Source organism: Canis lupus, chromosome 7 (assembly GCF_011100685.1).
Source record: "Canis lupus familiaris isolate Mischka breed German Shepherd chromosome 7, alternate assembly UU_Cfam_GSD_1.0, whole genome shotgun sequence".
Taxonomy (NCBI): Eukaryota; Metazoa; Chordata; class Mammalia; order Carnivora; family Canidae; genus Canis; species Canis lupus.
The window spans coordinates 67,057,446-67,542,813 of record NC_049228.1 but is presented as its reverse complement, the minus strand read 5'-3'; the positions used below and the strand labels follow the sequence as shown (position 1 = coordinate 67,542,813).

General features: G+C 39.7%; 5 protein-coding genes, 4 long non-coding RNA genes and 3 pseudogenes across 11 annotated transcripts; 6 read left to right on the top strand and 6 right to left on the bottom strand.

Moving 5' to 3' along the window:
- Positions 1-3,415: 3,415 nt before the first annotated feature.
- On the bottom strand, positions 3,416-29,168 carry CLUL1 (clusterin like 1). Its single transcript, NM_001003135.2, is given in 9 exon segments — positions 3,416-3,708; positions 4,882-5,066; positions 8,117-8,331; positions 13,917-14,054; positions 19,024-19,456; positions 21,467-21,634; positions 26,613-26,761; positions 28,149-28,267; positions 29,102-29,168. Coding segments are annotated over 8 exon segments (1,398 nt in total). The 5' UTR covers positions 28,255-28,267; positions 29,102-29,168; the 3' UTR covers positions 3,416-3,704.
- On the top strand, positions 10,818-21,901 carry LOC119872606. The gene is made up of 3 exons (XR_005362586.1): positions 10,818-10,924; positions 13,927-14,060; positions 21,767-21,901. It is a non-coding gene; the product is annotated as an uncharacterized LOC119872606 (long non-coding RNA).
- A 25,741-nt stretch (positions 29,169-54,909) lies between the features above and the next one.
- On the bottom strand, positions 54,910-55,659 carry CETN1 (centrin 1). The gene has a single exon (XM_038543700.1). It carries the CDS (start codon positions 55,601-55,603, stop codon positions 55,085-55,087), a length of 519 nt encoding a protein of 172 aa, XP_038399628.1. The 5' UTR covers positions 55,604-55,659; the 3' UTR covers positions 54,910-55,084.
- Positions 55,660-101,927: 46,268 nt separating this feature from the next.
- LOC119872761 lies at positions 101,928-102,059 on the bottom strand (annotated as a pseudogene).
- Positions 102,060-104,412: 2,353 nt separating this feature from the next.
- Positions 104,413-108,116, top strand: LOC111096914. The gene is made up of 4 exons (XR_005361720.1): positions 104,413-104,495; positions 105,111-105,239; positions 107,399-107,437; positions 107,786-108,116. It is a non-coding gene; the product is annotated as an uncharacterized LOC111096914 (long non-coding RNA).
- A 5,489-nt stretch (positions 108,117-113,605) lies between these two features.
- COLEC12 (collectin subfamily member 12) lies at positions 113,606-294,388 on the top strand. Its single transcript, XM_038543696.1, has 10 exons — positions 113,606-113,741; positions 132,117-132,167; positions 253,049-253,171; positions 260,485-260,583; positions 261,303-262,349; positions 272,516-273,013; positions 274,018-274,154; positions 275,387-275,496; positions 283,308-283,453; positions 292,931-294,388. Exons 1-10 carry the CDS (start codon positions 113,735-113,737, stop codon positions 292,948-292,950), a joined length of 2,238 nt encoding a protein of 745 aa, XP_038399624.1. The 5' UTR covers positions 113,606-113,734; the 3' UTR covers positions 292,951-294,388.
- Positions 148,363-157,379, bottom strand: LOC111096802. Of its 2 annotated transcripts, XR_005362584.1 has the most exons (4): positions 157,176-157,379; positions 156,486-156,606; positions 156,329-156,387; positions 148,363-148,969 (listed from the first exon to the last, which is right to left on the bottom strand). It is a non-coding gene; the product is annotated as an uncharacterized LOC111096802 (long non-coding RNA). The 2 variants fall into 2 exon arrangements; XR_005362585.1 differs by lacking the exon at positions 156,329-156,387.
- On the top strand, positions 176,365-182,238 carry LOC106559073 (annotated as a pseudogene).
- Positions 272,397-350,170, bottom strand: LOC119872605. Its single transcript, XR_005362583.1, has 3 exons — positions 349,850-350,170; positions 277,459-277,633; positions 272,397-274,461 (listed from the first exon to the last, which is right to left on the bottom strand). It is a non-coding gene; the product is annotated as an uncharacterized LOC119872605 (long non-coding RNA).
- On the top strand, positions 350,148-404,788 carry THOC1 (THO complex 1). The gene is made up of 21 exons (XM_038543697.1): positions 350,148-350,295; positions 352,940-353,013; positions 353,107-353,167; positions 354,602-354,668; positions 358,244-358,362; positions 358,882-358,930; positions 359,329-359,424; positions 366,719-366,801; positions 368,880-368,953; positions 374,828-374,936; positions 376,342-376,473; positions 390,538-390,638; positions 392,067-392,133; positions 392,332-392,382; positions 392,474-392,544; positions 392,919-393,014; positions 393,589-393,654; positions 399,789-399,872; positions 402,679-402,826; positions 403,578-403,653; positions 404,367-404,788. Exons 1-21 carry the CDS (start codon positions 350,242-350,244, stop codon positions 404,660-404,662), a joined length of 1,974 nt encoding a protein of 657 aa, XP_038399625.1. The 5' UTR covers positions 350,148-350,241; the 3' UTR covers positions 404,663-404,788.
- A 2,183-nt stretch (positions 404,789-406,971) lies between these two features.
- USP14 (ubiquitin specific peptidase 14) lies at positions 406,972-451,696 on the bottom strand. Of its 2 annotated transcripts, XM_038543698.1 has the most exons (16): positions 451,350-451,696; positions 447,303-447,448; positions 445,170-445,202; positions 430,514-430,618; positions 429,326-429,429; positions 424,324-424,382; positions 420,199-420,329; positions 419,216-419,296; positions 418,766-418,851; positions 416,714-416,828; positions 414,178-414,243; positions 413,932-414,024; positions 412,792-412,920; positions 408,854-408,914; positions 408,378-408,485; positions 406,972-407,738 (listed from the first exon to the last, which is right to left on the bottom strand). In XM_038543698.1, exons 1-16 carry the CDS (start codon positions 451,519-451,521, stop codon positions 407,587-407,589), a joined length of 1,641 nt encoding a protein of 546 aa, XP_038399626.1. In that variant the 5' UTR covers positions 451,522-451,696; the 3' UTR covers positions 406,972-407,586. The 2 variants fall into 2 exon arrangements, with proteins under 2 accessions (XP_038399626.1, XP_038399627.1); XM_038543699.1 differs by lacking the exon at positions 430,514-430,618.
- A 20,417-nt stretch (positions 451,697-472,113) lies between these two features.
- On the top strand, positions 472,114-472,979 carry LOC490527 (annotated as a pseudogene).
- Positions 472,980-485,368: the final 12,389 nt, after the last annotated feature.

Genomic DNA, 485,368 nt, shown 5'->3' with positions numbered 1-485,368 from the left:
TCCTGGAGACCCAGGATGGAGTCAATCCTGCATCAGGCTCCCTGTGAGGAGCCTGCTTCTCCCTCTGCCTGTATCTCTGCCTCCCTCTCTCTCTGTGTCTCTCATGAATAAATAAATAAAATCTTTTTTTTAAGTATATATATATATATATAAATAAAATCTTTAAAAAAAATAGGGGTGCATGAGTAGCTCAGTTGGTTAAGCATCAGCCTTTGGCTCATTCCCAGGGTCCCAGGATGGAACCCCGTGTAAGGCTCCCTGCTCAGCAGGGAGTCTGCTTCTCTTTCTGCCCCTCCACCCACTTGTGCTTGCTCACTCTCTCTCTCTCATATAAATAAATAAAAATCTTTAAAAAATGTACTAATACATGTACATACAACAAGCAGTCTTTTGAATCAACAACTGTTTATTAAACACACAGTAGATGTTCAATGTATTTCTTGTTACTGGGCCTAGGATTGTGAAAAATACGATGTTGGCTCTGAATGAAACATATCGAACACTATTTCTTGCTGTTCAATAAATTCAACATGTGTTTGTGTTTTCTGGTTATCTCAAGTGAATTTGTGCAAGATTCTTTCTGCTAAGATGCACCTTTCAACATCAAGGTTAAAATTTTTGTAACTGTAACACAAATTCTAGGAAGAGGTAAATATCTTTCATCTGCAGCTCTACTTAATCTCAGCGAGAACAATCTTGCACGCCTTTATGTGGCATATAGCCTATAAAAAATAAATCAATTCTCAAAGAAAATTTATAAAATACCTGGCCTTTTGGGTTAATTGAGGGAGAAAATACTATGAATAGACTCAGGGAGTGCTTCAGGGAACATTTCACAAGCCTCATAGTTGGAAAGTGCGTTCTTGCCGTCCTCACAAAGGCCACAGTAAAAATTGCATTGGGTTGCAGAATAGCAGATATTTTAAATCTATTTAATCCATCACAGTACTAGGCTGGTCTTTCATAGGCCAGCATTAAGTTCATTTCCCTCTCTTGCAGCATGGTTCCCACCCTAGCCCACCCCAGTGTATTAATAGTTTTAAAGAGTCCCCTGCCTCTGTTAGGAATGATGGCTCTCCTGTGTTGTGTTGTTCTGTTTGGACAGGGTGGGTAGCACCAGATGCAGTGGGCATTCTTTTGGGGGGCGGCATTCTTTTTGATGGGCATTTGGGAAGAGATGTGCTTGGTCAGAAAACCTGAACTCAGAAAACAGACTTTAGACAGGAACAGGGACTCATGTTGTCTGCTCCATCTTGAGGGTGCCCCTGGGTATAAGAAGCTAAAATGCTATGTGGAAGCACGGTTCTGGGTGGGCCAGAAAATGCAGAGTTCTTTGCTGGGCAGGACTGTCCTGCATATTGCAGGGCTTTGGCATGCCTGTGGAAAGCCAGCTACCTGCAGGTATTCCTTCAACCCAACCTCTACTGAGAAGTGTCTCCACACATCTCCAGCCATGGGGAGGATCCCAGGGCTGAAAATATCCCAGATTTTCCCGTTGTATGTTACCCTCGGTATTTAGTCTTCTTTTGTTATTTTGAGCTGAGTTTCATTGTTCCAGCCAAATACCAGTTGTACCACAAGGAGAATCCCAAGACATAAGAGTAGGTTCACCTGCCCATGTGGAGATGCCTCTTCTACTGTAGTACTTGGAGGGTATTGGTTTGATGATAATAGAGAGAGAATGGTTCCTTTCCCAGGGGCTGCTCCATAAGTGAATGATCCTCTCAGATGAGCATATCATTTATTCATTCATCCAAGAAGAATTTATATCCCAGTGCCTACCGCATGTCAACACAGAGCAAAATAGACAAGGTCTTCTCACAGAAACTGATGTTCTAGCAGAGACAAACAATGCATATGTGCCCAAACAAGACACCTGCAGATAGTGACAAGTGTTATGATGATTGCATAACTCGGTAAAGGGTTACTGAAGGTACAGAGGAACTACTTTAATTTTTTTTTGTTTTAATTTTGATTCCAGTATAGTTAACATACCGTGTTATATTAGTTTCAGGTTTACAATACAGTGCTTCAACAGTTCTATACATTATTCAGGGCTTAGCATGATAACTGTACAGAGGAACTATTTTAGGTCCACGAGGGAAAAAACATTCCAATCCCCAGTGCATTCATGCTAGCCTGTTTCCTAGCACTTGCATTTTTGAAAATAAAAAATAGGGATCCCTGGGTGGCCCAGCGGTTTAGTGCCTGCCTTCGGCCCAGGGTGTAATCCTGGAGACCTGGGATTGAGTCCAACATTGGGCTCCCTGCATGAAGCCTGCTTCTCCCTCTGTCTGTGTCTCTGCTTCTCTCTCTCTCTATGTGTCTCTCATGAATAAATAAATAAAATCTTTGGAAAAATTAAAAAAATAAAAAATAAGGCTAGTATGGATGCTAAATCCTATGTTATTCTAGGAAAGAATTGTATCAATGGATACATTAACTTATTAGGGGGAAAAGCTCTTCTTTCTCATTAACAGATGTATTTCTGTTAAAAATTATATTTTATATGTTTAATGGTCATAGAAATGTATGATATATTTGTGATTTTGATCAATATGTATTCCTTTCCATAACTTGAAAGACTGACTATAAATATATTTCCAATGTAACCTTAAGTGACATAAACTGGCAAATGACTCTCCAATTATTATATTGCACCAAGGTTCAAATTATGAGGTTAAGTGTCACCCAAAGACATCTTGTATTTTCCATAAAATATGTATGGCCTTGCTCTAAGGAAACCCTGTTGTGCCAATTTTATTTTATTTGTATTTATTTATTTTTTTAAAGATTTTATTTATTTATTCATGAAAGACATGAGACAGAGAGAGAGAGAGAGAGGCACAGACACAGGCAGAGGGAGAAGCAGGCTCCATGCAGGGAGCCCAGTGTGGGACTCGATTCTGGGACCCGATCCGGGGTCTCCAGGATCACGCCCTGGGCTGAAGGCAGCGCTAAACTGCTGAGCCACCCAGGCTGCCCTGTTGTGCCAATTTTAAAAAACAATGCCTAGAGGAGGCAAATTCATAGACACAGAAAGGATAATAGTGCTCAAAGGGACAGGGAGAAGAGATAAATGGGAAGTAGTGTTTAATGGGTATAGAGTTTAGTTTGGGGAAGATGTAATCAGCTCTAGAGATGGATGGGAGTGATAGCTGCACAATAATGTGAATTTACTTAATGCTACTGAAGTGTACACTTAAAAATGGTTAAAATAATACAGTTTGTTCTATATATTTTACCACAGTAAAAAAAAAAAATAGATGCAGAAGTTACAGGTTTTTACTAAACAAAGGAGTGAATTATAGATTTTTTTTTCAAAATGTCAATTGTAAATTCAAAAGCAAATTGAAAGAAGTGTCCTTTGTTAATTAGAAGGTGGCATATTTGTAGTAGAAATGATAGAAAACAGTCACGTTGGTAATTTTATATTTATTTAATATACATAGAACTACTAACCTACCATAGAATTTAGTAATGTGTACATGTGATTTTCTTAAAAAGGGATTTTACTTTAACTCAATTCCAATAGCTATGAAACTGCCATTCAACATAAGAAAATTAACAGTAATTCATAATATGTAACTGACATACTTTCCTGCTATTTCATTTATTACATTATCTTATACATTTGGGATTTTCAGATCTCAGAGGTACCCGAAGAGGTAATTCTACTTGGCAGGTATAGGATGCCTCAGGTCTTACCTTTAAAAAAAAAGCAGCAAAAACCAAAATATTAATAAATTCTTTATAGACAGTATTTTTTTCTTGTAAAAGTTCAGAATGGGTAATAGAGTAAATGTTCTTGGCTTTTGAAAAAAAACTACCAAAATGATGGAAACCCATTTTTTTTTAGAAGAAAAAAATGATTTATTCCTTAGGACTAATTCCAGAAATTGAGTTATTGAGTTGTTGTAACAAAAAGAAGTTTTATGGCTCTTGACATGCATAATCAAATAGTTTTTCAAAAAGCTATTTTCAGGGGCAGCCGGGGTGGCTCAGCGGTTTAGCGCCACCTTCGGCCCAGGGCGTGATCCTGGAGCCCCAGGATCAAGTCCCACGTCAGGCTCCCTGCATGGAGGCTGCTTCTCCCTCTGCCTGTGTCTCTCGTGAATAAATAAATAAAATCTTAAAAAAAAAAAAGCTATTTTCAGGGGCACCTGAGTAGCTCAGTGGTTGAGCATCTGCCTTTGGCTGAGGTCGTGATTCCGGGGTCCTGGGATGGAGTTCTGCATTAGACTCCCTAGGAGGAACCTGCTTCTCCCTCTGCCCATGTCTCTGCCTTCTCTGTCTCTCATGAATAAATAAATTATATTTTTAAAAAGCTATTTTCAAAAATGGCAAAAACAGTTTGTGTTCCTGCCAATAACATATAAGAATTCCCCTTTCATCACATTCCTATCATAGTTTTTTATATTATTTTTAGATTTTATTGTTTATTCATGATAGACACTGAGAGAGGCAGAGGGAGAAGCAGGCTTCCTGAGGGGAGCCCAATGTGGGACTTGATCCCAGGACCCGGGGATCATGACTTGAGCCAAAGGTAGACACTTAACCACTGAGCCACCCAGGCATCCCTGTATTTTTTAAAATTTACACATTTGAGAGGCACACACTGCTATCTTGTCTTCATTTTTATGTCTTTGATTATTAATGAGGTTGAACATATTTTCAGGTATTTTATTTTTTTTAAGTTGGCTCCATCCCCAACAAGGGGCCTAAACTCATGACCCTGAAATCAAGAGTCAGATGCTCTTCCCATTGAGCCAGCCAGGCATCCCTATTTGCTAGGTATTTAAAACTGGTTTTGCTGTCTTTTTCTTTTATGAATTGACTATTCCTATCTACAAGGCATATCTAAACAGTGACTCTGCTTACCAAGTTTTAAAATGTTTCTTAAAATGCTGCACAGCTTTCTCCAGCATGTAGCTAATGAAGTTAGAAGTCTCAGCACTTTCTTCAAGAGGGATCTTGAGTGTGAAGTTAGGGGAAGACAGAATGCTTAAGTCTATCATCGTTTCGTCTTGTTTGGAAAAATTCCCTTCATGTATGTTTGGAACCATCTAAGAAAAAGGATTACACAGTAAATGATTACTAAACCCCAGTGCACATTCAGGATTAATTTAATAGCACATTAGTCAGGCTAGGCTAGGCTGTGCTGAGGTAACACAGTAGCCCCAACAACCCAATGGCTTCACACAGCAAACATTTCTTTCTCCCATATATTTCATGTCCATTTCAGGGACTCTGTCCAGCCTCCACCCCTCAGGACCCTGGTTGACAATGGCATGTCATCTCATGCCTGTAGCATGAGGAACACCTGGCTTTCTTTGTGCCCATGGCAGAGACAGAGAGTAGATAAGCACACACAGGCCCTTCATCTAAGTCTAGAAATAACCTTTGTCAGTTTGGTTCACGCGGCCAGAACTTGCCACATGGCATCACTTAACAGCAAGAGGAGCTAGAAAATATGAATGAACAGATGGAATGTTTGGTGAGCACAACTGACACTGTCACAAATATTAATGTGACACACCAAGTTTTACACTGAGTGTTCCTAGGAAATTTACAATTTATGGTTGCATGTGTGGTTTCTGTGAGAACCAACTATCTGAAAGTCACGGCGGTTACTCTTCATGAATTCTCAAGTACATATACTTCGATTTCAATAACTTAAATGAAACTGTACTGACATGCAAGTTGATGTAACCTTAAGAGAACTATTTTGAAAATGTTTTCGAATAACCCCCTAATCCTAAAAAAAACTAAAACAAAACATTAAGAAGCCAAATAAAAACCGAGAACTTCTTAATTCCAGTTTGTAAAGGAATAGCTAACATGATTTCCCCCCTTTTCCTTCCGGTGACTATAACCCACATGGAAACTGCATAAATCATTTTTGTCTAGTTTAATAAATAATGATAAAACTAACACCGTGTAACTACAACCTGAGGGGCATCACTTTTTTCACCTGCTGGGATTTGTGCATTCCTCTTCGGAACTTGCTGTTTTATGGCTTTGCACTTTCTGTTACATGATAAAGTAAGAGCTGTTTTGAGAAAAATAACATTTACAGGTAGTTTGGCAAAGTGGTTAAGTCCAGCAATTCTGGAGAAGTTCTACTTGGTTTTGAATTACGGTTCTACTGCTTCCTAGCTGTGTGACCTCAGACAAGTTATTTAACTTCTGTGTGCCTCATCTGAAATATGTGCAAAAACAATACCGGTAGGATCATTGAGAGCATTAAAGGATCTGATGTATGGAAAAAAGTCTTAAAACATTGCCTGACACATAGTAAGTGCTCTTTAGTGACAATGATTATTAGAACCATGTATCCTTGAAAACCATAATCTTATTTTATATGGAGATTCTTAGGTAGAACTGCCTTTGTTATCAATATAAAGAGTTTCAGGTAAGTCTGTTAGCATTACCCAGAGATACTGGAATAGAAGCCAACTGAAGCATAGAATGGAAGATGCTGCTGCTGAAAGCAATGAACTCTTGGCTGTAACTTTTTAAAGATTGAAAGCACTGCTCAAACTTTTCTTCAAATTTTATTCTTCAAGACAAGACCTTTTCCTCATTAGCTGAAAGTCTGTATTTGTGAGGATGATCAATTATACTGAATTATTTTACTCTCCTTGGGTATGATCTATCTAATGAAGTAAATGAATCAGAATCAGCTGAGATGGGAGAGTGGTTGTCAGAACCGTTTGTGATGTTTTGCATCACTACTCAAAAACACACATCTTACATATATGTATACACACGTATTTACACACACACACACACAATGGAAATGGAAGTTCCATGATATATGCATATGATTTGTTAAACACAATGCAGTCTAATATTTTCTCTTCTAGTCTGCCCTATTCTGTTTTTGTTTGTTCAATGTGCTGGTTGTGACTCTCTAACCTGTCTTGAGCCACACAACCACAACTTTGCAGTCTGAAAGAGACAGAAATAGTAGGACACAGAATGTTTTAGGTCAGATTCCCTGGAAGCAGAGCCTGAGACTGATGCAAGTGATAGATTAAGGGTGGTTTCAGGTGAAATTTTTTGGGGGAATGAGGCAAGCAACAGACAAGAGGAAAAAGCTAATCTAGAATATGGCTTCAGGTGATCTCTGGCTTGCAGCTGCAGGAAGCTCTTAAGTGGCCCCTTGGGCAATCCTTTGAAGAAGGTTTAGGGGCCGGATGAGCAGTTAGCAGCAGCACCAGTGAAAGCTGGCGAAAGGATCCCTGGGTTAAGGCTCTGACTTTACATGCTGCATAAAATATTGCTTCTTCAGTTTTCTGCCCAGTGATTTTTGTATCCAGCTCTTTTTAGGAACCGGTCAGTAACTAACCTCATCAGGAGTCACTAGCCTGGTGTATTTGTATATTAATGGTATGCGTGTTGTGGGAGTGGGGGTTGGAGCAGTTGGTCAGAAGAGAAATTCAGTCACTGTTTTATTCTATGCCACAGGAGTTAATTGCCTGAATGTAGGAGACACGGTACAAGTGCAATTTAAGATGGCAATATGTTTTGATGTGAATATTAGTATACAAATATGTTTAATTCTCAATGTTGAAAAGCTATTGAGAGCTGTAATTTACAAAGTTCTTGCTCTGGATAAAGAATCTATACTAATTGCTTTACAGTCCTCTGTGTTAAGGTATCTTATTCTTATCTCCATTTTTCAAGTAGAAAAACTGAGACCTAGAAAGGTTCCAGAACATTCCCAAACTTGCTGCGCTGCTAAGTACCAGTGTCAGCATTTGAACAGTTGCTTCACCTGGAAGTCTTCTCACTTAAAAAGTACATTGTCAGATTTCTTCAAGATTACTGGAATCAGTTAAGTGCATCCCTGTAGCTCTAAGCAGAATTGGCCATGTCTGGATTAGAAAATATTTTGCATTTTAAATTGGTTTTCTGTATAGAGTTTCTTGTTTCTAAGGACATGCACTACATTATATCAAGTCAGCCTCAATACAATCATGATGGAAATATGAATATCCTCCCACAGCTTGTTTTCAAATGCAGAGTGCTTAAGAAGTGAATTAACAGAAAAAAAAAATCATAGTATGCACATGTAATCTCCATATCGGTTCTTGGGTCTCTCCCTTACCTTTGTGGAATCAAAGATGTTCTCAGCTCCTGAGGCCTGGTTTGCCAGGTCAGCCACCCAGCCAAATTCCTCTCTCATCTTCTCCATCAGATATGTGGTGTCCTCCAGGTGGTGCTGGGTCATCTGGAGAACCTGGGCATATTGCTGATGGGATATGTTGACCAATTCGAGGGCCTCATCTACTTTTGTGTGTAGTTCAGGTACATCGGGACAGTCTAGCAAAGAAGAAGACAACATGGTAAAGGAAAATGCCCCTGAAATTTGGGGTTGGGTGGTGTGGGTGTAAATCCCACCCTTAAACTTTCCATTTCCAGCTTTTGGACCTTGAGTGAATTTTCAATTAGGTAAAACAGGGGTAAATGAAATTACACGGTGAAGTGCCTGCTTCAGGTCAGGCACACCCTGGAGATTTAGCAAATGTTCCTTTTTCTTTTCCTCCTTTCTGTAGTGTTTCTGAAGGGTCATTAGGGCTACTCACTGACATTCTGACCGGGACACATGGGAGATTGTGCTTCTCCGCCACCTTGAAGTTGACTGTGGCAATCTTCAAGGTGATGTGTCTCACTTCTGGAGGAAGCCTATGGAACAGTTCAGGATTTATCCTGTGTCCTTTCCCCTGACGGCAGAATTGGGTTTGCTCCATAGCGTGGAGGCTGCATCACCCTGAGAGGTGCAGGAGGGCCACCAGGCAAGCTGCAGTTGACACAGCACAGAGAAATAGACCCCTGTGCTTACCAGGCACTATGATTCTGCAGCTCTGTGCTATGTTGCACAACAGCCATCTGAACTGAACCAGGATTATAGGAATTTACATAGCTGTGCTGATGAGCAGCGTGATCCTGTGGAAAGATTATCTGAAAGCTATGGAAGTGTCTGTGTGGTAGGGCATTTAGGATCGTAAGGATCACCACAGACTTTAAACTGTGTCTTTTACCGTTTATCAAAAAGCCTTGCCTTTAGGAAAATAGGGGCAGGAGAGGATCCACTAGCCAGAGCTGGGTGACTGCCTCATCTGAGGTCTTACCTTCAGTTTATTGGTTTCTTTTTGATGCTTAAGATTATAACACAGGATTCCCTGGAACCGCATACATTTTCAGAAATCGTTTTGGGATCTTCAGGAGAGGGAGACCCTGGTACTTAGAAGTAGACAAATTTGGGACGCCTGGGTGGCTCAGTCGCTTGAACATTCAACTCTTGGTTTTAGCTCAGGTCAGGATCTCATGGTTTGTGGGATCGAGCCCCACGTCAGGCTTCTTGATTGGTGAGGAGTCTGCTTCAAAGGTTCTCTACCGCTGTCCCTCCCCCTACTCACTTGCTGGCACCTGCTCTCTCTCTTAAAATGAATACATCTTTTAAAAAAGTAAACAAATCTGCAGTAACATACGTTGGAAAGTGATTCAAGATAACATTTTGAGGGGCGCTTTGGTGGCTCAGTCAGTTAAACGTCTCCTTCCGCTCAGATCATGATCCCAAGATCCTAGGATCGGGTCCCACATTGGGTTCCATGCTCAGCAGGGAACCTGCTTCTCTCTCTCCCTCTCTCTCTCTGCCTGCTGTTTTCCTGCTTGTGCTCTCAACCTCTCTCTGCCTGCCTCTTTCTCAAATAAATAAAGTCTTTAGGATCTTAGGATTTAGTAGATCTTTAGGATTTTATTTATTTGAGAGAGAGAAAGATTGAATCGTGGGGCGGGGGGGGGGAGGGGCAGAAGCAGACTCCCCACTGAGCAGGGAGCCCACCACGGGGCTCAATCCCAGAACCCTGGGATCACGACCTGAACCAAAGGCGGATGCTTAAGGGACTGAGCCACCCAGGTGCCCCCAAACAAGCTTTAATTTACAAGCACATGTCAAGCCTGCAGTTTGGTCACATTTGCCACTATCTCATTTACTAAGGACAGACCCATGGCCAAGCCCAAATTCATGACTAGAAAAATAAAAAAAATATATAAAATATACAATAAAATATCTCTTGATGGAAGAAACCGTAAATTATTGTGGTTATTTTGTTCTAATCTATATATATGTCCCCTTCTGCCTATGAGATTTCCCAGTTTATGCCTATTGTTTTTAAGTAATTATTCATATACCCATATCACTTTCAAAAGAGATCTAGTTTGGGCCGCCTGGGTGGCTCAGCGGTTTGGAGCCTGCCTTCGGCCCAGGGCGTGATCCTGGGGACCTGGGATTTGGTCCCACGTCGGGTTCCCTGCGACGAGCCTGCTTCTCCCTCTGCCTGTGTCTCTGCCTCTCTCTCTGTGTCTCTCATGAATAAATAAATAAATAAATAATCTTAAAAAAAGAGATCTAGTTTAATTAATAATTATATGGTCTCATATAACAAAATGGACAGGAGACAGAAGTTCCTTGGTAAAATCCCATATGCCTTCCCCTTATATTAAGAAATGAAATATGACCTAAACAGATGAAGCCCCCAGTGTGGCCCCTCCACATCAAAACCTCTCTCTGTCCTCTCATAAGGAAAACTACTATTTTAAATTTGGGAGTATATATCCATTGCCAGTAATTGATATGAGAAAAGAGGAAAAGAGTCACAGTAGATCTGTTTAAAATCAGGGCCAAAAATGTATGGTAACTAGTGGAAAAACAAAAAGATTTATGACGTCTTGGAAAATAGTTATCAAACGTAAAATTAAGATATAGAAGATCTTATATCTATAATTGTAACAATGTGCTTCATTTTAGAACGAAGAATGAATCAAATGTTGATTGAAGAGGCAAAGCAAAATGTAGAAGAATTAAGTATAAGAGCAAAACATGGAAGCAACTTAAATACACTTAAGGAGAATGGTAAGTTGTGATATGCCTACACAAATAGCAGTGAATTAATGAATTAGAACATGTAGTCAAATGGCTAAATCTCACAAGCTCGACTGTGACAAGCCAAGTTGCCAAAGAATACATAAGCAATAATATTTCTATTGTTAAGAAAAATTATCCAAAATTTGGAAATAAGGCAGAAGAATGACTACATTCTTTTCAAGGTTACAAGACTAAAGACTCTTTGATTCTCTAGGGAGATCATCTTTTGTTGGATTTACTGTTTACTGTTGCTCAGGGCCAGATTCTATGTACTTCTATGTACTTAAATGAACATCTTAAATTGAAAAGCTACAAATGTTTTTTGTCCAGTAGAGATATAAATTATTTTGGTCTAATAGAAAACATCACTGTAAAACTTAGTTTTATTGCTCATTAGAACAGTAACTAGTTTTATATTTAATTTTGCAATCTGACTTCAATGTTCTATCTTTGACTATAAATACCTCAGTCTCTCCTGTATTCCTTTGTGTGTGTGTTTTTTTTAAGATTTTATTTATTTATTCATGAGAGACACAGAGAGAGAGAGGCAGAGACACAGGCAGAGGTAGAAGCAGGCTCCATGCAGGGAGCCTGACATGGGACTCAATCCCGGGACTCCGGGATCATGCCCTGGGCCAAAGGCAGGTGCTCAACTGCTGAGCCATCCAGGTGTCCCTCCTGTACTCCTTTGAAACAGCTTTAACACTTTGCTGATTCCCTCATTAATAGGATAAATTAATCTTGACATGTGCTCATTTTATATTTGTATGAGTCATAGTTTTAAACTTAAAAATTATACTTTGACAATATAAAATTAAAAACATGTAAAACGTTGCTATGTATGCTGTGTGTGTGTGTTATATACATACATGTGACAATAGGATAAAGAAAAGCAAAAAAATAATAAACACTAATATCAGAATAGCAGTTTCCTTTTTGAGGGCATCAAGAGGATGTGCTCTGGAAGGGACACAAAGGGCTTCTTAATCCAGGTTGTAGGCATGTGGGGTTTTTTTCTTTTATCCTTTATACCATTATACAAAACACATTTTATAATCAGTTTTTAAGGTGTATGGGAGTGCAATAGAGCATTCTTTACTTGATGTTTCATCTATGCAGCAGCCAATTCACATTGCATGTATTCTGTTATCCGCTCTGCGTATCTGATGCATTGTCTGAAGTATATTGATTATCTGAGGCAATTGTACTATATTATCTGATTTCTTCCATATTTTTTCCAGTTTTATTGAGCAATAATTGCATATATCACTGTATAAGATTAAAGTATACAGTATGATTTGATTTACATATATTATAAAATAACTATTGGAATAGATTTAGTTAACGTCCATCATGTCATATACATAAAACAAAAAGGAAACAAAATTTCTCCTTGTGATGAGACCTCTCAAGATCTTCTTATCAACTTTCCTATAAATCACACAGCAGTATTAACTACAATCATGTTGTATATTGTTACCTGCCTTTCACCTATTTATCTTATAACTGAAAGCTTGTACCTCTTGACCACTTTCTTCCAATTCCCTCTCCACATCTTCTGTATGATTTTATGACAGGGAGAGATTATTCATCAAAGCTTTCAAATGGATGAAAGGAAGTAAATGATACACAGATGGGATGTTTGAGTGGGACTATTTTTGGAAGTGATTAGTGTATTTGTGCATATTTTTCTGTTATAAAAACTTCTAGGGACATGTGGGTGGCTCAGTCAGTCAAGTGTCTGCCTTCGGCTCAGGTTGTGATCTCAGGGTCCTGGGATCAAGTCTTGCTCCCCACTCCATGAGGAGCCTGCTTCTTCCTCTGTCTCTGCTTCCCTTTCTCCTTCTGTGTCTCATGAATAAATAAAATCTTAAAAAAAAAAAAACAACCCAAACAACTTCTGTTTCTGTGTGTAACCTTGTAACTATGACTTAAAAAGCAAAAACTTGAATAATGAAAATCATTAGTATGATAGATTTATTTATTTTTTAAAGATTTTATTTATTTTTTCATGAGAGACACAGAGAGAAAGAGGTAGAGACACAGGCAGAGGCTCTCTGCAGGAGCCCTATGTGGGACTTGATCCCAGACCTGGATCACGCCCTGAGTCAAAGGCAGATGCTCAATAGCTGAGCCATCCAGGTGTCCCCATAGATACTTTAATCTGCAAAACACCTGTATACATAGATATATTATTCCCATTCTCCATGTGATGAAACAGAGGTGCAGAGTCACTTAATTAGCAATGCAAGAGAAATAAGGTCCAGTTTATATTCAACCTTCTTGGTTTTTAGCTTCTCCTTCCTTCAGGGCTTTACTGAGTTAAGAAGCAGAAGCATAGGAATCAAAATTATCGTTTGGCTTTTTAAGAAAATATGTGAGGGGGCAGCCCTGGCAGGTGGGAGGAGTGACTTTAGTTAGGGGTAGGGAGAAGAGATGAGGAGAGGGAGGGAGGACAGAGAAGGGCCAGAGGAGAGAAGGATTTCTCACCACTCTTGGTCAGGTCTGGTGGGGAAAGGCTATGTGGTTTCTGAGGAGGAGCCACTTTACATATTTAATTACTAATTAACTCACCAACTGGAAAGAGTTAATGCCACTTAAAGGAAAAAAAGCTCACTTGGCTAACAATTTGCTTATACAATAGGAAGACTGCTTCCATGGTGGGCTTTCTTTCTCCTTGCAGTGAGAAGGAAGGAGTACCCTAATTTGCTCCTACTTCTTTTTTGCACACGTAAGTGTTTCTTGGTCTTTAACCATAAAAAATTTCACAGGAACAATGAGGGAATTTTAAATTAGAGAAAAGGCAAGTTGACCTTTGGAATAATAAAAGTTTACATACCTACACTGAGCACCCCAGATGGGAATAAGCTGGCAAAAAAGTGCTCTAAGGAAAGTAAATGAACCCATGATGCTTGTAAAAGTGCAATTTTGACCTCTGACCAGAATGCTATTGAGACACTGGAAAATAATAATTATTTACCTTCCCACAGGTAATCCTGACATTTTTGGCATCTGGCATGAAACTGGAAACATTCTGACAAATTCTGGCCAAATTCTCCATACGGTCCTCTGTGCTGCACAGGCAATGTCTTTGAACTCAGGCTTCCATGGTTAGAATCTGCAGGTAACATAGTGTTTACACATTAATCTCATTAGAGTTCTGCATTTTAAAGGTGCGGACGTGATGTCATTTATTTTTCTTTTGAAAGTTCTTTCAAAATCTTTCTGTATTCAGCCATAGGCGGGCATATTGTTGCAGCCATTTGCTAGGACAATTTGACAACTATTAAACATTGCATATATTCTTTGATCCAACAATCACATTTTGGATCACATATATATATATTATATATTAAATTATATATTATATATAAATATATTTAAATATATATAAAGATTTTATTTATTTATTCATGAGAGACACAGAAAGAGAGAGAGGCAGAGACACAGGCAGAGGGAGAAGCAGGCCCCATGCAGGGAGCCCCATGTGGGACTCGGATGCCGGAACCCGCTATTGTTATTTCTGATGTCAGTGGATTAACCTGTAGATAATAGGGAACTTTTCTCTTTCAATTTCTATTTAAAACATTTTCTTATAATTGTTTTAATTTTTTAAAGCTATAATTGGGAAGTATATTGGAGTTTCAAAGTACTGGGAACGTCTGTTTCTAAGCTGTTCCTTTTGCATTACATATATATGATGTTATGAATGATGGGTCAAAGATTTAGGAAAATATCTAAAGTTGATCAACTTTTGAGAAAACTTTTTCCTTTTTCTGGAGGAATTAATAATTTATATGAAAATGATGATGTGAAAAAAAATCTAACATAAAATTGACCGTTCTCAACTGTTTCACATTAGGAAACATTTACTATTAATTTACAACCTGATGATTTTCTCTTATATTAAATCATCAACATTTTAAAATGAAACGTGTCATTTTGAGATGAATTGTGAAGTCTGTTAGTTAAAAACCTGAAGCATTGGCTAGATCATGTGGTGTGTAAGGCAACCATCTCTTTTTGTTGAATAGAAAGTCTTTTCCTCCCACCTGGCTTTCTGAACTGTCCCCTGTAGAATTGGTAGCGTCCCTTGTCACCCCCACAGAACCTCTGTGAGGAGTTCTGCTGTAGAGCTTGCCTCTGCTTTATGTACTGTTTGCTTTCTTGTCTTCTCTGTTAGATTCCCCTCACTGAGGGAAGGGATTTGCTCTTGTCACTTGAATCATGCCATTCTTTCGTAACTTCTTTTGTCATTTCACTTATAATATGGTGATATAATTGTCCAATAATCTGTTTTCCTTTTTCTGGACTGAGCTCCTAAAAGTCAGGGGCTGTGTGATATTCATTATCTTATTCCCAGCATCTACATTAATATCTGGTATATAGATAAGGGATGGCAAATTACAGATCAATATGACACCAATTCTTTCTCCTGTGCCATGGCATCATGGTAGTAACCCATCACAGAGCCTCCAGCCCTTCTAGGCAGCTCCTTCTGGTGCCATCCCTCCTATCAATCATCTACTCTCCTCCGTCTCCCCACTCCACTTAAAGGGGAAATTAAAGTCAGCAAATGTTCTCTAAAGTAGGATTAGAACTCATATCTCCCAGCATCTGGCACTGCATTAAGCTACTACACCACACAGTTTTATTGAACACAATCTTATCTATCCTATCCAGTCGTTTATAAGGCACGTGAGGCAGCTGCAAGAGCTATTTTATTGTTTTTCAACAGATTCAGGAACTGAGGTTTAGGAAGATCAAAGTAGGAAAGAAATTCTCCCATATGAAGTCTAAAATGAAACCACACTCAAATAAAAATATTAAAAAACAAAATATTTCAGACTTTTTTTTTCTAAGTAGACTCCACACCCTTTGTGGGGCTCAACATGGGACTTGAACTCACACCTCTGAGATCAAGACCTGAGCTGAGATCAAGAGTTGGGCACTTAAGCAATGAACTACCCAGACACCCTAATGTTTCAGATTTTTTAATGGTGCCTCTTTTCTTTTAATGATACTCATTATTCAATTTTAGGTGTTTTTCTAATTTTAGTTCTTAGCACAATCATGACAACTAAAGCCCATCCACGAATGTTGTCAGATACACAGCGCTCGCTTGGTCAGTGTTGGCCATTGTAGCTGACAAGAAGCTTGTATTAGTTTCTTGTTGCCATTGCAACAGATTACCACAAATTTTAATGGCTTGAAACAATGCAAATGATCTGGTTCTGGAAGTCAGAAGTCTGAAATGGGTCTCACTGGCCTAAAATCAAGGTCAGCAGGGATTTTTTTTTTCTTTTTCTTTTTCTGGGGGCTCTAAGGGAGAATCCATTTCCTTGCCTTTCCAATTTCAACTATAGTCCTTGGCTCCTGACCCCCTTCCTCTACCCAGAAAGGGCGAGTACTTTTCATGTTACCATCTCCATAGATTCTGTTCTGCCTCCCTCTTCTACTTTTGAGATCCCTTGTGGCCACATGGATAATTCAGAATAATCTCCCCATATTAAGGTCAACTGACAAGCAACCTCAACGCCATCTACAATCTTACTTTCGCCTCCCTGTGTAACACAACAGAGTCACAGGTCCTGAGGATTAGGGTGTAGATGCTTTTGGGCAGCTATTATTCTGTCTACCCAGGGGCAAAGCTCAAAATATCTTCTCATTAGGCAGATTTTCCAGGAGGATTAGGTTTATTGCTCACCTACCACCTGTCCAGAAAAGTGATGGAAATCACTTGCAAATGCCCTGTAACCCCTGCCTGACTATTCTTGATAAATAAGCCACATGTGCTCATCTGAGAAGAAAATGTCTCACCTGTTGAGCTAGCTGTGCACTGTCTGGTTAGGGGAGGGACAGCAGAGGAAGGAGGGTATAAGAGTATAACACACAAGGTGGAAGTTGTGCAGAGGGCCAGCTGGGGCTGGTGCTGGGGTGTGAGAATGGGGAGGGAGCTTGGGCAGAGGTTGTGGAAACCTACATTCTTAGTCGGTGGGGTGGGAGGGAGTTGCAGTGATTAGGAAGTTATTTAGATTTCAAAGTCAATGAATCACTATATACTCCTGTGCACATTTGAATGTAACAACCCACGTGTGAGGTTGTATACAGTGTGAAAGACGGGGGGAGGGCACTATTTTGTTCCAATGAACACATTCTGAATATTATCCCCAAACACTTGACATCTATTTAAAAATTCAGGCAAAAATTATTTAATATCACCCCAGCATTGATATATTTAGTCTACTGCATTGATGCTTTTCCTGAAGATTGATGAATTTGGAACCTCAGAATAGAATACCAGAAAAAACACTTGACTTACAAGAAAAGTCCTCCAGACCCTGAAATAGAACCCAAAAATGATTCCAGGAATGATGGCTGTTCCCTGCTCATGGAACAATGGGACGGGAAGGATGTCAGCCGTTGTTTTTTGGCTTCAGCTTCTGGTACCGTGAGGTAGGCCCCTTCTACATAGAGACCAGTGATGCAATGTCATGGTAATTTTGAGAATTTGATTCAGATGTTGCCAATTATACTGCTGATATAATTGGAAAATATCTAGAAGGAGCCCATTTCTTTCTACATACAAAAAGCTGTGCATAAATAATATATACAACTTAGAGAATGTGGAGAGAAGGATAAGCCTATGAAACCATCACCACAATCTATGCCATAAACCTATCCATCACTTCCAAAAATGTTCTCCTGCCTTCTTATTTATCATTATTATCATTGTCATTTTTTTTCTCTTTTTTTTTTTTAATTTTTATTTATTTTATGATAGTCACAGAGAGAGAGAGAGGGGCAGAGACACAGGCAGAGGGAGAAGCAGGCTCCATGCACCGGGAGCCCGATGTGGGATTCGATCCCGGGTCTCCAGGATCGCGCCCTGAGCCAAAGGCAGGCGCCAAACCGCTGCGCCACCCAGGGATCCCTATCATTGTCATTATTAAGAATGTTTAATATAAGATCTACCCTCTTGGGAAATTTTTAAGTATACAGTACAGTATTTTTAACAATAGGCACTAGTCCAGCAAAGTCCAGCAAAGTTGGACTTCAAAGTTTTGGACTTATTCATCTTGAATAACAGAAGCGTACGTATCTCTGACCAACATCTCCCCATTTACCCCTCTACTCAGCTCCCAGCAACCCCATTCTGCACTCTGCTTCCATGACTTGGACTAGTTTAGATTCCTCATATAAGTAGTACCATAGAGTCTTTGTCCTTCTGTGTGTAGATTTCTTTAGTAGAATGCCCTCCAGGCTCATCCATGTTGTTACAAACTGCAGGATTTCTAGGAGCCCACATCATTTTTCATGTCAGAGAGGAGTGTTCTTTCACATGGGCTTGTGGTCTGTAAGATTAAGTCTCAGGAAATGTAGATCCTACCTTAGCCCACGCAGCAACTCTCATTTCTGAGATGCTGTGTTCCAGCCACTCTACAGAAGGCCAAGGAAGGTATCTCCATTGTTTGCAACATGGAATATCTTGGGGCATGTTTGGTATTGGTAGAAGGGAATTCTTATCCTTTACAAACATTCTGATTTCTGTAGTTGAGTTTGTCTGTGAACATCTTCTGTGGTTTTGTGCATAAATGTTACAATTTTAGGGATTATGGCAGTGATGCGGTGGGGGGTGGGTGGGTGGGTTGGCTGTGGAGGACACTAAACGTGACCTGGTTAATACATGATACTCGGCTCCTACCCACACTGGGAGTTGAGGAGTCAAGACTGATTTTAAGGAAACCCTGTGGTGTTCAAGCAGAATAGAGCTGAGCATACCTACAAGAGTTTTAATAAAGGAGGCAACCAGTTTTTTCAACTTCTCACGCATTTTGTTTCTCAGCTTTGAAAATTTGCTTTAAACAGAGAGAACTGCCCCACAGGGCTCTTGACAGTGATGGAGGAGGGATGGTGTTTGGGTGACTTCAAAGTTTTCTCTAAGAGGCTCTGCAACTTTGATTATCCATAAGTTGTCACTCTTAGAAACATTGTACAATGACTTAGAAATGTCTACTATTTCTAAAGGTAAACAAAGCTTGACCTTAGTATTCACATCTAAGTAAAGATCATCTTTTAATACTTGCCATTGTCTTGTTTTGGTAAATCCTCTATTGCATTCAGCGTCTTGGTGATTGTTGTGCTGATACTGTGATAAATAGAGAGACTGAAGTTATAAAACAGCTGGAAGAAGCTGGGAATATCCCAACTTTGCACAGGATCTGCTTTTTTCCTTGGCTCTTTAGATAAAGCTGGAAGAAAGTTAGGCTGCATTAAGTCTGTATCTGACATGAAATATGATTGAAAAGTCTGGTCAAATTCTTGCTGCATCTGTTTGAAGACATTAAGACTTCTGTTAAAGAGAAATCTCACATCCACAGTCAGCTGGTTGAACACATTCTCTATTTGAGCTACTTGTGCATCCTCCTCAATGAACTTTTCACCGACAGGGAGATCTTTTTCATTATCCTCATCAAAAGGAAACAGGTATTGATATATATTCCTGAAAAACTGTTCGACCTGTAGGGTAGAGGATAAAAATGGAATAAGAAATTCATTTTCTTTCTGGACCATTTCTTTTTTTAAAAAAAAAAATCAATTTTATTATATTATTTTTAAATGGAAGGGTAATTGACATGGATAATTTCTTATTGTAAATTTTAAAGTCAACTTGACAGTGGTCGTTGTAAATCAAAAACAATTCTGGGCAAGCTAGGAAAAGGTGACTCATTTTAAGATAATTTATTAACATTTTTGTACCTTTAACTTTGATCTGAAATTCTTCCTTGTTTTTACATGCCTACCAAATACCTAAAAAGGCCATATTTTTAATATTGTTGACAAGCCACAGCCTGATGTACAGGCAGTAGTTGACATGCCATGGTCTAAAGGTATGGTACTGTGTAGGTTGCCCCAAAACGGTGAAGAAAGCTCTTGTCTTTCACCTCTGTCTTAGGGCTTAGGTTCTTTGTGTTTTGTTTTGTTTTGTTTTGTTTGTTTGTTTGTTTTTGGTTTGTTTCATTCAGTGGAACATCGTTAGTGCCTTTATGGTCTCCTCTTTCTTGTCTCATAAATTAGTCCATGGAAAGGAAAAGGTAAACACATTCACATTGAATTATAGATGCCTGATAGAGTTAAATAGGTTACTTAGGGATGATTACATATTAGTAGTGATCAATACCGTCCTTGGCTATAGTCAAAGAAATGAAGCTGTGACTGCAGAATTTTACACTCCATGGGAGAGTATTTTTCAGCAATCATACCGTGCTGTACATCTATATGGTACCTAAGTTTGTGCAAGAACACAGCTGCCCTTCTATGGTAATGATGTGGCCACGTTGAATGTTATGGAGCATACCAACTATCAAACATCACAGATGTAGCATCCCAGTGCTATTCAAAGAATTCTCCAAGAATTCTTAGATTACTCGTGCCTTCCTCAAAAAGTAATCTGGGTAGTTTGTCTGCCCTTCTCTCTGCCAGCTTTTATTTACCAGAATCGATGCATAAAAACAAACTTTAAAGTCCCAAGAAATTTTTATAAAGTCACACAACTGGCAGAGACAGGAATGGTTTCCAAATCTCCTGACTTCTAGTCAGTGCTCATTCACTGGATTCTGGTATTTTGGAGAGTGACAGTGGCTATAAAAATAGAACAGATGCAATTAACAGTGGAGGCAAATTAACTTGGCAAGTGAATTGTCCTAGGGGTTGCTCCCTCTTTAATTGGGTATGGCACTGCCAAGCCAGGAACATACTCTAATTAGATCATGCTCTGATATGGAGAGGGAAATTTCACTGGATTTCATATTCAGCTCATGTCTTGAAGGGACGAGAAATTCAGGCCAATACAATAGGAGCCTTTTATGGGGCAGAGCTCATCCTATTCAGGTCACCACCCTCTGCGATTCCCTCTGCCCAGATGGTAGCCAAAGGGAACAAAAAAGAAAACATGCCAGTCCTATTAGACATGCACAGATATGGCTAAAGAGGACATGAATGTGTACACATGTGTGTGTTGCCGTAAGAGGGCAAACCTATCAAAGGAGAGATTCAGGAATCATAGAATTTCTTCAAATCTTTGGCCTCCAGGGAAAAAATTAAAGCAGGTTAAAATCAGAGACTATAATACTATTATTCAGAATGCAACTCAGCATTTATTAGATACCTACAATGCTTCATTGAAGACAGATAACTTATGGTTCCTGCCCTCAAAGAGCTTACAATCTAGTGGGAACATATTCATAAATAACAAATAAGAGGCAGAAAGATTCAGAGTCTTTCTAAGAGAGATACATATACTATCATTAAAGGGAGAGACAAACACCAAATGGCTGTTTTATCTTATAAATTGAATGCACAGAGGTGGTTCATACATAAGCAAGCATGAATGTTAGATTCTAGATTCCAAAAGGCCAATATCCGGTCAGGCATCTCTATTCTAAATAATGAAATAAATTAATTTTTAAAAATTAAGTTGGCCTAAGTACCTTAAGAATTCTGAAACCTTGAGCTCTGTTTTTCCCTTACCGTATTTTTCATAGAGGACCAAATAGGTTGGCAGGTTGTGTGAAATCTCATGCAGTTACTCTCCAGGCAGGACTTGCATTCATCCCAGGAATCTGTCAAAGACACCTGGCATAGACTTTCTTCTTCTTCCAGATGTTCCTGAACTTCATTCATGAGTTTCAGGGCTTCCTAATTAAAAAATAGACACAAACACTCTATTCTGTTGCTTAATTCTGTGTATAGAATCACCGTAGCTGATTTCACCCTTTAGAAAATATGCATATTCTGATGTACTCCTTCATTCTTTCTTCTGGCCCCTAGCTGCTGACAGATCTACTTGAATCAACCTTTCTGTTTAAGAAAACGGCACTGATCGATCCCTACTCAAAACTGCAGGGGATCCCTGGGTGGCTCAGTGGTTTGGCACCTGCCTTCGGCCCAGGCTGTGATCCTGGAGTCCCAGGATTGAGTCCCACGTCGGGCTCCCTGAATGGAGCCTGCTTCTCCCTCTGCCTGTGTCTCTGCTTTTCTCTATATGTATCTCTCATGAATAAATAAATAAAATCTTAAAAAAAAAACCTGCAAATCTTACCCATCTATTCATTTGTCCATTCAACAAATTTATTTATTTATTGGGTACTTGTTATGGGATGGACATTACACTAGATGTGGGTGAACCATGACATGGTCCCCACTCTGGAGGACAACAATAATTTACTTGTTTACTTGCCTTTCACATCTAGTTCTTGGAAGATGTGGAAAGTAGGCTTTAAGGCTTATAAAGCTTAGAAATTTATTTCCTTTATTTATGCTGCCTTTAATTTTTGTATGTGCTTAAACATTGCAAGGAAGTGCAATTCTTGTTTCGAATCATATCTGCCTAGCAAATTACACTCTAATTGCAGAAATGCTGTGTTGGCAGTGAGGTCGAAGATGGGGGCGGGGGTGGAGGGTGGGGGGGGAGGTTCTTCTCATCTGTATTCCAAGTACTCCCTCTCCTGGTGATTTGCTGTAATGTCCAGGTTCCACTCCGGGTGATGATGAGACAGCTGGCCCTGAGAACCTCAACTCTACTCCAGGACCTTCCCTCAAGACCAGCACCCCTGCCTAAACCCCTGGCCTCCTTGCAAGTGTGGACTTTTAAAGACTGGTTCCCTCTAAGCTGGAGACCTAGTGCAGGGGAATGATGGTGTATAACAGATTCCTCCATAAAATAGTCTCAAGCTAACAGTGACTCCCTTAGGTGAAAAATCACATGAGGGAGCAAAATTTCTGTACTTAAAACTGATTTAGTGTGCATTTTTACCTAATGGAAGAGAAAAAGAAATCACCCTTCCCTGGCATATTAAGCCCAAAGAACCACTTGGCCACTGAGAATCTTTTGAGGATTTTCTTACCTCCTTGGTCATTGCAGAACGATTTTGGGTTCCTACATCTTCTCAAGAAAGTTACCCTACCACAGCAGGAAACAATACTTCCCACACTTCCTCAGTCAGTCCTCGTTTTAAATATCCTGTTCATTGTGACCATAAACCGAAACCCCAATATTTCCAATTCCAAACTACACTAGCTGTGTACCTTTGGGCAAATTACTTAACATTTCTGAGCCTCAGTATCTTCCTTAGCAAATAGGAATAGCAATAGGCTTTACTACTTAAGGATTTGTATTGAGATAAGCAAGCAAGGCACCTAGTGTTTGATTATCTGATTTCTTTCCAATCACCTCCAAAAGCACAGCAAAAACCAATTACTAAATCACATGTTAGAAGCTTCGGTAATGAAATGTCATGGAGGAAGATCTCTGGTTTAGGAAAGCCCTGCCCATTCCTTCCGTTTCTCCTAAATGTCCCGCCCACTGATTATTCCTGTAGTTTACAGTTTATCAAAGTCCCATATAAACTTGGTGTGAGGGTCAAATCACTTTAAGCCACCCTGGAGTTTCCTACTTCTGATTCGTTTCAGAGACTCTCACTAAATATTACTAGGGAGGGGCTGCAGAGGAGTCCCTAATGACACTGGCTCACCTGAGGCCATAGGTGGTGCTCTGTAGTAGGGAGACGGGGGCACCAGTCTCATATTTGCTAAGTCATAATTTGTCCTCAGTTTAATTTTAGGGAGGCTCAGAGTTAAACAAGTTTTTCCTTTTTTTTTTTTTTTAAGTTTTTCCATTTTTAAATGGACTTTTTGAGTGTCCAGACCTTAAGAGTATGTCAATGAATTTTTATATATTAAGAAGGTTTTTTAAAAAAGATTTTATTTATTTATTCATGAGACACACAGAGAGAGGCAGAGACATTGGCAGAGGGAGAAGCAGGCTCCCTCTGGAGAGCCCGATGTGGGACCCGCTCCCAGGACCCTGGGACCTGAGCTGAAGGCAGATGGATGCTCTACCACTGAGCCACCTGGGAGTCCCAATAAGAAAGTTTTTAAGAAAAAAAATTCTAACTAGTTCTTGGGATTCCTGGGGCCAGAACTGAAATCGGCATTTGCTTGCTTGACCCACCCCTAACTAGAGCATTCTTTTCATAGTTTTACACCCTTGGCTTGTAGGGAGGCTGGGGAAGGAGAGAAAAACAGTCATTAGGTCCAGAGACAGCACTGCCAGCCGACTTAGTCCCCAGTCATTCATTACAGTGCCGGGTTAGCACGGTCACCAACATCATGAGCCTCAGTTTCCTTAGCTGTAAAGTGACATTAATGGTTTACACAGATGTTGGAAGGATTTTGTGTAATATTGGGTTTTATAAAGGGCCCGTAAATGATATCTAGCATCATTATTCCTAGGGGCCAGCTCACAAGCCTACCAGGGAGGAATCCAGCTGGGGGGAGGGCTTCCACATTTTCCTCAGAAGGAGCTATTTTTGGTTTCCTTAAATCTTTTGCTTGCCCTGCCCAAAGGGAGGAGGGCTTGCAGCTGTTAGTCAGGTGGTCTTTCCTTGCTAGGAACCCCATGTGACAAGGCTGGTAGGTGTGGACACAATATTAACCAGTTTGGTGACAGGCTCATGGATAGCTTTGGGGGGGTCAGCCTGTCACAGCCCTGCTCCAGAGCCTTGAGGGATGGCCAGAGGCCACTGTGCTCAGAAATAAAGAATTCCAGCAGCTGTCTGTGCTGTGGGGGCCCTCAATGTATACATATCTATAGGTATAGGTGTAGGAGGAAATATTAAAACTTCTATTTTTATGTTTTAATTTAAAATTTGGGGACGCCTGGGTGGCTCAGCGGTTGGGCATCTGCCTTTGGTTCTGGGTGTGATCCTGGGGTTCTGGGGTCGGGTCCCGCATCAGGCTCCCTGCATGGAGCCTGCTTCTCCCTCTGCCTGTGTCCTTGCCTCTCTGTCTCTCTGTGTCTTCATGAATAAATAAAATCTTAAAAAAAAAATTGATGGTAGGGGGAGGAAAAGCGGGGAGTTGTTCAATGGGTATAGAGTTTCAGTTTTGCCAGATGGAAGGAATTCTGGAGTGGTTGCACAGCGTTGTGTGTGTGTCTTAGCAACTATTGAATTATAATACATAAAAATGGTTACGATTATATGTTATGTGTGATTTAGCACATTTACACCTTCCTAAAAATAGAATTTAAAAGTAATTTTCTCTCAATGTTAAAATCTAAAGTGTTTTCCAAATTATTTTTGCTCAGTTTTGATTTCTTCTTTGATTTAAGGGTAAAGCTGGAAAATAATTTTTTAAAAATAATTGAATTGTTTTGAATGTTATGTTCATTGTTAATGGTATTAAACTAGGAGCCATGTAATGTTCATAATTTAGAAACATATTAAACTTCATACTGTAACATATGAACACTTTTTAACGTCCTCTTATGGACATTTGGATGTGTAATCGACCCTTGAAAACATGGGTTTGAATGCATGAGTCCATTTACATGTGGATTTTTAAAATAAATACAGGGCAGTACTGTAAGTGTATTTTCTCTTCTTTATGATATTCTTAATATTTTTTCTTTATTGTGGGAATATAGTATATATTACATATAACATACAAAATATGTATTATTTGACTATATTATTGATAAGGCTTCTGTCAATAAGACTCATAGTAATTCCGTCTTGGGTGAGTCAAAAGTTATATGCAGATTTTTGACTGGAGGTCAGCATGCCTTACCCCTGCATTGTTGAGAGTCAACCTGTATTATACTTCCCATTGGTATGGTAGACAGTTTGAACTGCAGCTATCAAAGGCATTTGAATAAAGAAATTGATTAGGCTGATGTACTATTTTCTACACACTGGTGCTGTCTTGTGGTACTTATGTCAGACCACTGCATGTTGCCAACTGGTCAGGAGGACACTGGGAAAGTGGGGTACTCCACGATCCAGGAGCATGGTTCCCTCTCTCTTTACTCCCTTGAAGCTGATTGCTAGTTAAGAGGAAGCAGGTAAATGATCATTTTATTATCTAGTTTTTAACTAAACTAACACTCAGATTTAAAAATATGAATAATTTAGGGTCACGTGAACAAGAAGCAAAAGGCAGAGCTTATACTTCTTCATGATAAGCTCTTTCTTTATTGGTCACATGACAGTCCAACCATGATCTAATCAGATCTGGTAATTGGCTAAAAAATTTCAAAATACTATCCAGAAGATTATTTGAAATATGGACTTAATATCCACCCTGGCTAGTGCTGAATCTCACCCCAAATGTATTTTATGCCTTGAGATATTAATGGTAACAATTCATGTGTCTAATTTATAAATAAATTAATGTGCCTAGATTTAGGAGAGAACGCTAATAATAATTTTAATAATAGGGATGGGAGATCAAAAACCTTAGAGACTACAGATCTAGCCAAAAACTGCTGGAACAGTTTTGAGTTAATATCTGAAGTCAGAAGGGACTAAGGATAAAGTCTTTTTAAGAAAGTAGCACTTTCCCAATAGAGACAAATCCTCCAAATTCCTGGATTTGGAGTTCTTTGCAAAGGTCTACTCTGCTAGGACTGTGTTCTTGGAAGAAATTTGAAATTTCCTTCAAACTTTTCTTCCACTAAGAGTTGCTATCCCCCCCCCCCCCACCAAAAAAAAAAGAGTTGCTGTCCAGAAAATCCATTATTAGGGGAAAGAAGTAATTTATCAATTGCACTAAGAAATACAGTATTTATGACCTAGCTGTATTTAAGAACAGGTGTTATTCTCAATTACTGTACCTGCTTTTCTTCTTTGCATTTCTTCAGGGTTTTCATCAGATTGGTATGTTCCTCCTCTCTTCTTTCCATCATGATTTTCATCTGCTTCATACCAATCAAAGCTTTCTTCACCTCTTCATCTACATCTATGTCTCCAGCCTCAGAAAAACCTGAAAGATATGTTGCAGTTTTTTCCTTTGAGATTTGATCAGATTATAATGTATCAGAATTACAGTGAGTTCACCAATTTTTCATGTCTCCTAAATACTTTACTGTTCTTTTTCAGCATCAAACCCTGAAACCAGATCACAATGAATTGGCTGTTGGCTGCCACATGGACACAGCTGCCACATAGATAATACCTTCTATTCCTCGCTTCTGAGCTCCTAGACAAGTCAGAGTTCATTTAACCTCATTCTTGTCCCTTTCCTCAGGGCCTGTTTCCATTTATCCATTTTTTCTCTCTCACTTAAAACTCAAGTGTTTATATTAGAAAAAATTCAAATTTTCTTCACAGACAATTTATATTAAATGCCCAACTGGGAACCTCAAACACAGTGAACAATTTCCCTTTCTTTCAGCTTCAATTGCCTTCCCAGGAGGCATCAAACCTAGAAAGTAAAAAAAAAAAAAAAAAAAAACCTAGAAAGTATCTCACATAATGCAAGATTCTTTAATAACCTACCAGAAATCTCTTATGCACCTTTTTTTTAAAATAAATTTTTAAAAAATATTTTATTTATTTATTTGACAGAGCGAGCGAGAGCGAGCTCAAGCAGCAGAAGCAGCAAGCAGAGGGAGAGGAAGAAGCAGGGGCTCCCTGTAGAGCAGAGAGCATGATGCAGGGCTAGATCTCAGGACCATGGGATCTTGACCTGAGCCAAAGGCAGGTCTGAGCTGCCCAGGCGCCCCTTTTATATACCTCTAATAAACTGGTAGTGAATGTGAAATTCATTGTCATTCTCTCTTTGCAATAGTCAATGTGGCTTCCAAAGGACCTTATTCTTGCTACCGAATTTAATTATAGACAACCATAAAGCAACATTTTAACAAATTTATTTTTCTAAGCCTTCAGTCCCAAAAGCATTTATTATCAAGCAGAGGTCACAAGTTAATGAGCATAGACTGACCAGATTTGATGTCATTATAACCCGTTCTTTCACTATCGCAAGAATAACTGCACAGATTACTTTAATTGTTTAAATTTTTCAAATGCTAGAAAAGAATTTCACTGTTAATTAAAACTGTGCTGAGAGGACACCAAACATCTGGATGATACCAAGAAACGCAGTGCAAAAGTTGGCAAGTTTTATCTATGCGATAGCAAACATCTGGATATGTGAACGTTCTCAGATACTCGACTGGAATTTTCTGTTTTTATTCCAGATGTTTGGCGTCATGTCTATTTGGTTTAAGTGCCTAGAGAACATCTTACCGTGAAACTAGAAGGCCGTAATGAATATGGTTATCTCTCTGCTGTAAATCACTGTAAATGCCAGCAGGACATGCAAACATACAAGCAGGACACCGTGCAGAAGATAAAGAAACCAAACGTACCCTTCAGGTTTCCATGCATATCAGTTTTGTCCTTCCAAGTAGGTGCACAGTGACAATCTTTCAGCCATAGCAGATACACAGTAAACACCAAGAGTGATGGCTTCATGTTCCTGCTGTTACTGCAAAAGAAAAATAAACCTGTACCAAATGCCTTCCATTAGGTTAGTTTTTGCCAGCATCAATTGAAAACACATGGTGATCCAAAGCATTTTTCTGTCAATTTTTCTTTATGACTTTAGACAGTTATGCTAATATGCCTGAGACATAAGGAGATTTGGAATATAAATTTTAAAAAAGAGAATCCAAGTCCCTATTTTGTTTACATTCTTTATGACAGTTAAATGAGGTCATCATCTGAAGTATTTGAACTTTAAGACAACGAATAGTATAGATCACAGCCCCAAAGAATCCGTACTTCATTTTATGTTCTGGTCAGCAGTAAACATCCTGAAGCACGAATTAGTTAAAATATGTCAGAGGGATTCTTTTTCTCCAAAATTCTGAATGTTCAAGTAAGTTTTTACCTAGGTAGTTCATTACTTATTTTTTTATGAAAGCAAAAACACCCTCACAGATTTTTCCCATATGTCTTTATAAAACCCGTCAAGATATATGAATAGTGAACAATTGAATTTTTTCTTCTCAGAAAATGAATTTACTTTTAAATTTGATTTGATATACTTTTGTTATAAACATTCCAAATATAAATATGTGCTTTAATAAAGTTAAATACATAAAATAAGTTAGATTATCTTAACTCCTCCCAAAGGGATCTGCTTTATGTATGTTATTTTGGAAAAAAAATTCATTATTTAATCAAAATTTGGGTCTTTTTAATATAATAAAATAACACCAGTACTAGTAGTTACATAATCTACATCTATCATTTGAACTAACTCTTCTCTGTTAAGATCTTATCTATAAAATGAAACTTTTTAACGAAATATATTTACCACTAATTTTGCAGTATCTCCCCAGTGATGTTACCACCAGCTTCTGAAAGGACCTTCACTTTTCTCTGATTTAATTTTCATCTGTGTCAGGGATTTAGCCTTCTTTTAATTTGATGACACAGTTCTTAATCCTATTAACCTAACATTTTGAGATTAAGAATATGGTTTAAAATTTGGTAGTGTTTAGAAAGAAACACTAGAGGGCGGGTTGTGCACATGATCAGGAATTAAGACCTCCAGTTCCTTTATTTTACACAAATATTTTTTGATTGAAGTATAATTGACATACAATATTACATTAGTTTTCAGGTATGCAACATAGTGATTTGACATTTACATAATTTATGAAATGATCACCATGATAAGTCTAGTTACCATGTGTTACCATAGAAAGTAATTGTAATATTGACTGTTACTTAGGCTGTAACAAATGTAAATGTAAATAATGCTGCAATAAACATAGGGATGCATATATCTTTTTGAATTAATGTTTTAATTTTCTTCAGGTAAATTCCCAGAAGTGGAATTGCTGGGTCATATGGCAGTTCTATTTTTAATTTTTTGAGGAACTTCCATACTGTTTTCCAGTGGCTGCACCAATTTACATTCCTACCAACAGTGCATGAGGCTTCCTTTTTCTTCACATCCTTGCCAACACTTTTGATTTCTTGTCTTTTTGATAATAGTCTTTCTGATGGGTGTGAGGTAATAGCTCATTGTGGTTTTGATTTGCATTTCCCTGATGATTAGAGGATGTTGAGCATCTTTTCATGTGTCTGTTGACCATCTGCATGTCTTTTTTGGAAAAATGTTTATTTAGGTCCTCTGCCCATTTTAAAAATCGGATGGGGGGTGTTGATGTTGAGTTGTAGGAGTTTTTTGCATATTTTGGATATTAGCCCTAACTGGATATATCATTTGCAAATATCTTCTCCTTCAGTAGGTTTCCTTTAAGTTTTGTTGGTAGTTCCTTCACTGTGTAAAAACTTTTTAGTTTGATGTAGTCATATTTGTTTGTTTTTGCTTGTTGCCCTTTGTGTGAGGGGATAGATCCAAAAAAATATTGTTATGACCAATGTCTAAGAGTTTACTGCCTATATTTTCTTTTAGGAGTTTTATGGTTTCAGGTCCTACACTTAGGTCTTTAATCCATTTTAAGTTTGTTTTTGTGTATGGTATAAGAAAGTGGTCCACTTTCATTCTTTTGCATATAGCTGTCTAGTTTTTATAACACCATTGTTGAAGAGACTGTTGTTTCCCCATTGCATTTTCTTACCTCTTTTGTTGTAGATTAATTGATCACATATATGTAAATTTATTTCTGGACTTTGTATTCATTTCCATTAACCTATGTGTCTATTTTTAGGCCAAAACCATACTGTTTTGATTACTTTAGCTTTGTAGTGTAGTTTGAAATCAGGGAGTGTGATACCTCCAACTTTGTTCTTCTTTCTCAAGATTGCTTTGGCTATTCAGGGTCTTTGTGGTTCCAATCAGGAACATTTGTGGGACTATTTGTTCTAGTTCTGTAAAAAATGCTTTTTTTTTTTTTTTTTTTTTTTTGGTAGGAATTGCGTTGAAACTGTAGATTGCTTTGGATAATTTGGACATTTTAACAATATTAATTTTTCCAATCCATTAGTAGGGTATATATTTCCATTTGTGTCATCTTCAATTTCTTTCATCAACATCTTATAGTTTTCATAATATAGGTCTTTCATTTCCTTGGTTAAATTCCTATGTATTTGACTTTTTGAAGCAGTTGTAAATGAGATTTTCTTAATTTCTTTTTTTGCTAATTCATTATTAATGTATAGGAATGCAACAGATTGTTGTATATTGGTTTTATATCCTATAACTACTGAATTCATTCATTTATTAGTTCTGGTAGTTTTTGGTGGAGTCTTTAGGGTTTTCTACATATAGTATCATGTCATCTTTAAATAGTGATAGTTTTATGTCTTCCTTACTAATTTGAGTGACTTTAATTTCTTTTTCCTGTCTGATTTCTGTGGCCAGGGCTTCCAATGCAGTGTTGAATAAAAGTGGCAAAAATGAGCATCTTTGTCTTGTTCTTGATCTCAGAGGGGAAGCTTTCAGTCTTTCACCGTTGAGAATGATGTTAGCAATGGATTTGTCATCTATGGCCTTCATTATGTTAAGATATGTAAAGAAATTCCCTTTATACCACTTTGTTGAGAGTTTTTGTCATAAATGGATGTTAAATTTTGTTCAGTGCTTTTTCTGCATCTATTGAGATGATTATATGATTTTTATCCTTAATTTTATTAATGTGGTATAATATGTTGATTGATTTGCAGATATTGAGCCATTCTTGTATCACTGGAATAAATTCCACTTGATTGTGATGTGTAATTCTTTTAATTTTTAAAAAAATTTATTAATGAAGCTTAGTTGACATATAATGTTATATTAGTTTCATGTGTACAACATAGTGATTTGACAAATTTATACAATACTCACTGCTCACCATGACAAGTGTAGCAGTGTCACCATACATTATTATAATAGTATGGACTATAATTCCCTATGCTGGACTTCTCATCTCCATGACTTACTTATTTTTTAACTGGAAGTTTGTACCTCTTAGTCTTGTTCATCTATTTCTCCCATCTCCCCAGCCACCTCCCCCCTGTCAACCACCAATTTGTTCTTTGTATTTAAGAGTTTGGTTTTTGTTTGTTCATTTGTTGTTGTTTTTTGTTTTTAGATTCCACATATATGTGAAATCATACGCATTTGTCTTACTTTGTCTGACATTTCATTTAGCATAATGCCTTCTAGGTCCATTCATGTTGTCACAAATTGCAGGATTTAATTCCTTTTTTATGGCTGAGTAATACCTTTAATGTGTTGTCAAATTTGGTTTGCTAATATTGTGTTGATAAATTTTATACTTATGTCCATGAGGGATATTGGCCTGTAATTTTCTTTTCTTCTCTTTCTTTTTTCTTTTCTTTCTTTATTTTTTTGGTAGTGTCTTTTTTTTAAGTTTTTAAAAATGTATTTATCACAAGAGACAGACACAGAGAGAGAGGCAGAGACACAGGCAGAGAGAGAAGCAGGCTCCATGCAGGGAGCCCGACGTGGGACTCGATCCCAGGACTCCAGGATCATGCCCTGGGCCGAAGGCAAGTGCTCAACCACTGAGCCACCCAGGGATCCGTTTTGTGGTGTCTTTATCTGGTTTTGGTATCAGAGTAATGCTGGCTTCCTAGAATGAATTTGGTAGCATTCCTTCTTAAGATTGTTTGGAATAGTTTCAGAAGGATAGGTATTAACTCTTCTTTAAATGTTTAATTGAATTCCCCTGTGCAACCATCTGGTCCTGGACTTGTTTTTGTTAGGGTTTTTTTGATGACCAATATAATTTCATAACTAGTAGTCATTCTGTTTAAGTTTTCTATTTTCTTCCTGATTCAGTCTTGGAAAATTGTATATTTCTAGGAATTTAATCATTTCTTCTAGTTTGTCCAATTTGTTGGCATGTAATTGTACTAGTTTTTTTTATAATCCTTTTTGTTTTGTTTTTTAAAGATTTATTTATTTATTTGTGATAGACATAGAGAGAGAGAGAGAGAGAGAGAGAGAGGCAGAGACACAGGCAGAGGGAGAAGCAGGCTCCACTCCTGGAGCCTGACGCGGGACTCGATCCCGGGACTCCAGGATCGCGCCCTGGGCCAAAGGCAGGTGCTAAACCGCTGAGCCACCCAAGGATCCCTTATAATCCTTTGTATTTCCAGGGTGTTGATTGTAACTTCTCCTCTTTCATTTCTGATTTTATTTATTTGGGCCCTCTCTTTTTCTGGATGAGTCTAGTTGAACTTTTATCAGTTTTGTCTTTTCAAAGAACTAGCTCTTAGTTTCATTGTTATTTTCTATTTTTTCTGTTCTCTGTTTCATTTATTGATGCTGAGAGGGCACTGATGGGTGGGGCTGGTCCTTGGTGTGGCTAGCTGCAAAGCCCAGCTCAGACTATTGTAGGTGCACTGGTGGGCGTGGCTACCCCTGTCCAGGAGTGAGTTGCTTTGGTAGGGTAGATGTCCACCGGGTGTGACAAGGTGGAAATGTCTTGGGAGGGGAGCACTGGTCCTGGCTGAGGCTATCCATTAGGTGTGGTAGGGTGGGAGTCACTTTGGAGTTGGTGAATTGGGCAGGACACGTCCACAGGGGGACACTTGGGGAGAGTGAATGGTGGTAGCAAAGGTAGATGGGGAATATGAAAAATGTCACCCATCAGTACCAGGCCAGTTAGGTAGAAGAAGAATAAGGATTGGTGCCTGGGAGCACTTCCATCCCAAGAGGAAGTTCTTACAACTTTCTGCTCTGTTGGCGAATGCCGTAAAACTAGTCAGTAAATCTTCACACATGGCCCAGGAGCTTTTCAAACTCCTGCCTCTGTGCTGGGTCTCAGAGTGAGTGCGTTTGTGCATGGTCCCTTTGAGAGTGGAGTCTCAGCTCTCTTGGAATTAAGCCCTGCTGATTTTCAAAGCCATATGTTATGGAGGCTCATCTCTGTGCAGGGGCCCAGAGCTGGGGTGCTTAATGTGAGGCTTGAACTCCTTGCTCCTCAGGGAGGACCTCCACATTTGTGACATTTCTCCCATCTGTGGCTCATTGCATCAGGGGTGTATGTCCTGGCTAGACGACACCTTTATCCCTCCTACCTGTCTCAATGTGTCCTTTTCTTTTTCTTTATATCTTTAGGTGTGGAAGAGCTGTTATGCTAGTCTGTAGGTTGTTCTCAGAGAGAGTTGTCCTATATGTAGTTGAAGTTTTGGTGGGAGGTGCTAAGTTCAGAATCTTCCTGCTCTGCCATCTTGATCTCTCCTCTACACAGATATGTTTTTATAGGACTCATTCAAACTTTGAACATTTTTTTAAACTTGAAGTTTTTGATATGTGTATTCCTATATAGGCCAAACAAATTTCTTTGGAAATATAAGCCGTAATATGAAACAGAGTAAGTAAACTCTTAGATAAAACATTTTGAAGATTATTTATATAGTTGTCTAGCATTTTTTGACTATCCGCAAACACATTTTAAGTAGATAAATGATAAAATCTAGCATATAAATAATGCAATAGATAGTATTTCAAGCCCACTACAATTTGCTAATTGATGAGCTGAACTGAAAATTCAGCTAATGATTTGTTTAAAAACAATTTAGAGAACTCTTAATCACCATAGCCAGTTGTAGTCTGGGTCTCTCTGGGTACTGAAATCTCAAGATCATCATGGGTCCCTTTAAAGTTTTGAGGGATTAGCATATTATGTGCTTAGTGCTTTCTGAGTGGGTCACACTGACTGTCCTGAACTGGCCCACCTACCTTTCAAAGGCCCTTCGATGTTGGTCCTGGTGTTTGAACAAACTGCTGTTTGGAGTTTATCTATGCTCCACTTAGGCACCAAGACAGGCAATTACAGGACATATTCAAAGTCCAGCCCACACCCAATTTCAGCTGTCTTAATTATCCACTAATTCTCTGTTTTAGTTGGAAACTTCTTAGCTCTGTTGGAAAACAGATTAACTCAAAGCAAAACTTGAACTATTATTACGTTAAGTAGCCTAATGTCACTTTTGAGCAACTACAGTCCACACCTGTAAACAGATGTGTCCTATCCTGAGAGGTGACTAGTTGGCTAATGGAAGAAAGGGCTTTGGGTATTTTTCTCAGGAAGAGAAGAGCACAGTTCTGGAAGAGTTAGTCATAGGAAATTATCCAGTGCTACTCTGACCCTGAGAACCCTTGCTCATTAGTTGCTGTTGTCCAAGTTTGGGACTGTTTGAAATCATGGCTGACATCTGCAAACCCAAATTTTTTGAAAAAGGAAACTGTTACTTAGGAAGTCCAGTGGTTCATCCCATAGTGGCAGATTTTTTTCTGTAATCCATGTTCCCCCTTTAAGTGTAATTTCTGAGAACGCAAGTTTATTGCTAACTAGTACTAATTACTTTTAAAAAATCCTGAAGGTTCCAAAAAGTTTCTTCCTCTAATTATTTCATCTGTTTTCACAGCTGCCATTTTACTCTTAAGATTAAGCAATATTTCATACAAACCCCACTTACTTTTATACTTATGATGTCATTATGTTTAAGATTTAAGTGGATTATAAAATACCACAAATAGCTACTCGGTAACTAAGGAGCAAGGTCATCTTAGTTAAGAAAGATGGCAAGAAGATGTGTGCAGTGTAGTATCAACCAAGAAATAGGCTGAGGAGTCAGACAGATGGATTTCAAAGTATCAGCTACACTGCTAAGGTCAGGCTTGGACAGAGTGTCTTAGACATGTGGTCCTAATGGACTTGTTGCTAAGTCACTCCGGATTAGATTTGTCCATACTGCCACTGGCATAGCCAGACAACCTCTGGACTTCTACTGGGACACTTACTTCGCAGAGAGCAGATGAGGAAGCCTGTGCCATTTGTGCTGTTTCCTATGTGCAGCCCAACTCCAAGATACAATGTCAATGGTCCCCTGCACTTGTGCAACCTGGGAGCCCTCCTGTAATAAGCTGGGATTTGCTGATTTGCACCAGTAAGTTCAGAAAGAGAAGGAAAGAGAGTGAACCCCTAATGCATTCTCACAACTAATGAGATCCATGGACTAGTGGATTCTTCAAGAGTCAAGTAACCTACTCTTGCTTGGGATGGTGGGAGGCCCTGGAGTGTTACCCTGGTAGAAGTCCCTCCAAAGTAACATGAAGATGTTCTCCTACACACATACACATACACACACACATCAGGGAGGCAATGTATGAAAGAAAGAAAATAAAAGACAAAAGATAAAAAATTCAGGATCCAAATTATTTAGGTAGATTATATGGATTATAATAATAATACATTTTGCTAGATTTATTTTTCGTCCTTCCTTCCTTCTTCCTTCTATCTTCATTTATTTAGCCATTTATTTAACAAATTTGAAGGACATAATTCCTATTACAAAGCTAAATTTTAGAAGTAGAGTATAAGTTCTCTTAAAAATTGCTCCCTTTGTAGGCAAAGGTTGGCTAACTCACTGACAGAAAGGACCAGTGGTATAGTATAAAGATCACTGATTTAAAAGGTCAGTTCTCATCAAAATCTCTGCCACTCTGTGCACTCCAGTCCTCCGTGTCTTCATCTAAAAATGAGAAATAATCGGGGCACCTGCATGGCTTAGTCGTTTAAGTGTCTGTCTTTGGCTCAGGTCATGATCCTAGGGTCCCTGGGATTGAGACCCGTGTTGGGCTGCTCAGTAGGGAGCCTGCTTCTCCCTCTCCTCTTTGCTCATGCTCTCTTGTTATCTGTCTCTCTCAAATAAATAAATAAAATCTTAAAATTTTTTTAAAATAAAATTGAGAAATAATTGGAAGAAAGAATCTCAATTGTTACCCCAGTTCTATAATTCTGTGATTATTATTCACTTATTCTCACCAAGCTTCATCATAGTTTAAGTAAAATAAATGAATTGAATCAATCTGTATAATAAAACCTTACAGCTACCTTATCTCTCTTACAGAGTTGCTGAATGTGTCCCTTAATTAATACAGATAAAAATGTTGTGTTGAGCCATAGCTCAAGTACATGTAACTGGAAGGTAGACCAACAACTTCTTAAAAAAATTTGGACAAAACAAAAATTATTTTGGCCATATATCATAGGCAGCAGAAGTAGGCACAGAAACCAGACTTCAAAATCTTTCATGAAAAAGATCATGGTTGAAAACAGTATGAAGAAATAATATCCCACTTAACCTTATTATAAAGTCAGAATTTAGGGCAGCCTGCGTGGCTCAGCAGTTTAACACTGCCTTCAGCCCAGGGCGTGATCCTGGAGACCGGGGATCGAGTCCCACGTCAGGCTCCCTGCATGGAGCCTGCTTCTCCCTCTGCCTGTGTCTCTGTCTCTGTCTCTCTCTCTGTCTGTCTCTCTCATGAATGAATAAATAAAAAATCTTAAAAAAAAATAAAGTCAGAATTTATCTGTACCAATAAGTACTACATAAATTTATTAATCAGGATGCATACAAATACCAAATACATTCTAAAATTTCCATTACACCCAGCATAGTACTTCCCTTGTTTGCAGTGAGCTCAGCTTTTGGGATAGCATATTCAGCAAATGTGTATTGGGCACCTATGATGTCCCACACATGGAGGAGATGACAGGAAGAGAACAGAGACTTTCTGCTGTCTGGGAGTTCATGCTGCATTCCAGTGGGATTGAAGAGAACAACACTCAAATAAGTATATAAGCAAGAGCATATCAGAGAATGAAAGCAGTTACAAAGAAAATAAAATGGGGTTATGTGATTTTAAGTAATTTGAAAGGGGAGGGGCTACTTTAGGTAGATAGTCAAGGAAATTTTTAAACCAGTGCTTCTTAAACTCTACCATGCAAATGAACCACACGGGATCTTGTTAAAACGCAGATTCTGATGCAGTATGTGTAGGCGGGGCATGGGATTCTGCATTTCCAACAAGACCCCATGTGACACCCGTGGGTCCTGGACCACACTTTGAAAGGCAGGGATCTTACATATTTTTCCCCCATGGCATTCCCGTACTTAAATCCTTTCAGGAAATTCTCATTGTGTACAGAGTAAAGTTCAGTCAGAGCATGTAAGTCCTTGCTCAAAAGTCTCCAGGGGCTCCCCATCTTCCTCAGAGCAAATTCCAAAGGATGTAAGTGGTTTACAAGCCTCCTCAAGACCTTCTCCACTCTGAAACTATCTGATCTCATCTCCCATTACTTCCCTTTCCCACTGCAGCTCTAGCTGCCCTGGTTTTACTGATGTTCCTGGAGTATGCCAAGCATGATCTTGCCATGAGGCCTTTGCAAGGCTAATCCCTGTGCTTTGAACACTCTTCCTCCAGAGAGCCACTCTTTAACTCAACTCTGTGCACAAATTACCTTCTCAAGGTGGCCTATCCGATGATGTGAGGCCTATTCTCCTCTTTAAAGTTGCAACCTACTCCCTATACCTCATTCCTGGTCTTCCTTATGCCCTCTTCTTTTGCTTTTGCCATAACACTTAGCACCTTCTAACAGATGACAAAATTAATGTGTATATTATATGTATTGCTTATTTGTATTCTCCTGTGAGAGCTTTATTTTATAGTCAAATGAATCTCAAGTGCCTAACACATTGTGTGCCTGTGTGTGTGTGTGTAAAACGAACAGAATTGCGTGCTTACATGGCTTGACTCTGGCCTTTCTCTCCAGACTATCTTTAACTGCTTCCTTCCCCATACTTAGTGGTCCAGCAGCCCTAAACTTCTAACAGTTGCATGAATACATCTTGGTTTGTTTTCTCTTCATGCTACACATTGCCCCTTCCAGGTCTCTCTTTTACTTGTCATTTAACCCTTCAATGTTCAGATCAAGATGCATTTACTTGTTTCCATTCTCAGGGCATTCTTGATAGTGTCTTGCTTTGTTACACCATTCTACTTGTATATATCTCTATTGTTGCACATTCCCTCCTTCATTTCAAGAGTTTATATATTGAACCAGCCAAGGTCTGCACAGGAAACAGAAGGTACACTCAGAAGAAATCATAAAAATAATTTTATGAAGGGGCCATTTGCAGAAGTGGGCAGAGGTAAGGAAATGGATCATTGGGTATAGGAGCTCAGTGAGTGTCAGGACCTGAGAGGAGGGAGTTGGAATAGTAGAGGAACAGCCAGAGTGGCCATGTCAAAACAATGCCTCCCATTTGCTGAACTCAACCAGAAGCCACAGAGCTCCAGGGTGCCTGAAAGATGTAGTTCATAGAGATTGAATTCTAAGGGGCACAGAGAAACATAGAGAATGGATTTGGGGGAGAGGGTGGCAAGCAAAGGCCAAACAGCACACGTGTTCATCTCCCCATTAGGTGAATGATTTCTGAGGGCAGGACCATTTCTCGTTCATTGTTGTATGACAATGAACCTAGCACAGGGCCTGCTTCAGAGTGATCATTCAATAAGTTTTTGTGGAAGGAAGCTATAACATTAGGGCATATACTACATTTAGTTGAATATTTGTAGGAAGGTAGGCAGGAAGATGGTCAAATCTTCTTGACCATCTAGATTCAGGCAAACCAAGTAAATTTTTGAGACAAGGAGTAATCCAGATACTCTGATGATACACAGGAGGTCATTGGGTAGGGTGACCAACTGTCCTGGTTTGCTTGGGATTGTCCTGGTTTGAGCACTGAAAGCCTTCAGCTTGAGGAACCCTCAATACCATGTCAACTGGGATACTTGGTCACCCTACAATTAGGGTCAGTTGAAAAATACAGATTCTGATTCCTCATGATAGGGCTTCATTAAGAAGTATTATTCAAAGGTGACTCAAGCTATTATGGCTTTTTGACAGTTATTTTGAGTTTTGTAAAACTTAGAATCTTCTCTGGCATGTGATAACTTCACTAATGAACCAGTCAAGAGGTCCTAAGAAAAACCCTACACTGCCTGTATTCTCCTAACCTCAAACCTTGCAAAACTGATCTAATCAGTATCTCAGGTGTAAAATTATGTACTCTAGCATATTTGTAGAAATAACAAGACTTTATTTCCACAGGTTTCTGGGTGTATTTCCAAACACTTTGCCAGCCTTCTCCTCTGTAAACTGCAAGCGCCTTGTTCTAGCAGTCAACAGAAAGAATATGCACACACAACTATTGTACCAGTGGCCATTTCTGATCTTTGTATCTGCTAAATGAGGAAATGGTTGAGAACAGTTTAAGACTTTTTGCAGCAAGTCTAACTTGCTCAACTTTTGGCCGAACTATAGAAACTCGATATGCTGTAAAACTGCCTGGTTCTTGAACCAGATAAACTCCTTTTATTAGTGAGAAACATCATATAGGTACTGATTTATGTATCCTTTATGTAAGTACAGGAAATATTTAGCCAAAATATAGTATTTTTAATTTATGAGAGATTTTAGAAATAAACTGGCAAGTGGATTGCTTTGAATTTTGGTGGGAAAGGCGAATGCTTCTGAAGCAAATTAAAAAAAAAAAAAAGACCCAAGTGCTGAGTACAGTAACAGCATGCAGGTGATAATAATAAGCCAAACAACAGTATGCTAAGAGGAATAAATAAACCAGTCACCAAAATTAAGATTTGCTTATGTGGTGTGATATTAAGGGAAATAGTTTGATTAATACTTAGATTTAAATCGTTATTAATTTTTATGATTATGGCAGTCACTGACATTTTTGGTGATAAAAATAAATAATTTAAATAATTGAAAAGCCAACTTTTTTCAAAGTTTTAAAAAATTTACTTAAGCATCTTAATGTCACCATCACCTGAGAAAACAAATGAGAGTTACCTTTACTGGGTACACTGTGCCAGCCACCCTGTTAGACATTTTACATAAAATCTCATCTAATCTTTTCAACCCTATGATATGAGTATTACCAACCCCATTTTATAAATAATACAAGGATCACAGAAGGTAAGTAATTTTTGCCCAGTGTCACAAAAATCTCTTTGTTCTTTCCACTGCATCATGTAATTACCTTAGAAACAAAACCAAAATCACTTAAAGACATGTAAAAATACCGTTCTGGTAACGACATTATTTTGCTTCTCTCTGTGTAATTTCATTGCATTTTGCTAATTAAAAGTGAAGTTAAATAAGAAACTTGATATAGCACTATAAGATCTATAATGATGCTTTTTGTGTACTGTAGAGGTATTTGGACCTTTAGTGCTTGTTGAATGGTAGGTACTTGGTAATTCTACTCATTTTGTTAATTTGCTCATATATTTCAATTTCTGAAATAGTTGCCAAAAGTTGTTAAAAGGGAACAATGGGCATATTTTTAAAGTTTAATAAATCAAAACAACATGGGCACATGCTAAAGATTAATTTGGGATCATTTACATAAATGGCATTCTGGTGGGGGAGGGAGGTGTTTTTTTTTTAAGTGCAGAAAAAGGAATGCAACCTATTTCTTGAAAGGGCATATGAGTGGATCTCATATTCTCACACATGGCTTTGTTTTCAAATTCTTGAAAGTGCAGAAATTCTTTTAATTTAAAGGTGAGCCCATGGAAAATCTGGAACAGCTGTAGAAAACCATAGAGGAACGCAGTGCCATGGCCACTTTCTTAGCTCGCGACACCACCCCAGGGAGATCTGACCCTCCACTCACCACTGTTCTAAATTATCAAAGAGAGGCACCTCTGTCCCCATTGCTACGAAGGAGATGCTTCCATGGAATTCATTGTCTCATTAACTGATCCTGCTAAAGGTTAGTGAGCACAGAGATATACTTGACAACCCCTTGGACACAAGAGGGACGCCAGGCTGTCCAAGGAAGAAGGCTCAGGAAGAGTCTACATTCAGCTGATTAGACAGTAAGATTTGGAAAACAGCCATATCTCAAAATGCTATCTGAGGGACCTGGCCAAACATACCACCATGACTTTCTTCAAGGTCACGCAAAGTTTAAGTGATTTTTACAATCCCACATTCCAATGTGTCCTTCTCCATCGATGTATTTCCCATGGTAGTTCATCATTCTATATTTATGGCGTTTTTATTAGGTAACAGCATCTCATCTCTCTGAGTAATTGTGCTGCTGCATATTTTTGGAAACTTCCACCAGTCATAGTCTGGGACTGAGGGGTTTCATAAGTGTTGGGGGTGGTTTGAAAATCTTATTCTCGAATGAGACAGGTAAAAAATGGTCTTATTAGGATTTCTGTTTTCAATGTCCAAAGAAAAGTCCCTGGGAGAGAAAAACAATACAGAGCACTGGTAAGATCTGTACATTGGAAGTAGGGTAAGCTAGAGTAATCAGCTTAATCTAGCCATAAATAGTGTATGCAGCTCTTTGTTTCATTATCATCAGTTAACCGAGGCCCATCAGGAACATGGATTGGAATCAGGGGGCTCTTCTAGAGTTTCCACCAATGCTGATTTCCACAAGCTGCCCTGAGAATGCCATGAACTGCCCAAGCATTCATACACATACATCCTGTCACAGTGATTCATTTCCTGCCTGTTTCCCCCACCACCACCCAACAATGGTTTTGTAGGGATAGGCTATCTCCCTGCACTGACCCTCCTGGCGGTTTTGATAAAGACAAGAAATAGATTGGTATAGCCCAGGAGGTCACCTGAGCTTTGCTGACAGCCTCTGAAAAGGCCACCAGCATTTCCACATTCCTTGGTAAGGACAGGGAGTGGCTTTGTTCTGCCTTCCAAGAGGCTGGACATCCACTGAGTTTGTCCTGCCTCATCTGAGAGGGGCTTCTCTGGTTCTCCAGGGAAGTGGGCAGAAGCAGCCAGAAGGGGACCATCTCATGTCCTAAAGGATATCATCCCTCACCTGTCACTCATATGTGCTCAAGTGCTGCCCTCTGGAGGCATCCATACCACTGGCTCAGAGTCAGATCTGTTAGTCCAGAGGTCATCTCCACCTGGAGCGGGGAAACCCAATAGGCTTGTAGGTCTTCGGAGAAGCAGGTGTTGCCAGGTCTGAAAGGAGCAGAGGTCATTTAGCTCCAGCTAAATTGTCATGAAGGAATGTGGACCTACTGTAGAGAGAACACTCAGGTTTCCGAAAGAAGCTAGAAATACAAATTTTTGCCTGAAATTCCTGACTTTTCAAAGTTGGCAACCTCACTCAGTTAAAAAACAAAAAAAACAAAACAGAAAAACAGTGTAACGGCAGGACCATGAGTAGTATATACAATGTCTTGTGCAAATTAGAAAAAAAAGAAAAAGTACCCCTCTGGGCAGATAAAGCAGGAAAAAAAAAAAAAAAAGTGTCAACGTGCCAAGTAAAAGGGTCCCTCTGAGCAGTTGCTCCCTGTGCTGCTGGGCTTAATGAGTGAGTCCTGGCTGGGTTTCAGCCTCCACTTGCCTGCTGGCTGGGCGCTTCATGGAGGTACACCCTACACAGCTGCAGGCAGCTCTCATACAGCTGCCAAGTGGGTCTGTATTAGCCAGATTCTGCCCCTGGGCCTCAGGTTCACAAACTCTGGATGATGGAAGAGGTAGCTAGAGAGAAGGGAAGCCAACAGAAATTGCAAGCCTACCCTTGCTAAGGGGCCATAAAACTTAAAAATATTTCTCCCTTCACTGAGTCCCCCAAACCTCCCCTCAGTCATCCTGGATGGTGAACATTGGATCACTAGATATTGTTATTTAACGTGACATTTCTTCTAAGGTCAATGCACTCTGTGAGAAGAATGTACTTCTTTATCAACTTTATCTTTTTTTGGTATATTTCATCTATTTATTTTTAATATCTTCCCTTTATTGGTCTACTATGTGTCATGGCACTTTACATAAATTATTTCTGACAATATCCTGACAAGGCAATATAATCCCCCCTATTTTACAGATGAAGATCCTAAGGGTCAGAGAAGTACTTTTTCCCAAAACTACCTAGGAAATGACTATGTGCCAGGCTTCAATCCTAGGTCTGTCTCAGGAAGCTGTTGCTGCCCTAAGATGATATGATGACTTTGTTCCTTCTACTTGGGATGGCAGAGGCTCTCTTCTCTCCTGAAAATCTCTCAAGGAAGGTCTGTGTTATTCAGGCACTTAATGCATGGAGATCTACTATTTGGCCTTATCCCTCCCTCTTTCTGTTTTTTTTTTTAATTTTTATTTATTTATTCGTGAGAGACATACAGAGAGGGAGAGTCATAGGCAGAAGGAGAAGCAGGCTCCCTGTGGGGAGCCCGATGCAGGACTTGATCCCAGGACCCCAGGATCACACAACCTGAGCCAAAGGCAGATGTTCAACCACTGAGCCATCCAGGTGCCCCTCTCTTTCTGTTTCTTAGTAAAATGCAAGAACAATTCTTTTACAAAGTGAAGGATGTATTTGTGTAATGTATAACTCTGAAAATAACAATATCACCAGATGTACATTTCCTAATGAGTGTTGTTCCTTCAAAATACTGGGTTGCCTTGGTGATCGGAGACTTATTCCAATAATGCGTTCATCAGTCATCACCTTTCCAATACTTCTCTTTTGGAAGTACCTTCAAAGCCAGTTTACATACCATTCAAAGAAATAAGGCTCATCATTTCAGTGGCATCTACTGCTTTAATCCTTAAATGATAATATCCAGCCTTTTCAGCCACTCTGTTATCAGAGAGGAATACAAATAACTTAAAGCTATTTCCAAAAATTAATTAAGCCCAGTCTCAATGGAATTAGATTTGCCTCTTGAGAATTTTCACAAGAATATGCTGGATGTTTTAATATTATCTCCAAAATAGGGGTTTCAAAACTATTCTGAGCCCACCAGCACCATTGGTTAGGTGTATGACCTTTAAAGAGACATCATGCGTTGGACTGGAAAGGTCCTGACAAGTCATTCAAGCTAAATAAAGAATCAGGGTAGGGACGCCTGGGTGGCTTAGCAGTTGAGCATCTGACTTTGGCTCAGGTCATGATCTTGGGGTTCCAAGATTGAGTCCCACATCAGGCTACCTGCAGGGAGCCTGCTTCTCCCTCTGCCTGTCTCTGCCTCTCTCTGTCTCTCATGAATAAATAAATAAAATCTTAAAAAAAAAAAAAAGAATCAAGGTGGTAGACTAAGTTTTGAGTCTGAACTCAGGAGCCAGACAGACTAGGCTCAAATATTCCCTTTGCCACTTACTAAGTATGTAAAGTTGCACAAATTACTTAATCTCTTCATGTCTCAGTTTCCTGTTTTGTAAAATGAAGATCGTAATGGAATATGTAGGGGCTCCTAAAACAGTGAGTGATATGGAGCAAGTCCTATTTAAGTGCTGGCTACTCTTGAAATAACATATATCACACTTTACAGCATTACCCTGAATGATCAACATGTTAGGCAAGATCAATAGCAAGGCAGATGTGTTTTCTCTAAGTACTCATCCACAACTGTGGTAATAAAATGGTCTAATATAGGAAAAGTTATTTTGTTTCATTGTTAAATCTGCGAGTCAAAAGATTATGTACAGTCCAATTCATTTTATATTCAAGGAATCCATATGTAAATGGAGATGCCTAATACAGCATTACATCAATAGCCTGAAACAGCATCAATAGCTGAAACATCTTGGGAACATATTCATTCAGCTCATGCCTCTGTACCTTTATGATAAGAACATATTTCTTATTCAGTGCAGGCCATCTTTGGGCAGGACTGGTGGTTAAGTCTTCCTGATATTAAGCTGAAATCTCTTTCCCTTATTATTTCTTCTCACTGAAATCCCTGGAGCTCTATGGAACAAGTCCCATTACTTTGGAGGTCATATGCCTTAGAGCATTTTCTTTTCAGGAGAAACAGTCTTAGTTCTTTTAGATCATTTCCCTTAAGATGTGGTTTCGTATCCTCTCACCCTACTTATCTCACTGTTCTCAAAGGCCTTGATTTCTCCAATTATTTTTAAGATGCCATACCCAGAAGTCAGCATAGTCCTTTATGTCATAGAAATGGGGTCTCCCTTCTTGTTTGGTGAGTTACATTTTTATGAATGCAGTCTGGGAGTACATTCATTTTTATTTTCATTGAGTTCTTATTTTGACAGCATATTGCACATTTACTGAAGTGCCAACAGGAAAGAACTGTTAACCCAGATTCCTATATCCAGTGAAGATATTCTTTGGGATTGAAGGGAGAAAGGAAGTCATTCTTAGTGGCAAAAAAGTAAGAGAATTTACACCAGCAGATGTACACAAAAGAATGGCTAGGGAGGTTCTCAAACAAAGAAGGAACCATGGAACATCCAGAAGAAAGAATATAGTAAGCAAAAATATAGTGAATATAATAAAGATTTATTTCTCTTCTTTAGTTTTCTAAGTTATTTGATGACTAAAGCAAAAATTATAACACTGATCTGATTCTACATGTATGTAGAAAAATTTAAGACAATCATTTTAGGTGCTTCTGGGTGGCTCAGTCAGTTAAGTATCTAACTCGTGATTTTGGCTCAGGTTATGATCTCAGGGTCATGAGATTGAGTCCCATTTTGGGCTCCATGCTGGGCATAGAGCCTGCTTAAGTTTCTCTCTGGCCCTCTCCCTCTGCCCCCTCACCTGCCCTGCTTGTGCACTTGTGCTCTCTCTCTCAAGAGAAGGACAATTATTTTATACATGGTATAAAGTAAAGAGAGAAAATGTTTTCATACTTCACTTGAACTGGGAAAACAATGACACCAGTGTACTGTGATCAGCTATATATGTATAATGTCACACCTACAGCAACCACTAAAAAAGCCCAGCAAAGAAATATAGTTTAAAACACTATAGATAAATCAAAATGAAACAATAAAAAATGTTTATGTGGCCAATATGAAGGCAGGAAAAAGAAAACAAAAACAAAAAATCCCAAAAAGAATCAAAAAATAAAATAGTAGCCCTCATATATCAATATTTACATTAAAAACAAATTGCCTAAATATATCAATTAAAAGATACTGACAGAGAAGATTAAAAACATGATCTAAGGGACGCCTGGGTGGCTTAGTGGTTGGGTGCCTGCCTTGGGCTTGGGGTGTGATCCTGGGGTCCAGGATCGAGTCCTACATCGGGCTCCCTGCATGGAGTCTGCTTCTCTCTCTGCCTTGTGTCTCTGCCTCTCTGTCTGTGTCTCTCATGAATAAATGAAAAATCTTTTTTTAAAAAAATGACCTAATATATGCTGTCCATAAGAAATTCAATCCAAATGCAATTATATAGGTAAGTTAAAAAATAAAAGGATGGAAAGGGATGCATCATGCAAACACCAATGAAAGGAGGCACAATAATCTAATCATATTAGATGATTTTGACTTTACAGCAAATAAAATTACCAAGGACTGAGAGAAATATTCTATAGTAATGAAAGGGCCATTCCACCAAGAAGTCATAGCAATCCCACATGTCTGCGTACTCAAACAACAGAGCTGCAAAACATGTGAAGCAAAAACTAACAGAACTCAAAGAAATAAACAAATACACAATTAAAATTGGACAACATCCCTCTCTCAACAATTGATAGATGAACGAGATAGAAAACCATCATTGTTATAGAAAGACTCATCATCACCAACAAGCAAGAGGATCTAATCATCCTTCAAGTAATAAGCATGCTAAGGATCCTAGTGGAAAAAGTGGACAACATAAAGGAATGATGTGTATGTAAGCAGAGAAATAGGAACTCTAGGAAAGAATTGAAAATAAATGCTAGAAATCAAAAACACTGGAAGAGAAATGAAGAATGCCTTTCCTGGGTTCATTAACAGACTGAATGTAGACATGGAAAGAACGAATATGCTTGAAGATATGTCAATAGAAACTTCCAAAACTGAAAAAATAAAGAGAAAAAATAATGAAAAAGAACAGAATGTGTAAGAACTGTGGGACAATTACAAAAGGTATAACATACATTTAAGGGGACTGCCAGAAGGAAAAAGAGAGAAAGGAGGGGTGCCTGGGTGGTTCAGTCAGTTAAACGTCTGCCTTCAGCTCAGGTCATGACGCTAGGATCCTGGGATGGAGCCCCATGTTGGGCTCCCTGCTCAGCAAGGGAGTCTGCTTCTCTCTCTCTCAAATAAATAAATAAATAAATAAATAAATAAATAAATAAATAATAAAATATTTTTAGAAGAGAGAGAGAAAGGAAAAGAGGAAATATTGGAAATAATAATGGTTGAGAACTTTCCAAAATTAATGACAGGTACACACCACAGATTCAGGAAACCCAGACAACACCAAAAATCTATATTTAATAATCACATTCAAGCTGCAGAAAATCAAAGACAAAGAGAAATTCCTGAAAGAAGCCAGAGGGGTGGAAAACATCTTACATCTTAGAGAAATAAGGATAAGAATTACACTGACTTCTCTTCAGGAAGTATGCAAGCAAGAAAGTGGAGTGAAATATTTGAAGTGTTGAAACGCTAACCTAGATTTCTGGATTCAGCGAAATCATCCTTCAAAAGCGGAGAAGAAATAAGGAATCTCTCAGACATGCAGAATTTGAAGGAATTTGCAGACCTGTCACCAATATGCTTGTCTCATAAGAAAGAAATTCTTCAAGAGAAGGGAAGTGATTTAGTTCAGAAACTCAGATCTATGTAAAGAAGAGCATTAGAGAAAGAATAAATGCTGATAAAGAAAATATTTTATTTTTCTTATGTTAATCTGCTAGATAATATTCAAAATAACAACAATAACAATGTATAGAGTGATTGTAGTGTATACATAAGTGAAATGTGAAGGATGACAGAAATGTTATAAGGGAAGAGAAGGATGAGTTGGGAATAAAGTATCTGTACTATCTGCGAAGCAGGATAGTGTTATCTGAAGATGGTCTTGAATTTGTCTTCAACATATATTATAAAGTCTAGGTTAATCACTGAATTTTAAAAAATGAGTATAATTGATACACTGAGGAGATAAAATGGAATCATAAAATTCTCAATTAAAGCCAGAGAAGGCAGAAAAAGAAGGGAAGAAAAAGAATGAGTGAATGGACAGGGGCAACAAATAGAAAACAGTAACAAATGTAGGAAATACTAACCCAACTATACCAATAATCACTTTAAAAGTGAGCGTTCTAAATATACCAATTAACAGAGACTGGCAAGAGTGGATAGAAAAACAATACCTAACAATATGCTATCTATTAAAAAACCCACTTTAAAAATAAAGACACATATAGATTACAAGTAAAGGGATGTAGAAATATAAGAAAGCAGGAGAAGCTATATTAATTTCAGAGAAGACAAGAAAAATGATCATGGATAAAGAGAGACATTACATAATGATAAAAGATCAATCTCCAAGAAGGCATAAAAATTCTTATTATACAGGGCACCTGGTGGCTCAGTGGTTGAGCATCTACCTTTGGCTCAGGTCATGATCCTGGGATCCTCGGATGGAGTTCCACATCAGGTTCCCTCCGGGGAGCCTGCTTCTCTCTCTGCTTGTGTCTCTGCCTCTGTCTCTGTGTCTCTCATGAATAAATAAATAAAATCTTACAAAAAAATTTATTATGTATATGCCCAAAAATACAGAATCAAAATAATGTGAGGCAAAAACTGATGGAACTGCAAGGGGAAACAGATGAATCCACTATTAGACTTGGAGACCAACACCCCTCTATTAGAAATGAACAGATCCAGCAGGCAGAAAATCAATAAGGACATAGCTGAACCCAATAGCACCATCAATCTACTGGGTGCTAATTGACATCTATAGAATACTGCATCTGACAGTAGGAAATTACATTTTTTCTCAAACTCAAACAGAACATACACTAAGATAGTTTACATTATGGGTCATAAAAACATACCTTAGCACATTAAAAAATAGGTTTCATATATTTCATATATATTTCATATATAAAGTATGCTCTCATACTACAGGGGATTAAATTAGAAAAGAGAACAGAAGCATAGCTGGAAAATCACAAAATATTTGAGATTAAATAATATTCTTCTAAATAGATGGATCAAAGAATTCTCAAGAAAAATTAAAACATATCTGGAACTAGATAAAAACATAAATGCAACTTATCAAAATGAGGGGGATAAGTCCAGAGCAATGCATATAGAGAAATCTATAGCACCAAATACATATATTAGAAAAGAAGGAAGATTAAAGTTTCAAGTTGCCGTAGGAAACTTGAAAAAGAAGTGGTATGTCTGGGATCAGGCACAAGCAGGGCTCAAGAGCCCAAGCAAGCTGCATGAGAAGCAAGTCCCCCGTGTCATAAGTTGCACCAGAGCCTCTCCCTCAGCTCCTTGGGGTCCTTATGACCAGCTGTTAGAAGAGTAAAAAGGCTGAATTTGGTTCAAGGATAGGTCAGCTTGGTATGGTGAACTATGACACAAATGCAGCACTGCTCAAAGGTAGACTAGAAAGATAACCAAGAAAGAGGAAGTCCTTCCGAAGGGCAGAATTTCTGGTAGTGCACTTGGTTTTCCACTTTGTGTAGAAGGAGAAGTGGTCTGGGATTAGAAAACATGTGGACTCAGAGAGTGGTGACCAATTAGTTCACTGATTTTTTTTGATGCCCTGGAAAAGGAAACATCAGACTAAATATCACTCCCCTATCTGAGAATACCTATTATAGAAAAGAAAAAACACCAAACCACCAAGAAAACAGGATGACTTGGTCAGTTGACATCAGTTTGTCTCTGTCTTGTCTACCTAAGTGCTGGCACAATAGGCACATGAATGGAGTAGTCATTGTGGCAGAGATAGAAACTGTACACAAGCCCAACAGCATAGCTGTTGACAACTGCAGAGCAGCACTGCTCTCAAGGAGATCAATTGGCTTCTTAATGTCAAGTAGTCTAATTGGATCCCTTCTACTCTGGAAAGACTAGTGACTCATCTTGATTGGACCAGACACATATTTTGGTCATGAGTTTGCCTTTGCTTGCAGAGCTCCAGCCAACACCATATCTGGGTATTTATTCTACTGACAGGGAATCCCACATAATATTACATTGGACTAGGGGTTCCTGGGTGGCTCAGTTAGGTGTCTGCCTTCAGCTCAGGTCATGAGCTAAAGGTCCTGGATTGAGCCTCACATTGGGCTCCCTGCTCAGTGGGGAGTTTGTTTCTCTCTCTGCCTCCTCCTCCCTGCTTGTGCTGTCTCTTTCTCACACACAAATAAAAATTAAAAAAAAAAAATTACATTGGGCCAAGGGACCCACTCTACAGGGAAGGAGGTGCAGTGACCAGTGATGATCAGCAGTACAAGAGTAGGCATATAGCCACAGAATCTAGTGGTCCAGGACCTAGTGATCAAAAGATTCCACAAGCTTTCTTGCTGATAGAGCAATGGAAAAGCCTGTTGAAGATGCCTTTGAGGGGCCAGCTGGGACATCATAACCAGTGAAGATAGGGTACCATCCTCCAGGATGCAGCATATGCTGCAAACAAAGGACCCATTATATGCTGTGAGATCTCTTAAGCAGAGCCCATGGGTCTAATAAACTAAGGGTGATAGTTCTCACCTTAATTCCCAGTCATTTGCTCTTTAATTTGTGCTTCATATCCCCACCTTGGACAATGTACATTTAGAGAACTTGGCTTCGAGAGGAGGACTGCTCCCACCAGTGGGCACAGCAAGAAAGCTATTAAATTTCTATGTATGCCACCCAATTGTGGTGCATTCCTTATGCTAAGAGAGCAATAGTCAAGTAAAGGAATCACCACCCATAATAAGTAAGGAATCCTGGTCACCAGAGGAGAAGCTGCAGGAAGAATATGGAAAGACTATGTTTGGCATCCAGGTAATATGCTGTAATATGCTTGGTGCTCTTTCACTCATTTTTTTGAGAGTAAAGGGTTAAGTGCAGGAGCCACAGCCTGACAAGGCCCTGGTGACTGGGGGCTCAGACTTCTCAAAAATAAGGATCTGGGTCATTCTGCCCAGTAAGTTACCTCCATCAACAGAGGTGTCGAAGATGAGGGGAATCTAGATTGGATAGTGGAGGGAGCTAAGTTAACTATTTGTGGCCTCAAGATCAGCTTCTGGAGCGGGGGCTGTAGTTTGTCCCTTGAATATTCCTTTTGTAAGATTGTCTCAGGAAGAGAGATCCATCTGACTCTTCAGTTTGCTTCTCTCAGAACTTACACAAAGCCAGTAGAAGGGTAGACTGCAGTGGAAGCTGTGAAGCACTGCCTACATCTCCCCTCTGGCCTTACACTTCAGAACCAAGGTCCTCATCCCTCCCCTCCCCCCACGCGCTGGGAGTGTTGACAGCTAATAGTCTGCAACGGAGTTCCCCCTCCCAGGGTTGCTGTTGGCCAAGGACAGCCACCTTGTTCAAAGTCATACCACTTTTCTGGGGAAAGTGACTACCAATCAGTGAAAAGTTTTAAAGGTCCAAATTCTTTGTCCCAATTTGAGACATCTCTGCAGGGTCATCCTCACTCCAGAATACTTGTGGGATCAGCTGAGTTCTTTGTTTGACTGCCATCACAGCCCAACTTCTCCCTCCGCCTAATCCTGATTTCTTCCTTCCTCCATGCATGTGATCTGGAGAACACACTTGAATAAACTTCCTGCACATACACCTCAGACTCGGAGTCTATTTCCCATGAAAACCAATCTGAAACAATCTAAAGAGTTGGAACTATCCCTTCCACTATCTTCTTAAACACAAATAAGGTGTTTTTAAGGAAAAAAAAAACACTTTTACTGTTCTCTTTTTATTTGGGGCATTCACCTTCTTGATATATTTTTTTAAAGATTTATTTGCGGGGGAGGGGCAGAGGGCAAGACAATCTCCAACAGACTCCCCATTGAGCAGGGAGACCAGTGTGGGACTTGATTCCCACGACCCAAAGATCATGACCTGAGTCAAAATCAAGTCAACTGCTTAACCACTGAGCCACCCAGATGCCCCACTTTCTTGATATTGTTACCACCTTAACACAGTCATATTTTCATCCTTGGCTCTAAGCTCTGCTTTTCATGCTATAGTTGTCATTAGAAAGCAAGGACTTACTGGTGGCTCAGTCAGTTAAACGTCTGCCTTTGGCTCCGGTCACAATCCCACGTCCTGGGATGGGTCCTGTGTCTCCGCAAAGCAAAGAGCCTGCTTCTCCCTTTCCCTCTGTCCGCCACTCCCCCTGCTTATTATGTGTGCTCTCTGTTAAATAAAAAATAAAATCTTAAAAAAAAAAAAAAGCAAGGGCTTATACATGAGGTCTCTATACAGTTCACATGGGTTTCTTTGGTATGCTTCCTGCTTCATTATTGGGGCCATTTGTAATAGTCCAGTGGAAGTTACTTCTTTAGTTCTTCCCAATCTCTACAGCTATGTTTCCTCATCTGCAAAAAGTTATCTATAAGCTTTTTTTGAGTTTCTTGTCTTCTACTTTTGTAAAGACTAGGCCATATGTAAAGACTAAGACCCAGCCAGACATATATGATTAATGTCTCTTAAAATTCAATTTTGAATGTCAGTCTGGTTCTGCTCTTGTCATTCCCCGGTCCCCTCCATCCTCTAAAGTATAAGTCCATTGAGAAGCAAGACTAATAGTTCATTGTGAAGTTCTTCTTAGCAGTAAATGGGATTCAGAAATATTCTGGAACTCCCTTCCCTTGTGTGGGATGGATTGTGCCCTCAGGGCAACCTTTCAAGTACTGGGCTATAGCCTCCACAGTTGACCCCATGGCATTTGGGCAGCCTGACTGCTGGGCTTCAGCCCGAGTTCCTGGTTTTTACTCCTATCCTCTGCTGGGATAGGAGCCAAGACTGAACCTAGTCCAGTTGGCTGAGGCTCTGACCCTTTTTCTTAGTTTCTGCCAACTTTCTTTGTTTCTGGTTATTTCTACCTTGATCCATGTGTAGATTCTTGGGCCAAGATTCTGGTGAAGAGAATGCCAGGAAATCTTGCTTCCCAGAATGCCATACTCCTTCCCTTGCCCTCAGGTCAGGCCCTTCAGACTGATGCTGGCCCAAATTGCACCTGTATCCCCTACAACCGCACCTGAATCTACACCAGGACCCTGAACCTGAACCGTTAGCATCTGCAGCCTGGGTGAGTTCCCCTGCTCTGTGCCAGCCACCTCAGCAAAATTCTTTCTCACAGCAAATGCCCACATACCCATCACTTCAGCTAGTACTACTGCTTTGACAAATTAGTCCCTGTTAATGAGAATTAAGCTCAGAGTAGTAGTTCCCTGATTAGATCTACCACCCTCTGAAGGGTAAAATTGCTGGCAAAGCAAGTGAAAAATTTTCCAGAATTTCAGCATTTATCTGAATGGGACTTTGTATGAAGATTTAATTTAGGTTTAGTTGTGACCAAAATACCTTGCCTGTTTCATAGTTTTGTTGCCTATTATCAAAACATTAGTCTAGGCCTCCATCATAGCAAATAGATGATCTGCCCACAATTATTTTACATTTTCTCTAATTTCAGATTTATAGATATTCAAATGGGTAGCTTTCTTATTTCAAAACAAGAAAAGCTTAATTTAGAACGGGGAACAATTAGTATTAACACATACACAAGCCATAGTGAAATAGTTTCCTGGGACTATAAAATAGAGAACCACTTACATGCCGAATGCTCTGGCATCAAGTACAGGGGAACTATGGAGGGGGAAAATCAAGTATCTCAAGAATTGAGATGTTCTAAGAATTAGCACATAGATACTGGCTTGTAATAAAACAAAGGTTATAATACAGTGTAACTAAAATGCTAGCTGATCTTTCCAAAGACAGATGAGTGGCTTAAAATGTATTATTTTACAATTTACTAAACTAAGATCTTATATTTGTAAATATTTACTCAAAATCATTAGTTAGCTTAATCTCTTAAGGAAACTATGCCTTGCTTGGGCCATTATTAAATTTTATTCTGTAGCCCAGGTATACATCTGGCTCTGGATAATACATAGCACATAATTTATGCACAATTGAAGAATCATCTGCTAGTGATGAAGTCAGAGAATAGTCAAAACTACATAATTTACCACCACCCAACTGCAAGCTTATGCTTTACAACACTACCTTTCCTGAGCCCGATAACTGGCTGCACAGTTCTCCTTCAAACCAACATTCGGTTAAATGAAAAGTAATGGCTAGGATGACCCACTGGCCAATTCGACCTCATCATGCTGAATTTAGGGCATACTAAGTGAAGCAAAATAATATAAGGCCACCAAAGAAGTGACAAGGGAATCGCATGGCTGTTTGTCCCAAGAAGCCAGGCTACCTTCCTTCAGTTCAACGGTTGTCCACCAAAGCGGGGCACAAGGTGAGCCAGGAACTGAAGCGACAGGACTCTTTATTCAACCTAAAGCACTCCAGGTCTGCTTTCGAGAATCAAAAACCAAAACTCACATTAAAAGCATCTTTAAAATTCTATAATTGAGCCAGAAATTTGGAAATAGAAGTATCTAGACAAACTGGGGGGTAAGAGGATAGCAAGTCCTCTAACTCAAGAGCTCACAAAACGGAAGCAGGGAACTCGGCAAGCCAGACGACTTCTCCCCACGGGCTTGCGGAGGAAAGCGACTTTAATACAAGTTGGTTTTTTTCATGATCCGAAGAAACTCTTCCTCGTTCACCTCGCCATCTCCATCCCGATCGGCTTCATCTATCATTTCCTGTAGCTCCTCGTCAGTGAGATTTTCCCCTAACTCAACGGCCACGCGCTTTAGGTTTTTGAAAGAGATCTTGCCAGTTTCATCGTCATCAAAGAGCCTGAAAGCCTTCAGGATCTCTTCTTTGGTGTCCTTCTCGGCCATCTTCTGGGTCATCACGCCCAAAAAGTCATTGAAGCTGATTTTCCCCGTGCCCTCCTTGTCTACTTCGGAGATCATCTTCTTCATCTCTTCCTTCCTGGGCTCGAAGCCCAGCGCTCTCATGGCCACCTTCAGCTCCTTCACGTCAATGGTCCCACTTCCGTCGGCATCGAAGAGGTCAAATGCTTCGCGAACTTCTTGCTTCTGATCTTCAGTGAGCTCGGGCTTAGGGCCCACCTTTCTCTTCTGACTGGTAGAGGCCACGTTTGACTTCTTGAAGCCGGAAGCCATCCTCCTCGGGCAGTTGTTCCCTTCAACGGCACCACCGCAGTCACTGCGCTTGCGCAGACGGGACCCCACTTAGAGCGCAGGCGCGACCCCACTTAGAGCGCAGGCGCGGGACCTCCTCGCGCGTCCCAGAGCTTCCCCTTGCGCTCTGCAGGGAGGCCTGGCTCGCTGCCGCCCACCCGCCCACCCGCGCTGTCTGCGAGATCTTATCCATGTTGCACCCCACGGTTCCCTCTATTATCACCCAGTTTCCACGAGCTGAGACGTGGGCTGGCAAGAAGTGCCGGTAGCCACAGTTGCCTTCCACGGTGCATTGCCACTTGCTGTTCTGGCTAGCGCATTTGCAAGCATCCAGAGGGCCAGGTTTATAGTGTTATTTGGAAGTCCTTCTCTTCCTTTTCCATACAAATTAAAATTAACAAACGGACAAGCAAAACAAAAAACCCTCTTGGAGTTAAACAACAACAACAACAGGTCCTCTCTTAGTCTGAGGTTACCTAAAGCTAAATTTAGGATAAGATGGAGCTTGATCCCTTGGCATTAAATGTGGGGAAGAAGGAGAGACGATATTAAGTCACAGCATGTGTTCAACTTGTCATAAATGGAAAACATAAAATGGAAAAGGTTACGTATAAAATTTGTAGAAGTTTGTCTCCTGACATTATGCTCAAAATAGTGAAATTTCATTGGCTGATTCAGCATAGGTTGAAATAAATATGAAATGTATTATTCAAATGTATGATTAACTTTCAGTGTTTCAATCTTACATACTCGATCATAATTACGATCAAATAACAGTCTTCATTTCATTCACTAGGCTTTTCTTTTGGAGGGGGGTTCAAGTACTATTTTCTGGTATTTTTTAAAGACTAGCAGTGTATTACTCTCACTTTGTTATCTTGTGCGTGCTGTGCTGAAACCCCCACTCTGATTGCCCTACTTTGGCAGTGGAACTGGAAGCTTACCTTGCAGTACATGTTGGAACTAGAAATTGCTTCCTGAGAACAAAGGGGCAAGAGAAAATTGGGAGCTTTTTAAGTGAAAAGAAAGGAAAAAGTTATCAAGTAAGCCCATAAAGAAATTGCCTTTAGAATTGTTGTATATTTCTTTAAATGGTTTTCTTTTAAAATCTGACATTTTTAGCATTCTTTCCCCCCTATCAACTTATTATTACTTGATCAGTTACAAAGAAGGCCCTTTCAAAGTTTTTACTGAAGAGTTTTTATATCTCCAGCATCTAGAACAGTGCTTGACACATAGTAGGTAGATTAATAACTGTTTCTTGAGTAAGTGAATGAGAATTACTGTTGATTTTAAAATACTTCTGAATTGTCCAAATAAAAGACACCCCCCCCCCAAAGATTAAATTGTTCTGGGAAAAAAAAATTGTTCTGGGAGTGTTTTTACAAGTTCAGTTTTATTTTAAATTAGTGATCACATGTTGTTTACATCATGTGCCTAACAGCTAGATCTTACTACCTGCCCCAGTTGATATGTGACATAATGGACAGAGGGCCTGAGCATAGGATTTCTAAAAGTCAAGGAAACTTATCTGTGTCTCCTCCCATGTCCTGCTTCCCAGCATTTGTCACATGTCAACTCAGAGTAGACTTTGGCAAGTTGACACTGCCATTGCCCATCTTCCAACACTGCAAATCCTCTGCTTTCTTAACTAGGTCAAAAAGTCTGGGATCTTATTCCAACTCCATGCCTTATTATCTCTCTGACTTGAGAAAGTCACTTAACCTCCCAGACTTAGCTGAGACATCTGCAAAGTAGATGTAATAATATAGCTTCCTAATAGGGCTCCTGTGCATGTTCAGTGAACTACTCCAGGAATGGTTCCCCAGTGGGGCCAAACGGGGCTGGGTAAATGTTAGTTGAATCTGAATTTTTCCTAGACATTGTGCATTTCTCTTGACACCCACTCCTCTGCCCAAATTCAAGCCAAGCTATGATGTGTTGGGAAAAACTGAAGGATAGAAGCTGCCTTATATAGAGCTACATTTGGGCCAAGCTGAGCTCAAAGCAAAGTAGTTGTCATAGTTTCCAGATGTGTGCAATCAGCAGTCACAACCAGAGGCCACCAAGAGCATCCTTTATAGAAAATAGTGCCTTCAGCCAGAGCCCACTGTGAGTGGGGAGTTACTTTATGTCCGTAATCTGTAATCTGATTTAAAAAGGGAAGGGAAACTTACATGGATTGTGTGCCTAGCATTGCGCTTGCTCCTTGCATTTGGTCTCATCAAATCCTTGCCAACATTTCCCCATTTTGCAGATGAAGAAAAATGAGGCTCAGGAGAGATCAGTGACATATTCAATGGTACACAGCCAATAAATGGTGGCTCTGGGATTTTAAACCTTGGCCTGAGTCCAATGCTGAGGCTTTGTTCAGCACAGCATGCTGCCTTCTCTAAAAACAGAGATAATTACCAAGCTGTAGTATCACTGGGAAGGTATGATCCCGCTTTTCTTCCCTAAATGTGACAATAATTAAAGCATCTTGCCTAGAAAGATTTAACAGGATTTTGTGGGATCTCAAATGAGGTCCCATTCTGGGGTGAGGCGAGGAGAAAAGGAGCAATACGCTTGGTATTTACATTTGTTCTTCAATTCTGCCTCCTTCCATTCCCTGCTTTTAGCTCCTGGTGTGAGGTAGTGAGAAGCAGTCTGGGCAAAGTGCTTTCAGTTGGCATCAGTGACAATCTATATAGTGCTTATGAAAATCAGCTTCATTGCTTTAAAGTCAAGTTTTGAGCTCTAGTAAGACCAACATAAAGTAAATGAGATGTCCTGGAAAAATCAATGAATATGAGTGGTTTTGTTTTGGTTTGGTTTTGCACTTAAAACTTTTGTACTGTAATGTTCTGGGTAATATGTGAAATCAGTTGTTGATTTTCTGAGAGGGGAAGAAGAGATGCTTGTTTAATGGAATGGTCATGGGAGCTTAGCGCCTGGAAGGGGGGAAAAAAGAGGTGCTGGAATTTCACAACAGGGTCTGGAGTCAGTCAAGACCAAGAGAAAGGACCCATGCAGCTTGCTTATTCTAATTATTTGGTTTTCCATTTGACCTGCATGGCATGAAAAAGGTGAGGCTCAGGAGTCTTTTAAAATTTAAGTTGCACTCAGCAAATTCAGCAAATTCCAGGTGCCACCCAAGGCAGAAAACATGCATAATAAAGTTTCTTTATTGCTGCCTATTTATTTTCCAACAAATGCAGAACAGTGAAAATGCAAATGTTTGACACTTGTGCAAAAGCAGGACAATTGTGCCAGCGTGGTAGATGGGTGATTCCCAAACCAACAATAACAGAACTACACTATTTATTCTTGAATTCATGGAGCCATTTACAAGAAATGGCCTCAGCAGCAAGAGTTTTACAATCCCGGTGGTCTCTGAATGAGACTATGAAGTCCAGTCCAGTGACTCAACCCAAGCCTTTTTTGGCAAGCCCAGACTTAAGTGTCCAGCCAAAGGCTACATAATTTCTCATTTCATGAACCCCAGAAATAAAGAAATATTCCTCTCAGATACAAAAATTAGACTGTGTTTTAGAAAATAATTTACCAAAATCTCACACTGCTACTCAAACTTTTACCCAAATAGTCCTAATAGCAAATGAGATATAAAGCACTTCTTTGAAATCCAGGGAAACATTTGGAAGAAGCCTACATCAAGCATGAAAAGTCTTTCTAATTCTATATTTTATCTTTTAGAAAAATGAATTTTGCTTTCTGCACATTTGCCAGTTCTACTACCATTTTAAATGATGGACCATTAAGCAAATTTGATTCCCTTGCAGAAAATGCACTGTGCTTATTTTGTGACTTTAAGTGTACCCCTAAGGATGTGAGCAGGAGCAAGGAGAACCTTATGTGTTTTAGCAAACTTGAATGTAGACTTGAAGTGGAAACAGTAAAGATTGACAATGTTTCCCTTCTGTTCCCAACCAAGATCCACTCCACTTATACATCATTTGGATTTGGGAGTAAAAGTTGAAGGAAGGAAAAGAATGGGGAGGAAAGGAGGGAAGATAAATGAATGTCCAGAGCATTTTGAACTTGAGAGGTAGAGTGAAATTAAAAGCATCCGATGAAAAAATGACTGCCCTCTCTTCCCAGAGCCCAGATCAGTCCAAATTAAGCATTGCTTTGATGGAAACAAGTCGAGAAAAAAAACATGTTGATCTAAACTCAAAGTAGAACCTCCAGCAGTTGTACTATTGTCGTCTACAGAGGACCCACAAGCATGGGCCATGCAACAGAAAATGCAGAACCAAGAGTCATGGAAGTGGTTTGCTTGGATTTTTAAAATATCTCCTAGGCTAAGCTATTGATTTACTCTTTGATCCACCTTCTTTTATTCTTCAAGGCCCCTGAGACGTCAGCATCGAAACTGGCTCCACGGCTGTTAACTGAGGAGAATTTTCTGCTTACCAGGAATAGAAAGGTCAAAAGCCCACAGGGGTGTTAGTAACACAAGATGAATCAAGTGGGCTGCATTTTCAAGGGGTATTTAGGGATTAGCAGTGACCTGGAGAGTTTGCACCCTTTTAAAAGACATTGAAATTCAAATTTAAAAACAAAACAAACAAAATAACTGCACAGGCCCAAGAAAACAGGTCTTGTAGAAAATAGGTCAAGCAGAACTTGGCTGATGAGCTGCATGTTGTTCATCCAGTCCTTGTATTGGCCACTTCTGCTGGGATTCACGTACTAAGGATGCTTCAGGACACACCTGTTCTGTGCCAGGTTCTGTGCCAGACACTTCTGTATATCAGTTCATTTAACCATTGTAACAACCTGGTGACCAGATATTATTATGTCTGTGTTATAGGTGAGGAAACTGAGCTTCAGAAAGACTTAGTGCTTTGCCCCTGGTCACTCAGTTTGTAAGTAGCTAAGCCAGGAGTGTAAACTGAGGTCTTTGCATTGCAAGTCAGTCCTGTTCTGTCATGCTGTCTATCTCCAAGTAGGAAACAAACAAAAACTGGCTCATTTTTTTGTTCTGACAAGTTTGCTGAAGGATTCACTCAGCAAGGCGGGGAAATAAAGTTCTTTAAAAAAAAAAAAAAAAAACTGGGATCCCTGGGTGGCGCAGCAGTTTAGCGCTTGCCTTTGGCCCAGGGCGCGGTCCTGGAGACCTGGGATCGAATCCCATGTCGGGCTCCCGGTGCATGGAGCCTGCTTCTGCCTCTGCCTGTGTCTCTGCCTCTCTCTCTCTCTCTCTCTGTGTGTGACTATCATAAATAAATAAAGAAAAAAATTTAAAAACTACTAATTGTTTAAATAAATAAATAAATAAAAACACACACAGAGAGAGAGGGAAAATTGAATTCTAGCTCAAAGCCCATCCATGACTAGTTCCTCTAGTAGAGCATAAAGATCTTTACTGCAGGGGCACTTCCGTGACTCAGTGGTTGAGTGTCCACCTTTGGCTCAGGGTGTGATCCCAGGGTACCGGGATGGAATCCCGCATTGGGCTCCCCGCAGGGAACCTGTTTCTCCCTCTGCCTATGTCTCTGCCTCTCTCTATGTGTCTCTCACAAATAAATACATAAAATCTTAAAAAAATAAAAGATCTTTATTGCAGGGCAGACCATGCTATGAGCCAGCCCCATAGGGGAAAGTAAACTACTATAGATATAGCACTCATCTGTTTGATTTTCCTCCCCTGAACCAACTTGGAAGCAGAGGAGCCCTCTCTGCCTGCCATGTCCCTGTGTCCTTATCCACCAGCACCCCTTCGGCCTAGAGGCCCCTGTGATTGGCAGTGAGACCACCCCTGAAGTCCTGTGCAAGGCACAGAGAGGGAGCAGAATAGTTGGGACTAGGGCCCTTTCCCACATATGCCACAACAGCCATGTTTTCAGAAGTCTGCTCCCCAGCTCATTGGAAATTGGGGAAACTAAATGAAAGTGACAGTAGAAGGAAACTTAATGCCTTTTGTGAAGAAGGATTTGCATTAGCCAAAAATTTTGAGAAGTAGATGATAAAAATCAGTTCTATGACTGCAATACACATTTTAAAATAAGCTTCTGAACTAAATTACAGTCCCACTGCATTTCAAAGTTTAGCAATGTGTCAGCAAACAAAACATCAAAGGAAACCAGTAGGTCATGTTAGGAATCCCTTCATCAACAAGTAATCATATTACAGCTCCCTCCTGCTAAGACTCTAAATGGAAAAGAGGGTATGAATTAGGGCAGGAGGGGATGATGTCTTCTCATCCATTCCATTTGGCAACTGACCATTCCCATGGAGGTTTTTCATTTAGTTGTTGGTCAGGCATCTTTTGAAACTCAGTGGCTTCACCACCGGGAATCGGGAATCGCTGTCCTTCTACTTTCCTTGATGTTCTACATTTGCTACTTTGCATTTGCAAAGTCCTTTCCAAATTCCTTTGGTTTCTGGATCATTCTTATCTGAAATCCATGTTCTTTTTTTTTTTTTTTCTCCTTGGCACCAGCCAGGGTTCCTTTTGCTCAGAATGCTGTGCATGGGATAAAGCTTAGAATGGAAACTGGGTCACTTACTTGTGGTATTGTTCTCAATTGCACCTCATACAAAGTGTTTGCCTGCCAGAGTGATTTCGGGCCCCATCACAATAGTGTGAGTCCATCTTTGGTTAATTGTAAAGCTCCCCACATCCTTTAAGAACAGTTTCATACAGGCACTTTGGAATATAATTTAAGGATAAGAAAAAAAACAACAAAAAACAACAACTGAAGGATAACGGAGGAGAACGATAAGTCAAAGGGAGAAAAAGGAAGCACATTAGCTTTCAGATATATACTCACACTTTAGACTCATCTATCAAGTTGGGTTGAAAAAGATGAGGAAGGGCAGCCTGGGTGGCTCAGCGGTTTAGCGCTGCCTTCGGCCCAGATTGTGATCCTGGAGACCCAGGATTGAGTCCCACTTCGAGTTCCCTGCATGGAGCCTGCTTTTCTCTCTGCCTGTGTCTCTGCCTCTCTCTCTCTCTCTCTCTCTCGCTCTGTGTCTCTCATGAATAAATAAATAAAATATTTTTAAAAAAAGAAAAAAGAAAAAGATGAGGAGAATTCACATCTTACCACAGATCTGCCTGTATGAACTTATCAAAATCATGAGTATTTAGTGAAACCTAAGAAAATGATAATCATTTAGCCTTTCTTTCTGCTTAAAAAGTGTGAACATCCTGATTTTCCAGCTTTCGACACAAAGGCATAAACTCTACATTTTATCTCACGTATTCTTCTTTTTTTTTTTAAGATTTATTTATTTATTTATTTATTTATTTATTTATTTATTTATTTATTTATGATAGAGAGAGAGAAAGAGAGAGAGAGAGAGGCAGAGACACAGGAGGAGGCAGAAGCAGGCTCCATGCCTGGAGCCCGACGTGGGACTCAATCCTGGGTCTCCAGAATCACGCCCTGGGCCAAAGGCAACCGCTGAGCCACCCAGGGATCCCCTATTTCACGTATTTTTCAAACAAAGGAAAAGGCATCTTAGAATTCCTGGTTTTTAGGGATTAATTTAGAATACACAGAAAGAGACACATTGGGATTTAGCATGGGGGAAACTCCAGAAATTTACAAGGCTGGGATCCAGATGAATGGAAGAAGATTAACAACATGTTCAGAAATTGTATTCTTTAGCTTGGTGAAAAGCAACTCATGAGCACAGAGCTGCTTTTCACCAAATCTCTCCTCCAAATGACTGGTTATTCCACCTCTGCTGGACCCTCTGGCAGCCCCAACGAGGAGGAGCCAGACACACTGTATCTATAGATTACGTTCTAGTCCTAGACAAGTTGTCTAAATTAGGTCAGTGGTACGTAAATACATAGGTGGTGCCCGTATGGCCCATGTGCCCAGGGCAGCAGTGTTGTGAGCTCAGATCCCTGGATGCCTGCCCTTGAATACCAGCCCACTCACTCCTAGTACATGATCTCAGGCACCTGAAGCTCCAAATTCCTGTAAAATGGGGTGGAAAAGCAGTTAGCTCACAGGATTGCAATGATGGCCAACTGAGATAATCCATGTGAAGTGTTTAATACTGTGCCTGCCTATTGTAAGTGCTCAGTAATTGCAGTGCTATCTGATTTACAAAGCACTTCAGTATCCATGTACTATCTCATTTAACACCTCAAAAAGCCTACAACATACGTTCTTTATTGCCATGTTATCAGGGAAGAAACCGAGGTCAGAAATTCAGCCATTTTCATATTCGCAGAACAAGCAGCAGCATTGTGGTTCAGCCCACCCACCCTACCTCAACTCTGGTGCTCCTTCCCTACAGTGATCCCTTTTAAGCACAACACAAGTGGACCAGTTATTTTAGATCTTCTGAAGTCTAAGAGAGTATCAAAGCTTGAAGCTTTATTCAATCATATTTAGCATAATGGGTAAAGCATAGGCTTTTGAGCCAAACATACAAGGGTTCGAATCTGGCTCTGGCAGTTTCCGGTTGTGCCACTTTGGTCAAGTTGCCCCACCTCTCAGTACCTAGCTCCTCCTTCATGATGTGCCACAACTTCCCTCTCTGTCACCTAATGCAGTTTAAAGGAACATCCTATTCAAAGCTTTGTCAAGCTTAGTCATTCATTAGCTATTAGATACATAGATTAATTATTGAGCAGGGATGTATTATTCAGTATTCTATGAGCTATTTCTATTCTTAAGAATTGATGTGTGAGACAATGATATAAAATAATCATATTTGTGAAAAAGAATTACCAAATTACCATCTTTGCATTTCTTCACCTTAAAATATTTCTTGCCAAGGCCAGAACGTGTATATTTAATAACATATTTAAATAACATATTTAATAACATATTTGAATGACACCACTCAGTGAATTAAATAATTCAGTACCAAATTGTTGAACCTGTTTTTTGGTGTCATGGACTAAGACACATGATGGTTAGATTTTTTTTAAGGTGATCATCATGTAGCCCCTGGTTCTGTCACCTGTTTACTAACACCCAAATATTATATTTACTGTCTAAACAGATCTTTCTGGTTTCACATTTATAACTTAATATCAGGTTTACCTTTTATTAGTTTCTAAAATAACAGTTGCTTAAATAAAAGAGATTTACTTCTCTCTTTTGTATGGTCCCAGCTCACCTGGCTACTCAGATATTCCCCACACACCAAGCTCCTTCAGTATTATTACTAGAGCCCTACTGGGTAGTTTGCCCTTGTTACACACTCTAAGATGCCTCCTCAACACCAGCATCTTAGCAAGCAGGAAGGGAGATGTGTCAGGCTCCTTTTGAGAAACAAATCCTCTCCACCCTACCTAAACCACTCCTCTGATGTCCATAGCTGTGCAGGCTTTTCCACTTTGCATAGTTGCAACCTGGCAGTGCCTCACCTCAGCCCAAGCCTCTCACTTTCTGTTCTGGAGCTTCTCGGACTTCATAGAAGTACAAGCCAGTGGTTGGGAGAGTTAACACCTTGACCAGTGATGGACGAGGACCAGTGAGTATCTCTCCCCTTTGTGGCTCCCCATCAGATGGTACTGTGGGATTGAATGCTAATCACCTGTAATAGTGGCCAACTCTGTAACGCATTCTTGCATTGGCTCTCTCTCTTTCCTTGTCACCTTCACTTCTGCTCCCTGGAATTACTTCCCAAGTAAACCTGTAGTCAAGCATTGGCTTCAGATTCTCCCCTCAGGGGAGCCCACGCCGAGAGACAGGAGAGCACAAGCCTTCCATGAACCAGAAGCTGCCCACATCCCCTCTGTTCACACTCCATTGGCCACATTGAGCTGCCAGGGAGAGTGAGAAGTATAATATATTTTTTAAAAATTTATTTATTTATTTTTGAAAAAGAGAGAGGGAGGGGGAGAGAGAGAGAGAGAGAGAGAGTGAGCACAAGGGAGAGAGGCAAAGAGAGAGGGCGAATGAGTCTCAAGCAGACTCTATGCTGTGTGCAGAGCCCCATGTGGGCTTGCCCCACCGTCCTGAAATCAGACCTGAGCTGAAACCAAGAGCTGGATGCCCAACCAACTGTACCACCCAGGCACCCCGAAATGAATTCTTTATTGTGGGCTGCCATGCTCCCAGCAAAAAGGTCCATTACTAGGGACAAAGTCTCTGCACGGGATTCATATGCATGTTTCTTTTAGTTAGACAGATATGATTTTACACAATTAAATACATCCTGGATAGACCAGGAGTTATGGTCCCTGAACTAAGAGACCTGAGATTTTGTCAGCATTCTTTGACTCATCTTCTTGGTGAACTTTAGCAGGTTTCTTGAGTTTTCTTGGCCTACATTCCTTCATTTGTAAAATGGTGATAGTAATAACTCCTTTCATTCTGTGACTACATGACCAGACAGGTACACCTACAGGGTGCAATCCAGTTCAGCCCATTGGTGGGCGAGCTCACCCAGCCCACCATCCTGGGAAATAGTGACCAGCACTGGGTAAACATTTACTGCTTAAAAAGTTGCACTGAAGTAGGCTCTTGCAGAACATCACTTTTCATTTCATCATTATTTCCTTCTCTTCCGAAAGATTATCTACCTTTGGAATTTACTCTTTTAAAAAATAATCACCAGGAGAAGAGAGGGGAACCAAAAGTTACTCATGACACTTGTTATGTGAGCCTATGGGACCAAACTGCATTCTCTCTCCATCCATAACCTAAACTTTCAAACATGTAGGAATAGTTAAGGATTCCTTCTGGACTATTTTAAGGAGCAAATTTATTAGTTCTATAGCATCTCGTAATCCTGAGGTATTTAGGAAAACTGCATTCTTTGGATTCTGAAACCCTGGCTGTTTCCCTTAGCTACTTCAAACAATGCAGCTTTTGCTGACAGCGCACTCCTCAGGCCAGCGGTGTTGTTGGATTGTAAGTAAATAATCTTGAAACAAATCCGTAGTTGACACACTGTCATATTATGTTTACTGCTCCAGAGGAGGGATTTATTCCAAGGATATTGAAAAATTCCATTGCTGCTTGGGGGAAGTGACAATTGGGATCACCCATAAATTACAGTGACTGCCCTCTGTGCCTAGACATGATCTAAAACATTGTACATGCGCTAAAATGTCATATGTGAAATAGAACAGTGCTGGATAAAAATATATAATGTTACTAAATAAAAACAGATACCATGGATATGACGTTTAAACTGCCAAATTAGGCTACGGCTAGCAGCTGTACTTCTCCCAGGATTAATATGGGAGTTCTGAAGGTGGAACAGAAAAACTAACTTCAGTTCAATGGTATCCTGCTTAGATTTCATGATGTAATTTAGGTTGCCTTTAAAAAAAAACAAACAGACTTTATTTATTTATTCATGAGAGACACAGAGAGAGAGGCAGAGACATAGGCAGAGGGAGAGGCACACTCCCTGCTGGGAGCCTGAAGCGGGACTCAATCCCAGGCCTTGAGGATCACGACCTGAGCCAAAGGCAGACACTCAACCATGGAGCTACCTAGGCGTCCTGCCTTTCTTTCTTTCTTTCTTTCTTTCTTTCTTTCTTTCTTTCTTTCTTTCTTTCTTTCTTTCTTTCTTTTTAAAGATTTATTTATTTATTTGAGAGAAAGGAAATGCATGTGTGTCAGTTGGGGGAGGGGCAGAGGGAGAGAAACTCAAGCCAACTCTGTACTGAGCATGGAGCCCATCATGGGGTGGGATCTCTCAATCCCTGAGATCATGACCTCAGCTGCCATCAAGAGTCCGCCACTCAACATAGTGAGCCACCCAGACACCCCTAGGTTGCCCTTTTGAAAAATAGTTTAATATTTAATGAACCAGGTATGTCTTTCCTTGCAAGAAGGGTATTCGTTTTGTGAGTTTCTAAAAACCAGTACCTTCTCTGCCATCTCTGTCTCCCCATGCCTGGCTTCTCTGGGGGCTGGTCCGGCTTTGGGGACAACAGTCATGTAACTGGAGTAGGGACAAATACTCAGGTGAGGAAGGCATCAGCCACAGTCCTGATTTCAGCAGGAACTTTTCTCCACTAACTCCATCTAAATCACAGCAACATGTAATTACAGAGAATCAAGAACAAAGCTAGGATTAAACTACAACATCCCCCTGTGCACATAATAACCTTCCTTTGATACCTTCTACAATCTTTTAAATAACAAACATGTGCTTTTTTTGAGGTGATTTCCCTTTGTAGAATGATGGTCATAGAGACAGGAGAAAAGCGTTCTTCCACAATTGTGGAGTATTCAACAGAGGGCAGTCCAGCAGGGTGGAAAGAGCTAGAAGTGTTGCAAATAATTGTAGCATTGAGGATGATGCTTTGAAACAGTGTGAGAAGGGCCCCCCTCCCTGCAGGTTAGGGAGAGCCTCCCAGACGAGGTCCCACTCCAGCATTCTGGCAGCGTGCTTATGATTTGTCCAGGAGGGCAGATGAGCAGAAGACTTCTAGGTTAAGGGAATCACACCTACGGTACAGAGAAGTAGAAGCGAGAAAGTGAGCAGCAGTTTCACTATCAGTTGAGTATCAGATGTGTATGTGTGTGTGTGTGTGTGTGTGTGCGAACATGAGCAGGGGTATACTTGGGAAAGTATAGGCCCTATGGATATCTGCTGGCTACTCATCCATGAAAGGCAGTAAAGTAGTGGGCACAAGCCACAGAAGTCCTAGGAATGAGAATTAGAGTCATGGAATGGAATAGTTGGGTGGAGCTAGGGGTCTCTGTATTGTAGACCCCCCAGGTCAGCAGCTGTGGCTGGTATAGCATGTCAGGATGACTGCAGGGTTTCATCTGTTGGTGCACTTCCTCTGGCCAGGCCAAACACTCAGATCGGCTGCAAGACCCTGAAGGTCCCTCAACAGCAGCAGTGAGAGAAGTGGCCTCTTGCACAGTGTGTAGGGTTGTCCATGGCTAGCTTTCGCGATCGCACCTCTGCTCGTACCTGCCTGGCCAGCCTGGCTAGACTTTTTATGCCTTCATGCCTGCACATTTTATGTATTCTAGCCAACGAGACTCTTCTCCATGTGTAAAGAACTAGTCGGTGGCTGCTAGTAGCTGGCTACTAGCATGCAACTCTTGATTTTGGGGTTGTGAGTTTGAGCCCCACATTGGGTGTAGAGATTACTTAAGAAAAATCTTTTTAAAAGAGAAAGAACTAGCAGGTCCCCTTTATTTATTTAAATCTACTGTTTTATTCTTTATAGCAGGGAATGCTGAACAGAATATCAGTAAATATCCTCACTTGTTTCAATTCCCTTCTGTGAGATTTCTCCACCCTTTCTTCACTCCTTTTCTCCCTTCTCCTCTTCCTCATGAATGCACAGTTGTACAGTCTTAGGGAGAATAGTACAAATGAATCCCCATATGCTCATCACCCAGCTTCAACAATTACTGACTCATGGTCGATATTTTCATCATTATCCCCATCCTCTGGTTATTTTGAAGCTATCCTCAGGCATTTCATCTATAGATAGTTAAATATGAAATAAGAAAAATTTGATTCCTATGTCAACTCAATGTCCCCCACTTTGGCCATATTTATTTATTATTTTTTCCAAAGATGTTTATTTATTTATTAATGAGAGACACTGAGAGAGGCAGAGACATAGGCAGAGGGAGAAGCAGGCTCCTGCGGGGAGCCCGATGCAAGACTTGACCCCAGGACCTCAGGATCACGCCCTGAGCTGAAGGCAGACGCTCAACCACTGAGTCACCCAGGTACCCCTGGCCATATTTAAAAGTAGTATTTGTCTGTTGACTGTCATCAGAGGGCTTGTTCCCAATTAGCAATTCATTGAAAATCCATTTGCCACTTAAAAAAATACATTATATATAAAATGTTCATATAATGTATAATCTTAGAACTAAAAATAGTAGAATAATATTAGGGCAAACACACATGTAACCACAATTGAGCTAGAGAGAGAGAGGAGCATTACCAGTATCTTTGAGCTCCTTTGTTTGCTTCCTCTCTCTTCCACTAGTTACTTTGAAATTGAGACTAATTGTTCCCCCCAAATGTAGCTGTGTGCGTCCTTACCATATGTAAGTTTGGACCTCTAAGCAATATACTGGTTAGCTTTGCCTCATTGTGAACTTTTCATAGAAATAGAATCACTGACTCATACAAATATAGTCATATAAAAATAAAATCACATAAAAGTAAAAATCCCTTAAATAGAATCTCTGAAATATTCTGTGACTTTTTCTACTTTAACATCTTTTTCTTCTATTCATCCATGGATATACCTTAAATAGATTAAAAATGTTCTCTTCAATTGCTGGTTGTTTCTGTATTTGTTTTATAATTCTGAAAGGTAACTGGATTTTTTACCCCTTAAACAAGTAACATGTTTATTTTTTTAGTTTAGTTTAGATTCTAGAGTAGAATTTAGTGATTCATCACTTACATACAACACCCAGTGCTCATCCCAACAAGTGCCCTCCTTAGTGCCTGTCACCCATCTAGCCCATTCCCCCACTCACCTCCCCTTCTGCAACCCTCAGTTTGTTCTCTATAGTTAAGAGTCTGCTACTTGGTTTGCCTCTCTTTTTTTTCTCCCTATATTCATTTGTTTTGTTTCTTTAATTCCACATATGAGTGAAATCCTATGGTATTTGTCTTTCTCTGATTTACTTATATTGCTTAGCATAATAGTCTCTAGCTCTACCCTTGTCTTTACAAATGACAAGGCTTTATTCTTTTTTTTGTGGCTGAATAATAATATCCCACATCTTCTTTATTGATGGATATTTGGGCTCTTTCCTTAATTTGGGTACTATGATAGCTGGATTTTATTGAATTCTTTTTTTACATATTCTTTTTTTCCTTTTAAATTTAAATTCAGTTAGCCAACATATAGAACATACTTACTTTCTGATGTAGTGTTCAATAATTCATCAGTTGCATTGGGGTGCTTGGGTGGCTCAGGTAGTTAAGTGTCTGGGGTGCTTGGGTGGCTCAGGTAGTTAAGTGTCTGGGGTGCTTGGGTGGCTCAGGTTATGATACCAGGGAGCCTGGGATCTAGCCCTGCATCAGGCTCCCCGCTCAAGCATGGAGTCTGCTTCTCCCTCTGGCCTCCCTCCCCACTTGTGTGCTCTCTCTTGCTCTGCTCTTTCTCTCAAAGAAGTGAATAAAATATTTTTAAAAATTTCATCAGTTGTATATAACACTGGGTCTTATCACATCACATGCCTTTCCTGCATATTCTAAGAAAACATGGTTTTCCACTTTTAAACTGATATTACTTGACTTTTTAACATTAAGGCCACCTTATCTTCTGAATAGATCTAACTTGGTTATAATATATTATATTTTTCATACATTACTGGCTACAAGTTTGCTAATATTTTGTTTATGGTTTTTGCATCTATGTCTGTCCATAACTAAGATTAGCCAATATTCTTCCTTTCTCCTATTGTCCTGGTCAAGTTTATGCATTAAGGTTAAACTAGCTAGCATCGTAATATGAGTTGAAATTAGTCTCTCTCTATATAGACTGAAAATATTGTAAAACTTGGAATTGTTGAACCCTTGAATGTTTGTTAGAACCCAACAGTAAAATAATGGGCCTAGTATCTTTTTCTGAGAAAATATTTTGAGTTAATTCAATTCCTTTTGTGAATTCAATTTTTTTCATGTATATAAAACCATTAACATTTTCTATTTCTTTTTGCATCAATTTTGATCATGCAAATTTTTCTAGTAATTTGTGTATTTTACTTTTGACTTTGGCATGAAGTTGTCTATAGTATTATTACACAGTATCTTAAATCTCTTCTGCAACTATAGTTATGTCTCTTTTTCTATTCCTAATATTATTTATGAATGCCTTATTTCTTGCTCAGGCTTGTTAGAGGTTTGGCAATTTTATTTGTCTTTCCAAATAACCAATTTTTGGATTTGTTGGTCCTCATTTAGTGTAGGATTTCCCCCATTAATATTGCTGTCTTTTTCTTTTTTTTAAAAAAAGAGGAAAACCATGTTTTCCTAGAATATGCAGAAAAGGCATGTGATGTGATGTGATAAGACTGGGTGTTATACACAATTGATGAATTTTTTCCATCTTCACTGGCCTGAGAATGTTGCTTCTCCCTATATTTGGCAGATGGTTAAAAGCCACTAATATTCTTCATTTAGAAGTTAAAAAAAATAATCTTTTTCTATGTCTAAGTAGGTAGATAAAAGAGTTCAAAGTTACATAATAATGGAAAGATTTCTAAACATATTTTGCAAAAACTATCTTTTCTCTATCTTGCTCTTCTTTTTTTTATCTTTCATGTAAAACATTTTACAAGTTTCATTTCAGCTGAAGCCTCACCCTACTTTATGGGTATTTCATTACATTTTATCCTAATCATAACTTTTAATGTCAAAGCCCTAGATAGTGGATCATTTAAAAACACTTTTTTTGTGGGTGTTCTTATATATTTCAAACAAGCAGGTAGAAAAATTGAGAACATGCATGTCCGACATCCCTTTATTTTTGATCTTAGCATTCACTTACATCCCTAGATAACTGAAATTTTGTTTCATTGCAATCCAGGGTACACACAGTAGACACTCAAGGTAATGGCTGGGTGAATGTGTGAATGAATGAATGAATGAATGAATGACCTAATTGGCTTCCTCCATAGACTGGAGGAGGGACCACTTCTTATTTGCCTTTGTATCCTGAGTTATCTAGCATAATGTTTGCACATAGTAGGTGCTAAATATTTTTAGAAAGAAAGGAAGAGAGAAACAGGAAGAAAAGAAAGGAGAAAAGGGGAGAGAGAATTGTTTATATTCTTATCTGGATGTCTCAGTTATAAAAAGAGTGCTTAGTAAGTTTGGCCAGTTCAATTTTAACCTTATTTACAGCCTTTTCAGTGCTTATTTTTATTTTTTTAATTTATTATTATTATTATTATTATTATTATTATTATTATTATTATTTTCAGTGCTTATTTTTAATGAGAGCAGTCAAAAAAGATTCTTAGGACAGCAGTTACCTCTCTCTAAGTGAGAATGTTCTTCCAAGGAATAGAGGAACTAGTGAATTCTATTTTCTTAAAGTCTCAAGGCTACTCTTAATTGCCTATGAATTAGAAAGTAATCCTTTGTCTTTGACGTTATTCTTTCACTATCTTTTGAAAGATAAAAAGCTATCAGAGGCTTGTGTTTGGATTATGCCACTCCCACCTCAGCCTTGAAGTCTTGGAGGGATAGAATATAGTAATACCTCGAGTTACTCAGAAGGGTAAGTGAATAAAGCATGGTGAACAAATGGCTGCTAATATTCAGTGCTGCATGTTTACATGTGGGATGCACCCTCTCACAGGGATACTTTACCTCAAGCCAGGATGTTTAATCAATGCCTCTGACAAAGTTACATGGTTACCTGCAGTGAGACTCTAGTAATACTTTTGGAAACCAACCCACCGTGAGCTCTTGCTGTGAAAGTATTTAAATAATTAAAAACATTCCTCTATCAAAGGAGTCTCCTTCTGACAGTGGAATCCATACTTCTGCAGCCTTTCTTTTTTCAAAACACTTAGATGAAAGAGATGGTTGTGTTTTGTGCAGCACTCACGATTTTTTTTTTTTTTTTTTTTAATGAGGCCAAACTTTGTTCAAAACGTTTAGTCATGAAAATCTTAACAACTGTAGGTTGGGGCACCCAGCTTCTTACTATCTTCCTCCAAGAGGCACAAGTAGTATAAGGGCACCACATAAGGAGATGTTTATATTTCCTTGTTTGGATCTTGAAGAGCTGTTTTTGTTTACACAGGAAGTCACTGGGCAGGAAATCTCAGCAGTAGGTTTCAGGCTCAAATCTCTGAAGATCAGTGAGAAGAGAAACAGAAGTGTCTGAATGCTGAATGTACATAGGCACGCGTGCGCGCACGCGCGCACACACACACATTCATCATGTCTTACTCATTGTGGAAGAAATACAAACAGCTTCAAGAAAGGCCCTGAGATTTAAGACGGGATGCATCTGGAAGGGAAGGTCAAGAGGAGGATATGAGGACACCCAAGGGAGGGAAATAACACCCTCTGAGCATTTAAAAAAATTTTTTAAATTTAATGACAACCATTAGAACAGCAATAGCTTCCAAGACTGAAGGTATTGAAATTCACCCAGATGGGTCCAGATGGTCTGAAGCCCTCTCAGAATGAAAGAGCCCTGTGTGAGGCTTTGAGACGTAACTGATGGGATTAATAAGCCCCTGAGATATCAGATGGAGCAGACACCAGTTCTGTAATGTTTTGTCCCTGGACTGTCACCTACGGTGAAAATTGGATAATCTGGAGAAGAAGGCATTGTCATGGCATCAGAAAGATGGTCATCGGGGAAACTAGGAAGCTTCTGTCTGCACACCACAGGGTTGAGATTTGTGTGGCAGGTTATTCCAGCTAGAGATCTCACTCTTTGCATTGTAATTCTCCATCCTCCAAGCAAATTTACAAGGAAAGACAGGCCCTGACCTGTGGGCCAAGTCTGACACTCTCTGTGGCAAACATATTGGCTATGGTAACTGAAAGATGTGTTACTGGTTCATAAATCCATTTTCTCAAGTTTGACTAGCATAAACATTCATTCCCATGGGTCCCCACCCCTAAATGAACTGATTAGAGGAATATTTTGAACCAACAGATAAAATCTGAGATCTTAGCCTCGAGGACTTTGACCTCATGACCTCAGCTACCCCAAGAGGCCCCAACTGACCTGAAGGGGTGTCAGTTCAAGGCATGATTCCAGCCATCTCCAGCACCCAGGGAAAAACTAAGGGAATGTACTTTAAAGTTGGCTAGATAACTTCAGTGGGCAATTAATTCTCTACTTTGTGCCTTTCCTGACTACAATTTTTTTAAAAAGATTTTATTTATTTATTCATGAGAGACACACACACACAGAGGTAGAGACATAGGCAAAGGGAGAAGCACGCTCCCTGTGGGGAGTCTGATGCAGAACTCATATCCAGAACCCTGGGATCACTACCAAAGCCAAAGGCAGATGCTTAACCACTGAGCCACTCAGGTGCCCCTCTAACTACAATTTTTAATAATGTTATTTTTAGGGAGATGTGATGGTCCAAGCTTCAGTATTTTTTTAAAAAAATATTTTATTTATTTATGAGAGACACAGAGAGAGAGGCAGAGACACAGGCAGAGGGAGAAGCAGGCTCCCTGTGGGAGCCCTATGTGGGACTCGATCCCGGAACTCCAGGACCACACTCTGAGCTGAAGGCAGGTGTTCAACTGCTGAGCCACCTGGGTGTCCCTAAGCTTCAGTATTTATGAAAATCTTGGTTTAATATTTTGTGACGTAGTGATTTTCAGGTTTGGTCCTCAATTCAATATATTTTGACACTTTTTATTTTGGAATAATTTTAGATTTATCAAAAGTTGCAAAGATAGTACAGTATTGTGTATACCACTTACCTGGTTCCCCCCACTGTAAATATCCTGAGTCTTGAAATCTTACTGTGGCATATTGGACTTAGGAATGGGCACTGATTCATTCTTGTTGACTAAACTCCAGATATGTTTGGATTTCACTAGCTTTTCCATGTATGTCCTCCTTCTGCTCCAGGATCCAGTATAGGGTCCCACCTTGCTTGTTGTCATCATGTCTTGCAGTCTTCTCTGATCTGTGTTGGCTTCTCAGTCTTCCTTGTTTTTTATGGTCTTGGCAGTCTCGAGAAATATCAGACAAGTAGCCTGTAGAAAGGGCCCTCAATCTGTGTTTGATGTTTTTCTCATGATTCAACTGGGGGGAATGGTTTTTGGGATTGAATATCAGAGAGGTAAAGGGCCCTTCTCATGATATCATGATGTGTGTACAGGATAGCCATCTGACATCACGGGGGATGTTAGCCATCCATTGGTTAAGGCAGTGTTTGCCAAGGTTCTCCACTGTAGAGGTACTACTTAGCCCCTTCTCTACTCTGTTTTTTGGAAGCAAGTCGCTAGATGTAGTCCAAGTTCATAGCAGGGAGAAATGGAGTTGGGAAGTAAGCCCTACCTCCTGGAGGGGTAATATCTACATACATTGTTTGGAATTTTTCTGTGAGGAAGATATGTCTCTTCTCCTTTCATTTATTTGTGCATTCAATCATTTATTTTTATAAGCATTGACACATGGCTATTTATTTTATAGTTTGGGTTATAATCCAATACTGTGTCGCCTATTTTGTTGCTCAAATTTTTCCAGCTTTGACCATTGGGACTTTTTTTCAGATTGGATCCTATGTCCTGGTTCATGCTCCAGGTTCATCTTGTATTTTCCCTGCCTCTGCCCTGGAAATAGTCATTTCTCCTAGGAGTCTTGGCTTTTTAATTGGAAAATGGTATTTAGAAAGTATTGTGTGCTTACTGCTATTGGTGTGTCATTAATTCTAGGCCCATTCAATAGACAGAACTTGAGCGGACGCACTCACACAGAGGTGTACTAACTCATGTTCATATACCTAATACTTGGTTTTTTAACAGACAACATGGGAAAAGATTTCTTACAGAGATAAATAGACCTAAACAGATTACATCATTGACTAAATTTTCTAAAACATGATACCTAATTTTCATCTGTATCTGCCACGTATAAAACGATTTTTGTTCAAGTTCATCTAGTAAGCCTAAATATTCCCTGTTAATCAGTTAGTTCTTACAAACTAATAAGTGTTCTTTTTCTTTTTCTAAGATTTTATTTGTGCATGACAGACACACAGAGAGAGGCAGAGACATAGGCAGAGGGAGAAACAGGCTCGCCACAGGGAGTCTGATGTGGGACCCGATCGCAGAACCCTGGGGTCATGACCTGAGTCGGAGGCAAACACACGACCGCTGAGCCACCCAGGCATCCCAAATGTTGCTTTTCTGTATTGTGCATTCACAACTAGATTCAAAATCTACAAATTCTCTATTTATGTAATGAAAAAAAATTTATTTATTTTTAAATTTTTATTTAAATTCAATTAATTAACATGTAATATATTATTGGTCTCAGAGGTAGAGGTCAGTGATTCATCAGCTTACATAATACCCAGTGCTCATTACATCACAAGCCCTCCTTAACATTCATCACCCAGTTATCCTGTCCTCCCACTGTCCCCCTCCAGCAATCCTGTTTGTTTTCTATGATTAAGTCTCTTATGGTTTGTCTCCCTCTCTGATTTTGTCTTGTTTTATTTTTTCTTCTCTTCTCTTATGATCCTCTGTTTTGTTTCTTAGATTCCACATATGAGTGAGATCATATGGTCATTGTCTTTCTCTAATTGACTTATTTCGCTTAGCATAATATTTTCTAGTTCCATCCACATCATTGCAAATGGCAAGATTTCTTTTTTTTTTTTTGATGGCTGAGTAGTAGTTCTATATATATATGTATATATATATATATATATTTTTTTTTTTTTTTACATCTTCTTTATCCATTCATCTACTGATGGACATCTGGGCTCTCTCCATAGTTTGCTATTGTGGACATTGCTGCTATAAACATTGGGGTGCATGTGCCCCTTTAGATCACTACATTTGTATCTTTGGATACAATTTTTGGAGTAAATACCCAGTAGTGCAATGAGTGGGTCATAGGGTAGCTCTATTTTCAACTTTTTGAGGGCCCTCCATACTGTTTTCCAGAGTGGCTATATCAGCTTGCATTCCCACCAACAATATAAGAGGGTTCCCCTTTCTCTGCATCCTTGCCAATATCTGTCATTTCCTGACTTATTAATTCTAGTCATTATGACCAGTGTGAGGTGATATTTAATTGTGGTTTTGATTTATATTTCCCTGATGTCAAGTGATGTTGAGCATTTTTTCACGTGTATGTTGGCCATTTGTATGTCTTCTTTGGAGAAATGTCTGTTCCTGTCTTCTGCCCATTCCTTGATTGGATTATTTGTTCTTTGGGTGTTGAGTTTGATAAATTCTTTATAGATTTGGGATAGTAGCCTCTTAATCTGATGTGTCATTTGCAAATAGTTTCTCCCATTCTGTAGGTTGCCCTTTGGTTCTGTTGACTGTTTCCTTTGCTGAGCAGAAGCTTCTTATCTTGATGAAACCCCAATAGTTCATTTTTGCCTTGTTCCCCTTGCCTTTGGAGACTTGTCTACCAAGAAGTTGCTGTGGCTGAAGGCAAAGAGGTTGCTACCTATGTTCTTTTCTAGGATTCTGATGGATTCCTGTCTCACATTTAGATCTTTCATCCATTTTGAGTCTATTTTTGTGTATGGTGTGAGGAAATGGTCTAGTTTCATTCTTCTGTATGTCGCTGTCCAATTTTCCAAACACCATTTGTTGGAGATGCTATCTTTTTTCCATTGGATATTCTTTCCTACTTTGTTAAAGATTAGATGACAATAGAATTGAGGCTCAATTTTTGGGTTCTCTGTTCTCTTCCATTGATCTATGTATGTGTCTGTTTTTGTGCCAGTTCTATACTGTCGTGATGATTATATCTTTATGATAGAGCTTGAAGTCTGGAATTGTGATGCCACCAGTTTTGGTTTTCTTTTTCAACAATCATTTGGTTTTTCAGGTTCTCTTATGGTTCTATACAAATTTTAGGATTATTTGTTTCAACTCAGTGAAATATGTTGGTGGTATTTTGATAGGAATTGCATTGAATGTATAGATTGCTCTAGGTAGTGTAAACATTTTAACAATATTTGTTCTTCCAATCCATGGGCATGGAACATTTTTCCATTTCTTTGTGCCTTCTTCTCTTTCTTTCTTTCTTCTTTCTTTCTTTCTTTCTTTCTTTCTTTCTGTCTTAAGGATTTTATTTATTTATTCGAGAGAGAGAGAGAGAGAGAGAGAGAGGAGGCAGAGACATAGGAAGAGGGAGAAGCAGGCTTCACATGGGAAGCCTGATGCGGAACTTGATTCCAGGACCGTGGGATCACAACCTGAGCCAAAGGCAGATGCTCAACCACTGAGTCACCCAGGTGCCCCCCCTTAAAGATTTTATTTATTTATTCATGAGAGATCAACTTCTTACTTGAGTGTTCTGTAGTTTTCTGAGTACAGATCTTTTGCATTTTTGTTTAGTTTTATTCCTAGGTATCTTATGGTTTTGGATGCTCTACAAATTCTTGTTCCAAGTTTTTAAAAAGTGCAGATATCAGACTCACTCTATTTTAGGCAACAGAATTCCATAATCATGGAGATAGTTCCAGACATCCAGTTTCTCAATGTTTTTTCCATAGCACAAATTTTATTCAGACAATATTTACTTTCTTGTTCATTATGAATATGTCAGCTTTATTGTGAAATGACAGAGTGTTCATTATTTATTTATATCTATATTTTTTATTGTGGTCTAGCATAAAAGTTATTATTTTAACCATTTTAAGTGTACCATTCAGTGACAATATTCTATTGCTGTGCAACCATATAACCATCGTCTATCTCCAGAAAATTTCACCTTGTAAACCTAAAAATCTATATTCATTAAATAATAACTCCATTTCTTTCTCTGTCCAGCCCCTGGCAACCACCACTCTAGACTTTCTCTCTGAATTTGACTATTCTAGTACCTCATATAAATAGAATCATACAATATTTTTCCTTTTGTAACTGGTTTGTTTCACCTAGCATAATGTTCTCAAGGTTTATCCATGTTGTAGCATGTGCCAAAATTTCCCTCCTTTTCAAGACTGAATAATAGGCCATTGTACATATGTATTACATTTTGTTTATCCACTCAAATGTCAGTGGACACGTAGTTATTTCCACAGGTTTGGCTATTGTAAATGATGCTGCTGTGAACACGAGGCTACAAGTATCTGTTCAAGTTCCTGCTTTCACTTCTTTTGGGTATATACCCAGAGGTGGAATTGCTGGGTGATATGGTAATTTTATGTTTAATTTTTTTTAAGATTTTATTTATTTATTCATGAGAGACACACAGAGAGAGAGAGAGAGAGAGAGAGAGAGAGAGGCAGAGACACAGGCAGAGGGAGAAGCAGGCTCCATGCAGGGAGTCTGACGTGGAACTCCATCCTGGGTCTCCAGGATCACATCCTGGGCTGAAGGCAGCACTAAACCACTGAGCCACCTGGGCTGCCCTATGTTTAATTTTTTGATATTTCCTTGGTCATTTTCCATCTCACTACAATCTCCTTTTTATAAAAGATATTTTGAAAACCTTGAAACATCCCAAAAATGAAGACAAAGATGAGGGCATTACTTTTCTTTTCTGAGTAAGCATAGTATTGTGAACCTAACAAACTTTTGAAATATGGCTTCTAATGATGGTATATGTTAAACACTAGGCAATCTTAATTTTCCTTATTTTCAAAACAGAATCTTAATATAGTCCAAAATACTTTTTTTTTCTCCTCACACACTAGTGGATCACTATTCTAGATGGTACAGGAGAGAGTGGGGTTCTGGGTGATGGTCTGAATCAGATTTTTGGTTTGTCTATCCAGCCTTCTCCACCTTCAAGGTTGTCACTAACTGCAGTAGAAAACGAGGGTTCCGGTCCCAGGCCTCCCTCCCCTGTATGCTCTGCTGCTCTCCCAGCTGGTACCACCTCCTACTCCCATTAACTCAGGTCTTGGTGTCTCAGATCCTCAGCCCAAAACAGCTTGTTGAGGGTTCATCCAGTTTCTTAGTTTTCTCATAAACAGATATAGCAGAAGGCTCTAAGTTTCTGTGGTACCTGTGTCAGGGCTTACAGGAGGAATTTGCTCAATAAAGCTGTCCCTGGATTTGGTACTTCAGGCCAAGGTTGATAAAAACATTCAAAAGTTGCTAGAAGGGGCACCTGGGTGGCTCAGTGGCTGAGCATCCGCCTTTGGCTCAGGTCATGATCCCCGGGTCCTGGGATCGAGTCCCATATCAGGCTCCCAATAGGGAGCCTGCCTCTCCCTCTGCCTATGTTTCTGCCTCTCTCTCATGTCTCTCATGAATAAATAAATAAAATCTTTTAAAAAAAAGTTGCTAGAAGGTTTTGAGATTAATCGATGCCAGCAGAAAAGCTCCTGCTGGGACCTAAATATAGGACTTTGGCTGTATACACGTAGGACAGAAGAGTTACAAGCCATCCTGGCTGCTTTCTTATGGAGCCCATGCAGAAGATGGCACAAGTCAGAATGATGATTACTTCTGTATACACTACTATGTGTATGTGTTCAGCTAGAACTTAGAATTGGAACAGACTTGGAATTCTGTTGTGCATCTAGACCTGATATGTGAAAAGACAGCCATTTTTAGATAGTTTAGTGTGAGCCAGCTTATGGAAACTGTCAGACAGTCCGTTTATTCATGCTGGATTTTCCTCGGGCACTCTTAGCGCTTTTTTGGTGATAGGGTCTGCCCGGACACAGATCAGCACCTTCCTCCTCACCCCCAGATCAATGCTGACACTCTTCTGGCTAAAAAAGAAAAAAAAAAAAAAGAATTTTCTCACTTCAGCTTACTCATTTGGCAGAACCACCATACGTACATGCCAATTCAAATAGAAAAGAGGTGGGCAGCCGGGGTGGCTCAGCGGTTTAGCGCCGCCTTCAGCCCAGGGCCTGATCCTGGAGACCTGGGATTGAGTTCCACGTCAGGCTCCCTGCATGGAGCCTGCTTCTCCCTCTGCCTGTGTCTCTGCCTCTCTCTCTCTATCTCTGTGTCTTTCGTGAATAAATAAATAAAAATCTTAAAAAAAAAAAAACAAATAGAAAAGAGGGAAAGGAGGCATATGAAAAGAGGAGGGGAGAACTGTTTTCTAATTAATCAAGATGTATATATCAGCACTTTGTTTTTTTTACCTCTAAATAGCACTGTGCCCCCACAAACTGACACTTTGGGGTGTGACTGAGAAGGTAAGCCTTTATCAGGAAATAAAAATAAATTGATGTAAAAGAATAGATTAGATGCAAAATAGATTGAGGCCTTAATTATTGCTCTCTACTATGAATGTGTTCTTATGGATTAAATACTATACTGAGTCATGAAACATTTTTGGTTTTGTGTTTTGTTTGTTTTGCGTTTTTTTAATTGAAGCATAGTTGACACACAATGTCACATTAGTTTCAGGTGCACAGTATAGTGACTCAGCAACTCCATACCTTGTGCTGTGCTAACCACAAATGGCTACCGCCTGGTACCGTATAATGCTACGAAAATATCATTGACTCTATTCCCTATGTTGTATCACTCATCTCCGTGGTTATTCATTCCGTAACTAGAAGCCTGTACTTCCCACTCCCCTTCCCCCATTTTGCCCATCCTCTTTCCCTTCTGGGAGTCATCAGTTGCAAATACCTTTCTTGTCAAGAACTTTTCTTGAATAATAAGGCAGAGTTTCCAAAACTGTTATTACCTATGTATGAATAATTTCCCCATTTTTTTTCTGATAAAACTAACCCTAATGCAAGGATGATTATCACAAGCACAGACCTACTGCCTTCCATTCATACTCTTAGCATTGAACACAAAATACATCTAAGTAAAGAGCTAGAGGACAGATCGTTTTAGGCTGAGGGAGAAGGAATGGTTTTGGGGAGAAGGGAACATGTAAGGTGGGATTTGAAAGAAAAGATGGTGGAAGGAGGGCATTGGGAATGAAGAAATGGTGTGGGCAGGCATGGGGAAAAATAGGCATGTGAAACACACTGATAAGGATTGTTGGAACCAGAATGCAGTGCCCTGGAGTGTGGAGGGAGGGAGTTGGGGGGGAGGTCCATTATAGGTTTCTTGGTAGTGGAGTGAAAACGTACTTTTACTTCTAGGACAACGGTCCTAGTATTATGGTTCCTTTGAGGTTGAAGAGGGAAAGCCAGAGGGATGTGAAAAACGTCAGGAAACTTTATATTACTTTCATGGAGTCAGCCAGAGGCAAGAGAACATTCCAAGTTTAACTCTAAGAAGTGCATTTTGACAAAGCATCATATATAATGTCATCCTGTTTTCTTAAATGTACATTTTAAAATCTGTTCTTAGTTCACCTGCCCTTCACCATGGAAACTCACAGGAACACTGTCAAGAGAGGTAAGAGGAGCAAGACTATCAGCATGATCTTTACCTCAGTGAGGAGATGTTCATCTTTGTAGGTAGTATTCAGTAATGTGTAATTCTTGGAGGTGCGTGGCTTCATACTCTCACTACATGAATACTGCCCAACCCAATTGGGTATCAAGTGCCTCTAACATCTTGGCACCAAAGCCATTACTTGGGTCCATACATGTTTTCCTCCAATTTCAGCTTCAGAGTCCAACTAAAATCACATCAATAATCAATTTCAAATAGAGAAATATGAAAACAACATAAAAAAAAGATTTTATTTATCCATGAGACACACACACACAGAGAGAGAGAGAGAGAGAGAGGCAGAAACACAGGCAGAAGGAGAAGCAGGCTCCACACTGGGAGCCGGATGTGGGACTCAATCCCGGGACTCCAGGATCAGGCCTTGGGCCGAAGGCAGGCGCCAAACTGCTGAGCCACCCAGGGAGTCCCTGAAAACATTTTTTTAAAAAGATTTTATTTATTTATTCATAGACACAGAGAGAGAGGCAGAGACACAGGCAGAGGCAGAAGCAGGCTCCATGAAGGGAGCCCGACGTGGGACTCGATCCGGGATCTACAGGATCACACCCCAGGCTGCAGGCGGCGCCAAACCGCTGTGCCACCAGGGCTGCCCCCCTGAAAATATTTTAAGACAACATTGAACATGCATCAGTTAGCTCTACCATTGATATGCTGGATATTGTGATGTCTTCTCAACATCCATTCTCCCTTTCCTTGGTAACTCTTCCAATTTAATTTAAATATCCACCCACCCAAAAATAGGTATGGGCAGTAACATCTTAAATATACTTGAACACCTATATTAGCCTACAAATAGCCTGCAAAATCATCTAACACAAAGTCTGTTTTATAATAAAGCATTGAATATCTCATGTAATTTATTGACTACTAGATTGAAAGTATAAAACAAAATGGCCATATGGGTGCAGAATGGCTGTCAGCGTATTGGCTGTTTGCTCTGGTGATGGTGTGGCTGACTGGAAGCTATGGCTGGCATTGCCCAGCATCATAAAAGAGTATCATACTGCACATCGCGAGCCCAGGAAAAAGTCAGAATTCAAAATTCGAAGTATGAATGCATATTGCTTTTGCATGATTGCAAGGTCAAAAAATTATAGTTGAAACATAAGTTGGGGGAAATCCACATTGTGAGAGGGCCCAAACTGAAGGAACAGGGAGGGTTTCTGCATGAGTTGCCTTCTGGGATGAGCCTGGAAGTGGAGTTGGATGGGGAGGAAGAATGGGCATGGCAATTATGAAGTATTCATATTATTCAAGTAACAAGCTAAGATTTTTTAGAAGTATTCTTAAGCCAGAGGCCTTCCTCTGCAGGCACAAGTGGAACAGGGTAAATGGTCATCCTTGGTAATATGACCAATATAAGCATCTGGATGAATCACTCAGACCTCCAAAATCACATGCTTCTCCTGTTGGGGAGACAGAATTGTAGATGGGGAATGAGAAATAGTTCCTGTTGACTGCATTCCTACTGTGTGTCAAGAACTGTGTCAGATGTTTTACATATTTTGTCTACTACATTTAATAATCCTAACAATACTCATTACAAAAAAGATACATTTGAAATTCTGATAGGATAAATTGTTTTACTAAGGTCACAAAGCTAGCAAGTGGTGGAGCAGGGATCAGAATTTAGGTCATTTTGGCACTGAAGCTTGACTCTACATTTAGTTTTGCTTATGTAGACTCAGCTTGAAACTTCAGTTTGAATGAAACCACTTGGTATTAATTAGAAGAAGGAGAAATTGGCAAAAGCTATTTTAAATGCTTTGAAAAATTCTCTGGAGAGCACATTAAATACCCAAAAGCAAAGCAAAAATGTATATTAATAAGAACACAGCCATTCAAAAGGCAATTGTTCACCATCCGTTCCAAGAAGAATAAAAAGAGGGGAGTTCAATTTCCCCAATTTTTCATGCCAAGCGCTCAGGCTCCAAGTTTCCCTCACTGCTCTTTCTTCACCTCTTCTCCTTACACATTACACGTTACATGTTACAGCTTCATTCCATAAGATGTAAGTGGTATTTATAGGAAATGCTGATCACTGCCAACAAGTGAATACTCACATTAAACACGATTTAAAACAACCTTCTCTGCAGTTGTTTATAATAACCTCTTGGAAGTTTGAAATTAAAATCTGTATCCCATCCAGCCCTTTTCCCGCCTCTTACATTACACAAAGCCAAGAACTTGCCCTTGAACATACTTCAACTCCCTGGCCCACCACTCTGACATGCTCTGTAGCTAATTATCTCAATCCCTAAATATTAGTCCTTTCTCTTGTCTTCTCTGGTTTCCTGGACATGATTCACCCTCCTTGGGTATTTCATTGTTTATGTCAATGAACAAACTCTTTGTCCCTTAAATAGACTCTTTCTTCTTTCTTTGCCCTATCTTCCCTCCACACCTTTTCAACAAAATGTGCATAGAACTTCTCCTCTTTCACAGGAAGAGATCCAAAATTTGAGATAGTCCAATCCTCTTATTAAAGAGACAAGGTCACTGAGACCCAGAGAGACGATGAGATAAACTTAAACTCACACAGCTAGAAAGAGGCTGAGTCAAATCAGGAGGGTAGGACTCTTCCTTGGGTTCTAGTTCAATGTCCTTTTCACCATCTTGTACCCCTGGCTACTGAATCACACCCAACCCAACTGCTTGTCGATTTGATGTCAGATTATGTCTGCCCAAAGCAAAGGGTATGTTCCATTTTCATTTTTCAAGTGATACAGGACATAGGGGAGGTCCAGGTGCAATTGTCTTGGGTGGTTTGTCTCATGGCCCAAATGCTGCCTGTATGCTCCTTATTCTGCAACAAGTGTTCCTAAACCATGGCATCTTCCCAAAGCCCTCCCTTCAAAGCTGTTCACTGTTGTGTGGCATCCCTCCTCCAAGGGGATTTTAAGGGGACAAGATCGTAGCCTAAAAATTTCAAAGAGAGAATTATAGAGGCAAAATTGTGAGGGTGGGTGGGCTGGGTGGGGCTTGTAAGGCAGGGCCCAGAATTACTAAGCTATGCAAACATTTTGCTATGGAAGATCTGGGAAGGACGTGGCAAAAAGAGTTTTAGTTGATTCCCATTGCTGTAAGGTCCTCCGAGACTATTGCTATTCAAACAAACACAGCAAACCACTCAGGGAAAGGAACTATTAAAGGCAGACTTCTCTTCAACATGGCATGTGGAACTACATAAAGCTTCCCTCGTGCTGCTTGGGATCACCCATGTCCTGACACCTGCCTAGTGTGGATATAGTCTTTTATGGGTATTTGAAGCCTGAAATACTTGTAAATACTGGGAAACAGAGGGTGAGCTTTTTGACATCCCGGGGACGTGGTGTTGGTATGGAAGGAAGAGTCTTAACACCTGTATTTGGCAGGGCAGGGCTATGGTTAACCCACTGTCCCAGGCTGCCTTCATGAGCATGAAGATTGTGCCTGACTTAATGCTCTGCTGTTACTGTCTTGAGGTTTTTAATAATTTTTTAAATGAATCTCACATTTCATTTTGCACTGGGCCCCATAAATCAGATAGCTAGCCCTGTCATTTTCCTCCCTCACCCCATTAACTTCCATATATAGTTCCTTCTCTAAGGTAGACTGAAGGGACTATGTTTTGTTCATTCTTGTTTCCCATCTGTGCCTACCAAATTGTGTATTGATTACCATTAGACCACAACTTTATTTTCTCCCTTATCAATGCCCAGCTTTATTAGGACTCAGAACCTTATTGCAAACAGAAGTCTATACGGTGACCTTAAATCTTATTTCTAAGCATTTCCTAGGTCTAAGATTCTATGATTCTAATTTTCTTCTTGCTTGAGTGCTGATTAATATTGTAACCAGGTTAATTACAGCAATTCCTCAGAATTACTTTCAGAAAGCTGGGAGACAGGTTTCTTTCTCCAGAAATGAAAATAAAAATGTCTTATGAAATTGTTTCAGAATATAAGATTATTTAAAACCTTTTTCTAGGGATCCCTGGGTGGCTTGGCGGTTTGGTTGGGCCTGCTTCAGCCCAGAGCATGATCCTCGGGTCCGGATCTAGTCCACCTCAGCCTCCCTGCATGGAGCCTGCTTCTCCCTCTGCCTGTGTCTCTGCCTCTCTCTCTGTTGCTCATGAATAAACAAATAAAATCTTTAAAATAAATAAAAAATAAATAAAAACCTTTTTCTAAAAGATCAACAAAAAAACCCCCAAAACCTTTATTTTTTTAAGATTTTATTTATTTATTCATAAGACACACACACACACAGAGAGAGAGAGAGAGAGAGAGAGAGACAGAGGGAGGCAGGCAGAGGGAGAAGCAGACTCCATGTAGGAAGCCTGATGTGGGACTCGATCTCCAGACCCCGGGATCACGCCCTGAGCCAAAGGCAGATGCTCAACCGCTGAGCCACCCTGGCATCTGAACCAGGTAGCTCTTTAATGAACAAGGGGTGGTGGAAGAGGAAGATAGCAGGGGGATGGGGTGACTGGGTGACAGGCACTGAGGGGGACACTTGATAGGATGTGCACTGGGTGTTATATGTTGGCAAATCAAACTCCAATAAAAAAATTAAAAGTCACATAACAATAAAAAAATAAAGTAAATTTCAGTTGGCCAATGATAAAAATTTTCTTCTAAGAATTAGTATTTGGGCAAACTTCATGGATAAAGAAAGCTATTGGATATGTCGAAGCTATTGGGAACAAGAACAAATAGATAATTTTATTATTAACCTTATCTGGTTAATATCTTAATAGTTGTTTACTATTTATTAGGATTTTTATTAATTAATTAGGTTTAATTTTAACAGTATTTAGTAAGAAGGAACTGAGTAACAAGTAACTAATGTGTTGAGTGGACAAGACCTAAAACAAGTAATAACAGGTAAAAAAACAAACATGCCACCATGAAAGATAAGATGCTCTTACACAATTCCCCATAAATCTCAAATTCAGCCTCTTCAAATGCAGGAAAGAAACTGAGTTCCTGGATGCCTTGATGGCTCAGTGGTTGAGTGTCTGCCTTTGGCTCAGGTCATGATCCAGGGGTTCTGGGATCGAGTTTCACATCGGGCTCCCCGCAGGGAGCCTGCTTCTCCCTCTGCCTATGTCTCTGCCTCTCTCTTTGTGTTTCTTATGAATCAATAAATAAAAATTTTTTTTTAAAGAGAGAAATTGAATTCTTGCCCTTTCACATGACCCTGAGTTCTTTTCTCATTTTTGGAAAGTACAGTGGCTTTAGTCATTCACTTTAGGTCAAAGTGCTCGTTTCCACAGTAAATATTGATCGTGAAAAAAAAAATATTGATCGTGGACCTCTTGGCACAAGTCACTGAAGCAGGTGCCATGTGGACAGAGAAGGGATGGGCTTCATTCTTGCCTTCAAGGAGTTCATTCTCTAGGTGGGAATGCTGAGACTTATGCTGATGCTCCCTGTGCCACCAGACTGGGAGTTTGGGCCATGATGGGAGTCTGCCTTAAGTTATCTTTGCCTTGTGTATGTCTAGGTGCCTGGAACACCTAGAAGTGCAAGAAATATTTCACAACCGACTGACGACTGGCTGGCTGGCTGAATGAATGAATGAGTACTCATCAGTGAAGTACTAATGAACTTCTCTTTTTCTCATAAATGTCAGTTCCTCTTAGATGGCACTCACTCAACTATTCAACACTTTCCAGGGAGAAAATGTGTAGATCTGTATGTAAGGTTATGTCTACTGGACCTTCTATACTCTAATTTTTTCACATTATCTTTGAATAGGAAAGGAGTGATAAAAAATGGTTAAGATGTCACTGATGTTTTCAGTCAGAAACATGAAAAGCCAGAGGTACAGCCTTAATTCAACAATCCTGGATTGTCTAGATGAGATACATTGCACAAATAAAATAGAATTCTATGTAGCTATCATAAATCCTCTTATAGGAATGTATTTGTGGGCATGGAAAACATTTGTGATCTAGCACTAAGTGAAAAAAAAAAAGAGACCAAAACGTAGGCCCCCAAACAACATTAGTGTTACTTGATGTCACCATAATTGTAGATCTCCAGGGAGGGGCCTGCAGGTGGGCCTTCACTGGGCCTGATGCCAAGAACTGCTGGCTCTGACTTGTATTTTTTCATGTAATTACCATTGTTCCTACTTTAGACTGTACCTGCGCTCCTTCTATCCTGAGTTTCAGGATGTGATTGATGATAGAATAGAGAAGGCCTTAAATCCAGTATAACAGTGAAGAGAAGTTATACTTCTCTTGAGTAAATGTGTCTGGATTGACCACAGTGTTTACACGTTGAGCCAGAAAGCGACATCAGAGCCAATAGACTTTTCTGGAATCATTTCAGAGTGTTGATCTCACACCTAAGAGCTCAAATCAAAGCATCACTCAAGTGAGATCATTTCTGTTAATCCACATATAGATTTGTAGACAAAATTGCCCTTAAAATACAAGTGTGAGAGGGCATAGGAAGACAATATGGCAAGCACTTGGCCTAAGGCTCCAGAGTTCAAGCCCTGCCCCTGCCATGTAATAGCCAGTGACCCAGTGGAGGATAGTTGCTCTTTCTGCCTTGTTGTTTGTGTAAATAACAGGGGTTATAGAGAGCTACCTGGTCTAATTCCTAGGTGAAGACTCATATGGGAAAGTGCTTTGTAAAGTGCAGAACTTTATAAATGTCAGAGGTTTACTGTAATCAGATGATGGTGAAAGTGTCTGGGTGTTGGGAGACTTAGATTTTAATCCTTGCTCTGTGTAGACAACAACTATGAGAGATTGTATGGAGACAACCCCGGAAGCTCCTCTGGCCTGTGGACTCATGGTCAAATGCAGAGTTTGCCTAGGTACTTTCTGATGATACTTGCGACATGAAAGTATCATGTACTGCTTGGGCTCTTTGGATCTCGCTTTCTCTCTCTCTCTCTCTCCCTCTCTCTCTCTCATATAAATAAATAAATAAATAAAATCTAAAAATAAAAAAGAAAAAGAAATAACCTTTGTGTTTCACTCTTGCTTTTAGTTTCTCTCATATAATGAAAGAATGAGTCTTGAGTTTGATTTTATGGGCTGTGTGTAAGAGAGAGTGTGTGTATGGGAGAGGGGTGTTGGAGAGTGTTAGAGAGAAGGAAGGGAAGGTTGGGAGGAACTGGAGAGGAAACTGGAAGGGGAAGGATGATAAGATAATACAAACAGGCATCACAAATTAGAAAAACAGACCACCCAGAATTGAAGGCTCCTGATTACCTGTTCTGAGGAAACAGGAACCCCACTTAAGGGGCGGATGTTGATGCTTTGACAAGCCCTGCTCTGGCTGTGGGTGAATCCATCACACTTCCTTCCTTCTACCCTCAGTTCGACCCAGGGCTGTCTCTGCCACACCAAGTGTTCTCTAGACCTGGTTTTGGTGTGGTCTTTTGCTTTCTCAATTTGTTTCTCTGAGAAAAACTTTTATCTATTTTAGATATAGTGGCTTTGATGAGTGAAGAGACCCTTGGGAATAATTCTAGACAAATCCACATTGAACTGTGGACGATTTTCTACTGAAATAGATTTCTTTCTACTGTTCCCAATTAGGATTCTGTCTTCTGGGATTCAGCTTCAAAAGTTGCATTTTCTCCTTGTGGTTGCCAGAAAACTTGTGTTGTAATTAGTATCTGGATAGCAAAAGACCCAATTACATCTAGCTGGATCCTCTCAGGTGAAGGACAACAGGAAATCAGAAATTGTGCAATTTGGTTAGGGATGTCAGACGAACCGGTGTTTCCAGGCAAATGCAAAAAAAAGGTCTTATGAGCACTTATTTTTGGCCTGAATTACTTGGAAAGGTTAATGCAAAATGTGACTTTATTTCATCCTGCCCTTCTAGGCACACACTCTGAGAAAGAATTCACAAAACATGTCACTGTATAAGGGTCCTTTCAAGATTTAAGATGAAGATAGCTGGAGATCCTGGATTCAGCCACCAGGATCACAGAATATAAGGGCTGGAGATGACTCTCACTTTACAAACATGGATTCAGAGGTCTAGAGGGGTTAAGTGACTTGCCTAAAGCCCTCAACTTGCTCAGGATAAACCCATTGTGACGCAGGCCATTTTTTTTCTCTATCACATCACAGGGCCTGTTGAGTTAAAAAGAATTTTAAGTCTGAAATATTACATGTCAAAAGTGGTATTATAGAATGATATCATCAGTCAACTTGACTAACATCTAAATAAAACTTTGTTGTAAAGTTTGAAGAAATAAGTGCAAAAAGAAATCATCTAAAAGATACCTGTTTCAAGACAATCAAATGGGCTTGTTATAAGAAGCCCTCTGTAAGGACATCTGTTGAAGAGTGGAAAATTGTGGGGCTAAGAGCATGAACTCTAGAGTCAGATCAGACTTAGAGTCAGTTCTGACCCTTTCTCATCCTACTTGTGGGTGAGTTACCTAAGCCCTCAAGCCTCAGTGTTTACATCTGTACAATGAGGAGACTCATATTCTCTACCTCTTAGGACTGTTGTGAAGATTGGGTGAAATTAAATACGCATAAAGTGCTTAGCACAGTGCCTGATATATCGCACAAACCTAATAGATATTCACTATCATTATAACTCCAGTTATTGATTGATATGGTAACCAAATTCTTTCATTAGCTTCTCAAATATTTTTTGAGCTTCTCTACCCTAGGCACAGAGGGTAAAGGAGTGCACATGATGCAATGTTTGTCTTTAAAAATAAAAACAGATTATCACAAGGCAGTGAAAGGGCTAAGTTGGAGCTCCAGTGAAGGGTTCTTGGCTGTTCTGGGACAGTTGAAGAGTATCTTTCTTGGAGAAGACAAGGTCTGAATAAGTAGCATTAGCTAGTTAAAGGTGGTGGGAAGTGAGTAGGGTAGAAAATAGTGGGAAGGAGGTCAGGGCTGGAAGGTGACGGATAAATGTGAAAGACGGGAGGCTGGGGTAAGTACCAAGTCCCACCTGCCTTGTTGATGGTTCTTTTAATATGCATTTTGAAAAATTAGTTTCAATGAACTGTGTTTCATTTCAGCAAGTGTGTAGATTAAAGGCCATTGCTAGGTTAAAATGTATCCTGTAAGTGATGTGTTCCTATTTTTGGATTGACCGTGTGATTTAAGAGTGAACCACACAGAACTGTAATTTGGTTTATTTTAGCATCAAAGTTACAGCAAGAAAAAGAAGTATTCACCAAAGAGAGAAAGAAAGGGAGGGAGGGAAGGAGGGAGGGAGGGAGAGAGAAGGGAGGGGGAAGGGGCAGAGAAAGGAGAAAGGAAAGGAAGGGAAAGCTGTTCATTTGAAGTGAGAATTTGTCATTAGAAATTGTTTTTCTTGTCTACATTATGTGTTTTGAGCAGTTTTCAATATTTAAGATTCACATTTTAGTTTTGTAATACACTTTGCACTCACATTCCTATTAATGCTATTGTTAGTGGAAATGTGACTGCTTTATAGGTTTCTGATTCTCAGGAAGACTTCTGGACTCTTTCACCTTCCTTCCTCCATTCCTCAGTCCTGCTTACAAATCTCTCTGTGGCACGGACTGCATTAAGACTATTTGTTACCTTCTGTCTTCACACTGGACAATCAAATCCCCCAGATGCTTTGTAGCTACTTTCAGCATCTGGAACATTGTCAGTCACAAAATGGGTAGTCAAGAAAAACGTTTTGGTGTGTTGAACAAATGACTGACTCCTGACAATGAGTGGCTATTACCTCAGGAAACATACTCCACTATGAATTTTGTCTACCAGTCTGGCTTATCTCTAGCTTGATCTAAGACTGATGAATAAAATAATGACATCATTTGAAGTTATGCTTAGACATACCTTTTATCTGATAATCAAGATTTCATCTTGTTGAACCAAAGCCAAATATTTAATAAACATGATCACTCATCATCTCTCTCCTTTATCCAATTACAATTCATGCATAGAAATTTATTTTTTTCTTTTTTAATCTATTTACCTATTGTAGAGAGACAGAGAGAGAGCACATATGGCAGGAGGGGCAGATGGAGAGAAACTCAAGCAGACTGTGCTGAGTGCAGAACCCAACATGAGGCTCGATCTCATAACCTTGAGATCATGACTTGAGCTGAAATCAAGAGTCAGACACTTAACTGACTGAGCCACCTGGGTGCCCCTGAAATTTCTAGAATCCAAAAAGTCAGTATCAGCATTTCTAGTCTTGCATTTGGGTACTTTTCACACTATGATGCATGTTTTTGTTTCTTTGGCACGTGGTGGCTCCAGCTGTGAAGATTTGTATCGCCAAGGCCCCTCCAAATTTGACGTTTGAGCAACAAGGCAGGATATGTGTCAGGACCAAGGACATGAGGTGGAAGGGAACTCACCTGAGAATGCCTTGGGTTTGATGAAAGTTGGTTTGCATTTCTAAGTGTTTTGGTGCAGAATCACCTATGAACTTACTATCAGGGGGAAGGGGTGGGTTATAAAACCAGACAGCTCTGAGCTTTAAGCACTTAAAGGTATCACAAAGTCCATCCAAGCATGGATCCTTTTTATAATGTCTCTAGCCAGGGCTTGTGATGAGTGGGTTGACAGTCAGCAAGAGGAGCTCAGAGGCTAAGGGGTAAGGAATGAAGAGCTGATCAGAAATCAGAGCCTCCAGATAGAGACTTGGATTTTGGAGGAAAGAAGAAGCTTTGTTCCAAGAGGAAGCTTCTCAAAGTTTCCACGTAGAGTAGAAACTTAACTTAGGGCTTGGTTTGCCCTGAGTTTTCAAGGATCAGGAAACTGGTAGCTTTTGAGTAAAACATAGTGTGGGTGGCAAAGAACAGACTTGGTCAGTCTGGACAATTGTGAAGCTCACATCATCTGAGTTTGAGGTGTGAGGACTTTAAAGGAGAGATGAATACCATTGATAATTGTAAATAATCAGGAACTACAAATTATTAGGGAGCACATGATGTTAGACAAGATAGAGGCATTCAGTGGAGAGAAGATAATTGAATAATTGAATTAGCCAACATTCTTTTTTTTTAATTTAAATTCCAGTATAGTTAATGAACAGTGTCAATTAGTTTCAATATATATATATTAGTATACAATATAGTGAGTCAACAGTTCCATATGATAAATGTACTCTTTTTTTTAAAAAAGATTTATTTAGTTGAGAGAGAGAAAAAGAGAGAGAGTAGGGGGATGATCAGAGGGAGAGGGACAAGAAGACTGTAGGCTGAGCCTCTGACGTGGGGCTCGATCCCAGGACCTTACTAAGATTATGACTTGAACTGAAACCAAGAGTCAGTCGCTTTAATTGATTGTGCCACCCGGGTGCATTCTTAATCCCCTTCACCTATTTCACCTGTTGCTACCCCTCCACCTCCTATCTGGTAACTCTCAGTTTGTTATTTACAGTTAAAAGTCTGCTTTTTGAAAAAAAAAAAAAAGTCTGCTTTTTGGCTTGTCTCTTTTTTGTTGTTGTTGTTCATTTGTTTTGTTACTTAAATTCCACGTGAGTAAAATCATATGGTATTTGTCTTTCTCAGTCTGACTTATTTCACCTAGCATTATACTCTCTAGCTCCATCCATGTCATTGCAAATGGCAAGATTTCTTTTTTTTAAACATTTTTAAAATTTTTATTTATTTATGATAGTCACAGAGAGAGAGAGAGGCAGAGACATAGGCAGAGGGAGAAGCAGGCTCCATGCACCGAGAGCCCGATGTGGGATTCGATCCCTGGTCTCCAGGATCGCACCCTGGGCCAAAGGCAGGCACTAAACCGCTGCGCCACCCAGGGATCCCGCAAATGGCAAGATTTCATTCTTTTTTTTATAGCTGAGTAATATCTCATTGTATATACATATATATATCACATCTTCTTTATTCATTCTTCTATTGGTGGACATTTGGGTTGCTTCCATAATTTGGCTATTGTAAATAATGCTGCAATAAACATAGAGGTGCATATATCTTTTCTTAATTAGTGTTTTTGTATTCTTCATGTAAATACCCAGCAATGGAATTGCTGGATCATAGAGTAGTTCAATTTTTAACTTTTCGAGGAACCTCCATACTGTTTTCCATAGTGGTGGCATTCCCACCAACAGTGCACAAGCGTTCATTTTCTCCACATCCTCACTAACACCTGTTGTTTCTTGTGTTATTGATACTAGCCATTCTGACAGATGTGAGGTGACATCTCATTGTAGTTTTGATTTGCATTTCCCTGATGGTCAGTGATGTTTAGCATCTTTTCATTGTGTCTATAGGCCATCAGGATATCTTCTTTGGAGAAATGTCTGTTCATGTCTTCTGCTCATTTTTAAATTGGATTATTTGGTGTTTGGTGTTTTTTTTGTGTGTGTGTGTATTGAGTTGTATAAGTTTTTTTCTATATTTTAGATACTAACCCTTTTTATCAGGTAGGTCATTCGCAAGTATCTTATCGCATGCACTAAGTTGCCTTTTAGCTTTGTTGATTGTTTCCTTTGCTGTGCAGGCCTTTTTATTTTGATGTAGTCCCAATAGTTTGTTTTTGCTTTTGTTTCTCTTGCCTCAGGAGACATATCTAGAAAAATATTGTTATGGCTGATGTCAGAGAAATTACTGCCTGTGCTCTCATCCAGGATTTTTATGGTTTCAGGTCTCACATTTTGGTCCTTAATCCATTTTGAGTTTATTTTTGTGTATGGTGTAAGAATGGTCCAGTTTCATTCTTTTGCATGTAGCTGTCCAGTTTCCTAACACCATTTGTTGAAAAGAATTAGCCAACGTTGTAGATACAGGCAGTTCAATTAATCACAAAAATGAGGGACTTTGAAAAGTATCTAAAAAACTGATAATTGATAGTAACTGGTAGTTAGTGAGAAATTGCTATGTTTTAAATACTTTACATGTATTATCTCATTTAACCCTCATGATACTTCTATAAGGACATATTATCACCCTGGTTTTACATCGGAGGAATGTGAGATTCTTTTTTTTTTTTTTATTTTTTTATTTATTTATGATAGTCACACAGAGAGAGAGAGGCAGAGACACAGGCAGAGGGAGAAGCAGGCCCCATGCACCGGGAGCCGGACATGGGATTGGGTCTCCAGGATCGCGCCCCGGGCCAAAGGCAGGCGCCAAACCGCTGCGCCACCCAGGGATCCCGGAATGTGAGATTCTTAGAGAGGTTAAACAACTTGGTCAATGTCACTTAGCTGATCACTGTGTCATAACTGAAATTTAAATTCAGGCATTTGTGAGTCCAAAGCTCATGCTGTGACCCTTCAGCTAGTGATACCAAGCAGCTATTCTGTGACACAGTTGTGCTACAAGCCCTTCCTAGATGGGCCACCAACTTTTTTTTTTAAAGATTTTATTTATTTATTCATGATAGACACAGAGAGAGAGAGAGAGAGAGAGAGAGAGAGAGAGAGAGAGAGAGAGGTAGAGACACAGGCAGAGGGAGAAGCAGGCTCCATGCCAGGAGCCTGACCCGGGACTTGATCCCAGGACTCCAGGATCACACCCTGGGCCAAAGGCAGGCGCTAATCCACTGAGCCACCCAGGGATCCCTGGGCCACCAACTTTCGATCCATGTTTACTGTATATTGTTTTCTTCAGCCAAGGGTCCATAATGTATACCTTGTTATAGTAAGGCACATATTTTACTGTTAGTCCAATACCAAAGAAAGATATGTTTATATGTGAAGGATTTGCTTCCTGACCATATTGGAAGGCAAGACCTGGTCAATAAGTAATTTTTTATTCAAATAGCAAATTTGTGGAGAGATAGCCAATAGAATAGTGAGATACTAGTTGTTATACTTTTTTTTAAAGACTTATTTTAAAAAATTTTTGGGGGGGTAGGGGCAGAGGGAGAAGGAGAGAGAATCACAAGCAGACTCCCTGCTGAGCTCAGAGACTGATGAGGGGCTTGATCTCACAACCCTGAGATCATGACCTGAGCCAAAGTCAAGAGTCATTCAACCAACTAAACCCACCCATGTGCCCCACTAGTCATTGGACTTTAATTGTTTTGACAGCACCACCCTGTAATCTCTATAAGTGCTCAGAACACTCACAAAATTGTGATCCACCTCCATGTGCTATGAACAACCAAAGAGATCAATTTGCTGTAATGGAAGATCTAGAAACTGAATAAACAGTTGCCAGAGGGGATTTCAACTAAATGAATCTTTATTTTTTAAAGGAGGTGAAGACGTTCAATGCAATCCCTATCAAAATACCATGGACTTTCTTCAGAGAGTTGGAACAAATAATCTTAAGATTTGTGTGGAATCAGAAAAGACCCCAAATAGCCAGGGGAATATTGAAAAAGAAAGCCAGACCTGGGGGGCATCACAATACCGGATTTCAAGTTGTAATACAAAGCTTTGATCATCAAGATAGTGTGGTACTGGCACAAAAACAGACACGTAGATCAATGGAACAGAATAGAGAACCCAGAAATGGGTCCTCAACTCTATGGTCAACTAATTTTCAACAAAGCAGGAAAGACTATCCACTGGAAAAAGGACAGTCTCTTCAATAAATGGTGCTGGGAAAATTGGATAGCCACATGCAGAAGAATGAAATTAGATCATTCTCTTACACCAGACACAAAGATAAACTCAAAATGGATGAAAGATCTAAATGTGAGACAAGAATCCAACAAAATCCTAGAACACAGGCAACACCCTTTTTGAACTTGGCCACAGCAACTTCTTGCAAGATACATCTATGAAGGCAAGGGAAACAAAAGCAAAAATGAACTATTGGGACTTTATCAAGATAAAAAGCTTCTGCACAGCAAAAGATACAGTCAACAAAACTCAAAGACAACCTATAGAATGGGAGAAGATATTTGCAAATGACCTATCAGATAAAGGGCTAGTATCTAAGATCTATAAAGAACTTATTAAACTCAATGGCCAAGAAACAAACAATCCAATCATGAAATGGGCAAAAGACATGAACAGAAATCTCACAGAGGAAGACATAGACATGGCCAACAAGCACATGAGAAAATGCTCCGCATCACTTGCCATCAGGGAAATACAAATGAAAACCACAATGAGCTACCAGTGAGAATGGTGAATCACACCAGTGAGAATGATGAAAATTAACAAGGCAGGAAACAACAAATGTTGGAGAGGATGTGGAGAAAGGGGAACCCACTTGCACTGTTGGTGGGAATGTGAACTTGTACAGTCACTCTGGAAAACTGTGTGGAGCTTCCTCAAAGAGTTAAAAATAGATCTGCCCTATGACCCAGCAATTGCACTACTGGGGATTTACCCCAAAGATACAGATGCAGTGAAAAACCAAGACACCTGCACCCCAACGTTCACAGCAGCAATGTCCATAATAGCCAAACTGTGGAAGGAGCCTCGGTGTCCATTGAGAGACGAATGGATAAAGAAGATATGGTCTATATATACAAAGGAATATTACTCAGCCATTAGAAACGACGAATACCCACCATTTGCTTCAACGTGGATGGAATTGGAGGGTATTATGCTCAGTGAAGTAAGTCAGTCAGAGAAGGTCAAACATTATATGATTTCATTCATTCGGGGAATATAAAAAATAGTGAAAGGGATTATAGGGGAAAGGAGAGAAAATGAGTGGGAAAAATCAGAGAGGGAGACAGAACATGAAAGACTCCTAACTCTGGGAAACGAACAAGGGGTAGTGGAAGGGGATGTGGGCGGGGGATGGGGTGACTGGGTGACGGGCACTGAGGGGGCACTTGATGGGATGAGCACTGGGTGTTATACTATGTGTTGGCAAATCGAACTCCAATAAAAATATGCAAAAAAATAAAGGAGGTGAAGAAATCAGATTATTTACACATTCTTGAGATAGTTCTTGGTTGGCATGCTTCCCTAAGAATCAGTGTAATTTTGCCTTATCAAGAAGATTATAAAATACTGTTGAAGTGGTTGAAAATGTATCAAATGGTTTTTAGCAACAACAAATTTTACTAATTCATAAAAATATGAATAAGGAAATTAAGAGAGAGAAAGGACTGTTTTGTGCTCAAGATAATCAGAAAATTTTTCAGGCTTAAAAACATTCTAGTGAGAAAGTCTGTCTCTCCCTCCCTCACTCCCTCTCTCTCATACACACAGGTTCTTTTATGTTTTTTTTAAGGATTTTATTTTTAAGTAATCCCTACACCCAATGCAGGGCTCGAACTCACAACCCAGAGATCAAGAGTCACATGCTCTACTAAGTCAGTCAGGGTCCCAATACACATGGGCTCATTTAAACATTCTCTTTTGGGATATAAGTTAAAATTGGAAATAATGCATATTACTTAATGAAACTTAGAGTATAATTCTCTATATTAAGCTTATAGTTTTATAGCTAGTATATAACTACAATTTCATTCAGGGCTAACGATAAAAGCAATTAGAATTTAGATTTTATTGTCAGAAAAAAATCAGTGCATCTATAAAAACCCATAAAGCACTCCTATTGAGCAGCACAATTTTCAATACTATTATTTGGAAAGAGAAAATCAGGGTATTCACCACAAAGAATTAAACAGATCTCAATCACCTTTGAGAACAGAGGGAAAGTGTTCAAAATAACCCATTTGGCAACCCACACCAGCCACCTGGTATTCATCCGTCTCCATCATTTCCCCAACCTGGCCATTTCCCCTAGAGAACCTCTGTCTATGGACATGTTGCACCTGCTTCTTGTAAACTCCAAAGTGAGTCCTGTGTCTCAGATAACACAAACAGGGTTAAGAGCAAACTTCCAAAGTCAGACAGCCATGAGTTTGAGTCCTGGTTCTGGCCCTGATCACATGTGGGACCCTGAGCATGCTACTTACCTTTCCAGGGAATCAGTTTCCTTATCTGTAGTCACAGAACAGCAGATGGCTGAGTTATGTGATCAATAAATGTTAGCTAGCTATCCTTATTCCCAGAAGGCAAGTGCCTAGAAGGGTATCTGTTTGATATATCTTTGAATTTCCCATATTTAACAGAGTGCCTTGTCTAAAGAAGTGACTAAGTGAGGGTTTATGAATTCTGGCTGCCTTCTGTAGCTTGCTGCTGGTAACTGTAGACACAATTTAGGAAGGGTCTGAATATGGGAAAGAATGGAGTTGATGAAGGCCAGGCTGTTCTCCCTGACCTGCATGATCAATGGTTTGTGGTTTCTTTTTCCCTGGAAGATGTCTTATTTCCTTTCTGTAAATTTGCTTTGTAGTTACTTTGTGCTTCTCTGACTCTTGATTAATAAATCACAGATTCTCCAAGCTGGGTCTTGTGTGTCTTAGATCCAACCTCTCACTAGCTTTGGAGGTCTAGGAAGAGTTGACTGTGAAACTCCTTCCTTCCCTTTCTTTTCTAATCCCCTATTGCTATAAACATACCAAACAGTTGGATGTTTGGTAAATCAAATCCTCAAGAGCTTTTTCATATACGCTTACCATTTTAAAAAGCCAAATTCCAAAGTAATTTGCACAAACTATTTCCAAATTTCTTATCATTAAGCTAGATTTCCACATTGCTCCCCTTCTCAAAAGCTAGTCCTCTCTGTTCATTATAGAAATTAGACGTCTGGTAAAATCATTATACATTTCATGTAGAAAATGAGACATGAGAAACTCTTTTTTCTGAGTTTGTACAAGTTCCATTTATGGCCAAAAATTGATGGGCCAGTATACTCTCTCTTAAAAACCGATCCTCCTTTTTCCTTAGATGACTTTTCCTTTTCCTTTAGGAGTTATTATCAACGCTGCTTCCTCCTGGAAGCCTTCCCTAACTCCTACAGACTGATGCAGGTGTCTTTCATACAAAAATAGTAGCTGCTTAGAGTGCCATGGACTGTCTTCGGCTCTTTACATTCAGTGTCTGATTCATTCCTCAAACTATCCTGAGTCATAAGTTACTATTGTCATCTCTATTGCGTACTTGAGAAAGCTGAGTATAGGGCAGGAAAGTAAGTTGCCAGAACTGGCATTCAAACAAAGGCAACATCAGAGCCCTTGTTTGTAACTACTATGCTATCTTGCCTCCCAAAGCACTCTATACTTTTTCTATCACAGCACTTGTAGTGCCTGCCCGGCACCTATCTCCTCTTCCCTTGTAACCTTCTGTCTCAATCGAACAACACAGTCTACATCCCTGGCCCCGGGGTGAAGCATGTGATAAGGCTCACCCAGAAAACACATCCCCTTCAGTTGCTCATAGTGATTGGTTCAGTGTAGGCCCAGGTGCCAGGCTGATCCAATCTGGAGAAATCTTGAGACTTTTGTTCAAATGTAGAGAATGCTGGGACACATCCTTCTTCCCCACAGTAGTTAATGATGTAGCCTGTAGCTTCCAGAGTTACTTGCAGCCATCTTGGAATCATAAGAGAGTTCTCATGACAAAGGAGCTCATATCATGGATGCAGTGCAGAGGAATGAAGAGAAAGAAGTGCTGGGTCTGATCATATGCTTTGAGCGGCCTGGATCAAGCTTTGCTGAAGCCAGCCTATCTCTGAGGGCACAGGTATATATAAATTTATTCTGTTGTTCAGGCCTCCATGGCTCACTTGGTTAAATGTCCAACTCTTGATTTCAGCTCAGGTCATGATTTCAGGGGCCAGAGATCAAGCCCCAAGTCAGGCTCCATGCCCAGCCGGAGTCTCCTTGAGATTCCCTGTTTCTCTGCCCTTCCCTCTCCTTGTACTCATGTGCACACTCTCTTTGTCTCAAATAAATCAATAAATCTTTAAAAATAAGTTTCCTTTGTTGTTAATCCAGTTGGGGTTAGGTTTTGTTACATGCACTGGAAAGCTTCTTCTTCTTCTTTTTTTAAGATTTATTTATTTATGATAGACAGAGAGAGGCAGAGACATAGGAGGAGGGAGAAACAGGCCCCATGCTGGGAGCCCCACGCGGGACCCGATCCCAGGACTCCAGGATCGCGCTCTGGGCCAAAGGCAGGCACCAAACCGCTGAGCCACCCAGAGATCCCCACTGGAAAGCTTCTTAATTCATCAGTACTACACATCATATTTTTTGTGCTTATATAATTGCTCCTTTCCCCCAATAAATGCTAAGATCCTTGAGGATAGAAACCACCCTATTGTGTCACCGTTATGTTTCCAGTGCTTGATTCCTAATAGACACTGCATGAATATTTGCTGAATTGATAAAATAATGAATGGCAAATTTTTTGGTCATGTGTGACTTAAACCAAACTTTTAGTTCACTTAGTGAATTTCATGCCATGTACAGGTGCTTGAAATTTTCAACAGGGACCTGAAAAGTTTGGGGTAGCCAAGCCAGGCAGAGATTAAAATGAAATTTCTGATTTCCAAATTGTTTCAGTTATATCACATTAGCTAAGCTGTCCTTTGAATAGATTTTTAAATCCTTAAAACAATAACATAAAATCCAAACAATTGCAAATAAGAGATTCCCATCGAAACAAAATGATGATCAAATACTTTAGGAAAAGTTTTCAATTAGCAATTATCACACCTCGAATAAACCTCATTGGCTACAATACTGCCACTGCACAAAGCGTGATCAAATACTTTAAATAAAAATATAAATACTATATTAACGAATCAAAAGTAATTGTGTACAATATACACTTGGAGTAGAGTACCTTTTATCTGACAGCCTTCCTTTACATTTTGCTTTTAGTCTAAAACAATAACATCAAAAAAAAAATCCTCCCAAACCCAGGATAAACTAGAAGCATTTATTAAAGCAACCATCAATTTCACTGCCATCATCTTTTGAGGCCTGAAACATCAAAGATTTACTGATGCTACCTATAAATAGTAATTTTCATGTGAATTATATTTAAAATGTACATTCAAGGCATCCCAATGGCAGTATGATGAGCCTCAAAGAACTCTTAGAGGTCATGCAGTCTATTTCCTCAACTGCTAATGAGAAAACAGAAGACCTGGTGGAAAAAAGGCTCACCTGTGTTTAATCCTAAGGCTTCAAAAAGCGTTTGTTGGGTGCATGCTCTATGTCAGATTTGGTGTTAGATATTGAAAAATAAAATAGCTGCTTTCGAGAAGGTTATAACCTCCTTGGGAAAACAAATGTATGCAAACACATGCCGATTAGTGTGGTAGGTTCTGTAATAGAGGTGTAACATCAGATTCCTGGAAGGTACAAAGGATAAGTCAACTCTGGGGGTGAGGGGTTTGTGGAAGTTATTTTCAGAACAGGAAGTTCTTGAGTCTTGAAGATTCACCAGATGAGCAGAGCAGGGGGAAGGAAGAGGGAAAGAAGGATGCATGACTTGGGCTGGTAGTCCAGGAAAAGGAATTTCTGTCATTGCAAAGGACATGAAAAGAAACGTGGAGCCAGAAAGAGTTGCCAGAGTCGAGGAACTGGGACTAGATAAGTAGCTGGAGCTGAGGCTCAGAGGGAATCAGGCCTGTGCTTTCCACTGTGCTGTGCTACAAGTCTGGACTTTATCCTCAAGCTATGGAGTAATAGAGCTTAGTGAGCTGACTTCACCAATGGGATTGAGGGTTGGCATGCAGAGGAGTTGGTAGTCAGATTGGAAGCAGATACAGAAAGTGGGAGGAAAAGAATGACTAAGAGTTCTGACTTGAGCAAACGAGTGGACGGTGTAATATTAATTTTAAGTGGGAGTACAGAAAATGGTAGTTTTATGAGAAAGTGGTGAATGGAATCTGTTTTGAATATATGAGGTATAAGTGCTTGGTGAACATGCAAGTAGAAATGTCCAGGAAAATTCTGGTCAAGATAACATTGTGAGTTCAGGTTTCCAAGCACCTTCTCCCCACGCCAAACAGAGCTGTGATGGGAAAAATACATAGAGAAACTTGAAAGTCACTGCTATCTCAAAAGTAAGATAAATACAACATTGGACCAGATTTAGAAGAGAAATATAAAATGATAAGCAGGATGAAGCTGTGGTCTACTAGGCTCAGGGTCTGGAAACAGGTGGACGTGGAGTTTATGTCTTATGGGGTAATAAGGACTAAAAAAATGGAGGCAAGATAGAAAATGTGAGCCTGGCTCACTCTTAGAAACCAGGGGCTGGTTTTAATTCCTACATGAATGGAAACTGAGAATAGGTCCAACTACTTTGCCACTCGAGACTCATGCAGGTAGGTAGTATTTGGTCCAGAGGGATGAGACACATGGACCAGACCTGAAACTAACATGGAACCTGGAACCCAGAAGCTGATTCCTAGAGCCTAGAGTTTAGCCAAACCCAGCCAAGTAGTAGCCTGCCAGCAACTCCACATACTTGAGAATAAATGGCTATGGCTTTAAGTTACTGAGTTTTGTTGCACAACATTGTTGTTGTAGCAATAGTCGCTAACACCTTATACTTTATTACATTTGTTTTTTCACTTGTTTTGAAAGTATTGGTTTACAGACTTATCTTGAATGGGAGAGTTTGGGTTTATTTTTATTGTTCTCCTCTGTACTAATTGCTACCTGTGTAATAAATGTAATAAATTTCAGAAGCCTTCATGCAGACCCCCTGGGCCCTATATCCAGAATCAAGTCTTGTTGAATCTTCAGGCCCTGTGCTGGGGCATGTGGTTGGCTTCACATTTCCCATTTGGGGGTCCAGGCTGAGGGACAGCAGATATCTGGGTCATGTTCCTCTCATAACAGATAATCAGAGAGCAGGAGGGTACATTTTAAGTTACCTCAAATATGGCCAAAATGGACAAGCCCAAGATCAAGCGACAGGAAAATATATTCCACCCACTATAAGGCCGGAGTAGAGGTGTGAACATATAATTATATTCCAGGAATGCTTTTAGAAAATTCTACAAGTGATTATGATGAATTTCATTACAGTAAATTTGGAATTCTACATGAAAGGGAAAGGTTTTGAAATACCTGGTAAGCAATCAGACCTTCATGTCTGGAATGCAGAAAAGTCCAGGCAGGAAAAGCGGTCATCTGAAACAAACAGTTATTGAGTCCTTGAGGGCAGAACAGATGGTAGGATCCTTAGGAGTATCCTTGTTTTGAAGTAAGGTAGATAAGGAGGAGACACACAGAGTAGAGTGGTAGACTTAGTAGGAGAATCAGGGACATGTTGACAACTATCAGAGGGAAAAGGAAGGTTCAAGGATCATCAACAGAAGGGAAGTTAAATGAATTAAGGATGGAGTGCAAAGTGCCCACTGCAGTTGGCCATTTGAATGGGTTGAAAGACCTCTGTTATAGCAGGGCCAGCGCCACCGTGTGGCAGCCGACATGTGGCCAATGTTTGAAGAGGGAACAGGTCCTAGAAGCTGACGCTGCAAGTGTAAATGCCTTCAGGGGCTTGGCTGTCAGGGAAAGAAGAGTTTAGGAAGTAAGGGAAGAATCTACAGGGGGAGAGAAAGAACGAGAAGTAATAGATGAGGATGGGGAATGACAGCAGGGAGAGGTGTGGTTTGAGAACGCAGCTGGGAGGGGAGCCCTGCATGCCAGATAAGATGCCTCTTCCTATGATAATTAGGGGAAGTGTGAGGCCAGGTGCCAGGAAAGATAAGTTGTAAAGGGGTAGGAGTAGGGGAGAGCATAGGAACTTGAGGGGATTCCTGCCAGATAACCTCTGATTTTCCATAGAGAAGGAGATGAGGTCACCTACTAAGGATGAGGAGGTGGGCGTCAAGCAGGGTCCTTGAGAAGATCATGAGAAGCCGCTTACAAAATGTGGAAGTGGGCTGCCCAGAGCAGGCGCAAGGACACTGAGAGGTAGGGAGGCCCCAGCAGCATTAGCTATAATCTGTGCTGGGACCAGGACCCTGGGGTCTGACCTGTGGGTATTTTCCTGACAGCACATTAAAATCTAGGATTCTAGGATTTTATAAAAATTTATAAAGATTTCATGAGCTGTCCTTTCTCCATAGAAGATATTAAGTAAAAGGAAAGAATTATCTTTAAGCTGTCCACATTCCCATGTTCTTGCAGCATTGTAGGTTTGGTTATACAATTCCTATTCTTTCTTTTCTGTCTTCAGTTTTTCTTTCAGTGAAACTACAGTTTTTGGGAAATCATATTCAACTTGAGATGTGCTCATTTTGAACACATTCAATAGGAACCTGAATGGAACCTTATTCTCCATTGTCTTGGACTCAGAAAAGTTGTGGAACCCTTCTGGACTTGAGCTTCTACTATATGGATACTAAATATTTCAATCGTGTGTGATTGGAAATCCACAACTCTTACTGTCTATAGAGCAGATCAACTTAATGGGCTATCCAAGAATTCACTACCCCATAGGAGCAATGAACAAAGAACACTTTCCCAATTCAGCAAAAAGTCTTTGCAAATAAAAGATCTTTTAAGTTATTTGCACCTCTGGTCCTCTTTAAGTAAATCTTTTAGAATATTGATATGTACTATTCTTATGTGCTAAGAAAATACATTCAGGATAAAGAAAAATGTACATTCAATGTATAATGGATTGCTTCAATGAAAGATATACGTAACCAAAATGAAAAGAATGATTGGATTTTAATCTTGAATAAAAAAATGTAGTGTAAAATGTAGTACAGTTAAAAATTCCAATGAAAATGGCTAGTTATTTTAAGAAGGAATAAAATAAAATTTTGCCAACCTTGAAAGACTATAATATCAACAGATGATACCACATAGGAATAAGACCATACTGTGAAACTTCACCAATCTTGATATACTTATTTGGAATTTGTAACAATTTTGACAAAAGCTTAGCACAAGTTTACCTTTTCACTATTATTAATCAAATTATAGTATAAACAATATTCACAAAGTTAATGTTTAAATTACTTTAGAGAACAAATTATGTTCAAATATCTTGAGCAGACCATACTTAGTAACAATGTACGTATGAATTATAAACAATTTAATCTATCCCTTAAGGTATTTCTCTTTAGGATTTCTACTATTTTTGTACTTGTTTGCTCTTAAAAATAAAACTGTCTCTTTAAAGATATTCCATCATTCAGATTTAAAATTAATTTTACTAGGCTCTTCTCTACCCAGCCAAATTGTTATTATTTTGCCTTTGTTCAAATGGTCTTATGTTTTACGTTAAAAAGCAAAATAGGAGATAATAAATAAGTTAATTACAAGGAAAATTACCACAATTCGATAACTTTCTCCTAAGTGACGGGAAATATGTGAAGTATTTTATTTTATTTATTTTTGGGGGGAGTGGGAAGAGGAAGATGGAGAGAGAGAGATAGAGTATCCCAAGCAGGATCCATGCCCAGTGCAGAATTGGATTCAGGGCTCCATCTCAGGACCCTGAAATCATGACCTGAGTCAAGCAAGAGTCAGATGCTTACCTGAACCACCCAGGCACCCCATATGAAGTATTTTAAAACATTATCTCTAATTCCTCACAATATATTGCAAGGAAGATTCTGTCCTCACTTCTTATAGGAGGAAATTGATATTCAAATTAAGTGATTTCCCTAAAGTGTCAAGTATTTTCTGAATCTGATAAATAAGATATAATAATATGTATGAAGGGCTAAGCATAAGCCCAGAATACAGAAAGCACTGCATAATGTCAGCTATGGCTCTTGCTATCACTCTAAAGAAGGGGCTCACTTTATTTTTATTTTTAAAAGATATTTTATTTATTTAAGTGAGAGAGAAAGCACACAAGTAGGGCAGTGCTCAGAGGGAGAGGGAGAAGCAGGCTCCCCGCTGAGTAGGGACCCTGATGTGGGGCTTGATTCTGGGACCCTGAGATCATGACCTGAGCTAAAGGCAGATGCCCAACCGACTGAGACACCCAGAAATTGCCCCAGAAGGGGCTCACTTTAAAGTTAGGTGAAAATTGATGAACAGATAAATTAGCTCCTCTAGCTTTTGAATGTTTCAGTTGCCTTTGGATACTCATTCATTTATTCATTCAACAGACATTTACTGAATGCTGACTATGCACTGGGAACATCAGGGTGAGTATATGGGCAAAGATGTACCTCTGAGGTAATCCTACATATTTTCAAAAGTGATCAGCTACAAATGTGTGTGTATTTGTGTGTGTGTATATATGATCACTGATATATATATATATATTTATAGCTGATCAATATGAAAGTTGGAAATTCAGACATATTTTGAAGATATATATATATGTATATATATCTCAAATAAATGTATCCAAAAATGCATCTAAATTTCCAATTTTCACATTTTCTGTGTGTTTATTCTGTATTCAATAGTGTTTATATGAATTTAATATTAGAGTTTTTGAGCCAAAAAGGACCATGAAATGACTTAGTCTAAAATCTGTCATTTTACAGTGAGAATTCTTCGACCTAGAAAAATCAAAGGCCTGCCCTCAATCAGATACCTCTCACAGAACCTGCCTTGGAATCCAATTCCACTGGTTACCAGATGGTGGCTTTGTTCACGTCGACACATTTCATCTTCAGAGGAAATGAATGACAAAGCCAAATGACAGATGAAACCAAAGTAAATCCCTCCCATGTATGTCACTGCAAAGACATGCATTAAAAGCAAAAAGAGGGATCCCTGGGTGGCGCAGCGGTTTAGCACCTGCCTTTGGCCCAGGGCATGATCCTGGAGACCCGGGATCGAATCCCATGTCGGGCTCCCGGTGCATGGAGCCTGCTTTTCCCTCTGCCTATGTCTCTGCCTCTCTCTCTCTCTCTCTCTCTGTGTGTGACTATCATAAATAAATAAAAAATTAAAAAAAAAAGCAAAAAGAAACACTTATTTTATTTTTTTACATAGATTTACTGAAATATCCAGGTGTAGTATGTCTGAAACATGGTAGGAGAGCCATCATCGAAATTTTGGAGTTGGAACAGAGCTACTGGTCATCCACCTGCTATCTCTCAGATCATGATGGGGGATTGCTGTTTACCTCAAGATGCACCCTGGTCTCCAAACTGAAACTCAAGAGCCACATTTCTGTTTTCTTGGGCCCTTGCCTCCTCACTGAACTTATAAAGAAGCTCCAGTACCATCCTGAGAATCACAGTGGTTTGTAGTGAGCTAGAGGAACAATTTCAGACTGATCCTTTGAGCTGTGAAACATCAAATGGAATAAAATAGTTGTTTTTTGGACAAATAGGATAAGCAGCTCTCAGAATCCTCTTTCAAAATGCTGTTTAAAAACCAAAGAAACAGAAACACTAACTGACAGAAATCTAGGCTTCTAAAGACCTATTAGCTATTTTTTTATCCAAAAATTTTCATGGAGAGCTCAAGGATAATCACATTTCAGAGGATGGAGACAGAGCACCTGGTGTCCATATACCACTACTAGTTTCTTTATGGGATCCCAGTGTTTTAGTGGACTTGCTCAACAGCACACTGGCTGGTCTAGAAGTATGGTAGAGTATATGAAGTGACTCAGAAGACCAAACTATAGAAGTCAATTTTCTTCTCAAAAAAGAAGCTTATTCTCCTGTCATACTCAAAGGCTTGGTTTTCAGAGCAAGTATTCTTCACAGAGGCTATCCTAACAGATGTTCCATACATTTTGCTTTCCCTGCTCTGGATTTTTGGGGCGCCTTCTTCCATTACTAATCCCCTTTTCATTTATTCACTCTTTCACTTGATTGTTAATTGCTAGAAGCTGTTGTTAACAAAGATGAAGAAGACATGGTCTTTCTCTGAAGAAGCTCAGTCTACTGTGATGAATCCTCCAAGTTCAGGGAGCACAAAAATCAGCTGGGGAGTGCTAGAAAATGGAATTACCCCAAGACTCTTCATGAAATATTCCGATTCAGGAGTCTGAGGTGAAGTCCAACCATCTCTACTTTATAAAAACACCACTGAGTGATTCTGATATAGGTGGCTCCCAGATGCCATTGTTGTCTCCAGACCAGTAGGAGCATTTTTCATGCTCATTTGAATCTCAGCTAAAATCTTTAATACCCAGTTTTCCATGCTGTCTTAGTCAGGAATCATCACTTTTTTCCCTTCTGTGGCCTTTTATTTATATCTCTCATGACATTGGCCATCTCCCACTTTCTGTCTCTACTGTGGATCCTTTCTGGAATGCCCTGTCTCACTTAACAGACTCCTGGTTGGGGGACTGTCTGGCCCTAATTTGGATTCTCTGCAGTGTGTAGCACCATGACCATTATTAGTAATCATGTAAACTTCCTTGCTGGATGAAGGGACCCATTTCTAAATGGAGAGTTGTGTTTTTAAAGCAGACATAAAGAAATGTACTGATACAACGGAGAAAAGGAGGATATTTTCAGAGGTGGAATGCGAGGCTCAGAGCCTCATAGGTGAAATAAGCATACGAGTGTGGGGACACACTGAATAGCTTGGCTGAAATGGAACAAAAGGAGCTGCATAAGGAGAGAAGAGGAATGAGTGGGCAAATGAGAGGTGGTGGTAGCCTTGATGGTTGCCAGAAGCTACTGGCTGCCCAGAGAGGAAAGTAGAGATGGTCAGAGATCAAGGTATTGCAGCACAAACTGACTGCAACTCTCTCCCCTCCAGGGCTCTGGTCTGCCTTGGTCTCCCAACCCTCTCAGCTTCTCCTTCACTCAAGGAGCCCATCGGGCTCAGCCTGGTTTTTCCGCTCGCATATAAAGGCCTGAAAACTTTCTAAAGGTACTAAACTGGGGGAACCTAGAGTTTCCCCCTCTCTCTTCTTCCTTGCCTCTCTGGCTGCTGCATGTTGGGGGTGGGGTGGGGAGGCCACGTGGAGGGTTCTGGATGAATTTCAGATCGGTATCGTGGTTTTTACCGGGGAGATGTAAAGAAGGGGAGAAGTGTGAGATATGTTCTGAAGGTAGAAGCAGAGCTTGGTGAGAACATAGGGCTAAGGGAAGGGGAGAAGGCAAGTGTGATAGGGCTTTGTCATTAGTAAAAAGGAGATACTTAGCACAAGTTAAATGTTAACTTGAGTTGGGCTGAGAGTTAAATGCTATGATGCTTTCCCCAGGTTTATAATGTGAATGCAGGACACCAGATGCTGCTGCTGCTGGAGGTGAGGAGGCCTGAGACTGACCTGGAGGCCGTGCAGCCCATTCTGCTAAGGAGTTCAAAGCATCTTCACTGGTATGATTGAGTCCCTCCCAACCACACCATCCTCCCTCCTCTCCTTTACCCTTCCTTTCTCCTCTCTGATCCCCAGTTCGGTCCTCAACGTCTCTCACAGATCTTCACCAAAGAAATCCTGGTCAGCTGACAATCTCCATGTGTCTACAACCTTCATCCCTTGAATCTTCCAGAGTGGGACTCAGGGGAGGTGGCAGGCAGGGGACCTGTGGGACATACCCAAGGGGCTCCATCCACTCTGTGCTGAAGGAGGTGATCATCTAGGAGCCCCCCTGAAAACTGTCTTCTAAAGAACTGCCAAGCCTGCTTTCTCATCAGCAGGTCTGTGAGTCTGACTCATTATAATTAACATCATAGGGTTTGGGTTTTGGGATTTTTTTGTTTGTTTGTTTTTACCTCACTGTTTTTGTCTGTTAGAAATTATTCCAACAAAATAGAAAAGGTATAGTAAAATGTACATAAAACTTACTATCCTAACCATTTTTAAGTGTGCAGTTCAGTGGCATTAAGTGCATTCACATTATCACCCAACCATTACGACCATCCATCTCCAGAACTCTTCACCTCCCAAACCTAAAGCTGTAACAATTAAACACTAACTCCCCATTCTCTCTTCCTCCCCAGCCCCTGGCAACCACCATTCTACTTCCTGTCTTTATGAATTTGACTACTCTAGGCAACTCATATAAGTCGAATCATATGGTATTTGTCTTTTTGTGATGGCTTTTTTTTCACTTAGCATAATGCCTTCAGGTTTATTCATACTATAGCACGTGTCAGAATTTCCTTCCTTTTTTAGAGCTGAATAATACTCCTTTGGATAAACCAAAAAAATGTGGTATATACTAACGTTCATTTGTTGATGGACACCTTGATGGCTTCTACCTTTTGGCCGTTGTGAATAATGCTGCTGTGGACATGGGCATGCAAATATGTATTTGGAGTCCCTCCTTCCCATTCTTTTGGGCATATATCCAGAAGTAGTATTGTTAGAGCATATGATAATTCTGTTTCACTTTTTTTTTTTTTTGAGAAAGCCCCATGTTGTTTGCCACAGTGGTTGCATAATTTTACATTCCTACTAGCAATGCACAAGGTTCTGATTTCTTCACATCCTTGCCAACACTTGTTTTCTGCTTTTTTTTTTTAACTTTTACTTTTTATAATAATGGGTATGAAGTGGTACTCACTGTGGTTTTGATTTGCATGGTCCCTAATGATTATATGTTGAACATCTTTCCATATGTTTATTGACCATTTGTAAATCTTTGGAGAATTTCTATTTGAGTCCTTTGTCCATTTTTGAACTGGGTTTTTGGTTGTTGTTGAGTTGCAGCATTCTTTATATAGTCTGAATATTAATCCCTTACAAGATATATGATTTACAAATATTTTCTGTGGGTGGTCTTTCCACACTGTTGATAGTGTCCTTTGATGCACAAGTTTTAAGTTTTAGTGAAATCCAATTTATCTATATTCACTTTTACTGACTGTGTTTTTGGTGTCATAGCTATAATTTATATTTTTAAAATAATTTTTAATTCAAATATTGGAGTCAAAATCCTCTCCATTTCTTAGTTGGGTAAATTATTACACAAAGAAACTATGGATTTACTCTATGGCTGAGAATCCATAATCTGGGTTTCCTTTAGCAACCCTCACTTGCCCTGCAAGATAAGGCAGGTACCTTGGTGAGAGCTGGAACAAGTCCCCAGGGATCCTGTAGTTTAATCAGCCCCTAAAATGAAATAAAAAGTGCTGGGTTTTTTTTTTTTTTTTTTTTTTTTTTTGTCTTTTTCTTTGCTAGCCGTACAGGTTTCTTCCTGATGTTCAAAAGAAGAAGGCTCCTGAAACGGAAAGTCTAAGATACTTCTAGAATGTATTACCTTTTTATTTTTCTCTCTTTTTTTGTATTACCTTTTTCTAGAGCAGAATTCCCTCTTTCGAAAGAATCAATGGGTTGTTTACACCATGTTACCAAATTCTCGGGGGAGGAAATCCGAAAAGCTGCAACCACCGCCCAGGCCGAATTGTTTTGGTGTGCTAGAAAGCACATGGTAATCTTTCATTTCATCGTTGAGGAAGAAGTCTCTCTGCACCTCCCTCTCCACAGCTCCACCACTTAGTTTATGTTTTAAAGCAACAGGGCAGTGAATGGGGTCTGCTTGGTGGGGTGTGTGTGTGTGTGTGTGTAGGGTTCTAAAAGGAAAACAAACAAACAAACAAACAAACACACCCCCACTGGGACAACATGATGGGCCACTAGGAAAGGAACTTAATGAGAAGCCACTCCATTGTCCAGCCTCCTTCAACATGATCAATGTCAGGCGCGGTGGCTGGAAGGGTGACTTTTCCAACCAAGGGGAGGAGCGTGTAGCGGATTTTTTTGAGCGCCGTCTTTTTGTCTTTTTGAAGGTTCGAGAGTTGTCAATCGTGCCCCGAGTCCTGTAGGGAGAGACTCTCACGGTGACTCCGGGTTATGGACAGCTCGCCCTGGGTGCCAGTGGGCGCGCTGCCTCTGGCGCGTTTTTCCTCCGGGGGGTCAGCAAGCGCACCTGGAAACTTGGAATCCCGAGGTGGTTCGCGCTTCGGTGTAATCTCCTACCCCTCCGGGCCCCCAGAGGCGTCTGGGGCAGGCAAACTCTCCGCCACCCCCGGGACCCTGCTGCTCCCCAGCTCCCTCACCCCACGCGCCAGGGAGTTAGGGGTCTGGTCTGGGAACGAGCTCAGCAACACCGCCTCTCGCGCACACCGCCGGGGAGACACTTTCTTCCCACCTCGTTCCGCCGTGGGTCGGCGGAGGAAAGGGGGTCCCCCTGGGCGGACCACGGCGCGCGGAGGAGAGGCCGCGCGAGGGAGCCGCCGGGCAGGGGCGAGCGCGGGCCCGAGGGCGGGGCGGGCGCGGGAGGGCGCGAGGGGGCGTGGGCGCGGCGGCCCGCGCACCCCGGCGGGCCAGGGGGAGGGGCGCGGGCGGGAGCGGCGCCTCCCGCCCGGGGTGAGCGGCGCGCGCGGCAGCCCCGCGGCACAGAGCGCGGAGCGGGGAGCGCGGGCGGGCGGCGGCGGCGGCGGCGGCGGAGGCTCGGGGCGCGGACGGGTGGCGCGCGGCGCGGCTGCCATGGGCGCGCACTGACCGGCGGTTCAGCGCGAACTTCCTCGGCGGCGCGGAGCTCCCTGGCTGGCGGTGCGTCTCCTCGGTCACCATGAAAGGTAGGGCGGCGGCGGGCTGCGCGGGGCTGCGGGCTGCGGGGCTGCGGGGCTGCGGGGCTGCGGGGCGCGCGGGGGGGCTGCGGGGCGCGCCTGCGCGAACTTCCCCCGGGAGCTGGGCCGGGGCGGCCGCGGCGGGGTTGGTGCGTGCACGCGGGGGGCGCCCCCGGCCGCGGAGCTGGGCTGGCGGGAGACCGAGGTGGTCGGGGTTCGCGAGCGTGCGAGCAGTCCCCTCCCCATCGTGCCTCCGCAAAGTAGTTTGGAGTCCCCAGTCGTTGTTTACGGATTCCAGTTCCCAACTTTCTAATTGGAAAAACATGCCGAGGAGAGCGGAGGCATCCTCATTGCCTCCGGCCGGTTTTCGGCTCCGCGGCGCTCGCCGCTGCGCCCCGGGTCCTCCTCTCCCGGCGGGTGCGGTTTGCACGTCCGAGAAGTCGACGCGCCGCCGGCCGGGCGTTTGCTCCGGGGCTCGGGATGTTCTCCGGGCGCCCTCCCCACATCTGGCAGTGGTTAGGTGCCCGCGGAGTTCAGCTGGCCCGGAAAGGGCGCTTGGCATCTTTGTCCATCAGACCCACCGAGTGGAGAGAACCGCCCTCAGTTCCGCGTCCCTTGCACGTGCCCGCCCGTGGAGCTGGTGTGCCCACGTGTGTTCAGAGGTGACACAGGTCACGGCGTTGGCTGTCTGCTGGGCCGGTTTAGGGAAGTGGCCGATGTTACCGCACCTTTAAGCGGAATCACCGGGAGAAGGGCTTTGCAGGGCAGACATGGAGATGGGTCAGCAGAATTCTGATTTACATGTGCGATAAATAATTACAACAGAGGCATCAAAGGGAAGCGTCTAGGGATGGGCTGCAGTGGTGTTTACACAAGGTTCCAGTTTCTAGTCTTGTGCTAGGATAACCCGTTTCAGACCCCGCGCGGGCCGGGCTCGAGGGAGGGGGCTGGGTGCGAAATGCCATCTGACCGCGGCGACCAGATGTCCACCCGCCAGGGACCATGCCATGCGATCGCTTTGACTTGCTAGGACTGCTGTCCGAGGGAGGGGCCCCGGGAGCCCCACGCGTTTGGAAAGTCACTTTTGCCTCTGGGTTTCTGTGAAAGGAAGTTGTCGCTAAATTATCCGGAGTGGTAATGTCCTACCAGTTAGCTGCCCTTCCAGTAGTTTCCTCATCAGGAGACCCTAGGAAAGGCAGGGCCAGGTGAAGAGTGGCCGTCCCCAGAAGAGTAACAAAAGATGTGATACACTTTCCTGGCTAGGGAATTGCAAAAACCCAGTGGTGTGTGTTCCTTCTTTTTCCACTCAGTGTCTCTTCTCTCATTTACATTTTGGGAAGCACTCACTTTCCTTGGCTAGCACTGATGAAAGGATCCTCCCAGAAAGGAAAGAGTTCACATGCCTCACGTTACTTTGGGGCTCAGGTACCATCATTTTAGCCAGAGGTTAGTCTTCTCATTGCTGATCATTGCTGAGGCCAGTAGTTTGTTTGTTTTAAGGTTTTATTTATTTATTTATTCATGAGAGACCTGAGAGAGAGAGAGAGAGAGAGAGAGAGAGGCAGAGACACCAGCAGAGGGAGAAGCAGACTCCCTGCAGGGAGCCCGTTGTGGGACTCCTTCCCGGGTCCCCAGGATCACGCCCTGAGCTGAAGGCCAAGCTAAACCAACCACTGAGCCCCCCGGGCTGCCCTGAGGCCAGTAGTTTTTGAATTGTTGGAGAGCTAAGCTAACTGCTCACTCCATCAGCTCCTGTGTAGATTCCTGAACCCTGAAAACCTTGTATTTTTTGACTGAGTAAATGACCATTATTGCAATTTGGGTATTTTTCAGTATTAATTCAAATCTGCCATGGAAGACATGCCTGAAAGTCCTAAATGTGTATTTGTGACATTTAGTCTGCATTCTGGACCAGCTTGCAGACCCCCTGGAGAAGCCTCATTGCTTACCTTCTGTGATCCAGGCGCTGCCTACTGGCCCCACATACCTTCTGTCCCAGTGGGGGAGGAGCAGTAAGGGACTGGTGAATTCCAGAGTAGACTACTCACTTTGAAGGTCACTTAAAAGGTAATATTCTGTAGGAATTTTGCTTACCAACTATTGCCATAAAGTTACATGCATTTATCTGGTTAGTGAAATGGGGAAGGAAGGGGACAGCAAGGGGCATTTTATAGTGCCTACTAAGTGCCAGCGACTGTGCTATACCCTGTATAAGCACTCTAACAGTTAATTTTCTCAACAACACTATGAGGTAGGTATTTTCACTCTACATTATAGGTGTGGAAACTGAGTCTAGAACAAATACGAACTGGCAATCAGGAGTGTGGTAGGCACTAAACACAAGCTTTGCCAGTTTCCCTGTGTTGCTTGGAAAGACCTAGGACACCAGTTATGATAACTTCCGGTGTAGACCAAAAGAAAAGTAAATAAATCTTAGACAACTGAGTGGCCAAGTAACCCACAGTTGGTGCAGCAGCCAGGAAGGGGGTGGATCTGAGAAATTGGACACAAGCCCTCTAAAGCCAAGCACAGAGTATATTTCTAGCCAAAGAGGAAAGCCGCCTTTACCAAGTAGAATTATTTTGACAATTTGCCATTAGGTAACCAACCCAAAGTTTTCTTTAACTAAATTAACTAATTTATCTTAAGAAAGCCAACATTTCATTAGAACTTAATTTCCTTAAATAATAGAGGCCAATGACAAGCCTTGCAAATGCTTAAAGTATTAGCTTAAAACATTCTTTTTTTTCCCCAAGATTTTATTTATCTATTCATGAGAGAGAGAGAGAGGGAGAGAGAGAGAGAGAGATTGATTGAGGCAGAAACACAGGCAGAGGGAGAAGCACGCTCTTTGCAGGGAGCCTTATGTGGGACTCGAACCCAGGTCTCCAGGATCACGCCATGGGGCTGAAGGCAGCGCTAAACTGCACCACCCAGGCTGCCCTTAACTTAAAACATTCTTTAGACAAACAGAAAATTAGTGGACATCCTAGAAGTTGCAGAAGATTTTTTTGCCAAAGCAAAAATTTAACTTCTTCACGAGTCAGACACCTTTATAAGGTACCCATTTGACTTTGTAATTCTGATGTTTCAACCTGGATCATGGCCTGTGTAATAAACCTGGCTTTTGGAGTGTAATTCCGTATCTGCCATAAGCTACACAGCGCCACCTATCTGTTGCATTCAGCAAATATTTGTCTCTGATTTCCTCCCTCTCTGGAATCACAAGTACAAAAATAATGACATCATTATATATTTTCCAGAAAAGAATTACTTGCCTTGTTGCTGCAATACTTGCAGCCTTCCAAACTGATTAAAACATGAAGTTGGTTTTAATTTCCAATTAGCTGTGCCTCTCCACAAATCTCATGGTTTTGGATGAATATTCACATTTTTTCCTGAAGGAATCTAACTCCTCCAGAGTTAGGTGTGCCATTATTAAATCACATTTCTAGTTCTGAAAGTTGGGGATATTGGTAAGGTTTAAAGCAGCAGCACTTGTTGCCTGAGAGATGGCCAAAAACAACCATCAGCACACAGGACCACAGAGGTCCAAACCACTGTTCTAATTTAACACAGAGAAGAGATTGGTGCCATCAAAACATAGTATTCAGCTGCTTATTTTCATGTGCTTGTATATAAACATTTCTGAAATACTGTTGGCAATAATACTTTAAAAATGCACTGGTAAGCAGTCTACATCTATTGCTGGTTGTTTTTCTGGACTCGTGGACTCCTTGCTTTACCACTGTCTCTAAGATTTCTTGTCCTTAATTGTGACACATAAACAAGTGTGTGAGGGTGACTGCATTGAAAGCATCATGTTTTATGAAAGGGACTGGAAACAAAATGAGGCCTTTTTCCCTTCACTGATTGGAATTGGGGCTGGCCTTCCTTTGGAAGGTAAATTTACAATCTAATTATGCTTTTGACTTCTTCATTAGTTTGGGGAATCTTAACATTCTTAATCTGAGGTTTAATTATTGCTAAGTATAGATCTTTCCTGTGGTCTCCACAATTTCCCAAGATTGTTCCCATGTCCCCTCCTCTCTGCCTTTAACATTGCAGCTCATCCACTGATAATGGAGTGACTGGGAAAAGCTGGCAGATGATAACTTTTTTTTTAAAAGATTTTACTTATTTATTCATGAGACACACACACAGAGGCAGAGACACAGGCAGAGGGAGAAGCAGGCTCCTCATGGGGAGCCCAATGTGGAACTCAATCCCTGGACACCAGGATCACGCCCTGGGCCAAAGGCAGGCACTAAACTGCTGAGCCACTCAGGGGTCCCCCAGATGATAACTCTTAAGCAATAGCATAACTAGGTGCCTGATTTTCTGAGTTAACACTTAAAATAGTATTTTATTTATTTTTTGAATATTTTATTTATTTATTTGGGGGAGAGAGAGAGTGCCAGTGAGCAGAGGGAGAAGCAGATTCCTGGCTGAGCAGGGAGCCAGATGCCAGACTTAATCCTAGGACTCTGGGATCATGACCTAAGCAAAGGCAGATGCTTAACCGACTGAGCCACCCAGTTGCCCCATGCCAAAGTAAATCAAATGGCCCTCGAACTATGCATTTTCAGATGGGAAAATAGGTATTTAAATTTTATGATAGAAGAAAAGCATATTTCAGCTGGAGTAACGCAACATATGAGTAATCTCTCGGGGCAAATCTGACACGTGTCTCCCCGGAGGGGGGCAGGAGGGATGAGGTCTTGGGAGAGGAAGCCCAGAGCACAGCCTTCCTGTGGCAGCATGTATCTGTGGTGCTTTGGAACTTCAGCTGGTGAATCAGGGTGGGAATAATCAGGTGGGGGTGGGGGACAGGATTCTAGGTCTGGCAGGTAATCATCTGTGAAGAGAGTCTACCCCCCACCATGGGCCAGATTTGCCAGGCTGGTTCTGGCCTCTCCATCTTCTGCCATTCCAGAGTTCCTGTCTATGGTCTGGAGGCAGGGAACAGGGTCATGTGTTGGAAGATAAATGCCAGGGCTGAAGTTGATCTGTAAACCATGCTTTATGCTCACAAACAACTACTCAGGTGTGACTCATGCCCGCTTAATATGACCACTTATTATTTTTCTCTCTAATAATAGCTAACATTTATTGAGCACCTGCCAAGCCAACTGTTCTTATTTTCTCCATTTAACAAATAGGAAAACTTAGGCTCAGAGAAGTGCAGTTACTTATAAAGACACCAAGCTAGTCACTGGCAAAACTGGTATTCACACTCAGTCTGACTCTGGAATTCACATGTTACACCTCTAGCTTAGACTCCTTCCTAGTCAAGTCTTTGTATTTCCATTCAATCAACCCATCTTTGTTATGTACCTACTGTGTGCTGAGTTCCACTAGATGCTAACTGAGCAACACAGAGAAGGTTCTGTCGTCTGGACTCAGACCTATAATAACCTGGCATCAGAGATCTGAAGAAATTAATGTGCTCTTTCAGCCAGCCACTAGAGGAGCCTCTCTAGACAGAAACTTTTGCAAAGATGAAGAAAATTCCAGGCTCATTGCAGTATGTAGAGTTGATCTTTGGGAGGTTTTGCTTATGACTGATTAAATGATGTGAATGGCCTACTGAAGCTGGCAACTCTGAAAACAGCCTCTGCACTACAGTCTTGCTGACAGGTTTGCCATGAGGTTTGTCATGAGGTAATGAACATTGTCAGAAGTGCCATTTTCAAGAATAGACTATAACCAACAGTATATGATCAGTTAGAAAAATAAAAATAAAACAGTAGTAGTGGGGGTAGGAATAAACATTTTGAGGAACGGATAGGGAAAGATAGACATTCTTCATAGAATATATTTCACTCTTTACTGCTGACAACAGTTTCTAACCACACCAATGAAGCTCAAGGGAAGTAACTTTTCAATCAGGCAGTGATTTGATTTCTGTTTAATTGAATGATATTTGAAGAGCCCAGACCAATACAGGACCTTGCAGCGATCTTGCTGATTGCTTAAGGGACCTTTGTAATTAATATGGCGGTGAAAGGTAATGCAAACAGAAGTTAGTAGTCCCAAATTAAGCTGCCAAAGACCTAGCCCCTGAATTTATCATGCATATTCAATCAGTACTCTTTAGAACATAAAGGAAATGTGTTTTTCCACGTGGGAGAAATTTTTAAAATTGAGTAACTTTATTGGATTTGGATTTATTAAATATGACTCCTTTATGCTTCCTAAATGGTTTGGGAACCAGTATCAGTATCACATGAGGTCATATTCACTAGCTTGAGAGATTGGACATTTGACATTCTGCCTAACTTGTCTTTGGGTTTTGTGGAAGTACTTGCACTTCTTTGGACCTAAGTCACTTCCTTACAATATAAAATGTTAGGGCAGCCTGGGTGGCTCAGCGGTTTAGCACCGCCTTCGGCCTGAGGCCTGATCCTGGAGACCCGGGATCGAGTCCCGCGTCAGGCTTCCTGCATGGAGCCTGCTTCTCCCTCTGCTTGTGTCTCTGCCTCTCTGTCTCTTTCTCTCTGTGTCTCTCATGAATAAATAAATAAAAAACTTTAAAAAATAATAAAATGTTAGAAAAACTAGATGATATTTATGTAACTTATTCACAGGCAAAATAGTCCACTTTTATAATTGATAATACATACTTTAATTTTACATTTCATAAAATGTAATTATACATAGTGATCCCCCGAGCTGAACCTGATAATTTTAGTGTGGTGGCCAGGAGTATGGGCTGTGAAACCAGAGGGCCTGGTAACCACATGCAAATTACCTAACCTCCCCTGGGGGGCCTGGCTTCCTCATTTGTCAACTGGGGAATAGTAATGGCATCTACCCAATTCCAGTTTTGCTTGCTTGTTTGTTGTTTAGAGGATTAAATAGGTTAGTATAGATCAGTTGTTTAGAATGCTGTCTAGTATGTAATAAAAACTCAAGAATTAGTTTTCGTTATTTTAATACTGTGTTCATTTCATTAGTTTTCATTTCATTTTAGTTATTTTAATACTGTGTAATTGTAACCTGCTGCTTCCTCCAGGCAGTAATATAATTGCCAGTTATGAACCATTTAAATTAATTGAGTGATACAATATATACCATGAAGAATAGAGTTCAGCTTTGAAAAGAAAGTAATTTTCAAATTACAAATGTGTTAAAACTGACCTCAGGGATAGGAGGAGCTGTGCTCCTCTGTATAAACAGTGCTCACATTGGTCTACCTCTAGCTGTTCTCTTTGTGTTCTTGTCATCATTGTAATGTAGTAAAAGAAAACAAAAGAAAACAAAACAAAACAAAAAAACCCAGCCCTACTAAAAATACGGGGCCCATGTTTATAGTGAGTTTATAATTCTAGCAAAATCATACAATTTTCTTATTTACGACAGTGGTAGAAAATGGATTTAATATTTGTAAATACATTTGATTTGCTAAGAGCACTACTTTTCCTGGAACACCGTTATTCAGGTGCCTACTGAAAATGATCTAATATTTTGGAGGATTTGTATCTCAAATCCAGTGTCCAGTTTTATCCAGTAAAAACATGATTTCAAAGAATGAAAACATAAAACAGATTTGTCTCTAAAGAAGAATTAGGGCAGAGGTATGTGTATATATATATATATATATATATATATATATATATATATATTTTAAACTGTATGAGATTATGTCTTTCACTACTAGTGTTGGTTACCCATTAAAATGTCATATTTTCATTTTATTTGTTTAGGCCACCAAATCCTAACTAAGCTTTCATTTGTTCTTTATTTAATATGTTATTTAAGTATATTTAAATATTCTTAATATTAAATATATTCAAATATTAGTTTAGTATATTATTGAGATATATTTAAATGTTTAGTATGTATATAGCCTGTTCTCAAGGAGCTTGCAGTCTGGTGGGCACGGTAAGGCTTATGCATAAACTAATCTAAGGTAAAATGTGAAGTGTCCTATTTGAGATTCAGATAAATGTTGCCAGAAGACACAGGAGGAAAGGGCAACCTGGCTGAAGATAGGGATGTTTTTGTTTTGAGGGACAATGCAACCTGATTCATTATCTTGAATCAGAGTTCATATTTCAGATTGCATTAATCTAATTGTAACTGAAGAGGCAGATGGTGCATCTGGGCACCCCAAAACCTTGAAGTATGACATTGTAGTGTGGGAAGTACGAGAAAATTGAAGTTTTCTCAAACTTTGTCTTCTGAGCTCAATGTTGATCTATCATTTATAATTCATTATAATGTATTACTTTGGCATAATTGTTTGGATAACCTAAAGTTAAATGATTTCAAAACAAAACAGATTATTCAGTTATTTATTTGGGGAAGGGTAACAAAGAGTAGTTATTTTTTTGTCAGCCTCCAGAGAAATGGATAGCATTCTTTTTTCTTGACAAATGACCCATGTATGTGAGGCCCTTCCAGAGCCCTTATAAAATTTGAGGCAGTGATTCATTTTTCTCTGGACTTTCTTATTCTTAACCTGACCAATGTGATTGGATGAGGGGGTCCTTCATAAAACAAAGGGAAGTATGCCCTCTCCCCTGTAGTTACCCATGAATGGTTGATGTGGCGATCAAGGTTTTAAGTGTCTTATTTATTTCTTTTTAAGTTGTTGAAGTTGGCTCCTGGGGGAAATCTGATTTAGCCCCCACTACCAATTTAGTGGTAAAAGTAACAAAAAAAATCACTTCGATTTTGTTGGACTATAAAGGAAGGAAAAAGGAATTATTATCTCTCTTTACCCTTCAGGTAAGTATCTGCTGTTTTTACAAGCTTCAGAATTATAAGTTGTGCCAGAAATTGGGATCATTTTATGTGTACAATATTGACTTTAAAAAACAAAACAAAACAACTTATGCCATTGAACCAAAAAGTGATCCCATTGTTGCAAAACATAAGATGTGAAAAGCAGCTGAGTAATCAAAATAAATCTTTGTAATATTTGGAATAATTTACAAGTACTTAAATTCATACAAATTCCTTTATCCATTTGGGATGGGGTAGGAGGAGGCCTAGAAGGCAGATCTAATACCCCATCAAAATTATCCTGAACCTCGGTGTTTTACTACTCTGCACTGAGCTCATTCACTTGCAGAATACCTAGCAACTATGGCCCAGAAATGCCAACAGGGCAAAGCAAACTATGCAAGGGGCCACATAAGGTTTTATATTTATGAAGCTAAGAAGTCAGGGCAGATAGCACCAGTTCGGCTCGTAGGGCTAAATCAAGGTTAGAGAATGTCTGTCTTCAGTTTTTATAGCTCAAATTCATTAGATAAATCTTTTTCAGTATCAAATAGATACTTTAGTGCCAGTCAGCTACAGCCCAAAGTGAACCCACCCCAAGTATTACTCTTGCTAATCAAACTTCCCTGCTGTTGTTCTCTCCAGAGGCTCACTTCAGACTGGAGCTTTTTTTGTTGTTGTGTTTTTGTTTTTGTTTTGAAACTCAATCATTGGGGCACCTGGGTGGCTAGGTCAGTTGTGTGTCTGACTCTTGATTTTGGTTCAGGTCATGGTCTCTGGATCGTGGGATTGAGCCCGCACTGGGCTCCGCACTCAGCATGGAGTCGTCTTAGGATTCTCTCCCTCTCCCCCAGCTCGCTCTCTCTCATTCTCAAAAAATAAAAACATAAAAAAGAAACTCAATCATTAAAATAGCTCCTACCCCAACCTGAAGCTATGCTGTATTTCATGAACATTCAAGTTCTGTGGTACATATTTTGTTCCTTAAAGCAGAGTAGCTGCTGTTGCCACCTCTACCCCCCATACTTAAAAAGAACCCTCATATATCTATTAAGCACCCAGTATGTGCTGAGTGTTTCCCACGTATTGGTTCACTTTTGCCTCCCAGCAATGTGTGAGATAGGAAATAGTGGTCCCATCTTACGGAGGAATGAGAGGCAGCCCTGAGTTTATGTTGCCAGAATGAGGTGTAGGCAGTGTTCAAACTCAAGTCTTAACAATTTGAAAGCCCAAGCTTTACCAGTGCATCAATCTAGCTTTAAGAGAAGAGTCCTCCAGCACAGTAGTACAGCAGTGTCTAAGGGGTTGTCCAAAGTCCTCTGCACCCCAGGTGACACTCTGTGGAGACCATGTTTCCCACAGATTAGTAACTCCATAAAAGCACCTCCATGTAGCCCTGGCCAGTGGAGGGTGACTGTAGTTCTCAGGGGTCCAGATGGCACTGGGTATTTGGCTCCAGGGGTGCAGGGGCACTTTCTCCTTTCCTCACCACTCAGACTTACTATAATTGGTGGTGGTGGTGGTGATGGTGGTGGGAACTCAGGGGGACAGCTTGCAGGAATGCTCCCAGCAGAGCATGTCTACCAGCTGGTTTGGAAGCAGTTAAACATTTTAACAACCAATGGGACAGTACTATTTTGTTCTAACAATGATGGATGACTTTGCAAGACCTGGGACCGCATTGAGGTGGAAACAGCACAGAGCGCCGATGGACACACATGTGGACAGCATCACCAAACCCAGCTTGAAAAAGAAGTCTGAGTTCAGCCTAGCCTCTGTCCACGGTCCTTCAGCCTGGCTCCTAAAAAAGTCTGAACTTGTTCTGTTCAATTTGGCATTTGCCAGAACCTACTCTGTGCCAGGGATTTAAAGCTGCAAGCCCAAACTTCGTATTCTCTTGCTTCGGGCTGAACTCTTCATGCTGGCTCTTTGAGGCAGGGTGCACCTTGGACCTTTAGACCTTTTCCTGGTCATCAGCATCTGTAAGACATGCACATTTTCATTTTTGTCTACCTGACTTTTATCTTCCACCCACATTCCCTTGTTTTGTTTGTTTTATTATTTTTTTTTTATCAAAGACAGAGATGTACATAGTTTAAGGAGTCAAATAATATTTATTATGAATGAGATTTATTATGAAAAACAGCAGTTTCCTGCCCGGCCCACTTTCGTTTCATCATTTTCCAGTACCCGGAGGCAACCTCTTAGGAACATTTTTAGCATTTTCTTTTGGCATTTACTTTCTTGCAGTTATCTACTGATGCCTAACAAACCATCCCCAAACCCTGCAGCTTAAAACAACAGTTGTTTATTTATTCAAGATTCTGTGATTCGGGCTGGCCTCTGCTTCCCGAGGTGTTGGCCAGGCCAGCCAGCCTCAGCCCTACGGCTGGGCATCAGCGGGGCTGCTGGAATGGCTTCCTTCCCATCATTGTCTCTCGTCCTCCAGAGATCTCTCTTCTGGGGGCCTCCAGTCTGGCATGGTAGTCAGACATTTGACATGGTACTGGCTGTGAGGAGGGTGAAAACAGAAGCTGAAAGGCATCTCATGCCTGGTTCCTGAGGTCACCCACTGCCACTTCTGGCAAATTCCATCAGCCAAAGCAAGTCATAGGGTCTTCCCAGAGTCAAGAGAGTGGAAATGGACTTGCACATGGAGAGATTTGGAAAGAATTGTTGGTAGCCCTTTATGTAGACAGTCTTCCTCAGCTCCTCATCTTTAGTGACATGCTTAAGGTACTTCCTCCTCTTCTTATTCCTGTTATTACTACCATTATTTTGAGTTTAGGCATCATATACTGACTTCCCTTTATAGCAGATAAGGATTTAGTTCTTTACCCTTCATTTCCGCCTTCTGTTGCAGATCGTCCCAATATAGTCACATCACAATCTTGATTAAATCTGTTCAGTGTTGGTATGACTATAATGGTATAAATGCTCTTCACAGCTGACTCTTATTTCTTTCTTGCATAACTTCTCTTCCTCTGGAGTTAATAATCCTCTTGCTATTTTGTTTGGTTAGCTTCCCATGCATGTATACATCATCATTCATCCCAGAGTCTCTTCCACTCTCCTAAATCTCTACACATATGTTCACCTGTAGGAGATATTCTCTCATCTCCATCTTTTTGAAGAAATCCTCCGTGGAACCTTCTGACCTCCTCAGGGTTAGGGTTAGATTAGGGTGTATACACGTGTGCATGTATACAGATAACACATACACATCTTTATGGGTTCGTTCCTAATTTTAGTGGAATGCATTCTTTAATAATGTCTTGAGGAAAGTGTGCATGAGGGGTTTTGGGGGGATCTGTAGGTCTGAAGAGATCTTTATGTTACCTACTCATTCATTTGAGAGATTTCTGTGTAGGAAATAATTTAGCCTTAGAATTTTGAAGGCACTGATCTATTTTCTTTTAGTTTTGCTGTTGAGATGTGAGGTCATTCTTTTTTGTTTTTTCCTTGTAAGTAACATCTCTCTCCCTTTTTTTTCTTTTCCCCTGTCTGGAAGCTGTAGGATTTTCTTTTTGTCCTCAGTGTTCTGAAATTTTGTAGTGGTGTGCCTTGGAGCAGATCTCTTTCCCTTGTGCTGGGAAGTAATGGGCCCTTTTGCTCTAGAGACTGCTATCCTTCAGTACTGAAAAACGTTCATTTTTCCTCCAGTGGTTCTCTGCCTCTGTTCTTTTACCAGAAACACCTGTTCATTGAACATTGGACCCACTGAATTGATTCTCTGAATATTTTTTGTCTTTACTTTTTTCTATTTATTTTCTTTTTTCTCCCTACTCTGGGAATATTTCAATTCTATTTCCCAACCCTTCTATTAAGTTTTTATTTTTGTGAGCATACATTTCATTTCTGAGAGCTTTTCCTTCTTTTTCTTTATGGTTCTATAATTATATCATCCTGTTCTTATTTTATGGGTGCATTGTCTTATCTCTCTAAGGATATTAGTGGTAGATTTAAAAGAAAAATTATCATGTCACATGATACGTATTTCCTCCAAATTTCTTTATCTGGTTTCTTTATTTTCATTTTTGTCTTTTCATATCAGAGGTTGTGTCAGATATCTGGTGTCTTCTTGTCTGTAGGAGCAGGATATTAAAGGTTAATTAGAACCCCTCTGTTTGAGTGGGATTTTGGAACTGTGGCTGTCACTCGAGACTGAACTGGCTGGGCTATTCCACTGGGGACCTCCCAAAATCAGAATCATTCTTTGTTTTTCTCTTAACTGGCCAGATTTCCCAGGAAGAGCTGTCCAGGCTTTGGCCTAAAGGGTATAGGCCAGCTGACTGATTGGGGGAGAGGACATTCAGTAGATACACTTTCTGTTTTCCCCTGATTCCACTGCAGTCCCCTCATCTCGGCCATTCCCAGTGTCCCCTAGACAAGAGATCTTTTGGTTTTTTACTTTTCTGAATAGTAAATCTTAGACCTTCTGCCATAGTTGGGAAGGGCCAGTGACCTAGATTGGTGGGGGGACTTGGGAGGTCCAGCTGCTTCCCCCCCACCACATATCACACAAACTATTCAAAGTGTATAAGTCAGTGGGTTTTTTGGTTTTATTTTGGTATATTCACAGGTTTGACAACCATCATTACAGTCAATTTTAGAACATTTTTGTCACCCCCAAAAGAAATCCTATGCCCGTTAGCAGTCACTCCCATTTCCTCCCCCCAAAAAACCTCCAGCCTCATAACCTTTCACCTGCTTTCCAACTCCATGAGTTTGTCTAGCGTAGACATTCAATTTCATAGATAGAGTCATGCAATATGCAGTCTTTCACGACTGGCTTCTGTTACTTAAATGTTCTCAAGATCATCCCTGTTATAGTGTGTGTCAGTGCCTCATTCCTTTTTATCATTGAATAATCCCCCATTGTATGGATCTGCGCTAATTTATCCACTCATCGTTTTGTGGACATTCAGGTTGTTTCTACATTTCTCTGTTATGACTAATGCTGTGACAAACGTTTGCGTGCAAGTTTTTGCGTGGACCTGTGTTGCCATTTCTCTTGGGTGTGTGCCTAGAGTGGAATGGCTGGATCATACAGTGTCTCTCTGCTTAATATTTTGAAGAACTGCCAGACCATTTTCTAAAGTGGCTGTACCATGTCGCTTTCTCACCACTAGCATATAAGGGTTATGGTTTCTGCACATCCTCACCAACATTTATTATCTTTTTGGTTATAGTCAGCTGCTTCTTTAATGTATGTTCATTCTGTCCTCCTATTTGAGCCTTACCTTGATTCTCCTTCAGGAGTGACCTGTGCCCCAAATTCCTTAGCCCTTCCAGGATTCTGTGGTGTAAAGCATTGCATCTTAGCTTTTCTGCTGCTAGCCCAGGGTTCGGTTTCTTGGGTCTGGAGGGTCAGTGACCACCATAGTGTGGAAGTCAATGGCCTGCCCGTATTTGGGTCTTTGTCTATTCATAAGCTGCAAGACCTGGGGTCAAGTTACGACCTGAACTTTAATTTTCTCATCTGTAAAACAGAAACATAATGAATGGAAAGTACCTGACATATAGGAAGTATTAACTAAATATTAGTTCTCTTATCTTCCTCAAACATCTTTTTTCAAAAAGAAAAAGATTTGATCTCTTTCCATCAGGAATTCATCATCTGGCAGTAGAGATAGACACATGTATAAGTCTAATCAACTTAATTTTCAACGACTACTGAGCATCTATAATATGCCATCAATGTACTAGTTGCTGAGGATGCAACATGGCAAGTTTCCTGTTTTCTATCTGGTGGCGTTAAGAACTAGGAACTGGAATATGGGGCAGACAGAGGCAAGTGCTGTCACATGGACACAAAGGGAGTATAGGGGAAGAAGGGGTGAATTCTAACCACAGGGCATCACACACTTGATCCTCAAATTGATTGGAGCATCTTCCCTTGAACTCATGGTACTCTGAAATAGCGAGGCTCAAAGAATCAATCAGCAACAGAAATCTCTTCAGCGTTCTCAATCATGAAACCTCTGGCCAGGGTGGTTCTGTGCCAGATACCAAGGAAGGTAAGAATAAATAAATAAATAGAAATCACATTTCAAAACAGGCAAGCATTGAACACCAATAAAAAATTAATTTATTATTTTAAAAAAACCAGGCAAGCAAAAGACAATATAGCCCATAGATATTGAAACAAAAATGCTGAAGTACAGCTGTGGAAGCCTAGAACGTATATGCCTATAGATATAAATCTCAAATTATTTTAAACTTGTTTTATTATTTTGTATGTTAAAGTTGTGTCTCCCCTGCTGGCAAACTGCTGCCATAAGCAGGAATCAAGTTAGGACCTCTGTAGGTAAGAACTTAGAGGCCTTACATCTGAGCCACATTCTTGCTTGTGTAGGGGTGTATGTAGCAGCTGTGTGGCTTAGATGGTATGAGAGACAGGTTTTGAAAAGTGGCAAGTTGCTAGGGTGACTGGATATCCTCTAGGGAGAATATTGTTGAGATTATCGAGTCTACAGGCCCTCAGTTCTATGAAGATGGTCTGGGATGCACTTAGCTTGGGTCTGTGAGGGCGTGAGGGAAAGGTTTTGAGAACAGAATACAACACCACATATCATGTCAGGCTTATTTGTCCTCAAACCCATCTGTCTGCCATGGTGGGCCAAACTGTAGTCTTTTGCCTTCTAAAATGTTCTAAATTAGGAGCACCTCTCCTCTTCGGTCCTGGGGCTCGTGTAGCCTAATATGGGTTGTCCCCACAGAACCATCGGCCCTGGCCTCTTTCTCTTCCTCTGGCTCCATTACCAGCTTGAATGGTCTGTTTGTTGGCTGCGCAGCTGGGAGAACGTGGCAGTGGGGTCTGGGGGCCAGCTGCACAAGTGAATGGTAGGCAAGTGTTACCTGACCAACTTCCCCCTGCTTTCAAGGATAGGAGAAGAGAATTATAAGGTCAACTGGTGAAAACATGGAGTAAAACAAAGTTAAGCAAGTTTTTTTTTTCTCTTTCTTTTTTTAAGATATTATTTATTTATTCATGAGACACACACACAGAGGCAGTGACATAGGCAGAGGGAGAAGCAGGCTCCCTGCGGAGAACCTGATGTGGGACTCGATCCCAGGATCCAGGGATCATGCCCTGAGCCAAAGGCAGATGCTCAACCACTGAGCCACCCAAGCACCCGTTTTTTTTCCTCTTTCTATGAGTCCTTCTCAGATCTCTGAGAGTTCAGAAACCATTTTAAATTGCCAAGAAAGGGCTATAGTATGCCATGTTTCCCAAATTCTCTTTTGTCCTCCAGAGGAAAAACATTAAGATTCATTTAAGATACTTCTCTGTTGACACCTTCCCTGATCATCCGAGGGAGATGTTACTTATACCCCTCAGGGCTCATGATTTTCTAGTTGTAGAGTTGGAGGAGACAAAAGTTCATATTCTTTCAGCAGCCGCTGTAAGAATCCTGATCCTTTTGGGATGAGGCTTAAAACAAGAAGCAGGAGATCCTCAAGTCTTACTAGGGTCACCTGGAAGGCCTTTGTTCTCTGATGGGTTTGAGTATGTTAATTTAGAGACAGAGCTGAATTGCTTTAATAACAAAAATATGAGACATTTGAAGTTCCCAGGGAAATTTCAGGAAGGAGACAGGAGTCAGTTAGACTAAATGCTGCATGGGAAAAAGATCAGAAAGGAAAAAGAAAACAAACAAACAAACTAATGGTAGGCCTGCTGAAAAGGAGCTTTTGGGGGGAGAACAGAAATGTCTAAGGGGGAAATTGTAAGCTGTTTGCCATCAGCTTAACACAAACCACTCTTATTTCCACTGTGGGATCCTTGGTGATGCCTCCTTGGTTCACGGCGTGCGTGTGTGTGTGTGTGTGTGTGTGTGTGTGTGTGTGAATAGTTCCTTCTGCAGATGTGGGTGGTGGTGGAGAGGCTGGAGCTGGCAGGGAAGCTGGTGTCTGGGTGGCACCATTACCCCTGTCCATGTTGCATCCACTCCACTAGCCTTTAAATGTGTATTTATTGAATGAATGGATAATAAGTAAGTGCATGGATTTCTAAGCTGAAGCAGCAGATAAGGGTTTCTCATTAACTGAGACTAGACCAAGCTTCTCAGCCCCTAATGTGATAGGATTACTTAGGAAAGCTGGCACAGAGGAGCTTAATATGTGTTTGTGGAACGAACCAGTCACCGAGGGACTGAGAAAGGTACTGTTGTCTGGGTCGTAAGCATGTTGTTCCATGTAGAAAGGACCAAAGCCTTAATCTTTGACATAAGAGACTGCTCTAATTGTGAAGGCCTGGCCTCCTACACTCCCAGAAAGATCCCTGCCCTGTTTTTCGAATGAGGAAACAATGGAGAAATACAGAGCTATCACACTTCCCCATTCTCTGCTGAAAGTAATTGCTCACTCACTAGTGTACTCCTAGCACTTCATAACGATCTAGTCCTCCAAGGTCTACCTTTGTTATAGATATCATGCCTGTTGAGTTTTTCCATGGTTCAGATATATCCAGGTCCTGCATCCCATTTGGGGTCTGAAAAAGATGATCACGGAGGCTTTATTTTCCTCTCCTTGCCTCCCTTCCTTCTTTGAAAGCCTGTCAACTCTTTGAACGAAGGGACCATGTCTCACTCATTTCTGAAGCCCACTGCCTGGCAATCTCTGGTCCAGAGTGAGTGCCAAACAAGTGCTTTTGTACTGAACTGCACATGGGGAGAGAGCTGAGTGCTGATGCGGTAATGGTGACCAGCTCGAGGTTAACTGATTAGGGCTCCCTGGAAAGGCCTAGTTTCGACACTTTTACTTGTGATCAGAAGTTGCACAAGAAATCACCAGCCCCACACCTGGCAGACTGTAAAATAGGTTCTTTATCAATGTGGTAAAGAATCACATCGCATTTATCTTGCGGGGAGGGGGTTGGTGGATTTAGACCTCTTGGTAGAAGGCTTTGCTGACCTATTTCTTTTGTGTCTAGGAGGGCCTACATTTAGGAATTCCCACAAGGCTGTTTTTCAAAAATGTATTTACTGGGAAACCATCTGTGGGTCCCAGTTATCCAATGGAAAGGGAGTGGGGAAGGATTATGGTTGTCAACTGCAGAAGCCATGCTGGGCTCCTGAGATGCCACATTTAGTGGAATACATGAGCCCAAACCTGGGACCTGAGAGAGAGGGATTTAGGCTCAGGTATGTGAAGGTAATATAACCCTGTGGACAGCTGGTTATCCAGTTATCATTCAACAGGATTTATTTCACCCCTGCTTTGTGGCAGGCACCATTCCAGGCACAGGGGATTCTCTCAGGAAACAAAACAGAAAAAGTGTGTGCTCAGACAATGCATGACCACACATCACACACACACACACAAGGATGGTATTGGAGAGTAATATTAAAATACGATGGGGTAACAGGGAATGTCCAGGTTGTGGTCCAGAAAGGCATCTGCAACTGAGACCTGAATTAGCAGGAGTCTCCTCAAGAACAGGAGGAAGAGCATTCCAGTCAGAGGGAACAGCCAGTGCAGGGACTATGGTCTTTCTCAGGAAGCATGACATGTTCCAGGAGCAGAAGGACCAGTGTGGGCAAAGGGGAGGGTAGAGCAGGTGGAGATCACAGCTGTCGAATCCCTCACTGACCCTGAGCTTCTGGGCCTCACAGGGTTAACACTGTGTCTTTTCTTCTCCCACAGACGACTTTGCAGAGGAGGAGGAGGTGCAGTCCTTCGGTTACAAGAGGTTTGGTGAGTTCTAGAAAAGCTCTTTTCCTTCTCTCTGCTTGATTGAGATGTGATAACAGGCCATTACTGGACCTTCAGCACACACAGATATGTGTGGTTCTGAGGCCCAGTTATGGTTGGAAATTGAGTTTCTGTGTAACAGGTGATGATTTCTTAAAACACTAAGGGTAATGGAACAGGAGCTGTGCCCGGGCACAAGAAGTAGTGGGATGCTCATTGGGTTCACTGGATGCAAACAGAATGGTTTAATAGGCAAGGCAAATCTGTGACAAGACAGGAGCAAAAATACACAAGACTTCTCTATTTTGATATTTGGAAAACATCTTTGCCCTTTTATCTCAAGCCTCTTGTTCATAACTTAATGGATAAATGAGAGGAAGACTTTCTCCAGGAACCCAGCTAGACACAGGTGCCCTGTGGTAGGCTAGATAGTGGCCCACAGAGAGATTCGTGTCCTAATCACTGGAACTTGAATGTTACCTTATATGGCAAAAGGTGCTTTGCATATGTGATTAAATTGAAGATCTTGAGATGAGGAGAGTATCCTGGGTTATCTGGGTGGACTCTAAGCCCTGTCAGCGTGTTCTCATGGGAGGCAGGGAGAGGGTTATTTGACAACTGAGAGGAGAAGGTGGTGTGCTGGTTGAAGCCGACTGGAATGATGTGCTCTGAAGATGGAGGAAGGGGCCGCAAGCCAAGGAATACAGGTGGTCACTAGAAGCTGAAAAAGGCAAGGAAGTGGATTTTCTGGTCAGAGCCTCCAGAGTGAGCACAGCCCTGCCAACATCTTGATTTCAGCCAACTGGAGTTGATTTCAGACTTCTGGCCCCTCAAACTGTGAGAGAACAGATTTGTGTTGTTTTAAGCCACCACATTTGTGGAAATCTGTTGCAGCAGCCATAAGGGAACTAAAACACAGTCTTCTGTCTCCTAGGCTTGTCGCTCTTTGATCATGCTTCTCATGCCCTGCAGTTCGGTTTTGAACTGACAGTGAACACTGCAAAGTTCCAAAGATAGTTCAAGGGAACTGGGGTTTTCTGTCCAGCTTGTTTCTGTGTCTTGGCAAGTGGAAATGAAGGATAGAGAAGAAAGAATGAGTGAATGCGTGCGTGTGTGTGTGTGTGTGTGTGTGTGTGTGAGAGAGAGAGAGAGAGAGGGAATAAAAGTGAATGAATCTACTTCCTGTTACTTAAAAAAAAAAAAAAAATAACACAACTCCTGGCTGGACTTTGATTAAAGTTAACAGTCCCCAGCTGCTCTGGTTCCCTCGTTGCTTTAACATTTTTCCTTCTGGGTATACACTTCTACATTTCTTTCTGTGAAAAAATAGGGCTTTACAAGGGGAATGCAGTGGCACCAAGCCGATAGCTCCTCCATTCATATGCTGGCTACCTTCTCAGTACCTTCTCTCCCCCTCCACACTACTGTTCTTTATCTGCACATTACGTGTTTTGGAATTGGTGCCCTGTGTTGTTCTGCTTTGCTGTGGTGGGCTCACTGAAGGTGGTAGTAAGAGTGAACCCAGGAATTATAAAGGAAAGGAAAACAAAAATGAAAAGGTAGAAATAAGAGGAAGATCAAACTTGTAAAAATAAGGCAAAAATCAATGTTGACATACCTGTCTATTTTGGAAATCAGCGGATTTCAAACATTTGTTTTTTAAAAGATTCTATTTATTTGAGAGAGAGAGAATGAGTTGGATGAGGGCAAAGGGAGAAGCAGTCTTCACACTGAGCAGGGAGCTCTACTTGGGGCTGGATCCTAGGACCCCAGGATCATGACCTGAGCAGAAGGCAGATGCTTAACCTACTGAGCCACTCAGGCACCCCTCAAATATTTACTTGGACATTAGTAGAAATAAGAACCATGAGGAAAGATTTCTTTAAAAAGAGTGACCTTGAGAAAAATTTTATTTAAAATTTCATGACCATGTAACTAGCTAGATGGGTGGGGATTTGGTGAAAAATACACAAAAATAATAAGTTGCTGAAAGATTTAATTTGTGATGGCTAAATTGTGTATGGAAATCACAAACCAATGACTTAGAGGACACATGATAACAGCTTACTAATACTGCAGAGGGGCAGGGTGAGAGTGAGAGCAAGTGGTGAGTAGACAGTGGGGATGAAATTAACATGGAACATCTTGGAAAAGGCTATGAAAAAAGAGGTGTCCCAGTGTTGAGAATTCTTGGATTTGGCTTTTAGGCAAAGTGATGGATGTCTAGCATAGGAGTAGAGTAGAATTTTGGAGATTCAAGAGCCTTTGAGGTGATTTAAATAAGCCTTTAATTTTATAGTTAGGTAAGGCGAGGCACAAATAAAGGCCTTGTTCAACCAAGTTAGGTGGAGCTGTGGTTGGATGCTGGGTCCTTTACCCCTTAGGCAAACCTAATCTTGAGGAAGGTGCCCACAATGAGGTTGAGGTGATTTCTCAACTTCTGAATCCTAGAAGAGTCTAGAACTCTAGAGTGCAGTTCTAACACCCTAAAGTGGGCTGCCCCCCCCCCCCAAAAAAAATTCATTTTTGCAGGCCCTAGGACTCTGGATCTAATATTATTGAAGGTAAATGAGTTTTCAGTTCCTAAGGAGTAGCCAAAGCTAGTCACTGAATGCAGCAGAACCCAAGAACCCATTCCTTCAGGTATGGTTAAACCTTAACCATTAAAGGAAGACAAAGTCAGTGTATGGTGGTGTGAGTGAGAGGCATCCAGCCTGGTAGGACTTGCCCCTACTTACTCTATTGAGTTGAAAACAGTCACTTAAGCTCCATGGGCCTCAGATGCTGCATTTGCCTAGTAAGCAGAGTGACACCCGCCAAGGGGGATAAGTCTACCTTACAGGCCTGTGGTTGATACTAAGAGAGATACCAGGTAGACAAGTGGTTTGAAAGTGCAACACCCTACAAGCAAAGGTGCTATTATCCTGCTCCCGAGATTAGAGGCTGTTATCACTCTTCAGACATTTTGGTATGGCCCCTGCCAAATATCAAAGTGTGACAGTCTGAAACCTCATTCCTGAAGAGATGTCAGGGTGTGATTTACTTCTCAACGTGGTAATATTGTCGGCTTTTATTTTTGCAGAAGTAGACTGGGTAACATAAAGGGTTTAGTTTTTGTCTAATTTTAGGTATATCTTGTTTATGATTTGCATAACTGAATTTAGACTACAGATGGACCAGAGGTTCATTATTCACAAGGCAAAGGGGTCACTCACTGTTCTAGCAAAAACAAACCTGGTGGTTTGTTTCCAAAGATATTTGTAGGTACTTATTCAGAAGCATATGCTACATGAAGTTAGCCCCTTTCCCAAAATTCTGTGCAGGTGTCTAGGGGAGAGACAGACTTAAACCTGATGGGTTTGCCATTTATTTGCTTCTCTGACAGAAGCTTCCATGAGGGGAAACTTTGAAAGGTTAATGAAGTAAGTATATTCAAGCTTTAATCAGGCTCTCAGGGCTAGCATTTCTTGGTCTTAGTATGCAGAGCTAATTAATTTGGGATGTAACCATAGTTACAGTTTGGCAACATTCATTCCCTGGAACAGGAGGCACCTGTATATTGATTTTTACTTTCTGTACATAGAATACCATATACACTACAGTGATATTTTTCTACATATTTCTCAGTAATTGTTTTCTTTGAAAATATCACATATGGCTCTAGCATCCTTTATTATTATAGTGAGCAGAAAAGGAAGGCGAATTAATTCCTATTATAAGGGATAAATATAAATTTATGCATTTTGGAATTTATGGTAAATGGAGCCAAGAATGTCTTCTGAAACTTTCCGATTAGTCATATGATTAACATAAATGTATTCAAGTTATGTTTTCTTAAATTTTTCTTCATGAAAATGATATAGAGTAGAGGGAATGAAGAATGTCATTTCAGTTCCAAGGGATAAGTGCATCAGAATTCCATAGGAGAAGGGGAGAAGTGTGGGAAGAGGGGTGAGTTCCAGAACTTGTGTAGTTCTAGATCATAGCAAATCCAGCTCACATTTGTGTGTCATATTTATCTTCCCAAAGGATTTACAAACATATTTTTCCTTCACAACAACTCTATGAGGACAGCAGGCCAGGTGTTATCTTTCCTGTTTGATGGCTGCTTTTTTGTCTTTCTTGGAGGTGGGGGCAGTGGTTATGTGTATGGGCATGGGAACCAGGTGTATGGATTTATATCTGAGTTCCCAAACTCACCAACTGTGTGACCTCAGGTGAATTTTGCAAAGCCTACTTCCTCACTTGTAAAGTTTGGGTCTTTTTTTTTTTTTTTTTTTTTTAAAGTTTGGGTCTTAATAGGCTAGTTCCACGAAGTTGTTGTGGAATTAAATGTGATGCTGGGTTAGCACAGTGCCTTGCACACTGTGAGCATCCCATAAGTGTTGACCATTATTCTAATATTGGGATCTTTCTTGGACCTTCTGGTCCTGCTGCTTGAACATAGAGCCTAGGAGTTAGTAGGCCCCTAGAACCTTCTAATTTCCAGCAGCCTCATGAATTCTTGTTCTATCCTACCTCTTGTTTTAGTGCAAAAAACTATGAAAGGCTAGAAGACCTGGGGACAGCAGCTCTGTGCCCCAGCACCCAGGTAGATGGTGTGGGCATCTCATGGTGAACACCATGCCAGATGTCTTGAGCCCTCCCTCAAGAGCCTGCTTTGCCTTCTTTCTGTGCTGGGGCAGAAGGGCACCTAGACCAACTTTGTTTCCTTGGTTGCACTGGGTTGTCTTGAGTTCTCTTTGGAATCTGATCTGGTATAATAATAGGATGTCCAAAGCTGGAATGATGGAGGAGCAAGAGAAAACCATGGGTAGACTTAAGGGTTGCAAGTGACCAACTGGGAGCAGCTGGAAGCATTTGTTATTTGTATTTGACAAAACTGTGACAAAATTGCTTCCTTGGGACTCAACTATGGGAGTTATTAATAGCTATGAGAGACAAAGATCTGAAAAATTGCAAATTGTGAAACAATAATGAAGAGTTAAAGGAAACATTCTCTGTGGGGAAAAATTCAAGTCTTTTGTAAAAACTAAGTGGGAAAATTCTGAGAAGATCACTGAAAAATTATGTAAGGGTTACAGTCCCAAAAGGGGTATTAGATACCTTTTTCCTAAGTATGTTCACCAAAGTGTACGTACCCTTTCATAGTTTTGTTCACCTTGAATGATAATTTCACATGAGCAGGAGTATCTGAACAGTGCTGGATACATGCAAGCAGCCTGAGAAATTGATATAGAGTCCAGCCCTGCTCCAGAACAGCCCCTACCTTACTCCTTACCTTCACCATCCTCTGAACCCATCCCCTACAGACATTAGACATAAAACCTCAGTGACTCCAGTTAAATCACTGAGCCACTTCTTGTCAAGAGTTTTAGAGGAACTAAATGTCTAAAAGTGTGAAAGGCCACATAGACTTCTGAAAAAGCATGATGCATATATGCTCAAACAGCCAGAAAGAAGAGTTATGTCTGAGGTACATGGTGAGTTTCTGATTTCAGTGCAGAGGATTGAAAGAGTTTGCCAAGAGAATACCAAACTGTCTTTGGGGAATGCCGCAGAATAGTCACTTTGGATGCCCCCACTTCTCATTGTTTGGGCACAGGGAACAGACAGCCTGTTTCTCCTCTCGCAGGACTCTTCTAGAAGCCTGGCTTCATGTTAGGGTTTGGAGAAGGCCTTGCTTTGAAGTCATCCACCTCCAACAGCAAAGAAGGGATCCCCATATCCCTCCCACCAGGGCCTTTCAAGACTGACACCAACAGAGCTCACCCCTTTCCCTGATAAGAATGCCAGGAATTTCCGTCATTTCCTGTAGGGAAGGATTGAGTAAATTCAGCATGGGACTGGCCTTTCAGTAGCACCTTTTCCAGGCATCCTTGAACAGAAATGGTATTAGATCAGGCAAAGGACTGACCCTGTTCAGAGAAACTAGTTAGGGCAGGAAACAAGAGTCTGAGGATCCCTATGGGATTCTTGGAAATGTTCAAGCCATTTGCATCACTTACTGACAGGGTTTTATGTGGCTTTGTAAATCCTAGTGAAGTTGATATTTCTGATTTTATAAGAATTTGGTGTCATATGGCTTGTGGAGAAGTAGACACAGAAGAGATTCTCAGTCAGAATCACCTTGAAGGGGGTTTGTAGACTAGCTTCCACGGCCCCCCTACCCTCTGCTTCCAGTCAGATACATGATGTTCCTGAGACCTGAGGAAAGGAGTTTGGTGGCTGTCACTTTTCTTTTAAATAATCTAAGCAGATTTCCTCATTTTTACCATTAATGTTCACAACCTGTCTTGCCAACAGTGTGTGTCCAGGTTTTCACTTCTGCTCCCATCGAGAACTCACTTGGTAGGCCAGGGCCTCCCTGCCTAGTCTTTCTTGCTCGTCAGTGGAAATAAAAAATTGTTCCACATGGTGTTCTCATGTGATTATGATTTTTTTAAAACTATTTTCTTATAAAAGAAGCCATTGAGAATTGTTTTTCGGGTAACTACAATGTGCTGGGCAGTTTTCCACTCATTAGTTCATTTAAGTCTCTCAGGAGTGCCTTGAAGGGAATTACCTGCAGTCTGCAAGTGAGGAGGATAGAAACCCACAAAGCTGAGTGGCATGGCCAACATTGGAATCCAACCTGATGCCAGTCCCCAATGACCTTTCCACTCCATTCACAGCTGAGAAGCACACAGAGACACCCATTCTTGGTGCATCTCAAGATTTTGGTGGGAAAACAAATGATCATAGGTGTATGTGGATTCAGCCAGCAGCTGTTTATATGCGGACTTATGTTTCCTGATTCATAGTGTGTATAGATTGAAGATTCAAACCTTGTATTTTTCAACCATTTAAAGTAGAATTCCTCCCCACCCTTCCCTGGTTTGTATTCACTTATGAATCCTGGTAAGAGTGTGGGGAGGGAGAATAATTTGTTTTTCCTACAATTGGGTTGAAGCTGAATGTGGTTTGTTTTTATTTTTAGAAAAAATTAAGGGGGAAAAAATCTACTCAGCCATTTTTCTGCTCAGACAGCATGAAGGCATTAGGTTGCTTCCAGTGCTTGGTTGGTCGGGGTAGGGTGGGAAAGAGTGATTCCTTTTGGTAGCAACTTCAAGTAACTGAAAACAGATGAACTCTGAAACTTTCCTTGAAAGACTCAAGTTGTTCCTTTGGAGGCCCCTTGGGAAAAGGAACAATGTCTGAGAGTCATGAGTTTTGAGGGAAGACATGGTCCTCAGCAAAGTTGTGAACTAGAGGGGCTCCTCTCTTCCCTCGTGTTCCTTGCTGGTGCCCTTACTCCTCAGGATGCTGGCGGGCTTTAGATTCTGACAGATTCACATGCTGACTTTGCCTCTCGCCAGCAAATCATTCAAATTTTCCAAGCATCACTTTGTTGATCTGTGAAATGAGAATAGCAAGAAAACCTTCCTTGCTGGGCATATGAATTATGAAATCATGAATAATATAAGGGGGGGGGCAGGTATATGGCAGGTCTGCCCTGAACTGTTGCTGCCATTAAATGGTTGACAACTCTAAGCCCTCCCCCCTTCCTTTCACCTCCCCCACTTCCTCCCTCCCCCTGGCACCATCATCCCTGTGTTCATGTTGCCTCAGCCCTCCCTTTATGAGGCTTGATAGGCCTCATGCTCTCTGATCCTTCCCTTCCTCTGTCCTCCCCGCATCAAAACCTCCCGGCCCTGACTCCTCTGCACCAGTGCCATACTTTGTTCAGGGAGTAACAAAGGAGTTGATTTTCTTGCAGGTCTTTTATAAAATAATTAAAGACTTGGTGGCCACCAGCAAAGAATGTAGTTTAAGGAAAGTAACACACACTGGGGGCTAAGAGCAGCTTTCACAGAGAGGTGCCATAGCATCCTCCTGGCTGAGAGAATGGACTCTGGGTTTAATTTCCAGCTTTACCACTTAGTGGAGAGAGAGCCTTGGACAGGTTGACCTCTCAGCACCTCATTGTTCCCATCAAAAGATGGGGTAACTGAGTATCTTCCTGAAGGAAGTCTGAATGAGTTAACACTTAGAGCAGTGCCTCGCAGGTGAACGGGAACTACATTAAAAGTATGTACTGTGAAAAGTGACAGGAATGGTCACAAGGTGGCTGTAGCAGTTCCAGGTGGGTGAAGGAGTCTTTGTCTTTTTGGAAGCAAGGAAACTATGCCAGGCCTTTAGTAGACCCTGTCACATGTAATTGGCCAACACTGAGTCACAGTCTCTTCCTAAATCAGCTAAGGGCAAAAGGAATGGACTGGCTCTGCTTGGCTTGGGCTACCCCTTTGGGGTAAAATGTATAGTGAGGACCACTATTATCATGTGTAACTTAATATTCATAATATCTAACATCATATTGTAACTATAATATATAATATGATTACTTTTATAATTTAATGTTAATTTAGACAATGATTATTATTAAATAACAACATGATTTTGTTATAATCTGATCCATTATTACTTTGTTCCACTTACAGAATTATCATATTTTGTATAACACATTTAAAAATTCAGTTTATTCACAAAGTAATTACAAGTTTACTTTTAAGTGATTTATAATTATGTTATAAATGGAGCTACAAGGTGCTGAACTTTCAGGAATACAACTCTCATATTGTATTCTTAGGGAATACAACTCTTGCCACAGGAAACATTGTGAAATTGGTCTCCTGTTCTGAGCCATAACTATAAACACTTTATGCTTCTTCCGATGTTTTTCATTTTTATCCTTTTTATAAGTTTTTGAAAGCTGACATTTGGCCCTGATTGAAACAAGCTTCTCTTTTCATATGCTAGGATAGTTTTTTTTTTTATTGGTATAAATATTTCCATACATAGATCAATTTCTTTCACACACTGAAAAGATGAAGGACTAGAGAGTTGTCAGGAAAACAGGAGATTGGAACTAGAAGTCTGCAAAAGTTCTGGCAGAAATTTAGACTACATTCTTATTCCAAATGCCTAAAGATGCCTCTATTCTCTGATATTTGAAATAACCTTTCTGTCACGTTCTTCTTGTTCTGTGAAGCAGGAAAATGCAGAAGTAAAATTATTGTTGACATTTTAGATTGAGTCTTCAATCTAAGCTCAGGCATTCACAGCAGCATAAGTGAGAGAGATGCATATTCTTCCCCTTTGGGCTCTATTTCATTTTGTACTTGTAAGAGTAAATCCTCATGATAGCTCATATTTAGTACATTACTGGGACCATTGATGAAGAATATGAAGATGTAGTGATTACCTCATGTTTTATCTAGAAGTCTTACCGTTGAATCGTTTTTCAAATAATGGAGGGGAGTTGGGAGTACTTCTCATTCTGACGAATATTCACTGACTGCCCTCCATGTGCTGTGAATTGCAGTACAGAGATGAATAAAAACAAGGTCCTTTTCCTGACTATTAATCATCAACATTTATTTTTTTTTTTTTTTTTTTTTATTTTTATTTTTTTTAATCATCAACATTTATAATTCATTTTTTCAATTTCCCAGAAAATAAGAGGTATAATAATCTTTATGAAAACCAAAAATGCTTTAAAAAATCTGCATACTTGTAAAATCTAGTTCATAAGCCTCATCAAAGGGTCCCCCAAAAGACTCAGAGTAAAGGTAGACTAGAGAGCTGCCATTTGTGGTGGAAGTGATATGAACTGGATGTCAGAGATTCGTGAATAAATTCTGCAAGTCTGTGAGAGTGGAAAAAGAGTAAAACAGTTGGGAAACTGGGATGGGGGTGGGGTGGGGTGGGTTTGTCCCTTTGCCCTATGAAAAGGCAAGTGAAACATAAAACATTAGTGAGAGTTTGGGAAAGAGATTCAGGCAAGAAAGATAGGCCTTACACAGTGTTCTTTTCTTAGAAAATATATGCACTTTGTGAGATTTGCTGAGAAGTTAAAGCAAGCAAGATTCATGGGAAGATGTCATTCTTAGTCAATGCAATATGAAAATGATGTGACATTTATTAACTATCCATTATGTGTTGGGCACCATGCACAGTAAAGAAGGGAGACTTAGGCTTTGCCTTTGGGAATTTCAAATTTAACGAGAAGCAGACAAGAGTTTTCCAACGTTGTTACATTTGCATAAAAGAAAAATATCAGCCAACCCTACAAATTGTTCCCCACCCACCAGCAGAATTTCAAAAGGCACAATAGAGGGCACCACATGCCAGATGGAATGTGAGCCGCCTCTTCTTTCTGTCTCCAGTATTGTTCTAAGTTCAGTATTGGCAAAACTTCAGTGGTTTCCGGATAAGGTTGGGACTCTCCTATATGCTCGCCCTTCCCGTCTGTGCAAGTTAAGAGGGCATATACAGAATCCCTTTCCTTTGCCCCACAGAAAAGGTTCAGGATGAGGTGTAAGAATCTGTTTGATATAAACCCGTGAAAGAAGGTTGGAAGGTAATTTCCGTCTCCATATGGTATACACACCACTGATCACAGCTGTTTCTAAACTGCTGCCATGTGAATCCACTCTGCTTATTAACAGCAGCTATATGCTTGTTTAAAATGCAATGCCGATAGTGTGTAACAATAATTTGATTTGGAAGCCTTCACTATTTGTTGCACTTTTGATAGACCAAAATGGACCTCCTATAAACAGTGAAGACTGTGAATAAGGATTTCAGGGAGCCCAAGTGATCTTAAACTCATAAACTTACACCATCTAAGTCTTTTGTTTGTTTTTTATGGAAAGAGGGGTAACAAAACTACCTATGTTACAGGGGCATTAGGATGATTATTTCATGTAAGTGAAGTACTTAGCAAAATGCCTGACATTTAGAAGGTATTCTGCAAATGCTCATTGCTGAGAAAAAAAATAGAAAATTAGACTTTTTTGAAAATTACTGAATTCAGTACTTCATTTGAGCTCTCAGTCTCTACCACCCTTACTCCATCCTGTCTACACACACACAGACACACACACCCTCCATGTGTGTATGCATGTGTGTGTGAGTGCATGACTGGGTACTTGAAGAGTTCTGAATTGGAGGAATGGAGATCAGAATTGTAGTCTTTTTTTTTTTCTTACATATTAACTAACTATGTGAATTTTGCAAAATGATGTAAACTCTTTGGGCCTCAAATAAGCTCTTCTGCAAAATGAAGAGGTTAGAGTAGATGATTTTGAAGACATTTTAGGCTATGCAGTGTTATGGGTTCGTATCTGTAATGTCATCCAAAGCTTTACTCTGGCCCTACAGTTGATTTTAAGTACATGATACTACTTTTACTTTTTCTTTTACTTACTTCAACAATTCAGAATAAATATTTTGGTACCTCCTCTTTAGATATATTTTCCCAGTTCCCTGATACAAAAGTTAGTTGGCAAAACTGGCAGATGGAAAACTCTCTTCTTATTCATTTTGTTGAAAATATTAGTGCTCTCATGATTATTGGTTTTCCATTTGGTTATATGTTCCTTTCGTGTAACTTTGGAGCTATTGAAGCATTTTCTAAGCTTATGTATTTTGGACTCATTCTGGATTTGAACTTATTCTAGATTTCTACACTCAATCATGGAAGATTCTGGTCCCTCTAGCTTCATAAAATCAGTGGGTAATTATTCAAATACACATGTCTGCAAATTTAATAAAAAGCATAATATTTCCATTAATAATCGCAAGAAAATTTACAGTTTCTTTCAATTCAATGATCTGTTTGTGTTGATCATATTATGAAATTTTTCTTCTCATGTTAATGAAAGACACATTGCATGAAAACATAAATCTAGTCATCAACAAAGGAAAAAAATCACTTTAGCCATGTTTTATTGAGAAGATGGCCTACTGGGAGCTATGACTTTCTTACCTTCTCAAGTTAATGAACAAGTATTAGAATCCACCAAAAAAAAAAAAAGAAAAGAAAAAAGTTCCAGGTCTTCTGTGCTTTGGGGGCTTTTTTCCTTCCTCTGAGATTGTGGTTATGTAAAGTGGGAATACTTATATTTTCAAAGCTTGTGAGCTGGTCCTTTTCCCAGGTGGGATATTATTAAATTATTATTATTTTTAAAATATTTTATTTATTTATTTATGATAGTCACAGAGAGAGAGAGAGAGAGAGAGAGGCAGAGACATAGGCAGAGGGAGAAGCAGGCTCCATGAACCAGGAGCCCGATGTGGGACTCGATCCCGGGTCTCCAGGATCGCGCCCTGGGCCAAAGGCAGGCGCCAAACCGCTGCACCACCCAGGGATCCCGGATATTATTAAATTAATTCCTTCCCTCTCTGCCTCCGTAAATAGTTAATTTCACTTTCAAAATTGGTAATAAGTCAGCATTTAGAATGAAGTAAAGAAGAAAAAAAAGAATATTCACTTTTATTTCTATTTTAATTGCAAATACCTAGAAAAGGTGGATTTTGATAAACTGAAAGTCTTTGTTGTTTTTTCCCTTTGCCGAGCACTTGGGTGGATTTTGGTACACCCACAGTTGGAGATAGCTGAAGAAGTTCCAGGGTGCTAGAAGGAAGGACGAGGAGGGGAAAGACCCAGGTCTGGGGAGAACTGGAGGTAGCAGCGTGTGCTGCAGGTTTTGACATTGGGGATATGCAGTCATCTGATTTAGTCCTCGAGGACAGGGATTGCAGGCAGAAGAGAGTGAGTGAACCCTTGCATCCTTGTAATTACTTTTTTTAAATAGATTTTTTTCTTAACCATGTTGTAAGTTCAGTGAGGACAGAGATAGTGTCTGTTTTGTTCATTACTGTACCTAGGACAGTTCCTCAGCTCAACAAATATTTGAGAAGAGTAAGGTGTTTTTGTGTGCTTATGATGTGCATGGTACTCAGGGTATTGTCTTTTTAAAAAAAATATTTATTTGACAGGGAGAGTATAAGCAGAGGGAGCCCAGAGGGAGAAGCAGGCCCACTAAGCAGGGAGCCCAACACAGGGCCCGACCCCAGGACCCTGAGATCATGACCTGAGTGGAAGGCAGACTGAGCCACCCAGGCGCCCCCAGGCTATTGTCTTAAACCTTACCTTAGCTCACGATCTGGCAGGCCTCTCCCCAAAGTTGCCTCTGTATGGACAAAGAACATTTTCTAAAGTTGAATTCAGAGAAGGCAGAGGCTCAGACCCCACATCGAACAGTTACAGCACAGACTCAGATCCAGGAGAAGGAAAAGACAGCAGTGGCGAGGTCTGAGAAGGATGAAGACAAATTGGAGCTGGCTCTGGGGAGGAGGAGGTCAGAGAGTGTCTAGTGTCAGAAGAAGACTGAACGAAGCAAAGACCTGCCCTCAAGCACCTAAAAATCTCTAAGGTAGGACCAGATGTTTGCTTCTTCAGAAAGACTGAGGGAACGTCCTTTTGCTTCACCTGAATTTAGTTTACTTCTATGAAACTTAATTAAGATGACAGACCTCTTGTGAAGTACAAATACACCAGGAAGTTTTAGAAAGGATGGAGGCTCCTAATAGTCCCTTGCACCTTGGGGTGCACTGTTTAATCGGATTGCTAAAATCTCACTGTCGTCCTTGAAGCTGTTGTTTATGAGATTCGTCTTTCAGAGACATGAGAAGTTCAAGGAGCTTTGGATGGCAGGCTCCTAGGATTGGAGGTGTCAAGATGTGGGGCAGGAGCTCAGAGAGGAGAGTGTGAAACAAACATTCTGTAATTAACGGTTTTCTTGAGGTCTCTTCCTATCTCCCCTTTTTTTCCAGAAAGCAGGTGAGAAGGGGCCATCTTTAAAGGGACTTGAGAGAGAATGCCGTCTGAGGAGAAGCTGCCTTTAAATGGAGGTGCCCAGAGTAACAGTGGTCTGCAGAGCTGGAGGTTGAACTGGCTTCCCTGGGCTGTGGGGCTGAGGCCCTCTTTGCCTGCTCAGCCACATTCTCTGGAAAGAGTTAACTTTCACTAGGAATTGGAAGTTTGCATGAGTCTTGGGCCCTCCATGAGAGCTCATGGAATAAAATCCTAGACTGTTCCACACCTATTATATCCTAACCCCCTTGCTAGAGTCTGGGCCTGGATTGCTGAGACATGGCATCAGTATTTATGGTCCTCCTGGTCTAATGGGAGGAGAAAAAAATCAACATAGTCATACTATAGTTTGAAAGATACTTGCAAGGAAATGGAGGATAGATAGAGGACCTAGATTCTGAAGTCACTACGGATTCTGCAGGGGATGGGGGAGGAATGTGTGATCCGACAGAGGAATAGAGAAGGATGATTGTTTATGCAGAGGGGCATTAAGATGAGGAAGTCCCTAGGCAGTCCGTTGAGAGAGTCTCAAGGCAGAGACAAAACCAAGATACAGCCAGGGAATCAAGGAGCATTAAGTACCTGTCTTCCTGGGGAAATGGCCCGGGGTGGGGACGGGGCAGGAAACACTGGCCACAAGCAGGGGTGCCGCTGTGTCGCTTAGGCTCCTAATATGTGCTAGGTGCCTTGCAGGATTCAGAATAATGAGTCTCGGTCCTTGGTTCAGGATGTTAAGAGCAAGTTACCACCGCCAAATTTGCTCACAGGTAACAGCAAAAATGCAAGTGAGTGTATTAGTAGCTGTCTGTGGCGAGGGGGAGTCCAGAGGCCATCAGGAAGCTAAAGCAGAGCCATCGCAGCAGTCCGGGGCCCCGGGGGAGGAGACGCGGGCCTAGCCCAGGGCACAAGTGGGGCTGGGAGGAAAGGCGCCCGGAGCTGGGGGTGCACTGGGGCTGCGGTGGGAGGCGCTTCTGGAGCCAGGCTAGCGAGCTGGAAACCAGGCAAACGAATTTAGACTTGATTCAGTTAAACTTAGCCATCTCTGAGGGGCGCAGGGATGGCAGAATTGCTGAAGTGTCTGACTCTTGACTTCAGCTCAGGTTGTGGTTTGAGGGTCCTGAGGTCAAGCCCCATGCTGGGCTCCCTGCTCATCGCACAGCTGGCCTGAGATGCCCCTTCTTCCTCTGCCTCTCCCAGTTGTGCATGTGTGCGTTGCTCTCTCTCTCTCCAAAGATAAATCTTTTAAAAACATTAACCCATCTCTGACAGTGTTTTAACAGAGCAGTCTGTGTGGCAAAAGGAGTATTGAGAGTGATTGACGTGGTATTACTTTGCAGTGTGCAACAGAAAGAAGAGAGGGGCAGTGAGCAGGGGCTGTAGCTGTCACCAGTGAAAAGGCGGGTAATGTACACGTGACAATCAGAATGAAGTGAGCGAGACACTGTAATCTGTGACTCCCAGATGCCTGCTGTCTCTCACTGTGGTCCCTGATGGCATCTGGCACCGAGGCTCAGAGGTCAGCAAGGGAGGTGGCTGCACAGCACAGCCCCTGCTCCGCACAGCAGAGGAATCCAGGCATTTGGTCGCTTAGGACCCAGACCACTGCCTTTCATTGTGTTGAGACAATTAGGCAACTAATTATTTTGCTTTGTGTGTGGTTTATTACTTTTTTGATTTGAGTAGATCTTTTGGTTTGGCTGGTTATTGCCAGATGTCTTAAATGCAGCCATGTATGGTCAGGTACCAATAATGAGCTCTTACTAAGCAGCTATTAATTTCACTTGTGTGCCAGTGTGGTCTTGGAAACTTGTTTTTTGGGGGGAAAATAATGCAAAAGCAAGCCAAGCCTAAAATAAAACATGATAAGAGAAGTATGAAATGAACAATCAGTGAGGATAATACTCTGCCACTGGTAAGTGAATCACTTTCTGGAAGTTCTGATGCTGAAGGCTAGCTCTAAGGTAGGAAGCTCATTTTGGAAACCCAACTTGAGGAAGAGGAAGTGATGAGTGAGGGCTGAACTGCCTAGGAGGACAGGGGACATGCAGGAATGAGTGGCCTCACAGCGTGAGCCTATGCTTCTGCAGAACCTGCCGCCACCGTACCCTCAAACTCCCCTCACCATCTCGTCTTATGAAAAGAGCTGGCTTTTTCATTGTTGCCCAGGAGGGCTTCAGTCTAAGATACTGCACTTTGCTTCTCTTAATACACTCTGGCGAAGGAGAAATTAAGCTGGAGCTGCTCTACTTTGTCACCTTTAAATAAAAGAAACATACTTCAACATTTCAACCTTGTTTGTATTGGTAGGATGCCTCTGTATCTATATATGTGTAGTCCCATGTGGTCTCATATGAGCACTTGATAAAAATGTGTATTGGTGTGCAGGGACCCCAGTCTTCCATTTATTTATTTATTTATTTATTTATTTATTTATATTATTATTTTTTAATAATAGCTTTATTGAGATATAATTAACATATCATACAACTCACCAATTTAAAATACACAATTGGAAATTTTTTAGTGTATGCAGTTGTGCAGTGATCACCACAATCAATTTTAGAATATTTTCATCACCCCAGAAAGGAACCTTATACCTATTAGGGATTGCTCCCCACTTCCCTCCAACTCCTCCTACTCCTTTGCAACCCTAAGTTTCTTTTTGTATCTATTGATTTTCCTGTCCTTGGATGTTCCATGTAAATGGAACCATGCAATATGTGGTCTTTTCTCTCTGGCTTATTTCACTAAGCATCATGTCTTCTGGTTTTGTCTGTATTGTAGAGCATATCAGTACTTGCCTCTTCTTCATTGCCAAATAATATTCTGGTGTATAGATCTGGTGTCTAGATTATTCATTCATCATTTGATGGGCATTTGGCTTGTTTCTACTTTTTGGCTCTTATGAATAATGCTGTGAACACGGTTGTGCAAGTTTTTGCCATGGTTGTATGTTTTCACTGCTCTTGGGTATGTGCCTAGGAGCACAGTTGCTGAATCATATTTATACAATTCTGTGTTTACCCTTCTGGAAAGTTGCTGGACTATATTCCAAAGTGGCTGCACCCATCTTTCATTATTGGGTATTCATATTTCCTTTACCCTAAAAGGGAAGAAAGAAAGAAATCTTGAATTATTTTGCTATAGCACAGTGGTGATTCATATGAACTAAAGAGGATAGAACTGAGATGACCTGAGAGTGGTGTTAGCGCTGGTGTTTTATTTATATTTATATTTCATATCTATTCATGACATCTATTCATCTATTCATTCTTGCCCACTACATGGAAAAGAAGACCTGATTAACCTTCCTGTTCTCCTCTCCCTAAGTTGGTAAAGTACAGGACAGTGCTATCTGAGCTTGCCAGTGTGGTAGCCAGGAGCTTTGTGTAGCTACTGAGCCCTTGAGAATGTGGCTAGTTCAAATTGAGATATGCTGTGAATCTAAAGCCCACCTGGATTTGAAAACTTAATGTGAAAAAAAAAAGAATGTAAAACATAATTTTTATATTAATTACATGTTGAAATGATTGTACAGATTTGGGATCTGTTGGATTAAGTAAAATATATTGTTAAGAATAACTTTACCTGTTTCTTTTCACTTTTTTTAAAAATGTGGCTACCAGAAAATTTTAAATTACATGTGTGCCTTTTACTGTATTTCTATTGGGCAGTTATATTCTATTTTCAAGGCTTTGTTTTTTTGAACTATTGGAAAAGAAAAAAAAATATCCTTTGGGTAGATTCAGATTATTTGCACGTTTTTGTTTTTTGTTTTTGTTTTGTTTTGTTTCTGTCACTGAAGAAAGATCAGGAATCCATTTGCCCTATGACTATGACTGAGAGCAGTGAGTCAGCTTTCAGCAAAAGAGAGCTGACTGACCGACCAACCAACCAACCTTTCCTCAAAATTAATTCATCACCTAACCAACAAAATAAGAAAAAGCCTTCACAAATAGAAACATGACCATAAAGACATTAAAACAAAGTCCTGTAATAATTGAATACTGTTCAACTCCTTCACTGACTCTCCCAGTCATGTGCTGGTCTCAGACAGTGCCCCCTCTCTGTCGTGTAACCCAGGAGACAGTGACCAGTGGACACTGCAGACCAAGAAAGGAAAGAGGACAGTATATATGTGGCAAACTACTGGGGAAATGTTGGGGGAGGTTGGTCTTTCAACTATTGTGTGTAGAAAACACTTCCTCATAAATAGAGTTGGTTCTGTGCTTCTCACCTGCCTTTTTTTGTTGAAGGTCAGTTTTCAGATTACCAGGAAAGCTATGTTGAAGGCATAGCATATTTGGCAAACCTCTTTTGTAAAACATACATGATGTACTGGTGTTTTTAATCTCAAATATCTGGACATAAGATTACCACTAGTGGTTTCATGATTCAAAACAGAACAGACCTATATTTTGGCAATATCCCCAGGTAACATAATTTAGCTTGACTCCAGACCTTAAGACAGATAAATTCCTGAATTTTACTCCAATGGGAAGAAAACTTCTTCCCCTTTGGCTGAGGCTTTTGCTGATGCGTAAAATGAAACTTGGGGCAGTGTTGGGGGAATGGATTCAAAAGGTGAGACAAAGTCCATAAAACCTTAGGGCATACAGTAAATGAAGAATCCTGATCTCTCCTATGGCCCATCCCAAGTGACTGTGGAAAAAGAAGAATAAAAATAGGTGGGGGCCAGTCCGGATTTTATTCTTGGATGACAGCAGAGGGATTCCATGTGTTTGTAAATGATGTCTCTTGTCAAAAAACATTCTTAACTGTTTTACTGATGTTGTTTCCTTGAGCTCACTGCCAAATCAAAATAGCTGAGTCTATTTTCTTCTTTTTGTTGATGAGTTCTTAAGTGAAGGATTTGGCGAGTTAATCAATCATCACTCATCACTTGTCCACTTTAAGGGAAGAACCTCAGGGCATTCCCCCTGGGAGGTATGGGGAGGTCATTAGGATTTACTGAAAAATAAGATAGTTAAGAGAGAGACGATCCAATAAACTAATTTGTGTGTCGAACACATGAGTTTTGTTAGGTTTCCTGGTTGATTTTAGAGCCAACTTTATGAGCAATGATCCCCCTTTGAGAAGGTCCTCAGCATCTATTTTCTCTCCTGTACTGTCCTACCTCATAGCTGAGAGGCATGGGAGAGTCAGGAAATTGTATCCTGGCCCTGGCTCTACTTCCATGAAGCTTCTGGAAGGTAGAGAAAAGAATAAACAAAGGTATTCTAGCACAAAGGTGTACTTGATGCCCTACGAATGCAGAAGCTGGTTTGGTTCTCCTGACATGGACTTGGCCTTAGAGTTTTAAGGTAGACAGAGCTATCTCAAATGCCCCTCTTATCCACACTCAGGTTTTACGTATCACGCACTGGCCTGTTTCCTCTAGGCGTTCAGCCCCTTCATCCTGTCAGGTTCTCCCAGTGAGAAAAGCTGTCTGATTTATGATTTCACTTATAAATTCATCCCATAATATGTACCAGGCACTGTGCATGCTCAGTTTTCCAGGTGGTCATTCATTTAAAAGGGGACGTTGGTGGTAGGGCCCCATGTAACTCCAAAGAAGAACAGACAACATATGACCTTCCAGACTTAGAGCAAATTGACAGGGCAGGGTCAGTTTTGTTGGCATCCTTCACCTCTTAAGAATTTCTCTACCCATACCTAAGTCCCTAATCCATCCAAGCTGTGCAGTGATCACCACAATCAATTTTAGAATATTGGTTTGCCAGAGGTACCGCATTTAGAATTAGAATCTGGGTGATCCAACTCTATCCTCCAGTTATTTAGATAATAAGTAGGAACTCTTTGAGTTCCCACTGTTGGAAGTGAGAATTCCCAGGTGCTGTGGTAGAGTAGAGAGGAAGTTGGGAGAAATGGCTTAATTGAGAAAAGAGAAGTCTTAGGGAGTGATCATGTGGGGAGAAAATCTGTGCTCATAAATTCTTCAGATAGGAACATAGATGAGAGAAGTCCAAAATAAGGGGCTTTTTAACAGGTGGAACTGTCCAACAGTGGTCCTGGCCACATAAGTCACTACCAGCCCCTCTGTCCTGAATTGCCTCCCATTCACAGAAGTGAATGCTTGCCTTCGGAAAGTTGGTCCTTGCCATCAGGAACAGCCATCTGCTGATGCCTGTGGCTGCAGAGAGGGCCAGCCCAGATACTTCTGGCAGCTGCTCCCCTCTCTCATCCCCCACCACCTTCACATCTTCTCAGTTGTTGGAATAAGTTTGCAAGCTCAGGTGGAGAAAGGAAATTGCTCTAAATTGCCAGAAATCTGTGTCTGTTAAACACAAAACTCCATTCAGTAGCAGCTAAAATGATCATTGCTTTTTTAACAAGTGAAACAAAAATATGTCCTCAGCAGGTTGTTTCAAGGTTAAGTTAGGAAATTACTGATAGAGTTTTTGGTCTTGACAGGGTCCTCTGAGAGCATTCTTAAAAATTATTCACTTTATAGATAAGGGAAACTTAGAAGAGTAAAATAACTGCAAATAGGACCCCCCCCCCAAAAAAAATCACAAGAGATCCAAACATTTTTCTCTCTTTTTCCAACTCTTGGGCTTGAGGTTTGCCTAACATCCATAGTCCTTCTCTTGCGTGAACTCTTCCTGGCAGAGTACAACTGGTCCCTTTGCCACGAAGAAAATGCGGTACCTCTGGCAAACCACATCTTTAAGCAGCCTTAGACGTATTTATGTAACTCAGTCGGAAGAATTTAAAAAGATAAATTTCTAATTCTGCAAACTTACTGTAACTTTTGAAAAATGACCTATATCCTGCCTGTAAGATATGCCATCCCCTTAATCATGAACTCTGAACAGTCAAGGATCCCGTTTTTGTTGGCAGTGATGTTGAAAAATGCTGAATGAAGAAGGCTTGTTTTCATTCTCCTCTACTTGGTACAGAGTACTGAGAATAATGAGGAAGCAGCTGAGAAAGCCCACATCGGGACCAGCAGGATCTCCATGGAAGAGTCTAGTTGGCTTCATTTGCACCTCATTTTACATAAATGCTGGGCATCCATTTCCTGACAGCTCAGCAAATCCACCCAAGGAGTTTATGGATTTTTAACAGTTGCCCCACCTCTATTTCAGAGATGAATTCTAATCAACATAATTTTGGTCCCCTTTCTGAATATGTAAGTCTTGCTTGACTACTGTACTCCACTCCATTGGCTTGAGCATGTGACATGGACATTCTTCAAGGCAGAGTTAAAAACATCTGCAGCCTAGAAATCAGCCGAGTTCCCCAGGGAGGGTGTTAAATCCAGAGTGTGCTGATCTGTTTCCTGTCTTTGTTATGATTTCTTCACTGTAACTGAATATCCTTTGGCGCTCCAGTGACTGGGTACTCTGGTGCAGCTGTGTCAGCAGGCCAAGGACTGTTGGCTTAGGGGGCTCCATTTGCGTTTACACAGCTAGCTTCCATAATCCCAGTCAGGCCTATTAATTTACAGGGTAAGCCACTCCTTGTCTACACGTCAGCGTGCCTCCCTAGGCAGTCCATGCTGTTAAACATAATCTAATTAAAGCTCATTAAGGGAGAGCAGTCACCTAGCCATCCTGATCCTTGCCAGGGAAAAACTTCCAGGGACTTGAGCAAACCACCTTCTGAACAAAACACCCATGAAAACACTGCTGCCAAAAAGTGGAGAAACTTTGAAGAACTTGAAGGTGCTCCCAGGTTCATCTTCAGAGAAGCAGCAGGGCTGACCACTTGAGCAGAGAGAGGGAACTGCAGTCTCAAGAGCTGTGTGTTGTGTGTCCATATCTGCATAGCTCTTACCTACCACTTGCATTTTATTTTTATTTTCTGGCTGGGAAGCTGATCTTGCCTTCCCAACAGCCTTTCATCCTCATGTGGGATCTCTCCATAATCAAAAAGGTGAGCAGCCAAGGGGTTACCACTGCCCACACTTTGGTCAGAATCTGCTCTTTGTTGGAAGAGAAAATGTGCCTTTTGGAAGTCTCGAAGATTACATAGTTTATTCTCAAAACACTGCATCAGCCATCAGTGGGTTTCCAGTAAGCTGTGAGAGCATTTAACCCAAAGTGGGTTTGTGACCTTCTTGAGCTGAGGTGTGGGAAGGCTCCAGTGATGTGGAGAACAGATCACTGGTAACTTAGAAGTCATTCTGCTGTTTCCGGCACTGAAGGGAGAGTCCAGCCAATATTGAGTATTTCTCCAGAGGTTTTTGGGCAGCTTTTCTGTCTTTGTGCAAAGTGTTTCATCTGTGTGGGCCTGGCTTATGAGTACAAGTTACTCATAGCACACTGTTGGTCCAAACTCCCCAGGGTTTCCTGACCAGGAAGGGGTTTGTGTTTTGTATGAAAGTTGTAGGTCTAAGCAGTGTGCAAGATGGAAATAAATGATGTTTTATTTCAATAAGATTTCAACACAACACCAACAGTGTAGTTCTGCAGTGAGAATTTGGATGGAGTATAGACACAGTGTGCCTGTTGGATTTTAATGTTGTCATGCCCACTTCTATGAGACAGGGTAAATGTGGAAGTCAGATGTTTTCTCTCAATTCTGTGGCTAAGTTCAATTCAGAAAAGTAGTAAAAATGCTCTGTATAATGTATTGCAAGGCCCTCTTAAACCAGTCAGCCTTCAGCCACGTGCTTCGTAATCCCACCTGAGGGCTGACATATGGTCTGATTTCACACCCTGCCTGGGTATGCCTGATACACTTAAGTATTATGTCGTTTAAAATAGGTTGTGCTTTCTTTTTCAAAATAACATTTTGGCATCATGGTGCCTTATATTTCTGTTTATCTTCCAGTGTAGCTTTCCGTTTATCTACCACACAGTCATGGAATGGGAAACTGATTTTTTACATTGTTTCTGTTTGGCTCCCAAGTACCATCTGAATGATGATGTGTGGTCTGTGACTGTAAAAGGTGGCCCTGCCTGTGGGGGTCATGGGGGTACTTGGACATCATAAGATCAGGAACATCAGGATCTTCAAGTATGATTCCAGCCAACATATATATCCTTCATCTCTTTGAAAATAAAACTAAAAATCCTGAATATAGGAAACCCTTTCTGGCCAATCTCACTGGCCCCACATTTATTTATTGAGATATTATTGAATATCTATTATGTGCCAGACTCTGTTTTGGCTTTGGGAGTACAGTGGAGAACAGATAGAAAGCACCTGTCCCCAGGTAGGTTGAGGGGATAGGTAATAATCTAATGAGAAAATCATTCAAATAGTGACAGATGCCATGGAGAAAAAACAGGGTGGAAGACTAGGGAGATGACCCGGGATGGAGTCCCACATCAGGCTCCCAGCATGGAGCCTGCTTCTCCCTCTGCCTCTCTCTCTCTCTCTCTGTTTCTCTTGTGAATAAATGAATAAAATCTTAAAAAAAAAAAAGGAACAGTGATAGAGATGAAATGATGATGGATGCTGTGATTGGGGGGAAGCATTATAGCCTGAGGGTATGGTAAGTAAGAAGACCTGAGGTGGAAACAGCCTAGAGTGTTCTAGGAACAAAACTAAGCCAGATGTTGCTAGAATAAAATGACAGGGAGGTGGAGGAGATAAGGTCAAGAAGTGGGAGGGCCTAGAATATGTTAAGACCTGGCGTTCATGGGGAGGATTTTGGAGTCTTGGAAAACCTTTGTAGGGTTCAGGTAAAGAAGTGACGTGGTCTGAATTGCATCTCATAAGATAGTTCCTTTATGAAAAAGTGATTAGTAGGTATGGAGGGTGTGGAGGTAAGTGTGGAAGCAGGGAAACCTGAGGAGGTGTGTTAGGAGACCAGATGAAAGGTAATGGTATCTTTGACTGGAATGGTAGTCCTTGAGAAGTAATAGGGCTTGGGGTGTCTAGACAGAGCTTACTGGGCTTGCTGATGTAAGTGTAAGGGATAGAGTGAGGTGGGGGATGCTCAGGTGTTTGGTCTGTGCTATTCAGGTGTGTTGGTAAGAGAGAAAAGGCCTAATAATTTCACTCTTCTTCTTCTTTCTTCCTTTTCTTTTTCCCTTCTTTCCTTTCTTGATTTATTCGCAAATTGTAGAGCTCTCCAATGTGGCCAGATATAGATCTTGTGCTTTTGTTTCCTAGCATATTCCTGTCCTTACTGATGTCCAGAATAAGCATGGTGACATTGATCATATAAGAGTGATTCAGAATTCTTGCTGGCTAAATTTACCGTCACTTTTAAGTAGGGGAAGGTGGGGGGAGTAAACCACCAAATTCCAGAGACCTCTCTCTCTATTGTTCAGCAGTTCACTGTTTATCAAAAGATGGATTTGGCAGTATATAATAATAATAATAATAATAATAATAATAATAATAATAAACCCTCTAGTTTCTTGCTGCTTTTTAGAGTGATGTGTTTTGAATATATTAGCTTCAGTTTCCCATGGGTTAGGATTTCTGATGGTGGGCCTCTGAGTGGCACTGTTTGGTGGGACAAGGGCAGTGTCCTTACCCTTGCTAAAGGAGCCTGTGTTCCTGTTAGAAGAGTTTGGTTCAAAGGCCCTTAGGTGCCTGTGTGGCATAAGAAACAGATGTTAAGTTCAGTGGAAGAGAAATACAAAGCAAAAAGCCATATTGGCAGAACACAGTAATTTAAAAAACAAACAAACCTGTAAGTTAGTCCTGGAGATCCAATCTTTGGATCCTTGCTTGGACTGAGAAAATTTTTGGTTTTGTCAGTGGTAGTATCAGCTGGTCTGCACTCCCACAGAATCCTGCCAGAGCCAACACCTGGAAGCACAAGATTTCCAAAATTCTTAAGAAATGTTCTTTGATGGTGGTGGTGAGGGGGAGGAAGACACTGCTGCCAAAGAGGAAGTTTCTAGAACTTAAAGGAATAAAAAATAATATTGGTGTTGATAACCACAGTTCCATGAGTGCTTATATGTACCAGGCACTGTGTTATACTTTACATGGCTTATCTGAGCAAATCCTTATGATAGTCCTATAAAAGAGATACTAAAGGGAGGGATCCCATTTTATTGATACAAAAGCTGAGGCTTCAAGAGTTTGTATAAATTACCCAATGTTATAGGCTAGTAGGTGGAAGAAGTTTGAAACCCAAGTCTGTCTGTTTTCAGAACCCAGTCTCTAATCTAAAATAATATATAAGGGGCGCCTGGGTGGCTCAGTGGTTGAGCATCTGCCTTCGGGTCAGGGTGTGATCCTGGGATCCTGGGATTGAGTCCTGCATTGGGCTCCCCACAGGGAGCCTGCTTCTCCCTCTGCCTGTGTCTCTGCCTCTTTCTCATGAATAAATCATATATACTGGAAACAATGGTGCACAAAGTTGGTCTTACCTTTCTAACACAATCTGTATGAATGATGATCAATGCCCATATCTCTTCTTTTTAACACTAGACCGCAAATAGTGGGGGCATTCAGAAATATTGTTCTCTTTCTCAAGCAACTTAGGTGTCAGAGAAGACACAATTTTTAAAAAATAGAGAAGAGTGTAAGGCAGTAGGTAATGAAGTGCCTAATCAGAGCGATGGGCAGATATTACAGATGCTGAAGGGAGAGCAAGACACTGTGAGTGACAAAGCCCAAGGTGATATCTTTCCTTTATGATGTAACTATCTTTTCAGCTTATGGTGTATAAGACACCATCTTAACTAATACTTAGGATGTACCCTTTACCAAAGGGTTGGTAAAATCCCACTCTCAGAAATACTATCATAACATTTGTTTCAATAGGAGAATTTATTTCTAAATCCTAAAGAAGACCTCAAATGGTATAGTTTCAGCGTTGTTTATAACACAGTTTCTTGAATGGGTTCACTGGTCAGCATTTTCTGAGTGAGTGTCTTCTACTTGAGTGTCTTCTATAGGTTCTGTATGAGGCCAGTGGGATGAACGAGATATAGTTCATATAATCAAGGAGCTCAGAAGAAAGGAGGGCAAATATGAGAAGTGTAAGACTAGAGGGTGGGAAATCAGTTAAAAGTTTGTTGCAGGAGCCCTTAACCTAACGACTTCAGCTGGAGATATTGAGCGATGCTGATAAAATCAATAAATAGGGCAGCCCCTGTGGCGCAGCGGTTTGGCACCGCCTGCGGCCCGGGGTGTGATCCTGGAGACCAGGGATCGAGTCCCATGTCGGGCTCCCTGCATGGAGCCTGCTTCTCCCTCTGCCTGTGTCTCTGCCTCTCTCTCTCTCTGAATAAATAAATAAATAAATAAATAAATAAATAAATAAATAAATAAATAAATCTTTTAAAAAAATCAATAAATACTTAGGCAGATAAAAAGTTATTTTGTACAGCAAAGGAAATAATCAACAAAACAGAAAATCAAGCTACTGAATGGGAGAAGGTATTTGCAAATGATATACCCAATAAGGGGTTAATATCCAAAATATATAAAGAGCTTATGCAACTCAACACCCAAAAACCAGATAATCCAATTTTAAAATGTGCAGAAGATATGAGCAGACATTTCTCCAAAGAAGACTTCCAGATGGCCAACAGACACATGTAAAGATGCTCAGTGTCACTCATCATCAGGGAAAGGCAAATCAAAACCACAATGAGGTATCACCTCACACCTGTCAGAATGGCTAAAATAAAAAACACAAGAAACAACAGGTGTTGGTGAGAATTTGGAGAAAAGGAACCCTTGTGCACTGCTAATGGGAATGCAAACTAGTGCAGCCAATGTGGAAAACAGTATGGAGGTTCCCCAAAAAGTTAAAGATAGAACTACCTTATAATCTAGCAATGGCACTCCTGGGTATATACACAAAGAGTACAAAAACACTAATTCAAAGATATACATGCACCCTATATTTATAGCAGCATTATTTGCAATAGCCAAGATATGGAAGCAGCCCAAGTGTCCATCCATTGATGATTGGATAAAGATGTACTGTGTGTATGTGTGTCTGTATATACATATATATACACACATATACATATGTACATACATGTATATATATCCATCCATCCATATATATATATACATACACACACACTGGAATATTATTCAGCCATAAAAAGGAATGCAATCTTGCAATTTGCAATGATATGGATGGAGCTAGAGAATATAATGCTAAGTGAAATAAGTCAGAGAAAGACAAATATCATATGATTTCACTCAGATGTGGAATTTAAGAAACAAAACAAATGAATAAAGAAAAAGAGGCACAAACCAGACTCCTAACTATAGAGAACAAATTGATGGTTATCAGATAGAAGGTAGGTGGAGGGATGGGTGAAATAGGTGATAGAGATTAAGAATAATAATAATTAATACACTTATCGTGATGAGCACTAATTAATATAGAATTGTTGATTCAGTATGTATACACCTGAAACTGACATAACACTATACGTTAATTATACTAAAAATAAATAAATATGAAAAAAACAATTTCATCTAAAAATTTTCTTATATATTGAAATAATATTTTGGATTTGGACATGCTGGGTTAAATAAAATATAATTGATATTAAAAATGCATACATAAATACCTAGGTGGTAAAACAGGCAGGATTTAGCATGGAGTTTAGAGGAAAACAGGCATCAGGGATAACTCTAATAAGACTTCTGAATATGTCAGAGGTGGTGATGTTGCCATCTCACAAATGGAGTGTAAGAAGAGTAACAATGCTTTTTGGAAGGAGGGTAAATAATTGTGTTTTGTATATGCTGAATTTGAGGTATTTATGGATTGAATTATGGTCCCCCCAAAAGATGTTGAAGTCTAACTCATAGTACTATGGATATAACCTTATTTGGAAATGGGGCCTTTGAAGATAATCAATAAAATATCAATAGGGTGGGCCCTAATCCAATTATGTTGGGTGTCCTCATAAAGAGATTTGGATACAAAGGACATGCACACAGGAAGAATATCATATGAAAGTGAAGGCAGAGATTACAGTGATGAAGCAGAAGCCAAGAAATACGGAAGATTGCCAGAAAACCACTGGAAGCTAGGACAGTCATGGAGATTCTCCATCACAGCCCTCAGAAGGCACCAGCCCTGTAGATACTTTGATTTTGGACTTCTGGCCTCCAGAACTATGAGGGAATAAGTTTTTGTTGCTTATGCCACCCAGTCTTTGATACTTTGTTATGGCAGTGGCCCTAGGAAACTAATACAGATTTCAGTACCAGGAAGTATGGTGCTGTGGTAACAAATTCCTAAAAATATGGAAGTAGCTTTGGGATTGAGTAATGGGTAGAGGCTGGAGGAGTTTTGTGGCACTTGCTAGATTGCCTTGAAGAGTCTTTGGTAGAAATGTGGATGTTAAAAGTGATTCTGGTGAGGACTACAGGAGAGCCATAGAGAGAGCGTCCATTTCCTTAGAGAACATGTAAGTCGTTATGCACAGATTGTTGCTAGAAATATGAATGCTAAAGGTGCTTCTTGCTTCTTGCGAGTACTCAGATGGAAATGAGAAAAATGTTATTTGAAACTGGAGGAAAGGCGATCTTTGTAACAAAGTGGGAGAGAACTTGGCTGACTGTGTTCTCTTGGCTGGAAAGTAGAACTGTAGATGATGAACATGGATATTTAGCTGAGGAGATTTCTGGGAAAGTGTTGAAAGCATGACCTAGTGTCTCCTTGCTGCTTATAGCAAACTGTGAGAGGACAGAGATCAGTTGAAGAAGGGATTGTTAAGCATAAAAGAAACAGGACCTGAAGATTTGGAAAATTCTCTATCTATATTGTAAAAAAACCCAAAAAAACAAAAAAACAAGAAAATGTACTGTGCAGAGGACATCTAGGGTGTCAACCATCTCAGCAGGAATACTGCCACTGGACTAAAGGGGCCAGAGATGGGGTGAAATGAGGGAAGGCTGTCAGACTTCTAGGATTCTGTAGGAAGGAAATGGGTCATAGGAGCTATTTGGCCATGAATGTGTGTTATCCTTCAAGAAAAGGAAAAAATGACTCTGAAGGCAATTCAGAGATCAGCAGGTCTACTACCACCATCATGGCTCCTGAGGGCACAGATCTGGGGGCTCAACCTCCTTGGTTGCAGAGGGCTGAGCTGCTCTCTTGGGCTGAGGGGTTGGGGCTGCCATCTTGGTGGTCCTGGAGGACAGAACATCAAACCAAAGAGGATTATTCCCAAGCCTCAAAATCTAATGGAATTGACCCTACTACTGTTCTGACTTCCTTGGGATAACATAGTCTCCCTTTTCCCCTTCCCATTTACTCCTTTTTTTTGGAATGGGAATGTGTATCCTATTCCTGTGCCACTGTTGTATTTTGGAAGGAGATAACCAGTTGTCCAGTTTCACAACTGGAGAGGAATTTTTTGCTCCAAGATGAATCTTAACCCAAGTCTCACCAATAACTAATTTGGATGATTTAGATGATGAGAAATGGGACTTTGAGTTGGTGCTGGAATGATTAAGACTTTGGAGGATGTCGTGATAAGGTTAGTGTATTTTGCATGTGGGAAGGACATGAATTTTGAGGAATTAGAGAATAGACAAGTTATGTGTTGAATTGTGTCCCCTCAAGATGCTAAAGTCCTAACCCCCCAGTACCTGTGGTTATGACCTTATTTGGAAATGGAGTCTTTGCAGATTAAGTTAAGATGAAGTCATTAGGGTGGGCCCTAATCCAATATGACTGATGTCCTTACAAAGAGGGGCAGTCTGGACCCAGAGGACATCCACAGAGGGAGAACACCATGTAAAGAGGAAGGCAGAGATCAGGTGATGCGTCAGAAGCCAAGGAACACCAGCAGTTGCCAGCAGACCACCAGAAGCTAGGAAAGGCATGGAGGAGATTGTCCATCACAGCCCTCGGAAGGCATCAATCCTGCTGATCCCTGGACCTTGGACTTCTAGCCTCCAGAACCATGAGAGAACAAGTTTCTGTTGTGTAGGTCCTGCAGTTTGTGGTACTTTGTTACAGTAGTTCTGTTGAAGTGCTGTAATTAATACAGCACTCTCAGTTTCCTGTCGTTGCCAAAATAAATTATCATAAACTTTGTTTTTTAAAACAACAGAAATTTATTCTCTTATAGTTTGGGAAGCCAAAAATTCAAAATCAGTTTTCACTAAGCCAAAATTAAGATGTTAGGATGTTAGTCTCTTCTAGAGATTCTAGGAGGGAATCTGTGGCTTGCCTCTTCTGGCTTCTGGTGGTTACTGGCATTCTTTGGGTTTGGGCCCCCTCACTTCCATCTGCCTCTGTAGTCACATTGCCTTCTTCTCTGTGCATTTGTCGAATTTCTCTCTGCCTCTCCCCTATTAGAACATTTGTGATTGTATTTAGGGCCCACCCAGGTAGTCCGGGATAATCTCATCTCAGAATCCTTAATGTCTGCAAAGATTCTTTTTTGAAATAAGGTAACATTTACAGGTTCCAGGAATTTGGAATTGATCTCTTTGGGGGCTGTTATCAGCCTACCACAGGTCCTCTGGTACCGAGGTAGAAGTGTTCAGCCGTCAGTCAGATGTGAGTCTGAAGTCCACAGGAGAGGAGGTGACCAGAACATATATGATGGTGAAAACCATGAAGAGTGGATATGATCACCTACCAGGAGGATGAGGGGCCAAAGACAGAACTCTGGAGAATGTCTACTTTAAAGACATGGATGGAAGAAGATGATCCAGTAAAATGGAGTGAAAAGATGATTTAGAGGTGGGAACAGAACCAAGAAGGAATGATGTCCCTGGAAGCCAATGAAGGAGTTTCTCAAAAAGTCCTTCACCTGCTACAACATGGGTAAACATTGAGGACATTGTGCTTAATGAAATAAGCCAGTCAATATGAGTGTATTTAACACTCCTGAACTGTATACCTAAGAAAGGTTAAGATGGTGATTTTTATGTGTATTTTGCCACAATGAATAAAGAGAAAGTTCTTGTAATTTCATTAATACTTTATTCAATGTCAGCATTGTCCCTTTAAGTAGTTAATGTTTCCTAATGCAAGTAAAGGCAGTAAGTGCCTCATTTAAAATACATACATATTGTATGTATATATATGTGTGTGTATATATACACATATATTTGTATATATGTGTGTATGTATGTGTATATATGTATGTATATGTGTATGTATATATATATATTTATATATATGTATTTATTTATTTTAGAGAGGGAGGTGGGGGAGGCAGAAGGAGAGAGAATCTCAAGCAAGCTGCACACTTAGCATGGAGTCCATTGCAGGGCTCAGTCCCACAACCCTGAGATCAGGACCTTAGTCAAAATGAGGAGCTGGACACATAGCCACCCAGGTGTCCTACATATTCTATTAATAAATGATTTACATAGCATACATATTTGACATGAGAATAAAAGAAGATAAATGAAACTATAGAAGTGAAAGTTTTTTTAAATCATAAAAAATATCTCAAAGTTTTTTAGTAATATTATCAATAACAATATTATTTTCAAAGTGTTACATAATTTCTGGGGATACAGTTTTTTACTTTTTTTTATTTATTTTTATTTTTTATTTTTTTGGGGGGGATACAGTTTTTTAAAAAGAAGATGTGTGCTGGCTGGACCTAAACCAGAGTTAATATCAAGGTTCTGTGAACTGTTTTACAGTAGAGAGGGAAAGCCAGGTCTGAACAGGAGAACACAAGGTGTTTGGATAATGTGGTCCAGACATTCTCATTTAAAGATCTCTGTGTGTGCTATAGGTATTTCAGGGTTAGCTCAGGATCCCACTTTCCCACAGGAATGTCGACTGGGGCCCAAGATGTCTGCATTTATTTGAGTACTCTGGAAGGCAGACACCAAGACAGTATTAAAACTGTGAATGATTTATTAGTGGAAATGTCTATGAAGGATAATGGAGTGAGGAAGCCAAAATGACCAGAGAGAGCCTTCAGACTATACAGGTCTGACACCTATAAAAAGAGAGGAGGAAGAAAGGGCTGAGTAGGAGAAGCTCAGACTACAGTGCAGCTCCAGATGGTCTCAGCCACACTGATGGGAAGCCTGAGAGCAGAGGTGGCCTGTTAGAAGTGTTCCATGTTGGGAAGTGATCTTGATCTACTGTCCCCGCTATGCTCAATCATTGGCTGGGAGCAGACCCAAGACAGGGTGGCCTCAGCAGGAACACTTGGAGATCCCGAAAGTGCAGTGGCTGGGGGTGGGGTGGGTCATAGTTGATTCTGTATCGAGGGAAGATCTGAGTGGCGCACCTGCATGGCTGCAAGGTGGTTTTAACCACATTCTAGAAAAACATCCCAATATGGGAACCCCTGTGTGAGTTTACTGAGGAAGCTTTATTATAGTGGTTCTACTGCAGGTCGCCTTCAAGACAAGCTCTGTTGTATTTGTTTCTCTGTTTAGACTGTAAACAACAATAAGAAGAATATATTTTTCCTCAACCCAGCCTCAGAGAAAATCTCTCACACCAGAGTTATTTTTTAACTCACAGTGTTTTTTTTCTGATTAGTTTAGAAATGTGTAGTTTTGGATGTAGATGTCTGCTATAACACTCCATCCTCAAAAGATAATCATGGTTTTCAAAAAGGTGTATGTTCTATATTTTTAAAGAAACTGTTAATACAGTTGGCCCCTGAGAAACCTTTGGTTTACACTTCATGGGTCCACTTGCACACAGATTTTTTTTTCAAGATTTTATTTATTTATTCATGAGACACAGAGAGAGAGGCAGAGACACGTGCAGAGAGAGAAGCAGGCTCCATTGAAGGAGCCTGATGTGGGACTCGATCCTAGGACCCTGGGATCATGCGCTGAGTCAAAGGCAAATGTTCAACTGCTAAGCCATCCAGATGTCCCTACACACGGATTTTTTATAGTATAGTACTATAAATGTATTTTCTCTTCCTTGTGATTTTTTTTAACATTTTCTTTTCTCTAGCTTCCTTTATTGTGAGAATACAGTATATAGTATGTATTATACAAAATAGGTGTTAATTGACTGTTTATGTTCTCACTAAGGCTTCTGGTCAAGAGTAGGCTATAGTAGTTCAGTTTTTGTGGAGTCAAAAATTATATGCAGATTTTTTATTGTGTGGCGGGTCAGTGCCCCTAACTCTGCACTGTTCACAGGTCAGCTGTATATAGATGTCAGTATTATTTCAATGAAAGATATGAATTTAAATAAACAATATTTATTCTACTCCCCAGGTGTCATTTCTGTGGGATCAGAAAAATGACCTTGTTTTGTATATCTAGCCACCAGCTCTTTTTATTGTTTGTGCATATGCCACAAATACAATAGTTCATCAGTGGAAATTACTTTTTAAAAGAAATCATAGAGTTTATTCCTTTGTACACTATAACAAAAGGCACTGCTTTATTTTCATTAAATTTATGTATAGTACAGTAATTTTTTAAGTCTTCTAAAGTCACCAGAAAAGGCATTTGTACTTGTATAATGGAAACAGAATTAGTTAAAAAGATTGCTCAAAAAAAATAAAAGATTGCTCCCTGGGATCTTGGGTGGCTCAGCGGTTTGGTGCCTGCATTTGGCCCGGCATGATCCTGGAGTCCCGGGATCGAGTCCTGCATCGGGCTCCCTGGATGGAGCCTGCTTCTTCTCCCTCTGCCTGTGTCTCTGCCTCTCTCTCTCTCTCTCTGTGTCTCTCATGAATAAATAAATAAAATCTTAAAAAAAAATAAAAAGATTGCTCCCTGAAAATTTCTATTAATCATTTTCATTTACTTCTAATTTATGCATACTTTTGGCCACTGACAATCTAACTGGCCTCACAGACATCTCATTTTATTCAAAGCCCCTCAGTAGTTGAATACCATCTCCCCTTTGGATTCTACAGGAATTTGGACAATAACTAAAGTATTTGGTAGAGGGGTGGGGGTTGGGCTCCCTACATATCATGAAAAATTAGAGAAGAGAAAAACATTACCTTTCAAGTAAATTTGGTTTTACAAAGAAGAGTGTGCATCTAAGCACTCATTCACCACATACCCATTGAGGGTTTTAGGAAGTCAGTTTGTTTACACTGTATCTTAAGTCAAGGGTCCTATTTTTATACAAAGTTCCCCAAACCAAGTTATACTACAGCATTGTTTGCCAACACAAAGATTATGAGAGCAGGCCCTTTGTGAGCACTTGTCTGCCAAACAGTCATGTTTTATCTAGACAACCCCAACCTCCCAGATTCATTTGGGAAACTCTATTGTGTTTATCTCATGATGATGACAAAGTGGTTAAAATAAAGATTAGTACACAAAGTAATATTTTCAAAGGAGACAAAAGGCATTGATCTAGATAGCTTTAGAGAAAGACAGACTTTGTGGCCACATATTGGGTATCTGAGAGCAGGAGAATTACTGTTTTTCAGTTGTAGTGGTGCTACGTTCCACATTGAACTTTTGAGATACATATTTTCATGCATACTGTTCCCCAAAGTCAGATTTCCATGCCCCCCATTACCATTTACCTTGTCTATTGGATTTTTAAAAAAATATTATTTAAATAGGCTCCATGCCCAGTGTGGAGCCCACCAAGGGACTTGGACTCATGGCCCTGGGATCAAGACCTGAGCTGGTAAGAGTCAGATGCTTAACCAATCGAGCCACCCAGATGCCCCAACTATTGACTATATTTTAGAAAAGAGTTCTAAAATATTTGATAATTATAAAAAATGAAGGTTGGAGTTTTTCTCTCCATGTGATTATATTATTGATATATTTTACTAGAGGGAAAAAAAAGTGATCAGTGGCTTTAATAAAATCAGAGATTACAGGGCTGACATTTATAATTGTACCTCTATGTTTACTACATATTAGTTAAAGATCCAGGCACTAGAATCTGCTTCTTTATAATGTTGTCAAGTAGATGTGGAGGGTGAATTTCACAAAATGAAAAGCTGGGGTTATCCCCTCCTACTTTTGACAGTGCTCATAAAGAGCAGTATACCAGACTCTCAGCACAACGAGGTTATACTCTGCTGTTTTTCCTGGAGTCTTTCTATTGTGGATCTGTTTCACTTGGTCTGGCAAAGTCGTCAAATTCTATTCTAGAAGACAGTCTGGGTGGCCTCCATTCAGCACGCCAGGCGAGAACTATGGGTGAATTTCCAGAAGTGGTAGGCTGCTTTACTTTGACTCTATCTCCATGAGAAATGGAGAAAGAAGGTTCATGCTGCCCTAGGGGAAGTTGAGGGGCGATCTGATTGCCCTCTGATGAAGTCAGATCCAACTCAGAGGAGCAAGGTCTGTCCCTGTATAGGAAGGTACAACTGAAACAAGTATCTCTTAGATGGTGCAACCACGGCTGACCCAACTTATGAACAGAAGAGGATTGACTAAAAGGATACCATTTTTGTTGGTAAACAAAGGCCATAAGCCAAGGAGAAAGCCTGAATGCATGTGTTATCAGCACAGCAAGAACAGTCTTTCATAAGGAGGGATTCAAGATGTTAAAACATGTTAAAACATCTGACTTAAAGGCTATGTTTGGAAATTATTTTAGAAAAGCAGCAGAATATTCCCTTTTTCTTTTTGCACTTTTCATTCGAATTTGTTTACAAAACTTGCTTATATAGATAAGAAGATAACTGTCAGAATAATCTGACACTTCCTCAAAAGATTGGACATAAAGTTTTTGAAATAGACGAACATTAAAAAAAAAGAAATAGACGAACATGGGGGAAGAAACAAAAAGAGGGAGGCAAACTATTACACAGACTCTTAACTGCGAGAACAGTTAAGAACAAAAGAGAACAGAGAGAGTTGCTGGAAGGGAGGTGGGTAGAGGGATAGGTTAAATGGGTGATGAGCATTAAGGGGGCACTTGTGATGAGCACTGGGTGTTATATGTAAATGATGAATCGTTAAATTCTATTTCTGAAACTACAAAAAAAAAAAAAAGATTGGACATAAAGTTTTCATATGGTCCAGAAATTCTACTCCTAGATATGAAGTGAAAACATGTCCACATACAACTTGCACACAAATGTGTATAGTAGCATTATTCATAGTAGCCAAAAAGTAGAAACAACTCAAATGTTATCAACTGAAAAATGGATAAATAAAATGTAGCACAATCCATAAAATGGAATATTATTCAGTTATTAAAAGGAAATACTGGCACCTGCTTTACCATAGATGAACCTTGAACATATTATGCTCAACAAAAGAAATCATACACAAAATGATTCTATTTATGTGAAATATCAAAACAGGCAAATCTACAGCAACAGAAAGTAGAGTGGTTGCTAGGGATATGGTTGGGACAGGAGCTGGAGGACTGCTGATGGGTATTTGGTTTCCTTCTAGGGTGATGAAAATGTTCTCAAATTGCTTATTATGATAGTTCAACTCTGAGTATACTAAAAACCCTTGAACACTTGAAATGAGTGAATGGTATGGTATATGAATATATTCTCAACAAAGCTGTTCTGTTAAAAAAAAAGTTAAATGTCAGTCCATCCCTATCAGAACTTTCACAAATGTGAATAATTGGCATTTGAATGAATAGGAGCTTACATCACAATATAGGCAACATCTGCAAGTTAAAAGGAGCAAGGCTGAGAAATGGTAGCATTAACCTGGAGAAGCTGATGATGTTTATTCCAAGATGTTCTGAAATCCACACTAGTTGGAATCTGCTGATGCATCCTGTGTGCCACTTTGAAAGAACAAGTGCATGTTATTGCACTCTCTGGCACTCATTCTCTGGCATTCTGTTCTCCATAGGAAATTTGATTATTATATGTTCCCCTCAGAGTGCAAACACCATGTGGGAAAAACATTTTCAACTGGAAGAAACAAACTGTGACTGTCGTAAGAAGAGGGCAACGAGTCAGATTTGACCTTTGTCTTAAAGTAATACGTAAGAAAAAATATCTTAATGAGTAAAAATAGCTTAAATGGCCAAAATTAAAACAAGAGATAACAAATTAAGGAAGAAGTATTTTCCTAGATCTAGAGAAGCCCTGTGTTTGTTCCCCTCTGTCAGGTCTTGCATATAGCTTGGAGAACTGTAGTTACTGTGGGTATGAAACCCAGTGAGATGATTTCAGGATATTGTTTCTGACAACTCTAAATTTCTTGCTTTAAGGCAATGTGGATATATCATGTGTCTATCTCGTTTATATAGAGATATATAATTTTTCAAATAAAAGTTTTTGCATTGGAGAAAGATTTTTTTTTATTTTTCATACCTATATTAATATTTTAACCTTTGTCTACTCTATCTCATCATCTGTTTTCCCCCTACCAAACCAAACCAAACAATGCAAAGAAACAACCAAAAAACCATTGCTCCAGAAAGTTGAGTGTCAGGACTGCAAGCCACCTGTGGGAATATCATGCCTCAAAAATAAATTAATTTCATATCAAGACTACTTCTGATATTTTATGTTTACACTGAAGTGTAAATATGAGCTTATGGTTTCTATCTGCATGGCTTTGTTACAATTTTTAAAATATTTTCTATCTCTTTGTTGAAGTTCTCACTAAGTTCTTCCATTCTTCCCTCCAGCCTGGTAAGCCTCTTTGCAATCATTGCTATGAAGTCTTTATCAGGCATATTGCTTATTTCTGTTTCATTTAATTCTTTTTTCTGAGGTTTTGTTTTCTTCTTTCTTTTGGAGGATATTCCTCTGCCTCCCCATTTTGCCTAACTTCCTGTGTTTGTATGACTTAGGCAGAATAGCTACTTCTAGGGATCCCTGGGTGGCGCCGCGGTTTGGTGCCTGCCTTTGGCCCAGGGCGTGATCCTGGAGACCCGGGATCGAATCCCATGTCGGGCTCCCGGTGCATGGAGCCTGCTTCTCCCTCTGCCTGTGTCTCTGCCTCTCTCTCTCTCTCTCTGTGTGACTATCATAAAAAAAAAAAAATAGCTACTTCTAAACTTGAAGGAATGGTCCTTTGTATATTTGTCCTTTGTGAACACTTGTGTGTACTTGGTGAATTTAGTCAGCTGGCTGGGGCTGTGACTGGTGTATGCTGGGGGTTGATAGGACACAGTGTGCTGAGGCTCCCCTGGTGGGATGGCTGGATGTGAAGTAAGTGTGGACCTGGACAGTCCTGAGGCTTTTTCTTGGCACAGAGAGTGCTCTGGAAGGACAGCAGAAGCTGAAGTGGGAGCATGGCTTTATGAGCTGTGCTCATAGCATATTGTTTCAATTAAGTCAGCATTTTCACCCGCCACAGCCTTTGCACCAGACCAGTTCTTAGCTATGGAGCCTAGACTTTAGACTGTGGAGAGCACTGTCCTTCCTTCTTTGCCTTCTCTTTCCCCTCGTAATCTAATCCTTATTCTTATGCTCCAGGCTCATGCTTCATTTCCATAGGTTCCTCTTGCCCTCACCAGGCACCATTAGGCTAAGGGAACACAGGCACATATTTGGAACCAAAAGTACCTCAGAGTTCAGGTACAGACACACATCCCATGAAAGCCTGAGGACAGCCATACTTCCAGAGCCAATTCTTAACCATTTCAATAGAAGGCCCAAGAGGATATTTAAATAAAAGGAGTGGTTTTATTTTACTGACCAAAGACATGAAAGTGAGATAAAAGCTAATTGAGTTCCTTCCAGGCTTGACTTGTGGTTTCTTTCCACCATGACAAATTGATGCATCCATTTTTCCAGATTTGGAGATTTTGATCAATAATTTAACTCCAATCTAAAGATACTTAAAGTCAGTTAAATACTAATCAAGTACATATTTTGTTTAGATACTATGGGAAAAATTGGAGAAATATTTGTTCTTGAAGAATTTATGCAGTAGTTGGAAAGAAAATATGCACATACAGAATACCTATTTTTCATATACTCTACATATATATTTCATGTTAACCTGGAATATACACATACAGAAAATTAGTGAATATTCAGGATTGCATATGTGATAGCCTTGGTTTATCAGTAAAGAGAAAGGGCTCTCCTGCTAGCAGGTGATGGGACCAAATGAACTCTTGCAGTGACTTCTAGCTTTCCAAGGGAGGCCTCTAGGATTATATGGAGGAGCTAGCCTGAGCTAGCAGTAAAAGTTCTAGGAGTTTGGAAAAAGCAGAAGTCACTCTAGGCCCAGAGTGTTTGGAAAAAGTTACACAAGCAAGATGAGGCTTGAACTCCCATTGGAGAAGCAGGATATGCAAAGAACAAAGGGCAGGAACACACAAAACTTAGCAATTAAGCCTTCCTTATTGAGGGGGACTATGTGCTGGGGCCATACATTGTCATGGAATTTTTACTCAGTCCTGCCAGGCTATTATTTGCCCAAAGTCATGCCAGTCAATTGTCAGAGGCAAGCTTCCTGCCTCTGCTCCTATTTATTCAGTATGCCAGTGACCTGTCCTGAGTAGGACAAGGAGGTTGTTGCAGATCAGCTTAGAAAATCTGGATGCTTGTGTCTCTGCCTCTCTCTTGGTCTCATGAATAAAATTTAAAAACAACAAAAAAAAAAAAAAAAAAAGAAAAGAAAATCTGGATGCTGCCACATAGTAGAAGGAATACTGCAATCTCTGTTTTAGGAGCATTAGCTCAGTTGCAATGAATAAAATGGATTAAAAGAAGGGAAGATTGAAATCAGGAACACTTGTGAGGTGATCTGTTACTGTTACCTAGTTTGAGGTAAACAGGGTGAGGTAACAGTAAGATTTCCAAGTGGAAATAACCACAAAGAGTTGGATCCATCCACTGGGCTCAGGAGAGAAGTCAGGGCTGCAGTTTAAGATTCAGAGGCGCTCTGTGTAGGCATCATAATTGAAGACTTGAATTTATAATCCATCTCTGTAGGAAATATTATGGTGATGGAAAATCATTGAACCAGTATGAATAAGGAGCAAAAGAAATGCCAGCCTGCATTTCATACTTGGGGACCTCTTCTTTCCTCTCAGCATCATTTTCTGACTCCTTAAACATATCCAACACTTAAGACTCAATTTAAGCATTATATTTCTCTGCCCCTTTACTGCCTTTTCCCCACCTCCCACAGATTGGTGTCCCCTCTTTGGTCTAGTACTACTCTTTTTCTATGGCATTCATTGTATTGAATGGTAATATTTGTTACATTTGCCTTTCTGTAGACTCTGTACAACTTGAGGGGAGAGATTTTTGTCTCCTTTATCTTTATCCCCAATACCTGATACAAAGTAGATGTTCAATAAGTGTTTGTAGATTAACTGTCCTTCCAACCCTCTAATATAGTTTCTTGTTCTTACAAATCAAGGAACATCCCTATCCCTAGTTTTCAAACCCATTGATTCAAAAAAATTCCTTTTCTGAATCTGAGAAGATTTTTAAACATCTGGCCAATAATATTAGATCAAGAGATATTATTAGTTTCCCAATAAATTGGGTTTAGCTACATCAAGAAAAATATTCTTATTGGTCCCAAAGTGAATTTTGATTGGTACATATTCATTGTAAAAGGAAAATATGAAGTTGAAGTAGACTGGACACCACTTTGGTTAGTGAGGCTTGTGGAAAGTGTCTTCCTATGTCCATTCTCATGGTGCCTTAAACTACAATCTATATACTGTATAGAGGGCAAGGACTGTGTCTGCTTTTTGTTCACCATTATATACTCTCTGTCATATAGTATGATGAATGCTTCCAAATGAACACTGAATGATTAAGTCCATTGTTTCCCAAAGTTTGTTCCTTTAAAATAGTCTCCAAAGGTGATCTTTGAAAAGATGCTCTTCGATCATATCAGTGCAGGAAAAGTTGCATAGCTTAGCCTTCTGCAGAGACATACAATGTGCATAAGTATGTTAAACTATGCATAGCACTTTAATGTATAGCACTCTGCAGCCCCATTGTAGAGCCTGTTTGACGTGATCTTACCTTGTTAACTCCCAGAATCATCCATAATTGTGAGCAGTTTAACCTTTCCAAGATTCAGGTATCTGATATGTATGAAGGGGATGATAAAAATCTATGGTATGTAACTCAAAGAAATATTCAAAGAATCCAATGCATTAATGTATTGAAAATGCTTCTATGTAAAATTTTATTTAAATGTAAGGTATTAGTACCATTTCCTAATTATTATTACTGCATGTGCTAGTCTCCAGATAGAAGGGATGTGAATTCTATCTCAATAAATGTTGTTAGATAGGTAGGGAGAGAGTGATAAAATTGGAAAATTGGAAAAATGAAAAAAAAATTCATGCTTCTGGAGAGCATGAGGTTTAGAAAATTTGAGTTGTTGTGGCTATTAGGGTCTGATTCTTTGTGTTCTGGGTGTTCTCTCCCTTGCTAGCCTATTTACCTCTTTCCATTCATTTGCTCATTCATTCATTCATTCATTTATGCAACAAATACTATTAAACACTGAAGATGAGATACCATTTTGGTCTAGGCATACATATGGACAGTGCATATGACGAAAACAAAAAATCTTTTAAGTTCATGATTTTGAGAAAAAGGCAGACATGGAAACAAGTAATGATAAAACGGTGAAGAATGTGCCATTGTAGAAGTACATACAAAGAGTGTGAGGTGCCGTTGACTTCTCAGAGCAAGGGCACCATCAGAGAAAGGTAGAGAAGTTTGAGTTGAGTCTGGGAAAAGTTTCCCAGATAGATGAGGCATGTTAAGGATAGCCAATTTGTATCCAAAATTGTAATTCCTGATTCCTTTATTTATTCTTCCCTGCCAGCTGCTTCTTTAACTTCCCATAATCATGGCCTTGCCCCTGAACGTCAGGTCTGTTCTTTTATTCTTTCTGTGATTATTCAGAGAGATTCAATGAAAGTTTGTAGAAGACAGGTACTTGGTATTTTATGGAATGAGAATTTTTTTTTATAAATTTATTTTTTTTTTATAAATTTATTTTTTATTGGTGTTCAATTTGCCAACATACAGAATAACACCCAGTGCTCATCCCGTCAAGTGCCCCCTTTGGTGCCCGTTACCCGCCCACCTCCCCTTCCACCACCCCTAGTTCGTTTCCCAGAGTTAGGAGTCTCTCATGTTCCGTCTCCCTTTCTGATATTTCCCACTCATTTTTTCTCCTTTCCCCTTTATTCCCTTTCACTATTTTTTATATGGAATGAGAATTTTTGATATACCATTGTATCTCTTCTTTCTTGTAATAAGGTGCAGCCCAACTTGACGTGTAAATTTTTAAAGTATTGAAAGTAAAATGACACATGTTCACTTAAGATTTTAATATGTTCTAAAATAATAAATGGTTGGCAGAAATATTGAGTATAGTAAAATTTAGAATGAATTTTAGCTCCATGATAAAGTATCACTTTATATTTGAGGCTAAGCTATCAACTTAGAAGGAAAGAGTTAGGAAAAGTAAATTATTAATTCATTTGTCAGCCCGGGTTGTAAGAGAATGAGGTTTATGCTGGCACTCTGACTTTACAACATCTGAAATCACTCATGTCTACTTTTTTAGATCCAACAGTATCTCTGTGGCCAAATTAATTTCTTTTTTACATTTATTTAAGAACATGGCTTTTACATTATAATCTAGCACATATGTCATCTTACTCTTTTTACAATTTTTTAAAAAGTTAAACTCAAAATATATCCAAGAGTTCAAAGCTGAATTATAATCGACTATATACATGTAACATATGTATGTAGACTATAAATTTCTAAAAAGTATATTTCTTCAGAAATATGTGTGCTCTGGGATGACAGGTCAAAGCCTTAAATTCTACTTTCCTTAATCTATTTTATTAGTTGCCAGAGAAATATTAGAGATTTTTTTAACCTAGTTTGAAACAGTCCATTAAATGAATTAATAGATACAAAATAGCTTAGAAAAGTGCCTTGCATCTGGTAGGGGCTCAGTAAATGCAAGCTCTTGTCATTCCTATTATTTCTCCAAAGACTTTTCTTTTAACTCACATGCTGTGACATGAAGTATCACCATCTGGGTTGACTCAAGCCAGTTACCCAAATCAGAATAAGACTTTTAGCCCTGGAGTCATTTCCTGTCCTTTCTAATTGTACATAGGAATATACTAAAGAAAGATAACTAAACTAGCTATCAACTGAGCAAATGATTGCGAGTTCCTCATTCCATGTGTGTGCACATACGCCACCAACGCAATGAAAACCAACTTGAGAGTATGAGAGAAAAGAGACTACGGAAATAGACTTTTAAAAAAGTTCAGTTTAAGTGGAGAGTCATGGGACAGGTCAAAATGGGCAGGGGAAAGAATTTTAGAGAAATGAAAATGTGGTGCAGGTGGCCACCCTGAAGCTAATTTCACTTGGGTCATCTATGATCTCTTCCAGCTGTGAACATGTGCATGCGGCCCAGTGGCCCAGATGTTCTTCCTCGGTCTTTATGTTGCATAGCCCATAAAATTAAAACAGGATTGGAATTTAATTCTAGGCCTTTCAGAGTCCAATCATCAATATTTAATGGAGCTGTTCTCTGAAAATATAGAGTCCCAGTAAGGGAGGCCCTGGTTTGGGCTAAGACAGCCTACTATAATTTCTGTAACTTCTCCTCAGTGACTGCTGCGTTCCTTCCTTCACTGCCCCTAACCTTCTCCAACTTTATTCTCCTCAGAAAATTGCTTTTCACCTTAGAAGCTCCTAGGTCATGCAAATATGTGCTTACTTCTAGGTCTGAGCTGGAGATCATTGACAAACACAAAGACTATGCTACTTTTTTTTACAGCACAATCAACTAATTGAAGATATTTAATGAGCATATGCTAGATTTTTCAACATTGATGACTCGGTCAGCCATGTGAGGAATACAAATGAAACATGAAGCAAGGAACTTGGCCTCAAGAAACATGCAATCTGGTTGTGGAGGAAAGATGAACACATGTAAGATCATCAAAGAACTATACAAAATTCTTATATAGCTGTTTAGAGGAAAACAGCATTCATCCTTGTAATAGCTACCTCTGGTTGTGACTTTTGATTCACATGACTCCTGGATAGGCTGGCAGCAAGGCCTGAAAATTCTAGTTGAATACAGGGAGATCTATGTATTGTCTATACCAAACTACATTTAAAGTGGAGGGCCCCAAATCTAAATTTCTGAAAGCCACCTTTTTTTCACCTGCAAAATAAATCTCTAGCTGAGAAAGATCCTTTTCTCCAACTAGTCCTCTGGCAGAGCAGGGCCTATTTGACCAATATTTTAATCACTAAATAGGCATCTTTCATGCAGTCCAGTAATTTAACCAAGAAGCAATGTTACGACAAAGAGTTGATGGCTAGCTGGAGCTTGTTTTATAGCAATAGTCTGGCTGACATACTATGCACATTAGTCACGGATTCTGACTTAAATTCTCTCCAGAGACAACACAGACACAGGGAAGACCAAAGGGGAAAGGTGAACAGTTATTAAGAATATCTGACTGCCAGAAACACAATCAGAGTCTTTTCTGGACATTTGCTGTCAGTAGAAGATGAGGAGTCTAGATTTCAGTCCAAATTTCTATTGTGTATTATCAGAAACAAGAGTGCAAAGTTCCAGGAAATTCTTTAGCCTGACCCATCAAAATAATAGCCATTATATTTTGACACTTTTTTTGCATTTGAAAAACAAATGAGTGTCTTCAACTTATGTGTAAAAGCTTACTCAGAATAATACAATGTTCAGATTTTAGATACCCGGATGGATTTTTATCAAGTGGGCAAAATTCTGAATGCTTTGTATACCTCTGGTTATTCAGGAAAAGGTACGTGTAAAAAGAGACTCCAAATATATGTCAGCCATATATATCTATGAGTTTAACTTCTCATCCTTTCTCTCTTAGAAGTTTAGCTTCATTATATTTAGTGACTGTTAATAGACTGTCCATTATGTGCAAGAGAGTGTGCTGGGTGCTAAAATCTTGAAGAAACTCAGAATTCAACTAGGAGAGTATAAGTGAAGAGAATTATAATATCAGGAATAAGTACTAAATAAACACCAAGAAGCTGCTAGTCAGGATCAGGGAAGTCAGTGACATAACAGGCGAAGAAGAGGGAGCTAACATTCTAAGCAGATGGAGTGAGCGCCGGCCTGGAACGGGCCATGTAGGGCACTTCTATGAGTGGTAAATGTTTTGGCTCAAGTTGGGATGGCCAGCGTGGGAGATGAAGCAGGAAAAAATGATTGAGACCGGATCAGTGGGGTGCAGTGAAGGTGATGTTTGCATTAAAATCCATCCAAAAGTGTCTGTAAGGAAAAGGTAGCCATTGTGTGACTGCAGAAGAGAGTAAAGTTCAAATATGTGCTCTGGGAAGATAATTTTGATGGCAGCATGAGTAGGGAGGTAATGAGGGAGGAAGTATCTGAGATAAGGATTTGATTTTGACCATCCATTGCATCACACTTGGCAGGAGGTGGTGGCAGCCTGAGCTGATCAGGACAGTGCAAAGACCTATCCTGAGGAAGAGTGGCCAGGAGAGGTCTTGTGGAAGGAGAATGGGCCATACATGGCTACTCAGACAATATAGAAACATGGGTGATAGAAACATAGACACCAAGCCAGATCTGGTGCAAGGTTGATTATGAAAGCAGGCCAGCTCCCATCATGCAGATTTGTCATAAAAACACCATGTACCATACCACATTTATCTTTCCTGAGTCATTATCAGCCATTATTGGTTTGTATTTTTAAAAATATCTGTGATTTTAAAGACTGTGTATCTTCTTTTATTTCTTGCATTTTCAAATGATGCTTTGAACTACTTTTCAGTTGTTGGCATATCCTTTCACAGTTTTCATTATCAGTGGAAAGCATATATTCTAATAATTCATATTCCTTTTTCTCAGCCAAGAGAATGGCTTAATGATTTATGGACAATATTTTAGTGATGTCATATTAGTAGTAGTAATGATGATGGCCTCCTATATTGGTGTACTGACTCCCTCTTGGCATGTGAGTTTGATTTCTGTGGTAGATTTTGCAGGGTACTTAACTTTCCTTTCTTCTCTTTCTCTCACAATTGTATTTAGGAGATTATAGGGGAAAGGAGAGAAAATGAGTGGGAAAAATCAGAGAGGGAGACAGAAATGAGAGACTCCTAACTCTGAGAAATAAACAAGGGGTGGTGGAAGGGGAGGTGGGCGGGGGAATGGGGTGACTAGGTGACAGGCACTGAGTGGGGCACTTGCCGGGATGAGCACTGGGTGTTATACTATATGTTGGCAAATCGAACTCAAATAAAAAAATACATACAACAAAAAAGATTACAACCTGCCACAGGCTGATCTCTTCTCCAGCCTTTTAATAAACAGGGCAGACCTAGATTCAGGAGGTGACCAGAACAAACCTCTGAAGCCTTCTGTTGTCTTCTATCCATGGTGACTCAGAGCTGATTGGCTTCGGGGTTGAGCAATAACTTGATGTCAGGGCCTCAGGCCTCCTAGGGATGCCAGAATCTTGTAAGAATCCAGTTGTTCAGTTACTACAGGAGTCTCAGAAAAAACTGGTAGCAGCACTCCAATAACCTTCAGATTATATTAAGTTTCTTGAGCCCATACCAGTCTTGCCTTAAATGAAAGCCCCAAACAACCTTGGTTGGTGTAGGAAACCAAGGGACAGCCTTTCTAAAGTGCTGAATTTTCAAGTGCAAGGAAGTAGGTGCTTTCTTTGGAGGTAGCAAAATGGACAGTGAGTATGTGGTCATTTAAATGATATGACTTGGTCCTTTTTTTCCTTAAGGAAAAAAAAGCAAGTTCAGACTTACATAAATGCTGTCACTTTTTATTTTCAGCCACCTATTGATGTGATTCAGCCTGTTGAGATTTGTTTAAAGGACTATCAGAGGTAAACATTCAATCTAGAAATAACCCAGAGAAGTTACACAGAATTAACATTAAATTTGAGCCTGATCTGAGTACAGTCAGTTCTGCTATCATGCAACATACTGCCTTTCTAAAAACCACTGACCTACGCAAAATCATGTGATAAAAACCACAGGCCAATGGGAAAAGTGAGGTATGGAAAATGGGCACAGCACTCAAAGACTTCACTAACATATTTTTTTAAAAAAATAAGATTCTACAAAAAGGTTAGCACAGTTTTATATATGTAAAAGAAGCATGTTAAGAAATGTATAAATACAGCAGTAAACATGGCACTTTATATTGAAGTTTGCCTGAGGAGGTAGATACTGGAAGGGTTGTAGCTTGTGAGTTTTTGTGAAGGGGTAGAAGGGAGGTTATCTGATATCAGATGGAAAGTTCTAACACCAGATAGATGTAGATGAGCGTGGCTTACAACACACGGTGAACTAAGGTAGCTGGGAGGTGTTTAAAGTGTGTGTGTATGTGTGTGTGTGCATGCACGTGTACACACATTTTGTGTATTCTAGAATGGTTCACTTTTGCTGGATGAAATTTTCTACATTCACTTAGTGTTTGTCACAGAAGGAATTGTGTATTAGCAAAGAAGTGAAATTCATATTATACTCAAATTGTTTTCTTATACATCAAATGGTTTGGAAAGAGGTTGTATTTTCAGAGTAGCAATATAGCAGAATTGGCTATAATTTTACCCCTTAACTTCTGTGTAAGGACACTGAGACCCAGCCAGGCTAAATGATATTTTCATAGCCAGATGAGTGGTTGAAACCAGGCTCCCATTTTAGTAGGTATATCCACATGCTCTGTTGCTTCTTTTGCCATATTTTATAAACTCTTGCTGTTATTATTTTTATTGCCAGTGATTATTTTAGTACTAGTTTTAATGTAGATGCCAGCACTTAACACAGTATCTGGAACTGAATAAATATTTGTTAGTAAATTAATGAATAATAATGAAGTTAATGAATGGACATAATCAAGTCCAGGTTCACTGTGGAAACATTTCCAGACCTGAGTGTAGAGGGACAAATTAGAGAAGATACATGTTTAGAGTTAAGGATGGCAGTACATGTAAAGTCTTCAAGGTTTCTTAGATTGGTTTGGATTTTAGTAAAGTTATTAAGAGTATAGGCTTGTGACCAACCACAGGCAAGTTATTTAATCTCCCTAGATAATACTGGTATCTGCCTCATTGGGTATCTGTAATTGATGGATAAGATCATATATATAAACTCATAGGACAATGCCTGGTATATGGCAGTGGTTCAATAAGTGTTATCAATTACTAACATCACTACTACTGCTATTGGTGCTGCTTTTCTAGCATACCCCCCTGTATGTTGGATGGAACCAAGGGCCAGTGAATGTGAGAGAAGCCCTGGTACTTCTCCTGAGCTGTGGTCTGGTTTTCCCAATACTCACTGGAGATCTCCAACCCAGATGTGCAGTAGGATGTCACACTCAACACATCCAAAGTCAAATTCATTACTTTGCTCCCAGTATGCTCCTCCTCATGAGTTCCTACTTCATTAATTTACCCAAGGTAGACACCTCAGTGGTCCTTTACTCTCTCCTTCCTCCTCCACATTCCATGGGTCATTCATTCATTTAATTATGATTTTATTGAACACCAACTGTGTGTAAGGAACTTTCCAAAGTGCCTCAAGAAATAAACATGAACAAGGCATGATTCTTGTCCTGAAGAATCTTCAGTATATTATGAGATGAGATGCAAAGTATGAAGTGCCCTATCCAAATCCTACATAGTAGGCCAGCCAAGATAAAATGTGTTGACCAGCTCTAAGAGGCCACATGATGTGATCATGGTTCCTAAATGTTGCCAACCACTTGAATACAAAGTGGATAGCCATTTACATGCAAAGATAATGAAAAGTATCATTATGAGATCATTCCACATTTTAAAAAATTTGGCCCTTTGGGTTAACAAAACATTTTTGTTTTGTCAGGATAACTAGTTTCATTTTTCATTCTCCATTTTGGATCCATTTTGGATCCAAAGATGGATCCAATCCAAAGATCCTTTAGATTCTTTCACATGACGATGACTATACAGTAAAAGTTTCCCCTCTTTTTTAGAATATTCAATTTTTTAGTTGGATTTGTGTCTGTATGATAATTGTTTTTCATGGTGATATGAAGGTAGGTTGAAACTAGTTTAAAGTTGACTATTTAAAAGTTTTTTTTTTAGGGCGGCCCGGGGAGCTCAGTGGTTTAGTGCCGTCTTTAACCCAGGGCATGATCCTGGAGACCCGGGATCGAGTCCCACATCGGGCTCCCTGCATGGAGCCCGCTTCTCCCTCTGCCTGTGTCTCTGCCTCTCTCTCTCTCTCTCTCTCTCTCTCATGAATAAATAAAATTAATTTTTTTAATTTAAAGTTTTAAATTTAAATTAAAAAATTTAAATTTCTACTTTTAATATACTCACTTGGATTCATAAATTTAGCTTAGTCCGTTTATACTCATATTCTTAGCACTTTTGTCTGTACAAATAAAACCTCTAAGATGTTTCAGATGTAACATAAGTGAAAGGGAACATTGTCTTTCAAATATGCTATAAATAGTATCTTCATTAGTAAATAGGTAGTTAGAAAAGAGCTCTGGACAAGTACAAGTTTTCAAAATAGGGATAGTTAACAAGCAGAGTTATCTAGGTCCAGAATGTGTAGTTTTCCAAAGGACTTATTTATTGAGCAACTTCTATGTGCCAGGCTGTTCTAGGAGCTGGGGATACAGCAGGGAGCAAACCAGAGCCAGCTTGGAGGCAGTTTACATTCTACTGGGAAGGACAGAAAATAAATTAATAGACAATAAACCTGTAATGGCAGATAGTGATAAGAGCTGTGAAATAAAATAAGGGCAGGAAGGGCAGCGGCACTCAAGTTGGAGCTGGAAGCCCATGCTGGGGCTGGAGTTTCCCGGGGATGGGAGCACGGAGCACCCGGCGGAGGACGGCTTCACCCAGCTCGCCCAGCTCACTGCCAGGGCGGCCGGCAGGTGGGGAAACAGCAGGCTGGACGGTCCTCGTTGTGGGGGTTTGGAGACACGTGGACACGGACCCGACGGAGGCTCAGCCAGCCAAGAGGCCAATTTTCCCACTCCCCACTGGCCAGGGATTCCTGGGCGGGAAGGAAGAAAGGAGGAAGATCCCAGGCCCAGCTAATAGACACATGCCATTCAAAGAGAACTGGACGAAGAGAGTTACTCCCATCCTAGAACATTCGAGACTTCAGGTCCGCTTTACCTTGAAATTGAGGAATGTAGAAATCAGGACCTGTAAAGAAATGAAAGATGTCTGTGCTCTGACAGAAGCAGTTAGTCCTGTGTAAGCCTTTCTTCTTGGGTTTCCAGTGGAGGAGGCACTTGCCCTCGTTAGGTGGGATGACCTCTCTCTAGAGTCTCTTGAAATTACAGATGTGAAGCCTGTCAAGGGAGACCACCTGTCCAGGGCAATAGGAAGAATCTCTGGCAAAGGAGAAACAACCAAATTTGCCATAAGAAAATGTGACACAGACACAGATAGTTTTGGCTGATGTGAAAGTTCACAACGTTGGCTCTTTCTAAAGCATCAGGATGGCAAGAACTGCCATTTGCAACCTCATCCTGGGAAATCCTCCATCACAGCTTTATGGCAGTATTCGAGCAGTGCTTAGCAGTGCAGCAGATCAGTTCTGATTTCAAGGTAAAATCAAGATGTTTTACCTTGAGACCCTAGAGAAAAAGACATTGCCCTCCCACACATGGTCACAAGAAACCATGTGAAGAACTTTTCCATTTCTTTAAGCCTCCATCGCTTCTTTAGAAGCATCAACACAAAGTAAAAATGTGATAGTAATCACATCCAGCAACTTTGAGGATAATTTCCATATCTAAATTTAGTGCCATTATTATACATTAATTCTAGTTTATCACTTTATTTGTTTTTTTATGTAGGCTCCATGCCCAATGTGGGGCTTGAACTCATGACCCTGAGATCAAGAGTTGCATGCTGGCTGAGCCAGCCAGGCACCATCATGTCATTTTAAATAAAAGATTTGCATCTTTTATAATTCTCTTATTATTCTCTAATCATATAATTCTCTTATCAGGGAGATTTTTTTTTGCTTAAACAGTCCTTTATGAGTTTATAAATTTATATATGTATAATTTTTTATAAATTTGTAATCATTTCTTCTCTATGGAGTGTAGTTAAAAGAATCATCTCACCAAAAAAAAAAAAAAATGCAGTGAGGATAAGTGAGTAAAGGGTGCTAGATTAGATAGATGGAGTGGTGGGGGAATCTCTCATAGATTGTAGGGCTTCTTCCAATTTGGTTGTTTATTGAGATTTCATTATTCACATAGGCCTGGATTTAGATTTTCACATAGACATCGACCATCACGCAGTCCTACCTTCCCTTTCACTCTGGTGCAGATTCTTTACTGGCCTGTGTTAGTAAGGTATTGTATAAGAAAATAGCTTGCATTGTTTAGTATCACATTGGCCAAGTATAGAGGTTGTCTGGTGTGGTACACATTGATCTGACAATTGTTTAACTACTTTGAAATCTGTATCCTTATACTAGTGGGGAGATAAAATGCTTTCATTAAAAAAACACAGACACACAAAGCAGATGGTCAACTAACAGCATTTTGATGTGAGCAAACTTTTAGTCTCAAATTCTGTGACTTCACAATCTCAGAGGGATTTTCCTTCTTACTGTGAAGGAAAAAAATCACTCCCCACTGCATTTTAAAGAATTAAAAATCACACTTGTGTGTTAAGAATATTCACTTTGGCCTGTTAAAAAAATTATGAATGCCCTCAGAAAGGGGGCTTTTATGACCTTTTACATTTTTAAAGTAAAGCCTTCCATCTGGTTAAGAAATATCTTTTAAAAAATTCCTTTACTGTGTTTGTGTTTCCTAGTAAATGTTATATTCATTCCTTAGAAAATTTGCTCAGGGGCGAGTTCATTTTGGCCTGATGTAATTTAATCCAAAGGGAGAAAAACATTAAGTTAATGAAATCTTAATGGAAAGCCATTTATATATAGTTTAGTGTCTTAATTACTGTTCTCCCAAATTATATTGGCTTATAATGTTTAAGTCAAGTCTCAAAAAAGACATAGTTTTTAGTTACCTAACTAAATGCAATGCTGATTCATTTGGAGAATAATTAAAGTAATTCCTTTTAAATGAGCTCCTACAGAAATGTATCTATACATATCAGTTGAATATAATTTCTAATCAACCACTTTCTTAGCCATAATAACAGATTACTGAGCAATCATGGCATGTGTTCTGACCATTTGGTTAGTTACCCAGTTAGCAGCCTGAAGTAACCAATTACTTAGCACTATTTTTTTTTTTTTTTTTCTTAGCACTATTTTTCACAAAAAGATCTGATTTCTGGGATGCCTGAGTGCTCAGCAGTTGAGTGTCTGCCTTCAGCTCAGGGTATGATCCCAGGGTCCTGGGATTGAGTCCCACATCGGGCTCCCTTTGAGGAGCTTGCTTCTCCCTCTGCCTGTGTCTCTGCCTCTCTTTCTGTGACTCTCATGAATAAATAAATAAAATCTTAAAAAAAAAAAAAGACCTGATTTCTGTATTCTCTGAAAATGGGAGATAACACAGAATCCTATGAAAATCAACATTTTTTTTTTTTTGCTATCATTTAACTTGATCTGGAGAGAGATGAAAAAGTATAGATTTTTATTGCTTAGGTTTTTAAATTTTATTTTTGAAATTCAAGACAAGATTTCTAATAATTCTTTATAGTTTCCTAATGTAAAGTTTGCAAACTACATGTCCAGTAAAGAATTAATATCCAAAATGCACAAGAACCCTATCCAACTCAATAGTAAAAAACCCAACTCAAGTAAAAATATTTTCTTCCATTCCAGAGTTTCTTTTTCATTTTTTGATGATTTCTTTTGCTGTGCAGAAGCTTTTTAGTTTGATGTAGTCCTACTTACTCATATTTACTTTTCTTGCCTTTGCTTTTGGTGTCAAATCCAATCATTACTAAGACCTCTTCCAGGGGTCTTATGGCTTCAGGTCTTATGTTCTTTAATCCAATTTGAGTTTATTTCTGTATATGGTGTAAGATAAGGTTTCAGTTTCATTCTTTTGCATGTGGCTGTCCAGTTTTCCCAAAGCCATTTATTAAAGACACTGTTTTTTTCCAATTGTGTATTCTTGGCTCCTTTGTTATATATTCACCATATAATTGTGGGTTTATTTCTAGGCCCTCTTTTCTGTTCCTCTGATCAATGTGGCTGTTTTTATGCCAATACCATACAATTTTGATGACTATGGCTTTATAACATAGTTTAAAATCAAGGAGCTCATGATGCCTCTAGCTTTGTTCTTTCTGAAGATTCCTTTGGCTACTCAGGGTCTTTTGTGGTTCCATACAGATTTTGTATTGCTTGCTCTGTTTCTGTGAAAATGCCTTTGGAACTTTGATGAGGATTGCATTGACTCTGTAACAGATTGCTTTGGGTAGTAGGGGCATTTTAACAATATTCTTTCAATCTATGAACACAGAATATCTTTCTATTTATTTGTGTCATCTTCAGTTTATCATTAATGTCTTACAGTTTTCAGTGTACAGGTCTTTCACCTCCTTGGTTAGATTTATTTCTAGGTTGTTTTATTCTTTGTGATACAGTTTTTTGTTTTATTTTGTTTTTTGTTTTGTTTTGTGATGCAGTTTTAAGTGGGATTGTTCTCTCTTTCTCTCTCTGTGACTATCATAGATAAATAAAAATTAAAAAAAAATAAAAATAAAAAAAAAGGGATCCCTGGGTGGCGCAGCGGTTTGGCGCCTGCCTTTGGCCCAGGGCGCGATCCTGGAGACCCGGGATCGAATCCCACGTCGGGCTCCCGGTGCATGGAGCCTGCTTCTCCCTCTGCCTATGTCTCTGCCTCTCTCTCTTTCTCTCTCTGTGACTATCATAGATAAATAAAAATTAAAAAAAAAATAAGTGGGATTGTTTTCTTAATTTTTTTCTGATAATTAATTGTTAATGCATAGAATTGCAACTGATTTTTGTATATTGATTTTGTATCCTGCAACTACTACATTTATTGATTAGTTCTAACCATTTTTTTTTGGTGTAGTCTTTAGGGTTTTCTATATATGGTATCATTTCATCTGCAAATAGAGACAATTTTATTTCTCTCTTTACAATTTCGATGTGTTTTTAAAGAATTCTTTTAGTTTAATTTTTTTCCTTCCACCATTCTGTCTCACTCTAAAATGAACATAAACTCTATGGGAGCAAAGACTTTCTCTGTTTTAATCCAGTACATAGAACAAGGCATAATCCATGGCAAACATTCAGTCAATATTTTTTGGGAAAATGTCATTAAGTAGGACCTCCATGAGGGCAAATAACAGTTTGTGTAGAATCATGCATTTTTAAAAGATGATAATTTAACGCCAAAGACAACTTTGTGTTCATTGTCTTTGTTAGCTTTGTGGGCTAACACAAGGAAAAATCAGTAGCAGTGGCCTTGGAGAGAAGTGATTCCCTCTCTACTGACTGTGGGACCTTGAGCAAATTATCTAATCTCTCTAAACCCCTGTCTTCTTATCTAGAAAACAGAGATAATGAGTGCCTGCCTTGTGGTGGTTGTGAGAATTAAATGTATGTAAAGCCTTTAGTAAGTAAAGGCTTCTAGTAAGTGCTCAAGAAATGTTGCTGTTGTTAAAGGATAATTATTTTAAAAAGGAAAATCATGACTCTCATACAAATGTCAAATGAACATTCGCCAAAGGATTTATTTAACATATTCATTAATGAGAGAATCAGTAAGACATGCACATGAATTTTGTCCACTGGAAGTACATACAATTGATTTCCCTGTCTTTGTGGAAGAAGCCAGTTTTGCACCTACTAACCCAATTCTGGTTGCCTACATATGTGTCTGCCCTTTGGATTCTCCTTTGAACTGGTTGTAACATCTTACTGATTCTCTTGCAAGTTGTAAAGTGGCTCAAAGACCACAAAATGTACAAAGATCTCATAGGATCAGGTAACCCGGATGACTGCATTATGCAATAATGCCTCGTTTTCTGCTGAGATCACCCATTATCATTCTGATTCATTTCAGACTTTTTCACAATTATTTTCTGCACAGTTTTTATTACTTCTAGTTCCTTTTTTGCATCCTAGGAATATAGTAAGGACCAGTAAGATAATGGACACCAAAACTTGCCATATAAGCTATGTATATTTTGCACATAGTGGTTAGAATATGAAAGAGATCAATGAAGTCAACCTGCATTTTAGTCCTGCCTCTAGTACTTTCTGTGTAATCTTGAGCAAGCCATGTAACACATCTGTGCCTCTCTTTCCTTAGCTATAAGTTAGTGCATTTAAGATTCACTGCACATGGTTATTGTGACAATTAGATGAGGTTCTATCTGGGAAAGTACTTTGGAAAATTAAAAATGCTGTGTCAAGATGGGATGTGATTATATGATTGCTCTCAGGCTAAATTGGTTCATTTTTCTTTAAGAAGATACCATAGAATAAGAGATGGAGTGGTGAGTTCTTAAACTCACCAGGTCATTATTATTGCAAGTTGTAAATCACATGTAGTCTTTAACTCAGTAACAAAGATTTATGGCACTACTGTTGATCCAACAACACTTCTCCAATGTGCACCCACATGTCCTGATGGCTCCAGAGAGAAATCATGGTGCCAGGAATGGTAATGTTGATGACCATGGGGGCCATGTGTCCCTAATTAAACCTGTAAGGATGGTATTTTACTCTCCTCAACCTCTTCCCCCATTGCTGTCATCCTAGAGTCTCCCCTGGTTAGCCTGTAAAAAGAGATTCATTTAACCAGCCTGTAGAGACTCTCAGGAATTTGCAGGAATTGCAAAGGAAAGTCTTTGGCCCAGCACACTCCTTTCCTGGCCCAGTTCTGGGTTTTGTAATTGAGAAGGGATAAGGAGGGTTTGGAGTGAGTCCAGGATCTGACACCGAAAGCATTGAGAGGACGTAAATGAGCCCTGGGTGGAGGGGCCTGGACTGGTTAGCCTGGGAAGGAGCCGGTTGAGGCATGACTCTGAGTGTGGACAAATAGCAGCCTTACTACTGTGCCTGGGACAGGAGAGAATATAACTTTGGTGACAGCTGGAAGGGTTATGGTTATGGACACTGAAGAGCCATTTGCCTAAGTTGGTAAATGCTGTGCATACATGTATGAAAGTTCAATCAAGTTCTTTATAGAGATTTTGAAGAATAAGAATGAATCTCTCTTAATCTGAAATATTACAGATCATGCCCTCCCAGAGGCAGAGGCTTGATTCAGATCTGAAAAAGGGAAAAAAACAGACAAGGACACCACACCTACATTGTTTACTATGACCAACAGAGCCAGGTGAAGGTAGGAAAGAGATTGAGTAACTGAGCAGGCCTTCCTGTTTATCTGCCCTTCCCTGTGCCTGTGAGGGGGACCCCAGCATTTGTGACAGCATTTCTCATACATACTTCTCCTTAGACTGAGCTCCTCAAAGGCAGAGCCTTGGTTTTTGTCCCTGAGTCCCCAGTCCTTGGCACAAGACCTGACACGTAGTAGGGCTGAGGAAATATTTGTTGAATGAGAGCATTGCTGGATGATTCCTTTGACAGACCGAGGCCAAGTTAACAGAAACCTCAATGCCAGACACATCGACAGAAACCCCATTTAAAAGCCAGTTGAGCAGCCCAATCTTTGGGCTTGAGTGCTATTGAACTGTTCATCATAAAATAAGTAGGGAAGCCTGAGTCTGAATTTCAGTATTCGTAGTGGGACTATTTTCAGCTTTCTCAGAGACAGCATCTGTAAATAATCAGCAGAAGCCTTTTATAAAACAACATAGAAAAAACCTCAAAGACTATTCTAAGGCTGCAACATTTAAACAAGATTTTTAACCCATGGGGACGCCAAGATCAACATGGAGCTTCCTGCACATAAAAGCCTGGAATTTCATAGCAGTGTGGGGGCAAAAGCTATGATTGCATTTCCCCCTTTCTAAATTATATACTGCTTAGTGTTAATGTGATTGGAGGGCTGAGACAGAGACGGGCCCGTGGGTTACATAAGTCCCACTGCACCTTCCAACCCTGCTGCAGTACAGCATCCATGGTGACAGTGGTTGGGGGGAGTCACCAGGCTGACTGGACTGAGAAGGCAAAAAGTCACTGGTAGGTCATGCCATGATTTAAGTACTTGATATAATTTATAACTGGGCTTTTACTCTACATAGAAAAATGATCAGGGAACATTTGTTGTGTAATTTTTTCTCTCAGTAGAAGATGTTCTTAAAACTTAGTGGCAGCTATAAAAGTCCATCTGTAGCAAATTCCAAAATCACTTTCTTTTCCTTCCTAACTGGAAAGAGGAGCAAGAAATCAAATGAACTCTAGCCCTCTCAACCTGCATAATTGTCTCCTAAGGAGGGGAGACAGGTCTCTAGGTCATTTTCCCTGTCCCTGAATCAGGGACCACATTCTGACTGGACCAACCTCAGTTATAAACAACTGAAAAACAGAGTTCTCCTAAACCATCACATCCTTATTATTGGACCAGCCCTGGGCGTGTGTGACCAGTAAGATATTAAATCTGCCCAAAGTTTCTCAAGTTACCTGAAACGTTACTTCTTAATTTAAGGCTCTTCTGGGGAGACATGCACTAAATAAGCAGTTGCCATGTCTTGTCACCTGGAAGGCTAATATTTGAACAACTATCATAACACTTGACACCCAGTACAATTAAGTAACTATTTATAACCAAAGGGATTTTTGAGGTTATTTTCTTAAAAAATAAGAACTTTATTTGGGAAAATAGTGCATATGTTCATTTTAATTCTGTGTATTCTGGACTTCACGATAAGGCTACATCTTCATTTTTTGTACTCCTAGTTGGCACAGTGTTTGGAAGATGGTCTAGACCCAATAAATATTTTTTGAATCAGTGAGTGAGAAGAATATTTACAGAGCAAAAGCCTCTAGGCTTATTCACTATGAGTTCAGTGGTATCTTCTTTCTGCAAACTCTGAGAGATTTATGTAAACAAAAAGATCAGAGTGGGAATTTTAAAAGAATATTTATTATAATTTTTAATAATATGTACTTTTTAAGCTCATGAATACCATATCTAAAATTGTGCAAGAACACACATATACCCCAACACTTCCATGGGTACATGCGTAGAATGTGATGCACAGACTGGGTGCATGTATATTTACATATCTATGGATTTTTTAAAAGATTATTTATTTATTTATTCATGAGAGACACAGGCAGAAACATAGGCAGAGGGAGAAGCAGGCTCCTTGCAGGAAGCCTGACTCTGGATTTGATCCTAAGACCCTGGGATCATGTCCTGAGCCAAAGGCAGGCACTCAACCACTGAGCCACCCAGGTGCCCCCATATCTATGGATATTTTTTTTTGAAGATATGGAAGATATAGTTAACAGTAGTTATCTCTAAAAAGGGAGTAAATTCGGGAAAGATAAAGGGTACTCCTACATTTTACCTTATATATTTCTCATTTTTTAATTCTTATAATGAGTATACATTTGTATATCTCAATTCTTAACACACGATCTGGCATTTAGCAAACATTAAGTCAGCAGTGTTAAACACACACATAGGTGAATCAACGAATGGGGTGGCGTGAAAGTTATACTCAAACATTTGACTCTGAGAGTTAAGAGTGGAATGATAATGAGGAAATTGAACTGAAGACTTAGGAAAAAGAGAACATAATCTGAGTCTATCACTGGAAGAAGCCATCAGAAATAAAGGAATAGTTTTGGGTTGCCATTGATAAACATATTTTCCAATTTTGAAAACACGACAGTCCCAAATTAGCTACCCACTTTAGCAAATAACATAGTATTATGTAGGGTAACATAGTATTACACCTAATCGTATGTGTTCCTATGGGTTTATCTACTGCCTGAACAAAGGCCAGTGGCCTGGCAAGAAGACCACTAACCCTGGTGACCTGCTAACCTGACAGGGCTAGACAGGCATGACGGTGTGAAAGGCCTTGAGACTCAACAGCCCTGCTCAGGCAAGAGCTGTTTTGCTGGATCAACTAAAGAACTAATGAGAACATACTGGGAGGAAGACAGCAATCCAGGAGCTCCGACATAGTCATTTGGCCTGTCCTGGGGCTCGATGTCCAGAAACTGACATGACAAGTGAGAACCTGTAACCCCGATCCAGCTGGCATGACCCAAATGCGTGAAGCCCTTTGCCCCTCACCTAGGAAATGAGTTGGCAATATTTAAAAATGCTGGGATGGCAGCTTGGAGTGTATTTGAAGAAGGTGGTAGAAAGATCCCAATGGCAGGAATGTCTAGATAAGATTACCATCAGCAGTCAGTTGTTGGAATCACTTAAGTATTTTGATCAAATGAAGAAAGTGCCACTCAGTTTCAGTCTGGGTGGCAGGGAGTCCTCTTAAATGTGGCTACAGCACAGACATTCTGTGCATTACTCACGCTGTGAAGTACGTGATTTAAGCCACTGACTTCCTAAATTAAAGGCATGAAAAGGCAGACATGTAATTCTTTTAATTACACCTCCAAATTTCTCTTACATTCCTTTGAGTTTGCCTCCTGTTTGTCCATGTTTACCTCCCGCTTCATCAACCTACCAGCAGAAGTGAGCAATGGTGAAATCTGTGAAAGAATAAAAGACCCCAGTTAACTTTTTTACACGATAAAAAAATGAAAGAAAGCACTGTTTTTAGAAGTTGGGAAGATATGAAATCTGATTTCTGCTGGTAGTAGAGAGAATAGAATATGGTGGAACTGAGACAGGTTTAAGCACTTTTTTGCCATTTGCTGTCTACTAACATGGGTTATTAATAAAACATATTTGGCTTGTATCACCAGACAAGAGAGTTCAACTTTATCTTGTATTTCTAGTAAAGTATATCCTTTTAACCTTAATGTGTAGTTTTCATAACTCAGCAGTAGAGGTAGGCTTTGTTTTCAGAAGATATGTAGCCTTGAACAACTTAAAGATTTGTACACTTTTTATTTCATTATTTTTCTTTTCTTTTCTTTTCTTCTTCTTATTATTTTTTATTTATTTTATTTTAAGACAGAACAAGTGAGAGAGGGGAGCAGAGGAAGAGGAAGAGAGAGAATCTCAAGTAGGCTCCCCACTGAGTGCAGAGCTCCATGCTGGGTTCAATCTCATGACCTGGGATCATGACCTCAGCTGAAATCAAGAGTCAAACACTCAACCAACTGAGTCACCTGGGTACCCCTGTGTACAGTTTTTAAAATTATGCAACCATTGAGATATTTTATTTATAGGAGCTAATTGAGGGGATCCCTGGGTGGCTCAGTGGCAGGCTCAGTGCCTGCCTTCGGCCCAGAACATGATCCTAGAGTCCCGGGATCAAGCCTCATGTCAGGCTCCCTGTGTGGAGCCTGTTTCTCCCTCTGCCTGTGTCTCTGCCCCCCCCTTCTTTCTCTCTGTCTCTGTCTCTCATGAATAAGTAAATAAAGTCTTTTTTTTTTTTTAAAGGGAGCTAATTGAAATAAGTACTTGAAAAGCCATGTAACTTTTTTTCTGCTAGATGACACAAGAAACTGAATTTCAGAATTAAGCAGCTGAGTTTCTCAGCTGGAAGGTGGCATGACTGACTTATCCTCTTACCATCACGGTTTCTGGTTGGTTTTTTAACTACAGTGGAAGATGTGTGGACCCATCTGCATTCCCAGGCCAGGCCTCACTGACATCATTCACCTGTCAGAAGGTTGCTAGGTCTTGGTACAGAGAAAAGCCTCTCTCTAATTCTGTAGGCATTGAACTTGTGTAACCTCATCCGTCCCAAATTCCCCCCTTCCCCCCCCCCCCCCCCCCCCCCGGTACACTTGACCTCAGCTAAGTCTTTGAACACATAACCCTTTGAGTGATGTTCTAAGAATGTCCGTGTTGGATATGACATGGTAAAATAAAATAAAGGCCAGAGCCTTTACTGGGGTTTCTGAGGGAAAGGAAAGACAGGACAGGATAAATAGGATTGGCTGGTTGGAATAAATTCCAAGGGATTTGGATGAGAGAGATGGTCTAGTTGCCTGGTACCTGGCCCTGGGGTGATTAAGGCAGAGGAATATTGTGTCCTGGGTGAACAACAGATAGAGGAAGTCTGGTTCTGGATTTTGGTTAGTTTGCATATCAAAGACATGCTCCCAGCTGGCCCTTTGCTATCTCCAAGAATTGACTGGCTCCAGGAGGGTCAATCTCTCTTCAGCTAGAAATGAAAATGTCAAAACACTGGGGCACCTCGGTGGCTCAGTGGTTGAGCGTCTGCTTTTGGCTCAGGTCGTGCCTGCTTCTCCCTCTGCCTATGCTTTGTCTCTCTCTATGTCTCTCATGAGTAAATAAAATCTTTTTAAAAAATGTTAAAATATCATAATGTACAGAAAATAAAAGATACAAACAATACAAATGAGTTTAACGTAATTTGTCTGAATCTTTAGTTACCTTTTGTGGAGTTGCACAACTGTTTGCCAAATAAGTTCTAAAGTGGTTTGCCTTTAGTGGTCTGCATGATTTTGAATGAATGGTGCAGTATTAATACAGTCCCAAGTTACTGGCCAATATCAAGTTTAACCTTGACCTTGGTGGGCAATCCATAGCCTTCTTCCCCTCACCCAAAAAGTTTTTGAGAGTTTTATTAGACTTTTAGACCTTTTTTTCTATTGGATTTCTGTAGAAGAGATTTAGCCTACATAGATTTTGTTGCTTTACAAAACTTAATGAGGCTTTTCCCCTTTTCAGTGTACTTGGAAATACTGAGGAATCATCCAGTTTGCCATAATTTCTCAGTCACCCACTGGCAGCTAGCCATAGGAAAATGTTTTCCTGTTCTAGGACTAAAGCAACTGTGAGGCTGGAATTTCATTTTAGTGACATACACATTCATAAATTACCATCAAATATTTTATCATTTCATATTTGGATGATTTTCCAGTTACCAATTGCTGTAAAGCAAACCACTCCAAAGCTTAGTGGCAGAAAGCAATTTATTATTCTTGTATCTCTGATCTGTGGGTCCAGGATTCGGTACGGCTTGCCTCTGCAGCACCATCCTGGGGTTTCAGCTGGGATGACAGGAATGGCTGGGAACTAGAAGACTTGGGGGTGGCCAGGCAGCTCTCTGTCTCCTCAGATGGTCTCCCCAAGTGACTCCCATGAGCTTCCTCACAGAGCGGCAGCCTCAGGGTAATCTTCCTATATGGTAGCTCAGCGCTCCAAGAGTCAGAAAGTAGAAGCTGCTGGTCTAAGGCTTAGCCTGGAAATTGGCATGGCACAGCATTCCTTCTACCATATTGGTTAAGTTGGTTCAGGGACACCCACACCCACTCTGCAGGTTACAGGGGAGAGGACAGAGACTTCACCTCTCAGTTGGAGGAATAGTAAAGAATCTGTGGTTATCTCTAATCTCCCACATGGCATTTTGCATATCTACAAAAAGGAGATTATTTTTATCTCACTCTGTACCTGCCTGAAAAAGGTAGATATTCAACTGTAGCCTCATTTCAGAGTTCTTTCTCTATGAAGATTGTTGATCTTTTGATGGAAACATTTTTTACTTCAAACTCAAATTATGATTTGGTAATCATACAAGGTATATGCAGTGTGTAATAGGATATTGAAATGTACATCCTTGTACTTATTGAATATTTTCCAAAGAATTTTAAGATATATCATTTGATTCCTGCATCCGTGCTTGGGTGGTATTATCTTCATTTTGTAGATGAGGAAGCAGAGGCTCTGAATGCCTAAGTGTCCCAAATCACATAGCTGCTTCACGGTAGCGGAGGCAGGACCAGCATTAGGTTAGCTGTATGCTTTTCACTGATGGCTTCTTTGAATTCCTTAATATAGTAGGAGTAAGCCAAAGGCTGTAATAAGGACTTTTCATAAATTTTATAATTTTGGGTGTTGATTTCCTGAAATGAAGGAAAGATCTTTTGCTTCAGGCAAATACTTGGTATTTGCATGGCTCTTACACTTACAAAATATTTTCGTACTATCTTCTTGATTCCACATGCTGGTCTCATGAGAGGTATTGTTAATAGCACCATTTTTCAGATGAGGAAACAGAAGTACAGGGAGGTTAAGTAAACTGCTTGTGGCTGACTGACAAGCTGGTGCCCAAGCCCAGAACTTTAACCTCTGAATCCTGTCATTTCTGCTTCTAGGATCCTCACTTCCTGTAGACCCATACACCTGGTTTCTTGGCCTTTGAAGGCTTAGAACAGCATACAAATGGCTTAGTTGTGTAGAGCAGGACGAGGCTCTTCAGGAACAAAAATGAAGGCCTCAGAGGACTGAATAATCCAGAGTGGTTAGAGAAAGGCACAAAGTTCAGGGGCAGTGCCGGCATCATTAGAGGAAGTGGGGAACACTCTAATCGCAGGCAGTTTCCACTTTGACTGTTTCCAGGAAAAGCTAATACTGTTATGTTTTCTCCCGAGGCATGTGAAATCAGTTGCTATAGTAATGACCAGTGTTTCTTGGAATTTGCTGACAGCAACAGGCCTTAGGAGTACAATTTCTCTGTTAATCATGCTTCTGATGCTGATAGTAATGAACTTGGCTCCAGCGTCTCAGCCCCTCTACCATGTCCGTTTCCCTCCATGATCTCCTCCTGGCCAGAAGGAAGGGCAAGACAGGTCTCTGGTCATGTCACTAGATAGACAGGTTGTCAATAGCCTTGGGAACATGCTTCAGTTGTGGCTGTGTTCTAGGGTAGGAGAGACAGGTTGACGGTGGGGAAGACAAGGGGGAGTTTGGAACCCATGTCTGAGCCTATCTTGGTAAATGTTTGGGTAGATACATATAGCCCAGACATCTGTAGATGTCATAGAGACTAAGAAATAAATTATTTCATTATTTTTTCAGCTGACACAACATTAACAAACATTTCCATTTTTCCACTTAGATGTAAGCAATATTTCTGACTCTTGGCTGTACCTACAGGACACATTTCCTAGTTCCACATTCCTTCCCTACTGACCTAGTGGCCCTCTTTCTCTCAAGCTTCTACTTGCTTTGGGATCTCTATGGTACCTACTCCCTCTTCCTGGTGATCTTGGTATGACTGGCTCCTTGTCATTCAGACCTCAGCTTAATAATCACCTCCTGACTCCTTTTGAAATTATTATTATTTTAGTTTTTTTTAAAAGGTGTAACTGACATATGACATTATATTAGTTACAGATGTACAACTTAATGATTTGATATTTGTATACATTGGGAAATGATCACTGCAAATGAGATGGTTTACATCCATCACCTTATATAGTCAAAAACATGTTTTTTTCTTGTGATGAGAACTTTTTAGATTTACTCTCAGCAGCTTTCAAATATGCAATACACTATTGTTAACTATAGTCACTGGCCTGTGCATTACATGCCCATGATGTATTCATTTTATAACTAGAATTTTATTATTTTGACAACCTTTACCCATTTCTCCCACCTCCACTCCCTGCCTCTGGCTTTACTTGACTCTCTGATTCTATGAGCTTGATTTTTTTGTTGTTTAGATTCTATAAGTAAGTAAGATCATATGGTATTTATCTTTCTCTGACTTACTAAGCATAATGCACTCAAGGTCCATCCATGTTGCAAATGGTAAGGTTCATTCTTTTTTATGGCTGAATAATAATATATATGTGTGTATATGTATATGCAAACTATCCACAAATAGAATTTCTGGATCATATGGTAGTTCTATTTTTAATTTCTTAAGGAAACTCCATACTGTTTTCCATAGTGGCTGCACCAATTTACATTCCCACCAACAGTGCACAAGGGTCCCTTTTCTCCACACCCTCGTCAACACTTGTTATTTCTTGTCTTTCTGATAATAGCCTTTTTAATAGATGTGAGGTGTTTTATCTTATTGCAGTTTTGATTTATATTTTCTTTTTAAAAAGATTTTCCTGTTTATTTAAGATGGGGCGGGGGGGAGGGAGAGGGAGAAGCAGGCTCTCTGCTGAGCAGGGAGTCCAATGTGGGTCTCAGTCCCAGGACCCTGGAATCATGTCCTGAGCTGAAGGCAGACGTTTCACCAAATGAGCCACCCAGGCACTCCTGATTTGTATTTTCTTGATGGTATCTGCTGGCCATCTGTTTATCTTCTTGGGGAAAATATCTATTTAGATCCTCTGCCTGTTTTTTTAATCAGATTTTTTTTTTTGAGTTTTTTTGTTTGTTTTGCTATTGAGTTGTGTGAGTTCTTTATATATTTTGGATATTAACACCTTTTCAGACATATGATCTGCAGATACTTTCTCCCATTCCATAGGTTGCCTTTTTATTTCATTGATGGTTTCCCTCACTACGCAAAAAAGGCTTTTAGTTTGATGTAGTCCTACTTGTTTATTTTTACTTTTGGTGTCAGATTGAAAAAATCAAGACCTATGTCAAGGACCTTAACCTATGTTTTCTTCTAGGATTTTTATGGTTTCAGATCTTCTATTCAAGTCTTTAAAGGAGTTTGAGTTAATTTTTGTGTATGGTGTAAGTTACTGGTCCAGTTTCAGTCTTCTGTTCAGTTTGCCCAGTCATCCATCCATCCCAATTATTTATTGAAGAGACTGTCCATTCCCCATTATATATTCTTGGCTCCTTTGTCTAAATTGACCACATATGTACGGGTTTATTTCTGGTCTCTCTATTCTGTTGTATTGATCTATATGTCTATTTTATGTCGATACCATACTATTTTGATTACTGTGGCTTCATAATATAGTTTGAAATCAGGGTGCATGATGCCTCCAGCTTTGTTCTTCTTTCTCAAGATTGCTTTGGCTATTTGGGTCTTTTGTGGTTCCACACAAATTTTGGTGGTATTTGTTCTATTTCTGTGAAAAATATCATTGGAGTTATGATGGAAGATTGCACTGACTCTGTAGATTGCTTTGGGTAGGATAGACATTTTATCTATCTATTTATTTATTTTTCAGTATCGACATTTTAACAATATTAATTCTTCAGATCCATGAACATAGAATATTTTTCTATTTATGTCTTTTAATCTTTCATTAATACCTTAAAGTTTTCAGTGTATAGCTCTTTCATCTCCTTGGTTAAATTTATTCCTAAGCATTTTATTCTTTTTGATGCCATTGTAAATGTGATTGTTTTCTTAATTTTTTCTGATAGTTTGTTATTACTATTATAGAAATGAAACAGATTTTTGAATATTGGTTTTGTATTCTGCAACTTTAATGTATTCATTCATTAGTTCTAACACTTTTTTGGTGGAATTTTTAGTGTTTTCTATATATAATATGTCATCTGCAAATAATGACAGTTTTCTTTTTCTTTTCCAACTTGGATCCCTTTTATTTCCTCTTCTTGCCTAATTGTCCTGGCTTGGATTTCCAATATTATGTTGAATAAAAGTAGAGTGTATAGCCTTATCTTATTCCTGATCTTAGAGGAAAAGCTTTCAGCATTTTACCATTGAGTATAATGTTAGCTGTGAGATTGTCATGTGTGGCCTTTATTATATTGATGTACATTCTCTTTATACTTACTTTTGAGAGTTTTTTATTATTGAATTTTGCCAAATACTTTTCTGCATCTATTGAGATGGTCATAGGAGTTTTATCCTTCATTTTTTTATTTGGTGTATCACAGTGATTGGTTTGGGTGGATGTTGAACTATCATGCATCCCTGAAATAAATCTTTATTTAGTCATGGTGTATGATCCTTTTGATACACTGTTGAATTCAGTTTGTAATATTTTGATGAAGATTTTTACATTTATGTTCATTAGAGATATTGATATATACTTTTCTTTTTTTGTGCCTTACTTTTGGTATCAGGGTAATGCTGGCCCTAAAAAATAAGTTTGGAAGTATTCTCTCCTCTATTTTTTGGAAGAGTTGATGAAGGCTTGGTATTAATTCTTCTTTGGATGTGTGGTAAAATTCACTAGTGAAGCCAGGACTAGTGGTCCTGGACTTTTGTTTGTTGGGAGGTTTTTGATTACTGACTCAATTTCCTTACTAGTCATCAGTCTGTTCAGGTTGTATGTTTCTAGAAATTTATTCATTTCTTCTAGATTGTCAGATTTGTTGTTGTATAATCATTCATAGTAGTCTCTTACAATCCTCCACAATATTACTGTGGTAGCAGTGTAATGTCTTCTTCATTTCTGATTTCATTTATCTGAGTTCTCTTTTTTTTTCTTGGTGAGTCTAGCTAAAAGTTTGTCAGTTTTATCTTTTCAAAGAGCCAGCTCTTAGTTTCACTCATCTTTTCTATTACCTTTCAAGTCTCTATTTTATTTATTTCTGCTCTGATTTTTGTTATTTCCTTTATTCTGCCAACTTTGTACTTTTTCTTTATCTAGTTCCTTGAGGTATAAAGTTGGGTTATTTGAGATTTTACTTGTTTTTTGAGCTAGCATTCATTGCTATGAATGTCCTTCTTAGAACTGCTTTTGCTGTATCTCATACATTTTGGTGTGTTTTATTTCCATTTTTATTTGTCTCGAGGTGTTTGTTTTTATTTCTTCTTCAACCTGTTGCTCAGTAAGCACATTGTTTAATCTTCACATATTTGTGAAATTTCCGGTTTTCTTGTCATTGATTTCTAATTTCATGCTATTGTGGTCAGAAAAGATGTTTGATACTATTTCAGTTCTTCTTAAATTTATTAACATTTGTTTATGGTCTAAGATACACTTGATGGGTGTTCCATGTACACTTGAGAAGAGTGTGTGTTTTATTGCTTTCAGATGAAATGTTCTTTGTATATCCTTCAGGTCTGTCTGGTCTAACATGTTGTTAAGGCTGATGTTTTCTTACTTTCTTCTGGATGATGTTCACCTCCTGACTTCTAAAGGACTCAATCTTAAAGTAGTCACTTTGATTCTCTGTGTAGTACTATTTGATATTTTCATGTTACTCTATTTGTTTATTGTGCATCTCTTCCTCACCCCCATGCCCCCATGTAAGAGGCAATTTCATGAAGAAGGGACCTTGTCTGTTGGTCACCACCATAACTCTGCAAACAATGACCGGCCCAGGTGCTCAACAAATATTTGTAAAAAAAATTTTTTTTAATAAAGCTTATTCTTTTATTTTTAAATTTTTATTTATTCATGGTAGTCACACACAGAGAGAGAGAGAGGCAGAGACACAGGCAGAGGGAGAAGCAGGCTCCATGCACCAGGAGCCTGACATGGGATTCAATCCCGGGTCTCCAGGATCGCACCCTGGGCCAAAGGCAGGCGCTAAACCACTGCGCCACCCAGGGATCCCATATTTGTAAAATTAATGAACTATTCCTCGTTATTGCAGTTCTTTAAACCTGGCATGCTTTCTTTCCCACACATCCATAACTTTGCACAGGCTAGACCTTCTACCTGGAAAACTCTTTGCCTCCCTTCTTTTTCTGTAATTCCTCAATTAGTTGACCAAACTTTATCTTGCGCTGTCCAGAATGTAGAGCAAGATGAGTTTTCTAACTTTAAGTTTATTATTATTATTTAAAAACTTTAAGAGCTCTATCACTCTGATTGATGGGTCAGATCTACCCTCTGATTAAGGACTTTGGTCTTAGAGCTAGTGCTTCCCCATGGCACATTCAAGAGAAGTACCTAAACAGTGTTCCTGCTGTGTGATAGAGCACAGCAGGGCATGGAAGAATTTCAGAGCCTCATTGTGTGGTTGGAGAGGAGACACAGAAGCCACTTTCAATGACTTGTGAAATTCTTGTAGGTTATGATAACAAAAGAGTTAAGTAAAATGTTGAGAATAGTTAGAGGGAAGCCTGTAACTCATAGATATTGTGACAGTGACTCTCCAATTACATCTTTTCAACCTCTGACCTTCATCTTTTTTTTCTCTTTTTCTTCCACATCAGATAATTTCTGAAACCCAGTTCTGCTTAATGTTTGATTCACCTACAATAACGAGCATGTGATAAATACTTCCCTAGATGTTCCTGGCTGGTCTTTGTTATCTTCAGTTTGCTTTTGCTTTTTAATGAAACAATTCTCAAACTAAACATTTGTGGGCCAATACATGTAATATTGATGTGAGTTTTGAAACTTGATCTGTTTGACCTTTTGCTTTTTTTAAGGGAAAAAGAAAAGGAACTAGAGAATCTAGAAACAGTTTTAAAAGTCATTTCACCACCCTACAAGTATTTCTCCCACATCTACTAGCAGGATAACTCATTTGAGGACAGTAAAAATCAGTAGCCTGACCAGGAACTAGTGCTGTTGTTAGCAGGATAACTCATTTGAGGACAGTAAAAATCAGTAGCCTGACCAGGAACTAGTGCTGTTGATTTTTTATTTATTTTTTTCAGTCCAACTTATTTTAAGCCTAACATATTCAACACCAGAATATTGAGTAGTTGAAGAAAGACAGATGTGAATTATAGCATAATTAGCTTCATATGTCACTATGACAGACAACTGAATAAGCCTCCATGTGACTGCACATTTATCCAGAAAAGCTCTGCTAATTATTATATTTCTCTGGTCCTCCACTTCTTATTTTCATATTAAGAAGTCAGACTAGTTGATAATTAAAAGCTCTTCTATCGTTAAGTGTCAGCATTTGCACGAGAGTTTATTCTTTGTTTTGTTTTGCTTTTGCTTATTTTCTTTGCCAATTTGCAAGTCACCTCTGGAGCAGTAAATTTTTAAATTAAATTTTGTTTTGAAATCATTGTAAATTCTTATGCAAATAAGAAATAATACAGAGTAATCGTTTGTATCCTTTACCCAGTTTCCCCTAAGGTACCATCTTGCAGAACTATAGTTCAATATCACAACCAGGATACTGACATTGGTAGAGTCAAGTACAGAAATGTCCATTGTCATAAGGTTCCCGTATGTTTCCCTTATATAGATAGTTTTACTGACTTCCCTCCCTCTTCTTCTCTTAGCCCCTGGTAGCCAGTAACCAGTTGTCCATTTCTATAGTTTTGTCACTTCAAGAAATGTTGTATAAATAGAATAATACAATATATAACCTTTTATGGTTGGCTCTTGCCCCTTCCTCCCACTGAACATAATTCTCTGTAGCCTCATTAAGATTATTGAATATATCAGTACTTTGTTCCTTTTTATCGGTGAGTAGTATTCTATAGAATAGTCATTCATTCATTGAAGGACATCTGGGTTGTTTCTAGTTTGGTGCTAATATGAATAATGCTGCTGTAAATATTCATTTACAGATTTCTGTGTGAACATGTCTTCTTTTTTCTGGGATAAATGCCAAGGAATGCAATTGCTGGATCATATAGTATTTGGAGTTTTAGTTGTTTAAGAACTGCTAAGCTTTTTTTTTTTTCAGAGGAGCTGCACTATTTTACATTCCATCCACAATGTATGAGTGATCTAGTTTTTCCACATCCTCACCAGCTCTTCTGATCGGCATGTAGTGGTATATCATTGTGGTTTTAATTTACATTACTCTAATGGCTGACGATGTTGGATATTTTTCATGTGCTTATTTGCCATCTGTCTGTCTTTTTGGCAAAATGTCTTTTTGTGTCTTTTGCCTGTGTTCCATTTGAATTATTTACTTGTTTGCTATTGGGTTTTTGAAAGTTCTTTATATATTCTAACTAGTTCTTTGCTTGAATGTATGGTTTGCAAATATTCTCTCCCTCTCTGTAGCTTGTCTTTTCAGCTTCCTAACAGGACTTTTTTCCAAAGGCAAAGTTTTTAATTTTGGTGAAATTCAGTTTATCAATTTTTTTCTTTTATGTATCTTACTTTTGGTGTCAAGTCTAAGAATTAGACTCTTTGCCTAGCTGGAGATCCTAAAGATGTTCTTCTATTTTTTTTTTTGTTTGTAAGTTTTTTGTTTAATATTTGAATCTGTGATGCATTTGAATTAAGTTTTATATAAGGTGTGAGAATTGTCTATAGATGCCCAATTACTCCAGCATCATTTGTTGAAAATGCTGTCTTTCCTCTGATAAAAGGCTTTTTTTTTTTTTTTACCTTTATACAAAATCAGATGGTTGTGTTTGTGTGGGTCTGTTTCTGAGTTCTTTATTCTTAATTCCCTATACACTACAGTCTTGATTACTATAGTTATATCATGTCTTAAAATTGAGTAAACTGATTCCTCTGACTTGATTATTATCTTTAAAAATTGTTTTAGCTCTTTCAATTCCTCTACTCCTTTTTCGGAGTTTTTAAACTATGAATTCATTTTTCTTAATACATATAGGGCTAGTTAAATTACTCCATGTTGGGTGAGTTGTGGTGGTATGTAGGGTTTTTTGAGGAATTTGTTCCTTTCATAGAGGCTGTCAAATGTATTCATGTAGAATTGTTTTTAATATTCCTTTGTTAGCCTTTTAATGTCTGTAGGGTCTATAGTGATACCTCTTTTTTTTTTTTTTCTGTTCTTGGTACTTTACATATTTTTTTCCTTTGTCAGTCCTACTTAAGATTTGTCAATTTTATTATGTTTGCAAAAAACCAGTTCTTCATTTTACTGTTTTCTTTACTGTTTTTGCATTTTAATTTTCATTGGTGTTTGCTCTTTATTATTTCCTTCTCTCTGCTTGCTTTGGGCTTAGTTTCTTTGTAGGTTCTTTTTTTTAAATATTTTTTTCTTTATTTATTTATGATAGTCACACAGAGAGAGAGAGAGAGAGAGGCAGAGACACAGGCAGAGGGAGAAGCAGGCTCCATGCACCGGGAGCCCGACGTGGGATTCGATCCCGGATCTCCAGGATCGCGCCCTGGGCCAAAGGCAGGCGCCAAACCGCTGCACCACCCAGGGATCCCTCCTACTATGTTCTGTATTCAGTCCCTCTTTGTAGGTTCTTGAGCAAGGAGCTTAGATTATTGATTTGAGACTTTACCTCTCTTTCAATGTATGCATTTAGTGCTATATATTTTACCTTTCATCACTGATTTAGCTGTGTCCCACAAATGTTGATATGCTGTATGTTTATTTTCATTAGTTCAGTGTGTTTATTTCCCTGAGATTTCCTTTTTGGCCCATGGATTCATTAGCAGGTTGTTATTTAGCATCAGTGTTTGGGTAGTTTGGGTAGTTTTACTGTTATCTTTCTGTTATTGATTTCTAGTTTGATTCCATGGTGATTAGAAAACACACTAGGTACAATTTCACCTCTTTTAAATTGACAATATTTGCTTTGTAACTCGGGATCTGTCTCAGTATATGTGCTGTGGGCACTTGTAAAGAATGCGTATCCTGCTATTGCTGGGTGAAATGTTCTATAAATTATAATTAGATCCTGTTGGTTTGTTGATGGCATTGAGTTCTTCTAATGTTGATTTGCTATCAAAAATCAATTTCAACCAATTGTTGAAAGAATGGTGTTGAATTCCTCTACTATAATTCTAAAATTGTTTCTTTCTCCTTTCAGTTTTATCAGTTTTTGCTTCACCTATTCTGCAGTTCTGGTTTCTGGTGCATATACATTGAGGATTCCTATGACTTGTTGGAGTGACCCTGTTATCATTTTGTCATGTCCTCTGTCTTTAGTCATTTTATTTTCTCTGAAGTCTACCTTTTCTGATATTAATATAACCATCCCTGCTTTCTTTTCATTAATGTTTCCCTAATATATCTTCTTCAATCCTTGTAATTTCAACCTTCTAAATTGCTATTTTGAAGTGAGTTTCTTGTAGACAACATATACTTGTCATATTTTAAAATCCATTCTTCCATTTTCTATCTTTTAATTGGTTTAGACATGTTTACACTTAATGCATTCATTGATACGTTAGGGCTTAAGTCGACTGTTTTATTTTTTGGGTCACTGTTCTGTTTTTCTTTTTTCTTTCTTTCTTTCTTTCTTTCTTTCTTTCTTTCTTTCTTTCTTTCTCTCTCTCTCTCTCCTTTTTTTTTTTTTTGTTTTTTTGCCTTCCAGTGAGTTAGCTGAACATTTTTTTAGAATTTCATTTTGATTTATCCATAGTGTTTTTGAGTGTATCTCTATAGCTTTCTTCTAGTGGTTGCTCTGGGAACTACATTATGTATCTACATGACTTATCATAGCCTACTGCTGTTTTGTTTTCTAATTCAAGTGAAGTATAGAAACCTTACCTTACCTCCCTTTACCTTGCTCCATTTATAATACCCTTGTCTTAAATAGTTCATCCACATATATTTGGAACCAAATCAAACAGTTTTGTTAATTTTGCTTCACCATCAAATATAATTTAGAAAACTCCAAAAGAAGAGAAAAGTCTATTGCATTTATCCCTATTTTTGTTTACAGAGAACTTTATCTTTTTGGAGTAGATCTGCTAGCCACAACTTTTCTTGGTTTTCCTTCCTCTGAGATTGTCTTCATTTCTCTCTTCCTTCCTAGAGTATGTTTTTGCAAGGTACAGGGTTGTGTACTCACAATTGTTTTCTTTCAACCCTTGAGAAATCTCGATCTCACTGCCATTTTCTCTGACAAGAGAGCCACTGTTTGAATTGCTTTTCCCCTGTAGGTAAAGTGTTGTTTCTCTCTTCCTGCTTTAAAAATATTTTCTTTGCCTTTTGTTTTCAGAAGTTTAATGATGATGTGTGTTGGCATGGATTTCTTGAGCTTTCTCCTGTTTGTGGTTCATTCAGCTTCTGAACTCATAGGTTTATGTCTCTTGCCAAATTTGAGAAGTTTCCACAGCCATCATTTCTTCAAGTACTTTTCCAGCTCCTCCCTCTTTTGCTTTTCCTTCTAGGTTCTGATGATATGAATGCTAGATTTCCTAACAGGTTCCTGAGGTTCTTTTCACTTTTAATCAATTTTAAATTGATTTTAATCAATTTCCCTCTATTCAGATTGGGTAATTTTTACTCTTCTGTCTTCTAGTTCACTGTTTCTTTCCTCTGTTCCCTCCATTCTGCTGTGGAGCTCTTCCAGTGAACTTTTTATTTTAGTTATTTTTTTGTGTGTGTTTTTTTTTGTTTTGTTTTTTAGTTTGAAATTTCCATTTCATTCTTTTTTAGGTCATTTGCTTTTTCACTGAAACTTTCTATTTCTTTTATAAGTTTTTAACTTTTTTCATGTTTGAAAGGTATTCATAATTGCTCATAGAGGCAATTTATCATAGCTGTTTTATAATCTTTGCCTGGTAATCCTAAAATCCCTTGTCATCTCAATACTGGCATCGATTGTCACTTTTTACTGACTTTGAGATTTTTCTGTTTGTTGGTATGACAAGTGGTTTCAATTTAAACTGGGATATTTTCATATTATTTTCTGAGACTCTAGATCTTATTGAAACCCTCAGTTTTAAGCTGTCTTTCTCAGGGCTAAGGCAGGGGAGGAAGCAGGCATTATATATATCATTACTATTCTGATGGAGGCAGATGTGCTGGTCCCCTATTGAGCCTCTGTTGACACATGAAGGGTGTCATTTTTGCTCATTATTATCATTGTTCATTATTAAACACTATTGCTGGGCAGGGGTGGAGGTTCTCCTTTGACACCACAGGTGGGGTGGCCTTATTATCACTAGGGCATTGTGAAAGTCTTGACTCTGAGTTGGCCATTCTCTGATACCACCCTGAAGGGGTATTTGGGCACTTCATTACAGTCTCACAGAGATGGAAGTCTAAGCTCCCCACCTGGGCTTTGCTGGCATGGGTGGAGGCTGGGCCACAATTTTTTTGTGTGTAGTGTTTGACTGGAGCACGGCATTTATTAATTTAAAAGTTTACTACCTTGCAAGGCTGCACCTTTCCTGAAGAAAGCATGCTTTTTTTGGGGGGGGGGTGGTATTTGACATACGTAGAAAAAAGAACAGCTCACCACTGTGTTATTCCATGTGTCCTGAGATCTCTAACTAGCCTACCTTCTTCTCTTTACCTTTCAGAGTCTTATATTTGTTTAATATCTGATGTCTGGGGTTTTAGTTTCTCTTAGTGGAAGAAATGGGAGAACATGTGTCCACTTTGTTTTCCTAGAAGTTAAATATCCTGGAGCTTTAATTTTTAGTCAGCTTGGTTTTTAAGCCTCGATATTGTAGGAACATGCAGCACCACTTTACAACCCAGAAGGACAAGGACACCAAACCACCTGTGGAAAACATTTGTCTCTCAGATCTATGTAAGAGAAAAAGTGTCTACCACATGCTTGGCACTTCATGTGTTAATTTCACTTAATCCTCAAAATAATGCTGCAGGGAGGATATTATTAACCCTGATTTGCAGATTGAGAACTTCAGTTTAGAGAAATTAAGTAACTTAGTTCCTGATTGCACAGTTTAGTAATTGGCCCAGCCAGAATTTGAAGACAATTTTGTCTACATTTTTCTTTCACCACATGCCTCAGTCAGCTTGTTAGCTTAACTAGGATAGGGGTGATCTTTCCCACTCCTTTTGCATGTGCATACCTAATAAATCCCATGCAACTCCACATCAGTTTTCAGGTAGGTGAAACATATTCATATAGGTATGGTTTTTTTTTTTTTTTAAGATTCTGTTTATTCATGAGAGAGACACCCACAGAGAGAGGCAGAGACACAGGCAGAGGGAGAAGCAGGCCCCGTGCAGAAAGCCCGACATGGGACTTTATCCTGGATCTCCAGGATCAGGCCGTGGGCTAAAGGCAACGCTAAACTGCTGAGCCACCTGGGCTGCCCCAAAATTATTTTTTGATGAGCTCTGTACACATTACTGACGTTAGACCTATTTTCTGTCTCTGAAATTTGCCTTCAAGAAATCATCTTAATCTCTTTCTTCCCTTTTACTTTCCCTGGGTTTTTTTCTTTCTTTTTCTCTATACTTGGCAATACTTGAATTCCTTGGAGAGTTTCAACTTTGAGACAGCTATGAATAATTCAAGTTTAATCCCACATTCATTCCGTTTCAAGTTCAAAATCTGACATCTTTCTTTCTGTTTATGAACCACAGGAGTTTTGGGTACAAGATAGTGATTGAAAAGAAAGACTGCTAAAGGAGATGTGGTATATGATGTATTATTTATTTATTGAAAACACAGATGGGATTACAGCGTATGATAGTAACATTTTTGGTTCTCAAGTTTTAATAATACTTGATCCCTACTGAGTTTAGAGGAAGAAAATGACCTTTGCTGGTATCTTATTAGGGCTGGGCATTGTGCTAATCTTCTAAGAGGGTCATCTCAACTATCATTATCCCTGGTTTACCAGTTAGAAATGGGGGGTTGTGAGAGGTTAAATAACTGTGTGGTAAAGCTGGGATTGAACCTAAGTGTTTCAGATTCTGAAGCCCATACTCTTTCTAGGATACTAACCCCACACCATGCTGAAAAATCCCCTTAAGCTGAAAACCAAAGAAATTGACTTTAACCTCTTGCATTCTGAAGAAGACCTACAAAAAATCATCTCCTAGGCTAGCATCAGCAATTGGATTCCATCTCTTTATCATTTGTCCAGCCATTTATTGTGCTCCTTCCTTTTAGTCCAGAGCTTTGAGATTCTGACTACACATCAGATCATTGGGGAGTATTTATTTATTTATTTATTTATTTTAAAGATTTTATTTATTCTTTAGAGAGAGAGAGAGAGAGAGAGAGGTGGAGACACAGGCAGAGGGAGAAGCAGGCTCCATGCCAGGAGCCCGACGTGGGACTCGATCCCGGGACTCCAGGACCACACCCTAGGCCAAAAGCAGGTGCTAAACTGCTGAGCCACCCAGGGATCCCTCATTGGGGAGTTTTTAAAAATTGTGTGAGACTCCACTTGACAGAGATTCTGATTTATTGGCCTGGGATGGGGCCTAGGCAACTATTTTTAAAGCATGAAGCCCAACTCAGGGCTCGATCCCCGGACCCTGAGATCATGACCTGAGTTGAAATAAAGAGTTGGACACTCAACGAACTGAGCCACTAGGTGCCCCAGGAAACTTCTTTTAAAATGGGGTTGGGATAGATATTTCTTTAAGGTTCCACCTCAACATTGATGCAGAGGTTGCAACTCAGCCACAAGAAGCTCACATCTCTGCCTCTATGCTTCTCTCAACCAGCTTGGTCTGATTCTTGGCTTCTGTCCTTGTGCCCATACAGCAGAAGCAGCTGTGAAATCAGGAAACACAATACCTTGCTGTCAAAATGTAGCCTGCCTGAAGTGATCTCATCACAGGAAGAGCTACTGGGGGGTAAAGGCACCTTAATATTAGGTGCCCACTGTTAACTGTCATTGTCTGGTTGTCTCTGCTAGTGGTTTGGGGTCATTCTGCTCAGAGTGTTGGCCAGATGGCCAAAGCTGAACCTAACTAGAGCCCAGCACTGAGTTAGGAGGTGACTACCCAAAGACACAAGGGAAAAATGAACCAAAGACGGGTGCAAGCCAGTTCTAGAGGACAGTGAACACCATTGCAGTGTCCCACACCAATTCAAGGAGCAAGCAGGGATCCAGAGAGGGAAACAAAGTCAAGGGCCAAAGGCCCAGGAGATATATATAGCTAGAGGAGAATAGGATGGGGTGGGATGAGAGGGAGATGGAAAGGTAAACCAGGAGTCTCTGTTGTTGCATATCTGTGATTCATTTGTATTGGCCAACAGCCATATGACCATGAATGGATCAGCCTGGTTGAAAGTCCTGTGTTGGAATGGCTAATTTTTCATTCAGTTTTTACGGCCCCATCCCAGTCCTACTTTAAATTAATATATGGCTCCATCCCGTCTTTTGAATACTTTGTTTTATTCAGTAACACAAGTTCATGACTTAGTCAAAAAAGCCTGGTTTACAACACCATAAGCCGGTGCCCCATAAATTTCTATCACACTGATAATATCTTTAAACATATGAAAGGCACTTTGAGATTTTGTATTGTTAGAGTAAATTTTAATTTATCTTAGTGTATCTTGTAAATAGCTGGCAGAGGAACGATATTCTTGTTTTAGCATATTTTTTTTTTTTGCTACATTTTCCCAAACTTTGAAAAACAATTGCTAATAAACAAGCAAAGCCACAGGAATCATTCTAGTTCAGGGAAATAAAGAGATTTCGAGGGATTAGAAGAAGTCACCTAAGTTCATCTAGGGGTGCTTTCGTGACTACATTATACTAGCACATCACTGCTGCCATGTATGAAGATAAAGAATCAAAGTTTTCATTTCATGGCTTAATTTTCAGATGGTTTTGTTATTCTTGTTTTACCTAAAGTAAATTGAAAAAAACCAACTAGGAATACATTTGGGGGAATAAAGGAAGATGCTCTGGGTTGGATCTTGGAATTCTTTCAGTTCCATTGCAGTGAAGCGAAACAACCTCCAACCCACCTTTTTTTTTTTTTTTATTACCCTATGGGATATAAAAATAAGTATGTGAGAACACAATGAAACCTCTTTTCCGTGTTTGCTTGGCTACAGGGACCTGGCAAAATTGGCCCTGGAGAGAGTATTGACACTGTAGATATGAAAGGATAATTTGTCTTTTAGTTTTGCCCAAACTGGATAATTTTGTCAGCTCTTCACTTTGGTTAGCTGATGGAAATACAGCTTTTTAATCTCTTTGTCTCCATGTATCTTTTGGATTGAAATTTCCAACAGAAATTAGATTCATGGTTTTTCATTCAAAGCTGTCTTTTCAGAAGGTTGGACAGTAAATGGTCACTGAAGGTAATATGCTTAATATGCTCTTGTTTTGTGCATTTTTATAAGTGTGTAGTGATGGAATTAGCATACCTGGTGTTGTTTGTCTGCTGTGTATTGGAGGGTTTGGCAAATGGGTGCTGCTAATCTGGATTTTTTCCACTCTGAGCATCAGAATCTTATCTTTTACAGGTACCTGTGTCTACCCAGGATATGTCTATTTATAACAATCTCTGAAAGGGTTTTTTTTTTTTCAACCCAGGGTCTGTATGAAGACAACAAAGGAACTTCTTGGGAGTGATTAAAACAACTTATACAACTTGTTGTGTAAACACCACAAACCATAAAGAAGATGCTATCAGTTGCCAGTTCTGTCTCATTGAGGATTTGGTCACCCTTAGCCAGTATGCTCTGGTCCCATCTGAGTACTTTCTGTCCTAATTTTGTCCCACGTGGTCCGGTTTACACTTTTGACTTCAAGGTCTTTCATAAGCTGGTTACACATAGCTGCTAGTCTTTGTTTCTTAAAGTCTAGTTCTTAAGAACCAAGTATTTAAAAGTCCTCTCAGGATTATCATTCTTCTGAATGCTAAGGCTATAGATGGAAGTTGAAAAGCCCTTTTGAAGGGCAGAGTAACTTAACCCTTAAAGAAGTGAATATGGAAGGCTCATCATCAGAAACACCGACACTAGAAAATACTCTAGACTCTTCCCCAAATCGGTGACTCAGGCCACGGCTCTTTAAACATGTCACGCCCAGTAGCTGTGGTTCATGCTCTTGTTCGCACACTGGAGCCACCATGAGGCTCCCACACATACACCTGAAAGCAAGGAACAAACTTGCCCTGCTGTCCATGGTGGAGGCTGAGGGGTGGGAGTGAAATTGTGTCACCCATGGAAAGAGCCCTAGACCTGACTGCTAAGACCTTTATTATGAGAAGGTAGAACTTGGGTCTTTTAGATTCCTGCCAGATTCCCAGTTACAGTAGACGAGACATGGGCATCTTCTCTGCCTCACTTCTGGTTCGTCTTTGTGTCGTCTGGCCAGGTGTCATAAGTTCCCTCTTTCATACAGCTTTGCTCTGCTACAGTCTGCCAAGGGAGAATTCTGAGTAGAACAGAATTGTAGAATCCCACAGCAGACCTGAAGGAGTCTGGAGGGTTATTGAATACTCAGCCCTCATTGCTCAGGTGAAGAAACCATAGACCGTGGTAAAGCCACAGTTGGACTGAAGAGTGTACTAACTGCACTTTCCAGTATTTGGTTCTTTCTGCTGTCTTAGGTGGAGGCGTTTGGCAGAGCCAGGTGGTAACTCCTCCAGAAACTACTCATCCCTTTCAGGCCCCCATGGGTCCCCTGAATTCCAGATCATCATGTAGCACAGTTAGTTTTTAGCCTTCCTGTCCCTAGACCCTGAAGAACAAGGGTTTGAAGCTTCATGGCTAGTGCCACGCCCCCAAAAAGTCTAGTGAAGCAAATATTTGAGCCTATTCCTTTGAGGTGCTTTGTAGAGTATCTTTAAAGGGTCAGATAGCCCAGCTTTATAAAGAAGAATATTGAGATGCCAAGAAGATGCATAGGGAATCTAAGCCAGTGCCAGCACATTGGCCCTATCCATCATATCTGGAGGCTTTTGGTCTGAGGGAATCACAGAACACTGGGGACAAGTGTTTGGTGACAATTAGAAAGTATCTTTTCTGTTTATAATAATTTTACTTTCATGAGCAGCTGAAGAGCCAAGAACGGCTCAGCTTTTTGAAAACCTGGTCTGTTTCCCTTGGAATAGGGGTTGAATCCCTGTAAGGAAGCCAAAGGTAACTGCATTGCTTTCAGTGGCAGAGTTGCTGGAGATTTTACAGAGGAATTATTTAAAAGGCCAGCTGGTATGAACTGGTTCCAGATCTGAAGAACTATAATACAAATAAAAATATTTTATTTCACTCATGAATTACTAATTTCAGATACCAAAATACTATGAAGGTGGAAGCAAGCCTGGGCGCAGATAGTATTGAAAAAAGTATATGCGGTTCCTAGTTGAGAATTGCTGCTGGGTGATCAGAAGACATTTCATGTGCAAGACAGTCTACATTCCATTAGCCCCTGTTTCCAGAGGTTCTAATGAGACTGATGTTCCCATGCAGATAAGTCCCAAGGAAATAAAATTCCATTAACTAATCTAGTCTTGGTTTCACTAGGAATAAAGAATGCATCTTAACAAAATAAGAAAGGAAAGTTTATTTTTCAGGAAGCTGAAACCATATGTTCCCAGATGCTGCCTTGCTCCAGAAGTCGGGCAAAGAAGGTTGAGGCTGCTTCTTTGGGGAAAAAGAAAACAACAACACTCAAATTGTTATTTCTTAAAACAGAACAACAAGCCCTCGAAAATAGTAAATGTTACCAGAACAATAATAAACAATGGCACAAATGCCCATCTTAAGAAACACAGCCAGTCACGTCTTAGGTTGCGCAACCAATAGCCATGTGCTCAGGCATTCTGTGATGATTGAAGACACATTCCGACAGTTATAAACATCCATCACAAATTCAAGTATGCAGCTCAGGATTCCAGAACCACAGTCTGCCAGTTGTTGACCATTAGTGACATACCAAGTATTACTGAGATCCCTGCAAGATCTCTGCGTTTGCACGAAACAGCTGAAATACTACTCAGTGTAAGAAAGTACCTGGGGTGAAATAACCCTTCAGGAAGCCTAATAAAGAAGAAAGGAAATGTGCCATTTAAAGCCAAAATTGCTTTCCTGAAGCATGGTCAAATCATACATGAAACACAATGGTCTTTCCATGCCAGAGGAGTAATAGCTCATTTCCCCTGCACGCCCTGGACTCTCTTTTCCCTTAAGTTTTATTACATGTTTAAGTATACATTATTGGTCATTCCAAGTGCATGAACTTATGACAGATTAAAAGGATCTATTTACTCTAGAAACTGTTGAACACTCAGTTGGTATGATTTAGGCTAAAAGTCGCTCCACTTTCAGAGCACGCCACTGCTTCGTTATCCAGTACCTAGAGATTATCCAGATTCGAGTTTATCTGGGCCCTTTTCAGCTTCTAGATAGCCACGCACCTTTGTCTTGTTGCAGTTTTACTCCTCTGGAGCACTACCAAGAGTCGTGCACTGGGGACGCAAAAGGAGATGTAAAGGGTTAACCTCTGTACAAAGGGAAAGCTGAAAGTCTAGCTAACACTGTGTCTTGGGGGACTTTCTATAGGCTCTGAATAAATACAGACTCTCCAGTCACCACCACCCATGTACACCCTTTAACAAGGGTTGTCTGAGGATTGAGCCAAGAACTGGGGTCTGTTATAGGTTGGGCTAGTCCCAAGCAAACTGTGAAACAGATGAAAATTAATTTCCCAAGTGCTCCCCCACGGTCCCCAGCACACATCTGCCCCAGTGCTACCTTCCAGGCACTCAGCATCGGTCCAGATTTCAAACCCCTGCTTAACGAATGACTGGTAACAGCCAAGTCTCGTTCTGCCCCACAGCATCTACATTTTAACCAGGATTACAACTCAAGCAAACAGCCTGCCAGAGAGACTTAGAGAAAGCTTCAAATGAAGGTAGAGGCCGTGTGTGTTCCATTCATGTGTATATCCCCAGGGCCTGACCCTTAGGAGGAACTGAATAAATATTTGCTAAATGGACAAATAAATTAGTGAATGACATGACACGGATGGCAGAGCATGGCCTGCCATTTGGGAAAGTCTGACAAGAAGGGGCTCCAGCTAGCAGGAACAGCCCATGCAGGGGCCCAGAGCTGCCCACCCGGGAGGGAGAAGGGCCCTCCCCACCCACTTCCCTGCCACACACACCACCACACACACCAGGTCTCCAGTGCTGCAGGCCCTCACCCTGGTCATCTGAAACTCTGTCCTGAGATGAGGTGGGAAATGTCCTCAACCTCAGACTCCGTTGTGCACTTTCTGGGATGGCATTTCAGGTTTGGGGTTTTTGTTGATTTATTGGGTTGGTTTTGCTTTTTCTAAGTAGTGCCTCAAGCTACTGATAAAGTAGCCTGGTAGACTTGGGTGGCCCTCAAATGCTTGGCATTATTTGGGCCTGCTCTGTTGTCTTAAATTGATCTCAACAAGATCAGAGGAATTTGGATGTGTTTAGGTTAGGATTTAGGTCTGGATACTACAGATAGACCAGCTTTTAATTCCTTCTTTTCTTCCTGTATTATTTAAGTCCACGGGCACTTCGAATTGGTGTATAAACACCTCCGAGTAGCGCGAAAAGAGGCAGCACATGAGACTTGAGGTCACAGACGTCAGCCTGGAGATTCCATGCCTCTCAATCCCTAGCTTCAGTTGGCTTCAATGTCAGTTTTCTTCTCATTCTTCAGAGAATTCCTGACCTCGCTGAATTTCATTACGACACCACCGAGTCCGGTAGTTCAGTGTGGAAGCTAACTTACAGTTAACTTAATGGTTAAGTAACTGCTCTAAGGCTGCCACAGTTTGAATCCCCTTTTGCCATCTGTGGAATTTACCTGCAACTGACCTGGCTAAGGCAGCCACCCACCCTTCCCCCCAGCTCCCTTCGGTTAATGAGGCTCGCTGAAGGCACAGAGCTGCTTCTGCCTTCAGAGAGAGCCTCATGCATGGAGAGGAGACCTGGGTCAGAAGGGCCAGTTTTCAATCACTGGAGAAAAATCTTCACTGGCAACATTGGAGAAATGCGCTGATCCTGTGTTTTTACCGGAGAGGTGGGTGGAAAGGGGAATTTGTGGCTACTTCCTTTCATCTTGTCGGTGGTTGCTTTTCTTGGATAGAGTAGCAACATTCCTCAAAAACTAGAAATCATGACCCTTGAGATTGAAAATGTATATAGCAGCTCTAATTTTTCAAACCTAGAATGGGGTGACAAAATCAATTTACAGAAGGTGTTAAGACTGTAGGTATTATTGCTGAAGGAGTGGCAATGTGGCTGATGGGAGGAGGAACAGCATGCCCCTTGCCACTGTCTTAGAGTTCCCATGCTTTTTTGAAGTGTCCGTGGAGGAAAGATGAGTGAAGACAGACCCTGCTTTTTACTTTCTTCTTTTTTAAAGCCTTTTTTAAAGGTCATATAGCTTACCTGCTTCCTTTTAGAGGCATTTAAGGCATTTGAACATACAAAGTATCTATAACTTTCCATCTCTTGCTAGAAAGTGCTCTGAACCAGAAATGATGTAGATGTGTGGAGTCAGCTGTGAAACTCTCATTTTTCTGGCGGCCCCAAAACCCTCTGCATTTTTTTCCTGGCTGGGTGACATAGTATGAACTCTAAGTGAAAGAGTGGGTCAGTCTTTATTTAGACTTCTGTCTCCAAGTCCTCAAATTCAAAGGCAAAGAGTACTCCATGCCTGGTTACTGGTACCTAGTTAAATGGATTTAACAGTTGTATTATCTAGCTTTAGCCTCCATAAATGGACATGTGGCTTTAAAAGTCTCCTGTAAAGGAACCATGGATTAAAGATAGCACTCTTTAACAGTACATCTCCAAGAAAACCAGACAAAAAACCAGCATGGGAAACATTTCCATTATTCTTCCTGAAAATAGTTTGCCAATCACATTACAAGGTGACAGTATTACAAGGTAGAAGCAGTGACAGTCTGATGTCACTGATGTGATCTGCCAAGCAGTTGGCCAGAAAACTTTCAAAGTTATTAAAATGTCACTGGAGGATATGGATGAAAATGTACATGTATAATTGTTATGATAAATCACCTCTAAGTATATTTTGTGCCTTGCACTATTAAGTAATGATGATAACCTGTGTAGATAACTTATAAGTTAACAAAGAATAAATAAAGTAGGGAAGTAGGGGGTTATATGTTCAAATGCTTGGAAGTCATTGCTCTAGGAAATGGCACCTATGAAGGTTGATGGTCTAAGGTTGGTGGCCTGTCCAAAGGTAGGTGTGGCGTCAGGGGGACAGACCCTCCTGCAAAATCTGAGGGATGATAGAGGCCACTGATGAGAAGTGGGAAAACATATACAAATGAAGAGGACGGGAGATCTCCCTGTCTTTCCAGAAGTATGCAGAATTAAGGAAGCAGCTTAAGAAAGTGAACACAAACTCACCAGAGCAACACGTTCCATCTAGAAGCTGGTTCTTGGGCAAGCTGAGTATTACCAGCTCATCTGGCCAGATGGAGGCCCATTGGGTAGAGATAACTCATGCTAGCCTCACCATCTAGCCCGCTGTGGGACTCAGCATTCAGAGAATACAAATAGAGGTATATGGTAGGTTTTGATTTGAACCTTTGGCCTCTTGCATTTAATCATCCCAGGGTGGCTTTTCCAGTTAAGGCAAACAAACCTTAGAGTTTCTATCACTTTTCAAGGTTTTTGGTAAGAAAAGGCTGGAAGCTGTGCTGCATTCAGTTGTGCAGGTTTTGCTGTGCAGAAAGTTTTCCAGAAGGGTTGATCTGTCTGGAGGGCACCTTTTTCTAACTCATAAGAGGCACTTATGTTGACCTGCCGTGTCTTTGCAGTGAATTTTGGCAGAATGGCTCCCCAGCAAAAACAAAAACAAAACAAAACAAAAAAACAAAAACAAAAAACAAAAAGATCCAACAGACAAAGACCTAAGTCCAATGAATTTTCACTCTTCAACCCAGAATGTGGCCTTGTGTAGGCCCAGGAAAGGTAGGTTCACGTTGCGTTCATCCTCAGTGTTGTTAGAGAAGCCACTTGAAATCAGATTAGGCCGTAGAAAGAAGCCCAAGGTGAGAATTGTATTGCCATCACTTGGGAGCCATCCCCAAGACAGCATAAAGGAAAAGGAAGAGTGCATGGCTTTCATTTTGTGACCAAGACTTTTTGAGTTCCTGCACAAATGCCATTTGTTTCCAGAAACTAACAAGCTATGGGTTTCTCATTCACTCTTTCCCAAACACACTTGTTTTGGGATCCTCACCCATGCTGACTGGCTAAGAAGGAGAGTGAGTTGTGACCCAGGCTGGGAAGTGAAGGAGAGCTCCCAGGAGGACAAGGAGAGTGTCCTCTTCACTTACAAAGCTGGGAGCAAAGTAATCAAACCAAGCAGCACCAAGAGCCCAGCCCACCTCCCTGGCAGTTCTCTTCAGCACTGTGTGCTCTGGGTTCCAGAAGACCTGTAAACTGCACAGTAATGGCTGGTTCCTCAGCAGGAATAAACATGTGCTTTGAGTTTTCCAAATGAGTCAGACGCACGCTGTGAGATAAATGCTGATAGCAAGCAGATGTGACGTTTGCTTTTCAAGAGGGACAGAGAGGGATCGTGTGTTGGCATCTTCCACACTCTTTGAGATGATGGACTGACACTTAATGGGGTCTGGTCCCTTAACAAGAAACATTGGGTGGTGGGTGATTTTTCCCCCCATTCTTTCTTTTCATAAGAGGAATCTACATTTTAAGCCTTCAATGTAAACGTGTCCTGGCTCCAATTTGTCGGCTGACTCTAATCGCCTCGGAACTTATATAAACTCTAGGTGAGTAATTTCCCCAAGTACAGTGCCCCCTTGGAATGTGTGTGCTGTGAACTCAGATTAAACTTTTAACCTCACATTTTTCTGGGAAGGATTATGATCCATGTTTTTATTGTTTAAAAAAGGCAATCAGAAACTCAAAAATGTCTAGTGCCCTTTCCATGCTTGAGTCAGTACATCCTTACGTGAGCCTTTCCCTTGTGCTCTGAATGCCCAGGGATGGTGGACACATGCGACCCCCTAAAACTGGGATGTGCCTGAATTGAAACCAGAAGGCACCAAAACTCTTGTCTTCCTTATGGCACTTCCAACTGCATTGTGAACTGTTTGCAGGGCCTTGTGTTCTAGCTCAACTACAGAAACCCGGAGTGTCTTTTTGCTGATGTACACCATGTCCCAGTTGCCAAGTGACATACATAACACATTTGTCAATAGAGCGGGAGGTCTGAGACCTAGTTTTCTGTGCATTCTTCCACACCCGGCTTTCATTCACCTCCTCTCCTTCTTCCATCACCTGGGTCAGCAGATGCTAGGATCTCCCCAAGCATTTGCAGAATCAGTCCCAGATGCTAAGTTTGAAGATATAACATTTCTTTGCAACCTTGTCCCTGTACCCATTAATGACTTGCTCAAACCTTTAACCTGAGTCCGTTAGGCTTTTACTACAGGGCTTTTTTTTTTTTTTTTTTTTTTTTAACTGAGTTGGTATTCATGTAGCAACAAGTGGGCTGTTTTATTCCTCCAGGAGCTTCTGGTTATTTGTACTTAATTTTTGTTTAAGGACTACGAGAGCCAGCTGATACAATATTGATATCCTGGGAGGAACAATGGACTAATGATCAAGCATTGATTCTCTTGCCAGTTCATTGTGTAGTATTGGATAACTCAATGTATTGTATAGTGTTCATTGTGTAGTGTTGGATAACTCAGTGTATCCGACAAGGCCTGCACTTGCCCATTTGTATAAGGGAGGTGTTGGACTCCATGGTCTTCCTATTGAAGTTGTAGTCATCCTATTAGTTTTACTGTAAGGTTTCCAGGAAAGCAAACACCAAGAAACCTGAAAGGCAGAAATTTACTGCTCACCATATTAAACATCGCTCTGCAATGCCCTTTAAATGTGTTTTGATGCAATATTCTTCTGCAAACATCGTGATGCTATTTTCATGTTGTATTTCATCATCCCATGGATATTTTGGACTCTTGAACAAATGAGAAATTATTCTGGCACTGGAAGAACAAGAGAGGCTATGGTAGGGTCATTTCCATCCCATTGTTTGGAAGTTGATTGAATAATAGTTTTCTGGTATTAACTTTTCTCAGCACTCCTATGTATGTGTACACCATCCAGGCCCCTAGTATATCAGTTTGCTTCCCACCTGCTCCCTTTTTCAGCCCTTCTTCTTTGTCCTATGGAATCACAAAGCAGAATCAGGTGTAGCTTTTTATGTTTTGGGCTCCATTTGATTGTTGTGGTAGTGTTAGCCTCATCGATGCCAAACAGCTGGAATTTGACCAAGTAGCAAATGCCATAGGCAAGTGTTGCGGGGAAAATAGCATCCCTGTATTCCTGTCTCCAGAAGGAAGTTTGAGGATTGGGGTCTGCTCTGAGGAAGAACTGATATAGCCACGTATCTCAAACTCTGGAAGACACCATGACCTGTCCCTGTGCCTCCAGCAGCCACCATCATCAAGCCCATGTGAATATTGAAATGCAACTTGTTATCAACTTTGGTAACAAGCCTCCCAGAGGCCCTAGCACTGGTGCTGGAATAGGAGTATTCATTTGCTTGTTAATTTTGCAAACATATGTTGAGCACCTGTTGTATACCTGGAACTGTGGTTAGGCTCTGGAGATACAAAGATAAATGCAAATGGTATTGCCTTTAGGGAGTTTATAGTCTAGCAGAGGACACATAGTGTACTGGGATAGACTGTAAATGTCACACTGGTTGCATGGATGAAAAGCTATATGGGAATTCTGAGTTCTACCAGGATTTCACTCGGCTAAGAAACAGACAAAGGGTATTCCAAGCAGAGGAATCTGCATAGGCAGATGCAGAGCAACACAAAAGGGGACAGCATAGTCAGGTCATGATGCAGGTCAGTGTGATTGGATCACAGATTCATGGTGGGAAATGGCAAGACAAAACCAGAAAGGCAAGTCGGGATCTGGAAAAGCCTTATGCAGGGCCCATTGGTTAAATACACATCTATCCTCCAGAAAATTAGGAGAGTTTACAGAAACACAGATAATAAATACACGAAGAAGAAAGAAGAAATTAAATTATAGGAAGTATGAGGGATGAGGCTGGAAAAGACCATGAAAGCTGTTCATATGTAGTTTATGTATAGTTAGTTGTTAGAGGTAGGACAAGCTCAGGTCATGACCTCAGGGTTTTGAGACAGAGCCCCGAGTTGGGCTCTAAGTTCAGCAGGACATCTGCTTGAGAGTCTCTCTCCTTCTCTGCCCCACCCCTGCTTGCATGCACACATTCTCTCTCTCTCAAATCTTGAAAAAAAAAATCACTCTGTACTTCCTAAATGCCACAGCAAAAGGGGAAATATGAGCTAATGAAAAAAGCCAGAAAAACAGGCCTTTGCTGGAACTAAGGCCCAAGGGAAATTTCTCCATTGATTCTCATCAAAGACTCAATGGGGGATACAGTGGAAATATCTTCAACAATATTCTTACACTAGCAATTTTTATAGAACTGTTTCTAGTAATGTCCCTCACTGCAAGGCAATGGCACACTGCCAAGGTGTAATTCAGTAAAAGCAGCTGTACACAGGGCAGAGCAGTCTAAGCCTGCTGCTTTTTGATGGTTTTGCTTGATGTGCAGATATGATTTGGGGTATATAAAGGAATAGAAGTTCTTTATATCTTTTAGGCAATCATCCATGAATATTATTTCTTACAATGGGGATCTCAAAAAGTATTGGACAGCAGGCAGTGCACTTCTGCTTCTATTCATTGTCAAAGACCTCAAGAACAAAAGAGTTTGAACCTTGGGTTATGCAACAACAAATCTTTTCCAAAGATGTTTAATCATGGAAGGAAAGTAATTGGTCATCCTGGACTAATAGTGTAATCCGTGGCTCAGTTCCAACTGACCTGGAATTAGGGCTGGGTTGCTAAGTAGAGTTCCCTGACCTGACAGCACGAGTCTTGTTGGGAACTCTAAGTTGAAGGTGGGTGCAGAAAAGAGCCCTTACATTATACAAGCAAAGCTGTGGGCTGAGCATTCTTTGACATTAGGCCCTTTTCCTTAGCAGCTGAAGCAATTGTGTGAAACATAAACATAGGTCCAACAGGCTGTGCGTGTGTGTGTGTGTGTTTTGTTTTTGTCTCAGAAGGCTTGTGGCATTCACCACATAGCATCTAAATGGTGTAAATTTCACCACATATAGAAAATAAATTCCACATATTTATGCAACATTGTATAATTTACAAAAGATCTTTCCATCATTCCCACCCAGTATAGGGTTTGAATTGCATAAAACTTTGAGCAGGATTGGTTTGATTATCCCATAACACAGATGAGAAAACTGAAGGCTTGATCAGGTTGGCACGCGCATGGGTTAGGAGAACAAGGATCACAACCTGGGTCTTTTGCTCTTAGTACAGTTATTTTTCTCTCTTCCATGACACACCTGACTTACGAAAAGGATTAATGAATTATAGGTTATGATAACCAAACTCAGCAGCCACCAGGCTACAGTACTGCCAGTTGGAAAAAAAAATTCCATACGCTGCAGGTATGGAACACACCCTGCAATTAACCCAAAGAAAAATACCAACTCCTTGGGTAGGAATGCTAACACGATGCATCTGTTTATGGAAAGAAAAGCACTTCCTAGTTCCTATACCCCCTGGATGGTCTCTGGTATATACTGGCCAGACACAATCCTAGGATTTGTTCTTTCAATCTTCTATTTACCAAACATACAATATATGTTGCCACATATGATTATGTGGACATGCATGTTCTCGTATAATCTAAGATTAGTTCTACAAATACTGTAGAAACTTTAAATAATCTTATCTGTTGATAGTAAATGACCAAATCTTCCCAAAGGTACTTGCTTACTGTAGCTATAAGGATGAACTTGAACTCTGTATATTGTAATAATTGCTTTTCTGAGTACTCTACTTAAGTAAAAATAAACTTACTGCCTCCTGCCTACTTTTTCTTTGAACATCTAAAGAGCTAACTTGTATCTAGTTACTTTGGTGAGCAGCAGAGAATTTGTGGATATAGACTGTTTTCTCTTGGATCTCCCTGGAAATGCAAAGATAGGAAGTAAAATTCAGACATCATCCCACCGCTGACACAGTGCACTAAATTGTAAACTAGTATCCCAAAAGACAGGATCTTCTCCCGACCATCAAGAGTTCTCATAACCAGAGACCCACAGACACTCAAATAGGTGATCTCAAGATAGCACCAAATATCCCCAATTTATTGCCCAGGAGGAGATACCAGATCTCCATATAGCAGTCAGACCTGTTAACACATGTGTATTCACTCAAAAATTGAGACATTTTAGATGTAATTCCTTGCCAAAGATATCCAAAAGCAACCCATCCCCAAATCAGTCAGGGTAAAACATTCCAGAATGTTTTTTTCCTCTTCTCTGTTTGGGCGCACACATTACCACTCACCCCTTTCCAGTTAGCAGCCAGTTGGTGTCTACTCCTAAAAATGAGAGAATGTATCATCTCCTAAATCTTTTTTCAGTTCAAAACATTGGGAGTCTACAAGATGAAAGTAGCTACGTGCCCAAAGAACTTTCTTCTCTCCAGCCCCCCAAGTTGTTAAATATGGAGTTCATGTTAAGTCAGTGGGAGCAAGACCCTCTGGCAGCCAAACCTGAGACTGGTTTGGAAAAAAACCATTATCTAGAAATACTTTGCAATAAAACTATAAATTCACACAAGAAAGGAAGAAAGGCAGGGATGGAGGGAGAGACCAGTTCCCTATCAATATACAGCTGCCCACAGCCACCTGCATGGTTACTTCCTGACACTATTTCGCTGCTGTGGATATGATGTCTGACCCACCAGTGTAGCGGGAGAGGACTATCCCTGTGTCTTTGTGACCTGCTGCTACACCGTGACAAGGGCATTAGGAAAACAGGACCTTCGTAAGTCTTGGGGATTATAACACATGCATCAAAAGAATCTTTGCCTTCGTTATCTTTTTAATCTTTAAAGTACAGAAAAGGGTCATTTGCTGAGTGATTCTTAGTGCCTTGAAATAGTTAATGGAACATCTCTGAAAGCATCTGCGTCCCAGAGAGTAGTTTCTGCTTTGAAAGATTCTGATTCAAGTTTCTTATCTTGCCTCTTTTTCAAAAATAGCTCTTACAAGACAAGAGTGTAAGCCGTCTGTGCTTCCGTAACAAACCAACGTTTGTGCAGCAGGACTGGCTTCCTTTCCCAGATTTTGGGAGCATCTGAGGTCTGCTCTTGGGAAATGCACATGTGATTGGGAGCAGTGTAGCCCCCTGCTGGGCAAAACACGGATGGGTCCTGGGAAAGGCCTCAGGTTGACGTGGTGTCCTGTGAAATAAGAGTCTGGCAGTGTGTTCTTTCCATGTTTTTATTTATTTGTGCTTTTAATGCTAAAAATTCCATCAGGATCTTATCTTTGGCCTTTCAATTACAACAAAAGCTAGTCACCAGAAAGCTGTAGATGAGGTCTGAATACCATGGCAGAAAATGGATTTGTAGTTGTGGCCTGATCTGTGAGTGTGATTTCAACCACGGATGAGATTTCCACATCCATTGGCCGGGCTCAGGAATTAGCAGTTTTTCAGAAGTGCTGTGCCAAATTTTCAGCTCTGTTCTTCAGACTTGAGTCTGTGGGTGGCATTCGAGTGAGCTTGATTCTCTCGGGGAAGAAAGGGAGCAGAGGGGATGATTATTCTGAAGTAGTGGAAGACCAGGGATGACCTTATGTTTGACCTTGTGGTTGGATTAAAGACTCCCCAAAGGGGCTTGCTGGTTAAAGTACCTTGGAGAGTTTCCATTTTCGTATATATAACACTATCTCATTTAAAAAAATTCCTGCATAGTATCCTACGGCATGGATGTGTGTGTGTGAAATGGAATATATATCTTGCTTTTTGAACATTCTTTCCTAATTCAGCCTGAAACAGCTTCTTTTTCAAGGTTACATTGGTTGGAAGTCTATCAGTTACAAATTCAATATTATCAATCAGCTTATCCTTTCAGTTGTTAATGTCCTTGGGAGAGTTGTGGTAAATTGTTGTAGTTTCACAGTAAATTGTGAATAATGTAGACAGGCTGCTTTCCTCCTAACATCTAGCTTGCTCTCCAGGAGAGGGAGTGAGTGTTTGTTGTAGAAGGAGGGGATACTCAAAATCAAGGGGAGTTAGGGAAGAGAGCAGCATGTAAGGAAATTTCACTAGCTGACAGGCACATGAGCATGCCAGGGGCAGGTAGATGGCATTCAGGAGAAAGCAGAAGAGTGCAGAGATGGGGGCAGGGTGACTCAAAGATAAACTTCTGCCTGTGTTGAAAGTACAAAGCAAACTTTGGTTTGGAAGGAAAGGTGTGTGCTCTTCAAATGATTCCTTGGCCTGAAAGAAAGGGAGCAGTGGTAGGTAAGAATTTTATAAGCACAATCAGTTATTGGAATCACTGATGTGTCTACTCCTCTTCAGGTGTCCCTGGGAATCAGATTTTGTGACTAAAGCTAGCTTTAATGTCACATTAATTAGTTGGTAGCCCATCGTTGCCAAGAATACCCTCCACTATTTCTCCAATATTCTCTATTTATTCCATCTTTGTAACATACTAGCTGTGGGACATTGGGTGGCCACAGAGAGTTAATCAAATGGCTTCAGCAAATTAAAGCCGAGGTTTACAAACTTGACTCCATGTATGCTTGGCATTTGGCGAGACCCACATGCATACAAAGACTTTGAGTGAATCTCTTCATAAAGAGGTAGGTGGATGCTAGCGCCTACTTGGAAGCCACAGGAGCATGCACAGTATTGATGGCGCCATGCTAATTAAGACTAATGGCCAGAAGAGCCATTGCTGATGACCCAATTAGGCAGATTTAGTTAGAGATTATACAGATAACTTTGGTTAAGACATCAAATCTAATTCAATTTCACAAGGCTTCTATTCAAAATGAAGTGGTATTTCACTATAATAAAATAGTATAATAAGTAGTTTACTGTGTCCTGCTATTGTGGAGGCTGAGTGCTACTAACAGCCTTAAAAATTACCATTTTAGCTTGATTTTTTTTTCATGGACCAATTATGTAGATGGCTTATTACCAAGTTCTTTTTGTTCATTATTCCTCCTGCTGTCCAACTGAGATTGTTTTACAGTTCACTAGCTCCTTGACAAGAAGGTAGATGTGAAGAAAGTGAAGCTCACATCTGTGTATCTGGCTAACAGCAAATCTGGTAAACCATTTTGTAGGGAAGATCCTGAGACTACTGGCTGAAAACAGACCTATGTGTTCCCGCATGGATTACGTCTTTCTTTGATTCTCCCTAGATCTCCAGTGTTAGAGCTAATTATTGGCTGAACTGAGTATTTCTTTTGTAGGGTAAAAAAGTACACTCAACGAGATTTTGCTTTATATGACATTACTTTTGTCACATGTAAGGAAAAACAGTGATGAGTCCAAAAATGTTCTGAAGCTTTTAAAAATTACACAATTTGTACAGCGATTGTTTTGCTCATCAAAACAATCTTTGCCTAACTGTAAATGCTGTCAACAGAGTCTCTGAATTTTCTTACATTATTCATTTTTAAAAGCTATAAAAATACAGTCGTATATAGGTTGTATCTGAATCAGTGGTGCTATGAGAAATTGATCAGTTTTCAATTGAAATAGGAAATACATCACTGCATAGGAAAACATCACTGAGCAATTGCAGTATGGCATGAAAGCCCTCAAATATTTCTTAAGTGGGGAGAGGGAACTTACAGTATCATACTGGCAGAAATTGTATCATGAGGTTTAGACTAGAAGCAGATGTTTCTCTGCCTCTTGCCATTAAGCATGGGTTTTGGGGGCTGGGTGAATGAGAGAGGGGGGATGAGAGGATTAAGAAAAACAAGGAAAAAGGCTAGTATAAGGGTACTCCAGCTTCTGCTAGTTTACTACTTTTCTAAGGCACTCCTAGTCACTGCCATATGATAAATTCCTCAGTGCATTCTTCGGTTTCTTGTCCTGATGCAAGAAAACACCAGCTTAAAGGAGGACATATGTTATCCCCCTTGGAAAGAGAAATAACAAATAATTAAGGCCACAACTCAGAGGACCCAAGTTTATTGGCAATAAAAGGCAGCTGTGCTGACAACTCTACCAATTAATCTGCCAAAAGTGAGCATGTCACCGTGTTAGAAAACAGGACTGGAAACATCCAGGGATCTATATAAAGCTTGGGCAACAGTCTAAAGAACATGGGCGGCAGTGTGGTACCCCAGCTCTCAGCAGATGAAATAGTTCTCCATTCTTGCCCAACAAAACTCACTACGTGAAGAGCCCCTCAGGCCTTAGGTGTGCACCTGAACCCTTCTGGAGGCTCCGTGACCCTAGAATGTATCACTGGAAACAAAAACTTTTTGGAAATTATAGTTTTTGTGAACCGTGAGTTCCTCAAGGTGTGTTATTTCACCAAGTCTTCATAATTATGCACAATTATGGGGAAGTAGTAGCATCTTAGTGCCCACAAGTGAGGAAACTGAGGCACAGAGCTTCCAAATTCAGGTCTCCCTGGTTCCCATATCCATTCTTTCTCTGCAAGAAAATATGTTTACAGATGAAGCATCAAGAAATGTTTGTTCTAGGCATGGCTGCCATGAATTTGTGATGTGACCTTGGACAGACACATCATTTAACTTCTTTGGGCCTCAACCCTGTAGTTAAAAAATGAAAGGTCATTCTTGCAAAACTAAACATACTCTTACTGTACAATCCAGCAGTCATTTTCTTTGGCATTTACTCAAAGGAGATGAAAACGTCCACATAAAACCTGTGCACCTATGTGTATAGCAGCTTTATTCATAATTGCCAAAACTTGTAAGCAACCAAGATGTCCTTCAGTAGGGAATGGATAAAGCTATAGTGTATCCAAATTATGAAATATAATTCACTAAAAAGAAAGAAGCTATTGAGCCATGAAAATACAAGGAGGAGACATAAATGCATACTACTGAGTGAAGGAAGCCAGTCTGAAAAGGCTATATACCATAAGAGTACAACTATGTGACATTCTGGAAAAGGCAAACTATGGGGTTAGTAAAAGTGTCAGTGGTTGTCAGGGGTTATAGGGGTGGGGAATGAACCTATGGAACACAGAGTTTTTTAGGGCAATAAACTACTCTGTGTGATGCCATATAGTGGATATACGTCATTATACATTTGTCTAAACCCACAGAATTTATATCAGGAATGAACTCTAATGTGAACTATGGACTTTGGGTGATTATGGTGTGTCCATGTGGGTGCATCAGCTGTAAGAGTTGTACCACTCTGGTGGGGGATGTGGATAATGTGGGAGGCTGTGCAGGTTGGGGGATGGGAAGTACATGGGAAATCTCTGTAGCTTCCACCTCAATTTTGCTGCAAATCTAAAACTGTCCTAAAAAAAGTAGTCTTAATTTTTTTCTTTTTAATTTTTAAATGAGAGGATAGAAACTCTTACTGAAGTGGTCCTCAACTTTAATGAGCCAAAGGAATCACCTAAGGATCTTATTAAAATGCAGAGTTTGATTCAGTAGGTCTGGGAAGAGCCCTGAGGTGCTGCATCTAAGAAGCTTCCAGGTGATGCCAATGGTGGTGGTGTAGCATTATCCTTCTGGGATTCCACATGGCAGCAAGCATTGTCTTCATCTTCCTGTCTTTGCTGCATGCTCATATTTGGTTAGGTGCCTTGCGTGTAATAATGTTAGGTACGTTGGATCTAGTTAGTACAGAAAAGTAGCTCAAAGGGACATGGTTAGATGGGAGTTTGTAACTTTCACTGCTCAGTGATCCTGCAGTCCTCTGGATGTTCCATTCCTTCAGGACCAAACCAAGCCTGGCCTTCTCCCCACCCACAGCAGGTTCCCTGTTAATCCTCTTTTTCCATGGTGGGCATACCCATCCTAACCATGCCCCAGCTCACTCTGAGTGACTTGATCCAAAATAAGATCAGCCTTAAAGGACATCTGGTAGATGCCATTAGGAAGCCCCTACTCTTCCAGAGATTTTATTTTGCGTATTAAATCACATCTTCCCCACATACATTGCGACATACAAACTTTCTTACTCCACTCCGACACCCCTCTTTGTTCTGGTAACCAATACCAGCACCGCATTAGCTGTCTGTGGTAGCACTGTGCATTTTTCCTTAAATTTTTTTTTAATTTTTATTTATTCATGATAGGCACACAGTGAGAGAGAGAGAGGCAGAGACACAGGCAGAGGGAGAAGCAGGCTCCATGCACCGGGAGCCTGATGTGGGATTCGATCCCGGGTCTCCAGGATCACGCCCTGGGCCAAAGGCAGGCGCCAAACCGCTGCGCCACCCAGGGATCCCTACATTTTTCCTTATGCAGTGGAAGTTACTACTCTAAGGAATGGTTGCAGAGGCCAGAAGTCAGCTTTTCATTATCTCTATGGGGATACGTTCATAAATTCCAGACAAAAATATGGCATGAATTCAGAATTTCTTTTCTTAAAAAAAAAAAAAAAACAAACCACATTATAAACTACTTGTTTAGAGTTAGGTCTAATTAGACTACTTCACAAATAGGGGCTTACGGTGTTGAACCTATAAAGAAGTAGATGCTATTTTTTTAAGCTGATCTTATAGTGCCCAAAAGGACAACACTATGTATTTTTATACAACTATCAAGGGACAAAGACAGCTCCAAATATTTGACCTAGATAAACAGATTACCATTCACTTCATCTGGAAATATAGGGATAATTAACTTGGACAACCATATAAACAGCAGGGGGCTCCTCCAGAGTGTCTGCCTTCTTAAATCAGCAGATAGGCTCCCAGAGAGCCGTCCGGCCAGGCCATTCAGTGTAGCTGCCTTTCACTGCTGCATTTTGAATTGTTCTAATGAACTGTATGGTATTGTGGAAAGAATTTGGGAGTATTTCAATCATCTTGGGTTTATTCCGCTGCCCCCGCCCACTCGTGTTTATCCGTTTGGTGAGGTTTATAATGGGTTTGTTTTCCTGAGCTAAACAAAACTGTTTTCTTCGCCGTGCAAAGTTGGCAGTTTAGTCCATCCCTCGCATCGAGCCCCTGGCATCACGGAGCTGCCCGACCTGAGAAGCCATCCAGTCCGATTCCCCCGTTCAGTGCCTCATGTCCCCCTGCGGAATCTCTGCCCGGCGGGGGCTCATGCCAGTCTGTGCTCACACATGTTCAGCTGTGGGGTGCGAGTTCCCCGGAGGCCTCCTCGGCTTTGAAGAGTTCTCCTTCTAAGAAAGCTCTTCCTGAGATAGAGCTGAAATCCATTTCCCTCCAGTTCCCACCCTTTGATGGCCATGCAGGGAGAACAAAGCAGTTTCTTCTTAGACTTGTCGGGGCTTCTGGTATTTTAAAGTTGTCCATGACACCCTCCTGAGTGTATTGTCCTTGTCTCCATGTCCCTTGCCAGTTGACCTTATGTCACTATCCTGGTCACTGTCCTTCGAGCAAGTTCCCAACTCTCTCCAGCTTTCCCTAAGTTTGTGGTCCAGATGGTACCATCCTCTGGGTTAGAGTGGGACTAGCCTTCTGAAGCAGTTGTTCTCAACCTTGGCTGCACGTTGGAGTCCCCTGGACTTGACTGATCTGGGGTCAAGATTTGTACAAACTTCTAGTGTATATCAAATGCCACTGAGGCTGAGAAGCACTATTCTGGAGTGTTTCCTGATCCTAGGCATTGCTGGCTGCCTGGGTTGAGTGTGGAGAAGAGATGGGGCAGGCGGTTAGCATGGAGGAGAAGCTACAACCTTTTGTTGAATTGGCAGGTCTCTCCTGAAGTTAGATCTAGTACTTGTTATGTGGTTTTTAGGTTTTAATCTAGAATTATTTTATGTTGATACAAAACCAATATAATCTTAACTGAAGTTTCACAGCTGAGCTAGGTGAGCTTGTGTTTTTCTGTTTCATGTTTTATCATATTTCTGGCAGATATTTTATTTTTCTCTGGATGTTATGACAAGGCATTTGGGGAGTTGGGGTGTGGGGGTGCATACATCTCCCTCCTGAGATATCACTGCCCTCCCTCCCCCCGTCACACTACATATTTCACATTAGCTGCACCAGATGACTAACTTATCATGAATTTGCTATTAAAAAAGACTCCTAGTCTTTTTCCCCTCATGCTACTACTAAGCCATTACCCCCATCTTATATTTAGGCAATCGCTTTTTTTTTTAATTAAAAATTCACTTTTAATACTGATAAAGGCAAGGTGGGAGGATGTGGCTGAGGTGTGCCACAGCGATGTGCTTCCCAGTCCTGGACTCCAGAACTAGCTGGACTTTCCCACAGGCAGTACTAGAAAAGACTTCTGTGGGGACTGGCTTGCAAAACCTACTATATGGAGGCACAGACCAAAAAATGTGCTCTCTGTCTGCAGGCAGACACCCCAAAAGGGGAATTGCATTTTTACAAGGAAAGAAGCAGTAACTATGATGCCTTCACCCAATATGTACCACATTCACCATATTCATTGTAAATGCATGATTTCACTTAATCTATAATAATTCTGTGATATGCATGTAATTATGACTATATTATAGAGGAGGAAGCTGATGCTCAGAAAGGCAAAGCATGGGGCGCCTGGGTGGCTCAGTTTGGTTAAGCATCTGCCTTCAGCTCAGGTCATGATCCTGGAGTCCCTACTTGGCAGGGAGCCTGCTCCCTTTTCCTTTCCTCCTCCTCCCCACTTGTATTCTCTCTCTCTCTCTCTCTCTCTCTCAAATAAATAAAAAGGAACAAGGGCAAAGCACTAATAAGTTGGGTGTCAGGATGGAAATGTGTGTCATGCCCTTTCCCCCTCACCATCTTGCTAAGGCAGGGAAGGCCCTTCATCCCTATTGACTGTTATCATAATTAGGTTCACTGCGGAGTTCCAGGCTTTTCGTTTTTCTGAGTCCTATTTGTGCATGGCATAGATTTGCTAGGTTAGGGAAACCTGCTCCACGTTGATAAAATGCAGAACACTTAGGAGACACTCTACCTTGCCTTTGAGCAACGTGCTGTATAAAGTAGTAAGTCAGACCATACACTTGTGAAACAAATCGATCCTATATTCTTGACTCTGTGCATGAAAAGTAGAAAGAAAAAGGGATTTATTTTTCATCAGTGTGCCTGAATGATTTATACAGGTAGTTCCTAACTGGGAACAGGAAAGGTAATTTGTAAGGCAGATGTTTGATCATTTAAAGATACATTTTGCCCTAGAAATAATATTTCATCTTCTGGCTATCTGCAATGCCTTTTTAACCCACCATGTACCTCGTATGTATAGTGGAAATACTACTACAACGTCATCATGAGTATATTATGGATTATTAGAGCAGTGTATTCCTAATTCCTAAGAAACCTCCTGTCTCCCCTGAGGTGGCAGTAGCTTTTTTTAGATCTCTAGAAAACCACAGACCTGGTATGCTTGTTTAACATGCCCAAATAATGAGTTCTTGACATTTGCTAATCCAGCAATTATTTTCCTAATGAGAGGTGAACTGTTTTAATAGAGCACAAACTACACCAAATTTCAGAGCTGCAGAACACTCAAGATTTAGGTATCCCTTTCTTCTCCTGTCAGTTTCATGCCAGACTTATTGAAAATTGAGGTTTTAGAGTAGAATTATGTCTCAGTACAATGGACTACTTCAAAATTCCTTCATACATAAATACCCACTTCTGTGCTTTTCTGCACATGCTTTGGAATGCAAGGGGTCCCTTCCTGTACTTACCTGACTTTTTCTGAGTCTGGCTCCACTGGTTTTGACATTTATAAAAGTCTCAGCTGCTTACCTCAGCACCTTTGACATTCTGTGGTTCTTTGGGAAAGGGCTAATTAAAAATGAAATTTAAATGGTTGGAAATAATATATGACCCTTTGTATGGAACTACTAGCCAGGGGTTGATTGACCAGGAGAGAGACTCTGCACAAGATCCCGTACGCCTCTCTCTGCTCCCACTCACTTTGCTCTAGCCCCACTCTCTGCAAACATATATATTCTGCTTGAGTTAAAAGCTGAGGCCTGTGGATAGGAAATTTCTAAGCACTTGAAGCCATTCATTTTCAGGTTTCAAACTTGATTTCTGATATATGACTCCCTCTGTTCTTCCCATCCATCCCAACCTGGAGGCCCTGGTCAGAAACTTCTAACCAGTGTCCTAATTAGAACCCACAACCCTAGAGATGCAGGTGGTGATGAGACCATGACCTTGTGTGCATAAAATTAAATATGTATACATACAGAATTCAAACAAATGATATCTGAATAGTCTGAATAAGTTTGGGGTGCTTCCTGTGTGCTAGGTCTTGGTTGCAAAATTTGTAAAGATACAATTCTAGTCTGGATTACAATAAAAAGATAATTAGCATATAATGGGATGGCATTCGAGTGCCATGGGCATCTAGGAGAGGGAACCTCTAGAAGTCAGGATTCACAGAGGAGCTGGAGTTGGGAAATGGGTTATAGAGAATGAGTAAAATGTGGGCAGGCAGGCAGGCAAACAGGAGAAGGTATACCAAGCAGAGGGAAGAGCATGAGACAGTGCAATGTATTCCAGAAGGTGGGAGTCCTCTGAAGTCTGAGCTGAGAATGCAGGAAGAAGACAAGAAGTGTTAGGCGGAGGTTGGTTACCTTCATGATGGCCCTCAGGTGCCAGGCAGTGGAGTTCATGTTTTACGGGCTAGGCAGTGGGAAGCTACTGAAAAATTTCAGGCAGGGGAAGAGAGACATGGCCAGACATGTCGGGCATCAAAGCTGAGGCATGTATGCTAAAAATAATTCAAATCAGAGGGAAGTAGGATTCTTTCTTCATCATTGGAAAAAAAAATAAATAAAGCTCTTACCTCAGCTTTGGGTAGAAATCTTTGCTTTTTCTTCCGGAAATACAGCTTCATCTTCTCCTTTGTGGTTTCTGGGCTGGTACTTTCTTAATCTGATCTTGCAAGCAAAGCTACCAGATGGCTCCTGTCCCTTGCGCTGTCCTGGGCATGCCTGTCTGTCGGGGTTGATGAATGAACTCCTCCCTTGTACTTCTGACCTTTGCGTTGCCACCTTTACAACTATGTGACTCCAGACTCTCTTGATTGAACTGTCATGCATGGAGATTCATGAGCCCCCTTGGGAACAGACCACTTCCCTTAAATCACTTGTCAGAAGCACTAAGAGGCCGCTACTTAGTGGGACATTAGAAACAGTTTTAGGATTTTGAACTTTGACCTGAGTAAGATGTGATCACTCTGAAGTTGAGTCTTTCTTTTCTGCTCTTTACTCCTTTTGTTTCTTCTTTTATTCCCTCCAATTTCCCTTTTTTTTTTTTTTTTTTTTGCTTTTCCACAATTTTTAGATTGCATGTTACCACTTTTTATCCTAATGAAGATTTAGTGTTGTGATAGAAGAGTGAACAGTCCATGCAGCTCTGGTCGACCAGAGTGAACCCTGGGCCAATGTGGGCATATTGTTAGAAACCATCCTGCACATTTCTACCTTGCCCTGCTCTGTCCTTAGCCAGGGGCACTCAGGGTTCTTCCTGGCAGTCCAGAGGTAAGGCTCTTGAGGGCACTGAAGAAAAGAAAGAACCAGAAGGAAGACATGGAACTGATAAGAATCAAAGGGACTACTGCAGAGAGCTGGCTGTAGGGGAAGAAGGAAAAGAAAGGTGAGAATTGAGAGGGTAGCAATCTAAGAGTGAGAAGGAGAAAAGAAAATAGACTGGGAAGAAATACAGTGTGTCAGAAGAGTCTGGAAAGGACAGAAGAAAATATGGTTCTGTTAGAATTTCCTTGGGTACTCAGAATTTCCCCATGGAGAGCAGTATGGGCTTCTGTGTGTAAGGAGCTAGTTATCTACAATTGTGATGATAATCCAAAGACTTGGATTTGTAAGTTTCTGGAGGGTGGGCCCTGGTGCTGTTTGTTGGCTTCATTCTTTCTCCCTTCCTAGCCATGCCTTTGAGGACTCGATGTTGGCCTTCTCCTAAAGGATCTCTGGCAGCCACATCTGAGTGTTTTGTTTCACAAAGCAATACACTTGGGGTTTCTACACAGTTTAACAGGAATAGAAGAATATTCTCCAAACCCCGGCACCTGTCCTTGCAGCCACTTTCCCAAAACAGTGTAGCAACTTAAAATAGCCATTCGTCTGTCTACTTTTATGACAGTTCTTGTTTTTAATTCACAACAGGCGCATACAGTCCATTTTCTGATGTACCGTCAGCTGTGTGGCCAGGTGACCAGGGAGCAGGGTGCCCTCCAGGAAAAGCTCCAGGCAGTGAAAGCTCCCTGTCAACAGTGGAAAGTGTGTTGGCTGCTCCGGGATATTCCACCCACAAGTAATTGGCGTGGTATTTTTAAAACATCTCTGTCAGGATATAGGCAGGGCTGATGCTCAGCAGGGGAGCACCAGGGCATATTCCTTCTGATTGATCAGTGCCCATGCCAGAGCATTGATTAAATATTTGGATTATCACCCCTAGATATGGAGTTGAGGCTAAAGTTGTACATGGTCACATATTTTCCTTCTGGTTGAACTGGTATTTGGGGTATGGGATGTTTTTACATCTGAATTAAACCCCAGCCCTCTCAGTGGGGAAAGAGTGTAGCCATCGACCCCCCTACTATTCCCTAACCCCACTCCTTGCCAGGCTGGAGCTCAGGAGTAGGGCTTAAAGGTGCCTGGCTGGGGGGTACCCCTTGAATCAATGTTCCCTGTGCTGCTCACTGGCTCCCCTGTCTTTTTTTTTGAAGGGCAAATGCTCCAAGTTCAGGCTCTGAAGAGACAGAGGATGAAAGGCTTTTGAAGTCAAAAATAGGTCTTCAAAGCTGCCAGCAGTGGCCAGAAATTCCCTCCACTACAGCCTGGGTCCCAAAACCCAGCCCAGCACACATATCCCAAGTGCTTTGGGAAGCTCATTTCCTTTGTGCAGCAAGACCTGTGCTGTCTGTGGGTCTCAGGCTTGGATGCTGAGGAGCAAACATTGCTGGAGGAGGGAGGTGGCTTCTGTGCTGACCTATACCCTATAGAACAGAGGAGTATGCATCTTATTGGTTGGGATGCTGCAGGGTGTGTGGTCAATCTAGCCAGGGGATCCAAGTTTGCTGGAGGTCCAGTTCTAATTTACTTGGGTTCCTTATGAGTTTGGGCCACAAACTGGACTCATGGGCCTCAGATCCCTTGGGCTCGCTTGTGCCAAGTGCACCGTGTGCTGGTTGCTCTCCTGCCATCTGGAAGCCATTAGCATTGAAATGGTTTCAGGCGCTTGCTGTGTACTCGGTGTCTCAAGAGGCACAGCCCAGCACAGCCTCGGTTCTGGGAGCCAGGAGCCTTCTGCTTCCTGTAGGATTTCCAGTTTAAAACCCAGCAAAGCCCTACCCTCCAGGCCATCATCAGGTCCCCTTCTATCCCTGCCTTTTCCTCCCCCTTTGGAGCTCAAGAGCAATGATACCTGCTTTGGGGGATGAAAGGCGTGATCCTATCATCTGTCCTTGTGTCATTTTTTGCCCACTTTGTAGGTTTGAAGGGGGGGAATGCAGGTAAGTCAGTCTTTACAAAGCCCCCAGGGAAGGAGTTGCATTTTACACTCTGCCGTGTGCATTTTGTAGAATGGAACATCTCAGGAGAGCCCTCAGAGGAAACCGGGACTCAGCCCCTAGCCATCTGAAGTCGCAATAATAACTATGTCCTAATACTAGCTGCCAGTACCGGGAGGGGTGTCTGCCTTAGTTAGTCCTCATGTAGCCCCGTGGCTGGGGACACTACGTCTCAGAGAGTCGCACAGCTAAGAAAGGAAACACTGGATCCTACCCAAGATCTTCACGATTCCAAAGCCCACACTCTTTCTGCTCTTCAGGCTGGTGCCCCATTTAGACCTCGGCAGGGTGGAAGCCCCGGGAGGACAGAGGAGTGAAGGAGGAACAAACATCTGCAATTCACACTAGATAGTCCAGTCATGGGTTTCTCTGAGGAAGCAAAATGATCTTTTGAAAGGAAACTCACGCAGTCCGTCAGCTTCTTGCCAACACTCGTACAGTACAACCTGCCAAAAACAGCCAAACCTTGTTTGGGGTATGAAAGCAGCTGTTATAATAAACTCCTCTGCTCTACCTCTTTTTCCTGTTATGGTAGAATGACTGTTTAAACTAAATGTCTCCAATACATGGATTTTCTGGGGTCATGAAAACATTTTTTAATTGGCAGGCTCCATTACATTTTTTTGGTGCAGTTAGGAAGTAAACACGATGCCACATGCTATTTCAGATTCACGCAGCATAAAGGTCTCTGGATCCAAGAAACTTTATTCCCGGCCCCCCACTCCCTAGGGCTGGAGCCTTCTCAGCCACTGGGCTTGTTCCAGAACGAACGGATCTGCCTCTCTTCTATCTCAGGACTTACAAAACAGAGAGAGGGGGATGAGGGCACAGAACTGAGAGTCAGGTCTGCGTCTGAATCCTGGTTCTGCCAAGTGCTACTGTGTCACCCCAAGTGAGTTACTCTGAGCTTCAGTCTCCTTATGTGTAAAACGGCATAGTAATTCCTACTCATTAGGTTGTCATGAAGTTTAAAACAAAATTCAAAATAATAGCCAACATTTATATAATTCCTATTATATGCTCTGTGGTGTTAGGTGTCTTACATGTGTTAAATCTCCCCAACAGCCCCGTGGAGAGGGTGGGGGCCTCTATGCTAGCCATATTCTAGCCCCTGGGAATACAGTAGTGAGTTGCAAGTGACAAAAATCTCTGCCTGCATGAAACCTACATTCCTTTTGAGGAAAGACAAAAGATACGTAAAATAAATAACATGTTAAATGGTGCTTAGTGCTATGGAGAGAAATAAAATGGGAATGGGGAATGGGAGAGAGTAGTGTTGTCATTTTCAAAATAATCAGGGAAAGCCTCTCTGACAAGATGATATTTGAGTGAAGACTTTTTTTTAAAAAAGGGAGGGGGAAGGAGCTGCAAGGATACCTGGGAGAAAGAGTCCCAGGCCGAGGAAAAGGCAAGTGCAAAGGTCCTGTAGCAGCGTGTCTGGTGTATACAAGGTGCAGCAGAGAGACCAGTGTGGCTGGAGTAGAAGGGACAGAGGGGAGAGCAGATGAAGTCAGAGAGGTCAGGGTTAGGGCACAGATTGTATATAGGGCTTCAAGGGCCTCAGAGCTTTGTCTCAGTGAGATGAGAAGCTACCAGAAAAGCTGGCGCAGAGGAAGGGCATGATCATGTTGAAGTCAGATGTGTAGAAAGGACACTTGTGATTCATTCACTACAGCTGCTGCCCTTACTATTGGTTCCCACAAGGACATTGGCCAGCTTGTTGAGACTGTTTAAGTGGGACATTTCTTAACAGGACATCTGGGCCTCCACTGTCAACATCTTGTTGATTTCAACAGCAGATGAACTCTCTCCGACTTAACCCTGTATCTGTGTCCAGCCTCCTCCCTTCTGTGTTTTTTTTTTTTTTGTATATTTTTTTATTGGAGTTCAATGTGCCAACATATAGCATAATACCCAGTGCTCATCCCATCCAGTGCCCCCCTCATTGCCCATCACCCAGTCACCCCAACTCCCCACCCACCTCCCTTTCCACCACCCTTTGTTCATTTCCCAGAGTTAGGAGTCTCATGTTCTCACTGATATTTCCCACTCATTTTCTCTCCTTTCCCCTTTATTCCCTTTCACTATTTTTTATATTCCCCAGATGAATGAGACCATATAATGTTTGTCCTTCTCCAATTGACTTACTCCCCTAGCATAATACCCTCCAGTTCCATCCAGGTTGAAGCAAATGGTGGGTATTTGTCATTTCTAATGGCTGAGTAATACTCCATTGAATATATAGACCACAGCTTCTTTATCCATTCTTCTCTCAATGGACACCGAGCCTCCTCCCTTCTGGATGATTCCATCCTTTGCTGCCTCTCTGCATTGAATTGTCTTGATGATGCCTCTAAAGTGGCTGCATAGACCACTGTGGCCTACACTTGTGATTTATAGTGTGTTGCTGCATGTGTATTAGTTATTGGTCAGGGACTCACAGATAAATATTGCTTTGGCCAGGCAACCAAGAGAACCAAAGGAGAGCCAGGTGAAGAAGGAGATGTTTGTCAGTGGACTTGCCCTCTCAGTGTGACAGAGAACTCCCTATAAATTCCTTTTGGAAAGAATTATGTTATCCTGATACTCCTGCGAGGAGCCAGGCATCACAATTCTGAACCTTAGGTATGGGTGGCTTCTAGAGCCCTGAGATCTCCTGAAATAGAGTCCAAATGTATGTCTTCGGTGCATTTTTCTGGGGAGAGGTCATGACTATCATGTTGCTTATTCCATGGATGGCTTCATCACAATTGCAGGCCATATTTACAACCTTGGATATGCTAGTGAATTAACGTAGATGCAAGCATATGACAGGATACACATTACAAAAAGGGGTTTTGTTTCCTAATATTAACAATCTGTAATATCTCTATTTCACAAATATTACTTGTAGGGTTTCCAAGATAGAAAGATACATTGCGGTCTCTTCGAAGGCATGGAATGCATTTTTGAGGACATCAGGTGTGCTAGCACACAGGGTCTGTTTTGCTTCCTTGCTCAGTGACTAACCTGCTAGGAATTCACACGCTGTATTAGATCACTTATTCTCATATGCTCCTCATTGCTTTTGAAACACCTCCAATTTTAGCAATGCTTTACAGACATGCACATGAGCCAAATAGTTTAAAACAACAACCTAGGCCTTAGATATTTGGAAGCGCCCTACCCCCCAACACCATCACCATCCCTTAGGGTCCTTCGTGGAACAGGGCTCCCATACAAGATGAGGTCCCAGCTGCACAGGGGAACAAAGTGAAAAACTTAACAGGGAAGCGCGGTGACTCTGCAACAGTACAGTGCTGGAAACAGATGTGCCTGAGGTTGTACTGGCACTACTGACACGTTCTGGTACTGGAGGCAGGGTGTGCACCCAGTGTGTCTGTTGGGTGCTGCTCATCTGCAGATGTACCTGGGGCATACTACACAGAATTCAGTGGGTTGGTACAATAGTCCACGGGGCTCAGTTCAGAGAAGGCCTTGAGTTCTTAGCCGGGACTTAGAGAAGTCAACAAAAGGATTTGTTGAGAATGACTAATCCCACGCCCTGGAATGCAAACCCCGCACAGTTTATGGTACGTAATTATATACAATAAACTATAAAGGACATACAGTGGGTTTTGATATCAGGTTCCAGTTCCTCCTCACTAAAGGGACTGGTAAAAACCCTTCATCATTGCGGCTGAGGAAATAGTTCTGGTCCTGCCTGAATCTGTTTCCATATGTCTACACTGCCCCTTCCCCCACTGTTAGTCGCACTGACTCAAGAGACGTCTGCCCCTCACATCAGGGTCAGAAGCATCCACACGCCCCCGTTTATCACTGTGGAGGGGAAATAGTAGAGCCATCAGAAACATGATCATATATGATATGCTCATATTGGATAAGTAGAGGAGATCTGCTGTACAGATTGTGAAACAGAAGTCTGTTTATTCTCGCATTGCATAGAAATTTCACATTTTTTATCAATATGGAAATTTGAAAAGGAAAACTATGAAAAGTACACATGCTACAGGTTCAGCCTGTGGTTCCATCCACCAAGTTGGGCAACATTTCCATTTTGTGCTGGGCATAGGGGAGCCCTAGTCTGTGTTCCTCTCTCAGCTGAATATACCATTAGAGGATAAACTGAGGCATATTAAGACTTTTAAGAGTTTAGGCAAACATCTGTTCACATCAGGGCAGTGGCAAACCAGAAGTAGCCCTCCACTGACCGGAGCCAGGTAAAAGACCTCTATAGAGAGGATGCCTGTAGCAAGGAAAGGAAATTATTTGATTAGCTAATGCTTAGGCCTAGTTGGGTGTTTATGATTGGCTGTCCTTGGGTTTCAGTTTTGTAACCTAGAGGCACTTACAGACTTAGGTCTCGGTTTGCTTATGTAGGCCACCAGGACCCAAGAGCCACCTCAGTCTGATGGCCTCCTTGTTTAATTAATTTAGCAAAACCAGTCTCTCAGAGGGATTCGTTATCTTTTCTACAGAGCTGTCATCTCTGTTTCTTGGAAAGATGGGAGGATATTTAACCTGTTTGCCTAGAACCTTTTTGTGCTGGAAGATCAGGCCCAAAACTGGATCCCCTACTCATGAGGAATCAGTATACTTCCTATGTCACAGCATCACCTGTCCCCTTGATGAAAAGCAGCTTGAGGTGTACCCTTGCATTACCCAGTGTCAGTAAATAACACTTTCAGGTGTACCCTGCAAAATGATACAGGTGGGAAACTTATTTTATACCTACTCTTGCACGAATTTAAGGGTTTAACTCGTCTGCTCCCAGCTATGGCGCCAGGACTCCAGAACTGTGGTACTTGACTTAATAGAAATGAGATAGTGCAGTAGAAATAAGCCAAGTCAGTTTGGTCTCTTGGATTTATGACCTGTTCTTGTTTCATGAGGGCAGATGGAGGGCAAGGAACTGGGGTTGAAGAAGAACTCTGAATTGCATCTCCCAACAAAGAACACTTTCGATGTCTCAATACAGCACCCTGAGTGGGCAGTGCCTGACGTGTGATGAGCCACAGTGTTTGGGGCCCAGTTTGAGGGCCACATGAGGGCACATGGCCACGGTGTGAGTAGGGTGGGGTAGGGGAACTCAAGGGGAAGCCGAAAGGGACCAGAGGACCAGGTGTGAAGCTCTAAAGCCTTAGTACTGGCCATTTGGAAAATAAAAATCACTGCATTTTAACAGCGGGAGCTATATTGGTACTCCTTTCTTTGCCTGACAGACTTACTCAATTATGTCCTCGATGTTCAAGCAATTTAATGTGACTTGTTTCGTGCACTGATTTGTTTTCTCTTCACTCTCTAGAACCCTCTCTTCATTACCAACAGAAATAATCTGTGTCATCTCTGTGTCCTGGTGTGTGAGGCACAGACATTCCACCTCAGGGTCTCCTAGCTGGTTGGGACACAAAGGACTCAGAGACCTCCTTCTTTACAGTGTCTTTCCCAAGGCCTATTGTCGCTTTTGTTTCCCTGTTGACACAGCTCTCCTCTTTCTTCTGTTATTTCTAGATAATCACAAATCTTTGCTCTTCTCCATAGAAAAAAATTTTTTTGTTATTCCTGTTCCCTGCTCTGAGAGCCTTTCCATCCTACCTGAGGCCTGTCTGGCTGAAGCCTTCGAAAGAAGGAGCCCTCCCTGAGCCGCACTCTCCTGGCCCCACTTTAACGAGCATTTCTCTTAGGTGATTCTTGCCCACTCGTGGTATCTGTCTGTCTGGGAAGTGAGCAAGAGTGGAAACCATCACATCTTCTGACCAAGCCCAAAGCTGAGAAGAATTACTTCTATTCAGTAGTCCCATAGACACAGTTGAGTAAATCTACAATCACATGGTTATTGGGGGCTCTGTACACTCTAGTAAATTAGTGCTTCTAATTTTATAAGTACTGTCATAACCACAGTTGTAAGTGGGATTTGTCCTTTTACTGTAGTATATGTTCCTGTGCTTTACTAGGTGTTGTTTATTAGGTGGTGTTTCCCCTAAGTGTTGTATAAAGTGACGGATTGTTTCAGGGCAACCACTAGACTGTATTTACAGGTGGTTGGTTGTCTTTACTAGCTTTGCTGCTGTAACACAACTGCTCTCTGGCAGGAAGGAACATTGCCTGGTAGCTGGGGTTACTAAGTCCAAACTTTGCTTTATTCCTCATTTAGGAATGGATGTTTTGTGAATCACTGAGTCCTTCTTTTTTAGTTCCTCTTCAGGGCCATGCATGATGTGGAAAGTAATGAAATGGCACTGTCTTTTGATTGCAAGATCACACTGCTGGCCTGTCAGCAATAGGATGCGAGCTTTTCCAACTCTTCCAAGGCTTCCTGGGGAAGTCTTGCTGCCCCAGGAAGGAAGAGCCCTGCTTAGGCCCTGTTCTAGAATGGGTATGTGTCCTTGGTGTGTTGAGCTGAGCCCAACCCATTGCTGGCATCCCATTGTGTAGTGGCCCCTCGACAAATACTTCTTAACTGGGAGGGACCACAGGATATTTTAAAGAATAATAAGCAATGAACTCACACTATATTCTAAGCCATATACAGCTTATGAGGAATTAACAAATACATGCTACAAATTAAAAATGAAGTACATGAATGACTCCCTAGTAAGTGATTCTTTTTTTTTTAAATAATTTTTTTTAAGATTTATTTATTTATTCAGAGAGAGAGAAAGGCAGAGACACAGGCAGAGGGAGAAGCAGGCTCCATGCAGGAAGCCTGACATGGGACTCGATCCCGGGTCTCCAGGATCACACCCCAGGCTGCAGGAGGCGCCAAACTGCTGTGCCACCGAGGCTGCGCTAGTAGGTGATTCTGATACAGATTTCAAATTCCATATTTACCAGGGTAATGGAGAAAACCCTGAGCTAGATGTGGGTTGGACAGCATTAAGAACTTGTCCTAAGGCTTTTCTTTCTACCTGTTTTACCAGTTTACAGATTGAATTAGAAGCTATTTGGCCTTTTGGGCAATAAAATGCATTTCTTTGAGCATGAAATACAATTAAGTGATTGAATGAACTAAGAAGTTCATATTGGTGAAATCGTGTATATATTTCCTGCATCGCTGATCTCCATTGAATACTGGACCAGAGCTAAAGAGAACTGTGCAGTTCTCTGCTACAAGAGGTCATGTTCAAAAGGTATTTTGCCTCCACCATTGGCAACTCAGCTGGTGTATTTCTGATGTTTTCCTGTTTCTGTCTCTGGGTCTCATTGTTGCTGTCAGATACTTGTGCATCTTGTGAGTGTGCAGAGAGGTCTTGTGTTCCTTTGGATACTTGGATTTTTTTTTTTTTCTGCCTAGAGCTGGGGTTTTAATGCCTGCATGCTTTTAGGAGGTAAAGAGAATATCTTCCAGATTGAGGCTTCTCATTGGAAATCTCTTCCTCTATGGTGATTCCTTCATCTGTATCCTCATGTGTCCTGCACCACTGCCTGTCCTTAGGCTGATTCATCTGTGCTCCACCTCGTAACTGCCACACTAATTTGATGTGGGTGACAGATCAGGTCAGTCCTCCTGAACATCATCTCCCAAGAGAGAGGGAAATTCACTTTCAGGGCGATTGATCAGAATTAAGTCAAACCTGTATCCATGGTATGAAATTAACAGACATGTGGGAACTGAACCCTGAACATTGTCAGTTTCACCCCACAGATCATTGCACCCCACAGAGATTATGAATTTGCATTGTATTATGTATCCCTGGAAGTTTTGAATTCAAAACATCTAATGTGCACAAATATCACTAATAAGAATGCTATATGATCTCTATAACCTCAAGGGGGGGGGAGAGAAGGAACAAAGGTCCAATATAATCTTCATCTGTCCAGTGATCCTGAACTTCTCAAGTGATTACCCGATATAGAAGAGCAGTTTGATTTGTTTAAATGTGATGGGTCAGTTGCAGCAGGTTGAGTAGTATGCTGGCAGATGTTGAACAATCAGCCCTCCACGAGGCAAAAGCCCTGAATTTTGTAGCATTTGCTGATTTCTTTGCTGTAAATACTTGCAGTGTGATCAATTCCAAGCTGCCAATGTAAAGTCACCAAATATGGAACTGTGAAGAGATATAAACACATGTTTTTCACTATTCAGTGCCAGTTGGCTCTGGCCCACCCCTGAGGAATCTATGGGAAATTGTGAATTTGAGTTTTGACTTAAAAATCCATTTTTGAGGGACACCTGGGTGGCTCAGTGGTTGAGCATCTGCCTTTGGCTCAGGTCATGATCCCGGGGTCCTGGGATCGAGTCCTGCATCTGGCTCCCCATAGGGAGCCTGCTTCCCCCTCTGCCTGTGTCTCTGCCTCTCTCTCTGTGTCTCTCGTGAATAAATAAATTTATAAAAAAATCAATTTTTGCAACCTCTCTACCATCAAGAAAACCACTTTGTTTGCATGTATTTATATACAGATATGTGCATTTATCCATTTTTTATCTAGTTATTTCAGTTTTAGATAATTTTCTAAATTTAAGTCTGTCCTCTTTGAATTCTTTATGAAGTCATGGAAAATAAAATAAGCATACAATTCCCCATTTACTTTATATTCAATTAAAATTCAGTCATATGCCTTCTGACTTTTTTGTGCATTGCATTTCCGTTTTTATATTTCTTTGACCTCTACAACCATAGTTGCCTACCACATGGAAACATTTCTTCCTCTCTCTGCCCTTTGTCCAGATCTATTAACAAGTATGAATAACAGGCTGGTGAATGGGAGGCTCTTCTCTGAGCCCGGGGACCTCACTCCTCTCACGGTTGGGCCATAGTCTTTAAAATAGATCCCTCCCATTTCCCTCATTATTTATTTGCCAACTTTTCCTCATTTAGATCATTTCAAGTTGATTGATTGACTCATTTCTCATCACATTTTGGAACTTAGGCTACGGTCAAGGTAGAGCAGATAATTACTTTCCAACACTGACAGTAAAATCTGTTGTTCTGTCTTGGCTCACTTTTCCCTTACTTTAAGTGTCCTCAACTATAGTCTTCACTTGAAGAAGGTAAAAAACACATATTCATAAAGGAATGAGGAAGGTCTGTCAGGCTGATTGATATTTTCATTTACATTGAGGCCCCTTTTTTCCCCCCATCAAAACACTAGTTCTGTTGGTTTAAAGAACTCAAGTAGGTATGTGAGAGAGCATGGATTAGTCTCTTTTTTATGCCAGCACCTGCTCCACAGCATAATTTCCACATGTCCCAACACTCCTTCGGTGAAAAAGGGTAAATCCACTATCATTAACTGAGACTTGGCCCCCTCAGCCCAGCAGGATCCCCACCAGCATGATACTAGCTCCTCAGCTGTCCCCCTAAATAACACTTTTTAAAGCAACGATATTCCAGGCAGATGTTGGATTGTGGGTTTACATTTCTCATCCTTGCCCTGTCAGATTTAGTTCTGTAAGTGCTAAGGGACAGAAAATGTAGACAGGTTGCCGTGCTGCTTTAGATCTTGGGATTCATTTCAGGCTGGGCCAGGGCATAAAGAATGCCTTGCGTTCTTTTGGTTGGTAAACCCCACTGCACTCCCCACCTTCTGCGGTGAAAACTCTTCCTTTCAGGCTGCAGGTACCTGATTGGGAGGATGATGTTCTCTCAAGTGTTTGCATTTTGACTATCAGGCCTCTGAGCTGAATACTCTCCCAGGACAGCTCCCCGCTGGCCAACAAGACAGGTCAGCCTGGCATTGGTCACCTGGAAAGCTGGACACAAAGGTGGGAGGGGACACACCTGAGAGCTGGGGGAGGTATGCTGCTTCCAGCTTGTGTGAGACAGTCCCTAAGGGAGGGACAGAGCCTACTTTTCCCACTGCCAGCATCTACAGCCGGCTGCAGTCGTGTATTTGTGAAATTGCTCACCTCGAGTGGAGTTGTAGAGAGCTAACTGGTGTGTTTAGAGAAACACAAAAGCAATAATGCAGAGAAATAAAATTCCCACACCTCCAGGAGGTGGGAGCCATGCAGATGGCCTTTAAAAACACAAATGTGCATAGATTTGTGCAATGTGAACCACACAGGTACCACAGGGGTTCAGGTCCAGCTGGGCTTGGGGCGAGGCTAATTTTAGGAAAGGATTCATTGAGGAAGAGATTTCATTGAGTGAAGATTTCAAAAAAAAAAAAAAAAAAGTCATTTCATGGAGAGGAAAAGTGTTGTGGGGAGAAGGAGGGCAGATCTCAAGACCTGAAAAAGGAATAAGCAGATCTTTGGGGGAGTGCAGTGCAACCTCCGCACGGGTACCCTGGTGCTCTTTCCCACGCTCTCCCAAGCTTTTGCTTCCGTGTTACTCTCTGAAGCCTTCTCTGACCAGCCTATTTAAATTGCCATCTGCCTCCTCTCACACACGTCCTTTGCTCATTCCTGGCTCCATAGTGTTTATCACCTCCTAACACCTTACAATATCTTCCTGCTGGAGGATACTAAAGGCCAAGATTGTTGTCTATTTCTTTGACCATTATACTCCGTGCCTGGTACATGGCAGATACTCTATGCTGATTTCTTGAATAAATAATGGGATGTAACAAGAAAGAAGCATGGTGAAGTGGGCAGGGTTCGGGGATCTAAATTAGAATTCCAGAGGAGAATCGGGAATCCTGAAGCCTAAACCCAGGGCTGGCCCATGTGTGAGTGGGGCAGACAGTGGAGTTCACTGGGCTGTAGTTCCTCCCTGTACGATGGACTTTGGCCTCAATGACAGCTGATTCTCCTCCTGGCCCTGAGGCTGTTTGAACCTACATGGTTAGAGGATGCTAGCTGGTGTGCATCTTGAAATCTACTTTGATCCACTTGGAACTTACTGTGGCAGTGGATAATTACCATTGATTCCTGAAACATGGGGTCAAGCTGGTATTTGTAAAAGGGTTTTGCCAGTGTACTTCAGGCAATTTTTGTTGTTTGAGAGGGGTTAAGAGGCTAGAGATAAACTAATTTCTTTAATCACTATTTAATAAATCCTTCTTTCACTGCCTTCTTTCCATTAACTTATCTCACCCAACTTCTGCAGATATGGACCACCAGCAGTTGTTGGGGTCCATAGATGAATGAGCCACTGGACTCTGACTTTTGTGGCTACTATGTCATGTACTAGAAGTTCAGGAGAAAACTCAGTAGGAGCAAGCAACTTATTTTGGTTTCAAACTTAAACCGTGCAAGCCCCCTGCATGTCTCATAGTTTGCCTTGAAATTATAAAGCTACCTTCTTTTCCTAGCCCACTCCATTCCAAAAATTCCATCACCATTGAGGGATGGTTCCCAGGAAGGGCCAACCTCCAAGACAGTCCTGACCTCTCATAGAGATAATGAGCATTTATTTAGGGTGGAATTAACTTGCTGCTGAGTATGTCACCAGAGAATAGTCAGAAATTACAGCCTGTAATTCTCCTGTAGGAGCTCCAGGCCTGTAATAGTTAACTTACTGGAGCTGAGTTTTACTGCTCATTTCTGAGAAAGGCATCTTCTACCAACGTTTGAAAAGATGTTTCGGCACCCCTTTATTTTGACAGAATACTTCCAGAAGTCTAACCTGTCAGCTTTCTACAGTTTATCTTGTTAGGCATCCTTAATCTTGCTTTGTTTAGCTTTCCACTTCTGGAAGTCCGTAGGCTTGCAAAAGCAGCATGTGATAACCCAAGTTCATCTTACAGCTCAGCCACTTATTGGCTTGCATGGTCAGCCTCTTTTATGTCCATCTTCCTAGACTCTATAAAATTAGGGCCAAAATTCCTACTCTGCAGAATTGTTCAAAGCGTTGTAAATAGCCAGGAGAGGGGGCCTGGCACCTATCAGGGCCTCAGGAATAGCAGCCGGCCTCAGCAGTTCCTCTTTGCATTAGTGGCAGTGACAGACTCTCACCCACTGAGCAAATGTCCAGTGACCTTCCTCCCAATACCTGTGCCATGTATGTGTCCAGCTCCATTACGCAACAGACTCTGATGGCCCGAGCTGGAGCTGCATTTTCATAAATCCTTTTCATTAAAAGATTCAGTGCCTAATCACACAAGGACATTGTTTGGTAGTGCCAGATAATGAAGTAGTCAGGGCTGCTGAAATGTATCATCAGGATTGTTGACAGTTCACGCTGTGTCCATAGAATAAAATGAATAGGAATAGAGCCAAGAGGAAGGGGGCCAGCCAGGAGAGACAAATGTAGATGTGATGGTTGAGCTCCCCGATGAGCGAGGATTCCTTTCCTCAGAATTGAAAGCATTTGTGTACAGTTCATATAATAAAGGATTTCTTATTATAAAAACCACAAAGAAAATAATGGTGTTCTGTTGAGACACTATATATTTTGGCAGACACTATATAATCTGAGTGCCTCATTACATCTGGCTTTTGCCTACAACAATTCTTTTTTAGTAGGCAGGGTATAAATGATAAATTTTAAACAAATAATACATATTCTTCTTTTAACATTAAGCCCAAACCAAAACTGACTGCCACATATATATAATGTTTTAATGGAAGAAACTATGCCCTGTTGACTGTGCAGAATGTTAATATAAGTGCAGAATGAGTGCTGAAGATTTCAAACTCTTAATACTCTTCTAAATAATTTTCCTGGTCTGAATACACTTTTATGAATACAGGGATACTATGAGGCTTCATTTATGTTGTGCAGAAAGTTATTTCATTCCCAAGTCCTGTCCTGTTTCCATTTTCATGCTTCTCCACATCAGTTAGAAACTTGGCATAGTAAGGTGTCAGGACTGAGATTTATATTTGGGGAACTAAATTATTCATTAATGAAAAAATTGTTGCTAACTAAACCCATGTTCTATCATTTAGTAAAAGGCCTTTGTAATAAGAGAAAATTAATTATTCGTGGGATAAAATATTTTATGTACTTAATTTTTATTCTAGTGATATTACATAACAACCAAATAACTTACCAGGATATTAACTCTTTCTGTTTTGTTGCTTTTGAGGGCATTTTAATTATAGGAACTTATTTGAATCATCAGTTTTACTGTTAGAGCCAAATCATTCTCATGGGCTTATGGGAATATATGCCACCAGGCAGTAGATTAATAACTATAAAAAAGCCACATGAAAAGGTCACTGCAAATCTCAGATCAAAACCTGTGGTTTTCTGGATTTTGCAATCCACCAGCTTTTTGAAGCTTCTCTCTGGTAACACGATCTGTATGGCAACACCACTGAGCTCTATTGACACTTGTGATAATTACGACAGACCAGGAGTGCCCCATACTTGGCCACAGTGCCAGGCTTCACCTGACAGGGAAAGGGATTGATCACCATGAGTCCATTTCAAAAGAGAAGCCGTCCTTTGGTGATGGCAGAAAAATATGATAGTGAATGAAGGAGACTCTTTTGTTCTCCAAAAAGATTGGAAAAACAGACTGGATTATAGCCTGGACCGCAGCACTTGGGAGGGCTCTTTATGGAGAACCACAGCAGAAAGGAATTCTCTGCTGGTGAATTCTTCTGGCCCTTTGCACTGTCATTCCTGCAGTGTTTCAATTATTCTCTCCAACCAGCTAACCGCTGCCCCCTGATCGGCGGCCCCGCCCGGCCCCCACTCATCTTACTCTAAACATGTGTTATTGGAAACAGGGTGACACAGGGAACTTTGAGTTTGAGCCCTGGGGACCCAATTGTCAGCCTATTCTGAATTTCCGTGGAATGCCCAAGGAGCTAACTAGAGTGATTCTGATTTCACTGGGCCCCCAAACTTTGTTTTTTTTTTTTTTTTTGCATGGTAAAGAATTGGACCCTGGAAAATACATTTAAAACATGAGCCAAGAATCAAGTTCAGTGGTTCAGTGGGAGATAGTTTAAGAGAGATAACCAATGGAAAAGCATGGGTCCTTCAGGCACGTTCTGTTTGTGGCCTGCTGAATTGCAAATGTGCTATTTGGGCCAGGTTTTTTGATACACTAAGTCTCCTGGTGGAAAGGGGCAAAACTGCTTCACTTCCTGAACTAGAATGTCCTATATACAGCCCTCTGCAGATTGATTCCCTTGCCCTTCCTACCACCCGCACCCCCCTCCAACAGAAACAAAGTCCCCAGTCTCAGGAAAGTAATGCTGAGAAAACAAACAGTACAAAGGCTGGTAACAGGGGGATATCTCTCTTGAATGTTTTTTGTGACCATCTAGGTTCAAGGAGGAGGGGGGTCCCCCAGCTACGTGAGCCAGCAGGGTCTCTTTGTAGTAGGCATCTGTGTGTTTGGCCAGATGTCCTCCCAGCGGAGGGCAGAGAGGGAAAGATAAAACAGAATTCTTATTAAAAATAAGTCTCTGGGGAGAGAAAAAACAAGACACAGAAAGTGTGTCAAGTGTAAGGGGAGGCCAGGCAGTACCATCTGATATTGATTAAATGCTTGATACAGTCAGCAGTGAGAAAGGCACACCGTGAGGAAGTGACCCTGCTCTTCAGAATAGGAACCAGTGACAACTGTCCTGGAGCAACCTGCACGAATACCACATGTACAAGATGTCCGCTGGCAAATACAGCACTAGCACACGTGGCCAGAATGGGAGGGGAAGACCCTTGCCCTGAGAGTGAGGACGCGTGGCTTCTGATTGGCTTTGTCTCATTGACTTCATTTTCCCCATCAATAACACAGTGACACTTGACCAGATGACCTTAAGCAACTCTCACTGTAGATTCCGTTATCTACACAGAATCCCTTGTGTCCCTCCCTTGTGACCAAATCCTCTGAGGCTCTGTCAATGGAATGCAAGAAATCGCCCATAGACATATAGAGCTCACCCACCATGGTCCTAAAATCCAAAAGGAATGAAACCCCCCCATCAGCCACAAAAGCATCATCCAGTCTGTCCAAGAGAGATGTGTCTGTCATCTCTGTGTCTGTCATCCTTCTGTGTTTACAGTGGACACCAAAGCACGTTTATAGCTCCTGAATGTGAGATACGGCATGTTTATGGGTCTGCTTACACTCCTCCCTCTCCCAATTTCAAAGATTTTCAGTCTGACTGATGTAAGGGGTCTTTTTTTCATTTAAAGCTGCCAGATAGTAGAGAGTCTAAGAGCTGATGGGTGTGTGTGTGTGTTCATCCTTTATTTAAGGATGAGCTGTTGAGTGTTTTTGTTTTTCTTCTCTTTGACATTGTCATGAGGATAGCATCTGAGTCCAGGGTGAGGCTGGGTTCCAGTGGGAGTGGAAGAGGAAGCTCCCACTGAGATGAAAGGATCTCAGATGAGGAGCATGACAGTGAAATGGAGAGGAAGGGATGACCAGAAAGAGTCACCATAACAAAGTGGAGAGAGTATGGCACTTAAATTTGAACAGACCCAGGTTTGAATCCTGGCTGTGATGCCTATGGATGTCACCTCAGCTGTCACTCCCATGCCTCCCTGAAGGGTGGTTATGAATAAAGCTGCTTTTCTAGCTCAGAATCTGGTACAGTGGAGGCAGTAAATGAACACCAATAAACTGTAGATGAGATAATTATGAAAAGAACTTCCCATGGGAAGATTAGCACAGCCTGGCAACTGCATGAATTAAAGAATATCAGGGAAGACTTGAGGGGGTCTCTGAGTGGAGGACTGGGATAGTGGTAGTGGAAACAAGGACATTGATGGAAGTTGGAGTTTTGGTTTGGTGGGGATGGTACCAAGGTCAGTGTTGGACAGGAGAGATGGTACTGACATCCAGGTGACAAAGGAGCAGGATGGAAAGGAAACACAGTAAAACAAGTGGGAAAACTGATACAGAGAAGTCAACTTACTCTTGGTCTGTTTGACCATTGAGTTAGATTTTACAGTTTCGCCTTCGAGGTGTTGGCTAACCCAAGGTCGATCCAGCATGAACATCTTCACAATAAACCTTAGCTCCTGGAAATGTGTTTTCCCCAATTAAGCATCTTCTGGATCTTGTGAAGAATGTAGACTCTTAGCTCCTGCCTTAGACCTACTAAATCAGAATCTGCATTTGACAATATGTTTTGTAAGTACTTTACAGTTTGAGAAAGACTGTACAAAAGCACGGTGGCCAGACAAGCACTGTCAGCATCCCCTGGGAACTTATTAGAAATCCAAATTCTTGGGCACCTTCTCAGACCTCCTGAATTAGAAAGGCTGTGTTCTGACAAGGCCAATGCACCCCAGAGTTTGAGAATCACTGCTCTTAGTCATGGAACAGATGGACTCAACCCCCTCCCCTTGAGTCTGTGGCACAGAACACCAGAGGGATTGGTTAAACACTGAAAGTTAAATTGGAGTCATTGTTCTATGCTGTTTCTCTCATCATTTTGCATTAAACACAGCTGAAGAACTCTTTTCACTGAAGAAGGGCATGATGCGTAAAATTACAAACCAAAAGGGGGAACTTTGGCTGTAGCTTAATCCTCACGACTCACCCATCAAAAGTTATTGAGCACAATTATAGGAGATCAGTCCTTTATGTGCTGTGCTCCTGTGGGACACTGTTAGTAAGATGCACATAGGAAAACAAGGGATCTCCCAGTATTCCTTACAACGTGATTTTCACATTAAAATGTCCACAGTCTTTGTCTTCTGTGTTTCCAATCAATCTGATGGAAAGTTCCCTTTTTATAGGTTAGTTTCTGGAGTCACTTGTAGCAGTGATGGTGGTTTACCACTTAGACTAGAATGCTTTTCAAAAAGTAGAACAGTGAGCAGTAAAAATTTACCCCCCTTATCAAAAATGTCTGGTTTTTCTAGTTTCCTAGTTGTGATTTAAATTGCTGTGATAACTTAAATAAGGGTGTCTATTTTCTGCATATATATGGTGTACAAGAATGGTTGTATATTGAACATTTTAGTCATAAAAGCACATTTATTTTCCTGCTGTAGATTAAACTGCATTATAGACAGTGGTATGGTAAAACAGTTGGTGGTGGAGGACGACGTGTCACAATTTGTAGTGGTCACCAATTTCCATGGTGTAAATACTCCCTCCAGGGCTGATTTCAAGCTTCCAACAGTTTAACAACCAGCTCCCCAAATTCCTACAAATTTAATAGTTAGCTCTTGTAAGCCAGAGGAACTAGCTCAAGCATACCACTAAAACAAACATCAAGGGACAGGCCATGAGTTTTTTGCTTGGTTGTGTTTGAGTTGCTATAGGTCCAATAAAATCTGAAACAGTAGATTGGGGTGTTTAAAATCTTTTGTCAGGGGTGCCTGCGTGGTTCAGTGGTTGAGTGTCTGCCGTGGGCTCAGGGTGTGATCCCGGGGTCCTTGGATTGAGTTCTGCATCGGTCTCCCCAGAGGGATCCTGATTCTCCCTCTCCCTCTGCCTATGTCTCTGCCCCTCTCTTTCTGTGTATCTCATGAATAAATAAATAAAAATCTTAAAAAAATCTTTTGTCATGTAGAGACTTTAATAAAATGATAATTATGATGGATTTGAAATTATTCTGAGACAAAGTTATGTGCTATTTCCAAGTGATTATTAAATGCAGCAACATTAAATTACTACATAATGGAAATATTTAAAATGCTTGTGTTGCTAATGTGGTGTGTTTAAAATACCACTCATCCTATAGTAAGGCATATGTAAAAATTATTTTTAATCATAGTATTTGAAGCAACATGCAGGATGATACTTTTTGAAATGATATCTCTGGTTACTATTATTAAAATTTGACTTCTCTTACAGGTATTCAGGAAGGAACGCAATGTACCAAATGTAAAAATAACTGGGCGCTGAAGTTTTCTATCATATTATTATACATTTTGTGTGCCTTGCTAACAATCACAGTAGCTATTTTGGGATACAAAGGTAAGTACTCTTTCCTTTTTCTTTCCAAATGGTGGATTTCCCTTTATTAATTTAAACATAAACCCCACCCATACTTTGCAAGTATGAAGTATCTCATTAATACAACTCAAATTGGGCAGCCCGGGTGGCTCAGCGGTTTAGTGCCACTTTCAGCCCAGGGCATGATCCTGGAGCCCCTGGATCGAGTCCTGCATCGGGATCCCTGCGTGGAGCCTGCTTCTCTCTCTGCGCCTCTCTCTCTCTCTCTCTCTCTCTTTCTCATGAATAAATAAATACAATTTTTTAAAAATGCAACTCAAACGTAGAAGTAAGCAACATCATAAACTTTGTTTCTTGTGCTTCTTGTAGCTGTGGTATCTGAGTCCTTTTGACTCATTTCACCAATCATAAAGGTCTTCTGTGAGTTACAAAGATTTGTCCTCCTTGTTGTGTTTTCCTACCTATTTCTAGTTCCCCCCTCTTCCTCAGTCTTTTTTCATCTTATCTGTAAGAGGCCTTGTGGAAGGAATCCCTGGAGCCAGCACACAGGAAAATTATACTGACAGAGGGTAAACCAAACACAAGATCTCCAGAGATACGATTTACTTCCCCCAGGGACTGGCAGTTGGTTCCCTTTTTTCCTCTTCGGCACATCTCCTGGGACCACTGTTGTTTATATTGCCCTGTAGAAGTTAAACACATAGGGAGCACTGCCACCTTAACGATACTTTATGAGATGTTAGGTATTCTTTCAACGTGTCTGGTTTAAGGTCAGTGGAAGATTTTTGCCTGAATCCTTCAGACTTGGAAACAAAGCGAGCTTCTCCCTCCCTCACCCCTCCGCCACTACCACACCCGTTCCAGACACCACAGGTAGAAGGTGTCAGGATTCAGAATCACGAGGCATAAACCCTTTTATAGAAAACAGCCATGGAAGCCTTCCCATCAAAGATACGTGAGACAGACACGTCGTCTGGTTTCAGCAAGAGGCAGACGTGGGGGCTGCTGATCTTCAAAACCTTCACTCAGCAGCCATCCCAACTGCCTTGCCTCAGAACTGACAGATTAACAGTAGAGAATTCCCATGTGTTCCCTTCTCTGTTTCTTGGCTCATAGACTTTCTCTCCTTGGGGAGAGAAAGATTCAAAGTGAATTCCCTCCAACCAGTAACTCCTCTCACCTCTCTCCCAGTGTCTAGAGGTTTCCTCAGGAAACCTACCAACGTATTGAAAGGAGAATGGGCTTTGGAGCCAGATGGTCCAAGCTCACCCTTGATTTTGCCATTTGTAAAACAATTGTAAATCTTTCTTAAGTGCTTGCTGACATGCTAGGCACCATATTAAGTCCTCTGCATGGCTGTGTAACCTGGGTATGAATCATACCCTCTTTGACTTTCCTATTTCTTACAATGGCAATTAATAATGCCACTTTTCAAGGTGATGGGGAGGCACAAAGATGATATCATTGAACCACCTGTCCAGTAGTTGGTCCTAGTAGATAGTGACTATATTTCTGTGTTTCTTGCTTCTTCATAACTGCATTTATACAACTGTAGCCAGTAGAATGGCAAAATGTTAAAAATACTCCATAGAGCTGAGGCTTGAAAGTCTCATTTCTGAGGCCACACACATGGAAAATTATGTGCATCCTGTAGTGTGTTGACTGATGAATTTGAGCAATGGAAATCTGGAAAGTTACCAGGTCATTTTATACATTTGTGATTACTTAATCCAACCTAGGATTAACAAAGTAAGCGTTAAGAAAGGTTATTAAATTGTGGCAGGCAGGACAAGGGGTTGGGGATGGGAGCCTAGTGGGAAAAAGGAGGGTCTTTTACGTTCAGGGTAATTCAGACTGGCTCTCTTCCTTTACCAGATTATTTAGGTTACTACTCACTTCTCCTGGACTTTTCCCAGCAAACCCAGATAAAGGAGAAGCTTGGAATGAAACAGCCTTTAGGGCTCGGTACTGTGTGATATCATGAAAGCAAATATTTACCACCTAGAGAGAGATGATGGAAGTTTGAAGAGCATACCACCATTTGGGGTTTTGTAATTTTTACCTCTAAAAAAAAAAATAAGATCTAGGGTCTTTATGCCTTTACAATTGTACAGAAGATCCGAAGGAGAGGATCTTTTTTTCCCATTGTTTTTAAAGTACAGATATTTACTCCATTTTTATGATATTGGAAAGCTCTTCCCAGCTCTGGCTTGTTGTCCATGTGCTGGTCCATTTGCCTAGAACACCTTTTCTCTGCTCTCCACCTAAAATGACTCCTTTCCCTTCATCTCACGTAGACACACATCCTGTAAGAAGCGCCGGAAGGCTGAATTAGGCACCCTCCTGTTTGTTCCCATAGCAGTCCTGTATTTACTCTTAGCCCCTGTCATACTGTGTCATTGTGGCCAGTGGGCTTGTCTGTCTCACCACCCAAACTGTAAGTTCCATGAAGACAAGAGACTCCCATCTTTAGTTTGTTCTATCTCCTATTAGCACCTAGCCTCGTGATACTTACTGGGCACCAAGTAAAGTTACTGGATAAATTAATGAGAGGGAAGATGGATGGATGGACAGACAGATTGTAGATCAGGGCTGACTTCTGTTAAGACAAAGTTAACACCCAGGGGCCCTTGAGCCATTCTGCACTTAAGGCATTGCTATCACTCAGAGCCCTGCCTGGGAACCTAAAATCCTAAAGATTGGCATGGCCTGCTCTGTGGGTGTAATCTGTGCAAGATGAAGCGGGGAGACACTGGGAGCAAGTACAAATGGACGCGAGATGACAGTCTTGCCCCTTTTACCTCCTGCAAGGGCCCCCACCCCTCAGGCGTCTCCTGACAAATATAATACAACATGCAGTTTTGGTTTCCAAACAGAGTCTTAATGAACTAAAATGTGGATATTTTCCAGATGTGTTTTCTCCTTACTTGTACAGTGATTCTTTCTTGCTGATAAGATTCTGGTGACCTCACACTGTAAGAGGCAGATAGATAAGACCTAGGTCTCCTTTCCCACATCCCCCTTTGAAGTCTAGAGAAACTCTCCATTTCAAAAAAGAAAGGAAGAAAAAGAATATTCAATGAAAGAAGATATTTCTCTGAAGGAGAAGTTAGGAAATAAAATAGAAACTGCTTTGTATATCAGAGTTGGCAAAAGCAACTCCATACTGTTCTTCTCACTACAGTTTTTTACTTCTCCTTTTATGTCACTTACACAACTATGAATTAGGATATAACTGAAGTTCCTTCTAGAGAATTTGCTGCACAAGGCAGGGAACTGCTAAGTCACCCACACAGGTCTATACAGTAGCCGTGACCACGAGGCTCATCAGCTCCTTTACAGAAACCATGTTCTTGGACAGTTCCAGCTTGGGGGATGTTCTGGGTTGGGTTTTTTTATCCTCAATCATGAAGTTTCAATGGCAGAAGCCAACTCTTAAATTCAGTGGGTCATGTTTCCTTCAGAAGATTCCCTGAACTGGGAAAATCATACTCCGCTGTCCGGTCCAGCAGACATCCATCTTAAGGGAATTAGGATAAAGAGGAAGGACAGAAATCTGAATCTTTCTCAAGAACAGTCTCCTTTAACTCAACATTCCTAGTCCTAGAATGTCTACCTTGCTGCTAAGCTCTGCTAAAGTAGCAGTGACAGCTGGATCAGCAGGCTTTCCAGATGTGCACAAATCACATGAGGTGGCTACTGTTAGAAGCCAGGGTAACAACCTGCCAGCAGATATTCTGTATTCTTGTAATGAAACCTGAAATAGTGCTCAAGGTAGAAATGTCTTTCTTGCATTCCAGGGGAGTACAGTTGGTACCCCCGGAAGTCCCAGGTACCACTGCAGGGGGCATGATTGCCTCTCAGGACCACAGTCAATCTGGGACAGACACTTGTGAGCACCAGGCAGGGGCTCTTTGCCATGCTCTTGTTTCTTGAGCTCAGAGCCTGGACCATGAGCTATGTCTCCTGTGGGAGGTAACCCTATTTAGGAAAAAGAAATACTAAATAAGAGGCAGAGTAGAATTATAGAGAAAGCATTCATTTTGGAATTAGATCACCTGGCCTGGTATCTCATTTAGTCATATACAAGCTATGTAACTCTGGGCAAGTTACTGAACATCACTGAGCCTCAGTTTCTTCATCCGGAAAATAGCAGTTGTAAGGATTAACAGCAGTGATGGTGCAGTGCACCTCTCAAAGAGTAGGCAGTTGGCACTCGATAAATTAGAGGCTGTTGCTATTACTGTTATTATTGGTGTGGTATGAAATCCAATCGTCAGGGAAGGCTTGGATCAGCAGGCTCTCATGTGCACATTGGGGTGGTGAGATTGGAGAGGACCCCAAAGGATGAATGGAATAATGACAAGGGAGAAGGAGGCTAATGGCCCAGGCCAAGGGATGGTACCAGAATGCTTTTATAGAAAAAGATATTGGGATGCCTGGGTGGCTCAGTGGTTGAGCTTCTGCCTTTGGCTCAGGACGTGATCCTGGGGTCTCAGGATCGAGTCCTGCATTGGGCTGCCCGTGGGGAGTCTGCTTCTTCCTCTGCCTGTGTCTCTCTCTCTGTGTCTCAATGAATGAATGAATGAATGAATGAATCTTTAAAAAAAAAAAAAAAGGTACTAGTGTCAGCTTATCCTAGAGGATTAGGCCTTGGGTACTCAAAGAGGGTCAGCTCTTTAAGTGTGATATCCGAAGCAGTGGTAGTCTGGAGAAAAATTCTCTGTCAAGAAGAAGTTTCTAATAAAGGAGGAGCCCATGAGAAAACAGGGTGCTAGGAGCTCTTCTGTTTTACATTTGTCTTCAAGGGTAAGGGAGGATGACTCTGCCACTATTTTCCTGATTGACAACTTAATCTGGTTAAGAGATAAGAGTAAAAACCAACAAAAATGAGGTGTACTCTTACAGCAAGTGTTTGTTCTAGATGTCCCATCAGCCTCAGATTTTTATGCAACAGCAAGCTGCTGGCTTTGCAGCCCTGAAGTTTGCAGCTTTATACTCAGATCCTATTTTTAAATACAGACACGCATGCCTGAGTGCACGTAACCAGTTCATTAGCACTGTGGCCAGGGCAGATAGCTTTCTTGCTGCACCAAAGAGAAACCCAACAGGTTTTCGTTTTGCTTTTGACAAATATATTTATTCCCTTTACGCAAGCCTGAATTCTCTGCCCATGACAGTTCTGTGTTTTTTAAAACTAAAATGGAAGGAAAATTAGAGAGGGTAGAAAATGACTGCCTGTCAGCATATTTAGAAATTTCTTTGGCTTCCGGGGAAAAAAGGGCAGGACTTAAAATCCTGTGTGTGGTTTGAGGACAGACTGAGGCATGTGTTTTGATTTGAGGATCAAAACTGAATCTTAACTCATAAACATTTTATACTTTACTTTTCTTAAAGTTTAACTTTGCTGAAATGCAGATGAAACATTGTGTTCTTCAGAGTTTCTGGGGATTTACAGACATGCATGCCTATCTAACAATCCTAAGGTATAGATTATTATAACTATACCTCTCTTGTCTATATAGTTACTTAAAAAAAAAAAAAGCAGTCAGTAGTTAGCTGGATGTTGTACTCCTTGCCAGTGCTGAGGCGTCAGCAGTCAGGGGAGGGGCTGGTTTCTCTGTCTGTATGACCTCTAGCTCAACCAGTTTTTCACAGGCCTCAGTAGCTACTCTCATCTATTTGAATAAATAGTGTAACAAGCAAATATGTGTTGAACACCTACTAAGTGCCACACACTAAGAGCTGGAGATAAAATTAAATGCAAATTTTCCTGCTTTAAAGGATCTAATAGTAAACAAGCCAGGACCACACAGTGAAGTGAGTCCTATAGCAGAGAAAGGACTGCCACGAGGATTCTGCAAGATGCACCGCAGCAAAGATTTCCCACAGAAAGTGATGAGCTGTGTCTTAAAAAAGCAAATAGATCATAACTTGGTGAAGGGTCCGGGGAAGAACATTCTAGGTGGAAGAAGAACACATGGAAGGGCTTGGATGAGAAAGAGCATTCGGTGCAATGCGCACATTTCATTATAGGCACCCTCTAGAAGATTGAGGGAGAGCATGACAAACTTCTCTAAGGAAGGTGCTAGGAGCCACTGGGCTGGTTCACTTTGGGTCATACAGACACATGGGAGCATACTTCTGCTTCCTGATAGGAGCCAGGAGAATCTTCTCAGACAATCATGCATGGGTGGACCACTTGATAAATAAAAATAAACTGGCTCCATTACTTCATGATTAATATTCAAAATATATTCATGCTTCAAAAAATACATACAAAGACATTCTTTTCAAAAAGCCATTGATACCAAGACAGACTTCATCTCAAGCTGCTAGAGGTTGGATCTCACAGGAGTAACTTCTGGAGAAATATACTCTTAAAAGATATTTTAGAAATAAACTTGTATTCACAACCTTACTTAGAATTACTGCCTTCTAAGAACAAATATCAGATTTTATTTAACACTGTATCTGACTCTTTCCTTATGTGCAACCAGAAAAATGCTAAAAAAAAATTCTTCATGAATAATTGTTTGGAAACCCATGTAGGCATTTTCTTGGGAAATGATAAACTACCGATTCATTTGCCACTAAGGAGTAGTAGACTTTCCAGACCTTATGAAAGAGAGTGGCAAGCACTCTTGACTTTCTGTCCCTTCCACAAAGACTGTTTATAGAAGTAAGCTAGGTGTTCTTTACTACAGACTCTCCTTTGAGGCAACTGTGTACCACCTTCCAGGAATGGTAGGGACTCTGATGAGTGATAAAATTTTGTAAGTGATCACAGTGTTATATACCTCCATCTATGAAAATTACTTTAGAAAATAACAGATTGAGGGATCCCTGGGTGGTGCAGCGGTTTGGCGCCTGCCTTTGGCCCAGGGCGTGATCCTGGAGACCCTGGATCGAATCCCACGTCGGGCTCCCGGTGCATGGAGCCTGCTTCTCCCTCTGCCTGTGTCTCTGCCTCTCTCTCTCTCTCTCTCTCTCTCTGTGACTATCATAAAAAAAAAAAAAAGAAAATAACAGATTGAGGGCTTATACAATACATAAAAATAAAACTTAACTCCAGACAATGTCTAAAACATCCAAGGCAATACAGAATCATAGGAACAGTTAAAAGCATACAATTCTCAACCAAGTAACCTACAATTGAGTTTTGTGACAAGTAAGTTATTTTTCTAAAAGAATGGCTTTCTCCACATGTTTGAGTTCATTTATATTCTTTGTTTCAATCCATTTCCTTTGTTCTGTAATGAATTGGTCTTTTGTTGAAACAAAAGTAAAATATGAGCAGGTGTGTGTACTAATCCTTAATTTCCAAATCTTAGTTGTAGAAAAAATGGACAATGTTACAGGTGGCATGGAGACATCTCGCCAAACCTACGATGACAAGCTTACAGCAGTGGAAAGTGACCTGAAAAAATTAGGTAATCTGCAACAAAAATGAACCATTAAACCGAATCCTCTAATTGCATGTTAAATGACCACAGCTATTTAGAAGGATATCGCTATGAATTCACATTCACCCAGAAGGATGTTAAATTTTTGTGTTGTGTGTTGAGTCTTTCCTCATGATTTAAAGACTTCTACATTTTAAAGTCAAGGAGCAATTTTGGAGTTGAATTCTTCCCCCCAAAACCACTCTATGTGCCAATTAAAATCTGAAGACCAGTCCTGATCAAACAGGACCACTGATGCATAAAAGCTCTTTTATAAAATGGTCAGTAAGTTCCTATTGGAAATATTCTAAACTGCATAGAAGAGTTATAGAAATTAATTTTAAAAAATTAAAAGATTCCAGCTTATTTCTATCCTTTGATTTTGTTTTCACTTTTTAAGGAAGGAATTCATAGTGAATTTAATAAATAGTACGTTATTTCCTCTTGACACCCTGCCTAGTGCTCTAGAACTGGTAAAAATCCCCCTCCTTCTTTGAGAAAAGTGCTTACAAAGTTACCTTTCCCAATTTCCCAGGACCCGGTTTTAATAGATACGTAGGTTTTACTAATGCAGAGCACTCTGCAGATACCTCAAGTTTTATGTCTGAAATATACTGCATACTAGTTAAGTCTCTTTGGGATTCTTTGGCCTCACCTGAACATTTCTCTATACCACCAGTCTAAGTAACAAATATGTCTTATTCCAGGGGACCAAACTGGGAAGAAGGCTATGAGCACCAACTCAGAACTCTCTACCTTCAGATCAGACATACTGGATCTTCGCCAGCAGCTTCGTGAGATTACAGAGAAAACCAGCAAGAACAAAGATACTCTGGAGAAGCTACAGGCAAGTGGAGATGCACTGGTGGACAGGCAAAGTCAACTGAAAGAAACTTTGGAGAATAACTCTTTCCTCATCACCACTGTAAACAAGACCCTCCAGGCGTATAACGGCTATGTCACAAACCTGCAACAAGACACCAGCGTGCTGCAGGGCAACCTGCAGAGCCAAATGTACTCTCATAACGTGGTCATTATGAACCTCAACAACCTGAACCTGACCCAGGTGCAGCAGAGGAACCTCATCACTAATCTGCAGCGATCTGTGGATGACACGAGCCAGGCTATCCAGCGAATCAAGAATGATTTCCAAAATCTGCAACAGGTTTTCCTTCAAGCCAAGAAGGACACTGATTGGCTGAAGGAGAAAGTGCAAAGCTTACAGACGCTGGCTGCCAATAACTCTGCTTTGGCCAAAGCTAACAATGACACCCTGGAGGATATGAACAGCCAGCTCAATTCATTCACAGGTCAGATGGACAATATCACCACAGCCTCACAAGCCAACGAGCAGAACCTGAAAGACCTGCAGGACGTACACAAGGATGCGGAGAATAGAACAGCCATCAAGTTCAGCCAGTTGGAGGAACGCTTCCAGCTCTTTGAGACAGATATTGTGAACATCATTAGCAATATCAGTTACACAGCCCACTACCTGCGGACGCTGACCAGCAACCTGAATGAAGTCAGGACCACTTGCACAGATACACTGACCAAACACACAGATGATCTGACCTCCTTGAATAACACATTGGCCAACATCCGTTTGGATTCTGTTTCTCTCAGGATGCAACAAGATATGATGAGGTCAAGGTTAGACACTGAAGTAGCCAACTTATCAGTGATTATGGAAGAAATGAAGCTGGTTGACTCCAAGCATGGTCAGCTTATCAAGAACTTTACAATACTACAAGGTAAGTGAAAATTCTGAATTTATTCCTGTTAGTTCTTGATTGCTATATAACAAATTACCCTAGAAATTGGCAACTGAAAACCATAAACACTTGCTATCTCATGGTTTCTGTGGATCAAGAATTCAGGAGTGGCTTTGCTGGGTGATTCTGGCCCAGTATCTCTTGTAAGGTTGTGTAAGATATTGGCCAGGGCTGCAGTCATCTTGAAGCCTTAACTGGGGCTGTGGACCTGCTTCCAAGATGACTCATTCACATGGCTGTTGGCAAGAGGCTGAAGTTCCTTGAAATGTGAAATTGCTTGAGTGCTCTCACAATATGGCAGCTGGCTTACTCCAGACCAGGTGAGCCAAAAGAAAGCACAAGAAAAAGCCATGTGCCTTTTATGACCTAGCCTCAGAAGTCACATACCATCACTTCCACCATATTCCCATATTCTGTTCTTTAAAAAGAAGTCATTAAGTCGAACCCACACTCAAGGGTCAAAGAGATTAAGCTCCACATCTTGAAAGAGTTTTAACTATGAATTTGTGGACAGTGTTCAAAGACAGTTTGTTAAATATTTATTGAATTTGGACTTTCTCAATGCCTTGCTCTTTCAATGTCCTTATAAATCGGGCTCCTTTGAAAGCAAGATTAATTTGTGTAGGTCACAGAAATTCCTATTTCTAAGTGTCATGAGCAGTTGGATGGTTGGCCATCACAGTAACCATAAGGCCAGAGAGGAGGGAAAAAATGTGATTTGCATATAAAATCTGAGTTTTACTCTAATCCAAGTCATCCATGTAAATTGAGAATTCTTGACTCAAATTAAGTCTCCTCCTGAAGATTTGTGGCACCCATATATGAATAGTATTTTTCAGTCATAAACTATTTTCACAGGTTTTAAGTTGAAAGTACTATGTGAAAGATGCTGTGCTAAGCACTCTGGGGTATGCAGAGAAGCCCAGATGGTCTTTGCCCTCAGGTAGCTTAAATTGAGAGAATTTTAGAGTATCAGGAGACTTCCTATAAGCAAACTAATCCTGATTTTCAGAAAGAGGGTATAGATGTATAGACACACTGTGTACAGTGGGGAATTTGTCTTCTAGCCTGAGAAGTTGTTAAGAGGATAATTTGTGAGCTTTCAGGAAAGCAGAAATCATCAGAATGAAGAAGGCAGGTGAACCTAATCTTATTTCTGCACATTAACAGAGCTACTAGATTTTTAAATTAGGAGAATGAAAAATAGCATATCTGGATTTTACCAAGGCATTTGTCACTGATGCTGTTAAGAACAAGATGGAGAAAATAGGTCCTGGATTACAGCACAGTTAGGTGGATTTATTGGTTATATTGGTTTTCTATGCTGTGTAACAAATTACAAACTCTGCAGCTTAGGACAACACCCATTTCTTGTCTCATAGTATCTGTAGATCAGGTGTCTGGGCAAGGCTTGGGTCCTCTGCTCAAAGTCTTTACACCAGGGTACAGTGTCATCAAGGGGCTGAGGTTTCATCAGAGGATTGACTGGGGAAAGATCCATTTCTACCCTCTCTCAGGTGCTTGACAGAATTCATGTCCTTGCAAATGTGAGATTGAGGTTGCTGGTGTTTTTTGGGGTGAAGGGAGCTATTGGCCTAGAGAGCCTTGCCATGTGCCCATCTGATAGCACTGCAGCTTCTTCAAAGCCGGCAAGGGAGTCACTCACTCTAGTCTGCTGAGAAAGCGTTATGTAATGTAATCTTATCTAATGTAAGTCAGGGGGGTGACATGCCATCACCTTTGCCATGTTCTGTTGGCTAGAAGCAACTCACAGGTTCCACACTGAAGGGGAAGGGATGACACAAGGCGTGAGTCATTGGGAGCAACCCTAGGTTGTGTTTACCACAGAATGAGTATAAAGGATGGTAGTTGAGGAGCCCCTGTGAGGCTGGCAGCAGGTCTGGATGGCAGGCGACAGGGGCCTGTTCAACAGCTTTGTCAGTGATTAGCATGAGGATATGGATGACCTGATAATCCAATACTTTACTTGTGTGACATGAAACTATATATATACTAGCCCGTGGATGATAAATCACAACCCAGTATGACCCAGAGAAACTAGAATAATAAAGAGATGCCAGAAAAATGAAGGTAATAGGAAGTACACGTAAAATCCTGCTTATAGTTGGAAAAGACGAGACAAATGTTGATGGGAGAGTGTATGCATGAATGCATGGCGGTTTCAGTTGACTGTAAGCAAGTTATTATGTCTGTCAGTGAATCTAATGTGATCTTTGATTATATCAATAAAAATTTAATGTCCAAAATGAAGGACATACCAAGCCCATGCTGTTAACCCTGTCTATAATCGCTTAAAGTGCCTACCCCCTTTCCGGTCCTCAGTGCCCCTGAAGGAGTCTGTGAGGGTGGGGAGCTGGGTTTCATTCAAAGGGCGATAAGAGAGGTTTTAAGCACGGTGGTAACGTGATCTGATTTATATTTTTGAAAGGTCATTCTGGGTATGGGGACAGGGGTCCAATGAGGGGCTATGGGCCACTTGTGGGTGACTTGGAGATGAGAGAAAGGGTGTCCTCATTCAGGAGGAGCATTGCAGGCAGACTGCAGGGCAGCCCTGTCCGGCTTCCTGTAGCCCTGCTCGGCCGACGGGAGGAATCTGCAGGTGCAGCGGGCTGTGCATACTCAGAGTTCACACCAACGTGTTCTTGACCCTGTTCGGTGCTCAGGAGTTTCCGACCCAAAGTGTCCTAAACCCAGAGGAGCAGCCACAAGGGACTATGTGGTAAGGGTGCTGGGTACAGGGGTGTGGATGCAAGGCCGGGGCCGGTGTATGCGGCTGGACGAGGCTGACAGGTGGATTGGCAGCGGAGGGGGAGCGAGACAGGAGCAGGCCATGTCCTCGGTTTTTAGCTTGAGCAGGTAGGTGGAGGGACGGACAGAGGACGTGCAGGAAGAGAGGCCCGTTCAGACGTATTAATTGGAACATGTCTCTTAGAAGGAGGTTTCTGACTCGCTGTTTCTAAAACCCCAGAGATCCTGGCTTCTGAATGGTATTTTCCTTTTCTCATTCGCCTTTCCATATTACTTTTATCCTTGGTCTTTTCATTACCGGCACTTTTTGTGAGTTGACCTTGGAAACTTCTCAAGTCAACCAGGCAGCCCCCTTTCTGTTCCGCGTGTTCGGCCTCCTCCAGAACAGTCAGAGCCTGGGGGCAGAGCTCCATTTCCCCGGTGCCCTTCTCCCCTGCCTTTCCTCTTTCCCTCCAAGCAGCTCTCCTCCCTGAGGATGAGGGAACCATGGGACAAAGCAGGATGGAGCAGGATTGGATGCACTTTGCATTATGCTGGCCTTGCCTCTGCAAGGATCAAAATGCTCTGATGCTTCCTGGGAAATCCTTTGGCCTCGCTCGTCGTGGGCCTTTGGGTTTACAGGGCAGCTCAGGCCCAGGATACGTGGCCTTTCTCCAAGTAGAAGCTGAAGTGACTGCTTGCACGAAGCTACATAATAACGTGGAAACAGACGTTGAACCCCATGGTGATTCCCAGCAACAGTTAGCTCTATATCCATAAACCAAAATAACCTTAAGAAAGCCTTACTTTTTTGTTACAAATAATGTAAATATTTTTATGCTCATTATGTACATGGAGGACTTCATGCCTCATAAGACGCTCTTGGGTGGGAAGTTCACCCTGAGGTGTTCCTCCGTAAGCTGCAGAGAATGTAAGTTACACCCTCCTAGCACAATCAGAGGGTTCCCCTCCTCTGCTCTTCTCAGAGAGGCATCAGATTTAGTGGGTAAGAACAAGAGCTCTGGAATGGGACAGACCTGGACACAAACACCACGTTCCTCATCCGTGTCTACCATTTAGAGTTAGGTGAACTTAATGAGATAATGTAAATACAGCTCTTCGAGTGGTGCCAGCAGGCGGTTGGCTAATAATATTCATACCCAAGTGTAAGTTCAGTGCCTACCCAAGATTTCCCCTCTGCTGCAGCCCCAGCCACTACACCACAGTGAAAAACAGCAGCTTCATATGCCCAAGGAATAAAATTGTACAGAAGGGGGTCAGCGTGGATTTGGGTCTACAAGTACTTCCTGCTGGCAGCCTGCTGTGAGCCCTGGAGGGGAATGAGACTCGGATGCTGCTGACAGCTAGCTTCAACTCCTTTTTCAGTCCATTGTCTGCAATATGCCAGTCCTGCTGCTGAGCATGTGGCTGAATTGTCTGCTTTCATTGTTACATCTCTTCAAGGTCGGAATTACCAGCATTCCCCATTTGCAGGGATGGGAACCGTGGCACAGAGAGCCTGAGTAACTTACCCAAGGTCAAGGGGCTAGTAAATGTCAGACAGTGCTAAACTGGGATCTTTCTAGTTCCCAAAACCATGCTTCCACATGACACCCTGCTGCTGTGTGATGATAAAAGAGAACAGATGGCCTGTTTGGGAGGTTGAAATGTGGGAGAGTTTATTTTCAGGAGAACAACCCATAGAGGTTTCAGTAAGAGATCGACATTTGAGCTGGATCTTGACAGACACCTAGGAAGGCTGAAAGGATCAGGGCCGAGGCCTCAGTTTCTCTCATTGCCAACCCTACCCACTCTTGCCACGCTTCCTCAAATAAGTCTGCTCATCTGAGGACCCTTGAGAGCAGGCATTTGAAGGCATAGAAGCAAAGTGTGGCTAGTTGGTAAGAAGTGGTGGTTTAAATATACCCTGTGGACAAGGGTATATTTGTGGAGGAGGAGCTTCTGTGGCAGAAGCTTCCAGAAGGCAGTCTTAAACATGAGGTCAATAATCAAATTATTTTTCAAAATGATTGCTGAATAATATCTTTAAATTTCCTTGGTGAAACAAGTGCTTTTAAAGTACCTCAGTGAAACAGAATGACTTTTTTCATAATGTAGGTGTTTAAGAAATGTTTGGTTAGTTTGGGAGATTTTTTAAATGAGAAGCAAAAATGTCTCCGATTATATTTCTAGTTTTCTCTATCTTCCAACCTTACCACTTGAGGTTCTAAAATCAAGTCTCCAAAATTTTGGATGGCAGTAAGAATTAAAGTTTTCTCTACTTTCTGTTTTGTTGGCAAACAAATTGGAAAATTAAGGGGAGGACACAAGGCTGGGCCCTCCCCAAGGCCTGCAGTTTGGTTTCCAAAGCAGAAACAGCACAGTGACTTTAAAGTCAGCTGTGCTCTTTACACTGCTTGTTAGAGGATTCAGGTGTTTCAGGCTCCCTGTTCTGGAAGGTGGGGGACACAGGGAGGTGGTTTTGCTGGCAGTGAAACACAGGCTGCTTACAGTCCTGGTTTAAGTCATATTTAGACATTTCTGGAGGTTGTGATGGCTTGACCAGCACTGTGGGTATCCTGGCATTTTCAGAACCTAGAGCCAGGGAGCCACTAGCTTGGCCGTGAAAGCAGCTCTCAGATTTGCTTCTGAATGGGCCATCACATGTGCCTCCACATGTAGCATGACCACATTCTCAACTCTGAAGACAAGTTGCTACTGCACAAGCTTGTAACTACTCTCGTGTCATTTATCTGTTTGGTTTTAAGATACTAGGGGTGGCATGTCTTCATTTTATTTTCACTTCAGCAGCTGCCCAATGAAAGAGTCAAGTAAGACCTAAAAGTCTGTGGGATCCCTGGGTGGCGCAGCGGTTTGGTGCCTGCCTTTGGCCCAGGGAGCGATCCTGGAGACCCGGGATTGAATCCCACGTCGGGCTCCCCGTGCATGGAGCCTGCTTCTCCCTCTGCCTGTGTCTCTGCCTCTCTCTTTCTCTCTCTCTGTGTGACTATCATAAATTTAAAAAAAAAAATTTAAAAAAAGACCTAAAAGTCTGTGATCATCCAGATGCTAATAAGCAATGCTTGAGTCCCAAGTCCTAGAGGAAGATATACCCCTGGCATTAATAATCTATTTTTTATGGGTGTCCAGTACTGGCTTTTAAAGTGGTTTTAGCTTTTTTTCCTCAGTAATTTTTAAAAAGAAGTAAGTAGGAAATTTCTAAGTCTTAATGAGCAAAGTATGGTCTTACTAAATACTTACGTATCCGAATGACTCCTCTTACACATGGGACACATAGAGTACATTTTTATTTAGCTCAGCATTGGCAGGCCAGCTTCCTGCTCTAGCACTGTGATGGTTTTCCCAAGGCCGAGGCAGCAATGGATGAAGAAATCAAGAACACTGTGCTTGCCAGGAGTTTATCCACAGTCATGGAGTATTAAACTTTATCTTATTTAAGAGAGAAATAACTTGTAATGGATGTTGTGCTTCATGTAAAAAAATCAGTTTTTATGCTCGTCCTGCTGGAAAATACATCACAAGTAAGATTTTTGACCTTTATCAAGGCAAAAACTTGCATCTTCTCTTGATACCTTTCCCTTTCCTTCCCAAGATCTGGAAGTTAGCACCTCCTGATATTTTGCAGTGACTGTGGGATCCATGTTTGGTGCTGTTCTTAAAATAAGTCACAATTTCTATGTGGAGTGAATGGAGACATTTGAGAAGCACTTCAGTTCAGAGGGAGATAGCTGAATACCATAAACCACCAGCCCCAGAAAGATAGAAGATTAATGAAAAGCTATCATCCTAGGTAAGGGAAGTCTTGGATTCATATCAGGAGAGGAAGAGAGAGTTGTGTGTCTCTGGAGTTCTGTAGGAAACCAGAGGAAGGTGGGACGCCCAAATGGCTCAGTGGTTGAGCATCTGCCTTCGGCTCAGGGCGTAATCCCAGAGTCCTGGGATCGAGTCCGTATAGGTCTCCCTGCATGGAGCCTGCTCCTCCCTCTGCCTGTGTCTCTGCCTCTCTTTCTCTCTCTCTCTCTCATTAATAAATAAATTAAATCGAAAGAAAGAAAAGAAAGAAAGAAAGAAAGAAAGAAAGAAAGAAAGAAAGAAAGAAAGAAAGAAGAAAGAAAGAAAAGAAAAGAAAAGAAAAGAAACCATAAGAAGGTGTTCTGGAAGAAATAGAACTCTCTGTCACATTGGTCTGTCACATCAGGAAGACAAGCACCTAAACAGTCAGTATTCCATGGGCACAGGTAAACTCCTTTCCCATGACCTGCAATTACATACCAAATCCAGTTGGGAGCAATTGAGAAATATTGATTATTGGCAAAACCCCTTAAAGAGAATAAGGATAAAGAATCTCTAAAGCACTTGAATTTCCCGACAGACCTTCTTCATTATTTGGATTTCTTAAGGCTAACCATAGAACATAAAACAGAAATAGGTGAGAAGAAAAGCTACTTTTATTTTTGCTGCTATTCTAACTAAATTAGAATTTAGTGGTGGCAGTTTTGGCCTCTGTTGTCAGTATTGTTCCACTAATGCTACATCCATTATGGAGGAATGCATACGCCACCTTCCTCCCTTTTTATCTCTAGGACACTGCTCCTCAATGACACAAAAAAACTAAGATACTTTTTTACAGGAGATAGATTTAGCAGTGAAAATCCGCCTTCCCTATCTTTACTAACACATTTAATGAGCTTCCCCAGTTTAAAAAGAAAAACAAAACCAAAAACCTCTGATTGCAAATGAAGAGACCACTGGATCAATTCTTAAATGTGAGTAGTCAAGAAAGAAAGATCTCCCCAGGATCATTCCATAGCAGCAACTAGGGTCATCTTGATACATAGATTGAGTGGAGCTGTACTTCTTAGAATAAAGTGAGGGACACCAACCAGGCCACTGTTCCTCGGAAATGTCTCCCTTCTGGTCTCTCCTGGAGCCCAAAATGTTGGCATTAATGCACTAAGTCTTTGGATCTGCAACACACATTGATTTGATAAACACTGAATAAAGACAATTGCACCAGGTACTGCTAGCTGCTCATTGGGGAAGTGCCCTCAAAGAATAAACAGTTACTAAAAGATTAGAGAAAGGAAAAACTTCCACCTGGGAGGTTTGCCTGGTAGGTGGACCAGAGTTTTCCAGATGGATATGGGGAGGAAATTCTAAGAGAAGAGATCTGCAGAAGCAGAGAGGAGGTTGGATTAAATACATGCTAGACCAGGTCATGAAAGCCTTGATTTAATACTGATAACCAAGTAGTGGGGGCTGGATATTCTAGAGCCAGTGGAGATCAGAGTGATGGGTAAGGAAGACATATGTGGGAAGGATGCAGAGTGGAATGAATGGAGAGGAATCAAAGGTAGGAAGAGCAGTTAAGAGGTTATTGTAAAAATCTATCAAGACAACACCCACACTGGGTCATGATGAGTGATAGAAGGAAGAGATGATTGTGATGATGTGGTGAAGTGCATAACAATAAAGAGGGTAAGATCAGTTTTAGACATGCCAGGGTGCAAGTGCTGGCAGGACATTCCAGAGAAAATGGACCATCCAACTATGAGATGGAGAGAAGGACCAGGAGATCTGATGATAGGGAAGAGCCAGGAGTTGGGGGGCCGAAGTCAGTGAGTTGGGTTCAAAGAGAAAATTCTTCATCACAAAGTCTTCTCAAGTCTCTCACTTATGGAACAGATAACCCTAGAAAGGACATGTTGAGACTAGTCCTAACTATTAGCATCAACTCTTGAATAGCTGAGTAGAAGGTCTGCCAATAAATCCAAGGGTGACACCATGGGTAGTCTTAAATAAGGAAAGCCGAGTCTAGAGCCAAGGGTCTTGCTAAGGGAGAACAGAGATGAGTGGGCTAGTGGGGTCCATGGATAGTGTGAAGGTACAGCGGACATCTAGCAAGGCCTAGAATGGGGGATTGCAGCAGAGAGATCTCCCGATTGAGGCAGGAAGGCCTGCTTCACTGTTCTGTCCTGACTAGCTGGTGGGGGAGGAGTGGGGCAAGGGGAAGAAGAAAAACACAGGATGAGAGGCCCACCTACACTTATCTCCCCAGCACTTCTGCCCACCCCAGCCTGAAAGGCTTTCCATTCTTTGGAAAGAACGAATATGGATCTCTTTCACTTACTCATGTAGGACAGTGGGATTTCAGAGACTTAAAAATTCTGGAGAATAGAATATTTGAGAACAGTGTCCTAGGTATAGTCATTTCAGCATAAGAACACCAGAGTTCCTGTCCCAGCTCCACCAACTAGACTATGACTGTCAATGTCTCATTCTCCTGGGTAGATCTGTCTTGAGGAGCTGGTGTTGAAGCAGCTTGGCATCTCTGGCTCTACATGTCCCCAAATGTACTCTGGGAATAAAATGTTACAGATGAGGGTCAGGTGACATAATGTACGTGAAAGTACCTCGAGAACTTGTTCATTCTATAAATGAGTTGATTGTGTATTTGTGTGCAGTTCCCTGTTGCCCCTGAGAACTTACATCCCAGGTTATGTGGGCTTCTCTAGGATGATAAGGGGTGAGCAGATATCTGCCTTCTTCCTTTGGGAATAAAACAGTGTCATTTTTTTTCTTACCTGCACAATTGATGATCACCAATTTTTTTCTCTCGCCCACCTTCCTGTTTGCATTATTAGACTACAAACTGGGGGAAATGACCCTCTTCTCAGCCCAGCCTGTAGAGCTCTTTCCCTCAAAGACCCTCTGAGCTGGTCCACAGGTGAGGGAGGCTCAGCCCCAAGGATGGCAGCATCCCCACAGCACCATGGGGGAGACAGGAGGGCCAGAGTGATGTGACAGAGAAGAGGCCACACTTGGTGGGGCAAAGGAATCTAGGAATCAGCAGGATGGTGCCTCTCAACAGTTGATGGCATTTTCATTCAAATTTTTATCCCACAGCTTCTTGTCCAGTGCTTGCCACATAACAGGTTGTTAATAAGTATTTGTCAAATTAATGAAAAGAGGAAGCAAGTAGGAGGGAATCCCCCAACCCAGCCTGCACGGTTTTTCTGCTGGGATGGTTCCAGAGGACTAGGGAGCCCAAGTTAATGGTGTAAGACACTGCTACGGTGCCGGCGTGAGGAGGTGTCTCCCCCTGAAACATCAGTGGCTACCAGAGGGTTGTGTGCCATTCAGATATATTCTAAATGCTTGGAGCAGAAAGGGTAAGCTCAGTAAAGAAACCTTTTTGTCTAAAAAAAAAAAATACTGTCAACAATAGTATGGTGAAAGAAGCAGCATTCCTTAATGTATATATTTTGTATGTCTAGAATTTTTTTTTTATTGGAGATTCTATAAGAAGATAAATTCTTTACTGCCATTCACAATGGATTTCACATTCATGCCATTTACATTTTCTTATATTTTAGGTCCTCCTGGCCCCAGGGGTCCAAAAGGTGACAGAGGACAGCAGGGACCACCTGGTCCCACTGGCAACAAAGGACAGAAAGGAGAGAAGGGGGAGCCTGGTCCTCCTGGCCCGGCTGGAGAGAGGGGCCCAATTGGGCCAGTCGGCCCCCCCGGAGAACGTGGCGGCAAAGGCTCCAAAGGCTTGCAGGGCCCCAAAGGCTCCCGTGGATCCCCTGGGAAGCCTGGGCCCCAGGGCCCCAGTGGAGACCCAGGGCCCCCCGGGCCCCCCGGCAAGGACGGCCTCCCCGGCCCTCAGGGCCCTCCTGGCTTCCAGGGACTGCAGGGCACCGTGGGAGAGCCAGGAGTGCCTGGACCACGGGGGCTGCCAGGCCTGCCTGGGGTGCCGGGCATGCCGGGCCCAAAGGGACCCCCTGGGCCCCCAGGCCCCTCAGGCCCCTCAGGGGCAGCGATGCCCCTGGCCCTGCAGGACGAGCCGACCTCCGCACCCGAGGCCAACGGTAAGCAAGAGACTTCCCTCACCCCTGGGGTCAGGGGCATTGTGTGCGCCCGTGGCCAGCCACCCACAGCCCCCCCACAGCCCCCGCCCCACTTTACTTGGCGTTGAAGGCACCATGTGGGCAGGCACGTGGCCCTGCCGCTCACAGGCTGCTGTGCCAGGCGGTGTCACTCAGGCACACGTGTTTCTCTCTAAACGCCATCACGCTCCCCAGCACTTGTTTATTTAGCTAAGTCAGGCCCTTGGGGACAGATGCATCCCCAGACATGTCCTTCATGAAAGTCTAAGACCGGCTACCCCCAACCAGTCTTGTCCTCATTTTATGCCCTTCACCGGGGGATAAAGGCCCCTCTGTAACCATGTAGATGGAACTTTCTGTTACTAAAGCCCAGATTTCATTGTTTTTGAGAGTCTTAACAGTGCCTCTATTTTTTTTTTATAATTACTAAATTCGATTATTAAATTTTAATGACTTGAAAAACCCTCAGTGTTTGGTTAGCAACCAAGCCTATTTTTCTCTCCTTTGACTCACACCCAATTCCACTTGATTTCCTGAAGCACGACTCTGGTCATCTCCATTATCCCACAAGCTCAGTTTGGGTTCTGGGTTCTCCCATCCAGTCATTGATTGGTTCCAGATGACTCCAGGCTGATGTGGAACATCTGTATCTGCTCTGCCTTTGGTGGTTGTTTCTGTTAACTTCTGTCATTGTTAAAGACTAATCCAGACACAGGGGAACTGAGGCCCAGCGCCACTAATTTTCCAGGCTGTGTAGTTTTAACTACTGTGGGCTCTGCAGCCTGCCCCCCAGACTCACCACGCTGGCTCCCAGTGCGTCCGTCACGGGCAGTCGCAGGCTCACACACGGACACGGGAAGTGCCCCTGGCCTTCGAGGGAGCAAGGCCAAAGCCATGGCCTCTTAAACAGAATAACTGAAGAAAAGCATAGGGCTTCATGTGTGCGTTTGTCTTTTAATTCATATTTGAAGCATTTGCATCCCTAGGCTGCCCGCCTCACTGGAAGAACTTCACAGACAAATGCTACTATTTTTCGGTGGAGAAGGAAATTTTTGAGGATGCAAAACTTTTCTGTGAAGACAAGTCTTCACATCTCGTTTTCATCAACACCAGAGAGGAACAGGTATGTCTGCAGCATGCTTGGAGAAAACTATAATTTAAGGATAGTTTACATCTGGAAATTGCCTGCTTACAAGGGATTCAAAAATATCAAAAATCCATAGTCACAAAACACAGAAGGCCAAACACAAAACACATTATGGAGATTTGGGCTTTATCCAGTGACAAGCATTCATGGCACGGGAATTATGTCCTCTTGCTTCCACCTGGAAGATACCCCTTTTATTAAGGCCGGAGATATGTGGCTCCTCCCTGTGGCTGTTGAAAGAGCCAGAATGCAGAAGAGAAGCCTGCTGGCTGGAACCAAACACCTAGAAAGAGAAGCAAAGGGGCATGAGCACTGTAGGAGTTAGTGCAAGGGACCAGATATGTGGCCTCAGCAGTCAGGAAGAGCAAAGAAGGCTATGGTGCAGAGCTCACACGTGCTAACACCAGTGACCACTCCCTATGTCCCTACCATGTGCCAGCACTGTACAAGGCATATCTCCTTTCACCTCACAGCCACCCTAGAACATGTGGATATTACCATCCCCCTTTTACAGATAAGAAGACTGAGCCCCCCCCCCCCCCCCCCGCCCACAAGGTTTAATGGCTTTATTCATAGGGTGACATCATAGGGTGATGAGTAAGCTGAGACTGAGACTAAGCTCCCTCTAGCAACAATGCTCTTTGGTGCCACACTGTTCCAGCAGTTTTCTTCCTTTTCCCTAAGTATCTTCAGCAGATGCAGCAGCCCTGAAAACAGATGTTTCCTGCAGTAACTGACTGGGAATGAGCATCCAGTCAGGTGTCCAGACTTTAGAATATGGAGACTTGGGTCCAGTCTTAGCTCAGCCACTTACTGTCTTGGTTGCTGTGACATGCCGGGCATGAGACCTGGCCAGAAGAAGAGCTCGATAATGACACAGCTGTTAGCATTATTAGAACATTGGAGCAATGAGTGATAGAAAGGTGGAATTCATTGAGTTGTCTGGGTGATTTAGAAGAGGAAACACATCCTTTAAATTTCCCCTACAAACTTATAGAAGGAAAAAGTGTCAAAGCCCCAAAATGCTGCAAAACAAAACAGGTGCAGTAAAAAAAAAAAAAAAAAAAAAGCAGAAGCATGTGGGTGCTCTAACATACATACTCCCTTCAATGTCCTTTTTCCCTCCAAATGTTGCAGGGGACGGAGGATTTCTCCCAGGTATCTATTCCTCCAAAATAATAACATACTGTCACTGATTTATTTTCCAGCAATGGATAAAAAAGCAGATGGTAGGGAGAGAGAGCCACTGGATAGGCCTCACAGACTCGGAGCATGAAAACGAATGGAAGTGGCTGGATGGGACGTCTCCAGAGTATAAGTGAGTGTTCAGAGCCTTCCAGGCTGTTCTCTGTTTTTCACCCCTTGCCTGACCCCTTGCAATCTCTTCCTTAACCACCTTATGTCCAAATGCCCCTCACACTGAGGCTTCTGGTATCCATTGTATATTTCCATGTGTGGTAGAGAATCAATATGCTATAAAATAGGGTTTTTTTTCTCCTTTTCATGAAGTGAATTTTTTCATTTCTATGGAAAAAAAATCAAAGTCTCATAAAATCTCACAGTATGGTACTTGAGGTGAGGTGTTCTCTTTAAACACTGCTGTGAAGGGTAAGACTCCTTCAGGCAGGATCAGAGCTTGCTCCAGCCGTGTTTCTGATGAGGGCTCACAGCTTCCTTTGGGAAACCCCATCAGTGGCCCTGACCCCAGCTGGGCTTCTGGCCAAAGTGTGATTATGAACTACAAGCTTATGACAGAAATCAGGAACAAAGGTTTGTGTGGGATAATCATCTCCTAAGTGTTTGAAAAGCCCTTGTAAGTCTGGTGTGACCTGAGTCCCATAAAGGCAGCAACACAGAATGGAAGCCTTGTATGAGACCTGCTCAGGCTCCCAGGCTCATGGAAGCTTCTGAGCCCCAAAGTCAACTCCAGGGCTGTCATGTCCGCTCCTTCCTTAATACTACCGAAGGGTCAGAAGATGGCCGAACTGTATCAATTTGACTTTCACATCTTCCAACTTCTGCTTTGCCTCCAATGGATGCAAATATATGCAGCAAACTGCACCACATGGCACAGAATTTATGAAAACTCACCCCCGAAGAATCACCCTTCCCTTTGCTGGAGAAGAGGAAGCAGACCCTGCAGAGGCTCAAGCAGGCTTGGTGGTCATGACACCCGGGGAGGAGACAGTGAAGTGTTTCAGGGCTAAGACAGTGTCGGAGGTATTGAGTAAGGGCCTGGAGCAGTCAAGGAAGGGGAGCAGGGGCCAGAGGTGGTGGAGAAGCCAGTCAGAGTTCTGTGGGGGTTCCTGGGTAGCTCAGTCAGTTAAGCCTCAGACTCTTGATTTCAGCTCAGGCCATGATCTTAGGGTGGAAAGATGGAGCCCCAAGCCCAGCTCTGCAAGCAGCGGGGAGTCTGCATGAGATTCTCTTTCCCTCTATCTCTCCTGCCCTGCTCACTTGCATACTCTCTAAAAAATAAATAAATCTTTTTTTTTAAGAAGCTTCTGTGTGCATGTGCTTGGGCACAGGTAGACAAACAGGCTGGTTTGTACTTTTTTTTAAGATTTTATTTATTTATTTGAGAGAGAGAATGCAAGAGACAGAGGATGAGCTGAAGGAGAGGGGCAACAGGAGAGGAACAGACTCCACACTGAGTAGGGAGCCCGATGCGGGAGTCAATCCCAGGACCCTGAGATCATGAGCTGAGCTGAAGGCAGACACTTCACCAACTGAACCACCCAGGCACCCCTGCTTTTAAATCTTCTATTTGACCAGCAGGATTAGAGGGTATAGGCCAAAACTAGAATAAGGCCATCTCTACCAGTGACCAAACATCAAGATGGAACATGAGGTTTCAAGTCTGCTGCTACTAAGGCGAGCCTCACAGTGCCCCCAGGGCAAATGGCTATGTGCCTCCTGGCCCAACACATTTCCTGTCTGCATCCTCCGCACCTGTCCTTGGGGAGATGAAGCTATACCACACCCTGGCATTCGGGGGTTTGGCGGACAGCCCCAGGAGAGCGCCCAGCATGGCAGAGATATACCTTAAGAGACTCAAAACAGTTGGGAGGGTTGGCAGTGTTCAGAGCCTTCCAGGCTGTTCTTCTGTTCTCAGACAGAAGGCAGAAGTTATTAAAGGATAAATGTAAATCTTGTCTTAGACAAGAGTGCCAGAATCTTTTTTTTTAAGGGCGTTGAGGGTAGGCAAGCTTAAAGAAAACATCAGCCTCTTCACTTTCCTCACAGCCCTAAGTGCAATAAAGGTCTAGGTTAGACTCACCAAGAAATGCAATCTGCAGCCTTCCTCCAAGAAAAAAGCGTGGTTGGCCCATATGGGATGGATCGAGCTGGAACATTACAGTCTTCACCAGCTTTCCCAAACTGGAAATTTTCTCCTCTTTCCTGGGCTCTTGCAAGAATTTGGTGATTTGAGAGGAGAGCACGAGTGTCAGTACCTAGGCCCAGAGAAAGATTCGATCACCAGACACCTTCCTGGGAACTCTGTCCGTAGCCACAGCCACCTTGGATCCTCCTGAGAGCTTGGCTTGTGCACCCTCGCCACAGCACACACTGTGCCTCTCCTTTTCCCCCCAAAGGAACACATATCCTTAAAAAGTCCCAAGGTTCAAGTTTTAAAACCAAGAATAAATTAGGCAGATGTATTATGAGGCTTCAATAATGAAAGGCTAATTTAATTTGACATATAATAATAAACACTGCTCAAACTAGAAAAAGAGCCAGTGCAGTGAGGTCCGGGTTCCAGGGTTTGACGTGGCATTCATAGCTGCCGGTTACTCATCCATGTGAAATCTCATGTCCTCATGTAGCAACGAGTAGTACAGAAGGACCTACATCAGTATCGTGAAAATGAAATGTGATTATACATATAAAACATTTAGGACAGTGTGTGGCCCGTGGGAAGTGCTCAAGAAACGTCACCTACTAGAATCAGTATTACTGTCACTGTTACTGTCATAACCATCACTATCTTCACACTAGTCAGGAACTGCTGAATACTACCACCTGGCCTTTAGGTACTTGACTAGGTCCTGACAGAGATGCCACACACACTATCTGACTCAGATCCCACACCAGGGCTGTGAAGAAGAACATTCTCCATCATGGCCTGGGATGGGTCTGGGCTTCAGGCTGTTAGAGGTCTCTCACCAGTATGTCTCCCAGACACTTCACCTGCCCAGGCTCACCTTCACCTTCTTCCTGTGTTCCTCTGGAACCTCCCTGTGCCTTACCCAGGCTGCAGAAGAATCAGTCAAGTTTCCTAACTGTCCTTTTACCTTTCCCCCTCCCACCAGCACACCCACCTTCACACCTGCGCGCACACACACACAGCACACCCTCATACTCATAGCGCTTTTGAAATTGTTTCAGGTGTCTGTAGTTACTGTTGAGGTGGAAATAGACAGGAGATAAAAGGTTCTCCCTGCCTTTTGCTTCCCCACCCCATCCATTTTTATGCTAAGACCTAGTTGACAAAGAGTGCTGGATAAAACAGATTAATAGCAATGGTAACATGGAATGGATGCTGGATGCCAAAGCCTTGGGGCGTATACAGACCCGAACTAAGGTTTATTTCTAATAAAACATATGACTTGACTCATTAAATCTTTGGAAACTGGGGAAAAGGAGAAACAATCTGCAGTGGCTCAGGACAGTGCCCAGGACAGGTTCCCAGATGCTTTGGGTCCACATACCAATACAATTCTAAAGGAAAGAAGACTAAAGTGCTAAAATATGTTGCCAAGATTTTATTTGCCACTTAAGGATGTATTTTTTTTTAAGATCACCTATCAACAAATCATGACATTAAAAAACAAAGTCTGCAGTCCTTTCCAAGAAGACATTTGGCCATGATACATTCTTTCTTACACACACACACACACACACACACACAGAATTGTCCTTATTTTTCTCATTCCACCATAGATCTGTGAAAACCTCTTTCCTGGCCAGCGTCAGATCCCAGACTGGAGATTGGGATCCAGGAGCCCACAGTCCTGTGTCTGCATTCACTGAATTATCCTGGAGAGTCCATTGTGAGACAGCCTCTGTGCTGGCCTGAAGGATCTTTTCTAGAGTGTAGGGGCAACAAGATGAGTGAGACTCATGTTTAAAAAAATTTTTTAAAGTCTCATTTCCAAGATCATGTCACAGTCAAGATAGACACACCAACCCTAAGTGTGGACACAGCAAAAAGCAGGGCTTCAAGGGAGATCTCAACATTCTCCTCACAGCAGTTGATAGAACACTAAAGAAAAAAAAATCAGGGATCCCTGGGTGGCGCAGCGGTTTGGCGCCTGCCTTTGGCCCAGGGCGCGATCCTGGAGACCCGGGATTGAATCCCACATCGGGCTCCCAGTGCATGGAGCCTGCTTCTCCCTCTGCCTATGTCTCTGCCTCTCTCTCTTTCTCTCTCTGTGACTATCATAAATAAATAAAAATTTAAAAAAAATCAGTAGGGATGTGGTAAACACTATCAACTAACTTGGCTTACTTGATGTTTATGGACTATTTCACTCAACAGCTATAAATACACTCTTTTCAAGTACATTCCCCAATTTAAACTATATAAGGGGCCAGCAAACAAGTCTCAATGAATTTAAAAAGAACTGAGATTATACAGAGAATGTTCTCTGACCAAAACAAAATTAAATTAGGAATTGATAACAAAAAGATACCTGCAAAATTGCCAAATATTTGGGAGTTAAAGGACACACTTCTCAATAACCCATGGAGCAAAGAAAAAATCGGAAAGGAAATCTGCAGATGTTTCAAAGAAAATGAAAATACAATATATCAAAATCTGTGGGACGCAGCTGAAACAGTGTTTAGACTCCTTTAAAGTGCTTATGTTTGAAAAAAAAAAGTTTTTAAGTTGAAAATCCATGATCTAAGCTTCTACTTTATGTGGGTGGAAGAGGAGCAAATTAATCCCAAAATAAGTAGAAAGAAAGAAATAATAATGACCTGAAAGCAATGAACTAGAAAACAGACAAATGAAAGAGAGGATCAGTGAAACCAGGAGAAAATCAAAGCTGAACTTTCTCCTCCCGATGGAACAAATGCAATTTGTTGTTTGGCAGAGCCCATCATTGCTCATGGAGGCTACCTGATGGGGAGTTGGACATAGACGCTGCCCACTGGCTCAGCTCAGAGCACGACTGTAAGAGAGTCTTGGAAGGCGGTTCCTACCCACCCTGCTTGCATTGCCCACCTTAGATCAGCAGAGGGTTTCCCAAAACACACTCGAAGCTCCATTGTTTCTTTTGTCCACTTCTTGGTTGCCTGCACAGGACACATTTGGTGGAAGTATCCTGGCGTGAGTAACACTCCCATCTCTGCACTGGGTCACCTCTCTGTCCATGCAGACTGCTCCGTATCATATTACATATCGTGTTTTTTAGACTGTAGAGCCAGAGAATGGTGGACACCAGAAGGGAACTTTCAGAGTCATCCAGTTCACGAAAAACTCACTCTGGTCTATGCTTCATGTCTCTATCAGAGTGGCACTGGCTTGGGTCACTAGAGAGAACTCTACACCCTGTTATCGGGAGAAAATTCTACAGCAAAGTAATACTTCTCATGACAAAGATTTTCCTGTTTTGAAGCCAGGTTTTTACCAGCAGAAGTTTCTTGGCCATGAAGCCTCAGTCAATCTTGTGGTTGACGAGAAAGTACTAAGTTGTGAGGTTGAAAGGGGCTATTCCCAAGATTGAGCGTTTGTGCTCTGCCTCCTTTAGGAGAAACCATATCCATGGTGGGGAGGTTCCCACCCCTCCGGCTGATGTGCTTGTGTGCTTCCAGCTGACAGCAGCCGTGAGGCCCAGGGCTTCCAAGGTCTCTGGCGTACGTAGAGTGTGCTGCCCAAACACATATGTGTGTTGCTACCCAACCACTTCTGTGATGTGTCTATTATAATATGGGATTTGCTGCATAGGCTTCAGCCATCTTCTTTCTAGAATCTACTTGTAAAGGAGGTTAAGGCACAATTTAAGCTGAAATTCTTCTCCAAAATATATACACTCTGTTTATCTGACATGCTCTGTTCTGTTTTTATCACAAGCATGCAGGATACAGGGTATTTGCTACAAATCACTCCGTGTGATTTTGGCTTTTCCAAAGAGATGCTTTGAGACTGGGTGCTTAGACTGCAAGACAAATTGCCCCCTGCAACCTGGCTTCTCTACCATCCACCCCACACCAGTCCCCTTAGTCACTCACTTGCAGCCAGAGGATGGCATCCTACACACCAGTCCCACAGGAAAACCCTGAACACCACATGCAAAGAATTCCAGTGACTTGGAAAAATAATGGGGAATAGTGATAAAGGTTATCTCCTTTCATATCAGTCAGTTATCTTGTGGTCTATAAATCCCATTTATCTACTTAACTGGAAGGAAATGCAAGGGGAAAAATACTAAGCAGGTCTTCCATCCGAAGTCCTATTTATACAACTTCCCAGTGAACAGAGATAAAGCATATCAAATGTCCCATCATTATACATTCAGGAATCACAGATCTCAAATGCTGTAAACCAAACTGGAATCAAACCCGCGCACACTGCTGGCAGAAATTAACCAAGTGTATGTCAGCAGGCTCAAGCTGCTCAGACATTGCTGACATTGCCGAAGGGGGTCCCACCAGGTGAATGGAAATCCACACAAAAAACAGCTGTGACAGTCAACTATTTTTCCTTCCAACCTCATTTCTCTCTGGCATCACTGTGGCAGTCTGAGATTTTTAGTTCACTTGTTTCTTGCCTATTATATAAGTCCTGTGAAGGCTGGACCTCTGTCTTCTCTCTGCACTGCTATGTCGTCATCATGTAGCATCATCCCTGGCACATAGTAGGTGTTCTGTGGATGTCTGTTGAGTGAATGTGCAAATGAATATTTATAATGCTCCCTCTTATCATTCCATTTTTACTCTCTTCAGTTGATGGTTTCATCTAAATTATCTCTTCGTCACTAGATTTGAGGTCACTTTTTAAAAATCCATATATAAATATATATATATTTGATGTATATTTGATGTGGGGGAGTCAATTTTACCTTGTCTCCTCGCTCTTTTACTGTAACTTTACCCATCCTTGCCCTCTGGTCTTATTGATACTCCTGTCAAAAGATGTAGGAAAATAGGGACTGTATCCTCAGGTGACCCCAAGACACCCTATGGCTGAAAGGGTAGTGAGTCATCGTTTATGGGAAGAGCCTTCTGCTGCACTTTTTTTTTTTTCAGACCCTCCACACGAGGCAAGCTTGTCTTCTCAGGCAATAACCACAAGCTTCTATGCAAGAACCTGCTTCAAAAAAGTTCAGTTTTCAAGTTTTGAGTCATGGAAGCACATCTAATTTATTGCATAGAAATAGAATCAAGAACAGCAAACTCTGGCAAAGTGGTGTTTTGAGCTGTGGCATCCAAGTGAACAAGTCCCAAGTGAACTCATCCTAAAGAAAACTTGTTTTTGAGAATTTCCCTCCCAAGAAAGGCAGTGAAATGTATGAGTCATTTTCAGTAAGATTAAATTACTTTCTTTTTAAAGCAACCAACTATCTACAACTTAGGCAGACTACCTTAACCCAGGGTTGGTAATTGCAAATTCTTGTAAACATATATCAACTGTCCCTCCCTTTCTCTGCCTGACGCTTTGAATTGTCACAGGAAAGTTATCAGAACATGTAAGCACCCCTCTGGGTTCTCGTAAGAGTGAGAGTGTGTGAGTGTGCATTATGTCCTCAGAGTGCATATATATTCATACACAAACATATACACACATATCCAGAAGTCAGCATTCCAGTACACACTGGAAAGTTACTCATCTAACTGTATTGCCAGAAGGATCTACTCCCTCAGCATTGTGATGGAGCATCTCAATGAGTTGATTTCATTGTGGCAAAGATAACAAGCCTACAGGGAGATGCTGCATTATACACTACTTCTGCAAAACAGCTGCTTTTTATTCTGAATAAGAACAGCTTTTTAAACAGTGCCTTTTCATTCCAGGACAAATGACATGCTTCACTTTTGTGTTTTACATTTCTCTGCTGCTCTTGGGTAAAGAAAACGTTTGCATGACTTGCAAATAACACTCAATTTCTGTTTTGTTAAAAGAAATTGGAAAGCCGGACAGCCAGATGACTGGGGTCATGGCCACGGGCCTGGAGAAGACTGTGCGGGGCTGATTTATGCCGGACAGTGGAATGACTTTCAGTGTGAAGAGGTCAATAACTTCATTTGTGAAAAAGACAGAGAGACAGGTAAGAGGAGAGGGGACCTGCAGGTGACCTGCAGAGCTTATATGCTGTGAAGGGTTGAGATGTGAGGAGTATGAGGTCTCTAAACACAAGCTCCGCAATTGGGTTCCAATCCTGTTGCTGCCCCTTACTAGGGGGGCAGGTTGTTAACCTCAGGGAAATAGTAATAGTATCCTCTTTGTGGGGTCTTCATGAGAGCTTAACTAAGTTAATAAATGTGCCTGGCTTATAGAAAATAAATGTTCAGTGAACTGTTGTAGGTCATTATCTTGTAATATTGTCAGTTAATAAATTTGGTACCAGTGTTACATCTTTTATATAGAGCTCCGTACACAGACAATTTAGGTGGCCAACCATTTAATCCCACATGTATTTATTGAGCATTGGATATGGGCCAGGTGCTGTGCTAGATAATGGAGGGAGATAGTCTATACCCCTTGTAAGCCAGAGGCTTTTGGATGTATATATCTTTTATTTCAAAAGATACTTATCTAAAGCTTCACTTAATACATGACTGTTTTCAGAATGGAGCGTGTTAGTTGTTTTGGGTTATTTTTTTTAAGATTTTATTTATTTGAGAGAGGGAGTGAGCGAGCAGTGGGGAGGGGCAGAAGGAGAGAGAGAGAGAGAGAGAAGTAGACTCCCCACTGAGCAGAGAGCCCAACTTGGGACTCGATCCCAGGACCCCAAGATCATGACCTGAGCCTAAGGTAGATGCTTAAACAACTGAGCCACCTGGGTGCCCGAACATCTTAGTTTTCTTCATCAGAACTAGATTTAAACATTTATGGTGGGAGAAGGAGGAAATGGGGAATGAATCCTAATAAGTATGGATTTCTTTTGGGGTGTGATGAAATGTTCTAAAATTAGATACTACAAAATTGTACAAATTTGTGAATATACTACAAGCCACAAAATTGTGTACTTTCAGTGGGTGAATTATGTCTCATAAAGCCTTTATAAAAATGGTGATGGTAGGGACGCCTGGGTGGCTCAGCTGTTGGGCGTCTGCCTTTGGCCCAGGGCATGATCCTAAGGTCTTGGAATTGAATCCTGCATCAGGCTCCTGAGCTGAAATCAAGTCAGACACCTAACTGACTGAGCCACCCAGGTGCCCCTAGAAAATAGGCTTTTTTCACAGAAGGACTGAGGATATCTTCCAGCCTGCTGTCTGCCCAGTGCACTAGGGGTGGTAGTCTGCCAACAACTGTCTCTCTGATTGCTACAGCCCCACAGGACCCAGGAACCCAAGTCTCCCTGGCCTCTAGAGCCAGGCGATCAAAGGCAAACCCTTGGGCAAAAGCCAAGGTACCAGACATGTATGAAAGCTCCTTTCTAGGAGATACTGGTGCTGTGGAGCCAGGTTGAGGGTCAGAGTAAAGAGGGTGCCGGCCAGTCTCTGTCCCTGTGTGTATTCCAGCGGGCTGCCAGAGATGTGTGTTAAGTTAGGTGCCTGCCCACTGTGCCTACACTTTAATATAAGCAAATGAGCTTCTTGCATGTAAAATCTGGGTGCAATCGGCTGCCTCTGAGTCTGGTCATGGGGTGGGTTTGCTATATAGCCTTGTGGGTTCATAGATACAAGCCCCTTTGGTTTTCAAAGCTCAATATTTTGGGGACTTGTCTCTCAGGTGCAGGTCTTAAAGGTTGGAGTGCCTGATGTGGGGTTTAAACTTTTGACTCCTCAGGGAGAAGCTCTGGGTTTTGAGTTTTCCTGATTGGGTCTCACTGTGCCAGGCGGTGGGATTTATGGCAAGATTGTGCCCCAGCCTCTCCTACCCACTTTGATGTGCGTGTGTGTGTGTGTGTTTCTTGTTTGCTTAATGTGTAGGAACTGCTCAGCCAAGCTTTAAGTGTTTTTCAGAGACAGCTGTCCCACTTGGTGTGTTTGTGGGACATTCCATCTTGAATCGGAAGCTGTGATTTCTTGTTTAGACATTTTCCACTCTGGTGGCTACAGAGCTTACACTTGTGGTCTCATGGGACTGGATAGATTTGCAGACTTTAAACACTGCTGCCTGAAGGTGTGACCTCCAATCAGCCTGAACCTAGGTGCTGATGGGGATCTTCCCCCTTGGGACACTGCCAGGTCCTGGCACACACTCAACTGTGGGGAGCTATTAAAAATAAAATAGGCTGCTTAAACAATTGGAATGTTTGAGGGACAACCAGGAGCCAGAGTGGGGTTGAGCGATAATGCTCCTCTCCTATCTGAGGCCACTCCTTCAAGACTGAGAAAGGTGGTTGTTCCATTTAATGCATAAAAACCAACACAAAGAGTCAAGCAAAATGAAGAAACAGAGGAAAATGTTCCAAACAAAAGAGCAAGATAAAACTGCAGGGGGGATTTAAAAAAACCCTCTTCATGAAATGGAAATAAGTAGCTTAACTGATAAAGCACTCACAATAATGGTCATAAAGATGCTCCCTGGGAGACCGGGGAAGATGATGGAATAGGAGGATCCTAAGTTCACCTTGTCACAAGGACACACCAAGGTAGCAGCTACTTCTATGCTATGAACTCCGAAAACTGGCAGAACAGACCTTCCCCAGCTAATCAGAGAGAGGAGGCCACATCATAAAAGGTAGGAGGGCCAGAGGTGTGGTTGGAAGCCAACCCCCCACCGTCACCGTGACGAACCGAAAATGGGAGGGACATCACGAGCATGGTGAGGCGGGCGAGAGGATCAGACTCCACACCCGGCACCTGCGGCACCAGGACCTTCACCAGGAAGATGGGAAGACGAGTCTTCATAACATCTGGCTTTGAAAATGAGTGGGACTTAAACTCCGGGAGAGCTGGAGAGCAATAGGAAACTGAGTCCCCACCATTAAAGAGCCAGCATACATAATAACTCTGCCCAACGGAAGCCGCTGTTTGAAAGTGACTAACCTTTCACTAATCTTAGAACATGTGCTAAAAGGGCAGGGATCGGAAGATTTCTCTAAGAACAAAAGTGCTGGTGGGCACTATTTCTCTTTTTCCCAGCCTAGATAGCCAAGGCTTGTGGGAGCCAGTGCTAACACTCTCCATCTACCTTACATCCTCTACCCTGGCATTCGCCTGCAGACCCCACACACACACACACACACACACACACACACAACCCACTCACACATCTCCACAAGCATTCCTCCAAAGCAGCTCCTACCCTGCCACATCTGGCAGCCCTGGCCAGGACAGTACTACTCCAAAGTGACTCCTGTCCTGGGGAGGTGAGGAGATAACTCCACACACCAGTGTACCTGCAGTTCCTACAACTGGGCTTCTTAGCTGGCTGCACAGGGATCAAGGCCTGCCTTTTGGGGCACCTGCAGCTGTGGAAGAAAGGCTCATGGTGGACAACTAGCCTGACTTCTGGTCCTACCCATTAGTGAACTCATGGCGGCTGCTGACAGGCCTCTCAACAGCACAGGGAGCAAACTCTGCTCAGCGCACCCACAGCAGGCAAAGTAGGTCATTGTAGCTGGCTGTATTGAAAGCAGTCACAGCTCAGCCACAATAGGAGGGCACCCCTGGAGCGCCAGGTTCTGGTGACCGGGGGCAGGGTTGTGGTGGTAGTGGTGGATTGCACTGTAGCACACCATAGGACGTCTACACAAGGCCACTACTTTCAAGATCAAGAAATGCAGCTTCCCTTCCTAATACATAGAAACAAATATAGTTAGAATGAGGAGCCAGAGGGATATGGCCCAAATAAAAGAACAAGATAAAATCACAAAGAGCTAAATGAATGGACATAAACAATATGACTGATAAAGAATTCAAAGTAATGGTAGTCTCTGCACTTGAGAAAAGAGTGGACGAACTCTGTGAGAACTTCAATAAAGAAATAGAAAATATAAAAAGAAGCAATTGGACCTAAAGAATTCAGTAACAAAGAATACACTAGAGGGAATCAATAGCAGATCAGAGGATGGATGCACAAGTACAGATCAGCAATCTGGAAGACAGGGTAATGGAAAGAAAGCAGCCAAGCTGAAGAGCAAGAAGGAAAAAGAATAAAAAGTGAGAGGAGGTTAAAGGGACCTTTGTGCCATCATCCAGCATGATATTATGCACATTATAGGGATCCCAGAAGGAAAAGAGAAAACGGCAGAACACTTACCTGAAAACTTCCCTAATCTAAGGAAGGAAACAGACATCCAAGTCCAAGAAGCACATAGAGCCCCTTATAAGATGAACCCAAGGATATCTGTACCAAGACACATTACTTTTTTTTTTTTTTTGACACATTACTTTTTAATTGTTATGAGAATTTATGGACTAAGTGGATGATGGGTATTGAGAGGGGGCACTTGTGATGAGCACTGGGTGGTGTTATATGTAGGTGATGAATCACTAAATTCTACACCTGAAGCCAGTTTTACCATACATGTTAACTTACTAGAATTTAAGTAGTAAATATGTGAAAAAAAAAATAAAAGCAACAACAGAAATGAAAAGTTATTTGCAAGGGAAACCCCATAAGCCTTATTCAGAATTGGAGAGAGATAATTTCCCAGATAATCAAAAGCTTAAAGGAGTTCATCACCACTAAACCAGCCTTAGGGATCCCTGGGTGGTGCAGCGGTTTGGCGCCTGCCTTTGGCCCAGGGCGCGATCCTGGAGACCCGGGATCGAATCCCACGTCGGGCTCCCGGTGCATGGAGCCTGCTTCTCCCTCTGCCTGTGTCTCTGCGCCTCTCTCTCTCTCTGTGACTATCATAAATAAATAAAAATTAAAAAAAAAATAAAAAAAATTTAAAAAAATTAAAATAAACCAGCCTTACAAGAAATGTTAAAGAGACTTCTGTAAGCTAAAAAAGAGTGCTAATTAGTAACAAGAAAACATACAAAAGTATAAATCTTACTGGTAAAGGTAAATAGTAAAGATGGTAGATTAATTCCTTATAAAGCTGGTGAAGGTTAAAAGACAAAAGTAGTAAAAATAACTATATAATAAAGGAAACACAAGATAAAAAGAAATGTGAAATCAAAAACAAAATGTGGGAAGTGGGAGTAAAAATGTAGAGCTTTAGAATGCAAACTTAAGTTGTTATCAAGTTAAAATAGATGGTTATAAATATAAGGAGTTATATGTAAGTTTCATGGTAACAATAAAGCAAAACCTATAGTTGATACACAAAAGAAAATCTAAGCATACCACTAAAGAAGGTCATCAACTCACAAAAGAAGAGAGCAAGGGAAGAAGAAAGGAATAGAGAGGAACTATAAAACAAGCAAAAAAGCAATTTTTTAAATGACAGTAAATATATGCCTATCAACAGTTGCTTTAAATGAATTAAATTCTCCTATCAAAAGATACGGAGTAGCTGAATGGATAAGAAAACAAGATTCATGTGTATGCTGCCAACAAGACACTTACTTCAGACATAAAGATACAGGCTGAAAGTGAAGAGATGGAAAAACAAAAACCAGAATATGGGATAGCTATATTTATATCAGACAAAACAGGCTTTAAACAAAGACTGTATAAGAGACAAAGACGGGCATGACATAGTAAAGGGGTCAGTCCGATAGGAGGATATAACATTTGTAAATATTTATAGAGCACCTAGATATATGAAACAAACATTAAGAGTCCTAATAGCAACACAATAGCAATAGATACCAAAAACCAGACTTTAATACCCCACTTACATCAGTGTATAGATCATCCAAACAGAAAATCAATGAGGAAATAGCAGCCTTAAACGATGTATTAGACCAGATGGACTTAACAGACATATACCAAACACTCCACCAAAAATCAACAGAATAGGGACACATGGGTGGCTTAGTGGTTGAGCATCTGCCTTTGGCTTAGGTCGTGATCCCGGGGTCCTAGAATCAAGTCCTGTATTGGGCTCCCCACAGGGAGTTTGCTTCTCCCTCTGCCTATGTCTCTGCCTCTCTCTCTTTGTCTCTCATGAATAAATAAAATCTTTTTTAAAAATCAACAATACACATTCTTCTCAATTGTACATGATCATTCTCCAGGATAGATTATATATTAGGGCACAAAACAAGTTTCAATAAATTTAAGGAGACTGAAATCATATCAAACATCTTTTCTGACCACAATGATATAAAGTTAGAAATCAATTACAAGAAGAAAACTGGAAAACTCACTAATATGTGAAGATTAAATGACATGCTATTAAACAAGCAGTGGACCAAAGAAAAAAGAGATCAAAAAATTCCTTGAGACAAATGAAAATGGAAAAACAGCATACCAAAACTTACAGAATACAACAAAAGCAATTCTAAAAGTTCATGGCAATAAATGCCCACCTCCATAAGCAAGAAAAACTCAGATAAACAACCAAAGTTTACATCTCAAGGAACTAGAAAATGAAGTCCAGAGTTAGTAGAAGGTAGGAAATAAAAGAACAAAGGCATGCAATGCAGACTAAGAGGACAATACAAAAGCCCAATGAAAAGAAGAGCTGGTTCTATAAAAGGATAAACGAAATCAACAAAACTATAGCTAGACTCACCAGGAAAAAAAGGCAGACTCAAGTAAAATCAGAAATGAAAGTAGAGATATTACAACTGATACCATGGAAATATAAGAATCATAAGAGACTACCATGAACAATTATTGATAACAAATTTGACAAGCTAGGAGAAATGGATAAATTTCTAGAAATATAAACCTACCAAGACTGAATAACAAAGAAAATAGAATATGTGAAGAGACAAATTATTAGTAAGGAGACTGAATCAGTAATTAAAAACCTCCCAACAGAAGTCCAGGACCAGATGGCTTCACTGGTGAATTCTACCAAGCATGCAAAGAATTAATATTAACCTTCTCAACTTTTCAAAAAAAAATTGAAGAAGAGAGAATGCTTCTAAGCTCATTTTACAAAGCCAGCATGATCTTGATACCAAAAACCAGACAGATACACTACAAGAAAATTACAGACCAACAGCCCTGGTGAACATAAATGCAAAAATCCTAAAAAAAAATATTAGCAAACTGAATTCAATAGTATATTAAAAGAATCATACACCATGATCAAGTGGAATTTATTTCAGGGAGGCAAGGATGGTTCAATATCCACACATCAACTAATGGGATACATTAACAAAATGAAAAACAAAAATAATATATCTCAATAATGGAGAAAAGCATTTGACAAAATTCAACCTCCATTTGTAATAAAATAACTCTCAACATAGTGGATATAGATTCCTCAGCATAATAAAGGTCATATGTGACAAGCCCATAGCTAACATCATAATCAGTGGTGAAAAGCTGAAAGCTTTTTCTCTAAGATCAGGCACAAGAAAAGGATATGGCCATTCTTGCCACTTTTATTCAATGTGGTATTAGAAGTCCTAGCCTGAGAAATTAGGGGTGGAGGTGGGTGGGAGGGAGAAATGAAAGGCATCCAGATTAGAAAGGAAGAAGTAAAACTGTCACTATTTGCAAATGACATGATTTTATATATAGAAAATCCTAGACTACACACACACACACACACAAACACAAAACCAAACTATTAGAACTAATAAATGAATCCAGCAAAGTTACAGGATACAAAACCAGTATACCAAAATCTGTTACATTTCTATATACTAATAATGAATAAGAAAAATTAAGAAAACATCTTGACTTACAGTGGCATCAAAGAGAATACCTAATAATTAACCAAGGAGGTGAAAGATTATGAGACTGAAAACTATGAGACCCTGCTGAAAGAAAATGAAGATGACATAAATAAATGCAAAGATATTCCATGCCCATGGACTGGAAAGATATTGTTAAAATGCCTATGCTATCCAAAGCAATTAAGTCCTGTCCCTATCAAAATTCCATAGGGATCTTTCACAGAAATAGAATCCTAAGATTTGTGTGGAACCACAAAGACCCCAAAGAGCCAAAGCAATCATGAGAAAGAATAAAAAAGCTAGAAGCATTTTGCTCTGTGATTTCAAACATATTGCAGAAGCATAGTAATGAATACAGTATGGTATTGGCATAAAAACAAATAGATCAATGGAACAGAATAGAGAGCCCAGAAATAAACCCACACATATGTGGTCCATTAACTGACAAAGGAGCCGAGAATATACAGCAGCAAAAGGACTGTATCTTCAATCAATAGTGTTAGGCAGACCAGACAGCCATATGTGAAAGAATGAAGTGTACATCATACACAAAAATTAACTCAAAATTGGGCAGCCTGGGTGGCTCAGCGGTTTAGTGTCTGCCTTTGGCCCAGGGCGTGATCCTGGAGACCCAGGATCAAGTCCCACATCAGGCTTCCTGCGTGGAGCCTGCTTCTCCCTCTGCCTGTGTCTCTGCCTCTCTCTCTCTCTCTCTCTCTGGGTTTCTCATGAATAAATAAATAAAATCTTTAAAAAATTTAACACAAAATGTATTAAAGACTTAATTCAAGACTTAAAACCACAAAACCCCTCAAAGAATACATAGGCAGTAAACTCCTTGGCATCAGTCTTGGTGATGATTTTTTTAATCTGACACCAAAAGCAAAGGCAGCAAAGGCAAAAATAAACAAATGGGACTACATCAAACTTAGAAGCTTCTACACAGCAAAGGAAACCATAAAAAAAGGTAGCCCAAGCCTCCACTGATAGATGAATGGATAAAGAAGATGTGATACACACACACACACACACACACACACACACACACACGAATACTATTCAGCCATAAAAAGAATGAAATCTTGCATTTGCAGTATCATGGATGGAGCTGGAGGGTATAATGCTAAGCAAAATAAGTGAGAGAAAGACAAATACAATTATTGACAAATATGATTATTCCACACTCATGTGGAATTTACGAAACAAAACAAATGAACAAATGGAAAAAGAGAGACAAAGCAAGGAATGGACTCTTAAACTATAGAGAACAAACTGATAGTTACCAGAGGGGAGGAGGGGCATAGGTGAAGGGGGTTAAGGAGAGCACTTGTCCTGATGAGCACCAGGTGATGTATGGAAGTGTCGAATCACTGTAGTGTACACCTGAAACTAATATAACACTGTTAACTAGCTGGAATTAAAATAGAAACTTTAAAAAGTTATAAGAAAAAAATTTTTTCTAACTACTTATGATAACAGATGTTAAATACACTTACTGTCGTGATCATTTCACAATATATACAAATATCAAGTCATATTGTACACCTGAAACTAATGTTTATGTCAGTTATATCTCAATTTTTAAAAAAGGAAGAAATTACTTTTTTCTTCTAGAGGTTGTGAAGTGACCCAGACTTGTCATTTGGTTTGCCTTGTTTGGCCATTTGAGATCTGAGTTGAGCCCAGAATAGGCTTCTTCAAAAAGAAATTTACCTTTAGTCAATCTGAATAGGAACTTATAGGCATTTCTTTGAAAAAATAATTGAATGATGTATTTTGGAATCTTTCCTATAAAAAAATACATGTTCCTTTTTTGAATTATACATTACATTATTCTTTAAGAAAAACTAATGCCCATTATTTTCCCTCTCTTTTAGTACTATCATCTGCATTATAATGGACTGTGATGTAAAAACGAGCAAATTTCTGGATGGTTCTCAAAGGCAAAAAAGGATACTTCTTTCTGATTGTATCACCTCCTCCAGATTGGAAAAAAAGCACTGAAAACCAATTACTGAAAAAATTGACATCTGGTTATCTTTACCATCCTTCGTTACTCAAGGACTTCAGGACTAAAATGTTCCCCCAGTATATGACATATTGATTTTCAGTATGCAAATGGACTGAATCACATATATTTTTCTCAACCAGTAACTGCACAATTATGCAAATCACATCTTCCAAAGTATGGATTGCTCCAATCAGAAAAAAGGCTATCATTGGTTGTTGAGTTCTAGGAAGAACTTAAACTGTACTGTGTAAACAGTACCTTACATTTCTAAAATCCCAAATGTAAGAAAAATATGCAGACATACAGATATATAGGTCAACTTAGTAATAATATGAAATATACTTAAAGAGCTTTTAAAACTTTGTATTTTTGTACAAAATATTTGCCTTTTTACAATTTTTTCCTTTTCTTCCTTTTTTTTTTTTGTCATTTTACCAATATAATACATGGAGCCAAAGAAAACAATAATGGTACTAATAAAAAAACTCCTAGGGTTTCTTGTCAGATTTAATTCTACCCAATGGCAAAGAATTTTTTTCAGTTGTGGTTTTAAAAGAATAATTAAATATATGTGTGGATATATATATATTTTTTAATGTAGCATTTCCTCAGAGGAGTCAATCACTTGAAATGTCTACAAATATCCTTGCAGGGTTTGCCAGGGTAGGTCAAGCCTGAGTATATACATGGCTCAGTCAAGTGGGCGGCATATCGAGCTCATCACCAGCCAACGTTCTTGCTGTGTGTGCCTGGCCGGGCCCAGAGGAAGTGGTCAACTCAGGATGTGCTTCTACTTCATTTTGGTGGAGTTAGGGGTGGTGGAGAGGTATCTGTTGGAAAAGAGAGCGTTTAGAAAACCCTGTTTTATGGCTGAGGTATGAATGTGCTTGGTATCAGACCCGTAGTCGAGCTGCTAGTGACCGTCAGGACAGTATGGCGTCATACCAACCAATGGCAGAGATGCGAGAAAGGTAGGGACAGCTATATGCTACCTGGAAAGTTTATATTTCCTTAATTCAGGTTCCAAAAAACAACTCCAAGGCACAGGCAGGATGAAATGCAAGAGTAAGCTTTTGGCTACTACGTTGAACTGTTGGCAAAGAACCTTTCCTCTGAGCCCATCCTCCTCCTACTCTTGACTTGCCATTGAAAACTCTAACATGGAATGTGCTGAAAATAGGCCTTAGATAAAATTGATGCTCCAAGGCAAGATTTCCATCCAGCAGAATTCCCCCTCCTCCCCTTCCAAGGAGCTCCCCAGGCAGTGCTGCTACCTATCCCAAATAAAATGATAAAAGAATAAAGACAGAGTTTGACTTTCACACCTGCAGCTGTGTGGACTATGTTGTCTTACCCCTGGTCACCATTCATACCATCCCCCATCTCTGCCGCCAAAAATGACCATCTTGTCAGCACCTTTATGCCCTACTGTCCTGTCCATGGGGCCTGGTCAGGTTGGCAGGACCCACCGTCACCTGGGCTCTGTGATGCCAGATAAGCGCTGGACTCCAGTATGTCTTCAGGCTCAAGACATTTCATAGATTAAACCAAGTCTTTTTCATCCTTTTCCTGTTTAAGTGTCAGTTAAGGTCTGTGCCTAGAAGCAATTTAAACGTCTGATGCCACCACGAGAAGGGAAGAGTGCAAGCTCCCAGAGCCAAGGTTGTTGCTCTCCCAGCCCTTACCTTGCAGGGCTGTCATCACCAGGCACTAGAGAAGTGCTAGAGGCAGCCAGTTGCACGCCACCTCCCAAGAGCCCTGTGAAGCAGGCCTTGCAACTCTCCCCATGGACAGAAGAGGGGAAGGTCTCAAAGAGGTGACATGGTTTCCTGGGTCACACCATTGCCAAGGAGTAAGACAGGAATCAGGCTTGAGCTCTGAAAATGTTTTAATGTTCTTTAGGAACCAGGGTCCTTCTTAATAACACACTGAACAAAATCAAACAAGTATCACACATGATGCCTCATGTACTTCTCTGTACATTTAGCTATTTATACACCAGGCTTCTGTTCACCTACTCACAACCATGCTGCTCTTTTGGGAGGAGAGATATAGTGAACTATGATGAGGTCTTCAGGCACCTGATTTGCTACATGCTGAGCGAAGAAGGAAACGTTTTTCTTCCTAAATGGCTCTTGAAAGAATGAATGCACAGCCAGGAAGAAAAAACCCTTTCTTTTCCTTTTCTATTATCAATGTTCATCAGTGCTCCCCTACGACTCTTCCAATTTATAGGAGTTAAAATTTAAGCTAAAGCAGACAATAAATGGTAATAGCCACCCCCCATTTAAAAAACCAGATGTTTAAGGAAGTAGGAAGCTATATAAATCAGATAACAATGCCAAGCATGTTTTTTGCCTCAGATGACAAAGCTGGACTCTTCTTGAAAAAGTAAGCATATTAACTCACTCATGACTCAAGTCATTCAAGAATGATAACAGTTAAAATATGTTTGGCATTTTTGCATACATTATCTCTTCTAATCTTCATGCAAAACTTACTGTCCTTTATCTTTTTAAAGATTTTATTTATTTGAGAGAGAGAGCATGAGTGGGGTGAGGGGCAGAAGGAGAGAGATAATCACAAGCAGGCTCCCTGCTGAGGATGAACACGGCCCCCCATCCCCAACTCGGGGCTTAATCTCACAACCCCGAGATCATGACCTGAGCTGAAATCACAAGTCAGAGCCTTAAGTGACAGAGCCACCCAGGTGCCCCTTGTCCCTACTTTAGAAATGAGGAAACAGGTTATTTGGAAGACTTGTTGCCCACATAGCTGTTACAGTTGCCTTCAAAAATGCAATTGTGATCAGGTTCTCATTCTTAATTCAAAATCCAAGTCCATCCTACCCCACATACCCAGCCTAACATCTTCCAAAAGATCCCAGGTTCCCAACCACAGCTCCAGGCTCTCCATCTACAACCCCATCCTCTCCCCGCCCAATGCACCAAAACAGCCTTCCAAGCCACCTGCACTTTTCCCCATGCTCTTTCTGACCCTCATACTCTACCTGGACTCCTTCCCTGTCCTTTATACTTGGAAAGAACCTTCCTTAAGACTCAGCCTCAACATCACTTCTTGTCTGAATCTTTTCCCAACAAACACACCCTGAAAATAGAGTTGATTCCTCTTTCTATGCCAAATACCATGCACAAGTGCTCTATATGAAACGGAAGAAAACTCCTTCACTGTTTTAGATGATCTACAGATTAGTCTCAAGACCTAAAAATGACTGAATTGAGAAGAGAGAAAGGTGAATATGGCCAGTCAGTTACAAATCTTTTAAGAGCACTGAGGAGTGCGAGAGGCCAAGCAGGAGAAATGAAAGAATTCATGTTGCTAATAGCTGGTTATTACACATCCAGTATATTGGATGTAAGTATATTATACATATTATTCCATCAACATGAAGATAGAATGAAAAGAATCAGATATAAAAGAGATTCATTCCATTACCAAAGCATGGTCCTGACTGAGAATAACTTTAGAAACCTTTTCTAAATGGTAGTGTGGAAAAAAAAAAAAATAAATGGTAGTGTGATCAAGTCTCTCTTCATGTTATACTCAACAATTTTCCAAGTACAGGTAGACTTTCCAATCTTTCTGAGGTGTTTCTCTGTACAATAGTTCCATTTTCCTAGGAAGAATCCCTTAAGGGCATGGTGCCATTTTTATTTTATAAATCACAAAGCAGATGTTGAAAAGATTTTGCTTCACCTGTTCATCTTTTTTCCTCCCTTCCTAGATATTCTCGTTCAAATAAGTACATAGCATGCCCACTTGGGCAAAAATCCAAAGAAAAGCAGGCTTAAGAAAACCAACGTGGACACCCGGGTGGCTCAGTGGTTGGGGCATCTACCTTCGGCTCAGGGTGTGTTCCAGGAGTCCCAGGATCGAGTCCCGCATTGGGCTCCCTGCATGGAGCCTGCTTCTCCCTCTGCCTATGTTTCTGCCTCCCTCTCTCTGGGTCTCTCACGAATGAATAAAATCTTAAAAAAAAAAAATGAAAAAAAGAAAGAAAACCAACTTTAGGGCTCCTTGATGGCTGAGTTGGCTAAGTGTCTGCTTTTGGTTCAGGTCATGATCCCAGGGTCCTGGGATGGAGTCCCACCCTAGGCTCCCTGCTCAACAGAGAGTTTGCTTCTCCCTCTCTTTCTGCCCCTCCCCCACTTGTGCATGCTCTCTCTCTCAAATAAATAAAATCTTTAAAGAAAAATGGGCATAACCAAAGGGTCTCAATTTAGTCTTCTTGACCAGGTATGGAGAATTGTCCTTTGGCTAGTCTTCTAATCTTTGGTGCCAGAGTTTGCTATATTCTTTACATGTCACTCATTGCCGTGACCCACTAAATCATGTCTGGAAAGCTGCAGGGAATTATAAGCTTCTTAATATCAATTCCTGTGCCATGCATGGAGCAGGAGCCACGCCAGGCCTGACATAAGCTCAAAATCCTGGCTATATAGTAGCTATAAAAGCACCTACTGTAGATTAGGAACTTGACATATCTATATCCAATCCCTATGCAAGAAAATGAAAGATCTGATTAAATAATTTCCAAAAAACTGGGCTTTGAACCCATGGTCACCTAACTTCCTGCCCTCTATATACTCTCCTATACTCCCAACTGAGAGCCTAGGCTTTGCACATTACATTTTGGTTTTTGGCACAAGAAATCTCAAGCCACCAAGATTACTTCTCTCTTTCTAACAGAACCGGAGAGATAATGTAGGAATCCTGATTTGCACAGTTTAGATAAAAGTGCTAGACCAATCCCTTCGATACTGATGAGCAAAGAGGCTTAAGTTGACTTGGCACCAAATGCCACAGATGTTCAAAGAGGTTAGTTTGAAGAAACCACCCTAGATGTTAGAGTAGCTGGACCTCTCACAGAATTTTCTGATATAATTAGTGGCAAATGAGGAGAAATGGGCTTTGGAGCCAAATGGGCCAAGTTTGGAATCCTGCTTTCTACTTCCGGGCACAATGCTCAAACAAGAGGCAAGTAATTCTCTCCCCTCATTTCCCTCCTTTGTCCAGCAGGCCCTCTGGTCACATACAGCATTGGTCTAGAACTGGTTCAGAACTGGCATTACCTGTCCTGATATCATAAGGGAAACTGCACTGACAGCTCACTGATAATGCATCCTTTCAAAATATGAGATGGGGGACGCCTGGGTGGCTCAATGGTTGGGCATCTGCCTTCGTTTCAGGGTGTGACCCTGAAGTCCCGGGATCAAATCCCACATTGGGCTCCCCGCATGGAACCTGCTTTTGCCTCTGCCTGTGTCTCTGTCTCTCTCTGTGTGTCTCTTATGAATAAATAAAATCTTTAAAAAAAATTTTTTTAAATACAAAATGGGGGTGACATGGCAAGAAACTAAAATTGTGAGATCTCTTCTCCCTTACATCAGTAATACTGAAAAACAAAAACAAAAACAAAAACGTATCTTTTTCTGCCATCCCTTCTACTGGGTATCAGAGTAGAGGCTCCTATGAATTTGTATTAGTTACAGACCTGGCTGTTGAAATAAAGACCCCAAATAATGAGCCAAAAAAAGATGGAGGCTTCTTTCCCTCACATCTAACTCTGCACAAGAGCAGCCCAGGGGGCCACCCTCCTGGTGTCTTCTTGCTTTGCCATCCTGAAGCTATTCCCCTGAGGTATGGACCAAGAAGGCTCAGCACCACACCCACATTCCAGGAGGCAGGCTTGGGGAGAGGTGAGGAAAGAAGTTAATCCCTTTAAGGGCAGAAAGTCTATAGCTAGAACTCCATCAAACAGCCTCACTTAATTGCAAGGGATGCTGGGAGATGCAGTCTCTAGCTGTGAAATAGTCACATGTCAAGCTAAAAATTCCATTGTGATAAAAGGGAGAATGGATATGGGAGGAGGGGGGACTATAAATAGTAGTTGTACCACCAAATCTGCTCACACTAATTCCCCTCCTGTGCAATCTGTTTTCCACCTTGCCCTTGTAGGGAGACTTTGGTGGGCTAAATTACTCGCTCCAATTCCTCTACCTCCTGTATCCACCCCTTTCCCATGCAAGCCAGCAATTTCCCCACCTCTCTGGGAGGAGGGGCTCTTCCTGCCTCTTGACTTTGGGCTCAGCCATATGATTGATTTGCTTTGGCCATTATTGGTGGGTGTGACATGACCAAAGGCTTAAGAAGTGCTAAGGTCACTGCCCTCTTATACATCAGCCATCACCTTGAGGAGGGGGCTTCCCTGGTAGCTGCTGCCCTTGCAGCCTGGGCTATAGAAAGAACACACATAGGGCACCTGGGTGGTTAAGTTGGTTAAGAGTCTGCCTTCAGCTCAAGTCATGATCCCAGGGTCCTGAGATAAAGTCCCACATTGGTCTCCCTGCTGAGCAGAGAGTCTGCTTCTCTCTCTCCCTCTGCCCATGCTGTCTCTCTCTCACTCTCTCTCACTCACATTCACGCTTGCACCCTCTCTCAAATAAATAAATAAGATCTAAAAAGAAAAGGAACACATATAGAACAAAACTGCCCCCCACTAAGACATACCTGCAACAAGCAGCAAAACCACCTCAACCTTCAGAGCCTGCAGGAGAGTCACCCAGCCAACCCACAGACCCATGAAATGTATATTTCATTGAGATTTGGAGGTTGTTTATTACACAGCATTATTGGAGCAAGAGCTAACTGATATGGGTCCTTGAGTCTAACCCAGTTCTACATATGGCTATTTTCTGTTTGTCCCTCCAGATCCCTTTTCCAGCATTCTCTGGACTTTGGAAGGTTAAATCTTTATGGATTTCCTTGGTTTCTGGCTTCCAATTGGTTTGGACAATGAAAAGCACTGGCAGGAGAGAAATAGCAAAGTGGAGCATTTATTTCCCTGACCATCTCCCTGCATCTCTCTACCAAAGGCCACATCTCTTGTTAGGTGGTCCAGCTCTCTCCCTGGGTCCAGGAGTGGCAACTTCCTCCTGCCCCCAGTAATGGCTTACAGCTGCACTAGCTCCAAGATTCTATACTAGCCTTTATAGTTTTCCGTAAACCTGCCACAGCTTTGTCAGTTACCCCTTTATTATACTCTCCTCCATTACCCAGCTTGACTGTGCCATCTTTTCCTTTTTGGACCCTGATACCCTTTCTGCTTTCACCCCATCACCCCCTCTATGCCTCTACCCTGCCAAGTAGTGTGTCCCCCACCTCTTCTTCAAGGGTCCAAACATGACTCCCCTTTCAAGGCATACTCCCTCTTTCAAAACACTTCCTCCAAGATCTCCAGCTCCTAGTGAGTTCTCCCCTCCCTTAATTCCCCCAAGATCAACCACCCAAACCAAATTGTCCATACTTTGCTTTATACCAAAGCACAGCAGTCTGTAAGCTGTGCTCTGGGGAGCCAAGGGATCTTGTGAAGGTGCCACAGCAGTTGGGAGGAGGGTATTTGCAGAGCAAATGGAGCTCCAGATCACTTTTCAGATGGCTTTGAATTTATCTCATATATGAGGTTTCATTTGAGGTTCACTGTTTCAAAAAAAGTTTGAAAACTTTGATGCAGTACACTAATCTTTAATGTTTTATGCATTAAGTCGTACCTCCCCAAAAGAGATAAAATCAATTAAAAAATCTCCAAAATCCAGGAACTTGTATTATCCCTTTGCTATATCTGGATGATGGACAGATGGAAGGATGGAAGCATAGATGGACAGAAACATAGATGTGTAGATGAATGTTATGGAGGGATGGACGAATGGATGCATGCATCCATGGAGAGAGAGAGAGAGAGAGAGAGAGATGGATGGAGGCATGTATGAGAAGGCTCTGGTGCCATCATAAGCAGTTTCTTCACAGGCTATACCTACTTGCTCATGATCTATAGAAACATGTCTTTTTGCTCCTATACAAATCACCCTGGAAGTATCTCTCCTGAAACTTCAAACTCCAAAAGGTCAACTTAAGGGGAGCTGAAGGTCACAAGGGATGTGGGCAATGCTGCTGAACTCAGTTGCACTAAGCAGCTCCAGATGGCACTAGGATCTGAGGGGAAACTGATGTAAGAGGAATGGCACAAAAGCCTGGAGCTATGGGAATAAAAAAGCAAGAGTCCTAGGGGATGAACAAACATGTCTTTAAAAACCTATAATTCTGGGGACACCTGGGTGGCTCAGTTGGTTAAGCATCCAACTCTTGATTTCAGCTCAGGTCATGATCTCAGGGTCATGAGATGGAGTCCCATGTTGGGCTCCATGCTGAGTGTGGAGCCTGCTTAAGATTCTCTCTCCCTCTCCCTCTGGCGCTCCCCACCACTCACTATCTCCTTCTCTCTTAAAAAACAAAACAAAACAAACACCATGAAAACTGTAATTCTGGCCCCCAAATACTTCCCAGCTCCAATTATGTTTCTCAGCTCTACCATCATGTTCATTGATAGCAAAATGAATAAAGTAATCATTTCTCCCTCACTTAATCAGCATATACAATGGTCATATGTGTTGTAGCATTCATATTACCTTGTTTTTGATGGTGACAATTACTTGTTTCTTAATAACTGTTTGCTTTGCCTCCATTTGAACAATACAATGTGAAAAGAAGCTGTTTTTTTTCTCCAATGGTATAGTTTGAGGCCCATTTCATTTATTAGTCTGGATTTCAGTTCCTATAAGATGCCACTTAATAGACACTCTGCAAAGCAATAATCATTTTATACTTAATTTCACTATTTCAACCTTATATCTACTGCTTTTCAGAGTGAAAGGTGCAAGGAATCCCAAATCAACAGGCACAAGGAATTGTAACCAGCACCTTCATCCACATGCTGACATTTCTCAAAAGGAAAAAAAAAAAGCCTAGAAAAATTAGATGATGGATGGATGACAGATAGAAAGGTAAGATGGCTAGCTAGCTACATGCATACATACATACATGCATACAATGGAAGGGAGAGAGGAAGAGATTGAGGGTTGGCTAAGAGAAAGCTATTAGTTTTTAACCCAGAGTCCATCTGAAAGGGATTTTTTCAGGGGAAAAAAAGCTTTGCCTTCCAAGTCCACTGAAGTCCTCCACTTGCTCCATGAGGAGCCTGAATTTTAGATTATGACAGAAAAGGAGAAGCTGGCTCTACTGCACATATCTTGCTGAGAAAATGAAAAAATCATCGCCTCAAATCATTTTTGGTTACTTTTCAACTCTAAAGCTATAGTGTTTGGAAGTTACAGAACTTCCCAGAAATTACCTTTCCCTGTTTTTATTACAGGCAACAAGACCACATGCATTGCATTTTCCACAGTCTACTCTAAGAATTGGTGCCTTGCTCACCTGGCCCTGGCATTTGGGATTGCTGCTTTCCTCCTCCTAGGGAGACAATTTCCTCTCTGTAATTCAGTTCGCTGACTTGTCCTCTGGAACAACAGGTACATAGGGAGACCAGAGCAGGAGAAGCCCGGAACCCGGCATGTTATCTAAATAGAGGTAGAAAATGAACCTCCCCAGGAGCAGATGTGCCAGGACAGGCTGGTCCCAGCAGCATAAAATCCCCATGGGCTGCTACGTGGCACCAGTGAAAAGCAGGCAAGGTTGATCTCCTGCTGCACTCCTACTGTAAACCTTTGAATGAATTCTAGAGTCTTAACCTTTCTGTTCCAGCCCCTCTGGGATTTCTGAGAAATCATCTTATGCTTAGTATTAGAGATTATGTAAGAAAAGACCATTTCTCATAAGAAAATAAATCAATCCCTCAAGATTAGTACGGTAATGTCCCAGACCACAGAGCCTGATATGTCCCTAAGCTTCACATTCTCCTGAGGCCTACACGGATCCTTGCAGTCATCACAGCAGAAAAGAAAGTGTTGCCCTTTTGACACTCATACCCAAAAAATCTCTTCCTTTCGTCCTCTAGGTTAGAAGCTCTGAAGAAGTCTTTGCACTAAATGCTAGTGCACAATAAGAGGCAAATGGCCACAAAGAGTAACCAACTGCTAGACAACCAGAGCTCAGTGTCCACAGAAGACTCCAGGGCAAAGAGGTCTCATCAGGATTGTACCCTTTGTAGCTGCAGCTTGCTTCCAGGCATCATCTGTTTTGTTTTGTTTTTTTAAGATTTTTATTTATTTATTTATGAAAGACACACAGAGAGAGACAGGGACACAGAGGGAGAAGCAGGTTCCCTGCAGGGATCCTGATGCAGACTCAGTCCGGACCTAGGATCATGCCCTGAGCCAAAGGCAGACGCTAAACTGCTGAGCCACCAAGGCGTCCCCAGGCATCACCTTTAAAACCTTCCATCCAAGAGCACCTTGTAGGCATCCAGCTCCTTGAGGTGCTCTTCTCCTACTTACCCAGACCCATCATCCACCCTGAAGGACATTTGTCTTAGGTTGTTAACAGAAAAGCAGACCTCAGCCTTGAGGCAAGATTCGAATCTTGCTCTACAGGGGTCTGCACCAGAATAACCAAACCCCCATAAACCCCTCAAGCCATTAATATAAGAGAGGAAGGAAGTGGTGGGAGGAAAAAGGCAAACCTTGGTACAAAGGCCGGGAAGGGGACACTTCACTAAAGAAGCGTATCTCCAAAGGCGGACTCAGTTATTGTGGGGAAGAATCTGGGAATAGGGAATAAAAGGGAGAGGTGACATTTATTCATGGACCTTGATTTTTTTTTCCTTATCTTTACAGGCGTTACTTTTATGGAGCAGATATAGATTTACAGAAAAATGGATCAGAAAGTACAGCAAGTCCTATCCCCCTCCCTCCCCACACTCCCCACACATCTTGTATTGGTGTGGTACCTTGTTACAGATGATGGACCAATAGGGATACATTATTATTAACTAAGGTGCATAGTTTATATTAAGGTTCACTCTCTGTGTTATACACCTGTCAAAAATCCATAGAATGATCAATGACAAGTGTCCATCATCCCTGGACCGTACAGAAGTTTCACTGCCCTAAAAATCCCCTGTGCTTGACCTATAAGTGAATCATGTTTGGTGAACAAAATATCAGAACAGGAGATCTGACAAAGATTTTGGCTAAAATCTGTAAATGTGCACTGAAAAAAAGAAAGCTTTAAAAGATTCCCCCACTGCCCGCCGCCCCCCGCCATCACATTTGGTAATTTGAATTCCCTTTTTATTAGGGAGACTGACATCACATAAACCCTGAACTCTCAAGGAAAGCCCAGGCCTGCACCGGTGCTCCACGGCCCCTCCCCACACTTAAAGCCAGCCCCAGGAGGGTCCCGCTAGCATATCATGCGTGTCTCAGAGCGGCTGGCAGGGGAGAGAAGGGGTCCCTAGACAGCCCATGGGAGCAGAGAAGTGAAGGAAGCTCCCAGCTTTTTATTTCTCCTCTCCCAAGGTCAGACTACCCTCCAAAAGATCACCAAGAAACAAAGATTTTCCACATTATGTATCATCATGTGGTGGCTTTCTTTGAGGATCTGTTTTTACCGAGGGAAGGCTGAACATGAAGCCAAGCTGGTGGAAACAGAACAGAGTAGGGCAGCCAGGGGGGCTCAGCAGTTTAGCGCCGCTTTCAGCCCAGGGCCTGATCCTGGAGTCCCATGTCGGGCTCCCTGCATGGAGCCTGCTTCTCCCTCTGCCTGTGTCTCTGCCTCTCTCTCTCTCTCTCTGTGTGTCTCTCATGAATAAATAAATAAAATCTTAAAAAAAAGAGAAGAGAAATAGAACAGAGTAGAAGGGGTGGTTGAGAGTGGGTGGTATGTGTGTGTGGGGGGGGGATATTAAGTGCTTCTTTTTGTTCCTTCGAGCTAGTTCAGGGCCCTACTGTAATATTTTCTGAAGCTTTCAGATTAATCACTTAATCCCACATAAGTGTAGATCACCAGATGAGTTCTTAAACCAGACATGTTCAGATCACATCTTTGAAATGGAGGATGAATGGAAACCTGATACACACTAGTGTGTTTATAAATACACACCACACATACACACAGGGACTCACACAAGCCCAGTTGAGCAATCCCATGCCTACCCCGGCGGCTCCGAACTCGCTTGCCCATCAATCACCCCTCGGCAGGCACCGGTTCTACCCTGGGCTTCACTCCCGGAGGCACTCCCTGCAGTGAGCGGTCAGTGCCTGCCTGTACCAGTCGGCTGGGGCAGCCAGGACAAATACCACTAGGTGGCGTGAATGTCAGAAACGAATTTTCTCATAATTCTGGAGGCTGGATAGAGCTCTTGACAGGTTTCTCCTGAGGCCTCTCTCCTTGGCTTCTCTCCTTGGCTTGTAGAGGGCCATCCTCTTGTAAGCCCATGTGATCCTTCCTCTGTGTGTGTCTGTGCCCTCACTCCTTTTCTTAGAAGGACACTTGTCATATTACAGTCCACCTTAATGACCTCATACCTTAATTACCTCTCCCATTACAGTCACCTTCTGAGTGTTCAACATTAGATTCTGGGGGATACACTCCAGCCTGTAACACTCCCCATACCTCCCTTACTCTTAGTAAATGGCTGTTTGTTCCCCTTTATTAAAATCCTGAGGCCAGAGTGTACTCTTTAAACCTCATGCCCATTTTAAAAATCTCATTTATAGATTTCACCTATCCCCCTGCCTGCCACCCCCTGACAACCATGAGTTTGTTCTCTGTAGCTAAAAGTCTTTGTCTCTTTTTTTCCTGTTTTGTTTCTTAAATTCCACATATGAGTGAAGTCACATGGTCTTTGTCTTTCTCTGACTTACTTCGCTTAAGATTATACCCTCTGTGTCTGTCCATCCATGTTGTTGCAAATGGCAAGACCTTTCTTTTTTATTGCTGAGCAATATTCCACTGTATGTTGTACATACATATGTATGTATATATACCACATCTTCTTTATCCATTCATCTATGGATGGACACTTGGGGTGCTTCCATAATTTGGCTATTGCAAATAGTGCTGTAATAAACACAGTATCTTTTTGAATTCATGTTTTCATTTTCTTTGGGTAAATACCCAATAGCAGAATTATATGGATCATAGGTAATTCTATGATTAATTTTGTGAGGAACCTCCATACTGTCTTCCACAGTGGCTGTACCAATTTACATTCCCATCCTTGCCAACACTTGTTATTTCTTGTATCTTTGATTCTAGTCATTCTGACTGGTGTAAGTTGATATCTTGTGGTTTTGATTTGCATTTCCCTGATGCTTAGTGATGTTGACTATCTTTTCATGTGTCTGTTGGCCATCTGTGGGTCTTCTTGGGAAAAATGTCTTATTCAGGTTCTCTGCCCATTTTTAATCAGATTATTTGGTTTTTTTGGTATGAGTTGTATAAATTCTTTACATATCTTAGATATTAACCCCTTATCAGATATATCATTTGCAAATATTTTCTCCCATTCAGTAGGTTGACTTTTTGTTACTTTGCTTGTTTCCTTTGCTGTGCAAAAACTTTATCCTTTGGTGTAGTCCCAATAGTTTATTTTTTCTTTTGTTTCCCTGCCTGAGGGGTATAGCTAGAAAAAATGTTTCTACAGCCGATGTCAAACACTATTGCCTATGTTTTCTTTCAGGAATTTTATGGTTTAAGGTAATTTCCTCCTGCTCATTTTTTTTAAGAGTTTATTTATTTATTCATGAGAGACACACAGAAAGAGAGAGAGAGAGAGAGAGAGAGAGAGAAGCAGAGACACAGGCAGAGGGAGAAGCAGGCTCCATTCAGGGAGCCTGATGTGAGACTCGATCCCAGGTCTCCAGGATCATGCCCTGGGCCGAAGCCAGGCGCTAAACTGCTGAGCCACCGAGGGATCCCTCCTACCCATTTTAATATTTCTCTGTGCCTTCACCTTTTCATTCCTTCTTTATTGAGGAAGAAGCAAGTCCTTCTCACCTGGGCCACAGCCCTCCTATCTCCCTGTGCCCCTTGACTCCTTCCATTCCTGTTCCTAGAACCAACTCACTGCATCCCTGGGAGGCATATCATGTCACCTTTCCTGGGACTACATCGCTCAAGAAACCCTTCTCTTGCATCTTCAGCATCTGCTCTGGCACTTGTTTTCCTGCCCCTCCTCTCTACCTATCCCATATCCCCCCACCCACCCAACTTTTTTAATGAAAGGAAAAATATAAAAAAGTGACTCTCTTTCTTAAACTGATACTCTTTCTTCCTCACCTCCTGTTAAAGACACAGTTCTCAGAATGGCCTAGACCTGCAGCCTCCACTTCTCTGCCACCTTGTCACTCACTGACCTCTTCCACACCTGGTTCCCACTCCCATTGTCTGGAAAAAGTGTTCTCCAAGGTCATCAGTGACTGCCTCAATTTTTGTGGGGATTAACTTAGAAAATACAAGTAAGGCCTTTAGAGCCCAGAATCTGGCCCATGGGAGTGATCCTCGTTATCACTCAACCACCATCCTGCCCCAGTTTGCTACCCTCCTGCCACACTGACCTTGCTTTTGTGCCTCCATCTGTGGCGATGCTCCCAGAAACAGGTCCACCTATAATCACAAAAATAGCCCAAATGTCCAGGCCTGAGCACCTCAGAACTTAACGTAGGTGTCAAATGACCCTTTGCATATAAGTGCACTGGTTGATGAGACAGTTGGTAGGCCAAGAGGCAGAGGCACATACCTACAGACAGAGCTCTGCTTTGGTCCCTCCAATCTTCTCTCTCCTGACGCACCTCTGCAGCACACCTTCCTCTTTTTTCTAACTCTGTGCCTTCGTCATGGTCCACTGTGGCATGAAGAAGTCCTTAGTCACTGATGTAGACTTGCCACCTCTTTCTTATACATACAAAGTCTGTTCTTCCCCCTCTTCTCTTCCCTCCCAAGACCTATTTTTAATCCTTTCTCTCAAGGCCAATTCTCCATCTTTCCAGGAAAGGCTTTTTGGTTTATTTCTATGTCCAAAGTAGCTGGGAACTTTATACAATAACTGAATTCTCAGGCAGTCCTGGGGAAAAAGGCAGAGGAACAACCGGGATCTGCTGTTTTTTGTTTTTGTTTTTGTTTTTGTTTTTTTTTTAATTTATTGAGAGAGAGAGAGGAAAAAAAAAAAAAAAACATGTGCATAAGCAGGGGGAAAGGCAGAGGGAGAGAGAGAGAATCCTGGAGCAGACTGCCTGCTGAGAAGGGAGTCCAGATTCAGGGCTCTATCCCAGTACCCTGACATCATGACCTGAGCCAAATCAAGAGTCAGATACTCAATCAACTGAGTCACGCAGTTGCCCCTGGGATCTGCTTCTAATATCAGGTGTCCTAGGGTCAATAGAGGGGCAAAAGCCCAGAATTTCTATAGAGCTTCCCTACATAGAATACTTTTTAGCCATATATCCATCCACTCAATGAGATCAGGCTCTCTTTACAAATTCTACCTCAGACATTATGTCCTTCATGAACACCCCAACCAGAAACAATTTAACTCTCTCATGCCCCTTTCTTCCTCTCTTAAGGCACTGACTTTCTGCCAGTTACCTGAATCTACCTCCCTACCCTATAGGTGATAGGCATGCCCTCTTGAGGCAGGAGCTGGAACTTCTCCATTTCACATTTCTATAGCCACGGGCCACTGTGCTTTGTACATCAGTGGTATTCAATACACAGGAGTCAAACTGAATTATAATAGGAACATTGGAGGAGGAAGAAGTGGGGAGTTACCAATCAACAGGCATAAAGTTTCACTTAAGCAAGATGAGTAGGTTCTAGAGATCTGCTGGCCAACATTAAGCCAAAAGTCAACAATGCTCTATTGTGCACTTAAAAAAGATTAAGAAGTGGAAATGGATGTTAACTATACTAATTATGGTAATCATTTTACAATATTAAATCATCATATTGTCCACCTAAAATTAATACAATGTTATATGTCAATCACATCTCAATACAAAATGTCAAGAGGGTAGATCTCCTGTTAAGAGTTCTTCCTGCAAGAAAAGAAGATTTAGAAAAGTAAAGGTCTGGGGCACCTGGGTGGCTCAGTGGTTGAGCATCTGCCTTTGGCTCAGGAAGTGATCCTGGGGACCTGGGATCAAGCCCCACAAAGGGCTCCCTGCAGTGAGCCTGCTTCTCCCTCTGCCTATGTCTCTGCCTCTCTCTGTGTCTCTCGGGAATAAATAAAATATTTAAAAATAAATAAATGACAAACGTTTTTTTTTTAAAGAAAAAGACAGAATCCAAACTGATCTTTATTTAATCTGAACTTCAGCTTTTCATAATGTTTGTTTCGAGGATGAATGAAACAAGCAACCAAAGGTTTGTCACAGTGGCAGAGACCAGCCTTCCCCCACAGACTGCCTCTCCCTGCCAGGCACACACCGTTGCTTCCCTCTTAGCCTGCCCCACTCTTTGCATAGCACAAGACCACAGAGCCCATTGAAACTGCACAGGTGGAGGGAGGCACCTCACTGAGGTCCTAGAAGGGACAGATCTCTGTGAGGCCATTTGCATTGGAAACTTGGCTGTCACAAGGCATTTAGGAAGCAGATCCATGGGGAAAAAAAGAATTACAATCTGTCCTCCAAGATACAGGTAGCAGCCAGCCCTCCCAGGGTAGGATAACAAAAGACTCCACATGCTTAGCACACAGCTAGGGAGACTTGCAAACTCACACTACTTATTTAGAAAAGTTTACAAAAAGCTTTTAAAAAAAAAAAAAAAGAATTCCTTCATGGAAGGCAATTGTTAGCCTATCTTCAGAGGGGCAACCCTTTCAGCTCTTCTCTTTTGCAGGAATTTTGGAGCACTACATGAATTTGGTGGCACCCTCACATCCTCACTCAAACCCTTTTATCCACTCACTTCGACTACTTTTTCCTGTGTTCTTCAAATCGGCACCTTCTTCTACCCATGTGTCTTATGTAATGGTCAAGTAGTGTATATCCTTGCTGATGTTCAAGTCTTTAGAACCTTCTCCTATAAGACATCCAAAATAAATTGTCTTAAGGACGCACCTTCCTTGGGAGCTCTTCAGTGTCAGCAATACCTCAGTGGATCAAGTGGATCAAGTGGATCAAGACTTCTGAGTCTGCAATCTTGTAATTGGGAACAAAGTCTAGCATGTAGAAAACCTGTCAGTGGTTATCTGAACCTCTGTCTCATTTGAAACACCTCGGCCTTCATTCTCATCTTTCTGGGCCTCTCTGCAGCACTTGCACCTACTGAAATGAAAACTCCTTCCTTTTATAACTCTCCTCCTACCTCGGGTTTGTTTTGGAATCAGGCAAGCCTGGCCCCTGACCTGGATTGGAGCTCCATGTCCTCCAATCTCTCTGGTGTGTCCTGGGCCAGAGGGGCCTCTTGGGGCCTCTGTTTCCTCATGGGTACAGATGCACAGATGGCATTTTCAGATGCTACCCAAGGTTTCTCCTCCTCCTGCTTCCTTGTGCCCTTCCCTTGCCTTCATCATTTAAAGAAACAGAATTCTATATTGATCTGTATTCATTCTGATCTTAAGCTTTTTGTAATGTGTGTTTCTAGGAAAAACCAAACATACAAAATGAAAGCAGTTCTCCATACACACTGTTCTTAGGGGGAAGGCAAATGTGCTAAACTCAAAGAAATAATTGCTCACCTGTGAGTTCTAAAGGAGACTCATTGGAGCCTCATGCAGAGACAATATCTTGAAAATAAAACTTTTTTTTTTTTTTTTGCTGCAGCAGGTAGGGGGGGATTGAAAGAAAAAAATGTTTGTGACAGAAAATATTGAACTAGGGAACTAGGATCCTTGAGGATTCTGCAGGGTGTAGATCATGAACTGAAGAACAGGGGAGGAAGTGTAGGATGATGACATTAAAACATTTGTCTCTACTTGAAAAGATCAAAGATGGAGTCAATGATTGTGGGATGAAGAGTAAGCAGCAGTATAGCCAACATTTAGATCCCTAAGAAGAGCCCTGGATGGTGGTCCCCTCTATGGACCAAAAACCTTGGACAGAAAGGGAGAGAGAAACCCCAGATAACCTTAAAACCCACTCTGGAGCCAAAGAGCCCATTGTCTAGCTTCTCAGGAGGTAGTTAGAAGAATTCAAGTCTTAGAGAAAAGCCTCACATCCAAAATGGCCCCAGCAGGGCAGCCTGACAATGACTAAGGAAATTTCCAGGTCAGGTGAACCGCAGGGCAGCCTCATAGAACCATGAGCAAAAGGTTCCTGTGAGCCCCTACACACACATAGGAAAGTGACTGAGCACAAGTCACAGTCCAGGGTTTGGGACACACACAAGGAGCCAGGGTTTGGGACAAAGTGAGGGAGGAGTGTGTGATCCTCACATACATCATAGGAAACCATGAGGACCATGTGGACTAGAAAAGACAAACTTCTCAGGACACCGAGGCTGGTGTCCACCCCTCCCCACCAGGATGTTATATAAACCAACACACTAGAAACGTAGCTCACCCCACCTACACACAGTGGGTGAAGGAAGGGAAGGGGGAACTTGTACTAACATAATTTAAAACTGTACAACTACATTTAAGTCCAGAAGTAGCTGAATTACCATGTACTGACAACGTGAAACTTTCTGCTCTCTGTGGAAACTGAGATGTCATGACTCCAGAGGAAATGTTTATATAAGAAAAGTCGAATGAACTAACAATAAAATTTGAATTTGTCAGATGTGAAATAGGTATGCTAATACCTACCTCACAGAATTATTGCAAGTTTTAAATGAGTTCAAGTACAAAAAGCACCTCGCACAATGTCTGGCTCATAAGACACATAAGGCAAGATGGTGGTCTTCCCCTTCTGTGGCACCTTCTTTCAGTTCTCTGGTTAACAAAAGAAAGAACAGGGTTTCCGTCTTCCCAGACACTTACTGATATGCCCCAGAGAACAGGTGAGCAGTTTTATGGATAGATGAGTGTGGCAGCAGCAGGAGAAGCTCCACCCAAAGAGATGGGACCCCGGGTAGAAAGCAGGAAAGCAGTTGTGTTTTTTAAAGAACTGAGCTGACAAGTAACTCAACCCATCCAGAGACTTTGTAGTCTGTGAGTCAAGAATCTCAATAAATGACTGGATGTCCTCCTCAGCACTGCATTTGGAAGAGATTTCAGAAGGAAAAGGGAAGAGAGTGGTTGTGTCTTTCCACACTCATTCTAGACAGGGAGTCAGCATATTACAGCCTGTGGGCCAAATAAAGATCATTGTCTGTTTTTATAAACAAAGTTTTATTGGAATACAGCTATGCTCATTGGTTTATGTGATATCTATGGCTGCATTTGAACTGCAATGGTAGAGTTGAGTAGCTGCAACAGAGACCATTAAAGCCAGAAAAGCTGAAAATAGTTACCTTCTATTCCTTTCAAGAAAACATTTGCCAACGCCTATACTAGACAGTAATAACTTATGCTTTTTAGAACTTAGAAAGTATTTCACACATATAATCTCATTTATTTTAAACAAACATCTCAATGGGTTAGGATATTTTATCCATCATAGTATCATTGTGTTGCTATGTCTCCTACCTTATAAAAATTAGGAAGTTGAGGCTCCAGATGTCAATGGACTTGGTGCTGAGTAACAGAAGAGTCCTCAAACCCTGTGCTGTTTCCCTCCCACATTCCTGCCAGGCTCTTTACACTATTAATGTCTTTAATGTGACATGATGAAAGTCTTTTTTAAAAGATTTATTTATTTATTTGAGGGGGAGGGGCAGAGGGAAAGGGACAAGCAGACTCTGCTGAGCAAGGAACCCAACAAGGGGCTCAATCCAATGACCCATGAAATTATGACCTGAGCCAAAATCATGAAATCATGAGCCCCTAGTGACCTGATGAAAGTTGTAAGAGCACACAGAATCATCTTAAGGAACTTCAGCAAAGTAGACTTTCAACAAACTCTCTTGTGTAACCACAACAGCACCACTCATCAGAAATGCTCACCTTGGCTCACTCTTAGAAGTGCTCACCCAACCCAAGGCCACAGGAAGCCATGCTTATGGAAATGAGGTGGGTGGCCAGTCCTGAGGTCATACAGCATGTGCCCCAAGCTGTAAAAGGAATACCTACATTTTATAAAAATAGCATGTCAATGTATGGTTGTCAAAAGATTAAAAGCATAATTCTCATACAAATAATATAGTGGGCACATGTTAATGAGAGAACCGGCAAGACAGAAAAACTGGTTCAAAGGCATACACAAGAAATAAATATACATAGTGAAAAAAAGGATTGCTAGTAGAAATATGCCAAAAACTGGAAGCAACCAAGATGTCCTTCAATAAGTGAACGGATAAACAAACTGCAGTACATTGTGCAACAGAATATTAGTCAGTGACAAAAAGAAATGAGCTATCAAGCCACACACACATACACACACAAAAACAACATGAAGAAAGTTAAATACATATAAACAACATGAAAGTTAAATACATATAAACAACATGAAGAAAGTTAAATACATATTGCTAAGTAAAAGGCTACAGACTGTATGATTCCAATTCCAATTGATTGGAATCAATGATTCCAATTATTTGGCATTTTGGAAAAACCAGAACTATGGAAACAGTAAAAAGATCAGCAGTTGCCAGGAAGGAGGGGAGAGAGAAGAGAGGAATGGATAGAAAGAACACAGAGGATTCTTTAGCACAGTAAAATTATATGATACTTGCATTATACATTTATCAAAGCCCATAGAACCTTCCAGCACAAAGAGGGCATCCGAACAAGTGGAAAATTTTAAGAAATAACTTAGGAGCTTGGGAAATCCCGGATGGAACGCTATCACATGAGAATCTGGCCATATGATAAATGTGTGAAACAACTTTACCGGAGGAGGTGTGTGTGTGTTGGGGGGGGGGGGGGGTTGCTGACCTAAATAACTCTAGAGATGAGTGGAATCTGTAAGACCAAAGGCAGAAAGAGCTCGGCATAAGCACTGTACTCCAGCAGATAAAGTGGTTTCCCATGGGGGCATGGATTAACAATTCTGACACTGCTCTACATGAATCCTAGAATTGAACAATTAGGTAAATGGATAGTGGGTGGTGGGAATCAGGCTTCTCATTCTTGAAGTGAGAATTTACATGGAATCCAGGAAGGAGGCTAGAATGACTCATGTGGTTGGAGTTGGAGACATTGGTAAGAACTCATGTGTGGCTTAATATACCTACAGATGGTTCCATACAGAAATACTCACAAACATGTATGTACACACAGGCTAATATACATACATATATTTCCCTGCTGTCAGCTTAGAGGGCCCAGGAAAAACAATACCCCTTTAGCAACAGATACACCCAGCATCTCGTAGCCATGAGTCCATATAAGTAGTATATAAATACATGGTTCAACAAATTAGTAAGTGAGGGAGAAGAAACAAATCCCCCATGAGGAATAATTCCAAATAATGGTTATAGAGCCTCCACTCTCAAGGAGGCAGAGCGAAACTCTGGACTCTCTAGGAATGAACTGCATATCGTAGCTTCCTTCCAGAGAGGATAGTTGAAATGGGGAAGAAAAGAGTATGTGTACAGTGGAGAAACTTGACAATTACTACCTCTGCCAGGTGCTTTGGGCCAACATTAGTAGTCATATGTCATTTTGATATCATGTTGATGGTAGGTACCCTTGATATGATGTAATGAAAACAGTACTTTATCTCTGTGGTCTTTTCCCCAAAAGCCCATAAAACCAGTTTAGTCACGTGAAAACATTGGATACATTCCCATAGAGAGACATCCTACAAAATTTCTGACCAGTACTACTCAAAATTGTCAAGGTCTTCAAAAACAACAAAAGACCTAGCAACTGCCACAGCCAAGAAGAGCCTACAGAGACCTGACCACTACATGTAATGTGGTATCCTGGAGGTGCCTAGGTGGCTCTGTTGGTTAAGTGTCTGCCTTCAGCTCAGGTCATGACCCCAGGGTCCTGGGATTGAACCCCACATCAGGCTCCCTACTCAGCAGGGAGTCTTCTTATTCCTCTCCCTCTGCCCTTCCTCCAGCTTGTGCGTTCACTCTCTCGTGCTCTTTCTCAAATAAAAAAATAAATACATTTTTAAAAAATATTATATTTATTTATTCTTGAGACACACACACACACACACACACACAGAGGCAGAGACAGAAGCGGGCTCCTCACAGGGAGCCCAATGTGGGACTCGATCCCAGATTCTGGGATTACGCCCTGAGCTGAAGGCAGACGCTCAACCGCTGAGCCACCCAGGTGTCCCAATTTTTTTTTTTAATGTAGTATCCTGGTGGGATTGTGGGACAGAAAAGGACATGGGGTCAAAACTAAGGGAATCTAATGGGAGAAGATATATGCAAACAACATATCAGATAAAGGGTTAGTATCCAAGACCTATAAAGGACTTATCAAATTCAACACCCAAGAAACAAACAATCCAGTTATGAAGTGGGCAGAAGATATGAATAGATATTTCTCCAAAGAAGACCTACACATGGCCAACAAGCACATGAGAAAATGCTCCACATCACTTGCCATCAAGGAAATACAAATCAAAACCACAAGAAGATACCACCTCACACCAGTCGAAATGGCTAAAATTAACAAGACAGGAAACAACAAATGTTGGCAAGGATGTGGAGAAAGGGAAACCCTCTTACACTGTTGGTGGGAATGCAAGCTGGTACAGCCACTCTGGAAAACTGTGTGGAGGTTACTAAAAAAGTTAAAAATAGAGCTACCCTACGACCCAGCAATTGCACTGCTGGGGATTTACCCCAAAGATACAGATGCAGTGAAACAATGGGACACCTGCACCCCAATGTTCATAGCAACAATGTCCACAATAGCCAAACTGTGGAAGAAGCCACGATGTTCTTCAAGAGATGAATGGATAAAGAAGATGTGGTATAGGGGAGCCCTGGGTGGCTCAGTGGTTTAGCACCTGCCTTCAGCCCAGGGCGTGATCCTGGAGTCCCTGGATCGAGTCCCACATCAGGCTCCCTGCATGGAGCCTGCTTCTCCCTCTGCTTGTGTCTCTGCCTCCCTCCCTCTCTCTCTCTCTCTCCTCTCATAAATAAATAAAATCTTAAAAAAAAAAAGATGTGGGGTATATATGAATATTACTCAGCCATCAGAAGGGACAAATACCCACCATTTGCTTCGACGTGGATGGAACTGGAGGGTATTATGCTAAGTGAAATAAGTCAATTGGAGAAAGACAATTAACATATGGTTTCACTTATATGTGGAATATAAAAAATCGTGAAAGGGAATATATGGGAAAGGAGGGAAACTGAGGAAAAATCAGAGAGGAAGACAATCCATGAGAGACTCCTAACTCTGGGAAACAAAGGGTTGCAGAAGGGTTAAGGAAACAAAGGGTTGAGCACTGGGTGTTATATGTTGGCAAATTGAATTTAAATAAAATATTTTTTAAAAACTAAGGGAATCTACGTCAGGTAGCTTGGCTAATAATAATGTAAAAATAATGGTTCACTATTTATAACACATGTACATATAAATGTAAGATGCTAAAAATAAGGAAAAGTGGATGCAGAGTATAAGGGAACCCTCTATACTATCTTCTCAATTTTTCTGTAAATCTAAAACTGTTTTAAATAATACAGTCTATTTTTTAAAAAATCAAAGTTGCTAAATTAGACACAAAACTACACTACACAGCAATAGGACCATAATCTTTGGGAGTTATCTCTTCAGCCAGATAGAAACCATCTGCCTTCTGCTGGACAAAAACCACTGGCCTCATATCAATGATCTTCATTAACATCTAGCTCTACCGGGCGTGACCCATATTCAACATAGGTTGCCAACGCGGCATTCCCCTGGAGTTCTGATGGCTCTTAGATGGGTTTGTTGGTCAGTTTGACCAATGACATTTACATGCACATACATTCATCCTTCTACTTTATCTCCAAGTTTTGCATAATTTTCTCTTACCAAAGGTAACACATACTGTTTTCTTCACAGAAATCACCACTACTAGCTAGATCCATGGTTCTGATAGGTCACATATAGGACTATGGCATCTCACAAGCCCATTGCTATTATGAAATTAAATATTGAGCAAGGTGTAAATTTCATTTTGGGGCACAACTACAATACTTCCTGTTACAGAGCTATTCAAAAGAGGAAACACAGAGGTGAGAAGGTTGTGAAAAGCAACCAGCACCATGCAAAACTTACAGTAAGGCGACAAAATACAGCTTTTTATCAATTCAGTACTAAAGGCAAATTTTATGATAATTTAAACGTGTGAGCAAAAGGCCAGGGTGGTGAAAAGATCATCTCAAACAACCATATGGGTCTGAATCACTGCCAGGTAAATGAAAAAGCAATTGTAGGATGCTTTCACAGACCCCACGAGCAAGCACTCCACCTAGCAGTGATCACGAGGCAATGTCTTGCTCATTTCCTACTGTCTTGAGGATTTCAATCTCTTTGGGCATGCCACCAAGATTCTAGAATGGGAGAATGGGCTAGAAACAAGAGAGCTGAGAGTCATTGAGCTAGACTGTCTAAACGTCAAAACTAGGAGAAAGCAAAAAGGATAGGAAGAGCGTGAAAGTCTGAGATTGCTGCCATTATTCAGAGTCTTTCACGGTCAGGCAAAAACACTTCCAGTCCACCCACGCCTATGACTGCATTTCTAGAAGATCGCTCACAGGTTGCAGAATTCATCTCCCACCCACTGATCCCAGGAGAGACAGAAACAAAGGGGTGGAGGGAAAGCAATTTTTCATCTAGCTAAGCCTCAGACCACTGTCAACGCTGTAATTATATTATGCTTGCTGTTTATGCTGGTAATTTATCGGGGTAAGGTACATGGGATAATTGAAAAACTAAATTGATTCAGTCACTTACAAAAACATTCAACTGGTTTATGTGTGGAGCAATAAAGTGGGAAAGTGACACAGCATCCAAATTGTAGCCATGTGTGACTTGGCTTTTTTATTTGGGGGAAAGAAAATGGTTAAGCCTGAAGGATTGTGTTTCTCTCTGTCGCTCCGATTCTGAAAGAATAATGAGTTCCTGCTGGTGACACAGTGGCTTGGGGAGGCAAGCAGAGAGGTGGTTTGGTGCATTTCCAAAGCTGTGTGTGAGCCTTCACCACGAGACCCTGGTTCTGCGGGAGGGACAGTCAGTGAACCTTGCTGAAACTGGCTGGGAGTGCCACGTGCTACTAGGCAGCCCTTGTCCCGAGAGCCCGAAGCACATCTCAAACGTGAATGAACCTGAACACCCTTGCTACAGAGCACAGGGCAGTCGTCCAGTCATATATTCACCGAGGATTCATATAGTCTACCACACAGGGCCTCCCAGCTTTGTTCCACATCCTATGTCAGGTGCTAGGGATCTTTGTTGAGTTCCCTGGAAAGCAGATCCCAAGAAAAAGCCTTAATTTCCCTCCTCTACCACCCATTCTAATTTCATTCATCCTTGGCCAGTGCTCTAGACAGCTGAGGCTGCCTGCCTGATGGACTGGTCATCCAGGACTTCAGCCTGAGCCCTGAGCTGCCTGGCTTTCATCAAGCCATAGATAGCTATTGTCCATTTACTGTTATCCCTGGCCTGGAAGCACCAAGAGACCCCAGAGGAGTCCTCTGCTTTCTAGTCAACTTCTCTTTATTATGTAGAAGCAACCCACCCCTCATGGTAAGTGGGGTCAATTTTGCCCACCCATGCAGTCATTCTCTTCTTTGTCAGTTCTTCCACTGACATAATGAGACTAAAATGACCACGCAGTAGTCACAGCTCCAAGTTCACACACTGCCTAGTGTTTCCCCTGTGGGAACCAGGAACCTTAATATGGCAAAGCCTGAAGTAGCAATCTTGAGAAGCAGTGCCTAGTGACTTCTTCCCCTTGGTTCCTGTACCCGTGAATTCTAGGTATTGGGAACATAGCTCCAGAGCCACTGATGTAGTGCATATACTAAACACTGAAGGACAGCAGCACCCCCACCCTACAGGATATTGCCCCAAGGCTAGCACCCTGCGCCTTCAATAGTGTTTTCCCTATCTCACTGGACTAGCTACTCCTGGCTAAGCAAATACCTGATAAGACTGGTGGATCTCGTGGTCATGTACCCACTGTGACGGTGTTGTGCAGGATGCCACATCTCTAGATCAGGAATTCTGTGAGCCCTTGGATTGGTGGTGCTAACAGAGACACATGGGCAAGGTAGCTCAATTCTGGTAAGGACTAATTGAAATTGAAATCAGTCTGCCACCAAGTGGGTGGTCTGGTGTTCTCAAGACTCATCACTATTTGTCCACAGCCACAGAATAGGACCTTTTCTTTGCCTCATTGTTGAGAGCTTTCTCTGCAGTGGAAGTTCTCTGGTGGGCACGAATGTGGGATATGAAGAAACACACACTTTGTGCCCATAATCTCATCCCTCTTCCCCGGATTACCTGATCACAGACCTTCCAATCTAGTTCCTTCAGGGCCCTGACCAAGCAAAGCAGCCAAGCCATTCACCCTTGTTCTCCAGATCAGAGCCATCTGTATCTCAAGCTGCTTCTCCCTCTATATAAAGTGAGTCTCCAAGTATGTGGTTTGTATCTCTGCCCACTGGAACAATTGCCGTCACCACTTTCTGTTAAGACCACCCTGAGAGGGGTTCACACATGGCAGCAGTCCATTCCCAGGGAGCACTGCGATCCTGTGATCCTTCTCTTCCACTGTGCTGGTAAATGGATGGTAGGTGGCTGGGCAACATTTCTCCTATGGTAGGTTCCAGGCAGAGACGTGATATGAGTGAGGCTCTTTGGCACTTAAGTATGTACTTTCCCTTGGCACCCCACTGTGCCAACCCAGAGAGCAGCACTGGGCTGAGGAACACATGGTTTCTCCCATAAGTACCCTGCCCAGTGGGTGGTCACTGCTCTGCTAGTGTCTGGCCAGAACGTGACACCTTCTGTAGAGGGGGTCACAAAAATATCTGTATGCCAAAGCCCAGTTTTGGGGGGCACACTTTAAGTTGCAGCTGTGATTACCTACTTGAATGCCATTGCTATAGAAGAATGAAAAAACACAGTTTGGTCTGGGCTGATCCTGGCTCGCAAATTGTATTCCAGCCAGCCGAGACGTTGGCATTCCTAAGAGAATAGAAAAGTTAAGAAATCTGTAAGAGGTCTGCTTTGTGTTGATTTTTCCAGGGATTTTGAAGTTGCTGGATGCTTCGAAGTATTGAGTGACTAATTTCCCTTCCTTTTTTTTTTTTTTTTTTCGAAAATCTCACATGGTAAACATTTATTTCCTGAAAACCTGCCAAAAGAGTAATTTTTTTCAGAGTTGGAATATTATTTTAAAATGTAAAATGAAATCTGGATAGCAAATATTATCAATGCAGGCACTTTTATCTACATACAGCAACTTAAGACATACTGTCTTCTTTTGGTTCAAGCTTTGGGAGTTTAAGAGAGAGAGAGAAAGAGAGAATTCCAAATGTTTCTGAAGTGCTTATTTTTTTCTAAGATTCAGGCTTACTTTTTGGATGAGAATGGTCAATCTGGGACAGTTGGCAACTCCAGGTAAAAATGTGCCTATGATTTGGTTTTAGTTGTGTTACTACACCTTTCAAGCCAAGGATGCAGTGCCCTGGAGAAGGGAGAGAGCTGGACACCACCCACATCTCCCCTCTGGGGAGACTCCAGACAGAGCCTGGAGCAGGGCCATGCTGGAACTACCCAAACCAGGCCTGCCTGTGCTGCCCTAAATCAAATCTGAACCAATCTTCACTTGTGCCCACTCTGGATGGGCTGGTTTAAGGGTATATACAGAGCTGGTAAACAGGTGTGTGTTCATGTCCTGAGAAGTGTCTCTGTCAATCCATAATTTAGCTTGGAGGATGGTGATAAAATACTATGGGAACTACCTGTTTTTGCCACATGGTAAAGATGTAGGCCTTTTACTACAAAAAGCGCTGATTGAAAGTAAGGTATTTTGGGACATTTGGGTGGCTAAGCAGTTGAGCATCTCCCTTCGGCTCTGGTCGTGATCCTGGAGTCCCAGGATCGAGTCCCACATCGGGCTCCTTGGATGGAGCCTGCCTCTCCTTCTGCTTTTGTCTCTGCCTCTCTGTCTCTCATGAATAAATAAATAAAATCTTTTTTTAAAAAAAGTAAGGTATTTTGTTTCAAAAGGTAGTTATATAGCTAACCCAGAATTTAAAAATACTTTCAAAAATAACAATACAATTTATTTAAATGGAACCATTTAAGTGCCCTGGGTATTATGCAATCCCTTTGATTAGTAAGTCACATTACTTATGGCCTGTTGAAAGACCAACCTTTCCCTGCACAGGTTGCCAATGGGTCCTTTGGGAAAAGAACCAGAGGGTCGGGAAGAACTCTTTATCACACTAATGTGGAAAGACACACAAAGCATGACCCAGATATTAAAAGGGGCCAGCACTTCTAGCAGATGCCATTCATGGTTGAACTGCCTGGGAGCAAAATGAACAAAGAAAATGATGGAGAAGAGGTGGGGGAATAACACTGCTCAAGATGAGACATGACGTGGAGATTAGGAGGACCAGGAAAGGGCCTGGCTTCAGTGAAGAAAATAAGATGTGAAAGAATTTCCATTCTTCTAGCTTCTTCCCTCCCTCCCCCTTCTGAAAGTCTGAATCCAACCAGACAGCATATATGACTGCAGAAATCCACTCTTTCCATAAGTTCCATCATGGTTCTAGTAATGAAAAGAGTGTATGAATCTGGATAACACTAGCTGCTACAACAAACAGCCCCTCAAAAAAGGATATAGTGGCTTAAAGAAAAGAGAAGTTTATTTCTAGCACATAATTCAATGAGAGAGACAGAGAGAGATTCCTAGTCATTTGTCAGCTCCCTTCCACATGGCAATTCAGGAGCTCAGGCTCCATTGTTTTTGTGGCTGTGTCATGTCCACAGCCTTATCACTTTTAGCATCAAGACACTAAGGGGCACAAGTTTGAAGAGGGCACTCTTGCCCCTTAAAAACCCTCACTCAAAAGTGACATGCAAACCTCCACTCACAAACCGTTAGCTAGAACTTAGCTGCATTCTACGCCAACCTGCAAGGGCACAAGAGGTCTAGGTGCACACCCAAGAAAAAAAAGAAATGGATCTTTTGGCTAATGGTAAGCCAACTGCTTGTAAGCAGATAAATGTCTTACTTATTTTTGCATGAGTACCTGCCGTTGTGCATTGCAGGGTTAGTGGTAAGTAAACATTGGTGAGACAATGAATGCTTGAGTGATATTGAAATCCTAGAAACAATAATGGTAGTAATAATAAACATTTATTAAGAACCTTATTGTGTGTACCTCTCTAAGTTACTTACATGTAGTATTTGATTTAATCCTAAAGTTTTCTGTACTTTGCAGATGAAGAAACTGAGGCACAGAGAGATTAAGCAACATTCCAAAAGTCATACAGTTGGTAAGTGGCAAAGCTGGATTCTGAATCCAGATTCCTCATTCTTGTCCACCATATTTTGTTGGCTCCTCTTTTAATCACAACTTTCATGCATGCACACAAAAGCCAGCTTTTAGAATTTTATAACCCAAAGTTTAGCATAATATAATGTAGGGTATCTCAAAGTGGATTCTTAGATGGGCTCCATTGAGTTCACTATGACAATTTCAAATTTTTGAGTTTCCATTGTAATGATAACCTTTTAAAAACATGTCATGGGGTATGAATCTCAGTCTACAAAATTATGTATGGAAAAATATATTATTTAATCCTCCTCTCTCTCTCTCTTTTTTTTTTTTTTTTTTTTTTTGGTATTTTTAAGGGCAGGGATCCAGTATCAATCACACTCCTGGCACACCCAGTGCTGAGTCAGCTTTTTTTTAAGTTTTTATTTTAATTCCAGTTAGTTAACATATAGTGTTGGATTTGTTGCAGATGTACAATATAGTAATTCAGTAATTCCATACATCACCCCATGTTCATCATGACAACTGCACTCCTTAATCCCTATCACCTATTTCACACATACCCCTACCCACCTCCCCTCTGTGACCATCATTTTGTTCTTTATAGTTTAGAATCCGTTTCTTGCTTTGTCTCTCTTTTTTCTTTTGCTCGTTGGTTTTGTTTCTTAAATTCCACATATAAATGAAATCACATGGTATTTGTCCTTTTCTGGTTTATTTCACTTAGCATTATACTCTCTAGCTCCATCCATGTCATTGCAAATAGCAAGGTTTCATTCTTTTTTATAGCTGAGTAATATTCCACTGTGTGTGCTCATATATGCACACATACCACTTCTTTATCCATTCATCAATCAATGGACACTTGGGCTACTTCCATGTCTTAGCCATTGTAAATAATGCTGCAATCAACACAGGGGGCATGCATTCCTTTGAAATAGTGTTCTTGTGTTCTCAACGGACTTTTAAAGATCCAGGCTCAAGTCCCACTGATTATACAAAGTCGTGGAATTCAGCCCTTCTGATTTTCAAGGCCAGATATTGTGGATTTGTTTTCACATAGGGGCTTCCTGGTGCTTTCCCCTCTGCTCACCTGCAGCTTCCCTCCTCCTGTGGGCAGTTTCCAACCACTATTTCTGTCCTTCCTAACCTTTCCAATGCACTTTCTTCTCCACATTTAGTTCTGGAGTTTGTTCTGCAAGTCTTCAAACTGCTCTCCAGTTTATCGACTCAGATGTGAGTGACCTCTGGTTATAAATGTGGCAGGGGATGAGTGTAGGGCTTTCTACTCTGCCATCTTGCACCCCTTCCTACTTAATTTTCTATAATCAAACTTAAGTTTCTAACTTGAGTCTACCATTTCACCAGGAAGCCAGACAACCTCAAGTCTCCTTGCCCTCCTCACATCTCCGGGTTTTTGTCCCAACTCCAAAGCCTTTCACAGAACCCAAACACCAATGCATGGGGGACTGTGTAGGAGGAAGGACATCTGTCCAAACAAGGAGCCACTGAGGTGTGCCCCTCCACCCTCATGCCACTGTCTCCCACAGACCAAATTGAAGAAGAAGCCAAAAGGCAAGAAGGCCCAGTTATGCAATTCATATGGTTCAGCTTATAAGGCCACCGATAAGGATGGAGGAAAAATGGAGAGTGGATCTGGAGGTACAAATGGAAGGTAAACATTACCTTGAGGAAGGGTATACTCAAAAATGGCTCTTTCATCTGGAGGCTTAAGGAACAAAAATCAAGAAAGCTTGTAAATAATCTCTGCTTTTCTGACACACCAGATTTCTCCCATGAGGTCATAGGCATAAAACCTAATACCTGTTTGAGTGGCTGAAGTAAGAAGAAAGAAAAGGGCTGAAGAGAGATAACATAGAAATCAATAAACTCAAAATATTATCTCAGCAATATAAGCACATTTTGAATCATCTGGATGACCATCCAACTACCTATTACTAACACAAGATTTCAGGGCCTGTGTTTACATGTAATAACATATTAGCTTCAAGTATTTTGTTTGTTAACTCCTCTATTTGATAAACATTTACTGAGCACCTATATGTGCCAGACACTATTCTAGACACCAAGAATACAACAGAGAAAACAGAGGACCTACTGTCAAGGAATGAACATTCCAGAAGCATAATTCTATTTTTTTAAAAGATTTTATTTATCTATTCATGAGAGACACAGAGAGAGAGGCAGAGACATAGACAGAGGGAGAAGCAGGCTCCCCGCAGAGAGCCCGATGCAGGACTTAATCCCAGGATCCTAGGATTACACCTTGAGCCAAAGGCAGATGCTCAACCACTGAGCCACCCTGGTGCCCCCATAATTCTATTTTTATTGTCATGGGCTAATGAAGAGCAGAGGTGAATGTCATAACAAAATAATCATTTTCGGCCAGGGAAAAGCTAATTCATACCACAATGTGCTGTAAAAATCTTGGGTTTTAACAGTAATTCAAAGTGAAAACAGTGTTAAAATAGAATTATCACACAGGATATAGAAACACCAAACTGAAACTGTTTTCCCCATAGGGGCTGTCCAGTAAAAATCAATATTACATTTACATTACAAGCCTCAATTTTATTACAACAAAATGATATTAGTTGTTCAACATTAACATTATCTGAGTTTTTGTTTCTATTTAATGTGTACATTTGCTTTTAGTACTGTAGTTATATAAATGCCATAAGCATGAGATATTTACCCCCAAAATACAAAAATGCCAATTCCAAGGAATAAATGCACCCCTATATTTCTTAAAGCATTATTTACAATAGATAAACTATGGAAGCAGCCAATTGTCTATTGATAAACGAATAAAGGAGTAATATATATACACAATGGAATATTATTCAGCCATAAAAAAGAATGAAATCTTCACATTTGCAACAACATGAATGGAGCTAGAGAGTATAATGCTAAGTGAAATAAGTCAGTCAAAGAAAGACAAATACCATATGATCTCACTCATATGTAGACTTTAAGAAACAAAACAAATGAGTAAAGGTGGGGAGATGCATAAAAAGAGAGACAAGGCAAGAAACAGACTCTTAACTATAGAGAATAAGCTAATGGTTACCCAATAGGTGGTAGGTGGGGTTATCAGGGGAATGAGGATAAGAAAAAAAGAAAGAGGTCGAGTGAGTTTAAACAATTTCTGAAGCTCAAATATGAAAATATATTATAAATTTTTTAAGGATTTTATTTATTTATTCATGAGGCACACAGAGAGAGAGAGAGAGAGAGAGAGAGAGAGGCAGAGACACAGGCAGAGGGAGAAGCAGGCTCCACGCAGGGAGCCCAACGCGGGCCTTGATCCTGGGACTCCAGGATCACATCCCAGGCCAAAGGCAGGCACTAAACCACTGAGCCACCCAGGGATCCCCTTATAAATTTTTAAAAGTTTATTCCTCATTCAAATTTGGGAAACTCTTGGGTAGTGGAATTGGACTTAATGTTATTCAAATCTCCCATTCCTCCCTTACCACCAGGTTATTCAAACTCTATCAAACCTTATCCCCTCCTCTATGAAAGGGGGATAATAGCAATACATCATAGGGGTTGTATTGGGAATTAAATGAGAAAATGCATATGAAAGAGTTGTCTGGCACTTCCTTTCCCAGGGCATTTTCAAAATGAGTGATAAAAAGAAAATACTTGGAATGAAAAACTAATAAGATCATTTCTTTAAAGAATTCCTTCTTCTCAAGAAAATGGAACCATATTTTGAATGGAAATTTCTAGTCTCATCAACTAGAAAACTGTTCAGCCCACAAAGAAAAGAGGAAGAAACCATAGCTAAATAAGAAAGACTAAATAAATAAATAAGAAAGGCAACACTCATGCTAGAAATCTAAGTGAAAGTCTAGCTTTCAATTTTTGAGAAAGAAATGAAAAGGGAATGTTGAAGATAGAATCCATCAAAGTTTCTGCTGCCACACAGCATGCTCAGCAATAAGCTACCTTAAGAGAATTTAAGAAAAGAATGTTTGCTTCTCTGGAATCGCCCATTCTGTGTACCTAAATCCTCCCTGTAGTAGTTTAGGTGGGGGTTGTTGTTCCTTAATTTCAAGGCCCTTTTAGTCTTTACAGTTGCAAAGGCTCAAAGTGCCCTTCAAGTCTAGCCTTTAAATATAGCTGCTCAGATGACATGATGCTCTATGTGGAAAACCCAAAAGACTCCACCCCCAAACTGCTAGAACTCATATAGGAATTCAGCAACGTGGCAGGATATAAAATCAACACACAGAAACTAGTTGCATTTCTATACATTAACAGTGAGAAAGAAGAAAGAGAAATTAAGGAATAGATCTCATTTACAATTGCACCAAAACCCAAAACCCAAAGGATACCTAGGAATAAACCTAACCCAAGAGGTAAAGGATCTGTATTCTAAAAACTATAGAACACTCATGAAAGAAATTGAGGAAAACACAAAGAAATGGAAAAACTTTCCATGCTCACAGATTGAAAGAAATATTGTTAAAATGTCTATGCTACCCTGAGCAAGCTACACATTCAATGCAATCCCTATCAAAATACTATCGACATTTTTCACAGAGCTAGAACAAATCACCCTAAAATTCGTATGGAACCAGAAAGGACCCCAAATAGCCAGAGGAATGTTGAAAAAGAAAGCCAGTACAGGGGGCATCACAATGCTGGACTTCAAGCTATATTACAAAGCTGTGATCATCAAGACAGCATGGTACTGGCACAAAAATAGACACATAAATTAATGGCACAGAATAGAAAACCCAGAAATGGCCCCTCAACTCTATGGTCAACTAATCTTCGACAAGGCAGGAAAGAATTGTCAGGTTTAATCGGATCGGTAGTGAAATGGAATAGAGAGGCCAGGCAAAAGTTGGTCGAAACAGGCTTTTATTGGGATGCGCTCTCATGGCCTGCAGGGGAGGGAGAGAGCAGGGAAGTCACGGCCAGGGAAGTCACGCCCAGGCAAACCGCAGGGGGATCTATAAAGTGTTTTTGGAGGGAAAATGGGGGTAGGGCAGCATTCCAGTTAGGGCAAGGGTTACAGGTTTTTGTGTGCTAAGTTAGGGTAGGGTGGCAAGGCGGCCTTATTGGGAGGTTGCTGGCCTGGGGTCCGCAGTTTTGAGGTCCCCAGTCTCACCAGCCCAACAAGAATATCCAATAGAAAAAAGACAGTGTCTTCAATAAATGGTGTTGGGAAAATCAAAGAGCCACATGTAGAAGAATGAAGCTGGATCATTTTCTTACACCATACACAAAGATAAACTTGAAATAATGAAAGACCTAAATGTGAGACAGGAATCCATCAAAATCCTAGAGAAGAACACAGGCAACAACCTCTGGGCCTTTGGCTGCAGCAAATTCTTGCTAGACACATCTCCAAAGGCAAGGGAAACAAAGGCAAAAATGAACTACTGGGACTTCATCAAGATAAAAAGCTTTTGCACAGCAAAGGAAACAGTTGACAAAAACCAAAAGACAACCTACAGAATGGGAGAAGATATTTGCAAATGACATATCATATAAAGGGCTAGTACCTCAAATCTATAAAGAACTTATCAAACTCAACAAAGAACAAATAATCCAATCAAGAAATGGGCAGAAGACATGAACAGACATTTCTCCAAAAAAGATATACACATGATCAACAGACACATGAAACTACAAAATCAAAACCGCAATGATATACCATCTCACACCAGTCAAAATGGCTAAAAGTAACAAGTCAGAAATGATAGATGTTGGCAAGGATGTGGAGAAAGGGGAACCCTCTTACACTGCTGGTGGGAATGCAAGCTGATATAGCCACTCTGGAAAACAGTATGGAGGTTCCTCAAAAAATTGAAAATAGAGCTACCCTATGACTCAGTCATTGCACTACTGGGGATTTTCCCCAAAAATAGAAATGTAGTGATCTAAAAGGGCACCTACACACCACTGTTTATAGCAGCAGTGTCCGCAATAGCCAAACTATGGAAAGAACCCAGATGTCCATCCACAGATGAATGGATAAAGATGTGGCATATATATACAATACTCAGCCATCAAAAAAATGAAATCTTGCCATTTGCAACAACGTGGATGGAACTAGAGGATATTATGCTAAGCAAAATCAGTCAGTAAAAAAGACAATTATCATATGATCTCACTCGTGGAATTTAAGAAACAAAACAGAGGATCATAGGGGAAAAGTGAAAAAAATAAGACAAAATCAGATGGGGAGACAAACCATAAAAGACTCTTTATCATAGGAAACAAACTGAGGGTTGCTGGAGGGGGGAGGGAGGAAGACATGGTAACTGGGCGATGGGCATTAAAGAGGGCAGGTGATGTAATGACCACTGGGTATTATTATATAAGCTGATGAATCACTGACCTCTACCTCTGAAACCAATAATACATTATATGTTAATTAATTGAATTTAAATAAAATTTAAAAGAAAAATGAAAGTTGCCCAGGGCTACACAGTGGTACAGCCATAATTTAAATCTGGGCTAAGTGACTCCAGAATGTAACCTCTGTGCTGTGGTGCTTTTAGCATCAGCAGTCTGGCAAGACAAACAGTAAGGTTTAGTCTTTTTATTTTGTTTTAATCTCATAATCAAACAGATGTCATTTAAGAGTATTTTTTTCAATTCTCAGTGTTTTATGTTGAAACCTCAGCACACTAAAAATGAAAAAAAAATTTCTCTTAGAAGAAGAAGAAGAAGAAGAAGAAGAAGAAGAAGAAGAAGAAGAAGAAGAAGAAGAAGAAGAAGAAGAAAATGGTGTCAATTCTCTCCAAATTGACCTGTGGATTCAACACAATCCAAACCAAAATTCCAGAGGCTTTTTTTGGATAGAGGTTGACAAGCTAATTCTAAAATCAGAATGTGATATGATGAGAACTGGGTGGTTTTTTTGTTTTTTTTTAAAGATTTTATTTATTTATTCATGAGAGGCAGAGACACAGGTAGAGAGAGAAGCAGGCTCCATGCAGGGAGCCTGACGTGGGACTTGATCCGGGGTCTCCAGGATCAGGCCCTAGGCCAAAGGTGGCACTAAACCACTGAGCCACCCAGGCTGCCCAAACACTGGGTGTTACATGTAACGGATGAATTACCAAACGCTCTCTGAAAATAATGATATTCTATATGTTGGTTAATTGAATTTAAATTTTTTTTTTTTATGATAGTCACAGAGAGAGAGAGAGAGAGAGAGAGAGAGAGAGGCAGAGACACAGGCAGAGGGAGAAGCAGGCTCCATGCACCGGGAGCCCGACGTGGGACTCGATCCCGGGTCTCCAGGATCGCGCCCTGGGCCAAAGGCTGACGCCAAACCGCTGCGCCACCCAGGGATCCCTGGTTAATTGAATTTAAATTAAAAAATAAATTTTAAAAAAATAAATTAAATTAAATTAAATTAAATTAAAAGAAGCTGCTCATTTGACTTGTTACCCCAGTAATATCTTTTTCTATTGTCTTAGCCCTGTATTCTTCTATTCTGTCTAACTTGGGAGCTCAGTGTTGAAACCTTAGTAACTGTTTCCCTCAGTACTCTCTCTCTCCTAGTAACCATATTCTGGGTCAAAAGAGATGGATTTATTTTGCTCCCTTGGGAAGGAAGAATCACTTCCTTGTTAGAGTTCAAGTTAAAAATGGAGTTCTGCATGTCACAGAGCAATGGTTCTTCCAGTAGAGCATCAACAATTACATCCTCAATCCTCTGCCACATTCCCTCACACACATTGTAAGAAAAAAACTACTCAGGACTGGAAGTCAGAGCAGGTACAACGAACATAGCTGAATAGATCAGGGAAGGTCAACCACAGCAGGTGATGAAACTAAGTTTTAGGGGATCCCTGGGTGGCTCAGCAGTTTGGCACATACCTGCCTTCGGCCCAGGGTGTGATCCTGGAGTCCCGGGATCGAATCCCACATCGGGCTCCCTGCATGGAGCCTGCTTCTCCCTCTGCCTGTGTGTGTGTGTGTGTGTGTGTGTGTGTGTGTGTGTGTCTCCCTCTCTCTGTCTCTCATGAATAAATAAAATCTTTTTTAAAAAAAGAAATTAAGTTTTAAATCCAAAAAGGATTTGACTAGTTAAGCAGATAAGAAAGTCATTCCAGAAGATGTATGTAAAAGTTATTAGACATAAAAGGAACTGAAAGTTGCTCAGTCTGATGCAGAGTATGAGGTTATGAGAGGCAAGATGAGAGAAGTATAATATATGACTTTGGAGCCAAAAACTTGACTTTTGATCTCAAGTTCAAATCCTAGCTGTGAAAAGATTTAAGTTCTCGGAGTCTTGGTTTTCTCATTTGCATACAATATTTCAAAAAGGAATAAATGAGATCATGTATATAAAGTATGAAAGACAATGACATATGATGAGCTCAGCATACAGTGACAAAGTATTAATATTCATATGTTTATATATGACCATATATGAATATTGTACCCTTTGCATAAGGCTGACAGATTACTCAAGGCCATATTATTAATAGTTTTGAATGTGGAGCTAATTCAACCAGGCCTTGAAAACTATTTGGAGTCACTCACAGATTTTTAGCTGGGAAAGGATTGATCGTGTTTCTGTTTTTATTAGGGCAGACACTCAAGTACAAGGCAGTGTGCTAAGCACTGTGGGGAGAGTGTTCCAATAAAAATGCTATCTAGATTCCCTATGATTCACTGCCATCGACACTAACAATTTAGTGGAGGGCTAGTGCTGACTTCAAAACAGGAAACTCGTTGCTCTTTTCCATTTACAAAGTGGGTGGAAGGAGGCTGGAGTTGGGTGAAGACACACTGTAGTGGAAAGTCTAACAAGAACCAAGTGGCAGAGACCTCCTCCAGCCCTGAAGGCAAAGTGCTTTTTCTAAGAGGAATTCATAAATATAATCCATGCTAGCAAGGAGGTCACAAACTTCATGAGATAATAACTTCGTAATTGCCCCCAATGTGGGTATGTATCACTTATTTTTTAAACTAATACTAGAGGAACTCCTTTAAAGAAAAATATCATCAAAGGGATCTGCAGCATGGAACTGCTGGATGCTCAGAACTCACAAAAATCAAGTATCCTAATGCAGCACTGTATGTATCATTTTCTGTAATAACTTACTTAAAATTTATATTGACTATGGCAGTTGAAGATCAGTACCAGAATCCACTTCAGACAGGAATACATCTAAACACAAAAAGCTCACTTCTTTTCCACTCAGTTTTTTCACTACACCACTTTGGGGGAAAATATTTCTACACAAATGCTGACCTCTTGTGGTAAGAATCAGTTACTTCAAAGAAAGTATCCAATGAAATTTAAGGTAACGGGCTATTGTGGATAGAAAGAGACAAAGTATGTTAAATGATCATATTTTAATGGCAAACACACACACACACACACACACACACACACAAAACAAAACCCTTCATCTGTAAAATGCCTTTTCCTTGGTGATCCACAGAACTGCTAGTGTTTATACCCAAAGTGGAATAGTTGGATTGAAGGGCATTACATCTTCAATCTTACTAGAATGTCAAAATCTTTTCCAAAATGGTTGGACCAGATTACATTTCCATCAGTTGAAGATACGAGCTCCACTTCCTCAACCACATTTATCAGGCTTTTTAACTCATGCCATTCTGACAGATGAGAAAACACTATCTCAGCATTATTTTACGCATTTCCCTGATTCCTTGTGAGGTTAGAATATTTTCATATTTCCTCTTCTGTATGAATTTCCTGTTTACATCTTTTGCCACTTTTTAAAAGATTTTATTTATTCATGAGAGGCAGAGACATAGGCAGAGGGGGAAGCAGGCTTCCTGCAGGGACCCTGACACAGGACTCAATCTCAGGACCCCAGGATTACAACCTGAGCCAAAGGCAGATGCTCAACCACCGAGCCACCCAGGTGCCCCTATCTTTTGCCATTTTTAACTTGGTGGTTTGCTATTTTTTTATTGATTTTAAGGTTTTCGATATGTTCTAGTCATTAATCACTGGCCATTTGAGTTGTAAATATCTTCTCCACTCTTATTAAGTTCCAACTTTCTATTTTTTATGGTATCTTTTGATGAGCTGAAATTAATTTTAAAGTAGCCAAAATTATCTATCTTTCCCTTTATGGTTTATGTTTTTGTATTTTGAAAAATCCCTCCCTACTCCAAGGTAATCAGGATATTTTTTAAATAATTTAATTTTACATTTCATAATATGTCTTTAGTCCACCTGGATTTTATTTTTGTATAATACAAGGGATCCATTTTTACTTTTTTTTCACATATGGACAACCAATTCTCACAGAATGATTTATCATACAATCTTCCATTTCCCTACAGTGTCTTATAATATGATACAATGAAATGTAGATAAGGTTTCCACATATATGCGGGTCTGTCTGGAGGCTCCTTATAGTCTTTCATTGTTGTGTTTATCTTTTCCTAAACTATTACTATGGTATCTAGTTTCTATGGTTCTAATAAACTGGTATCTGGTGGGGCAATTTTTAATTTTTTCCAGGATTACTGAAGAAGAATTAACAAAGTTATATATATTTAAAGTGTACAATAGGACTTTTTTGTTTTTGTGTAGACTTACAGTATTACATTACTTTCAAGTGTGACATAGTGATTCAACATTTAGATATGTTATGAAATGATCATCATGATAAATCTAGTTGCCATCTGTCACCATACAAAGTTGTTACATATTATTAACTATATTCCCTATGCTGTACATTGAATTCCCATGTCTTTATTATATAACTGGAAGTTGGTGCCTTTTAATCCTTTCCTATATTTTGTCCAGCCGCCACTCTCGTACATTTCCCCTCTGGCAATCATCAGACTGTTTTCTGTATCAGTCTGTTTCTGTTTTGTTTTGCTTAATTGTTTTTTTAAACTCCATATATAAGTGAAATCATACAGTATTTGTCTTTCTCTAACTTACTTCACTTAGCCTAATACCCTCTAGGTCTATCCATGCTGTCATAAATGGCAAAGTTTCATTCTTTTGAATGGCTGAGTAATATTCCACTGCATATATAGATGTATGTGTATGTACAAACACACACACATCTTTTTATATTTATCCATTGATGAATACTTACCTATTGATGAACATATGTCTTGACAATTGTAAATATAGTAATGAACATAGAGGTGCGTATCTTTTTGAATTAGTGTTTGTTTTCTTCAGATGAATACCCAGAAGAATTACTGGATCATATGGTAGTTCCGTCTTTAGTTTTTTTTTTTTAAAGATTTTTATTTATTTATTCATGAGAGAGAGAGAGAGAGAGAGAGAGAGAGAGAGAGAGAGAGAAGCAGGTTCCGTATAGGGAGCCCGACACAGGACTCAATCCCCGGTCTCCAGGATCACCACTGGGCCACCGGGGCTGCCCTGTTGTCCACAGTGGCTACACCATTTTGCATTCCCATGAAGAGTGCCATAAGGGTTCCCTTTTCTCCACATCTTCACCAATACTTATTTCTTTTTTTTAAGATTTTATTTATTTGACAGAGAGAGAGAGAGAGACTGAGAGAGCACAAGCAAGGAAAGCAGCAGGTGGAGGGAAAGGGAGAAGCAGGGAGCCTGATGCAGGGCTCAATACAAGGACCCTGGGATCATGATCTGAGCCAAAGGCAGACACTTAACTGACTGAGCCACCCAACCGCCCACCTTGTTTTTTCATAATGGTCAATTCTGACAAGTGTGAAGTTATATCTCATTGTGGGTTTGATTTGAATTTCCCTGATGATTAGTGACATTAAACATCTGTATGTCTTCTTTAGAGAAATGTCTATGCAGTTCCTCTGTTCAATTTTTAATTGGATTTTTTCATTTTTTACATTGAGTACATGTTTTGATATACATGTACATTTTGAAATGATTACCCCAGTCAAGCTACTTCACATATCTACAATCTCATAAAGTCACCCTTTTTGTGTGTAATGGAAATACTTAAGATCTACTTTCTTAGCAAATTTTAAGTATAGCTCTTTCTTGACCTACAATGAGGTTACATCTTGATAAACCCATAACTTGAAATGCCATAAGTCAAAAAATGCATTTAATATAACTAACTACCAAACATCAGAGCTTAGCCTAGCCTACTTTAAATGTGCTCAGAACACTTATATTAGCCTATAGTTGGGCAAAATCATCTAACACAAAGCCTATTTTATAATAAAGTTGAATATTTCATGTAACTTATTGGATATTATACTGAATATTTCATGTAATTTATTGGATATTATACTGAAAGTGCGACTATTACAATATATTGTAATGGTTGCATGGGTACAGAATGGTTTTAAGTGTGTGGGTTATTTACCCTCCTGATCACGTGGCCACAGTCTACTAGGCTGCCCAGCATCACAAGAATCAGAGAGCATATCCTCAGCCTGGGAAAAGACTGAAATACAAAGTTTGAAGTTCTACTAAATGCATAAATATCACTTTTGCACCATCATAAAGTCAAAAAACCTTATGTCAAATCACTGTAAGTCATGGGATCATCTACATACTATATAGTATTAATAGCTGTAGTCACCATGCTATTCATTAGATCCCCAGGACTTATTCATCTTACAACTGAAAGTCTGTACCGTTTGACCAGTATCTTTCCCTTTCCCCCATGCTCCAGGCCCTGGCAACCACCATTTTACTCTCTGCTTTTATGAGTTTGACTTTTTTAGATTCCACATATACATGAAATCATATGGTATTTGTCTTTCTGTGTCTGGCTTATTTCACTTAGCATAATATCCTCCTTATCACAACAGAATTTACTTTAAGACTGAATTATATTCCATTGTGTGTGTGTATCAATCATATTTACTTTATCCATCATTCACTGACAGTCACTTACGTTGTTTCCATATCTTGGCTACTGTGAACAGTGCAGTAATAAAAATGGGAGTGCAGATATCTCTTTGAGATACTGGTTTAATTTTCTTTAGATACATACCCAAAAGTGGGATTGCTGGATTTTATGGTAGTTCTATTTTTCATGTTTTGAAGAACCTCCATACCATTTTCCACAATGGCTGCACAATTTTGCATTTCCAACAGTGTACAAAGGTTCCTGTTTCTCCACATCCTCAGCAAGACTCATTATCTTTGGACTTTTTGATAATAATCATTCTAACAGTAAATTGAACACCAATAAAAAAAAAAATCATTCTAACAAGTGTGAGGGGATATCCCCACTGAGGTTTTTAAGAAAGATTGTATGTATATATGTACATATCTATATTATCTATGTACATCTATGTTAGAGTGTGCATTCAAGTAGGGGAGGGGCAAAGGGAGAGAGAGAATCAAGCAGACTGTACTGAGTGCCGAGCCTGAAAAGGGGCTCAATCTTAAAATCCTGAGATCATGAACCTGAGCTGACATCAAGAGTCAAACACTTAACCAGTCAGACACCCTACCACTGAGGTTTTGATTTGCACTTCCCTGATGAATAGTGATGTTAAACACCTTTCCATATATCTATTGATCATTTTTATTTCTCCTTTGGATAAATGTCTATTTAGGTTATTTGCCCACTTTTATCTGGAATATTATTTGTTTTTTTGCTGATGAGTTGAGTTCCTTATATATCTTAGATATTGACACCTTATCAGATGTATGGCTTGCAAATATTTTCTACTGTTCCATAAATTGTCTCTTCACTCTTTTGTTCCCTTTGCTGTGCAGAAGCTTTTTAATTTGATGCGCTCCTACTTGTCTATTTTTGCTTTTGTTGCCTGTGGTTTGGAGTTGTATTAAAAAAATCATTGCCTACACAAATGTAATGCCAAGAAGCTTTTTCCTACCCCCTCCCCAGTGATTGCTCTCCCTCTTTCTCTAAAATAATATTTTTTTTAAAAAAAGAAGCTTTTTCCTTATGCTTCCTTCTAGCCATTTTATAGTTTTAGGTCTTGCATTTAAGTCTTTAATCCATTTTGAGTTAATTTTTGTATATGGTGTGAGATAAGGGTCCAATTTCATTCTTCTGCATATGGATATCCAGTTTTCCTAACCCTATCTATTGAAGAGACCATCCTTTCCCCCTTGTGTATCTTGGGCATCCATACACATAAAGATCATTTCACAATATATGCATAGATTCTTTTGGAGACTCTCTATTCTGTTCAATTGGCCTATATGACTGTGATAGTACCAATGCCATATTGTTTTGATTGCTATAACTTCATAATATATTTTGAAAATGTGTACTATTATGTGATGCCCTCTTTTATTTTTCTAAAAGATTTTATTTATTTATACATGAGAGACACAGAGAGAGAGAGAGGCAGAGACACAGGCAGAGGGAGAAGCAGGCTCCACGCAGGGAGCCCGCTGCAAGACCTGATCCTAGGACCCCAGGATCACACCCTGGGCCAAAGGCGGGCACCAAAACGCTGAGCCACCCAGGCATCCCATGTGATACCTTCAATTTTATTCTTGCTCAAGATTGCTTCAGCTACTTGAGGTCTTTTATGGTTCCATATGAATTTTAGGATTTTTTTTCTGCTTCCATGAAAAAGACGTTAGAATTTTGATTAGCATTGCATTGAAGCTGTAGGTCACTTTGAGTAGCACACGTATTAATTTTCCAATCCATGAACATGGGATGTCTTTTCATTTATTTGTGTCTTTTTAATTATCATCAATATTTCTTTCATCTTCTGAGTTGTTTACTCAAAAGTATTAATCCTTTTTCTGTTCTAAATGAAATTTTTTTCTTAATTTCTTTTTCAGGTAGTTCAGTGTTACTGCATTGAAACACAACTGATTTTTGTACATTGATTTTTATATCCTGCAACTTTACTAAAATCATTAGTTCTAGCAGCATTTTTGGTAGAGTCTGAGTTTTCTCTTTTTTTAAAAAAAAAGGATTTTATTTATTTATTCATGATAGACATAGAGGGTGTGCGGGCAGAGACACAGGCAGAGGGAGAAGCAGGCTCCATGCCAGGAGCCCAATGTGGGACTTGATCCCGGGTCCCCAGGATCATGTCCTGGGCCAAAGGCAGGCGCTAAACCGCTGAGCCACCCAGGGATCTCCATGGTAGAGTCTTTTGAGTTTTCTATATACAAAGTCATGTCATTTGCAACAGAAACAATCTTACTTACTCCTTTCCAATTTGAGTGCCTCTTATCTCCTTTTTCTTTCCCAATTGCTCTGGGTAAGACTTCCAGTACTATACTGCATAGGAATGGTGAGAGTAGGCATTGTTAGGAATGGTCATTGAGAAACAACGATCACTGGTAGATCTGTGAGCTGGACAGTAATTGCCCTTGGAATGTGGATTCTGCTTGCCTTTCCCACTCCTAGACACTGCCCCAAGGACACAGCCTTGTGATAGTGATGTGATATTGAGACCATCTGCATGGTTTATGTGACTAAAACCAGTTAGGGCCTCTGTATAAACTTTTAAGACTTGACAGGCAGGTGCAGAGATCTACTCCTCTTTCAGCCACCAAAGGTAAACCTCGGATGTATGTTGCCTGCTTATTAAACCTGCCATACCAATCTGAAGTGGCCTGTCTCTTTCTTTGGTTTCTCTCTGCCCTCCATGTATAAGGGCCAGTTTCAAAGTATACCTGGGAAGTTCCTAAGCAGCTTGTGAACCAACAATTAGTGAGCCAGACAGGAAACCAAAGAAATGGGCCTTGGGAAAGAGGAATTCATGGAGAAAATCCTAAGTTGGCTGTCGACCTCTCTGTAGGTGGACTACCATGTGAGTGCAGGGACACCACAAAAATACTTTAATTATTTTAATTAAATGCTTTAATGAGCTAGTTTGAGAAACTGCACACAGCTCACTGCAGCAAAGTAGGGAAACATGGCTGCCATGGTGGGTTGGCCTCTACTACGTGCAATTAAGCTGGCCACCATGCCCAACTAGATGCTGAAGCTTAAGTTAGAAAGTTAGAAGAGCTAAGGTTAGAGAAGGAAGTGCAAGTGTCCACTGGTCTGCTAGCTTTAGGGCTAGCAGACAAAATAGAAGATCAGGGTAATAAGTTGGAGACTATATTTTTTAAGAGTTTATTTATTTATTCATGACAGACAGAGAGAGAGTGAGTGAGAGAGAGAGAGAGAAAGGCAGAGGGACACAGGCAGAGGGAGAAGCAGGCTCCAGGCAGGGAGCCTGATGTGGGACTCAATCCCGGGTCTCCAGGATCACACCCTGGGCTGAAGGTGGTGCTAAACCACTGGGCCACAGGGGCTGCCCTGGAGACTATTTTATAAGTATTTTTGAAAAGTTAGGAAGGCACAAGGTGCTTTGGATAAAGCCTGATTTGGATGCTAAGAGGCAGAATCTCTGCAAAAATTATGAGGAGGAAGATGTGGTGATTGATGGACTCACGCCCAAGCCAACTGACCCCTAGTATAAAGGAAAATTTTAAATAGCAATGACCAAAAAACTCTTAGAAGAAAACTTATATTATTTCTCTGTCCCTTGAGGTCATAAATCTTATTTCTTTGAAATGTAAACCTCAGTAGAGAAGCAAAACACTGCCCAGGGTTAAAAAGAAAAAAAAGAGACAGAAAAGGTTAAAAAGGTTAAAAGAAGAAAAAAGTATTTTAATACCAAAAGTATACTGGTGGAAAATTACAATTTGGTGTTCTCTCCACTAAAAGGACAAAGTTTTCTGAGATTGTCTGCTCTTAATAAGAAATTGGAAAAAAGGTTTTTATCTTTGATGTAATCTACCATAAAAAAAACAAAGATTCTGTGTTTTGCCTTTATCAGGTCTTTGACTACTTAAGAAAACGGAGTCTCTCCATTAAAAGAGCTACACTTTATATAACTATGCACATCTGAATGCATTAAAGCTCATGGAAAGCATTGTCAAATAAGAAACGATGCTAAAGTTTCTTTCTTATTTGTACAAAATTCCTAAAAATCTGATATGTCCTGGTACAATGTTATCAGTCATAATTTTACAATGTATATCACAGCAATAACCAAAATTCCTTGTCAATTACATTAAAATGAATTTTCATCTTACACATTCTGCTAATGTGTCATCTTTATTTAAATCACAGGACACAAGGAAATAACCCTAGGTGATCTGACCCTCTGGCTTAGAGAATAAATAAGTCCTGGTGAAAAAAAAAAATTGTCACTGATTAAAAAAATTATTGTCTTATTCTGTTTTCTCTTAAATATGCCTATATTGTTGCTGAGGCAACTGCCCCTAATGCAGCTGGATAGCCACATCCAGGCCAGTGAAACCCCTTGCTGACTGCTCAAGGCCCACTGCAGAAGAAGGGGGCATGTGAGATTATAAAAGCCAATCACAAGGGGTAGAGTGTTGCGGGGGGCGGGTGTCATCGAGATGACCTAACAGTCAGTTGATCCCTGAGCTGGACCTGACAATCAGAGGCTCCTTGCCCTCTCCCCTGTCCATGGAATGTGCATTCTGCTTGGCTTCCCTTCTCCCTGAGGTTGCCCCAAGAGCATAGCCTCATGATAGTGATGTGATGTTAAGACTAACTGGACAGTATATGTGACTGAACCCAGTTAAGGCCTTTATATAAACTTTTAAGATTCAGTGGGCAAGTATGGAGATCTACATTCTTGCTGCCATCCAAGTCAAGCTTCATACATAAGTTCCCTTCCTTAGTAAACCCACCACCTACCAATCTGGAGTGGCCTGCCTCTTTCTTCAGTCTTTTCCTGCCCTCTGCATGTGGGGTCCATTTTCAGTTTATAACTCGGAAGCTCCTGAGGACCCTGTGAACCAGCATTTTTGTCTTGTTCCTGAGCTTAGAGGAAAAGCTGTCAGTATGATAGCTGTGGGCTTTCCGTATATGACCTTTATTATGTTGAGGTAAATTCCTTCTATACCTAATTTGTTAAGAGTTTTTATCATGAAAGGAATTTAATTTTTTCTGCATCTATTGAAATTATCACATAATTGTTATCATTCTATTAAGGTGGTGCGTTTATTACATTTATTGATTTGCATATGTTTATATCCTTGCATTCCAGGAATAAATCTCACTTACTCGTGGGGTATAATCCTTTTAATGCTATTGAATTTGGCTTGCTAGTATTTTGTGGAGCATTTTTATGCATTTTATGCAATATCCTTCATCAAGGATATTGACCTGTAGTTTCCTTTCTTGCAGGTCTTCCTCTGGCTTTTGTATCAAGGTAATGTTGACCTCATTTGGAAGTATTACCTTCTCTTCAATTATTTGGAAGAGTTTAAGGCTTGGCATTAATTCTTTAAATGTTTGATAGAATTCACCAGTAAAGCCATCTGGTCGTAGGCTTCTGCTTATTGGGAGGTTTTTGATTTACTAAATTTAATCTCCTTACTAATTACAGGTTTGACCAGGCTTTATTTCTTCATAATTCATTCTTTTTTTTTTTTAAGATTTTATGTATTTATTCATGAGAGACACACACAGAGAGAGGCAGAGAGACAGGCAGAGGGAGAAGCAGGCCCATGCTGGGAGCCCGACGTGGGACTCGATCCCAGGACTCCAAGATCACACCCTGGGTGGAAGGTGGCACTAAACCACTGAGCCACCTGGGCTGCCCTTTTCATGATTCATTCTTGGTATGTTGTTTCTAGTATTTTACTCATTTCTTATAGGTTATCAAGTATGGTGGTATATAATTGTTCATAGTAGTCTCATGATCCTTTTCATTCCTGTGACATCAATTGCAACATCTTCTCTTTCATTAATTTTTGAGTCTGTTTTTTTTTTTTTATCTAGCTAAAGGTTTGTCAACTGTATCTTTTCAAAAAAACAACTTAGTTTCATTTCTTTTCTATTGTTTTTCTACTCTCTTTTTCACTGAATTTCAAAGTTATTTTTGTACATAACGAAAGGTAGAGGCCAAGGTTCTTTTTTTCCTCAAGTGAATATTCAATTCTCTAGCACTATCTATTAAAAAGATCCTCCTTTTCCAGAACACGTTGAGTGGCTCAGTTGCTTAACAAGCATTGGACTCTTGGTTTTGGCTCAGGTCATGATCTTAGGGTCGTGGAATCAGGCCCCGCATTGGGCTCCATGCTTGGCAGGGAATCTGTTTGAGATTCTCTCCCTCTTCTTCTGTACCTCCCACTCCCTGCTTGCTTGCTCTCACTCTCTCAACTGAATAAATAAAATCTTTAAAAAAGAAAGATTTTCCTTTTCGGGATCCCTGTGTGGCTCAGCGGTTTGGCGCCTGCCTTTGGCCCAGGGCATGATCCTGGAGTCCGGGATCAAGTCCCACGTCAGGCTCCCGGCATGGAGCCTGCTTCTCCCTCCTCCTGTGTCTCTGCCTCTCTCTCTCTCTCTCTCTCTCTCTATTTCTATCATAAATAAATACATAAATCTTAAAAAAAGAAAGATTTTTCTTTTCTAAATTGAATTCTATTTATACTTTTATTAAAAATTAAGTGACCTTGGGGCAGCCTGGGTGGCTCAGCGGTTTAGCGCTGCCTTCAGCCCAGGGTCTGATCCTGGAGACCTGGGATCCAGTCCCATGTTGGGCTCCCTGCATGGAGCCTGCTTCTCCCTCTGCCTGTGTCTCTGCTTCTCTCTCTCTCTCTCTCTCTCATGAATAAATAAATAAAATCTTTTAAAAAAATCAAGTGACCAACTGTTTAAATCTATTTTTGGACTCTCTTTTGTTCCTTTGGTCTACTTTTTTATCCTTATTATTTTATTGACATTATTACAATAGCTTTATATAAAATCTCCAAATTTGGTAGCCCTCTTTGCTCTTCTTCAAACTTCAACTGTTTAAATCTATTTTTGGACTCTCTTTTGTTCCTTTGGTCTACTTTTTTATCCTTATTATTTTATTGACATTATTACAATAGCTTTATATAAAATCTCCAAATTTGGTAGCTCCTCTTTGCTCTTCTTCAAAATTATCTTAGCTACTTTAAGTCCTTTGCAGGTCTTTGTAAATTTTAAAATTTGCTTGCCAATTTCTACAAAATGCTTGCTGGAATTTTTTATTAAGATTTTATTGAATTTATACGTCAATTATATGTATTGAATTTATACGTCAAGAAATGACACCTTTTCAGTATTGAATATTCAAATCCATCAACATCATTCATTTTTTCACTTATTCATGTCTTCTTTATCTCAGAAATGTTTTAAAATTCTTTTACATTTTATATTAAATTCATTCCTAGGCATTTGATGTGGTTTATCTTATTAAAATGATATTTAAACTTTATTTTCCAAAATTTTAGAATTACTACAAACAAAACACAGATCTTATAACCTGTTACCTTGTCAAACTTAAGTACTAATAGTTCATTTTTATATGCTTTTTTATGCCTTTGAATTTCCTACATAAAAAAAAATATGCCATTTCCAAATAGACACCTTTATTTCTTCCTGTTGAATTCTTGTCTTTTGTTGTTTTTTGTGTTAATACATTGGCTAGGGCCTTCATTACAATGTTGAATAAAAGTGATGAATGTGGGGACGCCTGGGTGGCTCAGTGGTTAAGCGTCTGCCTTTGGCTCAGAGCATAATCCTAGAGCCCCAGAATCAAGTACCACATGGGGCTTCCTGCATGGAGCCTGCTTCTCCCTCTGCCTATGTCTCTGCCTCTCTCTCTGGTCTTTCATGAATAAATAAAATCTTTAAAAAAAAAAGTTAAAAAAAAAAGTGATGAATGTGAACATCATTATCTTCCAGATTTTAGGGGCAAAGATTTCAATATTTTACCAGTATTATGTTACCTTAAGATTTTTTAAGATACCTTTCATCAGATTGAAAAATTCCTTTTTATTTCTACTTTGTTGATTTTTTTTAAAAATTATGAATGGATGTTAAGTTTTATCACTTTTCCTGTATCTATAAAGATGCTTATATTTTTTCTCCTTTATTCTGGTAACACGGTGAATTACATAGATTTCAAATATTAAACCAAACTTATATTCCTGATATAAACCTTACTTGTTCATGACATACTCACCTTTTGATGTATTGTTGGATTTTTTTCTTTTGGGATTTTTATACCTAAGTTCATAAGGGACATTAGTCCAAAATTTTATTTTCTTATACTTTTAAGACTGTGAAATCAGAATTATGCTAGGCTTAAAAAACAAGTTGGTAAATGTCTATTCATGGTTTACTCTCTAAAAAACCTTGTGTAAAATTAATATTATTTCTTCTATAATAGAATTTACCAGTGGAGCCATCTAGACCTGGAGTTTGCTCTCTGGAAATTTTTTTTTAAAGATTTTATTTGTTTATTCATGATAGACATAGGGAAAGAGAGAGAGAGAGAGAGAGAAGCAGAGACACAGGCAGAGGGAGAAACAGGCTCCATGCTGGGAGCCCGACGCGGGACTTGATCCTGGGACTCCAGGATCGTGCCCTGGGCCAAAGGCAGGTGCTAAACTGCTGAGCCACCCAGGGATCTCCCTCTGGAAATGTTTTTACTAAACATTCAATTTCTTTAAAATAGTTGTATTCTATGTCCTATTTCTTTGTCAGTTTTGGTAAATTGTGTGTCACAAAAGGTAAGGAAGAACAGGTATCACTTTTCCTCTTCTCTGGAAACTAGAGCATGAACACAAGAGCTGAGTATAGCCAATCGGATACTCCCAGTCATGATCTCAAAACTAGAGGAAGAGGTTTTAGGACTCGAGGTGATACAGAACAGCTGTGGCAGCATGGTGTGGTGATGGGTGTTGAGTGATGTGATGGCAAGTGTCCATGGACCACAGAAACCAGGAGTAGAGCCAAGCCATTGGAGATGGCATTAGCAAGGGCATCATTAAGACCGATGGTATGTCTTGCTTCCATTGAGGCTTGCCCAAACTTTAACCTTTGTTGTATTAGCTTCCTGATACCCTCCCAAAAACTTACTTTACTTACAAACACTAACCACAGTAGATTTCCCTACTGTTTATAAAGGAGAACTCTAATGATAGCCATATTTTTCAGACACAGAAAAATAATTTCAAAGACTTACTGCTAGCCTGGCCCGGTCATATGCCCACCATTGTTTTGTCTATTACAAGAATGGGGTGAAAGGGGGTGGGAATGGCAAGTGAGGAGTGGAACAGCCCCTGAAATAGCTCTTATGACTGAGCAATTTTGACCTTCACTTATAAACATGAATACATTATGAGATATCACCACTAACATGAAGGAAATCAGATGCTCCATAGTGGAAGCAAGGTGGACAATGAAAGCAAATGACTCACCTTTGAAACAATTTATGGAAAAACAGAGAACTTTTAAAACAAACTTTTGTGCGTTCAATGAGATTCCAGGCTATAGTATACCATATAGAGGAGAATGAAACTCCAGTGAAGTACAGAGTCCTGAACAATCCAGTCCTGTCCATTTCTCCAACCTTACTGTCTAATGCTTTCCATCGTGCTCCCATGCCTTCTTTCAGGTCTCAAATATGCTAACAACCTCCTTCCTAACACAAGCCACTGCACACACTGTACCTTCTCCTTGGAATGTTTTCTTGCTTTCCCCTGCCAAATCCCACTCTCTCAAATACAACAACTAATGCCTTTCTATCCCTTAAGTTTTAACTTACATGATTCCCTCAGAGAAGTCTTTTCTAACAATTCTATTTACATACTGCCCAAGCACAGTCTGCCTGAGTCTCACACTCCTTTGATTCTGAGTGACCATGGGGGCTAAGTTACTTCAGCACCATTCAAGTTCTTCACCTGTAACCTGGGACTAATAAAGAGTAAATCTCTTAAGTTTGCTGGGAAGATTAAAGGAGTTCACACATGTAAAGCACTTAGGATTTCATTGTGTGATAAATGCTATGCAGGAATTTATAGCATTGCTTGAGTGCTGTTGTGCTTAAATTCTGTTATATTTTTATTTATTTATTTTTAAAAAATCTGCTCTCCCACAGAACAAAAGCTTCCTGAGGGCAATAACTCTTCTGTTTCATACAAAGTGCCAGGTTCATATTTACTGTTGAGAATAAACAAATGAAAATATTTTCCAAAAATGAATGAATAAAACATTATTATATGAATACCCTAGGATACTGTGGTGGCCCTGAAAATGCTCAACTCAGATCTTTTTGCTGTAGGGAGCACAAATGACCAACAGCCCTAGCAGCTAGCCTCTGGATCCACCACAGTGGCATGGAGGCCAAACTTACTGAGAGCTGCTTCTAGTCAATAACTGAGCATGGCAAGGTCCTAGTTCAGGCTCATTCTGGAAAACTGCAAGACTCTTCTGACAAGAAATTTGACTTTACTTGTCCTCATTGGCAAAGTCAGACCTATATTGGAGCTGCACTTCACTCAGAAACTTCCTACCTCACCCTCTTCCCTTCCCTCCTTCCTTCTACAGGTATCAAGTCCATGTTGTGGTCCATGGGCTTTTCTGTCTGCCCCTGCTCCCTTCATAATAAACTCTTGCACACTAATCCCATGCTGGTGTCTGCTTCTTAGTAAACCCAAACTTAACAGTCAGAACCTTCAGAACATAACCTGAAGTAAGAATTTGTGGGCAAATCATTTAGGTGCTGCCAGGAGAAGCTTAAGTAAGGGAAGGAGAAAGAGTATTAGGACAGGAGAGAGGAACAAACCAAGCAATGGCACAATTTCAGGCAAATTCTCTACCTAACTCTGTAGGGAGGCTGGACTTATCAGTCATCTATTCATCCATTTCTGTGACTTCTATTCTCACCTCATCTGTGTGGTTCAACCAAGCTTACCACATAGGATTTTACAATGTACACTAGATAATATTTACAGTACTTAGAACTTAATAAAATATAATACTAGATATATAATCCAGTAATATTGTACTTGTGCCTGGTAGGTAGTAGACAATGTGTATTAAATGACTAGCACAATATTAACAATATAAAATGCTTGAAAACTGCCACCACCTTATAAAAATACAGTAGCCACACATACTTTTCATATAATTCCCCTTTTGCCAAAAAAATTAAGTTCCAAATACATACAATGTGCCATCTGTCTTCCATTTTTATTCTTTGAAGTTTTACTCCACTCCAAATGCAGGAGTCTCATTTTGTTTGCTCAACTTTTCCTCTCAAACATCAGTTCTCTATTTCAATCCATTCAAGTTAGAGAGAGAAAGAGAGAGAGATGCCTGGGGCCCAAAACCTGAACCAGCAAAAGCTCTAATGGATCCTCATGTAGCGGTGAGCACAGAACAAAAAGTTTCCTTAGGCCTAGACTACAGGATAAAGACCAGAACAAAAAAAGCTAAGCTGTCTGCTTGGTCCTCTTCTGTCATCAAGCCAATGGTAACGTGAATCCCAGTGAAAGGACACCAAAGAAAAGAATAGTGATGTGAATGCTTAGAACTTACCTAAACCACCAAGCCTAGAATTCTCATTGGAGGGTATTTGCTAAGAGAGGTAGTCCCTGGTCCACTTTACCTCACCAGGAAAAACAGGTGTTCAAAAACTATTAGTGAAGTTGTTATGTGCCATTGGATGTCTGCCTTTTGAGTGTTATTACATACTTTTGAAGACCCCTAATGTTTTGTCATAACAATGTGATCCTCACCCTTATCTGACTGTAAGGCAATAATTTATGGGACAATAATGGTCTATGGTTTGATAATGATTCAGAATTAAGACTTGAGAAAAATACAGGCTCTGGGATTAAAGCTAGGCCCAAATCCCAAATTAGCTTTCTCTAGCCAAGTGAGCTAGGACAGCTGAACTTGTTTCCTCACTGTTATATAACTATATGCAATACTGTTGTAAGGAATAGAAATAGAAGAAAGTGTCATAAGGAGGTACTCAGTAAAACTTGAGCATTATTCATGACAATATAACAGTGTAATGAGCACAAAATTTGGAATCAAAACTCTTGGTCTTATTTTGCTGATTGCCTCTATCACGAACCCTCTCTTTGAGTTTGTTTCCTCATGGATGGAATAACTGTAGGATAATTGTATTGTAGGTAATATTACACACCTCAAAATATCATATAGAGGACCAAATGAGATACCTCATGTTGAGTGCATTTGGAATTATAAACATTAATTAACATGATCTAAATGCTAAAATATTTTTACTATAGTGATTTTTGGTGCACACCTTTCAAAAACTGCATTCTCTACTTCTTGGCCTTAGTGAATATAATCTTCAGTTCTCAAGATCATGCCAATGCTTTTGATGTTTTTGCCCTTTTTAAGTTATCTAGTAGCAGACTGCTGCCTTTTTAAAAAAACGGGTTGCTTTTCAAGTTTTCATTGTGGTACAACATACATAAAATTTAGTATTTTAATTATTTTAAGCATATAATTCATTGTTGTGCAATCATTATGACTATCCATCTCCAGAACTTTGTCATCCCAAGCTAAAATCCGCACTCATCAAATATAACTCCCCATTGTCACCTGATGATTACCTTTCTTTCCCTACTCTTTTATCTGATGTTGCTTTGCTAATTAGCAGGAAAACAGTTCATTTTTCTCCTTCACGCCAAAATATACTGCCAGTAATAACTTTCTATAAAAGCCATTTTTCAAAAAAGATTTTATTTATTTGACAAAGTGGGAGAGAGAACATAAGCAGGGGGAATGGCAGGCTCCAGGACTCTGGGATCATGACCTGAGTCAAAGGCAGACAGTTAACCATACTGAACCACCCAGGTGCTCCCATAAAAGCCATTTTTAAACCTGTAACATTTTTTGGCCTCAAACATTAATACAATCTAGTTCCAGCTAAACTCTTCAGCTCTATTTCTGTGCAGAACCCAATGTTATAGTCAAAATAAATGGCTATCTTTGTGCCTTCTCCCTTCCACACTTCTGCTCATACCATTCCTTCCATTGGGAAGGTTTCTCCTATTCACTCTTTGCCAGGTCCAGTTTTCAAGGACCAGCTCATAGTCTATCTTCTCCACAAAGGCTCCTTGACCACCAAATATGGTATTGATTCTCTCTTTTGGTCGCTTATGGTAGCTATGATCTAAATTGCTCATGACAGAAATTGTAAACTGTAATTATTATTTTTTTAAGGTTTTATTTATTTATTCATGAGAGACATAGATAGAGGGAGAGGCAGACTCCATCCAAGGAGCCAAACGTGGGACTCGATCCTGGGACTCCAGGATCACACCCTGGGCAGAAGGCAGGCGCTAAACTGCTGAGCCACCCAGGGATTCCTCACTGAAATTATTTATGTCAACTAGAGATCCCCAAAAAAGAATTATGCTGTGTTATTCTGCTCATTCAATAATTTGTTCAAATATTTATTATTCATTTAACAAATACTGTCCACAATATACAAAGTGCCTAATGGATGTTTGCAGAATTAAAAAAGAGAATTCTAATTCTAAGTCACTGGGCTTTGGTGAATGAGTCAAGAAACCTTACGTTGGGTTCTTATAAAAAAAAAAAAAAAGAAAAATTATTACTTTTTTATTTATTCATGAGAGACACACAGACAGAGAGGCGGAGACATGGCAGAGGGAGAAGCAGGCTCCCCGTGAGGAAGCCCAACGTGGGACTCAATTCCGGAGCCCTGAGCCACCCAGGCGTCCCCAGAAAAATTATTTACTTCTTAGGTCTTAGCTGTGCTCCAGTTAATAATAATCTGTAATATAATAATAATCTTATTACATCAGCTACCTATTAAATCAGTTAATACCAGGTTTGGGTTTTGTTGTTTTTGTTTTTGTTTTTTTCCAGCCGATTTGGAATTTAAGTCATACACTCAAACTTGAATGATTCAGTTGATTCCTAAACAAGATTGTAATGCTTCAGGTAGCCACCACTGTCTGACAATTCCAACTTATGGGCAAAACTATGCAAAGTTATCTTTTGGTTAAGCTTCCTGTATTCTTATTAGATGCCAATGAAGGGAGAAGGTATACATGGGAGGGAACAGTACTGAGTGTTCCGGTCGGTGCTGCTTTCTCCGCAGCATGATTCCAACCGACAAAGTTAGTGCCGCTTGGCGTCTCCCTGGCCACGCCTCTCCAGTGAGGCGACAGGGGAGGAAACTGCTGAGGAGAAAGCGTTTTTTGTAACGGGTGCCGCCCGTTTGCAAATGAGCGCCGAGAACTGCAAATTCTCGGCAGAGGCCTCTCTATGCAGAAAAGTCAACGGACACTAAGATACTGACTGACAAGGAGGGGCGGCCCGGGTGGCTCAGCGGTTTAGCGCCGCCGTCAGCCCAGGGCGTGATCCTGGAGTCCCGGGATCGAGTCCCACGTCGGGCTCCCTTCGTGGAGCCTGCTTCTCCCTCTGCCTGGGTCTCTCATGAATAAACAAGTAAGATCTTAAAAAAAAAAAAAAAACTGACAATGATACTCCTAGTCCCATAGAAGCCACATTTGCTTTCATTATTTCATTTGTGCTTTTCCACAGTCCTGTAAAACGGGCATTATTTCTACTTCACGGAAGAGGGAACTGCTCCTAAGCTACAGGGTCCGTGGACTAACTACTCAGCAAGGCAGCAGCTAAGAGCACTCCCTCGGCGAGAATGACTGCCGTCCGGGGCTCACAGGCACCGCCCCCACTTCACCCGCCAGGGGCACCCCCGGATGACCCACCTGCCCTGGATTCCCAGGCCGAGGTGACCTTCCCGCGCGACTCAGTAAGCCTGACTGGCCGCCATTCGCCCAGCTTCCCCAGAGCCGGAAAATCACCGCAGGTGCGCGCGAGGGCCTAGTCCCCGCCAGGCAGCACCACGCCGACAGGGCCAGGACGCCCCTATGCCGTCACCCCGAGGGCGCTCCACGAATCCGGACCGAGCACGCTGTGGCTGACTCAGCCCCGCCAACGGCCGGCCGAACTGTCACCAGCGAGGCTCCCGGCCGCCAGCGGGCCTAGCCCTCGGCTCACAGGCCGCTCTAGCCGCGCTCGGACAGCGCGATCTCGCTGCTCCCGCCTGACGTCATCGGCGGGCGCCGCAGCGCGGTGGCGGGCACGCGCAGCCGGGAAGATGTCTCCGACGCCGCCGCTCTTCAGTTTGCCCGAAGCGCGGACGCGGTTCACGGTTAGTGGGCTGTGGGAGGGTGCGGCTCTGACCTGGCTCTATCTTTTTCCTCCTCTCCCAGAAAATACTCGAATTTTGCCCTGGAGTAAGGCGGGAACTGAGGTGTGTGCCCCGCGGTGTCGGCTCCCGGCCCCGTCGGGGGCGGGGAGGTGGGAAAGACGCATTACTTGTCTCTTCCGTGCGTCCCGTGCTGTCCGCCTCCGTCCTCCTGTCGGCAGGTCTCTGAACCTCGCGGTCTGGGCGCCTTTGTGCCCCGCGTGGAGGGCTCATCCGCACACGACCTCCGGTGCGGTCGAGCTCTTCCGCAGTGCTCGCTTAGCCGGACAGGTGTCTCCAAAATTGCTTACGGGTGAGGGCGGGAGTGATCTTAGCCCAGGGGACTGGCTCGCGCTCCGCCTCCTCAGCTGCCAAGTCGTGGATCTCGGTCGCTTATTCACCAGCCTTTAGCCTTCCGTATCTCGCTCCCAAGAGATTAACGAGATCCTAAGTAGGAAAAGGCAGAGAGATCAGCTTGGGGATTGTTGCTGGATGTCATTTTATACTTACACAGTTTGGAAGAGTAGTTTGAGCATTTGGGGAAAGCCTTACAGAGCGTTTTCATGTTAGCGTATTTAACTCTTTGAATAGCACTGTGAAGTAGGCAAAGTTCTATTAAAGCCTGGTAGATGAGCTGGAAATTGAGATCACACCCCCTCCCCCCAAAAAAAGTAAGGTGATGTACTTCGCTCGTGTTTCTGACGTCAGACCCAGTGTTCATTTTACGTTGCCCATCAGAGCATGAAGAACCCTGTTCTGAGTTGCTTGCCTGTATTTGTTTTTAGCATTTGCGCCAATATTTCAAGTTATGATTCAACTACTTGAATAGTTAACTGTGCTTACCTAGTTTTAGTGACGCCAGAATAAAGAGTTTTCTTGTGTGCACATTATTTTTTTATCCCATGCAAAGAGCGTTCGTTTGTTAACCAAGTAATATCTCGTTTATGTCTTCAGAATCGTTTTCTTTCTGTGTATTTTTCTGCAATCCCTGGTGCTCTGAAATTCTGCTAAGAGTAATTGTTAGAAATATCCAATATGGGGACACCTGGGTGGCTCAGCGGTTGAGCGTCTGCCTTCGGCTCAGGGCGTGATCCCCGCGTTTGGGATCGAGTCCTACATTGGACTCCCTGTGAGGAGCCTGTTTCTCTCTCTGCCTGTGTCTCTGCCCCTCTCTCTGTGTCTCTCATGAATAAATAAATAAAATCTAAAAAAAAAAAAAAAAGAAATACCGAATATACTAGTCCTGGAGGGGACCATTTAATTTGAGATCATCTAGTCCCGTGCTTCTTAAGGTGTAATGTACAGTGGAATCACCTGGAGATCTTGTTAAATGTAGATTCTGGTGTAGTAGGTCTGAAATAGAGCCTGAAAGTCTGTATTTCTAAGTTCCCAGGCATCTACAACAGCTTGCTTGCTTATTTATTTATTTATTTATTTATTTATTTATTTATTTATTTATTTATTTATAAGAGGCACGGGGTGGGGGCGGGAGGAGGGGTGCAGAGACACAGGCAGAAGGAAAAGCAGGCTCCATGCAGGGAGCCGGCAGTGGGACTCGATCCAGGGTCTCCAAGATCAGGCCCTGGGCTGAAGGCAGCGCCAAACTGCTGGGCCACCAGGGCTGCCCGACAGCCCCCTTATTTAACTGGTAAAGAAATTGAAGCACAAAGAGATAAGGAGATATGCCGAGGATTATACAGTCTACTCTTGGCATATGCCGAGGATTATACAGTCTACTCTTGGCAGAGTCAGGAACGGACATTTCCAGTGTAAATCGAATTCCTGGGGGTAGTGAGATAACTTTCCAAGTGTATGTGAGTTTCTACAGAATGAAAGACTTTGCAGTATTTTTGTCTTTCATATTTCTTTTTTTTTTAAGGTTTTATTTTTAAATAATTTCTACACCTAAAGTAGGGCTTGACTTACAACCCGGATGTCAGAAGTTACATGGTCTAGCTACTGAGTCAGAATCCCCTTTTTATTATCTTGACTTTCATTTATGACTAAGACAATTAGCAGGTATTCAGTGTTGACTGTGTGTTAGAGACTTGGGCTGAGCAAAACTAGAGAAGATGGGACTTGAGATGGGTCTTGAAGAATGGATAGGATTTGCATGAGCAGGTGGGAATAACAGTGAATGAATACACTAGAGTGAGCTTGGTAGAAAATAATGAAAAAATGTCTAGACCTTAGTGGAAACTGTATGTTAGATGGTAGTGGGAAATAAGATTGGATAGATTGAAGGTGATAGCATCAAGGACCTTGAGAGGGAGCTGTGAAATTTTAAAACCAAAGCCTGTAAATAAGGAGCCATTTGGAGATTTAGAAAAAAAAAAAAAGTAGAATACTCTCATGAATGTGATATGTAAAGAAATGGTAAGGAGGGAAAGCCTGGAATAAGAAAGTCTAGTTGGTAAGCTCTTGTCAAATTTAAAGTGATTAGAGTTTGCATCATTAAGTGGCATTTGAATAAGAATTATTGATGGAATGACTGATAGTTTTTCCCAAGTGTAAGTGTTTCTAGTTAAATATACTGTTGATGAGTGATGTTTTTCAGTAAACAATAGGCAAAAATCTTTCCACTTACATGCTATTTTTATTTTTCTAGAAGTCTACCAGAGAGGCCCTCAACAACAAAAATATCAAGCCATTGTTGAATACCTTCAGCCAATTACCTGGCAGGTAAGGCATTGATATCCATGAAATACACTTGCCCAGATCTTTATACTTAACCTTGAGCTGTTTAAAAATGCAGGTGTCTTTTGTTTTTAATAGTGAAAATGAAAAAAAATGTACCCTTGACCAAGCTTTCAGAGGTGTTCTAGAAGAAGAAATTGTAAGTATGTTTTCCTTCATTGTCAAAATTTTGCTGCTAAATTAATAAATGTTATTTTTAAATTGCTTTTATTCTCAGAATGGATATTTAAACAAGATTATTTTTTCTGCAGTGAGCTTGCTACTTTATGAAAGCTGACTTGATCATAGTATAGGAGTTATGTAATAGTTAAGCATTTTGACAGCACAAGTACAATTTAAGGGGTAAACCCTTAATCTCTCTACAAGTGAATATAAGAAAAAATTGATGAGGTTTTCCTGAGCAAGAAAGCACTATAATTTGAAGGTGGGCTTTCTCGCTTTGCTCAATAAACAGTGACACATCCTTTAGTAGCATAAAAGGTCTAGTCCAAGGATGTTTAGCATGGGAACTCAGATTCCATGCCCTCATTTTCCTGTGGCATCCTCACCCATTAGTATACAAAAATAGCCAGAGCCTATCCAACTTTGGTAGAAAAATTTAACCTAAACTTGAAAACTCTGAATTTATTTACCATTAGGGGGGCACCCAAAGGAAAGGAAAACTTTCAGCAGTTTATTCTTGGTTAGGTGAAGGTTGTGTCCCAAGAAGCTAGATCCTTTTCTAATGGGTACAATACAGTGTCCCTTCCTTTTAAACAATTCTGGCATCAAAACTCATTTTTTTCCTCTTCTTCAGACCTAGTCATGTTATGAGGCATTCCACAAGTTACTTTGCTTTTCTGAGCCTCAGTTTCCCATGTAAGAGGAAGTATAACATTCTTCAGGGTTATATAAAACAACACATAATGAATACTTAAAAAGTTCTAGTTTCTATAATGTTATGGAACCTAAGTACTACCTCCCTTTTTTTTTTTTAAACCCTCAGACAGGGATCCCTGGGTGGCGCAGCAGTTTGGCGCCTGCCTTTGTCCCAGGGCGCAATCCTGGAGACCCAGGATCGAGTCCCACGTCGGGCTCCCGGTGCATGGAGCCTGCTTCTCCCTCTGCCTGTGTCTCTGCCTCTCTCTCTCTCTGTGACTATCATAAATAAATAAAAATTTAAAAAAAAATAAAAATAAAAAAATAAAATAAAACCCTCAGACATATTGATGCAACAGTGCAGTTAATTCCCCTGGCCCTGTCTTTGCCCTGTGCCATTGATTGAGTTATGGCCTCAGTGCTTGTTTACTTGATTAGCTTGTAGCCATAATCATGCTAATGTAACCATCTTCCTAAGATCATTGGATTGTAAGTGAATCACCCCCTTATTATTTACTTGATCTATTTTTGCGATTAGTGATTCTATTACTGTTAACTCGTTTTTTATATTTTCATCTTAGTAATTTTATTTTCTGCAAGAAATAGGTTTGTCTTTTGTTTCTGATACTTTAATGTCAAAGGATATGTTTTTATTGTTACCAAACTAGTCTGGACTCTGGTTCCTAAATTAAATTGTTTTCTCCTCTGTTGGTAGATAAATCATTCATCATGTGAAAACGTTTTAGCTATTATTTCTCTTGCTATTGGGGGAGTAACTGAAGGTAAGTACAGCATTGTTTTTCTAAAGTAATCATGGATGTGACATGCTTTATTTAAAAGTTATTTTCCTTATACTCTCCATCTATATGATTTTGTTCGTTTTTCAAATTCTGCCTACCACCTTTGCCAAGAAGTTGTCCCAATGAAATTAGCTCACACTTCTCGTTTCTAGTACGCAGCACACATTTTGACACTTTCTTTGTTCTCCAGTTGTTTCATTTATTCAATAAATATTTATTGAGCATCTACTATGTGCCTGGTACTGAGATAGGACTTAAACATTCAGTGTTAAAGAAAACATATCACTGCCCATAAGTAGCTTAGTGGCTGATGGAGGAAACAGATGTGTAAATTTTTTACTGAGGTATAATTACTGTGAAGTGGGAATGAAGTGTGATTGAAGAGACTCTCTAAACTCTGAAGGAATCAGGGAGGTCTTAGAAGGGAAGCTGTAACAGGAGCTGGGATGTGAGAGATTCTGGATTTGTCAGAAAGGAATACAAAGCTGTGTAAAGGCCAAGTTTAGCCTGGCTAAAGAATTGGGTGGAGCAGAGGGGTGAGAGGATGATAACAATGGTGAGGAAGGAAACAGGAAAGGTAGCTTAGGGTCATTGTAAAGGGCTTTGTATACCATGCTAACAGGGAGCTATGGAGGAAGAGTTGGATTGGGAGAGACTGCTGGCAGGAAAACTAGGTAGGGGACTGTTAAAATGGGGCAGTGGCCATGGGGGATAATTGCCAGACTAAAAAAGGCATATAGGAAGTACACAGTGCCTAACACCTAGAAGGAGCTCATTAAATATTTGCAGAAGGAAACAGTGAAAAACTAGTTCATCCATACTCTTTAGCAAATGTAGTTGAAATATTTATTTAATGTAAGTGAAAAATGCCTTTTAATCTGTAAAGTATTACTCACATATTTATTCTTTTGATACCTATTCCTAAAAAACTAGAACATTCAAGGTAAAAGTGGTCTGCTAGTGTAGCAGCATGTTATTCTGTAAACTTAAGCATAATTCATAAATTCTGACTTGACACTTTAAACTTTTATACAGGATGTTCATTGCATACTTGAATGAGTTCTGCAGTGGGGAGTGTTCCTTGCCCAGTTTTTGCCAAACAGCAGTTTACTTAGTTCATTGATTACCTTGATGTGTTACTCTTGTAGACTGGTGATATTTTTAATGCTTGAAGTTCAGAGTCTGTTTTTAGAACTTTTACTTTATTTGAAAAAGATAAGGACTTATGATAAAAGCTTAGATGCTTTTTTAATTTTAATTGGATGAGGAATAGTCCTTCTCAAGAGATTATTAATTGTGTTCTTCTTGTGACGTTTTCACATTATCCATAAATATGTTTTATTAAATTCAACTCAGCAAATATTTATTGAGCTTCTGTTTAGTGTCAGACACTTTACTGCTTAAAAAGTACAAAAATACCTACCCACAAAATCTCATAGTCTACATAAAAATAAACAGGATATGATAAATGCTCTAATTTATTTATACTGTGCTTCAGAAGTATAGATGGGGTGGCCCGTTCAAAGGTATCAGGAGTTTTTTAGATGCACTGATATTTACTGTGTACTTTGAAAGATGGAGTAGGAATTTGCCACATGATAGGAGGGAGACTGTGTAGACAGAAAAAAGCATTGTGTACAAAACCGAGCAAGGGGGATCCCTGGGTGGCGCAGCGGTTTGGCGCCTGCCTTTGGCCCAGGGCGCGATCCTGGAGACCCGGGATCGAATCCCACGTCGGGCTCCCGGTGCATGGAGCCTGCTTCTCCCTCTGCCTGTGTCTCTGCCTCTCTCTCTCTCTGTGACTATCATAAATAAATAAAAAAAAAAAAAATTTAAATAAACAAAACCGAGCAAGGATCAACATGGCAGAATGGGAACTGAGGAAGGAGTATCTGTAGGCGAGGTTAAGTGAAGCAAAGAGGGTGTGCAGAGGCTGGGGTGCAGGTTGTTGAAAGTTCTGGGGATCACACTATAGTGCAGCTCATCAGAATCACCAGTGAATCTCTATTTTTAAATGAGACTGCAAGGTCTCAGCTTAGTTTTACTCAATCAGAATCTTTGGAACTGGAATCTAGGTAATTTTCTTAAGTTCTGTAATTAAATGTGAGTTAACTTTTGTCAAAGTATGCTGCAACTACTGCCAGGGAGTATGCTTCTTAAATCTCTTAGGTATACAGGGCATATAGTATCTCAGAGTCTTAAGTGGTAAGGGACTTCAGCAGTTGTCCAGTCCAGTCTCATCTCTAGCCTTTCCTGCTCCCTTCTATAATGTCCCTGGCAGATGGTCATCCAACATCTATGCCTATTGATGGGGCTTTCTATCTTGATTGCTTTTAGTCTTGTCAGGTTTCCCTTGTACTGATCATAGTATAGGAGTTTCAACTGAGTTGAAATCTGCTGCCTTATGCCACCCACTGGTTCTTGGCAGTATCCCTCACATCACATTCCAGATGTGATCCTACCAGTGCAGAAGTTGAATATATTACTTGTTTTTTTGTTTTTTAACTTATTACAGTGTTTTGGGCTTACAGTGCTCCCTAGATATTTTCTTTGCATACTATGCTTAAAAGCCTACTTTTCTTAAACACTTAGTGTTACTTTAAAATGGAAGAAAGAATGAGCAGGAAGATGAAAGTACATTGAGCTAGTCAAATGACCCTTTCTTTGAAAAATATTTTAATTTATTGTTTTAATTAAATAACATTGAATTTTGAAATAAACAACTTTTTACTCTACCATTCTTTCCCCTGAAATGATACCTTTATTTTAAATGTTTAATAGATGAAATCAGTATCAAACTTTTTTATTATCTTTTTTGAAGGTAAATCAAATCACAAAGATAATTTAGCAACACTATGGAACATTTAGAAATGAGCAAAAGGGAAAAATACTACTCATAATTTCTCTACTTTAAAAAACTACCATTCATTTTGGTATATGTTTTTAGTTTCTCTAGTCTTTTTAAAAAACTTATTGTTGTAACCATAATATACGTACAGTTTTGAATCCTGCCTTTTTCACTTAACATTATATCATAAGCATTTTCCAAGTTATTTTAGTCGTCATAACAATCGTTTTTAATTGGCTGCATTATATTCTTTTGAATAGCTTAGTGGTGAAGAAAACAGACTGTGGAGCCAGACTGCCTGGGTTCGTATCCCAGCTCTACCACTTACTGGCTCTATGGCCTTGGGCAAGTTATTTAACTTCTCTGTGTCTCAGTTTTCCCATTCTATAAACTGGAGGTAATATCTACCTCATAGGGTTATAAGGATTAAATGTGTTAGTATACGTAAATCACTTTCTGTGCCTGACATATAGTAAATGCTCTAGAAGTGTATCAAGAATTATCATCATCATCATTATTGAGTGCACATACCAAAAATTACTTAAGTATGTCCCATTTGGGGACTTTTAGGTTGCTTCCATTTCTTGTCTTAAAAATTTGTTAGGAGTGACAAAGTATGCTGTTGAGATATTTTTCAGAATTATTTTGCATGGGCTGTTTTACTGTACAATTTTTTAAACTTTTAAATTGGCTTGTGCTCCACTTGAAGGTATTTGTACCGCATCTACACCTTTTGTATTGTTGGGAGATGTTTTGGATTGTCTTCCTCTGGATCAATGTGACACAATATTCACTTTTGTGGAAAAAAATGTTGCTACTTGGAAATCAGTAAGTGCCATGGTTTCTTTTTCTGCTAACATTATGTTTCTGTAGATCCAGAGTTCAGAAGATACAATTTATTTATTTATTTATTTACTTTTTTTTTTTTCCTTATATTTTTATATTGCTGACTGCCAAAGAGTTTGTCCTTATGAGGGAATTATACTACTATCTTGGAGGGGCTAAGTAAGAGTCATAGTGAAGAAAAAGTTCAAATATAAAATTTGACTGAGTAGTAACAATTAATTTGAAAATGCACACTTTCTTTAAAACAGTTATTTGGTATCATGTTTGTTCTGTACGTGAAAATATAATTGAAAATGCTGTTTGTGGGGAAAAAGTGAAAGTGGTAGGGTAGACTCAGTGCATGTCAGTGTTCTTTAATATCTTCCTTTCTGTGACTTATTTTTGTTTTTTTTTTTATTTTTTTTTTTTTTTTTTTTTTTTTTTTTTTTTTTTTTGTGACTTATTTTTGAAGAGTGTCTAACAACTTCTGTACAGTAGTAATAATTTGTATATTAATTTCAGAATACATTCTATTCTGCTGGGAAAAATTATTTACTACGTATGTGCAATGGTAAGTAATTCAGTGGTAAATGATTGTTTTCTAAAATAAATGTGGCTAGAAAAACAGATGGTTGAATTAAACATAAGTGATAAAATTTTAAAAATAGATTAGTATCTTCAGTTTTAAGTAACAGACTGATTTATTAAAACTGATCATTCACTTTAAATTAAACTGTTTCAGTTCTGGGCATAAGCTTAAAACCAAAAAAAGTTTAGTAAAGTTTATCTTGCCAATGCTAAATTCATTTTATTCCGAATTTTTTAGTGCTTTTTTGGAACAATAGTTTCTATTCTAATTTTGAGAACTGTTTTAGAAAAATACTCTTGACAGACTGATTAACAAATTTGGGTATAGTTGTAATAAACATAGAATAATCTCCTATAACCTTCATTTCCATATGCTGTTAGATCTCCTAAGAAGATTATCAAAATCCCAGAATACAGTCTTCTGTGGACGAATTCAACTCTTTTTGGCCAGGCTTTTCCCTTTATCTGAGAAATCAGGTATGCTTTTATACATTAAATAAATGCTTTGAAGGAGAGTCTTTTTCAGTTTTTAATGAATTAGAAACTCCTGTGATGATAACAAGTAAAATGGTTCTATAAAGTTGAAAACATAGAAAATTGTCACTTTTTTTTATTGGTAAATAACTATTTATAGTAAATAAATATAGTTATAGTAAATAACCATACTTTTGGTAATGTATAATACAGGTAACCCTTAAAGTCATTGATTATTTTTTTTTTAAGTATAGTTGACATACATTAGTTTCAGATCTACAGCATAGTAATTTGACAGTTGATTCTTTAAGTTCCAAGTTTATTAATAATGAAAATCTGCAGTTGAATCACATATATATAGATACGCACTATCACATCTCTATTTCATTTTATAATGTATGCCAATTTTTCTCCTGCCATTTTCTCCCTCGTAGTCACTACTATTTAGGCACATTTATTTTCTTCCATTTCTTTTTATTTTTTTAAGATTTTATCTATTTGACAGAGAGAGAACATAAGCAGGGGGAATGGGAGAGGAAGAAGCAGGCTCCCTGCTCTTCAGGGGCTCTATCCTAAGACTCTGAGATCATGAACCGTAGGCAGATGCTTATGACTGAGACACCCAGGCACCCCTATTTCCTTCCCTTTCTTTTACCATTTTTGTGTGTGTTAAATATAACACTCATATAAAAAGTGCATAAAATAAATATATATATACTATAATTATTCTGAATCACATTTTTGTGTAAGCACTGTCGAAGTCCGGAAATGGAACATAACAGTTCTCCAGGGCTCTCCGTAATCTGTTCACATATGCCAAATTTTAATACCTCTTTCCTTCAGTCTTCCTTTCCTTAATATCAGGCTAATATACCACCTACTTCATATGTTGTGAGGATTAAATGAATTAAAATACTTGAAGAGCTTACAACGTGCCTACATGTAGTGAGACCCATAGTAAATGTTGTCAGTGGTTTCTGTGTTTTCTTTTTTGTCATGCTAGATCTTGTTTTTTCTTTCCTACTTATTTAATCAAGATTGATTTAGATTACCTAGGTATTTACTGCTTTTATTTTTGACCTTCTAGTTGTGAAAAATATCCCTGTAAGACTTTTCTTTAGTGCAGGTCTATGTTTTGTCTGAAAATCTTTTATTCTTAAGGAATGATTTCAATAGATAAAAGATTCTAGGTTAGCACTAGATGTAGGATTTAATCATATGTACGATAATCATTACTCTGCCTTTCTCTTCCATTGTTCTCTAGACAACACAAATACCAGTGTAACTTCTTTGAAGATAGTCTAGATTTTTTTTCTCTCTCCTTGCTCTTTACTTTTTTCTTTATTTTAGGTTTGTTTGGTTTCTTTTTTCAGTTGTACTATGATGTATCTTACTGTAGATTTTTTTCTTTTTTTATCATATTTGGGATCTATGGGAATCTTAAATCTGGGTTAGTATCTTTAATCCAGTTGGCAAAAATTTTAGCCATTATTTCGTCAAATATTGTGTATGCCTCTTTCTTTTTTTTTATTTTTTTTTCCATAATATTATTATACCTCGTCACTGTGTCTTCTGTCTCTTATTCTTTCTGTATTTTCATCTATTTGTCTCTATTTGTCACATTCTGAATAATTTCTTCAGATTGCTTTTTCAGTTCACTCTTTGGAAATGATGAATGATCAGCTGCTAAATGAGTTTTTAATTTTAGTTTTTGTTGTTTTCATTGTATTTTATTTGCTGAAGACTTGTTAAAGGTATTTAAGTCGGTTATGTCACTTACAGATTTCTTATTCCCTGCTCATATTTTCAAACTTGTTCTTTAATTTTTAAACCAGGATAAGCATTCTTATGTATCTGATAATTCCAGTACTTTAAGTCTTTGTGGGTTTGTTTCTGTTTCTCAGGATGTCTTCTCTTTGTGTCTTGTTAGCATTGGGTGTAATATTTGAAAAAATATTGAGGGATTAATTTTGAGGCCTAGAATACATACATTTTTCCAGATAGAGTTTTCATTGCTTCTGTTAGGCACCTTTAGAAGGAGGCTACCACTAATCCAGAGTTCCCTTAATTCAGCCCAGTTTTAAGGCCTGTGTTTCCTTCGATCATTGAGAAGACTTGGCTCTGGAGTATAGTTTGGTTTACTGTAACTTGAAGGTTATAGCCCTATGAGTTCCCAGCCTTGAAGATGGTTGGGGTGGGATTTATTAGATTCTCCACCTTTTTTGGGCCCAGATTTACTTTTATCATTCTAGCTTTGGGAAGCCATGAAAAGGGTAGCTCAGTTTTACAACTGATTCTCTTGTTTGGCAGATGTCCTCAAGACAGAAGTGGCTTACGTATCAATGCATTGTTTATCTTACTTGCCTTCTGGATGTTTGCCATGTATCCCTTACTTTCCTGTTAGCTCTTTTTTGAAAGTTTTTTCTTAAACCTTTTTTTTTTTAACTTCATTGTCTAGAACAATGCTGTAAACATGGTTTATGGTTAAATTTTTATGGAATTAATGTAATTTATCCAAGTTTTTGTCTTTAGTAGGATTAATCTGAATTAATTAGCTAATTCGGCCTTCTGTTCCTATAGACTCACCCTTTTTTATTACTTTTTTTTAAAAAAAAAACTTTCAGCATGTGAGTCCATGTGTCATACAATTCACCATTTAAAGTGTACAATTCATTGTTTTTTAGCATATTGACAGGGTTATGCAGCCATGACTACAGTCTAACTTTTGAACATTTTTCCTACCCTGTACCCAGTAACTGTCATTCCCAACTCATCATCATTCTTACCCTCTCCTCCAGGTTCTAAACAACCATTAGTCTCCTTGTTCTCTATAGATTTTCTTATCTGGATACTTAAAAAATGGAATAATGAAATATGTGTTCTTTTATTGACTGGCTTTTTTAACTTAGCATAACATTTTCAAGATTTATCTGTGGTGTAGCATGTATCAATATTTCTTTTTTTTTTTTTAATATTCATAGTATGGATAGAACATCTTTTGTCCATTCATCAGTTGATGGACATTCGGATTGTTTCTGCTTTTTTGCCTATTGTGAATAATGCTGCTGTGAATTTTTGTTTATAAGATTTTATTTGGACATATATTTTCATTTTTCCTTGGCATATACCTAGGGTGAAATTGCTAAGTCATATGGTAACTCTGTATTTAAATTCTCAAGGGACTACCAAACTGTTTTGTGAAGAAGCTGCACCATTTTACAGTCCTATCGTCATTGCAAGTGGGTTCAGGTGTCTCCACATCCTTGTTAATGCTTATTATTGTCTTGGGTTTTTTATTATCACCATCTTAGTAAGTATAAAGTGGTATCTCATGGCATTTTTCTTATGACTAGAGATGTTAAGCATCTTTTCATGTGCTTACCGATCATTTGTAGGTCTTCCTTAAAGAAATGGCTATTTGTTTTATTTTTAAAATTGAGTTGTCTCAATTTTAAAATTTTTTAAAAATGAGTTGTCTTTTTATTAACTAATTGAGTTAAATTAAAATTGAGTTGTCTCAAATTTAAAAATTGAGCTGTCTTTTAATTAATTGAGTTAAATTAAAATTGAGTTGTCTTTTTATTAATTAGTTTTATGAGTTCTCTTTATATTCTAAATAATCAACTCTTATCAGATATGTAATTTGCAAATATTTTCTCTCATTTTGTGGATTTCCTTTCACCTTCTTGATAGTATTGTTTGCAACACAAAAGTTTTAGGTTTTTATGAAATTTGGTATATCTATTTTTTCGTTTGCTGCTTGTGCTCTTAGTGTCATATCTAAGAAATCATTGCTTACCCTAATGTCACACAGATTTATTCTTGTGTTTTCTTATAAGTTATTTAGCTCTGTGGTCCATTTTGAATTAATTTTTGTATATGGTATGAGGTAGGAGTTCAGTTTCATTCTTTTGTGTGTTAATATCCAGCTGTCCCAGCATCATTTGTTGAAAAAACTATTCTTTCCTCCATTGAATTGGCATATAATCTTCTTTATGCCTTCAAAACACCAGCGTTAGTAGAACCTTAGGGTGTTGGCACTAATTCTTGTCTCTGCAAACCTTTTTGTTCTCTATTGTCACACCACTGACCGGTGCTGTTAGTCTCAGTTTTACTTCCTCAGGGAGCCTCTGTTTTTAGCATCTAATCTAAACCTGCCACCACAGTCACCCATTATCACCACCTGATTTCAAATCTCTTCTTAGCATTTAGCACCACTGTTTGTGTTGTTTACTTCTTGTTCTCTGTGCGTAGAACAGTGCCAGACATCGCATTGCCTTTTAAATCTGTGATAAATGAAGGCTGTGTTTTGTGAAATGAAGTGTGCCCCCTCCTAACTAAAAAAACTCCTAAGTAGTTTCTTTTCTGGAAGTTACAGAAACATAAGAACAAGGTTTCAATTTTCAACCATTTTTTTGGTCCTTCCTGTTATTTCCAGCCTCCACTCTCGTCCTTTTTTTTTTTTTTTTTTTTTGCATTGCATAATCCAAATTTGGTTATGATATGGCCTCCTCATAAAATACAGCTAGATTTGGAATATTAATTTTTTTAAAGATCTGTCATTTTATTTTATTTTATTTTATTTTATTTTATTTTATTTTATTTTTTTTTTTTTTTAAAGATCTGTCATTTTAGTTCAGGAAAGAGAATGGTGTATAAATTTCCTTCTCTTTAGTGATCTTGTTAGATTTTTGTAGCAAATTAAGCTGCTTTGATAAAATGAATTGGAAGTTTTCATATTTTTCTTTTCTAGAAGAATTGGAGTAATTGTGTTTTATTTCCTTCTTGAATGTTTGGTAGAGTTTACGATTGAAGCAGTTATCCTTAACAAAGTATTATGGCTATGGTTTGGTTTATGAAACAGATTTGCAATTATTCAGACTTTTCCTTTTTTCTTGAGACAGTTTTGGTAACTTTTTTTCCCCTGGGAATTTGTGAATATTATCTAAAATTTCAAAAGTATTGACATGGTGCTATTTATAGCTCCCCCCCCCATTCTATTTTTTTTTAATTGAGGCATAATTAACATATAATGTTCTGTTAGTTTTAAGTGTATAATGATTCAGGAATTCTCTTGTTACTCAGTGCTCATCAAGATAAGTGTACTCTTCATCCCCTTTATTTATAGAACTCCTCATTTTTTAAAGAATGCTTTAGCGCTTTTTTTCAATGTACAGCATTACTAAAGTGGCAAGACATAAAGAATCCATTTTTTTCTTATTGACTGGTTGAAAGAATAATAATATGTTGTTTAAGGTAGCTTTAAACATTACATATCCTTTAATAAGTGGTGTTTTAAAATGTAATTTCTAAATTATAAAAATAACCTATTTCAGAAAATTTGGAAAATGAAGAGGAAAAGCTGTTTATAATTAATCGTAGCACACTAACATAAGCCAGGTTGGCATTTTGGGGTATTTTCTTATAGTATCTTTTTTAAACATTTGTAGGCACTTGACATTCACTAGGGTATATCCCAAGACCTGCAAAAATCCAGTTCTGTGTGTAATTTAGCATGTGAAGTATGCCTGAAATTTTTGATGTAATGAGAATTACATGTGCTATATTGAGTAATAGAGAATAGACAAATATTTTAAGCAGTCACTGCTAAATGAGCAACCAGATTCATTCACTAGCTTAATGATTTGATAGTGTTTTTTTTTTAACTTTAGCTTTTTGTTCTGAAATAACTTTAGACTTAAAGAAGAATTGAGGAGGTAATAGAGTACCTGAATAACCCCTCACCTAATGTTAGCTTCTTACATGACCACAGTGCACCAAAACAGTTACCAAAACATTGGTGGTACAGCACTGTTAACTGAAGACTTTATTTGTATTTTACCAGTGTCATCACTGTTTTTCTTTTTTCTGTTCAAGGATTCAGTCCAGGATCCCACATTGCAGTCACTTGCCACATTGCTTTACTCTCCCTAGTCTCAGTCTTTGCTTTTTTCATGACTTAGACACTTTTGAAGAATACTGGTCAGGTATTTTGTAGAATGTCCTTCAGTATAAGTTTGTCTAATTTTTTTCGTAATTAAACTGAGGTTATAGATTTGGGGGAAGAAGACTACAGAGGTGATATGCCCTTCTTGGTGCATCATTTCAACATGTTGTTGATATGTCTGATTACTGGTGATGTTATCCTTGATCACCATATTTTTCTGTTGCTAAGTTACTGTTTTTACCTTTGTTATTCTTGAAGGCAAATACTTGGAGACTCTGCAAATACTCTTCTTCTCCTTAGACTTTTGCCCACTAATTTTAGTATTCACCAGTGAATGAATATTGCCTGCAGCAATGATTTTTAGGTTGTCCTAGTGGTGATTTTCGATTTCTCTTATGCCTTCTTCATGTATTACTTGGGATTCTTCATAAGGAAGAGTTGTCTCCTATCCCTTATTATTAATTCAGTAACCTGTTTTAGTGTGAATGTAGATATTTTATTCTGTGGGTTACAATCCCATAATATTTAGTTTCTCACTCAGATTGTTCTAGTTTTGCCCATTGGGAGCTCTTTCATGTTTTCCTGGTATGAGAAGATAGTCTCGGCTCATCTTGTGTTTTCCCTACCCCACCCCTGGAATCACCCACTTCTCCAAAGAGCCTGATTCCTTTTATTTAAGAATAGTATATAGAAGCCAAGATCTGGGTCCTAGATCTGCTAATTACTACTGGAGTATCACTGCTTCTGGGTTTTTTGTGGACAGAGCTAGGAAAGATATGTATGTATTACAAACCCATGTATGTGTGTGTGTGTGTGTGTATATATATATATTTACTTCTGTGTCTGCCTGTGTATGTATTTTTAAACAACCAACAACAAAAAACATGAGATCATTGTGAAACCTAGGAGTTTAAACCAGTACCAGTATTGATGTTCATTTATAAGTTCTGTCTTTGACAGTGAGAAACCTGACTCTCATTAACTAAGGTATATTTACTGTATATATTGTTAACACTCTTACTTTTTGATTAATACAATTTTTATTTGTGCTTCAGGGAAATTATAAATTACTTTGAATTTCACTCTGTAAAATTGTTCTAAACTATTAATAACAAGGACAACTGTATTTGTTATAATGTATTGTGTAGAATTCTGAGTACTCTGAAGGCACCTTAAAGAAATGAATTTTAGAAAGGATTTGAAAATCAAGTGTGGTGTTATTTCTGACTTGATCTTTTAGTTTTGGATTTATCATTTTCTTTGTTTTGGTTATATGACAGCAAAGTTGTATTCTTCAGTTGTTTGGTGGGTTTGCTTTGAAAATCTTTTCTTTCTGCTTCTTTTTAATAGGTCTTAACTTGCAGAGTCAATTTAATCTGGAAAATGTCACTGTTTTCAATACCAATGAGCAGGAAAGCACCTTGGGTCAGAAGGTGAGGCTAAGAAATCTAACAAACATATTTATAAGTTTATTACTAAGATAACTCCTGTGAATGGGTCTTCTAAGTCACCAAAAATTTTTAAACCTTTATTTCTAATTTATAGAAATAATGTGTAGTCTGTATAAAAAATGCAAACAAAATAGAAATATTTAAAATAGAAAGTACAAAAAAAAATAGGAAGTACAGCTACCCTATAATCCAAGGCCCCCAAAGATAAGCACTCTTAGCATTGCCTGTCTTTACAAGACTTAATATGTGTGTAGTTTTATTCCAAAATTGAGGTCATACAATACATATTGTTCTGGAATTCACTTTATTCTTTTAAGAGTATAAAATGGATGCGTTTCTGCATCAGTACATTAGATTTGTGTCTAAAGGTTCCTGATAAGTCTTCCAAGTATATATGTACATATATATATATATCATAATCTTGTCAGTGGGCATTTGGATAATTTCTAATTGTGAAAAATGGTTAACAACATTATATATAATGAATGGTATTGTAGATACCATTTCTAAATTATGCAGGTATTTCCTTGGGATAAATTACAGTGAATGAAATTGTGTCAAAATGTATGCATATATCAGATTTTGATAGCTATTGACCATTTACTTCTCAAAAAGGTCATACTCATTTATACCATCACCAGTGGCACTTGGAGAATGCCTGCACATTTTCCCACGGCCTCATACCAACCTTGGGAATTACCAATTTTAAAAAATCTTTGCTTAATTGATATATACTTGAAAAAGTAGATCTTTGTTTTAACTTACATTCCCTTGGTTATTAGTGAAGTTGAGGGACTTTATGTTTATTGGAATTTATTTTTTTTTTCTGTGCAAATTAGAAGTAATGAAGAAGAGAATTACCTATTCATGCCATTTGCCCATTTTACTTTTGAAATATCTTTTTCTTACTGATGTGTAGAAGCTCATATGGGATGATATTAAATCACTGCCTACCATTTTGTTGATTTTTTTTTCTCATATAGCTTTCTTATAACTTTATTTATTGTGCTTCTGCTGTATAGAATTTTAAAATTTGGGTATAATATTAATGTATGTTGGTGTTTTAATTGTTTCCAGCCTTATGTCATGCTAAAGGCTTCCACTCCAGAAGATTATATAAGCCCTTTTGTTTTCTTTTGATGCTTTTATGAGTAATTTTTTTTTTTTTAAATCTAATCCAGCATGAATGTGGAGTATGGAGTAAGTTAAGTTATAATTTTATTTTTTCCAAATAGTGAGCTAGTTATCTCAGAACCATTTGTTAAATAATCCATATTTGCCCACTCATTTTTAAAGGGACATCAGGTATAATCAACTCTATTTTAAAGATAATTTATGATATATTCAGAAGACAAATTTCTGGACATTCAACACCTATTCATTTAGGAACAAGTTATCAAGTTTAAAAAATTATTAATTAGATATAGCTAACATCTCACTGTAAATTATGTCTTATATAATTTGTTCCTTAAAATGTAATTATTATCAATTTGGAAGTGGTGTTGACTTAAGATTTTTAAAAATCTTGCCTCTCACTGTTACATATCTTTTGGTACTTCTTGGACTATTTCATGTAAACTTGTTATTTTGAATTTCTCACTATAGAACTAGACAGCATATCATAAAGTGTTTCCCAAAAATAAGAGTTCTCTGTTGGGTTGGGGGAGGATTTCTATGGTCAAATTAAAGTTGGGACAAAACTACTTACGTATACTTTGAGTTCTTTACTACAATTCTTAGAGTCCTTAATCAGTTCTCTGAAAGGTCATTGTATTTATTCCCATAGAGAATCTACAGACCATGTTTGGAGAAATACTGACTTAAAACTTTTTAACTATATCTTCATGACTATCTTATGTCATTGTCCTACTGCTCTTGGGTTCTTAGATCTTTGTCACATAGAATTGCTGTTGCCTTAAAGAATAACTAGTTTTTTTACAGAAGCGTGACTAGATTTCTCTAACAGCATTTGTCTAGCAGTGTGTGAATGATGTTATTCCAGCATTTGTCTTCTGCCTGACAACTGCTTTGTGACACATTGTACATTTTTTTAAATTTAGCACACTGAGGATAGAGAAGAAGGAATGGATGTTGAAGAAGGTGAAATGGGAGATGATGAAGCTCCAACAACTTGGTGAGTTTTAGAAGTTCAGATTTTATGATGTACAAAGTTAAACCTTAATGACTTATCAAGCACAAGTGTCAAGATATACACAAGGAAGAAGGAAATCATGCTTATAGATTTCTTTTATTTGATTTTTTATGTATATTATAATTATAAATCCTAAATCACTACTAGGCTCTATCAGTTGGTTTCTGAATTACATACAGACAATTCATTATTTACATGGCCTACTTTATGCATATTCCTAACATTTGAAAACCCAACCATAGGCAACCTAGGGACTCTTCCCCTTTTTCCTTCTATTAACTTTGTGGACCTAGTGCTTGTGGATAATGGGCTGACTTTTTAATGAAGTAAGAGGAATAAGTAACCTCCTTTCCCTCTTCTTCCCTTCGCATACCCATCTTTTGTTTCCTATCTCATCTGCTAACTTTGTGCTTTCTTTCCAAATAATTTCTTCCTAATGCTCATTAGGAGCAATGAGGAAGAGAAAAAGGGAGATATGAAGGAAAATATTCACTTCCAGGTGTCTGAGGTGACAAAAGTTATCAGTTGCCATTGAATTTCTGGAGGATCAAGAAGAGTTTCTAATATCTGCACAGAGAGCTGTATACCTGGCATCCCAGGTTTCAGATTCAAACACATTATCTCCAAAGAAGCATCGAGAGTAGTGTGGCTCCAGGCTGAATTCCAATTCTAGCCATGTAACCTAAAGCAATTACCTGACTTCCCTGCAACTCAGTTGTAGTGTCTTTAAAATGTAGTAATGAGGGGCAGCCCGGGTAGCTCAGAGGTTTAGCGCCACCTTCAGCCCAGAGCCTGATCCTGGGGACCTGGGATGATCAAGTCCCACGTCGGGCTTCCTGCATGGAGCCTGCTTCTCCCTCCCTCTCTCTCTCTCTCTCTCTCTCTCTCTATGTCTCTCATGAATAAATAAAATCTTAAAAAAAAAAAAGAAAAGAAATATAATGTAGTAATGGCACCTACCTGCTCATTGAGATTATTAAATGAGATGGTGCTTGGATATGGTCTGTTAAGATACACAGTAGTTATTGTTTCTTTAGTTGTTGATGTTATATACAGTGATCTACGGAAAGCGCTCATTAGAACAGTTTATTTGTTAGCTATTATTACTAGCTATAGTTCTGTGTTTGGGTTGTGGTTTTTTAGAGACCTATTTGTTCATGTACATTGTGGATAGAGTATACTTTTGGGGTCTGACCTGAGCAACGTAAAGGATCAAGGCAGTAGGCTTCAACATAACAGGTCACCTGAAATGTAAAAAGAGCCCCCAAAGACAAACTGCCCAATGCAGTTTTGTGTAGTTAGACTCTGCCTAAACCTGTATAGATAAATCGGCCCCATTGACTATTAGCTAGTCCCAGTTGCAGAAAAATCAGGTAAACAGGATTCAGTACTCTTAGTCTGTCACAATCATTTTATTTTATTTTGTCCTTTTTTTAATTGAAATGTGGTTGATATACAATAATACTTTAGTTTCAGGTATACAACATAATGATTCATGTTTTTACACAGTAGGACGTGATCACCAGGATAAGTCTAGCTGCCATCTGTCAACCTATTATAATGTTGTGTTGTTGACTGCATTCCCTATGCTATACTTAACATTCCAGTGACTTATCTTAAAACTGCAGGTTTTACCTTTTAAATCCTCTTCACTATTTTTTAAATAAAGGAAGAGATTGGGAAATTACTTTGTAACTAATTGTATCACCAGATTGTTTTAGGCACTGTCATTTACAAAGAACACATTACCCATGTATCTATAGTATGAAGCCCATTTCAGATTTGGGTCAAATACACCAGTAAAAAATTCTGGATTAAAAAAAATTCCAATTTAATGTTCTATAAAATCACCAGCTCAACATTTTTAAAAAATGTCAAGTTGCAGAACACCTTGGTTAAAATAGTTAAAAACTTTTCTTTTCTTTTTTTTTTTTAAGATTTTATTTATTTATTAGCGAGCATGAGCGGGGGACAGAGGCAGAAGGAGAAGCAGATTCCCCACTGAGCAGGGAGCTCGACTCAGGGCTCCATTCCAGGACCCTGTGATCATGACCCAGGCCGAAGGTAGACACCCAACAGACTGAGCCACCCAGGCACCCCGAAAACATTGTTTTTATTTTTTTTAATATATATATATTTTAAAGATTTATATATTTATTCATGAAAGACACAGAGAGAGAGAGAGAGAGAGTCAGAGACAAAGGCAGAGGGAGAAGTAGGCTCCCTGCAAGGAGCCCAATTCGGGACTCGTTTCCGGGTCTCCGGGATCACACCCAGAGCAAAAGGCAGATGCTCAACTGCCGAGCCACCCAGGCATCCCAACATTCTGTTTTTAGACAGTAACTCTCACCTTAATATGTTACGGTTTTCGTATACAACAAGTAGTTACATATGCTTTGTGTAGATAAATACAGAATCCAGATGTATTTGTGGAATGTTGAAGTTAGAGGGCAAATTGCAGTGGATCAAAACATGAAAGGAGGGTGAGGATGTGGTGACATTGAGTGTAAATGATTTTCAGGACATTGAGACATGAAGAAAAAGCCATGGAGGGACAGCATGGATTGGAACTTTCAAAGGAGAAGATATTTTTAAAATTTTAGTGCCTCAATTAAAAGGTTTTCTAGTAGTCATTTATTAATACTACTATAAAATTTCTCCTGTGAGGCACCTAAGATAAATACTAGGCCAACTAAAAAAGAGATCAGAAGGTTTAATAAGTAGGCGATGATAATTAACAACTTAGAGTAAGCTTGTTATTAGTATCAAACAGTAAATTAAGATGTGAGCTTTCTGGCAAGTGAGACAATAAAGGAACATATAATGGTTACATAGTTCTCATTCTGATTAGACCGTATCCCATTAGTAAGAGGCAAACTTTTCTTGTACTATGTTTCAAGAGTTGTTTATTATATTCTCATATGTGGTAACTGAGTAACAGTGTGTGTGTGTGTGTGTGTGTGTGTGTGTGTGTGTGTGTAACTGTACATATAAAACTAGAAAATCTTCAAAAGCAGTTTGGTTTCAAAAACATTTCTTTTTTTTTAATTTTTATTTATTTGAGAGAGGCAGAAATAGAGAAAGAGAGACAGAGAGAATGAGTAGGGAGGAGAGGGAGAAGCAGACTACTTGCTAAAAGCAGGGAGCCCCACATGGGACTCGATCCCATGACCCCAGGATCATGACCTGAGCTGAAGACAGATGCCCAACCAACTGAGCCACCCAGGCGCCCCTCAAAAACATTCTTTATTAAGCGTATGGAACTACACAAATACCATGTTATTTCATGGGTATTAATTATTTTACATGTGGCTTTTTCTTTTTTCCAATTTACTTGCACATTTTGGAAAATGTTCCTTTTATGGGTTTTGTGTGTGTGTGTGAGTGTGACTTTTTTTAACTTGATCTGTATAAAACCCAGATTTTTTTTTTAAGATTTTATTTTATTTTTATTTATTTATTTTTTTAAGATTTTATTTATTTATTCATGAGAGACAGAGAGAGAGGCAGAGACACAGGCAGAGGGAGAAACAGGCTCCATGCAGGAAGCCTGACGTGGGACTTGATCTTGGGTCTCCAGGATCACACCCTGGGCTGAAGGCAGCGCTAAACTGCTGAGCCACCTGGGCTGCCCCAAACCCAGATTTATAATCTCGTTATAAGTCAATGAAATTGCTTCAGTTATAGAAAATAGTTGATGTCAGTTGATGTTCAGATTACTGTTTTCCTGTTTTCAGAGTTTTTACTAGGAAAGAGTGTAGAAAGAATGAAAGTTAACATGCCCCTTAGATTTTTTTGACTACTGCTGATTCTTGATAAAACTTTTGGCAGGAGCTGGATTTTGGTCAATTAAAAGTTGTCAGTATTCTTCATTACTGTTTTGAAACAAGATCCACATGTTTCAAATATTAGTAGTTCTAGCAAAGTTAGCATTCTTTTATCTCAAGGTAAAAATAGTTATTTACCTTTATACATAATTCAAAGTGGTTGTAATTTAGGTAAGTACCTAAGTATAATTTCAATCCTCTTTTGTAAAATGAAGTGCATGCACTTTGTTAAACTGCTGTTTTCTTGCAGACCAAGGACTTTTTCAGTTATTGCCAAGTTCAAAGCTTTGTTCAGGCAGTTACAGTTGTCAGAAGTGTGAATCTAATATAAGTAATCTGTTACTATGTATGTAGGTGTATGTGGGTTTTTTAAATCTATATACCAATTAATATAAATTTAATAAAATTATTTAAATAGGTATTTTATGATACGAACTTGTACTTTGTAATCTTAACCATATGAATTAGAGTCCTATGGTGAGAATCTTTATCACATGTGCTTCCACATGTTATACTAAACTACTTTTCCTTTGGCATTCTTCACTAATGGCTTTTCAGACATTTTTGTAGAAAACTGATTTTTGCACTACACACACACACACACACACACGTATGTATGTATGTATGTATGTATGTAGTATGCATGGCATTTTTCAGGTTTTTAAACATTACCCTCTCACCCCAAAACCTTAAAAATTAAAAAGTACATGGTAAAAATCATACTCCTTTTACTTTTCTATAATCCTTTAAAATGCATTATAATATGGCCCCTGATACTCCCTAGTCATTAAAAAAGTAATTTTAAATATATCCATCTCAAAGATGAAGAGTGGAAGATTAACTTAACTTCCTATTATTGACTAGACTAGAGAAGGCAAGACTCTTAACATCATAGTGCTGTTTGGCTCACTAAACCCCAACCCCCTTCCTGTTTGCCACATGAAATTACAGTCTTCCTTGGAACACTTGTATGGTATGAGGCTTAGAGAAAATGCTAACTGTAATCCATAGATTCAGTTTATTAAGGTTTATTTAGGAAGATTAGAAAGTAGTACACAATTGTGTTTAGAAATAAAATTAATTTTACATAGGTGATGTTGAAAATTTTAGTGAATTTTTGAGGATATGAAATAGTCAATACCACAAGCATTTTTTTTTTTTTACATAATGGGTGTTTTGAATGATATATAAAATTTTGCTAAAAACAAAAATCTCTTAGGTAAAGTCTGAAATGTTTAACTTTTAAATTCAAAACATAGTGTAATTTTGGTAAATTTAAAAATTTAAAGAATGTGTATTGATAATGCAGATTTGTAACAGTGAAAGTGCAAGTTGAATTAGGAATACTGTAATAAAGATACTAAAGAAAAGGCTTATTTTTGTAATACTGAGTTGATGTGTACTTTACATATCTGTCTCATGCCATGGCCTTTAGCATAGGTTAAAGGTGACACTAGCTTAAACTATGTGGAAGTTGATTTCTTTCTTGAGGAAAAGTCTGGAGACAGGCAGTTTACAGCTGATAGAGTATCACTTTTCAGGGAGATTGTCTAGGGACCTATGTTCCTCCTAACTTGTCCCACTATCTCTTGGTATTTGCTTTTTTTCCTATAGTCCATGTGGCTCATCATCATATGTGTATTATGGCCAGCAAAACGGGATAAAGGAAAAATGGAAAACATGGCCCAGATTTGAACATATTACTTCTATTCCCAAGTAGCCAGAATTTAACCAATGGGGCCACACCTAACCACAAGAGAGGTTGGGAAACATGGTCTTTAATTCTAAACAATCATGTACTGGGCCAGAATCCAGGGATTCTAGATAAAGTGGTTCTTTTAGGGTCTATGAATCCCCTGAAATTGTTTATAAAAGTTTATATAAGTATGAATGTGCACTTTTCTGGAGAAAGGAGTTGTAGCTATCATTAGCTTCTTAAAGGGGTATATGAACTAAGAAAAGTTAGGAGCACTTAGATATTTCTAAAAGAACTTAAGTGATTTATTTAATATAACATTTATTTTATTAGCTCCATTCCAATTGACTACAACCTGTATCGAAAATTCTGGTCACTTCAGGATTACTTCAGGAACCCTGTGCAATGCTATGAGAAGATTTCATGGAAAACTTTTCTTAAGGTGAGTTGCTGACCACCTGGTACCCAAAACCCAATATTTTTACAGTTAATGGCAGAAGTAAAGCTTGACTCTTATCCAGTATGCTTGTTATTATATAATTTTAACTCTTACATGTTTATGCCTATTTCCTAATGTTATAAACCACAGATTTTGTGAAGTAGTATGATTTAGGGATTTAAAAGTTCATAATTACAGCCTTGGGTTTTTTGTTTGTTTTTATATAGTATTGTCAACATGAATTGATGAATTTTTGTCAAATATGTTGTCTTCACTTTGCACAAAATTATTTCAAGTGTCCGCTTGATACTTGAAATAATAAGGATTGCAAACTATAGCCATGGGCCAAATCCAGCCTTCTGCCTGTTTTCGTAGATAGAGTTAGTTATCTTGGGACACAGCCATGCTCATACTTGTAGATATTTGTGTACTGTAATGGCATATTTGAGTAGTGTGACAGAGACCATATGAGCCAGATAGCCTGTGAATATTAATAGAAGGAAGCTTCTTTTAAAATGGAATCGAAAGCCAGCAGGGAGAACTTTCACATTCAGCACTAGTTGCCATTTGCAGAGCCAACTGGAAGAGATGGACCTTTCTAAAAAACCAAGAATCAGACACTTGACCAACTGCACCAACCTGGTGCCCTTGGTAGTTTTATTTTTAAGATTAACAAGCCTAGAGGTGCCTTGCAGGCTCAGTCAGGAGAACATGCTACACTTGATGTCAGGGTTTTAAATTTGATCCACACTTTAGGTATAGAGATTACTTAAAAATAAAATATTGAAAAAAAAAAAAGGTTAACAAGCCTAATATACCTACTATCAGAAAAAAAATGGCTAGTCTTTGTTTTATAAGAATTCCCTATATTTCTTTTTCTTGGCTGCTTAAATACCAGTTGTCCTTTTTGATTATAGTCAAAATCAAAAGCAAATAGGTAGCTCTTAAAAGTAGCATGGTATGTGTTCAGATTAAGTGGTGAATAAGAAATCATCTAGAATTGTTCCCCAGCTGGGTAGGATTTGATGTCATTGTTTTATTTGGTCACAGCATTTAGCACAAGAAATGCTTCAGCATTTAATAGCTGGTTAAACATCTCATTTCACTGGTAAATTTCTGGATACTCTCAAAGCATTACATTCTTTGTTGGTCCCTTACACAAACTGCATAAGAAATTACATTTCCTCAGGAGTAGAAAGTTTATTCCTGCCTTGACAATACCATGAACTCTCATACCAAATAGTTTTAATCCCATTTTGCCATCATAGTTTTTCTTGTTTTATGTGCTTTACAATGTGCATACATGGTTAACTATGAGTAAATTCTAAATATTTTGATATAAAAAAGCACTAAAAAAATTACTGGGCAACAATGCCAAATAAAACTAATTGGTATTTTTACTTTGCAGTATTCTGAAGAAGTTCTAGCTGTTTTTAAAAGTTATAAATTAGATGATACTCAAGCCTCAAGGAAAAAAATGGAAGAATTAAAAACAGGAGGAGAACATGTATATTTTGCAAAATTTTTAACAAGTGAAAAGGTATACATTTTTCTTTTTTTTTTTTTACTAAGCATAATAAGTAGTTGTCTGTTTTTCTGTTTAGCTGATATTCTTTTTAAGTTAAGTTTCACAGAAATATTTCTTTAGTTTTGGTTAAAGCTGGTAAGTATTAGTTTGAGAGTCTGTGTCTTCCTTGCACAAGTAAGACTAATTTGATTTCAGACCTGAAAGAAGTTGTTCTGCATTGTCTGTGTTATAGGCTTATTTTGCAGTGTAATTGTTTTCAGGTGCATGTGTTTTGAACCTCAAGTTAGGATTTAATTTACATTTATGAAAATGATATTTTATAATTAGTTTGTGATTTGGGTACTAATAAGGGGTTTAAATATTCCCTGATAATTTTACTTACACAGCTTAATCATTAAATTTTGCTCAAATACAATGTTAAAGGATTATGCAAATTTTCCAGTCAAGATGGCACATTAAGTGTATGTTTTGACTTACTCCCTTTGCTCCAAACACATAGAACTGACAGGTAAATATAAAAGGAGAAAGACAAAGCTGGGCTTCCAGAAACAAGAAAAATATCTTAATGGACCAGAAATGCCAAGTAGTGAGTGATACTGAAGTCTTAGGCCTGCTGGACTCATCCCAAGAAGGTGGTGGCACCCAAGAGTTTGGCTACAAGTGATAGACACCAGATGTGTTTCATGTGGGACCAGGGGACCAGCCAGATTCACTGCTTGAAGCCAGGAACTAGGGTGGAACTTTACCCACTGTGAAAAGAAGCTAAGAAAAAATGTTACCAATTTTCTGCCCAGGGCTATGGATTTATAGGAAGCTGTGGGTCTAGGTATAACAAAGACACAGCTTCATGTCAAGCTTTGTTTCCGCTTATTCTGGACTGGATATATGATATCCACAGTATACTAATGAAAGAGTTGCTCCAGATATTCATCATAAGACTTTTTCCAGACTTGACTCCAGGGGCCCTGGTAGAAGCAAATGCAAAACTACTAGACAAGAAAGGATATACACAGAGAGAAAGAAGAAGTAAACAAACATCCCAAAGCAAAAGCCTCCCATTCAAAACTCTGATACACTGCAATTCCAAAATTCATAAAGAAATTCAATACTAGGAAAGATCTCCAACCAAATCAACTATTGGGATATATATGTATTTATTCCAGACACACAGCTTGACCAAGACTTTAAAATACATGTTTTAGATAAAAAGATAATTGATGATATAACATCCATTGAGAATGAATAAAAAATTGTGAAACTGAAAAGGCAGAAATGAAATAGAATGGTTGAATATGACTACTAATTGAGAGACTTAGAAATGAAAAATGTAGTCATCGAAACCAAATTGGAATATACAGAATTAAACTATAGATTGGATGTAGATGAAATGAGAACTATGACTGGAAGGTAATGATGAGAGGTTCACCCAGAAACAGGGTTGTTTGTTTGTTTGTTTGTTTGTTAACCTAAAGGAGCAGGTAAGAGCAATGCTTGGTCAATGGAGAAATTCCAGCAAATACCCAATAGGATTTTTAAAGAACAAAATAAATGGAAGGAATGGTGGGAAAACTATATTGAAAAGAACTGAAGTTATACCAAGTTCTCAGATTAAAAATATGCTACAACTGCCAGCAGGATAAAGAAGTCAAATCCATACTTCAGTACATCATGCTGTAACTCTAGGGTTAAAGAGAAAACCTTAAAAGCCACCAAAGGGGGAAAAAAAAAAAGACAAATATACTAGAATGGACAGAAGACAGTGGTGAAATATTATAGTATTATAGTACTAAGGGGGGGAGTGGCTATCAGTCTAGAATTTCATACCCAGCTAAATATATTCAAGACTGTGGACAAAATACACATTTTCATTAACCAGGAAAATATACCACTGTAAGACCCTCTTTTTGAAAAACTACTAAAGCTTTCTCCAGGAGGAAGGGAGTTGAACCTGTAAGAAAGAATGGAACATAGAAAGTAGTGGTGACCACAAAAATTGACAAATGATAAATTTATTGATTAAAAAAACAAAATAAAAACTCATTTAAAAAAATTCCTAATGTGGAATTTTTTTTTCAAATATTTATTTATTTACGAGAGACAGAGAGAGAAAGGCAGAGACACAGGTAGAGGGAGAAGCAGGCTCCATGCAGGGAGCCTGATGTCGGACTCTCTCCCAGGTCCCCAGGATCATGCCCTGGGCTGAAGGCAGATGCCAAACCGCTGAGCCACCCAGGGATCCCCCTTAATGTGGAATTTAAACTAGATGACAATAGTAACATGGGGAGGAAAACATGTTTAATGAGTAATTTAAGCATATTCATCAATCCTTAAAATCTTCTGGAGGAGGAAATACCAAATAACTTTAGACTTTATTATGTATATTAAAAGGGTACCACCAAAAGAAAACAACTTGTAGCTCTTAAACAGCAGAGAGCTAAAAGGGGCACAGGAAGGAATATAAACTATTTTATAAACCCAGCTGATTTCCAAGGATATTTTAATAATAAAACAACAAAAATACACACTTTCAGAGAAATTTCCATGGAGTGTAAAATCTGTGCTTTTGTACTGGTCTCCATTCACCACTTTCCCAGAACTGGCTCTCTGAGTAGCTTCCTTATTGATTCTTTGTGAACTTTCTCTCATCAGCAGTTAGGAGAGCATGAGCTTTCCAGGGTTAAGCTCTGGAATTCCATAACTTAATACCATGAGGGGTAAAAGCAACTTTGAGAAGCTTCATACTTTAAAATATGGGGAAAAAAAGGTACAGAAAATTGTAACAAAGAGAATGTGAAGCATGTAATGTTTTGTATCATCAGTTCTCTATTGCCTCTTACGTAGCAATTTTATCTTAAATTTAGATCTGAATAAGAACCCTTCGTGTACATTCTTCACATTTTTACAGTGTATTTCCAATGTTTACTACTCAATATCCAAGTGAAAATATGTGTAGTACATTACTTATAGCATTAAAAGTATGTACCATTTTATTTTATAAGTTCTACTGTTCCACTGAAAGAAGCCTTTCACATCTCTGTAGTACTTTATACAATATTTTAAATCCATTTGATATATTCACACATCTGATGGAAATGTTACTGCCCAGAAGCATTTTGTTTTGCTTACATGAATGTGATCCTAGTTTTCCTTAGAGAGGGAGAATCAGAATACAGTGTATGGAAAGGATGTTACAACCTTTGTAGTTATAGACAGTCCAGTTACATGGTAACCACAGGTAGGCACGATTCTACAAATAAAATAGGTGTTTTGTGAATTATCATACTTCTTTCTCAAAGAGAGATATTTCCTATAGAAACAAAGTGGTATTATAATTTTCAAGGGCCACTTTTTTTATGCTGCTCGGGTATGATTGCAAACACTAAGTTCTAACAATACAGTTTTCTTGTTAGCAGAGTAAAATAATCCAGGAATAGCAGTCACTAAATATAGTGCTGAGGGCTTTTGGATTTTTTGTTTCCTTTTGTTTTTTTTTTTTTTCTTTTCAGTGTAGAACTACCTGTTCCTTAATATTAGTCCAGGCTCACACTCAGAAATTTTAAGGGAAGATTTCACCTCTAATTGTCCCAATTTATCATACCCCTGTGAAAGGCACTGGTATTGTAGAGATTCCTTCTTCACCACTATGTAGCATGTAAAAGCAGAACCAACATTTTAAAATATTTAAGTACCATGATATTAACATGATAGTTAAAGGAATGTATTCTGGTATCTTTGAGTTCTCATAAAAAGTATTACCAGTAACTCAGTATAGATACCGGGATTGCCCAGTTCTTCACAATACTAACTCCTCTTCCCTGTACATTTGAGACTCAGTGTCCAAATGGAAAAGATCAGTTGGAATACGTGGCAGCCAGCAGTTACCAGGGTGGTTGCCCACAGTCTCACACTATTAATCCTAGTGTGGTCATTAAGGCCATTCTTGTTCATGGAGAAAAGAAAATTAACAACCTGCCCAGTCTCTGCATTGTGTGAAGAACTCAGATGAAGACTTTTGGACATTAAAAAAAAAAAAAGTTCTTGGCAGAAAGTTGTTCTGCCTTAAATTGTACTAACTGTATCCATTTGAGAAGTATCCAAGATTGAATATGCAGTGAAGGCAAAGATAGGCCTATTCCTTTATGACTCATAGCTTAGTTAGGAACAAGCAGGCTAATCTGTATCCTATAATTTTGTCTCATTAGTTGTTTCATGTGAACCCCCTTTTCAACAGGTCTGGGAAGTTTTTAGACAGCTCTGGAATATGGCTTGAGTTTTCTTTGTCTGCAGGCCAGAGATAGAGCCAGCCCTCCAGCAAATTCCAGTACTTGACCATGAAATTCTTGTAGGTCATTATCATGGTCTGAAATTTAAATAGAAACTAGATTGTTGGTCCCTGTACCTTTGAGGAAAAAAAAGTTAATAGCAAAAGGTGTTAACTGGGCGAGGCTGACATTTTCCTATAGTTCCAAGATGGAAGAAAGTGTTACATTTTAAAAATCATATAAGAACTCAGCAACTCTTCAGCAGAATTGGAGTGATGTCTTCCACTAATGAACCTTGATGTAAAATCAGTCATTGAGGCTTCTGTCTTGATACCGCCCATCTGAGTCATCTGGTAGGGCTTTTCACAGTTGTGATTAGAATGGTTTGACAGACTTGATTTGGGCTTTGAAATAACCAAACAAAAGGAACATCAGTGTTGGGCCTTGGGTGGCCACTTAGGAATGGAAAGTAAATGGAAACGTAATTGGCTTACCATTAAGATTTCACGAGTAGGGAGACCTCACTATGGTATAAGCTATAAGACAATGTATCTAGACACTTCAGTTGAATTATGTACAAACTTTTGGGTTACTTTATTTTCCAGAATTTTATTTGGATGCTTGCCTATCTCTGCCGTGGGCAGTGAAAGCACTGATGAATCTTTAGGGCTTTACAAACTTTGCAGTTCGAGTGTTTTGCTGACATTGTGTCAGTTTTAGCATGTGGGGATGCACCCAACCATCTGAAAAGATAAATGCAGTTACTGAAACCTTTTTATATGATTAACTTTTTTATATTAATACAATCTATCTGAAGTTGTCCTCAAAGTTAGAGGCATGAGCTGTGCTCTTTATTGTGACACTTTTGTACTTTGCAGGTCTGACAAGTAGGGTAGCTGTTTAAATATCATTGAGCATATTGGAAAATTTATAGCATACTCTTCACTCTTTATTATTTTTAGAATCCCCTCTGTGTGTGAGTCAAGCTGTGGTTATGCAAGCAAGATAAAAAAGTCTGTTCTTTGGTGCTGCCAAGCAGCCATCTGGGAAGGGGTAGAGATAGGGTACAAAGGGTACCCTACCAGTATAACATAGGCCATGGATTTGGAGCCTGATTCTGAAGAAGGACAAAGTCTAAAAGAGTTGGCAGAGGAGACTGATTAATTGATAAGAGCAAAGATGGAATGAGAAATGGCCCAACCTTGCTATGTCATTAGCTAGAGTAATAGAAACTAGTAATCATTTCTATTAGTTATTAATAGAAATTAATAATTATTAGTACTAACATTAAAATGTTAGCTCCTCCGGAAATGACAGCTCTCAACTCATTTTACATATCATGATTTACACAAAAGCAAAAAGTAGTCAGTATATTCATAAATGTAGAGTTCTTTGAAAAGAAAATGTGCGGGCAGCCCATGTGGCTCAGCAGTTTAGCGCCGCCTTCAGCCCAGGGTGTGATCCTGGAGACCCAGGATCTACTCCCACATCGGGCTCCCTGCATGGAGCCTGCTTCTCCCTCTGCCTGTGTCTCTGCCTCTCTCTCTCTCTCTCTCTCTCTCTCTCACACACACACACACATACTCTCACTCTCACTCTCTCTCTCTCATGAATAAATTTAAAAAAAGAAAAGAAAATGTGCTTTGATGAGGGCAGTGATTACTACCACCAGATAGAATGTATGGAAGGCAAGGAAATTTTATTACCCTTGAGAATGGACCAAATACCCAGGGACTTAATTTTGTCTTTCTCAGTTAATCAGGTCCCTCTTCTAAGTGTTTTTAAGTTTTAAATATACTTTAATATACATGTTTTAATATATCAAACAGTATGTTTAATTACAATACTAAAATTTTAAAACTCTAGTCTTTAAAATAATTTTATCAAGTATGTTTTAAAGTACATATTGGTTTCATCATCTTGAGTATTCTGAAGGATAAATATGTTTATATATAATCAAAGAGACTTAAAAACATGTAGGAATTATATAGAAGTTAGGTACTTTTTATTTCTTTCCATATCTGGATCTAAATTTCTTTGGAAGTTTGTTAAGAAAAATACAGATTTTTGAAACTTAACTGGATAGCATAGGAGTGTTCAGTAGAGTCACATAATTTGCAGTATTGTCTGAGGTTTATGAAAATCAATAAATAGATATTGGCTATTTAATCACAACTTAGTTGTTCACCATGTTTCCTAAGTCTTTCCTAAGTAATCCTAAATCTTTGTAGGGGTAACAACATAATCTGTATTGTTTAGGAAGTTCTAGTTAATTTAGGCTTTTGAAAGGAAGTCTTATATTTGCTAAAATAAATAATTTGTGTTTTATATTAATTAGATGTATTAAAGGAAAGAAATTTAAAATGTAAACTTTTGGTATTTATGAGGGATATTAAAGTCCACTAAATCTCCTTAAAAATATTAGTACAGGTTTGAAAATCTTTCAATTTATGACCATACCTTTAAGTAACCTTCTTAACTATAGCAAAAAGACTGACAGGTAACATCTCCTGCTTTGCCATGGACGTACTTTTCTTTATCCTGTAACTTAGGAGGAACACTGAGATCCTTTTATTTTTTAAAGATTTTATTTATTTATTCATTCATGTGAAACAGAGAGGCAGAGACATAGGCAGAGGGAGAAGCAGGCTCCTCGCAGGGAGCCCAACGCAGGACTCAATCCCTGGACCCCAGGATCACACCCTGAGCCAACGGCAGACAGACCCTCAACCACTAAGCCACCAGGCATCCCCATAAAAATTTTATAGAGCAGGCCTGACCAAGGAAAAACGTGAAAAGGTGCCAGTAAACATATTAGTAAGATGAATAAATAATAAAAATGGGCATAATTAAAAAAAAAAATGGGCATAATTGAAAATACAGAAATACTGAAAATATGTAAGAGAATGTATTCTAAACAACTTCTGCCAGTACCTTTTTAAATCTAATGAAACAGTAAATCTGTAGAAAAATGTAGTCACCAAATAGACTCAAAGAAAATAGAAAATAGACTCAAAGAAATAGAAAACTTGAATAAACAAGTAACTGTTAGAGAAATTGTAGTCAAAATGACACCTTTCAAATGACATCAGGTTCAGATTTTTTATCAGCAATTCCAGGAATAGATGATTCTTATTTTAAGTGAAAATTTTCAGAGGTTAGGTGACAAAAGCAACCAATTACTTAATATGAGATTGATAAAACTTTTAGATAAAATCCCAAAAGGACAGAACAGGGGAAAAAAGTATATCAATCTCACAAGTAAGGGTGAAAAAAATTTTTTTAACTCACGAATCAAAAGTAGTTATTTTTTTGAAGTAGAGACTAAATAGGATTTATCCTAGGAATGTATGTTTATCAGAAAGCTTAATGTAATACCAAATTAACAGCCTTAAGGTTTAAAGGTTTAAATATTTTTAAACTGTATAATCATCTCAGATGCCAAGAAAATTCTTCAGTAAAATCTAATATTCAGTACAAAAATCAGAAGTTAAAGGGGATTATCCTAACTAAGGGGATTAATAAAAAGCCCTGTGGCAAGTATCATACATAATGATCAAACTTTTAGAATTATTTCTAGTATATTCAAAAACAAGGCATGGATGTCTACTAACTAGACTTCTGTTCAACATAGTAGTGGACGACCTAGTTATTTCAGTAAGAAAAAAGAAATGAGTTATAATTACTAAGAGAAAAGACTGAACTGTCCCTATTTGAAGGCAATATAATTGGCTACAGAGAAAATCCAGGAGAACCAGCAAACTATTAGTAGGATTAAGGAGGCTTCAGCAAGGTTACGAGAGAAACATAAGTGGCGTTCCTGTAAGTAACCAATTACAAAATATAAGTTGAACTAGCAATGAAAACTAATGCCTAAGAGTAATCTTTGTGTAGAAAATTACAAAGATGGAGGGGTAGGACTACACTTGGATAGGAAAACCCAATGTCATTTCCCCACATAAATTTAGTGTATTTTGAATCAAATCCAAATATGTTTTTTGAGGAAACTTTTAAAGTTGATATTACAGTTCTTCTGAAAAAAGCCAAGAGGAAGTAAGAAAAATTGGAAGAAGTTGGAAACAATTGCCCTATTAGGTATTAAAACCTGTAAAGCTCTAATAATTAAAACAGTGAAGTAATTATTAGTACAGGTATAAAGGGGAAAAAACTGAACAATGGAAAGCACAAACTGGAAAGTTTGATATACGGGAGAAGTTACATTTACAAATTAGCAAGGAAAAGATGGATTATTCTTAATAAATGTTGCTTGGACAGCTCATCCATATGGAAAAATAAAATCCTGTTTAGACCTTGTTACATGCACAAAGGTCAATTCTAGGTTAATTAAAAGTCTAAATAAGAAAAGCAAAACTTTGAAACACTTAAAAGCATAAAATATGTACACTCAGAGTAAGAAAAGATTTCTTGAATCACAAAAAAGCACCGGTCATGAGGGAAATGACCGATACGTTTAATATAAAGAAGTAAAAGTACTGAATAGTAAAAGACACTGTAGACAAAGTAAAAAGATGGCCACAAACTAGAAGATATTCATCATCTGCATAATGATTAATATTCTGAACATTCTGTTGATAGACAAACTAGTGGAAAACTGGAAAGATGGTAAATGCAAGTGGCTTACAGATATAGAAATCTAAATAGCTGATAAGCTTATAAAAAAGCTAACCATCTCTAGTAGCCAAAGAAATTAAAATGATGAGATAATTGTTTCACACTTACCAAATTGACAAAAACAGTAAAGCCTGACAATAAATGGTATTGGCAAAGGTGTGGGAAAGGACACTTTCAAATACTGCTAGTTGAAGTATTAATTGATATAACCACTTTGCAGACCAGTTTTATAATTAGCAAACTTAAAACTTTTGTTCCTAGATGTGGCCCCTAGAGAATCATACACATGCACAAGGAAATACATAAGAAGATTCATTGTAAATTATGTGTTTGTAAGTGTAAGTTTGGAAACAACCTAAATGTTCATAAGCAGGAGACTGAGTGGTAAATTTACATAGTACAGTTCTACAAAGCACTCTTTAAAAAGTGAGTTAACTGGAGCAGAGGTCAGCAAATCAGGCTTATCACCTATTTTTATAAATGAGTTTTATTGGAGCTGCTATATATTCCCTGCTATATATTCATCCACATGTTGTCTGTGGCTGCTGTTGCATTGCCACAGCAGCAGGTAGTAGTTGGAATGGAGACTGATTGTATCATCCACAAAGCCTAAAATAAGTTACTGATTACCCTTAACAGAAATTTTCTAACCCCTGAACTAGTGATACATGTATTAAGTTGTATAAATTTCGAACATAATGTCCTGTGAAAATAGCTTATTGCAGAATAATATGCATAGAGTTTGAAAACTTGCAAAATACCTCAATATGTTATTTATAGATACCTATTTATGTAGCAATAGTGTAAAATGTGCATTAGAACCATAAAACACCAAATACATGGTAGCATTTACCATAGTAGAGGGAAAGAGGGGGAGCAAAGAGGGAGGTTACAGAGGATGCTTCACTAGTTTCGATAATAACTATTTAACAAATGTGGAACAAATAAAAATGTTAGGATTTAATATAGAACTGGATAGGGGACATGAATTATACAACTTAACTGTACCTTTTTGAAATTTTAAATTTTTCATAATTTGAAAATTTGATACAGCTAATGTGTTAATGATGACAGATTAGTAATATTTTAATGAGAATGCTCTTAATATGTTTTCTAGTACAGGTTTTTGAAGTATTTTCTATAAAGTGACGGAAATGGAAGATCCCGTACTTCAGTTTAATTGTACGAGGACTATTATTTACATGTACAATTTATTGACAGGAACATAAAGATAACTAAGACTAGCATGATCCTTTATAGGTTTAGAATAATAATCAGGAGTGCTGACGCCTGAGCTGAGATGTGAAAAAAAAAAAAAAAAAAAAAAAGCTAAGGATGATAAAAGGCCCTTTGTTCTAGAAACAAAGACAACAGAGAAATACTTGATCCATTGAATGATGTAAATGGTGTAATTTTTTAAATAACCAAAGAAAAGTAGAACTAGAAAATGTACATTGTGGAAGAAAGTACAGTTGAGTGTGTCAGTTTTAGTCTCAGCTCTGTCACTAACTAGCTGTGTGGTCTTGCAGAAGTCCTAGTTTTCATAAGTATAATGTTAGCTTGAATGATTACACTGGTCCCTCCCACCTCCGATTCTATGTCTTATTAACTCCTATTTTCAGTCCATTGTTCCCATCAAAGATATCTTCCAACATAAGTAAATGCGGAAGACTTAATTAAAGCCTGAGGTAGATGAAGAGTTGTACATAGCACCTAGCCTCTTCAGTTCATTTCCTCAAGCCAAGAGGCTTGTTTGTCCTCACTCCCGACTGCTTGAACTACTTAAGGTCTTCAAACAGGCCAGTCTCTTATGGGTGCAGAGTCTTGGTTTCTGTTTCTTCTCGAATACTCTCCCAACTAGAGATTTGCTCCTGTGGTTTATAGTTATGCTTTTTCCAAGCAGTCTTTGTAGAGATGCCTAGGCAAATCGATGCTGGAGCCTCTTACTGAATTAGCCAACAATGGAGAAGAGCAGCTTTGTGGGGAAAATTGGTGTGTTTTCCCTTGAACATGAAATCTGATCAAGTGTTAGTTGAATATTCAAATAGAGATGCGTAGTAGCTTTTTTAAGTATATAGATGTGGAGATTAGGAACACAATCTAGGATGAGAGTATAGATTTGGTACGTAGTATAGTTATCAGCTTGTATGTGATAATTCAAGGTAAAATATAGAGTGGAAAGAGAAGAAAACATCATACTGAATCCTGAAGAAAAACCAATTAAGTTTAAGGGGTGGGGTAGTAGGGGAGAGGAAGAAGATTGAAGAATAGCCAATGAGATTGGAGAAAACTAGAAAAATATACCTCATGGAAGCCAAGCATATCAAGTAGGATGAGGACTTCTAAAAGAAAGTGTTCATGGGGCCAAGCAGGGTTTGGGGGGTGGAGAAGGCGTTCACTGGATCTAACAACAAATAAGTCGTTGGTGATCTTGGCAAAAACATGGTCAGTGAATTGGTGAACCAGAAAGCCACAGATCGTGGCAGATTGAAGGGTGAATTGGAAACGGTGAATGTAGCCAGTTCTTTGAAGATGTTTGGCTGTTCAGGGAGGATGAGGGGAGGCTGACGATCTCTTTCAGAGAAGTTGCTTAATTGCTAATGGAAAGGAGCTTGGAAAGAAGAAAGGATTGAAGGTACAGGCACCAGGACAGTTAGCTGATAGGACTCAGTTAACTTAGGTTTGGATGTCCAGATGAAAGGGTTGCCTTTAGCAATGAAGATGTCGAGAAAAAGGAAACCAGGATGTGGGGAAAGCTCAAACTTCTAGTTTAATAAATTTTTCTCATTGAAGGTTGCAGTGGTTATGTACTGAGAATGAGAGGGTAATTAATGTTTGTGATAAGTTGAAAGGGTTTGTAGTAATTGCTATGGAGAAGAGAATAATAGCTTTGGAGAATAAAGAAAGATCGCTGATTAGAGACCAGTTTTAAGTCAGAGGCAGTAGCATAGCGGTCCTACCATCTGCAGACTGTGTGGTTTGTATTTTCTTTCAAGTAGCTCCATATGCAGCCTGCACGAGAAGCCTTAGTTTTAGGGGGCACTGAGTAACTTAGCTTGATCTGGGGTTGCCGGTTTGCGCAGTGATGTGCTGGAAGTGTGGCACAAAGGTGTTGTGGAAGTTGGCAACAAAGTGTTCAAAGTCAAACAAAGAAGAGATAAACCAAAAAGTCAGGACCAAGGGTCAGCTAACTGCAGCCACAGCTCAAATCTGGCCCACTGCTTGTCTTTTTTTACATTTTATGTGTTTACAGAAGTATGTGTGTAGTATCTTACAATATGCCCTTTGGCTCAAATAGCCTAATATATTTACTGCTAAAAAACGTCTGCTGACCCCTTATCTCAACCAAAATAGGGTTACAGTGAAAACAGAACGGGACTGACCGGTAGAAAATAGAGGGTCCAGGGTACTGAAAGTCTCAGGTCTTGGGACATCTGAGTGGGAGACTAAAAGAATGGGAGCTGTAGTGAGAGTTCAGGGTTTCAGAGCTAAGGCAACTGTTCGAGCTTTTGGCCATGGCAGTGGGGCCACAGTAGAGGCTGTACCTGTCTGTGGAGCTGTCAAGGAACTTGAGAGCCTAGATGGGGATAATGATGTCACTCAGGAGTAGCAGGAAAGGATGTGGGGGAGTTGTACTATTCAATTTGGGATGGGGTAGTTAAGATGATAAATAGCAAAATCAAAGACTGAGTGTCTCAAAGGTGACGCACAGCACCCTAGGCCAGTTGCATTTAAAAAGGAGGAAGTGAAGCTGTGGTCTGTGTATACAATGGAATATTACTCAGCCATTAGAAACGACAAATACCCACCATTTGCTTCAATGTGTATGGAACTGGAGGGTATTATGCTGAGTGAAATAAGTCAATCGGAGAAGGACAAACATTATATGGTCTCATTCATTTGGGAAATATGAAAAATAGTGAAAGGGAATACAGGGGAAAGGAGAGAAAATGAGTGGGAAATATCAGTGAGGGTGACAGAACACGAGACTTCTAACTCTGGGAAACGAACAAGGGGTGGTGGAAGGGGAGGTGGGCGGGGGGATGGGGTGACTAGGTGACGGGCACTGAGAGGGGCACTTGACGGGATGAGCACTGGGTGATATGCTATATGTTGGCAAATCGAACTCCAATAAAAAAAAAAAAAAACAAACAAAAAAAGGGGGGGGGGGCGGAGGAAGTGGCCAGTGAATGTTAAATAGATGGAAACATAGCCAAAGGGACTTGGGACCTTCAACTGCATTCCATTCCTAGGACTTTCGGGTGACTTGCAAGTTGGTCATCCGTTTAAAATAAGCAGCTTCTCACTGTTGCTTTAGCTCTGGAAGGCCAAAGCAGCACACGTTTGTGGATAAAGACTTCAGCGTTGCTTCAGGGCTCTAGGGATATAATGAGAATGACTGCCTTCACAGTGGAGGCCATTCTTAGAAAACATCCAGGGACATAGTTATTTTAAAACTTCCTCATAAGGGACCTTCAAGTCCTTTCTAATGCAGATTCTGTGATAATACAAGTATGATATTATTTTCTCTAAAATAGAAGGAGGGCAGCCCAGGTGGCCTGGTGGTTTAGCGCCACCTTCAGCCCCGGGGTGTGATCCCGGAGATCTGGGATCCGGATCGGGTCCTGCATTGGGCTCCCCGCATGGAGCCTGCTTCTGCCTCTGCCTGTGTCTCTGCCTCTCTAGAATAAATAAATAAAATCTTTTTTAAAAATTGTTTAAAATAGAAGGAAATAATCCACTTAATTCACAGATGGTTTTTCACTTGTAATTTCTTATTACCGAGCCGCAGGTCTGTTGCAGGCACTTTGTAGGGCTGCAAAAATGACCAGCATCCCTTGTTATCTATATATGGACCTCTCTCTAGCCATCATTTCTTTATATGTGAGAAAGTGGCAGCCATACTTTTACCTAAGTATATTTCTGCTTTGCTTTATCTTGACTTCAGGACCACTGATCTAACATTGCTATCTGCCAACATAAATATCTCATGGTTAAAATATCTGAAGCCTTTGCTCCCTTGTCCTAGGGCTTGTGCAGTAATGCCTCATATTGAATGAGCCCCTCAGTGATGAATATTTTATTAAAATCTTTCATTTCTATAATAGCATACCTGTACCTTTAGGAAGAATTTGAATTTAATGTGTTTTGTGTTGTGTGTGTGTGCTTGTTTTTCAACTAGTTGATGGATTTGCAACTGAGCGACAGTAACTTTCGCCGACACATCCTGTTGCAATATCTCATTTTATTCCAGTATCTCAAGGGACAGGTCAAATTCAAAAGGTAAGTTAATCTGGGTAGTAAATGATTTCTAAACAGTCCTTTTTAAAAGAAGACTCACTTACTGATCTATTTCTCTTACGTGTCAGACTCATTTAATGTATAAGGGTCACATCCCTGAAACCTTCCTTTTGCAGCAACACTGGATAATCAGGAGCTTTTGTTAAAGATACTAGATGTTAGGGTACTTGTTATAGAGAAAAGGTGTTGACTGTATCTGCTGTCAGTGTAAGCCTCTCCTGTTGAGCACTGGGGTTCCTGGGGTCTTCAGTTGTATGGATGGATCTCTGTTCTAGACTTCCACCATTCCCCTCTCACTTCACCCAGACCTTCTCCAAACCTGATTTGAAGACTAATAAGCCCATAATCTCTTTCAAGGTGTGGAGCTGTCTAGGACATTAGTATTCAAAAGTAAAGTAAATCTTTGAAGAACAGAGCAGTTCGAGTCTCTTTAGGGTTTCAGAAAACCTGATCAGTTCCTCTACTTCCTGGCTACCTCCATCTGCAACATAAGCCACTGCCTCTTGTCCTATCCATGACTGAAGTTCACCATTACTCACTGGCATTTTAAGTTTGCAAAACAGTGTTGGATTTATTAGTTGTGTGAAAAATGTGCCTTTACTACCTGCTGGCTTTGAATCCCACTTTCATGACTCACTAGGTGCAATTAAGCTCTTTCAGACTTGTGATTTTAAGATGACACATAGCAAGTACTCAAAAAAGTTATTTCTTGTCCTTCTATTGTTGAGTTTTAATATATAGCATGGTAGAAAGATCAAGGACTTTGGAGCCAAACCTAGGTTTGCATTTAAGCTTTATCTCTGATCTCTGTTTAATAAAGCACACATGCTCGTTCTGAGAATTAATAATGCATCTAAAGTGCTCAGATTCCTGGCACAGTAGTCTATCACTATTTATTGACTAACTATAAGATCACCAAGTATCACTATATATTGGTGCATAGTGAGAGCTGAATTAATGGCACCCATTAACATTTTGGGTCTGCCTTCAACCTTCACTAAGATTTAGGGGGTTTTATTCATTATGTTTTGATTGCCTTTTAAAGGAATGTAGCATGCTTTATCTGAATGTGCAGCATGGAGAGGAATAGGTTAATATTCTCAGAGGTTTTCATTCAACATTAAATTTCTTATTTTAGGAAACATTCATTGCTCTGTTCATAGTTAATCAACTTGATGGAGTGTCCTCCCTTATATACCTTCGTGTCTTCAATTCTAGCCATCTTAAATGAAGTGCAAGAATTTTCTCTTATAATCCTCTTGTGATTGTTCTTAGTAATTTTTTACACTATTTTCAGTATGGTTAACTTACCTGTTACATGCCTTGGGTTTTTATAAGATAGTATATAAGCCTTAAAATTGAGTATACATTACTGTAACTCAAGCATGCTTTTATTGCTTTGTTCCCTAGTTCAAACTATGTTTTAACTGATGAGCAATCACTCTGGATTGAAGATACTACAAAATCAGTTTATCAAGTAAGTTCAACATGCAACAAACCCATGATTGAACAAAATGGAAATTTAGAATTTTCTTTGTTTCAGCCCCAAATAGGAAAATAAGGATAAAGTTAAGCTCAGGTACAAGACCACAAACACTTCTTGGTCCTCTGCCTACAAACCACTCCTAAGATGCAGAAAGTTGTTGAAAGCTTAGTATATTCTTTCTAATCACAGCTACTATCTGAAAACCCCCCCGATGGAGAAAGATTTTCAAAGATGGTAGAGGTATGTGTTTTATATTTACATAGTCTTCTTAGCACCAAATAGAATTTCAAAGGCCTTCATTATATAAATGTAATTTCTTTGTTTTTCTCAGCATATATTAAACACTGAAGAAAACTGGAACTCATGGAAAAATGAAGGCTGCCCAAGTTTTGTGAAAGAAAGGTAAATATATACTCATCTCAAACACTATGAAAAGAAAGGCATTTCAAAATATAGTTTGACATTATTTTGCATTATGTACAGATAGTATGTATTTCATATAAACTGAACTCTATAAGAATATAGCCATTTTGATTTACTTCTAGTCGTCTTTCAGATTCCTTGTCATTAAGTTCCCAGAACAAATTAATCTATTATTCCTGAAAAAATGCCATTTGTCCCCTAGTTGTGGCATTTTTGTCTCCTATCTGATGAGTGTTCTATAATAAGAGGAAGCTTTTATGTTTTTATAGGAAAAAACAATAATTTTCTTTCACATTAAACACTTGTTATGTATGCTCTCCATTTGTAATTCCAGTGTGTTTTATTCACCACAGAACATCAGACACCAAGCCAACAAGAGTAGCTCGAAAGAGAACGGCACCAGAGGACTTTCTAGGGAAAGGACCCAACAAAAAGATTCTGATGGGAAAGTAGGTTAACCTGTCTCTTCCATATGTGGGATGGTATTGGTTTTTTTTATATATATATTTTGAAGATGTTACTGTAAGATCTCTCCAGTTTCTGTGTTTTTTCAAGTTTTTTTGTGTTTGGCACATACATAGATGACTAAAATGGATCACACACTCTCAATCTCGAGGGCCCATTACCTGGATTCATGCAGATACATAAACTTCCATTTTGTCTCTCGCTTCCCAAATCCTTGGCTCTAGTCTGTGCCATTTTTTCCATGTTACAGATAATACAATCACTGTTAGATTGATTGAGCTCACTTCAATTTCTGCAAGGTACCATGATCCTTCAGGTTCTATTACCTTCCAGTTAATTACTCATTGCTTTATACTTGCTTGAATATTTTTAGAAAGAACAAATGACTGTTATCATTTAATATAGCTATCTAGAAAATTTGCATAATACCAAAAATTAATGAATGAAAACTCATCTTGTCACCACCTAAAAATTCACTAATTAAGTATTTTTACAACTTTAAGGCATATGAGGATGATGTCCATTAAAAATGTATTTATTTATGTGTCTCTTTTGTAGTGAGGAGTTAACAAGGCTTTGGAATCTCTGTCCTGATAATATGGAAGCCTGCAAATCAGAAACAAGGCAAGTTTAAAATGTTTCACATGAGGTACTGCTTTTCTCAAATGTTTTAAGTGAGTGAAATTAATTTATTGTGATTGACTTTGGCATAGCAGAATATGGCTTCCCACAATGAAACACCTAGAAGTGCTGATAAAATAGTTTTAGAAATCACAAGGAAGTACAAATTTACAAAAGAAGAGGGAACTGAAAACGAAAGCATGAGCCAATATGGTTGCTTCTAGCTGGGAAGCTTGCAGAGGATTCTCACTTTGGGGAACCAGGGAACTTAGGTTTAAGAGCCACAAAAGGACAGAAGGGAAGACCTTCAGCCTGCACAGATTTGTAACTGAGTCTCCTTTGAGTAAAGCTGGGGCCCTTGAAGCACTGCACTAGATATAAAAAGAAGAGCAGATTGGGGAGGAGGGACTTGCTCAGTGGCATAGGAAATAACTTGCCCATTTCTACCTGAGGTGTGAGTAAAAAGGAAAAAGGACAGCTGGGGAAATTATAACTACAAGTCTGCTGTCACACAGTCCTGTAGTTTAAATTTATCCTACCAGCAGTGTAAAGGAACCCCCCTAACTAAAGAGGTGAATTCAGATGTCTCAGTCTGATGATACAAAGCTTTCTGAGGTCACATGTTCAATCTAAGCCACACAAGGATCCTACAGATAAAAGTCTGAAGATAGTCAACCTTCTGAACTTAATAATCCACCACAAGAAAGAATCAGCAGATAGGACAAACAAAACAGACAACAGAAGTTAGACAACAGCTTCTGATAATAAAACCCATCAAGTAAAGATAGCTTAAAATAAGTATATTTAAGATAGTTAAAGGCATAAAAGAAGGAATTGGAAATTTTAAAAAGGAATAGCATACTCTAAAAGGACCAAGGAAATTAAAAAAAAAAAAATTCTAGCAATGAGAAAATATAATCATTGAAATTATAAGACTTAATAGGCATGTTAAATAGCAGACTGGATATAGGTGCATATTAGAATTAATGAATAAGAAATCACCCAGAAAGCAGTCAGAGGGATCGAGAGTTAGAAAATATGAGTTGAGAGTAAAGAACCACAGAATGAGGGAATAGAGAGCAAGAAAGAGATAATGAACTCAGAACTGAGAATAGGCATAAATTCTTAGGTTCAAGAAAAACAAATTTTAAGTAGGATAAACAATAAATCTGTATCTCTACACATTGTTGTAGAGTCACCAAAGAGAAAAACCAGACTACTTGCAAAACAAAATCAGACAGCCAACTGTAAGAACAAAAGAAACCAGAAAATTGGAATGATAGCTCTTCACAGTGTTATGAGAAAGTGTCAAGTAACAAGTTGGTGGATGAATCAGGAGTTATTGTGAAATAAAGTTATTTTCAGATTAAAACCATGAAAATCTATTATCAGCAGTACTTACTGAAGCTGTCAAAGAAATTGAACCCAGAAACACAGTAAATTGCAAGAAACATTGCTATTCAAGACACTGATAAACATGAATAAATCTCATCAAGAATTTCCTATATAAAGTGGTATTAATTACTAATTGGAGATTATTTTAAAAGGTAAAAACTAAATATTTGATAAAAGTAACATAATACAGTGAATGATCAGAATTAAAGAATGTTAGAGATGAAGACAGAGATAACAACTTTAAATAAAGCATGCTTGGGGCAGCCCGGGTGGCTCAGAGGTTTAGCGCCACCTTCAGCCCAGGGCGTGATCCTGGAGACATGGGGTCAAGTCCCATGTCAGGCCCCCTGCATGGAGTCGGCTTCTCCCTCTGCCTGTGTCTCTGCCTCTCTATGTCTCTCATGAATAAATAAGTAAAATCTTTTTTAAAAAAAATAAATAATAAATCATGCTTGCTAAAGTATGTAAAAGAAATAGAATATATAGAAAATATATAACTTTCAAATGAGTGGAGGATAAAAGAATATAAGAAAATTCATGCAATCAAAAATAGGCAAGATAAACACACATAAGAAACAAGTAATAGAACATTGAGGCACCTGGGTGGCTCAGGTCATGATCCAGGAGACCAGGGATCGATCCCCTACTTCGGGCTCCCTACTCAGCAGGGAGTCCGATTGTACCTCTCCCTCTGCTCCTTCCTCCTGCTCATGTGTGCACACGTACCACGCCTCCTCAAATAAATAAAATCTTTTAAAAAAAGTAATGGAACACATAAAACAATATAGTTAAAAATAAATGGAAATGGACTTTCTAGTTCAAAGATGGAAGCTGGTATTGTCTTTTAAAAGTCCTTCTATATGTTATTTATTTATTTATTTATTTATTTATTTATATTTTTTATATATGTTATTTATAAGAAACACTTTCAAAATAAGGATATGGAAAGGTTGAAACTAATATATATATATTAAAACATATATATATGAAGAATAGTTATACTGATATCTGTCAGAAGAATCTTAAAGCCGAAAGCATTAAAAATAAAGATAATTATTGCATAAAGATACAAGAAAAAAAATGGAGCAGAAATATATATATATTCTAAACCTTGTTTCTAAAGGATATAGTCTCAAAAAACTGACAATTAGAATGAGAAATTAACCAATCCAACATTTTGACAGTTTTCACACTTCTGCAAAATGTTTTACTAGAATTTTGACACTAAATACTTTAAGAAAAAAAAAATACTTTAAGTATTTAATAAGTTCAGTCAAAAAAAGTTAGGGTTTAACAAGACGATTAACAGGCTTTAGGCTTACAGAAAACACAAATGCATTTAAATTAATACATGAATAACAATATATTTAAAGAACTTTCAGGTACTTATTTTAAATAACTTCAGAATCAAAGAAGAAATCATAATGTAAATTAGAAAACATAGAATTAATGACAAGGAATTAGGGGCTTAAGCTTTTGAGAAATAGAAAACTTATGACCTTAAATGTCTATAAATTTAACTCAAAGTTAACTGAAAATTAAGAATCCAGCACTGAACCCCAATGTTTATAGCAGACTAGCCAAATTATAGAAAGAGCCCAAATACTCATCAACTGATGAATAAAATATGGGGTGGGTGGGTGTGAATCTTTATCTATAATAGAATATTATTCAGCCATAAAAAATGAAATCGTGCCATTTGCAACAATATGGATGGAGCTAAGCATGTAATATGCTAAGCAAACTAAGTAGTCAGAGAAAGACAAATACCATATGATTTCATTCATATGTAGAATTTAAGAAACAAAATGAATGTGGTGGTGGAAACAAAAAGAGGCAAACCAGGAACACACTCTTAACCATAGAGAACAAATTGAAGGTTACCAGAGAGGAGGTGGGTGGCAGGATGCTTTGAATGGGTAATCGGGATTAAGGAGGATATTTGTGATGAGCACGGGGTGATGTATGGAAGTATTAAATCACTAGATTCTACACCAGAAACTTAATATTACACTGTATATTAACTAACTTAAAACTCTTTTAAAAAGAATCTAACACTGGACCAAGTGAATTGCAAAGAATGTAAAAAAAAAACAAAAAAAAACTAGAAATTGGTTAAGATAGTAAATAATAGCATCAACAAAATGAAACAATTTTTTTAAAGACTAGGAAAATTTTTAAAGCTCCAGCAAGTTGATTGATAAATTTAGATCCTTGCCAAATCTGAGAAAAAGTCAACCCAATAGAAAAATGTACAAAGTGATAGCTTCAAAAGCAGAAACTAATAAATCTAAGAAAAAATACCAAACATCAGTAAAATCAGATTAAAAACGACAGCAGGCAGTTTCATAGCCAAGAAACTCAATAATTTAAGCAGCCCCGGTGGCTCAGCGGTTTAGCACCACCTTTAGCCCAGGGCCTGATCCTGGAGACCCAGGATCAAGTCCCACATCGGGCTCCCTGCATGGAGCCTGCTTCTCCCTCTGTCTGTGTCTCTGCCTCTCTCTGTGTGTGACTATCATAAAAAAAATAATAATAATAATTAAAAAAAAAAAGGCAGTTTCATAGCCAAGAAACTCAATCATTTAAGTGTAAGATTTTGTATGAATTGTGGGTAAAAAGAATTGCCACTGCTGCTGGTGGGACCCTAAATTGGTACAGCTACTTTTGAAAACAATTTGGCAGTAACTAAAAGTTACAGATGTGCATACCCTCTGTCCGACAGTTCACTCCTGGAATGGTTGATCTTAAAGTAGTTCTTTTAAAACTTTAGGTTGAGAATCAGTGATTTGTGAAGTCAGTTTAGTAGCTGCCACCAGCTTTTTTTTTTTTTAGTGAAATAGAAAATATATTTTTGTGAAACATTAGCTTTTCTTACATACACACATACATTTATGTGTGTATTGGGTTATAATAAAAATTAATTTTTTACTATGGGTTATAGGGATAGTTTGAAGACCATAGTGTCTAAAGAAACTAGTTCACATACACAAATGAGACAGGTACAAGAATGTGCGTTTAGCAGTGTCATAGCAAAAATGGGGAAACCACCTGAATATCAAAGGGAGAATGGATGATGTGTGACATGTTCGTGTAGCAAACTGCTATACATCGGGCACTAGAATGAGGTTGCATGAGGACTACTGCATCAGACCTCCATCAGAAAAAATCAGGGTCGGGCAACCCTGGTGGCTTAGCGGTTTAGCGCTGCTTGCAGCCCGGGGTGTGATCCTGGAGACCCGGGATCGAGTTCTGAGTCGGGCTCCCTGCGTGGAGCCTGCTTCTCCCTCTGCCTGTGTCTCTGCCCCTCTCTCTCTCTCTCTCTCTCTCTCTCTGTGTGTGTGTGTCTCTATGAATAAATAAATAAAATCTTAAAAAAAAAAAAAGAAAAAGAAAAATCAGGGTTGTAGGTTACAAGCAGGGTCCCATTATAAAAGTTTGAGAAACTTTCAAACTGTATATGCTCCATTAAAAAAAAAAAAAAAAAAAAAAAAACAGGAGTGAGAAGTAACAAATTCTGAAGAGTGGCCACCTCTGGGGAAAGAGAATGAGATCAGAGAGGAGTGCACAGGCACCCTGAGTTGTATTTGTAGTGTTTGTAAAAGTCAGATATGGCAACGCCTGGGAGGTTCATTCCATTTAGTCATGATTGTTCATGGTCTACAGTTGAACCTTGAACAATGCAGGGGTTAGGGGTGCCAACACCGCACAGTGAAAAATGCACAAGTAACTTTTGATTGCCCAAAAATGTTAGTAGCCTGCTATTGATTGGAAGCCTTACTGTAACATAAATGAGTGATGAACACATTTTGTATATGTATTATATGCTGTTTTCTTACAGTGAAGGAAGCTGGAGAAAAAATATTAAAATCATAAGAAAAAATAGATTTAGTGTACTTTATTTATCGAAAATAAATTCAAATAAGTGGACCCGCACAGTTCAAGCTCGCAGCGTATAAGGGTCAGCTATACAGTAATTTTTAATCTAATGAATGGTTCCAAGCACTTATCAGTGATAGTCTGGGATTTCAGTGTCTCCCTTGCTTTGTCTAGGGGGACACATACAAGACTGGTAAACTCCAAGGAAACCTTCAAGGCCTGTCATAATTACTAGTTAAGAGAGCGTGTTATTATACTGAAAGTTAGTAAGATTGTGTGATTTTTCCTGACAGAGCCCATTTTTCTAGTTTTAGTCAAAGATGTCTTCTAATCAGACCCTTGGATCATACTCATTTGCTTGACTAGCAAAAGCTTATTTCTAAAACCAAATTCCAGAAAGATGCAATTAAAAACCAACCATGCTCTCATGGGAAATACCTAAAATAAGCTTACAGGTAAACTCTAAATTTCAATATGGTCTGGTTATTCGTCTGGATTTTATTAATTCTGGTTTAAGGAAAAAGCACCTTTGGATGTGGACATTGGATATGAAACTTTCCTCCTTGCCGGGGAAATTCAAATGTTCTGAAATCCCTGGCCACCCCTGGACCGTTAACATTGCAGTCGAGTCCAGTGACTGCTGCGTTACAGGGAGTGAAGTATGTGAGGGTGTAGTACCACACTGCCCCTCTTTGTTGTCCTCTTGGAGTTCAATTTTGAGTCCTTTACCTCCTTTAAAAATCTGAGTTCCTAAAGTGTAACTAACGCAAGTGTCGGTGATATCAGAATCTTTCATTGCCACCATTTTAGGAGTAGTTATTAAGAACACACGTGGTCCTCACTAGTTCTTTTTTAACACCCAGGGAATACATGCCGACTTTGGAAGAATTCTTTGAAGAAGCCATTGAACAGGCAGACCCTGAAAACATGGTTGAAAATGAATACAAGTAAGTCGTGCTTCTTCCGTGCTAACATTCTACAGTAATCTCTTTAGGGACTGTACGTACACTAGGACACTAGTTAAGGGAGACCACTGATACGCAGGTACCAGGTCCACATCAGCACACATCCCTGATTCCGTGACCACGCCTACTGAGTAACAGGACAGAGGATCACACTTGTTTCCCCTTGGGCCTCTACCTCCCTCCCAGGATCCTCTTTTCCCCTTCCAATCAGTGTCTCCCGAGACACATTGATAACCATTGCCTGCATTTCCTCACCTTCCATTTCCTTGTCAGCTCACTGCTGCTGGGTGGTCTCCTTGTCCCTCCACTGAAATAGTACTTGTCAAGGTCACCGGATCTTTTATCGACCTCCCAGCAGCAGTCACCATTTGTCTCTCCTTCCTTAGATAATGTGTTCTTCTCGTGTTCTTTTCTTGACATCCACCAAACCACACTCCTGCCTCACTGCATCTCAGTTGACTCCCCCTCCTCGCCTAAGTCAGAGTTTGGAGTAACTTCAGGACTGAATTTCAGCTTTTTCATCTACTCTTTTAGGCAACACACAGCTCTGTGGTTTTAAAGATTTTTTTTTTTAAGTTTCATTTATTAATTTATTTTAGAGAATTTGTGCAAGCAGGGGTAGGGGGTGAAGGGGAGGGGCAGAGGGAGAGAACTTCAAGAAGATTCCATGCTGTGGGGAGAACCTGATGTGGGGCTTGATCTCACAACTCTTGAGATCATGACCTGAGCAGAAACCAACAGTCAGGTGCTCACTCAGCTGAGCCACCCATGCACCCTAGCCCCATGGTTTTAAATAGGCTTTTGGTGTCTCTTGTAAGGGCAAGGGCCCTCTTGTCTGCCTGGGTTCCAATCCCAAGACACTGTGACACTTACTGGCTAGCCTGCTAGGGCTTCTGTAACCCCTCTCTGCTTGTTTCTTCACTGCTAAATAGTAATAATATCCATTTCACAGGGTTATTCTGAGGATTAAATAAGATGGTTCACTTTGAAACATACAGGACGTGTAGTTAGCACAGTTGTGTGACCTTATGACAAGTTAGGAGTTAAAATTACCATGATGTCTTAACTAGTAATGTTCTGTTCTCCAGCATGAGAATTGTGATCTTTAAACTCGCAAGTCTGATCTCCTCTTAAACTCTTCCAGTGATTGCCAGTTAAAATTAGGATGAATCCAACCAGAGCCAAAAAGATCTCAATCTGACTGCTGCCTACCCCTCCAACAATATCTCCTCTTTGCAATTTTCTCTCTGCTTCAACTACACCAGCCAGGTTTCTCAACTCAAAGGTCTTTACACCTTAGGACCTTTGCACTGGCTATTCTTTTTGCTTAAAATTTCTCCCCAAACTGTTCATGTGGTACAGGCTCACTTCAGATACGACCTCAGGACAGTCTTCATGGCCCAGAAGCCCCTCCCTTTCTGAAATTGTTTCTTGTGGTGTTCTTCTCCTTACCGCTCTGTGAAATCCTTATATCTTGTTTATCAATAATGATGCTTGCCAACACATTCCACATTCACTGTCAGGTACTCCCCTAGGCATTTACCATATATATGTCTAAGGTAGAAATTGTTATCTCCATTTTACAGTTAAAATGAGGCAGAGGGTGAATCATGTATTGAAGTTCTTATCTAGTAAATGGCAGAGCTAGGAAACCACTCTGGCCTCAGGGCCCTGCTCTTAATTCCAAGATTGTCACATCTTGAGTGTTCAGGGTATCCCTAACGTCTGAGTGCCCAGCTCAACAAGTACTTGTTGAATGAATGAATGAGATAGTCCTCCACAAACCTTGGTTTAAGGACCCGAATGAGATGGATTTCTGGAGAGTAAGTTTGTAACTGGCAGGGAATTTTGAAAACGCTTAAAAGATTGAAATTGCTTAAATGGAAATGTGTCAGAGAGGTAGGCTGGTTAGCTGATGAGTACCATGACATCAGTTTGGCAAGACAAGAGTGTAGGAGTAGTTTTTCAAGTACCAGCACACATTAAAAGTAGAGGCTCATTTATAAGATTTATATAAATAAATCAGGTTGCTACTCTTAAGAACTTGGGGGGGATCTTTCAGAAGACTTGCGAAAACTCAGAAGAAATCTGTGCTCTGGATTCTTCTGTAGCTTGACTGGTTCTGGAACATTACCTTTAGAATTTGTGAGGTGTCCATTTCTCACTTGTGTACCCCCTAGTGCTGTGCTTCATTTAGGAACAGTTCATGGATTCTGTCATCACTGCTTTACTCTGTTGGCTTTTTGATGTTTCCCTTTTAGTTTTGGAGCCATTTTTATTCATGGAGTTTGGTATTAAGCAAATTAAACAGATGTTCTATAGATGGAAAATGATGTATTGATTGGATTAATATGGTCCAAGCTCAGTGCTGAATTTATAAAATACTCTGAAATTCACACTTGCCAGTGGCATTGCCAGTATGGATATCAACTCACTGAATATAGGAAACCGATTATTTTTTTCTAAATAGGTAGATGATTACTGTCTTGCACATAGAACATCTAGATAGTACCACATACAAACGGACTTAAAAGTAAAACTTTTCAAGTGTGTTTGCTGCATGTGAACCTGCTTTGTCAGATTCTGCTGGTTTCTAGTATTATAAGTGTACTGCATTCTGAGAGGTTCTTTAGGAGTGAGATCAGAATGAAAAGAATGGTGCGCCTTCAGCTACTTAAGAGTATAGAATGTCACATGATAAAGTTACATTAACTAGAAGGCATATAGAAATAAAAAAACAAAAATAAAATAAAAAACCGTAATACAAGATTGACATTTCTTTTCATAGAGCTGTGAACAATTCAAATTATGGTTGGAGAGCCCTGAGACTATTAGCACGAAGAAGCCCTCACTTCTTCCAGCCAACCAACCAGCAGTTTAAAAGTTTGCCAGAATATCTTGAAAACATGGTAATAAAGCTAGCAAAGGAATTACCAGTAAGTAATATATATAAATCAATGTTTTCATATTCTTTACCTGTTATTTAAAACTACTATCGCTAAGAATCTGAATGTACAGTTTATCATGTGGGAAAAAAAATCCTCTGCAAACCTCCATGTTTAAGAATAAGAAAAAAATGCATTTGAGTATACATTTCTAGGAAGTACATAAAGTAAGTGATAAAGTAACTTAAACTATATGCTCTATAAAAAGTTTATTAAAGCCCACAGTACTTTGGTTAAACAGTTATCCCACTTGTAAACTCAGACTTGAATTTTTTTGCCAATGCATTGTCTTTTTATCAAAAGGAATCTACAACAGGTAGCAGTAGGCATCTTAGCCTATCCTTCTACTCTGCTCTCTTTTCCAATACAGTTTTCTCATTGTTTACTATAAAATGGTCATAACTATACTATAAAATGACTCAAAAATTTTAAGAACCTGGTTGCTCCCTATTTTTCTCCAGCCCTTTGTTACCATATACTACATATTTCCAAATCGTCTTACCGTACCTTACTGGCTACCTTTTTCCCATGTGTGGGGGAAGGGGAGTCTTTCCCATCCACTCCTTCTCCAGGTTAACACCATCCCATTTGTGATCCTTACCTGACGTTCACATTTAACATGCTCAAGGGTAAAGTGCTGGGCCCTCTGTGGGTAATCTCAACCACTCATGTCTAAACCAAAAGTATCCCAATTATTTTACAAGTCGGCATTCTTTTTAAACATTCTTCTTCCTCATTTTAGCCTCCTTCTGAAGAAATAAAAACAGGTGAGGATGAAGATGAGGAAGATAATGATGCTTTACTGAAGGAAAATGAAAGTAAGAATTGAATTTTCTTGGCTCTTTTACAAAATTGGAAAAGATTGGGGTTCTTTGTTGAGAGGTACGTTATTTGATCTACTTCTCAACTTCTACCATTTATCTCAACTGTTTCTTATAGTGAGGAATTTTTAAATACATTTTATGCAGTACAATTTGGAAGTGATGGGAAGGAAAGTACTTATATTTGAAAGAAACTCACCCTTTAATTAGGGGAATGGGGGTGGCAATTAGAAGGGAGCAGCTGCTTCATAATTAACAATAGAGGCAGGCAGCAGCTTTGGCTTTAGAAGTATTGATTCAAAAAAAAAAAAAAGTATTGCTTTCCTAGTGATCATGACTATAAAAATAATATTCAACCCATGGAAAATATAGAAAGGCGCTGTTTTCCTTTTAAAATAAAGCTTATGAGGGGCATCTGGGTGGCTCAGTGGTTGAGCATCTGCCTTTGGCTCAGGGTGTGATCCCGGGGTCCAGGGATGGAGTCCTGCATCGGGCTCCCGCAGGAAGTCTGCTTCTCCCTCTGCCTGTGTCTCCACCTCTCTCTCTGTGCCTCTCATGAATAAATAAATAACATCTTAAAAAAAAAAAAAAAAGCTTATGAACGGTAATTAATAGTTTAGTGGCTCCGTATCTTCTCAGTTCTGTTGTATATTTTGAATTGTACATATCTTTGTGCTTTGTACATAATTGACATTTCCTGTGTTTTCTAGGCCCTGATGTTCGGCGCGACAAACCTGTAACAGGGGAACAGATAGAGGTGTTTGCCAGTAAACTGGGTGAGCAGTGGAAGATCCTGGCTCCCTACTTGGAAATGAAAGACTCAGAAATTAGACAAATTGAGTGTGACAGCGAAGACATGAAGATGAGAGCTAAGCAGCTTCTAGTTGCCTGGCAAGATCAAGAGGGAGTACATGCAACACCTGAGAATCTGATGAACGCACTAAATAAGTCCGGATTAAGTGACCTTGCAGAAAGTCTAACTAATGACAATGAGACAAATAGTTAGCTTCTTTCTTTCTTTCCTTTTTTTTTTTTTTTTTTTTTTATTAAAGCTGTGATAAGATTTTGTTACCAAGCAGCATTTGATAAAGAGGTCCAATGGTTTTGGTAAACAATAAACATTTTTATAACAGTTGTTGTACAGTTGGCTGGTGCTCCAAGAATAACAGAATGCATATTGGCTCTTGATAACTGACTTCAGGGTTTCAGGAGATTTGAGTAGGTTGGGAAAATGGCCAAACTAAAGGTCACAGATTTTTGTTAAAATATTTATAATGAAGCTAGTAAGCAGTTATTTAGGGAGTATGGTGTTTCCTAAAATACACTATGCCAACTTCATTTCCTGCATGCCATTAGTAGTTACAAAATTTAACTTGCTCTTCTGAAAATCCCAGAATGACTTTCTGAAACCATGTGACGAGTCTTCATGCTTTAAAAGCAGAGAATCAGTAAACAATGGTCGATTTCCCAACTGTTTTTACAAGTAGAATTTTATCAGTACACAGCTATGCTGATTCCTTTAAATATCCTCTATGGCTCCTTTCAAGCTACAACAGCAGTTAAGTAGTTGCAAGAAAGACTGTGAAACTTAAAATATTTACTATCCACCCCACCCATTGAAAATGTTTGCCAACCCCCTACTTCAAAAGAAATAGGATAAAGTCTTAAACGTAGTCCTTTTAGCCTTACAGAGATTATAAATAATTTTATAATTATTTATAAACCTCCTAAGTCCTTAAAATTGGGATGCATACTTCTGGGATTGTTGTAGATGAAAGCAGTCTATAAACAGCAAAGCTATGTGTAGTAATGGCTAGAGACTGTACCACCTACTTTTCCCATTCTCACATAAGCATAATTACCCTTCAAGGGCCCTAACATTAGGTCATCATTGTTTTGAATCCTGAAAGGCTGCAAAGTGCATTTTATACTATAAATGTTCTTGCTTGGGCTTAACTTCACAAACTAGTCCACCGGTAATCCAGTACAGCTCTAATATCAAAAGGGCCTCAGTGCTTCATGGCACAGCATATAAGGCACACTCAGGAGTCAAGACATTTTCTTGACCACTCTCCCAAAGACCTTATATGCAAGGCTGAACTCTCAAACAGCCTTGTTTAAAACACTGGTGTTAAGTCCAATTTCTTATACTCAAAAAAAAAATCTTTGGAATAATGCTTATTTGGATCAAATAAAATGAAATCAATTTTTATAACAAAGAATTATAATTTTAAAATTCTAACTCCACAGAAGACATATACTTTGTTCTAAACCTACCTCACTTCATCTAGTAGCTATAACATCCTGCAAATCAGAATTCTAATTGCTAAATTTACATCCTCAAAATTGTTCACACCAAGTAAGACCGTGAATAGAAAATGCAGTCACAAGCATCATAGCAATATCTAAAAATCATTACCCTTCTTATGGTACCCTCTTCCCATTCTATTCTGTACCTTCCCCTCTCATTTAGCTGAAGAAGGTATTTACAGAAAAGTTTCCCTGAAATGCTTATTTTATCCCCTAGCGTTTTCAGAGTTTATCACATTGTTTGAAGTTGAGAGGAAAATGGTCATTATTCTCTAGGAATCTAATAGTTCCAGTGCTGTGCTCTGCAGAGCATGAAAACAGCGTAAGGAGATTTCATGATAATCCCCCAACTTCATTTTATATACCTAACTCAAAATCAGAGACAAATGAGCTCATTTCCTAACGTCTGTCTAGCAATCAAGGCTCTTGAAACAAAAATGAGGAACTAATTAGAGAATGTATTAAAATGTAAGAAACCTACCATAGTGAAACACCACTTACTCTTGGTATTTTTACGATCACTTTAAAAATCACTGCTATTAAATTCTGAGACATGAAGATCTTGAGACGAGAGTAAAAGCATCAACTAAGCCAAGGGAAAGATAGACCAATAAGCATCGTTGCATTCAGCATCCAAAGAATTCTGTTACTTTTACAACTTTATATTTCTTTTAAACAACATAATGTGAGAGGACAGAACATTTTTCAATGGATGCTTAACAGAGTAAAACTAACCACCTGCAGCAACTACGTGATACTAGATAGACCTAAACTTAACCCAAGCTCCAACACTCAGACAAAAGACTTGAGGTCAGAAGCTGTTAGTCCCTCTTTTTTTCTTTTCTTCTTCTTCTTCTTTTTTTTTTTTTTTTTTTATTAAATAGCCTCATATTCTAAAAATAAGCAACCAGAGCTTGTCGACTTCTTTTAAGGTTGATTACTACAAAACCATTGCAAAGTTAAATATACAAACCATAGTACATCAGAGACACACAATAATAAATGTATAATCAAATGTACTATTACTGATCACAATTTATTTTAAAGTCATGAAAAGCCAGCAACAGTCAGGCTGGACAAATACTTGATTGTACCCATGTTTCCATGGGATGTAGGCAGCAGCACTGAGTAACACAATGAGAGCAACACTTACTTCCTTTCCACATCCTGGCAAAATTTTTGTTAGATAAGGCAAAGGATGGGCAGCTATGAATCACCGGTGGTTTGAACCATGCAAGAACAACAACAAAACAAGAGTAATAGGTGTGCAATAAACATCTGATTGCTGAACCCTGGGCTGAAAAAGTCGGAGAAAAATTTATCACAGAAGGTGAAAGGCATTTCAAATCAGAATTTTTAAAAATTAATGCAAGAAATAAGCTTTTTAAAAATGTCTTCCTGCAACCCTTAACAGGGCAGCACAGTCCAAAGGCAATTTTCTTTTTTCTGTAATTTTTTTTTAGGTTGATCCACTAGTGGTCTGCTTTGCCCTCTTTTGTTCCACATGAGAGGGGAAACACATAAAACCACCTAAATATCTTCCTCTACAGCTCTGGATTACACAAATGGTCAACAAATAACATTTATTTCACACCTAAACATAAATAGCTAAAATGAAGATTACTGTTCACTTTCCTCTTCCATTATTTCAACTCTGCGAGGCCCATAGAGTAAAACATATGCTATATGCCAGTCTCCACCACCAGAAAGCCGCAAGATATCCTCTGGTGTCACGATGCTGACCTTATCATCATCAAACTTAATCCATTCATCTAAAGAACAAGAGAAGAAAATTAAATTAACATCATAATGGTTTTCTCAGTTCCATTTCAAGAAAGGCACGGAGTCATTTTGTGCACAGCAGTACTCCATGTGCCATACTAAGTTTTCAAAGTGTAGTCCAGGGACTACTCAGGCTTCAAGACCATTTCAGGAGTCCCATGAAGATCACAATTATTTTCATAACACTACTAAAGCATTATTTGCCTTTATCCCTCATTCTCTCAAGTGTGCTTTGGAAATTTCCAGAAGTCACACGATGTGTGATAACGAGACTAAATATGCAGAAACAGGAGGATCCAGCTGTCTCCTACTAAGCCAAACAAAACAGACGTACAAAAACAAATCAATACTATTTCTTGTTATTTTTTTGTTTTGGAAAATATTGCTATTTATGTGATAAGTAATGGGTTTATTATTGTCGGTTTCCAATGAATTTCTCAGTTTTAATTTCTATTATAGTAAATATTAAGAGAATCCTCAAACAAAAGCTCTTTGTGGACCTCAACAATTAAGAATGTAAAGGGGTTCTGAGACCAGAAAGTTTGAAAACCACTGTGATACAAGATGTGTACTAAATAAACTATTAAAATAATTAACAACTGAAAAAAACAAAACAACAGAATCCTTACCTTGTTTCCTTTTCACCCATGATACGTAATGGCCTGAAGAGCTAGACCTTCCTTGATGTGTTAACACTGCTTGTAAGTCATAGTATCCACAGTTATTGGAGCCAATGTCTAAGGAAAGATGTAAATCCAACAATATCAAACAATGAACAGACATGTGCTTTCTCAAGCTAGGTACCAAGCAAGAAATCTGAAGGTCATCCTAGAGAAGTACTACTTTATTATTAGAATTCAGTAAAATACTACAGTTTAAAGTTAAGGATTTATGGAAGATATTTTAGGAAGTATGATATTCATAGAACTACCTGCTAAAAAGACCAGTCTAATTAAATTGCATTTTAAGAAATCTTTCTTTTTAAAGCATGATATCTGAAATAAATAGGTAAGTGCCAAGACAGTAATTTTACCATACACACACACACACACACACACACACACATATACACGCCAACTCAATTGAAAGAATTTTTTCCACTTACCATCAGCAAAAGAGAAAGGCTCATATTTAACTTCTTTCTGGGGACTACTCTTTTTGTCACTCTGAGGAGAAAACAATTTGATTTTAAATCATGATATTGGAAATCTATATTCTTAGTAAGTATTCATTTCCACAAATCTCTACTGACTACAATGCAAAACACTACCTTATATTTACAATATAACATAGTTAACATAAAACCGTAAACCCAAAGGATCTACACTTCAACAATATACAATATTGTATGTATAGTAACAGACCCTCTGATTATAGGACCAACTATAAGCCACTAAGCCTAGAGCATACCAGTGAATATAACAATACCAATAAACAATGCTGCAGGGTAGAAAGCCCAATGCTATATTTTTACCAAAATACTATCAAACCACATAGGATAAAAAAGAAAGTTACATTAATAAAACAGAAAAGTCAAATTATGGCAACTAACATTAAATCTAAGACATGGCCACCAGCTCAAATGAACTGAATGAACTTAGCTTAAATGAACTGAAATATTTAATTCAGCAAATATTCCCCTAATATTGAAAGAGACATGATTTATCATTTCAGACAAAGATCTTTAGTGGGAATTCCCTGCGTCAACCCATTTAAGTGTGTAACACAAAATTAAACTTATCTAGGCATATGGGCAAAGTTCTTGAAAATTATAATGGTACTGAACAGAATGCAAGTAGTTTAAAGACAGCTGGAGTGACAAGAAGTCAAAGGATCCTACAATTAAAAAAAAAAAAAAACGGCAATTACGACAACCATTCCTTTTTATGTTAAAATCTGACACCTAGAGCAAACAGGTATACAAAGAAAATGATTTTTAAAAAATTGTAGATAAGTCAAATTAGAATTCCATTATTATGTTCAAGCAACCTACAAGGCAATAAAGAAATGAAAAGAAGAACAAAGGAAAAGCAAAACAAAAGATTTAACTAACAAATCAAGTTACATTAAATGTAAATGGTCTAAATACACCAATACGAGATTAACAGGGTATATTAAAAAACATGATCCAACTCTATGCTGTCATTAAGAAACTCTTCAAATACAACAATATAGGCAAATTTAAAGTAAAAGAATACAAAAAGACATCATGCAAACATTAACAAAAACAAAACAGCATTGGCAATAGTAATATCAGAAAAGCAGACTTCAGAGTAAAGAAAATTACCAGGGACAGAGAGGGACATTGCATACTATAAAAGGGTCACTCCATCAAGAATACTTAACAATCCTAGAGGTGTATGCACCAAATAACAGAGCTACAAAACAGGCAAAGCAAAAGCTGACAGAACCGAATGGAGAAACACGTAAGACCACAATTTTAGCTTCCTCACTCCTCTCAAAAAACTGAAAGAAATACCCCACTCCTCACAAAAATAGAACTAGAGACAAAAACAGCATGGTTACAGGAACTGGTTTCTCTCTCTGCCTATATCTCTGCCCCTCTCTCTGTCTCTCTCATGAATAAACAAATAAAAAAAAAAAACTAACAAAAATGGCTAGCACAAGAATATTGACCCCACCAAATTCTGGCAAGAATGCAGAAAGTGGATCAGTCATATACTGCTAACGAGCATCTAAAATGGTAAAGTCTCTATGGACAACCTTTGACAGTTGCTTTAAAAATTAAGTATACAACTACCATACAATCTAGCAATTATATTCCCAGGTATTTATTCCCAGAGAAATGAAAAGTTATGTTTACACTAAAACTGGTACATGAATGTTTGTATCAGCTTTATTCCTAATAAATGAAACTAGAAACAATCCAGCTGTCCTTCAACAGTTGAATGGTTAAGCAAAATACGGTAAACAGGCATACCACTGAATACCATTCAGCAACAAAAAAGAAGGAACTACTATACAAAATGACCTGGGCTAATTTCCAAAGAATTATGCTGAGAAAAGAAAATCCCAAAGTTACATACTATATGATTCCATTTAGATAACTATCTTGAAATGACAAAACTATAGAAATGGAGACCAGGTTAGCATTTGCTAGGAATTGAGGAGGAGGTACAGGGCCAAGGGAAAGTGGGTTTGGCTACAAAGGGGGCAGTATGTGGAATCTTTGTAGTGATGAGTATGTACGGTATCTGGACTGCATCAAAATATCCAAGTTGTGATAATGTACTATTGTTTTGCAAGACATTACCACAGGGGAAACTTGGTAAAAGGTACTTGAATCTCGTCATATTATTTCTTACATGTACATGTGATTCTGTAATTATCTCAAAATACAGTTTAATGTTTAAAAAGAAGTATTTAACATACACACAATAATTTGCAGAAGAATTTAAATTTGATATATAATATCACACTGGAAAGATTTCTAGTTATCAGGAAAAATCTTTTTCATTGTGGGGGGGGGACCAACACAGTTCAGCTGTTACCTTATCTGAACCTAAAATAATACAACTTATTAAACATAAAATTTCCTAAGGTCATGATTTTAGCAGTTGCAGGCATACAAGCTGCACTTATTAAAAGATACAATTTATCACACCTGTCAGAATGGTTAAAATTAACAACACAAGAAACAACATGTGTTGGTGAGAATGCAGAGAAAAGGGGAACCCTTGCCCACTGTTGGTGGGAATGCAAGCTGGTGCAGCAATTCTGGAAAACAATATGGAGGTTCCTCAAAAAGTTAAAAATAAAAAAATAAAAATAAAAAATAAATTTTAAAAAAAAGTTAAAAATAGGGCAGCCAGGTGGCTCAGCGGTTTAGCGCTGCCTTCGGCTCAGGGTGTGATCCTGGAGACCCGGGATCGAGTCCCATGTCAGGCTACCTGCATGGAGCCTGCTTCTCCCTCTGTGTCTCTGCCTCTCTCTCTCTTTCTCTCTCTCTCTCTGTGTGTCTCATGAGTAAATAAATAAAATCTTAAAAAAAAAAAAAAGTTAAAAATAGAACCACCCTATAATCCAGCAATTTGCACTACTAGGTATTTACCCAAAGGATACAAAAAGACAGATTTGAAGGGATACATGCATCCTAGTGTTTATAGCAGCATTATCAACAATAGCCAAACTATGGAAAGAGCCCAAATGTCCACTGACTGATGAATGGATAAAAATGTGCACAACACACACACACACACACACACACACATATATAATGGAGTATTAACCATCAAAATTTTGCCATCTGCAACAACGTGGATGGAGCCAGAGTGTATTATGCTAAACGATGTAAGTTAGTCAGAGAAAGACAAATACCATACAACTTCACTCACATGTGGAATTTAAGAAACAAAACAGATGAACATAGAGGGAGGAGGAATAAATAGAGACAGGGAAACAAACCATAAGAGATTCCTGATGATGGAGAACTAAGAGTTGTTGGAGGGAGGTGGGTGGGGGATGGGCTAGATGGGTGATGAGCATTAAGGAGGACACTTGTTATGATAAGCACTGGGTGTTGTATGTAAGTAATGAATCACTGAATTCTACTGAAAACAATATTGCACTGCATGTTAACTTGAATTTAAATAAAAAATAAATAAAAGATACAACTTATTTGTCATAGCAGGCATAAATGAACCAATACTCTACACCATGAATTCCATCTAAAAATAAAGATAACTCCAAGATTTATAAGGAAAACAATAAAATACACTGAAAATACTAAGCAAGATTTTATGTGAAGTGCTCTCAGGAGGTAAATATAAACAGAATAGAGGCTATAGACTACAGGAGAAAAAATATTAAGCTTACTCTACCATAAAGGGCCCATTTACCATAAGTAGTTCTTTTTCTTATGCTAAAATACATGTAAACTTTGTATATGTGCTAAATAAAATACAGGTTCATCCATTTTTACTAGGGGATTAACAGTAATTACTAAAATATTAACAAAGTAATTGCTGAACACTGATTAAAGATTAAAATATTAAGAGGAGAAAATCAACAATAAGAACCTACTGTCTTTGGCTGCTGATTCACTTTTTTATCTTCTAGATCCTTAAATTTTGATCGAAAAGAGACCATTTTCTCCTGAAGTTCTGGTGTACACAGTTCATACACATCCAACATAAGAGGAAATTTAACATCCTATATACAAACCAAAAAGAAAAAGTAAACATCTTTATAAAGGTAGTTATTTAAAATATCTATCATACCTTTAATGTAATACTTTCATAATTCAAATGAAGTTGAAAACAAAATTTATAAAACTCACTTGGAAATCTATGCAGCTGAAAACATCAAAATGCTTATATTCAATCTGGTCCCAACTTTTGTTCTAAATAATCTCCAGGCCCACTGTGGGGTTTGAATTCATGGCCCTAATATCAAGAGTCACATGCTCTACTGACTGAGCCATCCAGGAGCCCCTGGTCCTAACTTTTTAAGATTAAAAAAAAAAATTCTTTTAACTTTTTTTCCAATATTTTTAAAATCATGACTCCGACCACAGAGGAGTTACCAAAATTTATATGAAAAAGAAGCATTACAGAAATAGTACATCAGGGCACCTGGGTGGGTGGGTCCATTAAGCGTCCAACTCTTAGTTTTAGCTCAAGTTGTAATCTCAGAGTTATGAGATTTCTCTCTCATGTCGGGGATTTTTCTCTCCCTCCCTGTGCCCCTCCCCTGCTTATGTGCACACTCTCTCTCTAAAATAAATAAATAAATAAATCTTTTTTAAAATAAAAAGGTGGGACACCTGGGTGGCTCAGCGGTTTAGCGCCTGCCTTCGGCCCAGGGCGTGATCCTGGGAGTCCCGGGATCGAGTCCCATGTCGGTCTCCCTGCATGGAGCCTGCTTCTCCCTCTGCCTGTGTCTCTGCCTCTCTGTCTCTCATGAATAAATAAATAAAATATAGTTTTAAAAAATGAGAACTGAAACTTCATATTTACATAAATAAAAATTAATAATAAAAAGGAAAATAGATAATTCCAATACATAGTCTTAAGAACCACTTATCTAATGTTAATATATATCTTTCCTACTTAGAGTATTTCAAAAAAAGTCTATCCCTAAATGAAGAAAGAAACCTATTGTAAATTAGGGATTGCCTTCAAAGAATTACAATATTTTATTATACTGAAGTTCGTTACTAACCTTAAGAACTTTAGCATTCACAGATTCCTTCTCTTTATAAAAAAATCGAACCATCTGAATAGTCAAGTAAGCAGGTAGTCGGCTGATCTTGGACTGAGGGGGAAAAAAATGAAAGAAATCCTATCACATGCAAATACCACTCAAGTTTTTAATTCCTTGCTTTGGTAAAAACAGACTGCATAAAATTAACTAACTGGAAATCTTCCATCAAAATGGATTCAATTTCAAAAGGAATGCACAACTTACAGATTTGATATATAAAGCATTTCTTTGCAATGTTGGAGACTGCTTAGTTATTTCTTCCTGGAGTCGCTAAAAAAAAGAACAGAAGACCAAACAATTTTAGTTTTAAAAAATCTTTTTCTGCAACATTTTTTAAATTTTTTTTAAGTAAGCTCTGTACCCAAAGTGGGGCTTGAACTCATAACTTCAAGGATCAAGAGCCCCACGCTCTTCTGACTGACAGCCAGGCAAACCTAGAGTAACACTGTAAGTTCTTTTAAAAACTAGTATTATTTAATAAACAATATATGTCAATGGATTTATACCACTAAAAAATAATCTGAATGAAGACCGTGTAGGAGGCCTCTTAGATATGCCTCAGTTCTTAAAAGGTAGCAAATAATTTACACTGTGGAGTTGATGATCTGACCTTCTGAGGTGTGAACTCCTCAAAATATAAATAATGCTTGAAGTTTTAAACTGTTACCCAAATGTTGCTCAGATTTATACTGTATTTCATATAACATAAAAAAAAGCCTTATGACTTCTACCTATGGATTCTCAGAATACTCATAATGGAGGACAATTATGAGAATGTAGGAAACCCTTGTTCTTTATGCTTTATATATAAAAGCCTTCTAGAGCCAATTATTTTCAAATTTGAGGAAAGTCATCATAGAGAAAACCTGTTAATCTAACAATTATGGAAAAGCTTTTAAACACATACATATCTTAACCATCATGTCTGCCTTTCCATTTTTTACAGCATGTGCAACACTCAGGGAGACAATTATCCCCTCTGGGCATCATATGGAAATGATAATGATAATAACTGCAATCATAGTGCTATTGTTAGAAGTATGTAAGTAAGTATGTGTAAAAAACATGGACAACCATTGGGCATATATTCTATATTCAATAAACATTAGCTACTATTTCTAATATCAAAAGAAAGTACTACTAATGTGCTGTGCTTTGTAAGAATACATAAGAAATTAGAAATAAAAATTTACTGTTAATGTTCACTATAAGCATGTTACTTAATACAATTTCTTTAATTTTTTAAATATTACTAATCACATTATAAAAGGAATCACCATGTAGTTTTTAACATTTAATCGTCTGTTTGGCAGCAAAACGGTAAAGAAATATGGAGCCAAATTACTCTAGAATATTCAGAACAAATGATGATGATAAATGATAATGATAATAAAGCACCTAAAAACGGGCAAGACAATACAATATCTCATAAAAACATGCTTTTCAAGAATGCATATCTGGTGTGATATTACTCATCAAGTAAGCTATAGGTGTTACTGCCAATCCACTACCACTAGAAGTGGTATATTTAGTTTTTCTAGAATTTTACAAAATTATGAAGAAAAATATCATACTGGAGAGTCCCTGCCAAAACATTCCATTCTACACTCTCCGATTACATTTAATACTTCATGTTTTGATGCCCTGAAACTTGCACATCATAATTTTTTCAGGACTATTAGTGGTGAGCTATTATTTGTAAGCTTTTAAAATGAACTTCTCTTAAAAGTAGTATGCCTCAGTATCAGAGGGCAGAGAATAGTACTTTCTATTTGTCTCTTACGTCTGCATTTACCAACCTCTCCTTTTACTGATCTTATCTCAAACAGTAGATGGGAACTCTCTGATGACAAGTTATCTTGTTTATCAATGCAATCCCTGTCCCAATTCATTGCCTGTCCTTTAAGACATGTATATATTTCCATATCAAGTACTTAATTAGCAAGCAGAACTGTTATATTTTATCAATCTGCTCATTAGAGTGCATTCTGTAGTATGAAAACGGGGAAAGAGTACTAATTAGAGTATCAAGTTCTAGACCTACCTCTGCCACAAAGAATGAAGTCACTACATTCTAGGGCCTCCACTGCAATGCTGGTGCAAAGGCAGAGGGCCTACATGGCCTGATTTACATAGTATAATTACAGTTTATACCTTGTCACTACTAATACATCTTCATTATAATACCCTTAGAGGCCTCCTGCATGCCTCTGGTCACAACATTTTTGATGACCTATCAATACACAACCTTGTGTTACAGGTGTTTCTATTTAATGACAATTCACTAACATCGTCTTCAGACAACTACATTATAAATCATCCCTGAATGAAGCTTTATCTAACAAACATTTTCTCCTTAAGGCTTTTCTAATAAACATTCACACACAGCCTTCTTGGGCTTAGAACATGAGATGGCACTTCAGCACTATGGCTGAAGGCCATTTTAAACAGCAAATCACCAACAGAAAGCACAAAAATGCAAAAAGTTGTGGTACTAAAATTACTGTAAAAGGACACTTGTTTATAGTATGAGCTGAAACAAAGCAGAGCATCACCTCTTTGGACCTCAGGGGAGACTGTGCTCAGCTACTCAAAATTTTTGCCACTTGGAGCATGTCTACAAATAACCACGAAAGTGCCACAAGTACTGATGTTAGAGTTAGAAATAAATTTTAGCAAGTAGGTGCACCTGCAAACACAGAATCCATTTATAATGAGGATCAACTGTAACTGATCTTACCAATTTAAGTCCTGTAAAAAGATACTTGACTTCTTGATTGATAAAACAGCTAAGCTGAAGCTGATTTTCCTTTCCTTTAGTAACCTCTTCTTCTTCGGATTCTGTACATTTCATGCTTTAGGAAATAAGATAAGGAATATACTAACAGGCAATCAATTTGTTATAATAAATTATATGTTGAATATAATAAATTATCCTCATGCCATTAAAATAGTATCAATATTTGCAAATGATATCTAATAAACGGTTAGTATCCAAAATATACAAAGAACTTATACAACAAAAAATAGTCCAATTTAAAAATGGGCAAAAGACATAAATAGAATAGACATTTCTCCAAAGATGATGTATAGAAGGCTAACACATGAAAAGATCCTAAACAGTACTCATCATCATGGAAATACACATCAAAACCACATCACCACCTCACATCCATCAAAAACACAAACAAGTGTTGGAGCACGTGGGTGTTTTGTTAAGCGTCCGACTCTTGATTTCAGCCCAGGTCATAATCTCAGAGTTGTGAGATCGAGCCCCACATTGGGCTCTGCACTGGGGATGGAGCCTGTTCAAGATTCTCCCTCTCCCTATCCCCTACTTTCACCTCTCTCTCCCTCTCTTGGAGAAAAAAAAAAATTCAAGTGTTGGCAAGGATATAGGAGAAAAAGAAACCTTCATGCACTGTGGGTAGGAATGCAACCTGGTACAGCCACTATAGAAAACAGTATTGGAGGTTCATTAAAAAATTAAAAATGGGAGTATCATATGATCCAGATCTAGTAATTCCACCACTGGGTATTTACCCAAAGAATATGAAAACACTAGTATGAAAAGACCGATGTACCCCTATGTGTACTGCAGCCTTATTTACGAAAGCCAAATTACAGAAGCAACTCAAGTGTCCATCAAAAGATGAATGGATAAAGAAAATGTGGGGGGGGGGGTATATAAAATGGAGTATTACTCAGCCATAAAAAAGAATGAAATCTTACCATTTTCAAAAAGATGGGCAGATCAGAGATGTAAAATGCTAATAAGTCAGACAAAGATGAATACCATATGATTTCATTCTCAACAAGAATGAAGAAGGTAGGTGAGGGTATGGGTGAAATAGGTGATGGGGATTAAGAGTACACTTACTATGAGAGCACTGAGTAATGTATGGAACTGCTGAACCACTATATTGTACATCTGAAACTAATGTAATACCGTATACTAACTATACTGGAATTAAAAAAAAAATCAATAGCATCATTCATTGGTGTTTAAAACATTTTGGTTTCCCAGATTTGTTTCAACATACTTTAAAGTGCTTCATGCACTTACCAACAATATTAGTAATGAAAAATAAAAGCAATAAAAGGATAAACTCTAAACAAATATAAGTTGGTACTTATACAGTCTTAAAATGGTTTTTGGGTTTTTTTCTTTTGTTTTTTTAAGGTTTTATTTACCTTTTTATTAGAGACACAGTGGAGAGAGACATAGGCAGAGGGAGAAGCAGGCTTCCTGCAGGGGAACCTGATGTGGGAGTCGATTCCAGGACCCCGGGATCACAACCTGAGCCAAAGGCAGGTCTCAACTACTGAGCCACCCAGGCGCCCCCTTAAAATGGTTTTAATGAAAGATACATAAACAGTAATCTTTAAAAGTTTCTATTCATGACCTAGAAGATAGTCCTTCCCTGAATTCTTGAATTCACATTTTATGAATTGGTTCAATCTCATGTGTATCATCTGGCTGATACACTCTGTTTCATACAATTAAAAATTGATTCCCTATTAAGTGTTAATGAGGTTGACTGTGCTAAAGATATTCTTAAGAAAAAAATAATGAATATCCTTCAATCCAACAAAATAACATAATCCTAACCTTTAGGATTACTCTGATGTATTTTTCCAAGTTTCATTACATCTTTTAGGCATAAAAGCCTCTGAAGAATTTTTCTACATACTCCACCCACCACTCCAATCAGTCAATAATGCTATTGCTACCAATGCACTTTAGTAAGTTATCAGTACAGTCTCAACAAATTTTGGCTCATAAGGATACGTAGTTTCAAACTCAACTCCGAAGAACTGATCAATTAAACTTTTCTTTTTAGATGGTGTCACTGCTGATGCAGATGAAGAATCTGTCTGCAAAAATTAAAATGAAATAAAAATTCCAACTTACTTTATATAGATACTAATGTATACTTTCCCCACACAGTCCAGGTTTAGTAAATACATTATTTAAGCTTTTTAAAATATAATCAATTTCTGTAAGATACTTCTACTGTTCAAAAAACATTACCAAAAGACTACAGATGCTCAATAATATGAAGTTTAATAAATAATACACTGAATTCAAGTGTCAAGTGTAAGCTTTCAAATTCCAACTACAAATTGAGCACCTAAAGTATACAAGTACATGTCTATCTATTAGGATGAATTAATTTCAAGTGTTTGGGCTCATGGGAGTGTAATTATCAAGCTATAATCACAAATACGTTTCAATTACCTCTTTAACAGAATCATCCTCTATGGCTTCCAATTTCTGTTGCAATACTCGCATCATTTGTATCCAACATTCATTAGCATCCTGTAATTTAAAAATGCCAAAGTAAATAATCCTGGCTGTGATACTATTTTGTCTACAAAATCCTTCTAAAAGAATTACCGTTCCCTTAGGAAAGGAGAAGAAAGCTCTTTTTTAATTTAAAAATATTAAGTCAAATTAGATATCACAGGATCTTCAAAACAATGAGGAATTCCAGAATATTCATTCAAGAGATGTTCACTAAGCTCCTCCTTATGCTAAACACTGCTTTAGACACAAACAAGGCAGCGACTAAAACAGAAAAAGTTCTCAATGGGGACATAAACAAAATGTACCATAAATTCACTTAAAGAGTTATGAATTTAAAAAAAGCAATATGGGAGTAGAAAGTGATGAGGGGAAAGGAAGTGTGTGATTTCAATAATCATCTACTCTGATGCCTTGACATTTGAGCCATGAGACCTGAATGAAGGGAGGAAGCAAGCCATGAACTTATCTGAGAGGCAAAGACATAAGAGGAAAGAAAGACCCTACAGAAAGAGGATACTGGAGGGCTTAAAAAATAACCAGAAAGCCAGTGTATGTGCAAGCCAAAGAAATAAGCAACAGGGGAGAATGGCACATGTTAGGCTCAGAGAGGGAGCCAGGAGCTAGATTATTCAGAAGTGGGACAGAAAAATCACTAGGAAGTAATGAACAAGGGACCAAAATAATCCTATATTCATTTTATAAAGGACTCTGGAGGCTGTGTGGAGATTGAAGAAGGACAAAAGCAGAAGCAAGATGATAGCTAACAGACCACTTCAGGCAAAAGATAATGATGTTGTGAACTAGAGAGGACTGATAAATGCAAAATGTTTGGAAATACAAATAAACATGGTAAGTGTACAACACCCAAGTTTTACATTTACAAAATGAAAACCACAGAATCTTGCCCTGTTTACCTGTTGAAGATATTGTCCTTGTTCACCCTTCTCCGCAAACTGTGGAAAAGCCATGTGCAAAAACTGCAGTAGAATAATAGGTGGAATACTAGAAGAAGTTTTATCCATGGAATCAAACAAATCTCTAAGGGCTGAAAAACAAAGCAAACATTGCTTTCATAAAACAGTGACGTATTTAATACATGTTACTGTAAATTAATTCTAGATTAATACAAACAAAAAACTGCTGAGTTGTATTTTTAAATATATCTACTCCTTTTGTAGTTGTCAAATTCCCAATAAGAAAAAGATTTGTTTTTAAATCTGAAGAACTGACCACACTTTATAATGTAATCACTAACTATAAACAACTTCTAAGCCCTGCCCCTTAGTCTCTCTCTTCTTGCCAACCTTTGTCTTTCCAAACAAAGCAGAGCATATTCATTCAGTACAGAGAACACATAACCTCTGTCTAGGGATCAAACAGGCTAATGTTACTGTTCTGGTACTAAGCCATTATCAGGCCATCAGGTCATACTCTCAACCCACTTCCCTTTAAGCTTGTACATGGTTCCCATTTATTCAACTCCTAAATTTTAAAAATCTGTTAAACATACTTCCTGACTATACAAATAGCTAAAACCCAAAACTAATCTGCCTTCTTCAAAATCTTTCCTCCACTATCCTCTTTCACCTTCATAAATCTCATGGTCATGGACTGAGCCCTCCTCTGGGAAGTTAAGAATACTTTTCTTCTGCTGACTTCTTAGCTATCACACCTGGCCCTTACTTCATGTACAGCAGATTCTAGTCTAGCCTATCTGGACATGTTTTGTTAACTAATACGTGAAATGTTATCTACCATTATTATACAAACTGAAGCCCAGCAAATAATACATCTCAGCACAAAGCCATTGCTTAATAAAATGTTCCCAAATAAGACAACTAAACATGGTGTTTAAAAATATTTTTTGGATGGACAGCCAAGATTAAGGTATCACTACCAATATAATATTTTTTAAAATAAAAAAGCCTAGCCATTCCTGGGTGGCTGTGGTTGCCTATGGCTCAGGGTGTGATCCCGGAATCAAGTCCCACATCAGGTTCCCCAGAGGAAGCCTGCTTCTCCCTCTGCCTATGTCTCTGCCTCTCTCTGTGTGTTTCTCATGAATAAATAAAACCTTTTTAATAAAATAAATTAATAAAATTAAAAAACCTCAATTATTATAACACTTTAAAAAGGTACACATTACTCAAAATAAAAAATGACTTAAGATTTAACATATACCATAAACAGAGCATCTCAAAGTATTTCATTAGTTTGAAAGAGAAGGGTCAAAAGTGCACTGTGCATTAAAAGAGAACAGTAGGGCAGCCCTGGTGGCGCAGGGGTTTAGCGCCGCCTGCAGCCCAGGGTGTGATCCTGGAGACCCAGGATCGAGTCCCGCGTTGGGCTTCCTGCATGGAGCCTGCTTCTCCCTCTGCCTGTGTCTCTGCCTCTCTCTCTCTCTCTCTGACTGAATAAATAAATAAATCTTTAAAAAAATAATAATAAAATAAAATAAATAAAATAAAATAAAATAAAATAGACCAGTAGGATATGACAACTACATCCAATAGGTGATTCTAAACTGCCTTTCAAAGCAAAAAAGAAAAACAACTTTATAATGGGCAATATTGGGTTAATTTGCCAAAATTTAAGTAGTTTATATTTTAGAGTACTTTATCCATGTGAAACGCCTAGATTTTGAAAAATGGTAACTGTCTTATGGTTACAAATGTCCTTATTCTTGGGAAATACAGACTGAAGTATTCAGGAATAAGACATGATGTCTACCCTATACTCTCAAGTGGTTCAGAAAAAAAAGAACATGGTTATAGAGAATGATATATCAGATGTGACAAAAAGTTAATAACTGGTGAATTCTTGGATCTATTCTTTGCACTAAATTTAAATTTAGCACAAAATAAAATTTAAAAATGAAGACAGTATCTTTCATCCCTTTAATACTACAAGACTCATAGGATACCGGAGAAGTTGCTGAAATTCCAATTACTCTTAGATACAAGGAATCAAGTAAACTAGATATAAGGCATCATACTTTTCTCATTAAAAACTTCATTTCAGGGATCCCTGGGTGGCGCAGCGGTTTGGCGCCTGCCTTTGGCCCAGGGCGCGATCCTGGAGACCCAGGATCGAATCCCACATCAGGCTCCCGGTACATGGAGCCTGCTTCTCCCTCTGCCTATGTCTCTGCCTCTCTCTCTCTCTCTCTCTCTCTCTGTGACTATCATAAATAAATAAAAAAAAAAAATTAAAAAAAAAAAAAAACTTCATTTCAGCAAATAAATCTACTTTCAGGAAAAAAAAAAAGCCAAAGGACAATCTCTAATCCAAGTGACACAAAGAAATCTACTGTTTATAGTATTACAAATTAACAGCTGACCACAATGAGATACCACTTCACACCCCTAGGCTGGCTATAATCAAAGACAAACAATACAGAGTATTATGAAGGATACAGAGAAACTGGAACCCTCATTCATGGAAGAAACAGAAAATGATGCCAACTGCTTTGTAAAACAGTCTGGCAGTTCTTCAAAAGGTTAAATATAGTTACCATATGACCCAGAAATCCCAATCCCAGATACATACGCAAGAGATTTAACAACATTATATCCACAGAAATGCTTGCACAAGTTTTCAGCAATATTTTTAATAGTCAAAAAATGGAAACCACCCAAATGTCTATCAGGATGAAAGGACAAATGGAATAGGATATATCCCTATAAAAGAATCTTATTCAGTAATAAAAAAGAATAAAAGAACTAATACATACTACAATGTGAATGAACTTTGAAAATATTCTAAATGAAAGAAGCCAGTCAAAAGAGACTACATACTGTTCCATTTATGTCAAAAGTCTCAAATAAACAAATATATTGAGACTGACAGTAGATCAGTGGTTGCATAGGGCTGAGAATGGTGCTGGGGTGCGGGGGAGAGGGGAGAAACAGGCTGAGTGCTAAAAGTCACAGTTTCGGGATCCCTGGGTGGCGCAGCGGTTTAGCACCTGCCTTTGGCCCAGGGCGTGATCCTGGAGACCCGGGATCAAATCCCACATCGGGCTCCCGGTGCATGGAGCCTGCTTCTCCCTCTGCCTATGTCTCTGCCTCTCTCTCTCTCTCTCTCTCTGTGTGACTATCATAAATAAATTTAAAAATTAAAAAATAAATAAAAAATAGAAAAAATAAGTAAAAGTCACAGTTTCTTTTCCAAGTGGATGAAAACATTCTAAAATGGACTATAGTCACCACCAGTTGCTACACAACTCTGCATATACTAAAAGACAATGAGCTGCACACTTTAGATGGCTAAATTGTATGGGATGTAAATTATATCTCAATAAAGGTGTTATCAAAAAAAAAAAAAAAAAGGCATGGCTATAAACATACCTTATTGACCTAACCCAATGATTTAAGTGTATTCATTTGTAAAACTGTCCCAGAATGAATGCAGACAGAATACATGGTCTCATGTAACAAAGAAAGAAGTTATTTCTATCCTTTAAGAATTTGTTTCTCGGGATCCCTGGGTGGCTCAGCGGTTTGGTGCCTGCCTTTGGTCCAGGGCGTGATCCTGGAGTCCCGGGATCGGGTCCCACATTGGGCTCCCTGCGTGGAGCCTGCTTCTCCCTCTGCCTGTGTCTCTGCCTCTCTCTCTCTCTCTCTCTCTCATGAATAAATAAATAAAATCTTTAAAAAAAAAATTGTTTCTCCTCAATCATGCATGATTTCCTTACACTAACACCCACTAAGACTCTCTTACAATGACTGCATCAACTACAATAAAACTTATCTCTGGATATCCCCAAATATATATTTTACTAATAGAACCTAAAGCCAAAATTAACCCAAAAAAATCCAGACTATTTTTCAGAAAAGACAGACATCACTGGTTTATAATTTGGATAATAAAATAAGCCCTAAGTTGTTTAACATTAAGTATAAATACTCCAATTTTAATGAGATGTTTTACAAAACATGTTTTGTAAACTGAAAGCTACTAAAAAAACTAGAGTGAAAAATAACATTTATTGAATACTACATCATCCTATTGAAAAGGAATATATTTAAGATACAGACCTGCAGTAATATACTGTGCTGAAGCCATTTCCCCTGAAGCTCTCAAGGCACCTGCATACCTGGGAACATTAAGGGAGAATTAAATAGGATTCAATTCATTCTGAAACACAAAAGGGAAGAAACTAGTCAAAAGAGCTTATTATGACACCCTCAAAGGCAACTTTATCAGAGTTGTTCCCATCTTTCTATTTTCTTCTCTTCTGGTCTTGTTCCTTTAAGCATTCTATAGGCAAAAAAAGGGATACTAAAAAAAAAAAAGAATTTAGATGAATGAAGTCCACTTTAAATTTTTTCTCCTAACTTATTTAAAAACAAACATTTCCTGGGGTATTTGGGTGGCTCAATTGGTTAAGTGTCTGCCTTGGCTCAGGTCATGAGCCTAGGGTCCTGTGATTGAGCCCTATCCAGCTCCTTGCTCAACAAGGAGCCTGCTTCTTCCTCTCTCTCTGCCCCCCTAACTTGTGCTCTCACTCAAATAAATAAAATATAAAAAAAAAAAATTTCCTGAAAATATGAAAGAAAGTACACATTTTAATGTCCACTATTGCAAGGAAAATAAAATATACTTTTAGAAATAAGAAAAAAACATTAGATCAAAAACCATAAATCAAAACCAATACACCTACATTCAGCATTAACATCTATGTAACATTAAATAAGTCACTTAAGGGTTGCCGGGGTGGCTCAGCAGTTGAGCATCTGCCTTTGGCTCATGGCATGATTCCAGTTTGGGGATCGAGTCCCACATCAAGCTCCCTGTAAAGAGCCTGCTTCTCCCTCTGCCTGTGTCTCTGCCTCTCTTTCTCTCTGTGTCTCTCATGAATAAATAAATAAAATCTTTAAAAAAGAAAAGTCACTTAATTTTCAAGTCAGTCTATTTACTTATAAACTGCAGTGTTTCTATTAAGGGATTTCTACATTCACTTTCAATTTATAATTCTCATTTAATTTACAACAGCACAAAGGACTGGCCATTCAAATGAAATAAACTTTAGTATTCACTCATACAATGTCTTATGACACTGGATCAGAAATTATCATTCAGATAATATCAAACATTGGGAGGCAGGAAAATGACTGCCTATTCACTATGATTAAAACTATACTTATGTACTGTACACACACTGGAGGGACTATAAAATGAGAAAGATTGGTTATCAATCAAGGCTGGCAAGAATGTGGAACAACCAAACTATCAATACCATCAATAACATGGATAAGCTTCAAAAACTATGCTGAGTGAAACTAAGCCAAACCAAAAATAAATTAGATTCTATACATTTAAGTTCCAGAAGGCACAAAACTAGTATGAGACAAGTAGTTGCTTACAGAGCTGGGTGGTACAGGATATGAAGACTGGAAAAAGGTACGAGTACAAAAACTTCCTGGGATAAGGGAAAAGTTCTATACTTTGTAAAATGGGTTACAGAGAATTTGCTTTATCAAAACTGATCACACCAAATACAGACAGATATTTGATATTTACTAGATGTAAATATTTCAATATAAAAAAAAACCTCTGGGTTATGTAAATAGAATGAAAGAGGTCAAGAAAACATATTAAAATATATCTAATTAAAAAGTTCTGTTTCTTTTTTTAGATGTTTTGGAAACTGCTGTAACTCAAGTCTTTTTAAATTTTTCAATACACAATTCATAATGTCTAAATTACATATGTTCTTTTATTTTTTTTTTTTTTAGATTTATTTATTTATTCATGAGAGACATACAGAGAGACAGGCAGAAATACAGGCAGAGGGAGAAGCAGGCTCCATGCAGGGAGCCTGACGTGGGACCCGATCCTGGGTCCCCAGGACCTGGTGCCGGGCCGAAGGCAGTGCCAAACTGTTAAGCCACCCGGACTGCCCACATATGTTTTTAAAAAGTGAAAATCAGGGCAGCCTGGATGGCTCAGCGGTTTAGCGCCTGCCTCCAGCCCAGGGCGTGATCCTGGAGACCCAGGATCGAGTCCCACATCAGGCTCCCTGCATAGAGTCTGCTTCTCCCTCTGCCTGTGTCTCTGCCTCTCTCTCTGTGTCTCTCATGAATAAATAAATAAAATCTTAAAATAAATAAAATAAAATAAATAAAAAGTGAAAATCATAAGTTTCCCTCTCAGTTTACAACTATGTAAAAGGAACTTTTGAAGTTAAAATAAAGTACTAATAAAGTGAATCCCAAAACATCAGTGAAGTATTTTATGACACAACTGCTGCTATTATTGATTTTACTTCTAGTTGCAGTTAATACTGCTGAGTAACTCCTACATTTACAGCAAAGGCTACACTAATGAATTATCTTTTTTTTAAGTAACTAAGAATAGGAAAATCATGAGTAATTTAGTACTATCCCCCCATAAGAAACTCTCATTACTCTCATTATACCAAGAAAACATTTAATTCTAATTAAGAAAAAAACATCTGGGACACCTAAGTGGCTCAGTCAGTTAAGCATCTGCTTTCAGCTCAGGTCATGATCCCAGGGTCCTGGGATAGAGCTTAAAAAAAAAATCCAATAAGCTAAATAACATTAACAATTGAACTTTACAAAGAAAAACTGTTAGAAAGTAAAAGGAGGAGATAGGTGCCTGAATGGTTCAGTGGGTTAAGCATCTGCCTTTGGCTCAGGTCATGATCACAGGGATTGAGCCCTGCATCATGCTCTCTGTTCAGCAGGGAGGCTGCTTCTCCCTCTCCCTGCCACTCTGCCTACTTGTGCTCGGTCTCTCTCTCTATCAAATAAATAAAGTCTTTAAAAAAAACATCTGAACAGCCTCATCTAATGAACAGGGAATAAAGGTAAAAACTCACAACTAAATGTTTTCATTACTACACAAGAACAAATAAATTATCTAAGCATACAACTTAAGAAATCAGAAAATGAAACAGCCTAAGGAAAACAGAAATAAACTAATACAAACAAAAGTAAGATGAAATCAGATAATGGGAAGAAGTGACTGAATAAATCTAATAGCTGATTTCTGAGAAAAAAAATGTATAAACCTCTGACAAGATAATCAAGGGGAAATATATATATATGTGTGTGTGTGTATATATATATATATATATATATATATATGTATATATATATATCTCAAAAGAAATGAAAATGGAGGGAAAATACAGGTCCAAAATAGATAACTCTTTACACTAACATATCTTAAAGACCTAAGGACAAATTCACAGGAAAACATAAGTTACCAAAACTGACTCTAAAAGACACAGAAAATGTACATTTATCTTTTTTTTTAATTTTTATTTATTTAAGATAGTCACACAGGGAGAGAGAGAGAGAGAGAGAGAGAGAGAGGCAGAGACACAGGCAGAGGGAGAAGCAGGCTCCATGCACCGGGAGCCCGACATGGGATTCGATCCCGGGTCTCCAGGATCGCGCCCTGGGCCAAAGGCAGGCGCTAAACCACTGCGCCACCCAGGGATCCTGAAAATGTACATTTAAAATACCAAAATAAAAGCTGGTCCAACCAATTTTATAGTTTAGTTCTATCAAGAACAGATCATTCCCATATAAATTTGAAAATCCAAGTAAAGGGACATCTGGGTGGCTCAATGGTTAAGCATCTGCCTTTGGCTCGGGTTATGATCCTGGAGTCCAGGATTGAGTTCCGCATCAGGCTCCCCACAGGGAGCCTCCTTCTCCCTCTGCCTGTGTCTCTGCCTCTCTCAGTGTGTCTCTCATGAATAAATGAATAAAATCTTTATAAAAAAGAAAATGCAAGTAAAATAACAACCTAACAATTGCTAATGAAAAAACTATGTGGTACTTACCAAGATTGCCTTGCCAATCTCCAGTAAGATAAAAATACGGTCATGAGATACTGTCTTTTGTAAGTAATTCATAGAATTTAAGAGTAATTTTTATTAGATACACTTTTCACTTGAAGTTCTAAATTCAGAACTCCTACATTATCATGAGGTTCCACTATCGGGCAGCACCAAGCAAACTGGATTTTACCTGTAGCTCTGGTTCTTGGCCCTCATTGCCTCTTCAGCTAACCCAGTCTATTTCCCCTCTGGCGTTTACAACATACATCCCACTCTCCAGAAACTGCCAAATAAAAATTCTTAAGTATTTAAGGATGAGCTTTAGAATCATCAGTTGTAGAACACCTTCCATGGAAATTTTCCTCTCTTCTTTCACTATTTCATCAGTTAATACCATTTTTCCAAAGACATCAACCCCATCCATGTCCTCTTGTATTAAGTTAGTTAAGTACAAGGATTTCCATCTTCTTGTAAAAACTTATCGTTCAAAAAATACTTCATCTGGGGATGCCTGGGTGGCTCAGTGGTTGAGCGTCTGCCTTTGGCTCAGGTCATGATCCCAAGGTCCCGAGATTGAGTCCCGTATTGGGCTCCCCACAGGGAGCCTGCTTCTCCCTCCACCTATGTCTCCACCTCTCTCTGTATCTCTCGTGAATAAATAAAATCTTAAAAAAAAAAAACTTCATCTGGTTTCAAGAAAACTGAATCAACAGGATGAAATATCCTCTGCTCATGCAAAACTCAGAGAAGTAACTCTAAAACATGAAAGAGTTCTCCTTAGAATAAGAATAAATGAATAAACGTGAATAAACCCAAAAAATATTATGCCAAGTAAAAGAAACGAGTCACAAAAAATAACCACTGTATGATTCCACTTATATGAAATGTCCAGAATAGGCATATCGATAGGTCAGAAAGTAGATAAATGGCTGTCTAGAACTGGAGATGGAAAGGGTAAAATGAATGACTGCTCGTGAATATAAGGTTTCTTATCAAGAGGAAGAAAAGAATCTAAAATTAGACTGTGGTGATGGTTGTAAAATCTTGTGAATATAACAAAGACCATTCAACTGAATACTATAAATGGATGAATTATATAATAAATATCTCAGTAAAGTTGCTAAAAAATTATACACATAATTATAAACAAAACACTATTCATCCAAATGTGAACCTCCCCTACCCAAGGGGAGACTCACAACATTTCTCGTGTATCTTACCTTTTAAGGGCATCTTTGAGTTCAGGCACAGAACGAATACACTGAACTGTAGCATTCATGTAACAAGTGTTACCAAGGTTTGTCAATCCACATGGTAATTCCATCTGATAAGGACAAAGATTAACTCATTTTTATAAAATGACATAGCATATATAAAAATCACTAGAGTTCATACTTTGAAGTACAATTTACCAACTCATACCAATTTATACTCCAACTTCACCCGAAAGTAACAATGTTTTTTATCCCTAATAAAAATATGTACTTGCATTACGTTGACAAACATTCTTGTGTTTTAATTCTCTCCTCGAGAATAATAAAAGAACAATCATATCACTCTTGCCCCTCTTTGAAGGCTTATCATTAGAATGGGATAACAAAGTATATGTAGAAACACTTCAAAAAAAGAAAATAATACTACAAATGCTGGATGGTTAAAAAAAAACATAACATATGACAACTTTGTGTTGACCAGTTTTCTAAAACAATGTTGCAATTCAGGATAAATTGTATTTTCAACAAATAAAGTTTTAAGAATTTTAACATCTCAGCATTTAAACCATTTATCCTCTTTGAGCCTGTTTTCCCATAAAATATCACTGTTAGCACTGCCTGACACTGATTTATTAAAGACACTAACTGACTTTAAATTGAATTATCCAATTATACAGGGATTCCTCAGGCCAATTTCAAAAATAAAACCTTTTACTTCTAAAAACATACATCTTGGGGAGCTAAGTGTGGAGCCTGCTGGAGATTCTCTCCCTCCCTCTTCTCTGCCCCTCCCCCTACTCAAGTGTGCACTGGTGTACTCCCTCTAAATAAATAAAATCTTTAAAATAAATACACAAAACCATACATCTTGGTATTACCAATTAAATCTTCAAAAATTTTTTTTTAATATTTATGTATTTATTTTAGAGAGAGTATATATGAAGGAGGGGCAAAGGAAGAGGGAGGGAATCTCAAGCAGACTCCTCTCAGAGGTGGAGTCCACCATGGGGCTTGATCCTAAGACCCTAAGACCAAAATCAAGAGTCAGATGCTTAACCAACTGAGCTACCCAGGCGCCCCAAATCTTCAAAAACACTTAGATGCTACTTTCTGAAAGGCAACTTAGTAACTTTATCAATCAAATATATAAAATGTGGTATGTCTTCCAAAAAGTAGCAATCAAATATATCTTACCGCAGATGCTAACTGTTCCTCTGTCATGTCTTCTACAAAGACAGTTTTAGCTGAGGGTTCCTCAGGAAGAGCATCTGCTGACCCCATCATTAGTAGAGTCATTCCCTGTTTTAAAAAAAACTTAATTTCATAAAAATGCTCAAAAGTTGGTAACGTTTATGTCCAATGAAAGAAGCCAGACACAGAATAATCCAACATATTGCATGTTTCTATTTGCCAGGAAAAGCAGATCTACAGAGACATAAAGTAGACTAGTGGTTACGGGGGCTAAAAGTGGGAAGATGGAGTGACTTTATTTTTTTTAAAGATCTTATTTATTTGAGAAGCTATGTGTGAGAGAGAGACTGCATGACTGTGGGGAAGAATAGAAGGAGAAGGAAAAAGTAGATTCCCCACTAAGCAGGGAGCCTGACATGGGGCTCAATCCAGAATCCTAGGATCATGACCCAACCAAAGGCAGACATTTAGCCAACTGAACCACCTGGAAGCCCTGAGGGAGTGACTTTAAACAGATATCTATTTCTTTCTGGGGTGATAGAAATGTTCTAAAATTAGATTGTGGTGAAGATTATACAACTCTTGTCAATATACTAAAAACCACTAACAGTTAAAAAAAAAAGTACTGAGGTGGCTGCTTCAGGGCAGAGGTCCCCTGCTTATGGGCAAAGGTGTACAAGAAGACTCTTCAGAATGGTAGAATTTCTGTATCTTGATTGTGGTGCTGGTTACATGATTGTAGAAAACTAATAACCAAATTCAAACTGCACACTAAAAATAGGCTAATTTTAATCCACATAAATTACATCTCAATGAAGCTGGGGAAAAATAAATACTGTCATAAAGACAATAGAGAACATTTACAATATTAGAGGATAGGGAATTCTCAAAATGATCATTAACAGTTAGTGAAATCATTTCTCCCCCATAACAAACTAAATGCAGATAACATTCATTCTGTGAATATCTATTGTATAACTGTAACAATTAATTACATTTGAATAGAATTATTTTGAGAAGAATGCCTGAGTGGCTCAGTGGTTGAGCATCTGCCTTTGGCTCAGGGCGTGATCCTGGGGTCCCGGGATCGAGTCCCACATCAGGCTCCCCGCAGGGAGCCTGCTTCTCCCTCTGCCTATGTCTCTGCCTCTCTCTGTGTCTCTTAGGAATAAATAAAATCTTTAAAAAAAGAGAGAAAGAGAGAATGATTCATTCATGTACCAAGTTTATATCCATAACAATAGCTAAGAGGGGATCCCTGGGTGGCGCAGCGGTTTGGCGCCTGCCTTTGGCCCAGGGCGCGATCCTGGAGACCCGGGATCGAGTCCCACGTTGGGCTCCCGGTGCATGGAGCCTGCTTCTCCCTCTGCCTGTGTCTCTGCCTCTCTCTCTCTCTCTGTGTGTGACTATCATAAATTTAAAAAAAAAAAAAAATAGCTAAGAAACTTCTAAAAAAGAAGAAAGACTAAAACAATGCCATTTAAAGAAAATAGATTATATGATGAAGAATGTTGGGAAAAACTGGATAATAATATAGAAAAATATATCCTCAGTTCTCCATATCATAGTATGCCATACCCAAAATGAATTACAAATTACAGATTTTAAAAATAAAACAAAGGGTGCCTGGGTGGCTCAGAGGGTTAAGCATCCACCTCTTGTTTACAGCTCAGGTCATGATCTCATGAGTCATGAGATCAAGCCTCTCAGGGCCAGGTTCTACACTCAGTGGGGAATCTGCCTGAAAATTCTCTCTCTCTGCCCCTCCCTCAACTTGTGCGCATGCTCTCAAGCTCTCTTTCTCTAAGATAAATAAATAAATACTTTTAAAATAAATAAAACAATTACAAAAACATACAAGTGAATAAAAAAAAAAATCTTGCTTTGCTGGAAGATTTTCTAAAATTGACATAAGGGAATCCCTGGGTGGCTCAGCGGTTAGGCGCCTGCCTTTGGCCCAGGGCGTGATCCTGGAGTCCTGGGATCGAGTCCCACGTCGGGCACCCTGCATGGAGCCTGCTTCTCCCTCTACCTGTGTCCCTGCCTCTCTCTCTCTGTCTTTCATGAATAAATAAAATCTTAAAAAAAATCAAAATAAAAATAGAAATAATAAAAAATAATAAAGTTTACATAAAAGACAAAAGGACTAATGTTATTACTACATAAAGTTTGAAAACTCTTGTAAAACATTACCAGTCAAAATTTAAAAGAAAAAAAAATGGAAAAAAGATTACACTACATAGAAACACATAAAAAAAAAAAATCAGTAAAGCAAAACACAAAGATACAAACAGTAAACAAAAAGGCTTAAAAGAAATTAAGCTTCCACCACAAGAAGCTAGAAAAAGTATACATTAAAACCAAAGTAGGGATGCCTGAGTGACTCAATGGTTGAGGGTCTGCCTTTGGCTCAGGTCGTGACCCCAACGTCCTGGGATCAAGTCCCTCTGCCTGTGTCTCTGCCTTTCTCTCTGTGTCTCTCAGGAATAAACAAAATCTTTTTTAAAAAAGTATACATTAGGGATCCCTGGGTGGCGCAGCCGTTTGGTGCCTGCCTTTTTGGCCCAGGGCGCGAGCCTGGAGACCCGGGATCGAGTCCCACGTCAGGCTCCCGGTGCATGGAGCCTGCTTCTCCCTCTGCCTACGTCTCTGCCTCTCTCTCTCTCTCTCTCTGTGACTATCATAAATAAATAAAAATTTAAAAATAAATAAATAAATAAAATAAAAAATAAAAAGTATACATTAAAACCAAAGTAAAAGAAGGAAATAAAGCAAAGAGGTGAAATCAATAAAATGATAAACAAGCAAAATTTGATTCTTTGGGGAGGGGGAAATCAATGAAATTGACAAACCTTTGTGTAGACAATGAAGAAAGAGAGAAACCACAATTTGCCAATACCAGGGGAAAAAAAGAGAAAATAACACTAGAGACTCTAGAGTTAAGGAATAGTTAAGGTTGTACTATGCCCCTCAAGTCGACAATTAAAACTATACATTAAATGCTCCAATTCCTTAAAAGACGCTAATTACCAAAACAGATATCAAAGAAAATGTAACACCTGAATAGTCCTACATTTATTAAATATACTAAATTCCTAACTAAAAGTCTTCCCACAAAGAAATCTCCAAGATCACTGGAGAATTCTATGAGCCATTTCAAGAAAGTCTCTTTCAGGGGATCCCTGGGTGGCTCAGCGGTTTAGCTCCTGCCTTTGGCCCAGGGCATGATCCTGGAGACCAGGGATCGAGTCCCACATCAGGCTCCTTGTATGGAGCCTGCTTCTCCCTCTGCTTCTGTCTCTCTCTCTCTCTCTCTGAGAGATTCATGTATCTCTCATGAATAAATAAATAAAATCTTTAAAATAAAAAAAAAAGAAAAAAAGAAAGTCTCTTTCAGAAAAGAGGAGAGGTGGGGATGCTTCCTAACCCATTTTATATGGACAGGATTATACTGATGGCAAAAGCATACAAAGACAAGTCAAGAAAACTATAAACCAGTAATTATCACAAAAATAAACACAACAATCATTAACAAAAAAACCACTAAATAGAACCCAGCAATATATAAAAAGGAAAAATACATAATGACTAAATGCGGTTTATCCCAAGAATTTAAGGTTGGTTTACTATTCAAAAGAATCAATGTATTTCACCATATTAACAGATTAAATGATTTTAAAAATGATCATTACAATAGATGGAAAAAGTATTTGAAAAATTCAACTCCCATTCATGAATAAAAGGTCCCAGCAAACTACAAATAGAGAACTTCCTCAAACTAATGGTGAACATCTATAAAGCAACTCTAGCCCAAACTGAAGACTATTCTCTTAAGATCAGGAAAAAAGCAATGATGTATGCACTATCAACCACTTCTCAACATTGTGCTGAAAATCCTAACTGGTGCAATAAAGCAAGGAAGAAAGAAAAGGCATGGAGATTATTGAAAAGGAAAGAATAAAACCATTCTTATTTGCAACATGATTATATCCTAACCTTAATTATCCTAAACACTAATATGTAAAAATCAGCAAAATCACAGGATACAAGAACAATATACAATAATGAATTTTACTTCTTTATGTTAACAATAAACAAATGCAAAATGACATTTGAAAAATACCATTTATGATAGGATCAAATACCATAAAATATTTAATGACATTTCAAAAAAAAAAACAAAAAAAAAACCATGTGTAAGATCCAGTATTGAAAATATAAGGAGTGCCTGGGTGCCTCAGTCAGTTGAGCATCCAACTCTTGGTTCCAGCTCAGGTCATGATTTCATGGATCATGCATGAGATGAAGCCCCATACTGGGCTTCATGCTCTGCAGGGAGTCCACTTAAAGATTCTCTCCCTTTGCCCCTCCCTCCACATGCATGCTGTCTTTTAAATAAATAAATAAATCTCTTTAAAAAAAAGAAAACAGGGCAGCCAGGGTGGCTCAGGGGTTTAGCGCCACCTTCAGCACTCGGCCAGATCCTGGAGACCCGAGCCCCACATCGGGTCTCCCTGCATGGGGCCTGCTCCTCCCTCTGCCTGTGTCTCTGGCTCTCTGGCTCTCTCTCTCTCATGAATAAATAAATAAAATCTTTAAAAAAAAAAAAAAGAAAAGAAAATAGGGCGCCTGGGTGGCTCACTTGGTTAAGCATCTGACTTTGGCTCAGGTTATGATCTCAGTCCTGGGAGCACTGGGCTCCCTGCTCAGTAAGGAGTCTACTTCTCCCTTTCCCTCTACCCTCTACTCGTGTGTGCGCGCGCACTCTCTCTAATAAAGAAATAAGTAAAATCTTTTTTAAAAAAAGAAAATAAACAGTTGTGAGAAATTTTAAGATCTAAATAATGAAGAAGTATATGCCATGCTTATAAACTAGAAGACTCTGTATTTTTTTTTTCAGGGACAGAGAGAACAGGGGAGGAGGAGGGGGAGAGGGAGAGAATCCCTAGCAGGCTCTATACCCAGCATTGATCACAATGCGGGGCTCACACAACCTTGAGACCATCACCTGAGCTGAAATCAAGAGTCAGATGTTTAACTGACTAAGCCACTCAGGCACCCCTAGAAAACTCAATATTAAGATGTCCCAATTTGGGTGCTCACTTTGGCAGCACATATACTAAAGATGCCCCAATTTGGAGGTGCCTACATGGCTCAGTCAGTTAAGGATCCGACTCTTGATTTTGGCTCATGTCATAATCTCAGGGCTATGAAATTAAGCCCTGCATCATGCTCCTCAGTAAGTGTGAAAACTTAAGATTCTCTCTCTCCTCACACACATACCCCCCACTCATGCACTCAAGCTCTCTCTCTCTCTCAAAATAATAAAATTTTTCAAAATTAAAAAAAGATGTCCCAATTTGATATATAGTATCAGTGTAATTCTAATCAAAATCCCAGCAGATTCTTTTGTAGAAAATAATAAGCAGAGGGTGGTCCAGGTGGCTCAGCGGTTTAGCACCACCTTCAGCCCAGAGCATGATCCTGGAGACACAGGATCAAGTCCCACGTCAGGCTCCCTGCATGGAGCCTGCTTCTCCCTCTGCCTGTGTCTCTGCCTCTCTCTCTCTGTGTCTTTCCTGAATAAATAAATAAAATCTTTAAAATAATAATAATAAGCAGAATCTAAAATGTGCAAAGGACACGCAAAGATCTTAAAATAGCCAACAGTTTTGAAAAAGAACAATCAGACTCATACTACTTGATTTCAAGTCTTGAATAATCAAGACAGTGGGGACTGGGGACTGGTGTAAAGGTACATATACAAATCAACAGGAGAGAACAGAATCCAGAAATACACTTACATGTGCTCACACAACTGAATACTCATAGGAAAAGAAATAAACCTCAATCATTACTTAACAACAAATATAAGAGTCTACTCAAAACAGATGATATACCTAAATATAAAAGCTAAAATTTGTAAAAGTTTTAGAAAACAGAAAGTCTCTTGGGACCTTGACACAAGCAAAGATTTCCTAGATGGGATGCAAATAGTCAAAACCATTAAAGAAACTGATTATACTTCAACAAAATTTAAAACTTCTACTCAACAAAACATATTAAAAAGACTAAAAAACCAAAAACTGAGAGAAAATATCATGGCACATATATCCCACAAAAGACTTGATTCCAGTATATATTCTTTATATGCAATTAAATGCAATTAAGAAAATAATCCAATTAAAAATAGGTACGCCTGGGTCGCCTGGGTGGCTCAGCGGTTAAGCGTCTGTCTTCAGTCCAGGGTGTGATCCTGGAAAGCTGGGATAGAGTCCCACATTGGGCTCCCTGCATGGAACCTGCTTCTCCCTCTGCCTCTGCCTGTGTCTCTGCCTCTCTCTCTGTGTCTTTCATGAATAAATAAATAAAATCTTAAAAATAAATAAATAAAAATAAAAATAGGTAAAGATCTGAATTGGTGTTTCACAAAAAGAAGATAAAGAAGTTGCCAATAAGCTCGGAAAAGTGTTCAATATCATCGGTCATCAGATAAATGTAAACTAAAACCACAAGAAAGTATCACTACACACCCACTAGAATGGCTAAAAGAAAAATGACTAACAACAATCAAATGCTGTGATGGTAATAGAACAATTAGAACTATCGTATACTGTTCATAAGAATGTAGAATGGCTTAACAACCACTTTGAAAAGTATATTTGGCAGTTTCTTACAAAGTTAAACATATACTTAACCATATGACCCAGCAATTTCACTCACAGGTTATTTACTCAAGAAAAATAAAAACATGCATCTACAAATATGAAGGTTCCCAGCAGTTCTGTTCATAATAATCAAAAAGTAGAAACACAAATATCCATCAACAGATGAACAGATACATACAGACACACACACACAACCACAAATAAAAGGGACCAAAATTCTACAATGAGCGAAACTACCCAACATATGTAATTGTAGTCTCAAAAGAGAGGGCACACAATAAACATAATAGCTAAAATTTTTCCAAATTTTTTTTTTTAATTTTTTTTTTATTTATTTATGCTAGGCACACAGTGAGAGAGAGAGAGGCAGAGACACAGGCAGAGGGAGAAGCAGACTCCATGCACCGGGAGCCCGATGTGGGATTCGATCCCGGGTCTCCAGGATCGCGCCCTGGGCCAAAGGCAGGCGCCAAACCGCTGCGCCACCCAGGGATCCCCCAAATTTTTCCAAATTTAAGAAAAACTGTAAACACACAAATCTAAGAAGTTCAAACAGAATAAACACAAAGAAAACCTCTCCAAAACATAGTTAAATTGCTTAAAAGCAACAATGAGAAAAATCTCAAAAGCATCAAGAGAAACAGGATACATTATGTGCAAAGCAACAAAGAATGACAACTATGCAAATCTGAAGACATTTTTCATGTATTGAAAGAAAAAGTATTAATCTAGAATTCTATATCTATCAAAAATGTTTCTCAAAAATAAAGGTGAAATAAAGAGCTTTGCAGAAAAACACAAGCAGAGAAAATTCACAGATATGCTCTGCAAGAAATGTATAAATTCTCTAGGCAAAAGAAAATGTTATCTGGGACACCTGGGTCGCTCAGCAGTTAAGCCACTGCCTTCGGTTCAGGGCATGATCCTGGGTCTGGGGATTGAGTCCCCACATCAGGCTGGAGTCTGCTTCTCTCTCTGCCTATGTCTCCGCCTCTCTCTGTGTGTCTCTCAATAAAGAGAGAGAGAGAGAGAGAAAGAAAGGAAGGAAGCGGACGCCTGGGTGGCTCAGCGGTTAAGAGCCTGCCTTCAGCCCAAGGCCTGATCCTGGAGACCTGGGATCGAGTCCCACGTCGGGCTCCCTGCACGGAGCCTGCTTCTCCCTCTGCCTGTGTCTCTGCCTCTCACGAATAAATAATAAAAATCTTAAGAAAAAAAATTAAAAAAAAAAAAGAAAGGAAGGAAGGAAGGGAGGGAGGGAGGAGGGAAGGGAGGAGGGAAGGGAGGAGGGAAGGGAGAGGGAAGGGAGAGGGAAGGGAGAGGGAAGGGAGAGGGAAGGGAAGGGAAGGGAAGAAAGAAAATGATATCTGATGAAAATTTTATATTTGATCCAAAGGAAGAATCCCAAAAATAGTAATAATGAGTTGCAAACATTTTTAATCTCTTTAAATGACTATGTAAAGCAAAAATAGGAACCTAGTATAAGATTTCTAACACGTGAAAGTAAACTATACGACAATAGCACCAAGGACCAGGGAAATGGAAGTATACTATTTTAATAATCTTATCCTATACCTGAAGTCATTTGTTATTTAAGGCAGAGGATGATAAGTTAAAGATACATAATATAAATCCTAGAGCAGCAGTTCAAAGACATCATCTTAAGACTCTTTATTCCAAGAGTCAGCAAACTTTTCTTATTAAGACCATATAATAAATACTTCAGGCTTTCTGAGCCATATACAGTCCATAAAAAGGAGTTAATAAATGTCAGAGGACCAAAATAATATTGGTATGTTATGAGACCACAACAGAATCAAATTAGAAATAAAGAACAGAAATATATTACTAAAAGCCCCAAATAATAATAACATAGTTCTAAACAATCCATGGGTCAAAAAAACAAACAAAAAAATCACAACATAAATAAAATATTTAACTGCATAATAAAAACACAGCATATCAAAACTTGTGGACACAACTACAAATGATTAAAGAGAAAATAATAATTTTAAGTGTCTACATAAGGAAAGAAAAGTAAAAAAAAAAAATCATGATTTAAGTACACACATAAAAAAGCAAGAAAATGAAGCAATTTATACCCAAGGCAGAAAAAGAGGAAATAATTTAGAGTAAGTATCCGTAAAATAGAAAATGGGTAATATATAAAGTCAACAAAGTAAAAAGTTGAAAAGACTAATTGATAAATTCTTTTTTTTTTTTAAGATTTTATTTATTTTTGATACACACACAGAGAGGCAGAGACACAGGCAGAGGGAGAAGCAGGCTCCATGCAGGGAGCCCGATGCAGGACTTGATCCCAGGACTCCAGGATCACATCCTGGGCTGAAGGCAGACACCCAACCACTGAGCCACCCAGGGATACCGATAAATTCTTAATAGATAAATACTGACCAAAAACAAAACAAAACACCAAAGACATAACACTATTGGGAATAAAGGGGGGGGGGGTGGCGGGAGAACATCAACAAATAAAGGCAACATAAAAAGAATTTTAAAGAGTATCTTGGGGATGTCTTGGTGGCTCAGCAATTGAGCGTCTGCCTTCGGCTCAGAGCGTGATCTTGGAATGCCTCGATTGAGTCCCACATCGGGCTCCCTGCATGGAGCCTGCTTGTCCCTCTGCCTATGTCTCTGGCTCTCTCTCTGTCTCTCATGAATAAATAGATAAAATCTTAAAAAAAAAAAAAAAGAATATCTTGGATATTATGAACAATTTTATGCCAATAAATTCAATATATTTAAACAAATTTTCTCAAAAGAGAAAACTCGTCAAAACTGACATTAAAAGACAGAAAATCAGGAAAGCCCAGGTGGCCCAGCGGTTTAGCGCCGCCTTCAGCCCAGAGCATGATCCTGGAGACCCTGGATCGAGTCCCATGTCAGGCTCCCTGCATGGAGCCTGCTTCTCCCTCTGCCTGTGTCCCTGCCTCTCTCTCTGTCTCTCTCATGAATAAATAAATACAATCTTTAAAAAAAAACAAAAACAAAAATAAAATCGGGATGCCTGTGTGGCTCAGCGGTTGAGCATCTGCCTTGGCTCAGGGCATGACCCTGGAGTCCTGGAATCGAGTCCCACATCAGGCTCCATGTGAGGAGCCTGCTTCTCTCTCTGCCTGTGTCTCTCCCTTTCTCTCTCTGTCTCATGAATAAATAAATAAAATAAAATAAAAATATTTTTTAAAAAATAAAAACATCTAAATACTTTGTATCTATTAAAGAAATTGAATTATCAGTCAAATTCCCATAAAGAAAATCCAGGTCCAGATAAAATTCACTGGTAAATTATTTCAAGTATTTACAGAAATAATACCAATTTTACACAAACTCATTCAGAGAAGAGAGGGTAATATGTCCCCAAATAAAAATACTAATATCCCTCAAGAATATATATACAAATTACCTTTTTTTTAAAAAAGGTAAAAATTCAATCTAGCAATACATAAATGAGATAAATAAATCATGACTCAAGGGGATTTTTTTTTTTTCAAGGGGATTGTCCCAGTTCTCAAAGTGTTTGTGGACCACTACTGATCTCTGAAATTCTTTCACAGAGCGAACAAGATGAAAACTATTTTCATAATACTAAAATGTGATTGTCCCTTTTTCACTGTGCTGACATCTGCACTAATGGTGGTAAATCACTAGAGGCCAAAAATATTAACAATATTGAACTCTGATAGCAAAGTAATGCTATCAAATGAACTGTTAAAAATTATTAATTTTCTTAAATCTCAACCTTTGAATACATTTCTTTTTGATATTCTGTTGAAATCAACAGAATTTGTAATGAAATAGGAAGCACTCGTTAAAAAAAAAAAAAGAAAAACTTACTTGTCCTTCAAGATCCTACCAAGATCTCCTTTGGTAGGTATTTGAATAAACTGTGGTACATCCAGAAAATGGACTATATTCAGCACTAAAAAGAACTGAACTACTACTAAAGCCATTTAAAAGAGATGGAGGGGGGCAGGCCGAGTGGCTCAGGGGTTTAGTGCCGCCTTCAGCCCAGGGTGTGATCCTGGAGACCCGGGATCAAGTCCCATGTCAGGCTCCCTGCATGGAGCCTGCTTCTCCCTTTGCCTGTGTCTCTGGCCCGCCCCCCCCCCCCCCAACCGGGTCTCTCATGAATAAATAAATAAAATCTTTCAAATAAATAAATAAAAGACATGGGAGAACTTAGATGCATACTAAGTAAAAAAAAGTCAATCTAGGGACACCTGGGTGGCTCAGTGGTTAAACGTCTGTCTTCCGCTCTGGGCGTGATCCCAGATTCCAGGATCCGGTCCCGCATCGGGCTCCCTGTGGGGAACCCACTTCTCCCTTTACCTATGTCTCTGCTTTTTTTTTTTTTTCTTTTCTTTCTTTTTCAAAGATTTTATTTATTTATTCATGGCAGACACAGAGAGAGAGAGGCAGAGACACAGGCAGAGGGAGAAGCAGGCTCCACTCTGATGTGGGACTCAATCCTGGGTCTCCAGGATCACACCCTGGGCTGAAGGCGGCGCTAAACCACTGGGCCACCGGGGCTGCCCTCTTTCTTTTCTTTTCTTTTCTTTTCTTTTCTCTTTTCTTTTGGTCTGTCTCTCATGAATAAATAAATAAAATCTTTTTTAAAAAATTTTTAAAAAGAAAAGGAAAAGTCAATCTGAAAAGGACATATACTGTAGGATTTCAATTACATGACATTCTGGAAAGAGGTGAAAACAATGAATACAGTAAAAATATCGATGGTTTTCAGGGGGTTCAAGGGATGAATAAGCAGAGCATACAGAATTTTGGGGCCAATAAGACTCCTCTGTTTGACACTTTAATGGTGAATACATCATTGTAGGTCTTCATACATTTGTCCAAACCCACAGAATGTACAATACCAAGAGTGAATCCTAATGTAAACCATGGACTGGTTTACACTGGGCAACAATGATGTGTCAATGTAAGTTCATCAATTATAACAAATGTGCCATCCTGGTAGGGGATGCTGGCAATGGAGGAAGCTCTGAATGTGTGGGGTAGAGGATATATAGGAAAGCTCTGTTTCTTCTACTCAGTTTTTGCTGTGATCCTAAAACTGTTCTGAAAAATAAAGTCTATGGGGCCCTAGGTGGCTCAGTTGGGTAAGCATCTGCCTTGGGCTCAGGTCATGAACCCAGAGTCCTTAGATTTAGTTCTACATGGGGCTCCCTGCTCCGAGGGGAGTCCTGCTTTTCCCTCTCCCTCTGCTACTCGTGCTCTCATTTACTCACTCTCTCAAATAAATAAAATCTTAAAAAAAAAAAAAAGTCTCTTAAAAAACTATCAGTGGGGCGCCTGGGTAGCTCAGTCAAACTGTCCAACTCTTGATTTCGGCCCGGGTCATGATCTCAGGATGGTGAGACTGAGACGTGCGTCAGGCTCCTGCTGGGCAGAGTCTGCTTAAGATTCTCTCTCTTACTCTCTCCTCTCTGCCCCTACCTCCATCCCTCTAAAAAAAAAAAGTGTGTGTGTATGTGTGTGTGTGTCTATAGAAATAACACATCTGCATACCAAAGTATGATCATTTTCTTCAGGATAAGCTTGTGTAAATGTCTGAGTTGCAAAGTGGACTAGTTGCTTTTTCAATGACTATTATCTTTACTTAAAACTACTACAAATTATGGGTTTTTATACTCAAATATTTAGCCAACATTTTCTCAAAAATAAATGGAGTCTGCTGCCTTAAGAAAAACAACTGACTATATATAGTTAATTGCCAATGACAAAATTAGAGCTTTCAAGTGAAAATTAGCATTTTATATCTGTCATTATGTACTTGTTATCTTTCCAGTTACAAATAGATTTTCATGTACAAAGGTCACTGATGTGATTTCTACCACAAACTAACCAATAATAAGCTAGTATATGTTGAGTTTGAGTGTACTATGAAAGAAGGATGTTTACAATTTTATCCAAAAAGATGTCTCCCATTCCCAACTATTTAACTGTGTGAAGGCATATTTCTTGTATGTACCTCAACTAAAACAGCATATTACAACAGATTGAATGCAAAGACAAATATGAGAATTCAAATACCTTCTTTAATAGAAGCTAGGTTTTCAAGAGATTTGTGAAAATACAGAACACTGCCAGTCCTTCACAATATTTTTTGGAAAACATTTAAAAATATAAAATTAACATGTAACTGGTTTGTCATTGTTATTTCTAAATAAATAGGTTTTTTATTTTTTATTTATTTATTTTTTTAAATAGGTTTTTTAATTCCAGTTTTAATTTCTAATAGGATAAATATCAATAGATATAACATATAGATGAAACTCTTCGGGGTTTAAAAATAGTAATCTTTAGGAATATAAATGGGCCTGCAAAAACCAAAAACCTTGAGAGCTGCACATCCCAGAAATACAATGTTTAACAATTAAAAATTAATGAGACTGGGACACCTGGGTGGCTCAGCAGTTAAGCGTCTGCCTTTGGCTTAGGGCGTGATCCTGGAGTCCCAGGATCGAGTTCCACATCGGGCTTCCTGCATAGAGCCTGCTTCTCCCTCTATCTATGTCTCTGCCTCTCTCTCTCTCTCTCTGTGTGTCTCTCATGAATAAATAAAATCTTTAAAAAAAAATTGAGACTAACCAGATTATCAGAATAAAGTAAGAAAATCATATGATCTTCTTAATAAAATTCAACAGCCATTCATAATTTAAAAGGTCTTAGTGAACAAGCTAGGATAAGACAAAGATGCCCATTCTCACCACTTTCTATTCAACACTATATTAGAAGTCCTAGCCCAGGGAATTAAGGCAATAAAAAGAAACAGAAGTCATAAAGATTGAAAAGGAAGAAGAAAAATTCTTCTAAAATCTGCAAATGCAAATAACAAGATCATGTACATAAAAAATGCCCAATGGAATCTAAAAAATAACTAATGAAACTATTAAGTGAATTTAGCAAGGTCACAAGATGAAAATAAACTACATTTTTTTTTTAATTTTTATTTATTTATGATAGTCACAGAGAGAGAGAGAGAGAGGCAGAGACACAGGCAGAGGGAGAAGCAGGCTCCATGCACCGGGAGCCCGACGTGGGATTCGATCCCGGGTCTCCAGGATCGCGCCCTGGGCCAAAGGCAGGCGCTAAACCGCTGCGCCACCCAGGGATCCCCATAAACTACATTTTTATAATCTACCCATAAACACTGGAAAACAAAAATTTTTTTAAATATAATTTTCAACAGCCTGAAATCTTAAGTTCAGAGAATCTAACAAAAACCACAGAGATCCTACATTAATAAGCTACAAAACCCAGCTAAGAGAAATCAAGACCTAAATAGAGAACATCATATTTAAGGATTTTAATACTCAATACTGTTAAGATGCCCATTTTCCCCAAACTAACCAAACAATACAATCTCATAATTCCAGGAGTCCATTTGTAAAAACTGACAGACTTATTCTGGTTATAAGGAAATGCAAAGGAGCTAAAACAGCTACAATATTCTTGCAGAAGTTGGAGAACCTATACTATGTTATTTGAAGACTTACTATAAAGCTTTAATAACTAAGACCATGGGTACCAGCATAAGTTATAATCAAATATATCAATGAAATAGGAGTCCAAAAATAAACCTACATATAATGGATTTTCAAGAAAGACTCTAAAGTAAGTCAATGGGAAAAGGAAAGTATTTTCAATAGATACCAATGAAACAACTGGATATATATATATATATGGAAAAAAAAGCATTTGGAATGCATTTGTGTGTAATAATTAAGAAACTGAATTATAGGGCGCCTAGGTGGCTCAGTTAGCATCTGCCTTTGGCTCAAGTTGTGATCCCAGGGTCCTGGGATCAAGCCCCACATCGGGGTCCCTGCTCAGTGGAGGGCCTGCTTCTCCCTCTCCTGCTCCCCCTTCTTGTGCTGTCAGATAAATAAAATGCTAAAAAAAAGAAAAAAAGAATGAAACTGAATTGTAACAAGGGCTCTTATAATACTTACATTTTTTATTTTGAGGTTTCCCCAATCATCATCCTGTTTTAAAAACAAATGAAAAACATTTAACTCCTGTATAAATTGAACATATTCTAATAATCAATTAATTTTAAACTACTCCAAAACAGAATAAATTTTTTCTGTAGGCAGATTTTACTTAAGATTACTATAATCAAAAGTATTTTTTCAAATGGAGTCTTAAAGCTGGTAAGTCTAACAAAAGCCTAAACTACAAGACAATCTAAAAGACAACGTGACAGTACCAAAAAGACTAAAAAACACCTGAATGATGACAGATACTAACTTTTTGCATATTTGTTACATGTATGGAACCAACAAAGCTAATAATCAGCTTATGTGACAGGAATGAAGAGTAACTTGTGAAATAGGTCTACATAATTAGAATTATATAATTTATTGTCCAAAGCAGGAGATTCTTGAGAATGAAAGTGCCATTAAAAATTATACTAGGACTACCAGAGGCAAACTAACCCTTAATAACTTTTCTTAAGTCCACAAACGTTTTTCAAGTCTTAAATTTCACATTAAGCAATTAAATACTTTTTCAATTGTTTCAATTGAAACAATTTTTAATGTCATGATTAGCCCACAGGTATCTTGAAATACTGCAGCTAAGCTCTCTCCCTTCACAGGATGTCATTTCCATAGTATTCCTTCCTTTATATAGATGATGCCAGGCTCCCAATATCCTCCTCTTTGGTGGTGCCACTAATTATTTCTTTGGACATCTTGCTTCAAAGTGCAACAGTAACTTCCTAAATGTCCTTCTCAGTTTAAGGGCCATTACTACTAATCGTAAGAAATGATAACTATATATGCTCACTCAGATCACTTACTTATCTGAGGGTACACAAAAATGAAAAATGAACTGAGATCTGCTTAATTTGTATATTGCATGCTCTTCTGGTGCCTTGCTATAGGTTACCTAAATCTCTGATGCTAAGTTTTCTCATTTATGAAATCATAAAATATATTTATTTACTCTCCTCATTTTAAGAATACATACAATTGGGAATTAATGAAAATAAAAGTCTGGCACAGAATAATTATTCATTAAGTGATAGCTATTTAGTAGTCAGTTTCATTTAATTACCATCTTTCTGTAATTCTCCATAGTACACCACCAATATACAGCTCATCACAAATTGGGCTATCAAGTTTCGAATGACTGAACACTCATATTGCACCTTGGAGGGGAAACAATGTGTTCTTCACCAACATTAGTTTTACTGCCCAGCTGAGGGGCAACCAAGCCATATCTCTAAAGCTAACAACTGCTCTTTGGCATTTCATATCTAACTCTTGAGGATAATATTTTTTTAAACTATACTTCTACCGTATTACAAACAACAATAATGCTTGCATCTTTTTGTGGCCTGTCACCAATGATGCCAGTAAGCTTAGATTCCTACCTGTAGTTGATGTGACCATTCCATGGAACTAAAGGAAAAGTAATGTTCTCTCTTTTTAAACAAAAATTTTTTATCCCACTTCCAAACAGGTTTTAAACAGTGATTATTCCTAAGCAATAGCTCTTTTTTAATGCATAGAATATTAAACAGGCTAAAAGAAAAAATTAACAGTTTTCCAGTATTCCAGAGCCAGTGCTTTGGTAAAGATGTTGAAATATTTTGAATTTGAATATTCAAATGAATGTAAAGAAATACCTTTTATAGTCTTTTTTTTTAAAGTCTTTTTTTAATCTACCATATTGTTCCATGTTTTAACAGAATATTTTCTTCACTCCATAAAAGAAAACTACTAAGGAGATAGATAGATAGATAGATTTTTGTATTAATCTAAACAAAATAAAATACTTTTAACACACAGGAAAAAATTCCAAACAGAGACAAATGGAAAGTTCCTTACTCTTTTGACGCCTAGGAATATTCACTGGATACAATGCATTTTAAAATGAAAAGTTTAATGATGCTTTTATAATACAGTGTTTTGAAATGGCTACAATGTTCCTTCCTACACTAACATGAATAAGACAGTTATAAATTCAGACTATCTACTCTAGCCAAATTAAAAAAACATCTCAAGTGACACACTTTTTGGTGTTTGTTTCCACTAATTATATAGTAGTATATAATAAAAATTTGGACTACATTTTACCTTCAATGTTCCTCCTTTCACCATAACTTTCTGTCTGGCCGGTTGGACTCCAGTCAGTGCAAAAAGCTGAGCCTTAAACACCATTGGAGGTTCATCAGTGTTCAATTCTACACCTTCAAATTTTTCCTTTCCCCATTTCACGGTAACTGCAAGCAAAACCATAATTTTTTTTCATTTATTAAAATAAAAGAACTTCAGACTTAGAAGATCCCTAGGGACCCATTATTTTGGCTTTCAAGAACTAGCTTATGCCATTCCTCTTTACATGCTCAAAATGCTTACCTAATCAGGACTAACTTGAACATAGAAGGTCCTCAATAAAATGTAATTCAATCTAATCCAACTTATTTGATAAATAAAACTAAGCCTTATGAGATGATTGATTTACTAGTCACAAAACTAGTTAGTAAACATTCAAGTGTTCTGAATCCTACTCTAATAATCTCAACAAAATATCACTTTGGAATATTTCCCAGAATAAGGTTCACAGACTTCAAAATGTGTTTAAATAAATAATTATTAAAATCAGTACTTAGTGCGGGAATAGAAAGACTAAAGAAGTTAGAAAGATAACTTGAAAAAAATAAAAAAAAAATTATTGGAAAAATAAAGCATATTTAAAACAGGTTAAAGAATACAGATTCTGGATTATAAGAAGAATGGTTCCATGGGAAAATTGAAAGGTTTTGGTTCCTGAGCAAGAGGTAGTCAAATATTAAGAATCTAAAGATACAACTAAATCATTAAAAAACATAGAAATCCTACATCAGTCATTTGGATGGCTATTTAAAAAAAGAGGGGATCCCCGGGTGGCTCAGTGGTTTGGCGCCTGCCTTTGGCCCAGGGCGCAATCCTGGGGACCCGGAGTCGAGTCCCGCGTCGGATTCCCGGCATGGAACCTGCTTCTTCCTCTGCCTGTGTCTCTGCCTCTCTCTCTTTCTCTCTATCATGAATAAATAAATAAATAAATCTTAAAAAAAAAAGGGGGGGGGAGGAAGAAAATACCAAGTACTGGTGAAGATGGAGAAAAACTGGAACCCCTGAGCATTCCTTATGGGAATATGAAACAGCACAGCCACTGTGGAAAAAAGTATGGTGGTTCCTCAAAAAATTAAACTTACCATATGACTCAAAAATTCCATTTCTAAGTATACACTCAAAAGTGTTAAGCAGGGTCTCAAATATTTATATACCCGTGTTCATAGTGCATTACTCACAAGAGCCTAAAAGATGTGAGCGACCCAAGTTGTCCATCAACAGATAAACGGGTGAACAAAATGTGGTTCAGACATAAAATGGATCTTATTCAGCCTTAAAAAGTAACAAAATTCTTATACATGCTATACAACATAGATGAACCTTGGAGACATTATGCTAACCAAAATAAGCCAGATACAAAAAGACAAATTTTATTATTCCCCTTATGTAAGGTACCTACAGTAGTCAAATTCATAGAGACAGAAAGTGGAATGGTGGTTGTCAGGAGGCTGGGGGGAAGAGGATATGGAGAGTTATTGTTTTATGGGTACACAATTTCAGTGCAGGAACATGAACAAGTTCTGCAGGTGAATGCTGATGATGGTCACACAACAATATGAATGTACTTAATACCAAAAAATATAATTTTAAAATGCTTAAAATAGTACATTTTTTACGTATATTTTACCGTATAATTAAAATTCCAATCGGCATCATAAAATAGCTAACTTTTGAAATCCATAAAAATAAGTAAACACAATATACATAGCTCGTTTCCACTGAAAACTTCATATCTACTCAAATGAGAATCTCACAATTAGCTGTTTTCCTAATAACACCAAAATATGAAAAACTAATCCTTATTCCAAATCTCAATTCCTTCACTAGTTCAATTATTGTGTTTAGCACTCATTAAGCCCAGAACAAGCTCTAGGAAGACTCTATGAACTTAGATTCTAATAAGAGAGAAAAGGGGCAGAAAAGGTCAAAATAATTAACAATACAATATAAATATTATAAATGCCACAGGATCACAGTGGAATGCTTCATGAGTGAAGGATTCCCTGGAAGAAGTGGTAACTTTGGGTTCTAATTATCAACATTGAGTTGAGTCTTAAAAAAAAAAAAAAAATTAGCCACTTAAAATATAAGCATATCTGAAAAAGATAAGAAAAACATCAAAAGCATAAAACTGGATTATGTGTTCTGAGATTTGAGTAATTCCCCGAGGGGAGACAAAGAGGCTGAAACTGGAAGGTGGTCAAGGATCAAGTTAAGGAAGATAACAGAAGTCATGTTAAAATATACAGGAGGTTTTGGGCTTTGTGTTATAAAAATGCAAAATCTGTGAAAGGTTTTCATAAAGACCACCTTGGTCTGCTTTGCACATCAGATCACTCTTGTAACAGCTGGAAAATGGGTCTGAAGTGGGCACAACTGTAATTCTGAAATAAACTAGAACAGAGAATAACACGAGCAAGAGACTAAACCAAAAGAATATTAGATATAATGAAGAGGAACCTATCTGAAACTGATTTAGCTGTGTCACCATGAGCAAGTTACTGAAACTTTCTGCTTATCCATCAAAGAGACTTGTACCAGTATTATACCATTATGTTGAAGATTTAAAAAAAGCAACATGTATAAAAACACTAGCTTTGTGCCAGGTATACCAGGTGTTCACTTATTTTTACAGCACTTAACCATATACAGACCTATTTAATTCTCTGCTAAAACTCATGAAATGGTACCTGAAATACTCTCATTTTAATATAGGGGTTTTTGTAGAACCTGAAAACATAAATTCTCAATATGGAGAGGTCAAAGGAGGAAATCCTAAAAATCTACTCCAATTCTCTCATTTTGGAAATAAGGAAAAGATACGATTAAATATTTACGATAGAACTTAACGTTAAGATAGATAGTTTGGGGAATATAAGTATTTTTTGAGGGGAACAAAGAGAGGGGTTGGTGTTGTGAGTCCACCAGTGTGTTTAAGTCCAGCATACACTGGCATTTATTGCTATCAATTAATAACTCTTCCTTTCTACGTTGCGTAAATAGACTCTTTCAAAGTACCATTCTCCTGTTAATCGTGGCTTTAGAAAGGTTCAGCAATCATTAAAGTATTCAAGATTCTAGGCCATTAAGAATCCACCTCAAGATTAAACATTATTCCTTTGTTTCATATCCTTCTTTGGAAAAAGCTGAATCTTTCATAAAGGAATGATCATGGAGTTGGGTATGGCCAATGAATCACACGCCCACAGCGAACCGAAGTCACCACTTAGGTGCCATTTTGAGTAAGAATCAGCAACAGCAAGGTCCCTTCACTAGTGAAAATGTGATCGCTGGCCAGGAATACCTTGGGACTGCCTGAAGCAAAATAAAATAAAAACTGTCAATCGCCGTTTAAAAGGAAATGACGCCTGCAGGTATTTGTATTCCTCTAAGTCTGAAAGCTAACAGCACGCTTCAGGAGTGGAAACCCAATACACAACGTTTGAGGAAACGAAAACGAAGCAAGAAGTTCACGATCTACCTCTGGATAAAAACTGAAATTGGTACCACAAAAGGGGGTGTTTGAGCCAAAGGCGGCAAGGAGTAAGCTGTGGGGAGCTGGCTGAGGTAAACCCCAAGCACGACGGAGGAAGGCTAAGCTTCCATCCTCCCGTACCTCAGGCTTCCCCCTCCCTGACTCTCCCTCTCCGCAGCTACCACCGAGCCCGGGCCCGCCCCGGGGGCCTCCGGACACACCCTCACCTCCCCGGGCTCACCAGGACGGCGACAGAAACTATTCTGCAGAGTCACCACTCGCGGAGACGGACTCGCGCTCCCCATCCCCACTCCCGCCCACCCCGCCCAGAAGGGACAGCGGTCCCTCGAGCTGCGGAGCTCGCAAACAGCGGGCTGAGAGAAAGCGGCCAGGGTCGTCGCCACGCAGTCGCCTCCCACCAGGCCGGCCGGCCCCCTCCCCCGCCCCGTCCTCAGCCCGGTGCCAGCCCTGCAGGCCCGGCCTACTCGAGGCCTAGGCGCGGGACCGGACTGCAGGGTGAGGAAGGAGCTCACCGGAATAAAGCGGCATGGCGGCTCGAGAGGCGGCGGCGGCGGCGGCGGCGGCGGTGCAGGAAGGCTGGGCCTGGCAAGGGCGTCGAAGGGAAAGGGACGCGATGAAGCTGTGGCGGCGGCGACCGAGGCGGAGGCGCGGTGGTGGCGGCAGCACGGGTGCGACGAGTCTCATTCAAACCGGCCACTGCCGATGACGCAGCAACACGCAGTTTGCCCGCCCGCGGACCCACACGGCGGCTGCAGCCGAAGACCCGGCGCGGAGCAGGGCGAGGCGGGGCCTGGAGGGTGCGGGGCTGAGGGAGGTGGGAGGGAAGCCGCGCGAGGCGGCGGGCGGGCGGGCGGGCCGGGCGCGCGGCCCCTGCGCCAGTACAGGTGCGCGCCTGCGCAGTGCGGTGCGCTACGCTGCGCTGCGCTGACCGAGCCCACCGCGGAGGGGCCGGCCCTGCCCTGCCGCCCGCCCCGCTGGCCCCTGTGCCAGTGCGAACCTGGTACCCTGCAGCTGCCTTTTTTTTTTTTTTTTTAAGATTTTATCTATTTATTCATGAGAGACACAGAGAGAGAGAGAGGAGCACAGACACAGGCAGAGGGAGAAGCAGGCTCTGCAGGGAGCCCGACGTGGGACCCGATCCGGGGTCTCCAGGATCACGCCCTGGGCTGAAGGTGGCGCTAAACTGCTGAGCCACCCGGGCTGCCCTGCAGCTGCCTTTTAAAAAAGGAAAAAAATGTCTCTCTCTTCTTTTTTTGAAAGGGCTCGACTAGAGCCAGGCATTTTTTGTTTGTTTGTTAATATAGCCGGTGGAAGAGCCGAGAGAGGCCTTGCTCCGCCCCTCACCTGGTCAGTCTGCTTACGGATGAAGATTATCCAGCTCTCCCTTTCAGGGTTTTGTGACAATATGCGTGTCAAAAGGCGTTGAATACTGCAGAGACAGGCCTGCCCTGATTGTAATGTATTAGTGTTGTTTCTAACAACCGGTTGCGACCCTAGGTTGCATCTAGTAAGGTGGCAGGAAGAAAAATGCCCTGTGACAGGCGCGGGGACTTGCACTCAGCTGCCTTGGACCTGTTTCCCCAATCTGGGAAAAAGAGAGAATTCAACTGGATGGTTTCTGAAGCCTCTTCAGAGTCCAGGTTATCATGAGAGAAGTAAATCCAAGCATTCTAGATGAGAAGTAGAGCCTGTAAGTGAAAGGAGAGATTTCAGAGATTCAAGTCAAATTTGAGGTGCTTTCTTACCTTACAGAGGCTTTACAATGATTCCAAATGCCACAAAAGTTTTGAAGCTGTCCATATTTCAAGACGTAGATTGTCCCTATTTCAAAACGCTACAACCTGTTTGGAGACCCATTTCATGAATGTACATCAGGAGTCATACCCTTTGCTACTTCAAGACCTATCATGAGAATACGATCCAAAATGTGAGGGAAACAACACAATGATGCTGTAGAATATTTTTAAAGTGATATATTAAGTGGAAAGAGTATCAAATTTATTGAGCACTATGATTGCAGGTAATAAAATTAATGGTTATAGATTAAGACTTGTCTGAATCCGGTTGGTACTGGCTGTGTGACCTCTCAACTTCAGTTTCCTTCTCGATGAAACCAAGAATATTATCTATATTACAAGATTCTGACGAAGATTAAATAACCAACTGAACCACCCAGGTGCCCCAAACTTCCGTTTCTTTAATGTCTAGACTATAAACAGAAATCATCTAGTGGATACTCTGGAATTATTTGATGCTGTGAGAACTGGATGTGAGAGCAACCTATTTTTGACTTACTCATTCAATAGGTACTCAGAGTCTTCTAGAACAAGTCTGTCTTCAGCTCACACTGACCAACACTTCAGTAAAACTAACTTCTAGCCTTGAATTTAAGACAAATGGAACAGAGGGAGGATATGGCCCAGTGCTAGCAACTAAAAGGAAATGTCAAAGGAAATTTGTATAGCTAGCCTTCCCAAATCTCAGCAGGAATTATAGATGATAGCAGCCTTGCCCTGTATACCATATGTTGTTAAGCCCTGGTCTACATGTGTTTAATGCATGCAATCTTCTGCTTAAGGTTGACTTCTTTAAATAATGAATATATTAGTAATATCTTAACCAACATGTTTATAAATAAATAATGTCTGTAAAATGTAGCCAAGTATCAGAAAAGTTTTTAGTTGCTGAACTACCTGTGGTTTCGTGCTTAAAATACCCACTCCTCATCTGGCCAGTAGATATTTTATCTAATTTTAAGGTCTTTATTTAATGGTAATTCTTTCATACACACATAAGGCCTCCTCCTACAATTACCCTTTCTATCAAGTACTGTTCATTTAAATGTTTGGTCCTCTTATTCAACAAGTACATATTAAGTGCAGACACTCAATGTAAAATCTGCGAATACAAAGATGAATCAAAAGTCCTGCCCTCATTTGACTGAGAATCTACTAGGAATATTGAAATATGCACAGATTAGGGGGCACTTGGTTGGCTCAGTCAGTAGAGCATGTGACTCTTGATCTCGGGGTCATGAGTTCAAAGCTCATGTTGTGTATAAAGATTACTTAAAATCTTGAAAAAAAAGCAAGAAATATGCACAAATTAACTCCATGGCCCTCTGAATTAAAGCTCTTGGCTATAAACAATGGAAGGAATTTATTGGTAGAATATAGGGTAAGCTAATAGAATCGATAGGAAAACTTGTGAACCAAGCACAGATAATGGATGGGCACCAAGGGATATGGGCAGCAGGGAACATAGGTAAGGTCATGTCACAGAAACAGTCTGGCCACTCTTACCATCACTTCCATGAGTAATTTCTAATTCCTTGTCCACCTCAATCCCTCAAGATTCTGCGTCCTGATCAAGAATATATAATTAGCTAATGATGAGGAAAGGAGTGTCTGGCTCTGCCTCCCGTGTAGACATATTGGGGTATAGGACATTGGATGCCCCAAATGGAAGAGCTGTATATTTGTTTTCTATTGCTGCTTTAACAAATTATCACACATTTACTGGCTTAGGGCAACACAAATGTATCATCTTACTGTTCTGGCAGACAGAATTCAACAGTGGTCCCAATCTTAAGGTGTTAGCAAGACTGTGCTCTTTCCGAAAGCTCTAGGGGAGAATCCAGTTCTTACCTTTCCCAGATGCTAGAGGATGTCCACAGTCCTTGTCTTACTGCCCCTTCTAGCAACAGCATCCCTCCAAACCCTGCTTCCATCCTCATAGCTCTGCCCCGACTCTAATCCTCTGCCTCCCTCTTTATAAAGATGCTGTATTACATTGGTTGCACCTGGATAACCCAGGGTAATCTCATCTTAAAATCCTTAATCACATCTTCAAAGTTCCTTTTGGCATATAAGGTAACATATTCATGGGTTCAGGAGATTAGGACATGGATATCTTTGAGGAAGCATTATTCTGTCTACCATGGACTTCAAAAAAACCCCCACCCAAACCAGCAATATCTAACACACTTTCTGGTAGCATCTAAAATTTTTGTAGTCCTATGTTTTGTTTCCTCTATTAAATTATAAACTGGGGGATCCCTGGGTGGCTCAGCAGTTTGGCGCCTGCCTTTGGCCCAAGGCGCGATCCTGGAGTCCTGGGATCAAGTCCCGCGTCGAGCTCCCGGCATGGAGCCTGCTTCTCCCTCTGCCTGTGTCTCTGCCTCTCTCTCTCTCTCTCTCTCTCTCTGTCTATCATGAATAAATAAATAAATCTTTAAAAAAATAAAAATAAAAATAAATTTTAAACTGGTGGGGAAAAGCCCAGCCTTAAATAATTTGGGGATAAATATATATTATCCAAACTATTTATTTATATATAAATATATATTTATATACATAAAACCCAAATTATTTATGTATCTCATATATACATATATGATATTTTATATATTTGTATATATTTATACATATAAATATATCCTGGAACAGTACTTTGCCTGTAAAATGTGTTCAATAAGTGTTTCCTAAATGAATGCATGCCCTATTTTGGGATCAACAGATGAGGCCAATTATATTACGGTGACTTCTATGCTACTATAACAAAGAGGTCCCAAAATTCAATAGCTCAAAGAAGATAACAGTTTATGGAAAAGTGAGGGGAAAGCTCTACTTCATGAGGTTGTTCAAAGACAACATTCCACCCATGAAGTTCTACTACCCCCCAAAGCAAAGTTTAATGCAAATGTAAATCACCTGAGATCTTCTTAAAATGCAGATTCTGATTCAGTAGGTCCTGGATGAAATTTAAGACACTAACAAGCTTTCAGGAAATCACCAGTTTGAGTAATAAGGCGTTAAGGGACTTGTCTTTTTTTACTTGGTTGAAGATGGATTGCAGGCACATTTGAGATTCACCTCCCAAGAAGGAGAACTAGAAGGGGGGAAAAAAAGCACAGGGCAGCAATCTCCTTTTAAGTGAGAGTAACAAGCAGGATGTGCATAAATCACTTCCCAATTCACATTTACAGTTACATGGCCTAGCTGCATGGAAGTATGGGAAATGCAGTCTTTAACAGGGCAGGGGTATTATTCAAGCTTACACTCCACCATTACCCAAGCAAGAGACAATGGACTTTGGTGGAAAACCAGTAATCTCTACGATCCAAATATTGGATTCTTTTGTAATAATCTTCAAGCTCATGAAGTTTTCTTAAACTCATGACAAAAATCCTGGGCGTTTAGTTTTCTCACCTATAAAATAAAAATTATATAATCTGTCTCTGGATACTCTTGGTATTGTAAGATTTAAATCATTAGTTGAGTGCACATATTGGGAATAATGACCAAATAGAGCTGACCTAGAACAGAACAAATACCAGGTGCACTGGTATGTTTATATATCTACCTTCTAGGCCAAGTTCAATTCCAGGAGTTTTAATTAATTTACCCAAAAGCAGAAGAAGCAAATGATTTATAATCCTCACTGTCAAAAAGTTGCTTTCAAAAACAAAAGTCTGGGCAGCTTGGGTAGCTCAGCAGTTTAACCCAGGGCATGATCCTGGAGACCGGGGATGGAGTCCCGCGTCGGGCTCCCTTCATGGAGCCTGCTTCTCCCTCTGCCTGTGCCTGTGCCTCTCTCTCTCTCTCTCTCTCTCTCCCCCCCTCTGTCTCTCATGAATAATAAATAAAATCTTTTTTTTAAAAAAAAGTCTGGCCCAATATTTCCATACCTATACATTCTGCTGCAATTAAAGTCAATTATGCTTGAAGAGATTGTGCTTTCTGGATTTTCATTTTCCCCCCCTCTACCTTGGAATCAAGTTCTCCCCATTTCCTCTCCACTTCCGTACATCTCACCTCCATGATACGTTTCAAACTTCACAAACTGCAAAGTCTCCTTGAGCAATTGCTTTCTGTATAATTCATTTAATATTTACTATCTTTTTTACATATGTAAATAGCAGATATATTTTATACTTCCAACTAGAATGTGAATACTTTTTGCACTTCCTTCAGAAATATTTGATAATTAATTCAATTTGAGAATTTAGGGTCATATTGTACTCTGAAGTAGTTAGATCACTAACTGTATATTATCTGCTTCATATCTAGACAGCAGTTACATCCATCTTGTTCATCTCTGTATGCTTGGCATAGACCCAGCATGGAGTAGGTGTCTTATATATTGCTTAATAATACATTACATATGTTGGTGATAGGAATTCAGAGAAGAAATGGAAGCAAGTGGGAGGCAGTTGGGTACAGAAGGATTCTAGAGAAACAGAAAAAAGCAAAACCTCAAAGCAATCACACTCATTAATTTAAGAATTGCTTATTGATTGTCTACTTGTGGGCCTTGCATTGCAGGAGCTCATAGTCTGTCAGAATATGTAGAAAAATATTAAAATAAGTACTAGCTGCATGTAGAGGATAAGAAGGAGACTGGCTAGAATAAGTAGAAGCCATATGCACAGGGCGGTGGCAATAGATAATGTGGGGTGGGTAGTACGGGATGTGATTATAGAGAGCCTGAGTGCCCAGATAAAAAGTTTGGTCTCAGTTAAGTGGGATTTTCTATCTTCTCAAAGCCACTAGTTACCAAAACAAGAAAAGTAATTTTGAAATTTTCATATGCTAGACTTTCCCATATTATCTCTCATTCCAAAGCAATGATCTAACCTGTCAAGGATTCTTATATAGGAATACACACATGTGTATCAGGGCAGAAAAGCCTCTGTACTGTTTTCTACTTTTACAACTAGTAAGGTAATATATGTACAAGGTTTAAAAGTCCAACAGTAACAGGAAAATATTTAGAGAAGAATAAAACTCCTCTCCTCATCCCATCCCCAAACCTACTTCTCACAGGTAACTGACTTTAACCTTTTATGATTTTAGAACTTCCTGGTGGTCACCTCCATAATTCTAAATAATATACTTAAATTATTTTTTGTTTATTTATCAAGTTTAAGCAATACCTATTAATCCCCCTTGTAAAACGTAAAGATATAGCTTTTTATAAGATATCTACCTCCTCTTCCTCTTCTCCTCCTTCTCCCAATTTTTATAGATATAAATTGTAGTTCTTTTATTGGTTACTTTGAAATTTGTAACCTACTTAAACTTCCATTTCTTGTTTCATGAGACCTTAGACTGCTTCTTGACTGCAACAGTATCAGATAAGGAAAGTAGAATTTCTGGCTTCCCATGGGGAGCCTTTGTATCTCCCCTTTCACATTCCAGTATCTTCCAGCTATACTGCACTCTTGCATAGTAAAAGATTATCAACAACAGAAACTAAGAATACCATGGCATCAATTGGTCACTTTTTTTCTGTTTTAAATATCAACATACAGCCTGAAGTTAATTTTACCGATTGACTAGTGCATCTGAAAGTATGAATTTTTACTGTATTCTCTTTAATAAATCAACAATAAGGTAAATAATGATTTTCATATCATGTAATTTGGAGGAAGATTTCTGGAACACTGAAGCAGAAAATCAAAGTGGAAAACTGGGCAGTAGTAACAGAAACAATGGTTTAAAATTGTTCATTTGATCTCAAGTGTTTTCTTGGTATGACAGGATATACTGTCAAAAAATCACAGTGGTGTTCTTGTTTTCCTACTAGCGACTCACCTGGGAACCATGGCAACAAAACGAAAAATTTTTCTTCTCCAAGAAACCTACACATATTTTCACAAAGATTGGTGGTAGGTGATGTGTTTGGGAGGGAAACAAGAGAAAAAAATATGTGGATACCTCCCAAAGAAAAACAGACTCTTTTAAATCATGTATTTTCATTCCCAATTTATTTTTGATCCTCACACTCAGATTTCCTTGATTCCACAGAAAAGTTCACCATGTTCATGCTAAAATTTCTTGTAGTAATCATCCCCATATGTTATTTTCCACCATACGCCTACTTATCAAATCCATTTTATGGTTTTTACTCTTTTTTTTTTAAGTATAAATTTTGCCAAAATTTCCTGGTCTTCCCCGTGGAGAACCAGAGCAATCAGTAGCTATGAGGAACATGTGTTGCTTTTGCCTTGCCTTTGTTGGAAAGAGCAGTCTGATTTTTTCTTTAAAAACCAACCCTTCCTCCCCTCTCAATGCACCTGACACGTGTGAGCCTGATCCCTCATGACCTGGTATCACCAATCAGAACACTGCTTCCCTCTGCCACAGTGATGGGCTCAAGGATAAACATATGACTCAAGCGGTGAGAGGATTCCCAGGTCCCTGGAATGATAAGGCTTTTGGCTGAGATATTACACTTCTAGAATGTAAGCCTGGTGCTTCAGGGACTATGTGAGTAGAAGGTCAACCCAGAGGAGAAAATAGCTAAAGATACAAGGATCCTGATAACATCATATAAACCCCTGGATTCATGGTCAAAGCTAACTTTTCCACTAACCTGTTTAATTATGTGAGTCAATTCATTTCATTTCCTTTAGCCAGCTTGGGTTTAGGTTTTCTATTTGCAGCCAGAGGATTCCTTATACAAAAGCATATGTTGTAAGCATGATATCCTAACACAAGTTCCAGCTTTACATTTTTCCCCACATACTTTTAAAGGTTTTCTGTAATTATGTTTTATGTACTGAATGATACCATGTACGATACCATGTACTCTAACTTATTAAGAATCTCACCATTTTAATAACTCAGTTTTGGAAACAAAGCTATTTGTGGCAGAAGAGGGATTCAACTATGAGCTGGGAGACTTAGTTCTATTTTGTGTCTAATTGCAATTTAGGACATGGACATGTTGCAATTTCTTCCCTGGATATTAATACAATAAGTAGCTTGTGTTGGACTGTCTCTAAGGCACTCCCAACATAAAAATTTTGTCACTCTAAGATATATAGCCTGATGTGGAAAAATGGAAAATATTATATTTAAATAGGAAGTAGATAAGAAAAAACATGTTCTTTCAGTTCTTTCAGTGAAGCTGGATATTAATTGACGTATAAAAACTTTGACTTTTTGGTTAAAGAAAAAATTGTGGTAGGATATATTATTGTTCCCCAATATTTCCTGCCCTTTCCTACCGCAATATTATGTATTCTCATCCCCTTAATGGCAGGTTTGGCCTTATGACTTGCTTTGACCATGGACGTGTTTTGTCTGGGCAGAAGAGTTCACTCATGGGTCACGTGTTCTCTTTTCTTTTGCCTTGATGATCAGCGATGTTCCAGATAGAGGGTGCTCCATCACCCAGGGTTCCAGAGTGAATAGGATGTGGAACAAAGCTGCTGCTGGCCCATAATGGACATGTAGTGCAAGAGAAAAATAAACCTTTGTTTTTATAAGCCACTGAGATTTGGGGGATTGTTTGATACCACAGCATAATCTAGCCTCTCCTGACTAATGGTGTAATGGTGATGAGGCAAAACTGTATTACGATGGTTATGCAGACACTAAAGATTGTAAACCATATTCATAAACACATTCATTTGATTTGTTATACATACAGAATATAGAGTCAGGGTAATTATCTAATTATGTCTAAGATTGAGGCTAGCACTGTATTAATACAGAAAATTCAATCATTTTTTCTCCAAATTTTTCTAAAATTAGTGGATTAGATGTCAATTGCGTTACTTAATAGTAAAAATATATGGCCTGCAATAGTGCCAGAATCATAAAGGAGCCACAAGTATAGAAGTTCAGTAACAGGAAGCTTCTTTAAGCCTAAATTGATTTTATGTGAAAAGAAATTGCAATAGAAAAAAGAAACAACAATTTTAAAAGTGAGACTGAAAAAAATTTAAAAAGTGTGGTTGATGGTTAGGTGGAAGCTGTGAAATCCTGAGACTTAAACCATAAGTGATTATATAAATCCCCTCAGAAATTGGAAAAGAGGGGGATGCCTGGGTGGCTCTGTAGTTGAGCATCTGCCTTAGGCTCAGGGTGTGATCCTGGGGTCCTGGGATGGAGTCCTGCATCAGGCTCCCCAGAGGGAGCCTGCTTCTCCCTCTGCCTATGTCTCTGGCTCTCTCTCTCTGTGTCTCTCATGAATAAATAAATAAAATCTTTAAAAAAAAAAGAAATTGGAAAAGAGGTTAAAAATGCCATCTAGACCTGAAGCAATTACAATAAATTGTGTTCTAATGTGTGTAAAACTAAATTGTAATTTCCTTTTAGATTCTAAAAGATTATATTAAACACACATAATTAGTATACCTGAGGCCAATAAAAATAGAGAATACTATGTCAAGGGGCATTATTAAGGGATGAGTTACAGATTGTGGGCAATTTTATGTGTAATGCTCTGAGGTAGAGAGTAGACTATATTAAAAAAAAAAAGACTTTGAGGATGCTTGCAAAGAAAAATGCTTTGAAGATAATAATGAAAACTATCCCATAATGAAGGTTTTTTTTTTTTTTTTACACCACTGGTGTCTGGTGATCTTGAAAATATTTTCCTTGAAAATAAAACATGAATATTGAGATAAAATTAATGGTTGGCTAGGATTTCTAAATTAGAACCTTAAAATTAGTAATAATGAGATAAGGCTCCCTGTCTAACCATGAGGACCTTCAGAGAATAATGTCTGAACCATTACGTCCACATCCTAACTACCTCTGAAATATATTTCTCTTTTGGCCAACTCTAATCCAATATCATAAGGGCATGGAAATATGGAAACCATAGTTCCAGTATAAAACCAAACTGACACAACACAAAACCACAGGGAAACTTTTAGAATTTATTGCATTGTACTTTCCATATCTGTACATAAAAATCTATTTCAGTTTTTATCATGTGCATACAGAATTTGATGATTCAGGTGTTATAAACTAAGATGTTTTGATTTTAATTTTTTTACTATGACAAAGGCAATGATAGAAATTGCCACATGACATACTCAAAATATAAGAAGTGTAGCATTTGCTTTGTTATATATACAATATATAACAAATAACATCTGTTATGTACAATATACATCTACATATAGGTCTATCTCCAAAACACTGCAAGATCAGTTCCAGTACACTGCAATAAAGCCAGTATTGCAATAAAATAAATAATTCAATAAATAAAGTTCAAATGAATTTTTGTTTCCTCATGCATATAAAACTTATGTTTACACTATATTGTAGTTTACTAAGTGCACAATAGCATTATGTCTGAAAAAAAATGTACATACCTTTATTTTAAAATTTGTCATTGTTAAAAAAATACCATTATGTGAGCTTTCAGTGAGTCATAATCTTTTTTGTTGGGGAAGGGTCTTGCCTCCATGTCTTGGCTGCTAACTGGCCAGTGTGGTGGTTGCTAAAGGTCAGATGGCTGTGGTGATTCTTAAAATAAGACAACAGTGAAGTTTGCTGCATCAATTGACGCTCTTCCTCTCATGAATGACTTCTCTGTAGCATGAATACTGTTTGATAGCATTTTGCTCACAAAACTTCTTTTCAAACTGCAGTCAATGCTCTCAAACTCTATACCACTGCTTTCTCAACCAAGTTTATGAAAGATTCTAAATCCTTTATTGTCATCTCTACAATCTTCACAGCATTTTCATCATGAGCAGAAGAAACCATCAAGAAACCATCAAGAAACCACCTTCTTTGCTCATGTACTAGAAGCAACTCTTCATCTACTCAAGTTTTATCATGAGATTGCACAATTCAGTCACATCCTCAGGCTGGTCTCCTAATTCTAGTTCTCTTGCTATTTCCACCACATCTGCAGTGACTTCTTCCACTGAAGTCTTGAACTTCTCAAAGTCATCCATGAGGGCTAGAATCAACTTCTTCTAACTTCCTACTAATGTGCATATGTTTATCTCTTCCCATGAATCATGAATATTCTTAGTGGTATCTGGGATGGTGAATCCTTTCTAGAAGGTTTTCAATTGACTTTGCCCAGATGCATCAGAAGAATTCCATGTTACCTATGGCCTTATGAAATATATTTCTTAAATCATAAGACTTGAAAGACAAAATTATCCTTTGATCCATGGGCTACAGCATGGATGTTGAGTTAGCAGGCATGAAAACCACATTCATCTCATTGTACATCTCCATCAGAGCTCTTGGGTGGCCAGGTGTATTGTCAACGAGCAGTAGTATTTTGAAAGAAATCTTTTTTTCTGAGAAGTAGGTTTCAGCAGTGGGCTTGAAATATTCAGTCAACCATTCGTAAACAGATGTGGTATCATCTAGGCTTTGTTGTTCCATTTATAGAGCATAGGCAGAGTAAAGTTACCTTAATTCTTAAGGGCCCTAGGATTTTCAGATGGCAAAGGAGCAGTAGCTTCAACTTAAAGTCACCAGCTGCATTAACCCCTAACAAGAGAGCCAGCCTGTCCTCTGGAGCTTTGAAGCCAGGCATTGACTTCTCCTCTCTAACCATGAAAGGCCAAGATGGCATCATCTTCCAATAGAAAGCTGTTCCATCTATATTGAAAATCTATTGTTCAGTGTATATTCAGTAATGACCTTATTTAACTAGATCTGGATCCCTTGCTGCAGCTTCTCCATCAGCACTTGCTGCTCTACTTTGCACTTTGATGTCACGGAGATGACTTCTTTCCTTAAATGTTACGAACTCCCCTCTGCCAGTTTCAGACTTTGTGCCTGCAGCCTCCTCACCTCTCTCAGCTTTCATGGAATTGAAGAGAGTCCAGCCTTGCTCTGGATTAGGTTTTGGCTTAGGGCAATGCTGTGGCTCGTTTGATCTCTCCAGATCACTCAAACTATCTCCATCTCAGCAATAAGGCTGTTTTGCTTTTTTATAATTCATGTGTTCACTGGATTAGCGCTTTAAATTTCTTTCAACAACCTTCCCTTTGCATTCACAGCTTGGCTGTTTAGCACAAGAGGACTAGCTTTCAGCCTATGTCTGCTTTTGACATGCCTTCCTCATTAAACTTAATAATTTCTAGCTTTTAATGTGAAGTACGAGACTTGTGTCTCTTTTCACTTGAACACTTAGAGGCCATTGAGGGTTATGAATTGGTCTGATTTCAATATTGTTGTATCTTAGGAAGTAGGTTTGAGAAGAGGGAGAGAGATAAGGGGAAGGCCAGTCAATGAAGCAGTCAGAACACACACACTTTATTTATTTATTGTTTTTAAGTGATCTCTACCCCCAAGGTGTTGCTCAAACTCATGACTCCGAGATCAAGAGTCACATGCTCTACTGACTGAGCCCACTAAGTGCCCCAAACACAATTATTGATTAAGTTGGCCATATTACGTGGTGCCCCCAAACAATAACAATAGTAATATCAAAAATCACTGAAACTCACTTATCACAGAACGCCATGACAAATATAATAATAATGAAAAAAGTTTGAAATACTGTGAAAATTGCCAAAATGTGATGCAGAGATATGAAGTGAGCAAATACTGTTGGAAAAATGACACTGATAGAATTGCTTGATGTAGGGTTGCCACAGACCTTCAATTTGTAAAAAAAAAAAAAAAAAAAAAAAAATGCAATGTCTGTGAACTGCAATAAAATGAGGTATGCCTGTACATATTCTCCTATTTCTCCTGTTTTCCAAAGTAGGTAAAACATTTAATATTACTACAATGCCCATTTCTTCCAGTTTTCACTGGTTGTCTTGGTATAACTAAGCCCCTTTCTCTTTCAAAATATCTCAGCTTGTACAATTTATGGGGTCACTCCACTATGTCATTATTTGGGTCTTTGCCCATCTCCACTAGATGGCACTGGAATCTAGGAGCTTATCTTGATCCAGGAAGGTGGCAGGCATCTGGAATTTAATCCACAGAGGTTGCCCCCAAACTGCTAATTCTTCTGTTACCCAGTTTAGATGCTACCGTTGAAACTATCCCCAGAACTGGGCTCTCAATGGCCAATCCTTGATACTCACACAGCCATCCGTGTACAATCCCCATATGAGAGCCATATGGGGTCCTGGACCCTCCTTAGGCTCCTTCTCACCCTCTCCACCTTCCTTCCCAATCTTAGATTAGCTTAGAACACCTCCAACCTCCCTTAATTTACAGCACCAACTTTCATTGTTTCTCCTTTATACCATCCACCTGAATTCTCCTTTAGGGACACAGACTAGTCAAGATAAAGCCTGGGTTAGAATTATGTTCTGGGGGGCCCTAAAGCACAAATGTAATGATGAGGGGACACTAATACCTTGGTAATGTACTTTTACACTGTGTTAAATTTCCTTATGTATGTATATCTTGGTGCATATGTATAAGCATTTCAATGGGATCAATTTATAGAAGTGAAATTCCCTATCAAAAGGCACATACATATTTTAAGCCATGTTATTTAGGTGTGATTGATATGGAAAAAGCTGTACATATTTAATGTATACAACTTGATGAATTTGGAGATGAGTATATATCCATGAAACCATTACCACAATTAATGCCGTAAACGTATCCCTCACTTCCAGAAGAGTCTTCTCACCCTCTTTATGTGGTATGTGTCATAAGAACATCATAAGATCTACTGTCTAACCAAAATTTTAAGTATGCAATTCAGTATTATTGACTATCAATACTATGCTGAACAGTAGATCTCTCGGATGTATTCACCTTGCATAACTGCAACTTTGTACCCTTTGACCAACACATCCTCATTTCCTCTTCTCAGATTCTGGTAGCCATCATTCTATACTTTGCTTCTATGTGTTTAACTATTTTAGATTCCTCCTATAAATGGGATAATGTAGTATTTGTTCTCTGGTGTCTGGCTTATTTCAGCTACCATAATGTTCTCCAGGCTCATTCATATTATCACAAATGGCAGGATTTTCTTCTTCTTTTTTTTAAAGATTTTATTTATTTATTCATGAGAGACACACACAGAGAGAGAGAGAGAGGCAGGGACACAGGCAGAGGGAGAAGCAGGCTCCATGCAGGAAGCCCAATGTGGGACTCAGTCCTGGGTCTCCAGGATCACGCCCTGGGCCAAAGGCAGGCGCTAAACCACTAAGCTACCCAGGGATCCCAATTTTCTTCTTTTAAATGGCTGAAAAATATTCCATTGTAGTACATGCTACATTTTTTGTATCCATTCATCCACCGATGGACACTAAGTTTGCTTCCATGCCTTCATCATTATGAACAAAGCTACAGGTGAACATATAAATGCAGATATCTCTTAAAGATACTAATTTCAATTCTTTGGATATATATCCAGAAGCAGAATTATTTGGATCATATGATATTTCTATTTTTAATTTTTAAAGAACTTTCATACTATTTTTTATAGTCACTTCACTAATTTACACAACAGCCAACAGTGTACAAAGGTTCCCTTTTCTCCACATCCTCACTGACACTTGTTATCTCTTTTTTTTTTTTTTAATTTTATTTATTTTAGAGAGAAATAGGAGAGAGCAAGAGTCAAGGGAGGGGTAGAGGGAGAGGGACAGAGAATCTCAAGCAGACTCCACACTGAGCATGGAGCCCAGCTCGAGGCTTGATCTCACAACTCTGAGATCATGACCTGAACTGAAATCAAGAATCTGACACTTAACCAACTAAGCCACCCAAGTGCTCCCTCTCTTTTCTTTTTTTAATAATGGCCATCCTAACAGATGTGAGGTGATATCTCATTGTGGTTTTAATTTGTGTTTCCCTGATGATTAGTGATGTTGAGTACCTGTTGGCCATTTATATATCTTCTTTGGAAAAACATCTATTCAGATCCCTTATCCATTTAAAAAATCAAGTTATTTGCTTTTTTTCACTATTATATGAGTTCCTAATATTTCTTGACTATTAAACCTTCATCATATATGGTTTACAAATATTTTCTTCCGTTCCATAGGTTGTCTTTTACTTTGTTGATTGTCTCCTTTTCCTTGCAGAAGCTTTGGTTTGATGTATTCCCATTTGTCTATTTTGCTTTTGTTGCCTGTTACAATGCCTACATTGCATATGTAGATTCCTTTGGATTGTATGTACATTTTAATAACAAAGATTTTTTCAATCCAGGAACATAAAATGTATTTTCATTTATTTGTGCCTTTAAAAATTTCCCTTATCAATTTTTTTTAAGATTTTATTTATTTATTCATGAGAGACACACACAGGGAGAGAGAGAGAGAGGCACAGAGACACAGGCAGAGATTGAAGCAGGCTCCACGCCGGAAGCCCGACGTGGGACTCGATCCTGAGTCCACCAGACCATGCCATGGGCCAAAGGCAGAGCTAAACCACTGAGTCACCCGGGCTGCCCATTATCAATGTTTTATAGTTTTCAGTGTACACATCTTTCACTTCTTGGTTAAGTTTATTCCTAAATATGTTATTCTTTTTGATGCTTTTGTTAATGGGATTGTTTTGATTTAGATATCTTGTCTTTTTCTTGATTCATTTCTCTGGTTAAAACTTCTAGTACAGGGACGCCTGGTTGACTCAGTGGTTGAGCGTCTGCCTTTGACTCAGGGCATGATCCTGGGGTCCTGGGATTGAGTCCTGCATCGGGCTCCCTACGAGGATCTGCTTCTCCCTCTGCCTGTGTCGCTGCCTCTCTGCGTCTCTCATGAATAAATAAATAAAATCTTTAAAAAAAAAAAAAAAAACCCTTCTAGTACTATGTTAAATAGAAGTGTCAAGAGGTGGCATCCTTGTCTTATCTTGATCTTAGAGGAAAAGCTTTCAGTTTCTTACCATTGAGTATGATGTTCATGGTGGATTTTTCACATATGGCATTTTTTCTTGAAGTAAATTTCTTCTATCTTATTAGAAATTTCTATCATAAAATAGTGTTTAGTTTGGTCAAAATCTTTGTTGGCATCTATTGAGATGATCATGTGATTTTTATCCTTCACTCTTTTAATGTTATGTATCACATTGATTGATTTGCATATGTTGAACCATCCAAGGATAAATTATGTATATCTTTTTAATGTGCTATTGAGGGGGATCCCTGGGTAGCTCAGCGGTTTGGTGCCTCCTTTGGCCCAGGGGGCGACCCTGGAGCCCAGGATCGAGTGCCGCCTGGGGCTCCTGGCGGCGTGGAGCCTGCTTCTCCCTCCTCCTGTGTCTCTGCCTCTCTGTGTCTCTCTCTCTCTCTGTCTATCATAAATAAATAAATAAATCTTTAAAAAAAATAGTGTGCTATTGAATTCTATTTTCTTTTTTTTTTTTTTAATTTTTTTTATTTATTTATGATAGTCACACAGAGAGAGAGAGAGGCAGAGACATAGGCAGAAGGAGAAGCAGGCTCCATGCACCGGGAGCCCGACGTGGGATTTGATCCCGGGTCTCCAGGATCGCGCCCTGGGCCAAAGGCAGGCGCCAAACCGCTGCGCCACCCAGGGATCCCGAATTCTATTTTCTAATATTTTGTTAGGGATTTTTCAATTTATGTTCAGCAGGAATATTGGCTTTTTTCTTTTCTTGCAGTGTCTTTAACTGGCTTCAGTATCAGGGTGATGCTGGTTTTGTAAGTTTTGAAGCGTTTCCCCTTCTTCAATGTTTTGGAACAAGCAGTTTAAGATGGATTAGTATTATTCCTCCTTAAATATTTGGTAGAATTCAACTGTGAAGCCATCTGGTACTGGGATTTCCTTTTTCGGGATTTCCTTTTTCCTTTTTTTAGTACTGATTCAATCTTATTTGTTATTGGTCTCTTCCAGGTTAATATTTCTTTTTGATTCAGCCTTGGCACATTATTTGTCTCTAAGAACTTATCAATTTCTTTTAGATAATCCACTTTGTTGCAAATAATTGTTTATAATAGTCACTGATTTTTTTTATGTGATTCATTAGTTGTAATATATCCTGTTTAATTTCTTTTTTTTTTTTTTTTTTTTTTTTTTTTTTTTTTTTTTTTTTTAATTTTTTCATTTATTTATGATAGTCACAGAGAGAGAGAGAGAGAGAGGCAGAGACACAGGCAGAGGGAGAAGCAGGCTCCATGCACCGGGAGCCTGATGTGGGATTCGATCCCGGGTCTCCAGGATCGCGCCCTGGGCCAAAGGCAGGCGCCAAACCGCTGCGCCACCCAGGGATCCCTCCTGTTTAATTTCTAATTATATCTATTTGAGTGTTCTCTTTTTTCTTTGGCTAAGGGCTTGTCTTTTTTTTAGGGCTTGCCTTAAAAAAAAAATCTATTTTAAGTAATCTCTACACCTAACATGCAGCTCAAACTCACAACCCTGAGATCAAGAGTCACATGCTCTACTGACCAAGCCAGTCAGGCACCCCCTTATCCTTATGACCCTTTTCAGAAAACCAACCCTTGGATTTTGTAAAATTTGGCGTTGTTTTTCTAGTTTCTATTTCATTTATTTTTGGTCTAGTCTTTATTATTTCTTTTCTTCTGCTAACTAGGCCTAGTTTCTCCCTTTTTTATAAGTTCCTTGAGGTGTAAAGTTAGCTTATTATTTCAGAGCTTTCTTCTTTTTTAATGTAGGAATTTGTCACCGTAAAATTCCCTCTTACTACTGTTTTCATTGCATCCCACAATTTTGGGTATGTTGTTTTCTTTTTTGTTTTCTCATGGTATTTTCTAATTTCCCTCTAATTTCTTCTTCTTTGACCCAATGGTTATTCAAGAGTGTGTTACCTAATTTTCATATATTTATGAATTTTCCCATATTCTTGCATTATTATTTTATTTATTTATTCATGAGAGACACAGAGAGACACAGGCAGAGACACAGGCAGAGGGAGAAGCAGGCTCTGTGCAGGGAGCCTGATGCGGGACTTGATCCCAGATCCTGGGATCACACCCTAAGCTAAAGGCAGATGCCCAACTGCTGAGCTACCCAGGCATCCCCTTCTTGCATTATTAATTTCTAGTTTAATTCCATTGTGTTTGAAAAAAATATTTGGGATTATTTCAATCTTGTTAAATTTGTTAAGATTTGTCTTTTCACATGAAATCTCTCCTGGACAATGTTCTGAGTGTACTTGAGAAGAGTGCGTATTCCACTGCTGTTGGATGAAGTGTTCTGCATATATCTATTAGGTCCATTGAGTCTATAATGTTATTCAATTCTGCTGTTTCCTTATTGATTTTCTGTCTGGATGTTATACTCATAAAGAAAGTGGGGTGTTGAAGTCTCCTACTATTACTGTATTGCTATTTCTCCCTTCACATTTGTTAATGTTTGCTTTATATATTTATTTTTTTTAAGATTTTATTTATTTATTCATGAGAGAGAGACAGACAGACAGACAGACAGAGACACAGCCAGAGGGAGAAGCAGGCTCCATGCAGACAGCCTAACGTGGGACTCGATCCCGGGTCTCCAGGATCACGCTCTGGGCTGAAGGCAGCGCTAAACCACTGAGCCACCCGGGTTGCCCCTGCTTTATATATTTAGATGCTCTGATGTTGAGTGTATACATATTTATAATTGTTCTATCTTCCAGTTGAATTGACGTTTTATCATTATATAATAATAATGACTATCTTTGTCTCTTGTTAATTTTTGACTTATATATATTTGTCTGATATAAATATAGCCACTCTGCTTTCTTTTGGTTACAATTTGCATGGAATATACTTTTTCATCTCTTGATTTTTAGCCATTGTGTGTCTTTTTTTTAAGATTTATTTATTTACTTTGAGAGAGAGAAAGAAAGAACAAGTGGGGAACAGCTCTATAGTTTCAGGGCAGAGGGAGAGAGAGAGAGAGAGCATCTCAAGCAGACTCCTCACTGAGTGTGGAGCCCCACATTGGGCTCAATCACAGGACCGGGAGATCATGACCTGAGCCATTGAGAGATGAATGGTTAAAGAAGATGTGGTCTATGTATACAATGGAATACTACTCAGCCATTAGAAACGACAAATACCCACCATCTGCTTCAACGTGGATGGAACTGGAGGGTATTATGCTGAGTGAAATAAGTCAATCGGAGAAGGACAAACATTCTATGGTCTCATTCATTCGGGGAATATAAAAAATAGTGAAAGGGATTATAAGAGAAAGGAGAATAATGAGTGGGAAATATCAAAGAGGGAGACAGAAATGAGAGACTCCTAACTCTGGGAAATGAACAAGAGGTAGTGGAAGGGGAGGTGGGCGGGGGGTTGTGGTGACTGGGTGATGGGCACTGAGGGGGGCACTTGACAGGATGAGCACTGGGTGTTATACTGTATGTTGGTAAATCGAACTCTAATAAAAAATAAATTTATAAAAAATTAAAAAAAATAAAGCTGATAACCAAACTTCGGTTGCATACAAAAACTATACTTTTAGGTCATACATACACATTTTATTATTGGTATTATTGTTATTGATGTCATAATTTATATTTTTAAATTATGTATATATTAACAGATGTTTTATAGTTATTTTTAACACTTTTATCTATTAACTTCTGTACTAGGGTTAGAGGTGACTTATGTACCATCATTACAGTATTACATTATTCTTTGTTTATCTATATATTTACCTTTACCAATGAGATTTTTAATTTATTTATACTTTTAAAAATATTTTATTTATTCATTCATTCATTCATTCATTCATTTGATAGAGAGACAGAGAGAGAGAAAGCATGAGCAGAGGGGAAGGGGCACACAGGAAGAGGGAGAAGCAGACGCCCTGTTGAGCAGGAAGCCTGACATGAGACTCAATCCCAGGACCCTGTGATCATGACCTGAGCTGAAGGCAGATCTTAACTGACTGAGCCACCCAGGCCCCTAGCAGTGAGATTCATACATTCATATACTTTTGTTTGCTCTTTAGTATCATTTCATTTCAACTTGAGGAACTTTCTTTGACACTTCTTGTAGGATATGAATTGTAGGATATGAACTCTTGTAGGATATGAACATATCATCTAGTGATAAAGCTACTCAGTGTTATTTGGGAGAACCTTTATCTCTTGTTTTTTAAAGAACAGTTTTGACAGGTATGGTATTCTTGGTTGGCAGTTTGTTGTTATTTTTGTCGTTTGAGTACTTTGAATATATCATCCTACTCTCTCATGACCTGCTAGGTTTATGCTGAGAAATCTGTTCATAGTCTTATGAGCATTCCTTATAGGCAACGAACTGCTTTTTCCTTGCTGCTTTCAAAATTCTCTCTTTGTGTTTCACTTGTGACAATTGAATTACAATGTGTCTCAGTGTAGACCTCTTCCAGTTTACCTATATTATGGTTTTTGAGCTTCATGCAACTGGATGTCTATTTCCCTCCCTATATTTGAAGAGTTTCCAATGTTATTTCTTAATTAAAAAAAATATATATATATATTTTATTTAGCTTTCTCCCGCGAGCTCCTCGGGCCCCGGACCCTCGTGGGAAGGGTGCAATCTCTAAACTGGAGTAGGGTCGAGGTAGGCCGGCGCCCGCTTCTGACCTCTGGTCTGCCGGCCTCAGGATCCGACATGGCCCAGAACCTGAAGGACTTCGCCGGACGGCTGCCTTCCGGGCCCCGGGGCATGGGCACGGCGCTGAAGCTGCTGCTGGGGGTCGGTGTTCACCGTGGAAGGGATCGGGGGCGTGCAGCAGGACACCACACTGGCCGAGGGCCTTCGCTTCAGGATCCCTGGTTCCAGTACCCCATCATCTATGACATTCGGGCCAGACCGCGAAAAATCTCCTCCCCCACAGGCTCCAAAGACCTGCAGATGGTGAACACCTCCCTGCGAGGGCTCTCTCGACCCAGTGCTACGGAGCTTCCCGGTATGGATCAGCGCCGAGCGCGGGACTACAGGGGCGAGTGCGCCGTCCATGGCCACGAGGTGCTGAAAAGCGTGGCGGCCAAGTTCAGTGCCTCGGCCCTGATCACCCGGAGGGCCCAGGTATCCTTGTGGACCGGCGGGAGCTGACGGAGACGCCCAGAGACTTCAGCCTCAGCCTGGAGGACGTGGCCATCACAGAGCTGGGCTTTAGCCGAGAATACACAGCTGCTGTGGAAGCCAAACAAGTGGCCCAGCAGGAGGCCCAGCGAGCCCAGTTTTTGGTAGCAAAAGCAAAGCAGGAGCGACGGCAGAAGACTGTGCAGGCCGAGGGTGAGGCCGAGGCCGCCAGAACGCTTGGAGAAGCCTGAGCAAGAACCCTGGCTGCCTCAAACTGTGCAAGATCCGGGCAGCCCAGAACGCCTCTAAGACGATCGCTACATCACAGAACCGTATTTATCTCACCGCTGACAACCTCGTCTTGAACCTACAGGATGAAAGTTTTACCCGGGGCCGTGACAGCCTCATCAAGAGTAAGAAGTGAGCCTGGTGACCAGGAATCCGGCTCCCAGAGAAGTGGACGTTTCTTCCCTAGTGTCTGAGGAGCCAGCTTGAGGTCCAGCATACCCCTGTCCCACCCCCAGTATCATGTGATGGCCCTTCCTGCATCTTTCCTCCCAGCACTTGGATGAACAAAGCCTGACCCGTTCCCCCCCCCCCCCCACCCGGGAATGATTTTGCTCCTCTCTGTGTTGGCCAGAGGTGTTGGGGACACTGTGATTTCTGAGTGATTTCCTACAGTGTTGGTTCCTCCCTCCAGGTCGGGAGGCAATAACCACCATCCCAGGAATTCTCAATAAATTTTTATTACTTAAACGGAAAAAAATATATTTTATTTATTCATGAGAGACACAGAGACAGAGGCAGAGACATAGGCAGAGGGAGAAGCGGGCTCCCTACAGGGAGCCTGATATGGGACTCCATCCCAGGACCCCAGATCATGACCATCTGAAGGCTAATGCCCAACCAACCACTGAGCCAGCCAAGTGTTCCCAACATTATTTCTTTAAATAAGCTTCCTATTCCTATCTCTTTCTCCGATTCTTCTGGGATTCCCATATGAATGTATTGTTTTCCTTGATGGTAGGTCTTAAGTCTTCGAGCCTTTTTTCATTTTATTCATTCTTTTTTTTTTTCTTTTTGCCCCTATGGCTGGATACTTTAAAATGATGTCTTAAAAAATAAATAAAAATAAATGAATAAATAAAATGATCTGTCTTTGAGTTTACTGATCCTTCTGCTTGAGTCTGCTTTTAGAGCTCTCTGTTACATTTTTTTAAAGGTTTTATTTATTCATTTGAGACAGAGAGAGCACACACACAAGTGGAGGGGAGAGGCAGAGGGAGAATGAGAAGCAGTCTCCCTACTGACCAGGGAGCCCGATGTGGGACTCGATCCCAGGCCCCCAAGGTCATGACTGAAACTGAAGGCAGACACTTAACCATCTGAGCCACCTAGGTGCCTCTCTCTGTTACATTTTTCATTTCATTTATTGTATTTGTCAGCTCTAGAATTTCAGTTTGGTTTTTATTTTATGGCTTCTCTTTGTTGAGTTACTCATTTTGTGTATTGCTTTCCTGGTTTCATTCAGTTGTCTGTGTTCTTTTGCAGTTCATTGAATTTCTTTAAGATTATTATTTTTAATTCTTTGTCAGGCAATTCATAGGCCTCCATTTCTTTGGGGTTAGTTTCTCATAATTTATTTTCTGCCTTTAGTTGTGTTGTTTCCCTAATTTTCATGTTCCTTATAGCCTTACATTAATGTCTGTGCATTTGAAGAAGGAGTCATCTCTTCCAGGCTTTATTGACTAGCTTTCAGAAGAAACTAGAGATTCGGGGTTTCTCAGAATTTTTATGTATACACCTGCTCCACTCCTCTCACTCTTTTCTAGCATGGAAGTCTTCAGATTATGTGCTTTCTCTCTACCCTACAGTGTTGTGCCAAGTGCTGAAAGTTAACCACTCCTTTTCCTAAGAGCAGTACACTGAGATGCTGTGATAATGGGCACAAGCTCCACTGCTCTTCCTTCCCAAAGGAGCAATCTTAGGGTTGTGCACCTTCTCCCAATCTCACAGAGTCAAGCCAACTACTGAGGTCCTAAATGGCTGAGATCCACTAGGCATCAGTTAGAGCATGTGGGGCTGCCATCTGCAGGGGCACTGGGCACCAGCCACTGAGGTCTGTGGGCTCATCTGGTCCCCTGTGGGTCACTGACCCAAGACTTAGAGCCCTCATTCCTTTTCTTTGTTCTCAGCTGCCCCCAGATTATTCCACTATATCTATTCCTTCACCATTCTTAGTGAAGTGAAACAGAAGCAAGCCTCTTGAGCAGTGCTGCAAAAGACTGGGGAAGCTGGATGCTCACATCCTTCTGTTTCCCCTGTGAGAGAAATCAGGCTCCAAAAGCACCAAAGGTGCTTCAGTGCTCATCTCTCTCAGTGCTGAGCCATCCCAGCTTGGGGGAGGGGTGACAAAGGTTAAATTGAAAGTGTTCTTACCACAATGCAGCTGCTCTTGGATGTTGTGCTCCATTGGGATGCTGGAAATTCTCAACTAGACTCCAGAGGTCTCATAAGGATACTTTTGTCAATGAATATTGGTTAAATTGGTGTTTGTCAGATTATGAAGGCTGGGTTCTCCTATTCCACCATCTTGACGATGGAATTCCACCATATGATGATGTCATATATATATGACATATATATACATATATATTTAAAATATTAATACTACCAAAATAAATTTCACCCCAAAACAATTATTTTCCCACTTCTCGAAAGTGCTGGATATTACGATTAAAAAGCATAAACTTAATGGGCATAAATGGTTATGTTTGTTTTAATTTATAGTTTATTAGCCAATTGTATATTTAAGTGAATTTTCTTTTCTTTTTGTTTAAGATTTTATTTATTTATTCATGGGAGACACACACACAGAGAGGCAGAGACACAGGCAGAGGGAGAAGCAGGCTCCATGCAGGGAGCCCGACGTGGGACTCGATCCATGGTCTCCAGGATCACACCCTGGGCTGAAGGCAGCACTAAACCACTGAGCCACCCAGGGATCCCCTTATTTAAGTGAATTTTCTATTAATCACCTTTAGCTTATTTTTCTATAGAATCTTTCTTCCTCCCCCACCCCCCATCTTTTTTTCCTTCCTTTTGTTTTTTAAACTGTTGATTGGCAGGATTTTTAGAATTTTAATCTTCTTTTTTCAAATATTTTCTCCAGTGTTATTTATAGTTTAATTTTGTCTTGGGAGTCTTTGACCATATAGACCTTTTACATTTTCATATATCAAGTCTGCTAAATGTTACATTTTTGGCAACATTGAAAATTCAGATGGTTTTAAAACACTACACAGATAACACAACTACTCCAGGCAAGGGCAGGATGAACTGGAAAGTATATGCCCTATCAAAAATGGGTCAGGCAATTGCTTCTGTGTATGATTTATATCCAGTGTTACCAAACTTACTCTTGACAAAGAATTACTGGAAATCAGGTTTTAATGAAAATATTCCAATTTAAAAATTAGCAACTAAACAAAGTTTAAAAACATTGTATGAGTCTAACGAAACAATTATGAAGGCTGAATATTACCAAGTTCTTTTGTTTTTATGATTTTCCAGTTGATTGTTTTGGACATTTTTGGTAAACAATCATAAGATTAGCAAATACAGGTTTACATTTACCTTTCAGTATTTATAATACTTATTTCTTTTTCTTATCTGTTGTATTTGTTAGGATCCTCAGAATCAGGTTCAATAGTAGGAATCCTAGTCTTGTTTTGGAGTCTAATTGTTCCTTGTTAATTGTGTCTTTTTAAGCCGACTCACCACATTTATTGGTAAATAGGAATTATTATGTAAATAATTTGTAAAAATGATATGTTTAAGATGATAGTTATTGATATCATAGCATATGGCTTTAACTTTTTGAGCATTTGTGGTGCAAGTGTGGATAATTTAACAAACTAATTAATGAAACATGTGAACCAATGAGAAGTATAATTTTAAGTATATGATTATGAAAATGTTCCAATTTTTCAATTATATCAAATGCAATTTCTCAAAAGCCTGGATGGATATTTATGCTACTAAGAAGAGATTTTAACATCTAGTTTAACAATGTTATTTTTGCAGAAATATATTTTCTGCTTAGAAAACAAAAAAATAAAAGAATAAAAGAAAATAAAAAGAAAATAAATAGTGAAGCTGACTTAAAACTACAAGGGGTTTCAACATTGATTTACATAAATAAAATGTTTAAATTTGGGAGACAAGTGTTATTATAGAAAGTTCTAATATAAAAATATAAAGCCATTTATATAAATGTAAAAGCCACATATACAACAATTTTGTACATATATGTGGATATATGCATATTCAGTAAAGGACTTGGATATGAATGAAAAGAATACACATCCAATTAATAGCAGTTACTGCTTTTGTGGGGTAAAGGAAGAAAATTGGAAGTGGAAGAAGGATCAAAAAAGATCTCTGACTAAATGTATTCTTTTGAGAACAATTTGAAGTAAATAAAACATTTGCTGATTCTGGATGGTATACATAAAAATACATTTTTTATTTTTTGTAGATTTTAAAATATCAATATTATGAATATAATGAGTCAAATAAATGGGCCTTTAGATAGTAGTGTTTAATGAAGTATAATTACATGGGTAATTAGAATAAAATTTGGTAGAAATACCTAGGTGGCTCAGCGGTTGACCATCTGCCCTCAGCTTAAGTCCGATCCAGGGTCTGGGGATCGTGTCCCACATTGGGCTTCTTGCAAATAGCCTGCTTCTCCTTATGCCTGTGTCTCTGCCTCTCTCTGTGTCTCTCATGAGTAAATAAATACAATCTTTAAAAAATTTGGTATGCAGGGCAGCCCAGGTGGTGCAGCGGTTTAGCACTGCCTGCAGCCCAGGGCGTGATTGTGGAGACCCGGGGTCGAGTCCCACTCGGGCTCTCTCTATGGTGCCTGCTTCTCCCTCTGCCTGTGTCTCTGCCTCTTTCTCTCTCTCTCTCTCTATGAATAAATGAATAAAATCTTAAAAAAATAGTATGCAGACATAGAAATTCTTATCAAAGAAATAGCAGTATAGAAGTTAGCTGTAGGGGCATGTGGGTGGCTCAGGCGGTTAGTGTCTGCCTTCAGTTCAGGTCATGATCTCAGAGTCCTGAGATCAGGCTCCCTGCTCAGCAAGGAGTCTGCTTTTCTCTCTCCCTTTGCCCTTCGCCTGGCTCGTGCTTTCTCTCAAATAAATTAAATAAATAAATAAATAAATAAATAAATAAATAAATAAATAAATAAACAAATAAATAAATATAAAATCTTTTAAAAAAGAAGTCTGTAGTTGACAGAATATATGATGCAAAAAGCAAACATGTTTCTTACTATTTTGAAATAATGAAAATGTACAATATAAATGCATCCAATTGAACAATGTCTACAGGAGTTTTAGCAAATAAAGTTCCTCTCAAATGACATATCATCAAGGAGAAATAATACCTGGGGCTCTTAAAGCTCATAATTCATTTAATATTTTCACAAAGTAGGGATCCCTGGGTGGCACAGTGGTTTAGCGCCTGCCTTTGGCCCAGGGCGCGATCCTAGAGACCCGGGATCAAATCCCACGTCGGGCTCCCAGTGCATGGAGCCTGCTTCTCCCTCTGCCTATGTCTCTGCGCCTCTCTCTCTCTCTGTGTGACTATCATAAATAAATAAAAATTAAAAAAAAAAGAAAAAAGAAATACCTGTCCTCCCACAAGATCCTCAGTGGGAAGATTCATTGTTTAAAAAAAAAATTTTTTTTTTCACAAAGTATATTCCATCAACTAGAGACATTCAGTCCAGTAAAAAAGAAAAAAATCTATTATTTTATTTGCAGTATTTTACATTTGACAGAGTATTCCTTTATATTTGTATCTTGGCCTACTATACATATGTGATTTCATACTGTAAAACTTAGGAAATCAATTAACATGTTTTCCATGCCATGAGAGTGAAATCCAATAGCTTTTCCTCCCTAAAAAAATGTTACAATATGTGAAATATAGTAAAATCTAGTAAGGGAAGAATAGGGATTTAATTCATTACTGATTTCTTTCAAGGCTGAGTTAACGTTCATAACCCAGATGGAAAACTGAGACCGGTAGCTGTGTGCTCCTGAACAGAGTATCAAACATTTTACATTGTTTCTTTATAAATTAGGGATGGTAATACCTACTTCACAGAGTTGTAGTGAGAATAAGTTACTTTTTATAAAGCTCAAAGTCATGTTTTGAATTTGAAACACTGATAGTTTCAAGATCTTGAGGTATCTCTGGCAGTAATGAGTACAATAGAGGAATTATTTTTTTCTTTTCCTCTGGTGTGTTATACATTTGGCCTCATATTTTAAATTCATCATCTCTGTTGTCATTAACTGACTTATTTTGAATGAAAATTGGGTCTGAGTGGAGTTAGCAAATGTGTTGGACATATAGTAGGATTTATATCACACAGAATTAATGACACCTTGACAAGGAACAATGAGGAGCATATCTAAGAACCATCATTCAGCCAAAAAAGGAGGATCTAAAAATATTCCCTTTTACCCAGATGCACCAATATTACATTTTTGCTATTAGTTAAGTTGTAGACTTTCTTAAAGAATTAAGTAAACGATTCCATGGTGACAGTGATGCAGACAAATGAACCACTGTATTTAATTTAATGGCCAAATTTCCCTGTACAGTAACTTTGGTAAACTTGCAGGGACTATATTTATAGAATTAATCAACAAGAGCTCTATTCAAGAGCTTTGAATTATACCATCTATTTCTAAACATTGTCATTTTCTCTCCTCGTATCTCCAACATCTCAAAATACTTTTGGGAAAGAAGATGGCTCAGGAAATAATGTCATGTTTTAGTTCTCACATGACAATTCATAACATTTCTAATGAAGTACAATTAACATTCGAGGTTATATTAGTTTCAGGTGTAAGCATATAGTATATTCAACAATTCTATACATTACTTAGTGTTCATCATACGTGTGGTCATCCCCTGTCATCACATAACATTATTACATTATTATTGACTATATTGGCTACACTGTACTTTTCATCTCGGTGATTTACTTTTACAACAGGAAGTTTATACCTCTTAATTCCCTTTATTTAGTTCACCCATTCCTTCATCCACTTACCCTCCAGCAACCACCAGTTTGTTCTATTTAGAGTCTACTTTTTTGTTGTTTTTTAGATTCCACATATTAAGTGAAATCATACAGTATTTGTCTTTAACTTATTTCACTTAGCATGATACCTTTCAGGTCCATCTATGTTGTTCCAAATGGCAAGATTTTATTCCTTTTTATGGCCAAGTAATATTTCATCACACACACACAATCTTTTTTTTTTTGTATATCTTTTTATTGGAGTTCCATTTACCAACATATAGCATAACACCCAGTGCTCATCCCGTCAAGTGCCCCCCACAGTGCCCACCACCCAGTCACAACCCCCCGCCCACCTTCCCTTCCACTACCCCTTGTTCGTTTCCCAGAGTTAGGAGTCTCTCATTTCTGTCTCCCTCTGATATTTCCCACTCATTATTCTCCTTTCTCCTATAATCCCTTTCACTATTTTTTATATTCCCCGAATGAATGAGACTATATGTTTGTCCTTCTCCGATCGACTTACTTCTCTCAGCATAATACCCTCCAGTTCCATCCACGTTGAAGCAGATGGTGGGTATTTGTCATTTCTAATGGCTGAGTAATATTCCACTGTATACATATACCACACCTTCTTTATCCATTCATCTCTCGATGGACACCGAGGCTCCTTCCGCAGTTGGACATTGCTGCTGTAAGCATTGGGGTGCAGGTGTCTCGGCTTTTCACTGCATCTGTATATTTGGGGTAAATACCCAGTAGTGCAATTGCTGGTTTGTAGAGTAGCTCTATTTTTTTTTTTAAGATTTTATTTATTTATTCATAAGAAACACACACAAAGAGAGAGGCAGAGACACAGGCAGAGGGAGAAGCAGGCTCCGCGCAGGGAGCCCGATGTGGGACTCAATCCCGGGTCCCCAGGATCATGCCTTGGGTTGAAGGCAGTGCTAAACCGCTGAGCCACGGGCGCTGCCCTAGAATAGCTCTATTTTTAACTCTTTGAGGAAATTTCACAGTTTCCTGGAGTGGCTGTACCAGTTCACATTCTCACCAACAGTGCAAGAGGGTTCCCCTTTCTCCTAATCCTTTCCAACATTTGTTGTTTCTTGTCTTGTTAATTTTCCACATTCTCACTGGTGTGAGGTGGTATCTCATTGTGCTTTTGATTTGTATTTCTCTGATGACAAGAGATGCAGAACATTTTCTCATGTGCTTGTTGGCCATCTCTATGTCTTCCTCTGTGAGATTTCTGTTCATGTCTTTTGCCCATTTTATGATTGGATTGTGTTTCTTTGCTGTTGAGTTTAATAAGTTCTTTATAGATCTTGGATACTAGCCCTTTATCTGATAGGTCACTTGCAAATATCTTCTCCCATTCTGTAGGTTGTCTTTTAGTTTTGTTGACTGTATCCTTTGCTGTGCAGAAGCTTTTTATCTTGATGAAGTCCCAATAGTTCATTTTTGCTTTTGTTTCCCTTGCCTTCATGGATGTATCTTGCAAGAAGTTGCTGTGGCCGAGTTGCCTGTGTATTCATCTAGGATTTTAATGGATTCTTGTCTCACATTTAGATCTTTCATCCATTTTGAGTTTATCTTTGTGTCTGGTGTAAGACAATGGTCTAATTTCATTCTTCTGCACGTGGCTGTCCAATTTTCCCAGCACCATTTATTGAAGAGACTGTCCTTTTTCCAGTGGATAGTCTTTCCTGCTTTGTCGAATATTAGTTGACCATAGGTCCCATTTCTGGATTCTCTATTCTGTTCCATTGATCTATGTGTCTGTTTTTGTGCCAGTACCGCACTGTCTTGATCACAGCTTTGTAGTACAACTTGAAATCTGGCATTGTGATGCCCCCGGCTCTGGTTTTCTTTTTCTATATTTCCCTGGCTATTCAAGGTCTTTTCTGATTCCACACAAATCTTATGATTATTTGTTCCAACTCTCTGAAGAAAGTCCATGGTATTTTTTTTTTTTATAATTTTTATTTATTTATGATGGTCACACAGAGAGAGGAGAGAGGCTGAGACACAGGCAGAGAGAGAAGCAGGCTCCATGCACTGGGAGCCCGACGTGGGATTCGATCCTGGGTCTCCAGGATCGTGCCCTGGGCCAAAGGCAGGCACCAAACCGCTGTGCCACCCAGGGATCCCAAGTCCATGGTATTTTGATAGGGATTCCACTGAATGACACACAATCTTCTTTATCCATTCATCTATGGATGGACACTTGGGTTTCTTCCATATCTATCTTGATTATTGTAAATAATGCTGCAATAAACAGGGTGAAATTTATCTTTTTGGATTTTTTTTTCCTTCCTTTTGTGTAAATACCCAGTAGTGATGTTACTGGATCATATGGCAATTCCATTTTTAATTTTTTTGAGGAACTCCCGTACTGTTTTCCACAGTAGCTGAATCCATTTAGATTCCCACCAACAGTGTATAAGAGTTCCTTTTTCTCTACATTCTCACCAATACTTTTTTTGTCCTTTTAATTCTAGCCATTTGACAGGTGTAAGATGATGTCTCATTGTGGTTTTGATTTGCATTTCCTTGATATGTATCTGCTGGCCCTCTGCATAAATGTCTATTCAGGTCCTCTGTCTATTTTTTGACTGTTTTTTGGTGGTGTTGTGTAAGTTCTTTATATTTTTTGGATATTAACCCCTTATTGGATATATTATTTGCAAATATCTACTCTCATTCAGTGGTTGCCTTTTCATTTGTTAATGGTTTCCTTTGCTGTGCAAAAGCTTTTTCTTTTGGTGTAATCTCAACAATTAATTTTTGCTTTGTTTCCTTTGCCTGAAGAGAAATATTCATAAATATACTGCTAAGACCAATGTAAAAAAAAAAAAAAAAAGAAAAAAAAGAAAAGAAATATTGCCTAACTTTTCTTCTAAGATTTTTTATGGTTTAAGGTCTCACGTTTAAGTCTTGAATCCATTCGAGTTTATTTTGTGTGTGGGTATGGTATAACTAAGTGGTCCAGTTTCACTCTTTGTTGAAGAGACTGTTCTTTCTCCATTGACCATATAAGCATGGCTTCATTTCAGGGTGCTCTATCCTGTTTCATTAATCTATGTGCTGATTTTTGAGCCAATGCCATATTGTTTTGATTACTAACTTTGTATTATCTTGAAATCTGGAACTTCAGCTCTGTTCCTCCTCAATATTTCTTTGGCTATTTGGGGGCCTCTGTGGTTCTATACAAATTTTAGTATTATTTGTTCTAGTTCTGTAAAAAATTGTTGGCATTTTGATAGGGATTGCTTTAAATCTGTAGATAGCTTTACAAAGTATAGAAATTTTAAAAATATTAATCCTCCCAATCCATAAGCATAGCATATCCTTCCATTTGTTTTGTGCCATCAATTTCTTTCAATTCTTTATAGTTTCAGAGTATAGGTCTTTCCCTTCCTTGGTTAAGTTTATCCAACAATTCATTAACATCTATTCAGAGGAGATATTTAATTTTTTGTGCTTCAGGCTTTCTGTATGTTAAGTAGAATTATTGTTAGTCTATCTTTACCTCACAAAATTCCAAGTTATATATATTCTGAAGATAATCACTAGGAATGGGGGGTTGGGATGGAGTTTAGGAAGGACAGACATCAACTGTTAACCATATACATTTTTGTGTTTCTTTATTGCAATATAATTAACACTAAGAGATTTGGGATAAAATATACCTAAAACATTCAGTGCAGCTTTATACACACATATTATTCAACCAGAAATTGATTTGTGCGGTAAACATAAAAAACAATTGTGATTAAGATTTCTAGTGGATTAAAAAGAAAAATCTCATTAGATAGGTTATCAGAATATGACCATTTATTTTAGTAATCTTATGTGAAAATATTTGATGTTAATAATTAAACTTATTTAAGTCTTTAATTTCTCTGGTTTATACATACGTGTCTTATATGTCTTTATACATCTTTCAAGTGGATTTTTATTGTAAATATCATTAAAATTTTTTCACTAATTGTTGCTAGTATATAGAAAACTTATTTTTGTGTATTTATCTTGTATCTAGTGGTCTTTCAACATTCACTTAAATCATTTTTAGACTTCTACATATGAAATTATGACATTTGCAAATATGTCCCCTTTATTTCTGTGCAGTAACTTAACATGTTTACAGATTGGAAGATAAAATTTTAAAGACGTTAATTCTCCCCAAACTGAATGCAGTCCTGATTAAAATCCTGGCAGGGTCTTTATTTATTTATTGTGACATATTTTTAAAACTTTTGGCATCGACTGGATATCCATTTGGAGGAAAAAAGCAAAAAACAAAGCCCTTGATTTGAACTTAACACACACAATTCCAGTTGGATGACAGAATTTAATGCAAAAGTTAAAACAACAGGCTTCAAGAAGCTGATACAGGATAATCACCTTCTATAACCCTGGGGAATAGGCAGAGGTTTCTTAATGGAACACAAAAAGCACTAACTGTAAAGGACAATATCAATAAACTCGACTTAACTAAGAACTTTTGTTCACTAAGTGATATCACAGTTTTAAAGAAAGTGTAGTAGACAGTATATACCAGTCAATTAATTTTTAAAAAGACATTATCTTTAACCAAATAGCTGCTAGTAGCTGTGTTTCATTCTCAACAGGAAGCATTGTGGAAGTGTCACGAATTGAAAAATTAAGAACTGGAAGCTCAAATCAGCAACCCAGTAAGAACCAACACATTAATATGTGATTACTAAATTTGGTTATTATAGAATTTCTAATGATATGAAAACTTATGAGAACATATTTTATCAAGCAAAGTTTGATTGCCATGTTTGGATTATTTTTTAAAGATTTTATTTATTTATTCATGAGAGACACAGAGAGGCAGAAACAGGCAGAGGGAGAAACAGGCTCCTCATGGGGAGTCTGATACGGAACTTGATCCCAGGACCCCGGGGATCATGGCCTGAGCTGAAGGCAGACGCTCAACTACTGACCCACCCATGCATCCCTTCTAAAAAATGTTTAAATGGCGTGTAGACAGGTTATTTTAAGCTGAAAGTTCATATAATGACAAGTGACCCACAGTTTTCAGCCTATAAATAAGACAGTGGCTGTTTTCCTTCTAGCCTGGAGTTCTGAGTCTCAGCTCAAGCTTGAGGTGTGGCCAATGGGCACACTTGATTTTGAACTTCTCAGTGTCTCTTCCTGTAGTAAAGTGGACAGAAAAATGAAAGTACATTTCCCAGGTTTCCTTGCAGCTAGAGTTCTGGATGTGATTTAGTTTGGGACAAGCAGATGTACACATAGAAGGCGTGAGATGATGCAAATTTTTCCTGGGCAGTGTTGACAGAGATTCCAGTATCCAGACACAAGGCTCCTAAGTGGCAAGAGGAATGGTAGAAAGCATCCAACTTGGTATGGGTTGTAGGAGGCATAGCAAAAAACTGTAGAGAACCAGCAGTAGTGTGCCATCCTGATCATGGCACTTTGCTGGTCCTTGCCATGTTGGTATACTTTGGGATTGAGTGGTTTTCTATACTTAGAAGCAGCATTCTTGGCTGCCCTGGTTCTACAATGTGGCATTTAGAGTTATTCCTCAAATCTCTGTCAGTTCTCAATAGTTTCACACTTGGGTGTTTTTTTTTTTTTTTAAGTCCTCTCCTTCTTAAACTAATTAGAATTAATTCTGTTCTCTGCACTTTACTTAACCTTACAGAGCCATGTTACAGTACAGAGTCTGATACTAAC

What these genes read in the sequence shown, in the direction of transcription:
- CETN1 (XM_038543700.1), bottom strand. Translation starts at nt 55,603, where the DNA reads ATGGCTTCCGGCTTCAAGAAGTCAAACGTGGCCTCTACCAGTCAGAAG.
- COLEC12 (XM_038543696.1), top strand. An exon ending in CTCCGCACCCGAGGCCAACG is followed by an intron (nt 273,014 to 274,017) that starts GTAAGCAAGAGA and finishes TTGCATCCCTAG; the next exon opens with GCTGCCCGCCTCACTGGAAG. An exon ending in GGGACGTCTCCAGAGTATAA is followed by an intron (nt 275,497 to 283,307) that starts GTGAGTGTTCAG and finishes TTTTGTTAAAAG; the next exon opens with AAATTGGAAAGCCGGACAGC.
- THOC1 (XM_038543697.1), top strand. Translation starts at nt 350,242, where the DNA reads ATGTCTCCGACGCCGCCGCTCTTCAGTTTGCCCGAAGCGCGGACGCGG. An exon ending in TTTACTACGTATGTGCAATG is followed by an intron (nt 358,931 to 359,328) that starts GTAAGTAATTCA and finishes ATATGCTGTTAG; the next exon opens with ATCTCCTAAGAAGATTATCA. An exon ending in CCCTTTATCTGAGAAATCAG is followed by an intron (nt 359,425 to 366,718) that starts GTATGCTTTTAT and finishes TCTTTTTAATAG; the next exon opens with GTCTTAACTTGCAGAGTCAA.
- USP14 (XM_038543698.1), bottom strand. Translation starts at nt 451,521, where the DNA reads ATGAGACTCGTCGCACCCGTGCTGCCGCCACCACCGCGCCTCCGCCTC. An exon ending in GAAACCTCAAAATAAAAAAT is followed by an intron (nt 430,619 to 445,169) that starts GTAAGTATTATA and finishes TTTTTAAAACAG; the next exon opens with GGAATGACTCTACTAATGAT. An exon ending in TGAATGCTAAAGTTCTTAAG is followed by an intron (nt 412,921 to 413,931) that starts GTTAGTAACGAA and finishes GTTTGTATATAG; the next exon opens with GATGTTAAATTTCCTCTTAT.